Genomic DNA, 576,716 nt, shown 5'->3' with positions numbered 1-576,716 from the left:
CTTTCCAGTCCACTTCCCATAGGAAAACAAGAGAGATTTTAAAAGAAAAGCTGAATTAGATTAATCCCCAACTTAAAACCCTCAATGATTCCCAATTGAATTTAAATAAGATGCAAGGAAAGAACCTATAAGAGCCACCCATGTGACAAGCCCAGCCAGGCTCCAGTCTCAAATCTTCCTGACATCTTTTCCCTTGTTTACAATGCACCAGCTACACTGGTCTGTTTTCACTTCTAAAAATTCAATCAGATCTTTCCTTCTTTTGAGAGATTTTTTTTCATTTGCCCTCTGCCTGACCCACCCTTCCACTTAGTGCTGGTTTTTGTCATCTCATCCTGGAGTTTCAGCTAAAACATTGTCTCCATGTCACTTCCATAGACAAGCCTGCCCCAAACTATTTCCCCTCTCAATGTTTTCAGTCAACATCTTATTTATTTCCTTCATCAATCTTATCTAAATCTGCTATTATTTAAGTTATTTAATCAGGTTTGGTTTTGACTCCCTCCCCACTGTCTTTGTGTGATCCTGTCCTATTCACACATCCTCACTGCATAGCAGGTTTTCTAGCACTTACTCTATATTCAATAAATATCTGCTTAACAAATTAATAAATCTGGCCTGAAATTGGGGCTGCTGTCCTCTGTGTAGTACCTGTGCAGCAATGTGCATCATTTGCACAAAATCCTTAATACACAAAGAGAGATGGTGACTGAAGATGAGACAATAGATGTAGAAGAAGGTTAATGCTAAGGTAGCTAAAGAGAATTGCTCTACCTGCACAGGTAGGGGGCAGTCTTGCTCCATGCATAGGATCATGGAGCCCACCTGAGTCCTGACCTATACATACCATGACATGCTTGGTTTTAAGCTTCCGGAAATGCCCCATAAACTAAAAATTCTGAAAGAAGAAATCACTTCAAAGCTATCTCCACAGTCTCCCTTTATCTTTTCCAGGGTAGAGAAAATATAGGAGTAGGACAAGTGAGCCTCCTTTTCTAGGCAGAGCTTTGTCAAGGCGTATTGTGTAGCACAGAAGGATAATTGGAATAGATTTTATATGAAACAAATAATGGCATGAATCCTCTCTCTGCGAAATGTGAAGGTTCTCTAGAAACAAGAGTGCAACGGCTTCCTCCACATTTCTTAAAACAAACAACAACAAAATTTAACAATGATTGCCCTGGGAAAATGTTCCTCCTTTACCTCCAACTCCAAATATTTGAATGAGGAAATATTATTTTTTCCTTTTTATCATCAGAGTCAATTTTAGTCATCTAGCTGGCCCTTTAAAATTGAAATGTGAGCATTTTCTTTTATTAGCCTTCATCAACAAATGACTGCCATTTCATTTCGGTCATAAATCGTTCAATCATTTCCTGATAAATGTTTGCACAGGTGTTTTTGAATTCTGATTGATATTGATTGATTGAAATCACCAACTCATTTTGATTGATTGGTATGAGTAGATACTTTTTTGTGCAAGTTGCTTCCAGTTTAAAGACACACAATTTCATTTCTCTTGTCCTGATATGATACCAACAATGGCCTTTCATTCAAGTTGTTGAAAGCAAAAACTCCCAGTCATTCCAGTGACCTTAGTGAAATCTCCTCATCTCTCTGTGAATATGTTTTATTAGTAGTCAACTTCTGTCACATCTCAACAGAAAACAAGACTGGTTTTGTTTTGTTTTGGTATAATTATGATTTGTACTACTAGAACCTACTTAATCGATAGTCTCTTGAAGCTTAGTAGTAGTCTATGAGCTTGTTGCTGCCATAGATCTAGTTTGACTTAGCCACTCCATCTCCAGAGCTTTGTAGTTGGCAGAGCAATGTGATAGTTTACTCATTAAATATTTGAGGAATGAGCCAGGCACATTGGCGCACACCTGTAATCCCAGCAGATTGGGAGGCTGAGGCAGGAAGGTCATAAATACAGAGCCTGCTTCAGCAACAGCAAGGCACCAAGCAACTCAGTGAGACCCTGTCTCATAAAATACAAAATAGGGCTGGGGATGTGGCTCAGTGGTTGAGTGCCTCTTAGTTCAATCCCCAGTGCCAAAAAAAATGAGGAATGAACAAATAAATCACATAAATGTGATCACAATAATTATAAGATCATTCCTACAATGATATGGAATTGAAATTATTAAACATCTTTATTAAAAATTCAGGGGTGTAAAATTCAACATTTTTATAAGTGAAAAATAATACCCCCAAATTTAACAGATTTAACTAAGTTTATACTTTCACTGACTAGAATTAAAATCTCAGTTTCAAGGTCCCTTCAGTTTTCCTCAATTATTTGAGGTCTTGAGCACCAACACTATATTTTCAGTGTATTCATTATTAATGCAAAAACAGTTCTAATGCAAAGATAGAAATGTAAAGGCTAAGAGGCCCATAAAATAGAACAAAAATAAAGAAGCCAGTGACTATTCTAAACATTATGTTTCCGATATAAAGCATTCCAAACCACTAGTTATCATTAATTTTTAAAATTTTCAGACATTATCCAATAGCTAGGAAACAGAATAATTAATATTAATTAGTCTCAATATAACCACTGAGATAATTGAATCTCTCAATGAAAATTTCTGAGACAAAGCATTTAATCATTTAATTCTTTACATGTCCCCTGATCCCAGACATAATCAAAAGTACAGTAATACATGTCTATTGGGGATCTTATACATAAATAACACAAACCGATTAACAGAAGCAATAAAACTATCACTCATTTAATTTGAACTCCCATGACTTTTCTGTTGTTAAATTTCAGGCTACCAATATCACATGAAAAAGAAGTCCATTTTTGTTTGCTGCTACTACTGTTATCATCATTGTTTTGATAAATCTGATAGAAGTCTGTGGCAGACATTGCTTTAATTCACTGACAATAAGCTACCCTTTCCTTCAAGGTACCTGCAAGGATTCCCTAAAAGGTGACCGGTGACCATGTAAATGGAAGTGATTGATACCTGGAATTTCCACACAGAAGGACTCCACTTCCAACTTACTTTTTATTTTTTCCAGGAATTATGAGTACCTTGATTAAAAAAAAATGCTTGACTAGTGATTCCTTCTTACAGAATGTCACTTTTAACCTATTAAGCACATTCAGAAGCTCTTCACAAGGGGGAAACAAACTGTTTAACATGAAATTAATAATTTAATTTGACCCCAATCTTTTTCTTGCCTGACATTTGTTATTCCTTAAGGACCCTGTCTGACAATTATTGGTCTATTCCTTAGATATTGGTAATTGACTCAACAGAGATTAACTGGTGGGCAAATGGATTAAATGATAAGTGGTTGGAGAATAAGTTGCAGAATTGAGCACTAGCCATTGAATGTTTCCACAGGGAGATGGTATTCATTTCTTCCGGTCATATGTTTGACTTCAAGGGAATCCTTCCCAGTACCCTGATGTGGAGAAAAATTAGGTATCAGAACCTGTCACAAACTGTTGCCAAAGTTTATTTTTAAAAGGGAGAGGAGGTAAATTTGTTGATATGAATAGTCTAAACGATATTCTTTGAAAATGGAAAAGTCATTGAAAATGAAATTAAATACTAAGGTTCCGTCAGGAGATGGAAACCACATCAGTAATTTGAACAGGGAAAATTTAATGTAATGACTTAACTAACAAAAAGTTCTCAACTACTAAAGAGGTCAAGAGGAGTCTAGAGAATGCAGAAAGGAACAACTCAAAACACCCACTAGGTCTGGGACAGAGGGAGAGCACTTACAGAGCTACGTAACAACCTAGAGAAACATACTCCAACACACACAAGGGTTTTGAAGGGTGAGTAGCTGTGGCTGCTGGCAAGAGTGGAAGTTTGAGGCCAGGATTGTGGCTCAGCGATAGAGCACTTGCCTAGCATGTGTGAGGCCCTGGGTTCCATCCTCAGCACCACATATAAGTAAATAAAATAAAGGTATTGTATCTATCTACAACTAAAAAAAAAAGAGTGGAAGTTTGCTGGGGGCCCAGCAGGCTAGAGTTGCTGTGCAGAAAACTATCTGCTGGAAGTTAGAAAATTTCACTGCAGAATGAATGTCACTGGGTCTCCCAAACACCACTGTTACACAGTGTCCTACAATGGAAGAAACATGCAATGCACCAGAAGCAAAAAGAGAAGCCCCTTTCTGTTTAGGTCTCGAAGCATCCTACCAGCCTTCTTTATCAATAAAACCCAACATCACGCTGACCAGCAAAAGAGAAATTCTATGGAGTCCAGCTATAAAAGCACAAAGAAGAACGTATTTGGATGAGGAACCATAAATTGATAACCAACATACCGAGGGACTGCCAAGACAGAGAAAAAAAAAGCACTGTTGATATAAATTAAATCACAAAGGCAATACAGACACCAAATTCATTTTTCAACTCTGCCCTCCACAGGGAAATAGAAGCTGAATCAAGGTGCATGATAGCCTTCAAATAACATGAACCTATTGAGGGGAAAAAAAAAACCTGGGGAATTAGGGGAACTATATCACACCTTTCTTCATATTTTCAGAGAAATCCATAACTCCATAAAGATCATGAACAATTAGAGCTGGACATGGTAACACACCTATATCCCAGCTATGCATGAGGTTGAGGCAGGAGGTCAAGGCCAGCATGGCAACTTAGAGAGATCTGCCTCAAAAATAAAAAAGACTGCAGATGTAGCTCAATGACAGAGTGAGGCTGGGTTCAATCTCCAGAACCAAAGGGGGAAAAAAAAAGCCTATAAAGCCTATAATGGAGATTCATCAAACAGCAAGAGAAATAAGTAAAAAAGCATTTTTTTCTATATCAGTTATTCAAGAGTCTCTAGACTGGGCCTACAAAAATAATCCTTAACCAAATTTTAAAAATGAATTCTCCAATGAAATGTTGGAGAAAACAGAGATGTCTCAAACAAAATTTAGAAGGAATAAAATTAAAGAAGGTCAGATTCTGCAGACAAAACATTTAGGCTGAGTGCCGTCCGCACTGCTCTGGACTTCCAGCTGGTTTTGGATACCTGTCCCAGGGTTTTGCATAATTTTTTCCAATGGAATGATTCCACAAGTACGAAATTAGAAATATATTTATTATTTTCCTTGGAAGATTGTTTTTTTACATATAATAAAACTGAGCCACTTTTAAAACCAGCATGTACCACAAGCAAAAAGCTCAGACCACAAGACTATTTAGGAAGGACCTATTTTTTTTTAAATGAAATTTAAATTCCTCTCAAATGAGGAGAATACCTTTCTTTTGTGTGATGGTCTATAACTTCAGCCAAACCTCCGGCGAGGTCTGGAAAGTTCAGAAGATCCTGTCTACTCTGAAGCTGAATATATTTTTGTTTGTTACCCAGACAATGGAAGAACATGGGTTATTTAATACTTGGAGGGCCAACTCACATGAGATTCTGAAGGAGAATGGAGGAAATCTTAGGAAACCATCCACTTTACACTCACAAAAGGAGCATATACATCATATCTTTTACTTTTCAAATAAAATGCAGACATTTTTATAGATAGTTATTTGTTAGTCCTAACCACATGTAGGATCCTGTTTACTGAAGAGACTTTCCTCTTGACCTGTAAAGTAGGGCATTTTCATTCAGTTGCATGGAACTCTGCGATTTTATTTTAAATTTTATTTTATAGGAGGATCCCACTTTCCTGTATAACTTATTCCTGAGAAGGGCTTAAAATTCAAGCATCTAAAACTTGCTCAGTAGACATTTATAGTATAACACTGGTTCTATTCCTGTAGAGTAAAAATGTTATGAACCCCGAAGTTATGATTCCTGGGTAGTTACTACTTCCCTCTAACAGAGACAGTCCGGTGGATTTTCTAACCCTACTGCATGCTGCTCACTGAGGTTGTGAGTGTGGGTGTATAATGGGTGAGAATGATGGAGGGCATCATTTTTTTTTTCTATATCAGATTTTGTCATCCTGGACTCTGGAGTTTTTGAGGCAGGCATGTCCCTTTTCATAGAACACCACCTCATCTCTCCTCAAAGATGATGTCAGATACTGGGGTATGCTTTATTCTTGCAAACTCAATCTGGTGGGTTCCTGGAGAGACAAGGAAGAAATAAAGCTTTTATTTTACTGACATTGAAGAGTGAACCAGGTAGAGCATTGGCCTGTTGAAATTCCATATAGATCTCCCTGCCTAGCTTGAAAGCTTAATCCAACATGACCTGATGCTTCAAACCTGCCCCTATACCCTCATAATCACAGGAAATAAGGGAAGCCAAGAGAGTGGTAGACTCAGAGGAAGTGGCAAAGTAGCTAAGTGACACTAATTAGTAGCCTGTCTTTAGTTTCTCCAGTGAAACAGAGCCAGTAGACAAATAGATAGGTAGGTAGAGAAATAAAGAGAGGATTGATTGTGGGAATTGGTTCATGTGATTATGGAATCCAAAAAGTCCCATGATACACCATTGCAAACCAGGAAGCAGGTGGTACAATTCAGTTGAAATCCAAAGGCCTGAAAACCAGGGGGATTCCATGATGTAAGCCCTAGTGCGAGGCCAAAGCATAAGAACCTGGAGCTCCAGTGTCTCAAGAGAAGATGGATGTGTCAGCCCAAGCAAAAGAGAATGAATTCACCCTTCTTCTTGGTGGCTAATTTTAGACTGCTCTATAAACATCAATGACCTGGAGGACTCACTTCAGTTTTGGAGCAACCTTTACATTTTTTTCCTACTCCGTGGTAGTCTAATCCAGCTATCCATTTGGGGGTTTAACTTTCTAAACTATTAAATGGGAATAAGAGTTTTATTAAGAGAATCAAATATGCAAAAATGATGTCCGTACATGAACATAACTATTGAAGATTGTAGGAGAGCAGGCTTGAAAGAAACATGATAACTGTCTCCAACTATGTGAAGGGCTTTTGTATGAATTCATTTGTTTATTCATTTATTTTTCATGAATCTTCTCCTAAAGTGATTCTTTATTGCTATGTGAGCCAGACACTGTGCCAAGGTCACTATCATACTTACCTGGAACCCTTCAACACTTCCACACTGAATCTCTATCTTCTACTTTTGGTCCTCCATGATGCATTTTCTACCCAGGAGCTAACATGTTTTCTTGAGATATATATGAGATCATGTAAATCCCTGCTTAAAACTCTTCAATAACTTTTCATCATAATGAGGAACAAAACAAAAAACCCCTAGTGTGACCTACCTACAAGTCTTATAAAATCAAGACCCTAAATTTCCTTTCAATATCATCACTCTCTCCTTGACAACTTTGTTTCAGCTGGGCTTACCTTTCTACTGTGCCTTAAACATGTGAAGATTATACTAATCAATATTCTTTTGAACTTTCCAGAGGGAAAAATAGGGTGAATGGATAGAGAGAAGGGTGAAGATTTATTATGGAATTGGTTCACATGATTATGGAGGTTAAGAATTCTTATGATAGACCATCAGCAGGCTGGAGGCCCAGGGAAAATGGTAGGTAGCATGGTTCCATCCATCCAAGCTCCATAACCAGAAAAGCTGTAATCTAACCTGTGGAAGTAATTTCACTACCTTTCATCCCTCTAATATACATTCTCTCCACTCTGTTCTTATTCTCATTGTTGTTCAGCTATTCACAATCTCTCACCTTGCTATTCCAATAGTCTCAGTCTCCCTACCTCTCACCTGCCCAATTATTCAATTAAATTTGTATTGTCCCTTTTTTTCCAAACAAATGTCTCTCTTATACAATGATCTATAGTGAGTTTCTGTAAACCTCTTAATAAAATTTAAGCTCTTGGTTCTGAAATTCAAGACCTTCCTAAAGCATACTTCAAAACTATGATTAAAATTTACCTTTAATTACTGATTCATAGAAAATTATATGTCATTTAGATGAATGTCCTTCAGGAACACTTCATCATGTCATTTATTTTCCTTGGAACTCTTTCTGCCAAGTTGTTGAAGATCTATCCTGCCCTGTCCAGCTCCTAAAATTTTATGCGTGCCTGTATTTATTAAATAATGGAATGCATGAATGAAATATCTCTTATTCTATTAGACTCACATTCATTCTCATAGCTAAATATTTCTCTTTAAACTATGAGCTTTATATTTTGTTATCACATTTTACATATTCTCTTAAAGATTACAAGTAAAAGAAGAGTTGTCTCAATCCACACTTTAGAACATAATCTGTCATGTTGAGGAAGTGTGTTTCACTCATCCTTTTTCCACAGAACTTCTAACTTTGCATGTAGCACACCCTCAGAGCAATTTTTGGAAGCATATGTAGATGTTTCATTAAAATATATTAAGGACAAAGGGATGAGGCTATGTAGAAGATTGGTAAGATTTTGGTAAAATGTAATTTGTCTCTTTTGGTACAAGTTCAGGTCACAATCTGAAATTGTTGGAAAAAACAATTTACCTGTTTAAAATAATGTTGACAACAGTATTTGAATTCAGTTGTATATACCATGTGACTCATCTGATTTTTTATGCAAATCTAGCATAATAACAGCTCAGACAGTTAAATAGGAAAGATACAACAAAAATGAGCTATGTACTGTGTGCACTATGTAGACATTACAGCCTTTGTTTCATTTCTATTTTTGCAATATACTAATGATCATTCCATGCTGATGAGTAAAGATATAAATTCACAAGGTAAAAGTATCCTTTAACTGATTGTGTGAAAGATAACAAGTACACTAATTCCTTGTTTTAAACTTTTGTACTTATCTTCATTGCATACGTAATTTCAATGGTGCCTTTTTATACTTTATACTTTCTTTAAAGATATGATTTACTTCTGCAAGAACTGAGCAATATTCCATTACTAATATGAATATTTACCAATACTTAATTATACAATAACATGGAAAATTATTGTCATGCACTTCATCAATTAAGTGAACTTTTATAAACATATAATTAATTTCTAGATCATATCAATGAATGCATGATTAAACATTTCAAAAGGTTCCAAGGAATGAAAAGAAGAAATCTTGATATTCTTGGAAAATATTCTTTAAAATATGAGGCTCTTAAAAACATATCATTATAATAAAATATACTTTTGGTAAAAAAATTGTCATTTCAGTTGGGCTTTGTAAAAACCATTTTGTATTTGAAATATATTGTTAAATGTTTATAGCACGTGCTTAATTATAACAACCTAGTAAACCAAGATTTCTGTAATTAAGAATTTAAGCTGAAGCAGGGTATTTCTGCATCTCTAGGATATATCTGATTGACAGGAGTGTCAGCACACATAAATGCACAGAAAATACCAGATGGGAGGAACATGAACTGGGAGAAGTACTCAAATTAAAATAGTTTTCCATAGGAGGGGAAACAATGACTAGTTTTACCAAGGTCAAAAGTATATAACTTTTCTCTGTGGTTTTCTGCTTTCTCCAACTGAAATCAGATAGGGGGAAAGTGCTAAGAAACTGAAAAACCAAACAAATGTCTTTTCTATGAAAGTATTACACGGTTGTTAGGAGAATTAAAATCTGGATTAAAATCTTCAGGAATTTTAACCTGTAGGGGAGATCTCAAAATTTGAAAAACATCTGATATTGGTACATAACCCACTTTGAGTAAGACAAATGAGCTAATTCTGCATGAACATAGAAAAAAAGAACTATATTAAGCAATCTTTAACAATAACTCAGCTTAATAAAGAACTAAAATGATCTAGGTGTTTGCTTTAAACTTAATTAACACTTGCTCTAATATTGTATAATTTATTTTAAATATGTACACTTGCCTGATTCACTAAAAAAATATTTTCAGGATAATTAGAAATAAAACAAATGTGTTGATTGCTTTATTAATCATACCTCTGGGAAATCACAGCATTTCAAGGAGAAGCTCCCTGGGAGGCAGTGTCTCCCAATAGTGTCTCCCAATAGCAAGAAAATAACCTCTAGCTCAAACCTTTCAGTAATTAGCACTTATCACAGAAATAGCTAGTCTGAGTTAACCTTTCTCGGACAAATAAGGAAAAAATTAGTGATTCCTAAATGTTCATATAGCAGGGAGGATACTGTGCCCTCATCAGTTACAAATCTGAGGAGATGATTATATACAACATATGGTAACATATATATTATATATATATGCAGATAATGTGTGTATATATATATGTGTGTGTGTATGTGTGTGTGTATATATATTTATATATATTTGTGTGTGTGTATGTGTACACACACATCAATGCCTGAGCCCTATCCCCATCTTGATTTAATTGATTTGGGGTGGATCCTAGGCATTAACATATTTTCAGCTCTATTTCTTGAAATGATTCTAATGTGAAGACACAGTTACAAACTGCAACATGCATGGAAGCTTCCTTATTTCAAAAACAACTGGAGACAAAGACATCGTTGCCTTAAGCTTGAAATTAACACTAAGAGCTCCTAAAATCTGATGGAAAGAATAGAAGGAAAATGATAATTTCATAGCAATAAACTGCCCTCTCAATGTAAATGGTGGGTGAGTACTCAAATTCATCTTTGGAGCAGATCTTCCTTGACTCTGGGAAAAATACCTTAAAAGGCTTCATAGAGAGGTGAAGAAAAGACTCCCTGGTCAAGTAGAAATGTGTAGAGACCATGACTTCAGCAATTTAAAAACTGCTTTGTGGAGAGAGTACTGCATCTAGAGTAAATTAGGGTGCTTGATAGAAAGAAAAATAAGTTAAGGCTGGGGAGAGAGGCATGGAGACATGACAGGCATGTTCTTTATACCATCTGGCTGCTTGAACTGGATATGAACCTCAGTGATTAGAGTGATGATACCCTAAAAAGCCCAACTGTTTGTGAAAGAAACTGAAACTCTGTGACCCATGGAAAATGTGGTTGATAAGCAGAAAGAGCTGACTTTTCATCTCTCAGTGCAATCCAGCTTGGCCACCTGATGGTTGGTAAACATGGGAACATCCAGGCATAGCTGCATCTGCAGCCCTGCAAGAATTCTGATCATGGGCACTGTCAGCTGAGCTAATCATGAGCCTTTGCTATGGATTTTTGAGGACAACAGACAGGGGCTATTAGAAGCCATCAGGAAAACAATGATATCCCACAAAAATATGATAGCTGTAGCTGACATACTGGTTTGGTGAGAGATAACCCTTGGAGACAAATAATTGGGGTGTACTTGGAACATTTATGTTGTCTTATAGAAGTAGGGATTAACAGTCCTTGTGGCCTCTTTTTCTTAGTCACAGATAGAGAAGACAAGAACATAAGGTTATACAGAGAATAATGCAAGGCAAAAGGAAACATGTTGGGGACTACAAGGTTGCTACCATGACTAACATAATAGAAGGACAGAATATGGTTTTACAGTGATCTAAGAGACCACAGGGTTGAACTACACAAGTATTTGACTACACAAGTATTTCTATCTTCTCTTAATACTTTATATCTTTTTCTTTCAAAGCTGCAAACACAATTGGAAAATTGGCTATTTGGGTGGAAGGTAAGAGTACTACTAATTGGCCCAAAGTATACACTAGTTTCACCCAGTTATCAGAAATGCCAAATAAGTAATCATGAGCTTTTGGTATGAAATAAATGAATAAATAAATGCTCACTCCTTGCCCCCCTCCCTCAAAGACCTAAAAATGTACCTATAAAGAACTTGTAAAATGATCTATATAACATCTTAAACTTGATGTGAATTATAAGCATTCATCCAGGTCCTCTGTGACTTATACAGTGGAAGTTTGTAAGTATGAATATTTATGGCCCAGGAAGATTAATAGAATCCACAGACAATAAGGTCAACCAACCGATGTCAAAGCTGAACCTTGATATAACTAATTAGAACAAATAATTTTTTTAAAAAAAGCTGAACATTGAAACCAGATTATATGCCTAACTCCCATTTAACTTCACTCAACATAGTCTTTAATAATAATCAGGTGAACTGTTTTCTTTCATTGCTGTGAGATACTGCCTAGGACTTTATCTACTTCCCCTTTGGATTTTTTGATGTCTATCAGCAGTGAGATCTGCCTCCATCTTAGTGACCAGGCCACTGCACCCCAACCAACCACATCACTCCAGGATGCAAAAGCTGCAATTTAATTTTATAAGCAAATTTATGCCCTTGAAAATTTAACAACAATATATAAGACAGCACCACAAAAGAAGCCCCAAGGAAGTTTTTAATGAAGTGCCAATTAGAAGAGCAGGCAACACTTGTGCACACCATGGTCTGGGAAGGTGCCACTGAGGAGGCAGGATACGAGTGAGGTCTTTAAAAGTAGGTAGGATTTAAAGGAAAAAAAAACAGATCTGGGGCATAGATGGAAGGGAGAGGACAAGGAAAGAGAACAGTAGTACCAGGACACACAAAGCAAAGCTCATGTGGAAGAAAGGTGTAATACAAGCTCTGAGGGAGAGGCTGTAGAGGTCTTGCTTCCTGCTCATGTTTCTGGATGCATCAGAAGAAGGACTGTGGCATTATAAAATTGGGTTTTGGGAAGATTTACCTCATGGTACCAAAATCTCCAGGTCTCTCGGTTAGATCCAAATGCCTTCTATTTCCCCACCCAATAGACTCAGAACTAGTCCACCATCCTCAGCTCCCCCCACCTCCATTCATAGCCCAACAGAAAGGTATCACCACAAATCTGAAATGCACCAGGCTATCAGCCCTATAGTCATCTGTACCTCTTCTTCCTCTAGCCCCAGATTCTACTTCTCTTTTTCCTGATTTCATCAGTATCTACAGAAGTTTCATGAGAAAAAGAATTCCTTAGGCACTCACCCTCTTTAAGAGATGCTCCCTCATTTTCCTTGTCCCCTATGAGACAACTCCTTATGACCTTCTCCAATGGTGGCTGTATCTTCTGCATCACTCCCACCTCCCCACCTACTGGGTTTCAAGATTGGGGGAGGTAGCTAATATCACCTACAAAAGTCTTCTGAGATCATTACATGTTCATAATTGACCCTATAGTTAAAAAACATAGATGAGACATCCATGCATGCCTTCACATACATGTACCTCCCTTCTAAGGCTTGTGACATTAGCCAATTAGCCAGACTCCCAATACACTTATCACTGTCATCAACAAAACTTCCATGCTGTACCCTCATTTCTGAAAATATTAGTCCAGTCTTCTATTTCATCCTAATTCCTGCCATTATCCTGACTAAATTCAGAATCTACTCTTCTCCTGCTAAAAATGATTCAGTGTTTCCCACTGCTCTTGGTTTTGAATGTGGTCTACATAACCCAGAAAGATAGGTATACCTTTCAAACCTAGCAGTAGTTACTCTGAGCCCAATCTATATACTAGTCCAGACTGGTCTTCTTTGAGTTCCTGGAATATCCCAGGTTTATTCCCTCTTCAGAGCCTTGGAGGTATTAGGCTTTCTTTCTAGAACACTGAGACCCCTGCTCTATCCCTGAACAGTTCCTTCCCGGCTTCCTTCCACAACACTAATTCTTACCAGTTCTGATTCAGCTCTCAATCCAAATGACCTGTTCACAGGGAAATGTTTCCACAATAAACTCACACCAACCCACTCAGACTAGAGTTGCCCAGGGATTCTTGAGTGGGGACTGTTTTACACCCCAAGGAATATCAGACAATATCAGAAGATGCTTTTGTTTGTCACAACTGAAGAGTGTTGCAGCATGTATGCATGAGCATAGGTCAGGGATGCCACTAAACATCTTATAATGCACCGGACAGTCCTTCACAACACAATTATCAGGCACAAAATGTCAATAGTGACATCAGCATTTAGTGCGCTGCACTGGATCAAGAGCAGTGCCCAGTATATTTCTATTGCAGTATTCCTTACATTTATAGCATGTCTGTCTTTCTTGTCTATCTTGATGGTCATTAAATCACAAGCACACAACAACTGGAACACAATGGTGACCAACACCCATTTAGGGTAGGATGGAGGGAAGAATCAATAAGCAAAGAGATTGGGAGGAGCTTTCAATAATTCAATAATGAGGTAAGTTTAGACTGTAACTGGATATGGTGAGAGGAAGAGGAAGAAAAGGGATATTGAAAGAAAGAATGAAAAGAGTATATGAATAATTAAATATGAGTGATAAAAAGGAAGTGTCAGAAAACTTCAAGACAAGTATTCTTAAATGGAACAAATAGAAGACATTTTATTTTTAATTACAGTATTTACAGCCTTGTATGTAAAAAGAAAAAGTTGAGATTGCTTAAAATCGATGACATATGAAACAACATTAAATTAAGAACAAAAGATTAAGTGCCTAATAATGGGAGCAACTGAAAGACAGATCATTCTTATCAGCAATGTAAGAGAAAGTTAAGTGCTGCAATTTAATATGAAATATAAACCTGAGCTTTCTGAGAACAAAGACACAAAGAAAACCTTAAACATGATTGGCCTCCAACTTTGATAAGCTTTCTACCATTCTCCATGCTGTTTTCTTTGGAGTTGTTATTAATATTCTTAATTTTTCTATTTTTCTTAATTTTTAAGATTCTTTTTAACTAAGAAAAACAAATGTTTTAGTCAGCATTGCATCACTATGTCCAATATACCTGAAAGAACAACTTAGAGGAGGAAAAGTTTATTTTGGCTGAGAGTTTCAGAGGTTCAGTCCATGGTCAGCCAGCTCTATAGCTGTAGGCCCATGGTGAGGTAGACCATCACTTTGGTATCACCTACAAAGGTCTTCTGAGGTCATTACACTTTCAAAATTGACCCTATAGTTAAAAAACATAGATAAGACACTCATACATGACTTTACACACACACACAAGAGTGTGGTGGAGGAAAGCTTCTCAGTGCATGACAGCCAAAAAACAGAGAAAGCTTGAGTGCAAGGAGCAAGATAATGTAATCAATAATGTAACCCCCAAGAGTACACCCTCAGTAACCTACTTCCTCTAGCCACACCCTACCTGCCTACAGTTACTACTCATTAATCCATTTAAATTTTTAATACATCAAATGGATTAATTCACTGATTAAGCTACAGCTCTCATAATCTAATCATGTCATCTCTAAATATTCCTTCATTGTTTCACATGTGAACTTTCTTGGGCACACCTCATATCCAAATCATAACAACAAATTTTCCTTGAACTGAAACCTAATAAGAACATATTTAAGTGAGTCTTAAGAAACATTGAGTTACAGTGAGAAATATATTCAGTAATAAATTTATAGAGGTGTTGCTTAACCCTTTATATATAGGCTCATGATTAGTTAGGAAATTATAATTCTATACAAATATCTGTACAGCAGTCATTCTCAGCTATTTGAAGGGCTGATGGTATGGGGGAGTAACAGAGAATTTATTTTCAAACAATTTGCATGCCCTCCTGCACCAGGGATTCTCAAGTGGGGGGCCCTCTTGATTTACTAGACTCTCATAGAGCCTGAGACAGTTGTTTTTCATTGGTTAAGATCATTGTCACTAGATTTCAATGGAAAATTAAGGAGAAAGGTTAGTGCTATTATTGGGGGGGGGTGTAGCAGCACATAGAGGGGATAGTAGTACAGAGAATCCTCTTTCCACCAGCTCCCACAGTTCTAAGCAGACATTTTCTTAATAAACTTCAGTGATATTTTTCTGATTTGTCTTTTTTCTCTGGCATGGCATTAACTGTAGTATAATGGGTAATACTATGAAAAATATCTGTCTCTTTTCCCTATTTCCCTAAAAGTTGGTTTGGCAATCCTGATCTGAAGAAGGAATCAAAACAATTAGGTAGAATTATTATTAAAATGAAGTTTTAGGGCTGGGGATGTGAATCAGTGGTAGTGTTTGCCCAGCATGCTTAAAACCCTGGGTTTGATCCTCAGCACCATACACACACAAAAAAATGAAGTTGTAGATCAAGCTATGATGTAACAGAAAACAAGTACTGTAGATAATTTTAAACCCATAACAACGTGTGGCACACTCATATCAATATTTCCAAAGGGCCATCAACAATGTCATGGCCTGATTTTAATCATTATTCAGGCTATCTGAATTTTTCAGTGATCCCTTAACAACAGTCTAAAATCATTTCTCATTGTATGTTAAATATGGGTTTGGGGCAATGATTTTTCCTTTAAAAAGTGTCTAAAGCAAAAGTGTTCCATTTCTATAATCTGAGTATTGGCTGGCACATTGCTGACATTTAGAAAGAATGCAACTGTTAAATATCATGTGCAATTTCTCAAGTCACCGAATTGAGAGATGGTTTACATCATGTCCTAAGGAGGACATTTTTGGAAAAACAAAACATTCTTTCTTCATAACTTGAGCAGCTAATAAAATCCTAGGCCAGTAAAGACGGCTGTCTTTCATTGGTTAAAATCATTATCAGTAGATGTTTTTTGTTGAGAGAAAAAGAAGGGTTGAGAGCAGACAAGTTGGGAACATGGGAGGGGTGGTGGTACAGAAAACTCTGTTTCCATCAGCCTGTGAAGTTCTAAGCAGATATTTTCTTATTAAATTCAGATGTTATTTTTCTAATTTGCCTCTGGATTTTTAATGACATTTACTCCAAACACGACATTTAATAGTTCTGTGAAAATAATAAAGTTGAACAGAAAGGAAGTGTTTAGTAAGAAAAAGTTGGATTTAAACTCATTTTCCCAGTCCCCTCCTTCCTTTTCCCCTTTTGTGTTTTGCCATTGACAATAATTCCAGGGTCTTAGCAGTGAAAGCCTTAAGGATGAGTCAAAATATAAATGATCCATATTTATTGGACTGACTGCTGGAGAAAAGACAACATCCCATTTGAAGTTCAATATTAATTGAGATTAGATCTAAACCTCCCAGATAAAACTGATTCATGTAGGCTATTCTGCCTTCCAAAATCAACTTGGCAAATTTATGATACTATTGTTTGAAAATAGAGACATAATTTATGGAAACATTTGTATTTTAATGCTGGGTTGGATTTACATAGTGATGTGTGCTAATTGCTCTCTGGTAGGAAACAAAAACATGCAAGCTCAAGATTTAGGTATTGTGGTTTATGGCCTGCCTTTCTGGTACCCAAAGCTCTTGTGTTTTCCTGACAGACCTAAGCATCCTCTATGGCTCTAGTGTGCTCTACCTCATGACAGATATCCTCAATATTAAAGATAAGATTTCATCTCATCCTTTAAATTCCAACTCTTTTCAGTTCCGCAGGTAGGATCTTCCTCCCAGCCACCCCTTTTTATCTAGAGTTGCATGTTCCAAATAACATCACGCTTCCTTCTTACACTCCAGAAAATCTCCTGAGCTTGAATGCACTGACCAGCACAGCTCTGTCATATGCTTACTTCCCTACTCTATCCTTGGACTGATGTCCAGATGCTTCTTTATTACTATGAGGTTATCTGAGTGGTCATAGTCATCCTTGTACCTGCAGCTTCACAGAGTACTTGTCACATCATAAAGTCTCATTATGTATCGAAGAAAGGAAAATGGGGAAAAAGGAAAGAAGGCACAAAGGAAGGGGGAGAGGAAGGAAAGGAGGGAGGATGGAAGAAAAAGAACTAAGGAAGGAAGAAAAGATTCTAAGAGAAATTTAATACTACATAAGTATTTACTAAAATAAAAGATTTTGTAGTAAACCTTCAAAAGTCAAACCTTTTGTACTTCTAAAAGACACTTGGGAAAACAAAACATAAACTCTTAAAAGTAAGATTGGATTCTCTCTTACATTGGTGGAACAAATATTTGGAGTCAGGAAACCTTCCAAATGTTACATGTTTAGGATCCTACAGTAAATAAGTCTAAGCAAATGGGACCCTGCCTATGTTCCTTGTTCATACCCGTTTGCAATGGGGTTTTTAGAGAGTTGTAGGAGAGGATATTAACAGTGTTGATCATCACACACAGAATAAACTAGCAAAGTCTTAAATAGAGACAACAAGGAGATGAGCAAAATAATATTGCAAAGTCAAACTTCAAATCAATGGAACTACTCTTGAGAAGTGCTAAGAATAAGAATTGGAAGTGCTCTGACATTAGCTGGCTCAATTATCCTCAATTTCATTTTTATCCGTCACTTGGTCTCAGAGAAAAAAGCTTCTCTCCTCAATCTTAAAGATAAGATTTCATCCCTTCCTTTAAATTCCAACTCTTTTCAGTTCCACAAATGTCTTTTCCGTGCAATTAAAACTGCAGGAAAAATTCTTTCACTTGTCAGGATCCCTCTCCAAGTCAGACTCTTTTTTTCTGACTTCAAACATTCACAGGTCTCTCCCAACAGATGTATAAGTGGCTCAATGTAGACATCCTCTGTTGATCCACCTAGATCTCACCTGGTTTTCACAAACCACTTTGTGTTACTATTTATGCTACCAAATTATCACCTATCTATAAAGCTGTCATTAATATTGCTCCTAACTAATATCACTCCCAACAAATCCAAATGCCTCATTTGAGTAACATTTTGCATATTTGACCTTTCTCTTCAACCGTAAAGCATCGTCTTGGTTTCCTTTGCATTCTATTTTGTTTCTCTTTCCTCACTGACCAATAAATCTTTATTTTAGTCCTTTTTACCTCTACTGTCTTAACTACAAGGCCTCTGGGGGTTTCCTCAGTATGATTTCAATATCCTTTCCACATCTAACCTTAACCTCTCACCCAGGCTACAATTACCACCCATTTTCAGTTTTAGACTCACTTGTTTCAGCCTCCTGGAGAGCTGGAGATGAAGGACCCAGGGGAAGGCTAAGGCCAGGGTTAGGAAGTGATCCATCATAAATAAAAAATTTTCTGTATTTCTCTGTACTTTCTAATTTAAATGGAATTGACATTCATAATAATGTCCCTTGTTCTATATTAAATGCTACCTGAGATATAATGTTATAAAAATTTCAATGGAAACAACTCAAATTATTACTTTTCACACCCTATGCACATTAGAATCTTAGATGCCCATCCAAAATTTCTCATTTTGAGTCATTTTGGATTCCCCCTTAAAGTGAAAAAAAAAGCTCTGTTGATTTTTCCTTCTAATAGGCATAATATTTCCTTCACCCTTTCCACTTTTACTCCACACACCTTAGTTGGGGGCTTTCAGCTTTCATTACCTATTGCTTGTCCTGTGTCAATGGCTTCTCCTCTTGTGTCCCAGGTATACTGACCACTTTGTCTTACAAAGAGGCTTACGATGTTTTACTCTATCTTAATAACAAAATGATCTATCCCCCGTTCTAAGCTGAAATTACTTTAAATTAATATCATTTACAATTTTGAAGAACAAAATTTTTAGATAAAAGAGGCTATCTTTTAAAAGAATTTAGAGAAAAAGAGGAACTTTCAAAAGAAGCTTATAGATAAAGTGAAGAAATGTAAGCTAGGTGTTGGCAGAGTTAAGGGGATTTGTGCCTGACCGCAAAGATAATGTGCTTCAGGATTATTTGGCCTTATCCTGTCCTACATGTCTCAGTGATTTGCATGAAGACAAAAGCATGCTTATAAAATCTTTAGAGACCAATATTTTGGAGATCTACATCAATAGAGTAGAAATTCAAAACATTCTCTCTGGGCTTAAAAATAAGACATGAAGTTTTATGTGAATGAAGTAAACAGTACTTAGGATAAAAATAAAATCAACTGTACATGTTCAAGAAAGAAGCAATGTGGCCTAACAGCAATACCTATGAAAAGGTGAAAGATACTAGTTGACAGTGAGCTTAATACAGCTAATAACATGACCTTAATAATGGAATCTAAGGCTATTCTAATACAATATAATTTTTAATGCATAGGAAACACAAAACTAATTTGATGGTCCCTAAATTAGGAGATGATGGCTAGCCTATTTTATTATGAAAGGAAGATTTCAATGTAAATGAAGCTAAGGGATATTTTTCCAAATGTTTAAAAGCCCAGCCTTTGGAAATCCAAATCCATAATGAAGTAGTGTAGCATGGTAGACCAACTCTGAAGCTGCACAAGAGTAATCATGTGGCATTGGATTCTACATCATTCCATTAAGAGTAGACTTCCTGATTTCCCCCAAATGTCGGGGGAGGGGGGAAGAAGAATCTCTCATTAAAATGAGGTCTGAGTTGTATAGAATTATACTTTCTGAATACCATTTTTATCAGTGATGATGTGATAAGTTGGAGCAAATTACATGAACAAGTATTTATTGAGTGTCTAAAGTCCTCTACATTCAAATAAAAGATTCGAAATTTCTAAAGTACTGTGAAAAAATGACGTGATGTGCTATATCAGGGAAACCCTTCCAAGCTGGTTAATCTCCAGCCAAGTGTATTCCAAAGTATGTGCCAAAAAGTGGCACTAACAATGAAAAGGATCTCAGTTTGACAGACGTTTTTTGAGTGCTATTAACCAGAGATCCCTTAGAGGATAACTTATCAGTAATACCACATATAGGTCTTGGCCTCCAATCATTAGAGATGATAAGTGAGATTTTTAAACTCATGTGGCAACTGTGGTCATTTGCTAATGGCTGCTAAAAGTCCTGCAAATGAGGAGGATTCTAAAGCCAAGTCTAAGCTTATCCAGAAAAAGTAGCATGATAAATTAGTTGTATCTGGTACAGATGGTAAAGTGACAGCATATTTGGTGTAGTAGTTTTAAACCTGTAACATGCTGGTGAGTAATGAAATCAACAAACTCCAATAATCAGAAACAGCTCCCCTAAGTTTTGCCAACCAGGCTATTCCTAATTGAAAATTGAAAAATAAAAACTATAAGGAAAGATTTGACCTGTATCTGTCCACAATCTTCCTCTTGAAGTATCCCCTCCCTTCCCACCTCTACTACCCATATCTACTGGCTTATATCTCTAATTCCAGTAACCTACCTAGAAATCTTTTGGACTGGGCTTCATGCTTCTAGGATTTTGCAACAACCTCCATTCATATGGCCTATTATGTATGCTCTATCACTTAACAGTAGTCCCCACTTATCTATGAGGGATGTTTTGAGACCTTCAGTGATGTCTGAAACTGCAGGTAGTACCAAACCCTATACATACTATGTTTATCCTCATATATAGATACCCATGATAGTTTATTTTATAAAATTTCATATGATAGTTAAAATTAGACAACATAAGAGATTAACAACAATAACCATAGAATAAAATAATTGTAAGAGTATTCTATAATAATAAAAGTGATGTGATTGTGGTCTATTTCTTAAAATCTTGTACTCTTACCCTTTCATTTTTTTAAAAAAAAAAAGCATTTTCCAACTTTGTTGAGAGCCACAGGCGAAGGGGCCCCAGCAAACTTCCAGCTGCCAGCAAACTTCCAGCTGCCAGCTGATGATTGGCTCACAGCGGCCCCAGCAACTTCTAGCTGCCAACTGATTGGCTCCTCTGCGGTGATGCTCATTGGGCTGTTTCCCTGCCCTTTCAGACCAGGGAGCTGCTCATTGGGGGACTTTTTTTGGCTCCACCCACACTACCCAGCCAATGGGCCTCAAGAGCAGGAGGATTGTGGGAGGTGGAGAGGCTTGTGGGAAGCCGGTGGTGGCAGTTGGGCTTTGAGGGTTTTTCCTGAGGAGCTGTTTTGTTTGGCGTGTGTGGTTCTAAAAATAAAGTTTCTTTCTTTTGACAAGTGGCTCCTGAATTGTGCCCAGCCAGACTGTGGCACAACTTGTCTTTGTCATAAACAAATTATAAGTATTACTATGCTTGTATGTAGATTAAACACAATGAGGACTATTTGAATGCAAGCCCTGCCATACCACAACAGTCAATCACTATCAAGTGACTAATGGGCAGGTAGAATACATACCATGGATAAGTTAGACGAAGTAATGAATCACATCCTAGACTGGATAGAGCTAGATGATGCAAGAAGAATGTGTAATTTAAAACTTGTGAATTATTTTCTTCTGAAATTTTTCCTTTTAGTATTTTTGAACCATGAGTGACCATGGATAACTGAAACTGCACAAAGCAAAATTGGGGATAAGGTAAGCTACTTTAATTTGATTACCATAACCTTGCTTTAAACGTACTTACATTTTAGTGACATCCCAGAATGCTTTTTCTCATAAATGATGCTTCTGTATTTTCAGAGACTATGTTTTCTCCCACCTTTTCCTCCCAATCTTAGTACAAAGGAGTCAATCTACTGGTGGAACTTTAGAAGTATTCCCTGACAAGTAAAGTCCTAGAATATTTTTCTTTTCCTTTCTACATCTTTTCAACTATATTTCTCCTACCCCTATGAACTTCCCAAATAAAATGTCCATACATTAACTGGAATACAATGTGTACCATAGCATTTCTTCACCTGCTGGATCTAAATACATGCTATTCTTATAATTAATATGGGCAAATTATAAAGAATATGTCAATGAAGGAGATCAAGCAAGGAGAATTCCATCTAAGAAGATACTATCTGTTACTTTACCTTAAAGACCCAGTTATTACTATAATGTAGGTGTGGGAAGCATAATTACTCAAAAATGCTTCTGACACCTATGCTTGCTTTGTGAATGCATGCATAAAACATAAGAAGAGATGAGATCTTCTGTTTTCTTTACTTCAAAAAAAAAATGACACCAACATACCTGTTACTTTATCCTTATTAGAGACACATCTTCTTACATGCCTACTCAGATACCTTTCTGATAAGGCATCTCAGTAGGCATGTAAGAAGGACAGACACTTGAGAAACCAAGGGACCAAACATGGTTAGGTCCCTTCACTGCTACTCTGATAGCTAATTTAGTGACAAAGTTTGTTATGTTTGACAGCTTCACTGTTTTCCAAAATCATGTTTAAGGGTATTCTTTCATAAATACATTCAAATAATTTCAGTATAAATATTTATGAATATGTTTGGATATATATATCATACATGGATATATTCTTTAAAATTCATTTAATGTGTTCAGAAAGAATATTTCTTAAAATAACTCTTTGTGAATTCAGTAAATATGGTTAAATTTGGTAAGTCAGTCATTTTATATTTGTTCCTTTGGCAAGTGGATTTTGCTGAAATTGACTTTCATCAAACTGACTTGGAGTGGATCAAATGGCTTCCACATAACATCGACCCATTCTCTGCTATATCAAATGTGATAGAATAGTATAAAACCAAGATTCCTCTAACATAGGACAGTGGTCTCAACCAAGGAAGATCATGTCACGTACTGGACATTTGGCAATGTCTGGAGACATTTTGGAATGTCATAACTGGGGGATGAAAAATTCTGTTGACATCTACGGGATAAAATGCAGGAAGGCTGCTAAACATCCTTCAATGCACATGGATCACACGTGCGTGCACACACACACCATGAAAAAACTATTCAATATAAAACATTAGCAGTGCCTAGGTTGAGAAATCACAGCTACGAAAGACATCTTCCTCTAAATATCTTCTATTCTATATCAATTTAGTGTGGGAGAAATGAAACAAAATAATTTTCTTTCACTTAATTATTTTTTAAACCTACTAAGTTCTCAACTTAGGCAATGAGCAGGGAATATGTGCTGAGCAACTGTGTTATGTTCTTGAGATTGACCATCGCAAACAGCTTTCAAATTCCTGGCCCCAAGGGAAGAATGCCTAGAGTCAAAGCCAAGGCTGTAAAAGTCAGGATTCTCGGAGCATACTCCAACTTCCTTCTGACTATATGTGGCTTTTTAGACACAAATGTGGGTTTTTACAATCTTTAAGGGGGAATATCTTTTTTTCATATGCCCCATCAATATGACATATATACATTGTATATTTATATGTCATATATATATATATATATATATATATATATATATATATATATATATATATGTCTGTGCATACACACAGACACACACACACACACACACATGACCTGGGAATGAAGTGAAAGTGGTTCATTTTCTCTTCTCTTTCCTCCCTTCCCTTTCTCTGCAAGATACATAATTCCTTTCATAAGAACTTATAGATTGTTCTAGCAAAAACACTGAACCAAAGACACATGGGGGGAAACCCCTAAAAGAACATGTTATTGTGAACACAATATTGCACTGTTTGAACAAGCCCTGTAATCCAAAAAAGAAGGAGTTACTACTTAGAAAACAAGAATATCCCTGTTTTCAAAGAAAAGGGTGTTCCCTAATCCATGTCCCCAGTGGAGAGCCTTTGACAGAGTCTTCAGGAGGATCCATCTGCTGGAGGTAGAAGAGCCATATAGCCCATGTCCTCTAGATATCAACTTGTTAATCCCTTCCCTTCCCTTACAGGACCACACCACTTGAAAGTGGCCAAAGAAACTTTGTTTGTGCCCTGAGAAACAATTCTCTTTACTGCCTGGGAGTCAAAGCAAACATCCTGGATTGGAAACAGAAATATGATTTTATGGTACTGGTGGAAGGAACAAACAGCTTGACTGAGTAGAAGAAAGTCCAATGCCTTCCTTTATAGATTCCAGCTACTCAGGACACCGGCTAGGATTTCCTAAGATTAAAAAAAGAAATGACCAGACAAGTGTGAGATAAATCAGTTGAGCAAGAGAGGAGACAGTGACGTTATCCTGACTTGTCTCCAGCCTGTCTGAATGGAGGAACAGAGAATGAGGCAAACATCAAGAGTTGGAAGAAACTTCAAAAGTTGTCTAAATCCAAGCTCTTCATCTTGGAATTGAGGAAACAGATATCCAGAGGTTAAACACTCATGTGTTCTCACACACTATTAAAAGTCATAGCCAAGCCTCCCTAATCCCAAAATGGTGACCTTTTGACCACACCACCATCTGGGGGCAAAACACTCAATGTGCTCTTGACCAAGTCACCTCCACTCTCTCTGCCATGGTTGTTTGGTAGGGTGGACAGAATTTCATACCTAACACATTGGCGTGCAAAGATGAAATAGAAAGTAAGAGATATTAGCAATATTTATGTGTTTTACTGACCAATACTGTAAGCTGTTAACCTTACGGAAAACTTTGAGAGTTTAACATACAAATATATCTGACTTTTTATAAGCTTTTTATAAGCCAGTCTTCAAATTAGCATACTAGTAGCCATCAGACATGATGTTGGTGTTTTAGAATAATTAAAAGGTTTTTTAAAAAAAAAATGTGACATGAATTTTACAAGAAAATGTGTCTGTATGGAATCTATTGTTCAGTTGGTCAGTTGGTTGCAGCATCCAGAATCTTGTGAGAATATAATTATGACTGGGCTAAGCAGAGACAATCAAATCAATCCAAAACCTTTCATACATACTCATATAATCTTTCCTTAATAAGGCTCATGAGATTATCCCCAGACTAACACCACATGTTCTCTGGGACATGATAGTCAGCTGCTCTCTTTTTCCAATTTCATTTAGCTCTATGAACAATAAAATAAAATTTAAATGTTGACCTCAAATTTTCAGCTGTCCTATTAATACTTTCTAGTACCATTTCCATCCCATTTAAGGTAGCCAAAGAGTAGATTATAATTAAATAATGTCCACCAAGTTTGTTCAAAGTCAAAATGTCTTTGAAAATCTCACTGAAAAGAGTGACCAAAGACACATATATATGCTTAAATATTTTTTAAAAAATATCAACTCGATTAGTTCCTTTTTATTCTGAAAAAGTAGCCAATTTACCTGCAGGTCTTAATTAATATAATTTTTTGATATTTTATTTCATGTTTTATTGTTTTTTTAGTTATACATAACAGTATAGTCCATTTTGACAAAATTATATAAGCATGGACTAATCATATTCTAATTAGGGCCCCAGTCTTGTGGATGTACACCATGGAGGAATTCACTATGGTGTATCCGTGCATGTACATTGAAAAGTTATGTCCAATTCATTCCACTGTCTTTCTTATTCTTGCTCATCTCCTTCCCTTCCCTTCATTCCCCTTTGTCTAATCCTCTGAACTTCTATCCAACCCCGCCACCACCGCCCCACTGTGGTTTATCTTCCTCTTTTTAACTCATCTGATTATTTCTAATGCTTTGTAAGATACATGAACAAAAACTAGCATCTTTTTTTGTGAGTCCCAGAGGGCACAGAAAAATCTATCATTTCCAAGGAAGCCAGATTACTGAGTAAAGCTGTAGCAAAGGCACTGAGGACATTGATTTTGAGTTGCAAAGATCAAGTGTTATGTAGTTTTAGGCAATGGACAGTGTTTTCCAAGGAGCAAAGAGAGTGCCAATTTTTTTTTTCTCCAACATTGCCCTTCTCCATTTCTCATGTCCTCTCTACAATAATAAATTGTAAACTCCAGTGGCTAAACAATAAATCCTTTTACTGGCCATAAGACATTATTAAGCTCTTCCGTGCATGCTTTCCTAGATTTAGAAGGGCATTTAGAATTAGAATTGTCAGACCTCATTTCTGTTAGAATGGCTATTTTTTTAAAAAGACAAAAATTAACAATGTTTACAGAGAGCTGAAGAAAAGAAAAACTTATACACTGTTGGTGTCAATGTCATCAACAGTACAGTACAGTTATTATGAAGAATAGTATGAAGGTCCCTCAAAAAAAAGTGGAATTATCATATGATTCAACAATCTCACTTCTAGTTATGTATCCAAAAGAATTGAAATCAGTATGTTGACAAGATATCTATACTTCTATGTTCAGTGTAGCATGATTCACAATAATCAAAATATAGCATAATTAACCTAAGTGTCCAATGGTAGATGAATGGATAAATAAAATATGGTACATATACACAATGGAATACTATTTATCCTTAAAAAAGAAGAAAATTTTGTCATATATGACAACATGGATGAGCCTGGAAGATATTATGCTAAAGCAGGCACAGAAAAACAAATATCACACAATCTCATTTATATGTTAAATCTAAAATGTTGAACTTAAAGAAGTAGAAATTAAAATGGGTTACCAGAAACTGGAAGTAAGGTGATGAGGATTTATATATATAAATCCTTGGAAATTTCCTTGGAAATGATAGATTTTTCTGTGCCCTCTGGGACTCACAAAAAATTATATATTTATATACATATATATGTATATAAATTCTATTACATACATATAACATATAACACATTTTATCTCATAAATATATACAATTAATACTTGTCAAAAAAATTATTTTTTTAAAATATTTTCATGACTGCATTATAGTTATACATAAACAATAGTGAGGTTTATTTTGACATAATCATACACACATGAAATATAATTTTCTCCATTTCAATTTCCCTTATTTCCCTCCCCTCCTCCCTCCTCTTGTTCCCTTCCTCTACTCTACTGGTCTTCCCTCTATTCTTTTAATTAGTGCTTTACAGATATAAATAAGGTGAAATTAACTGTGGTATATTTATATATGTACACAGCATAATTTGTTCAATTTCATTCTCATTTCCTCCCTTTACCCATTTTTCCTCTCCTTTTCTTTCCTTTCCTTTCCTCTTCTCTCCTTTCTCTCTCTCTCTTCCCCTTCCACAGATTTCCCCTCTATTTTCATGGAAGTCCCACCCCCATTTCTCTCACCCTAATTTTGGTCTAGCTTCCACATATGAGAGAAAACATTTGACCTTGACTTTCTGAGTCTTTCTTATTTCACTTAGCACTATATTCTCCAGTTCCATCCATTTACCAGAAAATGCCATAATTTTATTCTTCTTTATTGCTAAGTAAAACTCCAGTGAGTGTGTGTGTGTGTGTGTGTGTGCGTGTATGTGTGTGTGTCACATTTGCTTCATCTATTCATCTACTGATGGGCACCTGGGCTGGCTCCATAACTTGCCTATTATTAATTGCTGTGTTATAAACCATGTGTCTGTATCACTATTGTATGCCAATTTTAGTTCTTTTGGATATACCAAGGAGTGCAGGAGTGCTATAACTGGGTCCATTACTAGTCTTTTTAGGAATCTCCATACTACTTTCCAAAGTGAGTGTGCTAATTTTCAGTCCCCACAATGTATGAATATACCTTTTCCCCCACATTTTCACCAGCCTTTATTACTTTATTATTATTTATATTCTGACCGGGGATTGAACTCAGGGGCACTCAACCACTGAGCCACATCCCCAGCCCTATTTTGTATTTTATTTAGAGACAGGGTTGCACTGATTTGCTTAGCCTCTCTTTTGCTGAAGCTGGCTTTGAACTTGTGATCCTCCTGCCTCAGCCTCCCAAGCCACTGGGTATTATAGGCATGCACTATCAGGCTCGGCTTGATCATTGTCATTCTGACTGAACTGAGAAAAAATTTTAATGTAGTTTTATTTTGCATTTTCCTTATTGCTAAAGATTTAAACATTTTTTCTAATAAAATAATATGGGAACTCCCATTCGTGATCTTCCAATGTAATATCAGGAAGTTTGGCCCTGGGGCAGCCCTTAAGCAATTCCTGATCACTGCACAGATATAAAAGCCCAAGTTCCCTTTCTTTACAGTGGGATATCTATAAAAGATAACTTTCCCCAGAGATCCCTTATGGAATCAGTCTGTAGGGATATTGCCTGAGATTGTACCTGTAAATTGTTAAGTTTCTTCCCCTTCCTCATCCTGATTCTTCCATTTCCTACTCAGGGTACTTGGCCGACTTCCTAAATAAGCTACTTATATAACACTATTCAACTTAGGGTCTGCTTATAGGGAACCAACCTAAAGACAGGGTCTCAACATTTAAAAGCTGATAGATTCCACATAATCCAAAATTCTCACTTTTCTTGAAGTAGGGAAATATATGGCAGCATGGAGCCCCTATTCTCATGTGCTAACAATCAGCATGAATGCTCCAATTTGTCACTGCTTTCACTCAGCCTGTCTCACTCATTTAAGTCACCCACCTGCTCTTTTTGACATTTGTTTGTCCCTCATGCACTAGACGGTAAACTCCATATAAGAAGCAGAATAACGACTCCTGAAGCTGTCCATGCCCTGTTCTCATTACATTACAAGGTAAAAGGGACTTGGAAAACATGATTAAGGGTGCAGACCTTGAGATCCAAGGATTAGCCTGCGCCAATCTAATCCCATGAGTTCTTCAAAGTGATGAACCTTTTCAACTGTGGTCACTGAAAAACACAATGAAGGACAAAAGGTCAGAGAGGTGCACCATTGCTGGCTTCCAGGATGGAGGAAGGAACCACAAACCAAGCTCCTGAATGCCGGAAAGGGCAGGAATCAGAATATTTCCCTACAGGCTCCAGAAAGGAATACAGCCTTTCCAGTCCCTTGATTATATCCCAGTGAGGTTTATGTAGGACTTCTGACCTGCATAACTATAAAATTATAAATAATTATAAATAATAAATTTGTACCATTTGAAGTCACTAAATTTGCTGTAATTTGTTATTGAAACAGTAGAAAACTATATATATATATATATATGTGTGTGTGTGTGTGTGTGTGTGTGTGTGTGTGTGTTTGTGTGTGTGTGTGTGTATATGTATATATGCATGTATATACTCAGTATGTATATACTCAGCCAGTATCTATCTTTTAAACTGAGAAGTTATAATCTTTTCTATTGAATTTCTATTATCAATACACTATATTCACTCTTTATTAGCCCTTTGTACTCTAAACTCCTTTCTAGCTCTTTGTCCATTTTTAAACTCTTTATTAATTATAATTATCAGAATGGGCTGCATTATTCTGGTTTTTTTCCTTAAGGCTAAAAAGTAGAAATGTTTTCCTCATAGGATGAGTAATAGGATTGTATTTTAGGATAGATCTTTAAGGCACAAGGGTTTAGAAGAATATGAACGTTTGTACAATAACTTCACATGGCTAATGCAAAGATATAGGCATGTATCTGACATAAAGACTGCCAACATTTTTTAAGTTCACCAACTGATCCTTATTTTTCTGTAGAAAGAGAATAATAGGAGAAGTGAATATCTGGTAAAAAATTAGTAGGAAAAAAAAAGGTGATTCGTAAGCATAGAGACTTGTCTCCTCATATTATGCCTCATGTTTAATTGTAATCTTCCTGAGGTTAGAATTTTATATTCTAAACCTTTTGGCACAGTCTAATATGTAGCATATACATTTCTGAACTTAATTTTCTGCACCTTAACTGTAATATCAAAAATAATAGACTGGGGATAGCTTTCATTTATGACTATGTCTGACGAAAAATACTGATCTGAACAAAAGATTTTAAAACACTAATTTGAAATAAAACTAGATCCCATGCTGGACAACAATGTGGTAGGAGACAGAAATACAGGAACATTCTGGGGAATTACTTGAGGAAAAAAAAAAAAAAACAACGCAAATGACATGACTTCAGGCATCTATATGACAATGCTTAGGAAATAAGAATGGACTCAAAATATTTTAAAAGATGAGACCAAATGCAATCATGTAGCAATTAGTCAATGCTGGTAAGATAAAGTCTATGTGTTGATGTTTTCTGATAGAATAGAATAAAATGTGAAATATATTTGAGAGAGATATAGAGTGGATAGTAATAACAATACTTAGTATAAAAACTGTTAATGAAGGCATTAAGAACTTTTACCAATATCTTATATAAAACTTCCTATGATGATGGTATGAAGTAGAATTATTCTTAGCTTCTTTTTTAAAAAAAAAAAAAAACTGATTCAAAATTATCCCAAAGAACAAAGTAACTTCCAGGTTGACTCAGCTACTATATAATTAGTTCACTGCAGACTTCACTTAAATTGTAGATTCTCAAATATCTAATTTTAGAGAACACCACAAGTTGCCTAACTAACTGACCATAAGGACAAAATATTGGTCATGAATCTGTTAAATGAGCAATAGAAGTGTTGATCTGGATTAAAGTCAATAAAACAATCTCTGGTTGTGTAATGACCTCTCTTTTTTCCCCATTGTTTTATCCTTTGCCATAAAATTAATGATCCTGAAATCACATAATTAGTGTGTGATAGCAGCAAACTAAGATGAAAATTGGCATGCAGCAGGCAACCAGGCTGGGGCTGAAACTTTGAGAAATACAGCCACCTGTTGGATTTTGTTGGGTATCACACTCTCTTCACCATTCGTTTTTGAATATTCTTTGGGAAAAAGCTGGACCTTTTTTTTTTCCTTGAGCAAAATTTAAAAATTAAATGTAAGCATAATTGTAATTTTTAGGAGAAATAAAATGTTAAAAAGTAGCCGGGCACAGGCCCACAACTTTAATGACTTGGGAGGCTGAAATAGGAGGATCACAAGTTTGAGGACAGCTTCAGAAAATCAGTTAAGATTCTCAATGATTTAGCCAAACCCTTTCTCAAAATAAAGAATACAAAGGACTGGCAATGTAGCTCAGTGATAAAACGTCCATGGGTTCAATCCCAAGGGTTAAAAAAAAATGATAGGTAGTTGAGTCTTTGTCTTTTAGAAGAATGGATTTATATATTAACAATGTGCTTTTCTAGTTTAAGATTATTAGGATATTCCATTAAAAAATTAATAAATAACATTTTTACAAAATTTTTTCCCTCACAAAACAAGAAAAAGTTGAAATTTATTGTTTGTTCACCTCACTCTAGTGCTTGCCTCTGGAGCAGGGATTGGGAAACTTTTTTGGTAAAATTTCTCAGTAAATACTCTAGGCTTTGAAAGCTATAGGTGTCCTTTTTTTCTTTCAGAGGAGGGCAGGGGAGTCAAATGTCTTTATTTTGCTTAATAAAGATGTATATATTTAACATGTACAATGCTATGTAATGCTATGCTCTCATCTGCATATGCAATGGTCACTAGTTACCAAGGTCAAGCTAATATCCTCTTCATACAGTAAACTCTTTTTTGTTTTTGTTATGTTTTGGTTTTGTTGTTGTTGTTGTTGTTGTATTAGCATACAAAGTAGGGCTTACTTAAAAAGGGGTAATGTAGACTTCTCCCAGGAGGTAGAAGGGGGCCATAGCTGGTATCCCAAGAAGTGAGGGTGTTTTGCCTTTTATATGCCTATGTTTCCTTTGTTCTCCTGCTTGCTTGCTCCCTTGCCTTCCTGCCCAGGAGATGCTCAGGTGGGATGGCCAAAAGGTGAGAAGCAGATGGACTGGAGGGGCCAAGATGGAGTGATCTGGGCAAGAAGGGGGCGTAATTAACAACCCCCCAATAAGGAAACAAATGGTCGTGACTATGTGACAATAAAAGTTTATTAACAAAAACAGTTGGAAGGGAACCAAAGGTATAACTCAGTGTGATTTGTCTAGCATTCATGAGGCTCTGGGTTTTTATACCAAAGGTATAACTCAGTGTGATTTGTCTAGCATTCATGAGGCCCTGCAAAACAACAAAAGCAAAAACAAATACAAATAAACAAAAAGCAGTTGGTAGATTAGATTTGGCCCATAACCTGTAGTTTTCCTAAGGCCTTTTCACAGGCTATTCCCTCTGTTCCCAATACTCTTCTCCCCCCCCCCCACCCGCAATGGCTACGTACCTCATTCACTCACTTCAAGACCTTGCTTTTGTTTTAAATATCACCTTTTTGATGAGGCTGACCCTAACTACACTATTTTAAATTGCACTCTATTTCTCCCACCTCATTTTTTCCATAGCACTTGGCACATGCTGATAATTCATTATGGCCATTGTATGTAGCCTATCTCCCTCTACCAGAATGTAATCTCCACAATAACAGAGATTTTTGTTAGATTAATTCACAAAATATCATCAGCCCTTAGAACAGTGTCTGGCACATGGTAAATACTCAACAGGTATTTGTTGAATGACAGAATGATTAGTTCAAATTTGCTCAAAAATTAAAAAATAAAAAGGCTAATTTTGTTTAAAACAGTGACACCCGAAGAGAGTAAGTTAAACCAATAAATAAATCAGCCTTTCCCATAGTTTCAAAATTTTTCAAATTTTTCTTTCCTTTTCTCACACATGAAAGTAGTAGAAATAGTTCTTTTTTTAAAAAAATCAGTGAGAATATCACTATGGTTTCCAAAGCCATATATAATTTAACTTAAGGCTTACCTTAATACTACATATCATCCTTACCTTACAGATGAGGAAATTGATTCTCAAAAATGACAATAACTTGGGGCTGGGGATGTGGCTCAAGTGGTAGCGCGCTTGCCTGGCATGCGTGCGGCCTGGGTTCGATCCTCAGCACCACATACAAAGATGTTGTGTCCGCCAAATACTAAAAAAAAAAAAAAAAAAAAAAAAAAAAAAAAAAAAAAAAAAAAAATTAAAACTCTCTCTCTCTCTCCCTCTCTCTCACTGTCTCTCACTCTCTCTAAAAAAAAAAAAAAAATGACAATAACTTGCTTCCAGTCACAAGGTAGTATAGGGCTGGTCTAGATTCGAGGTATGTTGACTGCAAAGCCAGTATTTTTTTTTTCCTTCACAACACAGCTATCAGTCAACCTTGCCTCATTCCCAGCCTCTGAAGAACTCTTTTCTCCATAGCTGAATTAGCTTCAGCAACTTTTCAATCCCTAGGACAGATTTGACTTCAGGTGGAAAGGTCTAACAAACTTTGACCCAAGTTTGTGGATCAGCATCATTTTGCTTTAAAGATACTAGGTTATTTTCCTCAGTTTGGATAAATTGGCTTCTATTTTGGTTCAACAACCTCATCTCCTGATCAACTCTTGTATGCTTGATTCTGAACACCTGGTAGACTCTTATACACACCAATCTGGTTGGTTCTGAATGCTAGGTAAACTCTTGGGTACTCAGTTCCTCATCTCTGGCTGGGAATACTACCAGCTCTTAACAGTGCCTCTCCCAGGGTCTGCACTCCTCCCTCCTAGAGAGCCATTGCTCTCTGATAACAGATTTTAGAATTGGTGTTTCCCCCTCGAGATTTCTAAATGTCACTCATTACCAGAGTCTCTAACCCTGCTCTCTGTTCATAAAAGTGAGACAATCTCAGCTTTTTTGGAGAAATTCTCTACCAACTTTGAATAAATACAAACTCATTTCTTGTGTTTCTTTATATATCTTCTTATATGTATGTGTGTGTACATATATACACATATATGTTTGGAGATATATTTAGATGGTCATGGCCATGCTATCTGGATATCATATTCTCCTTTAATGAAAGTTCAGGTGTCCCCAAAATATCTGCACCGAAGCAGGACTTGGAATATGAGGCCTAAAAGCCATGCTCTGCTTTCTTTTGGGATATTTAGCTAAAACGTGGCTAGTAAAGAACTTTCCTGTGAGGTAAGAGTCTCACATGGAGGAAAAAATGTTGAAGTGGTTCTTATTATACTATGTCCTGAATTATGACTAAAGAGAAGGTTGGGCATAGATTTAAAGCAATGATGATATAATGACATCGTAATAGTGAGCTATTTATTACATGATGGGAGAAATTATAAAATTTGTTGACAAATTGGAGAAAGCAAGAAAAAGAAGCATTAAAATAGAATAGGTCCATCCACAAAATCTCCAGCCTATATGGAAATAGAAATCATGTTGCCAATGCTGAGAAAAAAGAAGTGGTTGGAAAGTGGAGATATGGGGATGAAGATAGATTTGCTTGACATGTAGATCACCATAGAAGCAACTGAAGGTAAAATATTAGAGTTGTAAAATTCTAAACGTGACTTCTTCATTTATTTAGTGCCACACAAAGCAACATGAGGGGGATAGATCCTATATAGTCATCCCCCACTTAACAAGTGAACTGAGGCCCAGAAAGGAGAATAATACAGCTAAGTGTCCACAGAGCTGGAGCATGAACCCCGTTCTTAGGACACCTTGTTCTGTCTGCTTTTTACTTGTTTCGTCTTCCAGCCCGACTTTAACAATTGATAACTCTATCTCAACTTAATTCAGCCAAAGTCATTCAAGTCAATAAAATTCAGAGAGAATTGAGCTAAGTGACTTGTTGGGAACAGAAGTAATAGTTTATAATAAAAGTTACAGCTATAAATTTTGAACTTAAAAACCCTGATATTTTATTTGATGAAAGGGAATAAAACAGACCTGGAAAAAATATGAAGTAAAATTATTCCAGAACTAACTTGGTCAATGTGTCTTTCTCTAAGCATCCCCAAATTCCTATTAACTTTATTAAAACTCCATGACCAAGAAGCCAATCTCGGTACTTTCCCATCACAAATAACCAAAACATTCATTTTTTTGCATGATTATTTTATTTCAAATGTCAGTTTCATGAATGATTGTCTTAAAAATCATCTAGATGGTTAATTTTTAAGCCAATATTTGCTGGCATTTTTGTTTAATTTCCAAAGCGATGAAAGTATTTTGCCCTCTGGAGTGTTTCTAATAAAGATAATGATATTTTAGAAATAAATCAATACTTGGTTTTCACCTGGGAAGCACAGCATGTCTTGGTTTTAAATTTTTTATTTCACTGACCTCTGCTTATTTTGGCCAGTGGGAAATGCCATTCTCACTTTACCAAAAAAGAAACCAAACTCCAGGACTTGTCTAATGAAACAATGAATTAATGACGGTTCTTGGAAGCAAATCAGAATGTCTGATTTCCAAGTTTAAATAGATTTTTGATGCCAGAGTATAATCCCTATCCAGCATTGAAAAGTAGCCTTTCTACCCCATGGGCCCAAGGCACTGGAGAAGTTGGCATTCTTAGGACATTTTAGAAAAAAAAAAAGACTTTCTTTTTCATTATAAAATTCCAAGCCTTTACAACTCCAAATAAAAATTATTTTAAGGCACTTAGTGAGAAACCCCATGGACATGGGAAATTTAAAAAAAAATTCTAAATAGTGGGTGGCAAATATGCTTACTGATGATAATTTTCTTTTTCACTAAAGAGGTTAGGAGTAGGAGAACATTATCCCAGAAAGATGGTGAATTTTGATTTGAACAAGGCCTCTCCTGACCAACTCTTCTTCATTCCATTTGACCTCTACATCAGTCAACGTTCCATCGCTGTCACCAAAATACTTGACAAGAACAACCTAGAGGAGTAAAATTTATTGGGGGCTCACAGTTTCATAGGTTCAACCCATGGTCAGCTGATTCCATGGCTCAGAGTTTGAGGTGATGCTGAACATCATGGTGGAAAAGTGTAGTGGAGGAAAGCTGTTCATTTTGTGGCAGTCAGAAAATACAGAGGAAAGGTTTTTAAAACTTGTAGTTTGACCAGAAAATCGCTGTAAAATTGGGGCTAAAGAAGATGTGTTTGCTAAAGAGATGACTACCATTTAAAGAGAACCTAAATATTCAGCACAGAGACAATGAGAATTTTAAAAAATCACATCCATCACAGGTTTAAGGATATAAAAGTGAAATCTCTTTATAAAGATCGTGGAGTCACCTTGCTTGCACATGGGGGTCTAGAAGTTTGTTTCACCAGGTCCATGTACCCAGGCACTCAGAAGCCACTGCAGCTGTGGTCGCAGGACTTCTGGTTACTGCTCAGACTGGTGGTAGACCTTGATATCATCCACATAGTACTGGTTCTGCAGGAATGAAGGATGCTGGAGTTAGGGGGTCACAAAGGCTTCCACTGAGATTTCAAGGAAGGCGGAGGAGCCCAGGAAAAGTGTAGCTGGGTTGCAATCCCTGTGGACTTCTCCTGAGAAGATACTGTGTGAAGCTCAGACAGTGAAGCCAAAGCTGCAATGGAGACCCCAGGAATTAAGAAATGCCAGGAATGTGGAATTTCTGACAAGGAAAGCTGCAGGAAGTGAGCAGAGCCAGGCTAATAGAGAGGCCATGTGGATTACAACTGACAAGGCCAAAGGGGTAGAGCATGTCAAGCCTTTTCAGTCTCATATCGCACCAGCATGTGTCTCAGATGCCAGATAAGGAGTTACAGAATCTAATGTTTGCTCTGCTGGGTTTTGGTTTTGTTTTGCTCCTATTCCTTCTTTCTATGTCTCATTCCTCTCCTTTGGAATGGATATTTTTATTCTGTGCCATTGTACATTGGCTATATGTAACTGGTTTTTTAAAATTGGTGCATTATAATTGTACATAATAGTGGACGTAACTTGCTTTTGATTTTTACAGGGGTTCACAGCTGAGTTTTCTTAGTCTCAGAAGACTTTGGACTTGGATTTTGGAGCAGTGATAGAACGATTATAACTATGGGAATTCTTGGAGATGGAATAAATGCATTTTGCATTGTGAGATGGACATGAGTTTGGGGGGACAGATCTGGAATGTTGTGGTTTGGATCTAAAAATCTTCCTCCAAAGCTTATATTTTAGAAGCATGGTCCCCAATAGAGCAAGGTTCAGAGGTAGAAATTTTAAGCAACTATAATAACTATAACATCATCAGTGAATTAATCCATGTGATGAGTTGAGCACTTACCTTGCACGTATGAGGCTCTGGGTTAATCCTTAGCATCATATATAAATAGATAGATAGATAGATAGATAGATAGATAGATAGATAGATAGATAGATAAAGGTATTGTGTCCATCTACAACTAAAAAAAAATGTGAATGGATGACTGAGTGGTAACTGTAGGCAGGTAGGACATAGCTGGAGGCACTAGGTCACTGGAGGCATGACCTTTAGTGTTATATCTTATCCCCTGCTCCTTGAGTCAGTGCCCCCTGCCCCATCTCTCTGTTTCCTGTCTGCTATGAGCTGAAAAAATTTCATCCACCATACCCTTTCTCCATGATGTTCTGCCTCACCTCAGCCCCAGAGTCATGGGATCAGCTGATCAAGGACTGGAATTCTGAAGCCATGAGCCCAAATAACTCTAAGTTGTTCTTGTCAGATATTTTAGTCACAGTGACAAAAAAAAATCTTCAAGAGTCTTTATGCCTCTAACCTCCTTCCTTTACTTGCCTGAAAATATCAGAACAGTCATTAGATAGGCTGAGCAAGATAGGTGTACATGCCAGCGGGGGAAATGCACAGATATGGTAGTCTGAGTGGACACACAGATGATCCATGTAGGGTATCAGACCATCAGAAGCTAGCAGATCTCAAGAAAGATCAGGAGAGTATCAGTGACTACATTTGGAAATCGGACCTCTAAAGAAGTGATTAAAATGAGATCATTCTGGTGGGTCCTGATCCAAAACCAGTGGAGTGCTTACTATAAGAATAAATTTAAATATGGAGAGAGACTCCAGGAATATGCTTGGAAAGACATTCAAAGCACAAGATGAAAGACCATGTGAGGACAAAGCCAGAAGATGGCCATCTACAAACAAACAAGAGAGGACTCAGAAAAAAACCAAACACCTTGATCTTGGATTTCTAACCTCCAAAACTGTGAGAAAAGAAATTTCTGTTGTTTAAACCCTCCAGTCTGTTGCATTTTGTTATGGTAGCCCTATCAAACTAATACAATTACTATGTTGGCAAGGTTAGGAACTCTGCAACATATCCAAAAATATTTGCACATAACAAAAGATATGTTAATGATTAATAAACATATTAAATTCTCAACATCATTAGTTATCAACAAGATGAAAACTAAACCTATAATGAGATATCACTCCATACCTATTAGGATGACTGAAATTAACAGTGTCAGCAAATATATAGCACCCGAAATGCATCATTGCTGGTGAGAATATGAAATGTTACAATCATTTGGCAAAAGAGTTTGCCACTTTCTCATAATGTTAACCAAGCTAACCATGTGACCAGCACTTCCACTTTTAGAATTTACCTAAAAGAAATGTAAATGTATGTATACAAAAGCATTTGTATTTGCATTCCTGGCAACTTGACATATAACAGTAGAACCTTGACACAAATCTTCATCAACAGAAGGCAACATAAACATACCATGGTTTATTCAAACAAAGAAATGCTACTCAACAATAAGAAGGAACAAACTAGTTATATATGCAATAACATTAATGAATCTCATCAATATTATGCCAAGTTAAGAAAGCCAAACACAAGATTATATACCACATGATTATATTTAAATAAAACTTTAGAACAGATAAGACTACTTACAGTGATAGAAATAAATCATCTGTCTGGGGTTGAGGGCAATGACTAGAATGGGGCTTGGGGAGCTTCGTGGGAGCGTAGCTACAAGGTTGTTTACACTTGTCAAAACTCATTTAACTGTAATTTATTTTCGTTACCTTATTTAATTTAATTGGTAATAATCTTTGCTGTGATTAAAATTTAAAATGGCTGCATTTTATAGTGTGTAATTGATACTTCAATAAAGCTGATTTTAATGATTTAGAGAAACAGTTTTATGAAGGTAAATACAGTCAATCTTTCATATTCTTGAGTTCCACATACTTGGATTCAACTGACCACAGATCAAAAATATTGGAAGAAAATTTCATCTGAATTAAATGAGTACAGATTTTTTTTCTTGTCATTATTTCCTAAGTAATACACTATAACAACTATTTACATTATATTAAATATGTAAACTAGAGATGATTTAAAGACCATGGGAAGATATGTACAGGTTATATGCAAATATTATGCCATTTCATACAAGGCACCTTGGATTTTGGTACCTGTGGGAGTCCTAGAATCAATTTCTCACAGATGACAAGGGACTATATGTTTACATGGGATCACTGAAGGGGCCTGTAAACCCCAGATCAGTGAGCACACCTACTACCAAGATCATGTTGTTTAAAGATAATTCTCCATTATAAAGAAGTAGGGGTGCTCCACACAATGGCTAATTTCAGAGATTGGAAAGAACAAACAACTAGAGTATCTTGTTGTGGTAGAAGTTCATCAAATAATTACAGAAAAATAGGCCACGTTAAAAGGACAAAGACACCAGCTGAAGGAACTTTCAATGGCCAACTGTGGGAGAGTTTGAGTATCAAAATGCATAATCATAGCAAAGATTATTACCAGTTAAATTAAATAAGATAAAGTAAATAATGAGTACATTGAAATGGACGAAGAAAGAGATTTTATATAAAGTATCTTCCCATAAAGTATTTTCAATTACAAAGTGAAAAGGTACGATGCTACAGTGAAGAATCATGGTAGATTCAGCTGTAAGCAAGTGATCCAAGTAACCATCATTACTAATTATGTTTTATTTATAAATCAAAACTGTGTCTCATCTAATAAGGTGTTCCATTCACCCCTTCCAGTACTAAGGACCTCTCAGATTCATCTTGTCACTCAATTATTTCCTGATCATTTTTACATTTTTTAGATACACTGCACATTTTTTTTCTAATTAAATCACTTTCCATTTCCTCAGCATTTGGATAAAAGCAGATAGCAACATAAATATCATGGGAAGATTTTATCTGGAGATTCAACCTCACATCTTTTTAAAATATCAGGCCTCTGTTAACGAGAAAGCTTCCATCAGACAGTGGATTATAAACATCTGGCACCCCATGGCCAGTGACTCAGTTACTGGCTGACATTTCAGCCTCGGAACTCATCCAGGAGTAGCCTCTAAATTATAATTTCTGCTAAACCTCTGAAGCAAGGAGACATACGTCTACACCTGGAGACTCAAAGTACAGCCTGGGGGCTTCTGTCATGCTTGGTAACAGCACAAAAGCTTTGTAGGAAACTTAGCCACCTGGAGGTCAGAGCAAAATGACAGTGACAGCTGCAATCACTCAAGTACAGAGAGGAGAAATGTTTCTTTTCTTGCTGGACTGCATGGCTGGCTGGGCACTGGCCACTTGTGACGAGAGGAGAATTCAATTCATAACCTCACTGTGTTCCTTGGGCAACACATGCATACTTGCTGACTTCTGTAAGGGTTTCTAGTAGCTCTGCCTCTTAGCCCTTTGTCCTTATTTGAACATAGAGCACTAATTCCTGCTTTAACACCCTTCGTCAAAGAAAATCAAATCTCGGGTCTCTGGGGTATTCCACAGGCCTGGGAACAATGATCCCAGTCTGGAAAAGAATCATTCTTACCTGATGATGAAAAGACTGTAACAGACAAAAATATGTTATTTAACTTTTAAGCTCTAAAATAAGTCAAAATGTTTAAACATCCCATCTTTACTAATCGATTTTAGAAATGGAGTGATGAAAGCAAATACCTAACACTAAGATGAATCTTATGCAACAGAGCCCAGTTAATGCATTACATTAAAAGCAGGATTCATATTTTGTTATAAATCAAAGAATGTTTGCATCATTGTTCTACTGTACGTTAAATGACATATATACTATTATTCATAACAGGGTATGTTTATACTAATTTAATTTCTTTAAAGGCTTGTTTCAGAACTAGAAAGTCCATAAAACAGATACTTTCAGAATTATTGTCAAGAATAGTCTGACTTTATAATCACCCTGTCTTTCACTCAACCCACGTGGTGAGATGGCCAGAATGTGTTTTCCATTAGCCCACACTTCTCTACTGCTCAGTGTGCTTATTTATAACTGAATACATCATAATTTGGAGCTCTACTGTACAAAAGGCCTTAAAAACTTTTGAAACAAGAAAATTGGTAAAGTCAGGGGAAAGGAAATGTGACTGGCCAAAAATATATTGAGTGCTAAACCTAACTAAGAAATTAAGAAAATGAAAACTAAAAAAAAATGGTATGATTAGAATTGACAAAAGGAGCATTCAATAATAATATTCAGTGGTTAAGATGTGAAAAATAGGCTGTGGTAGTGAAAATGATAAAATCTCAGGGAGCAATTTGACATTATGTTTTAAAATATAACACTCATATCTCCTTTTCTTAGTCTTCCATTTGCAGATATTTATTCTATAAACTCTCATATCCAAATACTGACATATGTACATATATATGTATACACGCACATGCTAATTGTCATTGGAATTTTTTAAAAATTGAATTTTTTTAAAAAACCTAAATGCTCATTAACAAGAAGCATGTTAAACATAATATATAACATGTATCATGTCTATTATATCATACAAAGAGGTATAGTATATTGGCACATTCATCCATTAGAATGCTATAATGTGAAAAAAAAGAGCTGTCTCAAATGTATCAAGATGAAGAACATATTTGGGTAAAAACTGGTTATGTGTGTCTATATATAGCTATGTATGTTTGCACAAGCAGAGAATGTTTTTTAAAGCACCATAAAAGTCTCTTTACAGTAGTAATTTCTGGCAAAAGAGAAGAAGGTTTCAAAATTAAAGAACAACTTGCTTTTGTCATTGTATACTTTTTTGAACTATTTGGATTTTTATCACATATATATTACTTCCTTAATGAAAAAACTGGTATAGTTGTTGAAAATTTTGAAAGAAATTAAATGAATAACATCTAGCAGTTTTGTAATGGTTACATGTGATTAAAGAATCCATCGCTCAAAGGAAACAATAGGTCAAATCTAAATTCAAATCATCAAAGGTTTTTATATGAAACTTGGTCCAAAATGTTCCAGGGCAAATCTACTAATTTATGTGAAAGATTATCTCTTACAGGTCATCATTTTTTCATTTTCTAAGCTGTGCTCTCCAGGGGCAATTTTTTTCTGAAAAGCAGCTCAATACACATATATGTAAATGACTTTTAAACTTTTAACAGCTTATTGAGTCCCAATTGTTCTTTTTTTCATGTATTTTTTTTCTAAAAAAGAAAAGAAAATTAACATTAAACAAAGAAAGGATATTATAACAACATTGTTCATATTATCATTAAGGAAAATCATTTCTTTTGAATGATGTAGATATTTGTATATGCTTCTGTTAGCAGATACCTGGGTGTTTCCAGTTTGGGCAAACCTGATTAAAGTTCTACTAATATTATTGTATAAATCTAACAGTGAACATAAGCACTGTTTTCAACACATTCCAAATTTAATGAACTCAATACTATCTGATTTTCTTCTCTCATTCACTTTATTTCCTCATTCCTTTTCCTGTTCACCAAGCTGACAACTTTGTTCTTTAAAAGACTCAATCCATAGACTCTTCATTGACTCTTCTGTCCTTCACTATCTATGTTCAATGACTCTTTAAATCATCTTAAAGATGATTATTTTCTTCTTGTAACAGTTCCTATTACTATATGACTGCCCCGGAAACTGCTGAGTTAAATAACAACCATTTTATTTTGCTCAGTGGTATGGGTTAGGAACCTTTATAAAGGGCTCAGCTAGGGAGGTCTCATTTAGGGTCCCTCAAATAGTTGCTATCAAACATCAGCTGGTGTCTCAGGTATCTAGAATTAATTAGCCTGGATGTCCCAGACAGTTCCTTCACATAGTGGGAGTTCTCTGTGTGTGTCCTCTCCATCATGGTGAACTTAAGGTACTCAGATTTCCCACAAAGTAGCTCATCTCCTCCAGAGCAAGCATCCCCAAAGTAGCAGTCAGAAACAGGACAGTCTCTCCAGACCTCTCCTATGTCTTTAGCCAGTTGTTAAACACTGACCCAAACACTACTGACTTAGCCTTTCCTGCTTTGCTTTCTATGTCTGTCTCTATGTTGAAAACTGCTTTGAAAAACTATGAAGTGTTTCACAAAAAAATTAGAAAATAAAAACAATAAGAAAAATTTGACTTCACCTCTATGACAGAAGAGCTTACTAAGATATGTTAGTCTTTGAATCTTATTGTATTATACCTTTCGGTTTTCATCTGGGTAGCCAGTCATCTTGCTCTTGGATTCAGGGTCACTATGAAACTGAAGCAAAAATTCCTAACAATTTGCCCCTTGTTTTTCATTTTCATAAAAAGAAATACTTTATGACAAAATTATGCTATAAGACATCAAGAAAAAAGCCAAATGCCTTTTGAGAGGCGAATAATGGACTGGAGAGAGACATAAAAATGATGGGCCCCTACATATTCTCTTCTTGCTTTCCAAAGCTAATTACTACCAAGCCACCATCGTATACATCTGGAGTTGTTAAACTACAGCACTCGTGTTGGCACATGTTTTGATAAGTAATGTTTCTTTGGAACATAGCAACGTCCATTCATTAAGCTATTGTCTGTGGCTACTTTGGGGCCAAAATAATAGAGTACTTACTACCTAAAAAGTCTTAACCCTTGTCTATGTGAATGGCAAAACTAGAATTAGCTACTACAAAACTGGCATAATTACTCAGCAGCCCTGAAACTACAACTCCCTGGCAAGGGTTACCAACCCAGCTGAGGAGAGGAAGCTGCTTCATATGATATGTGAGCTTCAGTGGGGACTGCATTAGTTGGATGTAAGAGGATGCATTTTAAAAGAGACCAAAATCATGACCCATATAAAAATTAAATGAATAAGTCAATAATTTTATTAAAGATTATCAGATATGATAATCTATTCAAATGGGAGATTGGACTTCTAGGCACTTATATTCTTTATTTTAAAGAAAACCAGAGAAAGATAGTAGCTGAAGTGGTAAAAACAGATTTTAATCAAGAATTATTGCAATAGGAGAAAAAGAAAACTCAGTGCAGAACTGGGATCCATTCTGAATACAACATGGACAAGTAGAAATATATTGCCAAGGGGTGGGGAGCGGGGATCAGTGGGTAGAAAATTACAAATAGGATACATCGGGGTAAAAAGCGATCTTGACTAAACAGATCTCACAGAATTCCTGCTGAAAGCTAGCCCAGAGTGTAGACAGGAATGAGGAATGTGATCAGTCATTCAGAGAGGGATTCTGACTAAAGTAACTTTGCAAGATTATTGCAGACCTGATAAGGATAGAGGCTGAAGGCTGAGGCATAGAGGGCTTAGAAGAGCCTGACCAGCATTTGATGAGGGAAAGTCTGACAAAGAAGTCCTCTTCTTGTGCATGAGAAGAAGAAGGATTTTTCTTGAACAATAAAACATCCATTTTACATCGGGTCACCTTTTGTTTATCAAGGACCTTCTGAACCATCTGTTAAAACTTGGTAGTGGAGGATAGTTCCTGGATGGTATTTGAAATCAGGCATTTAATAAGGAAATTTTCTATAAAAACAAGAAAGACAAATATCAACATTTGGAGCAGATTTTAAACCTGGTTTTTGAGTCCAGAGGGTACGAGGTAGAGAATAATTCAAGTTGTTGAACTCAAAGCACCTTCATACAATGAATGAGGATGAGAATAGTGATTGGACAGATTTCCCAGTTGCAGTCTGAAGTCTTTAATGTTAGCACCTACATCAATGTCACAGTGCCATGAAAATATTTGGATATTTGGTAAGTTTTGGAATCCTGGAGGGTTCAGGCAGGAAGAAAAGATGTTTTATTTTTATTTACAATAACATAATTTACCAAATGGGAAATTCTAAGAGAAAAACATAAGATAGAACATTAAAGAAGCACCAATGTTTTAGTCAAATACCATCCTTCCAAATACTAACTTTCATCAGTTCATTCAATCCCATGTAATTAATACTTGTTCTTCTCAATCCTGAGCTAACAGATTTATGAAACTCTCCAGAAGCATTCTGGAAATCCTTCCTCAGTAGAGTGGTATGGTCTCAAACTTATTTAAGCAATTCCATCAGGAAACATTCTGGCCTATAGCTCATAGAAAACACATTCAAGAAAGGAATGGGAGTAAAGTGAGAACTAACTATAAATGATGAAAGACTTAAAAGGGCTATGGTTAAGTATGATGAGAATTCATTTGATAAGAAAACTAGATTATTCTCATGGTATATATTTTTAAATAATAACCAAATGCTTGACTAACACTGTACCAGGACATATTGTAACAGAGCTCCCTTTAAAATTAAAAGGACTTAAAAGAAGCATCCAACCTGAACAACCTGAACTTTGAAAGTTTTCTTATTGCCAGCTCCACCTCATTTTGGGAATGGAACCAGCACCAGACCCCTAGTACCAGGGAAAACTGGATTCACAAACCAAACTTACAACATACTATGCGTATTTCTTGGATTTTGTTCTCCTCTTATAAAATTCTGATGCTATTGTGAGTTCAAGAAGACAAGGACTAGCTGTCTTCCCAGTTTGAGCCAAACTATGAATAAATCATGTATTTATTTCACCATTGCCTTTCTCTTGCAGAATTCTTTTTTTGCAACTAAGCAATGCAGACCCAATCAGGAGGGACATTGAAGATCCAGATCTAGAGGGGTTAGAAGAGCTCAACTTGAGTTGGGCCAAGAAGAGAGTCTGTCAATCTGATAAAGTTTGTATTGCCATGAACAGGAATCATTTCCTCAGCTATATTCAGGAAAGATTTGCATTTCTATCAGTGTTCTATAAGTTAACTTTTATTTCTACTGAGTTGTAAAATAGTCCGAAGTCAAAACTACAACCAAGAGAGGACCATGGATGAGCTAACCAGAATGCTTACTAAATTTTAAAGTCTTGCACACTTCCCCCTAAAACCAAAGGCCACAGAAAAATCCCACAAAAGATTTGCTTTTTATAAGCATTTGGGATTTTCAGTGACCCCAAGGAAGCCAGATAATAATTGAGACTAAATGTTCTGCCAAGCAGGTGGTTGGATCTCAGATTCAGAGTATCTTTGGTTTAAAGAAAAGACTTCAAACTATACTACAGAGCAATAGTAACAAAAACAGCATGGTACTGGTACCAAAACAGGCGGGTGGACCAATGGTACAGAATAGAGGACACAGAAACCAATCCACAAAACTACAACTATCTTATATTTGATAAAGGGGCTAAAAGCATGCAATGGAGGAAGGATAGCATCTTCAACAAATGGTGCTGGGAAAACTGGAAATCCATTTGCATCAAAATGAAACTGAATCCCTTTCTCTCACCATGCACAAAAGTTAACTCAAAATGGATCAAGGAGCTTGATATCAAATCAGAGATATGCCGTCTGATAGAAGAAAAAGTTGGCTATGATCTACATACTGTGGGGTCGGGCTCCAAATTCCTCAATAGGACACCCATAGCGCAAGAGTTAATAACTAGAATTAACAAATGGGACTTACTCAAACTAAAAAGTTTTTTCTCAGCAAAAGAAACAATAAGAGAGATAAATAGGGAGCCTACATCCTGGGAACAAATCTTTACTCCTCACACTTCAGATAGAGCCCTAATATCCAGAATATACAAAGAACTCAAAAAATTAGACAATAAGATAACAAATAACCCAATCAACAAATGGGCCAAGGACCTGAAGAGACACTTCTCAGAGGAGGACATACAATCAATCAACAAGTACATGAAAAAATGCTCACCATCGCTAGCAGTCAGAGAAATGCAAATCAAAACCACCCTAAGATACCATCTCACTCCAGTAAGATTGGCAGCCATTACGAAGTCAAACAACAACAAGTGCTGGCGAGGATATGGGGAAAAGGGTACACTTGTTCATTGTTGGTGGGACTGCAAATTGGTGCAGCCAATTTGGAAAGCAGTATGGAGATTTCTTGGAAAGCTGGGAATGGAACCACCATTTGACCCAGCTATTCCCCTTCTCGGTCTATTCCCTAAAGACCTAATAAGAGCATGCTACAGGGACACTGCTACATCGATGTTCGTAGCAGCACAATTCACGATAGCAAGATTGTGGAACCAACCTAGATGCCCTTCAATAGATGAATGGATAAAAAAAATGTGGCATTTATACACAATGGAGTATTACTCTGCATTAAAAAATGACAAAATCATAGAATTTGGAGGGAAATGGATGGCATTAGAGCAGATTATGCTAAGTGAAGCTAGCCAATCCTTAAAAAACAAATGCCAAATGTCTTCTTTGATATAAGGGGAGTAACTAAGGACAGAGTAGGGACGAAGAGCATGAGAAGAAGATTAACATTAAACAGGGATGAGAGGTGGGAGGGAAAGGGAGAGAGAAGGGAAATTGCATGGAAATGAAAGGTTATCCTCAGGGTTATACAAAATTACATACAAGAGGAAGTGAGGGGTAAGGGAAGAATAATACAAGCGGAAGAAATGATTTACAGTAGAGGGGGTAGAGAGAGAAGAGGAGAGGGGAGGGGAGGGGAGGGGGGATAGTAGAGGATAGGAAAGGCAGCAGAATACAACAGACACTAGAATGGTAATGTGTAAATCAATGGAAGTGTAAATGATGTGATTCAGCAATCTGTATACGGGGTAAAAATGGGAGTTCATAACCCACTTGAATCAAACTGTGAAATATGATATATCAAGAACTATGTAATGTTTTGAACGACCAACAAAAAAAAATAATGATAAGTTATTGATTTAAGAGGATGAAAGTTACCTCTGTAATCCAGATTTTTCTTAATATAGATTGAATTCTAGCATTCTATCAAAAAAAAAGGAAACAGCAGCTTTACATGTATGAAGACATGAATTGGTGTGAGCATATTTTATATACAGAGATATGAAAAATTGTGTTCTATATGTGTAATAAGAATTGTGATGCATTCTGCTGTCGTGTATTTAAAAATAAAAGCAATTTAAAAAAAAAGAAAATAAAGTCGTTGATATTTCTTGTACCTTGGGGTTAATGTAATAACATTCATATCTGTTATAATTCAACTTCCTTAAAGATAGAGACTTTTCTGATCTACTTCTATTTTCTTAGAACTGACACTAGGTAAATAAATGAATAGAAAATCTTTGCTAAATGAACAGAATATCAATGAGCAAAATAAATATAAACAAAAGGATAACAGAAACTTGGTTATTTCTCAGAGTTAAATACAACTTCTTTGGAGGAAATAACACCTCACTATGAACTGTCTCACATGAGTATTGTGCAAATTCTTACCTAAAGTCATTGGATCCTGTGTGAGATCTAATTTGGAAACCCAGGGATTGCAGAACTGTGGGTCTGTCTGTTTTCTAAGAAAACTAAAGAGCCTCAAGCAGAGAATTATTTTCTCTTGTCAAAAAATATTTATGCTTTAACTGAAAAAATAGACCTCAGAAAATACTTTCAGAATTTTCTCGTTCTATTCTTTTAATGTCTTTGAGCTATTTTGTAATTCCATAAGTTAGAGACAAATGGCAACAATACAAATAATTCTGGTCTTTTGGTTTGCAAATTAGGTTCTGTCCAATGGAGTTCAATTGCCCCCCTCTTGTGGAAAATCCAATTTTGCCTCCACTGCACATTCAGTTCAACATTCCTGATTTATAAATATGTCTGTTCTTCAGATTCTCTTTTGAATCAGTTATAATATCTGCCTGGTTCCCTCATTGGTAAATGAGTAGATTAAAGCCTTTAACACCGGTTTATTTGTATCTCTATGAAAGTCATGATTTCATCCTTTTTTTAAAATATATTTTTAAACTAACACTCTCCAAAGTAGTATTTAGGAGAAAGTAAATATTCCATTCAAAACATAAGAGAAAAAAATAGAAAATGAGAAAGAAGACACCCAGGCTATCAAAATAAATTGAGTTTGGAATAATGACCATTGTTCTCAGAGGATAGATTTCATTAAAATTCATGCACATAATATATGATATAAACTTTCTGATGTTACAATAGTATTCAAGTAATACTCTGAAAACTACTTGTAAATATTTTAATTATTGGCCCTATTGCCTTCATCTAAATGTAGAGAGGAGTGTAATCTAAAGTCAATTTCCTTTTTATCCTCCTTACATTTATTTTCTCCTCCCTCAGTTAGTTAAATATCAATGCAAAATTCACATAAGTGTTAAGATGTATACATATTGTAGAACTTAGTTATCCTCCTTGAATCTGGTAAGACATCAGCCTTTGGGTAATTCCCAAGTGAGGCCTTGTGACAGCCTACTTCCTCCAGAATGGAGTTAATCTTCTCCAGAAGAGAGAAATCTATGGCAGAGTTTCAAGTTTAGGTCACAGGATCTTATTATATTAATCAAATTTAATGCAAGTTACATATCATTCCTATACTCAGGAATACAATTATATGATTAATTCTCTGGAGAAACAGAGAAGAATCTCCAGGGATAAACAGAGCTTCCCTCTAAATTCTAATTAGTTGATCTTGGGAGAGGACACAGGGACAAGCTGAAAGAGCTAAACTCATTCAGTAAAATGAATGCAGTGTCTTTCCAGATCCCAGAGAATTGTTTGGGGAAGGAAATTTTAAGACTGAACATGTGAGAAAAAAATTTTTTTAAAAAGGAGAGAACACATAAATACCTTGGAGTTTTTGTCAGGTTCTAAAAGCAACACAGTACGTGCAAGTAAACACCAAATGTTTCCCTAGAATCCAAAAACAATCCTGATTGATTCTTTCTTTTTAGTGCTGCATTAAATAGAGGGGGAAAAAAAGTTACAGGCTTTCACCAGCAGAGGGAAATACTGTCCTAAGGAAAAATATGTAATCTCCTGCCCATATCTCATCATAATTCTTCTGTATAAGCAAAAGATGAATGGTTCTCCTTGGTTTTCTCATTTACACTGTGCTCAACAGCAGGGAATTTGCTATTCTATACCTATGTCATATTTGTTTTGAGGGAGCAGAAAGAGGATCGTGGGAAGCTATGAGCTCAGGGAAGAGTCAACTGAGAACTGTCGGGGTTTAGGAGACAGAAGGCTGAATTATAGAACAGTTCCAAGTACAAAGGAAATAAAAGCTTTCCTTACCTACTCATGACTCACTCTTTCCTCAAACCCCCAAACCTAAAGCTTATTCTGGAATCTCAGTGGTTGCTTATTGGCTTTTCCCTATGGGAGACTATTAGCCATTCTCAATCAATAGAAACCTCTAATGCACAGGCATTCATAATTGGTCCTTCAGGAGCTATGGATTTTAAAGTGTCTAGCTGGTTTCTACTGAATATTGTCATAACCCTGTGGCTTAAAGCATTCCCAGCACTGCCAAGATTAAGACACCGATTGTATGAATGGAAGCTGAATTCTGCAATGGAATTAACACAGCAAGAACCATGTGCTGAGTAAATGGAGGATCTGTTTTGTTGTAAGACACCACGCCTGAAGAATTTCCCTATAAAACCAGCTTTAGAACCCCTCCTGTAGTCACAGCAAGCAGAGGCTACTTTGTCATAGGAAAAAGGATAAAAAAGTCTTTAACAATAGTATAGCACTCTCAGGTTAGAGAGAGTGAAATGTTGCCTTAAACAGCTGTCTTTATTGTTGATGGAAGGAGAAAAAATTATTTCCCTCAAATATTTTCCATCCATAATCCCTGGGTTTAACTCCTTGGTTGAATCTCAAACAGAGAATTGATGGAGGAGGAAGGTCAACTGCACAACTTTTCTTTCTGTTTCATAGAAGCATAATATAAAAGTTCAAGTCCAATCAGAAGTCAGAAATCACTCACTAGTTTAAATAGGGTTAGTTTAATATGAAGAATTTCTAAAATATGATCAGTGAGTAGTTGTAAGAAATTTCACTAACTACAATATGCCACTCCAGGACTCAGAGAAAGCATATCTAGGAAGGAGATCCTATTCCCTGAAGCTGAATTCAGACATCATTGGAAAAGGCGAGGTCTTAGCCCAGTATTTGGTTGAGAGGGTAGCTAGTTTGCCTGGGCCAGATCTGCCCTGTGGTCTCTGGGCAAGCTGGAAGCAACTCTTTGAGGATCAGGCCTCACACAGCCAGTGGCTAGCATGCCAGCAGGTAAAAATCACCCCCAGGCATGGCAGAGTGCAGATTAATCTCAGCCAATGGTCAGGGATGTGGGCATGCTAAGCAAGTGAAGACCTTGAGTAGGTAGTGTCATGTCAAGAAAGATGCAAGAAACTGATCACCATGTCCAGGTGGAACTATAAGGTCATGGAGGGTCCACATATTCTGAGCTCTTACCTGAGGCAGAACAAGCATAGTTCAGTCTTTACACCACGGACTGACCCTGCAATCTCTAGAAACAGCAGGAGATCTTCTTCCTCCTGCTGTGTCCTTCTAGCACCCTCTACTGAACATCATTTGCACTGCAAAACTAAGATGCTAATAGGAATTCAATCTTTATCCCAGAGTGGGTATTGTAGAGTAAACTAGGGCTGGGGTTGTGGCTCAGTGTTAGTGTGCTTGCCTAGCAAGTGTGAGGTGCTGCATTCAATCCCTCGCATCACATAAAAATAAATAAAATAAAGATACAAAATATAGAAGAGCTATGTAGGAAATAGAACAGTAAATTAAGGATATGATTACAAAGTATGCCAAAAGGAAGAATAATTAAAAAAAAGACTAAACTAGCTAAGAAGGAATAATATGTAATAAATACAGAATATGCATGCAAAGATTGTTTGAAAAAATGTACTCCTAAAATCCCAAGATCAAGAACCACTCCAGTACTGTTAAATAGATCCCTAAACTGGCTTTATTTAAACTGATCCTTAAAGTTAAGATTCTAGAATCTAAAATACCAAGTGAAGTCTCATCACAGAAATCTAAATGGGTGAGTCTATTGGGATTCTGGGAAAGTTAAGTCCATGGTGATAGGGTTAGAAAATACCTAGAAATTAACAAGGCTTCAAAAACACTTTCAGCATTTGTTTCTTGTTTGTTGTAAGAAATGAAGTCTTTCTAAACATGAGGGAAGAAATGGCCTAGGCTAAAGGAAGCAATTAAATAACCTATCAAGTCCGATCAGGTGAGAGCAGAATAGCCAGTGGTTGAAAGCAAGATTTTGAAACCAGACTACCTGGATTGAAGTCAGGGCTCTGCTACTTACTAGAAAGGCAACCTAGGGCAAGGTGCTTAATCTCTATTGACTCAGGTTACTCAGTTTTAAGACAGAGATGATACATAAAGCACTCCTCTTACAGATCCTGTGAGTTTGAATGAGTGGATACTTGTGAAGCACCAGAACAGTGCCTGACACAGTGTCTGTGCTATGTAAGCAGGGTTATTTTTATTATTAAACTTGTTGAGAGAGGATTTGGAGAGCAAAGGTAAAACCATCATAAGAGATTGGACAAAGGAAGATCTTAACTGAAGGACATGGAAAAACAACCCTCAAGGAGAAAAAAAAAAAAAAAAAAAAACTCCCAGGGAGAGAAAGAAAACAATGGGCTCTGGACTTTCACCATTTCCCAGTAACCATGGGCTCTGAACCAGAGCCTGGATCTATTACTGTTCCCCTGACTGCCCAACCCACACATTCTGCTATGATTCAGTCTCACTAAACCCTATAAAACTCAGACCCCATTTTCTCTCTTGAAAATGTGCTCCTCCGGTGCTTAATATAGCATCGCTGATCCCTTGTCTGTCTCCATTTCCTTTTCTTTCTCTTTCATTTTTCTTTCAATGACAAAAACTGAAACAAATGTTTAGAAGTTCCACGATGTTGGTCTGGGGCTGTGGCTTAGTAATAAAGACTTGCCTAGCAGGCACAAGGCCCTGGGTTCAACTCCTTGGGTACTGGAAAAAAAAAAAGAAAGAAAGAAAGAAAGAAAGAGAGAAAAGAAAGACAGTCAACATCTCTAGACATTGTGAGACAGGGGCAAAGGACAGGTCATCAGGGTAGATAAAAGATGATCAGGTCGGGAAGACAGAGGTTAATTCAAAGAAAAGGAAATGAAATGCTAACACCTCCAGAGCACTTCCCCACTCTCAACCTGTTAACCAAGGTTATCAACACCTCAGAATCACACCTCCTGACTCATGGAGTTGCTAATGGGCAGCTCTTTTCAGACCTTTTGGGCAGGTATGGAGGATGGGGAGAGGTACCTCCCTGGGCAGTTCTTTTCCTGCCTTTTGGTCACAAGATAGGAAGAGGAGGGGGGTGGGAAGAAAGGAAACCTGAGATATATAAAGGGGCAAGACACACCCCCTCCCAGGGATACCAGCTCTGGGTCCTGGGCTCCTCTCCAGAGGAGTCTACTATCTAGGTTCTGTCTCTTAAATGCTCGTCTCGGCGTTTCTCAGGTGTTAATCTTCAACACCAGGGAAACAAGGACCTGATCCTTATTTCCAAGACCAGTATCAATTGTGAACCATAAAAATTGAGTACCGAATCTTGAAGGAAATCATGACACCCCACATTTACAGCAGATAATGCAGGGTGCTAGGTACAGTGGTACCTGCCTCTAATCCCAGAGGCTCAGTAGGCTGAGGCAGGAGGATCCAGGGTTCAAAGCCAGCCTCAGCAATTTAGCAAGGCCCTAAGCAACTTAGCAAGACTTGTCTCTAAATAAAAATATATATTTAAAAAAAGGAAGGGAGGTACTGGGGATGATGATCAGTGGTTAAGCATCCCTGGGTTCAATCCTGGTACCAATAAATAAATAAATAAATGGCACCAGCAGTTATGAGGATTCCATTATTCTCAGAGGAATATAAGATTAGAGGTGAGCAGGAGGTACTTACTTAGGGTAGGACACAAGGAATAAGATGCAGCTAAGCCTAGGTAGAAACAAAGGTTCTAAAGGCTCTTTTCATTGGAGAAGAGCAGTATGTATCTATTTGGTTGTTTTGCTTAACTCTCTTGGCACCTAGTGACTTTTAAAAATCTCTAACTTTACTGAATGAATAAAATTACCAGAATGGGTGAATGTGTGCAAACTGAGACCTTGAAGGGGAAGAAATCACAGAAACTATTAATCTGCACCTTCCAAGATTAGGAGTAAAGCATGAAGTTAAATGGGCACCTACTAAAGAGTCTTTAGTGGCCTTGAAGTATGGCATTTTATGATAAAATGTTATTATTTCATGGGTATTTTTTAAAAGACCTTCTGCTATTGTTGATATTAATATCCTTATATAAGGCTTATTGTTGGGATTTATGTTATTGGTATAAAATTTGTAATTCATTCAAACTTCTTTCTCACAGGAAGAGTAGCCATGTTTGGTTCTTGTCAAATACCCCTTCTCAGTCTCAATGACCATACTGTTTATGTTCATTCCTGCTTATTAAAAGCACGACATGTTGAAATGCTTTGCATCTATAATTTGGATATTTTAAGGCACACAAACTCATTTCTGAATATTTCCAGTCACTCTAACAATCTAATTGTTTCAACTGGAAATTTCTTGGTGTGTCTCAACCATAGGAAGATACTTTCCTTTTTAGAACTTCCATTGAACTATAGCACATTGCACATGCTGCTTGCAAAAAATAATTGGAGTTAACTCTTTCATGCTTTCCTTCCTTGGCAGCCTCATTTTCTAGGAAGCAAATGAGTGGAATATAGGTCCTGCCCTTAATTTCCACATGCTTGAAATGATTGCATGGTTTCAAGATCTACTAGGACAATTTCATCAAGTGTCTTATTGTTTATTCTGTAAGGGCATTTAACCATAGCACTTTTTTCCTGGTGCATGTATGTGCATCTGTTTTTGCTCATTTCTGTTTTTCAGTTTTTCCATCAGAATCCTAACCTCTTAAACTTTTAAAAATTCTGCCCACTTATTTTCTATCCTAGTAAGATTATATAATTAATAATAAGACATATTACACATATCAAAATAATCTGATTTCTTTCTGCACTGTGAAGAAAATCAACTTGGTCTTGTAAGACTGCTTGCTCCAGGGATCATTTCTCTGGTCATTCAGGATTATATGTGTCTGTATAGCTTCTGATAATGCCTCATAGATGCTCATGGGAATCCCAAATCCAAACCCCTACTATTCGTGGATGCAATTGCCCATTGTTCAAAAGACTTAATTGCAGTAAGTGGTACTTATTATTATTATTATTATTATTATTCTAGACTCAAACTTTAGCCAAGGGCAGAGATAGAGTAAATGCTCAGACAGGAGCACAATTACACATCCTGAGCACATTCATTTGATCACATTTATAAAGAAAATGTGCTAGATGAGTGTTGTTAGCACCATCTTATCATCTTATCCCATGATGAAAAGACATTACAGGAAAGAAGGACTCTAAATAGAAGATTAAGCCAAATTGTAGGATGGGCTCTTCTATTTTTGTTATTATTAGATGCTTCTTGCTCATTCATCTACCAATAAATCAAGGCTTTGATTTTCCTCTCATTCATCATCTCCCTCATCCTAGGCTCCTAGAGAACAACACTATATCTCTGACACCAATTTTCTTGCCTAAACTCTCACAACTACTATATGTCAATACAGGACTGGAGTCCATTCTTCTTGGCTTCAATATTTTCTGGCTGTTCTTTAAATCATTCACATAAATTCCCAGTGACTTGTTTTGGAAAGACAATGAAAATTCCACTATGAACCCTTATCTTGAATTCCAAAGTACAAAAAGCTTTTGAGAATTGTGAATTTTGTACAAGTTCGTGTAAATTCATTTGGTAGTAAACCTGAACTAACAGGAGAAAACCTAGAGTCTTTTACATATCTTAACGGCATGAATATTCATACATTTCACAAGAGAAATATTAATGTGTTTGATTTTTCTTCTCAGACTTTGATGTGGGTAAAGATTGAGATTCTGTGTAAGCAGGAAAGTCACACAGAACTCCACACTTGCAAAGGCTCTGTACTTTTCTAAAACTCTGCTATTGCTATCTTGAGGTCCTCAATTTTTGACTGAGAGGACTTGTGTTTTTCATTTTGCATGAGATCCTGCGTATTATGCAGCTAGTCATGAGTATGAGCACTGTAGTGCCTTTCTAAAATCAGAAAACTTATAAGTTCTGAAGCACATGTGACCCTTGGGCTTTGGCTAAGGGATCTATCTGTGCTATGGTACTACCAGTATCATTATAGCTGGTATTACTTTCATCATGCATCGAATGTCTCCAATAGGCAACTGACCTTCTAAGGACTTTATGTATGTTACATATAACCCTGTGCTGTAAATATTATGCTTTTCATTTCAAAAAAGGGAGTAAAGTGAGATTTAGCAAGTTACTGTAAAATTTTAAGGTCACTCAACTAGTAAATGGCAGAGTTGGAATTTAGACTATTTTGGAATAGTCTAAATAATAATTCCAGAGCATCTGGGGGTCAGGTGCTCTGGAATTATTATGATGAGCCATATGAGGTTACCCATTATTCAAACATTTTGACTGAGGAAAATTGGTGATTTCATAGGGCTCAACTTAGTAGGCAGGAATAAATACTTGTAAAATGTAATATTCCTCTATTTCATTTATATATTTTTTACTTTTTACTTTGAAATGATCAAACTAATTCTTCTGTTAAAATAAATAAAATGTTACAGTAAAGTCAAAAGAAAGATTTATGTAGTGCAATTTAAAACAAGTTGTATGTCTCATCCTGTCTCAGCAGAGATGACATCACTGCCCCTAATGGGGAGGACTAGTCACATGGGAGACCCTGTTTTTATTGTGATCAGCTGCAGGAGATCAGCAGAAATGACCTCATTTGCAGCTGAGGAGGTTTGACCTTTGCCCCTTTAGGCATGTGAAGCAGGAAAAAAAAAAATCCTTCACAGGCTGAGGAATGTCAAACAGACAAGCATCCTCCAGCCTGGCAGAGTTTATCAAGCATGTGTTAAGTGCAAATGCTCAGACTTGGACATGACATAAAAGCAATTAAGGGGAAGAACAGTTAGCCTGGGAGTTGGGTGGGTCCTTTGGCATTGCTCGGTAACATAGCAAAATATGTTTTTCATTTTCCAATAATAAAAGATAAGAAATGAGCCTTTTAGACAAATGATGTTTTTACTAATTTTCCATAAAGAGATATGACAACTTAAATGCTTATTATAATCAGTTTCCCTTGAGAATATCTTACCTGATCAAATCAATAGGTCTACCAATGGATGGATTAATTGCTTACTTTAAAAAAAAAAAAAGAAAGAAAAGAAAAAAGAGGCTGCTAAAATGTTTAACTGATGCCAGAATGTGAACAGTCCACAATAAAGGCCCACATTATACAGTCTCACATGTCTGGGAATGTGTCCTTTCCCTGTCCTGCCTCTCCTGAACAGCTCCCAGACTGAAAAGCTTCCAGTGTGGAAGATTTCCTTCTGTTCAAAAACTCTGTAGAAACCAGAAATTGCTTCATATTTTAGGGTTTTGGATGCATACGGGTACCATGACTAGAAGCTCTTAAAGTCTGTTTAAAGGTGAACTAGCAAAGAAGAAAAAAAAAAAAAAAGATTGTTCCCATCTCCTGACTGGTAATTGTTAATCAATATCTTTCAAATCAAATAGCCAGTGGGAAGCAGATTCTTTGTGTTTCACTGATGACTAATTGGAGAAATGGAAACTTTCCAAAAGAGTGCTATAATGCTGAAATCTGAACCATGAGAGATATTTCATCCAGGTAAGAAGGCAGTTCATTATTCTAAGTTTGAACTGGGCAGTTACCCAATTTAAAAAGCCAAGTTCTTTATGTTTCCTGAGTAATTTTTATCTTTCCTACTGCTTCCCGCTCTCCAAGTGGAATAGAATCTCATTCCCTCAAGCTGAGAATCTGAGAACAATTATTTTAAAAGATGTGAGAAAACAGCTGATGATTTAGACAGTATTTTCATTGTTTCCTCCTTTTTTAATTTTTTTTTTTTTTGGTGCTAGTGGTGGTCATTTTAATGTTTGTCTTGTATATTTCTACTTCATGAAGATATTTGTCAACTTCTAAAAATAAATAAGATTCACTGTGTTCCAGCAACATTTTTTTTGTAAGTAAAGATTAAGATTTTAGAGGAGTTTTCCTGATTACCTTTCATTATACCAGGAAAAATGGTCACTACAAATTACCATCTGGGTCCAAATGTCACTCTTATAATTTTTTTTCAGCTGCAGTTGGACACAATACCTTTATTTTATATACTTATTTTTATGTGGTGCTGAGGATCAAACTCAGCACCTTGCACATGCTAGGAGGGCACTCTACCACTGAGCCAAAACCCCAAATGTCACTTTTGATTTATATTTTTTTTAAATTCATTTTCACTCATGGAGTAAGCATGAAGAAATAGTGAAAAATTTTATTAAAGAAAAAGAAGTTCAAAAGTTATTATATGTTAATGTCACCACTAAGTGAATGGGTAAATAAATTGTAGGTTATTCGTACAACAGAACACTACTGAGCTACCAATAAAAATACAAGATAAATATGTCTCAAATAATTCTTCTAAGTGTAAAAAAAGAAACAGACTCAAAAAGAAGATTCTTTCTGTGATGGTTTGGATATGAGGTGCCCCCCGAAAGCTCCTGTGCTAATGCAGGAATGTTCAGAGGTAAAATGATTGAATGGTGAGTTGGAACAATCAGTTCATCCTAGTTTGAATGGACTGATTGGATAGTAACTGTAGGCAGATGGGTGTGGCCAGAGGAGGTGGGTCACTGGGGGCTGACCTAGAAGTGTTCATCCTTCCTGTGCCCTCTTCCTTTCTCTGCTCCCTGGATGCCATAAATGGAGCAGTGCTCCTCCACCACCATGATGTTCTGCCTTATGTTGAAGAACAATTGACTTGGCTGACCATGGACTAAGCTTCTGGAACCATGAGCCAAAATGAACTGTTCTTCCCCTAAGTTGTTCTTGTTGGGTGTTTTTATCACAGCAACAAAACACTAACTAGCACACTTCTAATTATATAAAATTTGTAGAAAATTCAAATTAATGTACAGTGACAGAAAGTAGATCAATTGTTGTTTGAATCTGAGGGAATGGGACAGGGAGGGACAAGGGGGAGGGGCTATGAAGGGACAAATGAAGCATTTGCAGGTGATGAACATGTCTATTATTTTCATTGTGGTAAAGGTTTTGTAAGTATCAAAACTTATTAAATTGTGTACTTTGTGTGTGCGGTTTATGTCAATTATATTGCAGTCAGTTTATATTTTTTAATGAAATCAAGCATGAAAAAAAAACCATTATAATTTACCTAAGTCACAGAGCTGATCATAGAGAAACCACGATTTATAACTTCTGACAATAAAGCCCACAGTAGAAAATAGGTAATTAATTCTTCTGAAAGGTAATCTTGCCAGTCAGAGTATTGAGTGAGGAGGTTGCCTGAAGATTAGGAGAAGGCAGAGAATATTCCAAAGAGGAGTCTTCCAGATGAGTATTGCTAGTTTGAATGATTTAATGTAAGGGCCAATCTTACATTTTGACCAGTTTTCTCCAAGAGACCTCTAAAAATCATAATGGTGGCCTTGATGAATCTGAGAACCAAAGATAGATATATAAGAATGATATCATCAGGCTTTCTTCAACCAGACTACTTTAAGAAAATAAGTCTCACCAGGTGTTGTGGCTCACGCTGATAATCCCAGCTTCTTGGGAGACTGAGGCATGAGTATCTCAAATTTAAGTGCAACCTAGGCAATTTAGTGAGACTGTCTCAAAATAAAAAGGACTAGGGATGTAGCTCAGTGGTAAAGTGCCTCTGGATTCAATCCTCAGCACGAATGAATGAATGAATGAATGAATGAATGAATGAATGAATCTTGGAAAATCCTCATATTCTCTTTTATACACAGGGGATCCACTGGGGGGAAAGTACACCTTGACAGTGATTCTTTAGAGCAGGAGTTTACATTTTTCTTTCTTTTTTTTTAACTTATTGATTCTTTTTAGTTATACATGACAGTAGAATCATTTTGATGAGATTATACAAGCATGGGATATGTCTTATTCTAGTTTATTAGAGTCCCATTGTTATGGTTATACATGGTGGTGGGAGTCACTGTGTTGTTTCATATATGTACAAGGGAAAATTATGTCAGATTCATTCCACTGTCTTTCCTTTTCTTATCTCCCCTTTCATTCCCATTGTCTAATCTACTGAACTTCTAGTCTTACCCTCACCCCACACTTTTCTATGTTAGCATTATTGACAAATGTATGCTTTATTGTAGGAGGCAAATTGTGCACTACAGGATGCTTAGCAGATTTCCTTATCTCTAACAACTAAATGCTCATAGCATACTCCTGCAAGTTGTGACAACTAAAACTGTCTCCAGTGAAATGTTCTTTGAGGTACAAAATCACCCCTGGTTGAGAACCACTGCATCAGATTCACCATCACTTTGGATAAAAATTCAGAAATTGTAATAATGAAGAAATTTTTTTAAAAAAATGCTTGTTTCATATCAGAAAGGTTGAAATGATTTATATAAAAAGTTTTTGCATTCATCACATCAATCCACTCAAAGATAAGAATCATATGATCATCTCAATAGATGCAGAAAAAGCATTTGACAAAATACAGAACCCCTTCACATTCAAAACACTAGAAAAATTAGGGCTAACAAGAACATATCTCAACATCGTAAAGGCTATCTATGCTAAGCCCCAGGCCAACATCATTCTAAGTGGAGAAAAATTGAAGGCATTCCCTCTAAAAACTGGAACAAGACAGGGATGCCCTCTTTCACTACTTCTATTTAACATAGTTCTTGAAACATTGGCCAGAGTAATTAGACAGACTAAAGAAATTAAAGGGATACACATAGGGAAAGAAGAACTTAAATTAGAACTATTTGCTGACAATATGATTCTATACCTAGAAGACCCGAAAAGTTCCACTAGAAAACTTCTAGAATTAGTAAATGAATTCAGCAAAGTAGCAGGATATAAAATCAACACCCATAAATTGAATGCATTCCCATGTATCAGTGACAAATCCTCTAAAAGGAAAATGAGAAAAACTATCCCATTTATAATAGCCTCAAAAAAAAAAAAATACTTGGGAATCAACTTAACAAAAGAAGTGAAAGATCTATACAATGAAAACTATAGAACCCTAAAGAAAGAAATCAAAGAAGACCTTAGAAGATGGAAAAATCTACCTCACTCTTGGATAGTCAGAAATAATATTATCAAAATGATCATACTACCAAAAGCACTATACAGATATAATGCAATTCTGATCAAAACCCCAATGGCAATTCTCATAGAAATAGAAAAAGCAATCATGAAATTCATCTGGAAAAATAAGAGACCTAGAATAGCTAAAGCAATCCCTAGCAGGAAGAGCAAAGCAGGTGACATCACTATACCAGACCTTAAACTATATTACAGAGCAATAGTAACAACAACAGCATGGTATTGGCACCAAAACAGATGGGTAGACCAGTGGTACAGAATAGAGAACATAGAGACTAACCCACAAAATTACAATTATCTTATTTTAGACAAAGGCGCCAAAAACATACATTTGAGAAAAGATAGCCTCTTCAACAAATGGTGCTGGGAAAACTGGAAATCCATATGCAACAAAATGAAATTAAACCCCTATTTTTCACCACGAACAAAACTCAACTCAAAGTGTATCAAGAACCTAGGAATTAACTCAGAGACCCTGTGTCTAATTGAAGAAAAAAGTAGGCCCTAATCTTCTTCGTGTCAGATCAGGCCCCAACTTCCTTAATAAGATTCCTATAGCACAAGAATTAAAATCAAGAATCAATAAATGGCATGGATGCAAATTAAAAAGTTTCTTCTAAGCAAAAGAAACAATCTGTGAGGTGAATAGAGAGCCTACATCTTGGGAACAAATCTTTATCCCTCACACAACAGATAGAGCACTAATTTCTAGGATATATAAAGAACCCAAAAAGCTAAACACACACACACACACACACACACACACACACACACACACACACACAATTACCCAATAAATGGGCCAAGGACCTGAACAGACACTTCTTAGAAGAGAATATACAATCAATCAACAAATATACGAAAAAATGTTCATCATCTCTAGCAACTAGAGAAATGCAAATCAAAACTACCCTAAGATTTCATCTCACTCCTGTTAAAATGGCAGCTCTTATGAATATAAACAACAATAGTGTTGGCAAGGATGTGGGGGAAAAGGTCCACTCATACATTGCTGGTAGGACTACAAATTGGTGCAGCCAATATGGAAAGCAGTATGGAGATTCTTTGGAAAACTGGGAATGAAACTACTGTTTGACACACCTCTCTCTCTCTCTCTCTCTCTCTCTCTCTCCTTGATCTATACCCAAAGGACTTAAAAACAGCACACTACAGGGACACAGCCACATCAATGTTTATAGCAGCACAAGTCACAATAGCTAAATTGTGGAACCAACCTAGAAGCCTTCACTAGGATAAAAAAATGTGGCATATATACACAATGGAATATTACTCAGCAATAAAAGAGAATAAAATCATGGGATTTGCAGGTAAATTGATGGAGTTGGAGAATATAATGCTAAGTTAGTCAATCTCAAAACAACAAATGCCAAATGTGTTCTCTACTATAAGGAGACTGATTTAGAGTCAGATGTTGGGGGGGGGGAGCATGGGAGCAATAGATGAACTCTAGATATGGCAGAGGAGTGGGAAGGGAAGGGAAGGGGCAGGGGGTTAGAAATGATGGTGTAATGTGATGGACATTATTATCCAAAGTACATGTATGAAGACATGAATTGGTATGAATATATTTTGTATAAAACCAGAGATATGAAAAATTTGTGCTCTATATGTCTAATATAAAAAAAAGTTTTTGCAAATCAGTAAAAATGCACAGCTAGAGAGAGAAACATAAAACCAAAAATAATTTTTAAAATACAAAATTATCTTGCTGCTGGTAAACAGTTGAAATTTGGATTACTGAGATATTTTGTCCTCTTCATTGCCTAGTGTTTTGGGAAAATATTCCCAAATTTTATTGCCTACAGTATGCAGCATAATGGTCAATAGTGCTAGCTGATCATTTCTCAGCCAATAAACATCTGGTAGCATTGAGTCTTTCTTTAACCATTGAACAATAACCATTGTCTTGGACTGGGAATCTAACTCAGTAACAGAGCACTTGCCTAGTACACTCAAGATCCAGGGATCAATCCACAGGACTAAGTAATACTAATACCACTACAACTAATAATAACCATTGTCTTTAAACAATGCTTATACCCCATTATGAAACAGTCACTTGGAATAAATTCATTAAAAGTTAGTTCAGGAAAAGTGTACAAGACTTGAAATTATCTTGTTTCCATTAATTAAATGAAATTCAAGTTTCTATTAATTAAATAAGATTCCATATGAATTTGACCTAGACTGCAAAACACCCAGAGCTAAAGAAAAGATCAATCATATAACCTTGTGAATTGAACCTTGTGCGGGCTATAACAGCACTTTCTTTTTGTGTTTATGACTTTTTCTGTTAAATGTAAAGCTTCCTTGTAGAGATGCATACAATGTTGTTTATGCTGCAAGCCATATTAAAACATTTAGAGAGACTATGGAGGCGTTAAGAATCAATGAAGAAATGAAGAAATTCATATTTCTCTTTTTGTTAGAATGACAGTAGACAGAAGTTCTAATCCTAAGGGAAAAAAAAGCACTGTAAATGTTTGGAGAAGGCCACTAAATGTGGATTCTTCAGAGCAACATTTGTATGTAGGACCATTGATAAAAGATATATTGTATATGTGATAATTTTAGACTCTTCTAATGTAGAAAAAGAACTTATTTGCATGTTAATGTATTCCAAACCCATAAGTAATTCCTCCCCTTCTTCTCCTGCTAACTACTAGTCACAAAGCTTAGATTCAATGTCAAATAAATCTTTGAAAGCTGGTACTCAAAGTCACTGCTTGGCAAGAGAAAAGCTTTGTGTCCCTAGTTGGGCCCATGGACAAAGCCAAGGATTCAGGCAGGGACTGAGGCTTCCATTCCAGCTATGCACTCCTTCCCCTCTGTGGCCTCAAACAAAGGGTTAGACTTCTACATTCCTATATCTTCATCTATAAAAGATGACAAGGAAGGTTTGGGGTTGGTGATCTCAGTGTTCATACTCAATCTATACATCAAAATTGTTATAATTTAAACAATAACACAACACAGACTTACAAACCTGGAATAAGTATCATGATATCATGTGTTTATATATAAAAATGTGTTTATATTCCATATAATACAGATACAAAGGTGATATAGTCTTTAACAGGCAAAACAAATCCAAGTATGTGCCTGGCATTTTTTATTCCCTGCATTCAATTCCTTCCCAATTCAATGCTTCCCCAAAATTCATTCATATATGTCTTACTATGTAGAATGTGTGAGGTTCTTCTTTAGGAATGAATAATTTTAAGCAAAATTTAATTCTACTTTTAATATTGCCCTTCAAAAACTTACTTGGATTATGCCGTCAGTTGACTAATAGAATTGTTTCTAATCCTAATTCTGTGAATTACCAAATATGTGACCTTGGAAAATATGGCTGACCAGTAGAAAAATCTATCAAAATGTTGGCAGCCATTGTCATTTTTAGTGTGACTGAACTTTTTTAAAAAAAAATTGTTATAATGTTTGCTAACATCCATATATATTATTTTCTAATCACAAAACTGTTTCTAAAATCAGTAAACTGTTTCTAAAACAAAATATACGAGTCCCATTACAAAAGAAATACTTTAGTCTCCATCTTAACATTCTGCAAACAGTAGTGACAATTTATGGCTGAGATTGCTCAAATAATCTTTCATTAAAACATTTCAAAATTGAAGGATTAGTTATATTCTCTCCCTTCCAAAAATCAATTTGCGGGTACTACTTATTTCCTCTGCTCCTTATTGCAGTCCAGTGATCTGGAGACCTGGTTCGTTGGTAGGCAGTTGAAGGAACAGTTGTCCTCAGCCACAGACCAGGAGGTCTTCACTGCAGTGTAAGGGGTGACAGGAGGCAATGATGCAGCTGGGAAATACCTTATTGATGAAGCTACCAAATAATTTTCTAAATGACCAGAAACCATGTCTAGCAAATAAATCAGCAAGTCTCTGTGGTTTTATTGCCCAACCCTCTTCCTGCAAGAAACCACCTCCTCCCGCAGAGGACTCATAAGCAGTCATTGTCAATTTAGTAGTGGCCAGAACTGCACACATGCTCCAGAGAGCTTCCCAGTGTCTTTCTGAAATAGATACACAAAACTCTTTCCTAGTGCAACTAGGACACCATTTTTTTTGCTTATTCTATATTTATCGAGCTCCATATATGTGCCAAACCCAAGAAACAAAAATATCTCCTTATTTAAAACATGTAAGTTTAAGACAAGCAAATTTGACCCTTACTGGGCAAGTAGTATTTTGAAGTTATAATTTGAAATATGCCTGAAGGTATTATGGAGTTTGCATGTTACAGTAAGGCAGAACTAGGCTTGAATTCTCAGAGGACAAAAAAATATTAATGATTATAGCTGGTAAATATACTAAATTTCCCTGAACTTTGATTTCTTCAATGAAAATAGTAACATTGATAACATTCAGGATTTCTGTTATGTGATTGTGATTCTCAATAAATATTTGCCTTTGTTGTTTGCTTATTAACAAACAACATAATAATAGTAGCAGTAGCATCTGAAGTAAAAAACCAGATGCATACAAAAATATAGAATAATCAGTATATGTGATTGGAACAGTATATCCCTGAGGAACTTTTATGGAGGATAGCTCCTTAGTTCCTCAGTTACCTAACTGAAATGATTCTAGACTTCTAGATTTTATCTTTAGCTATTTCTAACAGCAACACTAATTCAGCATAGAAGCCCCCCAAACAAGCTGTTGACTAGAAAATAAGGAATACTACTAAATCCTGCCTCTCATGAAACAAATTACAAGGAAACAGAGAGAAACACTCACCTGCTATTAAATTTTAAGCTAAGCCACGTGCTCCAGGTAAAAAGCCACCAGCTCCTCTCCTTAGAACATCCAGGAAACAGAAGTCACTTTGTAGGGCCAAAAACTTACACTGGAGAAAAGAGTCATTTCAGCAAGCGATGCTGGGAAAACTGGTTATCCATACATAAAAGAACAAAATGAGACCCTTATTTTTCACCCTGAAAAAAGTCAACTCAAAAAGAATCAAAGACCTAGGAAATAGACCAGAAACTCTCCAACTCTTAGAGGAATTAGTATTAGGATTTAGTAGTATTCCTTATTTTCCAGTCAGCAGCTTGTTTGGGGGACTTCTATGCTGAAATTAGTGTTGCTGTCAGAAATAAGGTCAACACTCCAGCCTGTAGGCACAGGCAACAATTTTCTCAATAGGACACCTACAACTCAGAAATAATGTCAAGAGCTAATAAATGGGAGAGTATCAAATGAAAAAGCTTCTGCACAGCAAAGGAAACAAGTATAAATGTGAAGAGAGAACTTAGAGAATGGGAGAAAATCTTGGCTAGTTACTCTTCTGACAGATGATTAATATCTAGACTATCTAAAGAACTCATAAAACAACACCAAAAAAATAACTCAGCTAATAATTAGGCAAATGAATTAAATAGACACTTCTCAAAAGAAGTGATACATTGATGTTCATGCTGATTTTAAGTCCTTAGGGTACAGACTGAGGAGTGGGATAAATGGGTCAAATTGTGGTTCCATTCCAAGTTTTTGAAGAATCTCCATACTGCTTTTCCCAATTTGCAGTCCCACCAGCAGTGTATGAGTGAAACTTTTTCTGCACAACCTCGCCAACATTTATTGTTACTTGCATTCATGATAATTGCTGGTCTGACTGGAATGAGACGAAATCTCAGTATAGTTTTAATTTTCATTTGTCTAATAGCTAGAGATGTGAAACATTTTTTCATGTATTTCTTGGCCACTCGCATTTCTTCTTCTGTGAAGTATCTGTTTAGTCCCATTGCCTATTTATTGATTGGGTTGTTTATTTTTGTGTGTGTGTTACATTTATCTTGGAACTTAATGCTCTATCTGAGGTTCAGTTGGCAATGATTTTCTCCCATTCTGTAGGCTCTCTCTTCACATTCTTTTTTTTTTTATTGTTGGTCGTTCAAAACATTACATAGTTCTTAATATATCATATTTCACAGTTTGATTCAAGTGGGTTATGAACTCCCATTTTTACCCCGTATACAGATTGCTGTATCACATCAGTTACACTTCCATTGATTTACATATTGCAATTCTAGTGTCTGATGTATTCTGCTGTCTATCCTATTCTCTACTATCCTCCCTCCCCTCCCCTCCCCTCCCCTCCCCATTTCTCTCTCTACCCCCTCTACTGTAAATCATTTCTTCCACTTGTATTATTCTTCTCTTACCCCTCATTTCCTCTTATATGTAATTTTGTAAAACCCTGAGGATAACCTTTCATTTCCATGAGATTTCCCTTCTCACTCCCTTTCCCTCCCACCTCTCATCCCTGTTTAATGTTAATCTTCTTCTCAAGCTCTTCGTCCCTACCCTGTCCTTGGTTACTCCCCTTATATCAAAGCAGTCATTTGGCATTTGTTTTTTAAGGATTGGCTAGCTTCACTTAGCATAATCTGCTCTAATGCCATCCATTTCCCTCCAAATTCTATGATTTTGTCATTTTTTAATGCAGAGTAATACTCCATTGTGTATAAATGCCACAATTTTTATCCATTCATCTATTGAAGGGCATCTAGGTTGGTTCCACAATCTTGCTATCGTGAATTGTGCTGCTATGAACATCGATGTAGCAGTGTCCCTGTAGCATGCTCTTATTAGGTCTTTAGGGAATAGACCGAGAAGGGGAATAGCTGGGTCAAATGGTGGTTCCATTCCCAGCTTTCCAAGAAATCTCCATACTTCTTTCCAAATTGGTTGCACCAATTTGCAGTCCCACCAACAATGAACAAGTGTACCCTTTTCCCCGCATCCTCTCCAGCACTTGTTGTTGTTGGACTTCATAATGGCTGCCAATCTTACTGGAGTGAGATGGTATCTTAGGGTGGTTTTGATTTGCATTTCTCTGACTGCTAGCGATGGTGAGCATTTTTTCATGTACTTGTTGATTGATTGTATGTCCTCCTCTGAGAAGTGTCTCTTCAGGTCCTTGGCCCATTTGTTGATTGGGTTATTTGTTATCTTATTGTCTAATTTTTTGAGTTCTTTGTATACTCTGGATATTAGAGCTCTATCTGAAGTGTGTGGAGTAAAGATTTGTTCCCAGGATGTAGGCTCCCTGTTTACCTCTCTTATTGTTTCTTTTGCTGAGAAAAAAACTTTTTAGTTTGAGTAAGTCCCATTTGTTGATTCTAGTTGTTAACTCTTGTGCTATGGGTGTCCTATTGAGGAATTTGGAGCCCGACCCCACAGTATGTAAATCATAGCCAACTTTTTCTTCTATCAGACGCCGTGTCTCTGATTTAATATCAAGCTCCTAGATCCATTTTGAGTTAACTTTTGTGCATGGCGAGAGAAAGGGATTCAGTTTCATTTTGATGCAAATGGATTTCCAGTTTTCCCAGCACCATTTGTTGAAGATGCTAACCTTCCTCCATTGCATGCTTTTAGCCCCTTTATCAAATATAAGATAGTTGTAGTTTTGTGGATTGGTTTCTGTGTTCTCTATTCTGTACCATTGGTCCACCCGCCTGTTTTGGTACCAGTACCATGCTGTTTTTGTTACTATTGCTCTGTAGTATAGTTTGAAGTCTGGTATCGCTATACCGCCTGATTCACACTTCCTGCTTAGCATTGTTTTTGCTATTCTGGGTCTTTTATTATTCCATATGAATTTCATGATTGTTTTATCTATTTCTACAAGAAATGCTGTTGGGATTTTGATTGGCATTGCATTGAACTTATAGAGAACTTTTGATAATATCGCCATTTTGATGATGTTAGTTCTGCCTATCCATGAACAGGGTATATTTTTCCATCTTCTAAGGTCTTCTTCTATATCTCTCTTTAGGGTTCTGTAGTTTTCATTGTATAAGTCTTTCACCTCTTTTGTTAGGTTGATTCCCAAGTATTTTATTTTTGGGGGGGATATTGTGAATGGAGTAGTTGTCCTCATTTCCGTTTCAGAGGATTTGTCGCTGATATACAGGAATGCATTTGATTTATGTGTGTTGATTTTATATCCTGCCACTTTGCTGAATTCATTTATTAGCTATAATAGTTTCTTTGTAGACCCTTTTGGGTCTGCTAGGTATAGAATCATGTCATCTGCAAATAGTGATAATTTAAGTTTGTCTTTTCCTATTTTTATGCCTTTAATTTCTTTCGTCTGTCTAATTGCTCTGGCCAGTGTTTCGAGGACTATGTTAAACAGAAGTGGTGAGAGAGGGCATCCCTGTCTTGTACCAGATCTTAGAGGGAATGCCTTCAATTTTTCTCCATTCAGAATGATGCTGGCCTGTGGCTTATCATAGATTGCTTTTACAATGTTGAGGTATGATCCTGTTATCCCTAATTTTTCTAGAGTTTTGAACATAAAGGGATGCTGTACTTTGTCGAATGCTTTTTCTGCATCTATTGAGATGATCATATGGTTCTTATTTTTAAGTCTATTGATGTGGTGAATAACATTTATTGATTTCCGTATATTGAACCAGCCTTGCATCCCAGGGATGAATCCTACTTGATCATGGTGTATAATTTTTTTGATATGATTTTGAATCCGATTCGCCAGAATTTTCTTGAGGATTTTTGCATCTAGGTTCATTAGAGATATTGGTCTGTAGTTTTCTTTCTTTAAAGTGTCTTTGTCTGGTTTAGGCATCAGGGTGATGTTGGCCTCATAGAATGTATTTGGAAGTTCTCCCTCTTTTTCTATTTCCTGAAATAGCTTGAAAAGTATTGGTGTTAGTTCCTCTTTAGAGGTTTTGTAAAACTCTGCTGTATACCCATCCGGTCCTGGGCTTTTCTTAGTTGGTAGTCTTTTGATGGTTTCTTCTATTTCCTCTATTGTTATTGGTCTGTTTAGGTTGTCTATATCCTCCTGACTCAATCTGGGCAGATCATATGACTTAAGAAATTTATCTATGCCTTCACTATCTTCTATTTTATTGGAGTATAAGGATTCAAAATAATTTCTGATTATCTTCTGTATTTCTGAAGTGTCTGTTGTGATATTGCCTTTTTCATCCCGAATGCTAGTAATTTGAGTTCTCTCTCTTCTTCTCTTCGTTAGCATGGCTAAGGGTCTGTCGATTTTATTTATTTTTTCAAAGAACCAACTTTTAGTTTTGTCAATTTTTTCAATTGTTTCTTTTGTTTCGATTTCATTCATTTCAGCTCTGATTTTAATTATTTCTTGCCTTCTACTTCTTTTGATGTTGTTTTGCTCTTCTTTTTCTAGGATTTTGAGATGAAGTATGAGATCATTTATTTGTTGGTTTTTTCTTTTTTTAAGGAATGAACTCCAAGCAATGAATTTTCCTCTTAGAACTGCTTTCAATGTGTCCCATAGATTCCGATATGTTGTGTCTGTGTTTTCATTTATCTCTAAGAATTTTTCAATTTCCTCCTTGATGTCTTCTAAAACCCATTGATCATTCAGTAACCTATTGTTCATTCTCCAAGTAATGCATGATTTTTCCTTCCTTCTTTTATCGTTGATTTTCAGTTTCATTCCATTATGATCAGATAGGATGCATGGTATTATCTCTACTCCTTTATATTGTCTAAGAGTTGCCCTGTGACATAATATATGATCTATTTTTGAGAAGGATCCATGTGCTGCTGAGAAAAAAGTGTAACTGCTTGATGTTGGGTGGTATATTCTACATATGTCAATTAAGTCTAGGTTGTTAATTGTGTTATTGAGTTCTATAGTTTCCTTATTTAACTTTTGTTTGGAAGATCTGTCCAGTGGTGAGAGAGGTGTGTTGAAGTCTCCCATGATTATTGTATGGTGGTCTATTAGACTCTTGAACTTGAGAAGAGTTTGCTTGACGAACATAGCTGCACCATTGTTTGGGGCATATATATTTATGATTGTTATGTCTTGTTGGTGTATGGTTCCCTTGAGCAGTATGCAGTGTCCCTCTTTATCCCTTTTGATTAACTTTGGCTTGAAATCTATTTTATTAGATATGAGTATGGACACTCCTGCTTTTTTCCGCAGTCCATATGAGTGGTATGATTTTTCCCAACCTTTCACCTTCAGTCTGTGTATATCTTTTCCTATCAAATGTGTCTCCTGTAGGCAGCATATTGTTGGGTCTTGTTTTGTGATCCATTCAACTAGCCTGTGTCTCTTAATTGGTGAGTTTAAGCCATTAACATTTAGGGTTATTATTGAGATATGGTTTGTTCTTCCAGCCATATTTGTTTATTAATGTTACTAAACCTGATTTGTTTTCCTCTTTGATTACTTTCCCCCCTTTACTGTCCTACCTCCCACTGTTGGTTTTCACTGTTATTTTCCATTTCCTCTTCCTGTAATGTTTTGCCAAGGATTTTTTGAAGAGATGGTTTTCTAGCTGCAAATTCTTTTAACTTTTGTTTATCGTGGAAGGTTTTAATTTCATCTTCCATCCTGAAGCTTAATTTCGCCGGATACACGATTCTTGGTTGAAACCCATTTTCTTTCAGTGTTTGAAATATGTTATTCCAGGATCTTTTAGCTTTCAGAGTCTGTGTTGAGAGATCAGCTGTTATCCTGATTGGTTTACCCCTAAATGTAATCTGCTTCCTTTCTCTTGTAGCTTTTAAAATTCTCTCCTTATTCTGTATGTTGGGCATCTTCATTATAATGTGTCTAGGTGTGGATTTCTTATGATTTTGCACATTTGGCATCCTGTAGGCTTCTAGGATTTGGGATTCTGTCTCATTCTTCAAGTCTGGGAAGTTTTCTCGTATTATTTCATTGAATAGATTGTTTATTCCTTTGGTTTGGAGCTCTGTGCCTTCCTGTATCCCAATGACTCTTAAGTTTGGTCTTTTAATGTTATCCCATATTTCTTGGATGTTCTGCTCATGGTTTCTTAGCAGTCTTGCTGAGCTGTCTATGTTCTTTTCAAGTTGAAATACTTTGTCTTCATTGTCTGATGTTCTATCTTCTAAGTGATCTACTCTGCTGGTAGTATTCTCAATTGAGTTTTTAAGTTGGTTTATTGCTTCCTGCATTTCTAGGATTTCTATTTGTTTGTTTTTTATTACCTCTATCTCCCTGTGTAATTGATCTTTTACTTCCTGGATTTGTTTATGTAGTTCCTTGTCAAAGTGATCTTTCATTGTCTGATTTTGCTGTCTCATGTCTTCCTTGAGACTCCAGATCATCTGAAGCATGTATATCCTGAATTCTTTTTCTGACATTCCATCTGTTGCAGCTATTACCTCTTCTAAAGTTGAGTTGACCTGCATTGCTTGTGGTCCTTTCTTTCCTTGTCTTTTCCCACTGCTCGCATTTCTTTCTGCTTGGTGAAACTGTTGTGTTTTTGAAATTTTCTCCCTATTTATTTATATTGCTCTTGTATAGTTGGAAAATCTCCCTTTCAGGGCGGGTAGTGGTTGTGCTCCTCCTCTAATTAGGGTGATCTGTCAACCACTCTGGTCTGTCGCAGGTCTGCCCACCCTGTGGGCACGGGTGGCAGCTCTGCTCTGCCCGCACTCCAATTGTGGTGACGTAACTACCACGCCCTCAGATCATTGGTCCTGATCCGGATGTGGGCGGGGGCTCTGCTCGGCCCCTACTCCAATTGGTGTGACGTGTCTACCACGCTGGCAGGCCTCTAGGCCTGTTCCTCCGGTGGGTCGCAGGTCTGCCTACCTTGCGGGCTCAGGCGGCAGTTCTGCTCAGCCCCCACTCCCAATGGGGGTACCTGACTGCCTCTCCAATGGGTCGCTGGGTGCTGGGCCTTTTCCGGACACGGGCGTCGGCTCTGCTCCACCCCCGCTCCAACCAGTGTGACGTGACTGCCTCGGTGCTACGTGTCCACCACGCTGGCAGGCTACCGGGCCTGTCCTGCCAGTGGAACGCAGGTCTGCCTACCTTGCAGGCTCAGACGGCGTCTCTGCACAGCCCCTACTCCAAATGGGGTGACTTGGCTACCACGCCATCGGGTCGCTGGTCCTGTTCTAGGTGTGGGCGGCTACTCTCTTTGGCCCCAGCTTCAGTTGGGGTGTCGTGATACCATGCCGGCGGGTCACTTGGCCTGCCCTGGGCACAGGCGGCAGCTCCACTCTGCCCCCCTGGCCCCCACAGCACCCAGCAGGACCCGGACCGAGAAGCAGTCACCGCAGGTTCCCCATCCCTGGGCCAAAGCAGCTTCGGGAGCCAGAACCCGGCCTCTCCAAGCTCGGTGCCACGCTCCACTGGGAGCAGGCTCAAAGACGCAGTCCCCGCGGGCTCTCCAGCCCCGGGCCAAAACTGTTCCGGGAGTCAGAACCCAGCCGCCCCGACCTCAGCGCACGCTCCACTTGGAGCTGGCCTCAACACGCAGTCTCCGCAGGTTCCCCAGCCCTGGGCCAAAGCAGCCCTGGGAACCAGATTCCGGCCGCTCAGAGCCTGGCACATGCCTTGCCAGGAGTGAGCCCCTAGGAGTATTCTCCACTGGTTCTCCAGCCCCGAGCCTGAGCGATCTGTCTGCGAGACGCAGGCAAATACCAGCCTGAAATCACCTGTTCCGTAGCTGAATGAGCTGAGATCAGTAGAAAACAGGGATGATTACATCAGCTCTCCAAGATGGCGGCTGCTGTCCTCCTCCGTGGTCCGACCGGTGCTGAGAACCGAACTGGACCGCTTCTCTCCTCTGTCTCAAAGCCGGAACTCAGCACTAAGCACGGCCATTGCACCACTGGCAGGAGCCCCCAGAATCCGCATCGCTGCACCCCCGCTCCGGCACCTCGCCGCTTCCCAGCGCGCGCCGCAGACTCCAGCTGCGGGGCGCGACCCTCCATGCGGAGAAATCGCCCGCGTCCGAGCCCCCGCAGCCGAACCTCGGCGATGGAAAACCGTCCACTAGATTCTGGAGCACCTCAATTTCACTGGAAATTCCCAACAAGATAGCCTTCAGCTGTTTCACCTCGTCTTTCTCCTGCACAGTGACGCGGCGCACTGGGGTGATGCACTCCCTTCGCCGCCATCTTCCACCTTCCAATCCTCCGTGCCAATCTCCGCGTCTCGCCACTTCCCATTGCTGCAGCTCCTCCAGGAACTGTTCCCTCTTCACATTCTTGATTGTTTCCTTTGTAATGAAAAAGATTTTTAGTTTGATAACATCCATTTCTTGATTCTTGATTTTACTTCTTTTGCTTTAGGAATCTTGTTGAGAGGAAGTCAGTTCCTAAGCCAACATGATGGAGAGTTGGGCCTATTTTTTCTTCCAGTAGGTGAAGGGTCTCTGGCCTAATGCCTAGATCCTTGATCCACGTTGAGTTGAGTTTTGTGTAGGGTGAGAGATAGAGGTCTGATTTCATTTTGCTACATATAGATTGTGGGAAGCCATTCTCACATGTGATTGGGCACCTCCCTGATTGGGTGTGAGGCATTCTGGCTAAACTGTATTGAACTAATCCCCACCCTCTCTAGGTGCGAGAGCCCTTCTGTGTGGGGGTGTGACTGACCTTTGACCCTGAGACCAATCACTGACCCTGACCTTGGAAGGCTGTCCCCCTCGACCTTCATTGGATGGAATTTTCCCCTGAATTTCTTGTTCCCCAATAAAAGGCCTTCCTCTGGCGTGCTCTCTCTCTCTCTTTCTCCTGCTAGTCCTGAGTAAGCCTTGCTGCCCCACCGGGTGGTTTGAGGCAGGAGCCAGAGGGAGGGCCGTCTCAGACCTGGTCAAAGAAAAAGGTAATTGAGTCTTGTGTGTTTATTTTGATCTCACTAGTTAACTTCTATGCTACGAACCTCTTGTATGAAGCCAGTGTGCTGGTCAAGCAGCTGAATAGATTTCCAGTTTTCCCAGCACCAGTTGTTGAAGAGGTTATCTTTTCTCCAATGTATGTTTATGGTGCCTTTGTCTAGCATGAGATAGCTGTGTGTGTGTGTGTGTGTGTGTGTGTGTGTGAACAGTAATAAATACTGGAGAGGATATGGAGAAAAAGAAACATTTACAATGTTGTTAGGATTGTAAATTAGTGCAACCACTATAGAAATCAGTAGGGAGACTCCTCAAAAGACTGGGCATAGAACCACCATATGACCCAGCTATACTACTCCTCAATATTTATCCTAAAATCTTCATACTATAGTAGTTCATGTATACCTATGTTTATAGCAGCACAATTCACAATAGCCAAACTATGGAACCAGCCTAGGTGTCCATCAACAGATGAATGGATAAAGAACATGGTATGTATACACAATGGAGTTTTATTCAGTCATTAATAAAAATAAAATTTATGTCATTTGTAGGAAAATGGATGAAACTTGAGACCATTATGTTAAGCAAAAGAAGTCAAACTCAGAAAGTCAAGGGTCATATGTTTTATTTCAGAAGTGGAGCTGGAGAGAAAAAAGGAAAAGAAAGGTAAACAGAGAGGAGAGATGGGGGGTAGGATTTCATGAAAATCAAAGAAAATCTAGTAGAATAGAGAAAAAGGGACTAGGAGGTAGGAGGAGGGTAGAGAGTGGGGAAATGCTGGGGAGTGATATTGGCCAAATTATATTGTTATATTGTGTGCATGTATGAATATGTAATAACAAATCCTACCATTATTTATAATTATAATGCATCAATTAAAATGTAGGGGGAAAAAAGAGAGTTACTTTGCATCCTCATTCACAGTCTCTTAGATAGCAGGAGATAGCAAAAGTATTCCTGAATGAAAACAGAAGGAAAAGCTCTGAACAAGATACTCCCTCAAAAATGTTATTTTATCATGCTGGAGGTGAAGACATAGAGGGATCTTGGGGTAAGGCTGGGATTAAATGGTTGAATGATGTTTGGAGAGACTGTGGATTCCAGACTTAGGCATTTGTATGAATATCATCATTGTTTCTTTTAAAACTAAAAACCTCTGCATAACCCAAGCATTTCGGGGAACGAGGCTACACCAGCAGATAAGCATCTACAGACAGAAAGGGAAAGGCAGGGTCTGAAACCCAATTTCCTGACTCCTAAGCTAATTTTGACTGACATCTTCTCGTGCTACCTAATATTCTCCTTACCAAAGGCCTAAGCTCAATATTTGGCAGACTAGAAAAAAAATTGTCTGTATCTCTTACATTGTTTTGTTAACCCATCCTATATCCAGTGAAATGACAAATTTGTTTTGGTTGCATCTTGAGAATTAGTATAAATAAAAGGTGTCAACAAAGTACCATAAGGAAATATACACAGAAATCATATCCTGTACTAACTATTAAAGAATCCCTAAGGAGACAAGTAAATCAAGATTTCCCATACCAGAGAAATGACCCAATAGAGGGAAAATATGGTTTACCAGTTACCCTATTTGTTTTTCCTAGAATAGCTTCCCCTCAACCTCAAAAGGATTGTTTTGCTTTCTATAAACTCTCCCCCATGAAAACCTTTGAGAGTTAGATTAATTCAAATGTGTGAAGTCCACTGATTTCTGAGGGTAATGGAGAATTCCACCTCTGTTCACAGTTCTTTCTCTGCTCTTTTAAAGAGACAATGGGATCTAGAGCAAGGATATGTCAGCCAAGGCTGTGAAAATTCCTCCAAATGCTCCTGAAAACACTGAGTAGTGGCAAGCCCTGGCTCTTCCTTACTGCTACAAATACTTCCCTTATTCATAGTTATAACTACTTGATCCCCATCTATAAACGCTACCCCTTTTCCCCATTTCTAAGTTCAGTCCTGTCATATGATAGAAAAGTGGTCAATAATGCTGGTACTCTTTTCTAGCATTTGTTACGCTGTTGCTTGCTCCTTGTTACCTTTTAAATTGTGTCCCTGCCTCTTAGTCTCTTATTGTGACATTGGCAGTCTCAAAGGACAGCAACGAGGTCACATTTTCCTTTGTGACACCAGAACTTGGTACACTGGTGGCACACACAATAGTCAATAAATGTTTGCAGACTGAAGCCTCCTTGTGGTGAAACTCAGTTCTGTGCTCTGATCCCTTTGTTGAATCTCTTGCCTTGTTTGCCTTCTTAATAGTCTATCCCTTCTAGAACTTGGGTACTTTCCTGCTCCTGGAAATTCAGTTTCCAGACATTGATTCCCTGTCCCAGGCATTCTAATTGCAAATTTTTGACCATGATGCAATTACTTTCACTTACTGGGTTTCTACATGTCATCTCTCCCTGGTTCTACCTTTGCTTTTTTGGCATACTGACTTGCCATAGCACTGTGTTACCCTGGGTAGGAGCTCTGCACTGTTTGCCTGGACTATCACTTGGTTAGTATAATGTGTATTACTAGATGTCTTCTGTTTGTTAATTACTCAGTGGTTAATAGATCATTTTTTTTAAGTGATTCACGTCTTAGTACAGATTCATTTCATTTACCTATAAAATCTGTGACTATCCAAATCATATCAGAGTTCCTGGAAATAATCTGGAAGATGAAAAAGAAAAAAAAATAGGTAGAATAAATTTTATTGAGCCAAACAGTAATTAAGTTACCTCAAAATACCTTATTTTCCTTAATAAAGTAGGTAAATTTATTTGGGGTTTTTGTTTGACTAAGTTAAACTTAACTGGACTTAATAAACTGAACTTAATAGATCATTTCCCTTGGACTTTAAATGAAAGTTATTACTAAAACTACTCAGTTGTTAACATCCTGTGACCCAATTAGATTTGTGGAGTTGAAGAAAAGGAGAAAATTAACCTAATTAAAATTTTGTTTGGGGTTTTTGTTTGACTAAGTTAAACAAGTGCTCCTGCCCTCTATGTTTCTTTCCTATTTTAACAGATCAGTCAACAATATCATTTCACGTTAAAAGTTCTCATCTTCAGCTCCTGCTTCATTTTATTTCTCAGAGAGCCAAACAACCTAAATGGGTTGAAGCAAGTCACAATCTAGAAAGTTCCTTTATTTTAATTCACCAGTGGTTCAATTCATCCAGGAACCTAGAGACGCACATGTTCGGGGCATGACCAATAGAACCTCACCCCAAGACATCGCAACAACAACAGCAACAGAACAGAACAGAAACAGCTATGCCAGCTCATGGGTCCACAAACAAAAATCAAACCTAGGAAAATCAGAGGAGTTTAACTACACAAAATAATTGAAAACATTGTCATCAATCTTCCAAAATTCTTTCAGAGTCACTAGCCAACAAGTTGTTTTAAGAGCATTTTCACTTGCTAGGAGAAAGATAATGTAGTTTCAAAAACAAGTTGGTGAGTATCAAGGTGAGGCAGGGTTGCAATCCATTTTATCTACCTCAAAGCTTTTAAGCCTTAAACCAGTTGTTTGGAAAATCTGCTTAATCTTCCTCAAAGGTCCACATCAGCAGAGGGATCACCAGGTCATGTTTGTCCTTTTAACACCACATCCTGCCTACAGCAATGGCCAAAGAATTCCTCAGAGGAAATGATGTTCATTTCATAACATTCCTTGTTAACAGTGAGATGAAACATTCAAGTGCAAATATTTTCTTCTGACATTCTTTACCACAGGAGAAAATGTCACCACATGATATTAAATAAGGATATTAGGTCAATTTTCTCTTTTCTCCAACTCCGCAAATCTAATTGGGTCACAGGATGTTAACAACTGAGTGGTTTTAGTAATAACTTTCATTTAAAGTCCAAGGGAAGTGATCTATTAACTTCAGATGTTTTATGGTAGAATCTAATAATCACATTTAAATTAAACTCTATAGCTGATTTGCACAGAAAATTATAAGAGTAGGAATACAGATGTTATGGAATCAATGTGTCCTATCATAGTTCATAATGTTAAAGGCCTAGTCTTCAATGTGATGGCCTTTGGAGATAGACTTTGGGAGGTAATTAGGTTTAGATGAGGTTATGAGAGTGAGACACCCAAGATAAAGTTAGTGTTCTAATAAGAATGGAAAGAGATCAGAACTCACTCTATCACCACCTCTGAGGACACAGGGAGAAGGCAGACTCTTCAAGCCAGGTAGTGGGTCCTCCCCAGAAACAACCACAATGGCGCCTGATCTCAGACTTCCACCCTCTAGAACAGTGAGAGAAAAATGTCTGTTCTTAAGTTACCCAGTCAATGGTATTTTGTTTTGCCTGCCCAAGCTAAGACAATGGGTATAATTCAATAGTTATTTGATTGCTTATACTTGCTATATGCTTCCTTCTGGAACAAATAATACCTTTCTCTCAGATATGGATAAAGAAAAGGGCTATTTTCCCTTTTTTAATGTGAGGGCAAAGAGTTTACCACTGAACTGGGTTTGGGGAAATATTCCAAAGCAGTTAGTTATGTCTGCTAAAATTCAAAAACCAGGCAAAAAACTACCACAATCTATAATTCTTGTCCCTAAGATTATTATATTATATATTTTAAATATCTTCATATTGATCATTCAGAGTAGTAAGATGTCATAATTTACCTAGTGGTTGACCTTTGGCCTTGAAAACTGAGCTAATATGTACATTGTAGCAGCTCCCTAAGTAGCTGATAGTCTTTCTCCAAAGAAAATGCTTTAAAATGCTCAACAAACAAATGACACCAATATCTCTCAATCTCTATAGGAGGTTGGTTCTCTAAAGACCGAAGCAAAATATAGGTTCAGGGACTTCACTTTTTGCGCATTCCACCCATTTTCTCATGGTTATGAAAGAAATTCCTGTTCAAACTAGGAGAACTTATTAGGATAAGATTAGAGATGATGAAAAGACTGGACCTTATTAAAAAGAATGGACTTTTGAGAAGATAATAAAAAATGCTGGTTTAATGAGAGTGGAATTGTCAAATGTATTGAGAGGAGGAATATAATGGTTAAGAGAAAAAAACATCATGATGAGAATGGGAAAGCAAGAAGGGTGAAGTTTATAAAAAATATTAATTAATGTACTCTGCTAAATGCCATACATGTATTGCCACTTGAAATCCTCAAAATAACCTGAAGAGGCAAATTCCTAGATGTGGCCCTTCCAAAATTCAGTTGTTGCCAATGTGATAGCATTAGGAGGTGGACTTTAAGAGTTGATTAGGTCATCGAGTTTCCTTCCTTGTGATGGGACTGGACACCCTTGTAGAAGGGTTTCAAGGAGTTCATCCTTCTCTTGCCCTTCTGCCTTCCATCATGTGAGAACACACTAAGAAGGCCCTCATTAGATGCTGTGTTTTAACCTTGGATTTTTCAGCCTCCAGAACTAAGAAATATATTTCCATTCTTGTAAGTTACTCAGTCCGTGCTATTCTGTTTCAGAAGCGCAAATGGAATGAAACAATAAACGAGGAACTAGAGACAAAGGTAATTTATTTACCCTTAAATTATCTGGTAGTTAGTGTAGCTGGGATTTGGATTCATGCTGCCTGAATGTAGAGCTACACCTTGATTCATGATACCATATTGTCTCTCAGAGTTACTTGTTTTCAAACTAATAAGCTGTATGACCATACTCACCTTACTAATTTCTTGTCATTAAATGCATGGACATACATTTTTTGTTTTTGTTTCTGTTTCTGAGTTTGAACAGGCTAGGACAGTGTTCTAAAAAGGCAGTGAAGAGTAGTGGTTAAAAAAAAAATCAGACATTAGGCTGACAGAGTCCAATTCCTAAGTGTCCTCCTTACCCTCCACCTATTAGGGGCAAGTTACATAGCCTTTCTGTGCCTCATCTTCCTCCATGGCAAAAAGAAGAAGTCAGTAATACCTATATCATGAGATTGTTATGAGGATTGAGTTACTATTGGTAACATGGTTAAAAAAGTGGCTGGTACATAATAAGTACAAAAATTTTAGTTAATAAATTTTAAAAATCTTCATACGCTGATGAAGGCTAAAACAATTGTTTAAAATTCACAATGAATTGACTGTGGCTTTACAATCACTTTTGACTTTCATAGAGCACATATTTACCCTCTACTAATTTTAAATCAGAAATGTGATGTTAAAAAGCCAAGCTAATCATTTAAAAATATTATAATTCTTTGAAAGAACTCAAAAAATGGCCTCTGTGTTCAGTCTTCCCCCCCCCCAAATGGCACTTTCTTCTCTGTTGCCACTATTATCAGGTTGATTCTTTCTCAGTAGGCAGTTCCTAGCACCTCCAGGCCTCCGTCATTATCCTACAGCTAAAAATCCCAGGAAAAAAGTTTCTTATTATCAATATGTCCAAATACCTCCCTAAATTGATTCTCATGGACCTGAATTGGGTCCACATGATGAATCCTGAACCAATCACTACCATCAGGGGATAGAATGTACTGACTAGCCAGACTCAGGGACCCCAGCTGAGGAGAGGGAGAGCTGGCCTCACTGATACCCACATAAATTGACAGTGAAAGATGGTAGCTTAAGGACTATAAAAGTACTGTTCTGAGAAGAAGGAATAACTGTTGCTAGAGAGACCAAGACAGAATGTCTCTATGTTAATGAGAAATAATATTTTTGTGCCACACACACACACACACACAAAAAAAAACTGCATTGGGAAACAGAAAATGTTTGTTTCCATATTTTAAAAAACAATGACAAATTTGTATTATGAGGCTAAGAAACTAATGATTTTGTTCTTACAGAATTTTCCCTCTGTTAAACAATAAAATTTTTCTTTCCTATGAAGGAAAGATTGCTGTTATGGTTTGGATATGAAATATCCCCTCCCCCAAAGCTCCTATGTTAATGCAGGAATGTTCAGAGGTGAAAAATTGATATGGTTGGACTATGATAGCTGTAACCTAATCAGTCCATCACAGTTTGAGTGGACTTCAGGGTCACTGTTGGCAGTGATCTGGCTGGAGGAGGTGAGTCACCGAGGGCATGCCCTGGAAGGGTCCATCTTCCTCCCTCTTCTTCCCCCTGCTTCCTGACCACCATGCATCAGCACTCCTCCATCATGCCTTCCATCCTGATGTTCTGCTTCACCTTGAGCCCAGAGCAATGGACTTGGCCCATCATGCACTGAACTCCTGGAACTGTGAGCCAAAATAAACTCTCCCTCCTCTAACTTGTTCTTGTCTAGTGTTTTGGTCACAGATACACAAAGCTGACACAATTCCTTTCATAAACACAATATTTTTAACATATATTGTTTTTTACCTCTTGGTTTCCTTAACCATTTGCAAATCTTATTTGGAAACTCCATCAATCTTGTTCCTTTCTGTTCTCTTATGAAGACAAAAGAAAGAATGAACAAATACCCAAGAAAAAGAGAATTACTGTCCAACTTGAAAATTAATAAAATGAAGTTTGAATTTATTTTTTGTATTTGATGATTCCTAGAGAAAACCCTCTGGTATTGTATTCCTTTCCAATCTTTCCCTCCCCAGAGTAAGATCATAGCTCCTTCTGACCTTTTATATTTTCTTTACATTAATGCACTTCTTTCTACTTAACTAAACACATTAAACTCATCTAGAGGAACTAAAGTTAGGATGATTAAAAAAAAGAATTTTAATGTCAAAATTCACATTGAGGAAATGTTGCTCTTTGGTTATCTCCAAGAAAAAATCACAACGAAAAGTGACCGAAAGTCAGTTTTAGTTTCATTTTACAAAATCTTTGTGCAGTTAAACAAAAACCCAAGATAGAAGTAAAATTTGGAAACTCCCTGTATTCTATTACTGTAGTTAGTGTTGTCATACTGTCTCATCTAGAAATATTTCTGTGAGCCTGTAAAATGCCAATTATCACATTTTAAAATGCTTATTTTCTTTTTTAAAAAATATTTTTTAGTTATAAATGGACACAATACCTTTATTTTATTTTTATGTGGTGCTGAGGATTGAACCTGGTACCTCACATATGGTTGTCAAGCGCTCTACCTCTGAGATACAACCCCAGCCCAAAATGTTTATTTTCTTTTACATGTATTTTTACTGCATCTTTTTCCTAGTTTTCTGGAATTATTTTTCAAAGAGTTACTTTAGATAAAATTTGGCATTGGACTTCCTTTAAGAACTGTATACAATTGTAAACTGTAGTGAAATCTTTCACAGGACAAAACTGATATGACATTGTAGTCATGTGTGAGAGACTATGAAATATATTTAAAAAATGATAATCTGGTCACATTTCCTGAGCTACTTACTCAAGCATGCATTCTTCATGTGCACAATCTGAGGGTAGTTCTTCCTCTGACATGCCTCACATCTTACTCCCAAGTGAGGGGCCAGAATTGTCAAGCTCAGAGGTGACACTACCCTAGATCTGGCATGTGTGTGTTACTAACCCTACCATATATTATTCCATAGTTAGGGCATAACAAACTGACACTTCCATGAATAAAGAAAAAATTCATATTCAAATTTCTTAAATCTCATGTAATTCTGTGAGTAATTTAGCCAAGACCAATCTCCACATTCAAATCTTGCCAAAAAACAAAACTAAATAAATAAATAAAAACTTTGTCTCATGATTCTCAGGGAATGTCTCATCTGGCAAATCACCCTAATTTCTGGGGATATAAAATGATCAGAGCAGGAATGATGCTTGGTATGATTCATTTGCATGTAATTTAGAGAAGACATATTGTTAGGAAGATCATTAATTGTGTATTAAAAATCCTGCCCTGCTTCTTTATATTTTTTATCCTGAAATTGAAGTCCTCATGTCATTAGTAAAATATTTAGCAGAGACATAAGAAAAATGGTAACTTTGAAAAGTCTACTGCCTATTCTCAAAGGAAGCATTCTTATAGAAAGCAGAGAGTTAAACCATAGAAAGATCACTCTAATATATTCAATTTTTTTTTTAAATTAAGTATCAGTGAAGGCTGCTTTTCTAGCACTACACATGTGACCCCCTCCCAGGGTTTCCTGTGAGAATAAGCAATGTTTTTGAATGTGCCAATAGATATTAGTGCCAAGCTTGAACTATTTATGTGGATAAACAAAAGCAGGGGTGATGGGAGAAGATGGAGGCTTTGGGACAGGAAGAGGAAAGAACAGGGATGAGAAAGAAAGGAAGGAGGGGGGAGGAAAATGGAGGAAAGAAGGTAAAATACTTAGGTAGGGCCTTCACAAAAGTATCCTTGACAGGTTAGACAAGCAAATGTTCAGAGAGAGAATAAGTGCCTGACCAACATAAAGGGAATACCTGAACATCGTAGATCTCAGCATAGATGTGAGGAGGCTTTGTCTGTTTAAACTCCATATGGAGATGTTTTTCTCAAGTCCAAATCTATGTATTATAAATTCTTCCTATTTCCAAGTTACAATTCAGAACAAAACAACAAAAATGGTCTTACCTTCCTCGCCTTTCTCCTGCGTAGCTCAGTCCTTAGACCATTGTGAGCTGCTACTCATTGCAGGGTGGGGCAGCAGAGGCCACAGTGGCCTGGCTAAGATAAAAGAGTCCACATGAGATGAAGGCAGCATTTGCACAGGGGCTGGTGGTAGCCAGGCACAGGCCAGCATAGTCCACAATGGCCATCTGCAGGATGGAGAGCTGGAGGAACCAGTTGCTGCACAGTCCAACACGCTGAAGCCTCAGAATAAGAGGGATGATGGGTGCTACCCTAGTCTGAGACTGAAGTCTAAGAGGTATTCTCCCTGGAGAATCACTGGCAGTGTCCACTTTGGAACAGTGAAAAAGCGAGTGTCTGATACCCTCAGAGGGTCACAGCAGCAATCAAGAGCCCATTCAAGAAAAACTGAGCTTGCATCTGCTGCTGCTTCCTTGTACTTCCAACTTTTATTCCATCTAAACTACCGTCCTACTGGATAGTGCTGCCCACGCCTAGGGAGGGTCTCCAGTTTGCTTGTTATCCCACATGCCAATCATTCCTAGACACATCCTCATGACACACCCAGAAACCTCTTAATCATCAGCATCTCTTAATCCAATCAAGTTGACAATTCAAATTAACCATTACACCAGGAGACTGGTGTAATATGTGAGAAAAATGATATTAAGCTTTCTCACTGTCATGGGATGGGCAAAAACTAGAGTGAATCTTGTGGCATTAGATTGGATTTGAAGAGGTATGCACCCATAGTTTTAATAGATAAATGTAAGAATAGAGATAGAGTAATACTACAGTTATCATGGTGGTCAGCCTCTAAAATGGTCCCCAATTTTTCTTGCCTCCTGCCACTCACACCTCTGTGGAGTCTTCTCCCATATGAATAGTGTTGATTGTAACCAGTAGGATGTTACGGAAATGATGAAATGAGATTTTTGAGCCCAAGAAAGAAAAGATTATCTGGCTTCCTCTTTGCTGTCACTCACTCCGGGACAAGTCAGTCACCACATTATAAGGATACTCAAGCCCATGCAGAAGTCATTAACATGAGGAAATTAAGCCTCCTGCCAACAAACAGTTCTAATTTGCTAGACATCTGAGTCACCATGAAAATGAATCCTCCAGCCAGCCCCAGTCAAGACTTGGGAAAAACCACAGTCCTTCTGACTTCTTGATGGCCACCTTGTGAAGGTCACCAAGCAAAAGCCCCTCAACTAATCCACTTGTGAATTCTGGACAAAACTGAGAAGTAAATAATACCCATGTAAGCCACTAAGTTTCAGAATAGTTTGTTATATAGCAATAAGTAACTAATGTGTGCACCAACAGGTAACTAACTAATATGCTTCTGAATATATGTATGTGTAGAAAACATACATATAGATTCTCTAGCTCTAGTCATTGTCGGTCTTGGTGCAAAAAAAAAAAAAAAAATCAAAACCATTGAGCATATCAGTGCCCAGATCATGGCTTCTAAATACGATTTTTACGAAAAGGAATCAGGGCTTCTCAGAGGGCTTACTTGAGGTATAAAGCAGGGAAAATTAAAGATGAACTTGAATATTTTATTCAAGATATCAAAGAAATGGTCAAATAATTATAGAAGCCAGCTTTAAAAGGCTCTCAAAGGCAAATATGGAACAATGTCAGCATAAGACATAATTAAAACCCACAGAAGAAAACAAAAATTAATTAGTTCATATTGATGGGAATAATAAATAGGTGAAAAAAATGAATTGAGGGGAATAATTCCCTACTACACAATGCTAACTAATAAAATGCAGAAGACATGATAAAATTAAAAGTAACCATTTGAGGCTGGGACTGTAGCTCAGTGGTAGAGTGCTTGCCTTGCACTTGTGAGGCACTGGGTTTGATCCTCGGCACCATATAAAAATAAACCAATAAAATAAAGGCATGCTGTCCAACTACAAATTTTTTTTTATAAAGTAACCATTTGGCAACCACCATGAAAATAATTAATTTAGCCAAGAAACATAATGGTTGCTCATCTTAGTAAGCACAATTTTGATAAGGAATGAAGTAGTCACATAGTCTCACCTATCTACAAAATGGTTAATTGCAATGAAGAAGAAACTATACAGTGGAGAAATTCAGCACATACCACCAAAGCAAAATATTAAGTCAATATCACCAGTAATGGGGTAAATTTTTGCTCCACCTAATTGGAGCAAAAAGAAGAACACAAATCAGTATGCTAATATTCTAGTCATGGAAGAAGCACAACTTGAATCTAATCATAAGGAAACATTTGATAAACTTGATTTAGGGACATTTTATAAGTTAATTGACAAAATTGTAAAAATCACAAAATGTTTTTAAAAGAATGAGGACCATTCCTGATTTAAGGAGACAACAGAGATATGACAACTAATTGCAACATGTGATCTTGAATTAAGTTCTTTTATAAGGGCTATTAGTGGGACAATTGACAAAAACCTTTATGATGTCTGCAATTTAGGTAATAGTAATTTATCACTGTTAATTTCCTAATTTTGAAGGTGTTATGTGGTTATGCAGAAAACTGTTCATATCTGTAGAAAATATCCATTCAAGTATTTGGAGTTGTGAGGATTTTTTTTTTATTTTATTATTTATTTGTTTGTTTATTTATTTAGTACTAGGGATTGAGCCCTGGGACACTCTACCACTGAGCTACATCCCCAATCCACTTATTTTTTACTCTGAGATAGGTTCTTGCTAACTTGCAGAGGCTGGTGTTGAACTTGCAATCCTTCTACCTCAGCCTCCTGGGTCACTGGGATTACAGGTGTGAGCTACCATGCCCAACTTTTGGAGTTACCAAGGTTCTTACCTGCAACTTTTCAAATGTTTCTTGATCAAAAAACTCTTCAACCTATATTTGTTACTTTTTTTGTAAGTGACTAATTATTTAAAAAGATAAGAAAACTACTAATCTGAAAACTGCAGCACTCATTTAGCAGAGAACTTAAAGGCAATTCAGAGATACATAATATCAAATAGAAAAAATACAGAGTGGACATGCATAACAGTCATCATGTGCAGCAAATAAAGTGCCAGCAACAGCAACAAAAAAAGAAAAAGTACATGGAGAGTAAATTCAAACAGAGATATATATTCAATCACTTACTTTCCCAAGAGGAAACAGATGGCATAGTTCAAAATGGAACTATGAGGGTTTATTTACAAAAAAGACTATCTACAAATATGTAGATTGTAGAAGACACACATCCAAGAGTTAGCAATAGCCTTTAGGATGGAAGGACACAGTACAGGAACCCACAGAAAGAGTCATGCCTGCTGCCTCCAAAAATCAACACAGGAAGGACTCAGCCAGCAAGGCTTCAGGACTTCACCTCTCCTCATCTACTGTAATGGCTCCCCACTGGGAAACTGGCCAAATAACAGGAAATGAAAGGGTGTGGGTGCCCATGATGTGGTCCACATGAGTCAGCCTGTCTGGCAGAAAGCAAAGTACAGAAGAGTTGAGAGTAGATATTAGGGACTAATATAAGAGACCTGGGCTTCCCACTTTACATGATATGAAATCAAGAACAGCAATGTTTATTAACTCCCTAAAAATAGCCATCAATAAGGACTCTATGCCTTTGAGAAAATTTCAGAGACTAAAATTGAGAAGAATTTGCAAGAAAAACAATCACTGTAAGACAGTCACAGACATGAAGGTCATTGGATCCCCACTTTGTACACAAAGTTTGCTAACATTATGGATGGGAATTTTTACTAAGAAGATATTTTGATTGTTAGCTATTAGTCACTTTTTGTAAGTTAACTTAACATTTTTCTACAGTGTAGCCTTACACCAACACAGAGAATGGTGGGGAGAATTAGTGCAAAAAAGATAAGTATGTAATACACTATGTATTTTCAGTGAGTTAAAAGAGCAATCATATGAAGGTAAGGCTGGTTGATGAAAGAATGAAGCATACATTTCCAAGAATCCACATTTGGCTCAGCCAAGAGCCTGACATTTAAAAATTAAAATTAAAAAAAATAATCGGATGATTCAAAATCATACAATGAAAAAAAAAAGAACCCAGAAAGCAACAGGAAGGAACTATTAGCCATAGTTCCTTTAAGCACTCATGACTGTGCCCCTTTCCCTGGGGAGAAGAATTGAAAGTATATATAAAAAATATCATTAAAAAGTTTTGCTTAAGTTATCTGTTGGTGAACTATATATAATTTTTGTAACTTTGTGCAAACTCAATCCTTTCCCTTTAATCTTTTTGTTTTTGCATAAAGTTCAAAAGCTAAAAGCTGACTAGATATATAAATCTACAACAAGTAAATTCCATACTAGGTATTTAACCTCAAATTTTTGTTCTCAAAAATATTACCTCAACAAAGGTTTCTTCCTGGATATTGAGAACACAGTTTGAAATCGAATAAAATTTTCTAGATGGTTTGCTTAAACTTTTTATTAGACATGCATGTTTTATGTAAATTTGGCATAATAAAAATGTTGTTAATTTACATATGTATATATGTATATGTATATATGGATATATGTGTGTATGTGTGTGTGTGTGTGTGTGTGTGTATATATATATATATATATGTATATATATATATATATATATATATATATATATATATATATATATATATATAAATAAAGGATATTCACTGAAACACAAGAGACTGGTTTTAAGCAAATGTTCATTCTTTATAACATTTTCTGGTACAGTGTTCTAAAAATACATGAAATATATTTCAAGCACACTTATGTCGTTTTCTCATTTTGTGTTAAATTTGTTACATACATTAAGGTGAAAAGAAAAGTTCTACTTTATAACATGATTATCTCATATTTTTAGTTCCACTTGACTCTGTAGAAGATAGTTTTTTCCTTGTTATTGGTGCATTATAATTATACCTAACAATGGGTTTCTTTGTTACATATTGGTATTTGCACACAATATAACAGTATAATTTGGTCAATTTCATTCCCCAGTACCTTCTCTGGTTTCCTTGAACTTAAAATCATTTAATACAAATCAGTATATAAAGTATATAAGTTATATAAAAAAATTCTTCTATTATAATATAACTTTGCTTTCATAGTGATCTCAAAAGAGCTTTCACAACCATCATATTGAATTTCATTATACTTTCATTTTCATAAAATGCTGTACAAGATCCAGCATATGTTTGACCCCATTTTACTGATGAAGAGACCAACTATAATTCCCACAGCTAGTAAGTAGCAGAGACAAGATTCAAACCTAAATTCCTAAACCCAAATCTAGGGACTTTGTTGTTATATAATTCTATCTATAATTAAATCCAGATGTACAAAGAAGCTGCTTCAAATATTTTCTATGAATACTTGAATATTCATTGCCCTGTTATATGAAAAAAAGAGTTTCCTTCAACAAAATGGAGGAAGGACAAGGAGTAGGAAAAGGAGGAGAAAGTGAGGAAGTGAAGCAACACTTGGGTTTCCATTTGAGAGAAACGTTTGCTTTGAAAGCAAGGCTAAGAAGAGTTGCTGGTGGTCTTTCCCAATACACTATACTATAGTTCCTGGTATGAATGTCTACTGGCTTGAATTATATTTAAGGAATTATTATAAAATTTGTTCTATTGCTTGGGAATGTCATTTCTAATAAGACATACAGAAGTACACAAAGAAAAACAGTAGTAAAACATGCAGAAGAATCACTTGGAATTCCTTTGTTGAATCCCTGGCATTAAAGAAACAAGGATGAGAAAAATGCAATATTGGTTAGAACAGAATGAAATATATTTCAGTGATAAGCAACCAGCCACATCCCAGTGACTTAAAACTGGGATTTCATTTGCATTCTTGCTACACGTCTATTGTGATTTGACGGGGTCTCTGCTTCCAGTCATCCTCACTTGGTATCCAGGCTAATGAATAACAACTTGTCTGGAACAGCAGGGCATGGAGGCAAATGGAAAGAGAGTAGACAACAAACTGGATACTGGGCTTAAAGAGACCAAGCACATGACCACTCTAACTCTGGGAAACAGAAAGAAGTACAACATGCTGGGGAAGAGAACTGGGAATCTTTGTTGTTCAAAAGGAATGACTAACAGATTTTCCTGCAGCATATTCCTTCCTGATACCTCACCTTCTCTCATCTGCATATTTCTACTTTATTGTCTTGGGGCAGTTGTCTCCTGTCCCCTTCTGTTTCCCAGCATCCTTTGCAATCAGTGTTTCAGTTTAGATCTGGATTATCTTCCAGAAGCCTGATGTTAAAGGCTTGATCCTCAGTTTGACATCTTAGGAAATTGGTGGAAAGAGGTGAATCCTTGTGGAAGGTTTTAGGTCACAGGATGGGGCAGGGTACATGCCCTCAAAGGGAATTGTGAGATCATGATTTCCTTTTTTTTTTTTTTTTTTTTTTTGTACCAGGGATTGAACTCCGGGGCACACTACCTCTAAGCCACATCCCCAGCCTTATTTTATATTTTTATTTAGAGACAGGGTCTCTGTGAGTTGCCTAGGGCCCTGCTAAATTGCTGGCTTTTAACTTGCAATCTTCCTGCCTCAGCCTCTCAAGCCACTGGGATTACAGGCCTGAGGAATGAAGAATTTGTGTGCCCCTCCTATGTTTTTCTTCCTGTACCAAGGAGAGCTCAAAGGTCAGCTGCTCCATGTGTGCCCCTATAAGATGGGCAAAGACTCCATTAGCCTGGGTTATGAGTGACTGTGGAGCCGCCACACTTGCCCCATGTCCTGTTCACTGAACCTTTCTGAACATGTAACATGAACACTATTAAACATTTTTTTTCAATTTTTTAATATTTATTTTTTAGTTTTCAGTGGACACAACATCTTTATTCTTTTTTTATGTGTTGCTGAGGATTGAACCCAGTGCCCCACGCATGCCAGATGAGCGCGCTACCGCTTGAGCCACATCCCTAGCCCAAAACATTTTTTTTAATATAAGCACTGAGATTTCAGAATGCCTATTATGGCAGCTAGCATTAATTATCCTAATTAAGAAACTAGTATCTGAGTGAAGGGTATTGGTATAAGGTAACTAAAATATGTGAGCTTGCCTGTTGGGTAACAAGCAGCAGTGGTACGTTTTGCAATGACAAAATAATTAGCAAAACTTTCACAGTCTTGCTAATTACAATTCACATGGATATTCATTTAGGAGTTTAGAGTAAAAGAGAGGAAAACAGAAATTTAGTACTACGTATGTATTGATGGCTTTTTGCTACATTTAGCAAGGTGTTATGAATAGGAAATGAACTCAGAAAGAATGGACTATCTTGTCGGAACTGCCCTCCGATGGAGGTAGTGAAGAGCACTAGACCAGCTAGTGTCTCCAGGGCTGAGCAAGATGATGAGTGTCGCCACCCAGCCTGGCCAAGAATCACACCGAGTTGGGAGTTGAGTCAACCGTAGAGGTGCAGCAATCTCAACTTTATTGTGTCAGGAACAAGGTTATATAGTGATAGGAGGGGGTAAGAAGAGACAGTAGCGAGAACCAATAAGGGGCAGTTACGTCACTATCACTAAGAGGCCTAAGCAGATTTCAGATTAAATCATTAGGCGGGACTAAAGTCAAAAAAGCCCACTGCGCGGGCTAAAAGCCCGCCAATGCCAATCTAGCCAGGTCACATATACAGAAATGCTCTGGAAGAACCCAATAATGGCCGCGGTCCCAAAGGAGGTAAAAAGTCCCAACACTATCTAATAGCAGACTGGCAGGGAAGCCACAGGGAAGACACAAATCCAGGACCTTATAGGCTGGAAAGTCAACTGTCTACACCTCAATAGTAGAAACAGTATTAAAAAGACTTTGAATGACAAAAACCCAATAAAACGCTTTGTTTAGCAAGGCCAGATTAAGGCTATAATCTTCCTGTTTAAGCTCCATAGCCTAACCCAACCTAGAGAATGTAAAGCAAGGGGATGAAGATGCATGGGAGTGAAGTCAAAGTGAGAACCTTATTTCAAAAGGAGCTTTAAGCATGATCACTGAAGCATAAAATTTACTAGAGGTAAACAGATCAGAAGCCTACTCTCAGTGGACTGAACTGACAAAGAAACTGGAACTTTGACCCAAAATAGCATTGAACAGAAGACAAGTCTTGAACCTCCAACTTCCTTCCTGAGAATGGGCTGAGAAAGCTATTAGGCCCCAAAGAGCATATGCTTCCAATGCCCATTTTATATCCACTGGAGAATAGAGGACTGGAGACATAGAGGGTCCTCTAGAGAACAGCATCATGGTCCAGAGAAGCACTCTAACACCAGTCTACTCATGAGGTCTCCTCAAATTTCAGAACTCCCAATGTTTCTAGCTTTCTCCATTTTCTACAAATCAGAGTTGTGTGCTTCTATTATCTTGTCCTTTTTTCCATTGTTCTTTATTGAGAAATGGAGAGATGGGGAGAAAATCTTACTCTGTAGTTCTTAAGTGTCCAAACAAGAAGAGCTGGACCCAGTAGACCCATGATGTTGTGATGGTGTAATATACAGGAAGAACCAACTTTTTATTCATATTTTGGATGTTTTTAACTCTATTTGAATTTAGAACTTTGATGTTTAATTTTTAATATGTTACTTTATATTGACCATATTTTAGAAATGGTGGGAATCCAAAGTAAATTATTCCTAACTTTTAGTCACTGGTAAGTAGTAAAGGAAATTTTTTGTGTGGCGATGAGTGCATATTTCACCTTCCATCTGACTGCACTGTATTCTTATACCTTTAGGTAAGGGGTAAACCTATTAAATTCCTTTGATTACATATGACCATAACCCAACAAAACTTAAGTTAAGCAAAAATAAAATGAATTGACTCATCTGATTAGGAAGCACACTATGATAGGTCATAAACTTTCAAGGGAAGCTACAGAGCCCAGTGATTCAGTGGCTGGTCAGGACCTTAATGTCACCACAATGTTTGTCTCCCTCCAGCTCTTATTTTGCTGGTATCTACTTCTCTGTGCATGTTTGCAGCTTTCTCATCTACTCTATATGCTGGCTTTCTCCATGCCCTGGAGAGCATAGCCACTGATGGTCCAAACCCACATCCACACAGTGTGCATGTTAAGTGGGAAAAACGGGTTTCTCTCCATCTGTAACTATAAAGTGTTGGGGAAGAATTCTGATTGGCCTGGTGTTGTTGGTAGGTGCACCCTGAAGATAGTAACTGTCCCAATGCATGTTATATGATTAGCTTCACCTGAATCAAATTTCAAACATGTACCTGGGAAGGTAGAGAATAGAGGTATAATGATCAATATGCGTACCAGGGAAGAATCCCTCAAAGGGGAGGAAATGTAGCTCTAAAAAGGAAGATGGAAAAGATGAGTGGACAGAAATAAGAGCTGCAAGATTCCTCTATGATAACCTAGATACCAATGGCAATGCTTCCTATGGAATATGCCAAGAAAGTGCATCTTTCAGGAAAAGATACTTCCATCCAGGCCAATCCCAACCTTTGTCATTTCCAGTGGTTAGCCAGGCGCCTTATCATGGTGTCTACATTTTGATCCATTCCCACTCTTCAGCAGAATGCATGGATCCCCTGGGACAGTGGTGTGTGATGATAGTAATATTCTACTGCCTCCTTCTCATCAGTCTTCCAAGCTTGGGAGTGACCCCAGATTGAGTTCACATGCTCCTCTCAGTAACAAACCCACAATATTTACATAAGCCTCATATACATTATGATCAAATGCTTTGAAATTACCAAATACTTTCTAATATTTCCACCAGACTAATGTTTCTACAGTGCCACTTAGAGTCACCTCTTAATTAAAAAAAAGAAAGACAATTCTATCGTCTCTAAATACTCCCCAGTAAGCCACCAACTCCAGGCCTTTAAAGCACTCTGTTATCTAACCCCCAAATGCCTCTGCAGCCTGAACTTTTACTACTCTCTCATTCATATCTGCCTTTTCACCCAAAATAGATTGTTCTCCTTTCCCAGTATACATGTCATTTTTTTAAGCTTTCCTCATTCATTTACTAAACAAACATATATTGGTTGCTTTTTTTAATGCACAAGATGCTGTGATAAGTACTGGGGACATAAAGATGAATGAGACATGACTTCATCTTCAAAGAGCTCGCTCTAACTGTAGAAGAAACATATATTACAAATAATTATAGAAATTCTCTGTAAAGCATTTTGCAAGTGAGGTATGAAGAAATTGCTAAACAAACTGACAATATGGACAATTAGGGAAAGTTTCCCCTGGAAAGTGATATTTAATCTGGAACATGAGATGTAAGTTTCAGTTTGTCAGGTGACAAAGTAGGAAAGGGAATCCCAGGTATAAAGAAGAACAAGAACATAAGTCCACTAAAAATCTCTCATGACCAAATAGTGCAATGCAAGCTTTTATAAATATATTGGCTATCGCATAGAACATAAAAAACAATTATGGCTTAAAGATTCCTCTCCTCTTCACCCGAAGAATGCAACTGCCTCAGGTTGAGTTTGTTTATTAAGAGTCTCTTTTCCAAAATTGGTTGGACTTGTTTTTATAATTACACGATTGCATTAAATGTTAGATAAACAAGGGCTTCTTAACCTCAGTATTATTGGCATTGGAGCCAGATAATAATTTTTTTTTGTAGGAAGCTATCATGTGCTTTATAAGATATTTATCAGCATCCCTGATTTCTACAAGATGCCAGGAGCATCCTCCCCTGAGTTGTAAAGACCTAAAATGTTTCCAAGCATTGCATTGCTATATGTTCCCTAGAGGGGAGGAGGGTGCAAAAGTGCCTCGGGTATAATTGGGCCAAATTATGAAGAACCTTGTGTATGGAGTTGCTTTTGTGTGTTGGGGGGTGTGTACTGGGGATTGAACCCAGAGGCGCTTAACCACTGAGCCACTTCTCCAGCCCTTTTTATTTTTATTTTATTTTGAGACAAGTTCTCACTAAGTTACCTAGGGCCTTGCTAAGTTACTGAGGCTGGCTTTGAACTCTCAATCCTCCTGCCTCAGCCTCCCAAAACACTGGGATTACAGGCATGGGCCACCATACCCAACTGGTATTTTCTAGGCACACAATGAGAAACCATTAAAACTTTTGTAGTTGAGTAACATATATGGCAATATGTTTTTAAGGATAAGTTAGAAGAGGCAAGACAGGGAGGGAGACCTTTTAAGGAGGCAGTTGTCATAGAGTAAGTGAAAAGTAACCAGGATCTCAATGATTACAATGGCAGGTGATGGTCAGAGACAAGTTGAAGAGAGATTTTGGTGGCCAACAGATGTCATTCACTCCATCTGGGAGTCCCTTTCACTTTCTCCTTCTCTCTGTACTCACCTACTAATTGAACCCAACCTCAAGGTGCAACTCAAATCTCGTGTCCCTGGATCAAAGCACGGTAAATGATGTGTCTCCTCTGAAACTTGTAGATCATTATTTGAGCTTCTCTCAGGGAGCTTTCCAATGTTATTAATTTAATGCTTACATTACTAGATTTTAAGTCTAAATTGTAAAATTCTTAAATATAGAACTACATTTTATTCTTACTTTCTTCTCTATATACAGTACTATGCTTTCCAAACGGCAGCTGATGAATATTATTTTTGAGGGAATTATGGGACTTGAGCCTAATTTGCATCAATAGTTTTATACTAAGTATCCCTTGAATTCTTCTAGAAGAAAGCATTCAAGGCTGAGGAGAGTCTGGGCTTGATTTAACCAGTACTGCATTCTTTATAGGTCTGCTTCCCACAGTTCCTATCTACTCATATCACTAGAGGAAGTTCATATTCATTAATCTTACAGCTTTTCTTATAAACCACTCCCTGGAGACACTCAGCAAAACAACATCCATATGCCCCCTCGAGGGGAGGAGGGAAGTAACTAGAGGCTAGATGGCATCAAACTACTGAACAATGACATGGAACTATGTCAAGCAAGATATGAATGTTAAGAAAAAACAACCATCTGGATTTTTCTCAACATAAATGACTTCCTGCCCATATAAAACATCAAAACTATTGGTCACGACAGTCTCTCAACTATATTCTTATTCAGTTGCTCACAACTCTCCTACTAGATTCCACCAGCAAGCAAGTGGCAGAGAATAGTAATTGTGAATAAAGCTGTAATCACATGTTAAGAAATATTAGAGATAACTCTAGTGATAAAAATTGGCACAAATATATAAGATTAAAATTCAGTCACATCATATATCTGATGTGATATATGATGTATATGATGTAACCGAATTTTAATCTTATATATTTGTGCCAATTTTTATCTTCTGGCATCAACTAAAGTGGTTAAATTTTCAAGCTGACATTTATTTGAATGTGTATTTTGAGTTTCAGATTCTATTGACAGTGCAAGAAGTGTGAAAAGAACAAAAGTCAAGTTTTTTTCTAACAAGAATCTTACAGAAGAGACAAAGGGAATAGATATACCTGCCATCAGTGGCAGCCTGGGGAGCAGGGTGGGATGACTGTGTGGCTATGTCTGCTTCAAGCTTATTTTTCACTCTTTTGACTTATAACCATCTTGAAGCATCACATATGTTATCCCATTTCGTATCAGATAACCAAGATGTCATATCTATGTGATTTTGCTGAAATTAACCCCAACCCACTCAAAGCTGCATTGGTAGGTATTGGAGGGAACATCCATGGGCTAAGGTGATAGCAATGAATACACACACACACACACACACACACACACATCTCTGAAATTTTTTAAATTACAGAAATATTAGACATATCAGTGTTTTTAGAGTCTCTTGGCCACTTCCATCAACCTGTTTAAGTCTTCAACCTCTAGCCTGCCCTGCAGCCTCCTGCTTAAGGTGCTCTTCCTCTTTTTGTTTCTCAAAGTTGAAAGGAAGGAAGAAAGGAAATAAAAGAAAAAAGAGAAAGAAAGAAAGAGAGAGAGATAGAGAGAGAAAAGGAAAGAGAGGGAAGGAAGGAGGGAGGAAAGGAAAGAGAGGGAAGGAAGGAGGGAGGAAAGGAAGGAAGAGAAAGAGCATGACATTTGTGCTTTCTTTTTATTCTGCCTTCTCTTCCATACTCTGCTCAGATGCATCTTTTTACACATTCAGGAGGGTATTTTGCTAAACACGTACAGTCCTTGAGTATGTGAAGTTCTGTTACTAGCTTCTAAGATATTTATTGTTTGTTTGTTTTACAGAAAATCTAGTTGTAAATTAGCAAGTGGTATGAAATACCAAGCTACTGATAATCAAAGGAGAACTGAGGATACAGAAAGATAGGTGGGGCATGATCCCAGTCTGGAAGGCAAATATCATCCAAAACAAAGCCAAAGAAGGCTGAGAGATGGATTTACGTGATTAGGAACATAAAGAAACTAAAGGCACTAAAAGAGCAGAGTTTCATCATGCACAAAAGACGATAAGTGAATGAGGTAATAATGGGTGTTTTAATCAGCTTGATTTAGACATAACACATGTGTGTATCACACATATATCCAGACACCATGCCATATACCATAAATATATATTATTTCTTAAAGTGAAAATTCTAAGTTTTAAGAAGACTATATGGTTTTTAAATGAGATAAATAAAATCAAGAACCAAAGACTTTGCCTATAAATTTGACATAATAGTATTCAATTTTTATCAATTAATATTTTTACTTGGAAATGTTAATATTAACCATAAAAATAACCAATAACATTCACTATGTGATAGGCATTGGGCCAGTTTTTAGAATTGTAGAGATAAAGGAAATTCCACATTTCTTTGATGCTGAGATGTATGTTTTCCCTAAATTTTGAAATTTTTGAAATTGGAATTAATCTTTTAGCTGTATCTCTTTTTACTGAATAGATGATTTCTTGTGTTCAAAAATCTTATTTGCAGTTTTAAGAATGTATCACTGAGCCCAGTGGCGGTGTTGGCTGACTGTAATCCTAGTGGTTTGGGAGGCTGAGGCAGGATACTTGTGAGTTCAATTCTTAGAAAGGCCCTAAGCAACTCAGTGAGACCTTGTCTCTAAATAAAATACAAAAAGGGCTGGTGCTATGGCTCAGTGACTCAGTGGTTAAGCACCATAGAGTTCAATCCCCAATACAAAAAAAGATGGCATCCAGAAGGATGTTTGGTGCTTAACTTCTGCCCACAGAATTTTTGCATTACTGACAGACCTGTACTTGATTTTACAGGTAAGGATTATATGTTCAGGCTTTGCAACAGGTGCTTGCCGATTAAACAGACCTAGGCAAGCTCTTGGTCTCATGATCCTTGAAATGACTACTTTAATTTTATTCATTGTTTCTACAATTAAAGCCTTTGTGGCTATGTTTTAAAACCTACAACATGTGAATTTTCTTAATACTTTGGCTTAAATTATTTCCAGGATCCTCCATAGTCAGATGAATATTGATGGAAGGATTGAAAATAAGTTGAACACTCTGGAAGCCACTGTAATAAATAATGAAAATGAGTTCTGCTCTATGGTTTAGTGAAAGGCTTGAATGCCATGCTAATTATAAATATGTCTGTGTTACTATGGCCAAATACAATACTTCCCACTAGGATTGGGAAAACATTAAAAATCTTCTGATGAGTGTTTGGCAGAGTAATAATCATAACCTGGATCTTTCATAGTTAATTGAATGGCTTTAGTCCTAAAAATATGTTAAAACATTCCACATGGTATGTTATTGAAATGATATGTTTTCTACTAATTCTTTTCGTGTCACAATAATAGTTAGTGACATCCTCAGATCAAGAATCCAGTGACTGAAAGTTGTAACCCTCGATTCCATTTATAAATTAAGAAAGTGGGGAGATGTCGGGGGGGGGGGGCTGCCATGAACAGGAGCTGAGCACATAGGAACTGAGCACGTACCCTTAGCCTTAAACAATGAAGGTGTGGAACTGGCTTCTGCTCACAGCATGAAAGCAGGAGGACCTCACCTTCCTTGGGTAAGGAATTACAGCTTGTGTAAGGGAGTGGGCATCACCCAATGGGACTGGGCTACACCTCCCTGAAACCCAATCCCTGGCCTCAATTGGGTGGAACTTTCTTGAGTGTCTTCCCCACAATAAATAGGGTCTCAGGTGTTCTTCCCCCTCCTCCCTCTTTTGCCTCCCTTGTGAGAGCTCAGGCAAAGGAGCCATCACTGAACCCCGAGAAAAAGGTACTTTTTGTATCTGTGTGTTTACTTAGTGCCAACCTAATTCACCTAGAGTGACCCTGACTGATTTAGTCACTGAAGGCAGGTAGGGTCTGGCTGGAAGGAGGTGGATCCCTGGAGGTGTGCCTTTGAGGTTTATATTTTGTCATGGTGAGACTCTCTCTCTCTCTCTCTCTCTCTCTCTCTCTCTCTCTCTCTCTCTCTCTCTCTCTCTATAATAAGATGGACATGCACAAGTTCAAGAATTTACTCTTTGGCCAAGTATAGCATTATTGATGTCAACAAATTCAGTTCACCTTCTTAGAGACAGGAATACAAATTTTTTCAAGCTTCATATATTTTCCTCATAGAGGAATGGATTATATTGGAAGCTACTAGTAACTCTCCTCTTACCAATCTTGATAAAGGGCAGAGAGAGACAAGAAGCCCAATATCCCCCATGCCTCTCTTTCACCAGCAGACACCCTCCTTTGCAGATCCCTTGGTTCACCACTAATTTTTAGCCTGGATCATTGGTTTCTCATTTCTACAAATCCAAATCATCCATAGATATTTCCTGTGAGCTTTCATCTTGATTAATCACCATATGTGACTCAGGCCCCAGGAGCCCAACACAGCCAGTGTGTGTAGCTAAATCATTTAATAAATGAGAATTTCTAATGAGAAAACCCTGTTGTGGTAAACCCTGTGTTGTAATCCACAGCTCTCCCTCTGAGCAGGCAAACCTCAAGTGTTTTTGTTCATTCCTTATAACATTGGCCCTGAAGATTTGTGAGACTAATGGAATGGGCTCAAGTTTTACAGAAATGATTCACATACACCTGTCATCTTGGGCATGCATGTTACCTATTTGACTTTCTTTGAGTCCTTTCCTTAAATTATTGATTTCATCAAGACAGACGCATCCAGATTAGAATTTTTTTTCTTTTTAGGAAATGTCTTATTTCACCTCTGCACTTTAATGCCAAGTTGGTCAATTGTATCAGTGCAGTTGAAAAAGGCAAGCTGCTTTACACACTGAGCTGATAATTCATCAGTTTGCCTCCATATTTTTATGTAAAAAGAATTCTATAAATTTACAATATATGAGTTTTTATATTGAAAAATGATGCACATTTGCTGTTACCCAACAGTATTTACAGAAGGACACAAAAAAATGACTTAATGGCGTTGAGGGTTGGATAGCTCCAAAGAAACCAGAAGAATCACATTTTGTACAGAAATGACAAAATGACATTTACCCCAGTATGTTCCAAAGCTGTTTAGTATGCGGATAGAGCACACTGGCATGTAACATTTTTTTCACAGTTCATTATATGACTTAAACCGTAATAAAAACAAGATGGGGTATACAGCTATTTTGTGAGCAGAAAATTTATTCTCCAGAGAAAAAAGACTGGTTAGGATATTGTTTTAATTTTTTTATATAGAAAAAAATATGACTTTATTTCAGATTCTATTTCTGTGAATGAGTCTCTAATATTATTTTAAGAATATTCTTGCACCAGGTGTGGTGGTGCACACCTGTATTTCCAGCAGTTCAGGGGGCAGAGATAGGAGTATCTAGAGTTCAAAGACAGCCTTAGCAATTTATCAAGGCCCTTAGCAACTCAGTGAGACTCTGTCTCTAAATAAAAATTTTTAAAAGGCTGGATTAGAAGACACAGAGACAAACCCACATAAATACAGTTATTTCATACTAGACAAAGACATTAAAAAACATACATTGGAGAAAAGATAGCCTCTTCAACAAATGGTGCTGGGAGAACTGGAAATCCATATGCAGCAAAATAAAACTAAATCTCTATCTTTCATCACATACAAAACTCAACTCAAAGTGAATTAAGGACCCAGGAATTAAACCAGAGACCCTGCACATAACAGAGTAAAAAGTAGGTACAAATCATCATCATGTTGGGCTAGGCCCTGGCTTTCTTAACAAGACTCCTAAAGTGAGAAAATCAAGAATTAATAAGTGGGATGGACTCAAACTAAAAAGCTTCTTCTCAGTAAAAGAAACAGCCAATGAAGTGAAGAGAGAACCTACATTTTGGGAGCAAATTTTGGCCACACACGTCAGAGAGAGCACTAATCTCCAGAATATATAAAGAACTCAAAAAACTTAACACCCCAAACACAAACAACCCAACAAATAAATGGGCTAAGGAACTGAACAGACAATTCTCAAAAGATAGACATTTGATCAACAAATATATGAAAATACATTCAATATCTCTAGTAATTAGAGAGATGCAAATCAAAACTACTCTAAGATTTCATCTCACTCCAGTCAGAATGGCAATTATCAAGAATGCAAACAAAATAAGTGTTGGTAAGGATGTGGGGGGAAAGACACACTCATACATTGCTGGTGGGACTGAAAATTGGTGTAGCCAATATGGAAAGCAGTATGGAGATTCCTTGGAAAACTGGGAGTGGAACCACCATACCTGTAGTAACCTAGGTATTCCTCTCTTTGGTTTATACCCAAAGGACTTAAACTCGTCATACTATAGTAATACAGCCACATAAATGTTTATAGCAGCTCAATTCACAATAGCTAAACTGTGGAACCAACCTAGATGCTCTTCAATAAATGAATGGGTAAAAAAAACCTGTGATATATATACAAATGGGCAATTACTCAGAATTAATAGAGAATAAGATTATGACATTTGCAGGTAAATGGGTGGAGTTGGAGAATATCATGCTAAGCAAAATAAACCAATTCCAAAAAACCAAAGGCTGAATCTTCTCTCTGATAAGTGGATGCTGATCCATAATTTAAAGGTGAGGGGGTATGGGGAAAATGGAGGAACTTTGATGGGGCAAAGGAGAGGGTGGGTGAGGAGGGGGCATGGGGGCAGCAGGAAAGATGGTGGAATGGGATGATCATCATTACCCTATGTACATGTATGACTGCACTTATGGTGTGACGCTATATTGTGTACAACCAGAGAAATGATAAGTTGTGCTGCAATTGTGTACAATGAATCAAAATGACTTCTGCTGTCATATATACCTAATTTTTTAATAAATAAATAAATAAATAAATAAAATAAGGGCCAAATGCCCCTGATTGAGTTCAATCACCAGTACCCACCCCCTAAAAAAGAATATTCTTTATTCTCAAAAAAAATTTTTTTAATTTATTTTAGTTGTAGTTGGACAGAATACCTTTATTTTACTTGTTTATTTTTATGTCGTGGTGAGGATCGAACCCAGCGCCCTGCATGTGCTAGGCGAGTGCTCTACCACTGAGCCCCAGCCCCAGCCTCTTTATTCTCAAATTAATAAGAAGAAAACAGTGAGACAAATGAGGTAACTTATTTGAGAAAAGCCTGTTATAAATTAATCCAATGTCTTTAGCTCATGATCCTACATCTCTCAAAGTGATAATGGAATAAGATTATACTTCTATTAATTTATACACATAAATGTATATCTTACAGACAAAAATAATATTTGATATGTTTCCTTGGTGCTGGTGTTAACACCACTTCCTCTCTAGAAATTAGATGAAAAGAGTAACTAGATGTAGCTCAAGAAAATATGGCCTGATGCCATAGGAATCTCTTTCTTTTCTTATATCATCTTTTCTAGTTATTCATTTTTTTATGGTAGACTGAAAATCTGATAACAGAATATCACTGTTCTTTTCTGCACATGGTCAATACTCAGTTTAAGTAAAGTTTCTTTTTTTCTATGAATCCTGAAAATGTCCCTCAAATGGTGCAGACATCCCTGTCTTCACATGTCTTCCCCTAGTTCTGTTGGCAATTCCGTATGGCAGCAACAGATGAGATTTTACTTTTTCAATATTTCAAACCTGCTTATCTATGGGCTACAAGCGTAGAACAATATTAACTGGGCCAAAAATTCTCACTGGAATGATCAAAGACATCTCTTAAAACAACTTTTTTTTCTGTACTTTCAGCAATAAATCTAGATTTTAAAAAAAATACTGTAATCTAGATCTAAATGTCCAAATTTATTTTGTTCCTTAATGAATGTAATCACAGCAATACATTTAAATAGAATACACAGTAGGTTATTCTGTCAAACTGTAATGTTGGTCTATGAGTCCAATCTATTATTGTAAAAAAGAAGAGAGAGGTTATTAACTATAAATAAATATGGACATATCATTTCAGGTATAAAAACATTTGTAAGACAATGGTGAATGTTATATTTGAAAATTCAGCTTAGACCTTAGGTAGGGAATTATAAAGCAGTTCCAAAGTTCCTTTCTGCTTTAAAATTATATGATTCTATTTTTTAGATTATACTCTGAAAATCCTGACTCAGCTTTGCAAGTTTTTTCAATTCATCCCCATGTTACAACATTCCTTCACATTCAAATCTGGTTTGTGGGCAATCAAAATACTTCAAGAGAGAAAAGAAAATTGCTGAGAATCTTCCTAGAACCAATATAGCTTTCCCAAAGTCCTTAAGACTCTAATTGGTCAATGCCCAACTGGTGTACTATCAACTGTAATAGTCTTCTTACTATTTTACAAGCCCAGAGCGATGGTTGTCTTTTTGTCCTCTGCCCAGGATGACCACCTGATAGACTATAGGGCCAGCACTCTAAAAGAGCTGAGGACAATCTAGGAATTTCTACAGGAAAGTTCTGACCCTACTTGCAGCCTTCTCACTTTGCTCCCATATCATCAAATCATCTCTGGTTCTTAGTTCCACAATTGTTCCTATAACCTGAAAATAGATTTGGCTTCTTGAATATTGGGTTGAAACTCTTATCTCTTCAGATATTACTTACTCTGTCTCTATTTTTTTCCTGACCATCCAAAAGAATCCTTCAGACAGGAATTAATTTGGCTGACCTCCCTTCTGGAGGCAGAACAACCCATCCTATTTCACTTCTCCTGTCCATTTCATATTCATACCAGGATTTATACACCAGCCTCTGAACCATTCTCCTAACATGAGGTTGTCCCTTTCAAATTCATTCTCCACAACCTTGCTATTCCCATCCTAAAACCCTTTACATATACCTAAAACCTCTCGGAATTCCTTACTGTTATAGGATATAGTCCAAACTCCTAAGACGAAGTGTACTTACGTTGACCTACATAACTATTCTCTGTAATTCCTCTGTTCCTGATACAACTGTCTCCTCATTGTCACTAGACATATCAAGCTGATTTCACATCCTTTGCCACCATATGCCTGCTTTGCTACCCTCTTAATTCATCTCGTCTTCAGGTAGCTTCTTGTGAATTGTCCACATTGTCTATCCATACTTGAATACACCAAGGACTTGGAGATTGCAAGGGGGAATGATGTCTCTACTATTCATTGTGGTAATACTTGATTAAAGAGAGAGAGAGAGAGAGAGAGAGAGAGAGAGAGAGAGAGAGAGAACCCAGTAATTCAAATGACTTTCAGGATTGTTGTTTTAGTCATTCTTTGAAGACAAAGAATGTGCTAAATTATCTTAGAAAGTACTCTCTACTTCTGTATTTCTCAGATATCCTGAGGTTTTACTTTAAGGAAAATGTAATTACAATTCTTGTTTTCAAACAACCTGATGGGACTAATGTCTAATGCAACTGGCATATTTCTCATTTTGCATGGGTTTTTAATTTTCATAAGTAAATGATTTGGGTTCATACTAATTGCAGTTTGAAAAAAAAATATTTTTAACCCGAACTTTGATGAAGAGGAAGAAGAGCAGAATGATTAAGGTCTGGAATTAATCCCAACTCTGCCAAGTATGAGCTATTTAATCTTAAGCAAATTGGTTAACATCGCTCTACATTACTGCATCATCTGTAAAATGGAAATGTTAGTAATAAGTATAATGTCTTACTGGGTGGCTTTAGTCACTTATTTTCTTTCAGCAATATATACAAAATATATGCAAAGACATGTTACATACTACTGTCATCAATTATTTACCTATAACGCAAAGAATCAAACATGGAGACAACATATAAGCTTTGATATAATTTTTTTTCTGGAGCAGACTTAGCTGTTATCAATAGTTTTCATTGTCTGATTGGATTCATGATTTGGAAGCAAATTAAAGATGATGAGCTCGATGCTTCTCTTAGTTACAGATAGGGAAGGAAGTAAATTCCCCTCACGCAAATGGTTGTAAAGCCAAGAGACAAGGGAACAAAGCCAAGTGACAAAATGAGAACAGAGAAGATGGTTTTCTGGCATTCTCTTAGAGGTCTCCATATCTCAGTGGTATGTCTGAACTTACATATAAATTGAGGAGAAAAAACACCAATATTTCTCACTCCAGTCATCTGATTTTATTGGGCTTTTTAAAATTAAACTGGTATGTTGGTAAACTGGCTTTAATAAGTTTGCTTTTCCCTAAGTTCATTCAGTCATATATTAGGAGGGCTACAAACATATTAAGATGAAAACAGGTTTTATAAAGCCAAATATTTTGTCAGTATTTTAACAACCTAATTTTTCATTATAACTCAACTCAAAAGATAAAAATCAACATTTTGAATGTTTTTAAAATCACATTAATTATTATTAATTACATTCAATTAAAATAATATTAATTTGCCATGAAGGTATATTATTGCCATTAGTACTAGTATTTATCCACATGTGTCTTAAGCCACAGAGGCAACAATATAGAGTAAAGGAAAATAAAAGGCCAAATAATAAACGTAGACATTGAGATATTAAGAATGTTAAATGTGAATAAAGTTATTAAAGAAAAAGCTTATTCCAAACACTTTACAACAGGGCCATCTGTCTCTCCTGTGGCTTCTGTTTAGCATCTTCATCCCTTTTTTATTTTCCTTGTTACACTTACTTAAACCTCCTCATGAATCAACAGGAATATATCACCAAAGATCAGTTTTACTTAGTTCAGATCAAATACTGCAAGGAACTACTGAATTGTTTGAAAGTACATACACACACTGTGGAGTGAATTATTTTTCTTTTAAAATATATTTGAATTTGAAAGTTTCAAATTGTATTTTTAATTCTTTTATTGGTGCATTATAATTATACATATTAGTGGTATTCATGATACCATATTTGTACATGAACATAATTTATTCCCCCTTTCCCTTCCTGATCCACTTGCTTTTCTCTAGCATTTTCCTTCTATCATTATTATTAGTATTATTTTAATTAGCACATTATAGTTCTATATAAAGTGGGATTCATTGTGGCATAATTGTATACATAGCATAATTTGGTGGATTTTGTTCCCCAGTACTTCCCCATGCCTTTCCCTCTCTGTCCTTCTTGATTTCCTTCCTCAATTGGTTTGAAAACCATGGTTAGATGCCAGGTTAGAGGCCAGGAAGTAGGTAACAAGGCCTTAATCTGTTTTCAAGCCCAAGGGCCTCTTCCATCCTTGCCAAGGGGAATGCTGACCACCTCTCCTTTCATAAAACACACAGGAGCTTTTTTTTTTTTTAATACTCATCAAATAGGCCTAAAATAATTGTAATACTTCACACACCCTTTTAAATGTTGAGATTATGTTAATGTCATTTAATATTAACTTTACAAAGCCCTGACATTAACTTTCTAAAGCTGGCTCAATCTTCAGTTTGATTGTATGACCTTGAGCAAGTTATTTACCTCTCTAAATCTCATTTTTTAAATCTGTGAACAGAATGGCTAACTCAAATAAATTTCCTACTAAGTTATGCCCTTCCCTTTCTCATAGAATATTTAATATTTTCAACTCATAATAAAATACAACCTGTCCTTAATTTGGGATTATGCCTCATCTACCCTCATTTCCATGACTGCAAAATTTGAGGTGAGAGAATGAAAAGTTTGCACTCAGATGTGCTTTATTTGAGAAAAATTCTACTTAAATAGAAATGAGAACCAATAATAGCAACTGAACAATTAAGAATAAAATACCAGAGTAGATAAATGACAACTTAAATATTGACAATATGCCATGTCATCTTTAAGGGAAAGGTGACTGTTATGAAATCATCCATGTACAAATTTCCCTGGCAGCCAAATATTTCTTTTCAACCACATACATTCTAATTCCTTGAATGTCAAGCACAAGAAAAGGAAAGAGATCACTGGAGTCAGGAATATCAGTTAAAGCAATTCTCATGTAGTTGAAATGTAGCTGAGAAGAATCTCTACAACAGGGATTGAATGTTCTCCAGGAACATTGTGACAGAAATTCGTCCCTATCATGAAACCTTCCAGGGGATTAGAAGAAGGCATGTGGCTCCACTGTGCCACTAAAAGAAGAAAGTTCCTGTATGTTCTACATTAGAGACTGGGTCTGATAGGATGCTTCTACCATGGAATAACCAAAACATCTTCCAGAAATCAGTATATTTGACGAAGGCCTAAAGAAAAGTAAGCAATGATCTTGAAGAAGTACCATACATTGTTTCTTATCCTTCCTGTCCCTTTCTGCAGCTTTGCCTAGTCCCTTAAATTAGCAGAGTTAACCCGAAATCGTGGTGCCATGCCTAAAACAAGGGGCATGCATATAACAGAATGGTTCATTTTGTCTTTGTCTCTGTAAAAAGAGAATGTGGCTGAACACATCTTTAAAGGCGGGGCCTGACAATCTGTGCTTTAATAAAACTCTCCTTGTGAGGTAATGTACACTAATGTTTGAAATCCTAACAACTGAGATTTCAATTTCACTACGCTCTCCCCACTCCAATCCACAAGAATCACAGGCTTAAATTCACTAAAGATATAAGGTCTAGCTTCTAATTTCAGTTGGTTCCGTTTTATAAAAAGAACCCAGCAAGCTATGACACCTTGACATTTTATCATTATTTAAATCCCCCGAAGCATTACTATTACATCTAACATTTTTTCCAAAAATCAATTGAATGAATATTTCCATAAATATCTGTTGATCTTAGCCACCTTATCTTTCAAATACTCTCTGAATTAAAAAGAAAGCTTATATTAGCAAATTTATTCTTTTGTATTTAGAAGAACCCTAACAATATGTCAACACAGATATGAAAGGAAGAAAAACCTCCCCATGTTCTCGCTTTTGCTTAACTAAAAGCAGAAATAACTCTCCAGAAAGTATAACTTAAAGATAGCTGACAAGAGAGCTATATATAACAAAAATCAGATAGTATTTTCACCTATCCTACAAAGACTAAAAAAGAATGATGTCTCTGTAAGGACATATTCAGCAGCAAATAGATTAAACAGGTTTGAAAAGCATCCCAGTGCCAGGTAACAACCTGATGGCAGGAAGCCCAGAGTGCACAGTGGAAGAACCCAGGTCCTCTCTATCTGCTCCAGCTCTGCAGATGGCTTTCAAACAGTAGGAATCTTGGGCCAGAATGACTGCTGGACCATCAATCACATCTATATTCTTAGTAGTAGGTACAAAGGCGACCCTTGCTTCAAGGAAACATTCTAGAAACTGTGCATACTACTTCTGCTATAGATCCCATTTACTAGACCTCAGTTACATTGTCACAAGAGATGCTGAAGAAGAAATCTTTATTCCAAGCAAATTGGGTCTAGTTAAAAGAAAGTAGGGAAGAAATGGTTTTTGTGCTGTACCACAAATGATAATGCCCAAATGCTAACAAAAGTGGAAAAAAGGAGTCTTTTAAAAACATTGTTGGTAAGAGTGTAAGTGGCTATAGTGTTTTTCACAGACAACTTGATAATAGCATCCAACACATTTAGACATGATCCCAACACTTTAAGGAAGTCATTCTTTAAAAATATTGTGTTAGTCAGGGTTCTCCAGAGAAACAATACTGATAGGAAAAAAATAATTATAAATAATCGCCTCACATGATTATGGAGACTAACTAAGATGTCCCAAGATCTGCAATCTAAAGACCTGAAAATGAAGAGGGACCTTGGTGTAAGTCTACTCCATGTCCAAATCTGAAGGCATGAGACTGATGTCCCAGGAAAAAACAGGGAGGCAGAGAGAAAAAATTATTTCTTGCTCAGCCTATTGTTCTATTTAGGCTTTTAATATACTGGATGAGGCCTGCCCACTTCAAGCAGGGAAATCTGCTTTACTCAGTCTACAGATTCAAATGTTAATCTCATCCAGAAACACCCCCACAGTCACAGTCAGAATAATGTTCAATATCTGAGCATCCCAAGGTCCAATTAAGCTGACACATAAAATTAACCATCATGCATATGCATTTGTATTAGTAATATATAAACTATAGTGATTTAAGTATATAGTAATTTAAATATATTCATTGTGCAATCAATTTCAATGACTTGTCATTTTGCAAAATTAAAACTCTATACCTTCCATTTCCATGCAATTTCCCTGTTTAATGTTAATCTTTTCCTCCTGCTCTTCCTCCCTGCTCTGTTCTTAGTTGCTCTCATTATATCAAAGAAGACATTTGGCATTTGTTTTTTAGGGATTGGCTAGCTTCACTTAGCATAATCTGCTCTAATGCCATCCATTTCCCTGCAAATTCCATGATTTTGTCATTTTTAGTGCTGCGTAGTACTCCATTGTGTATAAATGCCACATTTTTTATTGTTATACAAAATTACATATAAGAGGTTGTGAGGGGAATGGGAAAAAAACAAGGAGAGAAATGAATTACAGTAGATGGGGTAGAGAGAGAAGATGGGAGGGGAGGGGAGGGGGGATAGTAGAGGATAGGAAAGGTAGCAGAATACAACAGTCACTAATATGGCATTATGTAAAAATGTGGATGTGTAACCGATGTGATTCTGCAATCTTTGTAATGTTTTGAACGACCAATAAAAAAAACTCTATACCTATTAAATAACAACTCCCTATTCCCCATAACACCAATGTACTTCCTGTAACCACCATGCTACCTCCTGCCTCCATGAACTTGAAAACCCTAGGTACCTCTTATAAGTGGAATGTAAGTGGAATCATACAGTATCTGTCCTTTCATCTGTCTTACTTTACTTAGTATAATATCCATGTTCAGCATATGTCAGAATTCCCTTCCTTTTGGGGCTATATGATATTTCATTGTATATTTATAGAATATTTTATTTACCTATTCATCTATCAGAGGACACTTGGGTTGCTTTCATTCTTTGGATGTTGTGATTGATGCTGAGTATCATGTTAATTCTATAGGTTTCTTAGTACTACTGCAGGGAGTATATGTTATTATAAAATAACAAAAGCTAAAGTATATTAATTATTTGTACTAAATATATTTTATGTTTATTTTCTCAAAATATCAACCCAAGAATAATCAATTTGGTGGTCTGATCTGGCTTTCTTAGACACATCTGGCCAATCCTATCTGGACAGCAACCTATCAGGAATGTAAATAAGGATTTATACATCCAGAAAGAATTGGATAAAATAAAATTATAAGGTCCTATGAAATGCCTTCTCAGAGAAAGCTGCAACTGATCCTAGATGTCATCTGAGCATAGAAGTCATGTAATTTTAGAGCTGAAAGTGATTCTAAAAATAATCCAGAACAACAGCTCATTTTAAATGTGAAGATGTTGAATTTGAAGACAGTGAATGGATTTCCCAAAGCCAAGGGAATTTCCATTGGCTCTAGTACCTCTATAAATTAGATTTGAATTATTTATGGATAGACAAGCTGACTATAATAGAGCATCTCTAAATTGTAGGAACCAGCTTGAAGTTCATGCATATGTCTATCGAAACTTACACAAGACCTTTCACATAATTGTGGAAAAATTTTATACTTACGAAAACTTTTTAAGTTTTAAAATTATTTTAAATTTACACACAGTAGAGTTGGCTTCTTTATATACAATTCTGTAAGTTTAAAAATATAGAGAGATTTGTGAACACAATAAGGACCACAATCAGAATACAGAATAAAAATATTCCTGCTTCCTCTTTGTAGTCAAACTGGCTCCCACACCTAGGCTCTGGTGTGGCAATTAGGGATCTGTTTTATATCCCTATAATTTTTCTCTTATAGAATATCATATAAATAAACTCATGAAGTAAATAATATTTTCAACTTGTTTTTTTTCACTCAGAAGAGTTTCAAATTTATCTTTTTATTATAGAAATAGTTCATTCCTTTTTGTTTTGAGGAGTAGCCCATTGTATGGATGTGCTATTGCTAATCTATTTTGCCCATTAATGATCACCTGGAATGTTTACCAGTTTGGTACAGTTATAATAAAACTGCCATCAACATTGATGCACCAAACAAAACATTTTTGTGTGTGAACATATGCTTTAATTTTTATGTCTTTGTGTAAACTCAAGTTTTATACTCAGAAGGCTGAGGCAGAAGGGTCATGAGTTCAAGACTAGCCTGGGCAACCAACTCACAAAGAAAAAAAGAAGAAAAAAACATTATTTCTCAAATCCCTACAGGATTCCTAGAATTAATGATAAATGTGTATCTTGACACGTATTTAATTTTATAAGAAACTGCAACACTCTCTTCCAAAGTGGTTCTACTATTTGGCATTCCCATCAACATATACAGAAATTGCAGTTGTTTTGAATTTCTTTGCCAGCATACGAAATTGTCCTTTAAAAAAAAGTCTTTTTTAAACATGAGCAGTGTTACCCCATTCTGCATTTAGTTTGGATTAGCCTCATGGTTAACAACATTGAGCCTTTCTCAAGCATTTATTTACCATTCATATGACTTTGTTGAATTCTTAAGTCTTTTCTTCATTTGTTAATTTAGCTGATTGTTTTCTTATTGTTGAGTTTTGAGAATTCTTTTTATATTCTGGATGTTGAATATGTGATTTGCAAATATCTCCTTCCAGATCATATCTTGTCTTTTCATTCTCTTGAGTATCTTTCATAAAGAAAAAGTTTTTAATTTTATAAAATCCAATTTATCAATATTTTCTTCTATTGATGATGCTTGTAATGTCATATCTAATAATTCTTTGCCTAGCCCCAGGTCATTAAGATATTTTCCTATGCTTTCTTCTAAGAATCTTACAGGTTTTGTTTGTTTGTTTTATATTCAGACATATAACTCATTTTGAGTTAATTATTATATAAGGTATAATATTGAAGCCAAAGTCTTTTCTTTGCTGATGGCTGTCTACTTGCTCCAGTACAAATTGGTGAAAGGGTTATGCCTATTCAATTGAGTTCTCTTTGTGCCTGAAACTAGATCAGCTATATTTGTATAGGTAAATTTTGAACTTTATTCTGCTTCATTGATTTATCAATGTCACACTTTTTTGATTATTATAACTTTATAGTATGACTTAAAGTTGGGTAGTGTACATCTCCTACTTTATTGTTTAAAATTGAAATATTCTAGTTTCTTTGTCTTTCTATATAAATTTTAATATCCGTTTGTCTGGGTAGATAAAAATCCTGCTAGAATTTTTTTAAATTATGTTAAAGCTATGGGTCAATTTGAAGAGACTAAACACCTTAAATTTATGAGTCAGTCTTCCAATTTATGAACACAGTATAACTCTTTTTTATTTAATTTTTTAAAAAATGATTTCACCAGCATTTTTTAGTTTCTACCATACAGATCCTATATGATGTCTTTTTTTTTAAAGAGAGAGTGAGAGAGGAGAGAGAGAGAGAGAATTTTTTTAATATTTATTTTTTAGTTCTCGGCGGACACAACATCTTTGTTGGTATGTGGTGCTGAGGATCGAACCCGGGCCGCACGCATGCCAGGCGAGCGCGCTACCGCTTGAGCCACATCCCCAGCCCCCCTATATGATGTCTTGTTAGATTTATATTTAAATAGTTCCATTTTAATAGTTGTCATATATGTTGTTGCTTTTTACTGTTGGTTTTCAGTTGTTACTGTTAGTACATAGAAATATTATTGGCATTTATATGTTTTCTTTTCAACTTCTAACATTGCTAAGTTCAATTATTTATCCTAGGAACTATTTTTGTAGTTTTTATGGAATTTTCTATATAGATATTCAAATCATCTAAAAATAGGATTGTTTTTTCATTTCCAATTCATGTGTTTATTTTATTTGTCTTATTGAATGGCCAGAACTTTTAGAATGATGTTCAATAAAGAGTTGAAATTACACACCCTTACCATTTTTTAAAAGCATTTATTCTTTCACCATTAAGTACTAAGTTAACTATGGCATTTTTATTGATCCCTTTTATCAAGTTTAGGAAGTTCCCTTCTTTCTGAGTTTGCTGAGTTGTTATAAAAATGAATATTGAATTTTTCAAATGCTTTTGAAGAATCAATTGCTATCATGTGTTTTCCTTCTTTAACAAGTTAATATAGAGGATTACATTGATTGATGTTCAAAACTTTGAACCAACATTGCATTCCTATAATTGACCTTATTTTATGACTCTTTTTTACATATTGAAGGGTTTAATTCATTAATATTTATTGAGCATGCTTATGTATATGTATATGTGAGATTTTGTAGGGTATTTTCCCCCTAATCTCTTTCCCAGAATTTCAAGTTAAGTTAGAGGTGATCACATAAAATGAATTGGACAGTTTTCTTTTTTCTGAAAAATTTTGTAGAGAATTGACATTCATTCTTATTTAAATGTTTGAAAGAATTCATCAGTGCTACTATTTGGAGGAAAGGAAGGACATTATAAAGTCAATTTATTTGATAATTATAGGTCTACTTAAGTTATCTGCATCATTGAGTAGGTTATGGTAGTTTTTGCTTTTTAAAAAATTGGTTCAGCCTGGGGATGTGGCTCAAGCTGTATTGAGTACCTGGCATGCATGCGGCCCGGGTTCGATCCTCAGCACCACATACAAAGATGTTGTGTCTGCCAAAAACTAACTAACTAACTAAATAAATAAATAAATATTTTTTTAAAAATTGGTTCATTTCTACTAAGCTATGAAATTTACGTGTATAGAGTTGCTGGTAATCTGTCCTTATTATTCTTTTGATGTTTTCTAGGTCTGTAGTGACTTCCCTTGCCATTCCTAATACAGGTAATATTATTTTTATTTTTACATTGTTAGTTTAGCTAGAGGTTTACCCATTTTACTGATCTTTTCAAACAATTAGTTCTTTGTTTCACTGTTTTCTCTATTGCTGCTCTGTTTTCAAATTCATTGATATTTGTTCTTCATCTTTTTTGTACTGTGCTTTCTTTGGGGCTATCTTGTTTTTCTTTTCCCAGTTGTTTAAGAGAAGAATTTTGATTATTGATTTGAGATTTTCCTTCTTTGTTAATGTAGGCATTTAGTGCTATGAATTTCCCTCTCAGCATTGCATTTCATAAATTTTCATATATTGTGTTTTCACTCTAATAATCCAACATATTTTTTATTTTATTTAAGAAATAGCAGCATGGTCAACATTAGCTGCCAGGACTATTTGGTCCACACTTACGGTTTAGACAAGAAACAAAATTATATAAACACACTGGCAATTATATATTGGCAGTAAGTGTATGTTTGCCTTAAAAATAGACTTATTTTCTATATTAATTTCATATAAATTTTGGAAATCAAAATGGGGATTATGAAACTAAAATGACACTGGCCCATATAAAATTACACTGTTAGAATTTATTATATACAAAAAAAAATTATTTCATATGATTCCACTTAATAATTCTCACAAGATGATACATCTAGCTCTCCTTTAAATAATGCTTGCTCCTCAATATCCCATTCAGGATTTCAGTTAACAAAGAAAGAAAAGAAATAGGTAGTACAAATTAGAGTCAACAGCATGACTCAGGTTCAGATGAAGCTTCCAGGGTTCTGTGAGTCTGAAAAGAGAATGAATTCTTTACATCAAGTTGAAGGAGGAAGATGAATCCTTGGCTGGTTCAAGTTCTCTAGAGTGTCCAGGAGTTCAGGGTGTCAGAATCAGCCAAAAATCAATGCTAAAGATGACACCTTAGATAAGGCCCATTTGCATCACTTCCAGTAACAGGTGATAATCTAGTATGTCTTTGTATTAGTCAGTTTTTCATCACTGTAACCAAAATACCTGACAAGAACAACTTACAGGAGGAGAAGTTTATTTTGTCTCATGGTTTCAGAGGTCCAATTCATGGTTAGCCAAATCTATAGCTCTGGGCCCAAGGTGAGGCAGAAGAAAATCATGGCAGAAGGTGCGGCCAAGGAAAACAGCTCAGGATAAGACAGTTGATAAGTAGAGAAAGGCATGTCCCCAATGACCTGCTTCCTCCAGTCACATACATCCTGCCCAGTTAAGCTATATGAGTGGATTAATCCATAGATTAGGTTATAGCTCTCATAGTCTGATCATTTCACCTCTGAACATTCTTACGTTGCCTCACACATGAGCTTTTTGGGGACACCTCATACCTAAATTATAACAGCAGTAAAGAGAATAACTTAAGAGAATCAGCCAGTATCAACCTGTTTCAGTGGCTCACAGTGTGACATTGGGCAAGGGTTTTTTTAACCTTGTCTGTAAAGCGGGAATAATCATGCCTAAACAGTAGTGTTGTTCATAGATCTCTCTGGATAGCACATATTAAGTACTGGCACAAAACAGTGGCACAGCGTATGTCATTTTTTTTTTTTTCCTTAATCAAAGAAGTTTCTTCTTTGGAAGAACCTAGAGTTGGAGGAGTACTCTATCACTGCTTCTGGCGTGGACTGTGAAATCACGGTGCCATGTTTAGACCTTATTATCCTTGAGGCCATTAGCAAATTAGATAACCTCCTGATGACTCTGTTGTATTCCCAAGGAAAAAAAAATTAACAATACTAGCTACCGCCTAGATATATTAAAAGGAGTACATGAGTCAACATATGTAATGGGCTTACAGCACTGCAGGACCCACAGCACACACTATATGAGGGCTGTTTTATTAATAGTATTGGAAAACTGATTGAGATTAAATTTTCCATTTGAAGGAAAACAGGAGGAAGAGGAGGTGAGAAGAAGAAAAGGTGGAGGAGAAAGAGGAGGAAGGAGGGAGAACAGAAGAAAGAGAATGGAAGAAAAGAGAAAAAATATATTTAGGACATTCCCTTCTTTTTCTAAGAAGTTGAGAGGGATATTGCTATCACTGTCAGGATGGTTGCTACATGAAATGCCTCTAGCAACAAAAATCTTAGAGTACTTTTATTGTTCATTTTCAAAGAATAAAAGCAGTCAATGAGGAAAGTCCAGAGGGGGGAAAAAAGGCTTTCACCATCAATGAGTGAGAAGTAGGTAAAATAGCAAAAGGAGAGAGGAAGCTGTTACACAACAATATCACAGACATTGTGGATTCCATTTCAGGGAAGAAAAATTGTGAGTGACAGATAATTACTTCGTTTACTTCTTGGGTCTCTGGAGATAGTACTTGATGCAAAAGTATCTTTGAGGAGCTGCTTAGTGATTTTTTCCCCTTAATGGATTGATGTCTCCATAGTATATAATGTGAAAACTAGCTTTGCTTTGTCTCCTAAATATATAACCGTATGGATTTCTCTTTAATAATTGTTGGCAACTAGCTCTACATGACAGCATTGAACACAAATACCACTGATGATGATGAATGGATCGAGGAATGTGGGATGCATTGTACTGAAAGGGTCAGACATTATGTCTATGTGATTGCTTCATCTCCCTTTAGGATAAACAAAGTTCAAAGAAATGTGAGCATGGATGACTCACAAGACATGTTCTTTGGAGTTACCCAGAATTCACCTCACTAATTACGTTAACCTTGTCTTCCTTCCTCACTTATCACATGTGCACTTACTGTATAAGGCATCTTGACAGGGCATTTAGCCACTTAACTTTCAAACTTTTATTTATTGCAACATCTTTCCAAAGACCAAGTACTTAAAAGCACTAAAGTGGCAGGAAAATATCCAGCTGAAATAGAGTTTCCAACATTTTTTCAAAGTGTATGATAAACAGTTTAGAAGTTTCATTAAGTATTATTCTTTTCATATTGTATTGGTAATATTGCACATCAGTATGTGCTAATGTGAGTTTTAAGAAACCTGTACTAACTTGATGCATCCAGTTAACAACTGTGTGAGAAACTTGTTTTTATTTAATGTATTTTTAAAGCTAACAATTACCTTTGGAAAGCCAGGTTCTCAAAACAGTTTTGTTGGAATGGTATTCCAGTTCATGTATCACAAATTGTCATCAAAAGCCTTATTAAAACTTTTGTTATCTGGGAGCTCACTCAATGAGGTAGCCCTATTTTCTTTGAACATTTTGAGTACTTTGAATATTTAGATGGTTTTACCCTGTCTTCACCAGAGATATCATCCTTGCAACTTCACAGTCCTTACTTCCTGCTGGTGATGATTTTAGGAATATTTGAAAACTGGCATTATATGCTGTTTTCACCAAGATTCTGTGTGATTTAACATGAAGCTAACACTAGCCTTTTGGTTAATGTCCTAGACATCTTGAGCCCAAAATTATTGCTCGTGAATTCTGATACCAGGTTTAGGTAAAATGATCCAGCATTATTCTGTGGGTCAGAGTAGCTAGAGTGTGATGGAATATTTACCTTCACTTTCCTGAACCAAAATATACTTCTCTTTTAAAAGCATCCAGCTTCTCTACTCTTGAGATCCATATTATAACTAATAATCCTTGTCCTTTATTATAAAACTATTATTAAATCAGTCATTTCCCTCCTTGTTTCCAGCCCCTTATTTTGGCAAATTTAAAGAATCCATTCTACTGATTTAACTCATATACCATGCCGAGAGCTTCAAAACCCAAGGCTAAGAGAATGTATTTTAGAGCCAATCTTCTTGGATTAAAACCTTAAATTTATTGTTTCCTTACTGTGTGACCTTGGGCCAGTGACTTGATATCTCTATGCCAAGTCCATTATCTATCAAATAAGAATTTAATGAGCTAGTCTATGTAAAGCACATGAAGAGCGACTATAGTAAGCACTAGACAAGTGTTGAAGCTTCTATTATATGCCAATGTCAGCCATTTCTTCTAGCATCTCCTATCGCCTTCAGTCTAGGATACCATACTATGTATGCATTAACCCAAGTCATTGATAAAAATGCAAATAGGACAGCAGCAAGGACAGACCTGCAGAATTCTCCACTGATTTCCCTTTAAGTTTTGGTTCCATTTGCTTGGCTTTCTGTCAGAACTGTTGGAAGAAGCAGACTTGCAAAGTCAAGGAAGAGCTATGGAGATAACAGCATGCAAAATCTAGCCACCAGAGGACCAAAGATTACCCTCTTCATCCTCCTATATTTTGCATAACAAAAACTGGTAGAAAACAAAAAGTGCCTGTGAGCTCCAAGTGGAATGTGGGGGTTAGATGAGAGGGCTCTGGAGAGAATGGAAGATGATGTACCTTATTCAGAGTTCTGCAGTCTGGATAAGAGGTGCTTATCAGTAATCTAGGGCTGATAGTACACCATTAAAGTTTGCAGATTGCAAAGGCAAGAACAGAGCACCAGCTGAGTTAGTGTCTATGTACCATGTGATTGCCAAAACAGGGGAAGCACTATAATCACTCAGGATAAACACCAAAACAGATGGGTAACTTCTACAAGCCAAAGGTTATCAAGGGGCAGTGTCAATCAAGATCTAAAAGCAGACAGCTTCTTCCTCAGTGATGCCTTGAGGCAGTTACTTTATAACCCCCCTCCCAACTGCATTTCTCTAAACCTGTTTTTTTCAGAACTGTGATTTCATAAAATAGATACACTGAATAGTTGAAGACATATACATATACATCTTGCCTTTTCTGTCCTTAGTTCTTTTTATATGGTAATGCTTGTTTATCTCCTTACCACTATAAAAGGATACAAGGGCATTCCTATGAAAAGCACAAAGTATTTAACCACTGCAGATGAGGTAAAGAACACCAATATATCATGTTATCCAATTATACTGAAACAACTTTAAAACATTAAACAGTTTGTATGAGCGCTCTTTTTAGTGTAATATGAACTACTGGTTCTCAAACCTTGGTGGCCATTTGGAAGTGTTTGGCTGCTAAAGAAAGAAAGCACTATTCTGGTTGGTTTAAATAGTTAGCACATTATTAGCTCATAGGAGAGAAAGTCCAGACATAGACAGGCCAAGTTTAAGGGCATTGTTAACCAGAGGCTCAACAATGTCCTGAGGCCTTCAGTCCTTTCCCTCTCACCTTTTCCCTTCACAGGATCAGATTCCTCTTATGATTGTAGGATGCTTTCTTTCCAGGCTAGACTACATGCTTCCTCAAGCATGTGTATTTAGAGGAAGAACAGCTATTCTCCCTCAAAAATAAGAAAAAAAAAAACCTGGGTGGTGGTACCACGCGTTTATTTTTCTAGTCTTTGTAATTTTAAACCAATTATTACAAAAAGAACAAAATTTTATCCCTAGATAAGTATATACCCCCAAACACTGATGGAGCTGAGTTATATCAAAAGTATTTAACAATTGATGTGGCACAGGCCCCCTAGACCCTTTTTATTGAATCTGAAAAAAGCAAAGGAAACTGTTCCTAGAAAACCCAAATATACACCAAATCTTGCACACAATTTCAGGGAACTCAAAGAACCTTCTAATGCACTCTTATAGCTCCCACAGGAATCCATAAACCACAAGGCTATAGAATGACCCAAAGGGCACAATTGTTCTAATAGTGTTCCTTTCTCCTCCTCACTCTGGGTCCAGAAATATCCTTTGAATCTTCTAAGAAATAAGGGCATCTTGTATATTCTAGATTGCTCTTTGATTGTGACCTGAAGTCACCTGCTGTCCACTGGTACCTCCTCTGGGAGTCCCATCTTCATTCTTTCTCCTTTCCTCATTGTGTGCCCCTCGGCCAGCTCTCCACATACTCCACAGAACCTCAGGTGTAGAAACCCATCCAGTTTTAGGGCCACACTGACCCTTTCTTTCTTTTTGTCCCAGGCTCGCTCCTAGTTCTTTCACTTTGCATTAAAAATAGTCCACATTCTAAAGTGCAAATTTACTAAGCACTTGCTGTGGAGTGGCTCGAAAGTAGGCATTTTGCCTACTTTTGATTGTTAAATGTCAACAGCAACATCATTGGGAAAGTATTCTTTGCCTTGTTGTATATAAGGAAGTTGCTGTATGAGAAAGTGAGTTAGTAAGGGGCAGAATTTGGATTTAAACCCAGATCAGCCTTGCTCCAGATCATATTCTCTTTGTATAGTTCCATCATGTCCTTAGACTTCCTATGTTCCCTTATGCCATTCTTAATCTTAATTCTATGTTTGATCAAAAAATAAAACAAACTAATAACTAATTAAAGCAAATTAAAAATTAAAAAAAATAAATTAAAATAAAAAATAAAATCATCCAGCCCCATCATGAAAAAATAAAATAAAATAAAACAAAAAGCAAAAAGCAAAAAACAAAACAAAACAAAAGAAATCCTTTTCCATTGTGTCTTAGAATTTTTGGATTTCAGAACCCACAGTTTTAAAAAGCCATAAATATATCAGCTCTTAATCTGGAGTTCACCCTTCAATTCTCACTTGCTATATATGGGAGAGGGGATTTTCATGCTTGTTTTGTATTGAATGCTCCCCAAAAGGGAGACTCTTTTTTTTTTAATCAACAAAAGTATTTGGTGTATTTATTCAAGATAGTGTTCCTAAAATCTTATATTTTATTTTGCTATTTTTTGGGGGGAGAGTCTTTTTCATCTTCTTGTTTTTCTTATTTTTCTCTGAAACTCTTAAAATCTTAATCTGACCCAATAAAAGAAAATTCATGGCATATGATTTTTAATCAAAAGAGAGTGGTTTTCTACATTTTCTTTAGTTCTAACCTTCTTTGAAATATTTCTCTAGTTTTTCTAATCTTATTCATGTAACCAGTCCTCTTCCTCACATTCCAGTTAGGGGAGTGGAATCACAGACAGAAACAATCTTCCTACAATGCTGTGGTTGTGAAAAGAGACAGAGCTCTCCTTTCAAAGTAGCTTGCTTAGTGTAACTGTAATCCCTCTACAGTTCTGTGAGGCTGATAACAAACTCAAATACCTTCTTCTCCCTGAGTCAGAAAAATATCTTGCTATTTATGATAAGTGTATAAATAACATCGAGAAAATGGAATATGGTGCACATACATGTGGGGATGAGATAGCAAACCAAAACATCGTGTCTCTACAGTTTGGGGATTGGACCCTGTAGAAAAATAATAGAGAAAAGGGGCTTTATAGATAGATGGGGATGAAGGTAGGGTACTATCAAGAATATTTAATACCTGTTATGGCTCAGGCCATTGCAGGGCCCCAGAGGCCTCCAGTCATGTCAAAATTTGCCAATTTAGATGCTAGAGAGTAAGGAGGTCTATGGGAAGGACCACAATGGTGAAGGCACACTCAGGGGCAGCAAGTTAGCAGCTATTTACTTACAGAATGGAAATATTCTAAAACTATAGCATCTGCCCATACAGGTGTGAAGCTACTGCACACCAACTGGGAGAAGAGACAGGTAGGTAACTAAACACTGGAGTTTTTCAAGACAGACCGGGGATTCCAGTATTATTAGCAATAGCTCCTCCTTAGAGAATCATGTTTGTCCTTTGAGCCCTTGTTTTACAATGACCATATAATATGTATCATAAAGTGTCCCTGACTGGACAGCATATTATATCATCACCCCGATACAAGGACACAAAGATAAAATATTATTCTCTTTGAAGAAGAAAAGTCATAGATCAGGGAAGACATTGACATCCAAAAGGAGAAAAAAAAATGGTAACACAGAGGAAGTTTAGCCACTAATCCCCAGAGACCGTGGTTATATGCATGCAAATTTTTAGGATATTCTAGGGAGTCAAGGACATAGCCTCAAACAACCCAAGATAACAGAGATGCCAATGAATCCCATTGTGAAGGCTCCAGGAAAAGTTAAGAGCCAGAGGAAAGACAAAAATAAGTGCAGGGATATTTGGCAAGGAGACCCCATTAGCCACAATAAGCAAAACAAAAGACACCCAAAGAGTGGCTTGGGTGGCCTTGTATGGTCATGGAGTTGTGTGCTGCCCAGCAACAAGGGTGTCATTCCATAGACTATGAAGTGAGTACCAGTCTTTAGAGCTGGGGGGTGCACAGTCCACATGTCATGTAGCAGGCTCAAGAGTAGCATTGTTCCAGCTTGGGTGTGCCCATATATTGACCTAATTTTTTTTATGTATACAGTTTTCTTTAATTAAATTTACTTTCTGAAACCATTACAGTCTGTTCAGTCACTCAGATGGTATTTTCAGTGTGGTTATGAATAGGTATGTGCAAATAATTCCATGGTATTAATTGCTTCAAAAAATTCTAAAAGTTAATCTCTCTTTTCTGTTGTTAAGGAACAAAGCATGTCATAGACTGCATTTTTAAAATACAGGAGATAAAGTGGTGAACAAAGATTCCTTCGGGACTCTCCACACTGTGGAACGATTCACAAAGTACACATTCTTATCAGTTCACAGGCTCTTTGTTGCCTTTGTGTGTGAAATAATATTTTTTTTTACTAACAATGCAGTTAAAGACCTTCTTCATACATTATACAGTGGGCAAGGATAGACAAGAGGATTGTAATTAATATAATTCTGATATCATTAAAATAGGCATCTTTCACATCGTTATGAAAAATAAGGATGTACTAGTATATTCCATAGTCTCCCGGGGACTGTGGATATGAATAAGGAATTCACATGTACATTACTAACCCCAAATTGCAGTGTCTTCAGGATTCTACCTTTGTTATTAGAACCCAAAGGAGAAACAAAATGTTTTTCTGACAAGAGTCCGAGGTGGTTGAATTAAAATGCAAATGTTGGTGCCAAAATCATCTACAATGCTATTTTGACAGTTATTAGGAGTTGAAAAAATTAGTATGTTTCATATGGCAACTAGTAACTCTTAAGATCAAACTTTGCTTCTTCCCTCCTTCATGCTTTTATTCATGCAATTCTTTTCTGTCTTTTGATCTACTGAAATCCTAACTGAAAGCTCTCCTCTACCAAACTTTCCAGATTCCCCCAACAAAATGTGATGTTTCCATCCAGTAGATCTAGATCTGTTTGATGGTGTGCTCTGGACTCTCAACCCCATTTTGTTTTACACACACACACACACACACACACACACACACACACACATCAAGGAAGAGAGAATAGCAGTCCTACTATAATTCTTATACTCGGCATCCATGGAAAGGACTGTTGTACCAACTTATAGTAAAGTATTCTCATTAAAAAAATTCTCAGAATGTGTTCAGTGAGGACCTACTTTACATTAGGTACAGCTGGCCATGTTGGATTGCATTTGGTTACAAATAACAGAAATTTGATATGTAGAATTAACTAAGCAGGGTTTGGTTTTGCTTTTGCTTTTTCCTACTGTAATGTGAATGTATTGATAAGAAATTATTACATGCCAAGTCCAGGAAGCCATCAGGATCCAGAATCTTATTTTTCTATTCTGTCATTGTTATCACAGATCTTCTGTCTTTATGTTCCAAACTGCATCTTGTACCTCTAAGATATTACTACTATGTTCTAGACAGGAAGAAAAGGAAAGACCAAATACCCAATGTCACACAAGTCTGTCTCTTTTTTTAAAGCTCTTCTGGAACCTTACTTGATGGATTCTTATATTTCATTTGCCATATCTAGGGTTATGGTTTGGATTTGAAGTGTCCCCCAAATGCTTATGTGTGAAACAATATAAGAGAGTTTAAAGGAGAAATGATTGGGTTATGAGAGCTTTAACCCAACCAGTGAATTAATCAACCGATGAGACTAATTGAGTGGTAATTAAAGCCAGGTGGGGTGTGGCTGGAGGATGTGGGCATTAGGAGTGTGGCTTTGGGGTAAATACTTGTATTTGATAAGTGGAGATATCTCTCTCTCTCTCTCTCTCTCTCTCTCTCTCTCTCTCTCTCTCTTTCTGCTTTCTGATCATCATGTGAGCTGCTTCCCTCTGTCACACTCTTCTGCAAAGACATTTAGCCTTACCTTGAGCCCCAAGGAATGGAGCCTGCTGTCTATGGATTGAATCCTCTGAAACTATAAGCCCCCAAATAAACTTTTGCCTCTAAAATTGTTCTGCTCAGGACTTTAGCTGACTAAAACATGTAGGTAACTTGGCCATATGTAAGACTTTGCATACATTCATATATTTAATAGGGCATTTTGCTCTCCCAAATGAACATAGAACTCTGTTAGAAAAGAAAGAAGTAAAATTGAACATTAGATGGTCACTGGACTTGATTGGTATGTTTTGTCATTGACCAATAACAAAATTTGGGGAGAGAGGCTTACAATTAGGGAAGAGAAAATGTCTGCTCTGTTAAACATTAATGTGTGATCTTATCTAGTCATTAAACTGCTACTGAAAAGAGCAAGTGATGACTCTGACGATATGGTTTATACAGATGTATGTGTATATATATATATATATATATATATATATATATATATATATATATATATATATATATATAGAGAGAGAGAGAGAGAGAGAGAGAGAGAGAGAGATTCTTAACTTTCACTGCATGGAGTTACTCGGAGTTTAATGGTACCTAAAATAATACCTATAACTAACATTGATTGATGAGTGACTGTCTATAAGGCACCACACTAAACCTTTTACATGTGTCTCTAATTTAATCCTCAACAATTCTCTAAAGAGATCCTATTACTAATCTGATTTGATAGATTAAGAAACCAGACCCTGGATGTGAACCTAGGAAATCCAATTCAGGATCTGCACACTTAACCAGAGAGGATGGCAGGATATTTTAAGATCAGGAAAGGAGAAATAATTGAACATGACTATGTAAGTTGTTTCAACCTACAGTGGCAGCCAAAACATCTCCTGGAAGCACAGCCCAAATTTAGAACTAAGGAAAAGAAAGAAATACAAGGGTCTTAGGACAGAAGCTAGTCGCAAAATCTGGAAATAGAAGGGTGGTGCCTGAAACCTAAACAAGAATAGAATGTTTCTCAGTCCAAAAGGATCATGATTAGTTTGTCCATACATTAGTCATTCACCAGAACTTTAATGTAAACTACTATGGTTTTGTCTACTGGCAAAAGACAATAAAATTAATGTAAAATAGGGCCTAATCTCTATCAGAAAACAATGCAATAATTTAAGATTTAAGCATTTATTTAGGATGACATATAGTTAAGATAAGCCTAGATCATAAGATCCCTATGATCTTAAAAAAATTGTCTATGGATTACTTCAAAATTAAAAAGAAATATGTTTCTGGAAGAGACTCTCTAAAACCTTAAACCTATGTTAAGAGAATCAGCAGTGTAGAGCTCAGTGATTTGTAATAATGCTGTGGTAGATTCCACATAGTCAGATGTACCAAACCATTCTGAAAGCATATGGGGTAAGGCAGAGATACACCATAACTTTTGACAAAGTAATTGTCCTTTTGGGTGTAATGGCAGTGTAAGGTGGTTGGTGGTTCAGAAGAAATGTCACTGGGACCCAGTGACATTTTGCAGTGAAATTCTAGAATGTTTCATCAGAAAATTTCATGCTTTTATGTTGCCAAACTAGCTCAGTAGAAATTAGCTCACTGCTTCTCAGACTAGCTTGGCATCAAGTCAACGTGTGGTCTTCTTGCCCATAAAGAAAGTATCTGTTAAAACAAATCCAATCGATGTGTACAACTATAATACTCCAATTAAAAAAAAAAGTGGAAAGAAAAGAAAGCAGCTGTTAAAATGCAAAGAGGGTCTTGTGACATTAGGGATATAGAATGGGAGTATCCACTGACCAAGCCTATCATTCTAAAACCCGCAGTAGGCCCAAGACAGAATTCAAGCATTACAGCATAACATAGCACAATGTTCCAGAATCATGGTGAAATTTCAGAATGATGTGCGTGTATTTTTAGATATCCACTGTTGACTAGTCTTTGTAATTGTGAGAGCAGGGCAGAGAAAAGATACAGAGTCCTTCCTTGAATTCAACCTATAGACATTAACTTGTTCATCCCCAGCTTTATTTTCACTTGTATGAAATTCCTTCTGCCTGATAATCCTGTATGAAACTGTAATCTTTATCCTTATTGGTAGAAACCTTTTAAATTCTTCTAATTTTGTTACTTAATTTAACATCATTTCAGGAAAGAAATCTCCAATGTGATCAAGCCTCTGTATTTAACTCGAAATTAAGTTCTCTGATCCTTCAAGCTTTTTCAATACTAGGGAAAGATGAGGAATGCAAATTAATTTTAAACTATAAATTCAATGCCATACAACCCCAGACCTGAGCTTGTACACCTTTTCAAAATATTAGGACCTGGATTTTTAAATGAAATTTTAGAAAATGTAAAATACTGTTTAGGGTCTGAATCTGGAATGTTTCCCAAATGCTCATGGCTGAAAGCTTGGTCTCCAATGTTGCAATGTACAGAGGTGAAGCTTTAGAGAAGTGATTGGATCATGTGAGTTCTGATAGATATCATCAGTGAATTAATCCACTGACAGCTGAATGGACTACTGAGAGGTGATGGAAACAATAGGGAGGTGGAACATGGTTAGAGGAAGAGAGTCACAGGTTGTGGTTCTTGGGGACTATATCATGTCCCTGGTTTCTCTCATATTCTTATACATTCTCATACCCCCCACCCCTCTCTCTCTCCTTTTCTTCCCTTCCTGGCTGTCATGAGCTGAGAGCCTTTCCTTCACCAGGCCTTCCTCCATGATTATCAGTCACATCTCTCATCTTAGGCCCAAAGAAGTGGGGTCAGCTGACCATGGACTGATATCTATGAAACCATGAGCAGAAAAAAATCCTTCCTTCTCTAAGTTGTTTTTCTCAGGTATTTGTCACAGCAATGAAAAGCTGTGACAAACTAACATTATTTTCAAGACAGCCATTTGTACTAGATAACAGTTTTGTAACTGAAAAAATAAAGCACTCTATTTGGGTACTTCACTTGTTGCCAGCAGGGAGCCGGCTTTAGAATGAATCTTGGTCACTGAGTGATGCAAGCAAAATTCCCCAAGTAAGAGGGAAGCAGTATGGAAAACAAAAACGTTGACCAAAAACCCTAAAGTCTCAAGTACTCACACTAGAAAGGTCTCGAGTATCAACCCAGCTGAGTCTTAGCCTAATCATCAAACAAGTGTGTTCATATGGGGAAAGTAACTCAACCTGATCACAGACAGCCTTCTGAGGAATCCTGGTGACAGAAGATTGTATGCAAGTAATTGCTACGATGAGAAAGCTGCACCCACTGTGGAGGGCAATCTGCTTGCTCAAGACAGAGGGGACTATTAAGCAAGTAGCATGTTTGACCTGTTGCCAGGGTTTAGACACTATTTGCAGTCTGGCTTGATGCCCACTGCTCTTTGTGGCTGTGCATCAACATTGTGACAGAAAGGGCACTGGGTCAACCACATTCCACTAATGGATCAAAATGTTTCATTTGGACTCTTGAAGCATATGAGAGATATACAGCCTAGGATGGACACAAACTTAGTTGGCAGAAAACAACATGTAGGATTTTAAAATGTAGATTTGAAAAAGCCAAAGGCTTTCCTGGACTATACAGCTTGGTTGTCATAATTAAACCTCCAGTTGTATTGTTCTCAACATTTTCCCCACTACTAATCAAGAAGGCCACAGTTTTCCTTAAAAGGACTCTGAGGACTTGGAAAGCTGTGATTCCCTTGCTACATACTATCTCAGTAGAGTAGCTCATATTATGTCATAGTTCATAAATTTAGTGTCCTAATTTTTGTGTAGTTTTATTTTTGTTCAATCAATTTGGAAACTGATGTAGAAAAAGAATTAATATTGTGCAGAATGTGAAATTCTGAGCTTCTTGGCTTTATCTTTCAAAGACATTTTACATTCCCAGGATATCTTTCATGCCAATTCATAATGTTTCCTTTTAATATATTTTACTTATCTTTTATCAATATCAATAAGTCTATAAAGCAGATTTTTTTATTGTTGGTCGTTCAAAACATTACATAGTTCTTAATATATCATATTTCACAGTTTGATTCAAGTGGGTTATGAACTCCCATTTTTACCCCGTATACAGATTGCTGTTATCACATCAGTTACACTTCCATTGATTTACATATTGCCATTCTAGTGTCTGATGTATTCTGCTGTCTATCCTATTCTCTACTATCCCCCCTCCCCTCCCCTCCCCTTCCCTCCCCATTTCTCTCTCTACCCCCTCTACTGTAAATCATTTCTTCCACTTGTATTATTCTTCTCTTACCCCTCATTTCCTCTTATATGTAATTTTGTAAAACCCTGAGGATCACCTTCCATTTCCATGCGATTTCCCTTCTCACTCCCTTTCCCTCCCACCTCTCATCCCTGTTTAATGTTAATCTTCTTCTCAAGCTCTTCATCCCTACCCTGTCCTTGGTTACTCCCCTTATATCAAAGCAGTCATTTGGCATTTGTTTTTTAAGGATTGGCTAGCTTCACTTAGCATAATCTGCTCTAATGCCATCCATTTCCCTCCAAATTCTATGATTTGTCATTTTTAATGCAGAGTAATACTCCATTGTGTATAAATGCCACATTTTTTTATCCATTCATCTATTGAAGGGCATCTAGGTTGGTTCCACAATCTTGCTATCGTGAATTGTGCTGCTATGAACATCGATGTAGCAGTGTCCCTGTAGCATGTATAAAGCAGATTTTAAAGGAAGATATTTAGAGGGTAGTCACTGCAATGAATGTTAGCTACCTGCCATATTGTTAGGGTTCAGAAAATAAAAATAGGGATTATTTCATATAATAGAACAAAAAATGAGAACTTCAATTATGTAAATTATTCTAGGACAAGGAAAAAATCTTATTTAGTAAAGAATTTAAATTATCTACACACAGGGCTGGGGATGTGGCTCAAGTGGTAGCGCGCTCGCCTGGCATGCATGCAGCCCAGGTTCGATCCTCAGCACCACATACCAACAAAGATGTTGTGTCCGCCGAGAATTAAAAAATAAATATTAAAAAAAATTCTCTCTCTCTCTCCTCTCTCAAAAAAAAAATAAATAATCTACACACAGAATACATAGATATTTTCAAAGAAAAGATCTTATTACAGATGGGATTTGTGGATAATATTTTAATATATCCTTAAATACGGCTTATTTGTTTCCTTTTTTTTCTGTAAGGGCACAGATGGTATTCAAAATTTCCTTCTGAGCTATGTACAACTATTGTTTCCCTAAATGGGTGGCTGCCATAAACATCATGAAAGATTGTATGAGTTTGTTCACTTGGAGAGAATTTCAATTTAATTATATAGTATTATAGTTTTTATTAAAATAAAATGAGAGGACTGATTTAGCCTGGCTTTGTTCTGAGGATACCATTTTATAGGTGATTTAATTAATTGCATGCATATGTAACAGCATCTAGAGAGACTATATTTATGAGTGCATATATTCCTTCTGAGTAATGAAATACTCTCTTAATATTACTTACTTACCAATATGATAGTAGTAGCAAATGGCAAAAAGACTGAAGTGAATCCTGAATTACCTATGTCCAGTAATTTATTTTTGGAAAAATAGTGCTTACTGTTTCTAATCAAACAGCTAAGAAAATAGATTTTGTCATTAAATGGGACTGTTAACATCTGGATGCCTTCCACATGAGTTCTAAATATACAGAAAATCCATGCAATTTTTTTGTTAACTACATGTCTTTTGTGACTCAATAATTTATGGCTTTTACAAAGGCCATGCATGCTCTTATCCTTCATTTTTAGTCAATAGTACAAGCCATGTGCATCAAATATACTGATTATATTCACACACACACACACAAAAAGAATACAGACCTCCAAATAGAAACCAAGCACAGATTTAGAGGGAGCACCAGAGAATAACACCAGATATACAGTAAGAAATGGTTTTATTTGTTCAAAATTATGTAAGTGCTACTCATGTCCAGTCCTTTAAGATTAAAAAAGAATAGCTAGCTCAAGGAAATTCTATTCTTTTTTGTTTCTCTTGGGAGTTATCTCACTCTGCAATTAATCCTTCAGAAAAATCTCTCACATCTCTGCTTTTGTGCAGTATGTTAACTACCAACAAAATGATAGTGTATGTCAGTCAAATGTAAGACTTAATATTGGTATTAAAACCTAATGGTTACTGCAGAAGCTCATGAAAGTTCAGGTTAATCTGAATAATGTATTATTTCCTATCATTTCACAAACCATGGTTAATACAATGCCAAAAATAAAAAGACTGGCTTAAATGGAAATGTATAATATCTCTGCATCTCATTTATATCTTACTGTGTTAGGCAAGCTTACATTACTTGGACCGTGAACGTAATACAAAGGAAATGAAACAGTTCTTTTCTTCAAAATCCTTGGCTTTCCTTTTAAACACTAAATTTTTAAAATCTTGCTATTTTTAAATTTTAGTTTCTATTTTATTTACTTTCTAATGTTACAGATTTAAATAGAAATTTAATTAAAGGATTCAAAAGGAACAGTTGAAAGAAATGATCTTTACACTTTAAAAATTCTCAATTCCTATTTCTAGAGTTTGCTTCTTAGGAAAAAGAAAAAAAATAAATTAATTTCTTTATCCTTGTAAAGCAGATACAGTTACCTGGGTGGTTTCAAATCCTCTAGCTAGCTTTGGCCACCTTTTTATATATCCTGACCTAAGGTTTTTTGTTTTGTTTTGTTTTGTTTTGTTTTGTTTTGTTTTGTTTTGTTTTTTTGTCAAGGATGTGAGGTGTGGCATGGAAGTTTAAGTTCCTTAGAACCTCTGGTTCTAGTAGTCTCCTGCTTTCTCTGAGTCCTTGCTCTCTACTATCATTTCACCTCCCAAGGATGCTTCCCTTTTCTCTGCAGAATAAATAAGCTAAACAGAAACCTGATTGCATCCCACACCCCTACCACTGTCCAAAGTTTCACTCAATCAAGGGTGTAGTAAACTTAATGGAGTGTTTGGAAGGTAGGCCTGGGAAAGGTTACAATATAGCATATATAACAAATGAGATTATTTATTAGATATTTCTATGATGCATCCTTGCATTCATACAATGTGGAAATTCTATTTCTTGTGTCTTGGCAGCTCCATCTTCTTACTAATTTGCCACTAGCTCTATCTCCTCTCAACTCCCTCATCCTCTTCTTGATAAGGTTACCCTCTCAGTCTGTGGTCCTGTTTGCATCTTTCACCAAATGCCTTTCATAAAGGCATTACTAGAGTGGGGTTAGGAGACTTGAAGGTTATTTTTCACATGAAACACCACTTTAAGATGAATTTGTGTTCAGCAGATAGTTATTTCCCAGAAAACAATTCTTTTTAAATTTTTTTATTATTAGTTATACATGACAATAGAATGTATTTTGACATACCATACCAATATAGAGTAAAACTCCTCATTCTTCTGGTTGTGCATGATGTAGAATTACGTTGGTTGTGTAATTATATATGCACATAGGAAAGTGATTTCCGAATCATTCTACTATCTCTCGTATTTCCATTTCCCCTCCCTTCCCTTCATTACCCTTTGTCTAATCCAAAGTACTTCTATTCTTCACTACCCTACCTCCCTTATTGTGAGTTAGCATCCACATGTCAGAGAGAATATTCAGCCTTTGATTTTTTGGTATTGACTTATTTCACTTAGCATGATAGTGTCCAGTTCCATGTATTTACTGGCAAATGCCATAATTTCATTCTTTTTTACTGCTAAGTAGTAACATCTCATTATGTATATATACACCTTTTCTTTATCCATTCATCTCTTGAAGGGCACCTAGACTGGTTCCCTAATTTAGCTGTTGTGGATTGAGCTGCTTTAAACATTGATGTGGCTGTATCACTGTAGTATGCTGATTTTAAGTCCTTTGAGTATAATGGAGGAATAGCATAACTGGGTCAAATGGTGGTTTCATTCCAAGTTTTCTGGGGAATCTCCCTAGTTCTTTCCATAGTGATTGCACCAGTTTGCAGTCCCACCAGCAATGCATGAGTGAAACTTCCCACATCCTTGCCAACATTTATTGTTAATTATATTCTTGATAATTGCCATTCTGACTGATGTGAGATGAGAACTCAGTGTAGTTTTAATTCACATTTCTCTGTTAGAGATGTTGAACATTTTTTCATTTATTTGTTGACTGATTGTATTTTTTTTTCTGTGAAATGCCTGTTCAGTTACCTTACCCATTTATTAATTGGGTTTTTGTTTTGGGTGTTAACTTTTTTGAGTTCTTTATATATCCTAGAGATTAATGCTATATCTGAGGTGCATGTGGGTAAAGATTTTGTCCCATTCTATAGACTCTTTGTTCACATTCTTAATTGTTTCCTTTGCTGTGAGGAAGCTCTTTAGTCTGATACCATCCCATTTGTTGATTCTCACTCCTTCTTGCACTTTAGGAGTGTTGTTAAGGAAGTTGGTTCCTAAGCCAACGTGATGGAGAGTTGGGCCTACTTTTTCTTCTATTAGGAAAGGGTCTCTGGCCTAATGCCGAGGTCCTTGATCCACTTTGAGTTTTGTTCAGGGTGAAAGATAGGGGTTTAATCTCATTTTGCTACGTATGGATTTCCAGTTTTCCCAGCACCATTTATTGAAGAGGATACCTTTCCTCCAATGTATGTTTTTGGTGCCTTTGTCTAATATAACTATATTTATGTGGGTTTGTCTCTGGGTCTTATATTGTTCCATTGGTCTACATGTCTGTTTTGATGCCAATACCATGCTATTTTTGTTACTATAGCAAATAGGATATTTTAAGGTCTGGTATTGTGATGCCCCCCTGCTTCACCTTTTCTGCTAAGGTTTGCTTTGGCTATTCTGAATCTTTTATTTTTCCATATGAATTTCATGATTGCTTTTTATATTTCTATGAAGAATGTCATTGGGATTTTAATAAGAGTCACATTAAATCTATATAGTACTTTCGGTAGTATGGCCATTTTGACAATGTTAATTCCCAGAGACCAATTCTAGTGTCATTAGTTTTTGTTTCTTGTTCCCATATTTGGTGGGAATTTAGAAATTAAGGACTTAGAATTTGTAGATGAAATGAAAGGCAGCAGCAGATATTGAAAAATTGGAAGAATTAAACTTTAAACTTATAATAGAATCCAGTCATTTTCTGTTAATGGACAAAGAAATTGAGACTTATAGATTTGGGGAGCCTTGCAGAAGATTCTAACAGCATTTTCTAACAGGAGTCCTGATGAGCCTGGCTGTTTCCATGATCTCACTAAACAACTCAATTTCTCAGATGCCAAACAACATTTCAACTCTGTACATTTAATTCCCACCATGTTGTCAGCAAAGATCCCACAGGAAAGAATACAGGCATAAAACAGGGGAGGCATGCAGCTACTGCACACCTAAATCATATTATCTCAGATGCTCTGGTCTGTTTATTACTCATATTTTAGTGCTGTGTTGACCATTTGTGTATAATTAATTATTTAATTTCTAGGCATGATGTTGATTTTATAGGAGGGAGATTTCACATGTTTTTATAAAATTCTTTGAAGCCTCCATCTTGTTCTGACCCACAAGAGAATGAATTGTATATACTTTTTTTCTTTGCTTCAATTCTGCATGTTACTTTTTAAAAACTTTTATTTTTTTATTCTAATTTGTTACATATGACAGCAGAATGCATTACAATTCATATTACACATATAGAGCACAATTTTTAATATCTCTGGTTGTATACAAAGTATATTCATTCCATTTTTGTCTTCATTCATGTACTTAGAGTAACTAAATTCTTATGTTCCTAGAAAAAGGGGTGTGAGAGAGACCAGAATGGGAGATGGACAGAGAGAGAAAGAGAGAAGATGATTGTAGTAGATGAAGATACAAATAGAAAATGATCAAAGTAGTCACTGATGTGTTAATATTCCAAAACAAAAATCTAACCTGTGCTGGGGATATAGCTCAGTTGGTAGAGCATTTGCCTGGTGTGCATGAGGGTTCAGTCCCTGGCACCACCACCACCACCACCACCACCACACACACACACACACACACACACACACACACCCTTTAACAATACTTAACATATTATCACTAGAAATTAAATACTTTAAATAATAAATTTTCTAGGGTTTTTAGCATTCCTGCATTAAATTTGCTGTTACAAATGTCTTTTAAAATAGTTTCTAAATGTTCAGAAAATATGAGTAATAAACCTGAGAGTTAGGTTTGACTAAAATGATTTGCTGAAAGGAGTTCATAAGACAAAGAAAAATGTATCCAAATCACCTCTGATAACAAGGGAAGAAAGTCTCTTCAGCAGAATTCAGACTTTTAGCAACAAACTGGACTATAAACATTTGTCCCGTCAACAGGACAAAGAAAATGCTCCTGTGAGAATAGTAACCAGATCTTAGGGCTCCGGTCTTTGAAATTTGAAATGTTTCCCCAGAACTTGTATAGTCTTCTTTCTCATCCCTTTCGAAGATCACAAAAGTAAATTCTCCTATGTTTCCTCTTTCTGTTATCCTGCCAAAAATACACACTTACTGATAAAGCCCACCAGTGATTCATTACATACCATCATCCTCAGGTTTCCAGTATAAATGCCATTTTAAATGAGCCTCTTCTGTTTTATTAATGCTTAACAGACATTTAATAGCAACTATGGTGCCAAATGATTCTTACCATATCATACCATTAAAACCCAGATGTCTCTGCACTGACAGAAGCAGAGGCACCAGCCCCAGGGGTTTTTCCTCCATTCTCATTTCCTTAGCACTTGACTGAGCTGGAATTCATTTGAAAGCAGAAATTGTGGGATATAATTCTCCTCTTTTCATATCTCTCCTTTTCTCTATAGATCAATTCCATGTCTTCTATTTCTCTGCTCTTATTTAATCAATTCTTTATTGAAATAAAAGGAAGAGAAAGAGAGGAAAAGAAATTGAGAAAAGACAAAAAGAGAGAAAGGTCTGGTGAGTTAAAATTTAAGGTCTTTTTATTTTTAAATATGAAGCTGGAGTAAGCAACCACAAACACATTAAAAAGCTACATATTTTAATTGCTAGTATTTCATATTTAACCATTGCAAGTGGTCCTTTCCTGAAGCCCCAGGCTTCCCTAGAGACCACATCCAAAGAATTTTACTAACTAGCTAATAAATGGAGTCAACACGGTTGCTATAAATCCAAAGTGAGCAGTTCTTCACTGTGAGTGCATGTCATGGACTCACAGTGAAGAATTGCTCACTTTGGACTTGCTGTTGGTCTTGTCCCAGGGGAATCTCTGAAGCCCCAATCTTTTTTGAGAATTAGGAAGGAGTTGGGACTTGGGCTTGTTCTGTGGAGGCACTTTAGCTTCTGTGGACCTCTGGATGTATGATGGTGGCTCCTTTGAACTTATCCACCTTGAGTCCTGATTAAAATCACCAGTTCTCTCTCAGCTCTAGGCATCTGGATCTTGTGCATAAAATGGTCCTGAACAAGTATTGTTCCCACTGTTTCAACAAATGTCAACTCCCAAATAAACTAAGTCCCAGAGGTGACAAAGTTGTCTAGAGCAGCATGTAGAGAGCAAATGAGGCAATACAAACTAGAATTCCACTCTGTCAGTTATTTTTCTAGAAATAAATGCCTATTATGCTCCTTTGGTATGAAATTCCATGAGATAATTTTGACCATCTCAGAGCAGCCTTCTGTCATTATTTTTGTTACTTGGTAGAGGGACAATGATCAGGAGAAGTAGAGGGAGAATACGGGTGGCAATAGCATTAATCCTCTCCCACATCTGTGCTGTAACATACTTCCCTGTGTACATATAGCAATAGGGTGCTCCACAGGCCTTTAAATTAGTTGATATTCTCCAGCCAAAGTTCCAGACCCTGAAATCCAAAGCAAAATTCAGGAAACTGAAGCATAAAACTATGCAGAAATAAACAAATGACATCTATCCTCAACCCTTTTAGATTTTAGTGTTTTATTTCCTCCTACTTCCCTCTTTCTTCCTTGACCAGACCTCCTTCAGAACATCTTCACCACTCTATTCTCCACTTCAAAAACCCTTTAAAATATGAATAATAAATGTGCATGAGAAAATATTTGTGCTCTTTTATCTTGCTTTAGGGGTATTATCAAGGGGTAGGGAATCTTTTCAGGCTGTATTAACAAGGGGTCAGGGGGGTTATGGCCCAAGTTTTGTTTTTTTCATACCTGTGCCAGTTTACAAGTGAATTCCCTGATGCAGTTAGTTCTATGTAGTCACCCTATGTCTGCCTGTGATGCATAATACCTTGTGTTGTCTCCCTCCACATCTTGTGAACTCAAAGCACTATAAGAAGACTGGTCCAACAAATCAGTTGGGTTGTTTCAGCGCCTATTACTAGAAGCCTTAGTTCATGATGGACTGCTTGCCACATTAGCACATCATGTTGGATATGTTCAATACTGAATTCATCATATCTTCTACTTCCTAATCCAATCAACCCAGTTCCCCTTCTTGTATTCCTTCCAGTGTGAAAGCCATCACCTTCCAAATCTGAGGATTCCTTCTGATTTCTCACATCTGATCAGTTCCTAAGTTCACAAATATTCCTCTAATCAGTCCCTCTTTTCCAAGCTCATGACTAATGCAGTTCAGATTCCCCATCACTTTCTTTGACTCCAGACTGATTCTCCTTGGCTTCTAGTCATGGTCTTACTCCAATTCATTCCTTATCTTCCTGCATGATTGAGTTTTCCACAATTAAAGTTGATAATGTCACTTTCTTAGAAAACTTTTTTTATTTTAAATTCTTTTTTTTATTAAATAATTTGTTTATTGTACTGCATTTATTAAGAAAACAGACAATGCACTCAGTAGAAAGAATAAAAATGTATCAGGGCTTTATTTCTAACAGCGAATAGAAATCCTTTCCTGGGATCACAGTAATTTGACAGTATTATGATTAAGCTCAATAAAAGTTTGTGAAGTACTTAGAAGACCAAGTTCTACAGCTGCCACTTTCCAGATCTTCTAATTTATCTGGCTCTTTAAATAGTAGGGGGGGGGAAGCCCTTATTTGCTGGGAAACATTTACAAAGTTACATGTTCTTTCTCCTATTAAAATTTCCCATCAATTGTTAAAAGGGGGCCTTCTGTTCGCTTACGTGTTTTTTGGTTATTTCACCAGAATTCCTGAATTCCACAATTGATTTTACAACATAGAAGAGATTTCAGGTAAGTCTGCTATTGCTTTAGATGTAAATATAGTTGAAAACTGAAAGTGGATTAGAACTGCTGAAGGATTTCCCTGCCGTTGTTTGATACAAGTTCTTTATTCTTGATATGTGCATAGACATGACTTAAAATTCTTTCTACAGGAACATGTCTGATTTCAGGAGTAACCAATCAAGGATCCGATGATAGTTCCTCAGAGTAATATGGTTATGGGTTAAATGGATTGCATAATGACATTTTTTCCTTTGTCATTGTTGGTGAGTAAATGACTGAAACAATCTTCCATATAAAAAGGCGGATGTCCGACATTTTCATAGGTTGCTTGCTAGTAGAACCTTGAGTTGCACCTCGTTGACTTTCTGCAAATTAGAGTTCTAAAGCCACTTCTGGAGAATACTGTAATCCCCAAGGCCTACTTGGTCCATGCTGAATAAGTGGCTTGACCCCAATCCTCCCTCTTTTGCTGCTCATATTACCCAAGGAATATGTGATGTTTAGGGCAAGTCTAGGAGAGGTCAATCCTAAAATAAAATTGACAAAGCCTTTTCAAATTGAGGGGAGAAAAAAAAAAGCCTCAAGTACATTTCAATCATCTCAAAATCGCAGTTAAAAACTTACATTATACAAGGAAATAGCAGCAGAGAATGGTTAATCTTAAAAAACCAACAGGGGGAAAAAAAAGAAGCCATTGAAAAAGTGCCATCCCACCCTTCCCCTTGGTTCCTTCCCCCAGGGTTTCATTAGAGACCCCAAGCATCTGAGAAATGAGAACAGTAAAGACACAGGGAAACTGCTCAAAGTCAGAACTTTGGGCAAGGTAAAGAAAAAGCTATAAATAAAAGCACAGAACTATTTGGTAAAGAATCAAAACTCTAAGGCATTTTCTCTTTAAATGGGAAAGCTCTGAAACTCAGATCTTGTTTCTAGAGTCACCCTGATCCTTTAGTTATAGGGCAATAAACTCAAGTACAATGAGTCAGGTGCCAGATAGGAATTAAAAAAAAAAAACAACCAAAAAAACCAAACACACCAACCAAACCCAAAAATGTTAACTGCCAATCAAAGTAAATTCTGCTCTTAGGGTAACAGAAGACACATAGGAAAGGGCTACTTGCAGAACATCTGAGGTTTTCAAGAAATTGTTAACACAATGGTTCCATTTCTGTTTACATTTAAAAATCAGAAGATTTGAGGATCTTGGAGTTATTAAAGGATGAAAGGAATATGACAGTGCTTTGAATCGTGATAATATGGTACCCAAATTTGGTGTTTATACAGCTCATTTAAAAAGGTAGTAGATTAAAAGTCGCAGGAAAAATAACAGAAAACAACAGAAACAATCCAGGTAGATGATGCAGCCTGGATACAGCAAGTTTAATGTCTCTGCTGTACACAGAATGAACACCCTTTCCCTCCTCATCCTTATGCTGGCAATAGGATATTCACTAGAAAATTTGAGTAGAGTCCATGAATAAAAAGATGGGCTCATATATCTTAAAGGCTCTTTTTAAAAAGGGTTATTAAAACTTGAAGGATGCTCTAATGGAAAGGCAAAGGTATAGGCCAAGAGGCTGTTCACATTTTTAGTCCATTAGTCTTTGGCAGAGCCCTACCAAGGCCAAATCACCTAGGATGCGGAATGGCTGTGGGGACCTCCACAGGTTCAAGTGAGCAAACCCAAATGAACATGTTAGATTAAAGAATAAAAAAAAGATAAAGAAAAATCTAGAAACCCTTGAAGAAAGAGCTTTGCCCTGAAAAGAGAAGAGGGAAATGCTTGGAAGGGAGTGGGTGGGGGGTGGTCAGTGTGGTGATCTCTGCTGCAGTGCTGGGCAGGGACTTAGGAGTTGAGCCAAGGATGCCGGAGACACTCGGCAGCAGTGGCTCTCTTCTCAGGGATGAGCTCCAACATGGGCAGTAAGAAATCTGTGAAGCCAGCTGCCTCTTCCTGAGACCACTCATACTTCTCCACTAGAACTTCAAAAAGGCCCCAGGGTTTCAGCTTCATGATGTGTTTCAGGTCACCTTTTTTGGTGAAAAATTCCTTGGAATATTTTCCTGCCACAATGAGCTTGCGAGGCACCTTCCCCAGAAGTTCTATGATCAATGCAATGTGATCTTCATCTCGAGTATACTCTTCCCCTGAATGAGGTTCAAACAAATAGTCACCTGTGGCCAGTTCAAAGGCCATGCATGCTGTGCTCCAAATATCAGCAGGAGTATTATAGCCAGATCCTATCAGAACTTCCAGGGAGCGATATTGCCTTGTTTGAATGTCTTCAGTAAAATGTTTGTGCACCCAACAGGCGTTTCCAAGATCAGCAATCTTCACTTTGAGTTTTTCTGCATTTTTTGGCTCAAGGGGATTAACGAGGAAATTTCCAGCAGTGGATTTTCCTTTATTGTCCAGTGATCCATTATGTTCCTGCTCTTGCTCATCTTCACAAGGTATCTCTGCCCGAATGCTTTCTTGAAGTTGGCTGATGTCCTGTTCACCAAATGACTGGTCTACATTAGAGGAAGACTGGCACACCATGCCATCTGACACCTCAGAAGTTACAGGTGTACAAGAGTCTGTTTCTTCATTTGTGCTGCTGTCTCCATTTTGGGAGCTTAGGAAACTAGGTTCCTGCTTCAAATTTTGGACACCACAGTCATTAGCATTATGCAGATCCTCTTTAAGCCTCAATGTTTCTTTATTACTGTTCTCAGTATAATTTATGATTTCAATTATTCCATTGCAATTAATTTCTGCTGCACCACCCTCTACACCAGGTTCCATAAGTGTCTGATCCTGGTCAATGGAACTAGACTCTTCAAGTTTTTCTTGGGTCATTTTATTAGATGGGTTCTCTTTCAAGGGTCTTTCAACAGGACTCTCTGAATCTTCTTGCTTGTTAGGTCTTTTTTGCCCAGGGCCCGACTCTTTCTCCATTTCCTCAATTTCCTGCATTCGCTTCTCTAGTAATTCTGCCTGGCGCTTCTGCTTCTTCTTCAATTTCTTCTTCTTATTCTTTGACATTTTGTCAGCTGGTTTAGGTTGGGGAGCAGTACTGACTGCAGATCCTGAAGGTGGAGGAGCTCCAGATCGCTGCCATTCTGTTGCTTCTGCGGCCAGCCTCCGAATGTACTGCTCATTCACTGACAACAAGATGTTTTCCGGTTTAATGTCAGTGTGGATGATTCGGCACTTTGTATGTAAATAATCCAGACCCTGTAACACTTGCTGAATGATTTTTTTGACACAAGGCAGTGGAAGCCCCTGATAATTGGACTTGATGATCCACTTGAGCAGATGATGTCCCCAAACTTCAAACACCATGCAGATATGTGTTCCATTAACTCCTGATATTTTAAAGTCATCCAGTAGTTGAACGACCATTTCTCTATTTGGATCATTAGGATCTGAATTTCGAACTGATTTCAGCAACCGGATTTCATCTAGAGCTGTTTCAGTATAATGTTCAGCACTTTTAACTACTTTCATTGCCACAAACTTCTTCCTTTGAATATCCCATGATAACCACACTGTTGAGAAATGTCCCCAGCCCAACTTTCGGATTACATGATATAACAGATCTCCGATTTTCACAAGATGATAACCTCCTTTACAATAATCATTAGGGTCTTCCTGCTCATCATCATCAGATCCTAGAATCTCCTCTTCCTGCTCTGGTATATCACTCTCAGAATGGGGAGCAGAGCCTCGGTGTTGAGTTTCAGATCTTTCCGCTCCATGGCCAGACCCGTAACCGCCAGGCGCCTGCGCACTGGAGTGGCGGCGAATCGGGCTCCCCTTAAATTCTTATTTCAAAATAAAATCCTGACTCAGTCCTGGTCTTGCCCCTAGAAACTTTTCCATGTTAGTCTTCTGTTCCTTCCATCAAGTCCACAGTTGTCAACTCCACTCAGTTCCATCAACACCAGTCAGCACTGTGCCTGTGATCCAGCCTGTTTTGTCTCTGGATTGAGGTCACCTTCCTCACTTTGCTTTCTTAGTCAATATTCAGCCGGGGTTTCATACTGGCTGGGAGGGGTTCATTGAACTCCTTCCACTGCTGTGTTGTGGCAACTGTCCATACCTTCAGCTTAGCACTCATAACAATGGATTTGCTTACATGTTTGCCTACTCCACCAGCACAAACTCTCCACTGATTAAACTTTTTTTTTTTTTTTTTTGACTAATGCCTATGTTAAGCCAAGAGCATAGCTGTATTTCTTAGGTATCCAATAAATACTTATTGAATACATTTGGTAGAAGAGCTTATTGTTTGGGAACTATGTAAAGGAATTGAAAAAGATGACTTCCAAGTCCTTTCTAACGCTCAGGTTTTATGTTGAAGATATCAGTGTCATCTATGTTATTGAACATCATATCTCTTTATGACTCCCAGACCTGTAATTTCAAAGCACTCATCCACCTGACTTTTAGGTCAAAATGGTCACCTGTTATATAGCTTTATTTATTAGCTGAGTTGGCAACTCAACTTCAACACAGATGCTCCACAACTTACCATGGGTTACATTCTAGAAATTCATGGTAAATTGAAAATATTATATGCACTAATACACTTAAGGCACCAAACTTTGTAGCAGAGAAACACAGTACACTGTAGAATACCAATTGCTTACCCTTGTGAATGTTTAGCTAACTGGGTGCTGTGGCTTGTTATAACTAGAAAGCATCAGAAAACAGTATCATAAGGTGCATTATTTGCCCAGTAAAAAAATTAAAATTCAAAATTTCAAGTACAGTTTCTATTGAATATGTATCACTTTGACAGTATTTAAAGTGAACAAATCGAGTTGGACTATTGTAAGTTAAACCACCTTAAGTTGGGACCAATTACATGCCCCAAATTAACTTCCTTTCCCACACAACCTAGTCTATCATTCTAACTTTCTGTATTTATTAATGACACCATTCTCCTCTTTAAAACATTAGCGTGGCACCTCTCTTCTTTCTAAAATCACTGCCTAATCATATGGATTCCTCTTTCTCAAAAACTTGGTTCTTTTTCTCATTCTCTGCTCCCAGTTTCCAACAGATATCTGTGACTTTAATTATCATTTATTTCATCCTGACTTGAATGATTTATTGTTATTTATCTTCTATCTGGATCCTGTAAGATTTCTGTATTATGGCTGCAACTCCTGGGACTTTCAGCACAATGACTGCAGATAGATAGCAGGTGCTCAACAACTCCTTGTAGCGTGGTTAGAAGAATGTCCAGATGTTAGGTATCAGTGGACTTGATAGCAAGGATCTTGTTTTGCACTTTTTATTTTTCCACTCCTTTTCCTCATATAGTGAAGGGCATAGCAACCGGGAAAATACGTATTTTAAAATTAAATACTGCATCTGTTATTGTTACTCGGAGTTTCTGTAACAACTAACTGGCTGCAGTTTTAAAAATAACAAGCTCAGATATTAAAAACAACAAGAAAACAACTACACCCCCCAGAACCACAACTGCTTTAGATTCAGCTCCCAGCTAAAACCTTCCAGGATCTAGGTTTCCCACCCCTTCCAGTGGCCTGATGTGCTGCGAGGGCGGAGCAATGAGAAAACCCAGCCTGAGGAGCTGAAAGCGAGAGCAGTGGGATGAGGAAAGTCCCGGAAGTCATTCAACAGAGCAAGCGGTCGCCTCAGCGGGATCGCTCTGGGCAGCAGTCCCAACAATAACAGGCTCTCGGGGGCGGGGTCCGGGGGCGGGAGTTTGGGGGCGGGACCCGGATTGGTGGAGGCGGGTGGGACGCTTCCGAAGGCCGAAGGTGATTGGAGGGGGAAGATAAGGGGCGGTGGCGCTCGAGGAGTGGGTCCAGGAGCTAACGGGTTGACAGAGGAGAGAGCGTTCTGATTGGGTGGTACAGAAAGAGACGGACTGGAATTGACTGTGGATTGGTTGTGGCGGGTCAAGAAGGCGTGGACCGCTCGAGCGAGAGGGAGCTCGAGGGAGCGGGCGGCTGGCCTGCCTGCCAGCTAGCCAGAGCCGCGGGCGAGCGCGGCGAGCCGGTCCGGGTGTGGAGCGCGGTGTAAAAGGCGCGTTCCTCAGCTTCGCCGCTGCCGCTCTTAGGCGGCCCGAACACCCCGCTTCCTTCCCTCCCCTCCCCTGCGCTCCAGCCTGGAATCTCGAGGCGGGGAGCGGAGGGAAGGGACGAAGGAGAAGGTGAAAGCGGGGTGAGTGGCGGAGGGGTCCCAGCGCGGGGCGAGGCGTGCTCTGCCTTTCGCTCTCCCGCCGCAGCTGCAGCTTCTTTACCCGGTGCTGCGGCCCCGGGGCGCGCGTGGCTGCTGGGCGTCCGCAGTATGCAGGCGGACTGCTGGCAGCCGCGATGGCGAGCCGGGCGGTGGTGAGAGCCGGGCGCAGCCCGCGGTGTCCCCGAGTCCGGGCCGCAGCCGCCGCCCCCGCCTGGGCCCCGCTCCCCCTCTCCTGCTCCCTCCCTCCCGGTTCCAACTCCTCCTCCTCCATGCCTCTTTTCCTTCTCCTCTTACTTATCCTGCTCTTGCTGCTGGAGGACGCTGGAGCCCAGCAAGGTGAGTGGTCCCCAAGGAGTGCGCGGCTCCCGGAGCTCCTAGGGTGACTGGGTCGCGGGGGGAGCCTACTCCTGAGCGCCGATTCTTCTGGCTATTAAACGGGTCTACAGACGCGCAGGGGAGGCGCGGTGCGACTAGAACGTGGCCGGACCTAGCTGGGCACTAGGAAGGTTGAATTGGAAAGGTGGGCTCTGTCAGCCTGTCCTCCAAGTTGGTGCGGCTTTACTTTTGGCCAAGCCATTCATTTCTCTGAAAAGAGCGATGTGAGACCCTGCGATGGAAGCCTCTTTGATATTGGATCCTTCTGGGGAGATTTTTTTGGGAGGAGAAAGGGAACTTTCTGACTTGTGATCCCAGAAGTTAAGCCCTGCAGATGGACGGACAGAGTAGGATCCTAAGCAAGGAAATTAAACAGCATCTAAACCTTAAAGACAACTAGTGGAATTATTAGCTCCTTGTGAAAGTGCCCGGGTTCTGAAGGGAATTAAGCAGGTTGTGGTTTCTTAGTCTTGGATTTAGAACATGTTCTTTATAATCCTTGCCTGTATATTGACGCCTTGATGAAACACTGGCCCCAACTGTCATGTTGCGCAAACGGGATCGTTCCACATTAAAAGGGTAAGCCTTTCCAGAAAGGCTTAAAAAAACAAAACTTTTTTTCCATCTACGATCCTTGAGAAACCTATGCCAGAAAACGAGTAAAAGTGTATATTAAATAATCATTATAATGGAAAGAGTATGCAGGTTTTTCTTTTTTAATTTTTTAGTACTGTTTTAGGCAGGGTATCATCCATTTTTGGACAGTTTGGCATCAGTTATTGAAGACTTTTTATTGCATTTCCCTTTTTATTGCAATGAGGAGAATAAGCATTGGACTGTTACTAATTGCCTACAGGATTTTATTTAATTGATCTTCAGGTTTAAGTCCAGCTTAATTGCTGTCGTGGCTTTGAGTGAAGTATGGGATCAGGACCATGAGACTGTTATTGAGAAGATGCTGAAATTTTCACAGGCATGTGGAAACAATGTCTAAGAAAAAATATGTTTGGTAAACTGAACTCTAGATACAGGCCCATTTCTACATAGTGTAACTTAACATTGAGATACTTAGCATGAAGGTTTCATGAAATCCTTTCAGCTTTAAGACTATGCATCATTTCCTTCCTGGTGGAATGGTAGGGGAATGGCTTATATGTGGCTAACACTAATAAGAGCTTACTTTGGGACTGGCACAGGACTAAGTCGTTTATGTAAATTAACTCTTAATACTCACCTCAGGTGAGATAGGCATTGTTATCCCATTTCCAATGTAAGAAAACCGAGGAGGAATACAGGTGCCTTCATACAGAAAAGCATATGACAAGTAGAATACTTTCACTGTTTTACTTTTTCTAGATCTGAAAGTGTTTGTATCATGTTTTTAAAAATATCTTGCAGTATTGGAGTCAGTTACATATCTCCTCCCCAAGAGACAACTATCTTGCTTTTAGAATTTCTCATGCCTGTACTAACTGAATATACAACATTACCTTATGTTTTAAAGCATCTATTTTTTGCATCATTTAAAAATTTTTTTTTAGTTGTAGATGGACACAATACCGTTATTTTATTTATTTTTATGTAGTGCTGAGGATTGAACCCAGTGCCTCACACATGCTAAGCAAGCACTCTACCACTGAGCTACAATCCCAGCAAATATCTTTTATAGTGTCAGCTTAAACATCATATAGATTAAAACAAATAGAAATGGTACTAGTAATTAAAAGACTTGATTTCTAGTTCTGCTAAATTGAGTATATTTTGTTAAGTCATTCCCTTTGCACCTCAGTTTTCAACATTGTGTATGTGAGAATTCACTCATAGCTCAATGAAAATGAAATGATAGTATTCAAAAGTTTTGTAAAGGGAAAAGCAAGTATAGTCAAAAATGATTAGAATTATTAATCTTGAGTTACTAAGTTGGTGAATTAAAAGCTAGCCATTTGAAAACTATGGGATTTGAATCTCCTAAAATTTTTAAAAATATGTTTTGTACACAAAAGGACCCTAGTGTGATTTCTGATGTAATTCCTTTTATGCCAATCTTAAACAGCCTAGCAGATTGCTTCAGGGTCCGCTAGTATTTCTTCACATAATCTGAAAAGAAGTCTCATTTAAAAATCAGAAGCAGCACTTTAAAAACTCCCATAGAATTTTAATAATGAGCATGTCCATATGTAATATTAAGTTACAAGGTGTAGTTTTTAACTCTAAGAAATCTTAGAAGACAGGGAGGAAATAGTGTTAACAGTTGTCTTTTGGTGGTAGAATTGTGTGTAATTCCTTTTTTATGCTTTTCCAAATTCTGTGGTGTTTGTATACAGTCAGAATAAAAAAGAAATTGAAAGAGGCTTGGGGTCATAGCTCAGTGGTAGAGCACTTGCCTCGCTTGCATGAGGCACTGGGTTAAATCCTCAGCACCACATAAAAATAAATAAAGATATTGTATCCATCTACGACACACACAAACACATCCTCTCTTCCAACTCTTAAAAACAAAAACACACACACAAAAAAAGAAATTGAGAAAGTGTTTTTTGATGAATAGATTTTTTTCTTTAGCCAACCTACTTAGAAAAGCATTTAATGTGTCTGTAAAGGTAGGACTATGATTCAGGGTTTCTTTTCTTTTTTGTTATTTTAAAGTCTTTCCAACATTTTTTTGAAAGAGTGGAATATATTACCTTCATTCCAATTAATGCCATTCATGGCCATAGCAGAATATATTATCTTCATTTCAATTAATGCCATATGTAGATAGCTATTCCTCAGCAGATTTTTTTTTTTTTTTTGCTGACAGTGATCTTTCTCTTAATTTGGCTCAGAATAGAATTTATCATTTGTTTGAAAACTGCTGGCCTCTCACAACAGAAATGTATTTTAACCATTTTATTTCACTAGAACTTATAAATATACTCTGTTTGCATCTATTTACTATCTTGCTCTTTTAGATGCAGTTTATTATATATAGTTTTGAGTTCTAAATTTGATATTAAGTTCATCTTCAAAAATTTTTAAAAAAACTTTCTGTAAAATATATATATATTTAAAAAACTTAAATTGGTTAAATTTATGCTGAATACATGTTTACTGCTGTAATAAATTTAGTTAGTAGGCAGTTGATGGTCTACTATGATTGAATTTATGTCTTCAGTTTACATTATGATTGTAGGAATTTGAGTTATCTCAGGAGTTTGACTTCCTCATTTGTATCATGGAAGGCCTGCCTACCTTCTGTGAGAACATGACTTGATTGTAGTAATATATCGGGGAATTAGTTTTTTAAACCCATTAAAACTGACTTGTTGAGCTGGGGTTGTGGCTCAGCAGCAGAGCGCTTGCCTCACACGCATGAGACACTGGTTTCGATCCTTAGCACCACAAAAAATAAATAAATAAAATAAAAATAAAGATCTAAAAAAAATTGAATTGTTTTGCCTATTAATGTGACATGTTGGTGAGAGTATTGATTTTTTTCTTTGCTACCCTAATGAGCCTATGAAACAAATTGGGTACGTTCTAAAAAGGAATTGCTTGGTTCTACAATGATACTGGAATTAAATGTTCAGAGTTTATAATCAGTCTAGTGATGTATTTACTGCCTTGTGACACAGGTAAATGTATTTTTGAACAATAGTGGTGAATTGGAAGAAGTGAAGAACTTCTCTCTGCAAAGAAACATGTATTCTAATTTTAACATTAGGCTAATTAAACTTTTTCATTCTTTTCTTGGTCTGATTAAACATAAGGGCTCTTTTATGTACTGTGTTCAGAGGCAAAAATCAAAACTTCCTTTTCTGTTATATTTCTCATTAATTTTGTACAATGGTAATCAGAATCAGCACATGTTCCATGTGTGCTAATGACAGGATTTTAGTTCTTCATTCTTAGGGCTTATAAAGGAAAAGTTGACTATAAAGTTACAGGTTAATGAGTTTTAGATTTTCCAGTGTTATATGCAAAAAGAAAACATATCACTCTGGAGATGGTTAAAATTCCATTCAGTATCAGAACTTCATTGTTAAAGAAAAACGAGGGAAAAAAAAAAAGAAAGCTTTAAAATGGTGAAATTGGTGTAAGTGAAAGTACTTGTACTAGAATTAACATGACAGATGAATGAATTAATTTCTGAAAGGAAAAGGTCAGATCATGTAAGATTGTGGTTACATAGGGTAGATTTTAAATTTAGGACTACACTTAGCAAAATGATCCTGAGATGTGAAAGCTGAGGTGATCATGATCTCCTTGAACATTGAACACATGCAAATGGACAATTTCCACCTTCACTTCTTAATTTGTTAGAAGGATGTGGTGTGATAACATAGACTGGAAGTATTAGGAAAATCTTTAGAAAGATAGTGATATTTCCTAAATGTGATTGTTAAAATATGAATTGAGACAAGTAGATGATTTTTTTTTTCTTGTGTGGCTCCTGGATCTGGGTTACTTTATAACAACCTATGGTCATAGCATTTTTTCATCTATTTTAAAAACAATAATAGTTATGCAATACTAAAACTAGAATTGTGGATGATAATTATCCACAATTCTGCTTTCTAATTTATCAACCAATTTTTCACGTTCCTGTGTATTACCTGATCACATACCTTAATAGGGTGTTATGTTCTGTAGATATTATGTTGAAATTATTTTGTAGCCTAACATAAATAAGCATACTTGCAAAACACAACAAGATAGCAATTTTAAATGTAAAATTTCATCACAAGGTGGCATTCATTATTTATAAGGTAATTACTGAATCATTCAGAAATGTGACTGCATTATTTTATTTCATTTGAGTAAATTTGTTGTTCTTGATAGAATCTTTGAGAAAGTATTTCAGTTCAGAATATTAGTTTAGTAGCATATAATGTTAATTTTCCAGATTATTATTTGGGTTAAACTGGTATATAATCCTTGAAGACCAAAAATACAGATATTCAAATAAACTCTTATTTAATGAATGCCAGTGCAGTATCCATTGAAGCAGATGAGATAATGGGTGATTTTTAAAGGCTACTGAAACTTCACCTAAAATACTTGAAAGGTATTTAGTTGGAAGAGTATCAGTTAGTTACTTGAATTATAGGGAGGACCCCAATGTACAGGTTCTCTCAACTACTCTCTAAGGAGAGTGTCCCAGAATTCCCAGCAAAGCATTTGTTGAGTAGAGTATATGCAGCTTTGCAGTTACAATGAATTTGCTTGGAATTAAAGAGAAGCTGTTAGCTCTTTATTATTCTCTCATCAAGAGCTATCATGAGCTCTCAGGAGAGTGCACATGTGTCAGTATAACCCTGGGATATGCATAGGAGACTAAAACATTGACATTGTCTTAAGAGAATCTGCAGTTCAGTTAAGGAGGCAATGTTCAAGTTGGAATATAAATATGTACTTGTTAGGCTAGCCACAGTCCATGTGATGATGGAGTATTGCCTTTCATAGTGATATCCATAGTGTAACCAGCAGTTCCTTTATCACTAATGAGATAGATTCCAAACTAATTTGCATATTGTATATAATTTTTTCACAGTCTGGTCCTTCCCTCCCATTTTGTCCTAATTTCATGCCGGCATCCCTTATATTTCATAGTTAAGATAGAAGATTGAGCTGCTTTTTATTCCTTGAGCATATTAAACTTCATGCCATTTTGCCTTTTCTTTGTACTGATTTCTTTTCATATGCAATTTTCCCTGCTTAGAATGTCCTTACATACTTTCCTTGTCTTAGTAAAACTCTAACCATCCTTCAGAATCCTTCTTAGGCATCATCACCACACATTCATCTCCAGATAGTACTTTCCACACTCTATTTTAAGTTATTTGTTCTTGTCAGTGGAGAGAGTTTTAAGTCATTTTCTTATTTCTAATATTTATCATGCTGTCTGTAGGGAAGACTGGGACACAATTTTTATTCACATGTTGATTCACTCATAAAAATATGTGTAGTAATTATTCCATTTCTGGACTGGATCTTTTGCCCTGAGTGCATTATGTGGTGTTAGTCCTTGGGTACCTGCATGTGCTTTGTGCTGTTGGCCTTTGTCTAATCCCCTAGTGAGCCAACAGTGCAGGAGACTGGGCTTCTCAGTCCCTGAGAAATAGAGCCCTCTCTTGAACTTTACTGCCTGCTTGCTCATGGCCAAGTAATCTGCTTTGTCTTTTCTGGCCCTTCTCTCCCCAGGAGCTAACCCCTTTGCTGTACTCCCATGTCTAAAGAGGAGTTTTCCTTCAAGCTGGAACTCTGAATACAGGCATGGCTAATTTAGAAAACTTGGCTCCTCTTAAACAGGTGATTATAAAAACAGCTACAAAACCTAATCAATGCCAGGAAGTTGAATGAACTCCTTTGCACACTATCCCAAATTCAGACTTAAAGAGCCATCTCCAACATGAGGAAAGTGCCCCTAGTTTTGATTCTAGTAGCAGCCCTCCTTTTTCCTTGCCAGGTTAGTAGGGAAAACTGGGACAGAGTTTTCATTTGCATGCTGATTCACTCATAAAATTTTACTTTCTAAACAGATTTGATACCAATTTTCAATATTTTCTAAAAAGAGAGGTGAGTTAAACATTTTAAAACATTTAGAGTGGTGACTAGATCTTAAAATATGACATGGCTAGCATTACTGTCCAGGTGTGTCTGAATCCAAAGCCTCCGTGCTTTTAGAGAGTATTCAGGTATTTTCAATAATCTGATATCAGGGTAGTATATAGAGGAGACAGGCTGGAAAAGTCAATGGGGACCATATTATGGAGGACTTTCTATTGAGGGGCTGAGTAAGGAGTTTATACCTGAGAGATTAGGCACATATGCTATTCTCACACAGTCCATTGTCCATCTCTAGGTGTATTCTCTTTTAAGCTCAGGTAATCAGGTGCATTTTGTCATCAGTGTTCTTGACCTGGGTCCTTGGCAAATCCCAAACTTGGGCCTGCCTATGCTAAAAGCTCCACTGTCTGCTTTCTCTGGCTACTGGAGACAGTCATGTGGCCATCAGATCTGGCATAAATGAGTGCTTCCTATCAAATCTCAAATGGAGAATTCAGCTTAGCAGCATTTTGTAGAGCTGAGCTCTTGCCATGCTCCTTATTCCTGTAAAATATGACTCTGCCTGACACCTCCCCTTTTCTCCTTCCTGAAACCTTGTCCTCCTCCACGTTGTCCAGCATGATGTTTCATGTGGGAGTGGAAGTTTCACTTTTATCTGTCCCTCTCTTTTTTTTTTCTTTTTTCTTTTTACTTTCCAGGTGGCTTGTACCTCCTTTTTTAATGACTCACTTTGTAAAAGGTAGACTACCTCTGTGCTGAACATTTTCTTAGTGTTGGCGTATAGTAGACTTTTGCTACATGATGAATTTCTTGTTTTAGTCCCTCGTAGTCTTGGTTCTGCTGTATTGAAACTGTCATCTAAACTGTTGGATTTTTTGTTTGGTTCGGTTTTTGTTTGGTCTGAAAAGCCTGAGAGCTTTGTCCATATTCATTATTTTTTACCTCAGAGGTCTTTGAAGGTATGGAGATTTTGAACTCAGATGTACCTGGATTTAAATACTGACTCTGTCAAGTTTTGAAGTCCACATACTATTCTAAATGTTTTAAAATACATAACTCTTTAGAATGTACTGAGGGTTGGGATAAAATTATTCATATAGTCAGTACATTTTTTTTGTTCAAAAGAGTGAATCAACATATGAAATGATAATTTTTTCCCCCTACTTTACAGTTCAATCTCCTGTTTTCATGTGTTTGCTTTCTAATGAGAATTTTTCATCTTCTGCTTCTTATTCCATGCCAGTTATTGATTAGAGAAGTTCCATCCTGGCTTAATGAGGGGAGTCAGACCCTACTGTAGAGGACAGTGACAGCAAGGCATGATTATCCATATTATTTTTCTCTTAATTGGCCTCTTTAATTGGCCCAAACTTTAATACTACTTTTGTTCCTTCTGTTTTGATCTTTGCTCTGACTTTCCTGCTTTTTAATTTTTTATATATTTCACCTTCTTTCTCCACTCTCTCTACTTATTTTTGTTTGTGGTTTATCTCTTCACTCCTGACTTGCCCTTGTTTCTCAGGGTTGGGCTCTGCATCCGACAAGCTCACTCTCTGAATGCACAACATACATTCTGTTGCATGGGTAAAGGAAGACTTTTCTGGTTAGGACTCTTAATGTTATAGGCGACAGGAATCCAAGTCTGCTGAAGGTAGAAGGGGATAATGTTGGGAGGATACTGAGGTAACTTATAGAGTAGAACTGGACTACCCTAAGCCAAGGGGAAAACAGGAATGCAGCTGGACTTCAGGAACGAAAGACTCAGTGTAGTTCTTTCTTTGCTTCATTTTTGCTTTTTCTGCATAGGAAAAGTCATGGCTACTGGCAGTCCCTGAGGCTTGCAGCTCTAACCAGAGAAAATTTGGGATTTTCCTTATTGTACAGGTCTCAAATTGGAGGCAAGTGTGAATTGGCTTCACATTGGCTAAGGGTAAATCAGTATCCACCCATGCACCAGTTAACTAACCAGGGCTATGAGGTCATAATGAAAGGCAGGTACTAGACAGAGGCATCCTTTTTAAGGAGAAAGTCTTGCATTTAATAAAGAGTCTACTGTATTTTGAATAACTAGACCCTTGGGAACATGGGTGGTATTAACTCCATGTTCAAGTGAGATTACATGGGATTATAGAGGTTAAGTGCCTGATATTTCAAAAGTTGCCTATCTGACTCCAAAGCATTTCTAAGATATATGTGTATCTCACTGGCTTACCATTAGACTTGTTTGGGTTTGTTTCTGAATTAAACAGCATGTGTTAAGAGCCTCATATGTTTGTTTTGTGTGTATGGCTTATAGGTGAATAGAGTGCATTGCCTTCCTAACGGAGTTTTATATTTGGTGTGGTAAGCTGACATAGTATGTATAATCAAGCATATTAAACACAGTAAAGAGAGTATGATAATAGAAATAAGAAAGACTAGGGGCTTCAGAAAGGTTCCACAGAGAAGATAACATTGAGTAGGGTTTGCCTTGGATAGAGGAGGAAAGGCATGATCCTCAGCCGAGGGGAACAGCATGTATATTGACAGGTGAGAGTGTGAAGAGGAGAAATCGCCCACAGTTCCACAGCTGGAACAGAGAGGTCATGTGGCTACTCAGGAGATGACACCAAAACTGGAAACAGGGGCTGGAGTATAATATAGACTGTGTGTCCTTGCAGAAGTGTTTGAATTTCATTGTATAGTGAAAAACAGTTGAAGAATTTTCAGAAAAGGAACCTATGTGGCCCTAATATTACTAATGTTAAAGTTAACACTAGCAGGAGTGCAGGTAATAGGTTAGAGGAAGAAAACAGCAGAGTGAATATATCTGTTGCAGAACAGGGCCTGCGCTGGTCAGAGGAACAAAAGTTAGAGATACTTAGGAGATAGAAATTATCAAATTTAATGACCGATTGAGTGTGAGAGCAGGAACTCATTAAAAAAAATACTTTTCTGTAATCTTCTCTCCACTTATGTTAGTTCATGAGGATTTCTTGCCTCTTTACCACTATTTCTCTCTCTCATACACATACACAATAAAATACCCATAACTTCTCTGTATAACTCATTATCCCTGGAATTACTTGCCACGTCTGCTCTCCTATATTGTAAACTCTCAAGACAGGGTTCTTGCCTGTCATTTTCACTGCGTTGCCTAGTTCAGAGTCTAATATGGGGAAAATGTTCATTGGATGCTTGGAACATGTTTTGTTTGAAAAGCTGTGAAATTTGAGTAATATTCTAAGTAGATAACATGTTCGAGGATTGAGAGATTGGGGACTTTGGAGCTTTGTGTACTTGGTGGCAACTGAAGTTGGGGTTGCAGATGAGATTGCCCACACAGAATACAGAGTGGAGGAAAACTCTGAACAGCAGCAGTACCAACAGTCAGTAGAAAGGTTATAGGAAGGTATGCAAGAGGTGGTAGTTAGAGAGCTACAAGACGTATTAAGAGTTTTAAGAACAAGGAAGAAAAAATAAGAAAGGAAAGAAGAACAGTGAGGAGAAGGAAGTAGCAGCCGTGTCAGATGTTGTAGAAATGTCACTGAAGATAAAGGTGGAAAGGTATCCATTGATTTTGGCAGCTTAAAAACAGCTTTAGTGACTATTTTCAATGGATAGATAGATCTCTGTGTTGGTTCCCTAGGGCAACTGTAACTAATTGCCATTAGAATGGCTTAAAACAGATATCATCTCATAGTTAGGGACGCCAGAATTCTGACATCAGGGTATCAGTAGGGCTATGCTATCTCTAAAGTGTCTAAAAGATACTACCTTGCTCCTTCCTTGCTTCTGGTGGATGCAGTCCTTAGCATCCTTTGGCCTATTGATGATGCTTCATTCCTTTGTGTCTCTGTGGTTACATATATTTCCCAGTGTCTGTGCTCACATTTTCTTACTCTTATCAGGAAACCAGGCCTACCCTAATTCAGCTTGACATTGTTTTAACTTGTTTACATCTGTGAAGACCCCTTTCCAAATATAAGGTCATCTCAGAGGTAGCAGAAATCAGGACTTATCTAAATATCTTTCTAGGAGTCACAAAAATTCAATTTGTCACAGTCTTCAAGTTGAATTGCAATGTGTTGAATTAGATTGGGAGGCATAGAAGTGAGACATTAAGTATAAACAAGTGCAGAAATTTCTTTATAAAATAAAAGTGAGCAATATGATAAATTTCAGAAGACACAGATTGGAACAAAGTTTCTTGGTGTTTTTAATTGTTGCAGTTATTGTTAGTGTTTTAAAATTTGTTAAAGTACAGATCTTAGGTCCCACTGAAGATCTACCTGACGGAGTAAAATTTGCAAAAAAGGCAAAATCATAACTGTCATGCAAATATAGAATGAAAGGTCAAATATTTTATTCAGCTCATTTATTAATGAGAGAACTAGTAAAATATTTAAACTGAACCATAAGTATTTGAAAAAGTAGGTGTTTATAGGTAGTGTTAAGATATGATTGCTAGGTTATTTGGCCAGAACTGCTTAAAAGCCAACAAGACCCTAAATTATAATCTTGAGTTATTTTTTCAAGTACACAGAAATTATGTCTCTACCTGATGGCAGTCTACACATTAGAATGTAAATAATACTTGGACCTTTAATTAAGGATAAATAGCAAGTTGAGCAGTTATTTTGCCATATAGTTCTTGGGTCGCTTTTGCACTGAATGCCATTTAAAGGATGTGCTTCTCACCTTTGTTGACAGTTTTCAAGTTTCAGACAGTTTTTCTGACATACATATTAGAATCTGTGCAAGTGGAGATGAGGGCCTGAAAAATCTTTAATTGGCTCTTCAGTGATTCTAATATAAATTTAATTTTGAGAACTATTAAAGAAGACAAAACTAAGTGACTTGGAGTGCCCCTCTAAGACTGGAACCCATTATTTTCTAATGGCACCCTTCCCTGGGTTTGTGCTTATTAGTATTATTATTTTAAATATTTTTAGTTGTAGATGGACACAGTGCCTTTATTTATTTATTTTATGTGGTGCAGAGAATCAAACCCAGTGCCTCCCAGTGCTAGGCAAGTACTCTACCACTGAGCCACAATCCCAGCCCTTATTATTATTTTTTCAGTAGTGCTCAGCTCTTGGTAAAGAGAGACATTTGATCTAGGTGGAGAGTTTGCCAGGAAGATGCTCCAGAAGTACACAGTGACTAGGAAGAAAAAATGTTAGAAGAGGCTAGTTAATATATTGGAAACAAGGTACAGCCTGGGTAGGGAGAGAAATGAGGCGGGGATGAGCTTAATGGAGAAACAGAGAAGTAAGTCTTAAGAAAATATACAGTGGTTATAAGAAACTGAGTGGTCAGGTGACTGAGCAGAAGAGAGGGATGTTAAAGTTTTTAAGATTGCAAAGATGGAAGTAGTTTCTAATAATGGCAAAAAGTCCATGTTGTGCGGGTTGCAGTGGCGCACACCTGTAAATCCAGTGGCTCTGGAGACTGAGGCAGGAGGATCCAGAGCTCAAAGCCAGCCTCAGCAAAAGCGAGGCACTAAACAACTCGGTGAAACCCTGTCTCTAGATAAAACACAAAATAGGACTGGGATGTGATTGAATTCAATCCCGGTACAAAACCAACCAAACAAAAAGTCCAGATTGTGATCCCAAGAGTGAGTTACTGAACTGGAATAGAGGTGATTAGTGAGGATTACTTTCTCATGAATTTATATTATTCATAAAATACTAGATAGAAGCTTTAAAATTGTTATTGAGCCATTGTTCTGTTAACTTTCTCAGTTGTAGCCAGATGGACTGGATTTACTCGTGTTTGACAAAAGCCGATCTGCTCTACTTTTAATGGTATTTATTTATTGTACTATGATGATGATACTACTAACCACAGACATTTATTGAGCACATTAATATTCTTCCATACAACATCTTGTTTCATTCCTTCCCCACAAGGTTTGAATTGTTAATATCCCCATTTTATAGATGGCAATATTGAGATTTAACAGCAATAGATGATCTTCTTAAGTTCATAGTGAATGATAGGGCATTTAAATTTATTGAATGGCTTTAGTTTGTTTGACAATTATGTTCTAGGTATACAGCATGTACTTGGAGGTTGACAATTTATATAGTTCACATTCCTTCATGTAATTCAGTTTTAGAAATTACCACATATGCAGATGAGTTTGGGTTTTATTTTTTTATTTTTTTTGGGGGGGGGTATCAGGGATTGAACTCAGGGGCAGTTGGACACTGAGCCACATCCCCAGGCCTATTTTTTTTTTTTTTTTTTTAGAGACAGAGTCTCACTGAGTTGCTTAGTGCCTCAATGTTGCTGAGGCTGGCTTTGAACTCTCCATCCTCTTTTCTCAGCCTCCTGAGCCACTGGGATTAGAGATGTTCGCCACAGTGCCAGCAAGTTATTATTTTTTTTAAATATATTTTTTTTAGTTATTCATGGGCACAATATTTTTACTTTATTTATTTTTATGTGGTGCTGAGGATCGAACCTAGGGCCTCACATGTGCAAGGCAAGCGCTCTGCCACTGAGCCATAATCCCAGCCCCAAGTTTGGGTTTTATAAAGAATGAAGATGTGGGCCATTCCTTTTCCTAAAAATTTCCACCCTGACCCTCTTTTGACTCTAAAATCCATATCTTTCTTATATATAGTATTTACAAAAGAGAAAGGGTAGCTATATTAATTTCAGACAGTTGACTTCAGAGTAAGGAAAATAACCAGGGACAAAAAGATTACATGAAGTTAAAGCACTACTATGACATATTTGTTGGAGATTTGTAGTGATGCAATTTAAGAAACCTCACAGATAAAGATTTAGACTTTTCTAAAAATTTACAGTGCTAAATAATACATTAAAAACTTGTGCAGCCAAATGAAATTAGGTTGTTCTATGAGTAATCCCCTAGATAAATCTGCAACCCCAGCTCAGTGTTTTGGGGGTTCCTTTTGATTGAACCCAGGGTCACTTAACCACTGAGCCATATACCCAGCTCTTTTTATTTTTTAAATGTTTGAGACATGGTCTTGCTGAGTTTCTAAGGGCTTCCCAAATTGCTGAGACTGGCCTTGAATTTTGATCCTCTTGCCTCAGTCTTCTGAGCTGCTGGGATTATAGGCATGTGCCACCACTCCCAGAAAATTGGGTGTGAGAGTTAAGAGTTGCTCTTTGGATTCTTTTTCACTCCCTAAATGCTTCCCCAAAAAAATTTTTATAAGATCTCACAGACGTATTATAAGATATGATAGAAATGACACTTATTTAGGGGAAGTATAGCCAGACTCACCAGTTAGTAGTGAATAAAACAACATCCTTGAAAGCTCTGAAAAAATATAAACTTTTCAAAGTTTATAGTATAAAAAACTTACATTGTTCTTCATATTTGGCATATTTTTTGTGCAAAATTCTTGTGTTCAAATTTGTTTTTTAAGGAATTACATAATATGAATTAGTAATAATATAACTAAAAAAATGAGAGTGGATGGAGGATCATTTATAATCAGCATCAGGAGCACATACTAATCTAAAAAACACTTTATTCCGAGTTTAACTAGAATAGCCTAAAATAAACTTGCATTCCTAGTTGGATTATTACATTTTCATTTAAATATGTTTAATGTTCTTTCTGTTTTCTTTAGGGATAAGTAGTGAAAAAAAAATCATTCAGTTCCTGGAACATTATCCAAATTTGTATCTGATTTAACACATCCGACCTTGCACTCTTCAGAGGAAGTGAACACATGTTCTATGAGTAATCCCCTAGATAAATCTGCAGCCCAGCAAAGGAGCAATAAGATCAAATTCCAGTGTTGGTTTTTTTTTTTTTTTTTTGCACTGAAATGACATTAAATTCAAAAATTACATTAACAGGCTTCCGCCCTTTATGGTCGATTGCAGTCTGGTAGAGACTATCCAGGGGAGGAGATGTGGGAAGTTGACAGTGGTGGTGATGATGATAGTTGGTGATGTTGGAATAGTTGGTGAGAGTATATGGAATGGACCCATGATAGCCACTTTAAAAGTTTTTTCCCATTGTAGTCTGCTTTTTTTGTCAGTTCTGCCCCATGAACATGAATAATAGTAGGTGGTTGTAGCCTTCCCTATATGTGATGCCAATCAAAAATTTAGGAAAAATTACTCCTGATCCTTTTGGTACCTTTCCTCTTTAATGTTAATAGGTATAGGGTTGGAGGCGCAGCTCAGTGGTAGAGCACTTGTTTAGCATGGTTGAGGTCCTGGGTTTGAACCCCAGCACTGCCAAAAAAAAAAAAAAAAAAAAAGCAAATGAAAAACCCTAGGGGAGAAACTCAGTTGAGATCTGAAGACTAATTAAAAATACTTTTTCCCCCCTATAGCTTAAAGAAAACTGAAGCATTCCACTTATTTTTAAAATGGGGAAGTGAGAACATAAAATTCTTTAGCTGAACTCCTGACCTTTGGGGAGAGGATTGTTCCTTGGGTTGTGCCCTTAATGAACTAGATTACCCTTTGGGCCAAATCTTCAGTATGTGGTTTTCTAGCCTTGACTCTAATTTAGCCCTTCTCAGCCTAAGCACCATTCATTCACATTTAGGGCTAATCATTCTTTGTTCTAGGAACTGTCCTGTTCATTGTAAAATATTTTAGCAGCATTCCTAGCCTCCACTATATGGCAGTAACAGCCCTCCTACTCCATTTGTTACAACTAAAAACATCTCCAGATACTGTGAAGGGGGAGGGAACAGCTCTATGGGATCCCCTGCCTCTGCTTTGAGAATCATTGCTTTTGGTGGGCATTTGTTGATAAAGAATATTTTCCAAGTTTTAGTTTTATTTTTAAGCGTTTTGTCCTGTTGCAAGTATTTTGGTATAACAGACTTTAGTTTTAAGAACTGTAAAAATAATCTAGGAACACATTGCTACTTTGGAAGTGAAAGTGAGGACAGGGTCTTTCCTTGATTTGAGAATTAAACATTATGACCTTTGAGTGCTTGAGGACAGTGTTTTCAGACGGCAGGTGGGGACCCATTCGTGTGTTATGAAATCATTTTGTGGGTCGGGACTAGGTATGTTAAAGTGCATAGGGCCATAGCATAAAATGTTATTTCTTACTTTGGAATAACAAAAACATATGAAGCTAATGGTTTAGTGCATACGCCCAACCTTCTCTTTCAAATGGGAATATTCTAAACATATGAGCCTATAGTAGTATGTGACAATTAAGCCATTTATCTAGTCAGATTAAACTTATCAAACATTCCTTGAAATATGAAACATTCAGATCTATTCATTCATCTATTCATTGAACCATTCATCTATTCATTGTAGTGGATTAGAGACTCTTTGGTTTCTGGTGCATATTGTTATTCTTACAAGATGAGGAAGCACTGAACTCCATCACATATTTTAGAACATTCTTGGCACATTACTTGTGGACTGTTCATGCCCTCTCTTCCCCTAAACAAGATTCTGCAAAAAGACAGCTCCATTTTAATTGTCCTATTCATCAGCGTGCATACAAAAGTTCTGTTTTCATCAGCTGGTATTTATTTTAACATTTGTAGAAATTGGTTTTATGATAGAAATGGCAAGAAATGTTGTGTTTTGAAAATCAAATATAAACAGGAACATAAAGCCATCTAAAAATTACTTCTAACATTCTGCTTGTACTTTTTTTTTTAACAAAAGCTTATTTTTGAATAAACATAGATTGAAATTAGGGAATACATTAAATAGATGATTTGTCATTATAATGTGATAGTTCCAGCTGTTCAGAGGTGATTCTTGACTTTGTGAGATTTATCAACACATTCAATTGCTGAAAAAGCTGCCTTAGCTTCTGTTTATGAGAAAAAACACCTATTTTGAGTGATTTTATTTATTGTGTGGTTTTTTTTTTTGAAGATTGGAACACTTTCAGGAAGCATATTTTCATTTGCTGAGTAGTTAAAAAAAACCATTTTAAACTAGTTTCATCTTCTTGAAAATTCTGTGTTAGGATCATTGTTTTTTCTCTTTAAGGAAAAATGTTAATGATTGTTCAAAAGATTTTTTGTATTTCAATTTATTTTCACAGTGGAGGCTTTTATCTCTTTTTAATATAGTTGATATTCAGCAGAGATATTGTTTTCATGATAGTTTTAGGAGAAATTTGTGGGGTTTTATTTTTTTCATTGTCTAAACATCCTAACTTTTATGTTTGTGAAAGATCAGTGGGTGCACAATAAACCACATTTATTTCATTCTGCCCTTGTATATATTTATATTATTGAGTTACTGTGCCTAGTTCTTATGTGTGAAATGAAAGCAAGTGTAGAAGGTAGCTGAGGTTTTATGTAAGAGATACTTGAAAACAGATATCTAGTATTAGTCTTTAAAAGTACACTAAGGAGCAATAAAAATATGAATTCGGAAATATAATTTCTTTATAAGCAGAGGATATGAGTTTTTAAGTATTGTCATAAGAATTTAGGTGCAGAAGCTGGATGTGGTAGTATACACCTGTAATCCCAGCATCACTGGTGGCTGAGGTATGAGCATCGCAAGTTTGGGACCAGCCTTAGCAATTTAGCAACACCCTGTCTCAAAATAAGTAAGGAGGACTTTGGATGTAACTCAGTGTTATAATAAACTTAATCATAAAGTGCTCCTGGGTTTGATCCCTAATACCAAAGTGGGGAGGGGTGCAGAATTTAGGTTTGTATTTGTCAGCACTATACTGTTCTTAAAAACAGTAAATCAAGATAATAGAAAATTTTGGTACAACCATTTTAGTCCATAGTTAAGACCCCAGCAGTGTTATTTTATTATTCTTTTTTTTTTTTAAACGGGGTTTGAACTCAGGGCTTTGCTAATGCAAGGCAGACACTTTGCCACTGAGCTATATCCCAGTCCCAGTGTTACTTTTAATCTACTTTTTGTGTAATTCCAAAAGGTGATTTTAAATAACTCTAAAATTTTAAAGAAGAAAATGCTATTATTTTAAAAGGATACATTCTTATCCTACTATAAATTCATTTGAATGTGATTGTTAATGTTAAACAGTGCAGTTGGAGTTGTGGCTGAAACTTCTAAGTGAACATTCAATTAATGCCTCCTTCTGGATTCTGAGTAAAAAAAAATAATAAACTTTATCATAAAGTGGAGAATGCAAATATTTCATCCTTAAAAATAGTATGCTATGTTGCCTAAGTTTTTTACATCCAGTTTCTAAAGAAATTTCTGGAGCAAATAATACTTCTACCAAAGTATAAAAATCACTTTTCCTAGTCCCCCCCCCCCAAAAAAAAGATCATTTTACTTTAACTTCCTTCTCTTCATTTGATAAATAAAAAAGACTTTGGAGGAGGGGCTACCAAACAGTCAAATTTCAATATAATATAAATTAAACTTCATTAAATATTGCTTTAATGCCTTCAGAAAGGGATGGCTTGCAGTCTGTAATATAATCAATAATCTACATAATCTTTATATATTAATTTTTTTAGAAATGATTTTGGCAACTTGAGATGTTTATGATTGAAGCTGATTAAATATTTTGATTTTTACATTTACTTTGAACAAGTTCTATGAATTAATATTCTTTTGAAGTTTGAATTTATTATCATGTTTGTATATTTAACTATTGCTATGTTGTGTTTACTTTTTATTTTGCTCAGATTAAAGAATTCTTCGAATTTATAAATTGTATTGATAATCATTAATTATTTTGACCAAATTTGACCTCTCTTGGCTCCTATGAGTGGATATGCTAGGTAGTATGTCATCTGTTGTATCTTCTGTATTGGTAGTATAATATATCTAACGTCATACATAGTTTTAAATCTTCACAAATCCTGACTGACATGAAAGATGTGAGAACAATTTCTTTCTTTTTTTTTTTTTAAAGGTGATGGATGTGGACACACCGTATTAGGCCCTGAGAGTGGAACCCTAACATCCATAAACTACCCACAGACCTATCCCAATAGCACTGTTTGTGAATGGGAGATTCGTGTAAAGATAGGAGAAAGAATTCGCATCAAATTTGGTGATTTTGATATTGAAGATTCTGATTTTTGTCACTTTAATTACTTGAGGATTTATAACGGAATTGGTGTCAGCAGAACGGAAATAGGTAGGACGTTCTTAAAAATGTATTTTATACTATCTTATTTCTTCAAGTTTTAAAATTAAAGTAGTTTTTATATTCAACATTGAATAATTATGCTGCATAATATGATATGTGAAAAATTATTAAAAATGTGTAGAAATCTAAACTTTGAATCTTATTTTGGTAAGGGAAGATTCTTGTTTATTTACTTTCCTAATAAGCCTATGTTGGTACCTTTGCATAAGATGCTATTGTACTACTTCTAAGAAGGAAGAAGTTAATTGTCTCATTTTTTATGTTTTCTTTGATCATTTCATTTACAGTTGAAACATATAAGCATAATTCATGCTGAGGTGAATAAGAGCACGGATGGGTTTTAGATGAAGCTTCTTGAAGCTTGACACTGCTGTTAGCTTGCTGTGTGACCTCGGGCAGATTTTCTGATCTATTTTCTCACTTGCAAAATAGGAAACAAAATAGTATGTGTAAATGTGTTTAGAATAATACTTGACAGATGTTTAGTAAATAGCTGCTGTCATTGTTCCTTAAAAGCAGTGGTTCTCTAACTCGATGTTATTATAAAAACTTTCCAGGAAAATCTACTTTGCAGACAGGATTTAGAACCTTCACCATTTTCTGAAGCAATAAGGGGAAAATTTTGTAAGGCTATCTTGGTGAACTAACATTATGAAATTAGAACTTTTGAATTCTCTGAGTTTATCTGGGAACATTTACTAGTTCCAGTATGTAAAGTATCTTTCAGAACTATAGTAGGAAACCAGAATCTTGTTAAGTACCATACTGTGGTTGTCATCTGACTTCTCCATCACTGCCCAAATCTTTCACCTCTCCTCTGCTTTTTGGCCTCTTATCCCCTAGAGGAAAAACTCTTGCCCCCATTTGCTTGTTGATGATTGGTAAACTCTGTTGCCTTTCAGTCAACTCTTAATTAATCTGGTAGCTTGGTCACTACCTACATAATTCTAGCTGTATGTGGTGCTGGGTGAATTCTCAGGAGCTCAAATTGCCTGAGAATGTAGAAATACTGTGACTTTAACATTAGAAGACAACTGGATAGTATGTACTTGCCAAGGATGCAGTCCGGACAGAGCACCACCTGGGCGGTCTCAACAGGTTATAAAGAAAGATGAGGCCTGACCTGGGCAAACCTCTAGCACTTTACAGGAAATAAAGGAGATGGAGAAATACATTATGCTGACTATAAGGACTAAATTTAAAATTGGAGAAATTTTGTAAAAGAAATGACCTAGTTTCTTCAATATATAATTGGCATTTAAAAAATGGAAAGCAGAGGAAAGAGAGGGAACTTTGTAAATTGATATGTACCTTCCAAAAGTATGTGTGAGCCTTGTTTGAATCTTGATTCAATCTAACTCACAGAAGACATTTTTAAGATTATCAGAGGGACTGTGGCTGTGGCTCAGCGGTAGAGCACTTGCCTAGCATACATGAGGGCCCTGGGTTTATCCCCATCACTATTAAAAAAAGAAAAGAAAAGGAAGATTACAAGAAATTTTAAGAGGAATTGGACATTTGGTGATAGTAAAAAATGATTATATTAGATGTGATTATGTTATCATTGATTTTTAAAATCTGAGTTTTTGGAAGCATTCTGAAGTTCAATTGAAATGTGTAGGATTTATTTTTAAATATTTCAGGAGAAAAGGTACAAGGATAAGCAAACAATACATTGCTGAAACTCTGTAATGGATACATGGGATTTGTTATGCTCTTGTAGTTTTGAAAATTCCCACGATACAATGGTTATTAAAAAAAAAAAAGGAAACTAAAAGTGATATACATTTGGACAGTAAATAGTAGCAGAGTGACATGGGAAAATTTGGGGTGCCAATTTTAAATTGCACACTGTATGCATTCTGCTCACAGCTTCAGGAGGTCCTTCTTCTGGTAACTGAACCTGACCAGACTTCACAGGTATCTTCCGTATCTTGTGGAGGTTAAATGAAATGATACATTGCAGTTTCTGGCCTGTAACAGGTGTTTAATAAATCTCAGCTGTTTCTTATTTCCATTGTGTGTGCTTCTTTTTCTGTCTTCTCATGAGTATGTACAAACCTGCCTAAAGATCACGTGGGTTAAATTATGATGGTTCCTGTTGGATTTTAGACTGTGACACCCCTCAGCTGCCCCCATCACCACCTACCATATACTCTCTGGCCTTCCATTTTAATACAATCTATGGTTAGTGGTAGGAAGTTAACAGATAAAGATCATTCTAGAATAGTTGTTTAACATTCTAGTTAGGGTACATCTGGAGAGAATTTTGGAATAGAAACAAATGTATTGTGAACTTTGAGGGTCTAGTGATAATGTTAGTGAATCTTTTCCCCTTCATACTCTTCTTACTGTCCCTTCAAAACAGTGGCAGGACAAAATGAGCTCTGTTTCCCTATGTTTCCATTTAGATTTTACATGTATGGGTGTTAGTTTTATGGATTTTTCCTCCTGAGAGATGGTATTATGGAATAATCATAAAAAGAAATGAATAGGAGAATTTCTCAAGCAATGACTTTTTAAAATCACAAACTTATTAGAATGTATTTCAGGTGGCGGGGCACAGTGGCTCACGCCTGTATCCCAACAGCTTAGGAGCTGAGGCAGGAGGATCAAAAGTTCAAAGCCAGCCAGCCTCAGCAACTTAGGCCTAAGAAACTCAGTGAGACTCTGTCACTAAAAAAAAAAAAAAAAAAAAGGCTGGAGATATGGCTCAGTGGTTAAGTGTCCCTGGCTGGGTTCAATCTCTGGTACAAAACAAAACAAAACACCAAAACCAAAGCCAAAAACTATATACACAGAGCACACACACATACACATTTCAAATAATTAGACATTTTTTGGTTTACTTGGCGGTTGGGCAGTTATTTTGTGTACTCTGAGAGAGGGATAATGTGTTGTTTTATTTAATAACATGACTTTATTTTGACTTTATAAACTAGTTTCATAGAAACACATAGACAGACAAGGTGTGTTTAATGATACTTTTAGGATTGGCTCTCTATATCTGAATTCTGTCCTTTTAGCTATATCATATTAGAATGAGAATTTCATTAAGCCTTGCATTTTTATCTTTCCTTTTTGATTGTTCTTTAATTCCTATGTCTAAGTTGCTCTGTAAAGGTGGAAATTAAAGTTTAAAAATTATGAATCTTAATTTTTTCTGTGTATATGCAAATATATATTAACTATTTGCAACTTGCTTTCCCCTCAGTATTTAGATGTCTTTTCAAATCGGTTCACAGACAGCTATTGCCATCATTCCTCCCATATATAGTATTGATAATTAGTCCAAATTTGTACCTTTTCCCACATAATGTATGGGAATAATGTATGAGATTTGAGCTGGGGTCTATTTGTCAGTAAAATTCATAATCTCTACCATAGATAACCTTACCAATGTTATAATCTTTACAATCTAGTTTCCTCACCCCAAACTGTTGAACTAGCAACATTGTTTAGTGAACATTAACTTTTTCTTTTAGATGTTTATTTTGACATAGTTTCTGACTTAATAGAAAAGTTGCAAGAATGAGATAAAGATTTTCCACATACCTTTCACCTAGATTTTCCTAATATTTCTCCTGTTTTCTTCTCCCTGCCCCATAAATAGATATCTTTTTTTTCCTAGACAGTTTGAGAATAAGTTTCAGACGTGATGTCCCCTTATCTCTGGATGCTAAAGTGTTTATATCCTTAAAAGTATGGCATTCTCTTTATATGACCACAGAACAGTTATTAAAATAAAGGAAATTAGCATTGATGTAGTAGTAAGCTGTAACCTTACTTAGATTTCTTCAGTTGTTCAAATATTGTGCTAGATTGCAGAAGAAAATCCCAGATATTTTATTCAGTTTATCCCATCCTTTTAGTCTTCATTATTCTGGAGATGGTTAAAGGGGAAGACAATAGTTCCTGAGTTTCCCATTGTGTTTCATGATGTTGACATTTTTTGAGCAATGGGGGGGGTAATTGTTTCATAAAGTGTTCCTTAATTTGGTCTGTCGGATGCTGCCTCATGTTAGATGCAGGTTATGGACTTTGGCAGGAGCAAAAGATGTTATGTTCTTGGTGCATCATATCATGGTGCATGATGTTGATTTGTCCCATTACAGGTACTACTAACTTTGATTTCTTGGCTAAGGTGATGTCTTCTAGGTTTTTACATTATACCTATGTTTTTCTTCATAATGAATACATATCTTATGAAACTCTGAAATGATGTGAATTCCTGATAGTCATAAATTTGCACCCACTAGCTGAAGAAGAGTGCTTTCCCTTTTGCCCATTTGTTTATATCATGTGGAGTCAGTGGACTCTTGCAAATGCATGGCTACTAACCCTTTACTGTTATTATTTATTTTAATGCTCAAATTGTCCCAAATTTCCAGTGGCAGCCTCTGCAAGCTAACTATGATGTACTGATCATGCTTTAAGTACTTCCTTACATTTTGGCCCAGGACATTCTAGATTTATCTTGTATTTTCCTTTCCCGGTCTTGCAGTTATCCATTTCCTTAAGGAACCCTATTCTTTTCTGTGTAGAATAATATTAAAAATCCATGTTTGGTTACTAGGTTTAGATCAATGGAGATGTCATGTCCTATTAACAGATGGATTTAGTAAATATATGTAAATACATCTATACATGTACATACATTATTATCTATATTTGTCTACTTATGTTATTAAAACAATAGTCTGTAACTTTAACCCTAACCCTTACTTTAATCCTTATCCAACATTATAGGATTCATTCTATTCTTTTCCTGTTTATATTTGTAACTCATTTCTCTGACAGTGAGATATCTAACTTCTATTATCTACAGTATATTTATTTACTTGTTCAGTGCTGTAACCAGAAAGTTAAGTATTGCTAACCCTTGGCTCCACATGAAAGGAACTTGCTACTTAGAATTCACATTTCTGTAGTCTACACCTTGGGCCATTATTGTCTCAATACTGTTTTCAAAGATTATGTGGACTGATTCTATCCCACTATTTCTACACCTTCAGTATGGTTTTGTTATTCATTTGAAGTATGGTTTGGTTCATTTGCTTCTATTTATATTCCATTATAGGTTTCTCCTTCCATTCTTGTCTTTTTCTTTGTTGAGAATATGAAACAGTAACATGGTTTTCAAAGTTAAATCTGACTAAAAGTTATACTTACATAAATGTCACTCCATTTCTTCTATTCTTTCTACCTTACCTTTACCTACTTCTGTAGCTGACAAGTAGCATGTCTTTGTTTCATCTCTTCGCTGTTTTTTTTTTTTTTTTGGTACAAGTGACACATTGTTCATTTCTCCTTTTTTCTACAAAGCTAATATGCTGTCAGTACTCTTTTGTTCTCTGCCCACCCACCTCCTTACATACTTAATATATCCTGGAAACCACTCCTTATTGCTTTGTAGAGAGCAGCCTCATAATTTTGTGGTGATGTAGAGCTCTGTAGTGTGGACATACCACAGTTACTCTTTTATAAATATATTGGTTGCTTCCAATGTTTTACAGTTACAGAGTTTGATTTTTGGAGGTGATTTCGGAGTAGAATTCTGACACACAATTGCTGATCTAAAAGTAAAATGTATGTGAAGTTTTGTTAGATATTCCCCTCTATACAGTTGTGCCATTTTGCATTTCCATCAGCAATGCATAAAAATGTCATTTTCCCATCAGCCTTCCCAACACTGTATTGTCATGCTTTTTTAATTTTGCCAATTGATAGGTGAGAAATAGTATGCCAGTGTAGTTGTAATTTTCATTACCTTGAGGAAAATTGAACTTTTTTTCATATGTTGAAGGTGTCTGTGTGTGTGCATATTCTTGTTTTTTGCCTATTTTCAGTAGTTTCTTTTTAATCTTTGCATATCACAGGTTTTAGGAAATTATTATCTTTAATGATTATTAGTCTATATGTGTTATGTGATGCAAATAATTTCTACTAGTTTTTCTATTATCTTTTGACTGTTTCTGGGGCTTTTGTGTTTGTAGGGGGTATTTATCATGTAAACTTTAAAAAAATGTAATAATATTCATCAATTTTGTTCTATTGCATCTGGATTCTAACTCATAATTAGAAAGCCTCTCCCTACATCCCAGTTAAAGATGAATTTGCCCATTTTTTTTTTAACACAACCATATTGTCTTACTTTCTTATGTTTAAATCCTTGATACATTTGAGTTTTTTTTCCTTTGATATGAAATATAGATTTAATTGTATGTTTTCCATATAACTTATCACTTGTCCCACCACCGTGCTTTTAAATTTTTATCTTTGACCTAGCAGTTACAAATACTGCCTTTATCATACACTAAATTTCTATCTGGGTTTATTTCTGGACTTTCTTTTATTTCACTGGTTAATCTATTCACACTGCATACCAGAATCTCACAGGTTTTTAAAATGGTAACTGTTAATGTTTATTAACTGTACAGATGAATGGATTTCACTGTGATGTTTTATACATGCATATACCATGCTTTATGAGCACCTTCTCTAATACTTCCCCTTCTACTTCTGGATAATCTTTTTTTTTTTTTTTAAGTCTATATAATCAGAGAAGACATTCGACAACTAGTCTTTTTGTGTTTGGTTTGTTTTGCTTAACAGTGTTCTCCAGTTCCATTCATTTTCCTGCAAATGATAGGATTTCATTCTTCTTTATGGCCAAATAATGTTCCATTGTGTTTATATGTGCTATATTTTCTTTATTCAGTTATGTGCTCACTGACACTTAGACCATCTTGTAGAAAGTGCTGCAGTAAACATGGGCATACAGGTATCTCTCTTGTATGCTGACTTCATTTCCTTTGGGTATATACCCACAGGTTGGATAGCTGGATCATGTGATTTAAAAAAAAAATGAGGAACCTTAGTATTATTTTCTATAGTGTACTAATTTATATCCCCACCAGACTGTGTATAAGTTCCTTTTTCTCCACAGTTTCACCAGCATTTCTCATTTCTCTCTCTTTCTTGATGTACATATGTGTACACACACACACACACAAACACTTATGATAGTTATTCTGATTGGAGTGAGTTGGCATCTCAATGTTGTTTTGATGTTCATTTTCCTGATAGGTTGAAATATTGAGCATTTTTCATATATTTATTGGCCAATTGTACGTTCTTTTAAGTTTTAATTTCATTTTTGAAACACTGGGGTTTGAACGCAGGGCACTCTTATCACTGAACTATATCCCCAAATCTTTTTTTGAGACAGAGTCTTGCTTAGTTGCTGAAACTAGACTTGAACTTGAAATCCTCCTGTGTCAGTCTCATAAATTACTGGGATTACAGGTGTGTGCCGCTGCACCTGGATCACTTATACTTATTTTGAGAAGTATCTGTTCAGGTCATGTATCTGCTTTGTTAATTGGATTAGTTTTGTTGTTGCTATTGTTGCGGCTGCTGTTAACTTTTGGAGTTCTTTATATATTCTGGGTATTCTCTGTCAGGTGAATAGCAGGCAAAGATTTTCTCTCATATTGTAGATATTCTTTTCGCTATATTGATAGCTTTCTTTACTTGCACATGCTTTCAGTTTGATATAATCCCGTTTGTGTTAAGTCTTACTTTTGTTTCCTGAGCTGTTAGAGTCCCATTCAGGAAATTTTTTCTCCTGTGCTTTCTTTTAGTAGGTCATTTACTAAGGTCTTGGTCCATTTTGAGTTGATTTTTATACGTTGTGAGAGATAGAGGGTCTAGTTTCAATCTTCTATATATGAATAGCTATTTTTGCCCAGCACCATTCCTTAAAAGGCTGTCTTTCCTTCAATATATGTTTTTGGAACCTTCATCAAGAATCAGATGCCTGTAGATGCATGGATTTATTTTGGAGTCAACTATTCCATTGTTTTTATGCTATTTTGTTAGACTGGCCTTGTGGTGTGTTTTGAAATCAGGTATTGTGATGGCCCTAACATTGCTCTTCTCCTTCAGGATTGCTTTGCTTCTTCCAGGCCTTTTCTTCCATACAAATTTTAAGACTGTTTTTTTCTAGTTCTGTGAGGAATGTCATTGATATTTTGATAAGGATTGCACTCAATCTGTAGATTGCTTTTCATGATATGTCCATTTTGTGGATATTGATTCTTCATGAATATGGTAGTCTTTCCATCTTCTGAGGTCTTCTTCAATTTAGTCTATGTTTTATAATTTTCACTATAGAAATCTTTCACCTCCTGAGTAAAATTTACTCCTAAGTGTTTTTATTTTGTGAGACTATTGTGAATAGAGTAGTTTTCTTGATTTCTTTCTCAACAGATCAGTATTGAAGATAAGAAAGCTATTGAATTTTGTGTGTTGGTCTTGTATCATGCTTCTTTGCCGAATTTGTTTATCTAGAAGTCTTCTGGTGGAGTTTTCTGGGTCCTCTATTTATAGAATCATGTAATCAGCATAAAGAGATAGTTTGACTTTTTCTTTTCCTATTTATATCCCTTAGTTTCCTCCTCTTGCCTGATTATTCTGGCTAAAGTTTCAGAAACTGTATTGTATGGGAGTGGTGAGAATGGACATCCTTGTCCTGTTCCTGATTTTGGAGGAAATACTTTTTCTCTGTTAATTATGATGTTAGTTTTGGGTTTGTTTAATGTAGTTTGCTAATATTTTCTAAAGGATTTTTTTTTAATCTAAGTTCATGAGGAATACTGGTCTGTAGTTTTCTTTCCTTGCTGTGTCTTTATCTGGTTTTGGTATAAGAGTGATAATGGCTTCATAGAATGAGTTTTGAAATGTTACCTTCCTTTCTGTTTAAGGAAGATTGGCTTTAGTTCTTTAAATATCAGAATTCAACTGAGAATATCTGGTGCCGAGCTTTTATTTTCTGGAAAGCTTTTAATTGTTGTTTTAACTTCATTGCTTGACTTTGGTCTGTTAAGGTTTTCTGTATCCTCTTGGTTCAATCTGGGTAGGTTATGTATACCTAGAAATTTGTCAATATCATCTAGATATTCCAACTTATTGAAATATAAGTTTTCAAAATAGTCCCTAAAGATCCTCTGGATATCAGAAGTTTCTGTGATGATATCTCCTTTTTCATCTCTAATTTCATTAATTTCATCTCTAATTTCATTTTTATATCTTCTTATTGGATTATTCCCTTTACCAGTAAGTAATGATCATCCATGTCTCTTCTGATTCTTTTTTTGGGTTCTTTGTTTTTTGAAATCTGCTTTGCCATATATGAGAATAGCTACTGCTTTTTGTTTTGAGACTCCATTTGCATGGGATACCTAATTTAATTAATTCTGTATTTCAAAAAGACTGTTGTCAATATTCAGTATCAATACAGTTACACTATTAGTTTCTCTTTCTCCCAGCTGGCCCTAAAGAGACCATGATGAAGGAGAATACATTTTAAGCCAATAAGAAGCAAAGTTTTAAAATAATATACAACTTTAAAAGTTTTGTACATAAGCCATTCAAGATTCTCTAGCACTGACTGGTACAAAGCACAAAGAGATGTCACTTTTAGATACAGCAGCTTCAGATCCAGAAAAAGATGATGAGTTGAGTTTCATATGGCTAAATCAGTGGCAAAAACATAATTTTCTTTCTTTTTCAAGGAGGCAGGAGAGCAATCACATGGTCACCTCAAGATTAAGAGGCCTATGATCTATTCTATGGACACTTGAGAAGGGGGTAGAGATGGGATAAAAATTTGGTCTCAAGGCTAAGGATGTGCTCAATGGTAGAGCACTTACCTAAACATGCATGAGGCCCTGGGTTCGATACCCAACACCACAAAAACAAAAAGTCTCAGAGGTCTCATTATTTTAATTTGATAATTTCTAATGAAAAATATAAAAGAAGAATAAAGTTGTCTAAAGATACCTTAAAGCTAAACAAACAACAACAACAAAAGAAAAGAAAATACGTGATTCCCCTTGGAATCAGGATTTTTGTTTGCCTGGTAGTTTGCACAGAACAATGAGGTTTTCTCTGAGCTCTGTTTGACTCCCAGTAAGGCAGGCACATTCCTTTTTTTATCCTCTCTGGAGAGGAAAACATGGATTATGCTGGAAAGTTACCTTCCAAAAATGAGAAGAGAATTAGATTGCTGCTTCAGAGCTATGGAAATAATTTAGAGTGTTTTACAAATGGTTACTGTAACCAAAATAATAATAATAATAATAATAATAATAATAGCAGCAAAATGTGTACATCACAACATGCTTTTAAAGACACTTCGCATTGTGCTCACATTCCCTTAAATGTTATACCCAAAGGTTCTTGGCCTCTAACCCTCTTTGGTAAGAGGCTGAGACCCTTTGGTGAAAAAGACAAAGGGGTGGGGGTAGAGGGGATGTTTAAAGGAGAAAGCAGCCTTACAGTTAAAGATCAGCCCTCAGTTTCAAGGTCAGCTTTGGGCTGGCTGGCCGGGTCAGAGGGAGGAGCAGCAGCTCTATATCCCATTCAGGTCAAGCAGAGTATGAATTGTAGGATTGGATTTTTTATTTGACATTTTTCCATTTTTTTTTTAATGTAAAGCACTTAATACTATAACCTTTCTTCTGTGTTTATGTGGTTTCTATAATTTTTTCTTTTAGTTGATTTCTAATTTCATACCGTTATGATCTGATAAGATGCATGGGATAATATCCTTTTTTTTTTTTTTTTTTTTTGCATTTGCTATTACTTGTTTTGTGACCCAAAATGGCCTATTTTGGAAAAGCTCTCATGAGTTGCTGAGAAGAAATTGAATTCATCTGTTGTTGGATGAAATGTTCTATAGATGGCTGTTAGTTCATTTGAAGTATAGTATCATTTAGGTCAAATGAGTCTTTCTTGATTTTATGTGTGAATGACCTGTTTATTGGTGAGAGGCAGTTGAAATCACTCAGTATTATTGTATTAAAGTCTGTCTAGGACTTTATTGTCAAGAAGTGTTTGTTTTATGTAATTAGGTGTGCTGATATTTGGGGCATAGATGTTTACCATTTTTATATCTTCTTATTGGATTATTCCCTTTACTAGTAAGTAATGATCATCCTTGTCTCTTCTGATTCTTTTTTGGGTTGTTTGTTTTTTGAAATCTGCTTTGCCATATATGAGAATAGCTACTGCTTTTTGTTTTGAGACTCCATTTGCATGGGATACCTTTTTCCATCTTTTATTTTCAACTTTATGAATCTCTTGCAAACAATGTATATTGGGTCTTGTTTTTATAATCTTTCTGCCAGTCTGTGTCTTTTAATTGGAGAATTGAGACCATTTACATTCAGAGGTATTATGGAGAGATGCTTTTATTTCCAGCCATTTTAGCTTATTTCATAGAGTTAATTCATAAATTTTTATTAATTGCTCTTCTGGGAAGCTTTATCCATTTGAGAGCTCTGGAGTTTGCTTTTGAGCTCTTCTTTGTGTGGTATTTCTCTTCCATAGTTTTGGCTTAATATTCATGAATACCTTTAGTTTATCCTTATCATTGAAAGATTTTATTTTACTTTTGATTCTCAAAGTTTTGCTGGGTATAGCAATCTTAGCCAGCATTTTTTCCCCCTTAGCACTTGCATTTTTTCATTCCTAGCCCTCTTGACTTTTAGAGTTTGAGTTGAGAAGTCAGAAATGAGCCTTATTAGTTTACCTTGAAATGAGACCTTCTTCTCTTGTGGCTTTTATTATTCTATTTTTATTCTCTGTACTAGGCATTTCAATTATGATGTGTCCTGGAGAGATTGTTTTTTATGTGTGGACATCCACCTTGTTCCTAAGATTTGGAAAATTTTCTATTTCACTGAAAAGATTTTTAATGCATTGCCTATATTTCTATGCCCTCTTCTATCCCAGTGATTCTTAATTTTGTTCTCTTCATGTTGTCCCTGAGTGTTCTTATATTCTGATCTTAGTCTTTTGTTTACTGTTTACTGAGTGTTCAAACACCTGTCTTTGAGGCCTGACATTCTATTTTCTACAGAATCTAATCTGTTGGTGATACTTTCAAGTGAATTGTTTATTTGATTTATTGTGTAATTTATTTCCAGGAATTCTGATTGGTTTTTCTTTTTTTTTTTAATTGGTTGTTCAAAACATTACAAAGCTCATGACATATCATCTTCCATACATTTGATTCAAGTGGGTTATGAACTCCCCTTTTTTACCCCAAATACAAGTTGCAGAATCACATCGGTTACACATCCACATTTTTACATAATACCATATTAATGACTGTTGTATTCTGCTACCTTTCCTATCCCCTACTATCCCCCCTCCCCTTCCCTCTCATTTTCCCTCTCTATCCCATCTGCTGTTGTTTAATTCTCTCCCTTGTTTTTTTTTCCCCCTTTCCCCTCACAAACTCTTATGTGTAATTTTGTGTAATAATGAGGGTCTCCTTCCATTTCCATACATTTTCCCTTCTCTCTCCCTTTCTCCCACCCCACTCGTCTCTGTTTAATGTTATCTGATTGGTTTTTCTTCAGTATCTCTCTCTTTCAAAATGATCTTTCATCTCCCATATTTGTTCTCTTAATTCATCCACCTTAATTCATCTTTTAGCTCATTAATAACTTTAATAATCAGTTTTAATTTTTTTTCTCAGAAATTTCATCCCCTTCCATGTCTGTGAGTTCCTTTGTTGGGTGATTGTAAGTTTTAGGGGGAGACTGTTTTGCCCATTTCCTCACGTTTTCAGAGGTCTTAGACTTGGACATCTGTTGAGATGTATTCATTTTCCTCTATTGTGAGAATGTCTTTTGGTGTGTATTTATCTTTTGTAATAAGTCGTATGTTGTTGCTATCTCTTAGCTTTAACATGCAGGCTCAATGTAATCCAACTGTGAGTTTTCACTGCCAGTGCCCTTCTGTGGAAGAACTGCTTAATTCAGCACTGGAGAGCTATTGTAACACTGTAGGTTCCCTGAGCCATTATTTTGGAATCTTTCTCTGATTTTACTGTAGAAGTCATTAGCTGTAGTGGGACCAGATGTCCTTTTTCAGTTGTTTCTATTTGGGGCCTACTGATTGGTTTGGAGTTTTTGTCTTCCTTAGTCTGCATGTTAAAAAGTATTGCAGCTTAAGCTGGGTTGTGTGGAGCAAGGTGCACTGTACTGGACTAACTTGTAGGTCTACTTTAGTTACAAAATTTGTATCTTGTGAACTTGCAGTGTTCTGGTCACTGCCCAGCCCCTCGCAGAAAAAGGGGAAACGAGCAACAGCAACAACAGTGTTAATTTACAGCATTAAAATAAATGAACATACTTTATATACAGAGACATGAAAAATTGTGCTTATATGTGTAATAAGGATTGTAATGCATTCCACTGTTGTCATGTATTTAAAAAATAAATAAATAAAATAATGGTGAAAATACGTCCCCCAAAAATGTCCAGTTCCTACTATGATATGTATGGCACTAATTACCACAAAATGAAGAACAGTGGTTTCAGTATTAACATCAACTACAATAAATAACTGTAAACTAGATCTAGCATTAAAGTATACTTCAGATGCAAACTACAGCCTCCACAGTAATAACCACAACAACATGAATGGTGAAGGCCAGGAATTATATAAGCTAAATAGTTTTATAAAAGAGTAAAACTACAGTTCATTAAGAGGAAAAAAAATGGGTTAGGAAGGCAAAAGAAAGTTTAAAATATTTATAAGGTGAAGAGGTAAAGCAGAAGAGGTAGCAAATGGAACAACTGAAATAAGTAACAAAAAGGAAGAACAAGCAAATTTGGCTATTGGAGGTAGAAGAAAGAATATTAAGAGAAACAAAAACAATAGCAAAACAGTCAAACCAAAAGAAATAACAAAATCCCTGATTCTTTAAAGTCAAAAAAGTAGAATGACAAATGGGTGGGAAAAAAAAAAGTGAAGGAGGGGTGGGGAATTAGTGTGTGTCCAGGAACCAATTGGCACAAGAATGCAGAGGCACACACACATGCACTTGATGGAAAGGAGAAAAATCTGAATGAAAATAAAGGGCTTCAACTGAGGTGGTCAGAGTGTTGACAAGGATGGAACTGCACTGCCTTTTTCATTCTTTTTCAGCATTTCATTCCCTCCAATATCTTTGGAATCAGTTGCTAGAGGGTTATAAACTTTAAGAGGTGTAATGTTTCCTTTTTTCATATTTCTTGTATTTCTCTGTTGAAATTTGAACGTTCATGGAATGGTTATTCCTTCCACTTTTATTTGAGAGCCTTCCTACTAAGCAGCCTTACCTGATGAATTGGCTGGGGATTTCTGTTTGTTGTATAGTGTTGAATTTAATTACAATTGAACTTCAGTTTTCCTATAGCTTCTTTGGATGTGAGTAGTGGCTTTTGGCACAGTGTGTACATGGCACAGCCTGAGAAACTTGCTTTTTCTGTTTTTTTTTTTTTTTTTTTTTTTTGGGGGGGGGGTGTGGTTTAGACAGTGGAATAGATGGGGTATAACCCTTGTGTTCTCTCTGCTGTTACTATAGGGGTGAATGTCCAGGATTGAGATTTTGGGCCCACCTTTGCCATGTCTACTTGGGCCTGGGTTCACAACTGAGGGATTTTATTTCCCCCGTCCTTTAAAGTATCCACCATGGTTTGAAAGAGATTAGGTCATGGCTGAAGTAAGATGGAATTTCTCTGAGCTTGGGTAGGAGTATAGCTTAGTGGAAAAGCACCCACCCAATGTGGTCAATGTACCACACTGATAAACTCCCAGTGCTTGATAAACCCCCAGTACTACATAGAAAAAAAAAACAAACAATAACATACAAGAAAAAAGAAAACAAATTAGACAAATAAAAATAACAACGCAAAAGCAATAGAAAAGGGGCAACAATAATAAAAATCATCTACAAAGTTTTTAAAAAATAAAGAAAATTAATTTTTTAAAAGAAGAGGAAAGCAGAAGAATAGTAAATAGATTCTTCACAAAAACAGCAATGACAAAAATATTTGTATTCATAAAAATTAAGAATTTCTCATTGCTGGGCACTGTGGCACACATCTGTAATCCCATTGGCTCTGGAGGCTGAGGTAGGAGGATCGCAAGTTCAAAGCCAACCTCAGCAAAAGTGAGGCACTAAGCAACTCAGTGAGACCCTGTCTCTAAATAAAATTCAAAATGGGGCTGGGGATGTGGCTCAGTGGTTGAGTTCCCCTGAATTTAATTTCGAATACCCCGCCCCCCAACACACAAATATTTCTCCTCCACTGAGGTCCTCAGTTGTTTGGATAAGAGTAGATATTCACACATTGTACAGATGTCTTTTTAGGCTCAGTTCTAGGGAAGAGAACAGAGGCTAAGGTTTTTCATCCCTCTTTTCTTTTTTAGTTTGTGGCCAGAGCCAGTTGGAATATCTCTCAGCTGCCCTGCACACCACAAAAGCGAGTGGAACTCAGAGCTTCACAGGCTAAGTTTTACTCTGAAGTTATTTTGGCTGCACACTGAGAACTGGCCATATGAGTCACCAAGCTAGTACAAAGTGTAGAACTTGTTTGGAGCGGTTCCCTCCAGTGCCCTTCACACTTTAAGGGCAGAGCTGATAGGGGACACTAAATATAACAATGACTCTGAGGCCTTTTGTGCCATGTACCCTGAAGTTGGAGAGCAGCCCTGTAGTCACAAGTATTTGTGCTGGGGGCAGCAGGCCTCATACCTCTAGTGTCCGGAGACGGCTTCTGCACAAAAATCATGTGCCAGTGCTTGTTCCCCTGGACTCCTGCATCTGGCTTCCTAGACCATAGGTTTTAAAGGGTAAGCATCCTCTATTTCCTTATGTGTCACACTTCAGTTTCCCACTGCAGAGGATTCTCAGCAGGTTTGTGTCAAACTGACTCTCAGGGCAGCTGCCTACTGCATAAGTACAGTAATATTGCCAAAAGGACCTGGAGAAGAAAACACAGGTGCCTTTGATTCCCAAAACAGTAAGCTCCCATAAGGCTTTCTCAAGATGTCTCTTTGTTACAGTATCCTGAGATGGGTGAAGTATTTCTGTAGAACCAGTTTGCTGTGTAGATCCCAGGTCTACTGTCAGTGTAGAGTTTAGCTTTGCAAGTGCTGATTTGTGTGCTAATGATGGACCCCTGGACTCTCCCTTTTCATCTCTACCCCTCACTCTCTGCCATATGATCAGTGCTGGGATGCTCCTTTTTTCACCTTCTATTCCAGTATTCAGAGTCTCAGAGTTTCTCCAAGTGTCTGTACTCTGTTGAACTTCAACCTTCTCCTGCAGTTACTGACTTTGATATCAATGCAGGTGCTTTCCAGTTATTTTGACTCCGTCTTGTGGAGGTCTTCTCCTCAGAACCTCAGTTTTAATTACAGAGGCTTTATAGTATGTTTTAATGCCTGACAAGTCTAGTCTTTTTCAGGCTATTCTTGCCTGTTTATTTACCCATAACAAGGTTAGTATCAACTTATATAAAAAAGTTTGTAGGTATTTTTATTAGGATTGTGTTGTTTATAAATTAGCTTTATGATGTCAAGTCATCCTGTTCAAGAACAACAACTGTTTTTTGATGTCTTTCAGGAGTGTTAAGCTTTCTCATATAGGATTTTTTCTTAAATTTATTCCTAGATATCTTTACTTTGTAAGTGAAGGTGTTTTTGTGTTTGTTTTGACATTATATCTTTTAACTGGTTCCTAATTGTGTGATGATTAGGTTTCTGTATGGTGATTTTATATTCTGCTACTTATTATTTTTATTGTTTCAGTTTTATGATTCACTTTCTAGGTGTATCACAGCTGTAAATAAAGATAGTTTTAATCCCTATTTTCCAATTCTTATGCCTGTGATTGAGTTATCTAATTACATTGGCTGATACCTCAAATTAAGTACAATATTAAATACTAGTGGAAATAGTGAACATCCTTTTCTTTTTCTGATCTTAGTGGATATGTTAAGGAAGTGACTTAGCTCGGGTTGCTGTAACAAAGTACCATAGATTGGGTGCCTTAAAAAAAATACCAGTTTATTTTCTCAAAAGTTCTTGAAGCTAGAAGTACTAAATCAGGGTGCTGTCCAACCTGGTTCCTGATGGGGATCCTTTTCCTGTTTTTTCAACATAAATCTACTAGTATGGTATATTATATTAATGGGTTCCCTCATAGTGAACTCTTGCCAGCTGACCCCCCTCTGACGAGATGAGCTGGGTTCAAAAGAGCTGGCTGCAACATTAAGATAAGAAAACGGCAAAGAAATCACGCCACACATGGACAGGAGTTTCTCAGATCAAGGGTAGGATGGCTCTGTGACCTAAAGGGTCAGCTGGGAAAGAGTGTGTGCACCTGGAATCTCTTTATTTTTATAGGGAGTACCCACAAAGAAGATTTGATAGAATGCTCTTTACCAAATAAGGCAGGGGATAAGAAATTTCAGAGGTGGAGTCTTGCTTTTTGATGTCTTGTGGTCAGCAGATTGATTGACATCTTGGCAAGTTACACCCATCTTAGATGCTGTGTGGGATCACAGGCAGTGCGAAAGGAGAGGCACACAGCCCAATCAGCATGCAGTACCAGACCTGTCCCCTCATATAGTTCAAATGAACATAGCTCACACGCACAGCCCATGGATGGCTCACAACAGTGAACCAAGTATGCATTTGTGAAATAAATACCACTTGGTTATGGTAAGTCATTCTTTTAATTAGGGATTGAATATGTTTCAGAATGCTTTATTTAGTATTTTTGCATAAATATTGATAAATCATATTAGCTTATAATTTATTTTGTATTATCTGTATCAGGTTTAGTTATTGATGTTACACATACATAGAGAAACAGCTATGAAGTTTTTTCTCCTTTTGCATTCTGTAAGAAATTTTATAGAGCATTTGAATAATCTAGAGTCTTAAATGTTTCACAGGAACCATCTGAGCCTGGTGCTTTTTGGTAGGGTAGTTATTAAATAACTTTCCTAATTTCTTCTAAGGAAATTGGTCTCTTTAAGCCTTCTATTCCTAATGGATTCAGTTTTAGTAAACTGTATTAAATTACCAATTTCACCTGGGTTTTCAAATTTATTTGCAATAACATCTGAAAAATGGAATCTAATAATTTTTTTAATGTTTATTTTTGTATTTTATTCAATGGTTGTTTTCCTCTTATCATTATCCTTTCCCTCTTTTTTAATATTAACTAATTGTTTGCCTGTTTTGTTAACTTTTTTCAAAATATGACTTGATTTATTAGACCCTTCTTTCAGTTTTATTGATGAAAGCATCTGGGCCTATGAATTTTACTTTGATTACATCATTAAGCTTTACCTTCCATGGATATTGTGTATCAATTGAATCAATACTTTTTAGGAATTTTGTAATTTGAGTTTAGGTTTCTCTTTTACCCAGTTTTTAATACATTTATTTCCAGATAGAAGGACCTTCCTTTGTTATTGTTAATAATTCCCATTTTATTATATTGTTGTCAAAGAACACTGTTTGAAATATTTCTACTTTATGGAACTTACTGATACTTTATGACCTAATCTATACTGCTTGTGTGTGAATGTTCCATGTGTGCTTGATAAGTTTATTCTCTAATGTCAAGATCTAAAGTTTGATTTGTTCTATCTCAATTCTTTTATTATATATGTCTTCTGTATCGCTATTTACTTGGTCTTCTATTAGTATTTTTTCTATTGGTGAATTTCATGGGCTTTATGCTTTTCTAAAGGTTTTTGCTGTGTTACATAAATATTCATGATTTTAATATTTTCATTTTAAATTGTGACTTCTAACATTAAAACATTGTCCTTTATAATGTTAATTTGAATTCTTCATTGTTTGATATCAACATTATATGCACACCTTTCTTATTTGTTATTTTCTTTTCTTGGTATACCTGTCTTAGCCCATTCCTTTATTGTTAGTATTTCTAAATCATTTAATTTTGAATGTATTTCTTATATAGAGCATATTTTGGGGTCTTTCTGAATCAAAATGAAAAAAAAATTAATAGCTAAGTTAAATCCTTTGGCATTTATTTATAAAACTGATGTTTTGTTTCAATTCTTTTATACTATTTTAAGTCACATGAATTATATAAAGAGCTATTTTTTCAGAGTGTGTGTGTGTATTTAATGCTTATAGTCTCTGTTTTCATAATCTTTTGCTCTGACTTGTCCATTTTTAATGTATCCTTTATCTTTCTGCCTACTGTTTGTTATATTCAGTGAACTATTCTACTTTGCTCTCCCTTCTCTTCCCTATTTATTCTAGTCAGTCTATAATTGCATAACATATAGCCTATATCATATAACATATCATTCTTCTTCAATTCCCTTGCTAACTTCTCTGTTCTGCAATTATAATAAATGTTCACTATCAGTATTTTTGTTCAAGTTTCCCAGTATATATTGATTGGCTGAAGTTCAGTTTTGAATAGTTATATACCTTAAGAAAGGTATGGGTGCAGTTTTTCTTGCATATACAAAACTGCTTAATTAAAAAAAATTGTGACCTTGAGATTTGAAGGGGCAGTTTGATTACATATAAATTTTTGATTTACATGTTTCTAAGCAGCCCTCCAGCCTCAGCCTACTGAGCTGCTGGGATTACAGGTGTGTGCCACCAAGCCCAGCCCAATAGTCTAATATTTTTTAAAAAAATTAGGTCTATGATAGCCTATTATTTTCAGCTGGTGTGTCTTTGTTGAAACTGCTAAAACCAAAGCTAACTCCAGCCAAAAATAAGAGTGTATTATCAATAACAATGTAAGAGAAAGCATTACGGGAAGACCTTTTGGTCATTCAAAAAGAGAACACTGAATCACACTAAGGGGTTTAGTTTTACAACTCCATATCACTCTGGCCCACCAAGCACAAGGTGCTTCTTTTTTTTTTTTTTTTTTTTAAGAAACTGTTGGTGGCTGTAATTTAATCATGGCATGTACTCTAAACATTTATTAACAACTATAATGGCTTCTGTCAAGATCTAAAGTTTGATGTGTTCTATCTCAATTGTAGATAGACATGTCAACTGTGCATTTGTTCTACCCCACTACACTAAGCCTTTTGAGGGCAACACTTAGTTTCATCATTGGATCCCCAGCACCTACCTTATAATATACACTCAATAAATTCTTTGAGAATTTCAAGTTTTGTTTTTGAGACTGGAATGTTCCTATACTAAGTACTAAGAAATTGTTTCTAAATCACTTTGTTTGCAAATTATGATGGATGCTCTTTAAGCAAGTTCCATTTCCCCCTATTGAAGGTGGACAAAACTTATGTGCTTTTGTTCTAGCAAGTAACTCTGTGTCCTCCACCTCATCTTGCTAAGCTGCAATCTCCTAAGAGGAGCATTGCTCCATAGTACACCTCTTAGTAATTTGAATGAGTTTCCATTTAGTTGAGAATATAAGTAAGATTTCTTAATTTTCATAATAATATTAACTCTCATTCTGGTCTATCTGAATCTGATGCATCTTCCCTCTCTTTAACACACAGTATTTCCTTTTTAGCATCTTTTCAGAGTTTACTTTGCTACTGTTTCTTATCTACTGAAAGTGGGGTGGATAATGGACATTGGAAGAGGTATGATAACCTTATATAGTCTCTGAACTCTACAAAGTAGATAGAAACTCACTGGTAACATGGGCTAGGCAGGTAGAATAAATGAGTGGAATGGAATAGGCATGAGAAAAATAACAGCATGATGATGAGTGAAAACTGCGCTTCAGAACTGGAGACATTGTGGAATAGGTCAATGTAAAACTGGAGTGTGACTTTCTCTTTCAGCTGCTTCTTAGATACAATCATTTGGAAAACTGGCCTTGGTATTCTGTACTAATGGAATACCTGAGATAATTAGCTTTACAAACAGGAAAGATTTATTTTGGCTTGCAGTTTTGAAAGTTCTAGACCGTGATCAGTTGGTCCCATTGCTTTGGACCATGGCAAGGAAGCACATCATGGTGGGAGGGCATGGTGGAACAAAACCACTTGTCTAATTGTCAGGCAGCAATAGAGAGTGAGGAGGGGGCCAGGCTCCCACAATCTTCTTTAGTAAATGCCCCCTAAAAACCTCCTATCAAGTTCTACCTATTAAAAATTCTCCTGCCTCCCTATAACACCACCCTGATTATCAAATCTTTAACACTGGGTCTTTGGGAAACATTCAACATCCAAATTATAGCAGTTTTCTTTTATTTTCCCCCATTTTTAAAAGAGAAGCTGAAAATTTAAAATTTATGTGAGGTTTCCAGATTTTTAAAATTTTGGCAATTAATTTAAACATTTTTGAAAGAACTTATGGCCCCAAACTGTACAGACTATGAGGCCAAGTAAAATACATCTGTGGGCTGGTTCAGATCCAAAGCCATACATTCCATGTTCTGCTATATATTTCCATCAGACTTGCTCATCCAAAAGTGATGCAAAAAGGTATTCTAACTATAGAGTAAAGTAAGTTTCCAGTTGTATTAATTTTCTGTTTGTGTCATAACAAATTACAACAAATTTTGCACCTTAAAACAGCACAGTTTATTATCTCAGTTTCTGTAAATGAAAAGTTTGGGCACTTCATGACTGAATTCTCTGCTCAGGGTTTCACTGATGTCATCTAGGGATACAATTTTTGTCTGGGGTTCACAGTTCTCTTCCAAGTTCACTGGTTGTTAGCAGAATTCACTTTGTTGAGTTGTAAAACTGAGGTCCCATTTCCCTGGTAACTATTGGCCATGGACTGTTGTCATTTCCCAGAGGCTGCCTGCAGTGGCCCTGATGGCAGTTCACAGCACAGATGTGTGCTCTCTTCTAAGCCAGCTGGCATGTGTGTCTCTAGTTTCCACTTCTGCAACTCATTGGAGAAAACACTATGCTTTGAAAGGGCCTGATTAGGTCAGGAGTGCACCTAAATAGCTTCCTTTTGCTATATAGTTAACATAGAAATCTTAATTTTTTTTTTTTTTTTTACAAAACAGGAAAATACCATAGAGACATAAAAGGATCACATGCCAGAGGAAATTTTTAAAGTAAACACACACTGGAAAAGTTCTCCTTTACTAATTAATCAAGAAAATAACAAATTACCACTTTCTTTTATCTCATCCTGCTAGAGTAGAAGGAATAAATTGGGATAGTCGTTCTAAAAATCAGTTTCATAGTCTTTAAAAAAAATTTTTTTTTTTTGTAAAGGGGATTGAACCCATTGGTGCTTAACCACTAAACTATGTCTCCAGTCCATTTTGTATTTTATTTTGAGAGAGGGTATTGCTAAGTTGTTTAGGACCTCGCTAAGTTGCTGAGTCTGGCTTTGAACTTGAGATCCTCTTGCATTGGTCTCCTGAGCCACTGGGATTTCAGGTGTGTACCACCTTGCCTGGCTCCAGCCATTTTTACATTTTATTTTGAGACAGATTCTAACTTAGTTGCCAAGGTTGGCCTTAAACTTGAGGTCCTCCTGCCTCAGCCTCCCAAGCCTCTGAGCTTACAGGCATGTGCCACACATCCAGCTCAGTTTAGTAGTAGCATATGTTACAGTTGGAGAGACAGTATGCATGAGTGGATTAATACATAGATAGACAAACAAGTGTATATACACTTGTATAAGCTTGTATTTATTTAACAATTATTATAACCCTATGACATAAATACTATTGCTATTTTCATTTATCAGATGGAAAGAGCTGAGGCACTACAAAGTGTTATTGGTGGTTATCTCTGTAATAAGATTACATGAGGATAATAACTATTTCCTCTTTATTCTAATTTTTTTTCATTTTGTAAATTTGTAACAGTTTTAAACAGGGAAAAATGGTAATAAATCTGTCTTGAAGTAAAGACTCACCATATATTTATAGTTGTTGTATAAATTAGCATAATTGTTTTGAAAGCAAGAGAACTGTGTAACTTCTTTTGAATGGCCAAACTGCAGAAATGGAATTAATGAACCATTTAGAATGCCCAGATAAGGAATAATGTATTTTCTTCCTTTCCCAGAATATTTTGCCACATGTTTAATAACATTACTTTTAAGTAAAACCTATGATTAAAGGAGGTGAGAAACAGTCATCTAGGCTGGGAATAAGAGGTGAGGGCTGGAATTTCCATGGTATACATTAGATTCATTAAAATACGTAGAAGATTAGCAATTGTATTTTTCCCTTATTTTAAAAAATTTATATTGTATACCTGTGTCTCACAGAACAAGTAAAACAACATTTTTTATTTCCACCACAGAAAGTACTATAATGCTTTTATCAAGTATCTATATGATTCTTTCCCCATTGAAAAAAATTTTTAAACCTTAACTTTTTAAGTTGTTTTTACTTCAAAATTATATTTTTGTCCAGTTATTTCTTAATTTTCCTAAAGCACTTTTAAATTTAGTCTAATAATTTATGATTCCCTAGTATTAGTATACACAACATAATTTTTATAAAGACACCTTTGTATCACATGATAGCTATTTTTTAAATGTGATCCTGTTTGGGGGGTACCAGGTATTAAACTCAGGGGCACTCAACCAGTGAGCCACATCCCCAGCCCTATTTTGTACTTTATTTAGAGACAGGGTCTCACTGAGTTGCTTAGTGCCTCACTTTTGCTGAGATTGGCTTTGAACTTGCAATCCACCTGCCTCAGCCTCCCTAGCTGCTGGGAGAGTATGCTCTTTTTAGATACCTGGAAGTATTTGTACTAAGTACCATATCCAGCCTTCTAATAAAATCACACCTACTTAGGTCCTTAAAAGGAAAAGAACAGCTAGTGCTTCTGAACCAGGGGAATCTGTTGTTCACTTTTAGAGGAGTTAATTGGAATATGTAAATATTTTCTTAATGTAATTGCTCTTGCCTTTACCTATTCCCAGTTTGTCTTAAGAGTTGATGTTATGGGCACTGATTCCGCACACATTTGACTTTGGTACTAGCAAATTATTGTATATAGCTTGAGATATTTGCAGCACTTAAGAAAATATTTGGAACAGAATGAAATATGTATTACTTTGTTTTAACATTAGGTCAGGATTTTAAAATTTTTAGTATCCAAACTATTACTGTATTTAATAATATTTGTCCTACTTACTGGACTACTTCTGAGTTAATATTAAAAACTAATTTGAAAGAGTTAACCATTTTTTTCTTCTTGTAAGTGTTCCAAGACCTCCATCTGAAACCATGGGTAGTACTGAACCCTATGTACACTATGATGTTTTTACCTATACATACAGATGTATGATAAAGTTAACTTATAAGTTAGGCATAGAGATTAACAGCTACTAATAAAATAGAATAATTACAACAGTGTACATTAATAAAAGTTACATGAAGATTGTGTCTCTTTTAAGAGTCAAAACAGATTAATATTTTTAGATTGCAGTCAGCTGTAGGTAGCTGAAACCATGGATAGCAAAACTACAGATAATGGAGACTACTGTATCAGATGATAATTATTTGTAGGGTTCTTTTATAATGTATTGAAGCAAAAAATGGCTTAAGAATCATACACTGGAAAGAATAGAGTCAACCTCTGCAAATAGTTTTCAAAATGAAGATGGTATAAATTCAACAATAGTGCAGTTAAAGACAGAGGTAGTATTGTAAGATTGCCGCTTCCAGTATGGCTATTAATTCAGAAAACCAATGAGAAGTGATGGGGAATTGAGAAAAGACAAAAAGACACATACAGAGAGAAAGCTGGAACCAGGTGGCACACTATCCTTTGATGGAGGAATAATGACCCAGAGCTAGCTCAGCACATTCATTGTATAGATTTTATCATCAAAAGATTATTTGTGGGTCTGGGGTTGTAGCTCATGGTGGCAGTGGGCTTACCTAGCATATGTGAGGCACTTGCTTCGATTCTTAGCACCACATAAAAATAAAAAATAAAATAAAGGCATTCCATCCATCTATAACTACAAAAAAAAAAGAGTTATTTGTAGGAAAGTTGCAGGAAAGCAGACAGACTTGAAGGTTGCAGTGAAACTTGCGAGACATTGAGGTTATCTTGTTATGCCCAGAATTCTCTTTTCCTGGGAATTGGTGTCTGAGCTCAAGGTTCAGACTGATATAGCTCTGTACCTTGGCATGGAGCCTTCTCAGGCTGGGCATCACCATAGCAACTGGGCCATCTTGATCTGCACCTTTACACAGGCAGTTTCCAGTGCAAAGGCAGCCATGGGGCAGTCAGAGGTCATGATTCAAATCATCACTCTCTACATAAGATGTTTAGGTGATTTATATCGAAAAACAAGCTGAAATATTTACTAATTAAGGGATGAGACCTGATGAGACAGTGAGGGAAAAAGCAAAAGGATTGTTGCTGTTTTGAAAAGGAGAGTGATTGGACCATTGTGGACCTTTATGTACTCCCTGAGTACTTACAGGGGTCACTCACAGGAAGAGAGAAATGCTGTTATTGAACACGTCACAACTCTTTGGGAAGCATCATTTATTTTATTACTGTGAGTGGTGTGTGGAAGGGAAAAAAAGTTCTAGGTAAGGCAGAGAATTTAGTTTGTGCTGTTATATAACAAAAATACTGTAGACTGGTGACTTAAACTGCAAACATTAATTTCTCATAGTTCTGAAAGCTGGTAGCCTGAGATCAGTTGAATTGTGAGAGCACCATCCTCACAAACTAATTCTCCTCAAAGGTCCCATCTCCAAATATTATAATATTGGGGCTAGAATTTTTGACATATGAATTTGGGAGGACACATTCATTCATTCACATGAGCAGGTATGAATGTTATGATGAAGCCCACTATTATGTTAAGCATGTGCCCCAATAAAAAAGTTAATTCTTTTAAAAAGTTCCTTATGTGACCAACTTTGTTCCCCTTTTTTCCCAAGTCTGACAGCCATTGATGTTTTCCACTTTTATTTTGTTTGCCTTTTCTAGAAATATCATACAACTTCTTCTTAGCCTAGTGTTTTTGAGGTTCATGGGTGTTGTCCTTTGTATTGTTGAGGAGTAGTAGTCCAGTGTATGAGCATACACCACATTTTGTTTGTCCATTAGCTAGTTGATGACCAAATTGTTTGAGTTTGAAACAGATGGAAATAGTGCTACTATGCATAGTCTTTTTGTGAACATGTTTTTCTCCCTCATGAGTAGAGAGCTAGAAGTGAATTGCTGAGCTGCGTAACTTTTTTTAGAAACAGCCAAACTATTTCAAAAATGACTGTACCATTTTATATTCCTGCCATTATTGTATAAAGGTTCTGATTTCTTCACATCTTCACCAATGCTTGATGTCAATCTTTCTGACTATAACCATTCTTTTGGGTATATTGTTTAGTTTTAATGTCATTTCACTAATAATGAATGATATCCCTGAAAGTCCACATTACTTTTAATCAAGAGATTTTACTGTAGCTTGAAACAGTTCTTGGGATTCTTATTCAGAATTTGTTAGATGAGTTACCAGCCATATAAAGGAAATACATTTTTATCATTTATTGATATCTTGCTTTAATTCTTGTTTCTTTGAATACTTAAATATATAATGAGGATATGTTACTTTTTATATATCTGTTAGACATTTAAAGATGGAAGTTAGGTTGTTATTTGTATTGAATCTGAAGTTCAAAAGGCTGAGGGTGAAGTTTGTGAGTTGTCAAATCATAGTTAAAGCCACAAGAGTGGACATGATCACCTAATAGGTTGAGTAGAAGCCTGACAATTTGTAGAAGAAAAACTTGAGTGAATCCAATAAAACATTTGAGGGGCTACCCTGAGCCACAAATCTAGGAGGTTCTTGGTGAAGCACGTTAAGAATACTGTTGATTAACAATTTATTCGTGGCTACCTGCCTGCATAGGTTAACTTTTACGTTCCTTTTTATTGATTTAAAGAGAACAAGTGTGTTTTATAGAAAATTAAGTCTTCACGAGGTCAGTAATGCCTTGTACTGTTTTTTCTTTTGAATCATTTGAGTAACTATTATTTATTTTTTCCAGAGTAATATGATTTTTAATCATTAAACATCCTATTCAGGTTTTACTAATTAATGCCCAGTTTAGTATATTATTCTGATTCTCTTATATATATCGCAAATATTATTGATTTTATAAATGTCACACCAAATATGTGCTTTTCTTTTATTTCTAGGCAAATATTGTGGTCTGGGGTTGCAGATGAACCATTCAATTGAATCAAAAAGCAATGAAATTACAGTACTGTTCATGAGTGGAATTCATATTTCTGGACGAGGATTTTTGGCTTCATATTCAGTTATCGATAAACAAGGTAATTTTCATCTTATACAATGGTTCCTACATTTTGCATTTTCTGACAACAAAAAAGAAGTGTTTCTCTGAGTTCCTGTTATCTGAAATTGGAATAGAACAGAAAGACTGAATAGTTAATAATATTTATACAAATTTGACAAAGTTAGATCAGTTTCAGAATTCCAGAAAAATAAGTGTCTTAACTTTTTCACCAAGTCCACATACTTCCTTTTCCTTAATAGATGAAATACTAATTTTTCACTTTTATAAGATTGGAACACAAACTTCAATAACTGTTTTTATACCTGTGAATTATTGAGATGTACCATTTTCAATTTAAGTCTCTCTTACCCACGGTTGATGACTTCATATTTCTGTGTTAAAGACCCTGTTACTGTTTTTTGCAAAGAATAGGCAGGTCCTCCTACCACTAGGAGTACTCTGGGAAGTGCTGAGTTATTTTCTGAGTTGTTAATTTTAGGATGCGAAGGGGAAAGAATTAAAATCAAAGCTATCAAATAGAATAGAATAAAAAATTTGCCTGAATCTCTAAGGTAAAATGGAAGTCATGCACAAAATTCCTGATGTGTTTTGGCTATTATGGCTTGCATTTATTCCCCTTTGCTATTAGGGGTACCATCATGAGAAAGTTTAAGAAGTATTTCTAGTACAAGGACATATCAAAACAATCATTTAAATCAGAAAATAGATGATTATTTTTACATTTGACACTGAATTAACCTAATTTGATCACCTAAAATAAAAATCAGCTTCATATTATATATAAACATGAGACAATTATTAAGGGCCTTCTAGGTGTGAGTATATTGAATACTGGGAATGACTGAGTATAGAGAACCTGTTTCTCTTTTGCAGTGGTAGGTATTTGCACTGTATGTCTCATTAAGAGTTTCATTTAGAACATGATAGAGGCTACTCTATTTGAAGAAGAAACTGCTTTCTCTTAATTCATAACCAGTGGGACAGGTGTGAAGGCTTATTTCTCAGAGAAAATAAGAAAACTTGTTAGAATGGAACATGGAAGGAAAATAAGTGGAAACATTATGCTAGATGAATGATTAATGTTTTGACAAAGACAGTGATGTTATGGAAGGATACCAAGTAGCCCTGAAATCAAAACCTGTCTCAGCCACTTGCTAGCCTGCTGATTTGGCAAGTTATTTCACCACCGGGTCTCATATATCGGTGAATGTGTCAGTTGTGAGGACTAAGTCTAATCAGACATACATAGTGTCTGCAGGCACACAGCATGGTAGGCACACACGGTGGTAGTTTCCCTCATGCACCACTATAAGCATACACAATGCATTCTTCCCCACCCCATTGTCTACAGGGAAATTTAGAGAACAGAGTGACATGATAATAGTCATAGTTCTTTCAGTTTTACTCCTTGAAAGTCTTAGGTTGATAGGTGAGAAGATTAAAAAATATGAATGATTTGTTTCATATTCTTAAGTTTCTTGGTCTTAGTAGATATTTTAGATTCATATTTTAAATGATATTTTGATTCATATTTTCCCCATTCTCTTCTTGTTATTTCTCAAGATGAATATTTCTAGAAAATAAATAACATCTCTTTCTTTTCCTTTTTTCCTTTTTTTTTTTTTTTAAGGTGTTACATTAGACATTTATATATGGAGTTTTTGGCCCACAGAGACCTGAATGGCCTGCATTAAAAAACTGACAGTACTCTCAGATAACAGGATCAGTATGTTGAAGACTTAGAGATCCTCTCTTCCAAACATAAATAGCTATGCTGCTATATTTCAGGTTTTTAATCAGGAACTTCTTGATAGTAATACTTTCCGAAGTGATAATCATCTTGGGAAATCCTCATTTCACAACTGTCTCTTGAAGTCTTAATGTTTTGCTTATCCTATCCCATTCATCAAACATTTGTTTCATTTGAACATAAATAAATTGGCTAAACTATCTTTCTAGAGAACACCGGTTGAATTCTTATTACTTCTTGGGTGGCCTTTCAGTCACAATTTCTTGTAATGACTCATGTATTTTGAAGGCTGATTGGCTTTGTTTGAGCTCCTCGATTTTTTTTTTTTCCGTTCAGGAAACATAGCTACCACAATGAATTCCATGAATATTTTCAAGTAACATGTCCCTCACTTAGCAATCTGCTTGAAGATTTAGAGTATTTGAGACTAAAAGAGTGTGAACAATCTTGCTTCAAAAGCTACTTATTTGTTGTACACTCCAGCAAAGACTCATTAATGCTACATGGTATGTGCTGTTGATAGAGTCACAGTTTTATCCAAGTAGACTAATGTTTGGTACTTTGCACAAGACTCCTTTGCAAGATTGTATTCTCTTATTTCCTGTTTATGCTTGGTACTGTGGAAACAGCAGTATTTAAGATATACACCATCATGCCTTCGTAGGGCTTACAACTGATTGCTAGTTGTGGTTATGATAAGTATAAATGATAGGAGGCCAGAGGGGTTTAGGGGATGGAAAATTGATAAAGAGCTGAGCTTTTCTGAGGAAGCTACTTTAGCTCAGAACTGAAGGATTAATTGGAAATTCCAGGCAGACAAGGAAGAACATTCTAGGGAAAAGAACAGTAGATGCAAAGACCTGATGGTAGGAAGCAGCTTTGGAGGAATTTCGGGGAAAAGCCCTTGTGGCAGGAGTGGAGTGAGTGGAAGAGTAGATCTTGCTTATAGTGTCATATAGAAAATAGAAGGATTAGAGCTTTTTCCCAAGAGTGCATAGAAATTGATAAAGCAGAGTAGTGATATGACTTGGTTTACATTTTTGTTTTTATAATTTTCCTTTCTCTGTGAAGAGTAGATCAAAGAGAAGAATACTGTAGGATGATCAATTAAATGGCTATTAGAAGAGACCAGATAAGAGATGATCGAAGTAAGAGATTGTCTTATGAACAAAATACAGAATTATATCAGTTTTTAAAGATATTGCAACTGAGCATATCTTCTACAGGGAAGAATAGTCTCCTTTGAATTAGGATTCATCTTCTTTGAGGTTTTTTTTTGAGCAATTTGAGTTGTAATAAAAGACTTTGGACAGAAGGACACCTTCTTGAATGAAACTCAGAACTACTGTGGTGCCTTGTCATGTCTTGGGCACTGTCCCTAGTGTCCTCTTCTAATTCTATTTTGTATGCTTTTTTTTTATACTTTTTAAATACTGTGTCTAGTTTTATAAAACTTTCTTTTTTTCTGTGTTATTTTTAATTATCTTTGAGCAGGAGTTATAGCCTTTTTCTTTACCAGTTTTGCTGAGAAGTAGAATCGACCAGAATAGAATAGACCAGAATTCACTAGTTCATCTACCAGTAAAAGAAAAAATTTCTATTTCCCATTGGGTAGCAAGGAAAGAGTCATAAAATTATGAGTCAACACTTCCAATAAATATGAGGATTAGTATTTCTAACCCCAAATGGGTATAATCCCATGAAATTTTAACTAGACTTTCTGAAAAATTAAACATTTGTGTGGACCTTTGAGGGACCCTGGACATTCATATTAACAACCACTGTTAAGATGTTCTATGTAGAGAAACTCCCAAGTTATTACTGGTCTTAACTGTAAGAGGCAAAGTCAACCACTCAGAGGTCCAAACTTGGTAGCTCAGACCTTTGTATCTAGTTTGATAATACTTTTTCATTCTTAAAAACAAAACAAAAACAAAAACCCTTAAAAACAGCATTTACCATTAGACTCAAAGTTATAGATGTGGGATCTGAATTTCTGTTTTTTAATCTCCTCAATGATGGCCAGTTTCTAGGAGCTCAACATTTCTAGGAGGATTCTGGGAAATGTTTTTTTAAAGTTATTTTATAGAACAGTGAATTTAGGAGACATGTCTGCATTTGCATTGAAAGGCTCAAGTCTTCAAGGCAGCATTTTATTTGAATGTGGCCATATTAGGTTGTTATATGTGTTTGTATGCACAATTGTAAAGTGGTTATTCTGGAATTCTTTGTAGAATATGGAACCATCACTTTAAGAGTAATGTTCAACCTCATTACTTTAGAATTCACTTATCTAAAAATTTGTAATGGTCATTCTAAAGCGTACCTTTTTTTTTTTTTTTCCTGGAGGAAAATAGCAAATAGTTTAAATTTTTCTGTGAAACAAAATGACCCAGTGTAGATACTAACATTCTTCCTGATTGGAACTCATAAGCACTTGTCCATTCATTGCCTCTGCCTCAGAGAGTCTGATAACAGTGTGCCTAAGACTTGTCAACAGTCGAGCCTGAAAAATACTCCCATTTGATAGGGTTATTGTCGCCATATGATAGATTATTTTTAGAATTAATGGCAGTGATATAAAAATCTTGATTGCTGCATTCTGTAACTTTTTTTTGCAAACGTTTTCCATTTCTTCCATCTTACATCAGATTACATAAACTTATAAATGAAACAGGCAGAATAAAGAACTCCTTTCTAATAGAGTTCAAATTTCTGTAACTGATTGTCCCCCCAATACCCCTCAACCCACATGGAATGTTTTTGGTTTTGAAAACAGAGTGTGAATTTTTTAGATTGCTGCCTTAACTATGCAATACTTTTATACAGTCTGTTTTCTTTAGAGTGTTACTCTTAGCCAGATTTCTATTTGTGATTTTTATTGTGGGTTTCAAACATTTTAAAACTCTGAAACTCATTTTAGTAAGATCTTATTAATGAAGTTTTAGTTTGCATTCATATCTTTTTAATATTTATTTTTTAATTGTAGTTGGACACAATACCTTTGTTTTATTTATTCTTAAATGGTGCTGAGGATTGAACCCAGGGCCTCTCACACACTAGGTGAGCACTCTACGGCTGAGCCACAAGCCCAACTCTGCGTTCATATCTTTATATCATTTATTTACAGGAAAATGAAGACTAAATATGCATAATGTTTGTGTATATAATATAAAATGCCCAAAATAACCATTTTAGTGTTAATTTATAAAATGAAGGTGTTTATGAGCAAAGTGTTAGCAATTTAGCAAAGATAAAGTTTAAAACAGAATTTATCTGTTCAGGTGGTTTTAATCAAAAGAGTCACTTCAACACATGGAATGAAGTTTATATCAAGGTGGCATGTAAATATCCTGAAGCACACCCTAATGATTGCAGTCTTTCTGTGTCTTTTTTTTTTGAGTATGTTAGGAATTATGTAAAGGAACCACACATGTGCTGTGTTTGTGCTATCTTGTGGCTGTGTCCTTCACTATTGGTTAATACTGATGTATTTGTTAAAAGTGTCCTAGATACTGTGTAGGTCACCAAAGAATTGTGCTAGCTTATAATATGTCTTTTATTATATTTTTAACACAGGAAGTTTCAATCAACCAAGAGTTCTTTGGCTCAGTTAGTATAGAAATCAGGAAAGGGTCAGGTGCAGCTCCTTTGCTGTGACCACCTCTCCGCTCTTAGTGTTGCCAGTTCTTAGTGTTGCCAGTTCTTAGTGTTTCCAGCTTAACTTTGGGCTTCTCTAATAAATTCAAAATAACAATCTTGAGGCAAGCAGCAATTTCATTACAATGAGGCTTTATTGGGCTGTGTTTAAGCCTAAAAGAGGCAGTGCATGAGACGGGGTTCTGGGACTGGCTTTCCTAGGATGTGAGGAATGAAACTTTATAGGCATCTTAAAGAGGTGGGCTCACACAGGCCACTCAGCTGTTATACAAGTGAGTAGAATTTCTGCGGCATCTTGGCAGCTTCTCTCAGCACCAGGATTTGCATTTGTTATGTCCTCCTACACTCCACTGTCATGAGATGGTGGAGGTGCTCACCACAACTGCCCCAGGAGGCTGTAGGATAATACCCTGGCAAGCCTGGAGGGTCATCACATGCCAGGTCTGGCAGTGGTGGCAGCAGCAAAAGCAGCAGCATTGATGCTACAGGTTGTCCCTATGTCAGTAATAAGAGAAGCAGCCTTGGATGCAGAAGTGGTAGCAAGGATGGTTGCTGTTGCAGTGGCAGAAGTGGCAGGAAATGCTGGCATCTGCTGACACGTCTCAACCATCCCAGCTACAGCTGTAGGAAGTGCCTGGCATTACAGGTGTGACAACCCCTATTCCAACCCCAAACTCACCTCCACCCCGTCATGCAGGCTCAGAGCTGCTGCCTAGTTAAACCCTGGGACAGTGAAGGCCATCCACAAAAATAGCCGTTGTTCAAAATACCATAGACAGGGCATTGGGCCCCTTGTGTTCTATCTCAATAGGAATTTAAGCATAAAAAAGAGTTTGTTTTGACCCAATTAACCATATGTGGCTTATAGCCTATCAGTGTGATTTATTGCTTATACAACTGAGCCATACATACATCATTCAGAAGAAAGCATTAATTTTTTCATCTGTGATATAATCCATAGATGGATTATAATTTTTCTGAAAGGAATTTAAAATTTCATCTCCACTCTAATTATGTAAATGGAGAAGAGGAAGAATACCTAGTATAGGATCAGGCACTTTCTAAATGCTAGTTGATTCTGAATAGGTTATGTTCTGTGTATGTAAACCTTTCATAACAAAATTGCACCTGGTACAAATCATTGTCAGATTTCTATCATGGAAAGGAGGAATTAGCCTTAAGGTCACACAGTAATATTAATAGTGTCAGGAGAATTTAGCAGCCATACCAGCCTTATCCCACATCCTCCAGCACTTGAACAAAGGAGACATCACACAGCAAGCTAACTGACAGGGTGTGGATTATGAAAGCAAGAGTACATATTCCTTCAGGCTCTTGAAAATTTTGTAATTAGTTACTCAAAGAACTTAGAGCAAATATAGGAATAGAATTTGTACATATATATTATCTTTGTTTTCTCACTTCTGTTAAACACAGTAACTTAGGAGTCATACTTTATGCTTTTTGAGTTAGAATAAATACACTCAGGCTTCCCTTCCTTTATAAGTCAATGTTATCAATTGTGCAAAAATAATATGCCACAGCTAATGTAGATGGTGTTGCATTGTTGTAAAAATGGGTTCTAATACTAATGAGAGTCTTTTCAATTTGTTCAAGAATATAAAACAGTATTGATTGGGGAAAAACATAAATATTTTTCTCAGTTCAGCAATCTCAAAAATACCAAATGCTGTTAATCAAAAATATTTCTTGAGAGTAACCAAAGTGCTGTTATTTTTTGGATTGATTTAACAAATAAAATAAGTATCATTTTTACAACATTATGTGTGGATCAATTTAAGATTTCATGTTTAAGTAAATACTTCATGAAGCAATTATAAAGTTCTCTAGCCTTTGCATTTATCATGAGAATTCTTTTCAATTATACTTAAATTTTATAAAAGCCTATATGAATTATGACAGATAGTAATATGGCTAAATTTGGAGTTTTCTTAGAAAACTGGTATTAGCATCTTCATTAAAAAAATCATGAAACTTTTTATCCCTTTGTTGATTATTGGTTTGCTACTGTCCTTACATTCTCTCGTGCTCTTTCTCATAGTCACACTACCCTGCCTTCACAGTCACATCTGAGACTTGCTTCCTCTTGGATGGTTAAGGAAAGCAGATGAAGGGGAAGGTCAGAAGTTCTTTTTATAGGCTTTCCAGCTACTCTCCCTTTGGGTTAGATTACAGTCAAGACTGGAATGGACTCTACAGATGCTAATTCTCCTTTAGGTTGAACAAGGGAGAGAGTGAGTGCCTGTTTGCTTCAGACGTTCTGCTTAATATTGCTGCATCTCTTTGTCCAGAGGACCCTAGTGAAATGTATCATATTAGTATTTTATATAATTACAGATGTGCCTCAGTCTTTTGTATTTATTAAGTATTGGACTAAAATGACCTCCCCCCAAAAAAAATTCTACATAGAGGCTTATAGTTAAAACTGTAGTAAATTACATGCTGCCCTACATCTTGAACCCAGATATATCACTGATTTTCTGGTATTATAGGACACAGTAAAGTAGATTTGGCATAATTGGGTGCTTTATACGTGTTTAGTACTTAATGTGTAAAGTCATCTTATAAGTTGCTCAGTTCAGAAACCTTACCATTTTTCTTTGACTTTTCTCTTTGTCTCAAATTCATAGCCATCTGCCTCTCTAGATGAATGTGTCTGTGTATCAGAATCTAAGTTCACCTGGACAGCTCCACTACTGTCTTTCTAGTTCAAGGTACCATCAACTCTTGCCTCAATTATGTCAGTAAAATCCTTAGTGACCTTTGTTTTTGCTCTTTCCCCTTCAGTCTACTCTCAATTCACTGTTTAGAGTGATCTCATTAAAATGAAAAGTCCCATCTCCTTCTGCAAAATGTCTTTACCACCAAGACCTTATAGGATTTGGCTTCCTGTTACTTGTCTGACTTTGTCTCTTCCTTGTCTTCTCCATCTTCACTCTGGTCTTTCTGGGCATGCTTCCACCTGGGCCTTTGTGATATCCACTACTTATTTTCACTTCCATATATCTCATACCTCACTTCCTCACCTATTTTCTTGTTTTATTCAGACCTCATCTTTTCAAATGAGGCCTAGCCTGAACACTAGTCTTAAAATTGTAAGTTCTTAACATCTCCTAATTTCCCCACTCTCCTTATTTTCCTTAAATACTTATCTTCTTCTACCACACTATATTTTTCTTTCTAATATTGCGTATTTTCTCCACCATATTCTCTCTGGAGGTATACTTCCTATGCTCAGGGATTTTTGTCTTTCTCTCTAATGCCCAGGAAAACACCTGGTCATAATACATGGCTTAATAAATACTAAATATTAACTGAATCATAATATGTGCTTATTAAATATTTACTGAGATTAAGTATTTACTGAAATATTTATTAAATATTTACTGAATGAATAAAGGAACAAATGAATGATTGAAAGAAGTGCTAATGCTGGACCTTTTACTGGGCTTTATTTTACTCATCTATGCAGAAGTGCTATATGTTAAAGGAATTGAGATCACTTCTGTGAAATCTTTTTTTTTTTAATTTTTAAACATTATATAATAATTTTATTGATATGATTCACATAAAGTATGCCATACAATTCTCATAAAGTATGACATTCACCACTTTTCAGTATATTTAATTTTACAGTCTTTACCAAAGTCCATTTTAGAACATTTTCAAAAGAATCACTATAATTAATAGCAGTCACTTTCCATTTCTTACTCCGAGCCTCACCAATCCTAGATAATGACCAAACTACCTTTTTTCTCTGTAGATATGTTTGTTCTGGATTTTTAATATTGAATCAGAGTGTGTGATCTTTTGTGACTGGCTTCTTTGACTTTACAAGTTTTCAGAGTTCATTCATATTGTAGCATGTATCAATATTTCATTCCTTTTTTTATGGCCAAATAACATTCCATCGCATGGATATATGTTGTTATGATGTCACTTCTCAATATTCTTCAAGTATTCTGGATTATAGACTCTTATCAGATATGATTTGCAAATATTTTCACTGTTTCTTTAAGCTGTCTTTATCTTGATAGTGTCCTTTGAAGCACAAAAGTTTTTATTTTGATGAACTTAAGTTTATCTATTTTTATTTTGGTGCCTTTTCTTTTCATTATATCTAAGGAACCATTTCTTAATCTAAGGTCAAGATGTACTGCTGTGTTTTCTTTTTCATCACAAATTTTAGTAATTTGAGTTTTCTTTCTTTCTCTTTGGTAGCTTGGCTAAGGGTTTATCAATTTATTTTTTCAAAAAACCAACTATTTTGTCAATTTTTTTGGATTTTTTGTTGTTGTTGTTTTAGTTTCATTGATTTCAGATCTGATTTTAATTATTTTCCTGTCTTTCCTGCTTTTGGTGTTGATTTGTTCTTCTTTTTCTAGGGCTTTGAGGTATAATATTAGGTTATTTATTTGTTGATTTTCTGTTCTTTTAATGAATGAGCTCAGTGCATTGAACTTTCCTCCTAGCGCTACCTTATATTGTCCGAGAGGTTTTGATATGTTGCATCAGTTTTCTCATTTACCTCTAAGTATTTTTTTAATTACATCCCTGATTTCTACTCCTGTATTTTCTTATAAAAGTCTTTAGTTTTAGTTCTTAAATTTAGATCCTCTTTGAATAATTCTTACATAGGGCATGAGGTACACATCCAATTTCATTCTTGATATCAAATTGTTCCAGCATCCTTGGTTTAAAAGACTCTCTCTAATCCCCCCAACCCCCTTTGTCTGAGCACCTGTTTTTAGTATTTGTTTGTTTTTTAATCACTTTAACCAAAATACCCGAAAAGAGTAACTGAAGAAAAGCTTATTTGGTGCTGATGGTTTTAGAGGTCTCAACCCATAGATATCCAACTCCTTTGTTCTGGGCCCAAGATGAGGCAGCACATTGCAAGGGAGGGGCCCAGCAGAGGAAAGCTGCTCAGTTTATGGTGGTATCAGGAAGCAGGGAAGGATGATAACAGAGAAGATGCAGCCTTGTGGAACATCTCCAGTGACTCACCTTCTCCAGCCATGCCCCACCTGCCTGTAGTTAGCATCTAGCCAATCCCTTCAAAGTAGGATGGACTGATTAGGTTAGAACTTTCTCAATCCAGTCATTTCGGCTCTGAATATCCTTGCATTAACAGCAACTTTGGGGTGACACCTCATATCTAAACTGTAGCAGTACCCATTGTCAAAATTTAATTTTAAATTTGAGGATTTTGTTCCAGACTCTGTAGAGAGTTTAGTTCTCTTCATTTAAACATTTCAATCAGAAGTGTTGGAGACAGATTGTTTCTTTCCCGGGCTGTGTTTTCATTAATGGGGACCCTTGTAGTAGCAACAATTTTCTGAAAGTCTGTTTACTTGGGGAAAGCTTTCAAGAAAGACACATAATCTAATTCCCTGCTTAATGTTTTACTTGCTTTTGTGAAGTTGTAAATGTCAGAGTCTGTACTTGTGGCTTGCTTTCCCTTTCTTCAGTCTTCTTGTCCCTCCTTGAACTATTTTTTAATTCTTATTTTCCTCCAAAGGAGCTTTTTTGAGCCTTAATGGAATTTTAGAGCCAGGGCAATTACTTGCACATTTGCATGGCATAATGTGGAGGGTAAGCACTGCACAAATTTACAACCAAAGCCCTGTTCTGATCAAATATATCCATTGTCAACCAGCTTTCTGGCATGTGCTGTGAAGGTAACCAGGCCAGCTGGCAGTCATCTTGTGGCTTGAATACCATGTTGGACCACACAGGTACTTTTTCATCACAGGCTATTAATCTTAGAAGCTGAATTTTTAATCTTAGAAGTTGGAAATTTTTTTGGTGGAGCAGGAAAGTGGAAAATTGATTTTCATTGATGCTGTTCAAAGACTGACAAGCGTAACTATAGAGTGTACATAATTCAGTTTGTCTGCTTTTCGAAGTCAGTCAACTAAGTAGTAGTGAACCCCTGTGGAAGCTTGTTACCCCTAAAACACAGATGTAAGTTAATCATTCCAATGCCTATGATGTGTGCATATGATCCATACAATTGCTCTCAAAATGCCACTTTCCAATTAGCATAATGTATTTTTTATGCTCTTTTTTAAGACGTATTTCATTTGGGTAATAAATATAAAATTTCTTTAGAATTGTAAAATAGAGTGATCAGTTATCCTGGGTTTGCTTTGGAGGACATAATGTATCAGCTTTATGTACCTGCTGTGTGCTAGGAACTATGCTGCTCCATCAATGTAGTAACCTTCTTGACAGTTCTTAACCAAACATTTATATGTAAAATATCTTACTTTTGTGATTGTCTTTGGGTCTTTTTCCTGATTTGCTTCCCTTCAGGTTAGTAAATGATTGAACTTAGCCAAACACTAATTATCAGAAACTTCATTCTTCCATCGATTCAGTAATCTTCAAGGAAAGTCTCCAGCATGTCCTCCATGCTGTAATTGCTGCTGGCAGTGCAAAGATGAAGACAGTCCCAGTTTTGTCCAGCGACTAGACATTACAAAGTCATATTGTTTATAATTAGTAATTCCATCAACAAAAGCAATCTCACATAGCATATGGTATACTGAGAACATGTAATAGTCAACTGCTAATTAAAACAAACAAAACTTAGTACCTACTATATGCTAATGGAGTTTGGCTTAGAAAGGTCAAGGCAGTTTCTATGAGGAATTAACAGATAAGATCTTACAGGGGAGTCAGCTAGGTTAAGGGATAATGGAAAAATCTTCCAGCCTGAAAGTGCATCATGTGCCAGAGTCTCCAAAGAGTGTTAGTGGTGAGAAGCCAAGGTGGGTACAAGACAAGAGTTGAGAGAGGAGGAGCCAAATCCTTTAAGACTCTGAACCACATTGAGGGCTTTGTTCTCAATCCCAAGAGCAGAAGGAAGCCACTAAGTGTTATTAATTGAAAACTTCCTTTTATATAGCCTAGGAACTAGGTCTTAATTAGAGGTAGTTTAAGCTGTTATTTGGATATATTGATTTCTAGATAGAAAAAAAATGTTAAAATTTGAGTTTTTATTTCTTTAGAGCAGTGATTCTTCAATTTAAGTGTGCCTAAGAATTACCTGGAATGTTTTTCAAAACAAATTCTTGAGCGCCCTCTCCAGAGATTCTGTAAGTCTGGATGGGATTGAATATCTTCTAAGTTCTCAGAAGATGCTGATGCTGCAGTTTCTGTCTGTGGACCAGATTTCAAATGCAATTAGCTAGAGCCACAGAATTACCTCACTTCTTATTTGTCATTATTTTCCTTGTGTGTAAACATCAAAGGATCATTTTTAGTCATAACAACAACCAAGAAATTGTTTTCTTTGTTGGAGCTATATTTTATAGAAGCCATTCTAAGAGTGTACAAATTTTACTCACGTATGTATGTTCTGCATGTATGATATGACTTCAGGAGGTGATGTAATAGAAAACAGTATTAAGGAGTTATAGCTCCCAGAATCAAGACATATCGTATGAGAGAAATAACTCTGATTAACAAAAATTTATAGTTTTTTTTTTTTTTTAACCAGGGATTAAACCCAGGGGTGCTTAACCACTTGCGCCACATCCCCAGCCCTTTTTTAATATTTTATTTAGAGACAGGGTCTCACTGAGTTGCCAAGTACTCATTAATCTGCTGAGGCTGGCTTTGAATTTGTGATCTTCCTACCTGAGCCTCCTAAGCCACTGGGATTATAGGCGTACACCACCACACCTGGTGAAAATTTGTAATTTTTAGTACTGTTGAGATTTTGAAATTTACATCAATATAATTTGAGATTCTGTAATACTTGATGTTTAAACAAGAGTAATAAATCTGAATATCATTGAATTTTTTTTCCCTAGATCTAATTACTTGTTTGGACACTGCATCCAATTTTTTGGAACCTGAATTCAGGTATGACCATATTAATGACTTTGTGTTTGTGCATGCACACTTTATTCTTTTACTCTGAAGATTAATGTATAATGTGCGACACAATCATTGTTTCAAGAGTGGAAAATTAGAGATTATTTAAAGCCATTTAATTGCCCTGTTTAAATTTTGCTTTAATTGTAGCATAAGCCTTCAAAATGAAAGTAAAATTTTTAAATGCTTTAAAAATAGAACTAGTTGCTTTCTAAAACCTGGCAAAAGTATTTATAAGAGTAATAATACTATTTCATTTTATTTTATTTATTTCTTTTAGGAAAAGGAATGGGGATGGTTTACGCTATTACAGAATTTTTTAGTGTTCTTTCCCAAGTAGCATTTCACTACTATTTCTCTGTTTTATTTTATTTTATTTATTTATTTTTGCTTAGACTAAGATTATCTTTTAATAGATTTCCTATTTCTCATCTTTGCTGGTTTTCTAATTTCAAACAACTTCCAAGTGGCATTCTAAAATGTGTATGTGATCTTTTACCTGCTTAAAAATCTCGAGAAACTTATAGGAAGTTGTTCGTATTCCTTAGTCTAGTCTTCAGAGTCATGCACAAATAGTCGTGGGCCAATTTTCCAATCTTATCTATGTATACTATTTATCTATACTGGTTCTGAGTTCTCAGACACTTTGCATAGAATGACTTTATTCCCTATGCTAGACACAATCATTCTCATCTTTCAACACCCATGTCACCGACCTCCTCCCAACCTGCTGTTGTGGAAAGAGTGCTGGCTTTAGCATTTGAGGGATCCTGGTCAACACTAGTAACCCAGACATCAGTTGGTAGAGAGTCTGCTTGTCTCCCTCCACTTCTAGCTCCTTCACCACCACCCCAGCTTCCTCTCATGATTTCTTGCAGTCTCTTTTCTTCTTAGGAGCTAGAATAATCTTTATTTAAAAAATATGAATCAGATTATGTATGTAAGCTGTCAAATCCTTTACTGGCTTCCTATTATTACTTAGAAACATATTCCCTAGCTCACAGGGCCTCTGCATGATGTGATCTCTGCCCATCTCTCTGACCTTCCTTTTGCTCACTCATTGTACCTGCATCAGCCATCTGCTCTTGCAGACACACACCAGGCCGTCCTGCCTCAGGGCATGCTTTTCCTAGTGATCATTATACAGTGCCCACCTCTTACTTCTTCCATCTGCCAGATCACTGCTAAGCTTTCACTTCCTTAGAGCCCTAGTCCCTGAACTGTGCAGAGAGCCCTGTGTAACAGTACAGTCTCTGGAGCACATCTGCCTTTCAGCAGGTCTGTTGACACAGAGTTCTTTATTTTCCTTCTCTGCAAGGAGGATAATAGTATTTACCACATAGAATTCTTGTGTGGATTACTCAAAACACTTAGAATGCTCCATGACATAGCAAGGTTACCAAATGTTTGTATTACTTGTATTACATTAAAATTCTCCCAGTTATTTCAAAGTGCCTTTTCATTATAGAAGAATCAAAATCTAAGTAGTTGTACAAGTATTGTTTTAATGTCTTTTTCTGTCACTAGAATATTAACTTTATGATTGCAGGGGCCATATTTACTTGGGTGACCTTTGTAAACCCAGTTTCTAGCACAGCCCATATTCAACAGACAATATAATAAACATTCACATAAACATGAAATATGATGAATCTCTCTTTGGTCTGCCGTTCATTATGAAGTGTCAAGGCAATATGTAGAATGTAAGAACATTTTTGTAGATAATATGAGGACATGTTGAGAGAGTGGGTGGAAGAAAGTCTGAAGGGCATTTGGTAGTGGTGGTTCTGTCAGTATAGAAGGCGATGCTAGTTACATTGGACTGAAACATGTATGTGTGGTATTTTTGATGTAAACCTTAGCAAGTACAGTGTTATATAATCTTTTACTTGTTTTTATTTGCCAGTAAGTACTGTCCAGCTGGTTGTCTGCTTCCTTTTGTTGAGATATCTGGAACAATTCCTCATGGATATAGAGACGTAAGTTGGATATAGATTTAAATTTGTGATAAACTTTATTTTTTAACCCTAGAATAGATAGATATGTATCTATTATATATCTTCATCCTTTCAATTTAGGAATATTTCTTTTTAGTAATATGTAATGTTTTATTCTTTTTCTTCTGCTAAAAAATGTGTTGTCCTATAGCATCAATCATCTGTTTTTATGAGAAAACTCCCCTGATCAACTGATTGAGGAAGTACAAGTATCTTGCTTATATAAAATTACCCCCAAAAAATGAAAACTAAAAACTAACCTTTTCTTTTTCCTTCTTCAAGTCCTCGCCATTGTGCATGGCTGGTGTGCATGCAGGAGTGGTGTCAAATGTGTTAGGTGGCCAAATCAGTGTTATAATTAGTAAAGGCATCCCATACTATGAAAGTTCTTTGGCTAACAACGTCACATCTGTGGTGTAAGTATATATGCTAATTATAATAAGCATGTTGGGTGGGGGTATAGGAACTAGCTAGATTGCAACAAAATCACTCTTTCTTCATGGTGTTCCTGAAATAACTTTTATGCAGTAAGCATTCAACCATTTTGTTCTCCATGTCTTAGTATTTTCAGGAGTATAAACAATATCACACTATTTTGATTTGTTCTACTTCAGTAAGCTAGTTGTTTGGAAGGGGAATTTATTTCTTCTTTTGTAAATGTTGAAATATTCTGGAGTAAAAGTTTATAGAGGTTTGTTGCCAAATTCTTACTGTAAGAATCAGAAGGCAGAACTATACAAACCAAGATGGGTCAATGATAATTGAAATACTTTGAATATAAAATAAATCTTGGTATAAAGCAGAGATATTAGGAATGTCCCTCTCACCCCAAGAGAATATTCAAGAATGTAATTTCATGGTCCCTACAGTATTCTGCTGTTTTACAAAACAGATTAGACATCAAATACAGGAGAAGTTGAAACATTAAGTAGAAATACATATTAGTAGGCTTTTTTAAATAAACATTGCCTTTTAGATATTCTTGGTCCTACAGACAGTATTAAGCGTAACTGAAGTCAGCTTCTCATCCTAGACCAGATTCAGATGATAGGAGTATGACCCATGCCCAGAACAGGACAGAGGAGTTAGCAAACTTTTTCCTTAAAGAGCCATCTAGTATGTATTTTAGACTTTATGGGCCTCGTGTCTCTGTCACTTATTTTTGTTCATTTGTTTTATTCACAACTTTAGCCCACTGGCCATACACAGTGGGCCATGCATGGGCTTTCATTTGTCCAGCCATGGTGTGCAGTAAGCTACCTTCCTTTTCTTTAGTGTCTTGTGCATGGTGTTGGATCCCTTCTTTTATTCCTTTCCTCTGTTCTACCACTAGAAAGAAGTGTTTGTGTATGTGACTTCTGTCTTTCATACTTTAAAAACATAGATAGATTCTGTGCTTTTGTGACAGTTTGAACGTGGTGTTAAGGGCAGGAGTCTGCACTGACAATCTTATTCTTCCAGGTGCCCTGGAGTCTTACTACCTGCCACATGGCAAATTCCACATATATCTCATCTCCCGTCATCCTCAGCTCACCCATTCTGCTCATTCCCGTGAAATCCAGACACAATACTACATTCTAACACTGAAACCCGCTCTCAGACATGTTGGTTGTCTACACGTGGTTCACATGTACTTTCATCAGAAGCACAGAAAAGTTTGGGGTCTATTTATTTCATTTAAAAGAAAAAAAAGTACATACCAAAGGTTACATTGACATATTTGCATAACTGTATGTGAAACTAGGAGTTAGATACTTATACAGAAAGTTGTTCATGCTGATTTCAAAAGTTGTTCTGCATAGAAATGAGACTAAGAACAATATCAGGTATCTAATTTTTAACTGTGGAAACTTTAGTTCTTTAAACAGTTGAGGGAAAAACCAAACCAAGAAAAAAAGTTTCACTGAGATAAATATGAGGAAGTCATGTGTTATGTGTCATTAAAAAAAATCTTTCTCTCTTTCAGGGGACACTTATCTACAAGTCTTTTTACATTTAAGACAAGTGGTAAGCCTTTCATGGACTTTATATTATAATAATGTGTATGATAACTAATATTTGGAGCTGGACATAGTGATCCATGTCTGGAATCCCAGCTGCTCCAGAGACTGAGGCAGGAGGATCACAGGTTTGAAACCAGCTAGGGCAACTTATGAAATCTTGTTTGAAGAATGTCTGGAGATATAGCTCAGTGGTAGAGTGACTCCTGGTTTAATCCCCAATACTAGGGTGGGGAGAATTAAGTAAATAAATAAACTGGGGTTGGAGTTTCAGCTCAGTGGTAGAGCACTTGCCTCGCACATGTGAAGTACTGGGTTTGATCCTCAGCACCACATAAAAATAAATAAAATAAATATAAAGATATTGTGTTCATCTTAAAAATCTTTAAATAAATAAATAAAACAAACTAATATTTTTCAAGCACCATGCCAACTGCTGGTTTTTGCATTTTCTCATTTACTTGTCATAGAAACATGATGAACAAGGTAGATGCCTGGTAGCCAGACACAGTGGTGCACAATTGTAATCCCAGCGGCTCAGGAGGCTGAGGCAGAAGGATCATGAGTTCAAAGCCAGCCTCAGCAAAAGCAAGGTGCTAAGCGACTCAGTGAGACCCTATCTTTAAATAAAATACAAAATAGGGCTGGGGATGTGGCTCAGTGGTTAAGCATCCCTGAGTTCATCCCTGGTACCCCCACCCCCCAAAAAAGGTACCTAATAATACCATGAACAAAATAAACCACAGGCTCTGTATTAATCAGGAAATTATGTTGGAAGCAAAGAAGATTGCTTAGAGAAGATGATTTTTAAACTTCTCTGAAGAAGGAATTCATTTGACCAAAGAAATATTTACTGAGTACCACTTTTCATTTGCCAGGCACTGTTCTGCTGGTAGTGAAAACTCTCCTGCCCTCCTGTAGCTTACATTCTTGTAATGAGAGATTGACAAATAGTAAATATATTATTGTTTACAATGTACTATTTATAATCTGATAAAAATGTAGAAAAATAAGGCAAGGAAGGAGGATAGGAAATGCAGGAGGACTTGGTTTGAAGTTTTTAGTAGATCAGGGCGGGCTTCATGGAGAATGTGACATACAAACAAAAACCTGAAGGAGGTAAAGGATTGAATTGCCCACTTATCTGGTTGATGTCCTGGGGCAAGGTAATGTTATCTCCATTCACTAACAGTTACTGCTTGTAAATGAATGCAGTCAGTCTTTTGTATCCATGGTTCCACATCTGCTAGTTGAGAACATTGGGGAAAAAAAATTGCATAAGTTCCAAACATGTACTGATTTTTTTTTTCTTGTCATTATTCCCTAAACAATACAGTGTAACAACTATTTACATAGTACTTGTATTAGGCATTATAAGTAATTATTTGTAGGCTTCCTGATTATACACAAAGATATAGTTCCAAGAAGCACTTGCCTAGCAGTCTGCAATAAACAAGTTTGTAAAGATCTTGAATTTATTATGTGTCTGCCTACAGAATTCTGTACAGAAACCAAATGTACTTCCTGCTTTCTTTCAGGTTGTTATGGAACATTAGGGATGGAATCGGGTGTGATTGCTGATCCTCAAATAACAGCATCATCTGTACTGGAGTGGACTGACCACACAGGGCAAGAGAATAGTTGGAAACCTGAGAAGGCCAGGCTGAAAAAGCCTGGCCCTCCTTGGGCTGCTTTTGTCACTGATGAGTATCAGTGGTTACAAATAGATCTGAATAAGGAAAAGAAGATAACAGGTTAAGAGACATAATTTTGTATAGCAATTGATAATACTCATTTTATTTGGAAATCTGATGACATCTGAGATTTTCATAGAAAATTTAAGTATGTGATTTTAGTTTTTTTTTTTTTTTTAAACTGGCATTAATATGACTGGAAGTAGTTTTATAAAAGATGGTAAAGGACAGACTCAAAGTCAAGGGTTGAATATTTTCTCTGATACACAGAAACTAGAGCAAAGTAAGGGGAAAAGGGGGTGGTCAGATCTCAGTGGAGTAGAGGAAGGAGATTGGAAGAGAGGAGGGATGGAAAAAGGGAAGAAATGTGAAATTCATTTGTCAAAATTACTGTGTATACACACATAAATATACCATAGTGAATTCCACCTTTATGTTTATCTAAATTTCAAAATAAAAAAAAAAACAATAAATAGAAGGAAGGCCAGAGGGAGCACTGGGGACTGAAATGGAGCAAATTAAATTCCATGCATGTTTGATTATGTCAAAATGAACCCCACTATCATATATAACCATAATGCATTAATGAAAGCATTTTTAAAAAGGTGACAAAGGAGAGGGGTTGGTATTTGATTCTTAATAGTTTTCTTAATAATAAAATCATTTTAAATTAATTTTAATATAATTAAAATTATTTTAAATTAGAGTTTCAATAAAGTGATTTTGAGGCACCTAAACAATCATCTCTTAGAGTCAGTAAGAGAAATTTATGTTCAAGGAGAGTCCATTTTAAGTCCTATAAATAACAATATTTCACAAGTGCTAAGCATATATTTATTTAATTTGGGGGAATATAGCAAATGATCAGAATAACTGATTGGGATTGGTTTAGGTAATTTTGTTAAAAGATTTATTTTGCTTTAGTATCAAGAATAATACAAGTCATGATCTTTAATTTGTTTATTCCCAGGAGGGCAGTCTTACTCAGAAGTTGAAATATATTTTATAATGATAGGAATACAGACTGCCAAAATAGAATAATTCTTTCCTTATTTGTACCCATAATTATTTCTGTCTCTTCAAAAGAATAAAACCAAGGAGTTAGTAACTACTATGATGAAAATTACTACTTAATAAATGAGCCATGGACAAAATGGACAAAAATGTTTGTACAGTGCATCTTAGAAGTTTATGCTTTAATATTGAATCAACCTTGGGAGTCAGGCCCTTTGCACTAATGGAAGCAATTCATTCCTCAGGCATTATAACCACCGGATCCACGTTGGTGGAACACAATTACTATGTGTCTGCCTACAGAATTCTGTACAGTGATGATGGGCAGAAATGGACTGTGTACAGAGAGCCTGGTGTGGAACAGGATAAGGTAAAATTATAAGCAAGGTATTTTTTAAAAACATTTAAAAAAATGAAACTTTGCCAAAAGTCACAGAAGTTCTCAAATGAAAAAGTTAAATGTCATTTTGTATTATGTTGCCCTCTTCTGGTTATTTTAGGTAGTTTGATTATTGGCTTTACCCTTTTGACTATAGTTAGAAAATTCTCAGTGATTCTGGATCCTTTTTTGTGATTTGTTTAGTCAATACTAATTTTTATCACTGAATTTTTAAATGGATTGTTTGGCCACTTGAGAAACTCCAAAGTAACTCATAAATTCTTGTCTTTCAATACTTTTCTCATCAATCCATCAAATGACACCAATTTATTTCTGATTTCTACTTCATAGACAGGAGGGAAAAGACAAAAGCTGAAGGCTAAAAGTGCATTTAAGACTTGGAAGGTCATTTCAAGGTCATCTTGCCAACTTTTATTTTAGAACACTTCTCTCTTTCCTGCCCGAATAATTTCTTTAACATCTAATGATTATTAGGAAATTTTCGTTTTAGTTAGCAGAAGATTATGAAGATTGGGGCTGGGGTTGTGGCTGAGTGGTTGAGTGCTTATCTAGGAAATGTGAGGCACTGTGTTCAATTCTCAGCTCCATAAATAATATAAATGTCCATCAACAACTAAAAAAATAATAAAGATGATGAAGATGTTAGAATGAACCAGAGGAGATGTTAAGATGTAGAGAGAAGTCAAAAATGGATCTCATCAGGTGTTTACACCTTTCACACACGCTTCTTGCCTGTGACCACCAAAGGGATCTATCTTTAAATGGAGGAGTGAGTGCCTGTCTCCAAGGAAGATGATGCCTCCCATTTAGAATTGAAACTAGGAGCACATTTTTTTTTCCGTTAACTTGCAATGAAATTGGTTTCAATTAGGCTGGGGTTGTGGCTCAGCAGGAGAGCACTTGCCTAGCACATGTGAGGCACTGGGTTCGATCCTCAGCACCACTTAAAAATAAATAAGTTATTAAAAAAAAGAAATTGGTTTTAATTACATGATATTTTCTTTCATATATATAATTTTGTAAAATATCTTCAATTACTACTTTTCTCATCTCTCTTCAAAACTCCAAGGGCTCCCAGTTACCATTTACATATATTCAAACTCTTCTGCTGTTAGTCAAGGCCCTCTCTCCTCTCTTCCTGTTGATATCTCGTGAACTTTGTCTTTGATGAACTCCCTCCTTGTTGAGGTAAATAGCAACATTATCATACCTCTCTTCTGTTTAATGCCCCAAACTTGACTACTCTGCCATGAGAACATCCATATTTAACTGGAATAAGTTGAATTTTTAAATGTAAGAATTATCCATGTTTATATTATAAAAACTTGTAGGGGCTGGTATTGTGGCTCAGCGATAGAGTACTCACCTAGCACGTGTGAGGCCCTGGGTTCGATCTTCAGCACCACATAAAAATAAATAAAGATATTGTGTTCAATTAAAAAATAAATTTTGTTTTAAAAAAACCTAACAGCACTGAAATATATTTCTGGAAAAGACCTTTTCCCTTCATTTTTGAAAGATAATTTCACTAGCTATAGAATCCAAGGTTGTCTTTTTCCTTTCCAGTGCTTTAAATTTATTGGTCCACTGTTTTCTAACTTGCATTATTTTTAAGGAGAAATGTACTATCAGTTTTATCTTTGTTACTCAATATGTAATGTTTCTTTTTTCCTGTGGTTATAATTTAAGATTTCCTTATTATTTGTTTTAAGCAATTTGATTATGATGTGGTTTCATGGAATTTTCTTCATATTTCTTCTGCTTAGGATTCTTTGAGCTTCTTTGATTTGTACGCTATGATTTGCATCAAATTCAGAAAATTACATGCCATTTTTTTTTCTTCAAATATTTTCCATTCCTACTTCTAATTTTATGAGTACTATGGCCCTTATAAAGATATTTTGCAGTTCACTGGTACAGTGGGTTTTGTTTTATTTTTCAGTCTTTTTCTCTGCATGTTTTAGTTTGGAAAATTTCTATTATTTGATTATTCACCTAGGCTGCCTGTTGACCCATGGTTGAGAACCACTCTTTTTATGTTTTATCCAGGTTTTCAGATTTAAAGCTGAAGAATGAGTCTTATCCCTGTTACTCTATCATAGACAGAAATGGAAATTCTCACACTGAATCATATAAAACACCAGTCTTTTCTCTCACATTTTCCCATCTGCGCTCTCACCTACCTTCTCCTTGGGAATTGGTGTTTTCATTTTCACACCTCTTCTAAGCCTGCATATGTGCATGATCACATGCATATAGATGGGGAGAAAAATTGGTTTTATTTTCAGAAAATGGAATTAATACATATCTACAAATTTGCTATCAAGTTATTTTCTAATATTTTGCCATATTTTATATTTGATAATATCCAAGAAAATTTAAGTTCCTTGATGGGTAGGAACTTTGACTTCCCTTTCCATTTTATATTAGTCACATCTTACAAAATACACAGGAATTCTCAGTAATTGATAATAGTTTGAACATAAAAAAATCTTTACTCAATTTTTATAGAATTTTTTAAAGATCTTAATAATAGTTTTTATGTTCTAAAATGATGTTCTGCTATATAAAGTTTCTGTTCCTTAATAAAATAAGACTGCAAATAATTGCCTTAGATATTACTTAATATCTAGAGAAATCATGGACGCTTAGAAATTATTATAACTTAAAGCAAATGTTAAGAAAATGAAGGTTATTAACACATCTTAGAGGTTTATAGTCTAACTTCTTCATAATCAACCAAGAAGAAATAGCCTTAGTATTTAGAAATAACTTGAGAAGTTAAACATTTACTTGCTTTCACCATAGCTGCTATTGTCTACTTATTAATGGTCTTTAGAAACTACTTATTGATTTGGCCTAGGGAACTTTTTTAGGGTTTTGGAACCCTCTACTTAAATCAGAAGATCCAGATTCAAGTCACAGCCTTGTCATTGAGTAGCTATGCATTCTGTTTACATTTTGAATTACAGCTTCCTGTTCCCTGCCCATTTTGTCATGAGAGCAATTGAGTTAATTACATGAAACTGCTTTTGAAACAATTAAGGGCTATTCCAGTGTAAAAATGCTATTATTATTAGCATGACATAATTGAGGGAATAAGATTGTCACTTAAAATCATATTTTTATCTAAGGATTATTTATATAGTGTATTTGTAGCTATTTAGTTTGATCATTAAATTAGGAATGGAGCAGTGTTTCAAAGTTACTTTTCTGGTTCACAAATCAACCAGTATTGAACACTAGGAATATCGTATGGGAACTGCCTTGGTGAAGTTTATCCAGTAGGTGGAGGTGTGTATCTGTTATGTGCTTGCTTGTATATGTTCATTTTAGCTGTGTTTTGAGGATACAATTATAAAAAGGATAAAAACAAAGCATTCCCTCTGAGGCCTTGTATGATCAATTATTTTTTTTTACTTTAAAATTAAAATCGATACATTTAAATCACTGGTAATTCTGTAGGACTATAGTTGTTAATACAGTGAGCAGTCTCACTACAACTGAACCCTTTTCCCAAATTAAATAATTTTTGTGTGCAGTATTCTTTTATAATTTTTAATGGAAAATGTGCACCATGATTTTTTTTTAATTGATTAAATTTTTTTCTTAGAAATTAACTCATATATTGCAGGTGTTGTTTAAGGCCACAGCAAAAAGCATGTTTAGGTGGAGTGATTTAGGCTCTGTCCTCTGTTGATTTAAGTACCAACTTTTCTTTTTTTAAAAGATATTTCAAGGAAACAAAGATTATCACCAGGATGTGCGTAATAACTTTTTGCCACCAATTATTGCACGTTTTGTTAGAGTGAACCCTACTCAATGGCAGCAGAAAATTGCCATGAAAATGGAACTGCTTGGATGTCAGTTTATTCCTAAAGGTAAAAAGACAGTGTATTTCAAAAATGTTATTTTCACTAGTTTTTTAATATATTTTTAATTGATCCATTATAATTATACATATTTGTAGGGTACATGTACCCCATACATTTCAATACTTGTATACAACGTGAAATGATCAGAGGGTAACTCTTTACCTTTAAAAATCCTATCAGAATATATAATTAAATTTTAAAAAAATGATTTTAAAAGGTAAATAGTTACTGTATTAAAAAGTTACATATCAGAATGTTTTCCAAAATTATAATAAAAGAGGAGGTAACATCATTCTCATGGTGTATGATATTATTGAGATTGCTTGCCAAAGCTAGTCTTAATAATTTTTAATCAGGTCTCGTGCACTCTAACATAACATAAGCACCAAAGGTAACCTTAGAATATGTACATTTTAGTTTCAATTAATTAAAAATGGGAATAACCTCTTTCAGTATTTTAATATTTACTCTTGTATCCCCACAACTACCACAGTACTTGTCATAAAATTGGCTCTGCATAAATATTAAATAAATAATATGTCAAATTGTGGTGACACCTATATAGTTCTGGAGTTCAACATCATTCTGCTCCCCAACATTCTCCTTCCTAAGATTATTTTTAGATGATTTGACTATTTAAATCAGAAAAGCCATAGTATATGTATGCATTTAATGCAGAATGCAGTATTTAAACTTCTGATATATTCTCTCTGAGACTTAAAATCTGCTCTGTAAAATTAAGTACTTTAGGAAATCTCAGACATTTATGCTTTTTAAAAACACAATGTATAAACTTTTCTAAACCATTTTTCAAGGTCGTCCTCCAAAACTTACTCAGACTCCACCTCCTCGAAACAGCAATGACCTTAAAAATACTACAGCCCCTCCCAGAATAGCCAAAGGTATGCCTACTTTTAATGCAAGAATGTGCTATTTTCTGGATTTGTGCTATAATTTTCCATAAATATATTTTAAAATATTATAAAATAAATTTATCTTTAATATCTTAAATTATAAAATAAATTTAATATCTTAAATTTATCTTAAATGTTGGAATAGATAAAAATTAATTTAAAAACTTTTTTTCAGGTCGTGCCCCCAAATTTACTCAACCACTACAACCTCGAAGTAACAATGAATTTCCTGCACAGACAGAACAAACAACCACCACTCCTGATATCAAAAATACTACTGTAACTCCACATGTAACCAAAGGTATGCAAATGTAAAACGCTGCTTAGGAGTGTTTTGTTTTCAACAGATTTTACAGCTTTTAAACTTTTGGTTTCTTTCTCTCTAACAATACTTTTTAAGTGTTAAAAAAAAATTAATTTTCCTTAGGGGAAAGACTAACAGTATTCATCTAAGTGCTATTCTTTGGCACCATGTAAAATTGTTATTCATATAGTTAGAGCTTTCCCCTTTCCAGCTAATCACATTGGTCTCAGGCTTAGACATGCAGTATTTCTAGAAATTACTAAAATTAAAGCCAAATACCTCTTATTTTGAATTACTAAAAATAAGGACAACTTGTCAGTATCTTATGTTAATTTTTCTTTATTGTTTTATATTACTATAGTATCCCCCCAAATTACCACAGTGCCTGACACATTGTTGGTCTTCATAAATAGGAAGTCAGTTTTTTTGCCCCTGATTATGTATTAATTTGCTGGATAGAGAAGTCATTGGCTAAAAGGGAAAATTTTTAAAAAGCTTTGGTCTTATTTATAATTATGATGTTTTTCAGATTGCATATACAAATGAAGTAGAATTTGCTTTCAAATATTGTTACAAACGATAAGTAAAATTAAATCTCACATTAAAATATCAAAATAATGTAGTGTTACATTCAGATACACAAAACATTTAAAATGTACAAAATTATTCCTATTAATATTTGAAAAACAAAATTTCAGTTTTACTCAGGAAGAAAACATCAGTATCATAATGGAATTAGTATCAATGCTGACAGATGGAAAGCATACTCATTTTCAGAGCAGTCAGTTCATGCAGAGTAACTTGTGCAATAGAGAACTTTAGTTATTCTGATTTTCTAAAAATTTGCCTGGACTCAGAGACTTTCTCCCTCTGTCTTATATCATTTTCTTTCTTGTCTTCTGAAGCATTTTCACAATTTCATTTTCATGCTGCAGGAAAAGCTAGAGAAGCAAGAGTTCTCAGAAGCAAGAGATCAAGAAACTCTTGATCTTCTACCAGTTTGTAGAAGGCATGTACATCTGCCAGGATGGAAGAATATTCTTTTGAAAGTATTACTCACCTTAAAATCTAATTATAGAATCTCAAAACCTCAAGCCTAAAAGCATCTTTAAAGTCTTTTATTCCAAAGTAGGAGCTGTGGAAGCTTAAAAAGAATAACAAAGAATGAGCTAGTCTTTAATTGAAGACTCTTGACTTCTTTTCTTTGGGATGGTGGTCTGTGGAGTTTTTCTTTTAAACCCAAGCTGATGTTTTAAAGCCTCTGATTTACACTGCATCCATGTAAACCTGATTGTTCTCTCCAGTTTCACAAACTTTTAGGGAAGAAACACAATTGCTTTTCTGAATTGAGTGCTTTAGCCTGAGTCATGTGTTTTTGTTTTGTTTTGTTTTGTTTTGTTTTTAATGCACCTCTCCTCCTCCATGTTTATGACTAGGCCCAGAGTGATTGGAGAAAGTCATGTCAGGATCAAATGTGTGCTGGCAGTCTTTCTGATTTCCCTAGTGAACCTTTCTGTGTGTTCTCAACTGGAGCTATTTGAAATGCTCTCAATATTTTTGAAACACTTGACCAAGAGATCTTCACATATTCTCAGATAACTCTCCAGCTTTATACAGAAAGTAGAAGCCCATTAGAAGGAAACTCCCTTCTTGAGGAACCTACTGAACTGAGAGGAACCTACTGCTTTACCTGTGTTCTCTGGTAACTGCACTGATAAAGAGGGTTCCTTGTGCTGCCCAAGGCTCATCACATCACCTGTCCCTTGATGCCTGCCCATCCATTGACTTCATTTCTTTTTTGGTGGTGCTGGGGATTAAACCCACAGCCTTGTGCATGCGAGGCAAGCACTTTACCATCTGAGCTATACCCCCAGCCCTCCATCCATTGACTTCTGAGAGACTTAATATTGAATATCTTTTCCCTGTTCTCTCTTCCCTTTTGGATACAGTTTTAAGCAGTAAAGATGACGCTACATGTTAGATTCACCAAAGTGTCTGGCTCTTAGTCTCTAGTGCTGCTATTATCATCCTCATGGTTAGGAGGGGACTGTAGGATGAAGAAACTAATATTGTATGTGACCTTGGGCAGACCTCTTTCTGTATATGTGCACAAGATTCCTCATGTGTGGCATGAAATAAGGGTATTAAATGATCTCTAAGTCCTTGTCAGCTCCAGCATTGTGTCCATTTCTGACCTGTTGGTACACATATTCTGCCATTATGACACTATTTTCAATTTCTAGATGACATTCCTACTGTAAGGAGGATACCATGATTCACTTATTCTTTTCATGATTGGATATTCAAATTTTATCAGTTTTTCACTCTTATACAGAAGTAGGAATGAACATCTTTAAAGATATATCTTTGGATGTCTTCTTAATTTCTTCTCAAGAGTAAATTCTAGATGTAGACTTGCCAACTATAATAGGTTTTATGCATATTACTAAAAAAAATCAACCAGAAATATAGTATCAGTTTATATTCACATTTAAAAGTTTAAAAATATACCTGTTTTCTGGCATGCTCTTAACAATTAGTTTTTCTTTTAAATATTTGCCAATTTGATAAGCAAAAAATAGTGTCTTATTCTTGTTTTAACTTATTTTTGATTACTAGTGAGGTTAATGTTTAATGCTTATTTGTATTTTTTAATGTATTCTTAATTGATTTTCATTTTTTATTGTTTGCTTTTGACTTGTAAAGTCCTATATTCTTTAACCCTTTACCATATGCAGAAAATATATTTCCCCAGTTTTTCATTTGTCTTTCAATTTTTATTGGTGGTTTAAAACTTATGAAAAACGTACAAATGTGGAATGAATAGTGTAGTCAACACCCACAGATCTATGGTGGCTTCTTCAGTTGTTACCGCTTCCCAGTCTTGTTTCAGTAATGATGTATAAAGCACTTTTTAAGATAGGAAAGTGTGGAACATTGTATTGGTTAAACCTTTCTGTCTTTTATCTTGTGATTTCTGTCTTTAGTGTTAACCTGGTTTTTATGTTTTATAACTTCAGATGTAGCACTGGCTGCGGTTCTTGTCCCTGTGCTAGTCATGGTCCTCACTACACTTATCCTCATATTAGTGTGCGCTTGGCATTGGAGAAACAGGTTAGTACAGAGCTAATTCACCTGACTGGTCCAGGGGGTGAAGGTACATTCCTAAGTGTAATAGAAACTTTTAAGAAGATAAACCACGTACAGTGTGATTCATCTATTTGATGAGAGAGTAATCATTAGAATAAAAATTACATGTTTCTCCTTTTTTCCCCATTAAAAACTGGTAAGTTCTGCAGTTACTAAGATAGATGGGAAGAGACAGCAAGATTAATTAAACCAGGCAGAAACACTGATTCTAGAGAATGGGAAGACATAAAAGGAGAGATGTTTCACAGCAACCTCAAAGGGTACATGACTGGTTACCTACTAAGAAAGGAAGGATTTAGGGAATCTGAGGTTTCTGACTTTTTCAGTTAGACTAGTAGTAATGACATGAGTGGAGAATGAGGATAAGTTGTTCAGCCAGTCAACAAATATTTCCAGATTTGACTGCTACTCTATGCTAAGTATTGAACCCAGAGCTGGGGAGTCCAGTGATGAACCCCAAGCTTACAGTGCAGAAAGCTGTCAGCCACGGCCTACCAGAGAATCCATGCCATGGAAGGAAACTGGAGAAGCATATGGATCCCAGATGCCTGGTGTTGGGAAGGCTGAACAGAGCCCAATGTGAGGGCACTAGGGAAAGGGAGAAGGGGAACGAGTTTTGGCAAAGTCCAGAGAGGAGAGTGCATGATGAATTCAGTGAACTGAACAATAGTAATAGTAATGATGAGGCCAGCAGCATAAATAACTTGCCTAAGGTCACTGTCTAGTACTGGCAGAGTGGAGTATTGGACCGGGCATAGGATCATGTGTTCTTATTCACTGCTGCTACCAAAGTACAACAAACAAATAAAGGATAATGCACTGATGGAAGCACAGGGCCTGAGGGTGAGGATAGGGGAGCAGAATTGTTGAGAGAGGGTCAGGGTCACATCCTGAGATCAATTTAGAGTGGTGTCTAAAAGACCCTTGGATATTTAGACTCCCCAGAGGTGGTGGGATACATGCCTGGTGTTCAGGACAAAAGGGCTGAATTGGAGAATTGGAATTACTACTAAGAATGGAGTCAAAATTGCAGTGATTAGCTTCATGACAAGGAGTTAAGGAACAGATACCATTAAGGGACTGTGGAAAAGGGGAAAAAGTGAATAAATAAACACAGCTCTAACTTATTGAATCATTAACCCATGACAACCACTGTTCTAAACAATTATATGAAGCTTTGTGAACATGAAATTCAGTTTGTATAATCCTTTGTAGTACAACCCTTGGTAATACTCATACCATTAATTTTTGTTCTAACCATTTAAGATAACTTATATTTAGAAAAAAAATATTGATATTTAAAAAATTAATCTTACAATAGAGGATTATCAGGGAGAATTTTGTTTAATGAACAGTCTTACTGTGGTGCACCACCCATGAAGCTAATTTAGTGGTCTTTTATTCGGTACTGAGCCTTTGGGGTACTTAGATCTCCCCTTGGGAACCATCCTGGCATCCCATGTGTAGACTGTCCAAGGTGTGAGATCTCTGCCCTAGCTCTACCGTGTAGTGTGATTTAGTGTGATTTCTTCAGGGCTACTTTTTCTTAGCTTAATTTTGCAGCCCACCTGCCTCTTGCCTCCTCCAAATTCCATCACCTGCGTGCGATGTGGGCAAGATCTTACTATTTATTTTTCATTCAAGTTTTGATTAACAGTTTTAATGCATAACTTCACTTATAAGAATTTACATTATACTTTATTTTGAATTCCTGAAATATAAATATAGCCAGGCTTTAAAATGAGGAATCACTTAATATTAACAATAAACACATAGTAGGAAAATCAAATGGCTTTGAGTTCTTTATAAAAGCCACTTTTGTGATACTGAGAAAATTAAAGAGACTCCTTACCCTCGTTTATAGACTAATTTCTGTTTTCTCATTATCCTGCAGAGCAAGCTAGTTTAGTTAAATTAGAGTTACATACTCTAATCAGAAAATGTTCTTTCATTTATTTTTTTCTTTGTAAAAGCCTCTTTCTAAATGTAATTCTTAACAGAGATTTCTCTTGGAGGGTACAAATCAGAATCCTGTCAGGACGACTAGGAAGTGTCTTGTTAGTTGAGCCGGAGACTCTGTAATGCCTTCCCTCCTTCTGCCACTTGTCAGTGTCAGTGTTAGTGTTAGCATCAACTTACGCTGGGATGGTGGGGGAGCAAAATTTATTCATTTAAGGGTGTAATACACTTTAAACTTTTCTGGAGCCAAGGGCAGTGGAAGAAAATCAAGAAAAAGGAATAAAATCAAGAAAAAGGGAAAATGCTAAATAGAATACTAGAAGATTGTTTTTTAATTCTGTGATTTTGTGGATTGATTGATTTGTTAAATTTACATTTGAAACCCAAACAGACCTAATGTGACTTGATAAGAATAGCCCATCTATCAGGGCTGAGTCTTTGATTTGATTCAGTATTTTAATATTTTTCTTTCTTTATTACTTTTGAGTGGGTAATATGTGAGTAGCAATATAACTTTAACTTATTGAGAGTCCAGAATTTATAATCCACAGCTCTGGAAACTTTGAAAGTCAAATGCAATAAAGGGCCCTCTCAGAACAAGTAGAAATGTGTACTCTTGATTAATTATTCACTCTGGACTTTATGCTGTAGTTTCAGAGATTACATTCCAGAGAATTCATTCTATTTACTTTTGTTTTTTTCTTTTCCCCTGTATTTTTCCAGAAAGAAAAAAACGGAAGGCACCTATGACTTGCCTTACTGGGACCGGGCAGGTAACTCAGGTGGAATTTGCATCTCTCTTCTGTCAGAGGGAAATCCCTCCCCTGCAGGTGGCAGTAGTGGGAGAGCATGGTTCTCAGGCCCACAGAACCCCTCCTCCCCCACCCTGTTAGAAAAGTGGCATTCTTCTTGCGATTTTTTACTGTTCTGCACAATCTTTTAGTTAATAAATAATGAAATAGAAAGTGCAAATTTCTCATAACACGTGCTCTGTTCTTTCTCTTCTGAAATGCTCATCTGGTTTGTCCTATGTCCTCAGTTTCTCTTGAGACCAGCATTCTGTGTGTCCTATGTGAGCATGAGTAAGAAACACAGAACCATGATCCTTTTAACAGCATGTGCATGTCCCTCTGCCAAGTGAAGCCAACAGTTTAGGAGTTCATGAAGTCAGCCATCTCCATAGTGATGAGTTGTCATCTTTTGAATTACTATAAGTGATACCAGAGGCCCCCTGCTGGTCCTCCCCACTTCTACTCTCACTACTAGAACAAGACTGTTCACTGCTGGGACTAGAGTAGAATAGGGCAGTAGTGGGACAGATTATAGTGCTGCTGGCACCCCCAGATGGATCTTGCAAATTATTTTTTGAGAAGAACTTATTAAAAACCATCCCTATAACAGAAGTTCTGTCTGACTACATATGATAACAGTGATTCTTTCCTCATATTTATTCAATAGATTTCTACTGTGTTCTGCTTTGCACTGGATAATCTTAATCATTGCAGAAAATTAGCTTGAATTTGAAGTCTAGTTTATATTAATATATATTATACAAATAAATGGTCTCTTTGGCTTACTGTCACAATGAAGGTTGGTGGAAAGGAATGAAGCAGTTTCTCCCTGCCAAATCAGTGGAACATGAGGAGACCCCTGTGCGCTATAGCAGTAGTGAGGTGAATCATTTGAGTCCAAGAGAAGTCACTACAATGCTGCAAACTGACTCTGCAGGTAACTATATGGCAGCTGTTGGATACCAGGTAGAGGAAGAAATGGCTTAAGTTTTCTGAAAAGTGCTATAGGATTAATAGGATCTTTGATCTTTTTCATATGTTAAATATAAGCTGTATTCTAAGGGTAGACTTTTAAAAAAGATGATCTTGAGAGAACATCTTACATGTTTTATTCATAAATTGGAACATTCATTTCTAAAGACTTGGGGCATCTTGTTTGTTGACCTGGGGTTTGGTTTGGTTTTGTTTGGGGTAGGGCAAAGGTATTAAGACTAGCATTAGGAAAGACAGAGCTTTACAGTATCCTACTGTCCTAGTACACATGCACTTTAAACATTTTCTCATATTTTTGAAAAGGAAAAAATCAGGTATTTTCTAAGACCAATACCGTTCTAAAAATGAAATATTTATTTTGTAATGAAATACTACCTCAATTGAAAGAACGTATACAGTGTATGCGAAATTACATGAATGAGACTTTCTGGCAGATAACTTATTACTGTGAAATACTAGAAAACATTAAGTTTTTAATTTGGGTCTTGTAAGTGGGAAATCCATAACTCGTGTGTTAATAGCAATAACCATTCCATAGAGAAGTATTTTCTCTTAGTGTAACCTGCAGCTACCTCCTTAAATTATGTAATCTCTGTATTAGCAAGAGAACTCTTCTGTTGTGTTTTGTGGTGTCTGCAGAGTATGCACAGCCACTTGTGGGAGGAATTGTTGGTACACTTCATCAGAGATCTACTTTTAAACCAGAAGAAGGAAAAGAAGCAGGCTATGCAGATCTTGATCCTTACAACTCTCCAGTGCAAGAAGTGTATCATGCCTATGCTGAACCACTGCCAATTACTGGACCTGAGTACGCAACCCCCATCATCATGGACATGTCAGGGCACCCCACAGCTTCAGTTGGTCTGCCCTCCACATCTACTTTCAAAGCTACAGGGAACCAACCTCCCACTTTAGTGGGAACATATAATACACTTCTCTCCAGGACCGACAGCTGCTCCTCAGCCCGAGCCCAGTATGATACCCCAAAAGGTGGGAAGCCAGGACCAGCTGTCCCAGATGAATTGGTGTACCAGGTGCCCCAGAGCACGCAGGAAGTGTCGGGAGCAGACAGGGATGGGGAGTGTGATGTTTTTAAAGAAATCCTTTGAAGTTAATGCTGCTTTTTACAAAGCATCAATTTAAAGCACATGGCCTTTTTTTTTTAATTAGTTGTAGTAATATATAGAATGTATTACATATCTGTCACTGAAGTGGTTGGGAAAATGTGGTGACCGAGGTACAGGAAACTACTTATCTCGCTTAAAAGGTGTTGCTGTGGCACAATTACTGCTTGCCTGATAATTTTGAACATCTGTTTGTTACTACTGTAAAACACTATTTTTAATACAGAAAAAGCTCCCTATAATGCACTTCAGAGAAACTGAAAATCACTGAGAGTATTTATTACCAATGCTGCAGGTACATTAATGAACTCAAGAGATGGTTCTATAAGCCTGACTGGCAATAACGCATGGTACTGTTCTTGAAATATCTAATGGCTTGAATTCTCCCTTTGTGAAAGGTGGGTACTCTCATGCTTTCCTCCTCTTCTGTTCCTTTATTACTTTCTGTATTCTTTTTTGAAAATAATTAATGAGATAAGGTTTGATTTGACCACAACCATACACCCTGGTATCTCCTTAGGAAGATCCATGTTGGAAAAGTGACCGACTTTCCCCTCTTGATACTTTTAAGAGTTGAAGCAGTTCATGGACCTGGTCTCATCCCTGCTTATTCTTTCTGCCCCAGGGCCCATTGTGGCTAGCCCCATTCATGTGTTTATAAAATATTTTATTGCAGTAGGTGATGCTTGCATTATCAGTCTCATGAATTCAGATCCTCTGATGTCTTCAAGTGTACTTCTTAAGGTGGAAACAGAAGAGAAACAATTTAGAAAAGTCCTAAAGGAGACTCTCCCCTCTTCACTCAGAAGTAATATAAACTACCTTCAAAAACTACAACAAAAAGTAACCAGAACTTGTCCTCTTTGGAGATATATACATATAAAAAATATATGTGTGTGTATACACATACACATATATACACACATAGGTATACATACATATAAATTTTTTTAGTGTCATGGTATTTTATAATTTTAGTCAAATTAAATATTTTATATATTCACTTTTACCCAGTAAAACTAGTATAAGAAATAGAAACCCAACACGTGTTCTTTGATACTGTGTGATTGTGCCTTGTGTGTGTGGTAAGAGGTGTCAGTAGTCCTTTGTTGTCATAGCTAGGGAACAGACATCATCACATCCTGCCAATGAAATTGTTTTTGATACCTCCTGGCAACTTCCTTGTTGCCACTTGTTCATGACCTGCCCAGAACTAGTTTCAGATGGAGTAAATTAGATATCATCTGTAATATATTAGCCTATATCGAAAATCCCATTTTTAAATGTCTTTAGACTGGCAAGACAATGTAAGCTCACCATGATAAAAATATATGAATTTGACATTCCCTTTATCGTAAACTTTAGTGTGTAGACTAAATGTTAAAATGTATTTTTCCATCAGGTTCTAGATATTTCTGTTGGCTCATGCCAGCAGATTATGATGTTTGAATAAAGTTGAACAGTATTTATTTTGCTCACTTCCACAAGTGCATCAGTATTTTTAAAAAGATTGCTTCTAAATGAGAACTGTTTATTTCTGCAGCTTCCCTGCCTTCTTGTTCAATTTTGTTGGTTTTATTTTCATTTGCTTTTCGTTTTTCAAACTTAGAGGCACAATTTTCACTCATTGAAAACTCAATGCATATTTTTAAACAAAAAGCACAGATGTTGTACTTTTATTAAACCATAAGTGAATTTGTAAAGCACATGTATTAATGCAGTTATCCCCTTTCAGGTGGGAACAGAGTAAACCATTTTGTTGTTTATATTCATCCTTAGTACACAGGGAATATTCTTTTCCTCAAGTCATATGCCTGTTTGAAGCTTTAAGAGAGATGTTTCAATAACTATTGCATTTTCCCAAAGAAACTTGCTATTTTTGTATAATTGTGCAACCTGATCATTTTCCCTGGAGCTTTTTTTTTTTAATCTTTCTTTCAATGAGAGGCAAATGTTTTCTGAAATGATGCATATTTTAAGACTTGATTCATATTGCCACTGTGCTGTTGTCCTTGAACTACCAATGATTTTAATAAAATAGTTTTTACTATTTTTATATATTTTACTTTCCAGATGAATTGCTGAGCCTGATTCAAATGGTTTTTCTGGTTTTGTAGTTTGGTTTGTTTTCATATTAGAATTCTTTATTTCTGGTTTTTATTACATTTATATGTCTGATATATACAGCTTTGGAGACAATCAAGTAACAACTAAAAATGTGAAAGTAACTATTGTTGTCAAAATTCCCTTGAATTTTTTTATTCTTTGCTTGAAATATTTAAGACTTAGTCACTGTGGGTTATTGGATTAAATTTTTTCCTGATAATACAAATATAGAAATAGAATCAGACAGTGATGTGGCAAGTGTGGCCATTACTGACTTCATAAAATTACACTGACTTGGCTGTTACTTGATTCTAGGAACCAGCACAGTTGAAGACATTGTTAATTATGATTTATATTTTATTAAATGCTGTAAGTCTAAATCTTGTTGAATGTGCCAGGTCTAGTCCAGTTATTTAAGTTCACGTTTCATTATTTGCACTTTGTATTGAACAATGGGTTTACTCAATGGTGAAAATGGTTGAAGCAGAGAATTTATACACAGGTTAAAATCACAATGTTATATGTACACTTGCCTCTCCTCTTCCCTCTCCTAGAAGGGGAGAGCAGAATGTGAGGTCATCCATCTGAATGTGGCCACAAAGCTGTGGAGAGTGGTAAGTCCAGAGCATCTTTGCCTTGGTTCCATATTGTCACCTGGAGAGCTAAAGGGCTATAGAAACACCATGTCAGATGAGGCACCTAGAAAGAACTAGTAGATTATGTGGGACATTGAAAGCTTTTTCAACTCTTAAGAGAACTGATGAAACTCTGCCTTTAAAAGAAGAAAACAAAAATTTATTAGCTCTGCCTTTTGATTCTGAACTTAGTCCCTAAACTGAAAAATGCAAATAGGCATTGGATGTTATTAAAATACTTTTTAAGTCAACTGTGGCACCAGTTCTCATTTAATTCAACTTGTGACTAGTTTCTTTTACTTTTTTCTTTTATTTGGCACTGGGAATGGTAGAAATGAAACATGAATTGGAATATATATTGGAAGTAAAAATGGTTTGGGTGTCAGTTATATTCTCCCAGAATGTACTTTTCTTACCTCGGCATGTACTGTAGTCACTCAGTATTTGTATATGTTGCTAGAATAGATTGTACAAATAGTGAGATTTTAATGTGTTAATGTGTTTTTAATAAATTGTATATTTGTGTCTTGCTCAGATTATTTGGCTTAAAGAAACTTGAGATTTGTAGATTTTGTCACACTACATAAAATGCCAGATATCTCAATATTCACTTCAGTCATCAATTTTATGGCCGTTATTACCATGATCATACTAACTTTTGAAAATGCCACTATTTTTTTTCCCTTTGCCGAGCACCATCCTTTCTGAAGCTCTATTCGTTTTATATAAACTGTACTTTAGTAGCCAGGCTGCCTCCTATGGCTGTGTGTTGTAAGGGAAATATCCCACAGAATGCAGAGGATTCTGGTCTAGTACCACCATTTCCTCATCCAAGTTATCAGAAGAATCAAATAAAACTGAGGCACTAGGCAAATGTATGCTGGTATTAACAGAACATAGTCCTTATAATTAGTGTCTGAACTCAGTTAAATCAACTACTAGTTTTCTGTGTCTCCCATTGCTTTTAAGTATTTCATTTTGGCCCTTTGTATACTCAAGCAGGATGCTTGTCAGTAACATTGATGTTTCCCAATGATATCTATTTTTCAGCATAGTAATTCTTCTTTTATAAATAAACTCAGACGTCTTCTGACAGCTTTTAATTCCATTGTTATAATCTCTGCTTTTCTCTTCCTTTCTCCTTCACCTCTTATTCTCTTACCCCCAAAGAACCTTTGGTTCTATTCATAAAATTTGGAAAAGAAACCAGCTTACCACATTCGTAGGACTAACTTATTTGCATCCGGTTGGATGCTTTGGTGCATCCAAGATAGCCAGGTAAGCTTTTCACTTGAAGATTAAACGTGTGAAAAATTGGGATTTTTCATGAAAATACTTAAGTCTAAAAACAGCTTGACTTTTTTTTTTTTTTTCCTCTCATTTGGTACTGGGGATTTAACCCAGGTTTGCTTTACCACTGAGATGCATCCCCAGCCCTATTTATTTTTTGAGACCGGGCCTTGCCAAGTTACGGAGGCTGGTTTTGAACTTGTGGTTATCTTTATCAGCCTCCTAAATCACTGGGATTACAAGTGCATACCACCAGTGGCACTGTGGCGCAAACCTGTCATCTCAGCAGCTTGGGAGGCTGAGGCAAGAGGATCGTGAGGTGCAAAGCAACTCAGTGATATAAATAAAATATAAAAAAGGCTGGGGATAGGCTCAGTGGTTGAGTGCCCCTGAGTTCAATCCCTGGTACCAAAAAAAAAAAAAAAAAGTGTGCACACCACCACGCCTGGCAGCTTGATTGTTCTTTCGGCTTAATTTGCTTTGTTTTCCTTACCTTTCCCAATTTACTTCAAATAAAAACTGAAAATTTAATGGATAAATTATGCCAGGCAAAACATGTTTCAGAGTTTTTCCTTCCTTGAGCTTCCCTAGTTTGGCTTCTTTGTAGAAAGTTAGTTTTAATTGTTTAAAATAATACAAAGCAACCAGACTTTAGTAATTGAATTAGTTATTTACTTATCCAGAATTTCACATTTTGTCCATTTCCTTTAACTTAAAAAGAGAAAAAAAAAACACCATCTTTCTTCTACCAAATTATAACTTATCATAATCATTATTTAACTAATTGCAGGGGACAAGAGGGGAAGAGTTAAGCCAGTGTGAACTTAGGTTTCCACAGCCAGGTGGTTGCAGAGTGCTATTTCAGTTCCCCACCTGCCAGGTGTACAGTAGCCAATCAGATCTCTCAGAATTCCATGGTAGTCAAAACTGTTTGGTAAACTAAATCTCCTTGTTAAGAAGTCATGTCCTTTCAGAAGTCTGAGATGAACTCAACTATAAAAAAGATGTTTTAAAACATCTCAAAAACAGTAGCTTATTTAAAAAAAAAATGCAATTAAAACTTTATTTCCCTGATAACTAGCTAGACCTCTCTTGGTTTTCATAAATATATTCACAGAAATTAAGTTGATGGGTATGAGTCACCAAGCAGTCACAGACTTCATATACATAATTTGAAAAGTTTATCGAATATATTTAAAAATAAACTAAAAATTGCAGTATAAAAATAAAAATACTGTTAGCATCATCTTCTGAATCTGGAGGGTCAATCTTGAGTCAAGTTGATTACAAAGTTTTTTTCTATAATGTCTTTCAAAAAGAGCTGTTCTGCAGTCACATTGTGATATGCATTCTGAAGAAGAAAAACAATGTAAAATTACTACATGTCCCAATCTCAAAATATTAACACAGCAATTGAATATTCTGGATCTTAAAAATTCTATATACAAAGCTCGAGTGCTAAGTAACAAGTCACATGGACTTCTGTTACCTTCCTACATTTTTTTCCTTGTTCGTTCTTGTGTAAGAGCATTCCCTAAAGCCCACTCTCTCCACTTGAACTATCACTTGAGTAGAGGCCTCTTCAGACCCTGTGGTATCCTGTGATACAAATCTAGGAACCAAAATTTCAAGTCAGATGGCTTTTTTTTTTTTTTAAATAAAAGCACCAAATTAGAACTTATTTATTTTTCACAATATCTTTAATTTGTTTATTCATTTTTATGTGGTGCTGTGGATTGAACCCAGTGCCTCACATGTGAGAGGCAAGTGCTCTGTCACTGAGCCACAACCCCAGACCCTTGGAACTCATTTAAAAAAAAAAAAAAAAAAAAACTGTCCTGGACATAAGAACCTCCTATAAAGAATGGTTCAGTTTAAGATGTTTTTTTTTTAAATAATTCTGAATCTGGGGGTTGTAGCTCAGTGATAGAGCATTTGTCTAGTTATGTTCAAGGCTCTGGGTTCAAGTCCCAGCACCACAAAAATTTTAAATGATTCTATTCATATTCTAATTTTTCTCAGTTTTAACATTGTTATTTATATGACACTTGTACCACAAGTGCTACAGGAAAGATTAGAGATTGGAGAAATGAGCCTAAAGTCTGTTCTAGGCACCTAAATCTTTAATATTCAAATGTTTGGTTTATGGTCAGGAGCCAAGGGCTGAAGGGACAGAAGACAGGAATAAAATCCAGCCTGAATACTACTACTAGTATAGTTTATGTATTATTTGGGGATGACTTAAGGAGATGTATTTCATGAGATATATCCATATATAGCAGATCACTTCATATGTCAATGTACAGATAACATTTTAATCCTATCACTTGTGGTATCCCACTAATCTAAGAATTAAAAAAATTAAGAAAATCCTCATTCAATTGAAATCCTCAGGATTAAATTCACCACTATTGATCTCTGATCAAGAAAAACACGATCTAGTGAAAAGGCAACCTTTTTAACCATGAAATTTCTTTTGTGGGAGTATGTTGTTCTAGACTATCTTCTCTAACAATACCAAAAATACATGAAGGGCAGGGCTGCAGCTCAGTGGTACAGAGCTTGCATAGCAAGCATGAAGCCCTGGGTTCAATAACTAGCATCCCAGAAAAAAAGTGAAACAAATACATGAAAATAATTACTGTGAGCATAGCCCTGCTTTGGGGTAAATCTGTACATCTCAAAACACAGAGTTGTATTTATACTTAAATAGCACAAACATGGTATAATATCTAAGGTTTGGTACCTATATGGTTTTGATGCACTTGGTAATAACCATGAGATTCTACCAAGGTTCTGAGGTCCACGATTTAGGAATTATTGCTATAGTAAAATAACCTCTGGACTTGAGTCCTAATTTCGGCCTTCAATAGCTTTGTAGCCCCCTTCAAGCTCTCACTCTCTCAAAACTTATCAGTAAAGTGAAAGTGAGAAAAATAATGGGCTTTTCAACCATAACAAAGATTATACCAAAGAATGTTACTGGAAATGATGTGTATGTTACCTTAGTCATCAAAGACATGGTGGCATTTCCATAGTAGTGCAAAGGACTGTTGAGGTCAGAAAAGTTATATTTAAAACCAGCTAGGTGAACTTCGTGACATATGTGAAACGCCAACGTGATGGCAATAATTCCTGTCGTTGGGTGTTTGGGTTTCTAAGAGAGAAATGTAAATTGTTATAAAATGCAAATGAGCTCCTTATTTCCAAAACATTTTGGGTTGACCTAGTCATAAAACAAGGATTTCGGAATATTTAATCAAAAATATTAAGTTCAATCCTCATCATGTCCTATGGCTTAGCCCTCCAGCATCATACCCATCATCCTATATGATCACGTGACACTCTTTACTCTAGTGAAAATAAATTCTCCAGTCATCCTATGCCTACTCCTAAGCACCAGAATAAAACAAAAGAAAAATATACTTGTCTGATCAAATGTTAAACTTATGGTCAAAGTCAAGCAGACATTGAGTACATCTTGCAATCCTATTGCAATTGTCAAGCCCCATTCCTACTTTCCAAGATGACAGATAACTTTCTATTCAACAGCCCATCTTCCTACTTTAAATTGACAATCCTTATTGCTTTGTGAAAATGAAAGCAAACAGAGCTACATCATCTACCCAACTCCAAATCTACCATCTTATCTGCATCTTTACCCACACTTGCAGGCTCACGCCTCTTCACAATGGATGAGATGTCCCTATTGGTGCTATATCTGACCCCTTTACTAGGCAGTGTGTATATCCCATCTCTACCTAACTAAGCTTCTACCCTTAACCACTTTCTCCCCTCAACATCAATATTTTTTCCTCTATTCAATCAGTCCCTTCAGTATATAAACAAACTTCTTGATTCTATGTCATTTTCCAACTTTTACTCATTTCTTAAAAATTTTAGTACCAATGTTTTCTCTAATTTTGGGACTACATTATTGTCCTTCCTCACTTTTCTAGCTTTCCTGTGGTATTTTTAACTATGTGCTGTGGTTTGGATTTATTTCCCCCAAAGGTCCATATGTAAGGCTTTGTCACAATGGTGGCACTAGTGGGACTTTAAGAGGTGAGGCCTGGTGGGAGGCCCCCAGGTCATTACCCTCAAAAGGGATTGTGGGACTCTGGTGTCTTCCTCTTTATATTTCCTGGCTTGAGATGTGATCATAGGCTCCAATATGCACCGTGATGTGCCATCCTTGCCACAAGTTCAAAACATGGAGCCACTCAATCTTGGACTCTTTTCTTCCAAAAATATACCATATTTTTTTCATAAGAGGCCTATTTTGTATATCTCATTGTAGTAATATGAAGTTTCCTAATGAATGCTTCATACGATTCTTTTTAGCCTGAAAAGCCACATGCTTGTCCTAAAGCCAGTCACTCTCCTTGCTGCAGAAGACTGAAGATGAGGCTCTAAAGGATAAGTCTGAACACACAGACCCTAGGAAACCCCAGAAGGGGGCAGGAAGATAAACCCAAAAAACAAAAAAAAAAATCTTAGGGCTTTTTTCCTTTTATCCTGAAAAACAAAGATAATGTCTGCAGGTATCAATCTTACTATTTCAAATAGAGGCCTTAGAAACTACCTCATTGAGCCATGGTTCTCATACAATTTCTGAAAGGTCCCAGACTCTCTATTCTACTTCAGTTGGATATTCAGATTGAAATCATGCAAACATACATACCTGATTTTTGGGAAATGTTTTTGGGAAATGAAGTAGTTCAAAAGCTGCTGTTCTGATAATAAAAGGATCTAATATTCTGATTTGATAAGGTTGATAGATCAAATTTAAGGCTGGTTTCTTCCAAAAACCACTAGTGTTCTGAAATAAAGGGTATAGAAAATAAAATACAGTTGTCTTATTCTTTTGAAGGAAAAACACTAAAGGAATCTGAAGGCAGATCAATTTTGCCAACTTACTATTTTGCCATCTGACAACAGTTCGAACAGCCACTTTAAGTCAAGTGGTTTAAAAGCCGCCAGAATCACTGTACTATTGGGGTCATTGTGACTTTGATCTGAAAAAACAGATTCTGGATAAAAAAGTCGGAAGGTTGTCCTTCTCCCAACTTCCTCTTCATGTTCTAAAACAGGACCATTGTTCATTCTGTGGGTAGCAAGACACACAAGATATATAGACAGGTGGAGAATAAGCCATTTTCATTATAGTTCTCAGAGGCTTCAGAATTGGACAGATAGCCATTTATCTTATGCTCTGAAACCACACAGCCACTGATCAATCTTACATGTAATGGCTAAGGAGATAATTCCTCGCAAGAACTAGCTGTTTGGACACTTCTCAGAGGAGGATATACAATCAATCAACAAGTACATAAAAAAAGGCTCACCATCTCTAGCAGTCAGAGAAATGCAAATCAAAACCACCCTAAGATACCATCTCACTCCAGTAAGATTGGCAGCCACTATGAAGTCAAACAACAACAAGTGCTGGCGAGGATGTGGAGAAAAGGGTACTCTTGTACATTGCTGGTGGGACTGCAAATTGGTGCGGCCAATTTGGAAAGCAGTTTGGAGATTCCTGGGAAAGCTGGGAATGGAACCACCATTTGACCCTGCTATTGCCCTTCTCGGACTATTCCCTGAAGACCTTAAAAGAGCATGCTACAGGGATACTGCCACATCGATGTTCATAGCAGCACAATTCACAATAGCTAGACTGTGGAACCAACCCAGATGCCCTTCAATAGATGAATGGATTAAAAAAATGTGGCATCTATATACAATGGAGTACTATGCAGCAATAAAAAATGACAAAATCATAGAATTTGCAGGGAAATGGATGGCATTAGAGCAGATTATGCTTAGTGAAGCTAGCCAATCCCTAAAAAACAAATACCAAATGTCTTCTTTGATATAATGAGAGCAACTATGAACAGAGCAGAGAGGAAGAGCAGGAAGAAAAGATTAACATTAAACAGAGACATGAGATGGGAGGGAAAGGGAGAGAAAAGGGAAATTGCATGGAAATGAAGGGAGACCCTCATTGCTATACAAAATTACATATAAGAGGTTGTGAGGGGAATGGGAAAATAAACAAGGAGAGAAATGAATTACAGTAGATGGGGTAGAGAGAGAAGATGGGAGGGGAGGGGAGGGGGGATAGTAGGGGATAGGAAAGGTAGCAGAATACAACAATTACTAATAGGGCATTATGTAAAATTGTGGATGTGTAACCGACGTGATTCTGCAATCTGCATTTGGGGTAAAATTGGGAGTTCATAACCCACTTGAATCTAATGTATGAAATATGATATGTCAAGAGCTTTGTAATGTTGTGAACAACCAATAAAAAAAATAAAATTAAAAAGAACTAGCTGTTTGATCAAAGGCAAAAAATGTTCATTTGTATTTTGAAATTAATTGTGGAGCCAAGGATAATTCAATTTTACCTCCAGGAAAAATGAAGACTAAATAAAAGAGATGGGAGCACAGAATACTAGACTTAAAAGAGACCTTGGGAGACAACCACAGAAACACCGTTGGATTTACCCATGAGAGCCCTGAAGACCTAAATATGCCCATGGCCACAGTGTTGTGGCAAGTGGATGTGTGTCTAAGCAACTAACAGATAAGAAGAATCACATTTAAGCTGGCTTGAAGACCCATCAAAATCGTGCTTCTCTGAAGTGCAGAAGCACCATTGTACTGGAGCACCACCAATGAAGGTCTGTTGCTAGAATGAACTAAAGAACAGCAAAAGATCTACTGTTAGGTTTGTGTATGCTCAAAGCCAAGGTCAGACATGCACTATTTATGCACACACCAAGAAAGCATGGCATAAAAAAAGAATACTTTGTTTCCAAAACAGTGTCCCCTAGGAGGATAAATATTGCTTTGCCCTTTGCCTCTGACTTTGTGTAATATAAGACAGTCTTAATAATATTTGAAATGACTTTCAAAAATTTACACCATGTTGTTTTCCTACAAGGGCTTGCTGTGGTTCTAAATGGTCAGATTTAGACGTTTTACAAGTACAGAAATTTGTGAATGCTTCAAAATTATTTTGTAAATAAATTACCAAAGCTTTCTGAAAATGGAAAATAAATAAAATATGGTGACCTTGCTCTGTAGAAACCAGCTTGAAGCCAGTAAAACTCCAGAACACTGCCCGGTCACCCTGATGCGTTGCCCCAAAGCACTAGCTTTCTCACAGAAGACTATTCTTAGCTACTCCTAACACATTTAGACCAGATGATAACCTTACCTCAAACTTTCATTGAGAAAACAGAAACATTTTATTTTTCCGCCGCTACATCTAAGGGAATGTTGGTAGCTCTAGCCACAATCCTGGCTCCTCTTTCCGTTACAAAATATTAACCACGCTTGCACTCTGTACCCCATTCCCCTCTCTCTCTACCACACCAGTGTCTTTCTCCACTCATTTCTATTAGTTTAACAATATACTCCAGCAATATACTACCATCACAAAAAAAAAAAAACACAACAGGTCTTTCCTTGATTCTGTAACCATCTCCAACTGCCAGTTCATTTTTCAACTCCCCTTCAGAGCAAAATGTCTCAAATGAGTTGATGACACTGATTTCTCCATTTCCCCATCTGCTTCTCTCCAACCCATTCCAAGCAGGCTTTTTGCCATCTTACGCCTTTAAACTTACTTTTGTCAAAGTAATAAAGAGTTACAGATTGACCATCTAATGGTCTCCTCTCTGTCCTTGTTTTACATGAGCTCTCATCACTATTGGGATGCAGTTGATCTCTCTCTCTCTCTCTCTCTCATCAAAAACACTGTTCTCTTGGTTTCTGTGATCACCTTCCCTTTTTCTTTTTTCTTCACTGGTACACCCTCTCCATCTCCCTTCACTTTGATCAATTTCCCTCAATGTGTTAAGCTCCATGCCCGTCCTGGGCCCTCTTTTATCCCTCAGTCTCTCCCTGGGGACTCTCACCAAGTCCATAGTATTAACAGCTCATAAGCCTCTTCCATTGAAACTAACTTTCTGTGTGACTTATCCACTACGTCTCTCAAAAGCATCTCAAATCTAACATGTAAATACAGAAAATCTTACTCTTCTAAATCTACTTATTCCTGCTCCTATCAATAAATGATCATCACTATCCAGCCACCCTTTTAAGTTGAAAACAATAGGCAACACCCTTAGTGGTTTTATTCCCATTAGTCCTTACATCTAGTAAAGCAATAAACCTGCTAACCCCATGTCTGTAACATGTCTCTGGTCTGTCCACTTGCCTTCTTCTGTTCTGACCCAACCATCATCTCCTACTTGAATGTAGCAACTTAAAGAACTCAAATGCATTCCTCTCTTGCTTAACCTTCAAAAGCTTCCTGGTATACTTAAAATCCAAGCTTTTAATCCTAGAGTACAAAATCCCACACAGCCTGCTCCTTGCCACCTCTTTAGCCTCTGATCACACCCGAGCTTGCTGCCCTCAAACTTTGCTGCTTACTCAAACACAGGATCCTATCCTGAGGATCTAAAGTAAACAGTCTCTGTCTGGATTGCTCTTCCTTAACTTTCATATGGCTGGTCCTATATGGTCACCAAGATCCTCCTTAATATGGTCACCCATTCCCAAGTACCACTCAACCATTCTCTGTGATCTTTTTCTAATTGGATATATGACACTTAATACATTTTCTCATATAATTATTGTTTTCTTCCTTCCATCAGAATGTAAGCCCCACAGGGAATAAAAGCACTATTCTTATCCACTGCTATCTCTCCTGCAGCTAAAACTGTACCTGGAATATTAAAAGGACCTAATAAATATTTGCTAAGTCAGTGACTAGAAATGTAGGCCTTACTATAGCCAAAGTAACTGAGTGAGAAAGTTGTGTAATCAAGTACATAAACAAATTGAAGCAACTTTTAAAACACAGCTGCCTAAAGTAGGAAGCCATATTATCTTCAATTCTAGGTTGGCAATATATTTACCTTATTATTACATCATAGGAGTCGATTTTCTCTCCTAAGCTCTTATTCTTCAAAACTCCTCCATTGCCCACCACCACACACCTTTTACATGGCACCCTGTTGGGCAAACAGACAAGTCAGAGATTAAGCGATCTTTTATAGAATGGGGTGATTCCAAGAACCTTTTCCTACTGTTAGGAACCCTATGCCAAATTTCACAAGTAGAAAAGGAACCAATTGTTACTTATAGGTGTAGATACGTTTATACATATGTGTATATACAGATAGATATAGATACGTTTATATATGTATACACATACATATATATATGATTCAAGAAGTAATATTCTATAGGAACAGTGTATGATCATTGTCAACAAATACCTCTCAGCAGCCCAATTTCTCATCTGATTCTTATAACCACTCAGGGAGATACATAAGCCAAATATTCCCATTATATAAATGGAGAAATAGGTTCAAAAACATATAACAATTCCAAGTTGCACTTCCAAGAGGTGGTACTCGCATTTAGATACAAAATTAGAGGACAATAGACCCCTCCACTTGGAGTTCTGCATGTTGTTATTGATGCCAGTGTGTTTTACATTATGTACATGTTTTGCCAGTGTTACCCATTCCTCTGAGATTCTATCTCTGGTTTTGTGTTGCATCTCACGAGTGACAAAGCAGATGATGGATTCTGGTGGGGAAAGGGCAGCCTCTGTACTCTGCCCATTCTTACTTCAATTTCCCAAACATGGACTGGTCCTTGGAGCTTAACCCAAACAAACTACAAGTGCACTCTATGTTCCTGGCAAAGAGCTTTAAACTAGGCCACAAAGGGGGACTTCCTACTGCTGGCTAGCATCAGCCGAGAACCACAGATTGTATCCTGTTGGCTCTCAGAACACATGGCCTTGGCCCATCTGCCTCCTAGCCAACTAGGCCACCACCAACTAGGCCTTACCACTAGCCAACTAGACAAATGAACAAATAAAATCCTTCTCTAGGGAGCAAAACTACAGAAGGGAAGGCTTTTGAAGCTGTCTTCCCAGGGACCTAATGATATGGGAAGTCTAAATTTAGAAAATGTGTTTCTCTGAGAACCATGAAACCAGCAGATCAGTTGAACTCATGACCTTAAAGTGTTTAGGAAATTAATGAGCGGCAAAATTGAACAAATGCTGTAGATTATTTAAAAAGAGCCTGGCACTGGGCAAGTTAAGAAGAGAATGTACACATCCCTTACATTCACAAGCTACCTTTCTTACATAGAATTTGTATCCCTCATCTAATTTTTTTATAAATTTTAATGCTAATATTTTAAAAACACTTAGCACATTTTAATGGGAGTCCTCAGCTCTCAAATATTAATGAGTCATGTCTAAAGCAGTGTCTCGGACAAAGACAAGAAGCACCAGTTTTATAGCAGGGCTTTGGGGTGGGAGACCATCTGAAAGACAATGTCCAAAACCACACATCATGGACATGTCACCTGTCACAGAGTGTTCTAGAGGTGTGTTTGTTTACATCTCTTCTTAACTAAGGAACTAACCTATCTCTAGATGCTTTATCAGCAAGTGTGACTTTAGTTCCCAATCCCTGGAAGCCAAGTTTATCAAAGGCTCACTACTTAGGGCCATGACTGAAAGGGGAACATTGTTGAGTATTGAGAACTGTCCTCTCTCTATCATTGTCATTATCCTCACCAGGTCCATCCCGTGAATGCTTTATGACAGGGGAAATTCCCATGCTCACTGTTTGCTTGGCCTTTCCTAACATCGGGGTCAGTTTAGTGGAAATTAGAGGCTGAACCTCCTGAGGCTGGCTCTATCTCCCCACTGGGAAGGGGACAGCTGAAAACAAATAAGACGGAAACAACGGGTCTTCCCAGGGAGATAACTAACCTCACAGAGATAGCAGAAGAATATCTATAATTATGGTACCCATTCTAAACCTCTCCTTCCAATGAGGGTCAGAGGCCACTCCTTTGACAAAGGAAGGGTTGCCTTGTCCTGAGCCCAGGCACCCCAGGGGCTCCAGCATCCATCCTGGCTTACAGTCCCCAATCTGCCAAGAAGCTGGCTGCCACCATCTACACCAAATACACAGGGTCAAGGCCACCAGCATACTCCCAGGGGACTCCAACAAAGGACTTATGACCCACAAATCTTATCTCTAAAGTTGACCCCAGAAATAACTTGTCTCAATCTCAGACATGGCCAGTTCCATTTTGTCGCTTAGCAATGAACTGATGGGTTGAATCTTAATATTTACAGAAGTTTCCCCTCTATCAGACTAGATTGCAGATGGTCATTAAGTCCTAGGTAATGTTTGGCATCATAATCTCAGGCTTAACCAAGGGGCATCTGTCATATTACATACCATCTGTTGTACTACATATGCCACATCACTGGTCTCCCTCAAGCTCCAGGTCCTGGACCTCCTCCCATAGACCCTACTGATTTGCCTCTAGCCAAGAGTAAAAGGGGAGTCTAGGACTGAAAGCAGATCTCTTTCCCAGGATCTTCCAGGACTAGCTACCTAAAGCGCCTCATTCCTTGTGCTCAGCCTCTCAACCTCCTCCTGCTTATGGTCTCAGCAGATTCAAGGACTTATGAAAAATGAAATCACACAGACACTCTCTCACTTCAGGAAACTTCCAATCCAAAGACTCTTCACACTTTAATGTTGCCACATTTTTAGGAATTTCACTTTCTGCTTTCTTCTCTGTCAACTTCAAAGGGGACAGGTAGAAGAGAGGAAGGACCCTTACACTAAGAAAAACTGGTCAATGCCTTTGAAAGGAAACCTTTTCAGTGAATTCACATGCTACATAAGTGTGTGGAGGTCATTTTTCTCATTCTTGTCTAAAATAAAGCAGGTACCTGTTACTTCAACTTGAGAACCGATTGGGAAATGCACATGCCTCGAGCTGCTCACCCAGAAAACAAAATAATTCCAGAGTGCCTGTTACCTGTTAATGGAAAATCCAAAAAGCTGCTGAACAGCAGCGGTAAAATATTACACTTCCCTCAGGTGAAAGGCATGTTTCCCATACAGTCAGGCAAAGCCAGCAGAGGGAAGCTAGGCAGAGGACAATATAGAGGAAAGAAATTTGAGTTGCCCATGTCAAATCATTCATGATATGTCTTCTTTTCTGAATGCTTTCCCTTTGGCAGCATAATATGTATTAAAGCACATCACTCCAACTTCAGTGTTAACACTGGATGGCGGATGCTGTTAGTCATGTTTCAAATGAACTTCATCCTGCGTGCCAGATAGCAGAGCTGTGCATTCAGAAGCCTACCTTGGTGAGCTTATTTCCTCTGTAAATAGCTGGCCTAGAGATAGCCATGTGACTCATCCCTGGGCAATAAGAGACTAGGAAAGTCTGTTAAATGATTTCCAAAGAGATTTTGCCCCAGCATAAAAAAAAAAAAAAAAGTCTGAGCAGAACACTTTGTTTTCACCTGCCCCTTCCTTTCTGCCTAGACTTTTCACATGTGGTGACATACAGTTACAGTAGCTATAGCCACCTTGCAAGGAAAGAAGAGCCCCAGGAATGCTACCCTAGAGCCCTAACATCACAGAGCTGCTAATTCAATCTCACTACCACAGTCATTCTATGTTCAGGCAGCAGGCAGTCCAAATCTAGGAAGCATCATTCAGACAACTGTGTGTGTGTGAACTGGCTGCCCCCAGGTAGAAGCAGGGCACCCTGAAAACTGGGACCATAAATCTGCAAATCTGAAACCACATATTTATGCAATACATACAATAATAAATGTTCAAATGAGTTTTGGTTAGGAAACTATTATTTGCATCCTGAAGAACCTAAAATGCCGTACAGGGAACTAGAGCTGGAGGTCTAGCTCCTCATTCTGGCTCCCCCACTTAGTACTTCGGGGAACTTTACCTAGTGATCTGACCTCTGTGATCTCAATTTTCCTTTTAGTGAAGTTTCATGAATGTTGTTAATACTTTGGATGTCATCATTTTCCTCTGATGATGTGTACCACAGTTTCTATATCTTTATGTAACAACTGACCACAGCAATGTTAGAAAACAAATAATGGCTGAACTAGCACCTTCACCATGCATGACTCACTCTGGGGATGTCACAATTTCTTCTTACCCTCAAGTTCTGTCTCTGGCCAAAAGGCTGTGGAATAAAGAAGCCTTGCAAAACAGCAGGACATTAAAGATTCAGACATTGGGAGTCCTTAAAGCATTAGGACTCTCATTAACAAATACATTGCTGATGTCTAATTTTTTTAAAAAAGTCTTCTAAGAGCATGCTCCTGCCTTGAATGGTAACCAATCTTACCCTGTTTGGCTGAGGCTGACATAATAGATTCTGCTTGAGTGAGCAACCAGGTAGCTTTTACAAATCATCATCCATTTAGCAGGCAACAGACTTGACATAGGTGCTTGACACAGGTAAGATATTTATGGGTAATTATTGTATAACCATCTATGCTGCAGAACTAAAGAAGTCTTCTTAAAATCTGGTACACTTTCAGAATGCAATGCTGGTGGATGAGGGTGAGGATATAACTTGAACATTTTTGTGGGAGCTGAGATTTTTAAGCTAATGTTTCTGTTGCTTCTAACTGGGGGAGGATATACTCCCCCTGGGACCAGGGTGCAGGCTGGTGCCAGGGAGCAACATGGATAACAAGGAAGGCTCATGGCTTTGGAATATTGGCATACTTTAATTATTCCTCTTCTGTACTATAATTCCTTTAAAATAGTCTCCATCTATAGTGAATTTCATTAAACATAGTAGTCTCATGTTAGATGTACTTTGGGAAAGAGGAACCTGAATCTATGAAAAATCATCATCATCAGTAGCAGCAGGTGAGCTTAGTTATTACAGAGCAGAGTTATTAATTGACTTCAGAATCCTCAGAGTGGCACAGAAACAAACGGGAACCATGGAAATGATGGAACATACTGATAAAAATAGTTAATTGTCTGTCATTAATCAGGTTTCCCTGTTCCTTACAAATTTAAAGGTGGGTACACAGTTACCTGGAATACAAGCAATATTTTCCAGTCTACCTTCCAGCTAGGTGTTGGCTTGCGCCTGACTCCCACCCAATGGGATATCATTAGTGGTTTCTAGTAAATATTTAGCAACCAATTCTAGGGGCGGGGGGCAAAGGAGGAAGCTCTGGTTTGTAGCATTTGCCAAGCCTCATGGTGTAAATACTCCCACCATGGCTGATTTCAAGCTTTCACTTTGGTATCATGAATATGGAAATAGGAAGATGCAATTAAGTGTTAAAATGTGATTTCTGTGAGATGTCGTTAAAGAGGGAGGCAAGTTTAAAGGGTGGGGTCATGCCCCTCTTCCCTTCCTCCTCCCTGCTGGCAGAAATGCAGATGTGACTGGCAGAACTCCAGCTATTATATTAGACCCTAGGAGAAGCCACAGACCAGAGAAGAAGCCTTAGCCCTGATGATCACAGAACTGTTGAGTTAGCCCTGCAACATTTTGTAGACTTCATGTATGTGAAAACTATGAGAACTATATTTCAAGTTTTCTCATTCACAGAATCTATCCCAACTAAGAACACCAGGCATTCTGTTTGAGATTCTGAACAAAACTAGCACTTGTACCTGGTAGAATCTTAAAGGACTCAGACTTAAAATAACCACAGAAATGTCTGAATCATTCTAGAGTATGGAGGGAATATAAAATATAGGGAAATTACTTGAGCAGAAGAAATGGACACAGGCTGGTGGTGGAGAGTGGAGGCACTCCCAGTGACAAAGAGGAGAAAGGGAAGGGAATAGAAGACCAAGTCAGCAAGAAGGAAGGAAATAGTCTGGCCGAGGCACACACAAGTGGCTGAACGCCTGTGGGAGAAAACAGCTAAATAAAGCATAGTTTAGTTCTATGATAAAACAAGGCAAAAATAGAACTACCAGTCATACACCCTCAATAATCTAACAGGAGTTTACATTTACAGAACCAAAGACTATAAATACTTGCAGATAACTTGCTGAAAATATTTAAGGAATAGCCATTATCACTCTTAACTAATTCAGGCACTGGAGTTAGAGTCATCTAGGTTCACATCCTAGCTTTGACACTTACCAGCTATAACAAACTGCATGTTTGCCTTGCCTTGGTTTCTCTGTTTGTGAAACTAGAGAATTGAGCCAACGCACATATGCCAAAGGTCTGTACAAAACAAAGATCTATAAATGAGAGCTATATAAAATATTAGGTAGAAATATATGTAAATGGTTTCTGTTGATATGCAATCAAAATTGAAATGAAATGAATAGCATAGTTTTAAATAAGAAATTAGATTGATAGCCAAAATCATACTGAATGGGAAAAAACTGATATACCTAATAATATACCTAATATTACTCTCACCACTCTTATTCAATATAGTAAAGAAATCTATCCAGAGCACTCAGGCAAGAGAAAGAAAGAAAAGGCAAACACAGAGGAAAGGAGGAAGTCCAGCTATCTTTGTTTACAGATCATGATTCTGTACATAGAAAAATCAGGAGGACTCCATCAAATACTTTTAGAACTGATAAACCAATTCAACAAAGTAGCAAGATACAAAATCAACATACAAAAGTCAGTCGCTTTTTTATACATCAATAAAAGTCAGTAGCTTTTGTATACACCAATTCACTGAGAAATAAATCAGGAAAGTGAGTACATTCATAATAGCTACATAAAATAAGATATGTAGGAATAAATATAATTAAGGAAATAAAAGACTTCTACAATGAAAATTATAAAACACTGAAGAAAGAAATTGAATACATTAGAAGAGGGAAAACCTTTCATGATCACCAATTAGAAGAATCAATATTGTCGAAATGGACATTCTACCCAGTCTACAGATTCAATGTGATCCTCAATGACATTTTTCACAGAACTAGAACAAAGTCTAAAATTCATATGGAAACAAAAGACTCCATGTAGCAAAAACAATCCTGAGAAAAGAGAACAATGCTGAAGGCATCATGATAGCAGATTTCAAAACATACTACAGAGCCACTGTTACAAAACAGCATGGTATTGGCATAAAAGCAGACAACAGAAAGAGAAGAGGAACCCAGAATCTTCAGCCAAGTGATTCTCAATGAAGGGGCCACAGACACACAACGGGAAGAGAGCAGCACTTCAACAAGTGGTGCTGGGAGAACTGGATATTCACATGTAAAAGACTGAAACTAGAGCATAATCTCTTACCATGAACAAAAATTAATTCAGAATGCATCAAAGACCTTAATATATAAGCTAAAACTTTGAAACTACTAAAAGAAAACACAGGGAAAACACTTCAAGGTCTTGGTACAAGCAATGATTTCCTAGGTAGGACTCCAACCGTCCAAAAACAAAGGCAACAGTTAACAAATGGGATTACATCAAATTAAAAAGCTGCACAGCAAAGGAAACAATCAGCAGAGTGAAGAGACAGCCTGCAGAATGGGAGAAAAATCTTTGCCTGCTACTCATCAAAGCACTAATATCCAGGATATATAAGGGACTCAAAAAACTTAACAAAAACAAGTAATCCAACTAATAAATGTGCACATGATCTTAAAAGACACCTCACAAAAGAGTGAGTACAAACCACTATATGAAAAATCTTTAACCATCTAGGAAACGTAAGTCAAAACTACATTGAGATTCTATCTTGCCCCCAATCATAATGGCTATTACCAAAAAAAAAAAAAAAAAAAAAAAAAAAAGAAAAAGTAACAAATTTTGGTGAGGTTGTAGAATAAGAGGAAACCTTGCACACTCTTGGTGGGAATATAAATTAATGACCACTATGGAAAACAGTATGAAGGTTCCTTAAAAAAACTAAAAATAGAACTACCCATATGATCCAGCTATCCCATTCCTGGGTATGTGTGTGTATGTATGTGTGTGTATATATATATATATCTCCAAAGGAAATGATGTCAGCACAGAAAAGAGATACCTGCATTCTTGTGCTAATTGTAGCCGAGATATAGAATCAGCTATGAAAAGATGACTGGATTAAAAAAAGATATATATATATACACACACACAATGGAATATATAGATATATATACACAATTTTAGCCATAAAGAATAATGAAATCCTTTCATTGCAGGAGCATAGAACTGAAAGACTTCATGTTAAGTGGAATAAGCCAGACAAAGAAAAACAAGTATCTCATGTTTTCTCTCATATGTGGAAACTTACAGAGAAACAGAACAAACAAAAATGATGACTTGAACATAGAAAGGGACTATTAGGGATTGGGGGATGGGTCAGGAGCAGGGAGAAGGGTGGTAGGAATGAGGAGGTAAGGAGTATAGACAAGATCAAAGTTCAATATTTTGCACTATGGAAAAAACACAGCAAAACCCATTAATTTATACAATTAATTGGTTATTAATTATAATAAAAATAATTAAAAAAAACAAAAAAATCAATCAATTATATTACATAATATACACTTCAATAATCTGGGTCCCCAACATAAAAAAAAAAAGACAGACCTTAACAAAATCTAACACTGCTCCTGCAGCTCCATTGTGTAAACTCTATCTCATTTTCACTTCCTGGCCCACTACAGCTGTCTTCTGCACCCACCAAATAGCACATCCAGCAAATCCGTTCTCTTGGGCAAGAAGGGAAATTCTGTCATTGTCCCATGTTTAATAGACATCTGACATTTTTAAACCACCCACATTTTCATGTTAGCCCACCAGCCAAATTCTAAAATATGGCTTAAACCTTATGAAATGGGCCCACCTGCCAACAAGTCTATCTTTGGAAATTCAATTTGTACAGGGTTATCTTAGTAACAGAATTTTCTAAAAACTAAAACCTCTGTAGTCAAAAAACATATATCTAAGCAAGCTGTCTGCTTCCTTCAAATCTTCCAATATCCAATAGTCAATCTTTTTAACAAGAGAAACAAAAGAGGTTAGGATGACACGTGGGAGGGTATGGGAAACAACCCATGAACAGTATGCATTAATTCTTAAGTAGAAACACCTTAGAAAAGGTGACCATGGGTTAAAAATGTCCTGGCTTAGTATGAGCACTGCTCATCATTAAAACTTGCAAATTCAGTTATGTACTTCTAAATTGAGTTAGTAGTTCATTTATTTCAAGTGTAATAAGAACAAAAATACAAACTACTTGTCAGTTACTACCTGACAGAGGATTAATATCTAGGATATACAAAGAACTCAAAAAATTAAGCCAAAAAGAACAAGTGATCCAATTGATAAATGGACAAATGAGCTGAATAAATGCTTTTCAAATGAAGTACAAATGGCCAATAAATACTGAAACACTGTTCAGCATCATTAGCCATTAAGGAATTACAAATCAGAACTAGATATTCCTTTCCACCCAGTCACAATATTATCAGTTGGCTATTATCAAAAACAGGAAAAGGAAAAAAAAAGTAGCACATGTTGTTGAGGTAGTGGAGAAAAAGGACAGAAGAAGGCTTCAATTATACACAGGTGCTATGGAATTTTCCTGAGTAAATACATACATCACTGGGTACATCTTTTGAACCATCTTAGCTAAAAGTCAAAGAGAAGCAAGGAAATAAACTCACTTGTCAAACTCATCGAAGAGATCACAACTCTGCAGTTTTGAAAGAGCAAGTTTAAAATATGCCTCTAGAAAAGAAATGGAATGTTATGAGTAAGAAGATAATCATGACTTCTCAGGTAACTAATAAGCCACCTTGCTCACTACCCCCCAAACCTATTTCCAACTGGTAAGGCCACATCTGGGGGTTTAATGTGTGAAAAATTAATGATACAACTCAATCACCCTCACACTACTCCATAAGCACATTCAAAATGGTAATGCTCTAAATGTACCTCACCAAAACCCCAGAAAGAAATAAGATGCTTAACCTGAAAGCAATCATAAAAAGTAATTAAAAATTTAACAGTATCTGATGATTCTGAAACTGACATTAAAATTAAAACCAAGAGTAAGTTTAAACCAATTCTCAAATTCTCTGCAAAATATTTTAAAAATACAAATAAACAAAACAATCAAACAAAAATAAGCAGAATCAGTCAAAAAAAATAAAATCTGACTCACAAAAGCATAGGCCTGTCAACTCTTTGGTTTTATGTGTGTGTGTGTGTGTGTGTGTAAAAATTAGATGTTAATGGACCTTTATTTTATTCATTTATTTATATGTGCTGCTGAGAATCAACCCTCACACTTGCTAGGCAAGTGCTCTACTGAGCCACAACCCCAGCCCCACTTCTTGGGTATTTAAGGTCTCCCAAAAATCTAGAACTTAAAGCTTGTATGGCCAATCAGTTCTCAATGAGCAGAAGCAAAAGTGCTTTGTCATTAGGAGATGGAATAATTCCCTCTAAATTTAGCAAACGTGAAATACCCACTGGTTAAATTAAAAGGCTGATCAAGAAGCTAAAACTTCCTGATGAAATAAACAAAACAAATCAGGTAAAAGAGGTGAAATGGGGAGACAGGAAAGAAGTTAACATCCAGGGTTATCCTGTTAATTCTTTTTATGGGAAGGTGGGTACTGGGGATTGAATCCAGGGACTCACACATGTTGACAAGCACTCTACCACTTAGTTATATCCTCAGCCCCTCCTACTAATTCTAAATTGGAATAAAGTAAGGTATAGAACTCATAGGAGTCACCCTGTGGCAGAACAAAAGTAAAACACAGCATCTCAACAACAAAAATCTACCATCTTAATTACTTAACTCAAAAGCAAGGGATATTTCTGTTTTAAAATATAATTCCCTTCATCCCATCCCCCCAGTTGTATCCCTTAGGAATCATTAGGAGGCAGAAAGATTAAAATGCCTTGGAATTATACAAACATGTGGTTCTCATCAAAGAGGACTCAAACTTAACAGGAAAGGTTCAGAATACTGCTACTGACCTGATCTTTTTGTCCCATAGGGCAAATAAAACTGATCACTACCAGTGACTATAGCAGTATTCCTAAAATCAGACACACACAAAAAGGGGTGAATCTGAGGAAACCTGGAAGAAAGGGAAAAAAAAACTGATTATGAAAGAGCATTCTATATTGGCAGGCTTTTCAGACAACTACTGAAAATAACCATAGCATGTAACTGAAGTTGTATTTTTAAAATCTTTTATGTAAGACATTATTAGATATTACATAGAATGGAATATGCAGTGGAGCTACACACTGGAATGGAAACACTTTCCAAGTACTGAGAACAAAATTTTGTTACAGTGGAGGTGAAAACAAAATTTTAAAACAGCACCAAGCAATCAAAGAATAGCCAGAAAGGAACAAAGGGAAGTAATAAAGGTACTGATACTAAGTCATTCCTAAATGTTAAAAGGACCATTTGTATGTTGTTGTCTCAGCTGTAAAAACATATTAAAAAGTAGATGAGGCTAGAATGTAACTCTTCCCTAATATTATTAAATTAAGATTTACCCAAGAACAAGAATGTGGGCATTCATCTTCTTACTGCCTGCTTTGCATTGAAGGCAACCCCCAACTCTCTGGACAAGAGAGAAAGCTTGATCAGCATAGGAATAGCCTCTGTTTTTCTTATTTTTAGTGCCTGACACAGAGTTTAGCATATTTAACAAAGTGATTAAATAAATTTCATTTTTTTTCCCTGTGCTGGGGATTGGACCAAGGGCTTTGTGCAAGCTAGGCAAGCTCTACCACTGAAGTACTTCCCCAGCCCTCCAAATCAATCTTTTGAGATTCTTATGAATCAGAAAAAAAATGAGATTTTTGAAAGGATCTTAAAGTTCATATTAAAATGCTGTTTTCACCCAGCAGAAGGACTGGCTGGTACTTACACGCTGCAGGACAAATATAGCTAATCCTAACCACAGTCCCACACCTGCCACCATCTCTCCTGCCACATCATGAGTTTTGTGCAATTCTAAAAATTGCAGTTGGAGATCAGAGTGATACAGGGGCTTCACAGGGCTGCATGACAAAATGTAACACTCAATAAGAGTAACACAGCCTCAATTTTATCCTGGTTTTGTCACTCAAGAGCAAGTCAAAGGAGCTTAATGTTTTCAGAGCTGAATTACAAAATGACACTGCATTCAGGGGAAAGAAAGTAGGTGAAACCAGTCCTCTCTGCTCCAGGTATGATGTCCCAGATTCAGCTGTGATAGTGATAGCAGTCTCAAGAGCCAGTCAACCTGCAAATGTCATTTCTATATCAGTGTTGATCTTAAGCCTAGGATCTGCCTTGGGAAGAGGAAATGTCAGGTCACCTGATTTAACCTTGAGAGAAGGCTCCTGAGCTTCCCAGTCTTCCTTGGAAAATTGAACCCTAGTTAACTGCACCAATAAAAGACTGTTGCTTGGAATTAGCAATAGTAACACTGATGCTAACTAATGACTAATGTCTGTTTCCAGTTGGACCTTGTACTAGGTGACTTTTATTTATTTCTAAGTGAAATACTTGTTTGATATCATATTTCAGACATATCAGGGACTCAATAAGTATTAGCTTTATCTGTAATAATTATATTACATTGTATATATTGCAGTGCATCATATCACATATACTGTGTTACATGTCACATTGTATGATATCACATTGATTAGAAATTTTCCCTTTTACTGACTTTTAGTGAACTACATAGAATGCAAATAATTAATAATCTATGTACAGAGTAATGACTACTTATTGTAATTGTCACATTGTATATATTAGAGTGTATATACACTGTAACATATGATACATTGTATATATATTGTACATATAAATATATACTACAGTATATAATATTATATTACAACATATTGATTACATTATATTTTCATGACAGTTATTGGTGAAAAGCCTGGCAGGGCAGGTAAAGTGCATTAGTCAATGTAGGTGAAGAAACTAAAGGTATGAAAAGTGAAGTAACTCATCTGGGGTCACTAGCCTGCACATGATGAAGCTGAAATCCATGTGCAAACTGAATTCTAAAGAAAGGTGTCCACATTATAACACTCCAAGTTTCTATGTGCAACTTCCTGATTGATACTAATAATTCCTCTCTTTCTGAGAAAATGGCAAGCTCTAGGGGACTATGCTCAGAGAAATGCTCACCTGACAAGTACAAATCTACTTTTCCCTTAGATGACAGACTTACATACCTGCTGAACATATGTACTTTGTATACACACTTTATCTAACCTTTTGGGGTTTTCTCAAGATGTAAATATCCATTTTTAAAATTAAAGTTATAGAGTACCTTGATTCTAGAGTAGCATATTAACTTATTATCTGCCACCTATATGTGGCTTATGAAATCAATTTTTGGAGTAATGATCAGCATATTTCAAAAAATATGAACAGAACAGAACACAGTATATCTTGGATAGTAAGGGTAAAATATTGGTTTTTTTCTTATTATAAATACATATGTGTACTGTGTTCAAGTGAAATGTCTTTATTATGAGTCATAGTCAAAAAGCATAAACACACTCTTCTAGTTTTGTAGTGGCCCAACCTGGACATACATCCATGGAAAGACTACAAACAGCCATTGCATGTAATCATGTACAAAACATTTGTACGTATCTTCAGTTTTTCAGAGCTGACTGATTTCTAAGGGTCTGTGGCCCCAAAGGTTAAGAACCAGTAATGGGAAGACATAGTCACATAATATAGTAAAAGAAATTCTGAATTCTGGGATGCTTAATGAAAAAATGCTAAAGATTTTATATCCATTTTATACAATTAAACATGATTATTTATGTCTCTTATTTTTTTATTATCTAGAAGACTTTTGATCAGCAATCTATCAAAGTCAAGATACACAGAAGTACATGTGTGTATAAAAAAAAGCACTTTGAAAATCCTGACAACTACAAAAAAAGTCATTATTTACATTGCATATAGATTAATTATTATTTGCATTCTATGCCATTTACTAAAAGTGAGTAAAAGTCGGGGAAAATATTTTTTATTGTGAAAATAAGTACTCTTATTTAAAATTTCAGAAAAACATGCCTGTTAAAACATGGTTAATTTTGAAAACTGATAGTTTGTTAGTAATCAGAAAGTGCTAGGAAAGCAAGAACATCAGTTTTAACTTCTTCAGTTATACAACTGGTTAAGTGAAAAATGTAGTGAAAATGCTAAGGACTTTCCACAGCTCTGCACTTATGGCATGATTGGCCTGTCATGCTTTATTGATTTCCAACTTTAAAAGTATAGGTGCAAAGGGTAATACATTATGATGTTAAATCAAATACATAGCCAAGAAAAATTTCTCCCTATTAATGTGGTTTATGGAATCTTATTTCCTGATTCAAAATATTTAGTATTTTGTCTTTTTATTGCTTTAGAAACTTTGATTATCAATTGTCTAAACTCTCAAGGCTAAATTGTCCTTGACTTTTTCCCTATCCATCCAAAATTTTGCAAGGTAATATCTTTGGATCCCTCTCTGAAAAATTACAGAAATTAAGTTTAATTAATATGATTTTTTTAATGTGCAAAGCTCTAACTCTGGTTTTTAAAATTTAGGAAATAAAAGCATAGCATCATTTCAATGCCCAGATGTCAATATAAATGGCATCAGTATAAAGACTTAAGCAAATCTCAAACACAGGACATTAGTAAATAGGACATTATGCATTAATTTAATGTTAGCAAGAACAAAAAGCTTTATAATAGGTAAAAGAACCAATATACTGTATTAAATTGAATATTAACCTAAGCAACTGTAATTTTTACAAATTCTCCAATTTCATAACTTGTTTTTGAATAAACTTTAGCCTCACTTTTAAAATTAAATGCCTATTCAACAAAGCTTATTGAATAAACATATATATGCAAATGTACACATTAGAAAACCAGAGTAAACAGGAGACATCATTCAAAGACAATGAATAAGTCCTATTCTTTTTCATCATCTGTGTGGTCAAGTTGCAAAGGTCATACTGTCCTCTTTGCTTTTCCTAAGCCACTGCTTCCTACCTCTTCAGGAATCTGATTCTCCTTTTCAGAATTTTTAGGGGCAGCCTGAAGAATTTTCCATTTCCTTTTTGCCATTGGGGAGTTGGACATATACAAACTAGATTCCCTCCTGCATATTTATTTCCAGCTTTCCTTGATGAAAGCAATGTAGAATTAATGGCAGAGGTGGAGGAACCAAAGACCTTTCTTGGAGCTTGAGAAGCTACCACTTATCTGGGACACTGTCTGCTTTTGTTCAAACAGGAGGAGACGAGAAAAACGCAGGTATTTCACAGAACAAGGACCAAAATTTCTAATCGTAAAGTTTGACTTAGAGGCAAAGAAGAAACCACAAAATAATAAGAGTGAAAATAGCTTGGGAACAAGGTAGGGGAAATACAACCTAAAGAATACTTATCATTTTTATGACCAAACCTAAATAACACCTCTCTAATCTTAGTTGTGTGGAAAGAATACTGGTCTGATTGAGTTCTTTGGTGCCTTTTCTTAAAATATGTGCAGAGCTCTGACTAAAAGCACAGAAAAGAGACAGGATATTCAAGCTCTTCCTTAACTATGGTGTGCCCACCTTACACTCTTAAGATTTGTATGAAAAAAAAATTGTAAACCAGTGTTGAAAACAATTGCAAACATGAACATTTTGTATGCCACAGGTTTTTTTTTTAAACACTCTATTTTGTCTATTTATTTTTACCTCAAGAGAGATGCAAAAGCTGGCTTTGATAAACAAGGCTGGATCTTATTTCGGTGCTTCATTTCTATAGGTGGTACCCTAGAAGACAAAAATAGTGTCTGTCAGAAAGCAGGACCTGGAAGCATGCCCAAAAGGAAGCCAAATGCCCAGGAGCCTGCTCATTGCCACCACTGACAGGCTATTGGGCAGGGGGTCAAAATCCACCCTGCAGCCCTGAGGTCTGACCCTCTCCAAGTCCCATACACACTTGAGGATCTTCAAGTATAAGGCAAGGGAGTGTGGAAAAGGCCAAGGTGACTAGCAACCCAAGAAGTGGTTCAAAGAGCAGTGAGTCAAAGGACTCTCAGAGAAGGGATAGGGTTACCGTGGTAGAAGCTAAAACCATGCTCCATTTTTAGACTCTCTCAAGAGCCAGAGAAACCAAACTCACTCCAAGGACATGATTATCATCTATCGTGCCACATCTAGGGCCGCCTACCAACAGGGAACATCACAAAGACACCTGACCTGAGCAGTTTCAATAGGCTTTTTGCCTGGTGATCCTGGGGACTCCATAAATCACAGCATTTGGAATCTTATCTAATGCTTCTCTATTCTTGGCACAGGTTAGGCCCTTGTGTGACTCCTGAATGGAGTACTTGTCTCCGAAATTTAAAAGGGTATTGTGAAACATGACAGAGAACAACAATGAAAATGAACCAAAGGGGTGGAGGGTAGCAGGATCCAGACTAGCTGGGAAAGAATAAAATAGCTTAATATAAAAACCTAACTGACAATTATCAACAATGTGAAGAAATGCTATAAAAATAATCAATTTTCTTCTATAATCAACAGGATTCAAACTGAAAGAAACAGACTCACCCATTTATGGATAAACATAATTTTCTATATTTAAATACAAAATCTCCATTGTTAGAAGATTTTACATTTAAAATATTGAAATAGGTTTCTGAACTAAAAAGCTCATAAAGTCCTTATGCAGGGAAACATCTTTTGTTGAGTACCACAAATGGCAAGGACCCTTTGATTAACAAATAAGAAAGATACAAACATAAATATGGTAGAACAGCACATCAGGCCACAAACCCTGACTTACATTTAGAGGAAAATGGGATATATATTATTAGACTTCAAAGGTCATTAAAACCGAAAACAAACTACTTTAGGATATTGCAAAGTCAAACTTTGGGTGTCTGTTAAAGCAAAAACAATTACCATCTTAAATATTTTTTGAAGGAATCAAGTTCATGGTGCACACACACACTTTTGAGATAACTCCCCTGGGTACTTTCTATGATTGTAAGAATGTGTTTGCTTAGTTTGGATACACCTCAAGTTAGATGACAAAAGACTGTGTTGTATTTGACCCTTTTTATTATTTTGTCCTTTCCCCTGTGACAAATAATAGGATCGAGAGGAAAGTAACAATTTAATAGGTTTTTGTTTTCTCTGTTTTTTGTCTTTGACTACTAAGAGTGGGATAGAAAGGATATGACAGAGATGGAGGGAGAGACCACTGTTGGGTAATCATCATGGAATGGATAATAGACCTCAGAGCTCTCTAGCCCAGGGGCATTGTTATTGTTTTTGTTTTTTTCAGTAGCCATTTGCCTAACTTCCTTCCAAGAAAAGCACTGTAATTGTTTTCCAATTAGTTAGTTATAGAAATTAGTTATAGAACCATTAATATTTTTATCTAGTAAGCATAAGCTAGAAGCATAATCTAAGCTCTAAGACCTAGAATTGAAAAATTGACAAAAAAAAAAATACTCCTCTGTCTAAGACAGCAAGTTGCCATGGAGTGTATTTTGAGTTGATTTTGTGTTGCTCTCCATTTAGGATTTAAAGGTCATCAAAACTTTATTCCTAGCCACAGGACTGACAAAGGGGAGAAGGATAAAACTTACTTATGGAGATTTTCTAAAGTAAAGTTATCTGTGCCTCTTCAAAGTTTGGGGGTTGATATTATCAAGTCAAAGTTATTTTTAAAAATACATATATCATCATTCATCAAATACTTTTAAACAAATAAAACCAAATGTAGTGTTTACATTTTATGAACAATCTCTTATCTAAGCATTTTAGGCCCTAAAAGTCAAATGCCACTGAGACTAAGAATTACTCTATTAATTCAAGGAGATGAACTATTGTATAAATGCAAATATTATGTCCCAAAGATTGCTACCACTACTGCTTCACTGGAGAGTCAGTAAAATGTAGTGTTATTTATAAATTTTCAAATTGTTAGATACTAATCTATAGGATACTGGAATGGTTAGACCCCAAATTTTAATGGAAACTTAGAAAAGATACAAAATATTACAATGCTTTAGTCCCTCTACTATAATTTGAGGAGTAAGTTTGTATGAAAGTCTAGTTTGGGAATTATGTTTAAGTAGCAAAAATGAAACTTACCCATAAACATTTGTTCCCCACAATATACAATGCAGTACATAATAGAGAAAAACAGCACTGAGGAATATGGCCACGAGGTACCCTCTCATGGCTGGCCCACCTGAAATACAAGACAAAGTCCAAAGAAATGGGAAGAATGTTAGAAAGTTTTTTACAATATTTCAAATATAAAGTCACAGCAAATAAATATACATAAGGGGAACAGAAGAAAACAATGTAGATTTGTAAATCTGAAAATATTCAATGTGCAGAATGAGAATATTTTTTCTGCTTCTCCTCTTATCAGCTAATCAATACAATATGGTATGTGTTTAAACCAATAAACAGTTAATGGATTCAAAACTAGGGACTTACCTAAAACTTTCTTAAGTTAGAAAGAAAAGTTCCTTCAGAACAAAATTTTATACATGTCTATATCAAATTTTTTTCAGAAACATTGAATATCCATTTTCTCCTTCTCAATATAAAGTGAATATATGCCTTAAGATGTGAATAAGTATTACATGTTTTCAGAGCTTAAAATGGCTTTTAAATGTCATACCTTATAATTTTCATGGGTCTTTCTAATTTTGAAAAACCTGAGGGTAAACATCTACTGAAAAATGTTTCTGACATCCTCAATTTTTATGTACATTTAGACAACCAATTTTTCTACACAGGTATATTGACCTGATTTCTTGCTTATTTTTGGTAATGAATTGGTATAGTTCACTGCACATGTGCAGACAAAAATCTGAACACATTTATTTCTAGAATGTAAGTGGAAAAAACCCTCATAGAATAAATTTTTTATAAACCACTCTAACACATTTGTCTAATCCCCTACTCTTTGCTTCAAAAATGGAAATGAAAAACTCCCACTTTCATATGTAATTAAATGCAAAAGACAAATTTGATATATGGTTTCATAATAAATCTTCTATTTTAGTGCATGTGACTTTAAATAGCTATGCTATTTCTCTGCCTTCCTTACCTAGTTTATAGTTCATCTAAACAATTATATGTGTCTCTATTCTAACTCCTATCCATATCTGTTAATCTCAATTACAGCGATGCAGAATAGGAAGTGGGAGTTTGGTTGGATACATTTCCAAATAACATAATGTTGACACACTTTCAATGGTAAATAAGTTCAAGTGCAATTGTGTTTGTTTAAATACATAACAACGAATCCCACCATTATGTACAGTTGTAATGCACCCATAACAATATGGAAAAAAATAAGTTCAACTGAAAAATGTAAACCACTTCCTTGTCTTTTTAAGTGGAATACACTAAATATAATTTGAGCTTTTCTTGGTGACACAAGATAATCTTAACAAACATTATATTTGTGCTAGGCATTTTAGAGTTGTTACCCTCTGGAGCTAATCAGGGTGTGGGCTTAATTGCTAAGCAGTCCTAAGCTGCAATAATTATTTGGCTGAGATTTCTCTGACTCCTCTCTTGCTGTTAGCTACTGTTCTGTGCAGCCACCACTCCCGTATGCCACTATTATACATTAGTTAGAAATGAATGCTATGTCAGGAGAAAGCAAATAAACAAATAAATTAAAGGAACAAACTTCAGTTTGCACATACTTCTAATTTAGTAGACATGATTCTTGTGAAGAATTAATATTATCTGGAGATCAGAAGACACGATTCACAGTCCCACTGCACATGAAGCTTGGGTGGCCTTAGGTAAACCAGTTTGCTTCTTGCAACCCAAGCGTCCTCACATATTTGCAAGTGAGAGCACACCCTCTACCTCATTGGATTATTACACTGTCCTGGAAGACAATTTATCATTGGCCAAAATAGTCAACCAACAACTTGCTTAAATTGTTCAAATTAAGCATTTATATTTCTACTAGGAATAATATCATTTATGTAAATATCCAACAAGGATGCAACTTATCAGTATCTGCAAATTTTATTTCTATCTAAGATAAGAAAATGTATAAAGGCCAAGATTTTAAAAGTCAGCATTTAAAATTCATATATCTAACCCCCAAAACATACTCTTTGGGCAATCTATGTATTACAGAGCATGGAGTTATGGGTAAGGTTTTTGTTTTGTTGTTTTTCATTCAGTAAAAATGTGGTTTAACTGAAAACAAATAAGTGTGAGAGAGCATTCTTTTTCCTTCAAAAGTAAAATGAACCTACTCTTGAAGAACCATTACATGTAACACCTGAAAAAAAATTTTTTTAAAGTAGGAAGCTTGGCTACTCTCTAGTATTTCATGGCCAATTTAAAGCTTTGATATTCAAATTGCAAAGTAGACCAGGGTCAGTCAGGATATCCTTGTGATAAACATGTATGGTTCCTCTGCTTGTTCACAGGAAAAAGCTAACATAAATAAATGAGTTCTGTAATTAAAATTCTATAAATGGATGACCATCTTGCTTTGTGAAAAGCAATCAAAGGAAAACCAGTTGTAATTTAACATAGGGTGTTTGCTTTCACAAATACCTAAGGCCTTGGAATACAGCTTCAATTGCCTGTACAAACATGTTTCAAGATCTTGACATTGAACGCGACAGATGCCAGTTTAGGGGCTGCAGGTGGTTCTGAAACCAGGGGCCCTACAACATCTTTGACTAAGTTTATCACAATGCAATTATTCCTCTTCAGGGTGGATAAAGGGCAGAGAGGGAAGTAGAGCTCATTGGCAAAGGTCAAATATTTATTTCTTCTCAAACTCTGAACTTAGCTCAATTGTGGCAATGGTTTTTCCTCCGTTTTAATACAAAATGTATATTTTATTTGTATGGAGCTTTGAGGCTCATACAAAGCTTGAATGTCTATCATTTGGCTCACACCTGGCTCAAAATATGCTTGTCAAATGGGTGTGCAGATATGATTTTCTTGATGAATAAGGAAATGAAAGTTTCTAAAGTTGTCTCAGATCACACAGTTCAAGGGAGAAAGAAATAGATTTTCAGTCTGACCCTTTCAGAGTTCTATTCCTGGTGTCATCCTGTCATCTCAAGATAAAATGCATTAGAGAGAATTCTAATCTGAAACCTCCTATGGTGCCGTGCTGGTGTGTGCAGTTTTGGAAGGGTCAACTCACACAGCAGTGAAAGGAAGGCAGCTCTAGGGCAGCATTCAAGTGTTAGCACCAGTGGGGTGAAGGGTGTTAGCATGCAGATTCTGGAGTCCCTACAAGCTTCCTCCAATTTGATTCTTACGTACAGAAAAGTTTGAGAAACACTACTCTAGGACACAGTACAGAACCATGGAGGGAAAAAGAAATAACAGATTTCCTGAACTGCATAGACCATAACAGATGGTACAGTTAGTACTCCCACAAGACAGCAAGTGCCACAAAAGCAGGTCCTGTCTGTCTTCTCTAGCATTTTATTTCTAATACTTCTAACATAGCACTGTCACAAAGAAGAGGCTAAGCAGACAGTTATTGAATATGCAGATCCCTGATGCTTTGTGTTAATTCTTTTTTACCTTAAATGCCTAGTACAGGGCACATGCTCAGTGAATAACAGCTGATCTGAATTCCTGTGAAGTATGAGTGCTTACCATGTGCCAAGGAGGATAAATGCTTTGGGTGCATTATCTTATGTCATATTGTCAATGATTCTGTGAGGGAAGTAGTAAACTTGCAATTTTTATTTTAGAGATGATGAAACTGAAGGTCTGAGAGGTGCAATAACTTTCCCAAGTTCACAAGCAGCAGAATCGGGACTCAAACCTAAATCTACCACACCAGAGTCCCTGTACCACACAGCCTCTCACAGAGGTGAGCTTTCACAAATGAGCACAGGCACATTCTTTTGATATCAGACAAAACATGACATTTCTCTAATTTATCGATTCTACCAACTCCTTAAGCAGTATCTATTTAATATCAATTGGCAAAATTGAAAGTTTATAGTCTTTTTGATATAAACTCTGCTGAAATAAAACCATATTAATAATAACCCCATTCCTTCTAATTCTGCTCCTCCCAACCATGTTAGCATTGTTTATAAAAACAAAACAAATCCTACGGAATGACACTTCAAAACTCATCAGATTTTTATTTGCAGATTCTTCTAATGCTTTCTCAAACCAAAGGGAGCTTGTTTTCTCAACCAGCTAGAAAAAATATTGTGTTCAGCAAGAATTCTGGAAACTTTGTTCTACTTACCAAGTACAAAAGTATCTCAATAAATATTATATAACACCAAGGAAGAAACAGCCTTGGCCTTGCAGGTGCTTTCTAAAGTCCTTCTTCAGACACAGTCACCAAGTTCTGGGACTGATCCTGGTCTAAGAAAAGGGAGCCCCAGGAGCCCTTGATTAAAGATCAATAGTTTGGTCCAGTTCCTGTTGAGCCTGTGCCAATCTTGGGTATCACAACTGCTGAAAATGGGTTCTTGCTGCTGTATTCTTAAATGATATCATAGTTTTGTAAAGTCTTTATTCTTCTCTTAGGCCCCAGGAGCTCTTCAGCCAATCTTTCAGTGAATTTTGTATCTAGGATCCAAAATCATGTCCAAGCCAGTCTGTAGCAAGGCTTCCCTTTGCTTCCTGCTTCCTCAGTGACAGATGACTTTATCTTTCCATTACTGGGTCTCCTCTCACATCCAGTATGCTGTTTAATACCACCAGATAACTTTAATTTTTGTGCAAATTAGAAAATAACAGCTCCTCTTATTTCACATAGTCCTGTGAGCACCCAATATCTATTATATTAGCAACAGCTAGATTTCAGCCCCAACTTATCCCTTAGCCAGGTATCTGTCTTCATAGCTTACCTCCACACCTTTACCAAGTGGCCCTGTTAACATTTGTGCCCACTCAGTCCTCTGAGAAGCCTTCCTCCTTTCAGGTCTCTGCTGGCCCTCAGCTCACACTGATACACACTGAAGTCTACAACAGATTTTGCAGTTTGCCTGTCTTCCTCTTTGTATTTACAACTCAGTTTTGTGATTATTCTCTACCGTAATATGCCTAGGACATTTTAAACAAACCTGTGTAAACAAATCTAGGACAGACCCTCCAGCTCCAGCCATGCATTAATGTTTGTTACTGAGGATTGAACTCAGGAGCACTCAACCACTGAGCCATGTCCCCAGCCCTATTTTGTATTTTATTTAGAGACAGGGTCTCACTGAGTTAGTTGCTAAATGCCTCGCTGTTGCTAAGGTTGGCTTTGAACTTATAATTCTCCTGTTTCAGCCTCTCAAGCCACTGAGATTACAGGGGTGCGCCACTGCACCCAGCTAATATCTGTTTCTTTTGGTCCCAATCCAAAGGTCCTCTAAACCTAAGCCTCCTAGACCTGGCCATCTGCATATAACACAAGCCTTAATGGATAAGCACAGGACCTCACAGTGATAGATGTAAAGGGCTCAGTCCTATTTAACTCACAATCCTTTTTTAAAGTATGGTTGTCCTAAGCAACTCAGTGAAACCCTGCCTCTAAATAAAATAGAAAATACAGCTGGAGATGTGGCTCAGTGGTCGAGTGCCCCTGAGTTCAATCCCTAATACCCACCCACCCCCCCCAAAAAGTATGGTTGGATAGCCCAATGTATGGGGTACCCTTTTTTATATACCAAGGACCACCTCCACTTGCAGGAGGTGTAAATAACAGCATAGTTTACCAAGCACTTAATCAATTCCAGCAAGCCCTTTTGCACGTAATAATTAGGTCAAGGGTATTATCACCTCTTTGCTAGAGATGTTTAATACTCAAAGTAGTAGCCAAAATTCAAACTAAGACTGTCTGATTTCAAAGCCCATACTTTCAAGTTGCACACTATGGAAAACTATAATCATTGTATTTTTTTAAACTGTAACCTATTCATTTAATAATACCTTCAAAAGTAAAATAAGGTAGAGGATAGAGGTAGAGCTCAATGGTACAGCGTGTTCTTAGCATTCATGAGGCCCTAGGTTCAATCCCCAGCACCACAATAAATATAAACAAAGGGTTGATACTCATTAAATGTATGCATTTATTAAAATGAACTTTTTAAAATCAGACACAGGAGAATGTGCCTGCCATCCCAGCACTTGGGAGGCTAAGGCAGAAGGATCACTTGAGCACAGATGTAAAAGACAAATCTGGGCAACATAGGGAAACTCCATCTCAAAGCAAACAAAGTACACTTTATTTGAAAACACTATAATATAAAACTCTATTCAGTTTACAATTAAAGAGATAAATCTTAAAGAATTAGTAGTCTTGTTGATGTAGTTAATGGAATAGTATTTGAGAATAACTAAAGAAATAAAGAACAGTACCTACAGAGTTAACAACATGCAATATTACACCTGAAGAAGCTTAATTTAAATCTGCAAGTATTAGCTATTGTTATTTTGTGCAAATCAAGAAAAAAACCCTGACATTTATTGAATAAATTAGCAGAAATTATAAATTAATTTATGTCCCCTTCCAAAAAAGCAGCTTGAGTAGTTTTAACAAATTGAAGCAACTGCATAAATTCTGCTCGATTGGTAAATATATATCTCTTTTCTTCCTGCATGGAAGAAAACGGGGAACATGTACAATTGACTATCTTTCCCTCACCTCCCCGAGTTCCTTAACATATTGATAGGCGACCACACACATACACACACACCCCTTCTCTTGCAGTCTCTCAAGAAAGCCAGAGCTTTTGCCAGATTTTGTACTGAGCATATGGAGACAGATCTTTGCATCTCTAATTGAATCTAAGCCCTTACTGCCAAAGCAGATGACCAAATCTTCTACAGAAAATGCAGTGCACTCAGAGGAAAGAATATGAAAAGGAAAGAAATAACTTTTCAGCAGAATTTTGTTTTTTTAATAGCACAGCTAGGCACACTACAATCATTCAACTAATAGCAATGACACTGCATGCTAAAAATAAATGAACTGGAGTTCCTGTTTTCGAGATCTCTTGCTTTAGATTCAGCTCCATTGCAAATAGACAAAGAAGCTTTTAAAGGCACTTCTGTTTATTCATGGTTTCTCCCCAGGCCCCAGCTCTCTAAGAGGGGATACTTTTTAAAAATTTTCTTAATATTAATTAATATTCTACTGATAAGATATCAATCTCCAAAACAGTTTTAGGTATTGTGAACAGGTAATGACTATGGCTACTTTTGTAAAACAAATTAGCTTTATTGAGATAAAATTTTATACAATATAATTCACCACTTTTAAGTGCACAATTTGATGAGTTTGAGAGAATGTATACATGTATGTGACCATCACCAAAGCCATGATACTAAACATTCCCATAAACCCCCAACGTTTCTCATTCCACTCAATTCCTTTCCCCTACTTCCTGGCCCCTAGCAACTTGATCGGCTATCACTATAATTTCACTATTGAATTCTTCTAAAATTTCATATAAATGTAATCTCACAGTATGTATCTAATTCCTGGATTCTTTCAATTAGCATAATGCCTTTGAAAAAGCTGTCCATGTTGCAAAATTTACAAGAAGATCATTTACTTTTACTGCTAAGCATCATGTCATTGTATGGCACACGACAATTTATTATTTATTAGTTCACTACACAATAGACATTTAATTTCTTAGCAATTTTTGGTTATTGTAAATAAAACTGCATAGAATATTCAAGTACAATTCTTTGGGTGGAAATACATTTTCATAAGTCATACATCAAATGTATTTTAACTTTACTTGAAAACCTTACTTCACATCATATGCTCTTGCCCATTTTCTAACAAAACATTTACTTCAAACTCTCAGTTAAAAAAGTAAAACCCCCTACCTAAACAAATATTACTCAAATACTATACAAATTATTGAGGATACTGAATAATACAAATCATTGACCAAAGTAACATTTTTTAACCTATTCAAATCAATAAGAGATTGCCTATGTATCTACACACACACACACACACACACACACACACACATATTGTATATGTACTCTAATCTAGGATATGAAAAATAGGGCTCACAGTCTGGTAAGGGAGCTGAATTACACTGATTCAAAATTATTTTGATTATTTATAATGAGAAGAAAAGCAAAATAGTTTTGACCTCTGCTACTCAAAGTGTGGTTCCATGAACCAGCAGTATTGGCATCACCTGGGAAAGTTGCAGAAATGCAGAATCTCAGCTCCACCCTCTGATTCACAGGGCAGGATTTGAATTTTAACCAGATTCTTCCTCAGTGATCTCAGTGTTTGAAAAGCATTGGTCAAGGAGAGAGGAAATGAAACCCCCTGGAAGGATCAGGGCCTCACAGAAAATAATATTTGAGAGGAACTAGAAGCTCCTTCTAAGTCCCATGGTACATCCCTTAAACAAGTATTTAGGGCTTGACCTTTTAAAATTTCTAATCAACAGAATTCTCCCTGAAGGAACTACCCAGATTCTCTTTGAAGAGAAGTGGCTTTGAGAAAAATTTCTCACCATTCTAGGGAATGTTTGTGGTTTCTTTTTAAATTCCTTGCACACTTGTCCATCCTACCCTTCCATCTACTCCCGTATCACTTTGATACTACTGGTAGGACTCCTTTCTTCACATTATACCTATACCATACACTTCATTCTACTTCTGTTTATTCACCTAAAAGTGCCAAATGAATCACCGGCCAAACATTCAAAACAATATTTCCAATTATTGCTATTTACAACGTGGACCCAAGAATTACACACCTTAGAGTTATGAAGAACAGAAAGGTTGAGGACATCAAGCAACTGGCATTGTAAAAAAATTAAAAATTTGTCAAAGGTGATCTTGCCAATAAGTAATGGAGTTGACAGTATAGAAGAGCATTTTTATGGGGATTATCCTCTAGCACAATAATATTTACTTATTCCATAAGAAAAAAAAACAAGTCAATACAGGAGTAAATTAATGGCTATTGCCAAACACACTCATATTCATTTTGTTCCAATCCTCTCTGATCTCCATGGTGTTCAATTCCTGAACCACTTCCTCTTGTGTGCGAGGCACCAGCCTGAGTCTCAGTAACTTCTCTCCCTGTGCTTCTAGATCTCTTTAGCCTCTGCCCACCTCAGGACAGGTGCTCTCAGGCTGCCATCTCAATGCTGTTTTTAAAGCCACATTCTCACTTCTTCTTACCTCAGCTATTCCCAATGATCTCTAATCTTCCCCCCTTAAACCAGCCAATACATTATACTTGGGGGGAAATGCTCATATCTCCTCTTGTTACCAATCCCACAGGAAAACTTTCACTGGTTTCTCATTGTCTGACAAACAAACATAAAAATCACTAAGACTAGCATTTAAGACTACTATAATTTGGTTCTTCCATTTTACTTCTTCATCTTTATGCAATTTGTTCTTGTAGACAGCAGCATAGGTAGATGTTAAGATAGCTTGCTTAACCATCAGACCCCCTGAATTTGAACATCAATTTTTCCTTTCACTAGCTATATACTCCTGGAAATTTGCTTAACCTCTATATACTTCAGTTTCCTCTATAGGATGTACAATAACAACAGCAATGTACAATAATACAATAAGGCTATTGTAAATAATAAATATAAAGCATCTAAGTATCTGGCACATAGAAGGACTCATCTATTCTTGTCTTAATTCTTTTCCAACTAGTGAAGTACTAGCTACTGTATACCAAGCCTTCACTAAAAAAAAAAAAAAAAATGAGCTTCAAAACTTCCTGATGATTCTTAATGACTTGTAACATTGTGCTAATAATGATAGCTTCAAAAAAAATAAGTTTCCATTACTGTGGTAGCTATTATTTCTTCACATTAATTTTAACATTTCAAAGTATCTGTGACATGAAATCTTCCTAATCCACTTCTGAATATAAAATGCAAGACACTCAAAATAGTAGTAAGTCTTCAGCAAAACTTAGACCCTATTTCTGGCTATAGAAAACCCATCCTTTTATGCCTTTCATAATAAAACTGCTCTGAGACTTAAAAAGAAAACACATAACAAATCCGATTTAAACCCAGCATTTCAAACTAATATTGTAAAGCAAGAAAAAAAAATCAAGAACTCTACAAATAATTTGAGTTGGCAAATAGGTATCATTCATAATAAAAGTGAAGATTGACAGGAAAGCCAGATGCACACATCACCAAGATTACAAGCCAGATTCTATTCAATTAGAGGTTCCAGGAAGTAAGAAACTTGAGTATCTAGCCCCATTGCCACCCTATCTGGTGGCAGGCAAGAGCTGTGCAAGTCTAGTAAATGGCTCAGGACTATGCTGGGGAAGGAGTTTGAAACCACCACAAATAATCTCAGTGTGAACAAGCAAGAGTTAGAGACTCCTAAGGACAAAAGCCAAGACCATTGTGATTATCCAAATTTTCCAGAATCACAAAAGCATAATGTTCTCTGTCAATATGAGTCCTTTACAAAAAGATGGCCAAACAACTGGGCAATGTAACAAATTTGCTAGAATAATGGTTCTTGAACCTTAATGAATCAGAAAGACTACCAAGTTTCACTGGTTAAACATATAGCCAATTCCTAGTGGGCACTTTTGTTTTAAACTTTAGAAAAAAAGGTAATAAGCTGGTGTCCTAAATTTGTGCATGAGTCTTCAGGAATAGTAAGGAGAATAAACAAAGTTGTTTAAGGGAACTTTAATGAAATTAATTACTGCTAATTGCTGTATGTAAATACAAAGGGAATTAGAATTAGTTTTATTGAGAAAACAAGGCCCAGAAAGAGCAAGTCTGTCTGTCTGTCTGTCTGTCTGTCTCTCTCTCTCTCTCCCTTTCCCTCTCCCTATCCCTCTCTCCATTTTTAAATGTTTTCATTAATGCAATATCATCATACATAATAGTGGGGTTCATTTTGACATAATCATAAATGCATGGAATTTAATTTGCTTAATTTCAGTCTCTATTGCTTCATTTTTCCCTCCTCTTCTCCCTCTTCATATTCCTTTTCATCTAGTGGTCTTCTCTCCATTTATTAATTGTATTTTTATTGATGCTTCATAGATATATATAAAGGTGGGATTGTGGTATATTTACACAGGTACATAGCCTAGCTTTGTCAAATTTATTCTGTATTTCCTCTTTTTTCTCGTTTTTCCTCTCTTCCCCCTCAAGCTCCTTCCTCTATTCAACTAATGTAAATCCTCTCCCCTTTTTCTTTTCCTTTGCTCTGGCTTCCGAATTTGAGAAAAAACATTCTATCCTTGACTTTCTGAGTCTGGTTTATTTCAGTTAGCATGAAAATAGCAAATGCCATGATTTTGTTGTTCTTTATGGCTGAGTAAAACTCCATTGTGTATATATAATATATCGTCTCAATTTATTCATCAGTTGACGGGTACCTGGGCTGATTCCTTTTACTTGGCTATTGTGAATTTTGCTGCTATGAAGACTGATGTTTCTGCATCAGTGTAGTATGCTGATTTTAGTTATTTTAGGTAAATACTAAGGAGTAGGATAACTGGGATATATTGAGAGCAAATCTCTTGCCCGAGGTTTTACAGTTGTCAATAGAATTTCTACAACATTTGCATTGCACACGATGTCCTAATTTTAACTTCAGTTTGCTTATTCCTTGCTTCCATATTAGCTTAGAACAGCCACAGAGTAGGCATATTTGGATTGAAAATAAAAATTGTAGTTAAAATTTCTGTAGCTTGATTTTTTTTTTTTTTTGAAAAGGCCTTGATTGGTTATACTGACATTCTCATGGGCCTCCCGGGCACCTGCAAAACTGGTATAAGGGCAAATAACAAGCAGCTGTATAAACAGAGGGGTTTTTTTAACACCACCTGCTAAAAACAGAAACATTGTATAAGAACATTTCAAATGTTCAAACTTACATGGAAAGAATCTAAGATAATGATAGAGTTATCTTTGCTTACCGGCACTTTTAGGAATCTGTTTCTCAATGGCCCTCTGTTCCTAAAGATGAAGAGTGTGGTTAGGAGCAACCCAGATGTGAAGGTTCAGGAGGCTGTCTGCTAAATTGTTGAGGCCTTCTACCACAAATGATCCAAGACCCAGGGTTTGGCTGTTTCTTCCCTTGCAAGTGCTAAAATAAAACATAAAGACATCTTACTTTTAAGAATAGCGAAGATACTCAAGAAAACTCTGAAGCCATTAAAAAAAAATTGTAATGAAAACACTATTTTAATAAACTCACTTCTGAACACCTATACTCTGCTTTACAGGGTAACAAAATTACTAAATGCAAAATCAAAATGAAATAAACAAAAAAATTCAACAGCCAAATCAATAGCATAAATTGTATTACTGCCATTCTTGGCTGGTCTTCCAAAGGATCCTGCTCAATCTCCTCAAGAAAAATAACATATCCAACTCAATTAATCCAAAGCAACCTGATAATGAAATAGCCATCTGTTTTATTTTTCAGCTTCTCTCCACACGTATAAAGCTTTATTGCTAAATGCAGAGGTGAGCGAAGGAGCTTGCCCCTCAAAACCTTAAGATGAAAGAAAGAGAGCAGAAGGAGGTTGAGAATAACAGAAATATCTAGAAAAAAGCAGGAAGGAAGTGTGGGTGAATTAACAAGACCAACTAGTGTCAGAAAGTGTTGTAGACCACTTTCTGAAGGAAAAAAAAAGGTTGAAAAACATTCTTACATTGCTCCTACTATAGCTTTTCTTACACAGACTAACACTGACACAGAAATTAACCAACAAAAACTGCATGTTTTCTTCTGTTAGAAATTATTTGTATTTTTAAAACATTCTTAGGAAACAAATATCAAAAATGCAAAACTCTGGTGATTATTTTGTATCAGAAGCTACTAATAAATCTAATGTCCTCAACAGGAAATAATTTTGCTTATTATGAAAATCATATAGTAATATACAAAAACAGATTCCACCAAGTAAAAAGAAAACAAAATATTTAAAAGTTGAGCACACAGAGATAATATCTATCTGTTCGTTGTATGCATGCAACATTTGATTTACAGGTCCTGGAGACAAAGTCAGTCAGTTGATAGTCTGAGTTATGCAATACAGGGGATTTTTTTTTTTCTGAAAGTGCATACATCTTAATATTCATAGAGCAAAGGAAAATGATTCTTTTCATATATTTTTATATACATTATACTTTGAAGTACTAAATATTTGACCCATTTAGAAACTAGAAGAAAAGCAAGGTGGTACTCTTTAGTGGCTACTATTATAATAGAGGAGAACTCTTCACCATGAGACAGATTTATGAACCTAAAGAAATTATAGAACATGACAAATTTGTGCATCAGAATTATTCTCCCCAAATTTATACAAAGTACTACTCCTGAGCATTTATTATCTTCCATCCACTATCACTTATTAATAATAACTGGAGTAAAGGATCAATTACAAGTTGAAAGAATCTTTTAGGATTATTTAGTCTGAATAAGTTAGTAAAGAAAACTCAAGCAGTGTCTTACCAGAAAGAGCTGAGGATGGGGATTTAGTTTTACCCAGAAAAGACTTAAATCAAGGAAAGAAACAAAATAGCCCAGTTTCATGTTTGAAGGGCCTTCAAGAAGAAGGGGAATTAGCTTAGTTCTGAAGGCTTCCAGGGCATTAAACAAAAAGGTCAGGGAATGAAAAATTTAAGGAGGTAGGTCTGAGCTCTCTCTGTACTAGGAAGAACTTGATCATATTTAGGGTGCTTAAAGATAATAATAGGTTGCATGGTTGGATAGTGGGTCACCCAATACTAAAGATATTCTTTTCTAAGGTCCTCTTGGCAGGGGTTTGTAGAGGAATGCTTATTCAATCTTAATCTCCATTGAATCATGTGAGCACTTTGTTCAGCTGCCAATTCTCAATCAGGTTGGAATCACAGGTCTGATAATGTGCACTTACAGCTAGCTTCCTGGTGCTGCTACACAAAGTGTCTAAATATGTGGAGCCCAGTATTTTCCAGTACCCCCAACATTATACTCCAAGTAATAATTAATTTTGCATACTTCTAAAGAAAATGTATTTCACTTCCATTTTTTAAAAAATTGCTGCTTTGAATCTGAGCTTGGAAAGTAATTGAAAACAATGAATGAATGGAAAATGTCTTAATATTCTACAGTTGATAGAAACATTGAACCTTAAAAAAATGGCTATAAATTAATTTTTCCCAGTGATTTACATTACAAAATCATGTCTCTAAAGGGGATGAGTCTTTGTTAGTGTGGGGCTTTGCACTGTTTTCCTAGCCCTGGAATTTCACCTTCCTACCTCCCATCTGAATCATAAGAATTTCTTCAATGTTTTGAAAGTCCGGGTTCTTGCTTGGTCTCACTTTATTCTACTCCTCAATTTATCTAAAAACTTTGGGCTTTCAATTACAAATCCTGTGCTTTACTTTTCCTGGAGCAATATGCTGATATCTGAATACATAGCTCTTCCTCAAAATTTAAAGTATTCTTATATTTCTCTCCATACTAAACAGTCCTGCAATTAAAAGGGAACCAGGTAACAGGGAAGGGAGGAATCGCTCAGTGTTAGAGCACTTGCCTCAAATGCATGAAGCTCTGGGTTTGATCCCCGGTACCCCCACAAAATTTTAAAATCAAAGAGAACCGGTTTGGTTTCTTGCTTTTTCCTTGACTGTAAAAGTCCCCCTCCCAAAGGCTTTTATTGCTTGGCTTTGCACAAAAGTTACAAATAACATCCCATTTGACTTATAAAAGTACCCTTTTCAAACTACTTATGTTAGTTCATTTGAAATGAGCTTAGATTATTCTGACCCTTCTGAAGTATCTCCTATCAGTGAATTTTTCTTCTTTACCTCTTCTGCTATTTTTAAAAGAAAAAAATGAGTTAGGTTAAGAGTGGCTAATTAGATGAGTAAACCACAAAACCTTAAGATTCCTGCATTGTAAACTGTCCTGCTTTTCACAGCAAATAAAAACATGTGACAGTATTTATAACCACTATCCGTTGGATGATTTCCTAAGGCCAAGTTACAAATAAGGGGCAGGTCTTTATTTGGAGTTCCTTATAATTTATTATTACAAAAAGCAATACACATGATAATATGAAATCCTATAATCTTAAATTTACTTCCTAATATCAGAGGATTAATACCTAAGGCAATGTGCATTGCGTCAAATTCACTTCTTGGTAAACTATCTCTGCATGGTGTTTTTACCTTCTAGAGTAACTTGTTGATTTTGTCAATATGGAATTTCCCAGTGCTCTTGGAGGCCAGATACGGTTTAAAGCACCAGTGATATAGTCATGAAGAAGAAAAAAATTTGCAACCCAGCAAGAGAGGCAGACATTAGCAAGTCATCATAAGTAATTATCAAATTACAGCTGTGGTATATTTAGCAAGCTCTGAAAGATAGCAAAAGTGAACCAGTTGAAACACAGTGGTAAGGAAAAACATTCCAGACAATAGGAAACAGCACTGACAACTATTCTGAGGTGAGAATGAAAATGGTACCCTGGAAGAACTGAGCCTATGGTTAGCAAGGATGCTGGTGAAAATAATAACAGCTGATCTTTGCTGCATTCATACACTTGCATTTTACATGCATAACTTCATACAATCCCCACAAAAGCACTAAGATGGGGACTATTCTCGTCACAGAGGTAAGGAAACAGGCCTAAAGAATGACTCACCCAAGGTCTCAAGCTAAAAGGTACCCAGGACAGTTTGGGCCCAGGCAGTTAGATATTCCTACAGCTCCCCAGAAGCCAGCTCAGCTGGGAGCTTTCTTCATGTTCAGAGTTCATTCTGTTAATTTTCATTTTTCATAGAATGACACTGTGAAATACTAAGACATTAAACAATAGCCCACTCTCACTCCCAGAGTCTTAATAAATGTCTGATTATCAGTTAGAATCTACTTTGTTAGAAGGTATTACACAGATTGTTTAAATGTTAATGAAATAAATTCTCAGGAACCTATTAACCAAAATTACCATATCTTCTTGGAGTTTTTAAAATACAGATTTATGTTCCTTTCCCCCAGGAAAAACCACTATCATAAGTTTGATAGCTACTCAATCCACTTTTTATTTACACTCACACACACTTTCATAAAAGTTATATGGCAAATGATGTTTAACATTAGTAAACACATAATATTCTACTGACTTTAAAGTCTACCATGTAACACATCTAAGGTCTGGTTTATTCTTTTTCAATGTCATAGAGTATCCTATCAACCAAATATTTCATGAGCTATCTATTCCCTAGAGTAGACATTTAGGTTGTTTTCAGAGAATTTATTTAAATATTATTTTAAAGTCAAATATCTTTTTGCCAGTTCAGTAAAAACAGTTTGCTAAGCCAGGAAATCCTTCAAATTGCTAGAAATACTTTAAGATTAAAATTTTATTTTCAAACAGTTTCTTTCTAAAACATAATCTTTCGAGTCATATAAAAATACCTAGATATCTAAAATAGTTATATCTTTGAAAAGTAAAAGTAAACAGTATTTAAACTGAGAAAATAAATTTCTAATTTATGTGAATCTATAATAACCCTGTTGGTATGGTTTGGATCTGTGATGTCCCTGAAAGTCTCATGTTGAAAGCATGGACCCCAATGTAGCAAGGTTTGGAGGTGGGGCTTTTAGGCAGGGATTGGATCATGAGGGTCATGAGGGTTCATCAGCAACTGAGTGGACTACCCGGGAGGCAGGGCCTAGTTGGAGGAAGGTCACTGGGGGGGGGGGGGGCGGGTGTGCCCTGGAAGGGGTTGTGTGTGTGTGTGTGTGTGTGTGTGTGTGTGTGTGTATCCTGGCTGCCAGGAGCTGTGAAGCTTTCCTCTGCCACACCCTTCCACCATGATGTTTCTGCCTTGGAGCCAGGGGACCATGGACTGAATCTTCTGAAACCTTGAGCCAAAATAATGTTTTTCCTCCACTAAGGTATTCTTGTCAGGTATTTTGGTCACAGGATGAAAAGCTGACAAGCATTCCTGTTGAAACAAAATATAATGAAGAGAAAGTAAGTACAGAAAATAGTCTTACTTCAGCTACTGTCTCTTCATGATAAGCACTGGCTGCACAGAACAATCAGCCTGTTATAGACAAACACACCAAATGTTTCTCTGGAATACTTTGTCTTCTGTTTTGACCAGAAAATAATCCAAGGTACAACTTTACAGAAAAGTTACCAAAATTTTGAGAATCAAAGAATGAAAAGTGCCTACTATGCACAAGAGACAATGTTCTAAAAAGTAAACAATTAAACTAAACAATAAAATGCCTCTTGTGGGATATTGAAGTGGTTAGACCTATAAATGTTGTAACTATAAACAATGATCTGTTCACATTAATGGCAATTTTTAGCTCAAGGACATTGTATGAAGGTTTATTATCAAATGTAAACTAGAGGCAGGGCTACATGTATGTGAAGATTCATTTACAGGAGTCCTATACTTTTAATATTATCTTCTATAAAGAAGAATTTGAGAAAACCTCAAAAGGTAGATATTTTGAGATACGGGTAATCCTTTTACTAATGACTGTATTCTTCACACGCTGAAATAATCCAGTCATGAATATACAAAAATAAAAACAAAATTGAAGAGAAATAAAAGTCTCTTCTAGTCAATTTCCAATGAAGTATATACCATTCCTAAGAGGGTAAATAGAAAAATAAATCTGGGCTGCTAAGGAAAGAAGTTAACACCAGCATACCTTGGGGGTGTCACATGGAGTCCAACTATTTGGTACCTTTTTCACAAACAACTAGAAAACATTTAAGCACATTCCATGGGCAGGCCAACTAGAAGTTTCCTAGTTCAAACCCCAGCAATCCTTGTGTGCTAAGGAAAATTCTCCCAAGATTCAGGAGGCAATCCTGAATGGCTCCAAAATTCATCCCACACTTTATAGAAAATAGTCCAGGCAGAGAGAGCAGCTCCATCTTTGCCCACCTATCCACGAATCCATCTGGTATATTTACTATCCATCTATTCATGGACCATGGAATTATAGGATGCAAGGACTGAGTTCAGAGTATTAAAGCTAAGTCCATGTAGTACACATTTAAACATACAAACATAAGATAAACACCCTTAACCTCTTAACCATAGGTTGAAAGAGCACTGTTTTAATTTTGTCAATTATGCAAAATTAAAACTCCTTCTCCAAAGATCCACCAGCTGACAGGGTCCTAACAAGAGAATAAAGAATGGCATATAGTCCAGAAACCAAAACTGACATAACTTCAACTTCTGAAATTTTCCTAAGTTTGTGTTTTTTTTTTTTTTTAATGACTAGAAAACTTTCCTATAGTGATGAGTAATAATTGCTGGCTTCTTCACAAAAGGGAAGAGGAAGTTGGGGAGTGCACATCTACTCTGTAATCACTCCAGGCTGGGGAAGTCAGAGACTAAAGGACAGCCTGTGCCAAGAGCATTTAAAATAAATGTCTCCAGCAGAGTCCCCAGGTCCCCAAGGGAGGACAGGAACACCGAATGCAGGAATTGGCCAGAGCCCCATGGAATCACCCTGGGGATTTCATTACAGTACCTTTCTTGTGATTTCCCTAATGTCAGAAACTGAGCAACAAATTAAAAAAAAAAAAAAAGAAAGAAAAAAATAGAAAAGTTGTAATGCGGTTTGAAACCAACCTTTGCTAAAGAAAGTATATCCGGGGGCCTAATAAGCGCTGCCTAGTTCTTTATTACTAATGAAAATCTTATGGTTGGAGTGCTCTTTTATCTAAGGAATTTTTTATTATCTCAAATGATTTGCATAAGGGCAGAAAAATGAAGTCTTCTTTTAAAACCTGCCAACCTGTTCGAGGAATTTCATTTTAGAAATACAGTGAGCTGCTTTATTTGTTTATTTTGTTAATGATGATTCTGAAACAGAGAAACCAGGGGAAACTGCATGAGGGACATGGCCCCAGTGTGAGTCTGTGAGGATGGGGAAGGACACTTTGGGAAAGATCCAGATGAGGCGTAGAAGGGCTGATGTACAAAGCTCAGCCTGGAGCACCTCAGGAAACCAAAGAGGCTTTGTCTAAAAGTGCTAGTGAAAAGCTGAACGGAGAAATGAAGAAAAAGCCACACAGGGCTACTGAAACTCCTGTATTTCTATGAGACACATCACAGACAGCAACAATCAGGGGTAAGAGAAGCAGTCTGTGTATCCGTTCAGAGAAAAGCAGCTTAGACACAGTGTAACCACTTCTCAGTCTGGTGGTCCCAGGCCCCAGGTCCCAGGCCAGGTATGTTTCCGGGAATGCAAAGAACAGGATCAGAGCACCCAACCTGGAAGATGTTCTGTGTTCATGGGGCTACCCAGAACAAAACACCACAAACTAGGTGGCTTAAATCAACTGAAATACATTGTCTCTGAGTTCTGGAGTCTAGTAGTCTGAAATCGAGGGGTTGAAATCTGAACACTGTAGGGGAAAATCTGTCCTTGCCCCATACGAGCTTTGGGTAGTTTGCTGGCAATCTTGAGCATCCCCTGGTTTGTAGGTGTATCACTTCAGTCTTTCCATGGTGCTCTCCCTGTGTCTCTGTCTTCACATGGACCCCAGTCACATTAAATAAAGGGCCTAGCCAACTAAAGTATGACCTCATTTTAACTTAATTACATATGACATAACCCTATTTCCAAATAAGGTCACTTTCTTAATGCTGGGTGATCAGGCTTTAATCTCTCATTTTAGGGGTGACACAAATGAACCTTTAATATCCTCCTACGCATACCCAGTCCTCATGATCAGCGAAAAGGACCCTGATGTTCTGCAGGCATTCAGAATGTCTGGGAGCCCATAATAAAAGTTAAAGGAAAATGAACACCCAAAATCTAACCATATGATAGTGAAAGTCAGAATAGTAGTTACATCTGAGAAGAGCCTGAGCATATGGTGCCCTCCTAGAAGTTTGGAAACATTCTATTTCTTCACAGGGAGGCAGCTTATCTGGATATGTTTACTGTGAGGAAATTTATTGGCATACTCACAGGATTTGTGTACTCCTACATCTGATATAGTTCCATAAAACTCTATTAAATATTAGAGAAGATAAGGGATCCTGAAGCCTAGGTAGAACCTTAGAGAGAGGCCTTATCTGGGCGGAGTCACACAGCTGGGAGTAAGCAGCTCCACCCTGTTGATTCAGACGCTTGTTTGGGTCAAGTAAACTTACCAATCAAGAGACATGCACTCCTAGGAGGTTGGTGTGTAACTGGAAATGTCACAGTAATTCACTTAGAAGGACAAGGAGGTAAGGGCGAAGGAGACTATATATTTGAATCAGCAAATTGATGACTCCTAAAGGCAAATTCACAGGAGATAATTAAAAAATTGTTTGATAAGCACAGGCCCTGAATGAAGATACATTCTGTAGTGATATGCTGAGGCATTCGGCTTTGCTCTCGGTTCTCCTAGCCACTTCTCCCCAACATTCCATTTTCAGGTTAACTACAGTTCAAGTAAGTTCCAGTGTTTTCTCTCTTCTTCTCTTTTAACCACATCTAATTCCTCCTGGGTAACTTTAAGCTCTTATGGTTACGGTCTGTTGAGTCCTGTTGCTTAATATCTTTTTTTTATTTTTTTTTAATTTTTTTTTTATTGGTTGTTCACAACATTACAAAGCTCTTGACATATCATATTTCATACATTAGATTCAAGTGGGTTATGAACCCCCAATTTTACCCCAAATGCAGATTGCAGAATCACGTCGGTTACACATCCACAATTTTACATAATGTCCTATTAGTAATTGTTGCATTCTGCTACCTTTCCTATCCCCTACTATCCCTCCTCCCCTCCCCTCCCATCTTCTCTCTATACCCCATCTACTGTAATTCATTTATCTCCCTGTTTATTTTCCCATTCCCCTCACAACCTCTTATATGTAATTTTGTATAGCAATGAGGGTCTCCCTTCATTTCCATGCAATTTCCCTTATCTCTCCCTTTCCCTCCCATCTCATGTCTCTGTTTAATGTTAATCTTTTCTTCCTGCTCTTCCTCCCTGCTCTGTTCATAGTTGCTCTCATTATATCAAAGAAGACATTTGGTATTTGTTTTTTAGGGATTGGCTAGCTTCACTAAGCATAATCTTCTCTAGTGCCATCCATTTCCCTGCAAATTCTATGATTTTGTCATTTTTTATAGCTGCATAGTACTCCATTGTGTATAGATGCCACATTTTTTTATCCATTCATCTATTGAAGGGCATCTGGGTTGGTTCCACAGTCTAGCTATTGTGAATTGTGCTGCTATGAACATCGATGTGGCAGTATCCCTGTAGCATGCTCTTTTAAGGTCTTCAGGGAATAGTCTGAGAAGGGCAATAGCAGGGTCAAATGGTGGGTCCATTCCCAGCTTTCCCAGGAATCTCCAAACTGCTTTCCAAATTGGCCACACCAATTTGCAGTCCCACCAGCAATGTACAAGTGTACCCTTTTCTCCACATCCTCGCCAGCACTTGTTGTTGTTTGACTTCATAGTGGCTGCCAATCTTACTGGAGTGAGATGGTATCTTAGGGTGGTTTTGATTTGCATTTCTCTGACTGCTAGAGATGGAGAGCATTTTTTCATGTACTTGTTGATTGATTGTATATCCTCCTCTGAGAAGTGTCTGTTCAGGTCCTTGGCCCATTTGTTGATTGGGTTATTTGTTATCTTATTGTCTAATTTTTTGAGTTCTTTGTATACTCTGGATATTAGGGCTCTATCTGAAGTGTGAGGAGTAAAAATTTGTTCCCAGGATGTAGGCTCCCTATTTACCTCTCTTATTGTTTCTCTTGCTGAGAAAAAACTTTTTAGTTTAAGTAAGTCCCATTTGTTGATTCTTGTTATTAACTCTTGTGCTATGGGTGTCCTATTAAGGAATTTGGAGCCCAACCCCACAATATGTAGATCAGAGCCAACTTTTTCTTCTATCAGACGCAGAGTCTCTGAATTCATATCAAGCTCCTTGATCCATTTTGAGTTAACTTTTGTGCATGGTGAGAGAAAGGGATTCAGTTTCATTTTGTTGCATGTGGATTTCCAGTTTTCCCAACACCATTTGTTGAAGATGCCATCCTTCCTCCATTGCATGCTTTTAGCCCCTTTATCAAATATAAGATAGTTGTAACTTTGTGGATTAGTCTCTGTGTCCTCTATTCTATACCATTGGTCCACCCGCCTGTTTTGGTATCAGTACCATGCTGTTTTTGTCACTATTGCTCTGTAATATAGTTTGAAATCTGGTATCGCTATACCGCCTGATTCACACTTCCTGTTTAGAATTGCTTTTGCTATTCTGGGTCTTTTATTTTTCCATATGAATTTCATGATTGCTTTATCTATTTCTACAAGAAATGCCGTTGGGATTTTGATTGGCATTGCATTAAACCTATAGAGAACTTTTGGTAATATCGCCATTTTGATGATGTTAGTTCTGCCCATCCATGAACAGGGTATATTTTTCCATCTTCTAAGATCTTCTTCTACTTCTCTCTTTAGGGTTCTGTAGTTTTCATTGTATAAATCTTTCACCTCTTTTGTTAGGTTGATTCCCAAGTATTTTATTTTTTTTGAGGATATTGTGAATGGAGTGTTTTTCCTCATTTTCATTTCAGAAGTTTTGTCGCTGATATACAGAAATGCCTTTGATTTATGCGTGTTGATTTTATATCCTGCCACTTTGCTGAATTCATTTATTAGTTCTAGTAGTTTCTTTGTAGACCCTTTTGGGTCTTCTAGGTATAGAATCATGTCATCTGCAAATAGTGATAATTTAAGTTCTTCTTTTCCTATTTTTATGCCTTTAATTTCTTTCGTCTGTCTAATTGTTCTGGCCAGTGTTTTGAGAACTATATTGAATAGAAGTGGTGATAGAGAGCATCCCTGTCTTGTTCCAGATTTTAGAGGGAATGCCTTTAACTTTTGTCCATTCAGAATGATGCTAGCCTGAGGCTTAGCATAGATAGCTTTTACAATGTCGAGGTAAGTTCCTGTTATCCCTAGTTTTTCTAATGTTTTGAACATAAAGGGATGCTGTACTTTGTTGAATGCTTTCTCTGCGTCTATCGGGATGATCATATGGTTCTTATCTTTAAGTCTATTGATGTGGTGAATAACATTTATTGATTTCCGTATATTGAACCATCCTTGAATCCCAGGGATGAATCCTACTTGATCATGGTGCACAATTTTTTTGATGTGTTTTTGTATTCGATTCGCCAGAATTTTATTGAGGATTTTTACATCTAGGTTCATTAGAGATATTGGTCTGTAGTTTTCTTTCTTTGAGGTGTCTTTGTCTGGTTTCGGAATCAGGGTGATGTTGGCCTCATAGAATGAATTTGGAAGAGCTCCCTCTTTTTCTATTTCCTGAAATAACTTGAAAAGTATTGGTATTAATTCTTCTTTAAAGGTTTTGTAAAACTCTGCTGTATACCCATCCGGTCCTGGGCTTTTCTTGGTTGGTAGTCTTTTGATGGCTTCTTCAATTTCATCCATTGATATTGGTCTGTTCAAATTGTGTGTATCCTCCTGACTCAGTCTGGGCAAATCATATGACTTAAGAAATTTATCGATGTCTTCACTATCTTCTATTTTATTGGAATATAGGTTTTCAAAATAATTTCTAATTGTCTTCTGTATTTCTGTAGCATCTGTTGTGATATTGCCTTTTTCATCCCGTATGTTAGTAATTTGAGTTCTCTCTCTTCTTCTCTTCGTTAGCATGGCTAAAGGTCTGTCAATCTTATTTATTTTTTCGAAGAACCAACTTTTAGTTTTGTTAATTTTTTCAATAGTTTCTTTTGTTTCAATTTCATTGATTTCCGCTCTGATTTTAATTATTTCTTGCCTTCTGCTACATTTGCTGTTGTTTTGCTCTTCCTTTTCTAGGGCTTTGAGATGAAGTGTGAGCTCATTTATTTGTTGGTTTTTTTCTTTTTTTGAGGAATGACCACCAGGCGATGAATTTTCCTCTTAAAACTGCTTTCATTGTGTCCCATAGATTCCGATATGTTGTGTCTGTATTTTCATTTATCTCTAAGAATTTTTTGATTTCCTCCTTTATGTCTTCTGTAACCCATTGATCATTCAGTAACATATTGTTCATTTTCCATGTGATATAGGATTTTTCCTTCCTTCTTTTATCATTGATTTCCAGTTTCATTCCATTATGATCAGACAAAATGCAAGGTATTATCTCCACCCCTTTATATTTACTGAGGGTTGCCCTATGGCATAATATATGGTCTATTTTTGAGAAGGATCCATGTGCTGCTGAGAAAAAAGTATATCCATTTGATGATGGTTGATAAATTCTATATATGTCAGTTAAGTCTAGGTTATTGATTGTGATATTGAATTCTATAGTTTCTTTATTCAACTTTTGTTTGGAGGATCTGTCCAATGGTGAGAGAGGTGTGTTGAAGTCACCCATAATTATTGTGTTGTGGTCTATTTGATTCTTGAACTTGAGGAGAATTTGTTTTATGAATGTCGCAGCACCATTATTTGGTGCATAAATATTGATAATTGTTATGTCTTCTTGGTGAATGGTTCCTTTTAACAGTATATAATGTCCTTCTTTATCCCTTTTGATTAACTTAGTCTTGAAGTCGATTTTATTCGATATGAGGATGGCCACCCCTGCTTGCTTACGAGGACCATGTGCGTAGTATATTTTTTCCCATCCTTTCACCTTCAGCCTGTGTATGTCTTTTCCAATCAGATGTGTCTCCTGGAGGAAGCATATTGTTGGATTTGTTTTTTTAATCCATGATACCAGCCTATGTCGCTTTATTGGAGAGTTTAAGCCATTAACATTCAGAGTTACTATTGATATATGGTTTGTACTTCCATCCATGTTTGATTATTTATCCTTTTTTTAAAAAAATTAGTTTGTTTCTCCATGATTATCTTTCCCCTCGCCCTCTGTCTTTACCGAGGCACTTCCTACTGATGGTTTTGGTTATTGTTTTTCATTTCTTCCTCGTGTAGTGTTTTGCTCAAAATGCTTTGCAATGCTGATTTTCTGGCTACAAATTCTTTTAACTTTTGTTAATCATGAAAGATTTTTATTTCGTTGTCATACCTGAAGCTTAATTTTGCTGGATACAGAATTCTTGGTTGGCATCCATTGTCTTTCAGTGTTTGAAATACATTGTTCCATGACCTTCTTGCTTTCAGTGTCTATGATGAAAAATCCATTGTTAACCTTATTGGTTTACCCCTGAATGTAATCTGTCTCCTTTCTCTTGTAGCTTTTAATATTTTCTCTTTGTTCTGTATATTGGATATCTTCATAACAATGTGTCTTGGCGTTGGTCTACTGTGATTTTGTGTGCTCGGTGTCCTGTATGCATCTTCAATTTGTATATCTGTTTCCTTTTTTATTTCTGGAAAGTTTTCTGTAATTATTTCATTCAGCAGGTTACTCATTCCCTTGGTTTGAATCTCTGTACCTTCTTCTATCCCAATGACTCGTAAGTTTGGTTTTTTTATGTTATCCCATAACTCTTGGATGTTTTTCTTGTGATTTTTTTACCAGCCTTTCTGAGTTGGCTAGACTGTTTTCAAGATGATATATTTTGTCTTCATTATCTGACGTTCTGGCTTCTACTTGCTCCACTCTGTTAGTGATACTCTCAATTGAGTTTTTAATTTGGTTTATCGTTTCCTTCATTTCTAGAATTATTGTTTGATTATTTTTATAATCTCTATCTCTTGATGAAGATCCTTAACTTCTTCTTTTATCTGTTTATGTAATTCATTCTCAATGTGTTCTTTCGCTGCTTGAATTTGCTGTCTTGTATCCTCTTTAAGGTTCCATTCCATCTGTCTAAGGTGTTCCTTGAGTTCTTTATATGACCATTTTTCTGATGACTCTAGGTCCTCCTGAATATTTAGGCTGTCCTGCATTGTTTGTACTCCTTTTCTTCCTTGCTTTTTGAAGCTGCTCATGTTACTTCTTGTTCTGTTTGACTGATGAGTTACTGTTTACTCCTATAAATTTATTAGATGCTTGGGAGGAAAGGTATTAGAAGGGAAGGGAAGAAGTAACTAAAGTGAATGAGAGTAAGCAGGTAGAATTCAAGGAAGGGGGCATAAGATAATTGAAAAGAAATGAATAGACAAAAGAAGAAAAAAATAGGAAATAAAAAAAGAAAAAAAATTAAAAAAAATAATAAAAATAATTAAAATTAAAATTAGAAGAAAAAAATTGTAAAAAAAATTTAAAAGAAACAACAAGAAAGAAAAATGAAAATGAAATAAAAACCCAAATCAAAAAAAAAGAGAAAAGAAAAAAAGAAAAAAAAACTAATAAATGCAGTCTTAGAGTTTGATTAACTTCTCTTCCAGTAGGTGGCACTGTGCCCACCAGGCCAAGTTTCTCCTGTCAATACACGGGAACCAATCACTGTGCAGCAGCTCCTCCCAGACTGGGCGAGTCTCCAATCCTGAGTGCCTAGGGCCTCCTCTTGTGTCTAGTCACTTCCCCACTTTTCCTCTAGCCAGGCCCCTCTCACGGGTGCCGCTCACCACAATACTGGCTACACACCAGGTCTGCTGCTCCCGGGAGCCCTGTTTTCATGAAAGACTGGGCACACTCTTCCAGTTTGCCATTCCCTCAGACCCTAAGTTTGTAGAGCTTGGGGCTGAGAATCCTCAGCGAATTTTACTTGCCCTCCGGTAGCCACTCCATGGGTAGCTGGTGCAAGAGACCTCAACTGTCAGCACTGGTGGGAGCGGTAGTTCCCCGCCGCGGGTCCCGCGCCACTTCTGATTCCCTGGGTCTGGCTATCGTGCTCACGGGAGAGCTGGGAGGGGCCCTTAAGGTTTCCCCGATGTGTAAAGAGGGAAGGCTAGGGAATTACACACCTGTAGCCGCAGGTTTCAATGAAGTTATCTCCTCCGCCGCAGTCTGATGACGTCAGTTCTCTGCCATGGTGGTATCTCTTGCAAATGGCGACAGTTCGTTTCCCTTTGCCGGACGACCAATGCAACGGGTGGGTCCTTACTGTCTCTCCCAATCCCCGTTTCAAACCTGTAGCCACTACCTATGAAGGCTCTGTATGCATTTACCTCCGTAGAATGAGAAGGGCTGACCAGTTGTTTCAGCCGGATGGATTAGTGCTGAGTCACAGCTGTTTGTCTGCGGGAAGCAGGCGAACGGGAGCTTGAATTCAGCCGATCCGGGCTCAGAGTGTGTTCTGAGAGGCCCAGACTGTTCGCCCCAGATCCACGTCAGCTCAGCATTGCCTAGTGATCCTGAGCAAACAGATTTAGGTTGTTTACGACTCCCTATGCCTGCACAGCTGAAGAGGTCAGGGACTTGATCTCTCTGCGCCCGCCGCCATGTTGGAATCCTGTTGCTTAATTTCTAAGGAAGAGAAATCATCAACAAAAGACAAGAGTAAAAAGTTGCTGGGCAGCTGGGCATGATGGCACATGCCTGTAATCCTAGCTGCTTAAGAGGCTGAGGCAAGAGCATCTCAGGTTGAGCCCAGTCTCAGTAACTTAGCAAGATCCTGCCTCAAAATATAAATAAATAAATAAATAGATAAATAAATAAATAAATAAATAAATAAATTTTTAAAAAAGGACTGGTGATGTAGCTCAGTCCATGTATTCACATCCAATACTGAAAAAAACAAATGAATAAACAAAAACCCACCAACTACTGGGCAATACCAGACAGTAGAAATCATATCATATTTTGGGAGTAAAGGCAAAAGGTTTTCTAGAGTTAAAAATAATGCAGATGTTTAACATTAGATATTATATAAATTGAATAACTGATAAATCAAGGAATAGGTAAGACAAAGGAAGACAAATTAGCAGCAATGGCAATAGATACAAATCAAGCATTGATCAAAGTGTACACATAAGTTATGAAACTTGTAGTTGTACGAAACCAAGTTGTAAATAGAAGAGGTACTGAAAGGAGGTACTGAAAGTTTCAAAGTCATAAATTTGTAGTGATTCCCTGACTGTTCTCATCAGATGTCTCCATCCTGTGGAAGCCCATTTAAACTATCAAATTTCATTTAGACTCCCATGCCTCAGAAAATGCAAATAAGGCCCGAGTCTAAACTCCTTGAAACTCAATGAGAGCTCTAATTATTAACTAGATAGTTAATGTTTTTTTTTTATCATTTTCTTGTGAGAACAGCCATTAAAAGAGATGTATTGCATGCCATATGAAAAATACAAATCCACTTTTAGAATCAACATGCAGAATTTGACTATTTAAAACTGTCTACATAGACCCACTTCCCTAAGTACATAGTTTTGTAGGGAAATACAAATATACAGACCACAGACCTGAATTCTGATCAAACTGGCTCCTGTGACCTCTCCTGACTCATTTCCTAAAGCACTTGACTAAACATCATGCTTTAATAACACGAAACTTGGAGTAGTTCTCCATCCTCCTCAAAACTCAGCACCCTGGATCATGTTGCTCCTGCTGCCTGGAATGCGGTCCTACCCTGTTTTCTCCCACCAACCTCCAATTCTTCACGGAGCATTTTTCCTGTCTACTTCTACAATGCATTTGAGTAAGAACAGAGGAGAGTCTGAGAAGGAAGCATATATAAAGCTGACTCAAGAACAGGGATAACTGTAACCATCATATTTTTAAACCATACAAAAACCTCAGACTAAAAGACGTTTAATTTTTCAATAGGCATCTGGAGAGCAAAGTTTTTATTCATTTAGTTTATTCTGAAAAATCCATAGTTCCATTGAACCAACAGATTTCCCCCCAGATCCACTGAAAGCATGTACATGTACACACACTTTGCATCCCTACTGTGCGTCCACAGATCCCTATGGATAGCACATGATGGATGCCCCCAAATTTGTTGTTATTTACTGAAGAAAAATCCAAAGAAATAGAATAACACACGTAGTTGTAATACAATCCAAAGCAAAGTAAGGTGCTAGAAGAAAACGTGAGAAAAAAATTAGAGTTATATAAGATCAGCCAGAAAGGCTTTCTGGGGGAAGTTAATCTTTAACTATTTGAGGAAGAACGGAGTTGTGACAGATATAATATAGAGCTGCAATGATAATAATGGCAGATAACATTGATTATACATTTGATATCTGGCAGAAACTATGCTGAACAATTTGTTTCTTTCAATCATCACTTCTTTTTAATAATCATCATTGCTTTTTAAAAAAAAATTATACCTTTATTTTATTTATTTATTTTAATTTGGTGCTGAGGATCAAACCCAGCGCCTTGCACATGCTAAGAGAACACTCTACCACTAAGCCACAACCCCAGCCCCTCACCATTATTTTTTAATCATCAACCTAATCATCATAATAACTTTGGTCAGCATAATAAGGTGTGGACATTATTTCACATAAGATAAGGAAGGTAAGGTTTGAAGAATTAAGCAACTTACTCAGAGTCATGTGGTGGTCGGCTATGAATCTGGAAATGGAACAAAGTTTATAATCTGGCTTGGATGGGAGAGTGTGAGATGGAAGGAGTAAAGCCCTAATCCTCAGAGGAAAGCCCAAGCCAAACCCCTGGGAAGCCTGCCATGGCTTCAGGGTCAAATGGGAGAGTTAAAACAAAGTTCACTACAGGAGTGGGCAGAAAACTTTAAAGATCACTGGGAGAAATTCTCTTCCCTCTACCACAAACTTCTCTGGACTCCTACAGCTCTGCCACCCTGATGAGAACTTTTTGTCCCCCAGGGCATCTGTGTCTCACACTAAGTTAAGTGACACCTAATAGAAATCTTAAAATATCATAATAAGCAGTGGGAACTTAAGCAATGGAATCTCAGACTTATAAAGTGCTTAAAATTAAATGTAAAAAAATTGTGGACATAAAATGTTATACTATTAAAGAGGAAAATGATTTGTGATAAACATTCTTGGCACATTTATTTCCTCAGCAATGTAGCCACAATCTCGACTAACTCAACCCAAATAACCACTGAAATAACTGAGAAACATAACATAACTTAGAAATCATGAGACTATGCTGAAAATTTACTGAGCATGAAAAAATTCGAGACTATCCATTCACTGACATTTACAGAGCATATCTTCTTTTTAAAAACATTTTTAGTTATACATGGCCACAATATCTTTATTTTGTTTATTTATTTTGATGTGGTGCTGAGGATCGAACTCAGTGCCACATATGTGTGAGGCAAGTGCTCTTCCCCTGAGCCACAACCCCAGCCCTTATTTATTTTCTTTGTAAACTATATTTTTTTCAGAAAGAACAAAACTTTTTCCCTTATATATACAAAACCACAGGTTGAACTTATTTTCTCCAAATGGGTAACATTTTGAGATGAGAAACTGATAATCATAATAATTATACAGATGAATGATGATCGTTATAACAAAGTTAAAATAGAGCTAATAAATTAACATTGTAAATCAGTAAGTGGACATTGAGTTATCAGACAAATATTTGCTAAATATGGAATATGCTGAATACCATGTCAGGTAAAGAGGACATAGAGGTAAACATTAGAAAACACCACAGTTGTCCTCTCACACAGAAATATGTTCTAGAATCAATCAAAAGAAAATGGAAAGCCAAAAGTGAATTAAGTTACACTGATTTAAGAAACAAAAGAAAACGAAAAAGTAAGTTTTTATAATAGTGATGGCTAAACATCCTAGAATCAATGGGTAATTGATTAAATGTTAGAACTTCTGTTCATTTATGATAAATTGGTATTCCTGGCTTATCAGAAATAATTAATTTCAGGTAAGTTTGTGCCACTTGAAGAATGCCAAGATCATATATTAAATGAGTAGGAATGAAATTCTCAGGCATATATAATCCCATGACAAATACTGCAAGAGTTCTATACATTTCCACTGACAGTGTTCTACACAGAGCACGAGTCTTTACTGACAGGCTGCCCAGGAGCCTGGGGACGGGGGAAGAGTTAAGAACTCAGAAATTGTAAGGCAAGGCCTTTTGCATTATTTGGAATATTGCCTCTTGTACCAGTATTGTCTTGTCAATGGATACTGTGATTTGATTGGATGAGATAATTAATTTGGGGTATCTAGTTTCAGATGTTATCAGTCAATTCCAAAACCGTGGAGAGACTCAATATTTAGTCTGGAGAGTGATTGGGATACAGAGCTAGTATTGTAGCATTCTATGCATGAAGGTGAAATCAAGCGAGTATATGAGATATTTCAGAGGATATAAGGAATATTGTATAGGGTTCTCGGAGCCCTGCCCCTTAGTTGTCCAGGCCTAGGTAAGAGAGGAAATCAGTGATGACTAATGAACAAGGAGAAGAAAGGCCAACCAAGAGTGAAAGTGTGTGTGTGAAGCCCACTGCCCACTGAGTAAGTCCTTAATTAAATATGTCTACTAACATCCCATTCCAATTAGAATACAATTCAAACTCCTTTCCAAATATGAAAGCTCCACAAAGTCTGCCTCCCTCCTATCTCACTGACTACACCTCTTTTCACTCTGCCCTTTGCAGTCTTCTTTAAGTAATCCAACCACTTTCTTTTCACATTAGCCTTCCATTTCTCAAGTACTACAAATCCATTTGTGCCTCAGGACCTCTGTGGGTGCTATTCCCTCTGCTGGGAATGTTCTTTCTTTTTCCCTGTTTACTATACCCCATGTTGGTGTTATCTTTGCCACACTGATTCTATCTGAAATATGCTTTTCATTTATGGAAATGTACTTCATTCATTGACTCTGTGTCCCATAAAAACACAAAGCTCTATAACAGAACAGGCTTTGTTTTGTTCAACACTATACAATTCTCCCTCCATCCCCCAAGAACATCTGTTATATGGTGAATATTCAGTAACACTTGGGTGAACATAAACAAAGTTCCACCTGATGGACAAAAATGCAGAATGTGAACACTAAAAACTACTCTGTTCCCCTGTTGTCCTGCTTCTCCACACAGTGACCCATAGCCGTCCCAACTCCAGTCCAACTTCTACAACCTATGGAAGACCAGAGTAACTGTACACCTTTGGGGCCATTTTCAGCTTCTTTGCTTATCCTCTGGAGGCCTTATTCTCATCATCTAAAGATCTTTTCTTCCCCAATGAGATTAAAAAGTAAATCAATGCTTAAAAAAAAATCTTTAAAGTCCAACGTTAGGTGCTATTGAACAAAATGAGACCATTTTCAGACTTTATCATTGGCTAGAGGTATCAGAAGGGAAAAGAGAGAATGAAGAAGAAGAAGAGAATCTTTCCATTCAGCTATTCAGTATTTATGATAAGAAAATCTCTTAAGGTCTGGTTGCTCCTTCCCTGTCTTCCCCAATGATTCAGGAAGAGGAGAGTCCCTGGCATCAGAATATTTCATTGTGTTGGTAAAAGATAAGCTAGCCATTCCTGTTTGGATGGGCAAGATCTCTCCCAGTAAAGAAACATGAACTTAGAGAAGACAATCAGATCCCACTGGCTCCTTACTCACAGAATTCCCACGTTTCTTAGCCTGACTATACTACGATCAAGTTCCTGGCCAAGTCTGACAAACTACAGCTCATTCTGGGCTGAGTCTTCACCATCAGGAGAAAGAGCTCCTGCTACCCCAAAACATGAAGGGAAGTGTTTCTACAACCTGATATGAAATCATAAATACAGTTTACTGCTGAAACAGTATAGGGCCCAATACATACATTCTATTCCATACATCAAGCTCACCCCAAATTAGGCACATTTTAATCTAATACAAGGCTATTTATTATCCATCAGAGTTGAGACAGAGGTTCATTTCAACTTTGAGGATGGGAATATAGTCCTGAAAAGACTTCTCCCAGACAAGATGAAGCTGGTACTTGAAGGGTGAGAATGAAAATACATTCAGAAAGAAAAGGACTTTTAAATAAAACCCATTGGTTATACTACAATAGTCTGGATTAGCCAGACACAGCATACCAAATTAGCACATCAAAAATGTGCAGAATAAAAAATTATGTAATTGGTGAAAGTCTGAAGCTGTCAAAGGGAACAGGAGGCAAACTATGCAAAACAACCATCCAAGAAGCCCAACTTGGTGGGTAATTAGGAAGATATATCGAGATCAAGGTATTTATAAATTGAGTGTGTGTGTTCATGTGCATGTGTATGCTTATGCACAAAAGCAAAGGATAAAGACATAGACAAGGTATAGAATACTATATGAAGAATGTGTGCTGTAGAGGCTAACTGAGATGATATAAATCAGGGATATATACAGATCTTCATATGATCCATTGTAACTCAACCTGGAGCAGTGTGATAGACATAAAAATTCTTGTCTCGGGTTGTTGGTAAGATAAAATGAAACAGCATATGAGAACACACAGAAGATCATAGTGGGTGCTATATATATGCTCCATGATTCTCTCATCACCTCAATAAAATATAATTCTAGAATGCATGTTAAACAGATGTCTGGTTCTCAACCCTGGATGGAACCATAATTTCCACGGAAGCTATCTGGCAGGCTAGATGATTAACCCAGGATGCTTATCAGGGAAAAGCAGGAAGCATACCATTATTCATTTCTGTTCCATGATGTGAAACACAGAAATTATCTCCAATTTAAATTATTAAAGTTATTAAATTCAGTCCTCTGCCACTGAGCTCCAGAATCAGAAACTTGAAAACTATAATTTCACAAAAAAAGTATTTTAAGGGTATGTCTCTTAATGGTATTCTTCTGCCAATACTGTCTATTCTCTCTGAGTCTCAAAAGATTTTTTATTGATTTGGGATACAATAACAAATTGAATATCTTCACTAAATCTACTTAAGTGTTATTAAAATCGCAGCCCCATTTAATTGCACCACTAAATCAAGACATAGTACAATCTGGGACTGACATTCAGTGACCATGTAAAAGTAGTTTTTCAAGGAATACATTATCAGGCAATGAATAACCACATCTCCCTTCCCACATTATAGTAAGGACAGTTTAGGAAGTCAGATCAGGGCAATATAAACACTTTCTAGAAAAGTTCTCATAAAGTTGCCATTATCTAAAGTGCCTCAGAGGCAGTCAGTATTATTTTTAAAAAAAGGAGGGGGCATTTTTGGAGATCTCGATTTGAAAAGCAGTCCTTAGTGAGCATAAAATGAAGCAATACAAATCGATTTACAGATGCGGAATTGCATGCTTTCAGATGGAAAATAACCTGGCACCCTGATCAGATCTTCCCAAATATTTAATATCTCCATGTAAAAAAGACAATTTCATGATCTGCAACTAGGGAAAGAAGTCTGAAGACAGAAAAGGCAAATATTCTGGATAGCATAATAGAGGAGACCATCTGAGATCTGATGGAGTTAGGCCTTCTGAAGGTAAGTGTGGACACCAGGAACAGAGAAAGAAGGGCTTCCAGCTGCTCTGCAGAGATGGTTTCCTTAGCCATCTACCTAATCATAGTACTGAGGTGGTCCTCTTACTGCAAATATGACTTGTGGCTTTAGAATCCGTGTGGCTTCTGAATCGCTAGCAATCATTATGTCTTTCCCATCCCCACCCCCACACAATTTTCAAACATTACCTTTGAACAGCACCCCCACCCCAGCTTATTCTCTTCTCACTACCCGCAACCCTGCACCGCTGAAAATACTAAAAGAAGGCGCTTTGGGTTTGTTTTTGGTTACTGGAAATCGCTTTTTATAGATTCTCTTTTAGACCAAAATAACAGCATACAAGAAAGGGGCTGAGTCGCCAGGAGCTCCGGAGCCAACAACCGCAAAATGACAAGTTTCTTCTCCCTTATCTTGAAAATTAACGGCAGACCAAATACTGCAATTTTCTCACTGCCGCCCTTTTGCCCCAAACTACCTCTGTGCTTTTTTTTGTTAGGTTTAGGTCTCTTGTGGTGGGAAGAAGGGTTTCTCAGAAAACTTTCCAAGATAAAAGACGAGAACCTTCCAGACCCCTTGCCCCACCTCGCGTCCAGACCCTTTTACAAGAAAACAATAGTGAACGTGAAATCGAGCACCCCCTTTGGCTTCTCAGTGCACAATCTGGCCTGCGTTTGAATAGAGGGTCCCAGTGCGGATCCCTTTAGCTTCCCACCACCCCTTGGTCCGGCCGCAGGGGCTATTTGTCTGTCTGATCCTCCCTGGCAGCTCCTGGACCTCCGGGCAGTCTCCTAGCTGTCGCCCCCGCACACCACGGCTGGCTCAGGGGTCCTAGAGCCCCCCGACTCCATGACGCCCGCGCCTGCAACGCGCCCCGAAGCTGGCAGGATGTGTTGAGGAGCGGACAGCGCATCGTGTCCCTCACCCCCAATCCTCAATCTCTAGGGGCTCTAAAGCCCGGCCACTCAAACCCCAGGCCTCCACGACCCGGGTCCAGAAGGCAGACTTCCCGCAACACCAACCTCCCTCAGTGAAGCCAGCCAGAGAGTTACCCGCCAAGGCCCAAGCGCGACGACCGCAGAGGCGTGCGGGGATCCAGGGCCGGGCCCGCTGCTCTCCGCCCGCCTGCGCCGCTCGCTCCAGCCGACTGCTGCCTCTCCGGCGGCGCCTGCCGCATCGGGTCCCCAAGCCCTGGGCTGGCGGAAACCGGAGGAAGGTGGCGCGGGCACGATTCCTTCCCCCCAGCCCTGGCGGGGGAGCTGGAGAGGGCGCAGCGCCGCCCGGAGTCGGAGGCGCCCGCCAGCCCGCGCGCTGCCCGCCGCGCCCGGGTCTGGATCCCCAGCGACTGCGCCGAGCGCCTCGGGAGCCGCAGGAAACGCCTCCTGCTCCGCGGTTGTCGCCACCAAGTTCGAGAAGAAAGGTGCAGTACAGATAGAAGCTGCGGGGCTCCCCGTTCCCGGAGGCGGCGAGGCTGGAGAGCAGCGGAGCCCCTACCTTTCCGGCGGGGCGGATAACAGCCGCGCGCCCTCTTCGGGCGTCATGTACAGGAAAATCACCGCGAAGGGAGGGCGGGCGAAAGGCGGCGGGTGGCTTCAGGACAAGGTAGGAGGATCGGCTTCCACAGCCAAGAAGACACTCCCATCCCGCCCTGGTTTGTTTGGAAAGCTGTAGGAGCGAAAGTGAGGGGCGGGCGGTCGGGTACTCCCCTTCCCCGCCGGCCTGGCTCTCCGCAGAAATAAAACAGTGAGGCTTGTCACCCCGCACTGTTACTTGAGGCGAGATAGGTAGTTTGGTCCCTAGCAGAAGGGGAAGTGTGTTTAGAGAGCCCCGGAATTCCCAGGCCCTGCTCTTTGGAGCTGTTATTTCAGGCAAAAGAACGAAAATGGGATGTGCTTTTTTTTTTTTCTTTTCCCTTTTTCTTGTTAAAGTAGCCCTCCTAGGGGGAAGAGTCTATGTTAATAATGTCCTCACACTTGGACGGCTCTGAATGCTTTTTAAATTTCAGTGTTTGTCAAATAACTCATTGTCTAGCAAATGTTGAGTTCATAGCTCCAGCCTTTGGGCACTGGGCACATAATCACATGCAGTCAAGTGACCTCAAGAGAGTATTGCCACTGCACTTAGAAGATGGGGTGTAAGTCAAAGCTGACAATGTGCTACACACTGGAACAAAGTCCTTCACCTGTCATAGCCTTTCTGGTATTTTCCTTAATTATAAAAACATGGAAGTAGCTCTTGTTATTTCCCCAATTTTTCTAATTAAAACACTAAAAGGGCTCAAATAATTATTCTTTGCTCTTTCTACAAATTGCCTTTGACATACCACACAGATTTTGTAAGTTTAAACATGGCTCTTGGGACATCGTGGTAATTAAAGAGGTTTAGGGAATTTGTTCATCTGGCTGATTTTTTTTTTCCAGCTATACTTTGCTCTTTGTTTCTTTTGAGTTTCTTATTGTCCTTCTATTGTTCATGGTATTCAAAATTTAACCTGTATTCCACCTCATCCCTGCCTTCCTAGACTTTTTGAAGAAATGGGCTGAGGAGAGGGGCCTTCCACTGTTCTTAGATGTCCTCAGGTGGGCTGTAATGGCAACTGTTCTCCCAAACTGGTTCAAATGCTGCCTCACCTGGTGGCTTGCTGTGTGACCTTAGGTAAATGACTTCCCTTCAGTATCCTTCCTTTTTGTCAGTGGTGAAGTGAGACAATTTATCTATCTCAGGGTTTGTTCCTTAGGGCTGAAACACAATGATGGAAATGTTACTGGAGAAGACAACCTCTAACTCATTGACAGAAATGAAACTGAGCCAAGTGAATGTGAATGTGTACCTTGAAGAAGATTTCATTGGAAATTCAGTAGAAAGAAGAGCAGGCTGCTCCTGAACAAAGGAAGATGTAAGCTTTTTATTGATTTGCTTGGTGGTGGGCAAAAGTCTAGTAGTTTTCCACTGACCAGGGCACTGCTTCAGAAGATGTTTCTTCTTGGATGATACTTGGACCATGAGGAAGTCATAGTCAACTTTTCCCAGGAACTTCTGAGTTGCTCTTGCAATTGGAACCATCATCCTGTGCAAACATCCTGGCCTTATGGCTCTGTCTGGGCCTTAAGATAGGGCTGAAGGACTTTAGATGCTTGGGCTGCTTGCTGTAGCTACTGAAAAAGCAGCAAAGGTGAGGTAGAAGAAAAATATACTAGCTCCAACAGTTGATCCAGACATACAGAGCTGAGTGAATCTGACCCAAAAGTTAAGGCAGCAAAATGAAATGAAATGAAATGAAGAGAGAGATGCCAAACTTTTTCATCCTGTTCTAGTCACCCATCAGACATCTGAAAGCCCAAGTCCAGTGAGTGTTCCTGCCAGAAGTGGCCTTCAAGTCCCTGAAAAGGAATGTAGATAACCATTAGCATTATACCCACACATCAGAAATGTTACCTATGGCAGAGCTGGTGGGAAACTAATAATGTATTGTTCAGCTACGTGGCCTCCAAAAGTTGACTAAGATCAAGTAAAGCTAAAGGGTGTATTTAATTTTTTCCCCTCAGTAACAATTTCGTCTTGTGCAAGCATGTGTTTCTGTGGTTTTATCAGGGTCTCATGACAGGTCTGTTTAAAGAGCACCAAGATAGAGAAACAACATGCCATGCTACTAATGTTAATAATTTATTGTACCCAGGGATTTATTTCCTTGCCCCAGCCTTTTATTCCGTCATGGTGTTCCTTGCCTGCCTCAGAAAGAATACTGGACACGATGTTTTTTCACAAAAACCACCAGTTCAGGAAGTAAAATGTAGACTTTTAAAATAATACAAAGAATTATTAGTGAACTATGGGTTGTTGCTCACCATGAGTCAGCTGCCCTGCACATATCATGTCTGTTCCTCTGACCCACCCTGGAAGTCAGAGTAATTTCCTTGTAGAAATGAAGAATTGGAGCTGTGATTCAATGCAAGCGCTGGAGACCAAAATCAGTTTTTCTTCTGGAATATTACTATGTAACTTTCTGTGGCAGGGGCTTTGGATCTATGCAAAAATTTTTTAGAAAAATTTTAAATTGAAAATATTGTATAGGCACATGGTTACAACTATGAAGATATTTGGTATTCCTGTGGAATTTGACAAAGGATTAAGTGTGTGATGGGTTTATATGTTGTTAGCCCTCTCTTTAATAGTGTTTTTGGTAGTTGTTTTGGGGCAAATGTTTTCACCACATAAATATATTTTTACTTGGGCTTTTTGTACATTTATTCCAGTAAGGCAAGAAGGATAAGCCATGTAGGTGGGGAGAATACTTCAAAGCTTCTGAGGCCACAATATTTAAGCTGTGTATATATAGGCCTGGCCTTGTTTGCAAGGCTCATTTTTTGATTATGGATGATACAATCTTTTTGAAATAAAATACTATTTCTTGAGATGTGACCTTGCATACCTAGAAAAAGGTAGAAGCCAAATTCCCTTTACTACCTTGACAGGTCATTCAGCACTTACAGAATCACCATCTAGAGGAAGGCCCAGGAATGTAGTATTTCTTCCTCAGCTTCCTGGGGGGGGGGGGACTGCCTTCCAAACTCTCATGTTCTGTTTCAAGTACAGCCTTTCCATGAAGAATGGATGGTAAGAATGTCTACTTCTTGTAGGGGAGACCTACTTGTAAGGGTATACTCTCAACAGGAAATCCTATCAGATCATAGTTAGTGAAACACAGAACTGGAGATAGCCATAATGTGACAAGAATACTTTCTTACAATACCCTCTTAAAAGTTAATCATATTTTTTTAGGTTTTATTTTATTTAACATTTCTCAATGCTTGAATTAAGTTATAAACAATATCTAGATCAAGACTGAGCTTGACTAAGCTAATCCTTTTTACACACAATCCTTTCTCCAACTCAAAGTGTTGATCCCACCAGCTGAGTCTTCCAGTCTGTTTGGATTTTTCTCTCCTGTAAGTAAACGTTTAAAGAACAGGTGCCCAAGCAGTCTAATTTCTAACTTAGAGCTATGACTCTGCCTACACTGTGGAAAAACTATTATATTAACAAAAAGCACTTTCATCCTTTCAAACAGCATCATACTTCTCCACAATCAGAGAAGGAACTCAGCTATATTTTCGCATATGTAAATATTCATTGTGATGATTCTCCCAGCATTTCCATTGCACCATAAAGGAATTCAATTCTATGAATAAGTTTATTATTATTATTATTATTTTACTTCATAAATGTTGGAGTTGCTGTATTCTACCAGTCCCTGCAGGTTTTCAAAGGTCTTAGCTCAATCTCAGGGACCATATTTACTCTCCTTTCACAGGCTGGAGGATGGGAGCAAAGATAAGCACATCCCAAGCACATAAGCAAGTGGAACATCTGTATGGTGCAAGAACATTTGTGTGGTGGAAGCCATAATTAAGACAATTGACAGAAAACAATTCCAAGTTATTAAAAATAGATTAATATGCAAAATAGATAGAAATTACTATGGAGTTATAAAAAAGTAACCCATTTTAAAATAAGACACAGACTTTAAAAAGTGATTCACAGCATTAATACAAATAGTTCACAAGCATGTGCAAAAATCTCAATGTCCTTTTATAATAACACCATTTGAGTAAAAGTAAACAATAATTAGAGACAAGATTGTCAAAAACTGAAAACATTAATGAAGACCAATTTTGTTAAAAGGTGTCAGGGAACTATATATGGAAGCTTGAAGTGGTACTTCCTTTTGGAGGGCAATTTAGTGATTGTTATCAAATGTACAAGGTTGGGGTTTGAATATGAAAACCCTAATTAAAGTTCTTTAAGTTTCATCCTTACAGTTTGACCTCAATTCAACAAGCAACCTAGGAGAGAGGAAAAGGGTAAAAGGACCCAAGATCTCTTAGTTGTCTCTGAGCTCTAGTAGCTGAGCTGCTCCAATGCATACTTACAGATGGTAGGGGCTGTGTAGGATAGTCTCCAAAATGGCTGCATCATAGAGCAGCTTGCCCAAAGCTATTATTCAATTATGGGAAGGGTGAGAAGCCTGGACTGCTGTCCTAGCTGATTCGACGCCTATCAATCTTTTTTGGCGGGGGTGGGGGGAGTTGTGACAAAACTGATTTTGTCAAGGGGGCCTGTGTGCCATTAGCATCAGAACCTTGACAGTGACCATGTTTGGAGTTTTCTATTATATTCTACCTCAGAATTAAAGGAACTCATCCACTTCTATATTTTCAGGGAATTATCATGTTAAGATGAGGCTATTTTTGAAGGTGACTTATCAGGCTGAGAAACACTGATGGATTACAAAGTTGGTGCTGGTGATTTCCCTATGCATACCTGGACCTCTCCCATCTTTCTTCCTTTACACCTGAACAAACACAGGAGGGGTGGGGGAAGAAGAGCAAGGTGGGCGGGTGTTGGATACACTCAGATGTGTGCTCCCACTTTTTATGTTTCTGTCAAGTGCTAAGGGGTTTTATATAGATTATATTGTTTAGTACATGCAGAAACCCTGTGGGCTACCTACCAGTATCCCTATTTACCAGATAAGGAATTGAAGATTCAGAGAAGTTACATAATGAATCCAAAGGTGCAGATCTAATGTGTATCAAAGCTGGGATTTGCCCCAGATTAAGTGTTAAAACCCTTTTTGCATACCCTTTCTTTTAAAGAAATGATTCATATGAGAAAAATTAATGTCTATTATTCTGGAGTATGATGTTTCAGAACATTTGCAACTATAGTAAACCTAATGGGAATCCTGTAAAGCCCTAGTTAGCCTTTTGTGAATTGCTGTTAAGCTTCCGACTGAAATAGAATTGAAGTCACTTCCAGTTCCCATTGTTTCCTTTCAGGTTTCCAAAATCAAAGTGTTTCCCCCAGGGATATGTGTATTCTGAAACCCTCATTTTCCTTCTAGCTGATTCAGTGCTCTCCTTTATACCTGAACTTACCTTGGAGGTAGAGCCCATTTTAAAGGTAACCACCATGACAGAAGCAGTACTTTCAATGGCATCAGTCTCACCACAGAGCAAACAATTTCAGCAGCTTCATAGGAGCATACAAACCCAGAACTTCTAATCTTTATTTCTGTTCCTTTCTGGGAATTATTGATGATACTACAGGCTGTTATAGATTCACAAGAACCAATATGAGTAATAAGGAGCTATAGATGTGGAAAACCATTTGCACCTGAATGTGTCACCTCCAAATTCATTCATCTCTCAGTTTAGGCTTCTTTACCTGCTTCTCTCTAAAACAGCCTCCTCTCCCATCCCACCAACTTTATTCCTCCTAAACAAAGCCCAAGAGTAGACGCCACCTTTTCATTCCAGGTTTTTAAAAACAAAAACACAAAAGGTATCTTCTGAATATCTGGTAACTTTTTTTTTCTTTCCACTCTATACCAATAAAGTCAGTAAACAGAACTTCAAAATGTGTTTACCTTCTTGGAATGGAAAAGAGGCAAATATTTATAGCAGAAGCATGGGGGTTATATAAAGGGATTTCCTACAAATTCTTATTAATAGTCATCTATCAAAATGGGGCAGAGTAAGGCAGTTGCAAGTGAAGAAAAACCCTAGATAGACTTAAGAGGTTGAGTGGCACAGAAAGGAAATCACATTTGTTGAGTGCTGAAAAGGGACTTTGCAAACATTATCACATGTAATGATAACAAACATGGAAGATGGATGGATCATTTTAGTGAGATAATAAAAAGAGAGCAACAACAATCAGAAACAAAAACAGATTCAAACCTAAGTCTGGCTGAACCAAATCCATAGTGCACACATTCAGAGAAGGATCTAATGCTTTTGTTAGGAAATCCCTCAACTGGCTCTGACATAACAAGGACAAATTTTAACTGAAGAAAAAAAAAATGTAAGTTCATTTCCAAGTTTCTGAAATTCATAAAATAGTAAGCCATTCATGTCTTTAGTTTTTTTTCTTTATTTTTCAGCAAAATTTCCATTACATTAAAATCTTCTTCCTTCCTTCTTCTCCTTCTTTTTCTCCTCTTCCTCTTCCTCCTTCCTAGTAGAAAGTGTGCTCTTCTTGCTGTTCTTAAAACAAAACAACAACAACAACAACAAAACCCACACCTCCATCCAGAAATAGTCTGTAGGGAAAAAGCAAATCTAATGCGTCTAATGCAGTGTTTTGAGGACCTGCCTAGTTCTTCTCTTTTTAAATGTTTGTTTGTTTTCCAGACAGGATTCTAGGATTCAAGACTTGCCTTTGTAATTAAGCAGCCTTTCCCAAATTGTGTCCTGTAGAGAGGTGCTAATCTGAATCCCCAAAACAAAGAATTCCTAGGAAAATAAGATGGAGTTCTAAGCAGGTTTCCCCGAGGCCTTACACAATACACATTAACATGTTAATGAGGCAGTTAAAAACAGCAATAAAGAAGGTGTTTAACTTTGCTTACCGGTTCAACACATCTAAACAAACTTGTTATTGTAGGAGACAGTTCTTTTCTTCAGGATTTCCTTGAAATATTCCCTTGTCCCTATCTAATAATCCAGTTAAAACAAAAGAATGAAAAGGAGATTGCAGTAAATTTGGTTCTCTACATATTCAGTTAGAGAACCAAGGTCTGGAATCCTTTCAAGAAGTCAAGCATGGGGCTGGGGATGTGGCTCAAGCGGTAGCGTGCTCGCCTGCCATGCGTGTGGCCCGGGTTCGATCCTCAGCACCACATACCAACAAAGATGTTGTGTCCGCCGAGAACTAAAAAGATAAATATTAAAAATTCTCTCTCTCTCTCCTCTCTCACTCTCTCTTTAAAAAAAAAAAGTCAAGCATGACTATGAAAGATTTCAGATGGTATTACTTCATGAGAAATATAGTTAGAAAAATATTGTATGGCAAACTTGCAGTGACAGGTTTAATATAAAGTCACTTTATTGTTCTTAGAAACATACATGTATCAGCATTCCCTAGTATTTTGGTATGTAGTGCTTAATATGATTCATCACTATTTTAAACTGTGTTTTAGTACAGAAATAAAACAGATTCTGGTCCAAATTCAGGTTAGTGTCTGAAGCAATTTTTTATCTTTTGCCAGCTGACTCATCTTCATTCCTACACAAGCTTGTGCAATCTAAATTTTCTGCATTTAAAAAAATTTTTTCAGTCAAAATATTAGTGCAATAGATTCCTTTGGCATCAACCTATGTTACTTACTACTTGGGAATGGAATTTGATATGTGCCTCATGACTACATTTAATCATCCATTTCTAATGAAAACTTACTATATGTCCAGCATAATGGCATGCTAAGTTACCATTTATACAGAATTCTAGATGTTAGAATTCCTGTCTGGAGACAGGATAAATAGGCATTCAGACACAAATGTGTTGTAGGAATTCTGTATGAGTCATGCATTGTGCTTTGCTCATTGGTGATGAAATAGGTTTCCTTCCTTGATGCTTTTAGGTTAGCAGAAAGAAGTTGACTTAGTCCATTAGGCCTACTCTAACAAAACTCTAACCGTAAACTGCTAGTTGTAAACAACAAACATTCATTTCACACAGTTCTGAAGGCTGGACAGTCCAGGATCAAGGTATTGGCAGATTTGAACGTCTGGTAAGAGAATGCGTCCTCATCAAAGACACCCTCAGTGTCCTCACTTGTGGAAGAGTCAGGCTGCTTTCTGTGGCCCCTTTTATAAAAGCAAGAATCCTGCTCATGAACTATTCACCTCAAAGGCCTCACCTGCTAAAATTATCACCTTAGGGGTTAGGATTTCTACTTATGACTTCTTTGGGCAAGGGAAAGATGGTACTGGTGGTGAACTTAATGCCAAAAATAAACCTTCCCTGTTTTTTTTTTTTCCTTAAAGATTTTCCTTTGCCAGCATTGTCTTCTCTTTGCTTAAAATAAGACATTGATATATTCAGAATTTGTCAGAAGAAAATTTCTATCTAAGCATTCTGAGCTGGTTGTGATGTGAAGTAACTTGTCCAGAAAGGTCTTTAGGGTTCAAACACTGACCATGTCACCTAATATAGCTCCAAGCAATTTGGTGGTAGTTGTTATTTTGTGGAAAGTAATTAAATCATGACATGCATACTATGTACAATGCAGGTATCTAAACTGTTATGACAAACAAGTTTTAAAGCTGTAGTGAGTCAGGTTTCAGTCTTTACATGTAGCAGGCTTAAATAGATTTTTAAATGATCTGACACGCTATTGGGCCCCACCCTCATGGTTTCTAGTTCTGTAGGATTAGGATATAGCTGGATAACTTTTGTTTTTAATAATTTCCCAGAATTGCTGATTTAGCAGGTCCAGGAGCAGCACTTTAAAAAGCATAGCTTAGGGGCTGGGGATGTGGCTCAAGCGGTAGCGCGCTCGCCTGGCATGCCTGCGGCCTGGGTTCGATCCTCAGCACCACATACCAACAAAGATGTTGTGTCCGCCGAGAACTAAAAAATAAATAATAAAAAAATTCTCTCTCTCTCTCTCTCTCTCTCTCTCTCTCTCTCTCTCTCTCCTCTCTCACACTCTCTTTAAAAAAATTTTTTAAAAAAAGCATAGCTTAGGGGATTAAACCTACTAATTTCCCAACTTAAAATCATTGTCACAAGACTGTGAGACCTCTGTTGCTTAAAGCTAGGATATTTATAAAATGCAAAGTTATAAGCAGGTACCAGTGGCAATGATCTATTAATATGAAGCCCAAAACCTCTTTCTATAAACACTAGTTAGAATTGAAAATATTTCAAAGTTGTGTTTTTTTATGATTTGACTTGAAAAAATTGTTTTTCTCTCCCATAGATAGATGTCTTAGAAATTTAATTCAAAAAATTTTTGACTACATCTGTAACAACTAGTATATTAAACTTTGTGAAAAGACAATCACAATGATAGGGAGATAGTGTTGTGTTTGTTTTCATTTCTTGTGAATTTGCCTTGAGGTCTATCCCTTAATCTTGAGTGGAATTTCTTAAAGGCAGCATCACAGTGAGCCAAAAAAAAAGGGGGGGGCTAGGATAGTATGACAAGCTATGGGGCTGACAGCATGAAGGGACAGATACTAGCTAAGGTGCTTTAAAGAAGAAGAGCAAGCTGGGCATGGTGGTTTATGCATGTAATCCCAGGTACTCAGGAGGCTGAGGCAGGAGGATTTTTCAGGCTAGCCTCAGCAATTTAGTGAGAACTTAAGCAACTTAGCAAGACCCTGTCTTAAAATAAAAAGAGCTGGGGATGTAGCTCAGTAGTAGCATACCCCTAGGTTCAGTCCCCAGTACTAGGAAAGAGGAAGAAGAATGCAGAGGGGACAGAGGAAGGAGGGATTCCAACAAGACCAAATGTTTTTCTAAGAATCTACCTGCAGTCTGAAAACTCAGTGTATCACATGTCAAGAGGACTATTAGAAACACAATAACCAGGTCCAAAAAAGTATCTATATTATATTATTCTCCTCCAGCTGCTATAACAAAGTATCACACACTTAGTGGTTTGAAACAAAGCAGATTTATTTTCTTACAACTTTGGACATAAGAGTCTAAAATCAAGGTGTCAGCAGGGCTGTGTTCCTTTGGAGGATGAAGGGGGCAATTTGTTTCCTTGCCTTTCCAGCTTCTAGAGGTCACTGCACTCCTCAGCTCACAGCTCCTTCTTGCATCTTCAAGGCCAGCAGCACAGCCCCTCAAAATCATTTTCTCTAACTGCAACCCCTGCTTCCCTCATCACCTCATTGGCTGTCCCTCCTGTCCCCCTCTTCTAAGGACTTTGTGATTCCATTGGGCCTACCAGATAATCCAGGCTCATCTCCAAATCTTAAGATTCTTAATTATGTGATTAATTACATATGCAAATTCCCTTTGCAATAGCTTCTGGGGATTGGGATATAGACATCTGGGGGTGGGGGCATTATTTCCCACACATGCCATTTATTTTGTTCTAGTGAAAAAAAATTCTTGAAATTGCTAGTGAGTAGGAAAGGTGAAAGGTAGGGGAAATAAAGGCAGTCTGGATAATGGGTAGCAAAACACTGATAGAAAGGACAAGTTCTTGTATTCTTCAACACAGAGGGATGACTGTAATTCACAATAACCTACTATATATTTTATGAAGATCTGGAAGTGAGGAACTCAAAGGCTTCAAACATGAAGAAATGATAAGCAGAGGGAAATGCTGATTGCCCTGATTCAATCAGTCTACACTTGTACTCATGTGTTGAAATGTCACACTGTACTCCTATTAATATATACAATTAATGCATGTTAATAAAAATCTCATAAAAGGCAGAACACTGAGAAAGAATTTTTTTTACATCCATCAAAGCAAGAGAAAGCTCTGTAGGTACATAAACTCTGTGCTTGCTCTCATTGTTTTAATTACATGCTTTAAACTTTCCCCTAAATTCTGCAACCTGTACACTCAGAAAAATGAGAAATTATATCCCATGTGATTCAAATGTATGATATGTCAAGATCTTTGTACTGTCATGTGTAACTAATTAAAACAAATTAAAAAATTATGAAAAAGGATGTTTTTACATGCTGCAAAAGAAGAGTAAATATAATTTCATGGGCTTAGATAATGCTTCAGTTACTTTTAAAGAATACTTCATTAGGCTGGGCATGGTGGCATATGCCTCTAATACTAGTGGCTTGGGAAGCTGAGGCAGGAGGATTGCAAGTTCAAAGCCAGCCTCAACAAAATCAAGGCACTAAGCAACTCAGTAAGACCCTATCCCTAAATAAAAAATACAAAATAAGCCAGGGGATGTGGTTCAGTGGTCGAGTGTCCTTGAGTTCAATCCCCAGTTACCACCCCTCCCAACGGCCGAAAAAAGAATACTTCATTAATTTGTTTTTAGCAGCAAATTATTTATTATTTGGTTATGTCCATATAAATATGAATAAATAAACTTGAATTAATGCTTTACTTTTCAATACTGGGCATCACATTTCTAGGAGGAAATTGATAAATGGTGTTATAGAAAAGAGAAAGACGGTGAAACATTCATTCACTAAACAACAATTTATGAAGTGTTCACTATTTGCAAGACTCTGGGCCAAGAGAACTCTGGGGATACATGATGGGGGTTGGGGTTGTAGCACAGTGGTAGAGCACTTGCCTGTCACATGTGAGGCCCTGGGTTTGATCCTCAGGACCACATAAAAATAAATAAATAAAGATATTGTGTCCATCTACAACAAAAATTATTTTAGAAATCAAAACATGACGAAGCTGCAGAGTGTATCACTGAGCCTGGACCCTGGAACCCAAGGTTGATGTGTTTAACTCTAGCCCCAGTGTTTACATATACTATGTCCAGGTAAATTACTGTGCCTCCATCTTATTACTTATACAGTTAAGATAAAATTAATAACTTGCCATCTAGTTCTCGAGAAGCTTCAATGAGAATCTTGATATAGTCTTATATGCACACTGGCATATAGAGTTCAACAAATGTGAGCATTGAGGAACAAGAAACAGAATACCAAGAACTTAGTAATGATAAGCAATTTGGAAGGACTTTCTTGAGCTAAGACCTATACTTTCTAAATTTATCCTTGTATTACTGTATTTATAAAATGGAAGGATAGATTAACATGAGACAAACTCAAGTTCCTGCAGAAGAGTAAAATTGGACTTTTAAGTGAAAACAATGCCAGACCATTTCTTCCTTTGATTAGATAACAAGTCACTTTCGTCAGAAGACTTTTGATACAATGTTCTGAGTCACCCAGCTTTTCAGATCCTCAAGCTCAAAGTGTCGTTGGATGATTCATGGCATGGTCCTGATCTTACATTTTATAGTTTAGTCTTTATGCTTCATGGGTAAGAACAATAAGTGGATATCCTCCTCATGGTAAAGGTCTTGTCCAGGCTAAACTTCCGCAGAGCAGATTCTTTAGTGTTTGAATGGCTTTTTGCATGGAGAGCACATACTCCTTAGACTGCATTCAACGTTCAATTTATCAATTGAATATACCTCATAAAATTTTGAAATTTGTGAAAGTTTTTTTTTAATAATCAGTTTAATGCTCTTTCTCCTCTTGTTTTGATGCTTCTTCTTCTTTTTTTAAATCTTCAAAATGGACAGGAGTAAATAATACCTACGCAATTATTTTCAAAGTATCTTAGAAAACAAAATATTGATAAACAGATATAAGCAGAGTGCCAGATTAAAACTTTTAGAAAACCATGTCCCCAAATGTAATATAGCCTATGTCCAAAATGTAATTCTATGGAGAAATTATATAAGTCTAAAGTTTAAGTGGACGAGAGGCCAGCACAATTTTACTTTTAAAAAAGCCCTATTTTTTTCAGTTGGCTTATTCTGTAGTTTAAAAATAATTCTTTGTCAACTTATCCAAAAAATGTTTGATGTCTCTGTTTTCCTGGTGCCCTGAGAGAGTCTTTGACCTGCCTTTGGATAATCTGGTTCCAATTAAGTATCTATTGTGCTAAACACTGTGCTTTCTGCTGGCTGCTGAAATAAGGTGACAGGACAGAAAATGACCCATGAGCTTCTTCATTAGGTCATCAGCGAAGGTTTCTCTGGAGGTGGGGGACTTTTACTTGGGTCCTAAATGATAAGGATAGCCCAGCTATGTAAAGATCAGTGAAACAAGCAACTAAGGAAGAATAAGTAAAAAAGAATCAGGATCTTAAACATCAAGTAGATTCCTGTCTAGTCAGGGAGACAGACACAGAATTACTTAATTTCAGCATGTCATGGTTCCTGCTATGTTAGCCATGAGAGCAGGGTGCTTGAAAACCTGTTGGCAGGAGTGATTAATCAGAACTAAAGTTAGGGAAGAGCTATGCCAAGCTAAAGGTGTAAGAATTTAGGGAAGCCCTGAGACATCCCTTAAAAATAGATTACTGGGCTCTACTCTGTATTCGCTCAATCAGGATCTCTGAGTTGGTGGAATATAAAGCTGATAAGAAATTAAAAAAAATATTTCTTTTGTAGTCTATTGACTAGTATTATGATAAGAGGCAAAGGAATTATTAAACAGTGTAATTAATTGTGAAATGATTCTCATGACAAATTTGGGCCAGGAGATTTTCTACCGAACCTGTGTTGACCTGGTGATCACTGACTGCATAATTACCTTCTCCAGGTAGTTGTATAACACACACAAGTTTGGTAGGTTATTACCCTCAGAGACCATAGGAAAAAAAGTTATAATTAGCCACCTTTAACTGATCCCCTAAACTGTATGTCACAAATTACAATAGGCAATTTGTGTGTAAGTCATGGGGCACATAACGATATTTGGGTTAATGGCAGATTACATATGTATTAGTGATCCCATTAGATTGTAATGGAGCTGAAAAATTCCTATTGCCTATTCTCAGAGCCATTCTAACATTGTATCACAATGCATTACTCATGTGTTTGCAGTGATGCTGGTATAAAGAAACCTATTGTGCTGTTAGTTGTATAAAAATATAGCACATACAATTATGCACTATAAATAATCCTTGATAATGATAGAAATGATGTTACTGGCTTATATATTTACTATACAATACTTTCAATCACTATTTTATAGTGTACTCCTGCTTATAAAAAGATAAGTTACCTATAAAACAGCCTCAGGCAGGGCTGATCCTTTGGGAGCTGTTCCAGAAGAAGACATTGTTTTCCTAGGTGATGGATGGCAGCTTTATGCATGTTGTGGCCTCTGCAGACCTACCAGAGAGAAAAGATGTGGAGGTGGAAGACAGTGATATTGATGATTCAGATCCCCCATTGGCTTATGCTTATGTGTGTGTTTGTGTCTATTTTTTAAGGTTAAAAACTAAAATAAAAATAACTTTAAAATTTTTAAGTAGAAATATATTGAATAATAAAATATTTTGTATAACTTAATATAGTTAAGCTAAGTGTTATTACAAAGAGCTAAAAAATTAAAAATTTGTAAAACAGATATAGTTAGCTAAGGCTAATTTACAATTGAAGGAAGAAAAACCTTTAAAGGAAATTTAGTGGATCCTAGGGTATGGAATATGTGAAATCTATAGCAGTGTGCACTAATGTCTGATCTTCACATTTGCTCACTGTTATTCACCAACTCACCCACAGCACCTTCCAGTCTTGCTAGCTCCAAGAATTATGTATAGTGCATAATTCCTGGAAGGACCCTATACAGGTATCTTTTAGTCAGCTTTGTATACTGCTATGACCAAAAGACCTGACAAGAACAATTAGAGGAGGAAAAGTTTACTTTGGGACTCATGGTTTCAGAAGTCTCAGTCCATACACAGCAGACTCCATTCTTTGGAACTTGAGGTGAGGCTGAATATCATGGTGGAAGACTGTGGTAGAGAAAAGTAGCTCAAGACATCACACCAGGAAGCAGAAAAATATATACCCCAAGTGCAAGCCCCCAGTGACTCACCTCTTCCAGCTACACACTACCTGCCTTCAGTTACCACTCAATTCATCCTTATCAGAGAATTAATTCACTGATAGGGTTAAGGTACTTAAACCTAAATATTCTTGCATTGTTTCAAATAGAAGATTTTTTTGGGGACATCTCATATCTAAACTATTTCATATTGAATCCATAACAAGGTCTATCATTTTCTATTTTTTATACCATATTTTTTTTACCAAGCTTCTTTCTAAGTTTAGATATGTTTAGACACACAAATTCATACCAATGTGTTACAGCTGCCTATGGTATTTAATACAGTAACATGATATATGGATTTATAGTAGCAAAAATCTATACCATATAGCCTAGGTGCACTCTAGTTTGTGTAAGTGCACTCTGAGATGTTTGTATAGTGATGAAATCATCTAACAATGCATTTCGCAGAATGTATCCCTATCATTAGGGATTGAAGGCCCAACAGGTTCACATTCTGGGTAAATATTTACTTACTGTGTATCCTTGGAAAACTCCAGACTGAATTTCTCCAAGCCTCAGTGTTCCTTTTTACAAAATGGGGATGTTGATGTGTGTGTGTGGGGTGGGGGAGGGAGAGACTGTATTTTCAATTTCAATATATTATCTATTATTTTTCCAAAGCTCTTACAGAAAAACAGACACTGAAAGGTTAAATAATTTGTCCAATGTTGCACATGAAGCAGGCCAAAGATTAGACCCAAGTTGTTTTAGTCAGCTTTGCATTGCTGTGACCAAAATACCTAACAAGAATAACTGTGAGAAGTAAAAGCTTATTTTGGCCTCATGGTATCAGAGGTTCAGTCCATGGACATCCAGCTCCATCGTTCTGGGCCCAAGGTGAGACAAAACATCATGGCAGAAGGTTGTCATGGAGGAAAGCTGCTCAACTCATGTTGGCCAGGAGAGAGTGATATCCAGGTGCCAGGTGCCAAGGGCATGCCTCATGTGACCTACCTCCTCCAGCCATGCCCCACCTGCCTATTAGTCCTCTTTAGTTGATTCAAATTATTAATCCATCAAATGGATCCACTGATTATGTTACAATCTTAAAAATCTAATTGTTTCGCTTCTGAACATTTCTATATTAACAGGAGCTTTTGGAGGACTCCTTATCTCCAAATCAAAACATCAGGATTCACTCTTGAACTAAGAGGATTCAGTTGAGAGTGATATAATGTAATGAAAGTGTGATGGACCAGATTAAATTTCAATAATTATAAGTGAAATGTTGACTTTATCAAAGAAAGTGAACTTCAAAGATCTGAGACTAGCCCATATGTGAAACTCTTTTTAGGTTGTGTCTATTTTGATTCATCAACAAATGAACATTGGAGTTGGGTAGCATTTTTGAATTTTTAAATATTTTAAATTAAAAAAAAAAAACTAAGAATTAATGTGGCGGTTTTTATCTTCAAATTAAAACAGAAATTTTTATACTATGACTTTGGGCCAAAACAGTGAACAAAAACTAAATTTTGTCTCTTTGTCTGAAGAAACTTAAAACCCTTTTTCCTATTTATACTTCTTACTTCATTCCTAATATAGGTGAACAAAGAAATAACATTCTTTTTTTATATAAGAATTGTGTTACAGCTTTCTTGAAATGTAGAACATTAAACTCAAAAGTTCTTAGTTTGAGCTTCTAATCAGCTGTGTGATCTAGATGATACATTGAGTTCGTTTAAATCTCAGTTTCCTCATACAAAATGAAGTTAATGACATTGCTTGATGTAATCACACACTTCCTTACATTTACTGTGCCCATGGTAAGGGAAGCAGTATTGTATAGGTGTTGAACCCATACTGGGTTCATATTGTGTGTTTAATACTGTGTGTACTGCTGTGTATACTTGGAAAACTCAGATTTGATTTCTCCAAGCCTTAGTTTCTTCATTTACAAAAGGGAGATATAGGTTCCTCTCTCTTTCTGTGATACACATACACACACACACACACACACACACACACACACACAGAGAGATGTTAGAAAATATGAGATAAGGAAAAATATCTCATAATGTGAGTGGATGTAACATGTGGAGATTCTATTGCTTCTTTCTGATTCCATGCTGTGACTACATTATTTATTTATCTATCTACTTATGTATTTATTTGTATTGTTGAACTGTGGGTTGGTCTCTGGGATAATCAACCATTGATCTATATCCTCAGATCTTTTTTAAACAATCTTATTTTGAAACAGGGTCTCCCCAAGTTGCTGAGGCTGGCCTTGAACTTGTCATCCTCCTGCCTCATTTTATGTGACACCTGGGCAGTTGAACTGGCCCCTGTATCCCCTCATACTTTCAACATTCTGTTTATTTGCTAGCACTACTCCTTTACACACTTGAAGATCAGGTTTTTTCAGCATCACTCTATGTATGTTGTGATCTAAAGACAGTCAGGAAAGATGGATCTCCAGCCATCTTCCTATACATATTTCTGGTGTGTTAGTCCATTTTCAATGATGCATTCCTTTAAGTTATGATTTCTTCACCTTGGCATCACTTTGAGCAAGAAAACTGCTGTGGAGGGCTGTCTTGTGCATTGTTGAATACTTAGCAGCGTCTTTGCCCTTACACACTAGATCCCAGTGTGCCAACCAAACTATTTCCAGCCTCGCCAAATGTCCTCTGGAGGATGGAACTATCTTCAGTTAAGAACTTCAGCTTTAGGTCAACACTGAAAGGAAAGTGACCACGATACTTGGAGTGACCAAGAGATCTTTATTGCAGCTGTGTCTGATTGATAGAGAAGGAAAAGAAAAAGAGAGAAGGAGAGAAAGAGAGCAGGGAAAGAGAGAGCAAAGCGAGAGAGAGAGAGAGAGAGAGAGAGAGAGAGAGAGAGAGAGAGAGAAGCCAGGGTGGGAGAGGACAAAGCAAGGGGTGGGGGAGGGAGAGCAAAGCACAAGAGAAAGAGAAAGCAAGAGAAGAGAGAGTTTCAGCAGAAGAGAGTTTTTATAGCCCAAATCTAATGGGGTCTCTGGGTCTGCAAGCTGCCTTGTTGGCATACAATGATTGGATCATACAGTAGTTGCTAAGGTTGACATCTTCTGCCTTCAGGCAGATTGGGCAGGGGCTAGATGTGGGTTTCTGTTGCACCAGATGGGTGGGGGTCGAGTGTTCAGACTTGAGGCAAACAAGCGATAAGGAACCAGATAGATGGGGGTCCGGTGTTCAGCCCACCCTACAGCTAACATTTGTTTAGCCTGCTCAGCAACTAACAAACACCTTCTTTCTTACACACACACACACACACACATACACACACACACACACTTAATCCTTCTTCCCTCTCCTTTTCCTCATCCTCTTGTCCTCTTCCTCCTACTACTTGTTAATTAAACTTTTCCCCAGATTGTCCTTTTCTGAGTACTATACCTATCCTCTCTTGTAGGCAGGAGAAAAAAAGAAAATGCAGATTCTAGAATCAGAGCCTATGAAGGTAGTGTCAGGTTTTTAATATTTGCCCTAAGTGTTTGCATTTCAACTAAAGATAATATCTGTGGATTCCATTCCAAATTTCATCATAGTTTCTTCATCTTTCCCAACCTTCCTTTAGAAAAATGAAAGCATACTGGTCTTCCCAGGATATGACACATGAAGCACTTATTAGTCACTAAAACTTAGGTAGTCAACTAAGGTTGATAAAGGCTGAAGGAGTTCCCAGGCTGTAAAAATTTTCAGTGGTAAAATTGGGAAAATTTAGATGAGTTGGTCACCCTAAACTTATTGTGCAGCACAATGACCCATGTGGTCTAGTATGTGTATAAAGTATCTTTCACACAAGCACAGACCAAATATCTATCAGTAATAAAAATTCAATTTCAATCTAAATTTTTGTGCTTTTTAAATGTATTGTAAAGTTGATTCCCAGTACAATACTCTTACCCTTTTCTTCCTCTCCATAATTATCTTAGACTCACTGTACTCCAGCATAGGTCATTTGTCCTAAATCTTTGGAATTCTCTTATCTGTTTATTTTGAAGACTAACTGAACATCTCTCTTTTCTCTTCCACCTTTCTGGGCACATCTTCATTGCCACCTTTCAATTTGAACCAGGAACTGGCTTGGCAGCAACATACAAAACACACAGTGTGTCAATGGATTGTTGAATACTTAGCAGCATCTTTGCCCTTACACACTATTTTATTCCAGTGTGCTAAGAGAAAGGGAGTCATCAGACCCATACCCTCTTCTGTGGGGGAAAAGTTACAGGGTGTTTACAGGCAATAGCACCTATATATTAGCTTATGAGCTCGTTTCAGTAAGAATCATTGGAAGTGAAAGCAGAGGAACAAGAAAATAACAGTTGAGGCTTGGTGAGATATGAAGATGGAAAAAAGAAGGTATATCCATTTAGGGCACTGCTTATATGGCCACAGGGAGATGTAAGATGGCCAGAGATCAGTATTAGTTCCTGAGTACTGGACAGGGGCAGAGGTTAAAGGCAAGGGCATTAAAAAGGAATACAATTTGCTGTTCCATTGCATTGGAATAAGCCAATGTCATTTTCTCCTTAACATCCTTACCCTGAGCTCCCTCCCTGCCCTTTTCAAACTTATCTACCCTTAATTTTCTTTTCCTTAAATATTTTTGAAGTCACTACACATAACATAATTTGTTTGTTTGTTTGTTTGTTTGTTTATTTATTTGCAAAAAGATTCTGAAGCACTGGCCACAAGCATTTTTTTTTTTTTTTTGGTATGGGGATTTGAACCCAGAGGTGTGTAACCACTAAGCCCCATACCCAGACTATTTTTATTTTTAGACAGGATCTTGCCAAATTGCTTATGGTCTTGCTAAATTGCTGCGGCTGGCCTCAAACTTGTGATCTTCCTGCCTCAGCCTCGTGGTGGCTGGAATTTCAGGCATGTGCCATCATGCCCTGCATAAACAATGCGAGGCTTTGAAAGGGAAATATTAAATTATGAAGTCATTGGTCTGATACTAAATGTCCACAGACTTAAAAGATGAAGAAAACATTTCTCCTGTGTGGAAGCAGTAGCACTGTTAGTACATAGAAGACTCAGAAAGAGTCTTCTTTTCCTCTGTGAACTTTAATGGTCTGTTGCACGTCCTGAGGGTAAATGTTCCCCAAATAACCCTCCGCATTAGTAGTTTGAATGCTCTGAAATGGAATAATTTCCCTTGCCTATAAAGATAATTTCTTCTCTTTAGGGCACACGATGAAAGCATCTGACACAAAAGGAAGGAATGGATTGCTGACAAGGGCATCTATTTCTATTAATGGGATTCTGAATTCTGCAAAATGTTCGTGTTTCAGGCACAGTGACTCAGCTCTTCTTTCTTCCAGTGAACACCATTGTGAATGAACTTTGTCCTGCCCTCCCAGGAGCCAGGTGATATTTCTCATCTCATTACATTCAATTCAACCAATAAAATTTATTTTATTTGTTGATATCCTGAATAGGCTAGATAATGCTTGTGTGTGTTTCATCTTAACACATATTATAGAAATTTTTTGTAATCTCCATAATCATAATTTCCCTTAACAATTCTATATTGAAAGCATTCTAGAAATATATTATCCCATTGAGCTTTGCAGTGCTTTTCTGTTTCTATTGGAACAAATTATCACCAACGTACTGACCAAAACCATGTGCATTTATAGTTCTAGAGGTCAGAATTCTAGGCAAGTCAGTGTCAGCAGACTACATTGCTTCTGGAGGCTCTATCACAGAATGTTTCCTTGCCTCTTCCAGCTTCTGGAGGCCACATACATGCTTTGGTTCATAGTCCTTTCCTCCCTCTTCAAAGTCTGCACATAGCATTTTCAAATTTCCCTTTGATTCTGACCTTCTGCCTTCCTCTTCCACATTTAAAGGGCCCTTGTGATTGTGTTGGGTTTGTTGGACAATCCAGGACAATCTTCTTACCTTAAAATAAGCTGATAAGCAGTCTTAATTGCATCTTCAACCTCAGTACCCCCTCATCATATAACAACATATTCAGAGGTTCTAGGAATTAAACATGGATATTTTTGAGAGTCATTATTCACCTGTGTTCCAGCTTTATGCGGTGGGTGGTCCTACTGGATTTCCAGCTTTGGTGCTCTGTCATCAGAAACTTGAAGTCACTTGGAGTCTGTAGATACTCTAAGGCAAATGCTGGCTTTGTTTCTTTCTTGCCTCTTAGTTTTCCCACCTTTTTAAAAAATATATAGCTTTTATGTATACCTTAATTTTCTTGCCATGTGAGAAAAATATTAAATATGCATAGTATTTTTAAGATAAAGCTTAAATTGCTGTCATTAACTGTAATATTTAAGATAGCAAGTGTCCCACTATGCCAGAGATCATATAGTTGTTCTTAGAAAATAAAAGTTTGTTCTGGTTCAATAATAATTTACCTTTTTTCCTGCAGGTGTACTATTACACATACAAACTCATGTCCAAATAACTTATCCTTTCCCCTCATTCACTCTACTTCATACCTGCAGAACCAGAATATATAAATCCACTAACCCAGGCATGTGAGGTCTGCAGCACATAACAAACTAATGAGCAGTGGTGCCACTGGCAACCTCTCAGCATTGTGCCTTTCTGTTGTCCCTTGGGTTCCTTTCCATACTAGGTATGACAAGTGACTGCTTCATAATCACAAGGGCAAGGATAATAATGGATATTTACTTTTATATTTTATTTTAATTAAAGCCATATATAAAGAGAATGTATGTGTTCTAATATATTCTAATTGCATCCCCTTGGATCTGGAGAGTGTGCATCAGTGCGTTAGATACCTTCTCATCACTTAGGCTACCCATACATTCTGGGAGAAACCACAACAATTTTATTAAATCATTTTTGTGCATAATTTTGTGTGTATGTATGTGGGATCTCTGGTCCTCCTCTCTTTGGAAAGCAAAGGAGTTTTATATGTCTTATTCAGTCCATCTTACTTCCTGGCTTAAGTAGAAAGCAGGCCAACTTCTAAATTCCTCTAGATAGATAGAGATATAGATCATACATATACAGAAATATATCACTTTACTTTAAAAATTTTGATGAAGCTGATTTTTGTTTTGTTTAACCTGAAGATTTAGGAGAAAGAGGTGAATTACCAGAAAAGCTAAGAGAATTTATTCATGAAACTAGTTATGTCCAGTGGTCAGTACAAAATAGGAACCAATGCTTCTTTATCTTCTGTTCTTGAGTAGTGATTTCAAATGTTTCTCTTCATAACCCAAAGTACTACAAGAATATTTTCCATCTTCTATGAAAAAGTTTATATATAATGATTAAACATAAAATGTAGCTAGATACAGTACAAATAATTTTAAGTGCTAATGCAGCTGCACAATAGAGCCCAATAAATGGTCAGGAATTATTCTGGATACTTTTTTGAGGGAGTTTTTGAATGAGATTATTTCAATTGAGAGAATCTGAGTAGTCCCCTGCAATGTGAATGGACCTCATCCTATCAATTTAAAGACTATAAATATAACAAAAGACTTACCTCTCCCAAGCAAAAGAGAATCTGAGGCTGTCAGCCTTTGGACTTTAATTATGATATCAGCTCTTACTAGGTCTCTAGGCTGCTAACCCACCTTTCTCATTTTGGACTTGCTAGGCTCCATAACACATGAGCCAAATCCTTAAAATAAATCTATGTGTGTCTGTACGTGTATGTGTGTGTACACATGTGCACATACACATTCTATTGGTTCTGTTTATCTGAAGAACACTAATACTATATGCACATACAATATATATGTGTGTGTGTGCATGTATATCTATATACATATATATACATTTGTCTATAAACATTCACAAAAATTTATAGGAAACGGAAGTAGACATTTTGCTTTAAAGAGAGATTATCAGCACTGTGTTGACATTTAAAGAAATTTCATTCTTTATACTAATTCAGCAATGCTTATGAAACTCTGGTTGGGGAACATTCATTTAAGTTTTGAGTCTGGTCTGTTTGAATTCTGGTTCCACCATTTACTAGCTCTGTAACATTGGTTAAGTGATGCCACATCTCTCATACAACTTTTCTCATTTACAAAATGAGGACATTTATACTGACCCCATAGGACTGTTGTGAAAATGAATGAGTCAATCGTGCAATGTTAGTGAGCATAGCACAGGTAACTTTTTTTATTCTACTTCAGTTATTATCCAGATAGTGATTTTTGTCTTTCTTCCATGTTGATTACTTTATCTGATTCTTGAGAAGAAAAGCATCATAATTCCATAAGGCGTGGTTACAAACAATGTCCAAAGACATGTGGAAGCATAATTTCTAGAGATAATAATCATCATCCTGAATTGGTATTGGATGGCCAAAAAGAAACGATTCATGAGTTATATGAAAATACCTTAAAAATGCAAATGTTTTTCATCAACTGCTCTAAGGGAAAGAGACTAAGAAGTTTAATATGTTCTTATTTTTTTCCCTACGGAATTTCAATCCCATGAAAGTGAAGGAGTTTCAAAAAAAGATTTGCATTTAAACAATATTCTTGGTGTTCTGCTTTCCTGGTGATCAGCTTCTTTGCTGAGTGGGAGTAGGAGAGAACTTGAGAATTCGTACTTATTTTGTATTTTGTATTTTTTAAAATATTATCTTATATTTGCATAAGCATGGGAAAATTTGTATAAAATGCAATGACACAAAGTGAGAGCAAATTGTCATGGAGTTATGAGCAGATTGGAATGACAGGTTAATTCTAACATAAATTCTCAAAAGCTGTTAGTTTCTGAAAGTTTGGGCTAGTCTTCAGGCATTATAGTATTTTTTCTGGAACACTCCCAAAATGTCACCAAGTATATGTTTCAGTTTATTTTTATATGGCAAAGTACAAATTAGTATTTTTATATATTCAATCTCAACCTAGACTTTCTTCTTGCTCCACAGAATTCCTAGAACATTCTAGAAAAGGGAACACTATCTGATAGAAAATTTCTGTCATCCATTTTTATTTCATTTTTTTCTTAACAATTGTAATTAAATATCTGAATCACATATTACACAATTGTTTCCTTAATAAATTCTTTTGTGTTGTTCTCTTGTTGTTCCATGTGACAAAACAGTATACTCCTGATTTAGATTGTAAGTTTTTTTGAGAGTAGTGATAATGTTTAATACTTAAAGGCATTTGTTTATTTGTTTGAAAAATTTTAAAACATCTACATTTCTTTGGGTCTATGGATTAATGTGGTAATTGATTAAAGATAAGATAGGAAACTAATGTTTCTACTTGGTCACTTTATGCCTTACACTTGATAGTCATCCTTTCTCACCTAAGGATCCTCTGATGTCAGCACCATCACATTTATTTCAGTGAAGAAGAGTGAGTATTTAAAGGAATTAACCAACTTGTGCAATGTCGCTCTGCTAGGACACAAGGAAGCTAGAATGAAACCCAGATCTGTAGCTTTCCAAAGTCTTTCTCTTCTCTTGTCATAAATTTATAGATTTTTATAAATGTTAGATATCTATATGCTATACTTTTGAGTTTATTAAACAAATCTTTGTGTCTCGTATGTTTATTTGCTCATCATCTTTCACCTGTCTCAAACCCCAAATTTGTAACCCTGGATTACTGAGGTGTGAAGTAAGAATATTTGTCAACTAGAATAGAAAAAAAAAAAAAAGAACATTTCTTTCTTGATAGTCACAAAAGCCAACCTAAAACAAACTTCAAAATCCCCCCTCTCCCTCCCAGAGGTTTATGGTGGGGTGGAGGAAAGCACCACGGTAGTCCTCATCCTACACACTGCCTTAGCCTGGCCAGACAGACCGAGGAGCGCTTTCTTCCAGCCCTGAGCATCAGAGCAGAGGACATTGGATGGGGGCTGGAACTCTGTGAATGTTTCCTGCTCTCTAAGGGACACTGGTTTCTCATCTGCCAGCTCTTTCCAATGTGTCCACCCTCATGAGGAAAGCTGACAACATCATTTCCTGTTTGGCTCTGCTGTGCTTCATCTAGAGGGAACTTATTTATGTTGTCACCTTTCTCCCTTAAGCACCCGTGCCACAGGCAGGGATGACACTGGGGAAAAGGAAGCAAGAGGAGAGGACAGGACATGGAAAGGAGGTAGGACACTGTGTCTTGAAAAAGCTTTTTTTAGCACATCCTGGAAAGGAGTAGGAAAATACCTTAGAATAGGACCCAATGTACCTGAAACTGCTCCAGATTTTTGTGATCAAGGGACTAGTTCCTGGGCTGGGAGGGGAGAAGGATGTGTCCTCAGAGAAGGTGAAATGCAGTGACATAATCACTTTGGCTTAGTCTCCGCCAGTTCGGTTGGCTGGCCAGAAAACTTTGCTCTGTGTTGTTTTCTGGTCTGTTCTTGAATTTATGGTTATAGGAATCCCCTCTGACCTTTTATTTATCCTTTTTAATTTATGTATTCCACTTAGCTGCTGAAACCTATAGATACTATTCAGTTTTCTTAATACCTTTGGAACCAAGAAAACAAAAACAAAAACAAAACTGTGATTAACCTATTTGATGAAATGAGCCAAACCGATACAAGAATATGTATATACTATATACATGCACACACACATAACACATTTATTTCACAGAATTTTCTGTTGCTAAATGGAGTTTATTTTGCTATGTGAGAATCAAATTAGGAGTTTTCTATAGTTGGGTACTGTGAGGAACTGAACTTTATCTAACCTTCTTGAGGAATGTTGAAGAAGTTGATGGATTATGTGTCTTACACACACTATTGGGGCAACTGTAGGAAGTGCTGGGGAGCAATTAGCCAGAATAGAGTAAGCCTGATTAAGAATGACAGAAAACAGAATGTCAGAGTGAGCTCAACATAATAACTAATGCACATTGAATAACTGCTGTTTACTAAAATTATAATCATGAACTGTAGCTTTAACTTCATATGAATAGATCTGAATATACATTATATCTTTGTAGCCACTTGCTAGATACTCTAAGAATTCAAGTATTTTGTTTAGTTGGTTTTGCTGAGTAATAAACTTAGTTAATTCTATGTTTATGAATTTCCCTTTTCCTTTGGGTTTTAAACCTTTCCCCCCACCCACCAAGGGATGTGGAATAAAAAACATTTTGAATTCGGGTTTGGAAATTGGATGCACCTTGAGCTCAAATTCCCTGTTATGCAACTTACCAGCAGGAATATCAGGTAAATCTTAATCTTTCTGAATTCCAGTTTTGTCATATGTAAAATAAGAATGGTAATAGCTACCTTGCAAGATTGTTTTAAGGATTAGAGATATTTATCCAAAGCCTCCGGTATATAATGCTAAATGCTCAGGTAGTCCATAAATGAAAGGAATACTGCTTATTACAAGTTGAATAAATTATACTTTGGGGGGGGGCAAGGAATACATGCCACCATTTAAATTAAAAATTGCAAAGATTTATTATGAAAGAAATGTTTATGGTAGAATATTAAGTGTAAGTGCAGGTTACAAAATCTGATGTATTTTAGAGCTCATATATAATCCTATTTAGATGTGATATATGAAACAGGAAGAACCATCCTGCAAACATTTTTAGGGTCTCAAATCAATGTACCAAGAAGGGTGGATGGAGAGTCCCGTCTCCTGATGAGCTCTAATAAAGTTGTAAACATTTTTCCTCAGATTTCTTGGCTGTAAAGTAGTAAATCTCTATTTTTACAACCAGTTTTATCAGTGTGTTCTGAAAAAATTAGCTGTTTTAAATTTGAATTAAAACATTTTTTTCTTTAAGTTTTCTACCTTTTGAGACTTCCAAAATTTAAATTAGGAAAAATAATCTTAATAATAACTTATTAATATTTTTTAAATATTTTTTTAGTTGTCAGTGTTTAGTGTCTTTTTATTTTATTTATAAATAAATATATGCAGTGCTGAGAATCAAACCCAGGGCCTCATGCATACCAGGCAAGCGCTCTACCACTGAGTCACAACTCCAGTCTAAGTTATTAGTCTTAACATAGTCAATAGTTGGTGTGATTTGACGGTAATTAAAGGATAGTTTCCAAAAACTATTGAGTAATTATTTCCTATCTTCCTTTCACATCCTGATTTCTCACCAATCACTCACCTAAAACTCCCTGTGCAAGGCAGACACTTGCAACATACTTTAAGTGTGTGTCAGCCACAGTGATCGCTGCCTTGCAAATTAGTAAAATGCGTGCAACTGCCTTTTGATCATCTCAATTTCCGTTGAACTGTTTGTTGACTACGGCGTGTTTACACAAAAATATCACAAAAATAATAAAAATAAATAGTATTCATTTACTTGGAATTTAGGGGTGGCTATTTCATTTCTTTTGCATAGTGTGATCACATATCATTACTATTCCTCCTGTGATTTAGGGTCCTATTTTGGTTTAAATATGTAGTGTTCCCCCAAAACTCATGTGTGAGAAAATGCAAGAGGGTTTACAAGTGAAATGATTGGGTTAGGAGACCCTTAACCTAATCAGGGCATTGATCCACTGGTAGGGATTGACTGGGTGATAACAGTAGGCAGGTAGGGTATGGCTAGAGGAGGTGTATCATTGGAGGCATGCCTGTGGGGTACATATTTTGTCCATGGTGAAGAGCTCTGGAGCTAGCATTACCTGCCCTCCACCCTTCCTGAGGCCATGCCCCCAGCTTCTTTCCTCCACCACATACTTCTGCCATGATGTTCTGCCTTGTTTCAAGCCCTGAGGAATAGAAATCTATGGACTGAGACCTCTGACACTGTGAGCCCCCAAATAAACTTGTCCTCCTCTAATTGTTCTTGTAAGGTTTTTTGGTCACAGTGAAGAAAAAGCTGACTAAAACACTGTACCCCAGGTACAGGGCCTGGGGTGGTTGCTGTGACTAAACTGACCATGTGGTTAAGAAGATTTTGGAGCTTTTTGGAATTTGTGGGAGGAATTTCGGAACGTTTAGAGATGCAATCTGGAAAAGTTTTAGATTGTTGTAAGTGGACCTTCATGCTGGGGTTCAGAATACTAGAATGCTGGGAGGGGTATAGACAGAAAAGCAGTGTTCATGAGGTTTCAGAGGAAAAGGAGGTCATTCCTGTTATGTTCTGGATAAGAAATTGTCTAAAGTTTGACCATGTTCTGAGACTCAATGAGGTTCAATTTAAAGGTGATGGACTTTTTAATGTAGAAGAAATTTCTAGGCATCAGAGCATTTAAGCAATGGCCTGGATATTGTTGAGGCTTTTAGAGAAGTTTATTGTGATAATCAGAAATAGATTGCAAAACAGAAAGATTTGAAAAACTTGCATTAGCCATAAAACTGCTAGTAAAACTGGGGCTGAGGAAGGTATGGTTGTTAAAGACATTACACCACTAAAGAAACTCTAAATACTTTACCAAGAAATAATAGTAAAGTTGCCTTGAAGGCATCAGGCTCAATGGTTTCTCCCTTGAGAAGAGAGCAGTGGGTCACCCTGTTTGCACAGGGCAGCCGAGTAAGTTTTTCACGATGCTCAGACATCCTGGTACTCAGAGGCTGCCACAGCTGTGGTCCCTGAAGGCTTGGCTGCTGCTTGAGATGGTAGAAGACCCTGGCAGCAACCACATGGTACCAGTTCTATAGGAATGCAGGATGCAGGAGTTAGGGGGTCATAGAGACATCCACCAAGATTTCAATGAAGGCCAGGGAGGCCAGGCAATGTGCAGCAGGGTCAGAGTCCCTGCATACTGCCCCTGAAAGGGCAATTCAGGGAGAAATGAGGAGGAAGCTGAAGCTGCAGTGGAGACACCCAAGATTAAGAAATGCCAGTACCATGAAACGCCAACCAAGGAAAGTTGCAGGAATTGAGCAAAGACAACAGAGAGGTCATGTGAGCTGCAACCAGCAATGCCATAGGGTGGAACTGCACAAGCCATTTGGAGGGAACATTAGGATGCCATGTGCTTGAGATGCTGGACATAGATATACAGAACTTGTTTGCCCAATTGGACTTTGATCTTGCTTTGGTTCCAGTCCTTCTTTCTATGCCCCTAATTATCCATTTTGGAATGGAAATATTTACCATATTCTTTTTTAAAATTGTTTTGGTTACATGAATAGAACCCAGGGGTACTTAACCACTATGTCACATCCATAACCCTTTTTATTTTTTATTTTGAGATAGGGTCTTGCTAAATTAGCTAGGGACTTGCTAAATTGCTGAAATTGTGATCCTCCTGCCTCAGCCTCCCCAGATGCTGGGATTACAGGAGTGGGCTATTGCACCTGGCTGTTCCTATATATATTGGATATATGTAATTTGGTTTTTACAAGGACTTATGCTGAGTGTTTGCCTTGGGTCTCAGTAAAGACATTAAACTTGATTTGCATTAGTCTAATTACTAGAGATGTTGAATTTTTTTTCATTTATTTGTTGATAGAATGTATATCTTCTTCTGAGAATTGTCTGTTCTGATCCTTAGCCCATTTATTGATTGGGTTTTTGTTTTTATGGTGTTAAGTTTTTTGAGTTCTTTATGTATTCTGGAGATTAGTGCTCTATCTGATGTGTGTGAGGCAAAAATTTGTTCCCAAAATGTAGGCTCTCTTTTTACATCATTGATTGTTTCTTTTGCCAAGAAGAAGCTTTTAAGTTTCAGTCCATCTCATTTATTAACTCTTGATTTTATTTCTTGTGCTTTAGGAGTCTTGTTAAGGAAGTCAGGGCCTAATCTGAGGTGATGAAGATGTCATCTCATGCTAGTCAGAATGACAGTTATTAAGAATACAAACAACAATAAGTGTTGGTGAGGATTTTGGGGAAAGGCACACTCATACATTGCTGGTGGGACTACAAATTGGTGCAACCAATCTGGAAAGCAGTATGGAGATTCCTTAGAAAACTTGAAATGGAATCATTGTTTGACCCAAGTATTCCACTTCTTGGTCTATATCAAAAGACCTTAAAATCAGCATATTACAGTAACACAGTTATAACAATGTTTATTGCAGCTCAATTCACAATATCTAAACTGTGGAAGCAACCTATATGCCCTTCAATAGATGAATGGATAAAGAAACTGTGATATCTATCTATCTATCTATCTATCTATCTATCTATATACAATCAAATATTGCTTAGCATTAAAAGAGAATACAATCATGGCATTTTCAGGTAAATAGATGGAGTTGGAGAATATCGTGCTAAGCAAAGTAAGCCAATTCCAAAAAAACAAAGGCTGAATGTTCTCTCTGATAAGTGGATGGTAATCCATACTGGGGAAGGGGCATGGGAAAAAATGGAGGAACTTTGATTGGGCAAAGTGGAGGATGGGATGGGGAAGGGGCATAAGGGCAGGAAAGATGGTGGATTATTACCCTAGGAACTTGTATGACTTCACATATGGTCCGACTATACATTGTGTACAACCAGAGAAATGAAAAATTGTGCTGTAATTGTGTACAATGAATGAAAATACATTCTGCTGTCATACATACCTAATTAATATAAATAAATAAATACATTAATTAATGAATGAAAACAAAAAAGGAAACAAACAAAAGAAGACATTAGATTTGAACTTTTGGAACTGTTGAGACTATGGGGTCTCTTGAAGTGGACCAAATGTATTTTGCATTGTCAGATGGGACTGATCTTTTGGGGGCCCAGGGTAGAATGCTGTGGTTTAGATATGTGGTGTCCCCCAATAGTTCATATGTGAGACAATGCAAGAGGTAAAATGATTGGATTATGAGAGTCTTAACCTAATTGGTACTTAACATAATCATTGATCCACAAATTAACTGGGTTGTAACTCTAGGCAGGTAGTGTGTGGCTGGAGGAGCTGGGTCACTGGGGCATACCATTGGGGTATATAGTTTGTCCATGGTGAAGAGAGCTCTCCCTCTTTCTCTCTCCTTTCTAGTAACATGTCCCCAGCTGCTTTTCTCCATCCCACATTTCTGCCATGATGTTCTGCCTCATTTCAGGCTCTGGAGAATAGAGTCAGTCATCTATGGATGGAGACCTCTGTAACTGAGAGTCCCCAAATAAACATTTCCTCCTCTAATTGTTCTTATCAGGTCTTTTTGGTCACAGCAGTGAAAAACCTGACTAAAACAGGTCCCAAATAGAATATAACTATGATCAATATGTAAATATTTTTTTCCTAGAAAAGATAAACTTTAAATATTACTAATTTTAAAGTTCCTTATGACCTACTGCTTATCATATAAGAACTTTCTATATGAATTTTAGTATGCTATACATTCATGAGATTTTTGCAACTATGTTGTGAAAATCATTATTTTACAGATCAAAAAATCTAAGATCCAGAGTAGTTATGGACTGGGGACTAAGATGAACAGGTAGCAAGGCAGGAACTCTAATCTAGATCATCACCTTGACTACCAACCCAGAACTCTTTAAACCAAATAGTGAGGCAAGTATAAAACTCCATAGAAACCACTTTCCCGCTCAGCATTTTTTGGGGCAAATTTATTTACTTATTTAATGAAGGGTGACACAGATGTCAGGTATTTATGATGACATTTATGACCACCATTTTACTTTCTATTTTTGAATTTGGCTTTTGAAAATTCTACATATAAGTGAGATAATGTGGTATTTGTTTTTCTGTGTCTATATTGTTTTCTTAGCATAATGACTTCTAGGTTCATCCATGTTACAAATAATGCTCATCTTTTACCTCTCCAGAAATTTTAAAAATTCACTTCTGCCCATAGTTTAATTAACCTCAGCTCACCAGAGCTGCTGATTTCTAATCTCTCATATTACTCTGCCTAATAGCATAGATTTCCTTGCACATTGTCATGATGATTCTTCAATAGAAAAAAGGAGGTGGGCACCTTCATTATATCATTTTATACCTTTGTAGATCCACATGATCTTTAAGACCCATGGCTTTAAGTTTGTAGTGCATGAAAAAAATGAATTTTATTTCCTGTGTGGTGAATTAATAGTTAACAGTTATTGAGAATAGACTAGCCCAGGATTTGTTCTATGTATTTCATGTTTATTAACTCACTTACATACTTAGACAAGCCCAAAACATATATGAATTCCTGATAAAATAATCTTTTCTAAAAAAAATATTTTTTAGTTGTCACCGAATCTTTTATTTATTTATTTATTTATTTATTTATTTATTTATTTATTTATTTATTTATATGTGGCGCTTGAGGATCAAACCCAGGTCTCACACATGCCAGGCAAGTTCTCTCCACTGAAACACATGTCCAGCCCCTGATAAAACAATCTTTAGGTTTTATTTATTTTTTAAAAGCTCCATATGCCTGTTAAATAAAATGAGAAAATAATATCAATTACCTAGAAAAATTATCTGGCATCTGATCTAACTAGTTAACATTTTGACATATTCTTATATGTGTGTGTATGTTTTATAGACATACACACTTACAGTTAAGACAATACTTTATACTTTTTTCACTACATTCACAATTTTATGATTAAATACTTCTTGACATAAAGATATGAGCTGTAGATTAGTTTGGAGGAAGGAGCCATAGCCACAAATATTCTTTTTACTGAAGAAGGATCCTTTTCCCTTTAGAAGGGTTACAACTTCTCACTAGTCCCGATCCTCAGAATATGTGGGAAAGATGCTCAGTGGCACTGACAAATAACAACTTGGGAGGAAATGGATAAATGTAATTAGTCTAACACTTTTTTTGGTCCACTTTCTGTTATTTTGAAGAAACAAATAAAAAAAATCTGTATTTCCATGAACTATATCATTAAGCATACGCCTCTCAACATTTTCTGAAGGGTATTTCTTATATGAAAAGGGGCATCCCTAGTGCCATGGGAAAAATAACAAGTAGAAAGAAGACCTATGCTTGGGACTCCAAAAAGAGCTCTTTTGTTGATAGTTCCTATTTCATATCACATGAAAATATAGAACAGATAAAATGGTAAACTACTATAAAAAGCTTTCATTAAGAACTAATATCTTTCTTCAACCCTAGCATAGAAAAAGACTGCAGGGCTCAAAACTAATGTTTTGGAACAACAGATGGGAGAGATTCTGATTGTTTTGGAGTATGTCATAAGAAGCTGAGAGATATCCTGCAGATTTTATCAGAGTTAAGTTTATATATCTGGAAAAGGAAGAAGATATAATGATCATTTGAGTTGAGTTTTCATAGCAATCTGGATTAAACACATGGTAAGAATATAAGAAACCAGCTGGGAACCCTCTGTCTTGGGGCTAATGCAATTGGTAAATTTTATGCACTTTTTTATGGTACTGCCAATTGTGAGTGATTTAGTTATAATGGAAATTTTTATAAAAGTGAATAATACCATCAATTATTAATAAGGAAATCAAAGGCAGACAGACATCGAAAAACATCTACTGAACTTATCAGAGGAGTTCATATAAAGGCAAGATGATTTAATGTTACAGATGAGAACCTGACATCTTGGTGACCCCTTAGTTTTAATGTGAGGCTAATGTCAACCAATTTTTAGTTATTTGGGGATATCAGTTATACATGGAATTAACACTTCATATTAATGTAATAAAATATTTAAAATAAAGTTCTTTTCTGTTTCTGGACATTTGTAGTAGTTTTTAGTGCTAATTCTAGAAGGATTATAGATGCCCTCAAAGCATTTGATAAAATTCATCATATCTTCAGGATAAAAATTCTTAACAAATTAGGTATGTAAGAAGCATACTTCAACATAATAAAGATCATATATGAGAAACCCACAACTGGTATAATAGTGAATGCAGAGAAAATTCAAAGTTTTCCTCTAATATTTGGAACAAGACCAGGATTCCCACTTTACTCATTTAATCTTGTACTGAAAGTCTTAGCCAGAGCAATTAGACAAAAGAAAGAAAGAAATCATAACCAAACTAGAAAGGAAAAAGTCAAATTGTTTCTGCAGAAAACATCTTATGTGTAGAGAAACCTTCAAGGAAGACATACAGATGACCAACAAGTATATGAAAAACTGTTCAACATCACTAAATCACACTGCATATCTTCTCACCTCAGTTAAAAAGCCTGTCATAAAAGCAACAATAATAAATGTTGGTGAGAATGTGGAGAAAGAAGAAACTTTGTATACTGTTTGTGGGAATGTAAATTAGTATATGGAAAACATGAAGTTTCCTCAAGAAACTAAAAATGAGCTATCATTATGACCCAGTTATATTGGGTGTATAACCAAAGGAAATGAAATCAGTATGTCTAAGAGATATCTGGAGATATCTTCCCTTTCATGTTTATTGCAGAATTATTTACAATAGCCAAGATGTGGAGTCAATTTAGGTGTCCATCAATAGAATGGTGTATTTGCAAAGTGGAATATTTTTAGCCAGATAAAAGAACAAAATCCTGTTATTTGTGGCACGAGGATATTATGTTCAGAGAAATAATCCAGACACAGAAAGACACAAAGCATATGCTCTTAAAAATGTTGATCTTAGGGAGGTAGAAAATAGAATAGAGGTCACTAGAAGGAAGTATTGGTGGTGGTTGGGGGGGGGGGGGCGTGGAAACAGAGAAGGGTTAGTTACTGAGTACTAAAACACAGCAGGATTAAATTCTGATGTTCAATACTATAATAGGGGACTACAGTTAACATTAATTTTTTGTGCATTTTGAAATAGTTATGAGAGAATTTTTAAATGCTCTCAACATGAAGAAATAACAAATGTTTGAAGAGATGGAAATGCTAATTACTCGGATTTGATCATTGCACATTGTATTCATGTGCTGAAACATCTCACTGTACCCTATAAATGTGTACAATGATTATATGCCAATTAAAAGGCATTGAAAATTCTTCAAATGGAAATTCTAGAATTTAAAATGATATAATTAAAATTAAAAGCTGAATAGATGCTGATTAGATGCAGCTGATTAAGACATTAATAAATGATTAGAATCAGAAAAAATATCTACTACAAAGAGAAAAAAGGGAATGGAAAATATATTTTAAAATCTTTTAAAAATATAATATATGTGAAATAGTGAAAATATTTAACATATATAGAGCAGAAGTTTTCAAAGCAGGAAAAATGGACAAAGCAGACAAAATTAGAAGATAAAATGACAGAATTTTACATAGTATCTACTCACAAATAAAGCCTTAAACTCTATGCAAATTAAATACAAAGGAAACAATATATAGGTGTATTGTTTTTAACCACAATTGCTAAAAATCAAAGACAAAGTGAAAATACTAATACAAGCTAAAGGAAGAAATGCATGATCTTCAAAATAGCAGTAACAAGACTGAAACTTTAATTCTCAAAGAAAATGAACCCCAACCATCAAAATGACACCTAATGTCAGAGCTAGAACATAGGAGGGTACTCGGATTCTGTACCACTAGAACTAATCTCTAAAGTCCAAGTAAAATAAAGACCCCCTTTAACATCACATTAAAAAATCAGTTCCAGGACCAAATATGAAAGTTAAAAAATAAAGCTTCTGAAAGAAAACATAGACTATATTTATGGTCTTGGGTAAGGAATGATTTAAGCATGGTGAAAGCATTAAGTGTAAAAGACAAGATTGGCAAATTGGGATATATTAGACTTAGACACTTTCTTTCATTCAGAAAAACACCTTTTTTTGTAAAAAAATCAATTTTATAATATATATGTGTATAATACAGTGTGTATAATATGCACAGAGTAAGGAAGGAATATGAAATGGACAGCCATGAACCCACCAGCTGAGAGTAGAACATTATCAGTACTTTTGCTGATCCTAGATTGCTCTTGCTCTTCATGTTCCCTCTCAGTCCAAAAAGAAAAACAAAACAAAAAACACCATCCTGAGATTTATTTATATTATATATAAATAAATCATATATATATGACAATAACTTTAAATTTTGTCTCTTTCTGCTTCTCATAGTTCTTTTTTGACTTTGTTAAGTCTGTTGTTTAAAGCATTTAACAATACAGATGAATGCAACAGGTGTGATTTGTGCATTTTTACTGCATCAACATATGACAAATTAGCATTCTTGTGTTGATGGTATTCAAGCTTCTGTTAGGTTTTTGTGGTTCTGAATAACACCACACTATTTTGTGTACAAAATATACAATAATTTATACATATACAATACACATATGCAATAATTTCTCTAGTGTACATTCCTGATAGAGATAAGATATACACATATTCTATTAAAAAGTCTTTAATGTAGTCCATAGGCAAGCCACAGAGTAGGAAAGTTTATATATAAAGAATTTCTTGTAAAAAAAATAAGCCAAGGGCGGGGATTTTGGCTCAATGGCAGAGCACTTGCCCCACATGCAGGAGGCACTGAGTTTGATCCTCAGCACCACGTAAAAATAAATAAATAAAATAAAGGTGCTGTGTCCATCAAAACTAAAAAAAATAAAAAAATAAACAAAGAAAATCCAATGCAAAAAATGCTCAAAAGACATTTGAACAAGCTCTTCATCAAATAATCTACAAATGTGTGCAAAGGCATTGAACGTCACTAATTATTAGGGAAATGTAAATCAAGCCATAGTGAGAAAAATTCTTTTCTAACAAATGGTGAATATTTAAAAAGTTAAAACTGTCAGCAGAAAATATGCAGATGTGGAACTCCAGCTCTGCTTTGAGAGAGAAAAAAAAAAATTGGCACTTTGGAAAACTCTTTGAGGCAAAAACTGCATATTTACATAGAACAATTTGACTCTTATCTATACTTCCAAGAGGAATGCTTACATATGCATATGAATTGTCATAGTACTTGTCATAATAGCCTCAATTTGGAAACAACACAGTGTTTATCAGCATAAGAAAGGATTAATATAATATGACACATTCAGACAGTGGAAAATCTCTTGGGCAATGAACTTGAACAAACTCAGTTTAATGCAAAGTCAGAATGAATTTCACAGCACAATGGTAAATTCTACTAAAAAATCTTTAATGTAGTCAATAGGCAAGAACAGAGTAGGAAAGTTTATATATAAAGAATTTCTTTACCTATGAAAGAAGCCAAGTACAAAATGATACATACTCTATGATTCAATATGTACTATATTTAAAAATCAGGCAGAACTGAATGATGATTAGAAGGCAGGAGAATGTTTACAGTAGGAGAGGGAAGAGAGAAGGAAATTATTAGGAGGGGACATGAAAGGAAAGTAACCACGACATGCAACCAAAAGATCTTTATTGCAAACGGTGTCTGATTAACAGGGAAGGAAGAGAAAAGAGAGAGAGAGAGAGAGAGAGAGAGAGAGAGAGAGAGCAAAGTAAGAGAGAGGGAGAAAGAGAGAAAGAGAAGGAGAGTGGGAGAGAGTGGGGGAGGCAGCAGGAGAGAGTTTTTATAGCCAAAATCTAATGGGGTCTTTGGGTCTGCAAGCTGCCTTGTTAGCATACAATGATTCGATCATACAGTAGTTGCTAAGGGTGTCATCTTCTGCAGACTGGGCAGGGGCCAGATGAGGGTTTCTTTTGCATCAGACAGGTGGGGGTCCAGTGTTCATCCTTGAGTGGGGTTGAATGTTCAGACTTGAGGCAAACAAGCCATAAGGAACCAGACGGGTGAGGGTCAATTGTTCAGCCCACCCTGCAGCTAACATTTATTCAGCCTGCTCTGCAACTAACATTTCTCCCATTTTGTTTTTCTAAGTGGCATGGGGATAGAATAATTCCATCTGGCTACTTCCTGCTGAGAGGGGGCAGGCGGCCTGGGTACTACCTGGGAGAGCTAGGGAATGTTCCAGGGACAGGCTAGGGAATACCAGGGCGGCTAGAGATAACATCCAGTGGCTATAGACAGTTATCTCAGAAGGGGCAAAGTCCATAAAGATTCCTTGAAGCCATAAGTTGTCAACAGCATCAAACCATTTCTGAGCAGAGGAGATCCTTGGTGTCAGCCATAGGTCCTATCGTAGGGACTCTAGGACATATCAGAGGCGGCTTGGTTGAATTCAGCAATGTTAAGGGTGACTGCCCAATTGCAGCCAGTAAAAGGGCAATCACCTTGACCCATAAGCTGAGAGTGGGTGGTGCCATCCTGGTGCCATGTCGCTTGGATGTAGAGGCACCATCTGTGGGTTGGGGTAGAAGCTTGAGAGAGATTAATGATTAGTGTAAAAGAAGAAGAGGGTTGACAAGAAATCTTGAGTTTGGTGGACCCCAGCGTGGTGGAAGTCCAGGACTGGACATTTGGAACAGGTGCTTTTTTAAGGCGGGAGACATGGTACCAGGGCCACCATTGGGGTAGTAAGTATGACTGTATGGGGGTCCCATCCAGAGAGGTTCCAATGATTGAGGATGCAGTTCCTGAAGTAAAACTGCATCACCCAGTTGAAGAAGGTCCAATTCAGTTTGTGGTTGTGCTGGGATTGAGTCAATGGATGACACAGGAAGGCACTGCTCTGCATGTTCCCTTAGGAGTTTGTGTAGAAGTGTGAGATAGGGCAGGTAGACACAAGGGGACAGGGAGTGATTAGAAAGCTCTGGTTGATTAAGAAAGGACACCTATGGAGTTGCTCAAAGGGGCCTGAGTGAGCTCTAGGGGCTGCCCAAATTCGGGTGAGGGTCAATGGCAGGAGATTAGGCCAGGAGATCCTGAGTTTAATAGCAGGTTTAGTGAGATGATCCTTGAGAATGCTGCTAGGCCTCTCAAACTTACCAGAGGATTGTGGTCAGTAGGGGATGTGGAGCCTTCAAGTGATGTTGAGGCCTTTGGAGACTGGTTGAACAACCTGAGAAGTGAAGGCTTGACCATTGTCTGACGGGATGGAGGTGGGAAATCCAAACCTGGAAATGGTCTGCTCAATGAGGATGGAGGCCATGGTGTTAGCAGTTTTCCTGGAGGTAGGGAAGGCTTCTATCCAACCTGGAAAAGTATCAACCAAAGTAAGTAGATAGCAAAGATTTTTGTTCCTAGGCATGTTGGTGAAGTCTATCTGCCAGTCTTTGCCTGGCTGGTGGCTCCTCATCTGATGCATGGGGAGTTTAGGTTTGATGCTTCCTTGTGGAGATGCTATACAGCACACAGAACAAGCGGAGTGGACCTGTTAGAGAGTAGTTCTCATTCCTAGGAAGTAAAAGAGGGGTTGTAAAAACTGGAAGAGGGGTCTGGGAGGGTTTTAAATGGGGGCAGAGTCTCTGGAGCTGGAGGAGTTGGTCATGAGTCATAGGTCTTCATCTTGGACATCAGGGGCTGGTAGTCTTGAAGAAATAGTTAATTGACCAACTGGTGAATTGGTTGGTGAATTTGTGTATCTGATCTTGCAGAGACTTCTGAAGGCAATTTAATAGACATGGTCCTATTAGGAGAAACATAAAGAGGACTAATAGGGGTCCTGCAAGGCCATACTTGACTGAACATTCCCCATGGAGACTGTTGGCCTAGTTACTGTTTCCTATTTTCTAGTTGTTCTTGTTCTTCATTACCCCCAGTAATCACTGTGTTTTGGTTTAACTGTTTTTGCTAGGTGTTTAAGATCAGACTGGTCAAAATTGACATTGTTTCTAAATATTGTTAAGAGTCAGCTGAGTTCCCATAGGGGTTACTCATGGGGGAACATGAGAGCAGCTTCTTAGTTCTGCTAGTGCCATTTGTGCTAGGATGGGTCCAGGTCTTGCTTGAACATGTGGCTTCCCTTGGAGACATTAGGGATGTCTCCTTTCTCCAATGACCCTCCTATTCGTAGTAAGTGCACTGATTGGCTTTTCATTCACCAGTGGTCTCATTAATCTCCCTGATCAAGAGGTTATGTGGCCCAGAGTTGCAAAGCTCTTTATAGAGAAGTTCCGTGTTCCCTGGATTCAGACTGACTCAGAGGGTAAGAGCCAAATATTGGTTTACTTGGCCATTTTAATTGAACTTTAATTTTAAGCCTTGATCTAAACATCCAGCAAGCCAGTCTCACCAGTCTTAAATTAAGAGTACTAGGCTTTAACTGAAGTCTGGCCTACTTTGGAGTCATTCTGACATGTAGTAAAATGGAAGGCAGAGCCTTATGGGGTAAGATGGGGTTCTTTATAAATCTTAGGTAAAGGAGGGGGAAGATGGTGGTGAAGGGAGTGCATCACTCCCGTGTACCGCGTCACTGTTCAGAAGAATGATGAGTTAGAACAGCTAAAAACTATCTTGTTAGGAATTTCTAGCAAAACTGGGGTGCTCCAAAACCTAGTGGAAGGATTTTCATCACACGAGGATCAGCTACAGGGGCTCAAACGCAAGCGATTTGTCCGCACAGAGGGTCATGCCGCTTATTCAGCAAATCGCCCCACGGCTAGAATCTGCGGCACGCGCTGGGAAGCAAGAGATAGCAACGCAAAGATACAGCGCTGTGGATTCTGTGGGCTCCTGCCAGCTGTGCAATCACGGTACACAGTGCTGAATTCTGGGTTTGAGATGGGGGAAGGAAGCGGTCCAGTTCGGTTCTCCACCGGTCAGACCACAGAGGAAGCCAGAGGCCACCATCTTAGAGAGTTGACGTCATCATCCCTGTTTTCGACTGATCGCAGCTCATTCTACCATAGAACAGGTAATTTCAGGCTGCCATTCACCTGCATCTCGCAGACAAATTACTCAGGCGCAGTGCTAAAGAACCCGCGGAAACTGCTTCTTGGGGCCTGCTCCTATAAGAGCATGCACGGAGCCAAGAGCGGCCAGGTTCTGGCTCCCGGAGCTGCTCTGACCCAGGGCTGAGGAGCCCGCGGAGACTGCTTCTCGGTCCGGATCCTGCTGAGTGCTGTGGGGGCCAGAGGGGCAGAGCAGAGCTGCAGCCCGCGTCCGGAACAGCCCCAGTGACCCGCCGGCGTGGTATCACTTCACCCCAACTGCGGTGGGGGCTGAGCAGAGCTGCCGCCCGAGCCCGCAAGGTAGGCAGACCACCGGCTGATCGGCGGAACGGGCCCAGCAGCCTGCCAGCGTGGTAGACACGTCACACCAATGGGAGTAGGGGCAGAGCAGGGCCGCCGCCCGCCCCCGGAGTGGGTCTAGTGACCCGCCGGCATGGTATCGCTTCACCCCAACTGCAGTGGGGGCCGAGCAGAGCTGCCACCCGAGCCTGCAAGGTAGGCAGACCTGCGACCGACCAGAGGGAAAGGCCCAGCGGCCTGCCGGCGTGGTAGACACGTCACACCAATTGGAGTAGGGGCAGAGCAGAGCCGCTGCCCGCGCCCGGAACAGGCCTAGCGACCCGCCGGCGTGGTATCACTTCATCCCAACTGCAATAGGGGCCGAGCAGAGCCGCCGCCCGAGCCCACAAGATAGGCAGACCTGCGACCGACCGGCGGGACAGGCCCAGCGGCCTACCGGCGTGGTAGACACGTCACACCAATTGGAGTAGGGGCAGAGCAGGGCCGCCGCCCGCATCCGGAATAGACCCAACGACCCGCGGGCCTGGTAGTCACATCACCCCAATTGGAGAAGGGGCAGAGCAGAGCTGCCACCGGCGCCCGCAAGGTAGGCAGACCTGCGACCGACCGGCACAACAGGCCCAGTGGTCCGCAGGCGTGGTAGACATGTCACACCAATTGGAGGAGGGGCAGAGGAGAGCCGCCGCCCGTGCCCAGGACAGGCCCAGAGGCCCGCCGGCGTGGTAGTCACGTCACCCCAATTGGAGTAGGGGCAGAGCAGAGCCGCTGCCCGCACCCTGAACAGGCCCAGTGGCCCGACAGGCGTGGTAGTTACATCACACCAATTGGAGTAGGGGTAGAGCAGAGCCGCCGTCCACGCCCGGAACAGGCCCAGCGACCCACCGGAGTGGTAGACACGTCACACCAATTGGAGTAGGGGCAGAGCAGAAACGCCTCCCGTGCCCAGAACAGGCCCAGCGACCCCCCGGCATGGTAGACACGTCACCCCAATTGGTGTAAGTGCAGAGCAGAGCCGCCGCCCGCGCCTGCAAGGTAGGCAGACCTGCGACCGACCAGCAGAACAGCCCCAGGGGTCCGCGGGCATGGTAGACACGTCACACCAACTGGAGGAGGACCACAGCCACTGCCCGCCCTGCAAGGGAGACTTTTCAACTATACAAGAGTAATATAAATATATAGGAGGAAAATTTAAAAAACACAACAGTTTCACCAAGCAGAAAGAAACGCGAGCAGTATGAAACGACAAGGAAAGAAAGGACCACAAGCAGTGCAGGGCAACTCAACTTTAGAAGAGGTAATAGCTGCAGCAGATGGAATGTCAGATAAAGAATTCAGGATATACATGCTTCAGATGATCTGGAGTCTCAAGGAAGACATTAGACAGCAAAATCAGTCAATGAAAGGTCACTTCGACAATGAATTACATAAACAAATCCAAGAAGCAAAAGATCAACTGTACAGGGAGATAGAGGTAATAAAAAAACAAACAAATAGAAATCCTAGAAATGCAGGAAGCAATAAACCAACTTAAAAACTCAATTGAGAATACTACCAGCAGAGTAGAACACTTAGAAGATAGAACATCAGACAATGAAGACAAAGTATTTCAACTTGAAAAGAACATAGACAGCTCAGCAAGACTGCTAAGGAACCATGAGCAGAACACTCAAGAAATATGGGACAACATAAAGAGACCAAACTTAAGAGTCATTGGGATACAGGAAGGTATAGAGGTCCAAACGAAAGGAATGAGCAATCTATTCAATGAAATAATACGAGAAAACTTCCCAGACTTGAAGAATGAGACAGAATCCCAAATCCTAGAAGCCTACAGGACGCCAAATGTGCAAAATCATAAGAGATGCACACCTAGACACATTATAATAAAGATGCCCAACATACAGAATAAGGAGAGAATTTTAAAAGCTACAAGAGAAAGGAAGCAGATTACATTTAGGGGTAAACCAATCAGGATAACAGCTGATCTTTCAAAACAGAGTCTGAAAGCTAGAAGATCCTGGAATAACATATTTCAAACTCTGAAAGAAAATGGGTTCCAACCAAGAATCATGTATCCAGCGAAATTAAGCTTCAGGATGGAAGATGAAATTAAAACCTTCCACGATAAACAAAAGTTAAAAGAATTTGCAGCTAGAAAACCATCTCTTCAAAACATCCTTGGCAAAACATTTCAGGAAGAGGAAATGGAAGCAGGGGAAAGAAGAGGGAGGAAGATGGACCCTTCCAGGGCATGCCCTCGGTGACTCACCTCCTCCAGCCAGATCACTGCCAACAGTGACCTTGAAGTCCACTCAAACTGTGATGGACTGATTAGGTTACAGCTATCATAGTCCAACCATATCAATCATTTCACCTCTGAACATTCCTGCATTAACATAGGAGCTTTGGGGGAGGGGATATTTCATATCCAAACCATAACAGCAATCTTTCCTTCATAGGAAAAAAAAATTTATTGTTTAACAGAGGGAAAATTCTGTAAGAACAAAATCATTAGTTTCTTAGCCTCATAATACAAATTTGTCATTGTTTTTTAAAATATGGAAACAAACATTTTCTGTTTCCCAATGCAGTTTGTGTGTGTGTGTGTGTGTGTGTGGCACAAAAATATTATTTCTCATTAACATAGAGACATTCTGTCTTGGTCTTTCTAGCAACAGTTATTCCTTCTTCTCAGAACAGTACTTTTATAGTCCTTAAGCTACCATCTTTCACTGTCAATTTATGTGGGTATCAGTGAGGCCAGCTCTCCCTCTCCTCAGCTGGGGTCCCTGAGTCTGGCTAGTCAGTACATTCTATCCCCTGATGGTAGTGATGGTTCAGGATTCATCATGTGGACCCAATTCAGGTCCATGAGAATCAATTTGGGGAGGTATTTGGACATATTGGTAATAAGAAACTTTTTTCCTGGGATTTTTAACTGTAGGATAATGAGGGAGGCCTGGAGGTGCTAGGAACTGCCTACTGAGAAAGAGTCAACCTGATAATAGTGGCAACAGAGAAGAAAGTGCCATTGAGGGGGGGGAGACTGAACACAGAGGCCATTTTTTGAGTTCTTTCACAGAATTATAATATTTTTAAATGATTAGCTTGGCTTTTTAACATCACATTTCTGATTTAAAATTAGTAGAGGGTAAATATGTGCTCTATGAAAGTCAACAGTGATTGTAAAGCCACAGTCAATTCATTGTGAATTTTAAACAATTGTTTTAGCCTTCATCAGTGTATGAAGATTTTTAAAATTTATTAACTAAAATTTTTGTACTTATTATGTACCAGCCACTTTTTTAACCATGTTACCAATAGCAACTCAATCCTCATAACAATCTCATGATATAGGTATTACTGACTTCTTCTTTTTGCCATGGAGGAAGATGAGGCACAGAAAGGCTATGTAACTTGCCCCTAATAGGTGGAGGGTAAGGAGGACACTTAGGAATTGGACTCTGTCAGCCTAATGTCTGATTATTTTTAACCACTACTCTTCACTGCCTTTTTGGAATACTGTACTAGCCTGTTCAAACTCAGAAACAGAAACAAAAACAAAAAATGTATGTCCATGCATTTAATGACAAGAAATTAGTAAGGTGAGTATGGTCATACAGCTTATTAGTTTGAAAACAAGTAACTCTGAGAGACAATATGGTATCATGAATCAAGGTGTAGCTCTACATTCAGGCAGCATGAATCCAAATCCCAGCTACACTAACTACCAGATAATTTAAGGGTAAATAAATTACCTTTGTCTCTAGTTCCTCGTTTATTGTTTCATTCCATTTGCGCTTCTGAAACAGAATAGCACGGACTGAGTAACTTACAAGAATGGAAATATATTTCTTAGTTCTGGAGGCTGAAAAATCCAAGGTTAAAACACAGCATCTAATGAGGGCCTTCTTAGTGTGTTCTCACATGATGGAAGGCAGAAGGGCAAGAGAAGGATGAACTCCTTGAAACCCTTCTACAAGGGTGTCCAGTCCCATCACAAGAAAGGAAACTCGATGACCTAATCAACTCTTAAAGTCCACCTCCTAATGCTATCACATTGGCAACAACTGAATTTTGGAAGGGCCACATCTAGGAATTTGCCTCTTCAGGTTATTTTGAGGATTTCAAGTGGCAATACATGTATGGCATTTAGCAGAGTACATTAATTAATATTTTTTATAAACTTCACCCTTCTTGCTTTCCCATTCTCATCATGATGTTTTTTTCTCTTAACCATTATATTCCTCCTCTCAATACATTTGACAATTCCACTCTCATTAAACCAGCATTTTTTATTATCTTCTCAAAAGTCCATTCTTTTTAATAAGGTCCAGTCTTTTCATCATCTCTAATCTTATCCTAATTAGTTCTCCTAGTTTGAACAGGAATTTCTTTCATAACCATGAGAAAATGGGTGGAATGCGCAAAAAGTGAAGTCCCTGAACCTATATTTTGCTTCAGTCTTTAGAGAACCAACCTCCTATAGAGATTGAGAGATATTGGTGTCATTTGTTTGTTGAGCATTTTAAAGCATTTTCTTTGGAGAAAGACTATCAGCTACTTAGGGAGCTGCTACAATGTACATATTAGCTCAGTTTTGAAGGCCAAAGGTCAACCACTAGGTAAATTATGACATCTTACTACTCTGAATGATCAATATGAAGATATTTAAAATATATAATATAATAATCTTAGGGACAAGAATTATAGATTGTGGTAGTTTTTTGCCCGGTTTTTGAATTTTAGCAGACATAACTAACTGCTTTGGAATATTTCCCCAAACCCAGTTCAGTGGTAAACTCTTTGCCCACACATTAAAAAAGGGAAAATGGCCCTTTTCTTTACCCATATCTGAGAGAAAGGTATTATTTGTTCCGGAAGGAAGCATATAGCAAGTATAAGCAATCAAATAACTATTGAATTATACCCATTGTCTTAGCTTGGGCAGGCAAAACAAAATAACATTTTTGGGTAACTTAACAACAGACATTTATCTCTCACTGTTCTAGAGGGTGGAAGTCTGAGATCAGGCGCCATTGTGGTTGGTTCTGGGGAGGACCCACTACCTGGCTTGAAGAGTCTGCCTTCTCCCTGTGTCCTCAGAGTTGGTGATAGAGTGAGTTCTGATCTCTTTCCATTCTTATTACAACACTAACTTTATCTTGGGTGTCTCACTCTCATAACCTCATCTAAACCTAATTACCTCCCAAAGTCTATCTCCAAAGGCCATCACATCGAAGATTAGGCCTTTAACATTATGAACTATGATAGGACACATTGATTCCATAACATCTGTATTCCTACTCTTATAATTTTCTGTGCCAATCAGCTACAGAGTTTAATTTAAATGTGATTATTAGATTCTAGCATAAAACATCTGAAGTTAATAGATCACTTCCCTTGGACTTTAAATGAAAGTTATTACTAAAACCACTCAGTTGTTAACATCCTGTGACCCAATTAGATTTGCGGAGTTGGAGAAAAGAGAAAATTGACCTAATATCCTTATTTAATATCATGTGGTGACATTTTCTCATGTGGTAAAGAATGTCAGAAGAAAATATTTGCACTTGAATGTTTCATCTCACTGTTAACAAGGAATGTTATGAAATGAACATCATTTCCTCTGAGGAATTCTTTGGCCATTGCTGTAGGCAGGATGTGGTGTTAAAAGGACAAACATGACCTGGTGATCCCTCTGCTGATGTGGACCTTTGAGGAAGATTAAGCAGATTTTCCAAACAACTGGTTTAAGGCTTAAAAGCTTTGAGGTAGATAAAATGGATTGCAACGCTGCCTCACCTTGATACTCACCAACTTGTTTTTGAAACTACAATATCTTTCTCCTAGCAAGTGAAAATGCTCTTAAAACAACTTGTTGGCTAGTGACTCTGAAAGAATTTTGGAAAATTGATGACAATGTTTTCAATTATTTTGTGTAGTTAAACTCCTCTGATTTTCCTAGGTTTGATTTTTGTTTGTGGACCCATGAGCTGGCATAGCTGTTTCTGTTCTGTTCTGTTGCTGTTGTTGTTGCGATGTCTTGGGGTGAGGTTCTATTGGTCATGCCCCGAACATGTGCGTCTCTAGGTTCCTGGATGAATTGAACCACTGGTGAATTAAAATAAAGGAACTTTCTAGATTGTGACTTGCTTCAACCCATTTAGGTTGTTTGGCTCTCTGAGAAATAAAATGAAGCAGGAGCTGAAGATGAGAACTTTTAACGTGAAATGATATTGTTGACTGATCTGTTAAAATAGGAAAGAAACATAGAGGGCAGGAGCACTTGTTTAACTTAGTCAAACAAAAACCCCAAACAAAATTTTAATTAGGTTAATTTTCTCCTTTTCTTCAACTCCACAAATCTGATTGGGTCACAGGATGTTAACAACTGAGTAGTTTTAGTAATAGCTTTCATTTAAAGTCCAAGGGAAATGATCTATTAAGTTCAGTTTATTAAGTCCAGTTAAGTTTAACTTAGTCAAACAAAAACCCCAAATAAATTTACCTACTTTATTAAGGAAAATAAGGTATTTTGAAGTAACTTAATTACTGTTTGGCTCAATAAAATTTATTCTACCTATTTTTTTTTCTTTTTCATCTTCCAGATTATTTCCAGGAACTCTGATATGATTTGGATAGTCACAGATTTTATAGGTAAATGAAATGAATCTGTACTAAGACATGAATCACTTTAAAAAAAATGATCCATTAACCACTGAGTAATTAACAAACAGAAGACATCTAGTAATACACATTATACTAACCAAGTGATAGTCCAGGCAAACAGTGCAGAGCTCCTACCCAGGGTAACACAGTGCTATGGCAAGTCAGTATGCCAAAAAAGCAAAGGTAGAACCAGGGAGAGATGACATGTAGAAACCCAGTAAGTGAAAGTAATTGCATCATGGTCAAAAATTTGCAATTAGAATGCCTGGGACAGGGAATCAATGTCTGGAAACTGAATTTCCAGGAGCAGGAAAGTACCCAAGTTCTAGAAGGGATAGACTATTAAGAAGGCAAACAAGGCAAGAGATTCAACAAAGGGATCAGAGCACAGAACTGAGTTTCACCACAAGGAGGCTTCAGTCTGCAAACATTTATTGACTATTGTGTGTGCCACCAATGTACCAAGTTCTGGTGTCACAAAGGAAAATGTGACCTCATTGCTGTCCTTTGAGACTGCCAATGTCACAATAAGAGACTAAGAGGCAGGGACACAATTTAAAAGGTAACAAGGAGCAAGCAACAGCGTAACAAATGCTAGAAAAGAGTACCAGCATTATTGACCACTTTTCTATCATATGACAGGACTGAACTTAGAAATGGGGAAAAGGGGTAGCGTTTATAGATGGGGATCAAGTAGTTATAACTATGAATAAGGGAAGTATTTGTAGCAGTAAGAAAGAGCCAGGGCTTGCCACTACTCAGTGTTTTCAGGAGCATTTGGAGGAATTTTCACAGCCTTGGCTTGACATATCCTTGCTCTAGATCCCATTGTCTCTTTAAAAGAGCAGAGAAAGAACTGTGAACAGAGGTGGAATTCTCCATTACCCTCAGAAATCAGTGGACTTCACACATTTGAATTAATCTAACTCTCAAAGGTTTTCATGGGGGAGAGTTTATAGAAAGCAAAACAATCTTGTTGAGGTTGAGGGGAAGCTATTCTAGGAAAAACAAATAGGGTAACTGGTAAACCATATTTTCCCTCTATTGAGTCATTTCTCTGGTATGGGAAATCTTGATTTACTTGTTTCCTTAGGGATTCTTTAATAGTTAGTACAAGATATGATTTCTGTGTATATTTCCTTATGGTACTTTGTTGACACCTTTTGTTTATACTAATTCTCAAGATGCAACCAAAACAAATTTGTCATTTCACTGGATATAGGATGGGATAACAAAACAATGTAAGAGATACAGACAATTTTTTTTCCTAGTCTGCCAAATATTGATCTTAGGCCTTTGGTAAGGAGAATATTAGGTAGCACGAGAGGATGTCAGTCAAAATTAGCTTAGGAGTCAGGAAATTGGGTTTCAGACCCTGCCTTTCCCTTTATGTCTGTAGATGCTTATCTGCTGGTGTAGCCTTGTTCCCCGAAATGCTTGGGTTATGCAGAGGTTTTTAGTTTTAAAAGAAACAATGATGATATTCATACAAATGCCTAAGTCTGGAATCCACAGTCTCTCCAAACATCATTCAACCATTTACTCCCAGCCTTACCCCAAGATCCCTCTATGTTTTCACCTCCAGCATGATAAAATAACATTTTTGAGGGAGTATCTTGTTCAGAGCTTTTCCTTCTGTTTTCATTCAGGAATACTTTTGCTATCTCCTGCTATCTAAGAGACTGTGAATGAGGATGCAAAGTAACTCTCTTTTTTTTCCCTACATTTTAATTAATGCATTATAATTATAAATAATGGCAGGATTTGTTATTACATATTCATACATGCACACAATATAACAATATAATTTGGCCAATATCACTCCCCAGCATTTCCCCACTCTCTACCCTCCTCCTACCTCCTAGTCCCTTTTTCTCTATTCTACTAGACTTCCTTTGATTTTCATGAAATCCTACCCCCCATCTCTCCTCTCTGTTTACCTTTCTTTTCCTTTTTTCTCTCTAGCTCCACTTCTGAAATAAAACATATGACCCTTGACTTTCTGAGTTTGACTTCTTTTGCTTAACATAATGGTCTCAAGTTTCATCCATTTTCCTACAAATGACATAAATTTTATTTTTATTAATGACTGAATAAAACTCCATTGTGTATACATACCATGTTCTTTATCCATTCATCTGTTGATGGACACCTAGGCTGGTTCCATAATTTGGCTATTGTGGATTGTGCTGCTATAAACATAGGTATACATGAACTACTATAGTATGAAGATTTTAGGATAAATATTGAGGAGTAGTATAGCTGGGTCATATGGTGGTTCTATGCCCAGTCTTTTGAGGAGTCTCCCTACTGATTTCCATAGTGGTTACACTAATTTACAATCCTAACAACATTGTAAATGTTTCTTTTTCTCCATATCCTCTCCAGTATTTATTACTGTTCACACACACACACACACACACACACAGACACACACACAGCTATCTCATGCTAGACAAGGGCACCATAAACATACATTGGAGAAAAGATAACCTCTTCAACAACTGGTGCTGGGAAAACTGGAAATCTATTCAGCTGCTCGACCAGCACACTGGCTTCATACAAGAGGTTCGTAGCATAGAATTTAACTAGTGAGATCAAAATAAACACACAAGACTCAATTACCTTTTTCTTTGACCAGGTCTGAGACGGCCCTCCCTCTGGCTCCTGCCTCGAACCACCCGGTGGGGCAGCAAGGCTTACTCAGGACTAGGAGGAGAGAGAGAGAGAAAGAGAGAGAGAGAGAGAGAGAGAGAGCAGGCCAGAGGAAGGCCTTTTATTGGGGAACCAGAAATTCAGGGGAAAATTCCATCCAATGAAGGTCGAGGGGGACAGCCTTCCAAGGTCAGGGTCAGTGATTGGTCTCAGGGTCAATGGTCAGTCACACCCCCACACAGAAGGGCTCTCACACCTAGAGAGGGTGGGGATTAGTTCAATAGAGTTTAGCCAGAACGCCTCACACCCAATCAGGGAGGTGCCCAATCACATGTGAGAATGGCTTCCCACAATCTATATGTAGCAAAATGAAATCAGACCTCTATCTCTCACCCTACACAAAACTCAACTCAAAGTGGATCAAGGATCTAGGCATTAGGCCAGAGACCCTTCACCTACTGGAAGAAAAAATAGGCCCAACTCTCCATCATGTTGGCTTAGGAACTGACTTCCTCTCAACAAGATTCCTAAAGCAAAAGAAGTAAAATCAAGAATCAAGAAATGGATGTTATCAAACTAAAAATCTTTTTCATTACAAAGGAAACAATCAAGAATGTGAAGAGGGAACAGTTCCTGGAGGAGCCGCGGGACACCAAAACCAGCCAATGGGAAGCGGCGAGACGCGGAGATTGGCACGGAGGATTGGAAGGTGGAAGATGGAGGCGAAGGGAGTGCATCACCCCAGTGCGCCGCGTCACTGTGCAGGAGAAAGACGAGGTGAAACAGCTGAAGGCTATCTTGTTGGGAATTTCCAGTGAAATTGAGGTGCTCCAGAATCTAGCGGATGGATTTCCATCGCGCGAGGTTCGGCTGCGGGGGCTCGGACGCGGGCGATTTCTCCGCACGGAGGGTCACGCCCCGTAGCTGGAGTCTGCGGCGCGCGCTGGGAAGCGGCGAGGTGCCGGAGCGGGGGTGCAGCGATGCGGATTCTGGGGGCTCCTGCCAGTGGTGCAATGGCCGTGCTTAGTGCTGAGTTCCGGCTTTGAGACAGAGGAGAGAAGCGGTCCAGTTCGGTTCTCAACACCGGTCAGACCACGGAGGAGGACAGCAGCCGCCATCTTGGAGAGCTGATGTAATCATTCCTGTTTTCTACTGATCTCAGCTTATTCAGCTACGGAACAGGTGATTTCAGGCTGGTATTTGCCTGCGTCTCGCAGACAGATCGCTCAGGCTCGGGGCTGGAGAACCAGTGGAGAATACTCCTAGGGGCTCGCTCCTGGCAAGGCATGCGCCGGGCTCTGAGCGGCCGGAATCTGGTTCCCGGGGCTGCTTTGGCCCAGGGCTGGGGAACCTGCGGAGACTGCGTGTTGAGGCCAGCTCCAAGTGGAGCGTGCGCTGAGCTCGGGGCGGCTGGGTTCTGATTCCCGGAACAGTTTTGGCCCCGGGCTGGGGAGCCCGCGGGGACTGCGTCTTTGAGCCTGTTCCCAGCGGAGCGTGTACCGAGCTCGGAGAGGCCGGGTTCTGGCTCCCGAAGCTGCTTTGGCCCAGGGTTGGGGAACCTGAGGTGACTGCTTCTCGGTCCAGGTCCTGCTGGGTGCTCTGGGGGCCAGGGGGGCAGAGTGGACCTGCCGCCTGCGCCCAGAGCAGGCCAAGTGACCCGCCAGCGTGGTATCACGACACCCCAACTGCAGCTGGGGCCAAAGAGAGTAGCACCCACACCTAGAACAGGACCAGCGACCCGATGGCGTGGTAGCCAAGTCACCCCATTTGGAGTAGGGGCTGTGCAGAGCCGCCGTCTGAGCCTGCAAGGTAGGCAGACCTGCGTCCCACTGGCAGGACAGGCCCGGTAGCCTGCCAGCGTGGTGGACACGTAGCACCAAGGCAGTCACGTCACACTGGTTGGAGCGGGGGTGGAGCAGAGCCGCCGCCCGTGTCCGGAAAAGGCCCAGCGCCCAGCGACCCGTTGGAGAGGCAGTCAGGTACCCCCATTGGGAGTGGGGGCTGAGCAGAACTGCCGCCCGAGCCCGCAAGGTAGGCAGACCTGCGACCCACCGGAGGAACAGGCCTAGAGGCCTGCCAGCGTGGTAGACACGTCACCACAATTGGAGTGCGGGCAGAGCAGAGCCGCCACCTGCGCCCGCAGGGTGGGCAGACCTGCGACCGACCAGAGTGGTAGAGAGATCACCCTAATTAGAGGAAGAGCACAGCAACTACCCGCCCTGCAAGGGAGATTTTCCAACTATACAAGAGCAATATAAATAAATAGGGGGAAAATTTCAAAAACACAACAGTTTCACCAAGCAGAAAGAAACGCAAACAGTATGAAAAGACAAGGAAAGAAAGGACCACAAGCAGTGCAGGGCAACTCAACTTTAGAAGAGGTAATAGCTGCAACAGATGGAATATCAGAAAAAGAGTTCAAGATATACGTGCTTCAGATGATCTGGAGTCTCAAGGAAGACATGAGACAGCAAAATCAGACAATGAAAGATCACTTTGACAAGGAACTACATAAACAAATCCAGGAAGTAAAAGATCAATTACACAGGGAGATAGAGGTAATAAAAAACAAACAAATAGAAATCCTAGAAATGCAGGAAGTAATAAACCAACTTAAAAACTCAATTGAGAATACTACCAGCAGAGTAGATCACTTAGAAGATAGAACATCAGAAAATGAAGACAAAGTATTTCAACTTGAAAAGAACATAGACAGCTCAGCAAGACTGCTAAGAAACCATGAGCAGAACATCCAAGAAATATGGGATAACATTAAAAAACCAAACTTAAGAGTCATTGGGATACAGGAAGGCACAGAGCTCCAAACCAAAGGAATGAGCAATCTATTCAATGAAATAATACGAGAAAACTTCCCAGACTTGAAGAATGAGACAGAATCCTAAATCCTAGAAGCCTACAGGACGCCGAATGTGCAAAATCATAAGAGATGCACACCTAGACACATTATAATGAAGATGCCCAACATACAGAATAAGGAGAGAATTTTAAAAGCTACAAGAGAAAGGAAGCAGATTACATTTAGGGGTAAACCAATCAGGATGACAGCTGATCTCTCAACACAGAATCTGAAAGCTAGAAGATCCTGGAATAACATATTTCAAACACTGAAGGAAAATGGGTTTCAACCAAGAATCGTGTATCCGGCAAAATTAAGGTTCAGGATGGAAGATGAAATTAAAACCTTCCACGATAAACAAAAGTTAAAAGAATTTGCAGCTAGAAAACCATCTCTTCTAAAAATCCTTGGCAAAACATTACAGGAAGAGGAAATGGAAAATAACAATGAAAACCAACAGTGGGAGGTAGGACAGTAAAGGGGGGAAAGTAATCAAAGATGAAAACAAATCAGGTTTAGTAACATTAATAAACAAATATGGCTGGAAGAACAAACCATATCTCAATAATAACCCTAAATGTTAATGGCTTAAACTCACCAATTAAGAGACACAGGCTAGTTGAATGGATCACAAAACAAGACCCAACAATATGCTGCCTACAGGAGACGCATTTGATAGGAAAAGATATACATAGACTGAAGGTGAAAGGTTGGGAAAAATCATACCACTCATATGGACTGCGGAAACAAGCAGGGGTGTCCATACTCATATCTAATAAAATAGATTTCAAGCCAAAGTTAATCAAAAGGGATAAAGAGGGACACTGCATACTGCTCAAGGGAACCACACACCAACAAGACATAACAATCATAAATATATATGCCCCAAACAATGGTGCAGCTATGTTTGTCAAGCAAACTCTTCTCAAGTTCAAGAGTCTAATAGACCACCATACAATAATCATGGGAGACTTCAACACACCTCTCTCACCACTGGACAGATCTTCCAAACAAAAGTTAAATAAGGAAACTATAGAACTCAATAACACAATTAATAACCTAGACTTAATTGACATATATAGGATATACCACCCAATATCAAGCAGTTACACTTTTTTCTCAGGAGCACATGGATCCTTCTCAAAAATAGATCATATATTATGTCACAGGGCAACTCTTAGACAATATAAAGGAGTAGAGATAATACCATGCATCCTATCTGATCATAATGGAATGAAACTGAAAATCAACGATAAAAGAAGGAAGGAAAAATCATGCATCACTTGGAGAATGAACAATAGGTTACTGAATGATCAATGGGTTATAGAAGACATCAAGGAGGAAATTAAAAAATTCTTAGAGATAAATGAAAACACAGACACAACATATTGGAATCTATGGGACACATTGAAAGCAGTTCTAAGAGGAAAATTCATTGCTTGGAGTTCATTCCTTAAAAAAAGAAAAAAACCAACAAATAAATGATCTCATACTTCATCTCAAAATCCTAGAAAAAGAAGAGCAAAACAACATCAAAAGAAGTAGAAGGCAAGAAATAATTAAAATCAGAGCTGAAATTAATGAAATCAAAATAAAAGAAACAATTGAAAAAATTGACAAAACTAAAAGTTGTTTCTTTGAAAAAATAAATAAAATCGACAGACCCTTAGCCATGCTAACAAAGAGAAGAAGAGAGAGAACTCAAATTACTAGCATACGGGATGAAAAAGACAACATCACAACAGACACTTCAGTAATACAGAAGATAATCAGAAATTATTTTGAATCCTTATACTCCAATAAAATAGAAGATAGTGAAGGCATCAATAAATTTCTTAAGTCATATGATCTGCCCAGATTGAGTCAGGAGGATATAGACAACCTAAACAGACCAATATCAATTAAAGAAAGAGAAGAAACCATCAAAAGACTACCAACTAAGAAAAGCCCAGGACCAGATGGGTATACAGCAGAGTTTTACAAAACCTTTAAAGAGGAACTAATACCAATACTTTTCAAGCTATTTCAGGAAATAGATAAAGAGGGAGAACTTCCAAATTCATTCTATGAGGCCAACATCTCCCGGATTTCTAAACCAGACAAAGACACTTCAAAGAAAGAAAACTACAGACCAATACCTCTAATGAACCTAGATGCAAAAATCCAATAAAATTCTGGCGAATCGGATTCAAAAACATATCAAAAAAATTGTGCATCATGATCAAGTAGGATTCATCCCTGGGATGCAAGGCTGGTTCAATATACGGAAATCAATAAATGTTATTCACCACATCAATAGACTTAAAATTAAGAACCGTATGATCATCTCGATAGATGCAGAAAAAGCATTTGACAAAGTACAGCATCCCTTTATGTTCAAAACTCTAGAAAAACTAGGGATAACAGGAACTTACCTCAACATTGTAAAAGCAATCTATGCTAAGCCTCAGGCTAGTATCATTCTGAATGGAGAAAAATTGAAGGCATTCCCTCTAAAGTATGGAACAAGACAGGGATGCCCTCTCTCACCACTTCTGTTCAACATAGTTCTCGAAACACTGGCCAGAGCAATTAGACAGACGAAAGAAATTAAAGGCATAAAAATAGGAAAAGAAGAACTTAAATTATCACTATTTGCAGATGAAATAATTCTATACCTAGGAGACCCAAAAGGGTCTACAAAGAAACTATTAGAGCTAATAAATGAATTTAGCAAAGTGGCAGGATATAAAATCAACACGCATAAATCAAAGGCATTCCTGTATATCAGCGACAAATCCTCTGAAATGGAAATGAGGAAAAACACTCCATTCACAATATCCTCAAAAAAAAAAAAAACTTGGGAATCAACCTAACAAAAGAGGTGAAAGACTTATACAATGAAAACTACAGAACCCTAAAGAGAGAAATAGAAGAAGATCTTAGAAGATGGAAAAATATACCCTGTTCATGGATAGGCAGAACTAACATCATAAAAATGGCGATATTACCAAAAGTTCTCTATAGGTTTAATGCAATGCCAATCAAAATCCCAATGGCATTTCTTGTAGAAATAGATAAAGCAATCATGAAATTCATATGGAAAAACAAAAGACCCAGAATAGCAAAAACAATGCTAAGCAGGAAGTGTGAATCAGGCGGTATAGCAATACCAGACTTCAAACTATACTACAGAGCAATAGTAGCAAAAACAGCATGGTACTGGTATCAAAACAGGCGGGTGGACCAATGGCACAGAATAGAGGACACAGAAACCAATCCACAAAACTACAACTATCTTATATTTGATAAAGGGGCTAAAAGCATGCAATGGAGGAAGGATAGCATCTTCAACAAATGGTGTTGGGAAAACTGGAAATCCATATGCAACAAAATGAAACTGAATCCCTTTCTCTCGCCATGCACAAAAGTTAACTCAAAATGGATCAAGGAGCTTGATATCAAATCAGAGACACAGCGTCTGATAGAAGAAAAAGTTGGCTACGATCTACATACTGTGGGGTCGGGCCCCAAATTCCTCAATAGGACACCCATAGCACAAGAGTTAATAATCAGAATCAACAAATGGGACTTACTCAAACTAAAAAGTTTTTTCTCAGCAAAAGAAACAATAAGAGAGGTAAATAGGGAGCCTACGTCCTGGGAACAAATCTTTACTCCTCACACTTCAGATAGAGCCATAATATCCAGAATATACAAAGAACTCAAAAAATTAGACAATAAGAAAACAAATAACCCAATCAACAGATGGGCCAAGGACCTGAACAGACACTTCTCAGAGGAGGACACACTATCAATCAACAGCACATGAAAAAATGCTCAGCATCACTAGCAGTCAGAGAAATGCAAATCAAAACCACCCTAAGATACCATCTCACTCCAGTAAAATTGGCAGCCATTAGGAAGTCAAACAACAACAAGTGCTGGTGAGGATGTGGGGAAAAGGGTACACTTGCTCATTGTTGGTGGGACTGCAAATTGGTGCAGCCAATTTGGAAAGCAGTATGGAGATTTCTTGGAAAGCTGGGAATGGAACCACCATTTGACCCAGCTATTTCCCTTCTCGGTCTATTCCCTAAAGACCTAAAAAGAGCATGCTACAGGGACACTGCTACATCAATGTTCATAGCAGCACAATTCACAATAGCAAGACTGTGGAACCAACCTAGATGCCCTTCAATAGATGAATGGATAAAAAAAATGTGGCATCTATACACAATGGAGTATTACTCTGCATTAAAAAATGACAAAATCATAGAATTTGGAGGGAAATGGATGGCATTAGAGCAGATTATGCTAAGTGAAGCCAGCCAATCCCTAAAAAACAAATGCCAAATGTCTTCTTTGATATAAGGAGAGTAACTAAGAACAGAGTAGGGACAAAGAGCATGAGAAGAAGATTAACATTAAACAGGGATAAGAGGTGGGAGGGAAAGTGAGAGGGAAGGGAAATTGCATGGAAATGGAAGGAAACCCTCATGGTTATACAAAATTACATACAAGAGGAAGTGAGGGGAAAGGGAAAAATAATACAAGGGGGAGAAATGAATTACAGTAGAGGGGGTAGAGAGAGAAGAGGGGAAGGGAGGGGAGGGGAGGGGGGATAGTAGAGGATAGGAAAGGCAGCAGAATACAACAGACACTAGTATGGCAATATGTAAATCAATGGAAGTGTAACTGATGTGATTCTGCAATCTGTATACGGGGTAAAAATGGGAGTGCATAACCAACTTGAATCAAAATGTGAAATATGATATGTCAAGAACTATGTAATGTTTTGAACAACCAACAATAAAAAAATAAATAAATAAATCTTAGGTAAAGTATTCTAGTTCTGAGGCTGATATTTGTTTCTTAAATATCATTTTATAAAGTTACATGTATTGTTGTTTGAGGTCACATAAATATTAGCTAACACAACATGTTATTACATTTAAATTGTACCCCAGTGTTTAGAACTTTATATTAATTATTGATAACAGGTCCAGTTATAGAACATTTAATGATATAAATAAATCTCCAATATGTTATTCCTATAAGACTAAAATTATTGTGCAACCTTTTTGGAGAACATCAGCTTGATATAACTATCTTTTAAAGCTTCTATCTTAAAGACTTATATACCTGGAAAATATGAACACATTTAAAGAAGATGAGTAATAGTACCATAATTACATTGATGTTTTTATATTAATTAAGTTTAGCTCTTAAAGAGTACTATTACTCTTCTTTCTTATACAAAGAAGAGTAATAATACCACAATTACATTGATGTTTTTATATTAATTAAGTTTAGCTCTTAAAGAAATAACATATTACAATATTGTAAAATAACAGTTGTTGTTTAACCACAGCTGTATAATCCTTAATTCCTTCAAGATTACTTGCTCAAAAAACCTGCATATATAGCCAATTTACACAGACCTTCTTTATCACTTATTAAACCCACTTATTTACTTAAGCACATAGATTCTCTTATCCAGAAACACTTTTCTCCTTCTATTAAATATGGTTCCCATGCCTAGAGCCTTCTAATTTCTGTTTCTCATCTGTTAACTCCTTCTTTGTTAACATTTTGAAACAATCCTTGTAAATTTCTGATTTTAGATAAATTATTCCATTTTAATAAGAAATATTTTGTTATTTACAGTATACAATTAATCACATCTGTTTACCATTTCATGAAAACATAAACAATGTTTAAGTATATAGAATTATACTATTGTAGGGACAGACAATTCAAAGCACTTAAAATAGAAGGAAACAGTTTTATTTGCCTGCAGACAGGTTCAGAGGGCACAGCTTCTGTTGTAATCAATTAATCCCCTGAACTCCAAGTTCAGGTAGTTTCAGAATTTTATATCCAGCATGTAAGGAGAGGGGCTTGGAAGTTTACAGTCTGCAGAAGTTCACATAAAAGCAGGTTTTGTTTTGTTTTGTTTTGTTTTCATGGTTTTGGGCAAGTTAACCCTTCAAGGACAACACCCGAAGAGGGGAGAGTTTCTTCTTCCCTTTCTTTTCTCCCCCTGCCAGCTGTTACCATGGAGCCCAACTTGTAAATTCTCTTATCTTAGAAATATAGACATATCTGTGAAGCCTCAGCTCAAGGACAGAGGCCTTGTTTACATATTTTTGTGAAAAACTAGTAAGGGGGTGTCTTGCATTTGGAGTGCTGATTTTTTCCCAGCCATTGGCCATATAAAATAGGGCAATATGAAAAGAGGAAGTTTATCTACATTGAACTTTTTGTAGAGACTCTTTTGCTGACAGTCCTAAAATCAGCCATGGTGAAGATTTCTGGAGAAGGTCAGTTAAGAGTTTTCTGTAGGCCTGGGCAGGGAGTGGAAAGACGGGAAGATGGGGCTGAGAGCAGCTGGAGTGGAACTGAGAATGAGGAAGGAGATCTAAAAGAATAATGGGAAAGGGGTTTGGGATTTTCCCTAGCAAGAAAAACTTGAGCAGTAGAACAGGTAGCGCAGAGGGGAGGATGGGAGCAAATATCCCCAAAAGCCTGTAAGAGACTTTGAATTCTTACTAACCTGTTTTCAGTGATGACAAAGCAACTTTAAAAGTCATTTTCATCAGATCTTGAATCTAAGGGCCCTCCTCAGCCTGTTTGAGCTTTGGGTTAGCTGGTAAGAGGGCCTGGTGGGACCAGGTGTGGGCAGTGTCAGGAGAAGAGAGGAGTGAGTGGGTGGAGGGATACCTTCAGTACCTGCTACCTCACCCAAGGGGGCAACAGTCTGAGGAAGGGCGGTGGTGTAGGTTTTTGGACCTAGAAGTTGGAGGGGAGAAAGGAAGTTGTTGAATCAGGAGTGACGTGGAGGGGCTGGGGCAGAAGGTTGAGGTGAGGACCTATTCAAAATGGGTGATAGGGTGGAGGTTCATCAGCAGGGTCAAAAGTAGTGGATAAGTTCGAAGGAGAAGAATGTCGTGGATCCCTGGTTGGGAAGGTTGGCTTACAAGGCAGAAGAATTTGTAGAGGTATGCAAGAGGTGCAGAGAGCAGGACTGGATCAGAGCAAGAAGAAAGCTTGAATATAGCGGATTTTTATCCATTTTTTGAATGCTCACAGTAGTTGTAAAGATCACTTAGAATTGAGGGATATAAAGACCCCAAAGGGGGCTATTTGCTTTGACTGTTTAGGGGATAAGTGGGCCAATCCTGGGTGCTATATTTGATCAATTTTTTGGGTTTGATGTTCGGTGTCAAGGATAGGGTCTTGAGGTTGTCTAAAAGACATTGTAAGGGAAAGTCCACTGGCAGAGGGGATGCATTACCCATGTCACCCATGTCACCCATGTCGCAAATGTAGTATAAGGAGAGGGTGAAGGAGCTGATTTATTGGCAAAAGGGGCATCCCCACTAGACCCAAAGTCAGACAGTGCCCAGTGGCAGATTCAAGCTGTAGAGATTGATTGTCACCAATTTCTGACAGTGGAGGCTCTCATCCTGGACAGAGTTGGAACCATGGGAGACCTTACTTAGCCAAGGCTTTTTGGGACCCCTCCTGGAGGGGCCAGTGACTCCCAGGGCTGGAGAAAGGAGAGTGGAAGGGAAGGGTAAGCGTACCTCCAGCGTCTCAGTCCTAAACGTGAGAAGACTTTATGAGGGCCACCACAACCATGAAGGTCTGGGTGGGGTGTGATTCTCCCTCTGGGGGCACCACAGAGGCTGCTGGACCATCAACAGTTAGTTCTTCATTATGTTTTCCCGGAGGTCACACAGTCCCTTGAAATATAAAGTCTATGCCAGGGGAAGGGGAAGAGAAATAATTTTGGACGCGGGAGGAGGGAGTCCCTGATGACCACCGTGTCCTTGAAGGCTGTGGTGGAGTGTTTTCCTCCCTGCAGACGGGCGAAGAGGTTTGCTGGATGATCAGCCTTCAAATCCTCCCGAGACCACCTTTGGGTTTAGGACTCCAGGAAGGGGAAACTCACCAATCGAAGGCTGGTGGTGGATGTAGTTCTGGTGGTTGAGAAAATGGGTTCAGGTCCTCCGGTGAGTGGTACTTCCGAAGGAAGAGGGACCTAAAAGTAGCTTTTCACCCTCTTCCCAGGTTTTGGCACCGAATGAAAGGAAAGTGACCATGACACTGGGAGTGACCAAGAGATCTTAATGTGGTGGTGTCTGATTGACAGGGAAGGAAAAGAAAAAGAGAGAGAGTGGGGGGGTAGAGAAGAAAAAGAGAAAGAGGAGAGCAAAGAGAGAGAGAGAGAGAGCGCAAAGTGAGAGAGAGGGAGAAAGAGAAAGAGAGGAGAGTGAGAGAGAGTTGGGGGGAGGTGGCAGGATAAAGTTTTTTATATTTTTAATATTTATATTTTAGGTGTAGTAGTTGGACACAATGCCCTTATTTTACTTATTTATATGTGGTACTGAGGATCCAACCCAGGGCCTTGCACGTGCTAGGTGAGCACTCTACCACAGAGCTACACCCTCAGCCTGGAGAGAGTTTTTATAGCCAAAATCTAATGGGGTCTCTGGGTCTGCAAGCTGCCTTTTTGGCGTACAATGATTAGGTCATACAGTAGTTGCTAAGGGTGTCATCTTCTGCCCTCAGGCAACCAGGCAGAGGCCAGTGGGGGTTTCTGTTGCACCAGACAGGTGGGGGTCGAGTGTTCTGCCTTGAGTGGGGTTGAGTGTTCAGACTTGAGGCAAACAAGTGATAAGGAACCAGATTGGTGAGGGCCGAGTGTTCAGCGCCCACCCTGCAGGTAACATTTGTTCAGCCTGCTCTGCAACTAACAGGACACAGGAGGAGCTTTCCTGCCATGCCTATGTTCTATTTCTTGATTCCACGGTGGTTTAAATAATATGAACATTTTTGTGATAATTCATCCAATTCTATGCTAATGGTGTACTTTTCTGGGTGTTATATAGCAACAAGATTTATTTAAAAGTAGGGAGATCAAAAGAAGTTAACTGTGGTTATAATAGAAGATAAAATGAGCATTTCCTGAAGGTCACAGGTCTTTGAGTTTGTATTTACTTTCTTGTTCACATCACCCTAGGAAAAAATATGTTTAATGTCATTATTTTCCAGATGAAAATACCAAGCCTGAGAAAGAGTAAACAACTTGTCCAAGGTGTCAAGGCCTATTTTTCTGTCTCCCAAGCTTTTGTTTTCTGCATCATACTTAAGTTACCTCTTGTAGTTTGGTTAGAATTATAATTTGCTGAATTAGACAGCATTTAATTTAATCTAGATGAATGAGTCCAATCATGTAAATTCCAAAGAAAAAATCCATTTTATATAATCTGTATTTGCTTTCCAGACAACACTTTGTTGAGAAAGCTTCTCAAGGTGAGATAGGGTAATACTATTTCTCAATAACAGACCTGGTGATCTTTGCTCCCAGTTGCATGCAGCTGAGATGGGAGAGTAGTCAACATGATTTACTGCATGCTCTCGAAATGAAAGAAATGTAAACATCATAGTTTTCCAATTCATATCAATCTGTTGTCCCTACAAACATTCATGAAACATAAAGGAAAATTCAATTTTTACTTAGTAGAAAATCTAATTTTATCTCAGGATTCTGAAGGAATCTTGAAAGTCATTGGCAATTTGAATATGGACTTCTGATCATTCCTACATCATGGTCACTGTCAAAACGTTCATTTCCCAAGGTAACCCATGTTATTCCTTATGTGAGAACTTGGCAGCATCGCCATGTATGGGCTCTTTTCCACCACTCCACTCCCTCACATTCAGGCACTTCCTCTCTCAACCCTCAGAACTCTGATCATGTTAGATAATGGAGGTCCTAGATTTTGTTTTATGTTTATAAAAACAAAACTTTAACTTCTTTTCTGGCAAAAGTGAAGCTCAGGCTCTCAATAAACAAATCTTCAACAACCCTCATTAGAATAGAAAGAAACATTTTTTCCCCATTAACACAATACCTTTATTTTATTTATTTATATGTGGTGCTAAGGATCAAACCCAATGCCTCACACGCGCTAGGCAAGTGCTCTACCACTGAGCTACAACCTCAGCCCCTTTATAATAAATTCTTTAGTCTATATCACTCAGTGGTTCTGCTTTCCTGGTAAAAACCTAATTCAGGGGGCTGGAGTTGCAGCTCAGTGGTAGAGCACTTGCCCAGCACATGTGATGCACTGGGTTTGATTTTCAGCCCTGCACACAAACAAATAAAAGCCCATCAACAACTAAAAAAAAAAAAATAAAAATAAAAAACCCCAAAAAAATCTAATACAGAAAACAAAAAAAAAATTGACAGGAAAAAAATAGAAGCAATCAGAAGAGAATGTCCATATTCTCCCACCACATCTGCCTGTTTCCTTCTCCCTCTCCTCCTCCATTAGCTTCTGAACCCCCTGCTAGATTTTTTCCATCAGCATACAAACATGGTGAGGTACCTCTATCTTAAGAACACACTCTAGACTTCTTTCTCTAACTAAATAGCTAGGCAGCAAAAGTTCCAGAAAGAGTCGTATAAACCCTTCACGTCCTTTTTCCTATCCTGTGTTTTCTTTCTCCTTCTCCTTCTCCTTCTCCTTCTCCTTCTCCTTCTCCTTCTCCTTCTTCCTTTTTCTTTTTAAGAAAGGAACATTTTTAAGCCTAAACACAAATACACAGAACCACAGCAGTGTCCTTGGAGGAAGCTGAGTGATTCATAGCCAAACATAACCAAAATACACTGGGAAAGTCTCAAAAATGTTTGGAACACAATTGAAACAGGGGGATAGGGAAGTTCCTAGCAAATAGCTTGGTAAGGTTAATTTTTTTTTTTTTTTTTTTTGTGGTGCTGGGGATTGAACCCAGGGCCTTTACATTCAAGGTGAGCACTCTACCAATGAGCTATATCCCCAGCCCTTGGAAGTTTAACTTTATAACCACAGGTCAGTCTGGCTGTTATATTCCCTCAAGAAACAAGACCATCCTTTGGGAAAAGTTAAGTAATTGGGAAAAAGCATCCCGTATGCTTGGGATGAGGTGGCACTGTGTGAGAGAAGTCATCAATGCTAGAGGTGGACTATCAGGGGAGATACCCTTCACGAATAACTTCATGGACATGCACACATATCCAAGGAAGAGGTGAGAGGGCAGCCCCTGAGTTCTGGAATGTTGTAAAGCCTAGTAGTGGCGAGCCTGGGTGTCCCAGGAAACAGGAGGGATGCTGAAGTAATTCTTTAACTGTAACTCATACACTTAATTGGTTTTCTCAGGTTGACATGGTCTGAGAAAAAAAGGCTTATGTGTATTTGGATCTATGATAATATAACATAATTAATAATTATGGTAGTTACTCTAGTGAATGAGCTTCATTAACATTCCAGCTACTGTGCTAAGTACTTTACATTCATCACATCAATTATCACCCTAAAAGTAAGTGACATTAGTCCCATTTGACAAATGAAGTAACTAAGAAGTTAGCCTCAGAATAATTAATAGCAGAGCTGGGATTCAAATCCAAGTCTGCATACAAAGCCATTGTCTTCCTCATCATTCTACATTTATAAAGCCAATTTAGCTGGGCATGGTGGTGTATGCCTATAATCTCAGTGGATCAGGAGGCTGAAAGTTCAGAACTAGCTTCAGGAATTTAATGAGGCTGTAAGCAACTTAGGAAGACACTGTCTCTAAAACAGAAATAAAAAACAAAAGAAGGGCTAGGGCCAGGCATGGTGGCACACGCCTGTAATCCTAGAGGCTCTGGAAGTTGAGGTAGGAGGATACCAAGTTCACAGCCAACCTCAGCAAAAGCGAGGTACTAAGCAACTCAGCGAGACCCTATCTCTAAATAAAATACAAAATAGGGTTGGGGATGTTGCTCAGTGATTGAATGCCCCTGAGTTCAATTCTTAGTACCAAAAATAAATAAATAAATAAATTAATTAATAAATAAATAAATACATGCCAATTTACATAATGTTATTCCCTTCTTCCGACTAAAGTAGAATGCAATGGAGACTGTAGGCTCTGAAACTGACATTAGACATGGTAAATTTAAACTTGCTAGGATCAGTAGGTAGAAAATACACATTTCCCAAATATGTAGACTGGAAAACAAAAAGGAGAATCACAAATTTGAGGCCATTCTGGACAATTTAGCAAGACCCTATCTCAAAATAAAATAGAAAGATCTAGTGATGTAACTCAATAGGAGAGTACTTACATAGCATGCATGAAGCCATTGGTTTAGTCTTTTTATATGTTACTAGAAGTAGTGCATAAATTTTAATGTCACTGGTAACTCCGAGTTGGCATACATCTTTATTTTTCCAGTCTCTGCCTTGATTTGACATAAATATTTGAGTGTCAAATATCCATGATATACACATGATTTTGGAAAAGTTCAATTAGTATTATTTATTTCCCTAGAGGAGAGCTTCTAGAATTAAATATTTTGAAGATAACCCATTTCTAGGTGATTTACCATGTTCCAATGCTCTGTGTATCTGCTTTTATGCTGGGCCCATGTTATTTTGATGTCTATAGCTTTTTAATAGACGTCCTATTCTTATGGCATATTTTTCATAGTACACATTAGGGTGCTTAGTATGTACTGATGATATAAAATTAAACACTCAGTTTGGGGAAATTCCTATGACACTAGAGCAGTAAGAAATTTGAAATGCATATAAGACTTTTATCTCTAGCAGGAATAAGCATCAACCACCTAATGGGAAAATACAGAAGCATTTATTACAGCAATATACCAGTCATTAAAAAATTACTAGCTTCTCTTGTATTCACTACAGTGTTCAGGTCACACTTAGAATGCAATTCCAATGACTATATACAATGAAGCTGAAATTTCAGAGGTCAGGTGATTTGCCTATGGTCATCCAGTGAATTAGGGGCAAGCCCCCTATCTCCAGCCTCAAATCTCAGGTTCATATCATAATACAAGTTTTTGCCAAACCATTGTCCTAAGACACTGCTCTAAGAGTACATGTTATGTGCTCTATTATGCTTTCAGAATCACATCAGAATGTTAAATATACCAAGACATAAATAAACCTTCTCAATTTAGTTCACTTTGAAGCAGAGACCTTGAAATATAAAAATTCATTTAAAAAAATAAATAATTGAAGAATTTTGTTTTATTTTTTCCTTGTGAGATAAATGGCAATAAAAATTTGTATTACAGGCTTAAAAATGCTTTCAGAATGTCATGTCAAAATCAAACAGGCAAAAACAAACAGTTCAAACCACTACACTAATTACTCCATAGAGGAAAATAAAATTCTTCTGTTGGTCTACTATTTGGATGACATTGGACTACATGATAGCCCTTCATATTAGGTTAAAACACAATTGTCTCAAACAGATAAAAAGCAAATTTACTGGCTTTTTGTTTTAGATCTGTAAAAGTGCCTTGGGTTTTCTCAGGAGGTGCTTCTTGGTCATGGGATGACCAGCTGACCACCCTCCCTTCTACTTTATATGTGAGAACTCTGGCCCTGCAAAGTAATAGGACTTGCTAAAAGTCATTGCAGAGATGAATTCCCATCAGGACTTTGGTTTCCTGCAGTCCTTTTCTACTTTTATTCTCCTGACCCAAGAGAGGGTATCATTAACAAGTTCAAGTTCTCTGAGGAAGGAAGGAAGGAAATGAGCATCTTTTAAGAAAATATGCTGCTGAGAGGTCTAGGGAATCAACCAGCCCTAAACTGCAAATCTCTATTTCTTCTTTCTCTCCTTTTCAGCCAGAACTGCAGGCCACTGGAAAGATGGGGGGTAGGCAAATAGGGCAGTTGATAGCAAAGAGTGGAGGCAAATTCTTTCTTTTGGCACCAGGAATAATTACAACGAACAAGGCTGTAGTCTATCATGAAATAGTTTATTTCTGCTGGGTTTCCAATTAAGTTAACTACTACAGAAATGTGTTAATATTTTGTCTTTTTTCTTAAAACCATTTTGTATATTTTAAAATAAGTAAGAGAATTAGGCTGGATGTGGTGATGCATACCTGTAATCCCAGAAGCTCAGGAGCCTGAGGCAGGAGGATTGCAAGTTCAAAACCAACCTCAGCAACTTAGTGAGGTTCTAAGGAACCTAAAGAAATCCTGTCTCTAAATACAATATTAAAAAGGGCTGGGGATTGACTCAGTGGTTAAGTGTCCCCGGGTTCAATCCCTGATACAGAAGAAACAGAGAGAGAGAGAAAATTAGAAGTTGAAAAATTAACATTTAACATTTGAAGATTATCAGGATTAGATCTTCTGATAGTTTTCAAAACCAAATTGATGTTTATATAAAATGATGAGGTGTATTTACTACCAAGTAACTGATTATATCTTAGAACTTTAGAACAAAATCATGTAGCTACCAGGTGCACACCTGTAATACCAGAGACTCTGGAGGTTGAGACAGAAGGATTGAAAGTTGGAGGCCAGCCTCAGCAACTTAGAAAAGCCTTAAGCAACTTAGTGATATCCTGTCTCAAAATTACAAAACAAAACAAAACAAAAACAAAACAAAACAAAAACCCAAAACAAAACAGAATTGGGGATGTAACTCAGTGGCAAAGCATCTCTGGGTCCAATCCCCAATACCCAAAAAGAAAAAAATGAAAAAGAATAAAACCATGCACCATTAATAAATGCTTGATAAATTTCAACAAAATTTCACTTCTAACACCATAAAAAATTATTGGAAATGTTTATTTGAATGTAATTTTCCTTGCTTTGGTATTATTATTTGAAGAATTTAAACATTATGTTTTTTTTATTCAAAAGACAAGTAAAAATTCAGGTATGGATTAATTCATTCTGATTGGGAGCTAATGGATTGTGCTGATTTGTGTGAGTGGAATTACATAAAGTATTTATATGGAATATTAAGAAAAGCATGCTCTTCCCCATATCTGGGACAGAAGGCATCATAATTTATTTCTGTTTTCAGTTCTTCACATGTAGCCAATATTTTTTCGCCTCTAAGTACTTTGATTCTGTTGAAGGCTATCTTTATCCTGTTACCCTTCTGTGATGACTACCTTTGTGGTTTGTTGGCGCTGATCCTTCCTAGGAACCGTAAGTACCATAAGATATTATGGAGTGGTCACAGAGTGTGGCTTTAGCTCATCCACGCTTCCTGAGAACAGAAATGTAATGAAGGACCAGCATCAACTCCAGAGGGCTGGTAAAAGTTCCTTCCAAGTAAATCAGGAGCTCTAAATCTTGCATAAGGTTTTACACTGGTTACTTCACTAGGAAGGAAATAAAAGTGTATTTGCTGCATTCTTAGTGCGTAGCTAACTAGGCTATAGATCTTCAAGTTATTTTAAAAACAAAGCAAAAGCAAACATTAAAAAAAATTTAGTCTATCCAAGTCCGTCAACTAGAGGAGCTCTCTTATTAGGTCCGAGTGGAGAAGAGAAAGAGGTGATTATCTAAGAGATCTGATGGGCACAGGATCAAGACCTCTCCCGCTTCCTGAAGGCCAGGGACTTCCCTGTGCAAACAGTCAGCAGTGCTTCCTGCCTGCCACAGTGGCTGTTTTAGGTACTTACCTTTCCCTCCCTCTTAGAGAGTTCTCCTACTGCTCAATTCCCAAGAAGATACTTGCACCAGGAACCTTAAATCTTAGCTTCAGTTTCCTGAATCTCTTCCTTCAGTTCTTTCTAGGAGGTTTTATTTCAACTAAGAGACAATACAGACTGTCAGTGTCAGGCAGCTGCAGCTGGGTGTCAGAACATTTGCTATCAAGGTCACCACTCTCAGAAAACTGTACCAGTTGCTAAGGGACAGATGACAGATGACCCAGAAGAAAAATAATGCCAATTCATAACAAATGTTAAATATTAGTTGCATAGCTGGGCATGTTGGTGCATGCCTATAATCTCAGCATTTAAAGAAACTGAGGCAGGAGGGTCACAACTTCGAGGCCAGCCTCAGCAACATAGTGAGGCTCTCAACAACTTAGTGAGACTGTCTCAAAAAAAAAAAAAAACCCAACATAAAAAGGTTTGGGGATGTAGCTTAGAGACAAAGTGCCCCAGGGTTCAATCCCTAATGTAAAAAAAAAAAAAAGTGTTAGTTGCATAATGCTTACAACAGTTCCTGTTGTATAGGAAATGTTTGACAAAAGCAAAAAAACAAGTAGATTAGAGGAGACAAGTAGGGCCACAAGAGTCTTAGGTGTTAAAGTTGAAAAAGAGGCCTCATAGATTGACTATGGTCCCCAAAGTTCAAAATTCTGAGGTATACCTGGAACTTTACAGTATGAAATTATTTGGAATAAGGGGCTTTGCAGGTACAATTACAACAAAGATTGAGATGAGACCATACTGAATTAAGTTCAATGAAGTGTCCTTATAAGAGACGGAAGAGGGAACATAGAAGGCAATGTGAAACTGGGTTCAGCTTTAGCACGTGAAGGAATGACAAAGAACACCAGCCACCACCAGAAGCTAAGACAGGTGTGATACAGTTTCTCCCTAGAGCGACCAGGAAGAACCAACCTGTGGATACCTTGAATATGGATCTTTGGCCTCTAAAACAGTAGGAAAACAAATTTCTGTTGTCCTGAACTACCCAATTTGTTCTTGTTTGTTGTGGTAGCCCTAGGAAACAAATACAGGTCTTTATCTTGAGTAAACAAATTCTCTGTTTGTCAGAATACAGAAGAACACCAACAAGTTTTGTATTGGAAGAGTAGAGTGAAGGGTGTCTAGTTACCAGTATTCCCTGTGACCTTAATCCAAACAGATCTTCATATGCGAAGGATATCAATAAATTGAACAGAGCACACCTGTCAGTCTTACAATAGATGTGGATTTTCTGGCAACACATATGCTTATCTAAAAAATATCCTGTGAACCTGTGCAACCACATTTATGATGAGTGACCTTGCCCTCTGATAAACACAGATGTCTGCTCCAGTGGTGGACTCCTGACTTTGTAGGCAAATTCAAGTTGTTCTCATAGTACTTTAGAATTAGGATTCAAAGAATATGGTCAGGTTTTGCTGGTTGTTAGAATGAAGGACATATCAAGTCCAGAGGACACAGTTGACCAGGAATTATTGAAGCAGAGCACCTGCAAAAGAGAGAATTGGCAAGGAGGAAAACAGTCTGAAACACAGACATGGACAGAACAAAGGACTATATGTAGCTGGGGAGAACAAAGGACCAAGAAATTATCTGCCTTGGTTCCCAATTCAAATTGTCAAAGATTCTTATAATAAATTCATTACCACACTTCACTCATTGTAGTCGGGCTAATAGTAGTTCCTCTTTCAGTGTTATTCTAGGTCTTAAAAGTAAAAAATTCTTAGTATGACTTAAGGAAATCAAGCACATTAACACGAAGCACTCGGAAGGGTGTACACTCAGGTGTATCAGCCATCAGCATTATTACCCCATACTTGAAAATGGCTTTTAAAATGAATCCCACTTCTATTATCATTTTATGCTTATAAGGAAATAGCACACTCAAGTGCCCTTCCACATACACTTATGATTTCAGCTTTATAGTAAGTTATCTTACCTCAACAGAGAGTAACAATCAGTTACAGCACAAAGTTCACTTTATCTTTCCTGACACTATTTTAAGTCAACAAACATTCTAAAAAACACCAAGTAAGCCATGATGAACTAGTTAGATTGTGGGTATATTTATTCTGGATGTGTTGACTCCCACTCATTGACCTCTAGGTCAAGTTGCAGAACCTACTCTAGTTTAAGCAGAACTATTGTGTAAGGGAAAGAAAAAGAAAGAAAGAAAATAGCATTACCTTAAAGCTTGTTTTTCTGGGAACTGAACAATAGTTTGAGCTTGTTGGCTTAGAAGGAAGGCAGATTTCCTATCAGGAGACAGTGGTACCTCTGTTTAGGAAAAGATGAGAATGGGTATGGGCCCTCTGAGGCTGGTTCAAACAAAGAAGAGTTTAGTAGTTCACATATTAAACAAATAATAGATTTTTCCCTCTCCTAACTCAATGATTGAAATCCAAATGCTGAGATGTTGGGGGAATTTTGGGACAGAGACTGCATGGACCAGTAATACTTAGCGAACCCTGAAGAGAGAGATGGCAAAATGACCAAGAGACTTTGGGATAGTAAGATAACCAATATCTATTTAAAATTGTTGGCTTGTTTGTTTGTTTTGTGCTTTGCTGTAATTCCCATCAATTAATCCCAAATTAAATGAAAATTGTGAGCCACAAGATGGAGCTGGTTAAAGCCAAAAGATAACGGCAGCTGCAGGAGTTCCACAGGAAGCCAACTTGATGTTAACACATTGGAGCATTTTGAAGCTAACAGGTGGAGACATGAGGAACATCCGGGCTGCCGCTGTTTTTCAGGCCTTTGGGAAGTGGTCTGTCCTTTAGAAAAATTAAACAGAAGAGCACATTCTGAAGTAGTTCAGGAGTCCATTGACCCGTGGCCATCTGCACTATGTTTCACTTAAGGAAAACAACAACCCCAGGCATCTTGGGCCCAGTATTAACTGTAGCACCACAGAGGTGCCTGGTGACCCGTTTTCTAAATCCTGACATCTCTGTAATAATGATGGGGAAAATGTGATAACTATTACTGTGAGCTCTGGGAAAGAGGCAAGGAGACCCAGGCAAACAATGTAGAGTACAAGTATCAGTGTCTGAAGGTTGGAGTAAATTGGCCTACCTCTGCCCTGAACCGGATGTTAGGAAAATAAACTTGCCCTTGAAAAGCAACTCTCTTTCTCTCTGTATATATTATATTATATATATAATTTGACAAACCTCCAAAGACCCATCACCCACTTTTAAGAAACCCTTTAACCTTTACTTCTTCCTCCATCATTTCATGCATGATTTATAGTCTAAAGCTCTAAAGGCTAAAAATTCTTACTTTATACATAATCATGATATAATTATAACATTTGGAAAAATAATTGATCATAATTTCTTAATATCATCAAACATTCTGCCAATGATTAATTTTTCCAGATTATCTCATATTATCTTCTTTAAATAATGATTTTAATCACTATCAAAGCAAAGGCCTATTCCCTCTCTCACTTCTTATTCTATAATTTATTTGTTGAAGAATCTGAGACATTTGTCCTGTAAAGTTTCCCATACTTTGAATTTAGTTGATGGTGCTCCTGTTGTGTTCTTGTTCTTTCCTGCACTACCAAGAAATGGCAGTTAAATCCAGAGGCCTGAACTGATGTAGTTTCAGTCTCCCCCCGCCCCGCCACAAATATTCCATAAACAGTGCTGTGTCCTGTCACCAAGAAGCACAAAATGCCCAATTAGCTTTCTTTTGTGTTAATAGCAGCCATTGGTAATAATTGTGTAAGTTATTTTTTTAAAGAATTGGCAAAATGGGAAGATTTCACACTATATTATTTCCTCATTGTTTATTATCTAGGATATTTCTATACAGAAAAACTTCTATTAACTACTTTCTTGCTTTAAGTTAGCTTTATATAGAAATGGCAGGTTAAATTCTTGGTATTTTTTCAGAGGAAGTTAGCTCTTTCAGAGGTGACCATTAAGATATGTGTGTGTGTGTGTGTGTGTGTGTGTGTGTGTGTGTGTTTAATATCATTATTATCTTATAAGTTGAAGCACATTTGAGATGAACCATTGCAGTTATTTTTCTTTTTCAGGTAACCTGTCCTTGACCAAAGGAAGCCTCTAAAGGTTCTGCAGTGTTTATTTGTTTGTTTTTAGTAGTTTTCTTGCTTTCCTGCAAGAGAACAGGATGAGGATGAGGATGTAGCATAGTATAGTCACCCAGTTCTATATTTATGAACTTTGGAAAAACCTGTTTTTAGATATAGAAGCTATTGTGATATTTTTTATTTTCTCAGTCTAGAGGAATGTGAGCAAGTGAAACCAAATCAAGTAAATACAAGGTTAGATCCTCTCTTATTTATTTATTTTTAAATATTTATTTATTTTTAGTTGTAGTTAGAAACAGTACCTTTCTTTTATTTATTTATTTTTATGTGGTGCTGAGGATTGAACCCAGGACCTTGCATGTGCTAGGTAAATGCTCTACTGCTGAGCCACAGCCCAAGCCCCTAGATCCTCTCTTTATTTAAAATTTTGATATTTTGGGGCTGGGATTATGTCCATTTGTGTCCAACTACAACTTAAAAAAATAATGTTAATAAATAAATAAAATAAAATTTTGATATATTGGTCAGGAGTAGTAGTGCGTACCTGTAATCCCAGTGACTTGGGAAGCTGAGGCAGAAGGATAGCAATTTAGAGGGTGGCCTCAACAACTTCATGAGACCCTACTCCCCCATAGCCCCCAAAAAGAGAGAAAAAACATAATTAGGTGAATCCTTTTAGCACAGATCAATGTTGAGAAGGGTTAACATAGGTTGTGTGACAGGATGATGGTCAACCTGGTATCAATAATCGCCACCAAACAAGTTTTTGAAAAACTTCCTTTGATCCAGATAGTGAAAGTTCCAGGAGGGAACAAGCCCAGTGATAAACTTTGCTCAAGGGACAGTAACATGTTTGGGCTGCATTCCTGGAGAACATGATACGGTCATTCTCTGGATTTCAGTGGTAACCATGGTGCAAGCTGCCAGCAAGCCTTTTCCAGATCCTACCTGTGCTCTTTAGCTTTGATACAAATGCCTCCACTATACTTTTTATTGATATAGACACTATTCCAACTGTACAAGTAAGTTCCTGCAAGAAGGAATGGGAACAATTCTTCTTTTACCTTCAGGGTATCAGGGACTCCCAACTTCATGAAGTTTCATATAAATTATGACAGGAACAAAAGATAATTTTGTACATACTCTGCCCTGAGTAATATGGGACTCTAGTTTATGTATTTTTATATTAATGAAAATTGATACCAAATCATTATACATCTAAATATCACTGGATATCTTTAAAGGAATAATTCAATTTTTTAAAAATAAAGTCAGTTTTTAGGTTTGAAAATTGTCCTTTATAACTAAAGTTATGATGAAAAATTTAAATAGATTTTATGATGTGTGATGGAGACACATATTTTTATAAAATAATTTTAATGAACTTGTGAGCCAGATGTTTAAATACCATCAATCTACATTACATTTAACAACATCCTAATTGCCAAAATTCAAGATGCAGGTGATGGGAGAAAGTCATAAGAGACAAAGGGAGAGAAAAATCAATATCAACTGTGATTTATTAAAATAATAAAAGACAGCTAAGAAAACATGACAATGGAAATTCAAATTTCTAAAACAATTTTAAAATTTGAAACACTTTAAGAAGAATGAAAAGAGGGTGAGTTTTTAAAGTGTTTTAATTAGTGCATTAGAGTTACACATAGGAGTGGGGTTTACTTTGACATATTCATAAATGCATGAAACATACTTTGCTCCATTTCATTCCCTAGTGCTTTAAGAGGATGAGTTCTTATTCAATTTTCTCTGCTCTAAAAAGTCGCCATTGAATCCTTGACATTGATTATTATGTCCCTTGTTTAGTAGTTGATGAGTCAATTGTATCTGAATATAACTCATAATATTAAGCAATTGTATTTTAACTTCTAAACAGAGTAGTAGACCCTAAGAGATGTTTTATTTTATTTAGTGAATATTTTAATTACAAAAAAAAGTATAATTAAAGCTTAAAAATAACACAGATATCATTTGCTCGAAGGAATTCATTATGGTCATATAAGAGCAGGATCCAGAAAACTTCACTCATAGTTTCAGAAGTTAAGGTTGATGGATCCAGAAATGTGGCAAGGGCAAGATGAAATTAAGCAGGCGGTCTTGTTTGTAGCTGTTGCCACGGAATAAGTATGTGTTTGTGGCCTTGTCTGCTACCAACAGTGAGTCATGTTTATACATGAAAAAATATTCTTTATACAAATTTTATCAGTGAAATTCTAAGAAACAAAAAGTTTAGAAATCCACATCCTTGAAGTGGCAATTTCCATGCATGATTTTTTTCTGGTGCTATTCATCTTGCTAGGAGGTTCAAATGTTATGTTGCTTTAATACAAACTGAATGTCCGCTGGTATTTACAGGAGTTTGAGTTATTTGCAATGGAATTCAGTTCTTTGTAAATACTTCTGAATTATTGTTTTTTATTTTTTAAACATTTTTAGCTATTCATAATAATAAGCAAAGTGTGTGAAAGGTCTTGAAAGAATTTTACACAGAACTTACTCTTTTGAAATGTCCAAGAATTCTTCGATTCAGGCATTTATTTTTTCCTGGATCCAGAAGATAAACATCTTCTTTTGGGGAATTTGGAAGTATTATTCTCAGTTTTTACTGAAGTTAATTTGCTTTTCAAACAGGAAAAAAGGGAGACTCATGTAAAGAGACTGGCTGAATTCTGGAATTGAATTCAATATTCACTGTAAATGAATAAAGTAGAATTCTAGTTTTTAGATCACTTCAAGAGTCTGACTAGCCTGACAAAGCAGCCTACTGGACTCTGATCACTTCTTGGTGAATTGATAAAACCGAGTGGCCCTGGGGTGCATAGTACATAAATGCATTGAAGTATTGCCTCCTATAAGGCACTACCTGAAGCAGCCAATGAGATTCTGGCACATTTGATTTTTTAAACAAAGGAATGCAAATGATTAAAAAAAGTTGAATAAAAACTAAAAACTGTAAAACCGAAAGTCTTTTAAACAAAGGAGAAAAAAATTACCTTTTACTCATTCTTTATATCTGATAAATCACAAGATCCTACTGATTAGACCAAGAATATATCTTTTGGGCTTAGGATGTGGCTCAGTGGTTAAGTGTCCTTGGGTTCAATCCCTGGTACCAAAACAACAACAACAGTATTTTTTAAATTTGTCTTTTCCAATGGAGAAAATGATGTTGAATACATTTCTGAATATGTCAAAATGAGCCCCACTATTATGTATAAGTACACTAAAAATATTTTTAAAAAATAGTTTAAAAAAATCTGCCTTTTCCTTTCCACTCCCTTGACAGTACTGATTGCACATTTTCACAATTTCTTCATTGAATCATTCCATTTGAACTCTAATATTTATGCTGGATCTCCAACTCCAGTCCATCAGTTGCTGAGCTACTACACACATGTCAACCTTCTAAACTACAAACCTGCTCATATCAATCCATGTTTAACTTAACCCTTGTTGCACCTCTTGAAGAGCAAGACTCAAGCATGTTAATGCACCATAAAAGGCTCTTCAGGATCTAGCTCTACACCACAGACTAAGGCTAAATGTTCCATTCCTCCTTCCCATACTATTGACCTCTGAGTCATCCATAGACGTCTATAAATTCGGTTCTGAAGTGTTTTTTGTTTGCATTGCACCCTTCAGGATCCCAGCACAATTGGATACTCTGCCTGTGTTCCTCTGTTGCATACAGGCTTTTATTGTTGCATTTAGCAAACTGAATCTACTTCTTTGCATATATGTATGTTTGCTACTAGATTGCACATATCTTGAAGTCAAAGCCTATTCAATTTTGTATTCCCAACATCTAGGTTTAGTCCAAGACGAATAGAAGATACTAAATGAGTGTGTGTTTAACTGAGCTGATTTACAATGACAGAAGAGTTATAAAATCTAACTTATTTTGTTGTGATGTTTAAAAAACTATCTCTCCACAGTGTTTTTAAGAAAGGTATTTTCGACTAGAAACATTACATTGCTAGGAATTAACTGGAGACTCAAGGGAATTGTTTGCAAAGGCAAAACTGCTCTTGTATTTTGTAGGATTAAAATAAACACAATGATAATGGTAATAATAATAATTGTCGGAGGCTGCCTTGAACAGGAGCTAAGCACACATCTTTAAGTCTGGAGTAAGGAGGTACTGAATGGGCATGCACCCGCTGCTATGCATGTGGACTTAACCTCTGCTTGGCTAGAGAGGTGCAGCTCTGGGATTGGGCATCAGCAGATGGGCTGAGTTACACCACCTGTTTGTTGTAATACTACACCTTACCTCTTTTGGATGGAATGCTCTATTTCAAATGGCTTCCCTCAATAACTAGGCTTTAGGACGTGCCCTCTCCCTCTCTCACTTGCCTCCTGTGTTTTTCTCTTGACCCCCTTGTGGGAGCTTACATCTGAGATGGAGAAGCCATCCTGAGCTGCCCAAGAAAAAGGTATTTTCTGTGTCTGTGTGATTCGTTTGTGCCAGCCCAAATTCACTCGAGTGACCCTGGTTCAGTAGCCCATGCTGGATGGGGGCTACAAATAATGTCTATTATCTCTAGTAAAACTTCATGCTGTGACTTAAAAGTATTTGATAACAGCAGGATCCTGAAGCATCTTCAGTGTCTAATGTTGCCCTCCTAATAAATCTCAGTGTGATGATTTTCCTCTTAATGAGGCTCAGCTCTGTCCCACAGCATATTTGCTTATAGAATTTTGTTTGTGCAGTGCAGAGGATCCAACCCAAGGACTCAAGCATATTTAATATAATTTTCCATGGAAACACCATTTGACCTAGTTATGCCACTTCTCAGTATATACCCAGAGGACTTAAAATCAGCATACTATAGTAACATGGCCACATCAATGTTTATAACAGCTCAATTCAAACAGCTAAGCTATAGAACCAACTTAGGTGCCCTTCAAGAGATGAATGAATAAAGAAAATGTGATACATATACACAGGGAATATTATTCAGCCATAAAGAAGAATGAAATTATGGTATTTGCCAGTAAATGAATGGAACTGGAGACTATCATGCTAAGTGAAATAAACCAATCCCAGAAAACCAAAGGCCAAACGTTCTCTCTGATATGTGGTTGCTAATACATAATAAGGGAGGAAGGAGGTAAGAATAGAAGTTCTTGGATTAGACAAAGGGGGATGAAGGGACGACAGGGGAGATGGGAATAGGAAAGACAGTAGAATGAATTGGACCTAACTTTCTTATGTTTATATATGAATACATGACCAGTGTAATTCCACATCACATACAACCACAAGAACAGGAAATTATACTCCGTGCATATATAATATACCAAAATACATTCTACCGGGCTGGGATGTAGCTCAGTGGCAAAGCGTCTGCCTCGCACTCACAAAGCCTAGGTTCAACCCCCAGTTCAAAAAAAAACCATGTTACTTCCCTGCAGACTAACACTCACTAGAAAAATATTGCTCCAAAGCAGGGAGGATAATTGTAACACAATATTTCAACATAAAGGAGAAAATACATTAATGACATAATTGCTGCTAGGAAAGAAGACAACAAATAATAAATACAAGATATCAGGGCAGAGGTGAACTAAAAAAAAAGTCGGGGGAAGAAGCAGAAGGGAAAATAAACACACAGAAAGCACAGCAAGTCACAGAGAGCAAGCACATGGGAAAAGTGAAGGGAAGTGAATAAGAGGAAAAACATTTTAAAGAGGAAGTAGGTGGAGGCTGGAGTTGTGGCTCAGAGGTAGAGAGCTTGGCTAGCATGTGTGAGGCACTGGGTTTGATCCTCAGCACCACATTAAAAAAAAATAAATGGAAATAAAATAAAGATATTTTAAAAAGGAAGTAGGTGGGTGCAAGGAGAGATGCTAGAAATATGTGCCCATAAAGAAGGGTCCTCATGGGGTCGTGGTGAGAAGGCAGCCACCTGTGAGCCCAGGAGAGAGGCCTCAAAGGAACCAAACCTGCTGTTAACACCTGGTTCTTGAACTTCCAGCTTCCAGAACAGTGAGAAATCAATTCCTGTTGTTTAAACCACCCAATCTGCAGTGTATTGTTTTGGAAAACTCGGAAGGCTAATGCAGAACCTTATTCTTAGTGTTTAACTGTATGCTGTATATGCTTAAAATTCATGCTATGCATGCACAATAAAAACAATGTAACACAGCAACAAAATGTGTCTTTGTCCCACTGATATGTATAAATGTGTTTATTTGCCAGTTATAAGTTCACAGATTTCATCAAAAGTAAAACTTTATTCTGAATAAAAGAAAAGAAAAATAAATGAAATATAGATATTGCCTTGTCAGGCTTTACTTTTCTTTTTCTTTAAAGAAAACACTAGAATAGACCAAGTATGGTTCATATTATGATAGGAACCACTACAATAAATTCATAAAATAAATATAGTCATCATGGGTACCTGTTTATTTGACAGTGAATATTTACACATCTGTCACTTCGACAATAGAGTACGTTTGTTTTTTTTTTTAACCACATTCATGCTACTCTTGTGACTTCCTGTCCCAGTACTGTTGACACCTGTTGTTTTTGATGCATCTGTTATTCCAGTTTGCAAAGGATATTTTTCTGTCTTTTAATTTCCTAAAATATACTTTTGTGGGTATTTCTTTCTTTATTTATTTAGTTAGAATAATTTTGGGGAGAAAAAGTAGGAATATTCAGTACTAAGCAGCTGACAGACACAAAACTATTACAAACTTTATTTTTAATTTTATTACATTAACAAGACACAAGTAAACAAACAGTCATGGCAGGAACCCCTGCCTTATATCAGACTTCAATGAGAAGAGTTATAAGGTTTCACCACATGTGGTAAAGGTTCTTGATAAATATCATTTATCAAGTTTGAGTTCCTGTTTCTAATTTCTCAAGAACTTTTAAAATCACGAATGGGTGTTGATTATCAAATAACTACCTATAAATCATCTCTCCAAAAATTTCAGAATGTTGTATATCACACTATGGCTTCCATTCTTAGATATAGCTTATTTAGCAAAATGAACTGGTTTTAATATACTGCTACATTTCTTTTTGTGTTAAATTTTATGTTTAATTTTTGTATTGTGAAATTGCTTTATAATTTTTTTACACCTTTTTTGGTGTTTTTTCCATAATATAATCTTTTTTAATACTTATTTTTTAGGTTTAAGTGGACACAGTATCTTTATTTTACATTTATGTGGTGCTGAGGATCGAACCCAGTGCCTCATGCATGCTAGGCTAGCACTCTACCACTGAGCCACAACCCCAGCCCCTGATAACATAATCTTATAAAATATGATTGATATATTTTCCTATTGTTTCACAGTCTTAAGTTAACATGTATAAGATAGAGTTTATCTGTTACATGAAAATTTCCTAAAACTGTTTAATACTTATGCTTGATTGCCCCTTCCTTCCTGCCTGCCTTCCTTCTCTCTCTTTTTCTTTTCCTCCTTGTCCCCCAACTTTCTTTCTTCTTGAAGAAATAAACAGAAGAAAAACATTTTTCAGTCAACAATTTAAACATTCTAATGTTGATCAGCACAGTAGATCCAGATTTCCCATTTTCCTTGAATCAGTTTTAGTATTTTGTATATTGTTTAGTGCTATTATCATTTTATAAGTTGTTTAGTTCACTATTTTAAATATTTTAATGGCAATAAAATTGTTCATAATTACATCTTAAGTTAAAAAAAAAACATTTCTTTTGTATGTGTAGTTTTGCTCCTTTTTTCCCTTTATAATATTGTTTATATCTGACTTCACCTTGTGTTTCTTTTTTTTTTTTTTAAAGAGAGAGGAGAGAGAGAGGAGAGAGAGGAGAGGAGAGAGAGAGAAAGAGAGAGAGAGAGAGAGAGAGAGAGAGAGGGAATTTTTTAATATTTATTTTTTATAGTTTTTGGCGGACACAACATCTTTGTTTGTATGTGGTGCTGAGGATCGAACCCGGGCCACATGCATGCCAGGCAAGCGCGCTACTGCTTGAGCCACATCCCCAGCCCCACCTTGTGTTTCTTAGTAAGTCAAAATTTTATTTGCTAACTTTTTTTAAGAAGCAGTTTTAAGCTGTGTAGGTGTTTTCTACTCTTCCATGAATTTTACTTCATTAGTATCTGCACTCAGAGTCATTCAAAGACTGTCAGGAAAACACAAAACTGAATGAGTCAGGTCTTTTATTTATTGCAGAAAGGAAGAGGGCTCATCATGGGAACTGCAAGCCCTCAATAGAGAGGATATTAGAAAAACTTGTTAAAACGTTTGGTCTTTTATTATATGAATTTAGGGAGAGTTTAAGAAAATGGGACTTTTCTCAAGATTGGACATTGTTAGCAAGTATAGGCATAATGTAACTGAGTAATTTTTTTTGAAACTTACATCTTTACCTAAAATTCTTAATTTTTAATTTACATGTAATATTTGTACTTATTTCATAGGATATACTATAATTTGATTCAGGTATAAGATGTTTAATGATCAAATCAGGGTAATTAGCATTTCTGTCTCTTCAGATATTATCAGTTTGATGTGTTAGGAGCCTTCAAACTCTTCTCCTCTAGTAATTTTGAACTGTATAATTAATTTTTGTAGACTATAGTTCCTCTACCATGCTATAAAACATTAGCACTACTTCCTTCTCTTGAAATGCATTTTGACACACATCATACCTCCCCTCTCTTTCCCCTTCTTAACATCTAACAATCTCTTTTCTGGGCTCTATTTCTATGTGGGCAGTTTTTCACCTTCCACATATGCTATTTGTCTTTCTGTGACTGGTTTATTTCACATGACATAATGGTCTTCCAGTTCCATTCATGTTGCCACAAATGTAAGATTTCTTTATTTTTTTGTGGCTGAATAATATTGTATTGTGTATATATACCTCTTTTTACAAGTCCATTCATCCATTGATGACAATTCAATTTATTCCACATCTTGGCTATTATAAATAGTACTATAATAAATATGGGCAAATACATCTATCTTTGTGATAAACTGATATCATTTCTTTTGTTATATAGCCTGTATTGGGATCAAAGGATCATATGGTCATTCTATCATTCTATTTTCAGGGTTTTTTTTAAAACCTTATAGTTTTCCATAATTGCTGTGCTAATTTTATTTCCTTTCAACACTGTATAAAAGTTCCCTCTTCTTTGCATCCTTGCCAGTATTTATCTTTTGTCTATTTGTGTCTAATAGCCACACTAACAGAGGTGAGTTGATGTCTCCTTTGGGTTTTCATTTGCATTTCCCTGATAATTAATCTGTTAAGTTTTTTTAATCATATTTTATCCAAATAGAGAGCTCACTACAAGTAAGGACAAATTTTAATTGGCAAAGAATTGAAGTGTGATAGTAGAAGCAAATGTGACTCCATTTTGTTTTATGACTTCATCCTGTAAAACAACCATGCTAAGTAGAAGGGTCATGACTGGAATAAGATGTTCTATTCCTTTTGCTATAGAAACCTTTAAGAACACAGAACTACCTAATGGGGCATTATTTCTGTAACTAGGGTAATGGGGCTCTGTTTCTGTAACTGGGGTGACTGGGCTAACTGTGATAGGTTAGGCTTCCCACCGCTTGACTGCACTGTCCTGCTTCTGTAACCTGGCTTGCTTGCATTGGCTAGACCCCCTGTAAGGGACCGGCAAAATGTCGGAGGAAGAGACCACCAAGAGACTGTCTCATGCAACAGCAAAGGGTTTATTTGGGGACCAGCATGCTGGGACTCAGAGCTCACTTGAATAGAGCAAAGAGAGAGAGAGCCCTGAGAACAGCTTAAGCAGAGCTTATATACTTTCCTTGGAGAGGGCAGGGAGGGAAGTTCATTGACGGGTCAGGGCAAGTGGGCAGTTTGCCTGAGGGAGTGCATTCTGCAGTTTGGCATTTGGGGACAGCACATTCTGGGAACAAGATTAGCAAACAGTTCTCAGGATTTCAACATACAGAAAAATGGAGTGACAAGTACCTATTTTATTAACCTTCCCCCCTGAACATCCCTTTGACGGTTTTCAGGCTTATAAGGAGTGCCCTTGCAATTGTTCGGGGCTAATCAGGGGAACAGCTTTATGTTCTGGTCAGCTGCCACTAGTGTGCTTCAATAAAGGCTTGATTCGATTATATGTGAGTGGTCTGGAAGTCAGTTTATGAAACCCCCTTTAGCTTTAACTATAACAGAAGGTTACTCACTTTGGCCAGGAGAGAAGATATTTGGCATTTTGTGGATTGCACAGTAACTTCATTTTGGTCTGTGTGTAAGTAAAATTATGAAGTTGTCTTGGCTTTTCTCACTTTATTATGGTCTCAGGACAACGTTGTCTGATGTTAGTATTTTGTGAGATTTTTCTGTCCAACAGGAAATCATGTCCTACCTGTGAGTACCAGGCCAGTCTATACATACAGTTTTAGCTGTAAGTGCAGATCTCTTCCTGGATGCCCAGGTAAATCTTGCAACTGTTGTGTTTAAAATTATAGCCAAATTAAAACTTACCCAAAAGTGACTGAAAATACCAACTGTTAGCAAGAAACTGAGAAGCTTTTAAATTGCTGATGGAAGTATAAATTAGTACAACGATCTTAGGAAAGTGTTTTACAGTACTTAAGCTAAGCATATCTAAACTCCATCTCCCAGAAATTTCACTTGAGAATATAGCCAATGGAAATGAGGACATATGTCCACTAAAGGAAAAAGAAAGACAGAAAGAGAACAAGAATGTCCATAGCAGCTTTATCTGCAAAAGTTCAAAATTAGAAATAACCCAAATGTTGGTCAAAAGCATACTGAGTAAATATATTACGATGCTTTCATACAATGAGATATGTTAATCAAGAATGGGGAATAAAACCCTACAGGTCTGCACAAAAGCAAACATGATGTTGAATAAGGCAGATCCAAGAGACTATGCTTTGTGTAAGTGCATTTACACAAATTTCAAAAAAGAGACAAAAATGTCTACATGGTAGAAATCAGAATGATGGTTATGCTTTTGGAGGGTATTAATTGGAAGAGCACAGGGATACTGAAAAAAAATTGTGTTTGTTAATTTCACTATTGTTTACATGTAATTATGTATATAATATATATGTATATGTGTGTGTGTGTCTGTCTGTCTGTATATATATATATATATATATATATATATATATATATATACTTGTGAAGATGAACATTAAATATTTGTACACTTCCCTGAAAGGAATTTATCCCTCAAAAAATAAAACACACACACACACACACACACACACACACACACACACTTATACAATAACAAAAATAAAACAAAGATAAATGTAAAAAATTAAGAGTGAAAAGAAGTCTGAACAAATTGGCTAATTATTCAAAAACATTGTGGTTCTGTTTATTCCTGGCAAAGTTAGAATACATTTCCCAGTTTCTTTTGAAGTGTAAAACAATGTATTTAAGTAGAGTGATTGGTATCACTTCTAGGCTATGCTCACAAAAACCTCCTGCACAAATAGGGTTCTTCCATGCTTATTACAAAACCCTGTGGCTATTATGGGTCCCACCTACCACAGAGAATTTACAAATCACATACTAAACATAAAATATGGCATAGATTTTGGGGAATAGCCGAATAACTCTGTGGAAGATACCTAGAAAGTTGCTCAATGCATCATATTTAAACAAGAAATAAACTCCTAAAATATTTGTGCTATTATATATTTTGAGAGGTTCTTGTATTTTAGTCAGCTTTTGCATTGACCAAAATATCTGATAAAAACAACTTAGAGGAGGGAAAGTTTATTTGAGACTCAAAGTTTCAGAGGTTCACATACAATAAACTCCATTGCTGTGGGCCCAAGGTGAGGCTGCACATCACTAAGGGAAAGGACTTGTAGAGGAAAGAAAATCAGCTCATGGAGAGGTCAGGAAGCATACAGAGAGGGGCAGGGGAAGGGGTCATGCCCCACCCACCTACTGGTACCACCCATTCTATTTAAATTACAATGGTTTGATTAGGTCACAGCTCACATGATTCAATCACTTTACCTGTGAATATTCCTGCAGAAACCCAGGAGCTTTGGGGGGATACCTCATATCAAAACTATAATGCCTACACCAGTGAATATTGGAGAGATGGCATAAGAAGTAGTGCTGAGAAATTTGGTTAGTAATTAAAGGAAAAAAAGTCATCTAGACACATTTATTATATCATCTGCAATATAAACTCCAAATAGGTTAAGAAAAATACGTATAAAAATAAGGTCATAAGAAGAGGAAAAATACAGGTGAATATCTAATTTTTCAAGACTGATTTTTCTATAATATAAAAAATCACAAGGAAAAAGATTGATAAATCTAAATACTAAAATTTATTCATGTCAAAATCCTGTAAACAAAGTTAAAATATAAATAACCAGAAGAGATATAGGAACAAAGTATAGATTTGGTGATCTATATGTAGAAAAATTAAACTAGACCCTTATGTCTCACCCTGCTCAAAAATCAACTCAAAATGGACCAAAGACCTAGGAATTAGATAGAAACTTGCCGCAGTCTTGGCTGGGCACAGAATCACGAGCCACCACACAGCTTTGTAGATTCAAACAGCAATTCTTTATTCCCGAACTCACACCGGCCTCCACACACGTTCTGGGGCAATCCCAGTTCTCCTGCCACCCAATTCACCTCCTCCACGAGGCTTATTTCCCAAAATGCTCTCTGAATCTCACGAGAGTTCAACAGGAGCTTAGGCAGCAGGAACGCCCTAATTCCAGCAGCAATAATCCTCAACATCGAACTTCCCTAAAATCCAAGGTCTTAAACTGGGAACGCCTTAAACTTGTCTTAAACCGGGAACGCCCTAAACCCAAGGATTGGGATACTTCCTCAAACTGCAGGATACACCCTAATCCTGGATCCACCCTCGTCCTTGGGCAGGGTCACCTAACATGCAATGTCAACAGCGAAATTAACATGGGGTACGCTGGCAAGGAAATTTCCTACTTGGTAATGGCCCTCAGCATCTCCCCCCTTATGATTAATTAAACAACAAGCAATGTGGCTTAAGGACCGTGCCTGGTAGGTTGTCCAATTCAACATATGGTTCTTACCCGTCATGGGAAAACTGACCTTTAGGCGTCAGCCTCCTGTCTTAGGTTGAATCCACTGCAATCAGATCAACCCGTCACTGACTACCGGTCCAGCATTCAGCCATGCTTGTGGATAGGCCTATGCACCAGTGGGGGGGGGTGAGGTTCTTGCCTCACCTCTGTTGGCCCCCAAATTTAGCCTTGGTGCCAGTGGGGGGGTGAGGTACTTTGCCTCACCTCTGTTGGCCCCCAAATTTTAGACCATCACTAGTAGAAGGGAGGAAGATACAGAAATGCCACGACACCAAGGCAATTGACGGCTCTTTTGGAAAAATTGCGTCACTGGTGACACCATCAGCAAAGATATGTCAGCATTACCACAATTAACATGGGGTGCGCTGGCAAGGAAATTGCATCACTGGTGACACCATCAGCAAAGATATGCCAGCAGTACCACAATTCGCTGCATCAGATGATATTTCACAATGCATGCAACTGATATATAGTCCAGGCAAGTTCCGCAAGCAGTTCAAATCGGAGGAGTCTATCAATATGTCCATTTCTTCCCAAAGTAAATCAAGTCCTTGATTGAGCATTACTTGTTGAGTTATATTCACTGATGCATCAGTTTATGCAGTTTACTGTGATGGCTATCATAGAAGCTGTAGTTTGGTTTTATCTTAGTCTTCACCGGCACTGGGATAGAGATGGGAATTCTGGCAATGATGCTAAAGAGACATTATCCTGAACAGAATTATTAAATATAATGAAAAGGAAAGGTGAAAGTAAACTAACAGATCTGTTAACTTCCTTAAAAAACAATCCTTAACAGCTGTTTACCTAATTTAAATTAGTAAACAAAAGATCTGTTAACCACCATTAAAAACAATCATTAACAGCTGTTTACCTAATTAAAATTAAGCATTTAAATCACGTGAATAAAAAAAAAAATTCGGATCCATTATTTCATGAGCGCTCCTCAAATATGAAATATGGACATACACACATACAGACATACAACACAAAACAGAAATGTGCACACATAACATACAACACATAAGACAATAAAGGCCTTGTAGTTTTACCTAGGTGAAATCTCCATTGCAATGTTTAAAAACTCCACAGTCAAAAAAATAAAACACAGTCAAAAAATAAAACTGATCAGAAAAACATTAACCTAGGTTTGTATGAGCTCAAAAATAAAATAGAACTTTACGATGTGGGAAAAATGCAATAATAAAATAGATATTGAAAAAAGCACCATGGTTAATCACTGTCGCAGATGTAAGAATAGCCAAGCTGGAGCTCTGGATATCAGCTGTTATGGATTTGAGTCAAATCATCTTCTTTTTCTGTAGAAATTGCTTTAGTTAATCTCTCTGGAATCCAAATCGGCTGCTGTTCTCCCTGCGGAAAAACACAGACGGAACCCCGATTCCAGACAATAACTGGATCAGGACCTTTCCATTGTCCTGTTAGAACATCTTTCCAAAGTACCTTAGGCTTATGTACATTTTTCGGATACATATGTCTTTCCGCAGCACTAAGTCCTGATGAATCCAAATTTAAAAAGTTTAGAGTAAAAAGGGTTATTTTAAGTTTATCTTTGGGGGATATATACCCCTTACCAATTCCCTCTTTTTGCTTTAATAGGTACGTTTTAATAGTTTGATGAGCTCTTTCAACTATACCTTGTCCCTGTGGATTGTATGGGATTCCTGTTATATGAGTAATACCGAATGATGAGCAAAATTGTTTAAAAGAGGCAGATGTATAACCAGGACCGTTATCAGTTTTTAACTGTTTAGGAACACCCACAGTGGCAAAATTTTGTAAGCAATGAGCTATAACATCTTTAGTTTTTTCTCCGGCATGAAGGGAGCCCATCAAAAATCCAGAAGAAGTATCAACTGTAACATGTAAATATTTTAATTTTCCAAATTCTGGCAAGTGTGTGACGTCCATCTGCCAAATATGGTTAGGTATCAGTCCTCTAGGATTGACTCCAAGATTAACTTGTGGTAGAAAGGTCACACAATTTTGACATTGTTTTATTATATGCCTGGCTTTTTCCTTAGTTATTTTAAAACGCTTTTGTAAAGTATTAGCATTAACATGAAACCTTTTATGAAAATTTGTAGCTTCTTCTAATGTAGAGAAAATATGTACGTCATGTGTAGTTTTATCTGCTAAATCATTGCCCAAACTAAGGGCTCCAGGCAATCCTGTATGTGCCCTAATATGTCCTATAAAGAATGGATCTTTTCTGTCCCATATTAGACTTTGTATAGTGGAAAACAAAGAAAAAACAGTAGAAGAAGGGGAAATCCTACCAGCATCTTCAAGGGAATTAATAGCATTAACTATATATTAACTATCAGAAAATAAATTAAATACAGAATCTTTGAACATCACAAAAACTTGTAAAACTGCATTAAGCTCTACCTTTTGAGCTGATTGTTTGGGTACTAAAAATGTAAAAGTTTGATCAGGGGTAACTACGGCTGCTGTACCATTATTAGACCCATCAGTGAATATATTTGGAGCATTCATGATAGGTGTTTTCCTTGACATTTTAGGAAAAACTACAGGATGCTTAGACCAAAAAGACAACAAAGGATTCGATGGCAAATGATTATCAAATGAAACATTAGATTTACACATGATTATTGCCCAAGTATTTAACTCATTAGCTAACTCATCAATTTGATCCATAGTATATGGAGTAATAATTTTATTGGGAGAAATTCCAAACACTCCCTTTGCTGCTCTTATTCCTTTGAGTATTAATTGTCCTACAGCCTCAGGATACCTAGTAAGAATAGTGTTAGGAGAATAAGATAAATGTATCCACAATAATGGACCTTCTTGCCAAAATACTCCTGTAGGAATATTTTTTGTTGGTAGTACAATAAATAATAAAGGCAAACTTATATCAATTCTATCTAAATGCATATTTTCCATATAAGTTTCAATAATTTTTAATGCCTTTCTAGCTTTAGGAGTTAACATTCGGGGTGAATTAGGATCTGATGGACCCTTTAGAATATCAAATAAAGGTCCCAACTCTCCTGTTGGTATGCCTAGATAAGGCCTTATCCAATTTATGTCTCCCAATAACTTTTGAAAATCGTTGAGTGATTTGAGTTGATCTACTCGTATTTGAATTTTCGGTGGACGGACCATGGTTGAGGATAATAGAACTCCTAAATAATTAATTGGAAAATTTAATTGTACTTTATCTATTCCTATTTCTAGATTATAATTTTTTAATAAGTTCGTAAGTGTGGCATAACATTCCAGCAATATGTTTTTATCTTTATGTGCTAATAATACATCATCCATATAGTGAAATATTTTTAGTTCAGGATTTTGATTTCTAAGTGGCTGGATTGCTTTATTTACATAGATTTGACACATAGTTGGACTGTTAGCCATACCTTGAGGGAGTACTTTCCACTCATATCTCTCATCAGGACCTTCATGATTTAATGCAGGGATAGTAAATGCAAAACGTGGACTATCCTCGGGATGAATTGGAATCGAAAAAAAACAATCTTTAATATCTATAGATAAAACATGCCACGTTTTTGGTAAGGCAGACAATTGAGGAATCCCTGATTGAGCAGGTCCCATAATAACCATCTCATTATTAATGGCTCTTAAATCTTGCAATAATCTCCATTTACCCGATTTCTTTTTGATGACAAAAATGGGAGTATTATGGGGAGATACGGAAGGTTGTAAATGTCCTTCCACTAATTGTTGTTTGACCAGATCATGGGCTACTTGTATCTTTTCTTTAGTCAAGGGCCACTGAGGAACCCACACTGGTCTTTCTGATTTCCAAGTAATTTTGATTGTCTCAGTGGCCCTTTCTGAAAATCCGACCCATGTCTGTCTGTTCCTTGATCTAATTGGACTGGTGCTGCTAAACCTTGTTCTTGTTTTCCTAATCTTTTTTCTTTCTTAACACCTTGTCTAGCCCTAGTAGTGGGCGCATTAGAATTGATGTTATTTGTTAACATCAAACCTAGTTGATCCAGGACATCTTGTCCCCATAAATTAATAGGAAGGTGATCCAAAACATATGGCTGTATAGTTCCTTCACATCCTTCAGGATCCTTCCAATCTAATACCATAGAACTTCTATGGGGATTAGTAGCCACTCCTAGGCCTCGAAGCGTTTGAGTGGCTTGTTGTAATGGCCAATGTTTTGGCCATTCTCGACGAGATATAATGCTAAGGTCAGCACCTGTGTCCAGTAGCCCATTAAACTCGTGCCCTTGAATATTTAGTTTTAGCATCGGGCGAGAATCTAAATTTAAAGACAACATAGCCCAATCTACCCCTGTGGAGCCTAATCCCTTAGAACCTCTTTCTACATTATGACTAGAGAACTTATTATGTAGGCTGGGTATTATTAACAACTGTGCTATTCTATCTCCAGGTGAAATTACTGATATACCTCCTGGAGAACTAGCTATAATTTTTATTTCACCTACATAATCGGGATCAATTACCCCAGGACTTATCATAAGTCCTTTTAATGTAGATGAACTACGTCCCAATAATAAGCCTACTGTTCCTTGGGGAAGAGGTCCTTTTACTCCTGTGGGAATGATTTGAACTCCCATCTCTGGAGTTAATACTGCTCTGGCAGAGGCGCAGATGTCCAACCCTGCGCTCCCTCGGGTTTGTCTGATGAGGGATTTAATGGACAATGTGTCCTGGGCACCACCCTGATGGTGTTGCTGGGTTCCTCCACTGCCCCGTATATTTGTGGTTTTGGGCCCCGGAGCATTGGGCCCCTCACTCCGTTTTTTGGCAATGAAGCCTGATGCCTTTCTCCACGATATCGTGGGTAAATACCTGATCCTTGTCCGTTTTTTGATAACGGAGTACCTTCTATGGTGGTTTGAGAACGGCATTCATTAGCCCAATGTCTCCCTCTACGGCATCGTGGGCAAATACCCGGTATTCTATTCCTTTGATTTCTAGTTTTGTTAAAACCTCCTCTTATAGGGCAACTCCTTTTAAAATGTCCTGTTTGTTCGCAATTATAGCATGTTTCTGGCCTGGCATCTAAAGCCTGTTGTACTGCAGCTGCCAAGACTTGCCCTTGTTCATTAATATCTCTACATAGTTTAATATATGTATTTAAGTCTTCGTGTCTCCAAGGTCTAATAACCTCTCTGCAGCAACGATTCGCTTGGTCATAAGCAAGTTGTTTTATTAATGGCATTGCTTGATCTGTATCCCCAAAAATTTTGGCGGCTGTTTGAATAAGCCTATCTACAAAGTCAGCGTAAGGTTCATTAGGTCTCTGTATTACCTTAGATAGCTGACCTTGTGAATCTCCATGTCCTTGTAAAGTCTTCCATGCCCTAACTGCGTCTACAGCAATTTGTGCATATACAGCAGGATCATATTCAATTTGTTGCCGTTGACCCTCATAAGGTCCTTTTCCTAAAAGCATTTCTAGATTTCTTTGAGGGTAACCGGCTGCTGCATTTCGCCTAGCTGTCTCCGTGCAAAATTCCTCATTGGCAACTTTCCATAACAAATATTGTCCTCCATTTAGCACAGATTTACACATGCTAGCCCAATCTGCTGGCGTCATGTCCAAGTTAATAATGGATTCGACCATGCTTACCGTGAAGGGAGCTTGGGGACCGTAGGTTGTTACAGCCTCCTTTAACTGCTTCACTGTTTTAAAATCTAAAGCACGGTGAATTCGTTGCCCTCCTACCTGTTCAAGTACAGGGCATGCTAATCTTTGAGGTCCTGTCTCAGGATCCCACTTATCAACTACGGGGTTTGAGGGCCACTCAGCTGTTTCCATCGGTGGGGCTGTTGGTTGAATTACGCCCTCTGGTAATAAAAAGGAGTTAGTAACAGCCTCTTGTTGTGGCCTTTTTCCTAATAACCCCTTTTCCTTTAAATTTTCTTCCTCTGTCTGACTAGCTTGAGAGACCTTCTCTTTTGCTTGATCTAAAATGTCTTTCTCCATGGTCTGAATCTCTAACACTTTGCTTAACACCTTTTCGGTTTCTTTTTTACTAATTTCTAATCTTCTATAAGAATAACGCAACCCAATAAGATAACACAAAACAAAACCGCAACTGAATGAAACAAAAACTGAATAAAAATTCGCTGTATCAATTTTCTCTTTCTCTGGGCTGACAAACTTCAAACCTTCAGCCATCCATTTTTCCCAGTTTGCCTGAGAAATTTCTAGGGACAGGCAGCTTGAAACAAAAACGAAATAAATCAAAACAAGAACACATTGTTTTTTAAAATAGTCACCCATTCTCTCGCCTTCCCTCAGGGGCGAGGAATTTCACTTACCTCCAAGTTTCAGACGTTCCCCGTATGGGCCACCAAATGCCGCAGTCTTGGCTGGGCACAGAATCACGAGCCACCACACAGCTTTGTAGATTCAAACAGCAATTCTTTATTCCCGAACTCACACCGGCCTCCACACACGTTCTGGGGCAATCCCAGTTCTCCTGCCACCCAATTCACCTCCTCCACGAGGCTTATTTCCCAAAATGCTCTCTGAATCTCACGAGAGTTCAACAGGAGCTTAGGCAGCAGGAACGCCCTAATTCCAGCAGCAATAATCCTCAACATCGAACTTCCCTAAAATCCAAGGTCTTAAACTGGGAACGCCTTAAACTTGTCTTAAACCGGGAACGCCCTAAACCCAAGGATTGGGATACTTCCTCAAACTGCAGGATACACCCTAATCCTGGATCCACCCTCGTCCTTGGGCAGGGTCACCTAACATGCAATGTCAACAGCGAAATTAACATGGGGTACGCTGGCAAGGAAATTTCCTACTTGGTAATGGCCCTCAGCAGAAACTCTTCAACTTCTAGAAGAAAATGTAGGGTTGAAACTCCAGCATATAGGCATAGGCAATGACTTTCTCAATAGGACCCCTAAAGCTCAATAATAATGCCAATAGTTAATAAATGGAATGGCATCAAATTAAAAAGCTTCTGCACAGCAAAGGAAACAATTAAGAATGTAAAGAGACAACTTACAGAATGGGAGGAAATATTTGCTAGCTACTTTTCTGACAGAGGATTAATATCTAGAATATATAAAGGACCCAAAAGATAAATAATCCAATTAATAAATGGGCAAAATGGCTTCAACAAACACTTCTCTAAGAAGTACAAATGACCAACAAATATATGAAAAAGTGTTCATCATCATTAGCAATTAGGGAAATGCGAATCAAAACTACATTGAGATTTCATTTCACACCAGTCAGAATGGCAGTTATTAAGAGTACAAATAATAATAAGTGCTGGGGAGGATGTGGAGAAAAAGACACACTTTTATACTGTTAGTGGGATTGCAAGTTAATATAGCCACTATGGAAATCAGTATAGCATTTCCTCAAAAGACTAGGCATGGAACAACCATATGACTCAGCTATACAACTATTTAGTATTTTTCCTAAAAAATTAAAGTCATCATACTATAGTGACATATGCATAGCCATGTTTACAAGCAGCACAATTCAAAATAGCCAAACTATGGAAACAACCTAGGTGTTCATCAGTAGATGAATGGATAAAGAACATGTGGTATATATATACACAATGGAGCCATAAAGAAAAATGAAATAGTATCATTTGGAAGAAAAAGGATGGAACTTGAGAATATTATGTTAAATGAAATAAGCCAAATTCAGAGGTCAAGGGTCATGTATTTTATATGTGGAAGCTAGGAAAGATAAAGGAAAAGTAAAGCAGGACTGGAGAATCTTAGTATATTGTGTGCATGTACAAATAGGTAACAACAAATCCCACCATTATGTAAAACTAAAAACCTGTAAACAAAACTAAAATGTAAATGACTAAGATATAAGAAACAAAGTGTGAATTTTTGTTAACAGCTTATTATGACAATATTGAACATAATTTTTTGTGTGTAAACAGTTGTATATCACTAACTCAATTTTTATTAGGAATACTTCACAATATTTGTTTCATCTTTGTTTTATTATATATAGAGTCAAATCTTTATAATTTATTAATCTATTGACTATTTATTTCCAATTGAAGATATTAATTGTATTCATAAATACTTCAGTTTAATATTGCATATAGATTTTTTATTAACATACATGTACATACAATAAAATGAACAAAGAAAAGTATATCCTCATAAACCTTTCCCTTGGGCCAGGTAAGCCCAGATGCCTCATTCACAGTTACTGGTCTGTGGTCAGGCACTGAATGATTTTTCCTGGTTGTGGGTAGAGTCACTGTAGATGGACCAGCCCCAGGTTCCTATGTCAGTCCTGTAATTACCAATGTCCCACCAAGCTGGTCTCACAGCTTCAGAGACCTGAATATTCTTTGGAGGTATGCCCTGGGCCCACTCCTGGGCTGGAAATGAATCAGACTGAAACTTGAGTCCGTTGCACTGGTGCCCACAAGTATTGCCTGATATTGGAACCAGTCAAGAGGCTTTGTCAGTGAGATCTGGGGCCTTAAGTTTCTACTGGGTTCTTGGTCTTACTGTGGGGGACCTGATGCTTCAAGATAAAGCTCTGTACTAGTTTTAATGCTCTTTAATGCCCTGATCCCCAGTGGGTAAAGTGTTGCTCTCTGCTCTGCCATCTCCAGGTCTTGGTTTAATATAGTTCTTCTGCTGCTCAGACTATGTATAGGTACTGACCTGGAAGCAGGTCACTAGAGCTTTGTCTGCCACTTGGTTCTACCATGGAAGGCCTGGCAATAGAGTTCAAGTCTAAGGCTTATACTTATTTTTTCCTTCCCACACACAGGAGGCAGACCTTTCTATAATGGGTTGCTTGGAGTTAGGAGAGGGATGATGTATACAACATTTTCCTTCCTGCCTTCTATAATACTTCTTTGTATTTTGTTATACTAATGTAGACATTTTGGTTTGTCACTTGATTTCCTAAGCTTTTGTGAAGGTAGTTTGATAAGTGAACAACTATTCAATTTGATGTGCTAATTTGGTATTACCACTAGAGGAGCTAACTCAGCCACCATCCTTTTCCTAAAGGTATTACTAGCTACTTTGAACCAGATATACTTTTAGAAATGTTTCCATTAAAAGAAATGTTTATTGATGCTATATAAAAAGGCTAATGTGTGAATATTTATCCTATATTCAACAACATTACTGAACTTTCTTGTAATTTATAAAAGTTTCTTAGTTTTAGTTGTCATTTTAAATATGTCCATCTTTTATAAATATACCCTTTCTTTTAGCTTGTTATTTCATTGTCTAGATAGTGATTTTGCCTTTCAAAAGACTTTTGGCAACATCTGGAAACATTTTTTTTCGTCACAAGGGGACTGTATCATCATTAGGTAAAGGCTGCCAAACACTTCACAATGCACAGACCACAATGCACAGGACCACCACCACCACCATGACAATAAATCATCTAAGTCAAGAGGGCAACAGTGTTTATATTGAAAACCCTGATTCAGAACTTTCAGAAAAATCCTTAGTATTGAGGATAAACCAATCTTTCCTTACTCCAGAATTTAATGAGAATGTCTGTATAGCTGGGAGAAGTGATGTCTGCCTGTAATTGCAGCAACTTGGGAGTCTGAGGCAGGAGGATGGTAAGTCTTATATGTTCCTATTAAATAATGAGTTTCTCCTGTAGATTGTAAAGTTTCTTAATCATGTTTGATTAAATTATTTTTCCCTTTTCCTGTTAGTTTGTACCCTCCACATTGAAAATGCTTTTCCATGCATACTACAGGGACACAGCCACATCAATATTTATAGCAGCACAATTCACAATAGCTAAACTGTGGAACCAACCTAGATGCCCTTTAATAGATGAATGAATAAAAATGTGGCATATATACACAATGGAATATTACTCAGCAATAAAAGAGAACAAAATCCTGGCATTTGCAGGTAAATGGATGGAGTTAGAGAAAATATGCTAAGTTAGCCAATCCCCAAAAAACAAATGCCAAATGTTTTCTCTGATATAAGGAGGCTGATTCATAGTGGGGTAGGGAGGGGGAGCATGGGAGGAACAGAGGAACTCTAGATAAGGAAGAGGGGTTGGAGAGGAAGGGAGGGGGCATGGGGTAACTAATGATGGTGGAATGTAATGATCATTACTATCCCAAGTACATGTATGAAGACATGTATTGGTGTGAATATACTATGAATAAAACCAGAGATATGAAAAATTGTGCTTATATATGTAATAAGAAGTATAATGCATTCCGCTGTCATATATAAATTAAAAAAATTTAAAAAGCATTTAAAAAAGAATGTTTTTCCAATTTTTTTCCATAGGTAGTTTTAATGAGAAAGCTATTTACCTACCAGTTTTTACTCTAAGTGATTCCTTTTATGGGGAACTTTTACATTTTCAGTGCTCCAAAGTTTAACCATGGGCCCACTTTAAAAAAAAATATATTTTAAATACTACTTCTTTATTCCCTTGACTAACAATTTCTGTCACTACTTCGACTGCTCACTTGACTAGCTTTATTTGACTATTCAGCCCAGTTGTGAACTTGAATTCCGTCCCTCCCCCCATGTCTATTAGAATCCTTATGACAACTTGTTCTCAAAATTCTGTCCATAGGAATTAAATGTTTTATGATTATTTCTCAATTTTAGTGATCTGTTGTAAGTCAGGAAAAAAAATAGGCTGTTATGATCCCTAGCTGAGGCTTTTGGCAGGCTATGTTTCTAGTGTATAGCCCTGCTGATAAACACTGATTCAGCCTATGCACTCATAAACATTTGCTTTTGTGCTTTTGTGCGCATGCACCCACTGATAGAACCAGTTGGCAATGTGTCTTCTTTACCTGGCTTGCATATAAAAAAGCCCTATGGAAAAGCCTAGGGGGACGGGGTGTGAATAATAGAACTGGCTGGGGATTGAAATTGGAGTTGGGAGCTGGCTAGCGTCTGTTGCTGCCTCTGAATAAACATGTCTACTATCTCAACCGTGTATTTCATCTTCTTGATGAAATCACTTGATGGATCACAAATCTATTTAATGGGCCTGAGCCTCTGCCCGACACCTGTTTTCTTACTGGAAGTGTTTGTTTCAAGTTGAAGAGGCATCACTATTACATAAACTAACAGTGTATAATATGGGCAGGGGCTGTTCTAGATATTATATTTACTTAATCTTCTTTATGAAGTACCATTAATATCATTTATGGATTGTTACACTGATGCAATAAAGAGGTAAAAACCTCACTCATGGCCATAAGAACAGTATGTTTTGGAGGCAGGACACAATGTTCTAGAGCATCCATTCCTTCCCAGGTGGTACTAGTCACATGAGGCCCTGAGAGGTCTAACCCAAGCTTGCCTACTCATCTTTTGCTCCTGAAAGTAATTACCCAAGTAGCTCCTAGTTAGCTCACAGTAGAGGGTGGGAAACATACCCTCAGCTGCAGTATGTTAATAGCCTGTGTACAATGATGTTGCCTACATCTACCTTGGGCTATGAAAATGGAGCTGGGTTGCAGCTGCCCATCCATTGTACCTCCTTTCCAGTGAGGTTCATCCTTTCTATACCAAGAACTCTTGATTTCAAACTTTACCTTGCATTTAATTTGAAGAAACCCGCTATTTTGAGCTTAAAATACGTTCCAAGGAGGAAGGACATTATTGGGATTTAATTTTTTTTCCTTTTACTTTCATTTGTTTGAATTAGCTATACATGAGAGTAGAATGTATTTATGAACTTTGATATATCAGATGAAATATAATTTCTCATTTTTCTGAGTGTACATGTTGTAGAATCATTGGTCATGTGGTCACATATGTACATAAAGTAATGACTGTTTCATTCTGCTATCTTTCCTATTCTCACATCCTCTCCCCTTCCTTCCCTTCCCTCTATCTAATCTAAGGTAATGCTATTCTTCTGTACACCCCCCTCTCCCACGGTGGCCTTATTGTGATTTAGCATCCGCATATTAAAGAAAACATTCAGCCTTTGGTTTTTCGGGATTGGTAAATTCAGCCAGTACAAAATAAGTCAAGATCTGGCTTTCATCTGAGTGTTTGGAAGCCATTGAGGAGAATAGGAGGGTTTTTGTTTGTTTTTAAAGTCTAATGCACTCAAATGTTCCTGAAGAAATTCTCACCAAGACAAATTGGTGGAACTAATTTTCTGTAGTAAGCTCTTTTACACCTTATAATGCAAGACAGGTTTATTTTCATACACAGCATTGAGAATTAGAAAATGGAAAGGAACGCCATCTTCAGGCAAGTGGAAGTGATCAAGACTATAAAATAGATGTTTGAGACTCTACAATGGGAAGACTTGCTGTGCTGCTCTCGGAAGTCTTTTAACCTTTTGAAGTCATTTCAGACATTTCCTGCCTCCTCATTTCTTCTGATTGATGCTCATAAGAAATTTGGCGTTCCAGGTAATCTGTATTCCTTTTCTGTTTAATTAGGAAATCCTTCAGGAACTGTAAGAGCTACAGAAATAAAACAGGAAGAGCCCACATTGAGGACCATGTCTGCAAGGAGAACTACCACAAATGGTAGGTCAAAACCCAGCAGTCCAGAAAGCATGTCAGAAATACAAAATCTTATGGTCTACCCCAGACCTCCTAAACCAACATCTTCATTTCAAAAAGGAACTATCTGGTTCATATGCATGTTGAAATTCCCAGAGCAGAGATCAAAGGATCTATTAAAAAACGTACAGGTGCATATAAGCATTAGCTTTCAGTGAGTGTTAGGGTATACCAAAGTACAGCTTATATGAAGAACAAACTGACTGCAATGGTTTCCAAACCCGTTTCTTTGAATCATTTGCAGACTGAGTAGCTGCCCAGAACCCACTTTCAAAGACTTAGAAATGGTCTAGCAGAAGGCCCAGGCATTCAGAGTCCTTCAGAACTCCTTGGGGGAGCCCAGTGTCTCACTAGGGCTGGGAATATTTTCATCACTTTGACCTTCTGAGATGGTAGGGAGTTGGTGAAGAGAAGTTGCCATTAAGGTAAAGTGTTCACCAATAACCAGAATTTCACAGAAGTCTGTAGCACAACAGACAGCCATTGACATCTGCTGTCACAATCATGAACAATCAGTCTTAACCTGTGGGCCCAGCCAGCAGCATCATTACTAGGAACTTGTTAAAAATGCAAATCATAGACCCATACAAAGGTGAAGTAAATCAAAATCTCTGAGGGTATACCCAGCACTTAGTTGTAGTAATCTCTAAGAGATTCTGGTGCTCAATAAGCTTCGGTATTTCTGCTCAAGGAGACTTATAATCCAGCAACAGAATCTCAATTCTGTTGAATCACCCAGAGGAAACATTCCTGCTGAGACTTTCCTCTCTGGTAAGGAAAGGATCCATAACCCCCCATACCCAATGTACCCCTTGAAATCATTCCCATACTTTCTTAGAAGCACATCTACACTGGGTGACCCACTGTCCTGGGCCCACTTCCCAGAAGCAAATAAAAATACAAAATGGGTAGAAAATAAAAGGTGTTTGTTAGTAGAGTTAACCACTTACACCAGCGTCATTAGCATTAGTGGCTAAGGTGTTCAGGTCTTCCAAGTTCTTGGTTATTACGTTTTCCATCTGCAGAGCAGATGTTAGGGCTTCTATGGCATTTCCCCAGTTACCAATTTCAGGCTTCTGTTGGAGAAAAACAATGTTATATTCTACTTCCTGCAAAGGTGATGAGATTTTCACAGTCCAATGATTTCCAAACTTTGTAGCACAAGGAAATCAGCCGAGAATCTTAAATACAGATAATACAGATACGTGGCTCAATTGCTGACACACAGACTTAACAGATACTGATGCCAGTGCTGAAAGCAGTGTTTTCAAAAGATTTCCAGGTGATTCCTTTTCCTTCCTACAAAGCAAGGATACCAAGGGCAAACAGCAGTATGCCATTAATCCCTTAACTTTGGAATTCTGTGGTGAGTTCAATTCTGTTATTAGCAGGCATTTGCTTTTCTTTTAAAAGTCCAGTTTAAAGAAAACAAACCCTTGGATAAGAATGGAATACCCAATAGAGGATTATTTGGAGTGTCTGCTCCAACAAAACAAAAAAGTCTCAGAGACAGCCATACTTGAATGACATTACTGACATAATATATTGCTAACATGTTCTAGGAAGAAGTCACAAGACTAGTGTTCCTCCAACTATAGCAAGCATTAGGATCACCTGGGGAGCTGTTAAGATAGCTTCTTGGGGAATCTATTCCTTAGCCCTGAGGTGGAGCTCATGAATTTTCACTTCTAAGAATTTCCAGGTATTACTGGTTCTGCAGATCCAGGGAGCACACTTTGTGTAAATCATTGAGAAAAGCCAAATAAGCATTTAGTGGCTAAAATTTACTGAAAAAGATGTAGGCACATGCTTGCCCTCAGGTCAGTTGCTAAGGAGCTCATGGAAGAACATGAGCAATCTAATAAGTAGCAATTAGTTTTTTTTCTAGATTTGGCAGAGGTCCAATTTAGATTATAGAAAATTATATTCACCTCAATTTTTGGAAGGCAGATAGTACCCTGACGTTTTCTTAGATACCTTATGAACCGCTTTGCTTGGAACCTCTTCACCTCAGCCTGATCCTCAAAGAATATGACAAAACAAGGCATTTCCGTCTCTTCTTTGTAACAGGAGGCCTGGGATAGAGGTGACAATGGGCAGAGACGGGGTGTGAGAAGCTGATCTTTAAAATAGGAATCACACAAACTCACTTTGTTGTTTCAATAGTTGTCTAGAAAGAGACTTCTGTTAGTCCTTCTTGAGAGCTATTTTTGTCCTTTGACTTACAGAAAGCCTGGGTTCAGGGAGACAGCCAGAGCCATCTCAGAGAATCCATGCAGATTCCAATATACTTGTGTCTGGTCTTTGGATGTTATGGCTTTTTTAAGGTCAGGTTATATATGCTAGTATGTTTATCCATTAATTGTGTACACCCATGACAAGAAGTCCTACATAAAGTGAAATTCTAAAGCCAATCTATTTCGTTACATTTTACATTATAAAATTGCACATAGGTATAAAGTTGTTCACCCTGCTCATAGGATGAGCTACAGTTTTCCTAATCATAGTCCATGATTTGCAATCACAATGTCTACATCATTGGGCCACAGAGCATCAGTATCCTAGCCACTGAGTTGCTGTTTTATCTTGTATAAACTTGGCCATAAGCACTACTAAAGAGAGCAAATAAAGGATCACCAGATCAGAATTAAAACATTCACAGTTTATCAAGAGCCCATACTAACCATGAATAAATATGCATCACCCATATGGAGCTGGCGAGCTGCTAGTTGGTTGATAGGAGCTATGCATTCTTCAGAGATCGGTCCCTCGTTCTCCTCCTCTTCTTCCTGCTCAGCCATAAATTGCGTTACCAGCTAAGGGAGAGGACTTCTTAAATACTGACAGGGATGTAGCCGGCCCCCTTCTAACAACAAGATGAAATTCCATTCAGCTGAGATTAACAGCTACTAATCTACCAAAATGGGGACATTGTTTTTGGATGAAAGAACCAAACTGACTAGGGAAAAGTTACAAATACAGTTGATGGGGGAGGGGAGTAACTTAAACCTTTGTAACCCAGTCAGTATTCAGAGGTCTTTCTCATCTTCTCCGTAAGACTTGAGAAACATGCTAAACTGAGTAGTGAAATCTTAATAGAATGATTTCAGTAGATTTAATTTTTTTTCCTTTCTCAAAAACTATCATGGCATAGCATGGCAAATCCAGTGGTAAAACTAAGAAGACTGGCTTAATTATAAGGTACCACCCTTTTCCTTCATAAGTGCTCTATACACATTGCTCTAAAGATAAGATGCCATTCTGAAGAATCAAAATCATTAACTGAGGGGATGACAGCAAATTTCATCGAGAAACTGGCATTTTAATTTGGCCTTGCAAGGCTGACAAGAATATAGAGAAATGGAAAGGGAAGAAAGGTGTTCCACCTGAAGAACAGGCACAGGCAAGCTATAGAAACGAGATGAGTTAATGGTTTGTCTAAATTATGGTAAGACTGCCGCACTTGGAACCGTTTGGCTTCTTCTTTAACTATCTCCCAAATGTGTCCCAAAACATGTCTTCTTCATTTGCTTGCCTTGAGAGCAGGGATTGTTCCACCAACCCCCAACCCCACCATCCTTCGGGGGGTGGGGGGGCAAGCAGGGGCACAGATTCCCATAGCTAGTAATGGGGTGCTTTGTAGGTAAAAAGTGCTGAATCCGTGCTGATTAAATAAAAGCATATTTTACCTATGAGTAAAGCACAAGATTTTCCCCAAGTCTGGTGGATTTCTAGTGTGAACTAAACCATGTCTGCTTGAACTGATAAAGGAATGGCCATCTCCAAAAAGGTGAGGTGGTGAGGAGGGCACCTCCTGAGGGAGAGTGCATCCTAAGGGAGGTGCCAAGAATTTCAAGTTTGACTCAGCCACAAAGATGAGGCCATCCTAGGGAAGGGATGATCCTGTGATCATAAAAATAGCCTGTGTGTCACTTTTATTTCCTGACCCAAAGCTGCCCTTATCCCCAAGTGTATTTATGTCATAGTCTCAGGAAGAGAGGGGGGCTTCAAGGAATTTCTTCTGAAACCATAGTTTGCATATAAATCACCTGGGGCTTTTGTTAAACTGCAGAATCTGGTGGGTCCTGGCCTGCTGCCTTTCTAAAATGCTTCCAAATGCTGCTCATTAGTGGACACACCTGGAATAGAAAGGTTTAAGTACATTCCTAAAAAGCAAATTCAGTAAAAATCCTGTAGGACCCAAGTGGCACTGCTGGGGAGCCTTTAGTAAGGGAGGTAACAATGGGCATCTCCTGTCCTTCAGCATCTCCTGCCCTGCCTTGTGCTCCTTCAGGATCTCTGGCAGCCTCCTGGTGAGGCCAGAGCTGGGGCAGTCTGTAGTGTCTAACTCTGGAGATTAGAGCAGAGCAGGTGAAGAGGAAAGCAGATAGTAACTGGTCAGATGGCTAACTGGATTTGCTTCTAAAACATTACCCAATATTCCCTTCCTCCAAATTTGGGGTACATTTCAGGAGATTAAACTTCTACACAAGCAATAGGGGTAAGTGCCAATAAAATCTGGATAATTAGTTAATATGACCAATTTATAAGATAGTGAGTCTAGAAGATGTAGATTTTACTTACTGGGAGATATTAGGAGAGTTTGATTATTTCTGAATGATCCATAAGATCCATAGGATCCATGGAAATGTAATCACCCCATTATTCTACCATTCCATCTGGACCAAAACGCAGGGCTGAATAAATGCAGACAAAATATTTCTGTTCTTGTGATTAGATATTAGGAAACATTTCTCTCTACCTATTTAAAAACTACCTCACCAATATGTATAAAATAAGTGGAAAGGAACATATCACCATCAACAGCAGTTGTGGTAGGATGATAGACATACTCGTGGTTTTTCCCTTTTTAAAATTTTCCATATATTTTGAACTTTATGATAATCACATACATTTTATCACTTTCAAAAAGGAACCTAGCAGGTCCCTATCTAGAAAAGTAGCTCAATGCCAATCCATAATAGAAGCTCTACATACAAATTTGTTTTGTATTACTTTTTGTAATTATAAATGTAAGGCATACGCATTATAAAACATAGTATTACAGAAATACACGATTAGAAAGTGAAAGCTGATGGCAAACACTTTGGTTCTAATATATATATATTTAAAAATGTACTAGGATCCAGAATATGATTACATTGTGGAAATCTGATGACTTGGCCTTTGAAATATAGAATATGATCAGACTGGTTTTTTTTAAAAATTCTTACAATCTCTCCTCTGGAATGTGCTGGAAATACAAACTTTTCAAAAAGTTATGTGACTCCTCATAATTTTTTTTTGTTTATTGTTCTTAATCCAAACTTTCTGTCTTTACAGCGTTACTTTACCCTCTCACCTCTCTAACGAGGAAGAAACAAATGGCTCTCTTCTGCACCTTATTTTACCTAGAAATTCTTATCTTTCAAAATAAAATCTCCTTAGTACAGCATTACTTTTTCATTATTATTTTCTTTGTGCACACATTTTCCTTACTCCTTTATAATCTTGATGAGGAAAATGATCAAATCTTAGTCATCTTTGTGTCTCCCAGAGCATTTTATATGCTGTCCTGCTCATAGAAGTCATTCAGTAAGTTATATTGACCTATAAAATTTGAAAGTAAACAGAATCCTAACAGTTCAAAGCTTTTGATCATAGAAGTGGAAGCAATGGGAAGAGCAAGATACCCTGTGATTCTTAGGAAAGCAGATTTCAAAAATTCCTAAAAATTATGGGAGAAAGCAAACATTTTCATGTTAAATGTCTTCCAAATGGGAACCACATTTAACACAGTACTGGGCATTGAGTGAATTTTTAATAAATGTTCATGAATGAAAGAGCTAATCAGTGAAGACAGTTATTAAGAGAACTGAATGGAATGGTAAGCCTTAAAAGTAGAAATGTCAGCAGTGATTCTGATGACAGAAACAGTATCTGAAGAAATCCATGTGTCATGACATACTTATCCCTCCACTAGCAGCTACCACTCTCCCCAGACTGACCTCTGCTTCCAGACTAGCAGGGCCGTCACGCCATCAGAACATATTTTCTGACTTTTATAGTCTTTGTTATAGTAATTCTTTCCACACCCTTTAACTGCCTGCTTTTCCATAGGTCCTCTCCACTAGTTCATTGCCCCTTGAAGACGTTGGTTGCTGTGTCATGACTTAGTATCACCAGTGTGTTGCAGGTGGCAAAGAGCAGGATAACATAGGTTGGCAATGAATGTACATTCACTATGAGTGAATTAGTAAATGATTGTACATTTAAAGAACAAACGAGTAAAGTTGATAAATTAATGCGTGCGGGGAGCCACCCCTGAGCTATTTGAGCATCTTCACTGGGCCTTGGAGATTTTGATTTGGCATCACAGGCTATTTTGTGGCTCCTCCCACCTAATGGAATGTGCAATGCATGAGGAAGACTGATCTTTTAGCTCCAGAGTTGGGTGTGATTCACTGGGAACTGGATAGCCCACCTCCTACCTTGGCTAAGAACATTCTGTGAAAGCCTTTGAAGTTCCTCCATATTAAAAAAAAAAAAAAAAAAAAAAAAAAAAAAAACTATGGGCTCTTGCTCTCTTTCCATTGTGGGAGCTTGACCCTTAAGGTCAAAGATCCATCCTCTGGCCCCACTCTTTAAAACAATTTTCTGTGTCATGTGATTTTTTTGCCATATTTCTTAGCCAGCCCACTCTATGAAAGGGAAACCCAAATGTCATAGCCCACACGGGATGTGGCAGAGAAGTATAAGAATCCAGAAATGGGGACATGAAAATACAAATGAATATTAGAAAGTAAAGACTTTCATGTGTATTAGGGCTTAAATATAGACTTTTTTTTTAGTTATGTTTAAACATTTTTATGAATGGTAAAAAAAGTATTATTTTTAAATTTTGAATTGACACAGAAACTTGTATCTATTTATGAGTTCTGCAGAGGGACTTGCCCTTCCAGCATAGACTGGGGAGTTTGAGGGTGTGGGGAAACTGCTCCAGAGATGGTTTCAGAGAACGGTGTCTACTTTATTGCACAGCAGAAATAGCTTTTATAGTGAGTACGTGCCAATTTACACATAACAGTCATGATATATGATATAGGCCAGAGATGATACACAACATATCATCTTACAGGAGTCCGGACACCAAGAGTTCAAGAATTGCCACATAGCTCGACCTTGCAGGGGATAACTTCTTGTCAAAAGAGCAAGGAAATTGCACTTGCCAATGTTCTGACAGCATTTTGTCCCAAAACATGGCGTTCTATGTTAGGACTTCCCTGCTGCACAATGAGCAAGATAAGCATTCCTCCATGTAGGTCCAGAGTCAGGCCCTGCAACAGGGTTATAGTCCAATAATACAACATATGTGTATAATGTGCAATGATCAAATCATTATAGTCAGCATTTTTATCACCTTAAACATTAATCATTTCTTTACCCTGGGAAGCTTTGAACTCCTATCTTCTAATTCTTTACAAAATATATGATTAATTGTTATAAACTACACTCACTTCTCTATATTGTAGAACACTAGAACTTATCCTTTCTATCTAACTGTATTTTGGTACTAGTTATCTGACCTTTTCTATCTCCTTCCTTCCTACACTCCCCGGTCTCTAGTGATTAGTATTGTGTACTCCTACAAAATCAACTATTTTATTTCCACATATGAATTAAAGCATGTGGATTTGTCCTTCTGTACTACCTCATTTATTTAACATCATGTCATCTAGTTATATTATAGCAAATTACAGAATTTTTTATTGGTGATTTATATTTCATAATGTACCACATTTTCTATATCCATTCATCTATTGATGAATACCTTGATAAACTCCATATTTTGGTTATATTGAATAGTGCTAGAATAATTATAGGAATAGAAATATGTCTCTAATATCCTATTTTTAATAGGAACAGAAGTATGACTCTGATAGACTGCTTTTACTTCCTTTGGCTTCACACAATACTGGGATAGCTAGATAAAATGGTAGTTCTCATTTTACTTCTTGGAGGGTCATCCATAATGTTTTGCGAAATGTTTTCAATTAATTCATATTTTCACCAACAGTGTATAGGAGTTTCTCTTTTTCCATTTCTCATCAACATGTTCATTTTTTTGATATTTGTCTCTCTGTTTTATGTCTTTTTGATTATCGCCATTCTAACTGGAGTGGGGTACTGTCTCATTTTGGCTTTGATTTTCATTTCTCTGAAGGTTAGTGATGTTGAAATTGCTTTTTTATACTTGTTGGTCATTTGTATATCTTCTTTATAAAAATATCTAATAAGAACCCTATGCTCATTTTTAAATCTGATTTTTGTTTTTGCTGTTTAGATTTTTGAGTTTCTTTTTATAATCTGGGTGTTATCCCTTGTCAAATGAATAGTTTGTAAATTTTTCTTCTTATCTGCCATTGTCTCTTCGATTTGGTGACCATTTCTTTGCCTTGCAGAGCTTTTTACTTTAATATAATCTCATTGTTGGTTTTGGTTTTGTTGCTTGTGACTTTGAAGTCTTTTTTTTTTTGTTTTGCAATAAGAAAAATCACTAATATTTTTATTCTTCCTGTCAAGCTACCATAAATATTTCTGTTGTTGCACTTTCTTAAAGTATAAACCCACAGTAGATATTTTTAACTTCAGCACACCAGTTATTCTTCCTTTTTACCAATGTCTGCAAACTTCTATAGCAGGCATTTATTAGAGTTTGATTTCCTCAGCTCTTTGCAGAAAAACATGTGTGATTATCTAACTGCCCTGGAGTCATGGGTAGAATGTTCTCTCTCTTTCTAGTCAGTTTCAGTGGTCTCAGTTCATGGACAGCCAGCTCCTTTCCTCTGGGCCCAAAGCAGGCAGAACATTGTGGTGGAAGGGCAGGGGTAGAGATAAGCTGCTTAGGTCATGACAGCCTGGAAGCAGAGAGCAGTGACTTTGAAGGCTTATCCAAAATACCTGTGTCTTGTATCAAATCCTTTAAGTGCTGAGAGCCATCCATGGACTATATGTGGACCAAATCGCCATGGAAGCCTGTTGAATAGAAAAATCTGTTATTTGGGAACTTCCAGCAGCAATCCTGCTGGTAAGATCACCCAGATACATGAGAATACTATTCAGCTCTGCCAGGTCCCACACAGCACGGGAGATGGGGTGACCTGCTGCAGCCACACAGCCTCTCAGTGATGGGTGTAGCCTGCAAAGATGCCAGTCAACCTGTTGACTGCAAGACACCATGAAGCAAGACTCCACCCTGAAACCTTATCCCTGCTTTTGATGTACTCCCTTAAATAAAACCACCAGAGCCATTTTCTAGTTGTTCTCTTCCAGCTCCTACCAGGACTGGAAGATCCCATGAGGCATTCTGCTTTTAAAACCCATTCTTTAACTCTATTTTTTATTTCTTCACTAGTTATTTCAGACTCGATTTTCTCAGGTGGTTTATCCCCTCCTATACAGGAAGAATTACCCCGGAGAAACGCTGGCTGCCTCATGATATTGAAGCATTTCTTTGTCTTCATGTTTAAGTGAAGTAGATTTTATGTGTTCAGAAATTTACACATTTTTTTAAAATTTAAATTTAAATTTTATTTTATTTTTTGCATATAAATGTTAATGATAGTCCCTGATGATACTTTTGGATTTCTGTAGTCAGGTATAATGTCTCCTTTCTCATGCCTGATTTTATTTATTCTGCTCATCTATTTAATTTATTGGTGAGTGTGACTAAAGGTTTGTTCTTTTTGCTTCTCTTTTCAAACAACCCTGTCTTTGTTTCATTGATCTTTTGCATTTTTTGTTGTTGTTGTTCTCTATTTGTTCATTCATTCCTACTCTAAGTTTTGTTATTTGTCTCCTACACACTTTGAGTTTAATTTTCTCTTTCTTTTCTGGTTCCTTGAGTTGTATCTTTAAGTTAGTAAATTATTTATTTATCTTTCTATTTGTTCAAGTAGGTGCTTACTGCTATGAACTTTCCCTATAAGACTTTTTAAAAATTGTATCCAAAAACTTTTGTTATGTTGTATTTCCATTTTCATTTGTTTCAAGAAAGATTTTAACATTCATTTTAATGTGATCATTGATCCATTGAAAATTCAAAAGCTTGTTTAATTTTTATGCATCTCTAAAGTTTCTCTTGTTGATTTCTAATTTCACTCCATGGTGTTTGGAGAAAATCCATGATATGATTTCTTTTTCTCTAATTTGTTGAGACTTCTTATCATATGATCTATCATGGAGATAGATCCAAGTGTTGATGAAAAGAATGTGTGATTTTTAGCTGTTTAATGAAATGTGTAAATATTTTCTAGTTTTATCTGGTGTATCATTTAAGAATCAAAGAAGGTCATTTATTGGATTGAAAACAAGTCAGCAAAATTCCTGGTAACAGATTAAAAGGCATTGTACTCAACCATATCCTCTTTTCCAAGACAATGATTTGGATAAATAGAGTTTTACATTTTAATTAAATTTGCTAATTTCATAAATCTGGAGGGACTAATTAGCATGATGAATGACAGAACCAGTTATCAACAGAACACAGCTGGCTAAATCAACTGAAGTTAATATGATTAAGTGCAATTACAAGTGAATATAGAATCCTATATTTCAATTTAGTAAATCACTAGCCCATAACCAGGAAGGTGGAGATCTTATTAAGCAGTAGTTCATGTGAAAAATATGTAGATTTTAAATTATTTGAACATCCAACCCAGCAAGTTGACAGAAAAGCAAATGCAATTATTTTTTCCCCTCTAACAAAAAGAGGTGTTTTTAAATCGAATGATTCATATAATTTCTTAGGCAACTATGTGCAGACGAGAGAGGGGTACTTTATTTTTTTGATGTAAAACTTGATGATCTTTTCCTTCTAGACCTTGGGCCACTCTTCATGGCTCTCTGTGCTTCCTTTATCTCTCACTTGTGGACTTCAGCCTGGTCAGTCAGGAGCTTCTTGTGGCCCGTGTCAGCCTTTAGCCTGCTGATGTGATCAATGAGAAATGCCTGTTTTTGAAAAATTCCCCTTTTACCTTTAAGTGTAGGCTGTGAAACACATGTTGGTTAGTTTTAGATTAGTAGCATCTAAACAGCCAGAACAGAATTCTCATCTGTAAACAGGTTGCCTCCTTGGGCATTTATGCATCTGTAGTACCCTTTCACACACCTGTGCCCCACACCCTGGAATAGACGGTCATAGGCTTGCTGATTTCACTCCATTTTTGATCAGTTTCTTGACAGCTGATGGGTGATGGCATCAGCAATTTCTTTGGTCTCTTCACATCTAAGCAGAGTTCCCTTTTGTCATGGCAGAGGACGCTGGAGGTGAGCTCTTCTGAAGCTTCATGTCTGAATTCAGCTTTCAATCAACTATTTAGAACTATATCCTAGGACATACCAGTCCTGTTGTAGCCATGCAATGACTCAGATTGTCAGGTTCAGCCACCCAACATACACTTGGCTAGGGCTTCCCTGAAGTAGGTGATATATACTAAATGGTAATAGAGATGAACAAGCACTTGAGGACCTTTTTGTCTAATATTTTGTTGTGTTTATGTATCATTTCTGGCGTCACATTTTCAAGATATTGATAATCTATATCATAATTGGGTGGAAAGTTTTATTTATTTCAATATTTGTGTTCTAGAGTTCAGAAATGCTTAAAATTGAAGAAATCAATACATAAAAATCCTTCCCAATAACCTTGTAAGGCAGATGTTATTATTCTTTTTTAAATGAAAGTGAAAAAATCATGAGAGGTCAAATCACTTTCCCACGATCACCCAACTAATTAGAGGTACTATCAGTATTTGAACTCATCTGAATTTGACTCAAAAAGCCCAGGTTCTTTGTAATGTGTCATTTGCCCTATTCCAGGAAATATTTTCTTTCCTTGATTTATTTAATGGAAGAACATGAAAAGACCTATAAAGATACAAACATTAAAACCACAATTAGATCTGGTGATAGATAGCTTAGGCAGAATGTTCACCTACCATGCATGAGGTCCTAGTTTTGATTCCCAGAACTGCAAAACTAACAACAACAACAACAAAAAACTTGTAGATCCTTCTATACTAAATACATATATATAATAAAATATAAAATTTGATAACTTGCAAATAGTTCTATATACAGTATTAGAAATTTGAATTTTTTTCATTTCAGTATTTCAGATATAACTATTTTTTCTAAATTGTTAACTACTTGTTGGAACTTTATTACATATAATTCTAATAAGAGTATATAAAATTAGAGCTTTCAAAATGAATACCGTTTTGTGACTGAATTAAAGATCACTGAATATATCATTATTGCATTCTTTGGAAAATATAAACCATCCACTTTAAATAGACTTAGTAAAGTGGCAGGCATATAATTTTATATTACACTAGATAGATAGATATATAATCATAAATATGTTTCATAGCAAATAAGATAAACCAGTTATAGGAGTGTATTCATATTTAGACTGCAGTGTTTTCCTGGAGATATAGTCAAAAGTCTCAAATACTTGTATGTAAAGCAACCATTATAGTGACTTATATATAGTGACAAATGATAACTGTTAATTTAGTGGTCCACTTAAATGCAGTTTGCAATAAAAAATATTTTTTTAAAATTTCCTTGCCCACCACGAAGCAATTCAGCCATCTCCCAAGAAAAGGAACACTGTGAGCTCTCACAAGTGCATTTAGTGTCTACACACACACACACACACACACACACACACACAAACAAATATGCTCACATGTGCGCACATGCATCATCATCACCATAACTACCAGCAACAAACAATATCAGCAACAAAGAACTTCTATAATTATTCATAGTCTGGACAGTCCATGTCTTGGTCAGTATCTCTGAATTTTTGGAACATTGGCACTGCTGGAGAAAACATGCCTAGTATTTAGTGTGGAAAGCCCCACCTGTCTGCCTCTTGGAGGAATATATGTTTGGTTCTGATTTCAACTTAATTTGATCCAGTGGCTGGAAACAGAGCTACTGAACTAACAACCAACACCAGCATTTCCTTCTGTTGGGAGAAGGTCAGAAAGGAATTAAGTCTGGGTGTTGGGAGGAGGGTGATACACGTGAGTTTCATTGACAAGGTGTCACACAGAAATATGATCTTAAATAAACCAAGTGGGGAAAAGGAGTATTTTTGTTCTTGTTTTCTCCCATTCCCCTTTCCTCTAGGAAATCTAGATTAGTGGATGAAATTTTATGATTAGTTTTTATTTTCTTATACATTTTATTATCTTCACTTTTGTAGTTTGGACCTGAATAGTGGATTTTAAATGACTGAGTGATGTGAGCCATATGTAGTGCCATGGTGAAGAACACAGGCTTCAGCAGTGGCAGTCTGTGTTTTAATCCTGTCTTTGCCAATTTGTACAATTCAAGGCACTTTTCTAGACCCTGGGAACATTAGCAGTAAAGAAAACAGATGGAAATCCCTGTGTTCATCAACCATATCTAATTAGGATATTAATTATTTTTTAACTCATCTTCCTCTTCCATAGGATCACAAGTATTCTTATTTTGGGGGCCCACTTTAAGTGTTAACTGAGTTGATACACAGGCAAATGCTTAGAAACAAACTTTCACATACAAAGCAGTTAATAAAGATTGGCTATTAAATATAGGACCCCCTTTTCCTATTTTGGTTGCTGTTAACTTGTTTTACTGTGAAGGGTAACATGTTCTGGAATCCCAGAGGCTCCTATAGCTACTACCTTTTCTCGAGTTTTGCTTTTAGGGCAACCTGGACTTGTACATAGTTCTTCATTATATGATATAAGCTCTTTATACCTATTGTCCCTCTGTGGCTTGCATTCCACTTTTTAATAGGATTCTTTGATGAAAAGAAGTTCCAAGTTTTAATCTAGAGCTACTAGATTTAAAAAAATCTGAAATATTTTATAACATTTCTCAATGTTTAATTATTCTGTGTTCTGGGTATGAAGAATTTTACTTTGCAAATATTGTGAAGACATTCTTTTATATTTCTTTTAAAATTTTACTTTATTCTAGCAGTGTGGGAGCCTGAGGCAGAAGGATCTCTAGTTCAAGGACAGCCTCAGTAATTTAGCAACACTCTAAGCAACTTAGTGAGATCCTGTCTCAAAATAAAAAATAAAAAGGGCCGGGGACGCAGCTCAGTGGTTAAGCACCCCTGGGTTCAATCCCTGATACCAAAACAAAACAAAACAAAACCTCTATTTTTATTCCCACATTTAGAGTCACGATCTATCTAGAATTGATTTTTGTGTACAGTGAGAGGTAGAAACTGTTCTTTATTTTTTGCCTAAGAATCTATAATTGTTGATGGTGGGCAGAATGATTGCCCCTCAAAGATGTGTATATCCTACCATGAGCATGCTACCTTCCATGGCATGGAGATGAGACCTCAAGATGAGGATGTTAGATTATCTGAGTGGATCTAATTTAATCAAATCTGTCCTCAAATTTGAGGACCATTCCATGCTGCCTTAAGAGAGAGACATGACTAGACAGTAATAGAGAGATGCAATAAGTTCTGGCTTTGCAGATGCAGAGTGGGGTCATGAGCAAACGTGGAACACTGGTGGAAATGGGCATGGCCTCAAGAAGTTGGAAATGGCAACCAAATGCATTCTGTCCAAAAATCTCCAGAAAGGAATACAGCTCTCCTAATGCTTTAATTTCAGCCCCATGAGACCTGTATTGTCCTTCTGACCTAACTTTAAGGCAACGAATTTGTGTTATTTTAAGCCATTGATTTTGTGGTTATTTGTTAACAACAGTTACACAGGCAAATGCTTAGAAACAAACTTTCACATCAAAGCAGTTAATAAAGATTGGCTATTAAATATAGGACCCCCTTTTCAGAAAACTGATAGGTTGACCATCATTGCTTACTGAAAAGATCATGTTTTACTCATTGCTCTGCAGCTCCACTCATGTCATAATTGTGTGACACCTCTGCAGCGTCTATCTCTGCATTTTCTTGTCTGTTTCAGTAATCTGTATGTCTATGTTTTGTGGTATTTTTACATTGTGTAGCTTTGTAATAAGTCTTAATGCTCAGTAGAGCAAATTCTCCTGTTTTCTTTAAACAGTGATCTGTATCCTTGCCCAAATATAAAGTATGTAAGCTTCTTGTCTATTTCATTAACAACAACAAAAATAAATTTGTAAGGTTTTAATTGGGATTGCATTGGCTCCATAGATCAAATCTGGAAGTTGATATCTTTACAATACTTATTTTTTGAAAATTCATTCATGTTGTATTCTTTTATTATTTTTATTATTTTTATTCTTTTATTATTTTATTATTCAATTTCATATACATGTTCAAATTAATTGACATAAAAGTATGTAAGATTTCATATTAGCTCTTTATAGACCCCACAGCATTAAGATATTTGCCATAGTCACTTCTTCATACTTTTGTACCCTTGCAACCCAACTTTTGACCTCCTTATAGAAAATGCTGTTAAAAATCAGCTTAATTTCCTCTTCATCTCTGGAGTAGGTTTATTGGAAATGGAATAAGTATGAAACTAGGAAACAATGAAAAACTAAGTTCTGTACACGAGACATCAGTTTGCACTCACTAAGATGCCCATAATAAAAAAGATAGTAATGAGTGTTGTCAAGTTGTGGAAACATTGGCATGCTCAGACTCTTCTGATATAAATGTAGAGTGGTGTAGCTCTTTGGAAAATGTGCTAGTAGTTCCTCAAAGATTAAATATAGAGTTACCATATAATTAGCAATTCTATCTTAATATATGCACCCAAGAGAAATGAAAATTAAACATGAACATTCATAATAGCATTAGTCATAATAATGAAAAATGTGAACTATGCAATATCTAACAAGTAAGGAATGAATTAAAAATGTGGTATATCCATACAATGGAATATTATTCAGAAATAAAAAAAGAATGTAATACAAATACATGGTATAACTGAGTGAACCTTCAGAATATTTTGCTAATTGAAAGAAGCCCATTAGAAAAGATCACTTATGTAATTCCACTTATATTAAATGTGTAGCATGATCAAATCTACAGAAAATAGAATGGTGGTTGCTGATATGTGAGGGGATTGAAAGATGTGAAGAGCAATTGTAATTGAGGATAATAAAAATGTTCTAAATTAATAGTAATGATAGTTGCACAATTGTGAAAATAATAAGAATCATGTAACTTTTTATATTTTAAATGAATGGTATAGCATGTGAATTATATCTCAATTAAACTTATATATACATAAAAAAGATTTTCAAACTGTATTATTGACTCTAAGTAAAAAAGGAGTTCAAAAAGTATGAGATCTATAGTTTAAAAGAAAAAAAATCTAATATTGATGTTGTTTTCTATAATCTCTCTTCTGTTGGTGACATTTATCTATTTTTCATACTTGCATATATACTTTCTATGATTTTGGATATAAGTACAAAATTCAGATGATTTCAGATTTTAATATTCAGTTACATGTTGCTAAGGACTTAAAATTTTTTGAAAATGCCCTTGAGCAAACTCCCAAGAGAAAATTAAACCTCATGGAAAAGTACTTGCTTTAAATATTCCAATGAAATTTTTTCCAAATAGCTCCTTGGTACTTCTTTGACCAGAAATCAGCTGATAAACATTAACAGAGTTACTGTTTCCATGATAGACTTTTTAAAAGTGTAATGGGACTAGACACTGATTAAAGTATCTGAATGTGGACTCTCCCCCTCTGGATATGGCTAGCATTCTCTCTTGAGTGTGTATGTTCCTTGCTTTATTCCAAAGTCATCTCTTGTGAGATTGCCCCCATTCTCCCTTAAAATGTATTTACTTTTTTCTTAACTAAACCTCTATTTATCTTTGACTGGCAAGTGCTGAAATTGTTTTCTGTGTATCACGTATGCTCAGAATCCTGCTGGAGCTGGGCAAGGTGGTGTATACCTGTAAATCCCAGTGGCTTGGGAGGCTGAGGCAGAAGGAATGCAAGTTCACCGCCAGCCTCAGCAACTTAGTGAGACCCTAAGCAACTTAGCGAGATCTTGTTTCAAAATAAAACATTAACAAGGGCTGGGGAGGTGGCTCAGTGGTTAAGTGCCCGTGGGTTCAATCCCTGGTACCAAAAGAACCCTGTTCGTCCTGGGTCAAATCCCCACTTCTTTCTGGTAATTTCTCAGAACCTTCTTTGGAGACATGTCTTCTCCTGTGACTATCCTGGTAGCCATGGGGAACTTCAGAATCATCAACTTTGTGTCTTCCAGAGTAAAACAACTCCCTGATAAAATGATGGCAACACAAGAATTCCAACCCATCTCCACAACTATCAGTGTCTATCTCTTAGATCAGTCAGGATAAGACTTTTGACCCCTGACTGGGCAGAGTAATCATTCCTTGCCAGACTGAAGCAGCCATAGAAAATGGATCTTCACTACTCACCAAACCTTAAGATTAAAGTAGCATCTGGGCTACCTTAATTACAGGTGTGTGTGGTGACACACACCTGTAATCCCAGTGGTTTGGGAAGCTGAGTCAGGAGGATCACAAGTTCCTTTGTATTATCTCATTATTTTCAAGATGATTATGGGAACAATAATAATTGAAGAGGCTTGAATAAGGGTGTTTTTAGGAATTTTGATATTAGTATTATCATAAATATGATGATCATGTTCTCCGAACCCCAAATTTGAGCATATATTTAGTAACTAAAAATATGTCTATTAGGTTTTTTTTTTCTGGAAAGTCTAGGGAATTGTGGTTAAAATAAACATTAATATCATTAAACTCCAAATTGGGATCATCACACACACCAGGGGCATTGGGACTTCCCCACTGTACCCCTGGTTGATATCAAGGCAAGTGTGGCACCTTTCAATGCTGAGGATTATTGAAGTTTCACTTATTGACATGAAACTTCTTTGTCATCTCTTTAGATGTACTTTGTGGTGACCTCTCCATCAGTTGGCACTATGTGGAAATGATTAGAACAATTGGCCAAGGGAACAATATGTTAATTTGAAATGTGACAAGAAGTTGTAAAATTGTCCAAACCTACTCTTAGCCAAGAGTATGCTCATTTTCTAAGGTTTAAAGGTAAACAAAGATTATATCCAGATGACAAAAACTGAATCTCTAGTGAACTTGAAGGTTTGTATAGTTCTCATCTCTTCTTCCAATGGTCTTCATCTTCAGTGAACATTGACCTAACAGAAAGAAAAAAATAATGAATAAATAACTATCATGCAAGGTATAACAAAAAATAAGAATTGGAGTGCTCACAAAAAGAATCAACTCCCTTCTATCTGAGATGATTAGGAAAGTCAGTTTGCTATTTTTTTCTGTTTCTACCACCTGTCTTGGGCCCTTTGTTCCTTCTTTTGAATGAACCATTTTCTAAATATTTCATTTTAATTTCTCTTATGTTTCATTTTAATTTCTCTTTTTAGCTGTACTTCATTGTATTTTTTATCTACTTACTTACTTTTACTTACTAGTTCCTGTCACTTTTGTTGTTCTTCTAATTGTTTGGGCTGATCTCTAGGTTTCTTTCTCATTTACTCGTCTTAGAGATTTGATGGCTTGGAGAGGTTCTTGTTAATGTGACACGGAGAGCATTTTAGTCAGCTTTTTCAGTGCTATGACCAAAAGACCTGACAAGAGCAGTTCTGACGTGAGGAGGAAACGTTTATTTGGTGCTCACAGTTTGAGAGGTCTCAGTCCATCAAGGGCCAACTCCATTGCTCTGTGCTCAAGATGAGGCAGAACATCAAAGTAGGGTATAATGAAAGAAAGCAGATCAGGACATGACAATCAGAAAGCAGAGAGAGACTAAGCTTGGCTCACCAGGGACAAAATATATACCCCCAAAGCATGCCCCCAGTGACCTATCTCCTCTAGCCACAGCTTACCAGATTATAGTTTCCATCCAATTAATCCATTAAAGAGGATTAATACATTAGGTTAAGGGATGATATGCTCTCAGAAATTGGCTTATTTGTGGCTTATTGAGTTTAATCCCAATCATTTCACCTCTAATTTTTTTTTATATTGTCTCTTACATGAGCTTGTGGGAGACATTTCATGTCTAATTCATGAGATGTTCTTTTCTTGCCATTTTTCTTTGGAGTTCTAAATGCCTATGTACCTGCATAATCACAGTTTCACAACTTAGGAAATGTTCTCTGTTACATCACTGAATAGGTTTTCTTTAGCTCAAGTTCCTCATCTATTACAATTATATATGTTTGGTCTTTTAACAGTGCCACATATGTCATATGCTTTTTAAATTATTTTTTATTATTATCTGAATGTGATAATTTATCAGTCTTGTCTTCACACCCTGATTTTCTTTCTTCTGCCTGATCCAGTCTACTAGTGAGGGTTTCCATGAAATGTTTTTATTTGACTTATTGAGCTTTTTACTTCCAAGATCTCCGTTTGGTTCTTTTTCAGAATATCTACTTCTTTCTTAAATTGCTCATTTATCCTTTAACTCATTCAGCTGATTATTTGTTATAATCTCTTTGAATTAACTGACCACTTTTAAAATTATTGTCAATTATTTGGCTTTTATTCTACTTCTATATCTTTGGAATCAGGTTCTAGAGGTTGTTAATTTCTGTTGCCTTGTTTTTCATGCTTCTTATTTGTCTATATTGAGATTTACACATCTATTGGGTTGGGAATTTCTTCTACTTTTATGTGAGGATCTTCTTAGGCAGCAGCCTTCTCACAATTATATGCCCTCGTAAATTGGCTTACTATGTAGAATTGGCTTATTGTGTGGCTTATTGAGTTTAATTCCAGATGGATTCCTTAGTATGGTTTCTCTGGGGCTTATCTGGCTGTAATTAGTGGGTTTTGACAGAGTGGTGTGTCAGAGATTAAGTGACCCACTTTCTCTGCAAGTCTCTCAAGAGTGGAACCCTCTGGAATTTCAGGCAGATCTGTTGTAGACAGTAAAGAATATGAGGTGCACTCTCTTCGGTCACTCTTCTGGTCCTGTCAGCAACATTAAGTGTGTAAAAATATGAGAATAATCTATGCTGAGGTTTCCTATAGATGTGGTGTCCACGATTGTGTTTTTTCTCTTTGTTGTTCTTAGGGAGATGAATGATCAGAAGTGGTACTTCATGTACCCCTAGTCAAGTCTACTTGAGGCCAGTTCATTGGCTAGGGCATTTTATCGCCCCTATTCTTTAAGGTTTAATTGGGACTAGGTTATGGCCTAATCGAGGTGTAATTTTTCTTTGGTGGGTCTGTGTGTAGCTCAGCAGCAAAGTACCTACCAATGTGCTTATAGTACTGTGCTCAGTAACCAGCACAAATAAGAAAATAAACATCAGTAACAACCACAACATAAAAAACTTTATGAAAATATTGTAATAATCAGATATAAACAACAACCATAACACCAGTATCAATGGAAAAGCAAGGAATTAAAATATATACTAAACTAAAAAATTAATAAGTAAAAATTAAAAAAATCAAAATAAAGAAAGGAAAAATGAGAAAGAAGATCCAATTAAAGAATTTTAAAAAGGGAAAAGAAAAGAAAAAATGGAAGAAAATTGAAAATTAAATGTTAAAAGAAAAAAAACACACAAGAAGAGAGGAAAGAAAAAGTATACACACACAAACATACACACATGGTCACACCAAACAGGCACAACCCCAAATGTCTTAATTTTTTAAAAAAAGTTTTCTCTCTGCCAAAACAGATAAATTGTGTGGGCAAGAGGGGATGTTTGCAAACTATTCTCAACAGATCTTTCTTTGATCGCTTAGGCTATGTGCCCCATGGAGAGAGACGGGGTTTTCCACCCTTTTCTTCTTTCCTTTGTGTTGCTGCCCAGTTGACCAGTGGGAGTAGTCTGTGACTGGGGCCAGTTGTGATACCTATCAGCTGCCCTGCTTGCCAGTATATGTGCTGTGTAGTTTCCCCCAGCAGAAATTTACTCCAGTGTTCCTTGCTCTGTGCATTCTTAGGACAGAGCTGACACAGGTCACTGCAGTGTATCAGGTTCTGTGTGCCTCTTGTGATGCCTGCTGGAGGGGCAGGGAAGTGCTATGGGATCACAAATATCTGCACTGAAGTGCCCACAGTGTGGGTCCCAAGTGCACTTTATCCTCCATGACTCTGGTGTTCCAAGACTTAGCTCCCATTCACAGTTGCCCTCAACTTGTTCCCCTCTTGCAACTGGTTTACCAGTTTGCTGGTTAAGAGAAAGTGACTTTCATTCCCTCAGGTAAAACAGTCTGTTTTCCCACTTTATAGAGTTGTCAGTGGTTTTTAGACCTCTCCCCCAGAGCCAAAGTAGCTCTCAAGTTGGAGGCCCACTGGTTCAGTGTATCCTTATTTGTTGTAGATTCTCAGAGACAGATAAATGCAGGGAACTTTGACTCTCAGAGCAGAAGGCTCAGACAAGACTTTCTCAGGATGGCTCCCCATTACTGCACTGTGGCACATGCTGTGATTTGACCTGGGGAGGAACTTCCCTGTTGCTGGTATGCCCTGCAGACCTAAGTCCCCTCTCTGCTCAGACTGTACTTTTGCATCTTGAGTCCTGTTCTGTGTTCTTGGGCCTCTCTTCCTTTCACCCATACCCACACTCTCTGCCACACCACCACATGATCAGCCCTAGGGCACCATCTGTTTCACTATCCTATGTCTCTGTGTATTGATTTCCCCTTATGATTTTCTGTTCACATTTGAAATCCAGCATTTTTCCACAAACACCTCTATGAATAGCTGATCTCCAGTTGTTTTGATTCCATCTTGTGGAGAAGCGGGTGAGTGCAGGATGCCTGTCCTCTGCTATCTTGCCTCTCCCACTTTAATTCTGAATATAATAAATTAACGTCCAATTGATGACAGTTGACCATAGTTATTCCAGAATGAAGAAAAGGGGGAAATGAATAAATAAAGTAACATCAGGGTCTAGAAATTATAGCATATTTTGAGAGAGAGAGAGAGAGAGAGAGAGAGAAAAACTCTGAGCTCTTTAAAATTCTTATTAATTTGAACTTGTTTTATGCCAGAGAAGAAACTGACTTTGAAAGAATTGTTATGTTCCAGGCATTGTGCTGAAGAGTTACCATGTTTTATTTATTCCTAAGAAAATACTGAGAGGTGTTTCTCTTTATTTCTATCTTACAGGTGAGGAACAGAGAGGTTCAGTGAGAGAAATTAAGAACAGAAATTGCTACAGTGATAAATAGAGTTGTTCCATGGACATCTGTCTCCTGGAGCAGATAAATTTTGAATTTAATTTTAAGCAGAAGGAAAGTGAGAAAGGTTGGAATTGGGCACTGTTCCTCTTATGAATCATTAAGAAATTGCCATGTTGTTGTCTAATTATATATCTGCAAAATGATATCATTGATGTAAAATAGTATCTCTGCTTTAATAAGAAAATATTTTATTCTGAGCCAAATGAGTGATCATGGTCTGGGAACACAGATTCCAGTTACCCTGAATGACATGTTGGACCATGGAAGAGGTTCCATGGATTTTTTTTTTTAATACTGGGGATTGAACCCAGGAGTAAATACTTCGCTTCTGATCTATATCACCAGCCCTTTTTTAATTGTGTATTTTGAGATAGGGTCTCACTAAGTTGCTGAGGCTGGCCAAGACACTGGGATTATAGACATGCATCAGCACCCAATTCACATAAACATTTATAGTCACAGAACAAAATAAAGTCATGAATCAATGTGTTTACAAACTACATAGGTAAAATCATCAGGTAGGTAAACTAGAGCAAAGAGAGGAAATCCCTTCTAATAGGATTCAGATGTTTATTGAATTCTTAGTCTTTGAGTTGGTGGAGGCTAGAGGTGTGTCAAGTTTAGCATACATTCCAAATTTTTCATCTAGAGATCATGAGGATGTTAGGTTAGATACAGAGATTGATAGTAATTGGCTATGAAAAGGATCTAAAGATAGCTCAAGATAACTTTGGCTCCTAATCTACAACATTCCCTCTTTCCACAATCCTAATGTTGTATTCAGTGAAGGCTAAACAGTCTGTGGGGGTCATTAATATACAGAGTGTTCAGAGGAAAAAGTGACTTTGTGTTTAACTTGTGTAGATCTTTATTAGATGTTGGATAATAATTCCAAGGATTAAGATGACTAATGGCTGGTAGGGCTGATGGTTTCTACTTCAAAGTAGGTTTGTAATTAAAATCTATCTTTGACAGATAAGCAACCTTGCTACATTGGACAGATTACAGGTCAGAGACTTCAAAGTTGCATAGTCTGTATTTCTTCATATTGACAGCCCTTTCCAGATCTAAGTCAAACCTTTCACCCCTCACATTTGAACTTGCCTTGGCTTTTTGGCTTGAGATAGTCTAAAATAATATTCTATCAGTCTTCAATTTTAAGAACAGAGGGAAGAACTATTTTATCTATTTAAATTTTGTATGAGTATACAAGTGGGAACTGCTTCTGGTGAAAGAGCCCCTAGGAACTGTTGAGAGCCACAGCCGAAGGGGCCCCAGCAAACTTTCAGACTACCAGCTGATGATTGGCTCACAGCCGCCCCAGCAACATCTAGCTGATTGGCTCCTCTGCGGTGATGCTCATTGGGCTGTTTCCCTGCCCTTTCAGACCACGGAGCTGCTCATTGGGGGACTTTTTTGGCTCCGCCCACGTGACCCAGCCAATCAGCCTCAAGAGCAGGAGGATTGTGGGAGGTGGAGAGGCTTGTGGTTTTAGGGGAGAGGCTTGTGGGAAGCCAGTGGTGGCAGTTGGGCTCTGAGGGTTTTTCCTGAGGAGCCGTTTTGTTTGGCGTGTGTGGTTCTAAAAATAAAGTTCGTTTCTTTTGACAAGTGGCTCCTGAATTGTGCCCAGCCAGACTGCGGCAAGGAACAAATTCCTTTCTTGTGGAATCAGTTATTTCTCAGATCTTACAAACAAGACTCAGTTAGTTGCTTTCCCTGGTACTGCTGATCTGGCGGTAGCAGAACAGTGTAGTTGACTTCTAGGAAGAGCCAAGGAGAGGTAAACCTAGCTTTCCTCTCCACTTCTGGCCCTTTCCCACCCCTTTGGCTGCCCCACCCATTCTGGCCCTGGTCATAAGCAGAACTAGAGTTTACTTCAATCTCTCTTAAGTCAGACACTTCAAAGCTGCCACAGTTCCTAGAAATCTATCCCAATATCCACAGGTCCCTCAGGCAAAAAAAACAGAATGCATCTCAGTCTTTGTTGCTGTGAAGAGCAGTCCTGTGTTCCCTTGGTGACTGCATAGTTCACAGAAGTTCTCTCACAGGAACTCCTGCCTCAAAGTCTTCTAGTAGGATGCCTGCTGGGTACCACTCAGTAATAAATGGAGTAGGCATGAAGCAGGATGTTTTATGACAAGCTGTATTCTTTTCGACTCCCCCCCACAAAAGGATTAATTAATCTAACAGTTGTTATTGTTAGAGTCACTGATGTGAATAATATTTTTTCTGGATTCTTTTTTTTTTTTTTTTTGGTTGGAAAAGAAGCTATATTACATCTACCCAAGCTTCCCTAGCCATTGTCTTCAGCCTTACCTCTTACATTGCATTCCCCACTTTGCTTGCAGAGTGATCTTGAATATAAATCTGATGATTCCATCTGCTGCCTCAATTCCTTTTGATAGAGAGCCACAGGCTTCCAAATCAAGTACATGCCCTTTGGCAGAGCACAGAAAGACCAGCTCCATCTTGTTCCACTCTCCATTCTGCACTTTCGGTTTCTGCCATTCCATAATCATTCTAGCTGAGGGTCAGAATGAGAGATCTAGCCAGACAGTATTAGAACAATCTTCTATTTTATTCTTCAAATAGTTCTGTTTCTCAAGAATATTTATTAGGTTCCCTGCAACTAAATCAGTGAACATCTTTATTAAAAATAATATTTAAAATAATATTACCAGATACTACATTGTATTTTCAGCTAACTTATTCACCCCAACTACCCTAAAACACATAATTATTTTCAACTTTTTTCCAAGATTGAGGAAAGTTAAATTATTGCCAAATTCCAAACCCTGGCACCATCCTCTTAACAAAGTTCTTACCTATCCTCTCATTAAAATGCAGATTTATGCACTGGAGATAGACTTTTAAAAATAAAATCCCAAGGTGTGTGTGCCACACAGTGGTTTGAGAATTTGTAGGCGAGTGCCCTCTAGTGTAACACACGAGTGTTACACAATTGTCATGGTTAAGGGATTAGAACTTTTTTCATTTGTTCCTTACAAAAGACCTAATTTCATGACACACATTTCAATAGTTATAGCAGGCAGGATGTTGGTTTTACGTCAATGACTGAAATGGTGAATACTACCTTAAATTTATTTTGGCACAAAAAAATTACATATATATTGCCAGATAATTGTCTGTCGTTCGTTAGACCTCAGCTGGTCTTGGAGATTTCATTTAATGTCAGAAGCCAGCCTCCCAGCACAACTCATGCCACATCTGATTATTAGGAAGTTCATAGCCTCACTGCACAATAACTGCACATTACAAGAGGTGGATTTATTTATCACAATTATGGTGGCTTCATTTTTCTACTGCCTTCAGTAAATCCTACTCGGTTTATTCCTGCAGCAGGGAATTCTTTTAGACTTGGGGCCCTCATTTTTTTTCCTCTTATTCTCTTAAAAATAAAATTCGAAGTGAGAGAATCCATTAATTATTAGTGTAATATGTATAACTCCCCTGTGTTACTACGCTAGGCTATTGTTTATCACCAAACTTGAAGCCAGCCTTCATGCTAAGTGTCAATAACAAAAAGTCTCCAAAGTACAGTGGATAAAACAAGGTGGAAGTTTATTCATTTTGATAAAGGTGTCCAGAGACAGTCCACCAGGGTACATCATGCGGCTGTGCCATCTGCACTCAACACAGATTCCATTTTCTGGGTTCAGAGCAGCTGATCTTCTTCCTACTCTGACCATCTGGATCCCAGACAGTTGGGAGCACATCATTTAAGGCCACACATGGAAGTGGCACATGATAGTTATGTTCACATCCCTATAGCCAGAATTTGGTTGGAAGCTTCAAGAGAAGAAGTGAGGAACATACATGCCCCATTACAACCTGGGGTGTTGTTGTGAAAGGAAGAAGGGAAAGATGGATTTAGTTGGAAAACTAGCTGTCTCTGCCACAAACTACTTCCTATATTTGGACATTTTTTCTAACTGCCAATTATTCACAGAAAAGAAGGAAAGAAAAGATGTGGCAGGTATTTCAAGAATTACAATGAATGAAATGATAGAATTTTCATAGAAATCCTGTCAATTCTGTTGAGAACCTTGTTTTCTTTGCTTTGTAGTCTTTTGGGTTAGGGACATATTAAATTATGAATGTAGCCAGTGAGTTAAAAAGTAAATGCAGGCAGCCTTTGTATCGTGTGGTTTCAAAATGTACAAATTTCAGTTTAGTTACCATGGTTTAGTTAAAAAATCACCAGTTCCTGAACAAGAGTTCAAATTTCAGTTACCCCATTGTGTAGCTATGGTTAATTGTGTAAAGTACAAAGTGTGCTGGCTTTTCAGGAGACAAATCACTGCATAAATAACAGTTGTACATAATATACATTGGCTAATCATGGTTTTTTTTTCCCACAGTCCCAATGATGGTCCCTGCTCATCTGTCATCCACTTTGTGCAGAGAGCAGCACGTGTAGCTATGTTGGTTTATTGTCTCCCTGTGATAAACCCACGTGATGTTTTATGAAAATGAGAAAAATGGAAGAGGGAATCAGTCAACAAAGATGAAAGTGAAGCAAAGAAACAGAGTGATTACAATGGAAGTAAAATTCTAGTCAAAGATAAATGGGATTATAGAAGGAGCCAACCAGGAGAATGTTGACATTGTCACCTCTGGAGACATTTAGTTCAGCCATTGGAACTGTACCAGTGTTTTCCAGAGAGTAACATGTGTGTGCCTGTGTGTGAATAGTATACATATATGTATGCATGTACACACACAGAGCACATGAGAGAAAGGTTTATTTTAAGGATTTTGGAAGCTGAAGTGTTCGAAGTCTGTAGGGTAGGGGAAAAGGCTGGATACCCAAAGAGGAGCCACTGTTGGGGTTTAAGTAATTTCATCCAAAAACCATCCTCACAGCCAGGCACCATGGCTAATGCCTGTCATCCCAGTGATTCAGGAGGCTGAAAAAAGAAGATCATCAGTTTGAGGCCAGCCTCAGCAATTTAGTGAGGACCTAACCTAGAGTATTTCAAAATAAAAATAATAAAAAGGGCTGGGGATATAGCTCAGTGATAAAGCTCTCCTGGGTTTAATCCCTAGTACCCAAAAAATGAACTAATTAAAAAAAACAATCACCCTCACAGAAATATATGGGCTGATGCTTGACCAAATATCTAGTCAATGTGAACAGACCAGGTAATGCATAAAATGAACCTTCATAGAAACTCACAGAAGGCAAATCAATTGATCAGTGAGAAGAATCTGGTTGTGCTAGATGAAGATGTCCCACAGAGTGATGCTGATTAAAAAAGAAATGCAAAGAATAAGAAAAAAAGATTAAAAATTACATTAAAGGAACTATTTTAATATTTTGCTACATTAACAGCATAAAATGTTAGAAGCCGATCCAGACTTGGAAAGGAAAACCACACCTCATGAAAGCTCAGGGTCTTTGTTAAGTGCCTCTCTAAGTTGCTGAGGCTGGCTTTGAACTCGCAATCCTCCTGCCTCAGCCTCCTGAGACACTGGGATTACAGTAGTGTGGGCCACTGTACCCTGCGCTTGGATTATTAAGAATGCTGTCAGACTTTTGCTAGCATGGTCATTTTATAGTCTGACAGCACCAAACACAGTGAGGACTGCCTATGTAATAATTTATTTGAAGAGATGAGCTGGTGACTCAAATGGAGTCTGAGGGTAGGGGAAAGGCTGGTGACTCCTCTGTGTATTCTGAAGTTCCGGGTAAGATATATGTATTTGGTAAATATTATTAACATGGGATTAGTGCACTACAACTCTGAGTTGGATGAAGAGTTGTGTATAAATGTTAAGAGCATTACAGACAAGGTCTGGACTCAGAATACACCTAAATCTATCCAAATTTTGGTGTCTTAATCTGTCCATGATGGTAACCATACTGATTAAGTAAGCTTTTTCATCACTGTGACAAAAGACCTGACAAGAACAACTGAAAGGAGGAAAAAAATTTATTATGGCTTATAGTTTCATAGGTTCAGTCCATGGTTGGCCAAATCCATAGCTCTCAGCCCAAGGTGAGGCAGAACATCACGGCAGGATGGCATGGCAGGAGAAAGCAGTTCAGAACATGGCAACCAGGAAGCAGAGAGAGCTGCACTTATCAGGGACAAAATATTAACCCAAAAGGCACACCCCCCATGGAAGTACTTCCTCCAGCCACACCCTACCTTCCTACAGTTACCACCCAGTTAATCCATATCAGTGGATTAATAGGCCATACCTCATCACCTAATCATTTCATCTCTGAACCTTCTTGTATTGTTCCACACTTGAGCTCTTAGGGTCACCTCATATCTAAACCATAATACTGGTCTTGTCTACTTTATGAGATTACTGTAAACATATCTTATATAAGGTGCTAAATAAATGTGTAGAGAGAAAAATGAATGGTTCAGTTTGACCACAGTTAGTTACTCTAAAAAGTCCTCTTAACCCTTCAATTATGGCTAGGGATAGGATATCAAAGCTGTCCAAGTGCTAGTGAGGAGAAGGTTGAGGGTGGGAGTAAATATTTGGAGCAAGAGAGCAAGGTCCCTTAAAGGTACATATATTCATGAATCCCCTTGACCTTAACTTTATGCTCCCTGAATGCAGTGTACTGGGGAAATCTGATAACAGAAAGAATTGAAAAACAAATCTTAGGTCTGGCCACGAGGTCTCCTAGCACTGTCTAGACTTGGGTTTTCAGTTCCTCTGTTACATCACTCCCTTCAGCAAAACCCAACAAAACCATGCTCAAGTCTTCCATTCAAGGTAAGAGAGCAACCTTGTAACGTCCCTCCTGAGCTTCTCGTGTTCCTGTGTTCTTTCAGTCTGGCTTCTACCCTACCAGGTTTTCTGAAGTTCTTGTCTTAAAGCCATCGAGGGACTTCATACTTTCCAGGATTATCCTCTACTTGGCACTTGGATCCTCTGTTGATCAGAGAATAATGCTCACTATGCTCCTTGATGCTATATTCCCTCAGCATCTGTGACATTGCACCACAGACCCTAAAACTCCTTGTTTCCTTTGTCCCTAAGTGTGACTATTACCATATGTTCTAACTTGGAGTCTTTCATCCTTTTGTTCTAAAAATTATTCTGGGAGAGTATTATGGTTTGGATGTGAGGTATCACCCAAAAGCTCCTATGTGAGACAATGCAAGAAGGTTTAGAGGACAAATGATTGGATTATGAGAGCCTTAACCCAATTCATGAATTAATCCCCTCATGGGGATTAAATGAGTGGTGACTGTAGGCAGGTAGAGTGTGGTTAGAAGAGACGGGGGCGTTCCTTTAGGGAATATATTTTGTATCTAGTGAGTGGAGTTTCTCTGCTTTCTAATCATCATATGAACTGCTTCCCTCTGCCACTCTTTCACCATTATGTCCTGCCTCTCCTTGGGTTCTGAGGAATCAAGCCAACTATCTATGGACCGAGACTTCTGAAACCATGAACGCCTAAATAAACTTTTTCTCCCCTAAAATTTTTCTTTGTCAGGTCTTTACGTCACAGTAGCGAAAAAGCTAACAGTGAGCTTATCACTTTAGCATTGTAGGTATTACACAGAAACCTGTCCTTCCCACCCACATCCCTCTCTGGGCCCACGATTCCATTTACATAATCAACTAGCATCTCAAGTTCAACATGTCTGCAGTAAGAGAGCATATCAAAGGTGCCTTTCCTCCTTCTACATCCATTCAGCATCGTCACTTCTATAGAAGCAGGGTCCTAGCTAAACAGACATGGTGGGAGAGGTCACTGTAGACAGTTAAAGAACAAAGAGAACCAAGACTTGAATTTAGAGTTAAAAAGGATGTTGGTATGGTTCTAAAATAAAAGGTGTAATGAGCACTTGGTGTCTTCAATACGCAGCTTTGCCTTCTGGGTGACATTGGTGGCCAGTGCCGTGAGAGATTGTGAAGGCAGTGCCCAAGAACAAGGTTGAATGTTTCTTATTGTGTATGATGAGGGTTACTCAACAGATGCCCACCAGCTATTGTTTCTTGATTGCTTAAGAGAAGGAACACATGCAAGTGCCCCAATATCTTCAAGTGATCTGCCCTATCAGTTGGCACATGGCATAAGAAGATTGGTGAGAACACTTTATACTAAAGGGTGGGGTGGCCAGGAAGCCCTGTACCTGGGCAAGTGGAACATCTGATGTGTTTAACCTGTCCAACAATAGCTGAGTACATCAAACTGATTACCTTCTGCCCAACCCCCATTAACTTCTGCTCTGTACTTGTTAGTTCTTTCTGAATTCCCTATTTGTGTTAACTCTGGATACATAGGCTCAATTCCAGCAATCATGTTCAAAAATTTCTCCCTATAGTGGGCATCTCTGCTATCATCACCTCATCACAATTCCCTTTCTCTAGAAATCCCCCATTCTTCCCACCCTCCCCTCATTAAGTCCCCAACCCTAAGCTCTAAGTAATATGGGAGATCTCTGGGTTTTTACATTATCCATTGCCTCACCCTCTGGACATAATATATTGGTCCCAGGGTGGGCATCTGAACCAAAATAGCTAACAGTTTGTATTAGAAAGATCCTAGCAGCAAAACTGGACCTTGTTATTTTTTCTCATGTATCAAACAATCCAAAAGTAAGTTGCACAGGGATGTTGTATCTTTAAGGATACCATCAGTGCCCAGGATGCTTCTAGCTGATCTGCAAGATATTTCATGGCACCTTAATAATTCTGGTAACAAAATGATTGCTGGAACACCAGACATCACATCCATATTACTACAGAGAAGGGTTAGAAGCTAAAGAAAAAAGATAATATACAATAGTTGCAGACCCTAGAAGTTTGTACCTTTTATAAAACTCTTGGAATATTTGAAAGGTATCTGTATCTCAGCAAGAATCTAATTAGAAAATTACTTCACTTAAAGAAAAGCAAGTCAACCACATTAAATTGCATTGGGTATTTAGTCTCTAAATATAGCTTTAAGATAGCTCCTTTAATGACCTATGTAAGCACTTGCCTCTGACCCTCTACAAGTTTAAAAATACAAATTTTAGGACAAAAGATAAAGTTAAAATCTCAAGCATTCCCTTTTTTTTCCTAATCTTACTACCCCCGGTGATCTCAACAGAATTTCTAAGTTGGGCAGAAGCATGCCAAGGCAAACACATGTTTAGCAATACTTTGTTACTAATTAGCTTGAGTTTCTGTGTCTATCTGAAAACAACAGAACTGAGACATTTTGGTAGTAGATTTCTTAAGACTATTTTTCAAACTTTGTAAGTTGGTGAAAATAATATAATTTAGTAAAGACAGTGAGAATTATGGGTATGTGTGTGGGTATGTTTGTGTTATTAGGAAGCAGTAAAGCTATCCAAGGGATGAAGTGGAGGCCTCTAATTCTCTCTAAAGGGAAGACTAATATTCTACCAGCTGACCTAAAATCTGTTATGTCCTAGAGGGCTTTGGGGGACAGAGGAAGGATAGATTCATAAGCTTTCTGAAGAGCATGTGAAGTTTGAAAATTGACACTAATATTCCTAAACCTAGTAAGTTTCTTTATAAGATTAGTCAGAATGTTTTGGCTGTTGGGTCAAACAGAAAACAATTTATCAAGGAGTGTGCTTCCATCATGTATCTAGTCTCTCGGGAAAAACTTGAATGAGGAGGACCCCTAACTTATGCCTTACGTCTTACAAATTACCGTGAACTTTTTATTTGTTCCTAGTGGCTTTGTGATTTATGAAATTGCTTAGACAAGGGATGTCTTTTATTCTCTGCTAACCAATACTGACTCCAGTACAAGTGACCTATTTGGGGACAGTGAGAAGCACTGGGGAGATGAATTCAGCTGACACTAATTAGTGCCTTTCTCAGGCATTGCATAATAGATGGAAGGCAGAGACCATGGTGGAAACCAGAAGAGGAAAGAAGAGAGGCATGCTTTGAACTTCATCAAAGCATCTAGCCTGGAGGAATAAAACTTGTAAGACCCACCACCAGTGGCTTAAATTATCTGCTACTACTAATTAAAATTATCCTGGATACTTAAGGGACAAACTACCCCCTTAAAATGACTAAGAACCACTATATGTCCCAGTTATCCCACTCCGTGGTATTTATCCAAAAGAACTAACATCATCATACTATAATGATAGATGCATACCCATGTTTATAGCAGCACAATTCACAATAGCCACGTTATGACACCAGATGCCTGTCAACAGAAGCATGAATAAAAACAATGTGGTGTATGTACCCAGTGGGGTTTTCAGCCATAAAGAATGAAATTATGGCATTTGCTGGTAAATGGATGGAACTGCAGAACATCATGCTAAGTGAAATAAACTGGAATCAAAACTCAAGGGTCAAGTGTCTTCTCTCATAAGTGGAATCTAGAGCCAAGCAAGGGGGGGAAAATCAGGGGTGGAAGGGCAGACCCCATGAAAAGAGTGCAGATCAGTGGAGTAGAGAAAGGAGATTGTGGGGGGGGGGTGGATAGAGGAGAGAGAAATACAGAATAAAATTGATAGAATTATGCTATATACCTACATGAATACCACAGGGAATTCCATCATTACATATAAAATGCCAATTAAAAATAAATAGGAGGAAGACCAATAGAGTAGAGGAAGGAGAAAATGGGGAAGGAGGAAGAGAGGGAAAGAGGAAACTGTGGGGACAGAAATAGAGCCAATCATATTCCATGCAGGTATAATTGTGTCAGAATGAATCCCACTGTTACGTATAGTTAATCCAATAATAAAAACATGAAAAATAATCATAAAGAATATTTAGAAAACGATTTTTACTTGTTTTTTAATATACTAGGGGTTGAACCCCAGGGTATTCTACCACTGAGCTACAGCCCCTGTTTAGTCTTTGAGACAGCCTCTCACTAAGTTGCTGAGGCTGGCCTCAAACTTGTGATCCTCCTGCCTCAGCTTGCTGAGTAGTTGGGATTACAGGCATGCACCACTGCAAACTGACCTGGAAGTATTTATGTATATCTTTCTTCAAGTTGAAGAGGCATCACTATTACATAAACTAACACTGTGTAATCTGGGCAGGGGCTGTTCTAGATATTATATCTATTTACTTAATCTTCTTTATGAATTACCATTAATCTCATTCATGGATTGTTACACTGATGCAATAAAGAGGTAAAAACCTCACTCATGGCCATGAGAACAGTAGGTTTTGGAGGCAGGACACAATGTTCTAGAGCATCCATTCCTTCCCAGGTGGTACTAGTCACATGAGGCCCTGAGAGGTCTGACCCAAGCTTGCCTACTCATCTTTTGCTCCTGAAAGTAATTACCCAAGTAGCTCCTAGTTAGCTCACAGTAGAGGGTGGGAAACATACCCTCAGCTGCAGTATGTTAATAGCCTGTGTACAATGCTGTTGCCTACATCTACCTTGGGCTATGAAAAATGGAGCTGGGTTGAAGGTGCCCATCCATTGTACCTTCTTTCCAGTGAGGTTAATCTTTTCTATACCAAGAACTCTTGATTTTAAACTTTACCTTGCATTTAGTTTGAAGAAATCCGCTACTTGGTGAGCTTAAACTATGTTCCAAGGAGGAAGAACAGTACTGAGATTTTGCACTGGTTGAATTTACCAAATCTTGACATTGTCATCTGGGTGTTTGGGGGCCATTGAGGGGAATAGAAGGGTTTTTTCCTTTTTTTTTTTAAGTCTAATTTGCCCAATATTTGTCAGAAAGTTCTTATCAACCCAAATTGGAACTAATCCTCTAAATGGTTTACACACTATTACAATGCAAAATAGGTTTATTTTTACGCACATCAATGAGAATTAGGAAAGTGGAAAGCCATCTTCAGGGCAAATGGAAATTCCAATGGGAAGACTTGCTGTGATGCCCTAAGAAGTTAAGTCTTTCTACCTGATGCTGATGTCTCAGCAGACACTTCAAAATCTCTTTCTAACTCCTTCTTCTCTTCTAGCAACTTCTGATAAGATATTTGGCTTTCCAGGTATTCCACGTTCCTTTTCTGCTTTTCTAGGAATTCTATTATGAAGGGTCTGAGCTACAGAAACAAAACAGGAAAGGACCACATTAAGGACCATGTCTGCAATGAGAAAAACTACCTAAATTATAGGTCATAAGCCAGGGGGTCCTGGAAGCATGTCAGAAATACAGAATCTTAAGGTCTACTCCAGACCACCTAAATCAACATTTCTAAAAGGAACTATTTGGTTCATATGCATGTTGAAATTCCCAGAGCACAGATCAAAGGACCTATTCAAAACCTCTAGGTTCATATAAACATTAGCTTTCAGTGAGTGTTAGGGTATACCAAAAGTACAGCTTACTTGAAGAACAAACTGACTGCAATGATTTTCAATCCCATTTCTTTGAATCATCTGCAGACTGGGTAGCTTCCCTGAGCTCACTTTTAAAGACCCTTAAACTGAAATGGTCTAGCAGAAGTCCCAGGCATTCAGAGTCCTTCAGAACTCCTTGGGGGAGCCCAGTGTCTCACTAGGGCTGGGAATATTTTCTTCACTTTGACCTTCTGAGAAGGTAGGGTGTTGGTGAAGAGGAAGTTCACCAGTAACCAGAACTTCACAGAGGTCTGTAGCACAACAGACAGCCATTGACATCTGTTGTCACAATCATGGACAATCAGTCTCAACCTGTGGGCCCAGCCAGCAGCATCATTACTAGGAACTTGTTAAAAAATGCAAACCATAGACCCATACAAAGGCAAATTAAATCAAAAGCTCTGTGGATGTACCTAGCACTTGGTTGTACTAAGCTCTCCAAGTGATTCTGGTGCTCAGTAAGCTTCAGTATTTCTGCTCAAGGAGACTTACAGACCAGCAACAGAATCACAATTCTGTTGAATCAACCAGAGGAAATATTCCTGCTGAGACTTTCCTCTCCTTTAGAGTTACATTCTTTCTTCCTTTCCAGGATCCATAACCCCCATCCCCAAAGCACCCTTCAAAATCATTCCTATACTTCCTCAGAGAGAAGCACATCTACACTGTGTGATCCACTGTCCTGGGCCCATTTCCCAGAAGCACATAAAAGTCCAGAATGGAAACAATGAAACCAAACAAGAGCGATGGTGCTTATCAGCTCAATTAACTACTTACCTCAGTTTCACGGGTCTGAGAAACTATTTTTTTCAGGTCTTCCAGGATCTCTTGTAACATTTTCTCCTTCTGCACAGCAGATGTCAGTGCTTGTATGGCACCTCCCCAGTTATCTATATCTGACCTCTATCAAAAAGGAAGAGGGATATCAATGTCCTACCTCAGGCACAGTGATATTCTATCTACTTCTTGCTTAGAACCATGATGAGGTTGATGATGAAGTTGCACAGCCCAATGGTTCCCAAACTTTATAGCACAAAGGAATCAACCAAGAATCTTAAATACTGATGCCTGGCTGAATTGCAGACACCGACTTAACAGATATGGGGTGCAGTACCGGTATGAGGATTTTCACGAGATTCTTCGGGTGATTTTTCATGTGGCACAAAAGCAAGGGTATCAAGGGTAGGTACATCACACAGAGATATGCCATTAGTTCATTAATTTTGGAATTCTCTGGCAGTGGTTTGATTTATTACTATCAGACATTTACTTTTCTTTATAAAGCTGGAGTTAAAACAATAACAACAAAAAGGCTTAGAATAAAAAGAAAAGAACACTCAACAGAAGTTCAGTCTCTGCTCCAGGAACAGGGGGTTAGGAAGGGCAGTGTTTTACAATGTGGGAGAAACAGTCATATCTAATACTTGAACCTGTACCTGAATGACATTCCTGACATGATATGGGATGCAAATAGCTCCGGGAAGAAGTCACAAAAGTAATGCTTGTCCAACTCCAGAGAGCATTAGAATCATCTGGAGAGGTGTTAAGACTTAGCTCTTTGGACCCCACCCACAGAGAATCTATTCCCTGGCCCTGGAGGGGGCCTCTTGAAATTTCTACTTCCCAGGATTTTCAGGTAGTGCTGGTGCTGCAGATCCAGGGAGCACACTTTGTATAATTCATTGAGAAAAGCCAAAGAAAAATTTAGTAGCTAAAATTTATCCCCAAAGGTGTTAGCACTGCAAGTCCTCAAGCTCAGTTACTAAGGAGCCCTGAAAGAACATGAGTAACCTTGCAAGTTAGGCAGCAACTAGTTTTCTGGACTTGGCAAAGGCCTACATACATCATAAAATAGCAAAATTATCTTCACCTCTATAACTGGAAGGCAGATAGCGCTGTTACGTTTTCTTAAAAATCTTAGGAAACGCTTTGCTTGCTGCCTCTTTAACTCAGCCTCTTCCTCGAAGAACATGACAAAAGGAGGCATTCCCTTCTGGTCAACATAGTAGCAGGCCTAGGAGAGAGGAGAGAATGGGCAGAGACCCTGGGTGAGAGATGCTCATTTCTAAGTTGGGACTCATTCAAGTGAGTCACTGCCCCACTGAACCCAGGCTATCTTGAAGTGCAGCTGTCCAGTATCTAATATGCTAGGGCCTAATGTTTGACATGGCCTTTGTAAAGGTCAGATTTCTTAACCTACATACTTGCACTTTTTTCTGTTATCTTCATAGATCCTTGACTGAAGTCCGATATAAGTAAATGAAACTTTAAAGCCCATCTACTGCATTAATCCTAACAGATTCACATTAATTATGAAATAGCTTATAGGTGTAGAATTGTTTATTCTGTCTATATACTGTTGGGAACCCAATGAAAGAGCTGTGATGCTCTTTATCCATCGTTTGCAATCACAGTTCCAAATCATTGGCCCACACAACAGCAACGTCCTAGCCACCAAGTTCCTGTTTCTCCTAGTATCAGACCACAAATAAGGCCATGACCACTACGAAGGAGATAGTAAACACATTGTCTCTCAGATCAGAACTAAAAACTCCCTTACAGTTGCCCAAGATCCAATACTAACCATGGATAAATAGATATCACTGATGTGCAGCAGGTAAGAAGCCACGTGGTTAATTTGATGTCTACATTCCTCAGGAACAGGGGCCAGTCTCATGCGTTCCATCTCAGCCTTAGGGAAATTCAGCCGGAAGATGTGCTACCCACTGTGGTAGAGTACTTCTTAAATACTGACAGGGAGGTAGCCAGCTCCCATCTTACATCAAGATGAAACTTCATCCAGCTGGGATTAACAGCTACTAATCCATCAATGAGGACATTGTTTCTGGATGAAAGAACCAATCTGCTCAGAGAAAAGGATGCTTAAGGGGGAGGGTGGTACTTAAATCTTCCTAACTATCCCAGTCAATGTTCTTTACCATCTCCCCTTTGATTATGATTTGAAAAGGATGGTATATTTCCTGAAGTAAAGTACTAACAGAATGGATACATTAGCTTTAATTTTTTTTTTCTCATTCCTCAAAAACTATCATGGCACAACAGTGTCTATCCCATGGTGTATCTAAGAAGAGTGCTTAAATAAAAATCTCTATTTAGAAGGGAACTTATAGCCCCTCTTCTCCCCCATAAGAACTCACTATACCTAATTGCTCTGAAGGTAGGTTGCAATGGCATTCTGGAGAATCAAAATCATATTAGCTGAGGGGATGAGGGCAAATTTCATTGAGAAACGGGCATTTTAATTTGGCCTTGCAAGACTGACAGGAATATAAGGAAATGGAAAGGGAAGAAAGGTGTTCCACCTGGAGAAAAAAAAAAGCACTACAGGCTATAGATACGACATGAGTTAGTGGTTTTTCTAAATTATGGTAAGATGGTCCCAACTGGAACCTTTTAGCTTCTTCCTCCAACTATCTCCCCAAAGTGTCCCCAAACATGCCTTTTTCATTTGCCTACCTTGAGAGCAAGGATTGTTTACCTTTTTTTTTTTTGAATTCTCATAGCCTATAATGTGGTGCTTGTAGGTAATACATGCTGAATTAATGTTGATTAAAGCATATTTTACCTATGAATAAAGCACAAGATTTCCCCCAAGTCTGGTGGATTTCTAGTGTGAACTAAACCATGTCTGCTTGAACTGATAAAGGAATGGCCATCTCCAAAAGTCTCCCCAGCTGAGGTGGTGAGGAGGGCACCTCCTGAGGGAGAGTGCATCCTAAGGGAGGTGCCAAGAATTTCAAGTTTGACTCAGCCACAAAGATGAGGCCATCCTAGGGAAGGGATGATCCCGTGATCATAAAAATAGCCTGTGTGTCACTTTTATTTCCTGACCCAAAGCTGCCCTTATCCCCAAGTGTATTTATGTCATAGTCTCAGGAAGAGAGGGGGGCTTCAAGGAAGTTCTTCTGAAACCATAGTTTGCATATAAATCACCTGAGGCTTTTGTTAAACTGCAGAATCTGGTGGGTCCTGGCCTGCTGCCTTTCTAAAATGCTTCCAAATGCTGCCTATTAGTGGACACACCTGGAGTAGGAAGGTTTAAGTACATTCCTAAAAAGTGAATTCAGTAAAAATCCTGTAGGACCCAAGTGGCACTGCTGGGGAGCCTTTAGTAAAGGAGGTAACAATGGGCATCTCCTGTCCTTCAGCATCTCCTGCCCTGCCTTGTGCTCCCAAGCTTCAGGATCCCTGGCAGCCTCCTGGTGAGGCCAGAGCTGGGGCAGTCTGTAGTGTCTAACTCTGGAGGTTAGAGCAGAGCAGGTGAACAGGAAAGCAGTTGGTAACTGGTCAGATGGCTAACTGGATTTGCTCCAGTACCTCTAAAACATTACCCAGTGTTCCCTTCCTCCAAATTTTAGGAGATTGAAATTCTACATAAGCAATAGTGGTAAATGCCAATAAAATCTGGATAATTAGTTAATATGACCAATCTACAAGATAGTGAGTCTAGAAGAACAGATTTTACTTACTGGGAGATATTAGAATTCTGAATGACCCATAAGATCCTTCCATGTAATCGCCCCATTATTCTACCATTCCATCTGGACCAAAAGGCAAAGCTGAATACATGCAAAGAAAATGTTCTTGTTCTTGTGGTTAGATATTAGGAAATATTTCTCTGTAGCCATTTAAAAACAACCTTACCAATGTATAAAAAGAATGGAAAGGAACACATCACCCTCAATTTGCAGTTGTGCTACTGTGGTAGATTTACAAGTGTTTTTTTTTCCCTTTTTCTATTTTTCAAAATTTATAATCACATACATTTTATTACTTTGAAAAAGAAACCTAATAGATCCTTCTCTAAAGAATTAGTACAATGCCATCCCCTTATAGATTCTCCACATACAAATTTATAATATATTCTGTTTTCTGATTACAAGTGTAAATGCATAATCTTTATAAAATATACCAGCATTTCAAAAAGATATAAAGGAAAAGCCTATGAAAACATTATGCAAGTATATTTTCTAAAATATCATTTGATCCACAATATCATTATTTTGGTAATGCAATGAGCTGATCTTGGTAAAATGGGATATGATAAGACTGGTTATCTATCATCCATGTACTTTCTCCCCTGAAATTACTTGGAAATACAAAGACATTTTAAAAATTATCAAAGTCTTATTATTATTATTATTATTATTATTATTATTATTTGTTTTTGCTTTATCAAAACTGCATTTACAGTGTTACTTCACCTTTTAATGTCTAACAATTAAGGAAGAAACCAGAGGCTTTCCTCTGATCTTATTTTTTTTTTAACCAAGAAATTCTTATCTCTAAAAATAAAATATCTTGAATGTAGCAATCCTTGTTATTTTTATTGTGGCTTTTTTCCCCCACACATTTTCCTTATTTCTTTATAAACTTCCTGAGAAAAGAGTTGGTCAAATCTTAGTCATTTTTATATTCCCCAGGGCATCTTACATGCTGCCCAGCCCATAGAAGTAATTCAGTAAATAATGTTCACTTGAGCAATTTGAAGGAAAAAAAGGACTCTAAAAGTGTAAGCTTGTTTATCACAAAAGAAGAAGAAGCAAAAGGAAGAGGCAGACACCTTTTGACTTTGAGAAAGCAGACTTCAAAATTCCTGAAAATTGTGGGAGAAAGTATGAAAATCACATAAATGGCTTTAAAACAGAAGGCACATTTAACATGGTACCAGGCCCTGAATGAGTCTTTAATAAATGTTCATGAATGAAGGAGTGAATGAATAAAGACATTTATAAAGAGAGCTCAAAGTAACGGTTCCACCCACGTCTCCTGCAGGTGATAGAATTGGCTGGCTGCGGAATAAAAGCTAATAAAGAGAAAACAGTGAAAAAAAAAAAACCCACAGTGCACAGGAAATAATTATGAAAAGCAAGGGTAGGAGGCTCTTTGATCTTTGGGATTGAGCTTCCACAGTGGAAAGAGAGAGAGCTGAAGCCTGCGCTTGCTTTATTTATATGGGGGAACATCAAAGGTTTTCTGTGGAATGTTCTTTGCCAAATAAGGTATCCTATCAGATGGGCTGTCCAGTTCCCAGCGGGTTATGCCCAACTCTGGAGCTCTGAGAGCTATCCTGCTACTAGAGTCATGTGGTGGTGGGGGGGGAAGGGGCAGTGCAGAGATCTCATACCTTGGGCAGTTTGATGCACACTGGAAAGCTAGGATTGTTCCCAAGGAAGAACCTTGGCTTGTGCCTAGTAAAGGCCCCTCAAGTAGTTTCACAGGTGGCTTCCCACAGAATGGTGAGTCTTAAAAGCTAGAAATGTCAGCAGTGATTCTGATGACACAGGCAGATAGTATCCGCAGAAATCCACAGGCTTATACTCTCAGCCCTCCACTAGCAACCCCTACTATCCCCAGATGGACCTCTGCTTTCAGATGTAGAAGGGCCATCACATCCTCAGAACATATTATTCTTTTTTTTTATGATTCAAGAATTTATTAAGTCACAGATGCAAAACACAATGCTAATTGCATTAGCAAAAGATCAGTGTGAAAACACTCTATAATTCTGCAGCTATCAGTTTAAAAGATTTTGTTCTAGTGGTTGAGAGGTCCAACAATGTGATCTTGCCAGTGAGTTAAGTCATACAGAACATTGTTAGCACTAACACCATTTACAGAACCTCACAGACCCAAAGGAACATCATCAGGCAAAGCCACGACAGGAAGTGTGTGTGTGTCGTGAGCATGAGCTAAACAGGGTCAGTATCAGTCACCTGTCAGTGCTGGTAACCTGGCAAGACAGTGATGTTAAGAAGATGCATAGTTGAAGAGTATCCAAAATATTTTACAACTGTAAAGCTGCAGCACATGATTTTTACACCTACTACTAGAAAATTAAGGAAAGCACTTGTTAACTTTGAATAAAGTAATATAAAACTGATATGTACATTCTCTAAACTACAAAAAAAATTCTAATGCATTATCAGGAAGATTTATAGAAGTAGGAGGTATATTGCTTATTAAGAAGGGATCTTGGACATATATTCTGACTTATATGGTCTTGGTTATAATTTTCTCAACACTTTATTTTTTAAACTACTTAATTAGGTAACTAATTTGTGTTACTGGAGATTGAACCACTGAGCTACATTTTATTTTGAGAGAGGTTTCATTAAGCTGCCCAAGCTGGCCTTGATCCTCCTGCCTCAACCTCCCAAGAAGCTGGGGTTACAGGTGTGCACCACCATGCCCTGCTTTTCCACACCTTTTAACCACCTGCTGACCTGAAAGTCTTCACTAGTTCATTGCTCCTTGAAGACAGTTACTGTGTCATGACTTAGTATCACCAGCATGTGGCAGATGGCATAGAACAGGACAACACAGGCAATGAATGTGCATTCATGGTGAGTGAATTAGTAAATGGCTAAACATTTAAAGAACAAAAGAAAATCTAGAACATAAACTGATGCAGGCATAAAAATATGAAATAATACCTAAAAATATAAACTTTCATGTGTGTTGGAGTTTATGAATATAGACATTTTCAGTTTTGTTTAAACATTTTTAACTATTCATAAGTATTTTTTATTTTTAACTGACACAACAATTTTATCTATGCATTTGTTGTGATGTGATATTTGGATCCATGTATGTAATGTGTAGTGGTCAAATCATTGTTATTAGCATTTCTTTTTTAAAATTGACTTTATTTTTATAAATACACGACAGTGGAATGTATTACAATTCTTATTACACATATAGAGCTAAGTTTTTCATATCTTTGTATAAAGTATGTTCACGCCAATTCATGTCTTTATACATGTACTTGTTTCTTTTTGCATTACAATTCTTATTACACGTATACAGCACAATTTTTCATATGTTTGGTTATATATAAAGAAGGTTGACACCCAATTCGTGTCTTTATACATGTACTTTGGATAATGATGTCTATCACATTCCACCATCCTTGGTAATCCCTGCCCCCTCCCTCTCCCTCCCTCCCTTCTTCCCTATCTAGAATTCACCTACTTGTCCCATGCTCCCCCTCCCTACCCCACTATGAGTCAGCCTCCTTATATCAGAGAAAACATTCAGCATTTGTTTTTTGGGATTGGCTAACTTCACTTAGCATTATCTTCTCCAATGCCATCCATTTACCTGCAAATGCCATGATTTTATTCCTCTTTTATTGCTGAGCTTCCAACTCCTTAAACTTACATCATTTCTTTGTTCTGGGAAGCTTTGAACTCCTGTGTTGTAGTTCTTTAAGTGATATATAATAAATTGTTATAAACTATATTCACCCTACCATACTGTAGAACTCCAGAACTTATTCCTTCTCTTTGGTTGTAATTTTGTACCAGTCATCTGACCTCTTTCTTTTTTTTTTCCCCCTTCCTATATTCCTTGATTTCTAGTGGTTAGTATTTTATGTTCTACTTCTATGAAATCAACTTTTTTAGTTTCCACATATGAACAGAGCATGTAGTATTTATCTTTTTGTACTGTCTTATTTACTTAATGTCCTCCAATTTTATCCACGTTGCTTTAAATGACAGAATTTAATTCTTTTTTTCTGACAGAATAATATTGAACTGTATATATCTGCCACATTTTCTATATCCATTCACTTATCAATGAACACCTTGGTTGACTCTATATATTGGTTGTATTAAATGGTGCTGCAATAACCATAGAAGTGGAAATATCTCTTTGATATACTGATTTAGTTTCTTTTGGGTATCTATCAGTAGTGAGATAGTAGGATAATATGGTAGTCCTATTTTTTAGTTTCTTGGGGGATCTCCATATTGTTTTCCAAAATCACTCTATTAATTTACATTCCAACCAACAGGGTTGTCTTCTGTGCCAACATTTTTTTTTTCTTTTTTCTTTTTGTCTTTTTATTTTGTGCCATTTGATCATAGCCTTTCTAACTTGGGTTAGACACTATCTCCTTGTGGCTTTTCTTTGTAGTCTCTCATGATGAGGGATGTGGAGTCTTTTTTCCCATATACTCGTTGGCTATTTGTGTACATTAATTATAGAACTGTCTATGCAGATCATTTGGCTTTAATCAGATTATTTTTTTGGCTATCGAGTTTTTTGAATTCCTTTTGTATTCTGAATTTTAATCCCCTGTCAGATGAATAATTTGCATTCTCCCATTCTGTGGTAGTCTCTTTACTCTGTTGACTTTTTCCTTTGCCATGAGGAAGCTTTGTACTTTGATATAATCTCATTTGTCTCTTTCGGTTTCGTTGCCTGTGATTTTGAGGTCTTATCGATATATTGTTCTATATCAAAGCCTTAAAGTCTTTTCCCTGCCTTTTTCTCTGGTGGTTTCATTATTTTGGGTCTCATATTTGTGACTCTAGATTTCTCTTGAGTGGATTTCCATATATGATGGGAGATAAGGGTTTAGTTTCATTCTTCTTCATATGTGAGTCTAGTTTTCTCAGTACCATTTACTGAAAAGAATAACAGTCTTTTTTCCAATATATACTTTATTCACCTTTGTTAAAGATCCATTGACTGTTGCGAAGACTTGGATATGATTTTGGCTTTCAAAGCTATGTATTGGAAACTCAGTTGCCATTGTGACTACTGGGAAACGGTGGAACTTTTCAGAGATTGGATCCAGTGAAAGTTGATTTGGGGTTATTGGTGGGAACAGTACCCTCAGAACTAATTAAGGGGGTTCTTATGGGACCCTGGATTAGTTCTCATGAATAAAAGTTGTTATAAGAGAGACAGCCTAATCTCAGAATTACTCTTTAGTTTCCTATCTAACATTGTGAACTTTCTCTCTGGCATGTGCTCTGACATGAGGCTATTTTTTCCCTGATGTTAAGAGTCCTTGGAGGATTTCAATAGAATTAGCATAATGCTATTTGGACTTGTAGCCTCTAAAACTGTGAGCTAAATGAACCTCTTTTTTAAAAATAATTAACCCAGCCTCAGGTATTTTGTTAAGGTAGTAGAAGATGAACTAATACAACTATAAATGTCTAGATACACTTCTCATTTCTCTGTTCTGAGATATTGATCTCTGGATTGGTTTTCATGCAAATGGCATGTTGTTTTGGTTTCTGTAGATTCCTATGATTCTTACTCAGTTTTGTAAATTTTAAATTGTTCACTTTTTTTTTTTTTTTTTTTTTTTTGGCTACTTGAGATCTTTGGTGGGTCCATGTGAATTTTAGGTTTATATTTGTCTATTTCTGTGAAGTAGCTGATACTGATTTTGGTGTTTATGTTACAATCTTAAGCAAAATTATCCCTGCTATAAATTACTTTTAACCAATACTTCTAATTTTATTACATGCTATCCTATTTGATTTGGTAGTATTTTGTTGTCAATTTTTGCATCTATGTTCATCAAGGATTTTGGACTGTAGTTTTCTCTTTCTGTTTTATCCTTGGTTGGTTTTGGTGTCAGGGAAATGCTGACCTGATACAATGAGTTTAAAAGAGGTCACTCCTTTTCAGTTTTTTGGAATAGTTTCAGAAAAATTTGTGTTAGTTCTTGACATTCTGATAACATTAAGCAGTGAAGCCATCCGGACCTGAAATTTATTTTTATTGAGAGAGAGCTAGTGATTCAATCTTCTTATTCATTAATGGTCTGCTCAGATTTTTTAGTTATTATAGTTCAATTTGGGTACTTTACATGTGTCCAGAAATGTTCTAGATTTTCCAATTTGTTGGCATATAGTTGTTAGTAATAGTCTCTGATGGTCTTTTTTATTTCTGTGATATCAATTATAATGTCTCCTTTTTCATGTCTGATTTTATTTATGTGGCCCATCTCTATTCGTGCAGCTAAAGTTTTGTTGATTTTGTTTCTTTTCTTTTTAAACAACTGTTTCATTTGTTTGTATATATTTTTGTCTCTATTTATTTATTCTGCTCTGATTTTTGTTAGTTGTTTTCTTCTACTAATTTCCTGATTGGTTTGCTCTTGTTTTTTTTTTTTTCTGATTTGAGTAGTATTTTTAGGCTGTTTATTTGATACCTTTTAAAAAAATCTGTTTTAATTAATTATACATTGTGGGAAGCTGTCTGCCCATCAGCTAAGCATCCCCTCTCAGCCTTGAATAAAGGGGGTATCTGTCTGGCATTGCACACCACACGCTATGCAAAGCAAGCGGCCTTCACCTTCGCTGGGCTAAGAAGTTTGCTTCAGCTCTGGACTTGGGCATTACCCAATGGGATTGGACAACCTGCCTTTGAAACCTTATCCCCTGCCTTATTTGGTGAAGAATATTCTATGGAATATTCTATGGAAATTTCTTTGTGTGCCCCTCCCCCCATAAAAATAAAGAGATTTCAGGTGCATGCTCTCTTTTCCAATGCCTTCCAGCATGGAAGCTGACTCTTAAGGTCGCAGAGCCATCCTACCCTCGATATGAAAATTACTTCTGTGTCCTGTGCTTTCTCACTGTTTTCTTAGCTTAATGTTGCAGCCAGTTCTTTTGAACCCAGCTCGTCTTGACAGTGTGGGTCGCTGGCGAGAACACATGACAGTAGAACGCACTTTGATACATCATATATAATGAAGTATAATTTATCATTCTTCTGGTTATACATGATGTAGAATCCCCCCAGGTCATATAGTTACATATGTACATAGGATAATGATGTCTGATTTATTCTACTATCTTTCCTATCCCCAAACCCCTTCCCCTCCCTTCACTCCCCTCTACCTAATCTAAAGTAACTCTATTCTTTCCTAGTACCTGCCCCCTCACTGTTGTGAATTAGCATCTGCATATCAGAGAAAACATTCTCATTTGCTTTTTTGGTACTGGCTTATTTCGCTTAGCGTGATAGTCTCCAGCTCCATCCATTTATTGGCAAGTGCCATAATTTCATTCTTCTTTAAGGCTGAGTAATATTCCATTGTATACATATGCCACATTTTTTAAAATCTATTCATCTGTTGAAGGGCACCTAGGTTAGTTCCACAGTTCAGCTATTGTGAATTGAGCTGCTATAAACATTGATGTGGCTGCATCATTGTAATATGCTAATTTTAAGTCCTTTGGGTATAAACCAAGAAGTGGGATAGCTGGGTCAAATGGTTGTTCCATTCCAAGTTCTCTGAGGAATCTCCATACTACTTTCCATAATATTTGCACCCATTTTCAGTCCCCCCAGCAATGTATGAATGTAACTTTTTACCCACATCCTCGACAACATTTATTGTTGTTTGTATTCTTAATAATTGCCATTCTGGCTGGCATGAGATGATATCTTAGAGTAGCTTTGATTTGCATTTCTCTAATTTCGAAAGATGTTGAACATTTTTATCAAATACTTCTTGATCATTTGTATTTCCTCTTCTGTGAAATGTCTGTTCAGTTCCTTTGTCCATTTATTGATTGAGTTATTTGGGTTTTTTTTTTTTTTTTGGTGCTAAGTTTTTTAAGTTCTTTATATATCCTTAAGATGAATGCTGTATATGAAATGCAAATGGTAAAGATTTTCTCCCATTCTGTAGGCTCTCTCTTGATTGTTTCCTTTGCTGAGGAGCTTTTTAGTTTGAATCCATCCAATTTATTGATTCTTGATTTTACTTGTTGCGCTTTAGGAGTATTGTTAAGGAAACCAGGTCCTCAGCCAACATGGTGAAGATTTGGGCCTACTTTTCTTTTCTTCTATTAGGCACGGGGTCTCTGGTCTAGTACCTAAGACTTCGATCCACTTTGAGTTGAGTTTCAAACTCAACTCAAAATGCAGGGTGAGAAATAGGGGTTTAATTTCATTTTGTTACACATGGATTCCCAAATTCCCAGAAGTATTTATTGAATAGGCTATCTTTTCTCCAGGGAATGTTTTTGGCACCTTTGTCTAGTATGAGATAACTTTATTCGTGTGGTTTTGTCTCTATGTCTTCTCTTTTGGTACCTTTTTTTTCTTTTTTAAAGTAGAAACTTATTGCTATAGACTTTCTTCTTAGTACAGCTTTTTCTATGTCTCACAGATTTTTGTATGTTGTGTTTACATTTTCACTTGTTTCAAAAAAATTTTTAATTTCTCTTCTGATTTTCTCATAGATGCCTTAATCATTCAAGAGCATGTTGTTTAAATTTCTTCAATTCTTACCATTTCTAATCACAATTGTTATCTCTTACTGTTGAATTGACTCATTTATCATTTTATAATGGACTTCTTCAACTCTTTTTATAGTTTTTGACTTAATGGCTATTTTATATGATATAAATATAGCTATTTACACTTGTCTTTGGTTTACTTTTGTGATGGAATTTCTTTTCCATCCCTTCACTTTCAGTTTCTATATATAGGTCTTTACTAGTGAAGTGACTTTCTATAGGCATATAGAGTTGGGTCTTTTTTTAATCCATTCATCCAGTCTACATCTTTTAACTGGGGGATTCACATTCAAGGTTATTATTGGTCTATAAGGACTCAGTCCTGTCACTTTGTTAATTTATCTCTGTTGTTTTGTCTATTGTCTCTTTATTCCTCTAATTATTGATTTTTGTGGTTTGGTGATTTTCCATATTGATATGATTTGCTTCTTCATTTCCCTTTCCTTTATCTATATGCTCTGCTACTGAGTTTTATAATTTGACTTGTTTTCATGGTGGTAGTTACCACTATTTTGCTCCTTGGTGTAGATAGGTGTCCCTGAAGTAATTCTTGGAATCCTATTTGGTGGTAATGAATTGTCTCAGAATTTTGAATGTTGGAATGTCCTTTCTGGTCTGAAGGATAGCTTTGCTGGGCATTATATTTTTGGTTGGCACTCTTTTTTCCTTTCAGGACTTAGATAAATCATTCTATTCTTTCCTGGCCTATAAGGTTTCTACTGAGAAATATGTTGTTCATCTAATGAGGATTCCCTTTTAAGTGACTTGACACTTTCATTTGTTTTGTTTTGTTTCTAGAATTCTCTCTTTGACCTAGACTTTGGGTAGTTCACTACAATATGTCTCAGAGAAGATATTTTTTTGTTAACACTATTTGGGTACTTGAACTTCCTAAAACTGGATGTATATATCTTTCTCCAGATTTTGAAAGTTCTTAGAGATCATTTAATAAGTTTTTGTGCCATTACTCTTCTTATCTCTTTCTGGAAATCCCATACTATCAATATTCATTTGATTAATCTTTTTTCATAAATTCTGTCAGATTTCTTCTTCATTTTTAAAAATTATTTTTTCTTTGTTTTTTTTTCTTCTTTTTTTGTTTGTTTTTATCTGACTTACATAGACCTGTCTTAAGTATCAAAAGTTATTTTTTTCTGCTTGATCTAGTCTGTTATTGAAGTTTTTCATTTCCTATAACTTCATTTTATTTCACTTTGAGTCCTTTAGCTCTAAGATTTCTGTTTGATTCTGTTTTAACATACCCATCTCTTCTGAATTTCTTATGTAGATCATGAATTGTTTTTTCTAATTTCCATGGAATTTTCTCTCTGTATTCTCTTTTAACTTATTGAGTTTTCTTAAAATCATAATATTTTGAATCCATTGATTTCCTTTTGGGGGCCTGTTGGTAGAGAGCCCCTACCTAATACATCCAAAATGTATTAGGATATATTTGTATTTTGGATGTATTAGGATATCCGTGTCAAAACAGGAGAAAATTAACTTTATGTTTCAGAGACTCCGGTCCACGGTTACTTAGCTTCATTGCTTCTTCTGGTCCCGTGGTGAGGTAGGGTAGCCTGGCAGAGACTGCTTCCATTATATTCTGGCAAAGAACTTGCCTACATTTTCTTCATGACCTGAGACTTTGTATGAGGCTGAGTTTAAAGATGGTAGATTAATTAATCTGGCAAAAGTGGTTGGTATGGGGGAAAAGCTGCTTACCCATGGCAACCAGGAAGCAGAGAGAGAAAGAGGAGGAGAGAGACTGAGGGCAGATATACATTCAAGGGCACACCATAGCAACCTACTTCCTTCAACAAGATGATACCTCCTAGAGTTCCTGCTACCTTCCAATACCGCTACCAGTTGGGCATCATACCTTTAAAACATGAGCCTTTGGGAGACATTCTAGATCCAAACTATAAAATTATTTTATTTTTCTATTCTTTTTTGGACCTTATATTGATATTTGCAAATCTGTTGAATCTGTTGTCTTTACCAATTATACAGTAGCTTTTGTAAAAGAAAAAATAATTTCTCTTCACAATGAGTCCAAGAGTGTCCATTGGGTGGACTACATTGGCTTTGGTACCAGGTGGATTGAGTAAGGTAATGTCAATGTAGTCAATGACAGAGGGTATCTCAGGGGCCTAGGATTGCGGAATTCATGTAATTGCTCTGCTAGATGCTATGCAGATCTCATAGGTGCATAAGTTTGCCAGCAATACTAGATGGCAATACATGGTGCTCCTAGTGCTGTGTGTGCATGGCGGTGGTGTTTATCATTTTCTGTGGGTTAGATGGTATCAGTTCTCCACTGGTGGTCCTCGCTGGGCACAATGCACCATGTACAAGGCTGGGGTAGGGCATCCATCAGTGTTCAGGGCCATGTGCAGGCTGGGTCCCCTGGAAGGTCTGAGAGAAATTTGTGTGGTAATCCTGGCAACTAAGGAGGGGCAATTGTTATTATTTAAGTACCACATAGGAGCTGGGCTGTGGTGAGCCGTTTCTTCAGACCGGTCACCATTACAAGATGGCGCCGGCCTCGTTGTGGTCTGTGACAAACAACTCCTTCTTTGGGAGAGTTGGCACTTGGTTCTTTGACACCCTATGAGAAAGCTCCACGTGGCAGCTTCACATTGGGTGTTCGGATACTTTATTAAGGCTGGGAGGGGCTTCCGGGGGAGGAAGAACTCTGCAGAGCCTGAATAAACAGCTGTAAGAAGATTCCCGGTGTTGCGTCTTCCTTGCGGGCAAGGGGGTCGCGACAAGTGGTGCCGAGACCCGGGAAAATCAAAACTTGCAAGTCGTCAGAGGTGGTGCACTGAACAGTCCCGGTAAGTGGGACCCCACAGTCCCCGTGGGTGGGACCCGACAGTCCCCGTGGGTGGGACACGACAGTCCCGGTGGGCGGGACCTGATAGTCCCGGTTAGTGGGACCCGCGACCAAAGCGGAATCAGCTCCTCTACTAAGAAAGAGAGAGCCTCATATTTTATTGCAGCTGCACTGTGTACTTTCACTTTTGTTTTCTGTGTTTCTTTTGTTGCTGTGTCCTGTTTTATTTGGCTACTGTCTGAAAAGATCAGCACTCCAGGCGCTAGACACTCCCTTACTAGTTTTTCACACAAATATGTAACAAGGCCTCTGGCCTTGAGCTGGGCTTCACAGTGCTGAGTACATTTCTAAGATAAGGGAGTTACTAACTGGGCTCCATGGTAACAGCTGGCAGGAGGAGGAACTGGAAAGGGAGATAGAGGAACTGGAGGGTCGAATGAAGAAGTCAAGATTTAAAGCATCTACGGCCCCGATCCCTGTTGCGCTCCCTCCTTATAACCCCGATTGGAACGAGGACAACCCCAGAAGGCAGGGGGGGTGTTCAGTGGCAGCCTAAGATATCCCAAACTTTTCCAGTAATTGAAAACCTGGATGCCGATGGACAGCCGGCCAGAGTGTATGTTTCTTTAGCCTTTAAGGACATTAAACAACTAAAGGAGGCAATTACTAATTACAGACCCCATGCCCCCTTTACATTGACTCTCTTCGAGTTTTTCTCTGCCAATCAGCTGACACCTAGTGACTGGCAACAACTTTGCAGGGCTGTATTGTCCGGAGGGATTTTTGTTGTTGTTGTTGTTGTTGTTGTTGTGGACAAGTGAAAATCAAGAGAGGTGTCGTGAGCTAGCCTGAGTCAATCAGGACGCCGGCTTCCCACAGTGTAACCTTGAAATTTTAACAGGCTCAGGACAATATGCTATCATAAATCAGCAAATTAATTATGGTCCTGGGGTCTATGCTCAGATAGCTACAGCAGCGAGCGTAATTCCAAGTTTGATGCTCAGGGACGCCCACTGCAGCCGGGAAACGGGAACAGGGGCCCACCCCGGGCCCCGGAAGCCAGAGTGTACGGGGCGGTCCAGAGACAGAACAAGCTGCTACCGCAGTAAGATCTTGGCCAGGCGGGGAAAAATGCAGACAAAATCAAACAAAATGCAATCGGCTAGGAAACCTTGGGGAACTTTTGCCTCCAAAATGAGCAGCGGACTCCATGTTGCTTGCATCACCATGGTAACCATGGGGTGCCTAGCCAGAAGAGCGGCTTCCTGGTCCCACCTCCCACACTTTTGGGGGCTACCGATTGGTTCTTCCACAGTCACTCAGACAGGACTTCTAGTCCCGCCTTCCAGCCACTGACCTGTTTTGCTGTGTTTCAGATTTCTACCGGAGCTACTCAGAGCCTATATTTTTGAAACATGCCTGCCTATCAATGCTAACACAAAATATCTTTTTCAGACAAAATTTAATTCTACAGGTTTCTATGTTACAGTCCTAAATTTAAGCTAATTCTAAGTTAAATAACCTGACTTTTTCTTTATAGTTGTGTTACTAAATAATGTTCTATTGATGAGAGATATCAAATATGCTTCTTTATATTTTACCTTTAATTTTGGAGGTTATGAGGATACATTTGCTTGCCACAGGAACAAGCCGGCAAAGTTCCTGTGATGACCAAAAAATCCTTATTTTCATTGCTAACTATAAAAATAAAAATGTATACTCAAGGATCTTATTTCAGTTACATCAAGTGACGTCACATAAAAGAGTGCACTCCTAGTTAAAAATAAATTAAAATGGATCCAAATATTTTAAGACCACGTGGTTACATAAAGTTAATACAATTATAAGTTAAGTTCTTATTCTTAATATATATTTTTTAGATATTTAAATAACCTATATTTGTTAATCTATAAATTAATTAGCACATGCCTAATTGATTAGTTTATATATATTTGCCTAATTGTTTTTCTTCAACAGGAAACCCATAATTTATGTTTTATATTTACATTTATCAGATACTCTGCCTTTTCAGTTACAGATATTTGAGATAAATGTGTTTACTGTAAATTTGCTTTTAAGTGAAAATGCAATCACGTAGTTTCTCCTTCTCAAAGTTACTGTTTAAACTCATAAGATGATAAATTATTATAATTATTTCTACAAAATATCTAAGGGTTTTAACTATATTTTCATTGATATTTCTTATCAAAGTATAATAATTTGTTTATAGATCCTAAGGTTTTCAGAAATTGTTCCAAAGTGTATTTTTTTTAAAGAACAAGATGTTCCAACAAAGACAAAGCACACATGGATCCTAAGAAGAAGAAAGAAATCATCTTTGGGTAAAATAAGGTCTTTCTATTCATTTCCCTAAGTAAAAAGATTTTTATATTGTTATCTAAACAAAAAAGAGAGAAAAAATTTCATATACTAAACTGACTATAATTAACTTAAAGATATTTCAGTTTATTTTCCTAATTTAACCATACTAATGTGAGCTAAAATTTTGTCCATATTTTGACATGACAAACACCTATTGGAATGTGAGTTTATTTCTTTACAGAAAGATCCTTGTTGCCTAACAATTCTTACTGTTTAAGATAGGGATTAATTTTGGTAAATAAATTCACATTGTTGATTAAACATTAAGTATATTAAACTACTAACTTAAACCCCTGTATGACCTTTTGAGAGGAGGCCCCTCACCCACCTCCCTGCGAAAACCTACTCCAAAAGCCTTGAAGGCACTCAGGTTAATAGAAACAGCCTTACAAGAGATGCAGGTTACCCAGATAGATTATTCTATACCCCTATCATTTATAATCCTGCCATCAAAATTAACTCCTACTGGAGTGTTTTGGCAGACTAGTCCCATCTATTGGGTCCATTTACCTGCTTCTAACTCTCGGGTGATAACTCCCTTTTATGAACTGGTGATAAATCTGCTCTGGAAAGCCAAATATTTGGGTGATGCACTATTTAAAAAGACTCTTGACATTCTCATTCAACCTTATACCCAAGATATGATTTTAAAATTGCAACAGAAACATGATCTTTGGTGTCTTTTTCTTTGTACTTTCAAAGGTAAAATTGATAATCACTTTCCCCGACATAAACTTCTAGAAGGCCTTAAGAGATGTCCTATCATTTTTCCTAAAATTATTAAAAGAGAGCCTATTTCGGGAGCTCAAACTGTTTATACAGACGGAGCAAAAAGGGGGGTTTGCTGTTGTTTTTGATGGATCTCACGTAATTCGACACCCTGTTCCTAAACTGTCTGCCCAAAGATCAGAAGTTCAGGCTCTAATTATGGCCCTTAAACCATACAATTCCATCCCACTTAATGTGTATACTGATAATCTCTATGTTGCCAATTTAGCCTTAGTTATTGAAACAGCCCCTTATATTGGCAGGCAATCTACTATTATGGAACAATTACAAACAGTTCAGCTCCTTGTTTGGGCTAGACGAGATCCTTTATTCATTGGACATATCCAAGGACACTCAGAGCTCCCTGGGCCTCTGGCGGAGGATAATGCTAAAGCAGATGCTGCCACTCATAATATGGGCCTAGTATACACTATAACCAAGTATGATGAGGCCTCACAACTCCATGCTAAATTCCATCTAAATTCACAATCTTTACGCTTCCGCACAGGATGCTCGCGTGATCAAGCTTTACAAATTGTCTCCCTGTGCCCAGTATGTGCTCCATTTCTTCATTTCCCCAGTTTGGGTGTTAATCCTAGAGGCTTACACCCCAATGATATCTGACAAACTGATGTTACCCACTTCCCTAGTTTTGGTAAGCTGTCTTTTGTACATGTTTCTATTGATACATACTTTGGCTATATCTTTGTTACATTACACACTGGAGAAAAGGCCAAAGATGTTATTGGACATCTCTTAAAAGCTTTCTCTTGCATGGGCAGTCCGCGTTGTCTCAAAACAGACAATGGACCCACATATATAAGCCAAACAATTCAACGGTTCTGCACCCAATGGGAGATTGAACACAAAACAGGTATTCCTTATAACCCCCAGGGACAAGCTATTGTGGAACGAGCCCATCAACATTTAAAAATTTATCTACAAAAAATAAAGGAGGGGAAAATATATAGATGCTGCCAGGGACCTAAGGCCTATTATTGTGCCTCCTGGGGATGTGAAACCTCTAGTAATGGGTATTGACTTAAGAATTCACCCAGGAATAACTATGCCCACTTCTGGCAAACAATAGAGGGAGAATCAAATATTACTATTCAGTTTATACTTCCAATGGAAAACAACAAACAGATTGGACTCAAGGATATCTCTGGGGGCTGCGTATTTACACCCCCGGACAGTACAATCCTGGCCTGCTTTTTCGGCTCAAATTGACCACAGAACAGCCTACTGGAAGTCTAATAGGACCTAATCAGGTGCTCGGAGACCAAAAGGCCCCATCTGGACCCAAGCAGCCCATAGCCCCAACAGTAAAACCTTCCCCCAGCGGTCAAACAAAAACTATGGGCTATCAAACCTTTGATTATGCCCCTGAGCCCATATACCCTGGAACTGGAGATCGCCTTCTTAATTTGGTCCAAGGAGCCTTCTTCGCTCTCAATGCCACTAATCCTAACAGGACCCAAGATTGCTGGCTATGCTTGACCTCCAGGCCGCCCTATTATGAGGGGGTAACGATACTGTCTAATTTATCCTCTAATACCACTGCAGATCCTAAATGTTATTCTCTGCCCAGCTATAAGTTGACTATCACGGAGGTCATGGGGCAAGGGGTTTGCTTGGGAAAGGTGCCGCTTTCACGCCAACATTTCTGCAACATCACCCGACCAATAAATCAATCTCAATCTGATTATTTGTGGGGTCCCAAAGGGTCCTATTTTGCTTGCAATACTGGGTTAACTCCCTGTGTTTCCATGGCAGTCTTAAATACAACTACTGATTTCTGTGTGTTGGTACAACTATGGCCGAGGATATCTTATCATGGGTCAGACTACACCCTGGGACACCTTGAGGGACATACTCGGCTCCCCAGAGAACCCATAACTATGACTATTGCCCTCCTACTGGGCATAGGCAGAATAGCAACCGGAATAGGAACAGGGACAGCCACCTATGTCCAGGGAGGTCAATTACTAAATCTACAAATGGCTATGAATGAGGATTTAACAGCCATGGCCAAATCAATTACCGCCTTGGAAAAGTCCCTCACCTCCCTCTCAAAAGTTGTGTTACAAAATAGGAGGGGACTAGATTTATTGTTCGTAAGGGAAGGAGAACTATGTATAGCTTTATAGGAACAGTGTTATGCTTATGCAGATCACACTGGGGTAATCCTAAAACTATAGAAAAGGTCACGGAAAGATTGGCTAAAAGACAAAAGGAGTTTGAAGCACAACAAGGATGGTTTGAACAATGGTTTAAAAATACCCCATGGCTGACTCCTTTGATGTCCACTGTAATGGGACCGCTTTTCGGTCTCCTTCTTGTAGCTGCTGTAGGCCCCTGCCTTGTCAAGAGAATGACACAATTTATTAAAGACCAAATTAACATTCTGACTTCTAAGCCAATACAGGTCCATTATCAACGCCTACAAACCAAAGATGATCTTACTGAAGTTTGTCTCCGACCAATTCGAAGATGATTTTTCTACAATGATTCCTGCTTCATGCCTTTCTCCTTTTGCCCCCTTTTCTTCCTTATTTTTATTATTCCTCTCCTCTGACTTTATGCCCTGTTGAACCGGAACCAATTAAAGACCTAATAATGACTGGCTGAATAGATACCACTAAACGCCTTGACAACAACGAGCTGATCTTGTAGTACCCAGAGACGGGCAACTTTCACGCTTGCACTGCAACCTAAGACAGGGGAATGGGGCCTCCCCAGAGACGGGTAAGCACTGTAAGGGCAGTGAACGACCTAAGACAGGGGCTACTTGATTCCCTTTGACGTGCCACAAACAAAAGAGGGGGAACTGCTGGCACGGACTCCCCCCGGCCCCCAGGGCTTGGATCCAGCCCTGGTTTCTTGTTGTGCACGTCAAAGAGGCCAGCTCACAAGGCCTTGAGGCAGCTCACCAGGCCTTGAAGGACTTGTGGTGTCTGTTTTCATATTATTCAGCCTATAACGGTCATGTGGGAACGTCTTGACCTGCTTGGGTCCGATAAGGTTCCTGGTTGAAGGCTTGGTATGAGTTAACAAGAACTTTCTGTCTCCCCCCGCCCTTGCTCCCGCCTACTGGTAACTTTCCATTCTATCTGCAAGAAATATATAAGTATGTGCTGAGCCATACTATGCAGCCACTTCTGCACAGTGGGATAGGACCTCTACTCTCGCCTGTGTTGTTTTTAGAAAACAAAAGGGGGAACTGTGGTGAGCCGTTTCTTCAGACCGGTCACCATTACAAGATGGCGCCGGCCTCGTTGTGGTCTGTGACAAACAACTCCTTCTTTGGGAGAGTTGGCACTTGGTTCTTTGACACCCTATGAGAAAGCTCCACGTGGCAGCTTCACATTGGGTGTTCGGATACTTTATTAAGGCTGGGAGGGGCTTCCGGGGGAGGAAGAACTCTGCAGAGCCTGAATAAACAGCTGTAAGAAGATTCCCGGTGTTGCGTCTTCCTTGCGGGCAAGGGGGTCGCGACACTGGGCCACAATGGTGGCTTAGGTAGGGTTGTCTCTCAGAATGTGAAGGTTGTGGATGCTTTTGTAGAGCTTTGGTGGGATAAATCACTCAGAGTGGGCTTCCTGACTCATTCCCAGGGTCAAAGGTGGGTGAGTACATCCAAGGAGCTGCTTTGTAGGTAAGTGGGTCGACAGGACCCAATGGTGGTGTTGTGCAGGCAGCGTGGGTGGGGAATGCACAAGGTGGGCTGAACTCTTCAGGGATATGTGATCCTGTGAAATTCCGAGCAGCTACTCAACCTAGGCTCAGGGTCTGTGAGAGTTGCGATCCTCTCCAGCAACAAATGATTCAGGTTTATTTGTCATTAGAGTGTATTGCTGAGGGCTTCCTGCTTCTCATTCAAAGCTCCAAGATTTCCTCTTGCTTCAGGCTTGATCTGAATTGGGAAGACGTGACAGTAGATGACCTGTGGATCTATCCCACCTTTATAAGGTCATCCTGAGTCTCTGCTCCACTCATCTCTGGAGCACCCCTTCTTCGTTTTGGCATTCTCCCTCAAACACTCTAGTGGAATTGCAGTTACTTTTTAAATTTGTTTCTGTTCATGTTTTGTGGAAGGAAGATGCAGGTACATATACTCAGCCATCTTGGTCTTATTTCGGAGTATGTATTTTAAAATCTTATTTGAACAAAACGAATTTTGAGGTTTAGAAGGGGAATGAGTCTTGCCTACAACTCGTGCAGATGAGATGAACTGGGTTTAAAAGAGCTGGCTGCAACATTAGGCTAAGAAAGCAGTGAAAAACCACGCAATACACAGAGTAGCTTTCAAATCAAGGGAGGGGTGCTAGGCGACCTTAAGGGTCAGCTTCCACAGTGGAAAAAGCTGGAAAAGAGAGCACAAGTCCACCGTTTCCATTATTTTATAGTGGAGCCATCAGAGGGGAATCAGGCTTTAAGGGTGCAGTCTTACTTCCTGATGTCTTATGGTCAGCAGATTGATGGACATCTTGGTGAGTCACATCCACCTCAAGTTCTGTGTGGGATCCTAGGCAGAGTTAGAGGAGGAGGCGCACCTGCATCATGTGATCAATCCCTGACAGGGAGTTGGCAGATCCAGGCTGAGACCCTCAAGAGGCTACTGTGTGTAACACAATGCACACACAGCCCATGGATGGTTTGTGCCAGACGAGTTTTTGACCAATGAAAAAGTAGAGAGAGAAAGAGAAATAAACTTATAGGACAAATAGTGCAATGTTAACCAAGAACAGAAAGCAAAACAACTGAAGTTATAAAGAGAAGTGTATACAAACAAAACAAAGCTCAAATATTAATAGAGAAACATAAATAGAGAGGTAGGGAGGGAGAATTTAGTATGGAGGTGTATGTAGAGTAGTACTGAATAAAAGAGTACCTCCATGATTTGAATCAGGATACACCTTCCAGTCTATGTAAGCATCATTCTTTAGTTAAAATACTGACTTCTAGAAGTGATATAGGAAACTCTGTTAATAATGCTTAAAGAATATCAAAAAGAAATGACAAAATGAAATTCAAGAATTTTATTGTATTTTGGTGGCAAAGTAATATAGTTAGGGAATTTGCATTTTGAGAATCAAAGAAGGCCATTTATTGAATTATATCTTCTTTTTATTTATTTTTTTTTTTTTTTGTTATTTTGGGTACTAGGGATTTAACCCAGAGGCAATTTACCACTGAGCTACAATCCTCAGCTTTTTATTTTTTATTTTGAGACAGGATCTCACTAAATTGCCTAGGGCCTTGCTAAATTTCTGAGGCTGGTCTTATGCTTATGAACCTCCTCTCTCAGCTTCCACAGTCACTGGGATTACAAATGTGCAACAGGAGGCTTGGCTTTTTTTTTTTAATTGAATTGGAAACAACTCAACAAATTCCTTGTAATCTAAGGCATTGTACTCAACCATATCCTCTTTTCCAAGACAACCACTTGGATGAATAGAGTTTTACATTTTAATCAAATTTGCAAATGTCTAAATCTGGCAGGAATAATTAGCATGCTGAATGACAGAACTGAGTGTCAATTTAGCTTCTGAAATTACCTGAAGCTAATAGGATTAAATATAATTAAAAATAAATGTATAATCCCATATTTCAATTTAGTAAATCACTGGCCCATAACCAGGAAAGTGGAAATATTATTAAGCAGTAGTTCATGTGAAAAAGATGTAGGTTTTAAGTAATTGAATGTTCAACCAGAAAGTTGACAGAAAAGTTAATGCAATTATTTTTTCCCCTCTGACAGAAAAGGTGTTTTTTAATTCAACAACTGATTCATATAATTGCTTAGGTAACTGTGGACAGACAAGAGAAGATGGACTTTATTTCTTGGTCTAAAACTTGATGAACTTTTCCTTTTAGACCTTTTGGTTCAGTTGCCCACCCTGGAACCAATATATAATGTTCAGAGGAAGGAATATGGATAATGTAAGAACATGGAGCTCTCCCACATTACTTACAGTTGGGGACTTGAAGAGGAGGAGGACAGGGAGAATGGGGGATTTTTAGGGAAATTTCTAGAGAAAGAGAATTGTGATGAACTGATGATAGTATAGATGCCCACTATAGGGAGAAATTTTTAAACATGATTCCTGGAATTGAGCCTATGTATCCAGCGTTAACACAAATAGGGGATTTAGAAAGAAGAACTAGCAAGTACATAGCAATAACAACCTAGAAGAGGAGGTGTTTATTTTGGCTCACAGTTTCAGAGGTTCAGTACATAGTCAGCAGATTCCATTGCTCAGGGCCTGAATCAAAATAGCACACAGTCTATATTAGAAGGACTATAGCAGCATACCTGTACCCTATTTTTTCTCTTGTAATAAACAATCCAAAAGTAATCTTCTCAAGGATATCATCAGTGCCCAGTGTCAAGAGCTATCTGTGGGCTATGTGTGGACTACACTGCCATTGTAGACTTTGAGTAGGAACATCTGATATTTGGGAACTTCTTGTGACAACCATACAGGGTAAAATCACCCAAATACATGTGAATTGCTGTTCAGCTCTGTCTGGTCCCCCATAGTACAGGAGATGGGGTGACTTTCTGCAGCCACATAGCCTCTCAGAGATGGGTGTGACTTGCCAAGATGCCTATCAACCTGCTGACTGCAAGACACCATGAAGCAAAACTCCACCCCTGATATTCTATCCCTGCCTTGATACAGCCCCTTAAATAAGCCACAGTAGCCATTTCCTAATTGTTTAGCTCCAGCTTCTGTGTGGGCTGGACGTATCAGGTGTTCTGCTTCAAAACTATAATTCTGTCTCTGCTTCTTGTGTCTTCACTAATTATTTCTGACTTTTCTTCTCCGGTGGCTTATACCCTTCTGGGCAGGGTATAACCACATTAAATTATATTGAATATTTAGTTTATTTATAGCTTTAAGAGCTCTTTTGGTGACCTATGTAAGCAGTTGCCTCTGACACTCTAAAATTTTAAAAATATAAGTTCTAGGACAAAAATTAAAATTAAAATCTCAAACATTCCCCTTCTTTCTTAATCTTACTAACCCCATGACTCCCAACAGAATTTCTAAGTTGGGCAGAAGCATGCCAAGGCAAACACATGTTTAGCAATACTTTGTTACTAATTAGCTTGAGTTTCTGTGACTATCTGAAAACAACAGTACTGAGTCATTTTGGTAGTAAATTTCTTGAGACTGTCTTTCAAAATTTGGGAATTGGTGAAAATAATACAATTTAGTAAAGATAATGGGAATTATGGGTATGTGTGTGGGTATGGGCATGTTTGTGTTAGAAAGCAGTAAAGCTACCTGAGGGATGAAATGGAGGCCTCCAGTTCTCTCTATAAGGAAGACTAATATTCTGCCATCTGACTTAAAATCAGTTATGTCCTATAGTACTTTGGGGGACAGAGGAAGGAGCATTCTGAGAATTGTGTGTTTAAAAATTGACGTGCATTTTCTTATTCCTCCTAAGTTTGTATAAGATTAGTCAGAATGTTTTGGCTATTGGGTCATGAAGAAAACAAATTATAAAGGAGTGTTTCCATCAGTGTATCCATTCACTGGGGGAAAAAACCTGACAGATGAACACTCCTACCTTATACCATATGTCTTACAAATTACTATGAACTTTTTTTTCGTCCCCAGTAGCTCTGTGATGCATGAAATTGCTCAGAGAGGGGACGCCTTTTATTCCACATTGACAAATAATACTTAGCAATATACAGCTTGTTCAGAACCAGCATTTGAGAGTTAGCAAATGTTTGAAATGGTCTGTTCCTGCTTATCTTTTGCTAACTTAATGGGTAGTTGCAGAATCGGAATAATAACAAAGTGGCTTCTGACAGTCAAAGGGCTGAGAGGTTTTTTTTCACCAATGAGGTGTATTTATCTTCTGTAGGCCCTGCCAAACTCATCACAGGAGTCCAGAAAAGGCAAATGCCTCTCCTGAAGTGATAGTTCTTATGCTTCCTTTCCTTCTAACATAGCTTCCTGAAAGATTACCATGTGGCTAAAAACTGCTTGTTTTCATCCTTAGGTGAAGTTTATGCACTTCTCAATCCAGGCCATTTCCTTCCATGGACTCTTAGCTGTTTAGTCTTGGAGACGCATGCTAATCCAGGCAGCATTATATTCAGGGCAAAAGTTGCCTGAGGTTGCTGTGGCTAAGACACACTGGTGTGCACAAGGAGCCCAGTGCAAGCCGCTGAACTTCCATCAGGGAAAATTTAGTGAGAATAACCACCATTGGCTTAAACTAATATCTGCTACTACAAATTAAAATAATTATGGATACTTAAGGGACCAATTAGTTCTTAAAACAAGTGTTGAAAATGTTGACAATTTTTCTTATACCTTTGTGTCTAGACTTCAGAGTAGTGGGTTATAGTTATGGGACAAAACTCCTGCATTTCAATATGTAAGCTTCATTTCTTACTAGTGTGTGAGGCAAGGAGAAGGGAGACAGGGGGGTATGGATTAAAGTGTGGATGTTTGCTCTGCCTAGTTTATAGGAGTTGTTGGAAGTATTGAATGTTAAAAATATTGGCAGCACCCTATAATGGTTGGATAATTATTTTAAAATTATTTATTTATTTATTATGGTTACTGGGAATTTAACCCAAGGGTGCTCTATCACTGAGCTACACCCCTCCACCCCCCACCCCCGCTTCTTTCTCAATTCTGAGATGGTATCATTAAGTTGTCCCAGCTGACTGAAAGCTCTGATCCTTCTGCTTCAGCCTCCTGAGTCACTAGAGTGACAGTCCTGGTGTGACTTTCTTTTTCTTTGGCACTGGGGATCCAACTCAGAGGCGCTTTACCACTAAGTTACATCTCCAGTGCCTCCCCTGCACTTTTAAAATTTTAATTCTTTTTTGGGGACAAGATTTCACTAAATTGATGCAGCTGGCCTTGAACTTGCAGTCTTGCTGTCTTGGCCTTCGGACCCACTGTATTACAGGCCAGGCCTCGTATTTCTTAATCAGGCAAACTTCCCACGTCAGGCGTTGCATGCTGGTTAAGTTAAACATCCACGTTGTTTTTTCCTATTTCTAAAATTATTAAGTGGACATTGGAGAAGCAAGGCCAAGCAAGATTTTATGTACAGATCTGTGATATGGACTTGAGTACAGAAAAATCTTTCCCTGGGATTCTCTTAAGGGCTTCCAACTACTTTTTTGACTTCCCACTCCTTAAGCAAGGAGATCCCTAGGCCCCAGGGCTTTCAACTATTTTTTTAACTTCCCACTCCTTAGGCAAGGAGTTCCTCAGGCCGGCTCTCACCGCCCCCACACGTTCTAGGTGCGCTGGAGGACTGGGACCCGGGCACTTTTGCAAACATTCCATAGATCTGGAGGTAGGATCTATATTCTTCAAAACTTTTTTTTTTTTTTTTTGGAATATGTAAGGCAGGACGGTCAGGGTGGAGGTGAGGGTGTGTTTCTGCCATATTTCCTTCCCTGTTGGTTCTCAGTCTCCTATCTCTATTTTGCCTTCTAGCTGTGGCTGACAGCACACCCAGGGTTGTACGTGACAAGAAAGCCTCTCTTATCTGTTTGTTTGCTTCCACAGCTCTCTTGCACCTCCCCATGCTGAAATCTTTTCTGGTCCAACCAGCCTTTCAAGGCGCGGAGGATCTTTATCTCCGGGTCCCCAGGGAGCACTGGCGCTCACTGCAGGTGGCGATATGAGCCGAACTACAGCTCCCAGCATTCCCTGCTCCGAGTCCACCACCCGGGGCCCAAACCGGCAGTAGAGCTTCTCGGCTAGAGGTTCTGACCATTAGTGCTGGTCGCCGGTTGAGGAACCCGTCCAGCTAAGGGGCCAGTCTCCAGGACGTGGGCACTGCCTAGTGCGACAGCGCGGAGCATGGCCTGGTACCTGGGTAGGCTGAGCGCAGGCCCCTGCTGGCTCGCGGCGCGAGGCGGCTGCGGAGAGCTGCGTGCTTGGTCCCAGCGCTGCGCAACCGGACGCATCTGCCAGCCCCCTGGCACGGCTGGCACGGGGCACAGCCGTGGACTTGCTTATGGCCCCTCGGCTAGAGGTGGCCCTTGGCCTGGGACCGGTCTGGCCGCAGCGCTAGCAGGGTTGGCGGGGCTGGCCACCGCCGCCTTCGGGCATGTGCACCGGGCCGAGATGGTGCCCAAGAGCTCCGGGGTGCGGAGTCCCTCGCCGGAGAGGCCACAGGAGGATGACCTGGCCCGACGCTGCAGCTGCTTTATGGCCTCGCCTGTGACTGACTTGGACGAGTTGCGGAAGAGGCCAGGCGACATGAAGACCAAAATGGAGCTGCTGATCCTGGAGACGCAGGCCCAGGTGTGCCAGGCACTGGCACAGGTAGATGGGGTCGCTAGCTTCTCTGTGGACCGATGGGAGAGGAAGGAAGGTGAGGTGTTCGGACCCTAGAGGGAGGCGGGGCTTGGAAAAAAGGCGGGACTCCAGGTTGCTGAAAGACCCTGCCTCAGGATTGGGATGGTGGTATAGGGGATGCCCCAGAGGGGCCACTTGAGAGAGCCATCAACCCTCTGCTTGCAGGTGTGGACCCGGATCTGTTGTCAGTTTAGTACTGGGTATTTCAAAATGTTCTCAATTCCATAATGACATTTTTCAAGGAAATCTTAAGGGATATTTACATACAACAAGTTTGGATGTCCAAAGTTACTGAAGATCGGTTTTCCCTGAATTTCATCGGTTTCTCCAGGTGCTTTTGTCCTTCATCATTTAGAGATAGAGGAACTTGACTCCGTCATGCAAAATGCTTGTCAAACTCCTTCATCTGAGGGTCTCATTTGTCGAGAATGTGGACACAATATCTTTATTTTACATTTATGTAGTGCTGAGGATTGAACTCAGTGCCTCGGGCATGCTAGGTGAGCCCTCTACCACTGAGCCACAACCGCAGGCTTCTTTTTTCTTTTCCACAAGGAATATTTGGTTTGTCAGTGGCTCTGCCAAATGCACCTATCAGATTTCCTGCTAGAAAAATATTTCTATTTAATGCCAACATGCTTAAGTATCAAACCCAGTTCTTATGGAGTCATATAATGGCGACCATTGCTGTTGCCTATACAGTGAAACCCCACATCTTGCTCATAAATGGGGGAATACAACAGCAACTATTTACCACTAGATTTTGAGCTGTGATACTGCTACAGCCACATTAAGTGAGGTTCTGTCAGGTTACTTAGTGTTTTCCATCTTGTAATGTTTTCAAGTGAAGGCCACTGAACCAGGTCACAGCCTCAGGTATTAGACTAGTTATGTGACCTTTGGTTAGTTATTTAACTCTTTTGTACCTGTTTCCTTAGGTATGTATATTATGTATGTTTCCCTAATCTATGTATGCATATTATGAAATTTTAGTGAAGTGATGTCAAGTGTTGAAATATGTCAAATGTTTAGAATGTTGCCTGAAACAGGAACAAGACTTGGACAAATGGTTTTGGTCTATGGCCAGCTGTGTGATCTTGCTTTTGTTTATTTTTTCATAATGGGGATTGAACCCAGATGGTCTTTACCACTGAGCCACATCCCCAGTTCTTTTGATTTTTTAATTTTGAGACAGGGTCTCACTAAGTTGCTTAGGGCCTACTAATTTGCTGAAACTGGCCTTGAGCTTGTGATCCTTGTGTGTCAGCCTCCCAAGTTGCTGGGATTACAGGCCTATGCCACCATGCCTAGTGTCACCTTCAACACACTTTTTTGCCTCTCTAGATTTTAGTTTTCTCATTTAAAATGTACAGGGGTTGTATAGGTCATCTTTTGACCCAGCCCTAAAGTTCTTAAAATTAAAACAAGCCAAACATGAACCTTCATGAAACAGTGCCCTTATGGTGACCTCAGTGTCTTGAGTAAACAAAAACAAAATACAAAACTAATAGTTAGGATCTTATGCCTGAATATTAATGTGTGTCTTGCTCAATTTGAGGTTCTGAATTCCTTAAGTCTACTGTTATCTACTGTTTTTTAATCATCTGTAAACACAAAAGACTCATGGTAAACTGAGAAAAAAAAAAAACATTGAAACAATATAAAGCTTTTAGATTCAGTAATAATAGAACATCATTCAAGTACCCATTATTATTTTTTAACTTTAGCTTTCCCTCATATATCATAAGAGTCCCATTTTGAAGGGCAGTATTTGAAGGGAGAATATTCTAGTGATTTATTTTAGGTGATGTCATAAGAATGTAGAGGAAATATTTACTTTAAAGATATGAGGAGATTCAGTATTTGACCATTATCAACAGCTCATGCCATAAAGCTAAATTAGCTATTTAATTTTATTATAGATAAAAATTATAGATATACCATTATAGAATATTTAGAAAGTAGAGGAGGAAAATAACTACTCATCTCACCACCTACATGCAAGGTCTCAGATTTGCAGACTTCTATACTCTCCCTATTTTCCATTTCTCTAAACAGGCGGTGGCGGCATCAGCTGTGTACTTCAAGATGGGCGGGTTTTTGAGAAGGCTGGGGTGAGCATTTCTGTCGTTCATGGGAATCTTTCCGAGGAAGCAGCAAAGCAAATGAGAAGCAGAGGAAAAGTTTTGAAGACTAAAGATGGTAAATCAGATCATCTTAACAGTGTTTCATAGTTTTGCAACACCCCCCCCACCACCACATAAGTTTTATTTATAAAATAAATAGTGTTTTTGGAAAAAGCTCTGTGGGGGCATATGCTTGATAAGCATGTTCATAGTTACTTTGTGAAAATTATATTTTAGAAAAAAAATTGAAAAGCAGCATTTGAAAATTGATTTAGAAATCACATTAGAGTTCATTTGTATCAGGCCAGATGATTGAGTGCAGCTCAATACATATTTTACTTTCCAGGTAAATTGCCATTTTCTGCTATGGGCGTGAGCTCTGTTATTCACCCTAAGAATCCTCATGCTCCCACTATCCATTTCAACTACAGATACTTTGAAGTAGAAGAAGCTGATGGTAAGTGAATCAGGAACTGTGAAAAATATTATTGCACAAAATATATATTTTAAAACCAGATAATAAAGCATCACATCTAAAGCAAGGAAGAATAACTACAACCTTAACTAGGTTTCCAGGAAGTGTATGAAAGCGTATTCCTCAGCAGATACAGTGGATTATGCACTAGATATGGAAAGTGAAAATGGTATTGATTGATTCTGACCTCCCCATATTTCCTCCAGCACAGGAAAAAAATGATTTAACAAACTCAAACTTTGAAGTGCACACAGGATTCTTTACAAATATAAGTTCATTATATCTGAAGGAAAACTTCATATATGAAGTTAAGTTGAAATTGAGAATTTGCTTTTGGAGAAAATATTTCTCCATGCATAGCTTTGCTCGTCACCATGACATTATCAGTTGGTTTAAAATAGGATACATTTGATCAGGCCTCAGGTGCATGTAATTCCAGCCTATGACTATCAGCAGAGCCATCTGTTAAAACTTGTTGGAGCATCTATGCAATGCCATGCCCACTCCTGCTCATGTGTCTACAGGTGATGGCATTTAAAGTTACTGCCTTAATTTTTCATTTTGAAGCTTTTCAATTTGGTTCAGTCTTTTAATGTTTAAAACTTATTTACTGACTGGGAGTATAGCTCAGTGGTATAGAGTGTGCTTAGAATACACCAAGACCCTATTCAGTCTCCAGCACCAAAGAAACAAAAAAACAATTGGTAACTTGTATTGATAATCAATAGATCAAAGTAAGTTCATCAAACAATTATACTCAAACGGTAAGTTGCCACCTTAGCAAGTATTTTGTCCATTTCTGGGTGAAGGGAAGGGGTGACAGTGGTTTTTAATAGGGGGAGCTTCAGAATTTCCTCGGGAGCTTTTACAAAAGCACCTTGCTTTTGCTGAGGCTGGTTTTGAACTCACAATTCTCCTGCCTCAGGCTCCCGAGCCCCTAGGATTACCAATGTGCACCACAGCGCCCGGCTGTAAAATGGTTTTTGATTTTCACTATATTATGCTTAATAAATTAAGCTGATGAATTGAGTTTGCTAATGCAGTCAGTAGTGTGTGGAATCTCAGAGTCCACATTGAACCCAGTGTGTTGATCTGGTAGGTACCAAGCAGTGGTGGTTTGGTGGTGGATGTGACCTCACTCCAACATACTTGAACCAAGAGGATGCTGTTCATTTTCACAGAACTCTAAAGGAGGCTTGTGACCAGCATGGTCCAGATCTCTACCCCAAATTTAAAAAATGGTAGGTACAGATATTGCACTTTTATGACCCTAAAAGTATGTCTCATTCCTTTGATGAGTCCTGAAGGCAGCTGTTATATCACTAAACACCTTCTTCAGTTATGAAGATTTAACTATTTTCATATTTTGCTTACCAAAATAAGTGGAATCCCAATTTTAAGTGTTTTAAATAAAGTATTTACTTAGCAATTTATATTTGAATGTCTATAATACATATTGTGTAGCAGCATCTCTTTTTGATCTCAAATGATTTAGAAAGATAGAATATAACCCTTACAGATGTGAAGAGACTCAGAATATTTGTTACATAATCAAATAGAATCTTAGCATAAATTGTTTAGAATAAGAATAAAGAACCCAATTCTGTTTAGAGCTAATTGCCATTCTTAAAAAGAAAACCAAGAGGGGATTTTGTCTTTTTGTTTTGTTTTTATACCTAGTAATTGTGGAAAATTATCACTTATTCAGGAGTCTGACATTTAGCTTTAAAATATTTTTTAACAAAAGATAAAGCTTTGGAATATTCTCTTCTTGATTTAACATTGCCAGTGAAAACTATAAGCTATGGATGCATGTAAATGAAAAGATACAGGTTTTCATTTTGTTTTTACTCTTTCCCACAACTCGGCATCCTTCCAGGAGTATTGGTGGGGTACTGTCATGATTTTTTATTTCTTCTACTGAGATGACTTTTAATTAGTATTAGTAAGATATCCAGGGGCTGGGGATCTAGCTCAGTTGCTAGAGAGTTTCCCTTCCATGCACAAGGCCCTGGGTTTAATCCCCAGCACCACCAAAAAAAAAAAAAAAAAAAAAAAATCTAGGATCCAGGCTAGTTAACAAGAAATTTTTAGTGTAAGTGTTTAGTAAACCTCTTTGTTTTATAATCTTATAAAGAGAAATTTTGAGGTGATTTGGGTTAAAAGCTGACTTCACACCCTTGCTCAGGATATACTTTTGAAAAGAACTATGTTATTCATATAAAGGAAAGCACACCGCTGAGGTACTGAGTTGGTTATACCAGTGCATCAGTTCCAGTTTTTGCTTTTTAGTTTTTGTTTTCTTTTGAGTTTGATCTTTTGAGGCTATAAAAAGTGATCTTTTAAACAGCTTTTGTTTGTTGAAACAGCTTATTCTGTTGAGGGACCATTATTATACACAGATCATCAGAACTATTGTAAGTTGTAAACTATTCTGCAAACTATTAGTATTTAGGAGATGACTTAGGAAGCTTGTTTGGGCAGATATAGAAGGCCAATCCCTCTCAGTTATGCATGCTATAAAGTCATCAGATCTTATGGCTGAAAGAGATCATTGAGATTTTTTACAGTTCCTTCCTTTGACTCTAGAGTTCAGGGTTACACGCTGGTTGGCATCATTGTTGGAAGACATCCATCCTCCTGCTTCCTGTAAAAGCATCACTTGTTTCAAGGACAGGATTCATGTTGAACTCTGCTGCTCTCTTTACTAAAGTCCTTGAAGTTCCGTATTCTTCAGACATGACTCAGTTGCCTGATTACAGATAAGAGTATCTTTCTAAAGTCCTAGTTTCATTTTCATGGTTAGAAAATAAGGACACTGTGCTGGCCTTAATTGAAGATAGGGCTCTGAAATAAGAGGCTCACATGGATTTTCATGTCTGTCTTTTTTCTCCTTTGATCCCTGATTTGATCCTGCTGTGTTTTTCAGGTGTGATGATTATTTTTTTATAGCACACCGTGGAGAGCGCAGGGGCATTGGTGGTATCTTTTTTGATGATCTTGACTCTCCATCCAAGGAGGAGGTGTTTCGTTTTGTGCAGAGCTGTGCCCAGGCTGTGGTTCCTTCTTATATCCCCCTTGTGAAAAAGCACTGTGATGACTCATTCACCCCCCAGGAGAAGCTGTGGCAGCAACTTAGAAGAGGACGGTAAGTAACAGCAGAATAAATTGTCTCTGTACAGCTGGAAGAAATGGTGAAGCCTTAATTACAATGGATAGGGTGTCGGGTTGTCTTTGGCAGATGTTAATATGCAGTCTGATTTTATTTTATAACCAGATAAATGTTACAAATGAAACTGAAAATACTGTAAAATAGTATTCTAAAAATAAATAAAGTTTATTTGATTCATCTATCCATTAGAGACGTACAGTAGGTATGCAGTATTTGCTGAAGAAAATTTAGCTAATTTCTGTTAGACTTCTGGCAATGTCCTCCAGTCTTATTTCAAGATGTGGGCATTTCTTTGCTGATTTTTAAATTTGCAATCATACTTTTCATTCATCTTAAAAGTTATTTTAATATAAATAATTGCAGAAATTACTTACACTTAATGAGAACTTAGTAATTAGTAATTTTGGAGCCTTGCACACTGATGTGGGCAACACCTATCTTAGGTATTTTTCATCCAGTTTTCTCAACAGATCTGTGTGATAGGTGTAATATTTTACAGATGATAAAATATAGAAAGTAAAGTTTCTTGTCTTTACCCAAGATGACACAGCTGGTACATATAAGATTCCAGAGATGGCACTGAATCATCTTGACTCTAAAACTTGTCTTTCTAGTACAAGAAAGAGAGGAAGTTGAAGCAGGTTTATATAATGGTAAGCCATGATAGTCACTTTATTCATCCTGCTGAGTGCATTGAGCTTGAAAAGCTTGATTGGGTGGCCAAATGGGTCAGTTCCAAATATCCATCCTGCCAGCCCACATCAGTTTCTCATTATCCTCTTAAATGTATCTATACCACTAGTTCATGACATAGATTTTCTAATTTATGTTAATTGTCTCAGGCACACGAAGCTTTGATAACTAAGGAGGTAAAGCTTTATCAACTTGGAAAAATGAAAGTTTATTAAATTTTTCCTTTTAGAAATTTCTTAAACCATGTATCTGTTTGGGGACATCACAGACACCCCATCCCCACCCTGCCAAATTTCTCAAATATACCTTTGACACTCTTTCCTTCTTTCACTTGACATTTATTGTGGGCTTCCTATGGTTAGGCACTATAATGACCACAGAGGGACATAACATGGACCTGCTGAATAGAAGGTCATTTAATGGGGAAGACATATCTAAAAGGATAATTTAAAACTTTGTGGAAATTAAAGTATCTTAGTTTTGTACAAGATTTCATTTGCAGAGCTGGCAAATTTTGTGAGGAGTAATCAGATGAAGCTTTTAAAACTGCTTAGAGGAATAGTTTTAAAATAGGAATAGGTTTTTTTCTTTTTATTTTTCTTTTTTACATTGAATGATGGCAGGTCATTCTGAAAATTCCATTGTATGTGTATCATTGCATGTCTGGTGTTTTTTGTGTTAGAAGTGTGGATATTAGGATAGCACTAATAGATTCTTTTCTGCAGTGTGTCGTGTGAGTGTTCTTCAAGATAGTCTCCTTCTACCACCCTTATCTCTGGGCCCTAAGATGGCAAGAGAATAGCTCTTTCCTCATAGGAGAGGCTTATAGATGCTTGTGCTGTCTTCAGTCTCTCATATTTCATAATGCACTGTCTCCTTTACAGATTACTCCTCCTCCGCACCATTTGTTCAGATATGAGTTTCCTTTTCAGTGGTCATTCTGGTTTCTTTTTGACTTGAGTCTCTCCCTTGGCCCCCTCTTCTAGTCTCTTGTCCTTAGTTGCTGCTATTATTTCCTCTGACTTTGAACTTTTGTCTCATAGTCACTTTTTTCCCACTAAAGACTTTCACCTTATTTTTGTTTTGGTAAAGGGAAGCAGGGTAAAACATAGGCATTAGTTAAATCAAAAAAGGTTGATTAAATCTCATAATTTATAGGCACCTCAGAGAGGATAAATACATGGAAAGGATCAAGGTCAGATCTAAGTGAAACCTTTTGGAAGTCAGGGAGGCTGATGTGAAGAAGGGGTGGTATTCACTCAAAGAAAGGAATACGTGTATCACATAGAGAATACATTTGGGGTACCCCTTATAAGGACCTTTGACATAGTTCTTCAAGTACATCAATATACGCTAGGGAATCAGCGTTCCATTAGGGATCATGTTTTTAGAATGAACATTGAGTAAAAAGGTAGCTTAGAGATTAAATTCTTTTCCATGATCTATTTTTTTTTAAAGAGAGAGAGAGAGACAATTTTTTTAAATATTTATTTTTTAGTTTTTGGTGGACACATCATTTTTATTTTATTTTTATGTGGTGTTGAGGATCAAACTCAGCACCCCGCGCATGCCAGGCAAGCAAGTTACCACTTGAGCCATATCCCCAGCCCTCTTTTCCATGATCTTAAGAAAAAAGAAGATTTACTTAAATTATCTTTTGAAATAGAAATAAGGGGGTATACAATAGTCATTAGTATAAGTGGAGAGAACTAGAAAAGGATGCATGGATAAAATAATTTAAATTTTTATAGTTTTTTTTTACAAGTTTTCACACAAAATGATATTTTAAAAATGAATTACTGTGGGTTCTAAAGAATATTTTGCTATGAATGGGCTTAAAGATAATAACCAGTAGGATAAATGAGAATATCTAAGGAAATTTAAGACCAGCAGAGTAGTTTCTGAAGTAGTTGAAAAATGATCTGAAAGAGGGACTATTTATTTAAATTTTCACATTTATGGATCATTCTGACTTCCTTGGGTTGTAAAAATTATCCTTTTGAAATTGGGGAGAAGAAACTTTTTGACATCCCATGATGTTAAAGGTGGATAAATATTTTTAAGTTAGTTGGAATCCATATCTGTGTCTATGACAGTTAATGGAATCCTTGGACAAGTTAATATACTGAACCAAGTTTTAGTTGATGCCCATGATATTTTTCTTGAAAAACAACAACAACAAAAAAAAAAACACAGCACTAAGACTCAAAACACTATATTATGGTTGTTGTTAATCTGCCGGAAGAATGAATTATACCAGTACTTAAAAATGTTATTACCCACTTTAAGAAAATATATAACAATTCAGTGGTTATACTTTTAGAATAATTTTATGTGTCTAGTTTTTAAGAAAGAGGAATATCTCTGGTTGTATACATAGTATATTCACACCAATTCGTGTCTTCATACATGTACTTTGGATAATAATGATTATCACATTCAATCATAATTAATTACCCCAATACAAAAAATTGTGCTCTATATATGTCATATAAGAATTGTTATGCGTTCGCTGTTATAAATTAAAAATATATCTTAAAAATAAAATAAAAAAGAAAGAGGAACATCTAGAATATTATAATCATTAATAATATTACCTGTAGCTGTACTTGGTCTTCAGTTACATAAGTTCTACACTGTCTTAGTAGTGCTTATGAGTTCTAGGAAGTGAAATGAAATCATCAGCCCATGGGGAGGACCAGAAGGAGCTGTGTTATCCTAAGAAGGGATGCCATTTTTTTCCTTAATTGTTGTGCCTTAAAGTTCCCAGCTTTGTATTCATTCTGTTTATTTATGGGAAACATAACCTTCTTTTTTTTGTAACTGCTCTGTGTTGGGGCAGAATGTGTATCCGATTGTTCATGGGGTAGAATGCCCTTTTATTTATGCTGGCCAGATGGGGAAAGTTCTTTGGGCTGTAGGCTGGTATTCTCTGTGCCAGTTCCAGCTGACAGAGAGAGAACCCCCCCCCCCGCCCTGACACACACACATACACACACACACACACACACACACACACACACTTGAAGTATTTGTTACAGGCTTAATAGAAAGATATCATTCAGCAGGCTCTTAATGTTGTTTGATGTGTTCATCTCAGGTATGTAGAATTTAATCTGCTGTATGATCGGGGCACAAAGTTTGGCCTCTTCACTCCAGGATCCAGGATTGAAAGCATCTTGATGTCTTTACCTCTAACTGCCCGGTAAGCAGATAACTCACATGTCTTCCCCAACCGACTAACCCTCCTAAAATATGAAAGTCAATGCTGACAGTATCTTACCTAAGACTTCACTGGTTTTGACTTTGCTGATTTTATAAGAAAATCATGGTTAGATAGTTAAGGTAAATCATATTGGATTTTATAGAATGAATGACAGAGCTTTGTGGACAAAGGTGAAAGAGAAGTAAGAGGTATTTGAGGGGATAAGTTTGACTATCCCTTCCTGTTTGATTTCCCACCCCCTCTGGGAAGAGTTTTGGGTAAGAATTGAGCTAACATCTGCCCACGGATCATCTGAGGTGCTACAGTTTATGAAACCTTGGTTTACATGAAAGTGCATGTAGGCTCTGGGATATTAATATTAGCCCAAATATGCTCAAGAATGAAAAAAAAACCTATTTCTTTAGCTGTAGATATTTTTAAAAAGTTAGTGGGTGGCAAGGCATTATTAAGCACAGTAAAGAAGAGAAGCAACACTTTTTTTGTTAGTTTTTATTCTTTATTATTTTTTCTTTCTTTTTTTTTACTTATTTTAAGAGTTGTATGTTACTTATTATTACTTTCAAAATTTTTTTGCTTCTGCTTTGATCATGTTTAGATGGGAGTACATGCATTCACCTTCGGAGAATTCCAAAGAAGCTGAAATTCTGGAAGTTCTGCGCCATCCGCGGGACTGGGTACATTGATACAAGCGGAAATGTGCTGGGGTTCGGAGGACACAGCTGTGTGCCCCCTCCACCAGCTGGCACTGTTAACCACTGTGTGGTCCTGAGCTCCCTGTGCCTTTGGCCCCAGTCTTCTCCAGTCTGGGCCTGATCTTGTCAGGTGGTGAAATATTTTGGATGCTGTCAGGTCATGGCAGATGGTTGGTCAATTGATGCACATAATACTCATTTATACTTTTAGAATAATTTTATGTGTCTAGTTTAAAAAATTTAAATGGAGTTTCTAAGTATTAAGATAAGGGAATACAAATATAATAACATACCAGGAAACTCCTCATTTTATTTTTGTTACATATATTTCATTAAAGTTTTAGGTTCTACCACAGAAGTCAGTCATGGGATGTGTTTTACCTTTATTAATTCAGTGAAGTTGAGACTTCTTGGTAACTTTGGAATGAAACTTTGAAGGTTAAAGTTTTACTTTGTCATGCTTCTTTTTCTAGAGACCACAATATTGCACAATATTCATTTTTATAATGACAGGTATTTAAAAGCACTTGAAATTTTCTCAGTGTCTGCATGTATTACAATTCAGTGGTTATCAATAGTTTTTAACTTGTAGTGATATTACTATTATTTAAGTAAGGGGCATCTAAGTCATAACTTTGACTTTTGTGGAATCATAATTTGTTAATGTTAGGCTTCTCTGCATTTTTTAATGCAAACACAATATCCCTGGATTCTGATACTTAAAAATTTTCTATTCCAGACATTTCTATGTGTTACAGATCAATCCTAGCATGTGAATTTAGAAAATGTTTTTCATTTGGAAAATGAAATGAAGAATATTTTCCTTCTGTAAAGCAAATATAACTGATGTTGACATGTAGGTATTTTGTACATGTATTTCTTTATAAAATGGTCTGATTGAAATTGTCTTGTTTTTCAAATTGGAGATTCTACAACTCTTATTTTTGCTCTTAAGAAAAAAATATCACAAACTATAGTAATAATGAATGTATTATTTGATTAATAATATATTGAAGTTTGTAAGGAACAGTGTCTCATACATACTATTAAGCATTATCCTGGAATGTTGAATGTATGTGATTGTGTGTGGCTCTTTTAGGACTAGAAAATGTACAGACTCTTCAATTGTCTTACAGTGGACTCACTAATAAATTTTATTGTGACATAAGATTAATTTTGAAATATTTGTGTTCTTTATTTTGTTGGAATAGTTGATATAGGAAAACAAATATTTCTTGGTTTTAAAACCATAGTCCTCATTCCTTGGTGTTTATCCAAGAGAAATATAAATTTTGTATTCAATTTTCATAACAGTCTTTTTCATCATAGCCAAAATTAGAGACAACTCAAATGGTCATCAGCAGGTGAATGGATAATTTGTGACCTGTACAAACATTAAACACTGCTCAGTGATGACAGGAGTAGCTATCATTAAATGCAGCAATCTGTATGAACATCAAAAGCAGTGTGCCACAAGAAAGAAGCCAGGCACAAGGGCACTTACTGTATGATAACGTCACATGAATACTTAGGAAAGTGATAATGTTAATGACAGAAAGCAGATCCATATTGACAAAGGCTGGAGAAAGGGAATCGACTGTGAAGGGAGTGCAAGAGTATGTTGAGGTGACAGAAACGTTCCCTGTTTTAGTGGTGATGGTGATTTCTAGGCTGTATGCATTTATCAAAATTCATTGAACTTATACTTAACATCATGGAACTTTATTGTATATGGGAATAATATTTCAAGAAAGTAATCAGGGGAAAACAACATCATATAAGCATATAGGCACAAATGTTCAAATAAACCTCAGTTTGCCTTTTAAAAAATGAAAGTCAGTCATTTATTTTATTTTATTGCATATCATTTTATTTGGGGGAGGGCGGGTACCAGGGATTGAATCCAGAGACGATTAAACACTGAGCCACAACCCCAGCCCTTTTTGTTTTATTTTGAGACAGGGTCTTTCAAATTGCATAGGGCCTCACTAAGTTGCTGAGTCTGGCTTTGAATTTGCAAACCTCCTACCTTAACATCCCAAACCTCTAGGATTACAGGCATGTGCCACTGTGACCAGCTTAAAAAATGAAATATATCATTTAGATATATCTGCTAGTCTATTTGTGTTTAGTTAAGGCTACTAGCTGGACACTGGACAAATAAGAAATTTCAAAAATTTTCTGTCTATTTTCATGTTCTTCAATAAATATTTCTATTGTGGATGAAGCCATGTGGGAAAAAAATGATTATAAAACCATTGTAAAATGTCATTCTACTATTCTTCAAAGTGAGTTTCTCTTCCAAATTTTCATTGATGTCTATGGCAAGTCTACTAGAAGACCAGGCACCTCTAAATGGCCTGAACACCTGACTCTCAGATAACACCTTCCTATAAGTGGTCATAAGGGTTGGCTGGGGAGAGATGTAAATGCCCTGGAGCAAGTATCTAACCACTACTATCTATCCACCTCTATGCTTTTCTTACCTATTGTATTAGTCTTATTTCTGTTCCTATAGAAAATATCCGAGGCTGAATATTTTATAAAGAAAAGATATTTGTTTAGCTCACAGTTTAGGAGGCTAAAAATCCAAGATTGACCAGCCCGTCAGTTGGGTAAAGGACTTCTTGGCTGTGGCACAATAAAGCAAAGAAGTAGGAAAGGAAATGGTCACCTATAGAAGAGGCCAAGTGGGTGTGGTAGCCTTGCTTTATAACAACTCACTCTTGTGAGAACTGACTTCTACAAGACCAGCATTAATGCCTACAAAGTGTGGGATACCACCTGTAAAGCTACTTTACCAAAGCCATGAGGGACTTAGGTCTCCCCTTGGGAATGATCCTGGCTTTCCCATGTGTATCAGACTGCCCAAAGCGTGAGATCTCTGACCCCGCTCTTCTAGTGTGACAGCTCTCAGCTTCCGAGTTGGGTGTAACCCACTGGTAACTGGATAACCTACCTTATCTGGCAAAGAACATTCCATGGAAAACCTTTGATATCCCCCCAGTTCCAGTGTGGAAGCTCAATCCCTTAGATCAAAGAGCCATCCTGTCCTCGCTTTTCAAAATTACTTCCTGTGTACTGTTTCCCCCCACCACCATTTTCTTCTTTTAACTGTTATTTCACAGCCAGGCCATTTCATGCAGAGGGACCCAAATTCTATCGCCCCAGTGGGATGCGGGTGAGAACGAAGGGCTACACCCCCACTGTCCTGATTACCTTGGACCACACCCTATATCTTAAAGGTTACACTACCTTAGCATCACCACATTGAGGACCAAATCTCTAAAACATTAACCTTTGGGATCCAGCCAATATCAACCACCTATTCGACTGAATGTTGGAGGTAAATTTTGTTTGCTAAAGAAAACCAGATCTGAATGCTAAATAATGTGTTTCTTCTTTGAGACTTCATCCTTCCATGTGTGTTCTTAGAATTCATCAAGGCAGGAATCATCTCCAGGTTTTTAACTCATGTCTGTGTCTAGGAAGAATGACTCACAGAATAGGCCCACCTTGGACTTGTAGGTCACAGTGCCTAGAATGCTCAGGATATATATTCCCTGGAGCAAGGTGAAAGCGGCATAGTTGATTTTATTTTTTTAATCTAGCCTCAGGTTATATCCTGTTACTTCCTCCACATTCCAGTTAGTGAGTGAGTTATTAAGGTCAGTTCCAGGTTCAAGCAGAGGGAATTAGATCTCAACTCCCCATGGGAGGGAGTCAAGGAATTTGTGGTCCTCTTCAACACCTGTACCTAGATGTCAGACTTGAAACCACAAAATAGATTTGACACCTCTCCCTCACTGCTCTAATCATTTCCTGTGGAGTCCACCTTTGAAATGTCTCTTGATTTCCTTTGCCCATTGCCACCGCTATGATCTCATATTCTACCTCACCTGAGCTTTTGCAGTACCCTACCTGCCTCTAGTCACCCTGACCTCCATTCCTTCCCTTCAGAATTATGTCTCCAAATCTCCTTATCACTATCCTTTTGAAATATTCCAAAGCACTCCTACAGGAATGGTTGCAAACTCAGTCTGATATCTAGAACAATACATTTAGCCCTTGCCTTTTTTTCAGCCTTTTCTTTAACATTTCTTCCAAGTATTTTGGCCTTGAACTATTTTTCTGAACATCCTCTGAATTTATGACCCTCTGGCCTTTCCTCAGTGAACTGCTATCTCTGCTTGAAATCTCATGTCCCTATCTATCCTTCCATGGCCAGTTCAAATCTCCTCCTAGAAACTTTCCTTGAAAACAGTCTCTTCTCCCTCTTCAGCACATTTTACCTTCAGGATTGCTCTCACCACAGGCTGAATTCATGGGCATTCCACGTATACTCTACAAAAGACTTAACGTTGGGGTTTTCCTTATGAATGATCTGTTACCCTTTGTTTTCCAATACTGTTTTTGCAATATATTATAGTCTCCAGCTTAGTACCATTCAGCTGTTTGTCTTATTCCTAATCTGTGAAGGAAGATGTTCCCAGTACACAACTCTTAAAAGCTGGGTTTAGGCCGGATGCTGTGGCCCATGACCGTAATCCCAGCAGCTGGGAAGGCTGAGGCAGGAGGATGGAGAGTTCAAAGCCAACCTCAGCAATTTAGTAAGGATCTAAGCAACTCAGTGAGACCCTGTCTCTAAATAAAATACAAAAAGATCTAGCAATGTGGCTCAGTGTTTAAGTGCCCCCAGGATCTTCCATCATGCGGCCAGCGCAATGGTTTCATTAATGAGGTTCTTGGCATAAAAGTTAGCTAGAAGAGATCAAAATAAAACACACAGACTCAGTTACCTTATTTCTATTGCCAGGTCCGAGACGGCTCCCCTCTCTGGTTCCCTCCTCTAACCGCCCAGCAGGGCAGCAAGGATTACTCGGGGCTAGCAGGAGAGAGAGAGTTTGAACGCGCCTGGGAGTAGCTTTTTATTGGGGAACAAGAGATTCAGGGGAGAATTCCATCCAATGAAGGTTGAGGGGGGACCGCACTCCAAGGTCAGGGTCAGTGATTGGGCCCCCGGGATCAGTGGTCAGGCACACCCGCACATGGACGTGTTCTCTCATCAGGAAAGGGTCGGGAAAGTTCCGACACAGCCAGACGCCTCAGACCCTTAACGGGAGCCACCCAATCACGTGTCAGGATGGCTTCCTACAAGGATCAAACCCTGTCTCTAAATAAAATACAAAAAGATCTAGCAATGTGGCTCAGTGTTTAAGTGCCCCCAGTTATCAAACAGGATAAACTTTTTTTTAAAGTTAAAATTTTAAAAAGCCCATTTAGACATTGTTTTCAAGGATGTATTTTCTTACCACAAGTGTTAATTACATGTTTGAAATCCCACATTTAAATATTTTAGTTCTTCCCAAAGATATACATGTTAAATTCTAAATTCATAATAAACTTTAATTAGCACATTAAATTAGTGTAGCTTAGATATTTCCAAATGACTTGATTAATCCCATTGGTTTCAGGTAACCAAGTCACGGGTTGTATAGCATAACCTCACAGACCTGTTTCTACGGGTGATTTTTAAACCAAGAATGCACTAGCATGTTCCAGCAGAACAAGATAATTAAATTGCATTCCATCTTCTCATCAATGTACCTGGTTCTGTTCTAGATGTTAAAGTCATTCAACAAATATTTTCAAGTATCTTTCATCTACTAATCTCATTTCACATTTCTAAATGTGTTTGAACAAAATATTTGGCATAATCTAAGCCATCAGGGTTTCAACAAATTGACACAAAGCAACTCAGGGCCTTTATAGTTATTTAGAGTTGCAGTACCATCCCAATGGATGCCTTTGCTTATAACACGTTTGGGGAGGTATCAAACTGAAGTTCACAAAGTCATGCAGGTTGAGTAACTCTTTTATTTAATAGCAAGTGAATAATAAGTTCATAATCTAAAGATTTCATGGTGATTGACCTCTGCTCAGTTCTGATTGGTATTGCTTTCATTTTCCAATTCGATGAGGCAGACAGGCATTTTTAACTCTGTTCCATGCCTTCAGCTTCACATTCTCCTAACCTTGAGTATAGTATGCTAATTCAGTCCAATGTATCAGTTTCTTATAGTTCACAAGATAGTTTGACTATTAAAAATAACCATTTATGTAGATATTTTCAAAGAATATTTAAATTAATGTCTACTATGCAAACAAACTTTCTTTTACTGGAAGTATTTATTCTTTGAAGTGTACTTGTTCTCGTATGTTCTCCAACACAAAGGTGGTACTTAAAAGTAATGCACTTCTGGGAATCAAAGAGCAAGGACTTACATCTTTACACCCTGCCTTGCTGCCCACCCCCCACCCCCCACTTCAGTAAGGCGAGGGAGATAGGGACAGCACAAGACAGCCTGCTCAGCTGACGCCCTGGTGTGTGGAGCAGAGACAAGCCATCCCTGTTATGCTCTATCAGAATTTCTGCATCACAGAGTCTTTGAGCATGATAAAATGGTTGTTGTTTTATGTCACTAAATGGTGGTTTTTAAAACAGCAATAGGTAACTGGAACAAGTCGGATGCTGTCAACAAAAATGAAAGGAAATTGAAATGCCTGCAAAGCAGCTCTACCAGTCTTCAGAGATGCGAGTCTCTGAAGAGTCTCACAGCTTAGGAAAGAAGTTCAGTTTAGAAAGAAATTTATTTATCATTTGTGTAAATGTTATAATTTAAAAAGTTGAAGGTGAGCAACCTGAGGAAGGCCTACAGTGTAATAAGAAAGGAAGACACAGGCTGAACGGAGGCAGAGAAATGAGGACAGGGCGAGGAGTCCGGGAAGGAGTCTGAAAGCTGGTCAAACAAATGGAACAGAGAAGAAGGAAATAGAAAGGGATGAGTTGGGTGTGATTGCAAAACAGGTTAAATCATTACAATGGATATTTGCAAATGTAAGAGATATTAACATTGTATTGAACTGTCATATTAATGTTATATATTTTATAAAATACACCCAAATAAGAATAAAATAAAAAAATTATAAAACATACCTAAAAAATAGTGTATTTTCTATGCCAATATGTTTGATAACTTCAGAAACAAATTTCTAAAGTTCCAAATTTAAAAAAAAATGACCTTAGACTCTTTTAAAAAATATTATTATTTTTAGTTGTGGACAGACATAATACCTTTATTTTATTTATTTGTTTTTATGTGGTGCTGAGGATCGAACCTGCCTCAGACATGCTAGCAAATGCTCTACCAACTGAGCCACAACTCCAGCCCCTAGACTCTTAATTATCAAGGTCTTCTCAGGTAAAAATAAAATTAAGTATTAAAATTATTTCCATTAACGTATAGATAGTGTCTCCTTTTTTTAAACTGTGCTTAAAATACAACATTCCTGAAAGAACCAGTAGGTGGAGCAGGTTTGCTCAAAAAAATATAATCTTTGATTTTTGTGTGTGTTTGGTGGGGTGGAGGGGAGGAGAAAGCGAAATGAGGAAGAAGAGGAAAGAGGAAGAGAAGGACAGGGAGAAGGAGGAGGAGGAAAAAGAGGAGCAGAAATAGGCAGAAAAGCAGGAAGCAGGAAAGAAGAGAAGATGTGAGAACTATCAGAAATCTGTGCTTCCTTGAACAATGCTACTGTTGGACAACTTACCTAAAGGAGTTATTACATATTCAATCAAGCATGATTAATTTGACTATGTTGCTTATATCTTTCCAATGGATCCACTGTTTCATTTCTCCCTGAAAATCCTAAAGCTGCCAATGTCTACAAAATAATGATAATATTGAGCATCCAAGGCAGAGTTATTGTCTGAGTTCCTAGGGAGTCTCTGAACTGAGACTTTCCTGAAATCATTAGAAATTGCATACATTTTGAGAGAATGAATAATGGTAATTTGACTCTCACAGATATGTGATCCTGAAAAAAAAATCAAGAATTAGTCATCCCAAATGGAGTATCCAGTGTAGGGTGTCTGAACCCCAGAAGCTATATGTGATACTTCAGTGAGGAAAGGTCAAGAAATATTTTGATCATTTCAAAAGTTCTACTTTTTGCATGTAATTTAATTTTATACACAATAAATTAGTACAATACTACATGCATTGAGTACACTAATAAGTGAGCATGTTTGGGTGGCATGGAGTTGTCAGTGCATGATCAAAAATTTCAAAAACTGTAGGTCCAAATAGTTTATAGATTTTCACAATTTTAGAGGCCAGAAATGAAAATGGAGAAGCACAAAATCAGAATATCTTAATAAACCAAGAAAGAAAGCCAAATCACAATAAAACTTGGCTTTTCCCCTCTGGCTGGAGTCCAGGAAAGGAAATGCAAATATGTGATTTTCTGATTGATTTAGAAGCAACAGATAGGTAATATCTTAAAAAAATGAAGAACTAAGATGTTTCATAAGGAAATAAAGTTATAAATCAAACCAAAAGTGAGCTACTTTAAATCATAAATTTGGAAAATACGTTAAACATGATAAAACTACAGCAAACATTATACTATCATCTCATCAATAAAAATATCATCTCCTGTTAAAGTAAAATATTTTAAATGGAAATCTAAAGCAAAACTCAAATAAATAAAGAGATACACTTAAGAAAATATTTCAGAAAGTAAAGAATGTTAGCTGTCCCAGGCCAGTACAAATTTTAAAAATGGAGAAGTTATGATTTAGCAGCTCTCATGGAATTCACTTCTAAAAGCATAAAAGTAGAAAAGTAAGGGTATTTAAAGTGTGATTATAAAAAGTTATGAACATCAATGGACCAAATGACATAATAATATTAACAAGGAAAAAATTTAAAAACTGACCAAGAAGACACACTTCATACTGAAGCACACTTGTGAAAGATGAATTATTTTACCTCTAAGTCCCTAACAGAGAAGGTGGGTAAAAGGTGTGAAGATGTAGAGGATTTAAATTATATGATTAACAAGATATTTCTAACTTACATACATTTTGAACTTTGCACCTTGAAAATAGAGATAACCTTTACAATTATTTATGGAACATTCTTAAAATCTACTGCATTATAAATTATGAAACAATATCTACAATAAAAAATTTTAGTATACTAACAACATTTATTATTTTATGTCATAATATCATAAAACAAAAAATCAATAAGCAACTGAAAAGCTTAAAGTGCCTGCATCAGGTAAATTAAAACAATTATTTTTATTAGTCCAGATTTGGTTCTAACAGGAAATAGAAGTCCAAATTTTTCAATATCTATTAAATATTGATGATATAAACAATACTTACTAGAACCTATTGGACAAAACTAATGCAGCTTTTTCTTAAAGATTTAAATATTTATACTGCTAAATAAGAAAGAATGAAAATAAACTAATTTTCAACCAAAAACTTGTAAAAAATAATTCAACAAAGTAAGTAAATAAAAGGAAAAAGAAAAAATTAGTGATCAGGATCAAGCCACGCATACTCAGTATCATTGCTATTACTTAACACTGTATTGAGATGCCAAGACAAGACATTTACACAAGAGAAAGAATTAGAAGTATAAAGACCAGAAAAGAAGAAGTAAATTGTTTTAATGGTGCAAACTTGAAAACAATACAAATTAGCTACATAAGAGAATAAACAAAATTCTGGTGTATTAACAAAATGGAATTGTATAGACTATATGATAAGGTATAGAAGAGTGAAAATTAATATGGCTGAGTCTCACAAACAAAATATTGAGGGAAAATAAAGCAACCCATAGAATATTGCATACACTTTGATTCTATTTTTATATAGTTCAAAATATGCAAAACTAGACCATAGGTTGTTCAGTGATACACACAGTAGTAAAATTCTAATGAAAAGTCAATGACAAACACCAAATTCAGGTGAATGAGCAGCAGGATAGATGCTGGATTCACCAAAGACTTCAAAGTTCTTAGCAGTATTCTATTTCTTGAGCTGGATTCAGGTAAACAAGTGGCCATTCCAATGTGTCAATAACTATTTCTGCTTATATATGATAAACATCCTGCTTATATCTTATAAATATTAATATATATCAAATACTTTAAAATCTTTTAAGCTAGAATAGAAAAACCTCTTTTCATTCTGATACTAATAATATCCACTTGGGTGGCTTTTCTTGTTGGCATCCTGACATGTTTTTTTTTTTTTTTTTTTTTTTGAAAACTGGGTATTTTTTTCTGATATTTAAATTACCATGTATAACTTTGTGAAAATTTTGGAAAATGAAAATGTCAAGAAAAAAATACAATTGCATTTTATTCCTTTACTGAGAAATAAACATGACCAGTCAACATTTTGGTGCATTTCTTTCTAGCTCTATTACACATATTTTAATATAGTTAAATCATACATCATTTTGTACCTTGATTCATTCCCCTTAACTTTATATCATAAACACTTCCCTCAGTAATCTAAAAACTTCAGAGAACAGACTGGGGCTCAAAAGACTGGTTTTCCTGAAAGTAAGTATTGACTGAGTCCTCTAACTCAGGGCCCACCTTCTTCCTCCAAGAAAACTTGACCTCCAGCTGGGCAGGAGAGTCAAGGGCTCTTTTCTGCAGAAAATGAATAGCTCCAGAGAGAAAGTAATTTACCTCTGGAGGCTTTGGTGTTTTTACCACAAAATGACTAGCTTTTCTTTTGCTTACCTAACTTTTTCTAAGAGCTTCCAATCAACTTCTTAGGGCTTTTTGTACAAATGGGTGGCAAAGAACCATCAGATATTTGTGGAAAATCTTCAGATATGAGGGAAAGAAAAACAAGTAAAGGGACACAGACAGATAGACCTCTAATGAATAACCTCAGTCAGATATGAAATTAAACGTTTATAAAATGTGGAGGTAAATTGAAGAGAGGCTAGCAAGATTTAAAAGTGGTTGCTTTTGGAGCAGGATTAGGGAGGGGTGAAATGGGAAAGGAATTAATGTTTTTCATTATAAGCCTTTACTACTATTTGATTTTTCTAAATAATTGCATTTATTAGGTTAATAAAGGAATTTAAAACTAGATGAAATGGAATTTTTTAAGTCTTCAAGACATCATCTTAATCATGTTTTAATCAAGTATGTTTCAATCAGTTTTTTTTTTTAAATCAGGATGAACAAAGTTTTTATCATGAGTTGCCATTATTTTATCAGTGTTTTTAAAGACCTCTTCCTGTTTTTGAACTCACTGTTAAAATTAATTACCCATTATTTTCCAACTAGCTTGAACTTTAAGAAATCAGATTTGCTCAGAGAAAAGAATTATTTGACAGGTTCTAATAGTTCTTAAAGATTTATAGAAATTTATGTGTTATACCAAGTATTTTTCTACATATACGAGTAAGTAAAATGCAAATTATTGAATCACAGATTTTGCCTACTTGGAAGTATATGGGGGAGGGATTTCAGAGGAGGGTGCTAAATGATGTCAGAGATATATGACCTCTTGGAAGGTTTTGCCTGAGAGTTTTAGGTTGCATTTAAATCAATGACCCATGAACACTTTGACCACTGTGTCTAGGGTTATGTTTTGTAAACACAGAGTCCTTTGACTCAAATCTGACAACATCTCATAAGTCCTAAAGGAACATGAGTCCATTCGTGTTCATACAGAAAGAAAGTTTGAAAGCATTTTCAAGTTTTAATGGCTCTACTTTATATTTTCTTCAAATCATATTTTAGTGACAATTTGAAGGAGATGCCATCAATAGTTAAAAAATAATAAAACCTCAACATAGTTTTCTTATCAATCAACAGAACAGGGAAATGAAAGAAGAAAAGTAATCTAATTAAAGTAAAAAACCCACAGCCCCTCCCTACCTGCCTTGGTCCCCCTCAAATTAGAGGAAGTTCAACAGAAGGAATGAGCTTAACCTGGGGTTTAGAGAAAGTGTCTGGATGTCTTTTGGGGCTACCACTCACAAATTATGTGCTGTTGCTTCATAGTCCAATTTATGTGACATACAAACACAGGTGAGCAAAAAGGATTGAAGGACACTCTGTTCTAGAAATACGGGTCACAAGATGAATGCCTCCTCTTGAAATCTTTAGGCTTTCCTCCAAACGTTGTCACAAGGTTTGGTTTTGGCTCTGGCCAGGATCTTATGTGGGCAGGTAGGCGGAGTCCTCTTGGTCTTACTTGGCTTTTGCGGTGTGACTTTCTGAGGTCACTGCTATATGTTCCTCAATTTTTAGTGCTTTGCTATAATTTTAGATAGTCAGAAATGCCATAAACTTCTCTTGTGGACAAGCACAAAACTTCACCTAAGTTTTTATTAGTTCAGGAAAATATTTTAGAGTTAGGAGTGTAGTAATGCACAAAGTCAACATAGCACCAAGCCTTCATTACTCTGCCTTCATTCTGAACACTTTAATTTTATGCCTACAGAAAATATTTTATGAATGCTCATAATGCTCATGAAATTTTGGTGTGCATACTTACACAAAACTCATTTTCCTTTTTTTTTAATGAAGAATGTTTGGTTCTTGGTTACAAATCTGTGGTTTAATTTTTTTAATCCCTTAAATTAATCTTAATACTTCCTTATTTCTAAATATTTTTCCTCTAAAACACACTTGGACTTCTACATCTTTTCATCATTTTCTTCTTAGATTTGCATAATTCATATGTCCTTCTATTTAGTCAGAAAGTCTAAATCTAGGTTTTTGTAATGTTTTCATTAGACAAGCATATATTTACTTAAATTCCTAAATTGCCCCGAAAAAGGAATTAAGGTGACATAGAATAGTGCATGAAATATAGTAGAATGGATTCAATTAAAAATAAGAAAAACTAGCAAAGGAAAGCTAATAGTGGAAAATTCAGATGAGGCCCAGAGTGAGATCAGTACCCAAATGCTCAGGGTTGTTTTTGCAGTTTGGCTTGGTGCTATGCCCCTGTTCATTTGTTCATGAGGTTCAAGTCCCTCCTCTTTGTAGTCAATTCTCCAGTGAAACTGAGTGTACAGGATGTGTATGCACAGGCATAGAAAGGCCTGCATTTTAAGGAACTGGCTCATGTGAATATGGAGGCTGATGAGTCCAAAATCTGCAGTTCTAGTGCGCTGGCAGAAGTTCCTCTTGCCTGGGGGAGGTCAGACTTCTGTTACGTTTAGAACTTCCACTGTGTAGATGAGGCCTGCCCCCATGATGGAAGCCAAACAGCCTTCTTTAGGATTTAAATATAAACCTCTTCCAAAAATACTCTCACAGAAACATCCAGAATAACGAATGTTTGGTCACATATCTGGGCACCATGCCCAGCCAGGCTGACACGTAACATTCATCGTCACAACACTAGAGACAGTCGTTTGCCTTCACCCTCCATCTGCCTTTCTTTTCCTCCCTCCATGCCCCTTTCCATTTTCCCTAACCCACAAAGCTTCAATTAAACTTCACTTTACTCCTTTTTTTCTCACACATTATATGGGAGATACTCAGGATTCTAGAGGGACTGTCAGACCATGAGCTCCTATTTCCTAGACTGTGTGATTTCTTCTCTCTTTTGGTGGCCAGTGAATGCTTATAAATAAGCTTCTGGGCTCTCTTGTTTTTCCAGCTGAGCTCTTCTCCAGTGGCCCTGTCTCCCCTTCCTCCATACCCCCAGCTCTTTATAAAAGTTCCTTACATTATTTACAGGCCCATCATGAACCATTTCTGCTGAAAGGTTTTACAGTATGAATTACCTTTCCTACCCTAGACCACATTTTCTGGGAGCTAATGAAGCCTGTACAGGGTTCTCTTTTTACAGGATCTCGGGATCATGGCTTTAGCAATTCCCTTTAGCAATTCCCTTTTATAATAAGGGAGAGATAAGAACAAACCCTGGAAAGAGTTACTTGGGGTGCAGTGGACCAGTCTGTCTTTGCTACGTTTGGAGGAGCTTGATTTACCACTGCATTTCATACTGCCCTGAAGACTAGGAAGCCAAGACCACAGTCAGGATTGTGGGAATCACTTGTCCTCCCTGGCAGGCTTCTGAAACTTGTGAGGAAAAATATAACTTTTTTTTTCTCCCAGAAGGAAAACAAAAACAAAAATGATATAAAAATGAAGCAAGTCATAAAATAACAATTAAAAAAGCCCTTCAATGGCAGAAATTCAAATATCCATATTGTGCCCCGTTCCTACTTAACTAGAGCCTTTAAATGCAAAATGGTCATTTCTGAAAGCTTTTATAGTATTATATGATCTAAGTCCAGGTCTCAGGCCAGTCACAGCTGTATGATCTCGAGGACATCTACTCATAATTCATCTGTAAAACAGAGTGACTAATGTGTACCTCAAAAACTGCTGAGAGTATGGAGAAGGATTCTGTAACTTATTAAGTGCCGTGTGGACATTAGGTACTGAGGGAAATCAGTTGAAGCTGTACTCAAGGCATTAAAACAGGTGATGAGATATGTATACATAGAAAACTGGACATATGATTTGTAACTACCTTAAAGGTAGAAAGAATGTGGAGACTGGTGAAAGGAAAGTTAATGAAGTTCATACCTTGATCTCTCCCCTCCCGGTGGGAAACACATGGGCATGTATGTTTACATCGCTCAGACAGATGCATCAGAATGTTGCTTTTCATGTTCTCTGATCACCATAAAAATACTGTTAAGTAATTGAGTCATCTGATGAAGGAATTTGGCTGGAAAATAACAATTCAGTGATAGGTAGTTAGACATATATCAAAATATGAATATATCCATTTTTATATGTATATGTTTTATTTGGGAAGAAAATAACAGTTACCCTTTGTGTGTTTTAACTACTTCAGTTAGTATGAACATCCCACCCATTGTTCAACTTTTTCATTCTTGTTGTTCTTTTCCTTTGCGGTGGGTACCCATTATAGACCACCTTAGCTTAGCCAAAAACATCATACTCGTGACAGCATGTGAACCTAAGCCACATCAAAAGCGGACAAAATAACCTATTTCCTGGCCCTGCTCAGTATTCTCACCCTGAAAGTCTACCCTAGGGGCCCCAAACACTCCCACCCATAACGACCTCGACCTCACTCCACCTTGAACCCAGGCATTTTTCATATCTGTACCTCTCATCTGACTCTCCCATGACACTTAGCAACATTATTTATCTCTTTCTAAATTTAAATTTGCATTTAAATACTCTGTTTCCCCTCACATCAGTAAATACTAATAGTAACACTAAGTGAGGGGCGACCTTGTGCCAGGTGTGTTCTAAAATTATAAGTTAACATATTCAATATATGAAGTAATCTTGAGGGAATTGTGCCCATTGCATGCATGGAGAAACCTGGGATGTGAAGGAATGAGGTGTTCTCAATGATACAGAGCCAAGTGTTGGCCAGAATAACTCTGGCTCCAAGGTTTCAACTCTGAGGCATGGAATTACCAAGGCTCAATCATAATCAGGCCCTTACCCCAAGCTCAGCTACCATAGCCTCAACCATGTTGTGCACTCAATGAAGGACCTGGAAATATCTATTGCTGTTGCTCTGTGAAAATAAATCCTATAGTTATGGAAACAAAGTAAAAAAGATTAGAGAACTTATATTTTATGACTATTATTTTTTTAATGTTCTCATCCTTTTGCTTATTAAATTATAAAGGTTTAGTTTAAATCTGATTTTTTTACTGAGTTCAGAATTAAGAGATACTAATAATATGGAGGTTTTTGTGGCACTGATTTTTTTTCAGTGTCAACCTCTGATTTGATGATACAACTGGAGAAATAAGGATAGACACTCAGCATTATGCAATAAACCACTTCCTGAATCTGTTTATTCATCTACTTGCAGCGTTTGAGCTACACTCTTCTCCACTTGTAGGATCATGTACTTACAACCGTGTCACTACATGGAGCATTTATATTGCAGATCACTGAAGAGTATGGACTTGGCAACCAGACTTTAAGGTTTTTTGTAGAAGTAGAATTGAACAGAATGTCCACTTTAATTTAACAATGTCCCAAAGCCCAAAGTGGCATGAAGGATTTCTGTATTAATATATAGAAAGAACTTGGAACAGTGCCAGGCACAGGATAAGGGTTTACCATTCATATTACAATTGCACAATTTCAGGAAATATACTCAGTTCAGTTCAGCCTACTGCAATGCAAAGCTTCAATTTGGTTCATCCTGAAAGGTAACAAAGTAAAGTCTCTGTTTTCACAGGGTCAGCAAATTTTAGCTTTGGAAGGGAATTGTTTTAGTCCATTTTCTATTGCTGTAACAGAATTCATGTAACTAGATAATTTACAGAGAAAAGAAATACCTTTCTTGTAGTCCTAGAAGCTGAGTAAGTCCAAGGCCAAAGAGCTACATCTAGTGAGGGGTTTCTTACTGGTGGGGTTGTCTGACAGAGTTCTGAAGCAGCACAGAGCATCACATGACAAGACAGAACAAGTATGCCAGAGGGAACTTACATTTATAACAAAGCCATTCCTTTAATAACATTTTAGTCTATGAATTCATTAATCCATCAATCTGTTCACAGGGCCAGAATCCTCATGACCAGATCACCTATCAAACATCATCAACTTGTGACTTTGGGGATCGAGTTTCTAACACATGAAATTTGCAAAACACATTTAAATCATAGCAAGTATATTTGAAAGTAACATTTCTTTCAAATATTGCTAATATAAAAGTATGAAGTAAAAAATAAAGTCATATCACTAACCACTCTCACTTCTGGTTCTGCTATCCACTGACAGATCTTAAATTCTTGCAGAAATTTCTCACTCTTATACATGTAACTACATGTAAATGTCCATTTTTACAAAAAAAAAATACTGAGGAAAACCTATTATAAATATGTAAATACATGCTTTACATATTTTATAAGGGCATAATCCATATATTTTTTTTCCTTTTTAATAACCCCATAACAGTACATGAAGTATAAAAATTTATTTAATCAGTAACTTATTAAAGAATATTGCAATGCTTTCTCCTTTCCCCATCCTTCCTTTTCTTTTTTCATCCTTTCTTTCTTCCATACTGTGGTGGCAGTGAAAAGAAGAAGGCCTCCAATGAGCCTTATCTCCTGGAATCCAGGCCCCTGTGTATTCCCTTTCCTTCTTGAATTGTAACAAGAAGAAATTGTGGAAATGGCAATATATGGCTTCTAGGACTAGGCCATCAAAAATATGGTGGTTTCTTCCTTGCTTTGTCTTAATGGAAATCATTTAGCATATCACGGGGATTCTCTCATAGTCATACCGAGAGGTCTGTGGGGTGAGGAGCTGAGGTCTCCTGCAACTTGGCAGCACCATTAGTGAGTGGCAATGGAGGGGGATCTTCTAGTTCCAGTCGGACCCCCAGATGACTGCATCCTCTTCCTGGACATAGACTACAACTATGTAGTTCAACTATGAGATATGGGAACTCTATGGGATAATAAGGCTTATTATGGCTTTATGCTTTTAAGTTTTGGGTAAATTTTTAATGTGGCAATACCTTACTATAGACAAACAATGCCACAGTGATCATCTACATCTACTTGTTTTTGTCAGAGTATGAGTTTATAAGACAAATTTTTAGAAGTAGAATTGAACAGAATGTCCAATTTAATTTAACAATGTCCCACAGTAAATGAGTGGGCTTCCCCACACAAACCCTCAAAATTGCAGCTTGCTTTAAAATTTTGTCATTTTATAAGTTTAAAAAGATTTTTAAAAACAATTTGAATTTATTTGTTTTGCATGAAGTTGAGCATTTTCCCCCACATATTTTTGGCCACTAATTTCTGTTAACTGCCAATTGATGTAATTTAATCATCATTATAATTGTATTGCTCATTTTTTTCTTGTTAGTTAAAGCTGTTAGTGTAAGAAAATTAGTCCTTTTAATATGTGTATGTTTTTTCACAACTGTGAGATTTTTATTGTAAGATCATTTATGAATTTTTTTTCAGGTAGAGGATTTTGGCTTTCCATAGTAATAGATATTTTTCTTTTAAAAATATTTTCTTTTCTTTTTTTTTAAGAGAGAGTGAGAGAGGAGAGAGAGTGAGAGAGAGAGAATTTTTAATATTTATTTTTTTAGTTCTCGGCGGACACAACATCTTTGTTGGTATGTGGTGCTGAGGATCGAACCCGGGCCGCACGCATGCCAGGCAAGCGCGCTACCACTTGAGCCACATCCCCAGCCCTTTTAAAAATATTTTCAACTTATTAAAAGATTTATACCACATCTAAAACTATTAAGGGAAAATTTTCCATATTATCTTCTGAATTGTATCTTACCTGTTTTTTTTTTTTTTCCTGCTAACAATGATGACTGGAATGTCTAATTTCAATCTAGCAGTGAGGCTTCACTGAACACAGAATTAGGAAGAAAGGTGTATAATTGGCTTTTGCTGGCTTGTAACTGCCAACTCTAGTGCACCACTGCTCAAGACATATATTTTAACATAAGGGATAAGGGAGCTCCATGTGTTTCTTCTTCTCTTTCTCCTCTTTCTACTCCTTTCTTCTTCTTCCTTCCTCCTTTTTCTCCTCCTCCTTTTCTTTTTCTTTTTTTTCCTAACCAGCTGTATCAGATGCTGAAGTGCATGTGAGACTCTCATTAAAATAGGTGAACCTTTATTTTAACATAAATTTATTTCCATTATATTCTTACTTAATATGTATATAAATGCAAGCTCTTCCTTCAACATAGATTTTTGCTGTTAAAAAAAAAAAAAAACAACCTTGAAATCTCTGAGAGGAGACAAGTCTTCAGCAAGATGTGGGAATGGGTGGGGTGGAGAAAGGTGTGTCCCTTAACTCATAACGTTACTAGAGTTTCTCTTTAGGTCTTCAGGTTCCCCACCTACATCTTCCCATAGACTTTAGGTACTAAATGCTCTCATGGTCTGCATGTGTGTGTTGTTCTATTTTTTCATTTTCATCTCCCATTAATAACTCTTCTCACAGTAAAAACATCAGTTGTTTTAGAGTGAGGGCAATGAATAGGTAGAGTGCAAAGGATTTTTAGGACAGTAAAACTGCTCTGTATGCTACTATATTGGTGGATACATATCATTATACATTTGTCCAAACTCATAGAATATACAGCACAGAATTAACCCTAAGATGAACCATGGAATCTGGGTGATATTGAAGTGTCAACATAGGCACATCAATTGCAACCCCACTCTGGTGGGGATAATGATGCAAAGGTCATGCATGTGCAGGAGAAAGGGGGTTATAGGAAATCTCCATAGATTTTGCTCAGTTTTGTTGTGAACCTAAAACTGCTCTAAAAATTAAAGTCTATTGTAATAAACAACAAAGAAACTCTCATCTCAGATCCTTTTTTTTTTTTTTTTTACAGAAGTGCAAATGACTGATTAAAGAGTCAAACAGCTACCTCTCCTAAGGGCCTTTGTCTTTTAACAGGGAAGAAATCTGTAAAGTTGATGGGCTAAAGTTCCAGTTCTGGTTGCATGTAGGTGTGAGAATTTATGGTACTTGCAGCTTTCCCATAAATCATAAGGAAAGAAGGGGAGCAGACATGAGAGTAGGGGGAAAACAGAAAGAGCCAAGGGTATGGGTTCTAGTTGTGGCTCCATCACTTCCTGGCTGAGTGATCTTGAAAACTCCTTGAGACTTGTCTTTCTCACCTGAGTAATAAGCTGAAGATACAACATCCTTTGGGTGCTTTAATGGGCTTCATTAACTGGAGGAATGCACACATTTTGGTTATTAGTCACAAGATAGATGTACTTTAGAAGCCTCCAGACTCCAGACTGGAAAGGGGTCAGTTTGCCTGGATTCCATCAATTTTGCTCTGCTTTCCCATTGTCTTGATGTCTCAAAAACTGGAATAACATCTCATTTTTAAAACTGGGATAACAATATTTCCATCTGGTTGTTTTAAGGATGAAATAGATATACTTATTTGGAAATGTATCTATCTCTCTATACCCACCTCAGTGAATGCTCAAGTAAAGCTATTGCTCTTTCCTTCTAAAATCCACAGGGTACAGCATTAATGTCTGTCTCTGAAGTTTAGTTCAAAAATGATTACCCACTGCCTCAGGAAAGAAGTGATAAATGCTTTATTTCTCTTAGGGCATTTATCACTTGCTACCTCCCTGGGCTCATTATTTCCACCACTCATTCTTCAATTCTCAAAAAAAAAAAAAAAAAGGGTGAAAAATTACTCTCTATCCCTGAAGGCCCAACAGTTGAGTCTGTGAAATAAACCAACCATGGACAGAATAACAGAGAAAAAAAACCACTTTAATTATGTGCATATTGATGAAAGCCTCACAAAACTTGAGACTGAAAGAAATGCTGCTGGTTGAAGTTTTAACAGTGTCCTGAACTAAAGAAAGGAGTAAGAAATTGGGGCTTCTGCAGGGAGGTGGGGACAAGTTATGCAAGGGAGGAAATGTATGGTGAATAAAGATTTTCTTTTCATACGGAGAAAAAGTCTCTCAGGTAATAAAAACCATCTCAGAACCCTCAGAATGGGTGACAGTTTGACAGTGTCTGAGTACAGTGTGCCTTCAGTCTCAACTCTTGTGACGCAGTCAGTGCCTCCCATTGATGAAATTCCTGGAGAAGGGAGTCATGACAATTGAGTTCCTTTTTAGATGATTTATGTTTAGACAGATGAGGGAACTTCAGGAGAAGCCCCTTCCTATACCTTGAGGGAGACGAAGGGGTAAGAGACAAGACAGCAGAAGCAGGTCAGAGAACTTGGTTCTGAGGTTTCTTCTAGGTCTTCCAATCCTTCTCCAGATCTGAGTACAAGGCACACCAGAGTGCCACACTTTTGAATATGGTTTCCCTTGGGTGGGCAGGTGACATTTGCCTTCGCCACTCTAATAAAATTGCATCTGTTTGAGAAGAAGTAAATTATAAAATGTTCTTTGGACAGTTCAAAGTGGAGTGATACATTTAGAAAAGGAGAGAATTTTTAAAAATACAGGACAGGGAGCAATTCTGTTGTAACTTGCAATGTGCAGTTAAAAGCAAGGTGGGAACTAGAAAAACCCTGACCATTCATTATCGTTGTTATAGTTATGAGAAAAGGTGTTTTTTTTTTCTTTTCTTCTTGTGTGTGTTTTCATTTGCCACCTACCCTTTTGGGTGGAAATAACTTATTTTCTATGAAGCTTCTGGGTTTCTCAGGGGAGCACAGAGGTTTTGAACCTTGCGTGTGATTGCTTTCCTCAGTTCAGTACTGAGATCAGTCAGCAAATCACACTTTGCTCTCCAGTTATGGCTGCCACCTCTTGCTTTCATGAAATGATAAAACAAATGACTCATCCCTCAGGACCCTTCAAGAATGGCACGCAATGCTCAAGCTAACCTCAACCCTCTCTGTGAAGAGGTTCCAAAAACAACAACAAAAAACCCTTCTGAAACCCTTCTTCCAGAAATATAGGAGTGCATCTGGCTTCCTTCTCTTTTCTCTCTTGGTCTCTTATTTGGCTTTCTAGATTTCATTTAACCTTTTGAAACACCAAAGTGTATCGTTTTTGGTATGAATAAAAAACTGATACAGCCGGGTGTGGTGGTGCAGGCCTGTAATCCTAGCGGCTTGGAGGCTGAGGCAGGAGAATCGAGAGTTCAAAGCCAGCCTCTGCAACTTATTGATGCCCTAAGCAACTCGGTGAGTCCCTGTCTCTAAATAAAATAAAAAAAAGTGTTGGGGATGTGGTTCAATGGTTAAGTGCCCCTGAGTTTAATCCCTGGTACCAAAAAAAAAAAAAAGAAAAAGAAAAAACAGACTGATACAGTAACTGTGATTTTTTCCCTTTAATTTCCCTATACTTATATGTGAGGACAGGTATTTTGAATAGTAGAAGAGGGCAGGTGTGTTCACTGTCTTGATTATCTGTCACCTTTTAGTCAACAAGTTCAATTTTAGAAAGATCTTTTTGCTTAGGCTGCACTGTGATTTCCTCTTCTTCCTGAGATAAGCTTTGCTTCAATAACTGTTTTCATAACCTCTGCAATGTTTTTTCCTCTGTTGTTTTTCTACATTTTAAACAACAGTTTTTTTTTAATACTTGGATGTGTATACAATAAAATAATTCTTAATTTGTAGGAGTAAAGCAAAATATGGAATCAATAAATGCCGTCCTAACCTAAGCTACTTTTTAAACCAGCTTTGTGAATAAGCACTTACTTACAAAGGAGATAAGAGAGAAGAATTTTGGTTCTTTTGAACTTTTGTTATTGTTCATGTATGTATACCCTCTAGAAAGAAAGAAAACCAATAGCATTTTGGAGTAGTTTGACTGCTAACCATGTTCTTTGAGCACTTCTTCTAATTCTTTAGAATTTAGTGTCTAAATTTGGATAAAGTGAAGGACTGAAGATAGGAACTCTGGACATGACAAGGGTGGATCAAGGTAGTGGCACAGGAAACTTTGATATCAGAGAAACTGGTTTAGTTCAGTACACAGATAAGAAAAAGTCAACTCTGGCTGAAGCATTTGTTTTATTTATTTTTGTTACCAGGGATTGAACCCCCTGGGGCACTTTACCAAAGAGCCACGTCATCAGTCCTTTTATTTTTCATTTGGGGACAGGTTCTCACTAAGTTACTTAGGGCCTTGCTAAATTGCTGAGGCTGATCTAAAATTTGCAATCCTCCTTTCTCAGCCTCCTGAGCCGCTGGGATTACAGGTGTTGTGCACCGGGCCCGGAGTGTGATGCCTTTTTGCCACAGTCTTGGCTGGGCACAGAATCACGAGCCACCACACAGCTTTGTAGATTCAAACAGCAATTCTTTATTCCTGAACTCACACCTGCCTCCACACACGCTCTGGGGCAATCCCAGTTCTCCTCCGCCCAATTCACCTACCCCACGAGGCTTTTTTCCAATCTCCTTTGAATCTCACGAGAACTCAACGGGAACAAGCAGCAGGAACACCCTAATCCCAGCAGCAATAATCTTCAACCTCCAACTTCCCTAAAACCCCTATTGTCTTAAACCGGGAACGCCCTAAACCCAAGGGCCGGGATACTTCCTCAAACCTGATCAGCTCTAAACCCAGATCCTGAGCAAGGTCACCTTACATGCAATGTCAACAGCGAAATCCATTTAACATGGGGTACGCTAGCAAGGAAATTTCGATGCGTCATTTCTACTTGGCAATGGCCCTCAGCACCTTTTTAGAAGCAGAATGGGGCCTTCCCTTCTCTTTCTCCTCTGATTCTGTTTCCCTTGGCTGTGGGTCTGGCTGCAGGTCTGGCTGCCCTCCAGTGAAGCATTTGTCTTTTAGAGAAATAGAATTTTAATCAAGTGAACAGATAGGAATCTGTTCCTATTTTTTTATTTTTTGTCTATGCCAATTTATTTATTTTTTGTCTATACCAATTCCTTAAAATCACTCAAATCAAAGAGTTTAGATTAGGTACCATGATGTTTATACATTAGAGTAAGTCAATATACTCAGCAAAAAAATTGCAAGATTAAAGAAATGTCAAACTGGACCCAAACTATGTTCTATCAATCCTAATCCTACCTGTTTCAGATTGACCCAGGGTTGATATGACTGATTGCCCACCAGATAATTGCTAAAGTTTAGGAAGCACTTGTATGATGCATAGAACTGTGCCTGGTAGTGTTTGGCTTGGGAGTATTAGTATGACTGAGTTACCCTCCCATCATGTCATTATCTAAATGTCTTTGAAGCTCATCTCATGTTACATATTGTATATGGCAAGTTTTGTTTTGTTTTGCTTTGACTATCTTAAATTAATTAAAAATGCCTCTCTTAAGCATAGACAATTTTTTTTCTAATGTTGGTCTTACAGGCTTAATTTGCTTAGTCTTAAAGCATAAGACAAGGAAGTGGAATATACCTGCCATTTGATATATTCCCTATCCCAGCTGAATACCAGTCTCACTAGGAAGTAAAGAACTCTGGCTTAGGCTGTAAACAATAAACCTATGAGAAGACAAATTGCTTTGCAAAGCATTTATAGTAAAAAGCATGGCTTAACTAAAGGATAAATGCTAATTAGTTAAGACTAATTAACACAGGGATGTTACAAGATTAATAGGAGCAGATAAGAAAGAGAAACATGGTTTATTAGTAATGTTTGTAGAAAGCTAATTACAGGAGAATGGGGTATTACTATGTGGCTAGGATTTACTGTAATAGAGCCTAACAAAATGTTTATAGTGTATATTAATAACATGTTTGAAAACCTGAAGGGACTAAATGAGGGAGGAAACAGAAGCCAATTTCCTTCTGCCAACAGAGAATCTGGTGATAGACTCACAATCATATTCTACAATTTTCAGGAATTAGAAAAATTTAGTCACATTTGTTGAGTATAGGAATGACAAGTGGAAGTACTTTGTCATGTATTTGCTAATCCAGGTTAGACTTTGTCAAACATTTGGCTTATTTTGGGGGGATGAATGTAACTAAGAGAATAGATCCAATTGAAAGTTTTTAATGAATACTAGGTAGAGTAGGACTCCATTAAGGTTTTCAGATTGCAGTATCTATGGTGAGAGTGTGGCAGTTTGGACCCAATGGCCTTCTGAAACAATGCTGGGCATGTAAGAGAGGGCTTTAGAGCTATATTTCTTTCAGATTTAAATCTAGGAGTTTGGTCATGGGTTAAGTATATTCACACTAAGTATATCCAAAGGAAAAAAAAATCAGTCTCTCATGTATTTAATTACAAGAAAAAGAACTAGCAAATTCTTAGCACTTTCCCCCCTATATCTTCATCTCTGGTAGAAGAATATATTTAAGGAATCATTTTAGACTAGTGTTACACTCACACCTATCCCACATCAAAAAGTCTACATTATTTGAAATGTGCATTGGCAGAAGAATTTTCTACCTCTGGTTTTTCTTTTCACCAGACTGGAGACATGAAGAGAAATGCTTCAGGAAGTACTTAACTAGCAAGGGCTGAGAGGTTTGCAAAATGCCTTGTAATGCCCTAAGAGGTTGTTTCAAGCTGTCAGCCCTCTCTAGAGATGTACAGGGAACTGTAAACACTCTTCTTTCAGGGACTGGAAATTGTTCTCTCTCACTCTGTCTCCCATTCTTTTTTTGGGGGGGCGGGGGTGGTGATGCCAGGGATTGAACTCAGGGGCATTTGACCACTGAGTCACAACCCAAGCCCTATTTTGTATTTTATTTAGAGACAAGGTCTCACTGAGTTGCTTAGCTTCTCACTTTTGCTGAGGCTGGCTCTGAACTAGTGATCCTCCTGCCTCAGCCTCCGGATCTGCTGGGGTTACAGGCATGAGCCACCATTCACAGTTCTCATTCTCTTTTGACATAGCTAAAACCTCCATTGTTACCAATCCCAGGTCATTGCACTTTCTCTTATAATTACCTGTTAGAAAGTCCCCATTGAATTATCAAAACTTTGGCAAGCCAGTTGTTTCCTCCTGGAATCTTGATACATCTCCTAATATCATCAAAGACTATAAGAGACATTTTCAGTGTGAAGTAAGAATTTTAGAAAGAGAGAAAAAGGGATTGATTGAGATTCCATTAATGGATCACCCAACTTGTAACAGGTCTTTGATCTCAAATTTAGTAGAAAGTGGAAAGTAGAAAGTGGATTAGCTATACGGAGATAACACCAAGTCTGATTGCCCTGTGTTATGCTTTGCCTGGGAATGGCTTGGCTTGCTGTAGTTGGAGGTCTTTCTTCTCTATTTCCAAGGGGGATCATTTAATACTGTAACACTTTCCTTAGGAATCTACCAAAAATTTTTTTATTTTCCTTTGTTAATGTCACTATCATTTCTACAGGGGTTCTTTTAATTCTTAAATTAATCTAATGTTTAAGATCATTGCAGCATGCATACCCTACTCCTTTGTAAACTTAGAATCAAAGTCACAGGATTTTCAAGGTGGGTCATTTGAAACTATGTAATCCAAAATTCTCCCATCGCACACAAGAAAATGGGTCTCCTACAGGTTCCTCACCAAAACTCATAGCTAGTGGTTATTGTGTATGCCAAATCTCATAAAACCCACAGCCCTGATTTCCTTGGTCCAATATTGCTGTCCCAAGACCTTGGACTTGACACTATTTGGAAGCCCAAAGACCAAACTCTTCTGTGAGAGACATTTAGTAGAATGAAATAGAAGAATACAAAAAAGGGAAGATGTTTTTATCATCTACAGGAATTTTTTTAGGACTGTAGTTTCCCCAGGAATCATACAACAATCTAGTCCCCTAAAATTCCTTCCAGTTTTTTTAAAATGGAGAAGATATTTTAAGTCAATAGTCAAGGGGAGAGGTCATGCATGAGACAGTCAGCCTAGGAAAGCAGTTCAGTGCCTCCTTAAGCTTTGCTTTAGTCAAGCTATATTAAAAGTTGTGAGAAGTTTCCCAGAAAAGAAACATATATAACAGAATGTTAAAACTGAAATTTCAACTAGGCATCAAGATAAAATAAATGCAAAGCTCCCAAATAGGTTGCTAAATTATAATATGTAGATGGAAACAGCATAATTTCTGAGAACACATTTCATATTTCTTGTATTCCTTCAGAAAATAAAGAGAAGGGTTTTGTGAGACTTCCTCAGGAGTGACTAGTAGCTATGCTACAGGGCCCTAACCTTTTCCACTTGGAAGAGTTAGTACCCCCTACACCAAGCCCATCAAATAGGGGCTTCAGTGGCACTACCTGGAGATTTTAGTGTGTGGTTCCAGTATGTCCTTGACATACTGGGAAATATTTCCAACTGGGAAATATTGATGGAAAAATTGGCTCTTTAGCATACTGGTCATCAAGACAGCAGATCACTGCTACATGGGAGCAAAGATGGCTTATTGTTTCCCATGGACAATGGGTGGATTGTAGGAGGTGGTAACTGGTTGTAGAGCCTTCCTACAGGTTGACCAGAGCCTAAAGAAGGGTGGACCTCCTGGTGATGCTAAGGTATCACTCAGTCTTGAGAGTTGATGCTTCTACTGTGATGCAATGAATTTTCAAAGAATCCTTACAAGAGTCCCACATGAGTCACCTTTACCATCTGCCGTGCCCAAAGAACATGAAGTCACTCAACAAAGTAAGGACTATAAATCCACTTACCTTTTCTTCCTGCCCTCACCTGGGTTGTCAGATGAAATATAAAATTCTCAGTTGCATTTGAACTTTAGATAAATAATGTATGTTTTTTTTTTTCTGATAAGTATGTCTAAAGCAATCTTTAGGACATACTCATGCTAAAAAAAAGTAACATTCTATTCATCTGAAATTCAAATTTATCTAAGCATCCTATATTTCTGTTTACCAAATCTGGCAGCCTTATCCACACTCCACCTTTCCCTAAGCAGCTGGTGAGTAGGTGAATGATGAGGGGAAGGAAAGAACAGAAGTTGATCTTTATTTTCTGAATTGACATTGTGGTTTATGACTTCAAAACTCTTTCCAAAGACTAAGCTAATGGACCTTCCAAGTTCTTTGGACAAGGGCAGAGAAAGATTGACCCACTGAATACATTTTAAAATAAATTTTAAAAGAAGTAAATAAGAATAAAGCATGAAAATAGTGGGTTGAATCAGATCATTTTAACAATTCCTCCACAAATCCTCTTGTTAAGTGATCCAGGTCTATCTATTTAACTTTGTTTATTGAGTGGTTCTTTTCTGGGACCATAACTATTAATTTCTCTTTGAATTTGTGCTCTTCACCATATATTTTGATAAATTTTACTTTGGTCTCTAACTTTGTGGCATAACAGAGATTCTACCGAACAATCTTCATAAAAACTTTCCTGAGGAATAGTGTATGAGTTAGCTCCCTGAGGTTTAAGTAAAAGAAAATTCAATTAAGTGGGCCTAAATAACAAAATAAAAAATTTAAGTTAAGGTTCTCAGAAGGCATAGGTATAAGAAAGACTCCAGGATTGATTGATTTACAGGCTCAGCTGTGCCAACAGACATCCAGGTTTCTATGTTTTCTGTTGATTTGTTTTCTTGGCTGTTGTCTTTACAGTCAATAATGTAAACTGTAAGACTGTATCTCCTGTTGTTAAAGAGGAGGCTACAAGTTTCACTGGGTCATGTGGGAGAGAGAGCAACTCTGACTTTGTATTCCTGACATCCTGATTGGTCTAGCACATGCTCACCCTGGGCATGCGGGTTTTGAAATTCTTTAAGTCTTTGTCTTGGGGCAGAGAGTGGGTTCAACTTTTATCAAAATAAATGAGCTAGGTGAGAGAAAGGAGACGGATTTCCTGGTGGAGGGTTGGACAATCCTTTAATATTGTTAGAAAAAAGAATGTGTGAGAAAGGGAGCCAGATCAACCAAGTATCCACTAAAGCTAGAAATCTAAATTTCTGTCATTGACTGCATGCAGGGATGACCCCAGAAAATTATATAATTTGTGTGCACTTGTAGGCACCAACCAATCCTGAAGGACATAGCTCTCAGTGCAGGACCCTGAATCCGAAAGGGCTCTTGTTTATAATGTGGTGATTATTTAGCTGCTTACTGTTGAAGGTCCAAGGGCTCCTAGGAAAGTAGAGGACCATGACTGGATGGGGCATTCCGAGGACTTAGGGCAGTAGCTATTTACCAGTGTGAACGTCACATATCAACATTCCAACAACGTTTGTCATCATATGTATGCTAGTTCATTTTTTTTAAACACAAGATTTGACTTATAAATAAATTATTCATTTTTTATCCATTTAAAAAATAGTGGGTTGGATCAGATCATTTTAATGATTCCTCTGAGAACAATGTTTGTGTTGTATTCTGTAACAATTACATAAATGAATCTTTAATTCTGTTTAGCATGTACACTGTGACATGCCTGCCTTAGAATAAACAGTTGCTACACATTTTTTTTTTTTTTGAGAGAGAGAGAGAGGAGAAAGAGAGAGAAGAGAAGAGAAAGAGAGAGAGAGAGAGAATTTTTTTAAATATTTATTTTTCAGTTTTTGGTGGACACAACATCTTTTATTTTATTTTTATGTGGTGCTGAGGATCCAACCCAGTGCCCTGCGCATGCCAGGCGTTACCACTTGAGCCACATCCCCAGCCCTACACATTTTAAAATGCAGAGAACCAAATTTCCATTTGAAAGTTGGCACATTAAATTTAATTGAATTCATGTCTGAATTTAATTGGATCTCAACATTGGAAATTTTCAAATATGTTGTTTCTACCAGTAGGAGGGGTTTCTTGTTGTTTCTTGTTTTCTGTGTTTTGCATATACAGCCATTTAATTGTTAAAAACCACTAATGCTGTTTTGACCCTAAAGGAAAGCAGAGAGGCATGACAGAAATAGATAAAAGAAAATTAGAGTTATATGGAGGTTATTCATTTACTTGAAGACAGGTAGTGGCTGTAGTGATCCATTCATAGTTGCTACTCTTGGCAGGATCATCCTTAGTGGAGGGAATGGGGCAGGGTGTGCAGCAGGTACATTTACTCAATTCCCCATTAGGTTGGATGTCCTCAGACGCAGGCGTTTTTCTTTGGGGTTCCACCTGCCTGCTCTAATACTCCCTAAGAAGCCTCTTGGTTTTGCTAGTCTTCTTAGATGCAAAAATCAGGACCAGAGTTATAAATTAGGCAGAGTGATTGCCTAGCATGTATGGGGCCTTAAATTTGATTCTCAGCAATGTTCAAAAACAAAACAAAACAAAACAAGAAAAAAACCTTAAAAATATTTAGATAACTTTAGATGTGAAAAACACAGGGTAAGATTTTCCTCCCTAAAATAAACAGGAAATTAGCAGCAATGATGATGCTATTTCCTACTTCCCACCTTTTCTTTGTCCTCCCCTGCCCACCAGGCTCAAATCTGCTAACTATTCCAGAGGGCAGTGTTGTGAGCAGCACGATTATAGGTTCAAGAGAAGAAAATTGTTGATTCTACCAAAAAAGTTGCATAATATATTTGTGATATTTGGAATTTTGGGTCTGATAGAGCATTTTAAACATTTGCAGATCTTTATTTGTGGATTTTTCTGTACTTTGTCATCAAAAATGTTGAAGCCAAGAAAAGCTGTTGACCTTCGAAGAAAGAAATTCTTGCCTATAGCTAGCATTTTCTCCTATGTTCTGAGCAAAACTGTGTCTCAGTAGAGTCTTTCCCTCCCTCTTTTTATGTATAATTATATATAATTTCTGACTTAGTTGTATGTAATACACATCTGTATTAATAATAGCTGAAAAGCTTACAGAAACTTATAAGAAAGACAGAGTCACAGGGATATCCTCTGATCATCTTTTTAAAACATTTTCCGCTTTAGCACTAGAGATAGAGCTAAATTTAAAAATATAGTTATATTGCTTTCAACCAAAATAGTTCTCAAATATAATTCATAAAATTTTCTCTGCTCTTTTCAGGAAATGCCAGTAAGGCAATATACTGGTTGTAATGTTTTCATAGCCATTATGGAGCTCATCTTCCAATAGATTATTTGACTCCATAATATTCCTCTCACTTCCTCTCAAAAGTTCACAGTCATGTAAGTTACATATTACCTAGTATGGAGTTTGTAGAAAGATGTCTGATATTCTAGTAATAGCCAGAGGCACCCTTGACTTCTGCATGGTGATTATATCTATTTTTTGGATATAAATTCAGAAAAATATTTCATTTAATTAAAAAAAATCAATGTAACATAGAGAAGGATCTGAATGGGAATCAAGTGAAAGTTACTGCATCATTTATTTTTTTTTAAATCACAACATGGCTAAAATGATCTAAAAAGTTAAAGGACAGTGGTAAGATTGGTTCTAAAAGATGTGGGATTGGAATAGACTCTCCATCCCTCATAGTTACAACATTACCAGAAGCCAAAGAAATTCAACACAATGAAATAAAAATATAAATTTTTAATATTTACTGGTTGAGAATTCTTCACTTTAATTTTAGCCAATGGTGTGATGTTTCTAGTATGTTCAGTTTAGCTCAACAATCAAGAGTGCCTGATATGGAACAAACAAGAATATGGATATTCAAATGTGAAGACAGGGCTCCCCTCCCTTCCCACTGCTCCAGAGTTAGGGCAGTGTTCTCCTAACTGGTAGATAGACATGGCACCAGGTGACTTGATACTTAGGATGCAATGCGCTAAGGGACAGCATGGGGAAATGAAGATCTATTTGAATGCTAGAATGGTCATCACCATTTTAAAACTTTAAATGCATAGCAGTTCTAAAACTGTTGCTTGCTTTTAAGCAATTTAGATACTTGTAAGGGTGAAAGAAGTCCTTCCTAGAGAGAATCCAAAGATCATTACGGCAGGTCTCAAGCTTATGCTGAGGTTATACTCACAGACGAAAAGCATAGTACAAGGAAGAACAGCAGGACCTGTTCAGAATTTGTTTTGCAACAAATTTACTTTGGCTACTACTTTTATCTTATGTACTGCATTTTAAAAAAATGAACTAAATTTTGGCTTCTTTTTCTTATTATAAAAATAATGTATGTTATTTTTGGAATATACAAGAAATAATGAAAGAAAAAATGAAAATCACCTCTATCTTCAAATAGTGATGAAGAATGTTTTTGGTGAATAGGGTTCCAGTTATTTTTACATTCTTATATAAATGAAATAGTCATAAATGTGATCATCTTGTAGATACTCTTTTTTTTGTGGGGGGGTTTACCAGGGATGAACTCAGGGGCACTCAATTACTAAGCCACATCCCAGCCCTATTTTGTATTTTATTTAGAGACGGGTCTCACTGAGTTGCTTAACGCCTCACTGTTTCTGAGACTGGCTTTGAACTTCGATCTTCCTGCCTCATCTCTGGGGTCACTGGAATTACAGGCGTGTGCCACTGCACCTCTTTTAGACTACTTTTAAAACTTAATCTTATTTAAATTTTTAGGAAGATTTTTTCCATTTCAGTTTATAGTGTTTTTAATGGCTGCATAGTTATTCAGTTGTAAGAATATATGCAGATCTTATTCAGTCAATTCTGGATGTTCAGGTTGTTGAAAAGTTCACTTTTCTACTTTTACAAACCACGCTGCAATAAAAATGTGTATACAAATATCTTTGCACATTGTCATACTTATTGTCTAGTATAAAATTCTAGAAGTGGAATTTCTTTTGATAGAGATTTAAAAAAAATTTCCTTAGAAAGATTAATTAAATGACATTCAATAATTCCTTCTCATACTCTACGGTGACAATCTTGGTTGGACTTAGTATTTAATGTCCAATTTCTCTTTCCAACTTTATAGGTAGAAATTGCATTTTGTTATTTTAATTTGGCCATCTATGATTATTTATCATATGAATATTTTCTTAAGTTTATTTACCATATTTTTGATGTTTTAGTTATAGAAATGAAATCAGTATGATTTGAAATCCTAAGGACTGCATAAATTGTGGAGTTCTGCATTGACTTTTTTTCAATTCCTTACTAATTTTTCTGATTTTATACTGTTTTCATTAATGCACAAGAGTCAGGTCTGCATTTCATGAGTGCCTTTTCCATTAGAAATAAAGTAGCAGTTTCCATCAACCTTGAAGTCCTTTGAATTTGTATTTTTATTTAAAAAATGAAACCACAGGCTAAGTTTCATTTCTCATTTACTACTTCTCTACCTGAGTTGTCAGTTTTGGTTTTGCTCTAAACTGAGGGTAAAGGAGAGGGCATCTCATTAAATCACTGTATCTGGGCAAGGTTCTTGTAAAGTTATCTACTTTACTTTGCATATTTTTTTTAAGTTTGTCATTTCAAAATAAATATAAACCAAATGCTGTTTAAGATGTGTACTTGTGTTTAAATAATCTATTGAGTCTAAAAATTTTAAGAACAGTGATAGTATTTTCAGTTGGGGATGTCAATGTGAACACTTCTTTAAGGAAATGCAACATTTAGGAAATAACCCTACTGAAATGGCAGTTACATGAAATGACTTCTATATGGACAAAGTATGGGCTTTCCCCTAAGCATTGAAAAAGACTAAAGAAAGTTACTTGACTTTAATTTTCTTTTTACATATTAGGCTCTTTTTGAGAAGTCAGTACTTCATTCTTTAATTAAACAGACAAGTAAGTATGTGAATTGTAAACTCCAGGAAGAAACAACTTCTACCTCTTTAAATATTAAAATCCAATAAAATGTTGGATGAATAATAGATTACAGGTAGTTAAAACTGATTGTGCTGCAGGGCATTTCTTTAAACTTTGAGTAGGAAATTTTAATCGATTTATTCTTTTTGTAAATATTGATATATTTATACATGTTATTATGTTTTGTGTTTTCTATTTGCTATTTTTTCTTTGTTTTGTATTCTCCTTGAATTATATATTCTGTCAGCTGGATATAAAATAGCCATATTTAACTGAACTACTTACTTTAGTCTGAATATTAGTAACAAAATCCAATGTAAGCTTATTGGTTATGCTTGTACATGGTATGCGTGTGTATTTGTGTGTATATGTGTATAAGAGAAAGGAAGCCATTTTGAATGAGGTGACTGAAATTTAAATTTACCAGTTACAATAAGGAGATTTAACAAACTTACAGCTGTTATAATGTATTGCGCACAAGAGATACTTTGCATTCAGTTTCACGTGTGAGACTTTTTAACGGTTTTCAAGGAACTCTACAGGTCTACAGCATAAAAAGCATAAACTCAAACCACTGACCCAATCCTTGCAATGAGGAATGAGTCACTTGGCTAGTGAGTCAGATCGAATGCTTAGGATTGACACTTTAATTCAACTTTTATTTTCTATACTTCAGGCAGTAGCTCTGGAATTTTACATTCTGCTAAATCTGTCTGGAGTAGATCATATGCTATCATGGAATTGACAAATTTAGGGATTTATGAAGGTTTTGCAATTGACAATTATTAAATACAAAGGGTCTTTATAAGTGAAAGAGCAGAGTTGTTTGCTGAGGTCTTTGTCACCTTCTATCTTCTGTCTGATGTATTATTAAGAGCAAATAGCAGAGCGCATTTATTGATACAGATCACAAATATGCCAGCAAGAAGAACTTTTTTTTAACCTTACTGTGAGTTGATAGTAAGATGGAAATGAAATCTTAATAATCAGAATTGATAGGAACTCAGATAAAAATGTTAAATTTCTTATCGATGTTGATAAACATGAAGTGTTCACTGATGAAGCCACATTCTTGTTAACCTGGGTGCAATTGGAAATTAGTTGATTATTGAGTCTTTTTAATTAGCAAATAAGAAAATCACTAAATAATGTCAGACTGGTGACATCCTCTACTAGGTATGCAAAGAATCATAAACATGATATGAACTTGTACCACAAATGCTTTAAGTGGGCCATTTGTGTAACTTAGCCACAATTCCATCACATAATGCCAAATCTACAAGTTTCATGTATTTAAAATACCTTTGGATCTTAGAGATTTGGTATTCAGATACATGAACTAAGAATTTTTTAGTTTAATAATGTCTTCAGAACTAACAGAATACTTTATCTCTCAGTGTTAGGTTAATAAATGTACATTTTATATGAGTTTATATTTTACTCAGTCCTAAGAATCTTTATTAGTAGTCTTATACATTGGATGAACAAAGTAGAAGTTGTTTTTTGCTTTTTGATGTTGTAGTTTTATCTTAGGTTGCAATTCTCATTTATCAAGTTCATTTAGGAAATGTAGCTCTGTTAAGAAAATGACAAAGACAACAAGAGGGATGAGGGCAACTCATCTTAAGGTATGTTTACATCTGTGATATAAAACCTGGTCACTGATAATGTTGCTTATCCCTGCACACTTAAATATAAATCCTAGTCATTACTGCTTACTCCTGGAATTGATAAAAACAAAGACTGTTAACTTAAAGAAAAGAACCACAGTTTTTATTTGCAGGGGGAAATCCAATGCACATCAGCCTTTGTGGAAGGCAAAAGGGAATTTGCAATAGCCAGCAACTTTGCTAATATTTCACAAATATATTGCTATTTTTTTCCTGAAGGCACCTCACTTTCTAATGAGACAGGGGCCATCATGTTGCTAACAGCCTACACTGATGGCCTGGATTTAGAAGTAAATTTGCAATTATTTTAGTTTCACTTGGCTTTTTTGAATGAGCTCTGTAGGAAAACGGAGGCTTATTCTTCTCTGGGGCACACACACCCAACGAGTCATTTTTCACTTCTGAGATTGCTAAGGAGAATAGAGAGTGATTTGAGGAGTTAAGATGAATCATAGAAAAAGATTTCTTCTAATCACTTTACCATCATGCTGTGCATTTCTGCATCTATTTAAAAATTCACTTATGACCCCTTATTATAGATTACTCTCAGTCACGCACATAGCTTCCCTCTAAAACCATTATTATAACTTCTGTTCAACACACAAGTGGTTTTGACTTGTTAGTATGGACAGATCACAGGACTCTCAAGGAATATCAGGTTAGTTTTAATCTTTCACTATGGTCAAAATGGGATAAATGTGTGCTTGTGACTGTGTGTGCCTTGATTACATTTATTTGAAAATTATCAAACAAAACTTTGCCCAGGGCTTAGAAGAGTGTTCTGGGAAAAATAAATTCAGGGAAAATTATTTAGGAAATGCTTCAGAGATGACTATTCTTCTATATTTGTCATTAAGTCCTGGAGTAGCTTTGGAAAGCATTAGCAAATAACAATAGGTAATGTTAATCTGTAGTGCTTTTCTTTTTTAAAAAAATATTTACTTTTTTAGTTTTTTTAGGTGGACACAATATCTTTATTTTATTTTAATGTGGTGCTGAGGATTGAACCCAGGGCCTCACACATGCCAGGTGAGTGCGCTACCACTTGAGCCACATCCCCAACCCTGTAGTGCTTTTCTTATTAGACATTCTCTCTGAATCAATAAATTTCATTTTGTTGTTTTTCTAAGTTTGGAGGTAATCTGCAAGGCATGAATATGTTAGAATATTAGATTAATATTTTGAAAATTCTTGGCACTGAGTGTTGATTTGTTCTATGTTGACATTAAATTGCCACAAACTAGCCCTTGGAGCAGTTTGAGATAAAATTCTTGAAATTATAAATATATGTCCATGCTTCTACATGTATCTGCATCTACATATATATGTGAATTAAATTCATATTAAACATGGAGAAATATTATGGTATTAAAACATACAAAATGGCACACAACTAAAAATTTATAATAAACTTTTTTTTTTTTGAGAGAGAGAGAATTTTTAATATATTTTTTAGTTGTCGTCGGACACAACATCTATGTTTGTATGTGGTACTGAAGATCAAACCCGGGCTGCACGCATGCCAGGTGAGCGCGCTACTGCTTGAGCCACATCCCCAGCCCCAATAATAAACTTTTAATGCTACAAGAATATAATTGCATGTGATAGCAATATGAATACTGTATCCATATGATACACAATAACATACCAACTCAGCCAAGATTTTAAATTTTTTCTATCAGAGTTATACTATCTATAAGATTTTACCTATTTTTCCTTCCACAATTGATACATTATAAATATAAAATATACTAACCATTTTTAAAGCACATAATTACCATATTTATTTAATATATTTTTTATTTGGTTGCACTTTGATTATTACTGGCAAAAACAAAAGGCATCAAAGTAAGACATGTTCTCAATATTTGTTAAATGAGAGTGATTAAACATCATTTGATATTCTAGACTGGTAATTTTTAAGTAACACTCAATAATTGATTAACAGAAATTCAGTTGCTTTATATGATAAATATTTACTCAATATTTAAAAAGATTTTATTTATATTTATTAATCTTATAATGTCTTTGAGAATTCTATAGACATAAATATTCCCTGCTAGGTATGAAAGATTAAAATGACTTTCTCAATGTCCCAACATTAAGAATGAAGTTAAAACTATTAAACTAGATTTTCTAATTTTCCAACAAATATCTGATTGAATCATCTATTTTTTAAAGTAATATTTCTAAAAGGCAATAACTTTCTTGGTTAATGATAGTACTTTTATTGATTGTTTTAAAGAAATGTATGTCTACTACCTTCTATATTTTATTTGTGTTTAACCTTTGGAGATCTATTCACTTATTTTAAATTCAATTTTGAAGTTTTCCAAGAAGCTTTGCTTGTTTGATTTACCCTATCTTTTTTCCAATAATCATAACTTATTAAAAGGCTGTTAGAATATTGGTATTAATGCTAATTGAGTATTAAACATAAATACTTATAAAATAATATTTGTATAGGGCATTTATATCTCTTTTTAAAGAGAGGTTTAAGAGAAATTTAAAAAATTAACCAATAACTGTTTCAACTTCTAAACAGGTTATGATATAAGACAATGTCCAATATTTGAGATTTCACTTATTGTAAGAGATACATGGGATAGAGAATTAAATTGCCTGGTCTCTGAAAATATTCTTAAGTTTTTCCTTATTTCTAATCTAATACTTAGAAATAAAATGGTAATTCATTTGGGTCATCAGTGGGGTAAAAACAATCCACTCTTTCCTTTACTCCAAAGATGTTTACAATAGTATACTTGCTGCTGAAAAGCCTTTTCTGGTTGCTGCTAATTACATGTTGTCCATCTTAAAGTCTTTAAAAGGAATATGGGTATCTAATGACTTGTTAAATATTTTATTAGGTAAAGAACTCAAGAAGGTGTCTAGATTTGGAAAAATGCATATAAAAACACTGATTACATTTGTAGACATTTTTCAATTTGAATCATCCTGTCTTCCAGTGTTATTAGATTTCATCTTCAGATTATATCAATCAAATGATGCTATAGGGAATGTACAGCATTAATATTTTAATTGAAAACAAAATAATAATCTGTATGGGGGTGGGTCTAAGTATTTGTCCAGCTCTAATTATATTAGTAGTAACATTTGTCATTTGATGACTAGACAACAGGTAATTAAAACATAAAATTAAAGCAAAGTCAAATCCTAACTTAAAAGGCAATGAAAATAAAGAGCATGGCATAACCCCATTAAAAAGTTTCTAGAGCATTATAACAACATGCATTTCTAACAATAGAATATGCTTATTTTTACTATGTTCTAGATGACCAAGTGATAATATCCTAAATCATAAACACATTTCAAAATGATTTTTCCTCATGAGCTTTTTCTTGACAGTCCAAAGCTATTGTAAATGGGCATAGGCTAAAAGTCTATACTGAAAGATGATGAAGAATTACTATAACAGATTTTAAAGACTGAGGCCAGAATATCTTAGTAACTTGGGAACAATCAATTATAGAGAACAGGTCTACTCTATATTTTGTTATCTACACTGCCACCACATTTCTTACCAGATGAGTGTGGCCAGAATCTTTTAAAGGTAATATAAAGGGAGGTCTGGTTGAAATATCATAGTTCTTGAGAAAAAAAAGTACATTAATAATCATGAAGACAGCAACTGGTCCAAGCAGGAGCCTTTATCTAAGAGTTCAAAGGACAGATGAGAATTGTCTTGTTGACTTGATTGCAAAGTTCAAATAAGGTCACTCAGCTGAAAATACAGTACGTGGCTTATTATATTCACAATGTATTTTGGTGTTCATTCTAAAAATGAAATCTTCCTTGGATTTAATCAAGCAATATAAATCTTATCTTTAATGCTTTTCTTCTTTGTTGCTGATAAAAATTATTCCTGACGAGCACCAACAAGTCTTGAAATGTCACAACTCATTTTAGAGTGACACAGACCTCTTCCTCCTTCTAACAAAATCCTCTGTGTGAAGTAAGTTGGAAAGAGCCTTAGTGAGGTGACTATCTGATGTCTCAGTGCTGCTCCCAAAGTCATAGTTCTTCAGGCAAGGGCACAGGCAGCGAACAACAGCCCTGCGGATGTAGCTGTCAAACACGTAGTAAATGACAGGGTTGACACAACTGTTGGCAAACGCCAACGGCCCACTCACCTCCATGCCCCGCTGGAGAAGAGCTGAAGAAAAATGGAGTTTTGGCTGCAATCCAGAAATAATGGCCAGGAGCTTGAAAGTATTAAAGGGTAGCCAGGAGAAGACAAAGGCTGTCACCACAATAAAGATGACCTTTATGGATTTTCTCAGCTTTTTGTTATGCTTTCCTGATTGCTGGTAATGGACACACAGCTTTCTTGTGATGCAACAGTAGCAGCTCACAATGCTCAGCAAGGGGACAAAAAAAGTGAATATCAAGGCTACCAGGGCCCATGTCAATTTTGCTGAAGTAGCCCTCTTCTCAGCACAGTATGGCTTACCATCAATCAATGTGAGCTCCCTGGACAAAACAGTCGGTAACCCCAGAAGGCAGGAGACAAGCCAGACACAGGTACAGACTCCATATGCACAGTCTCTTCTTCTGAATTTCCTGGATATGGCTGGACACATGATGGCCAGGTACCGGTCAACACTCATACAAGTGAGCAAGAAGACACTGCAGTGCATGTTGACTGAGATCATGTAGGAGCTGCCTTTGCACAGGAAGGAGCCTGTCCTCCACAGTCCTAGTGATGCTTCCTTATCCACCCAGAGAGGCAATGTGACAAGGAAAATGAAGTCAGAGACACCCAGGTTGATGATAAAGATGTCAATTAATCGTCGGCTGCCACGTTTGAAATACAATGCACCAATCAGGATGAGGTTCCCCAACACTCCAGTCAGGAACACAGCTGTGTAAAAGATGGGAAGGAAGACAGATGTGTAAGGAATGTGGGAGTGGGTCTCCTTGCCGTCAGAGTTTGGACTGGTAGCATAGTAATAATCCAAATAAACCGAGGTTGCTTCTGGGTCCATCACTGAAGATCAGATACCAAATCTGGTAAGTTCCCTTACCTAGAAGGTTTTGGTATGAATTTTAGAAATCTCAAAGGAGCTTCTTTTATATAGTGCTGTTTTTTTTTTCTTCCCTTTAAAGATTTTGGACAAGCATGAAAACAGATTTAAAAAAAAGTGCAGTTTCTACCAATCTTCAGAAAGGGCCCACAAGGAACACCACTCTGATTGGTTTTGGTTGGTTGTGGTTGTGGTTTTCTTTATTTGCACTTGCCCATGAGACTGAGTTGCTTTTTAACTTCTTTATTCAACATATTTGTTTTTTTTTTTGTTTAAATTCAGAAATTAAGAATTGAACTTTTAAATTCTCACCTCTTTTAAAAATCTTTGCTTTTCTGACACTGAATTCTTTTCATCTAGCCTTCTGTTTCACCTTTAAGATACTCTTTTGCTTTTAGATCTGGAAGGTGTTCATAATATACACTTTTGTGTTTGCACTGTTGGTGATATATGAAGAATATTAGTCTTTTATTTCATAAAGAGTGCATTGCAAGCTTGCCAAGTCATACCAGTCTGCACCTATGGCAAACATTATGATTGAAATTAGGGCATTAGAGCTTTCCTATTTTATTCGGCTTTCATTTCATACATAATCAACCAAGTCTGGTTCAATGATTAAAAAAAAAGAAATCTCCAAAAGCCTGCAATCTTTTATTTTTACTATTATTTCAAAATTTTCATCATAGCTAGCATAGTAACTCCTGCACAGTTGGTGCCTTGGGAATGTTAATTTATTAGATTTGCTTCAGAAAATTCTCATTTTTGTGATCTAGTATAATTATAAATTAATTTGTTTGGCAGGCATTGTTATTTGTGAACCCCACATACACATTTAAAAATCAAAAACTGCTATTTTCACCCTCTTCTCTGATATTGTACCTCAACCAACGAAGTTCCCTTTTGTTAAGAGTTAACGTCCTTGAATCGATTTTTCTCCTACTAACCTTCAATAATTACCCTTCATCACATTCCAGATTGCCTCTGACCTTTCCTTCATTATATCACACTTTTGTAGTGGTGAAATATTTTTTTGGCTGTTCCTTAAATACCTCCACACATCAGCAAACCTCAGTTGTGGAACCACTGATCAGGCGGCAGACACAAGGTATCATAAATGAGCTGCCAACAGAGGCACTCTAAAAAGGGAAGATTTTTGGTATAATTAAAACATTTGAGAAACAGGATGAAACAGAAAGGACTCCATTCACAGAGTTTTCACATGTTTTCTTTTATATACGAAGGCCATAGTAAAATTTAACAAAATTTGAAATTGTCTCTATTAATTTCATTTCTGTGCTGGCCAAATGGCTCAAGGTTCTCTGGTACCCCCTTTTCCTTCTCTGCATTTCATTTAATGTTCAAAATTCCAGTTTCAGGTGGGTATAACCATTACATAGAAGAACGTATGCATGTAGATAAAAATATAATTGTTAAACACTTAAAGTCTTTTCTGTAAAATTTTGATTTTTTTTCAGTAATTGGAATATTGAAAAGAATAATCCTGCCTGTTGTACTCTTCTCTCCCTCCTGATGTGATACAATGTCATCTCAGTCACAAGCAAGAGAGGTGAGATTAGAAGAAGGATAAGGGCTCCCCTGACCTGGGACAGCCCCATGAAGTCTCTCTGGAGTTGCTTTATGAACCTGGCCTGTCTTCTTTGGGCTATTCACTAATTCCAGTGTTGTTGTGGAGAGCAGGGGGTGAGGAGGGTAAGCATATCCTTTGCTAAATATAGACTGCAGATTAGAGAAACTAATTAATAGCCTTGACATTTCTGGGACAGAAATCTTTTCCACTGGGTAAGCCTTAATTATTTAATAGAATAATTCATCTGTCAAATAGTTTGAAGTAGGACAATATTTACTTGAAAAACATTAATAAAGTAACAAAATATTTAAACACTGTACTTACATGTAAATGTGCGTGTGTTCAAGTGCCAATCATATACATTCTTTATTTGTAATTGTACTTTAATTGTAATATTAGAATTTTGCAATCAGAAGTTCTTTTGCTATTTGAAAAAAATAAGCTTGATTTGGGTCTAAGATTTTTTTTAATCCTTATGTCTCAAAAATTCCACATAAAAGTATAAAATAGAGAAGAGTTTATACTCATACTCTGGAGGAAAACATTAGATTGTGCATTCATTCTGTAGGTCTTAAAATTTCTTTTGCATTTCTAAAGTTGGGTGGCTGGTGATGTAAACTATCTCAAATAAATCTGACTTACTCAGCAGTTTATTGAAGCAGTTGTAGATAAAGTGGTGTGCTTTATCACATGCAGTTACTTTGAAGTAAGATATTTGGTGGTAAAAGCTGCAATATGACTATATATATCATGAATAGTATAGACCAAAATTAAAAAACAAATTAACCATTTTTAGCCAAAAAAGGGACACAGAGCATGGTTCTGAGCTTTTCATAACTCTAAGTACAATATCAGTAAAAGAGAGAAGCCACAGTTTATGGTGGCTATATAAAGAAGGGGAGGTCATAGTTCAAAGCCGATTGCAAAGGCCATTTTTAAGACTGTATGCCTTTTGATTCACACACAGATATCCATAGCATATGAAAAGGCAATATGAACAAGCTGTTAAAAAATAACAAATATTAGTTAACTGAATAACAGCCCATATGCCACTTCTTAAGAATTGTTTTCCCAAAAAAATCCACTTAATTTTCCTCCCCAACCCCAGACAGAGATAATTGCATCTACCTTTGAACTTTTAAAATGCTGCTTATAAAGTACTTATTATCTCTATCAGGTGGTTTGTTGTCTTGGCACCTGACCCCCTGAGCAGATCATGAGTAACTTAAAAGCAGGGCACATCTGTTCTCTCCCTGCTAAACTCTAGCAGAAGGCAACTAAAGTCTTTATGGACTCTCAGAGTCATTGTTTTGAACTGGTGGACGCCAGACCATATTACCCATTTTAGAGACCCTGGGACACCTACTAAAGTATACATTCACAAATCTTGTCCTTGATCTACAGAATCAGAATTACTGGGGACAGAGTCTAGGACTTTATATTTAACATGCATCCAAGGTGAATCTTACACACACTAAAGTTTAGAATCACTGTTCTTAATCACCTAAATTAACCAATATAATGTGTTACGCTTTGGTATTAGTCTATTTTAAAGAAGGTTTAAAAATTACTTCAAAATTTGAAACTCATGAAAGTTTTTTACCCTTTATCTCACAATAATTTAGTAATCAATCTGGATTTCTGCACCCTGCCTATTGTATTTCCAATTCTTGATATATGTTCACAACTGGATCAGATGTTGTAGAAGAAGAGAAGTTTTCTTCATTGAGATATATGCCCAAGTGAATCCATTATCATCTATTACATGGCTGTAGCCTGGCTTTACAGAGGACAAAATATTGTACGAATAGAGCTACTCTGGTCAGGCTGTGATCCCTGGCATTGTGATTATATTACTTCAGTTTCTTCCTTATCAGACAACTCTGACCCCATAATAAGGTGGAGAGTATATCACCAGATTATATGCACACAGGAAAGCAGAAAGAAATCTCTGGATTTCTTTTTCATACACACCTTTTGTTCATATACATACTGTGATATGTCTCATAATAAGTGGCAAAGAGTATGAAGCAAACTAATTATTTCTCATTAACCTTAGTAGGAAGACAATGCAATTACACATGTATTTGTTAGAAAGAGAAACTCTTGTCCTATTGAGAATCATAATGTGTGAATCATTTAAGCATTCCAGTTTGAGAAAATTATTTATACTGTAGGAGTTTAGTTGTTATTTTCACAGTTATTTGAACAATTTAGTACTATATGGTGTAATAACATATGCCAAATTAAATGGCATGTATTTGCTGTTATCAGTGCACCCTCTCTACTTAATTTACTGGATGATTTCCCATGTTAACTCATGTTTACATAGATAGCAATTATTTTTTTCTAGTAACATATACTTAAGGATTCTTCATAAGAGTATATTCAATATGGATTTATATTATGCATAATACAAATTTTTTATTTATGTTGGTATCCCTGGCAACACAGCACAGTGTCTGGCATGCAGACCTGGGCTGAATCATGTTTGAGTTCTGAGTCAAAAACCAATGAATAGGAGCTTTTGCAAACTTGTTGAGTAGCTTCTGTTTTCTGTTCAATCCTGGGGTCTTCATCACATCATAAACAAGTGTGGAGAGATGCTTCAAAGTTAGCACAACATATTTTTGGTTATTTTATACCAATATTTCCACTTAGTGCATCTCGTTAGTATATCTACCATGGCCTCATAATAAATTTGATGGTGATGAGAAGATGAAGATCTTGTTTTAGTTTATAAATAAAGTAGTCAATCACATTAGTTCCTTATCTGCATTAAAGATTACCTTTTGCAAAAATTTTATTTAGGGACTCAGCATTAATATTTATAAACTAATAAATGACAAAATAAATCAAGAAAATATTTCCTTTCATAATTTCGGCCATCCCCATGATTGCTGTTCATGTTTGAAGGAGCAAGGGCTGTGATGTTCTTTATAATTAGAATGCATATAGCCTTCCTCTTTTTCCTCTGTCCATCTGCATTTCTCACTGTCTGTGCTGCCTGTATATTGCCTGAGCTGGAAGTGTTGTATATACAAATTCCCCAATGAAACACTATGGCTATGAATCTATGACAACTATATTTTGTAGCCATATTCCTCTTCTTCCAGTGCAATTAAAAATCATATGTGATTTTAGAGCTTCAAGTGATATTAGTGATCATCAGTAAAACCTTTTTCCTAATGAGGTCACTGGAGCCCAGATAGACATCATTAACCAAAGACCCAGGGTGATGATTTTAAAATAAAGGACAATTTGAATGTGAACTTCTCATGTACAAATGGTCATTCATTACTATTCAGAAGCAGGAACATCCAAACAACTATCGTTTGTTACACTTTGAGGCACCTAACAGGGTAGATTTTAGATAGATTTTATCCTAGATTGATTTTTGCCATTGTTCTGTAGTGAATTACATATAAGGGAATTCTAAGACTGATATAGGTTTTTGAGGATGGTTTAAGCCAGAACCCAGAGCTTGCACATATTTCTGTTTTCCTATGTTCTGAACTCCAAAATTCACAAGGAAAACATATAGTACAAAATATAGGAAAAAAACATAATTTTGATATATCTTTTAAAAATAATTTTTAGTTTCTAACAACAAACAATTAAAAATTGAATCAAATTTAAGGATGCTAGGGAATTTGGTATTGAAGGGAATTCTTGTGTGAAGAATTGTTTCATAAGCACATAATAAAAACTAGTTATAAGTATGGCAGTATGTATAAACGTGGCTTTATAACCAATGTGATCCTGCAATCTGTACACGGGGGAATAATAAGAATTCATACCCCATTTGAATCAAATGCATGATATATGATATGTCAAGATCAATGTAATGTTTTGAGCAACTAATAAATTTCTTACGTTTAAAAAAATAAATAAAAACTAGTTATAAATCCAAATATCCAGGTTTTCAGTTATTTGGTTTACTTAAATTGCAACTATATTATCTTCCTGCTAAATCTGGAAATATCTTTAACAAATTAAACCAGCAGCTTTTTTTAAAAATAATTTTTAGCTAAAAATCCATGATTTCCTTTTTTTTTAAAGAGAGAGAGAGAGAGAGAATTTTAATATTTATTTATTTTTTTTAGTTTTCGGCGGACACAACATCTTTGTTTGTATATGATGCTGAGGATCGAACCCTGGCCGCACGCATACTGGGCGAGCGCGCTACCGCTTAAGCCACATCCCCAGCCCCAAACCAGCAGCTTAATTCAACTTTGCTTTTAAAACTAAATTTCATAATCTGTATATGATTGTATTAAATCATCTTTAATATTCGTAAAAAATATAGGACCAGCTACAGTTTCATGAATAGCAGTATAGGAAAGAGAAACAGGAATTTAATTCCATTAATTTATTAATATTTATTTTATCCACCTACATATATTAACATAAATAAAAAATAGAAAAAAAAAAAACAAAGATGCAGGGAAAAACTAGAAATACAATTGTGTGGTTGTGAGGATGTAATGTAGGTTTTCTGTGCTGAAATGGTCAGGATGGATGAAACCTCAAACATACCGACACTTCCATGCCCACACTAATTTGGTGACTGAAGTGTGTCCTGAGTGTTTTCTAGGCATTCTGCAGTCGTGAAGGGTGAAAGTATAATTCACTTCTGCATTTTCGTGCAGAAACATTTACTTCCTGAGCCATGATGTAGGCTATGAGCCCAAGTCTTGAATTTTCCTGATTATGGACAAGCAAGAATGGCACAAGGGCTGTCCTGACAAATCTTTCCCAGTTAATTGGCAATTAGTCCACGGGCTAACCAGCAGAAATGAGCAAAAACACCTACCTCTATAAGTGGTTTATTTCCAGTTTTTAGGGGGAATCAGGAGTTTTGAAAATATCCTTATATAGTCTTTACTTAAATGTTGTATGTATTCAACAAATATTTGCAAGTAATAATAATTCAGTAATTCTTTACTGAGCCTCAGTTCCTGTGCTAGGCATTTTATATGTAATTTCTCATTTAATCCTCACAATGATCACAAGGAATAACTGTTGTCAAAAAATCCCTATTTTGGAAAAAAGACAACCAAGACTTAGAGATAGCTAAGTAAATTGTCCCAAGTCACAAAACTAATTTACTTAGTCAAATGCTCAAGTTTACCAGTTCAGTTATTCTCTCTGGGCCTCAGTTCCCCTATCTATAAACTGAGGTGTTTTTTTTTTTTTTTTTTTTTGTTGTTGTTGTTGTTCCTTTCTTTTCTTTTAAAATTCCCTTTACCTGGGTTTATTTTCCATGTGGACTGCAGTGGAGAGGTAGGTCCGAAAGTAGGGGATTTCTAATCAGGGACAAAATGAAGGCATTTTGTGGTGCATAAATGCAATCACAAGTCTTATTACACATCAACCATTTGTCTATGCACCTCTACCATTTTTCTAGCTGATGCCTGTAACAAAATTATTTCCTGATTAGATGCTATACATGACATTTCAGTATATATTATAATATTTGAATATTATAATATATTTGGCTATTTATTTTATTTAGCTAATGAGTATGTATTATCAGTTTACCAACTCTGGTGAAAGAAACATATCTACAATAGAAAAACAGATATACCTTCAATTTTTCAGGGTGGTAGAAATTTGACCTCAAGTTGGCTCTTCCATCTTTCCTCTGTGAAGTGGCTAAGTTCCAAGTCATTGGTGGTAAAGAGGTGCTTCAGAAGATACTCTGCTCCTTGAGTCTGATGCCCCTACAGTGTTGTGAAACTGGTCATTTGTTGGTCTCGGGCCTCACTTATGGATCCATAAAAGTTATTACCAAGATTAGCCTGATGATGGAGTCCCTTGATTTTTGGACCATAACTGAGAACTGAAGAAAATTTTGATGCACACCTGTAATCCCAGTGGCTCCGGAGGCTGAGGCAGGAGGATCTCAAGTTCAAACCAAGCCTCAGTTATTTGGTTTACTTATACTGCAACTATATTATCTTTCTGCTAAATCTAGAAATATCTTAACAAATTAAACCAGCAGCTTAGTTCAACTTTGTTTTTAAACTAAATTTCATAATCTGTATATGATTGTATTAAATCATCTTTAACATTTGTAAAAATATAGGTCCAGCTAATGTTTCCTGAATAGCAGAATAGGAAAGAGAAACAGGAATTTAATTCCATTAATTTATTAATATTTATTTTATCCACCTACATATATTAGCATAAATAAAAAATAGAAAAAAACTAAAGATGCAGGAAAGAGAAACAGGATCTCAAGTTCAAACCAAGCCTCAGTTATTTGGTTTACTTAAATTGCAACTATATTATCTTCCTGCTGCTAAGCAACTCAGAGAGACCCTGTCTTTAATTAAAAAAAAAAAAAAAAATACAAAATAGGGCTGGGGATGTGGTTCAGTGGTTGAGTGCCCCTGAGTTCAATTCGCAGTAACATCACCATTCTAAAATAAATAAATAAATAAATAAAAAATAAAACATAGAACAAATATGTAACTGGTTCATGTTGATAAACTTCTGTGCAATACTCAGTTTAAAATCATTCTGTTGCTTCGATGCCACACAATCTCCAAGGCTGTCCATGACCTCACTACTGAAGATGATGTTCCCTAAGCTTCAGTCTTATTCATACTATTTAGATTTTTAAATCATTTTTGACACATTATATCTTCAATATTTAATATCTTAAGAAATCAACTGAAATTTATATTTAAAAAACCTTACCACAATAAAAAAATAAATATAACTTCTCATAAAAAGAAAGCACCCAAAAACATTATATATATATATATATATATATATATATATATATATATATATATTTTTTTTTTTTTTTTTTTTTTTTTTTTGTAATCTAAATAACATCTTGATATTCTAAACGCATAATATCGTCCAGGACATATTCTTTTTTGTCTAAACGTAAACAATCAAGCCAGAAAGATCTGCTCCCATGTGGTTGTGGGGCAGTGGGAAAAAGGGGTTAACATTTCAGAAGTAGAATCCCTCTGCTGTTCTTTTATACAGTACTTACTTTTGGAGGAGGATGGTAAAATAGTGAAAACACAGGACTCAAAGCAGACCTTAATTACATAGGTCACAATCATTGCGTAGCTGCGACCCGAGAGAGGCCGCCTTCCCTCCTAGACATTCACCCATTCTCTCAATAGACACAGTTGAGACCTCCGCTGGGCACACCGCCTCGCCTGCCGAGCGGAACTACATCCCCCACAATGGGCCGCGCGGCGCCCGGCGTGCCCTCCGCCGCCTTAGGCAGCTTTGCCTCCGTCCTTCCTACAAATCCCACAAGTCCTCTGGGCTCGGGGCTGCGGCCCGGCCCGGGGTGGAGGCGAAGGCGGAGGCGCGGGAGTTATGGTGGGGGCGGGCTCTGTAGGGAAGTGCGTCAGAGGAGGCGCGGGGAGAGTAGGGTGCTGTGGTCTCCGTTGAAGGGTGAAGCTGGCGGAGCAAGAGGATGGGCGGTGAGTGAGCGGGGCCGGCGTCGCCCGCGGGGGTCGCGTCGCGGTTCGGCGTTCCCGGCGGTTTGAAGAGGGGCTCCTTTCCGGTGCGGCGCTGGGGATGGGCGGGTTCTGTTAGGCGCACCGTGGCGGGGGATTTCCCAGGGTTGTGCAGTGTATTGGGGGGGGAGCTGGTCCGGTACCTGGGGCCCCAGGCTGGGGGCGCGCTGAGCTGCCCCGCCCCGCCCCACGCTTGCCTGGGCCTCCTTTGGCTATGGGGTGCGGCCCGCGGGGCGACCGCGTCGAGCGGACAAAGAATCACAGCTCCTTGTACCGGGACCCTTTAAGGTCATTTGAGAGCACCAGGATGAAAGGGGATTTAAAAAAAATCAAAATACACATCCAAGTTTTGAGATATTGTTATATACCGCAATTGCGCTGATCTTACTGAGTCACCTCCCAGCTTCCAAACTCAGCAACGCCAGTTTGCGAGCCTGTTTTTGTCCACCTTTGTAAGGTGTTTGGCGCGGTCTTGGTATATACTTCACAGTATTTGACTCAGCATGATCAGTCCGCCTTGAGTCATTTTCCGCGGCCATTTACTACTGCCATAGAGCCCTGTCCACGCCTAGGGAGTGTTCGTATTTTGCCCAGTTCAGAGTTTTCTTTCTTGCTGGGAAGGGATCTTTTGGTTTTTATGGATCCACGTTGTACTTCAGGATTTAGGGAAATACCAAGGTTGCAGTTGAGATTCAGAATAAGGACTGGGGAGACTAGATAGGAGCGGAGTATTTGGCTTAACTTTATAATGTTGGGGAGATTGCTATTTAGCATTATTATATGTTATTGTTCTCTTTGCTATTGCATACATCTAGAACAACCTTTCCCTCTGGGTTAACATCTTCAACTCTGATTTCCAAGTGGTTCCTGATTGGGAGGCTTCGCCTTTCAGAGGAAACTGGGAGGGGCCAGTTTTCAGTGCTTCCTTTCCTTCTGTCTTTTCCCACACTCAAACCCAGGACACTTAAAGCTAGTGTAAAAATCAGCCTGATATTTAAAATGTGTGCACGGTACACTGCTGACCATGGGCATGTCTATTGTTTGTATCTGTAATGTGTATGTCCATTTCAGTGTTGTCTGTTTTAGTATGCAGGTGATAGACTAGAGAACAAGACTTCTGTCTCCGTAGCATCCTGGGTATGTGAGCATTAAATAAGTATTTTTATGAGAATGAGTTTTGTTTTAAAGTTATGAATGTTTACTTTTTAAAATTTTTCAATTCCTTATGATTATACATTACTTTTAAGAAACAAGGGATGGGGAATAGGGTAAAGGGTGATTTCAAGACAATTTCTTTCAAAATAATCTTTCTTATTTGTTCTTGAAGTCTAATTTTTCTTCTTTCTTCAACTTTTAAACAGAGCAGTCTGAATGCCAGAATGGATAACCGTTTTGCTACAGCGTTTGTAATTGCTTGTGTGCTTAGCCTCATTTCCACCATCTACATGGCAGCCTCAATTGGCACAGACTTTTGGTATGAATATCGAAGTCCAGTTCAAGAAAATTCAAGTGATTTGAATAAAAGCCTCTGGGAAGACTTCATTAATGATGAGGCAGATGAAAAGACTTATAATGACGCGCTTTTCCGGTATAGTGGCACAGTAGGATTATGGAGACGGTGTATCACTGTACCCAAAAACACACATTGGTATGCTCCACCAGAAAGGACAGGTATTCTTCTATTTCAGTTTCTCTCTCCTTTTCCTACACAGTCACAGACAATCTCCCAATGATTTCCCAATTGTGTATTGGAAAGAAATAAATCTTATGTGTTGCTTCTCTTCCCACCACCTTCTTTTCCCAATTTCTATTCATTTTCATATTACTCATTAATAATTGGTTAGATGAGTAACTTTGTATTTTTGGAAAGCCACTTTAAATTGTTTTATTTGCTAACTCATTAAAATATTTTTAATCTCACATGTTATGAGAAAATAGTTGGAAAAGTAGAGTGGAAGGCTTTAAATATTTGGTAATTAGTAAGAGGACTAGTATCCAAAATCAGTTCAATGTTTATTGATTGTCCTTTTGGCTTAGCTATGTTAAAGTGAATATCCTTCCTGTGTCCTATACTTAGAGGACAAAATTTGACCAGCTCTACCTTTAAATCTGTATATATTTGAGACTATTTTAAAACAATATTGTTATATAAGTTGTAGGTTAAAAAGTTTGAATTATAGAGGCTGGGGTTGTGTCTTAGTGGTAGAGCTTATATGAGACACTGGGTTTGATTCTCAGCATATAAATAAGTGAATATAAATACATGAATAAAACAAAGGTCCATCAATATCTAAAAAATATTAAAAAGAAAGTTTGTATTAAAGAAAAAAAATCTTAAGTTGATTTTCAGTTTTATTTAACAAGCATTCTTAACATTTAAAAGATTTTAATTTCTAGTGAAATTAGAAGACTTAGAGCTCTTCTTAAGGAACAACTCCCCCCCCCCCCCCATTTATGGTACTTCTGTTTAGTGAGGAAGCAGTGTATTTAAATCGTAGCAGAACAAACTTGAGTTATATATCAGAAGAATGATAGTATGTCATGAAAAAAGGGAAATAGTATGTAAAAAATTGGTTAAAATTCACTGTACTCATGAGGACACAGGAGTACTTAATATTGGAATTCTACCAGTTCTTTTGTTATTCAACAAATATTGATTGAATGCCTCTGTGTTCCAGGGCCTCAGTTTGGAGGACCAAGTATTCCCAAAAAGGGATGACGAGCAATAATCAGAATCACAATGTACAGCACTATAAACAGAATAAATAATTACATAGTATGTTGAAAGATGACATGGCTGTGGAAAAAAAGAGCAAAATAAAGGGGATTTTTGTAAATATGAGGGGAGGAGAATATTGGAGAATATTAGTGAACGTAGATTCTGATTTTCAAAAGGATGGTGGCACAAGCTTCATTGAGAAAAGAAGATGTTGGTAAAGACTAGAAGAAAGAATTAGCCACAAAGGGTAATCAGAATTTGTTTAGGGAATCATTTAGGTTGAAAGGAACAACCACTGTAGAGGGCCTGTTGCAGGAGCATACTTGAGATGTTCAAAGACCAGCAAGGAGTCCACTGGCTGGATGAGTTATGGGCAGAGTTGGTTATGCTGTCAGAGACAGATTGTTGGGAATGGTGTAAATTGTTTAGGACTCCAGGAATATTGAGGACTTTAGTTTTTTAGTACAATAGGGTGCCTTTTGAGGGGGCTTTGAGCAGTGGAGAGACATGATCTGGTCACCCTGGCTGATATGGTAAGAACAGATAGGCAGCAGGGAGGGTGAAAGCTAGGGGATTGGTTAGGAGGTTGTTGCATTTATTCAGGTGTGCAATGATTGTGAATCAGACCAGTGAGGTGACATTAGATCCTGAATTTGATTTGAAGGAAGATCCTCTAGGATTTTCTGTTGGAGTATATATGAGCAAGAATGATTAAAAGTTTCCTGTCTGAGGAACTGGAAGGATAGATAGAATTGTCACCCCCTGAAATGTTAACCATTTTGGGGAGAAGATCAAACTTATTTATTTTGGTCTTTGTCCTCTCTCCCTTCTTCCTCATCTTTGCCTACTATTCTGCTATTCATTTCACTCCCTTTCTCTGAATCTCAATCTCTCTCATATGTGTGTGTGTGTGTGTGTGTGTGTGTGTATATATGTATATATATTTATGATGGAAGAATGAGGAAGATTATATGTATGTGTGTGTGTGTGTGTATATATATACACACACACATACATATTTATGATGGAAGAATGAGGAAGATTATGTATATATACATATATATAATATATATAAATGTATACATATATATATTTAATATTTAATCTTCCTCATGCTTCTATCTTCAGCCTATCACTGAGAACCAGGGGCATCCATTGGCCATCAAAGGTACTGGTGTGTTACTCATGGCTCAAAAAATAGCTTACTCCTTGGGAACATCTTTTCTACATCACTTTATACTTCAGAGGATATTTAATGAAAGAGATTATTGTGAAATGTTTATAATGAAAACAACAAGGAATCATTGTTCTTGTTCCAGAGTCATTTGATGTGGTGACAAAATGCATGAGTTTCACATTAAATGAGCAGTTCATGGAGAAATTTGTTGATCCTGGAAACCACAATAGTGGAATTGATCTACTTCGGACCTGTGAGTACTTTGATCTCAGCAGGACAGTTGGGGAGGCAAAGAAATAATTTTATTTGTGTTTGGTTGAAATGTATTTCTGGAATATGATGTGTCAGTAGATAGTATGAACTTGGAATAAATTCTCTAACTCTATTCCAATGATGTTCTCTTTTGTTGATAATATATTTTAGAAGGTAGAAATATACTTAACAAATTTCAAATGATTAGAAGTTCAGGGAGGTAGCTAATATATTGGATGATGAAATCTGAATATTCCCAGGATGTTATAGGCCCATTTTATTAAGAGGAAATTTACCAGGGGTTAAATAATAAATTGAATTAAACACTTATACTACCTATGTTTAATAGTCATGTGAAAAAAAAGTTAACTGCAAGCTCTAAATTGATCACTGAGTATCAGGTCTGTCAAAAGTGTTTATTCAATCTTAAGGTGGTGGGGTGGTGGTAACAAAAGTATAGATGTTAAAAAAAAAAAAAAAGTGTTCATTGTGAACTTTCTATTCCTTGATGGCAAGGCTGCCCATGAAGTACTGTCTTTAGATTTGAATTTCAGCTTTTAGAATATTAGAGACTTACTAGTGCTTTCCCCTAAGAATGACCATTTTTATGAGAGGAAACTGAATAAACTCCAGGTATTCAATTTTGTAATGAGAATGCCTAGGCAGTAGTTTATTATCAGAGTTTGAGGAGAGGTTAGTTAGAAAAAACTCCTGTGTGAAGTTTGAAAAAATTAAAACTAGTACCAGAAAGTAGAACTTGACTAATATTGATATTAATACATTTACTAATAATTAAAATTATCTGAAAATGGAATGAGATGCTTTGTGAGACCTATCACTTTTTTTTAATGTTGATAAGAAAATTTATTGTGATTAAAACTGCATTTGAGTGCCTGGTGTATTCCAGATCTACTCTATGTATTTTCTTTTCATGTGTTATGTATTTTCTTCCAATAGCTTTGAAGACAGGTCATTTATAATTTCCATTCCTTTACTTGTTAATCCTGCGTTAAATCTTATAAGGAGGCTGGGCCTGGTGGTATATGCCTGTAATTCCAGCTATTGGCTGAGACAGGAGGATTGCAAATTTGAAGCCAGCCTGAATAACTTAGTGAGACCTGTCTCAAAATAAAAAATAGAAACAAGGGCTGAGAATGTAGCTCAATGTTAGAACACCCCTGAATTTAATCTCTGATATAGGGGGAAAAATCTTGTAAGGACTTTAATATCAGCTCTGTAGTTTTAGACTATTTTTTTTTCCTGCATATCCTGACTTTCCTGCTTCCTGTCTCACTTTTGAGAGTTATTTATTCTGAAGTTATTTCTTCAATTATAAAATAGAAATAGTAATAGTATCTTATCTAAAGAGTTTTGGGGAGGATTAATTCACAAATCATGTGTAGAACAAACATCACATGGCATATAAACAGTTTGTTTTAGCAAAGAGGTCTCAGCATTAAAATACTTCTTCCTCACTTTTGGAGAAAGGATCTAATTAGAATGTAACAGAAATTACCATTATGGGAAAATGGTCTGAAATCGTGGTAACATTTCTATTCTTTCTCTCCTTTTTAAAACCAGATCTTTGGCGGTGTCAGTTCCTTTTACCTTTTGTTAGTTTAGGTTTGATGTGCTTTGGGGCTTTGATTGGACTTTGTGCTTGTATATGCCGAAGCTTGTATCCCACAATTGCCACAGGCATTCTCCATCTCCTTGCAGGTGGGTCTTATTATTATATTTAACCTTTAGCTTCTTCTGTCTCCTTAAAGACCAAAAAGTTATAATTCATAAATATTCACATATTACTGCACTGTCATGTTGCCTAAAAACTCTTTGCTGTGCTCTTACCCAGCTATGTTTTGTTTTCTAAATTTCTCCCCCCAAGGTTTGTGTACACTGGGCACAGTAAGTTGTTTCGTTGCTGGAATTAAACTACTCCACCAGAAACTAGAGCCGCCTGAGAATGTGTCTGGTGAATTTGGATGGTCATTCTGCCTGGCTTGCGTTTCTGCTCCTTTACAGTTCATGGCTTCTGCTCTGTTCATCTGGGCTGCTCACACCAACCGGAAAGAGTACACCTTAATGAAGGCATATCGTGTGGCATGAACAGGCCTGCTTTTCATTTGCCGTTTTAATATTTTTGATATCTATGTTTTCCCTTGCATCCCTCCCAAATATTTTATTTTTTATTTTTTTGTGGATATACCATTTTATCCTGAAAATCCATTTTATTTAAATACACACACATGACTAAATATACAATAAATGCCACTAAAATTTATGTGGTTTACTCAGTGATTCCATTTCTCAAACTAATTTAGGTTCAAAATCTAGTCAGAAAGAAAGAGGCTTGACACAAATTTGTGACAGAAAATCTGCAATAGGAAATTGACCCAGAACAAGTTCTGCTTATGTCTATTAAGACTTTTCACCAAACGTACAGTAACTATCTGTTGAACCAGAAATAAATTTCTTTGGTAAACCTCTTATTGTCAGAACTTTGCTGTTGTAGATAGCCAGTCAGCCAGGCATATTATTGCTGTTTTAAAAAATTTAAGAGTTTCATAAAATTGGAAAATTATCTAAGATCCTTTTCTGTAAACTTTGGCACATAGCTTCATCTGAGGTGAAATATGGCAGCTGTCTATATTTACACCATGTCTGTCTACAAGAAAAGAAGTGAAAAATACGGTGTTTACTTGAAATTAAACTTTATAATTGCAAAAGTTCCAATTCAGTGAGATAAACGGGTTAATTTTACTGTATTGTATTACTGTTTTTTAAAACTCCTTTATAGGATTTTCAGTATCACCAAACCATTTTTAATTTTTTTCTTTCTTTCTTTCACACCAGGATTATTAAAAGAGTGCTTTCTTTTTAACATTGTTAGGATCACAGAGTAAGAAATTTCCCAACTGCTTTCTGTTTATTCCAGCTAAGTACCATAAAGAAGGTTCTACTATAAAGAGCCTACAGAGCTGGGAATACTACCACAAGATCTAAAGCTATGGCTGTCAGTTTAAACTCCAACTATGGTCTCTTATTTCTTGTGGTGAAATGACGTGCCTTTCCTTGCCTAATCCCTGGTGTATATCATCATTATTTAATGTCTTCTAATTCAGTCATTTTTTTTATAAATATGTCTATAAACATTGAACTTTAAAAAAAATCTTATTTATTTATTCCATTACTGTAGCATTTGACAGATTAAAAAAAAAATGTACCTTAGTAATTTCTTACCATATCCTAAGTCTGTCTTTTTTAAAAAATAAAAATGAGAAGAGACTCAAAAGAATTGTGTATCGAGTGAATTGATTTAAATCTCAGTACATTGGAATGGTTCTCTGTGAAAAATGCATTATTACTCTTTAGACTTGTCTTTATGTATTATGTTTGGTTTTATGTTTCAGAAAATGTGGCAGCCTCCTCCATTAGAAATTAAGTCAATCTTTGTTCAGAATCATTGTTTTCAAACTAGTTTTGTAAACTCTACACATCATTTAATGTGACTAGTTTCCTATAAAGTTATTTATTAGTGGATGTTTGTATTCTATATTAAATAACTTCTGACAATAAGGTCAGCATTGCTCAGTAGCAAATTGCTGTGAAATGGCTGGTTACTCAGGTTTCTGCCTATTCTTTTTTTTTTTTTTAATTTTTTTTTATTGGTTGTTCACAACATTACAAAGCTCTTGACATATCATATTTCATACATTAGATTGAAGTGGGTTATGAACCCCCAATTTTACCCCAAATGCAGATTGCAGAATCACGTAGGTTACATATCCACAATTTTACATAATGCCCTATTAGTAATTGTTGTATTCTGCTACCTTTCCTATCCCCTACTATCCCCCCTCCCCTCCCCTCCCATCTTCTCTACCCCATCTACTGTAATTCATTTCTCTCCTTGTTTATTTTACTGCCTATTCTTAATAGTTGACGTTTCATTGCTCTCCAGCATCTGTGGAGTAGATAGGAGAAAAGCTAAGTGAACAAACCAAACCCTTGGGAATGGGATTTAAAAATTATTGGCAGCATGACATTTTTGTTTTAGGAAGTTATTTTAAACAGTATTTCTGTCTCTTTACCCCCAGAGTTATCTGTGCCTATCCACCTAAATCAGTCTTTAATGTGCACTGTGGAAATGAAGTGAGAATTGGACTGTTAGTTACAGCCTCAGGGGTAATAGTTTTGAATTTGGAAAGATAGCACCATAATCTCTGTTGCTGAATACGTGTTGTAATTAGGATTTTTAGCACATTGCAGAGTAGCTGAGGCTGTGCTGTCTTGCAAAAACTTTCATTTCTTTGTAATACATAGGACCATATTATTTCATTTAATGTGAAAAAAGTTTTTCTAATAATGTTGAACCATATGAAATTCCTGATATCCAACCATTTATACCTTTTTTTTTGGGACTGGAGAATTATCTTAGGAGTGTTTTTCCACTGAGTTTCACCCTCAGTCCCTTTTAATTAATTTATTTTTTATTAATTTATTTTCTTTTTGAGATAGGTTCTCATCAGGTTGCTTAGGGCCTTGCTAAGTTGCTGAGGCTGGCTTTGAACTTGTGATCTTCCTGCCTCAGGCTCCCAAGTCATTGGGATTACAGGCATGTGCCACCATGTCCTGCTGATATCCAACCATTTTGATCAATCTAATAGATATAATCAATGGCAAAGTAAATTCTGTTAATGTTCTCCATTTAGTCTTTGGAAAAAACCAAACACTTTTTAAGACACAAGTTTTGTGGCAACTTAAGAAATGTTTTAAAGCATTAATTTTTTGGTTCCTAGTTGATTAAATGATATGGATAAATGTCTTCTAAATGCTTTTTTAGTAAAATGTACTTCAAAATTTGTTAGCCGTAAAACACCCAAAATTGATATAATAAAAAAGACTAATTCTAGAAGAGTTCATTTGTTCAGTTAATACTTAAGTCACTAACTATATCATAATAAACTAGAGTCTTAAAAATCTAATAGTATTGTGTTAAAACTTGTTCTAAGTGTTAGGGGCTGTTGTGTATACATGTTGAAGGAGGGAGGATAGAATTAAGAAATGACTTACAGGTGTATTCTTTTAATCATTTGCTCACATGATTGAGAAGAATGAGTTTAAAAATCAATTTAGAGTTTGACTTTTTTCGTTCCAGAAACATCACCAAATTGCAGCCCATCACTGTTAAAACTTGCAAAGCTAGTTATGTTCACTTGACTATAAGATACTCAATAAGAGGACTTTTCAACATTTAATCCTCAGGTAAGCTTTTACCTAAACTGAAAACTTGTTGAATTAACCAAATTTGGCCAACTACATTTCTGAAGTTTCCCAGTAAATGGGTAAAAGCTCTGAAGGTGCCAGTTATTTCACAGATGAGATGCAGGTCTTACCTGGCACAGACGGGTGGAATATTTTGTCCTTTCAGGACTCTTCTCATAAGGGAATGATAACTCCTTGAAAAGAAAGAAGTAAACCAAGGGAACACATCTATGTGTAGGAGTTCTTTTCTCTATTGTTCATTATGTGTTTTGACATCATTTCAATCAGATACATTTTCCCATAGGGTCAGATTATAGATAAATGCAGTGTCCTGCAAATTCATAATGTAGAAATCATAAAATGCAAGAAAAACAACAAAAATGATTACCCCTATTGTTTAGAAGAAGTGTAAATCTTTGATAATGCCAGATATTCTGTTAGCAAAATCGATACATTATTTTACATATAAGTATTAACACATCATCAGGAAATTTGTATATGTAAGATCCAATTTATATTACTTTCTGTTTTTGCAGAGGCTTAAAAATGTGAAATAAGAAAGAGTCTGTTTTTGTGTTTTGTTTGCAGTGCTAGGGTTCAAACCCAGGGCCCTGTGCAGGCTAGGCAGGCACTCTGCCACCCAGCTATATCCCCAGCCCTTCTGTCTTTGTCTTTTAAAATAGCTGAATAACTGAGTAATGCATCATGTTTTATCTACTACTGACTCAGTGCTGGTGTTTCAGGGTGTGAACTTTACCTCACCTGTCCTGCAACTTTTTATCCCTCCCAGTCTACCAGTATTCTGTTCTAATTTGTCTTAGCTTGTCATCATATGTTTATACACATCTGTGATTCTCTTACCCCCATAATCATGGTGTCTTCCTACAAAACTCTTAGCCTTATATTCATATACTGTGTTGTTCAGTTTTCTTACTCCTGTCTCAAAATACCAAAAGTGCCTGTTCAAAACTAAAAGCTGTTCTGTAAAATTATGCTTCTTATTAATAACTGCTTGAGAAGTATAATAATCTCTGTTTATTATTCCCTACCTCATATTTTTCAAATCTTTATAAAAGTTCTTGGAAACTTAATTCTTCCTCAACTTCCAAGGGAAGAATTTATACCCTACTTAAGGAAATCTTAGAATGAATTTTTCCAGTATCTCCAACCCTTGCTTGCGCCTTATAAAATAGGGAATATATTGTTACCTGATTGGACAGATTGCTGGGATCAGGGCATCCACTGGAGCAGCAGAGTGTATAGTGGTTAAATATTAATATACCTGTCTTACACAGTTGTGGTGATGAAGGTTGCTTAGCATAAAGTAGTCAATCAAAAACACTAGTTATGACTGATTACATTATAAGGTGATAGGGTTACCAAGGCTATTAAATGGTCCTCTTCAGCCTAGACTGCATATTAGAATTTCCTGGACAACTTTAAAAATTAGTCATGTGTCATAGAATTTGATTTATTTGGCTTGGGTTAGGTTTTTTGCAAGTTTTTCAGCCTTTTCAAATGATTCCAGGGGGCAACTGTGTTTGAAAGGTACATTTCAAAGCACTAGGATTTTCTCTCTCTGGGCAGATTGTTAGAAAGACAGTGGAGTAAATAGACCTGGCATCGTGCCTGCCTAGGGAGCAAATGTATCTGGCATAGTGCCTGCCTTCTAGCAGCTACTTCTGTCTTGTGCTTTCTAGCACTTTTTACTGATATTGACTGGCCCTTTGAGACAGATCCTGATTCATTATACCACTGCTGCCTGGAAATGTCTATTATGGTTTGGATGTGAGTTGTCCTCTAGAGCTCAAGTGTGAGACAATGCAGGAAGATTCGGAGAAGAAGTGATTGGATTATCACAGCCTTAACCCAATCAGTGAGTTAATCACCTGATGATATTAAGTGGTAACTAAGGGCAGGTGGGGTGTGGCTGAAGGAGGAGGGGCATTGAGGGCATGGCTTTGGGGTATGTACTTGTATCTGGCAAGTGGCTTTCTGATCATCATGTGAGCTGCTTGCATCTGCCATACTCTTCTTGCCATGATGTTTAGCCTCACTTGAGCCCTGAGGCATGGAGTCTGGTGTCTGGATTGAGACCTCTGAAACTCTGAGCCCCCAAATAAACTGTTCCTCCTCTACAGTTCTGGTCTGGTCCTTTAGTCACAGCAGAAAAAAGCTTAATAAAACATCTATGAAGTTGGCCTAATGCAGACCTGTTATGGTTTGACTCAGGAATGAATTCCCAAATGCTTACATCTTGAAAGCATGTTCTTAAAGCAACAAGGTTCAGAGGTGAGGCGTGTAGGTAATGATTGAATCATGAAGGCTCTAACATCATTAGTGAATTAATCCATCTGTAGTTGAATGGACTACTTACTGGGAGGTGGAACCCAGTTGGAGGAAGTAAGTCATTGGGGTGTGCCATGGAGGGTTTATCTTGTCTCCAGCTCCTTCTGCTCAGGTCCCTGTTATGAGCTGAGCAGCTTTCCTTTGTCCACTCTTCTGCCATGATTGATATTTCTGCCTTGGAGTCAATTGACCATGGACTGGATCTTCTATAAAACCATTGGCCAAAATAAATATTTTCCCCTAGGTTGTTCTTTTCAGGTATTTTGATTACAGCAATGAAAAGTTGATTAACACAAGACCCAATGCACTCTAGTGACTGGTTCTAAAGTTTGCATTTGATTGAAGGTAATAATGTTCATTTTGGGTTTGCATGTAACAAACCAAGGTAAGCATAACCATGGAAAAGAGGGGTACACTTTCAGGGCTTGTAGTTTGGGGTGCTTCATTAGGCCTCCATAAAGAAAGTGGATATTTTGATTGCTGTCTGCTTGTCATTTCATTCTCTTGGTTCTAACCAGGAAGAAAAGAGGAATGAGTGCTTGACATTAACCTCTGCATAAGTCAGAAATTCTTGAATATGGACATGGAATGGCAGTATCTATCAAATGGAGGTCTTCTGTTTCAATAAGGTATCATGAAGATTAAATAAAGCATATAGGCAAAGTTTTAGAACAGATCCTGAAGCACAAGAGCTCAATAAATGATAGCTATTATTATCTGGAGGTCAACACAGTACATAGGAGGAGGGTGGCTTTTGCCTAACCTGTGGGTCAGGTCTGAGCTATTGGAGCTTATCTTGTGGCTCTGCTCTTCAGTGGTGTTGGGGAGAGTCTTTGGCTTCCAGTTAAGGTTTACTAAAAACAGCCTCTTTACTCATGCTAGCCATTCATGCATCTCGAGGTGAAGGAATGTTTGCTTTTAAAGCTTACATTATTATTTTTCCCTGTTTCTCCAAAATGAGTGCACTAGTGTAAGACTTCAGGTCTTTCAATGATTGTGCTAACCACTTCAATCTGTCATATTCTGATTTGTGTTGCTATAACAGAGTTAGAATTGGTGATTTATAAAGAATGGAAGTTTATTAAGTTTTGGAAGTTGTAAAGTTCAAGACCAAGGAGTCAGCAGATTCACTCTCTGGTGAGGGTTTGATTTCTTTTTCCAAGATGGCACCTTCAATGCTGCATCCACCAAAGGGGAAGTGTGCTGTTCCTTTTATGGCATAAAAACAGAAGAGCTGGAGAGATCAAAGGAAAGCAAAGAGTGCGAGACCAGCCATTTTTATAAGGGCATAAATCCCATCCATGAGGATGGAGCCCTTTTGGCCTAGCCATCTCTTAAAGTCTCCACCTTTTAACATTTTCACAGTAGCAATTAAATTTCAGCATGAGTACATTCAAACTGTAAACTGAACTATTATGTTTTTAGAGTTCTGTTCTTTGGAGAGAAGTAATAGGTGAATAATTAGAGCATTTGGATATATAATTCATATGTATATGAAAATATAAGATATATAGGCTCTAGATTACAGTTTTCAATCTATTTTAATGTACTTGTGTCCATTTCATCAAGATATTTACAGAATTGGAAACTTGGTACTTAATGTACTATGAGACCCATGAGAGCAGAAATCTTAATCTGATTTATAATGCACAATGATTAACACATGCCTGGTACTTAAAAAAAATGCTCAATAAATACTTATTGAATAATGTATGAAAATATTTAGATTATGTAATTGACCTTTTTTCCCCCTCTATGAACTAATTCTTTAAGTCTGATAAACTATAATACTAATTTTTCAGATGTAAGTACATATATGTGTATATTATTGTATACATAGATATGTATGTACATTTATTTACCTATAGATTGCTATGTGAATATATATATATATATAAATACATAATTATTAATTTTGAGCTTCATTGCTTCCTCCCATCAGTCCTCAAACAAGTGAAAATTATTTTCTCAGGAAAGTAAAACATTATTTCAAAAATCAATGTTTATTAAGTAGCGGCTACATATTTAAACATGAAGTTAGTTACACAGAAGAAGTTGAGGGAAGAAGGAAGTATTATAGAGAATGAAGTTCCATTTAGTTTACTCTTGTGTATTTAATATACTACAAATATCCTATATCATTTTCTTCCTTTTTAAAGAGCCTGCATTACATACATTCCTAAATGGTAGGAGTTGTGCCTATGCAATTCTTTTTACTGTGTAGCCCCATATAATTTCTCATATTAAGAGTGACTGTAATCACTACATATTTTCTTGGCAATCACAGAGGAATCTAACATGCTTTGTAGGGAGGGATAAAGACAAGACAATTGAGAGCAGAACACAAAAGGATAAGACTCAGCTTGCGGAGGAAATCATACCAAAGATGTACTGTCTCTGGTAGAATCTCATAGCTGACCTCTCTGCAAGAATTCTTGTCATGGTAAATTTCACGATGAATTTGTTTTTTGAGACGATGTAAAATTAAGAAAGTGCTCATGTCATGGGGTTTTTAAGAGTTACACTCCTAGTTCAGTCAACATAAACTTAGAAGAAAATGTGTTTCAGGACCCTCCTCCCACCTACTTCTAGGAATGTCTCTTCCTGTGGACTCCTCAGGATGTCTGGTCTTCTAGGAATCTCAAATTTGGGATATTATCTGAAACTTAAGGGTTTCCTTAATATGTGCCTCATTCCTTTGGGTTGTTTCTGTTGAAGTCCTAGCAATATAGATGAGCTCATTTGGGCTACTGAAATAGCAAGTGACACCATCCAGGTAAGTTATGTACGTAATAGTTGGAACTTCAAGACCTTAATCCAGTTTTTTGCTTCTCTTTCTGCCTGCCTGCCTTTCTTCCCTCCCTTCCTCCCTCCCATTTCCTTTCTTTATCTCTCTTTCTTTCTTTAAGTAATTTTTGAGCACCTCAGCTGTTGCCATGCATTATAATAGACCCTAAGAATATAGATTGCACATCTGCCCTAATATAAGTAATATGGAACATAGACTGCTACTAGAAATAAAACAAAAATGCTCATAAATATTTTTTCAAACATGAAGGTATATAATACATTTTCTTTCTGAGTTTATGAACAACACCCCTAATCATTCAGTTTTTCTCTTGCTTGTTGGGCAAGATAAAGATAAAAATCTCTTGACCATATTGGTCTCAATTTAATATCCTTATCATACATAGCTTGTACTTGCTACATTGGCTAGAATAGTTTGGCCCTCAAATTTGGGCTACTGAAATTGGGCTACCATATTGCTTCAGATACACATAGAGCTAGTACTCATATGAATCTTTTGAAATGAATAAATCAATTTTCTCTGTTCTGTTGTCTCTAATTATGGTAACCTAAAGTACCTAATTTAGTCTGTATTCAGATTTATTGGAAATGTTCAGAAGGTGTCTCCCCCCACCCACTTTTTGAAGGACAGAGCAGTAATCTTGGGCACCTGTTTGTTTAGAATGTCCCATAATGCCCATCTGCATGTCCCAGCCAAAGGCTGTTTTTACTTTTTCTCATGTTCACTCTTTGGTTTAGTGAAGCATTAGTTCCACACTGATACATATCTTTATATGTACATTTAAAAATTGTTTTCCCAATAGAAATTTTTGGATTTTTATCTCTTTTATTTCATTTGTGTTCTTTTATCCTTCTAAAGGGAGTGTCAAACAAAACATACTAGTATATAATATCAGCATATGATTCATTTCTCCAAAATTATCATACTAATTTGATGATATGTACTTTAGCATTTGCTTTCTTATCTTTATGAAAGGAAGCTGCCTTTCTTGTTAACTCAAACAGGACTAACGAGATTCTGTTCTCTGAAGTTGATTTTGATTCACTGGGAAAAGCAAAACACGAAGAGTTGAACATGACTTAAGTATTAAATTCATAGGTAATAAAAGGGGAATATATGTTTGCTTGAAATGTATTAAATTGTTTTCTACCATATTGCTATCAAGTTTATACGTAAACTCTGAAGTATTTTCTTTAAAAAAAAGTGTAGCTCAATAATTATCTCTTGACTCTCTGAGATTTTTAAAATATTAATTAATGTATTTATCTTATTTATGCTATTTTTGTTTTTCATAACCCTTTATATGTAGATATATAGTTTCCATATATATGGCTGTCAATGAATTAATGAAATAGCCCTTCTGAGACTTTTTTGGTCATTTCTCTCCTTTTTAATATTTTCACTGTAAAACATTAAACTAAGATAATGAAAAATTCTTCAAATTAGTATACTCTATAATTTATAATAGCAGCATGGTAAATGTATTTACTTGAAAGTAGGTATTGAAATAATAAAGCATGATGACAGGAAATATTTTGTAATGCAAAATTCTACATTCTAGTGTTTTGAGGGAAGTAGAAAAGGGACTTAGTGAATGGGAGGGGTGGAGAACAGATATGGAGAGTAGATATGGAGAGTGAAGGAAGAGAGAAGGTAAGGGGGGTAGAAGAAAGGAAGGTAGACATGGTTAATACAGGTATATTCATGTATGGAAATGTCAAAGTGACACCCATTAACATGTACAATTACAATTGTACATTAAAATGTACAATTTAATTTAAAAAAAAAAAAACAACAATAACATTTTCAGAGGGGCCAGGCAGGTGGTATAGGAAGAACTAATTGTTGTCAGGCAGTTCTCTCCACTTTTCAGGAAAAGTTAAAATTTGCTTTTATAAAAAATTATCCTAGGCTGAGGCAGGATCATGAGTACAAAGCCAGCCTCAGCAACTTAGTGAGGCCCTAAGCAACTCAGTGAGACCCTGTCTCTAAAAAAAATATAAAATAGGGCTAGGGATGTGCCTCAGTGGCTAAGCACCTCTGGGTTCTATCTCTCCCCAACAAGAAGAAACAAAAAATTATCCTGATTTTGAAATGAAATGAAACAAACAAACAAACAAAAAATCATGTTGTTCTGCACTACATGGGACTACCGGGGCTGAAGTCAACAATTTTGTGCAACTCTTGAATGACTCTTGTGATTTATTATGTGATAATTGAGAATGCCAGTTTTGTATTTAGACAGAATGAGGTCAGATTACACATACTATTGAAGGACATGAGTGAGTGACTCAGTCACCAAGGACTTCATTTTCTCACCTGTTACTTGGGATAATAATTCTACTTATAGTATTCAAGTGAGTGTTAGATGAGGTAAGATTTACATATAGCTTAGTATAAGATGGACACATATATCCAAGTAAATTTGGTGATATTGATGGTGAAGATGAAGATGTGGAGTCTTTATTGACTTAAATAATCCATAAGAGTTGACTCCTGGTTTATGGGGGTGGAGTGGGAGGTTGAGAACATCTGAGGAACTTGTATATTAAAAAGCCAAACTCATTTGGATTTCACTGCTTTATTTTTTGTTTCACAACAGCCACCTTCCATTTATTCAGGGGAAGATAGAATTTTTACAAAGAATAGGTGAGTTTAGTTGGACCAACATTTTTTATCCAAATTCAGCCCTGTTATATCCTCACTCCTGTCCTGTGATCATTCTCAGCTCCTTTGTAAACTTTTAGTAAGTTGTGGAAGATTGTATTTTTTGTGTGATAGGTAGATTCATTTTATTTTAAATAAATTTAAGGTTTACAGCATAATGTTATGGGATACAGATAGTAAAATCATTACTATAATGAAGCAGATTATCATACGGAAGATTGTATTAACTAAAGATGTAACCAATATAGTAAGTCTCATCCATGTGCTTTTCTTATATTGTGATGTTGATACTTTCTCCATCAGTGGATCTATTTCTCCTTTCCTTGAATATGGATAAAACATGACAGTCTCAATAATGAAAGTGAGGCGAAAATGATTTTATGTGATTTCTAAAACTGGGTCTTCAAAATGCCATGTATTAGTTATACAAAATGGGAATATATAAAATATACTTAAATTGTACCAAGAGAAAAGGCTAAACATAAAGATTAACTGTGTTATTACACACTTGAATCATTTCTGAAGTTGGTATTTTTATAGTATCTTGAGAGCAATAGTCTAAACCTCTTGAGTATGTTGAATTTTACTTATTAAATTATATTTACTTGGACAAGAAAAATGCTGTGTATTTCCGTCTTGTTTAGTTGGTACATTTATTCTCAGAATCCAGTAGCCATCATGCAAGGAAATGCAGGTTTTTTCATTTCTAGAACTGTTATAACAATGCAGCCACTAAGTACATAGGTTGAAACAATTAGAAAAATCTGTTATTTCAAGTTCTAGAGGCTGGAAGTCTGAAATCAAGGTGCTGGTAGGGCCATATTCCTTTTGAAGCTTGTAGAGGCAAGTTCTTTGCTTCTTCTTAATCTCCAATGGTATGCTGGAAATTTTTTGCCTATAGATGCATTAATTCAATTCTTCTTCCTATGTCTTCCTGTATTGTCTTTTCTCATCTCTGTGTGCACCGATTCCACTTTTACAAAAAGAATACCAGTCGTATTATATTAGGGACCATCCTAATGATTTGACTTTAACTTAATTACCCCTGTAAAGACCCTCTCTTCAAATAAGGTACCATTTTTGAGGTACCAGGGATTAGAACAGTAACATGTTTTTTTGGGGGACACAAAATACAATCCACAACACTAGGTTACAAGGAGAGGACACGTGTTGATGGAGATTTTATCTGACAACAACCACTGCCATTCGTGGAAGTGAAGAAGCCTTTGAAATGACTCTAGTCCCAGTCATCATCCGACTGTAACTATGTAAGACATGTTGAGTGAAACATGCCTAGATGATCATAGTCAAGGCCAGAAACATGAAAGATAATAACATAGCTATTGTTGTTTTAAATAACCCAAATTTAGGGTTATTTTAGCAATAATTACTGGAACATGTCATGGTGGGACAGTAAAGAAGTTTCTCCACAAAAAGTTCCAACATACTCTACTTTGATCCTGTGGCTGGATCAGTATGAGTCTGTTCTGGCATTTGTCAGGGTGAACACATGTTTTGTGTGTGATAGAGGTCCATATTGCACTGGATTTCTTCCCATGCCAATTTTTTCTTTCGCTTTTCTTTCACATGATTTAAGTCTCCAGGGCATTTCCTTACATTTGTACATTAAACTCCAACTCAGAGCCTGTCTTCCTGCCCTTCACACAGGCCTGATATAGTCCATTTAGACAGGTCAAAATATAATCTGAGGGGGCTGGGGATGTGGCTCAAGCGGTAGCGCGCTCGCCTGGCATGCGTGCGCCCGGGTTCGATCCTCAGCACCACATACCAACAAAGATGTTGTGTCCGCCAAATACTAAAAGAAATAAACATTAAAAAAAATTCTCTCTCTCTCTCCCTCTCTCTCACTCTTTCTAAAAAAAAATATAATCTGAGGATTATCATATTAAACTGAAGAATTAAAACTTTAATGTTATGACTTTAGAGGATGGCCAACAACCACTATATTATGCTTCTCTAATACTTCATCAACATCACTTATGATATGACATTCAAAATCATGTCATGAGATAGCTTCATTGGTAAAGCAGAACGGTCCCACAAACAGTGTCAACTGCAGAGCACTTTTGTAGAAGTGGAAATGAGTGGGAAATGAGCATAAATTGAAGACCAATATCATAAGAAAGATCTGGAAAGGAATTAAATGGTGAGTCTAAAGGTGAAAAGTACAATAAATATTCTCAGGGTCACCCATCTCTGTATAGCAAGATAACTTGACAATTCAGCCAGATAACAAAAAGTAGCAAGGATTCAAGTAAAACTCTCATGATTAAAATGTGAAAAAGAAAAGTGTAGGAAGCATAAAAATAACTACAAGTGCTAATCTTTGTATATATGGTGAAACCATATGGAACTGATCAGCCCTAGAGTGATTTTTCTCACCACATTGCCCTCAACATGCCAGTCTTTGAAGTGACACTGCTGCTAGGGATGTGTGAGAGTTGACACAATACATGAATATTCCTGAATAAACTGATCATGTATATAGAATTACTTTCCTTATAAACATCCCTCCCTGCTTCACCCATTGTGCTGAGGTGTTACTCACTGATTTTCTGCTTTAGTAAACATTACTGAAGTTTAGTGTGAAATGATTAGGAAGATTGAAGAGATAGCATAAAATTAATTAAAATGGTGTTGGAGAACTGCTTGAACAAAATGTATAGCTCAAATGACAAAGAGAGTCAAAATTATTAAAATTTTAATAAACTTTAATATAATTTTAATAAATTTTAATATAACTAGGATTTGGTTAAATATGAGATAATGTATTTCCAAATTTGGTTTAAAAGAAAAAAAAGTTCTAAACAAAATTTCTTTTTTTTCTCTACTTACTATAAAATACTGGTCAAGATTTTCAAAGTATTTATTTGATAAGATTTCTTTCTTTCTATACACAGAATTCCTCAGATAATGTCTGTAATTATTTTCTCCAGTAACCTTTACTACCATTTCAGACAGAAGCAGATTTAGGAAACATTTCTAATGATGTGAGAGCTAGGAATCATCATAGAAATAAGAATTGCTTTCAGATAAATGAAAGAAGAGTTCTATTGAAAGAGGGAAAGAGTTGGTATTCACTGAGATGTGACTCTGTGACTTAAACTCCCAGAGGTTTTCCAGGGAATGGAGCTAGAGTGAAAATACCCAGAGAATTGGGAGGAACCTTTGTACAGATAGTTCCTTCCATGGAGAAACACAAAAATATTCAAACTGTTGCATTGTAGTGTCATTGTGTGACATTAGAAGTGCAAAATCAATGTTCTTCATCTTTTCCTGGACTCAGAGGAGAGAGGGTCAGGGGAATTTACTTAGAAATTAGGGGACAACAAACTAAAGAGACCGAACCAGCAAAATTCAAAATTTATGCCTTGTGGACTTGGACAAGCAGATTGTTAGCTGAAAATTAGAGAAGCCTGAGGACTAGACATGGATGTGGATACTCAAAATGACAGTGGCATGAAGAGAGGACCACAGAGGGCCAGCTAGGATCCATCATTTAAGAGGACTACATCTTGGACACATGTACCAAATGCCAAATGTAAGGCAAGGACTTACACTTAAATGCAACCATAAAAGGAAAGAGATGAAGTTGAGAAAAATTCTAAACTGATGGGTTTAATTTGAACTAACCAAAGAAATCTTGAAATGACTGTATATAACTGTCTAAGTTAGGTTTTCTTGGAATTTACAAAGAGAAACTAAGTGGATATATTTTTTTAATTAGTGAATTTTGGGATTGGAAATATATCTTCTTTCCCATTGCTTCTTTTAAACAGACTCAACATGTTGATTTTCTCTATGAAATCAGCCTCTGGTAGGTGGCTAGCCTAGAGCACTGCATCGACCTGACAGTTGACTTTTGGGAATTTAAATGTGACCTCAGAGCATCAATAGAGAAAGTGGGAAGGGGAGTTTTTGTTTTACTCCATGTGGATCCTCCTTGATCCAGAAGTTATCAATGAAAATCTTCTCAGTGTTCTATTATTTAAGGAGATGAGAAAACTGATGTTTTCATTACTGATGTATATACTTCCTTAAAAAATAAGGAGATCACTGCTTTTACAGATCACTGCTTCTATATAGCTGGGTCTAAATATGTACATGGTGAGAGAATAATTAGAAAGTAATTCTTTTATGATGTCACATTAAGATCATTCAGTCCTATTCACATGCTATACTTTCAGGGTTTGCAATGATGAAAAGAAAAAAATAAGAATTACTTAAAATAAGTCATTTCCACAATTCAACAAGAATATTCTTCCTCATATCTCTATATAATATACCTTTTCCTCACTTCCTCTCAGAAAGGGGCAAGAGAAGTTTTGACCTGACATACCGACAAGGAAGCTCCTCAAATTTTACATGAGGTTTCACTGTTTGTCTAGAACTTTATGTATCTGCTGTGTGTATGTTTTATATATATATATATATATATATATATACACACATATACATATACACACACCCACACAAGTATAAAGGTATGTATGTGTACACATACACATGAGTAGATAAAACTCTCTAAAATAATATCTTCTCTTGAAGATTGACATTCTGTATTTAATTATTTAATTCTATGAGTTCAATTTTGAATTACAGTTCACTTTTATTTGACACATTTATTTCTGCACTACATATAAAACTAAATAAATTGTGTTGCCCTAAAATGCCATTGTAAGTACTAGTTTGGTTTTGTCTTTTGGGTACAGTTCATCACTAAAGCTGCACAGTCCATGAGCTTGGAAGCATCATAAGTTGATTCTTAAATAGGTTCAAAGGCAGCTTTTGATTTTTGTTTTCGTCTCTTAAGATTCAGCACAGTTATTCCTTTCTGTGATTTTTCACCCTTTACATTTTGCTTCACAATTCGATTGCATTATAATTTAATTATTTACCTGCCATTTGTGCTTATTTTCTACCATTCTGCTTGAAAGTTATTGCTTCATTTATAACATTAAGCTTCAGTAAATGCCATTTGTTTCAAACTTTCTCAAGATTACTTTTTCTTCAGAATTTTTCTCATGACACTTATTACTTCTGTATTTCTCAGGCTATAAATGAAAGGATTTAATACAGGAACTATTATTGTAAACAAGACACCAGCAGGAATATCTTTATCTCCTTCTTCAAGTAAATTTGGTCTAATATACATGAAGAAAATAGATCCATAGAATAATGAAACTGACAAAAAATGTGAGGCACATGTGGAAAAGGCTTTAACCCTTCCTTCTTTAGATTTCATTTTGAAAATTGTAAAAACAATGTAGACATAAGAAATTAAGACACTACCTATAGTGAAGACTTCAATAGAACCTGCAAAGACAAAGAGCACAAGTTCATTGACATATGGGTCAACACAGGAGAGTCTGTACAAAGGAAGAATATCACAGTAAAAGTGGTTGATTTGATGAGACCCACAGAAAGCTAACCTAAAGAGTAGACCTACATGAATCATGGAGTGCAGGTTTCCAGCTATGAAGGCTCCTGTGGTCATCTGAACACAGAGTTTCTTTGACATCATGGTGTGATACTGCAGAGGACTGCATATGGCCACATAGCGGTCATAGGCCATTGCTGCCAGAAGAAAGCAGTCTGCAGTTTCCACAGTGCAAAGAATATAAAATTGTATAATACATTCATGAAGGGAGATCCTTCTGTCCTCAGAAAAGAAGTTCTCTAACATCTTAGGAGTGATAGCACAGGCACAACAGGAATCCACAAGAGCCAGGTTGCCCAGAAAGATGTACATTGGTGTGTGAAGTTGACGCTGTTTAAAAATCAAGGCCACCAAACCTAGATTCCCCACCATGGTGATCAGATAGATGGTCAAGAACACTACAAATAGAAGGGCCTTCAGGTCTGGGTGATCTGTAAATCCTGTGAGGACAAACTCATTTTTCATGGTGTGATTTTCTTTAATCATTCCTGACTTCTGAGAAAAAAAAAGTGGGAAATAAAGAGTTAGTTCATGATGAGCCTAGAACACAATTCAGCCTTCTTTGGCTCAAAGGAAGAGAAGCATCTTTCACAATAGTACCACGTTTTCACCTGGACTTTGGTGAGTGTCTAGTTCTGAGGAAGAATCCATGTTTCCAGTCTAAAACTCCTTTGTTCACTTACTGAACATTTTCCCAGCCTATTTTCAAGGAAATTTATGATTGAATGCATAAAGATGCCTTTGAATTTTTGAGAAACATAGGACAAAATGCTTCTTTATAATGGTTGGGTAAAGGTAATTCATAATTTAAGTGTCAGCAATTTGTATTAGCATTCCTAAGTTCAATGACTATATATGTGGTGATTAACAATGTTGTTTAAAAGACTATTGTTGTCCACCAATTTTTATAGCACCATTGTTCACAATAGCCAAAAAGTGGAAATGACCCAAATATTCATGGATTGATGAATGTATAAAGCATGCTATACACATATGATGAAGTAGTCAGTCTGCAATACAAATGAAAATTTGACACTTGTCACAACCTACATGAAACTTGAAGACATTATGCTAAGTGAAATAAAACTGAAACAAAAGGAGTATAACACACACACACACACACATATAGTATTAAGACACTACCTAACATGAAAATTTCAGTGGAAACTGTAAGGACAAAGAGTATAAGTTTATTGACATATGGGTCATCATATATATATATATATATATATATATATATATATATATATATATATATATATATAATTGATTTACTTAAAAGTTTTGGTTTTCTAATTATAAGGATAATAGTAAAATAACAGTAGAGAATTGAAAGAAGAGTAAAACATAAAAAAGAAAAAATGATGTACAATTTCATTAAACAAGCAAAACAGTATTAACATTTTGATGTGTTCCCATATAATTTTTCTTTTACTATCATACATAAATATTTATTTGAAACTTAGGATTATTCTGTATATAAATTTTTCTTTTTGTCTATTTTATCATTTCATTAAATATTCTAAGTAAACACACACACATATATTTATATTATATATAATTTAAATGAGTTGCCCAGAGTATGTGACTTTCTAGAAACAGAATGAAGAATGGTAGTTGCCAAGGAGAGGGAGGAGTAGAATTATTGTTCCGTGGTTCCATAGTTTCAGCTTGAGAAGATAGAAAAGGTCTGGAGATGAATGAGGATGGTGATTTGGTGGTTGCATAATAATATGAATGCACTAAAAATTTCCTATAAATTTTAAACAATTTTATTTGTATCTTCTGATAATTTACTATCTTCATTACCAGTAGAGTCCATGCTTTATAATGCTATTGGAGGTGGGGTAGGTGGGAAGAGCAATGTGAATTGAGAAAGGGAGATTAAATAAAGGAGAGGAAAGACAAAAAATGCTTTTTGTTATTATAAAATAACTTCCAGGTTATTTATAATACCATTTGTGCATGCAAAGTAAAATTATTCATTTTTCCATGTGCATAAAAATTTAATTTTTTGAAAAATATTGAAAAAATCTTAAGGGTTAGAAAGAAAAAAATTTTCAATTTTGCAACCACATGTCAAAAATCATGTATAAAATCAAACGTCAAACAAATTGAGAGATTATTTGTAATGCATAAGATAGTGTTTCTATAGTTTTATTCTATGAAGAGTCTATGCAAATAATAAGGATAATCACTAGAAGGTAGGTAAAGGATAAGATCTCAAAAGAAAATTTCTTTTATCCATTTAAGAATGTTTAGCTTCAGTGAAATATCATTTGAAACAGCCATGAAGCTTGCTTACCAAGAGTTTAAAGAAATATTTTTTAAAGTAATGATAATTTATAGAGCTGTGTAGAATACAGTGAAATGGAATCATGTTTGCATTCCTGGTAAGGACTGCTATTTCATAAATTAAATAAAATAGTGCAATTATGGTCAAATAATTTGGTATTATATGAAGGAAACTCCTAAAAGTTCACAACTATTGACCAATGAGAAAAAGTCTTTTAGAATGAAATATATAGTTATGGTTATTACAATGTCACTTTGTAAAAAATTGAAAACACTTAAATAGTAACCACTTAGGATGATTAAGTAATTGTTAACCATCCATCTGAAGGTGTATTTTATAATCCTTAAATATTGTGTTTACTTAGAATATTTAATGAAATGATAAAATAGTCAAAAGAGAAAAATTTATATACAGAATAATCCTAAATTTCAAATAAACATTTATGTATGATGGTAAAAGAAAGATAGTATGGGAACACATCAAAATGTTAATACTAGTTTTGTTTGTTTAATGAAATTGTACATAATTTTTTTATGTTTTATTCTTCTTTCAATTCTCTACTGTTATTTTACTATTATGCTTATAATTAGAAAACCAAAACTTTTAAGTAAATCAAATTGCATAATCTAAGGACTGCTATAGTTGTAAGTTGATAAGTCCATAAAAATCAGAGGAGAGCCAACAAATACTTTCTGCTTCTTCAATTTTATAATGGTTAACATCGAAGTGCCTGATCTATTTCTATGAGTGTGGCATGAATTCTTAGAGATATAATAATCATTTATTGACAACATTTCAGGTACCTCAATAATTCAGAAATATACTTACATCTTGCAGTAATGCATTCCTAATTTCATTTGCCCATGTGAAAAGCAATATCCTATGCACCAACTTTTACTCTTTTGAACCCCAACGGTTCCCATGATCTCCAAGATTCTATGATGCTCACATTTATTAAAACTTCAGGCTGTTTATTAAATAAACTTTCATTATTGACCCCATTGCACGTGTCCCATAGACAAAGAATTCTAACATTTTGGAGAATGCTTTATTGCATTTTTTAGTAACTGAGAATTATTTATTCATTGGCCTAATATTTATTGAATAACTGTTTAGTGCTTCCTAATTTCTTTAGATGGTCAATTGACCCTCCTAAACGTTTCTAGATTGACAGTTTTCTAGTAGTCATTGACCATAATCACACTTCAAATTTAAGGAACATAGGAAAAGATATTTGGCAAGATATAGAATGTTTTCTTCTTCTTCATTAAAAAAAAATATTGAATTTAAACTCTCAGATTATTTGGGGTTGATACATTTAAGGACAATATTTTCAAAGTGAATATTTGAAGTCTATATAATTTGAGTTGTTTTTCATTAAATGCCTTACTTACATTTTCCAATTTGAAGTCACATGAAATAATTGATCAAATAGAAATAAGTTTTGCATTGACATTTTATTTTCCTAAGAATCAAAATGGAAAATAGAAACCTCCCTAAAATTATTTTGGATATTTAAAGGACTGGGTTGAAAGTATATTTCTCAATAATCTAATTTGTTTAATGCATAGGAAATGACCAACACAAACGTTTAAAGTCTATTTCAATGTAGAGGCTAACAATCCATTTCATTTAGTATACAAACCACATAACTTAAAGAAATTTTTAAAACTTGACGTATCCCATTGTTACTATAAAGTATGCTTTTATTTATTTTTTGGTATATTTAGGCTTTTCTTGAATTCAGAAATGATACAAATGAATAGTAGTCCTTTTCCTGGTGTTTACATAATACTTCAGATTAAAGGGAAGACATCAAGGATCTTAAAAAATAGAAAAATTAGAATTGTAAGGAAGAACTCCTAAAGAATGTAGAAAAATGTGTGGTTTCAGTAGTTAGTGTTTCTAGCAAAAAGAGTTTGAATTATTTCTCACCTGTATTTCCATGGCAAGTATTTTATAAAGACCAAATGATCACCTGATCAATGTTAGTTTTTAAAGTAGCTCCAGCAATAAACTTTTATTTTGATTTTTTAGAAGAATATTTCTACAAACAAGTCAATTATATTTATGCCTTTGGTAAAGAATGGTTTAAATGTTAAAAATAATTCTAAGGGGATTTACTTGGCATTGACATCAGAGCACAACCTTGGAGACCCAATGTTCTGATCATCACAGACATACTAAATTAGAAAAATTAAGTGTATCCTTTGAGACTTAGTAAGGCAAACACCCATTTCCTAAAATTTTTAAGGGTTGTGCACTGGTTTTCACTCATTTGATTTTGGATCATAATTTATCCTTACTCCCAATCTGAATACAAAATCCTAAGTGAAAAAAAAATTTTTTTTCACTCAGAAGTGGTTAGCAAAGGCTTCATGGAGGAAGTGAGAACTAGGGTATGATTGGTTGGTTACCTCCCAGGGGATAAAGTGTGGTATGATCAGAGGTTGGAAAGAGCCACTTTTTGGGGGGAGGGGGTTTATATAAGTGTTTTCTTTCAGCAGCTCTTTCCTAATTTTATTTGTTTTTAATTGTCAAAAATTGCATACATTGTGTATAATGTGAAGTTTTGACAATCTGTCAGTTGTGGAATGGATGAATCTTGTTAATTATTACATGAATTGTCTCTTTTCTTGTGATGAGAACATCAAAAATCTACTCCCTTAGCAGTTTCCAAGAATACAATACATTATTATAAAATATATTCCCAATACTGCACAAGAAAATCAACTGAAATTATTCTTTTGATCTACCTGAGAATTTGTATCATTTGACTAATATCTCCACTGCTTCCTTTCCTTTCCAATTTCTCATCACCACAAGTCTCCCCCCTACCCTCTAATCCTGTCATCCCCCAACCCCATACTGGGGATTGAATTCAGGGGCACTGTTCCATAGAGTCACATCCCTAGCCCTTCTTTATTTTGAGACAGGGTCTTGCTGAATTTACAGACTGACCTCAAACTTGTGATCCTCTTGCCCCAGTCTCTAGAGCCTGCAGGATTATAGGTATGCACCATTGCAGCTGTCTAACCTGTAGTCTGCTCTGTGAGTTCCACACTGAACAGGTTCTACATATGAGATCATGTGGTATTTGTCTTTCTGCTCCTGACTCACACCCACAACATAATGTTTGTTATTTTATTTTTTCCAGTTGCTAATGCATTGAAACACTATTGGCTTTGTAAGTTGATTTTATAATCCTGCAACTTTACAGAATGAGTTTGATAGTTCTAGTAGTTTTATTGGTGGAGTCTTTAGGGTTTTCTATGTATAAGATTATGTTGTCCACAAACAGAGATAACTGCCCTTCTTTCCTTCTCTGAATGCCTTATTTGCTGTTCCTGATTGATGGCTCTGGCTAGAACTCCAGGTCATTATTACATAGAAGTGGTATAGGTGGACATTCTTGTATTGTTTTTTATCTTTGAAGAAAAGCTGTCAGCTTTTCACCGATGAATATGATGTTACCTGAGGGCTTGTTATATATGGCCTTTATTAGGTTGAGGCTCAATATTTCTATACCTAAATTGTTGAGAGTTTTATTATGAAATATGTTGTCTTTTGTCAATGCTTTCCCTTTATCTATAGATATGATCATATAATTTTTATTTGTCATTCTTGTAAGTGATATACTATATTTTTTGATTTATATGTTAATATTCCTTGCATCCCAGGGCTAAATCTCATTTGATCATGGTGCATAATGTTTTCAAAGTGCTGAGTTCAGTTTGATAGTATTTTGTTGAGAATTTTTGTATCTGTGTTCAAGAAGGGTAGTGGCTTTATGATTTTATTTCCTCGTACTGACCTAGTATGGTTCTATAATTATGATAGTGTTGGCCCTGTAGAATTCATTTGGAAGTATGCCTTTCTGTTTAATCTTCTAAAAGAGTTGTAGAAGGATTGACATTAACTCTTTTAAGTGGCTTGGAATAATTTATCATCAAAGTCATCAATTCTTGTTTTTTTTCTCCACAATTGTGTTTAGATTATTTATTCAATTTATTTATTCATTATTGAGCTCTTCAGATTTCTTTTAATTTCTTCATGATTTAGTCTTGTTATGTGTTTATAGAAATTTCTCCATTCTTTTAGGTTATCAAATTTGTTCACATTTAATTGTCCATAGTATTCTCTTTAGACTTCTGTGGTATCAGTGATAATATTTCCTCTTTCAATTTTAGTTTTGTTTTTAAAAAATTTTCTCCCTTTTCCAGATAAAACTGTTGATTTTGCTTATCTTGCCAAATTTTTGGTTTCATTAATGTTTTCTATTTATGTCTGGTCTTATTTTTTCTTCCTTTGATCATAATGGGTTGAGTTTGTTCTTCTCATTCCTTGAAGTATAAAGTTAGGTTGCTTTTTTTGAGATCATCTTGCTTATCGTTAAACTTCTCCCCTTTGAAATGCTTTTGCAGCATCTTACAAGCTTTGGAATGCTGTATTTCCATTTTTTAAATGTTTCAAGATATTTTAAAATTCTACTTTTGATTTATTCTTTGGTCCATATGATTTTAGGACTGTGTTGTCTGATTTTCATATGTGTGTTTTCCTATTTTCTTCTTGTTATTGTTTTCTAGGTTCATACCATTGTGATTGGAAAGACACTTGCTGTTATTTCACACTTCTTGAATTTGTTAGGACTGTTTTATGGCTTAACATATGGTCTATCTTTGAGAATATTTAACATGCGATTGAGAGGAATTTTTGTGTATAATGCTATTATTGGAATATTCTGTGTATGTCTGTTAGATACATGTGGTCTATAATGTTGTTCTAGTTCACCATTTCCTTATTGAATTTTTTTCCAGATGATCTGTCCATTGTTAAAATGGGATATTGAAGTCCCCTTCTATTATTGTATTGCATTCTGTTATTTCAGTTCCATTAATATTTAGGTACTCTGATGTATACACATATATTTGCAATCATATCTTTTTTTGTTGAAATGACCATTTTATCATTGTGTAATGATTTTCTTTGTCTCTTGTGTCATGTTTTGACATATACTCTATTTTGTTTGCTTAAAGTATATCCAAAATGCTATTTTATTATAATTGACCCATCTGCCTCATTTTCAACCTGTGAGTGTGCTAAAGTCAGTTTTGTGTAGGGATCATATACTTGGATCTAGTTTTTCTAATCCATTCAGCTACTCTATGTCTTTTGATTGGAGCATTTAAATTGTCCGTGTTGAAAGTAATTATTATAGGAAAAGACTTACTAATTTCATTTTGTTAGTTATTTTCTGTACTTTATAGTACTTTTGTTATTTTTTCACTTGATATCTTCCTTTGTGACTTGATTTTTTTTGTAGCAGCATACTTTAATTCCTATCACTTTATTTTTTTCTCTGTGCTTACTATGAGACTTATGTGAAATATCCTCCATTTATAATGAATTATTTTTAGCTAATAACAACTTAACTTTAACCACATATAAGCCCCATCAATTTTATTTTCTCTTTCCCCCACCATTTATGTTGTCAAAGTTACATAGTTATTTTTTCATATTTTTATATTCAAATCCAAAATTATAGCTGTAGTTATTTTCTAGTACTTTAATATTTTAATTTTATATTAGAGTTAAATTTATGCACTACTTTTAGAGTATAAGAGTATTCTGGATTTAACTATATTCTTTTGCTTTTAGAATTTTCATTGAACATAATAATCATAACATATTTATGGCATATAGTGAGATAGTTCAATGTATGTATATAATGTATAATGTTCGAATCAGGGTAGTTGCATTTCTATATCCTTAAATATTTATTATCTCTTTTTGTTTAAGAAAACTTAAAACTATAATGTTAGCTTCCAAATGAGTTTTATACTTTCATATATTTTTCACGTTTTTAGGTAGCATCCTTTCATTTCAACTTGAAGAACTCTCTTTAACATTTCTCATAAGGCAGGTGTAGAGATGATAAACCCTCTGAGTTTTCTTTTTCTTACTTTCCTTTATAAAGTCCTTATATCTTCTTAATTTCTGAAGAATAGTCTTTCTGGGTATAATATTTATGGTTGGCTGATTTTTAATGTCAGCACTTTGAATGTATCTCTCTCATAGCCTGCTATAATACTGAGAATGATACTAAGAAATCATGAATAGTCTTGTATGTAGCAAATTGCCTTCCTATTTCTGTACCTAAGTTCTAAGCTTGCATTTGACTTTAGAGAATTTAATTATAATGTGTCCTAAAGAAGATTTCTTTATATTTAAAGTATTTGTGGTTCATTCAGCTTCATGGATCTAGATGTTCATTTCACTCTCCAAGTTGGGAACTTTTCTATCATTGTTCCTTTAAATAAGTTTTGTGTCCCTTTTTTATGTATTCTCATTCTGGGTCTTCCACAATGGGTACATTGGTTTGCTTGATAATGTCCCTTAATTCCTGTAGGCTTTATTCACTCTTTTATTATTTTTGCTTTTTGCTCCTTTTTCTGGATTTGGATCTAGGAATGTCCCCTAAAGAGCTCATGTGTTAGTCAATGTAGTGATATTCAGAAATAAAAATATTGAATTATGAGAGCTATCACCTCATCAGTAGATTAATTTATTTGATGGATTAATAATTTGATTGGAACTTTAGACAAATGGGTCATGTCATTGCTAGAGGAAGTAGGTCACTCGGTTGTAGTCTTCAACTATATCTGTTCCTAGTCCTCCTCTCTCTCTGCTCCCCTCCCCCAATGGCTGCCATGAGCTTAGTAACTTTTCTCCACCATATCTTTTTGCTTTGATATTCTGCCTTTCTTTGGGTCCAGAGAAATGAAGTTTGATGGCCATATATCAAAGCTCTGAAACCATGAGCCCCAAATAAACTTTCCTCCTCTGAATTGTTCTTGTCAGGTATTTTTCACAGTAATGAAAACCTAATAACACATTGGGTAATCTTAAATGAACTGTCTTTGAGCTCACTGATTTCTTCTTTTGCTTGATTGGGTATGCAGTCGAAGCTCTTTATGGAACTCTGTAGTGCAGCCATCTAAAGTTTGAGGATTTCTGCTTGGTTCTTTTATTGTTTCTGTTTCTTTGTTATACTTCTCATTTTTGCATTTATTGCTTTCCTGATTGCATTTATTCATTTATCTGTGTTCTTTTGAATCTTTTTGAGTTTCTTTAAGATGATTATTTTGACATTTTTGTTTGGTAATTTATAAATCTCCATTTCTTTATGATTAGTCATCGATGCTTTATTTTATTTGTTTGTTGATGTCATGTTTCCCTGTTTATTCATTCCCCTGTTTATTCATGCATTGGTGTTTGCACATTTGGAGAAGTGGTCATCTATTCCTGTCTTTATATTATGACTTCAACAGGGAATACCTTTTAGAAGTCAACAAGTCCAGATTGTGGTTGGAACATCTGGTGAAGTCCATGGATAGACTTGATGTTTGTATCTTTTGTAGTTTGATCTAGAGATAGTGTCCATTGAATTAGGTGTGAATCCTGGGTCTATGAAGACTAGCCTGGATTCTGAGGTTGCAGGTCTCTATGAATGGCAGTTCTGGGTCCTGGGCTGCAGTTCCTAGCCTTGTCTCTTGGGCTGTAATTGGGTTGGGCATGGAAAATGCACCTGCTGAAGATGGCCTAGAATCTGGAATTGTTGTGCTAGATTGTCACTGGATAGTTTCAAACCTAGAAATTTAGGGGTTTTGAGGTGAGCCTAAAGCCTGAGGTTGTGGAATTGGCCTAGAGGCTGAGTCCACGTGTACTGACCTGGAGTCTGAGGTTGTGGGACCCATACAAGCACGAAGGCTGACTGGAGGACTAGGGATACAGGAGCAGACCTGGTACTGGGAAAGTCCTGAAGATTTGGGCTATGGGGTTCAATCTGGACTGGAATCTTCAGGGATTGGCCTGGTAAGATTTTGCGCTATGTTCAGGTTTTGTGATCTTTCAAATGGTTTCCTTAGCTGTTTAAAAGATATTTTTCCTGCACGGATAGTTGCTCCAATAGATGTTTCTGCCAGGAAAAAATGGCTAAAAATTCCTGTTCCATCATTTTGTTCTACCTCTCAGCTTTATCTTCTAACTCTTAAATCATTTTTTAAAAAAATTCTGCTATTGTAATTTAAGAATTTATTACATTTTTGTATCCTAAATGTTACTTTCATTTAATCTCTTCTTATATTTTTGATGTCAGAATTTTCTATTTGATATGAATTATAGTTCTTTGAAGTTTTATTTTCTTACCTGATTTGTCTCTTTTCTTCAAGGTTCTTTGCTTCCGTTTCATTTCGATGAGACATCTGGAGCCTAACTCCAAGACTTTTGTGGGATTGGCTTGGCTATAAGAAATCTCTATGGCACTGAATTCTCCCCCTTCCAAATGCTTCTTTCTTTCTTTTTAAGTTTTATTTTTTTTAATTCTAACTTGTTATATTTGACAGCAGAATGTATTAGAGTTCAAATTACACATATAGAGCACATTTTTTCATATCTCTAGTTGTATACAAAGTATACTCACACCATTCATGTCTTCATATATGTACTTAGAGTAATGATGTTTATCTCATTCCACCATCTTTTTCTTAGACCCCTTGCCCCCTCTCTCTCCTCCCTCCCCTTTGCTCTGTCTAGAGTTCATCTAATCTTCCCATGCTTCCCCTCCCAACCCCACTATAAGTAAGCCTCCTTATATCAGAGAAAACATTTGGCATTTGTTTTTTTGGGATTGGCTAACTTAGCACTCTGTTCTCCAACTCCATCCATTTTCCTGCAAATGTCATGATTTTATTCTCTTTTATTACTGAGTAATATTACATTGTGTATATATGCCACATTTTCTTTATTCATTCATCTACTGATGGGCATCTAGGTTGCTTCCACAGTTTAGCTATTGTGAATTGTGCTGCTATAAACATTGATGTGGCTATGTGCCTGTAGTATGCTGTTTTTAAGTCCTTTGGGTATAGACCGAGGAGAGGGATAGCTGGGTCAAATGGTGGTTCCATTCTAAGTTTTCCAAGGAATCTCCATACTGCTTTCCATATTGACTGCACCATTTTTCAGTCCATTAGCAATGTATGAGTGTGCTTCCCCCCCACACACATCCTTGCCAACATTTATTATTGTTTGTATTCTTAATAGCTGCCATTCTGACTGGAGTGAGATGAAATCTTAGAGTAGTTTTGAATTGCATTTCTCTAATAGCTAGAGATGTTGAGCATTGAAATGCTTCTTTCTTTTCCCTTCTATAAGAGTTGTTACCAGGGGTAACAATGTGCACACTACATTGCATCTCATAGGCTATTTGTTTATAAATCCAGCCTGTGAAAATTAGTTTTGAGAGAGAAAGATTTGGCTTAAGAGGGAGAACATGTTATATCTTTCATGTCTGGTCTGGACCCTTGTCATGAGCCATCCATGGGCTGTGTGTGTGAGCTATGTGCATTGGAGCTATAACAGGTCTGGTATTGTGTGTTGACTGGGCTGTGCAATGTAAGTGAGCCTTTCCTCTGTTCTGCCTGTGATCCCACACAGCACCTGAGATGGGTGTGATTTGTCAAGATGTCAATCAAACAAGACATCATAACGCAAGACTCCAACTTTGAAACATTATCCCCTGCCTTATTTGGTGAAGAACATTCCATTGGATCTCCTTTGTGGGTCCCCCTCCCCTATAAAAATAAAGAGATTTCTGGTACATGCTCTCTTTACAGTGCTGTCCAGGGTGGATGCTGACACTAAGATTGCAGAGCCATCCTACCCTCGACATGAAATCTACTTCTGTGTTATGTGATTTCTTGCCATTTTCTTCGCTTAATGTTGCAGCCACCTCTTTTGGACCCAGCTCATCTTGTCAGTGTGGGGCAGTTGTTGAGAGACCCTTATAGTGAATTTGAGCCCTTTAATTCAGTGATATAAGTGGCATAAATTAACATTTTCATGATGTACCTACTGAGACAGTGAGCACGAACCAATTGCTTATGTATGGAATGACTCAAACAGATTGTAGGTATAAAAAAAGATGTTTCCTGATCATACCTAGTATTGGACTTAATATATTTGTTAAACAATATAGTATCTAATAAACCATTTTTTAATATTTGAAAAATATTTTATGTGAGTTAACATAAAATATCTTCTTGATTACAAATATTATTCTTTTTAAGTTGATATTAGGTCTTTATTTAATTTTTATTTCACCTGAGACCTCAGTGGTTCAATTGTAAATCTCAAAAACAGGTTGGCTGAATGAAAGAATGAGACTTACACATATGGACAAAAACAAAAATGAAGGAAAACATATTCTGATTTGATTAAGGATGTTTAAAACATAAAACAGAGGAACAGTCAGGAAAACAAGAGAGTATTCATGTATTACAGTCAATCTTGGGGTAAAATAGGAACTGCCATTTATCTATTACTTTCCAGAAAATGTAAGAGGGGAGCACATGGAAGAATTTGCATTATCAACCTGAACTTTTCCTATTCAGCTTCATAAGGAAATGGTAAAACGCAGCATAAACCAGAGATTGGCCCTAAGGGACTTTGAAGGACTAAAAAAGACTAATATGTAAGAAACTAGTATGAAAGAAACTGCATGGTACTGGCTTAGGCACAGTAAAGAAGGAAAGATCTTTGTGTGAGTTGTAGGTTGTGTGTTTGCTTTTTAATAGTTTGATTAGTTAAGTAATAAATATTTTGCTTAAGAATATTTACAAATAGGTTGCTTTTGTTATAAGAGAGTTATAAATGAAATCATTCCAAATATTTTTTAAAGTACATGTAAAATTCTCTTTGGAAAGTGTTTGAAAGTTGTTTATCCATCAGTCCAAGGTTTACCGGTAAAGTTATGAAGTAAAGTTTTGATGATACTAATAAAAGGTAAATTTTTGAAGAAAGATACAACATCTTCTAAATGTGACTCATGAAGTATAGAAGATCAAATGAAGTTATGAATATAACTATTAAATATATACACATAACATTTTTAAGTGTGATCCTTTTAAAATATATTTTAATATTTATTCTAATTTAATATATTTTAAAATTTATTCTAATTAGTTACACATTACAGTAGAATGCATTTTGATACAGCATACATAAATTGAGTATAAATTCTCATTCATGTGGCTGTACATTATGTGGAGTTACACAGGTTGTAATAATGTTCCATTCATTCTACTGCCTTCCTACCCACATACCCCCTTCTCTCCCCTCTCTCTAGTCCAAAATACCTCTACTCCCCCTGCCACCTTATTATGAATTAGCATCCTCATATCAGAGAAAACATCTCGTCTTTGTATTAGGGGGATTTTCTTATTTTGCTTAGCATAATAGTCTCCAGGTGCATCCATTTATTGGCAAATGCCATAATTTCATTTTTCTTTAAGGCTAAGTAATATTCCATTGTGTATATGTACCAATTTCTTTATCCATTCATCTGTTGAAGGGTATCTAGGCTGATTCCATAGTTTAGCTATTATGAATTGAGCTGCTATACATATTGATGTGGCTGCATCACTGTAGTATGCTGATTTTTAGTTCTTTGGGTATAAACTGAGGAGTGGGCTAGCTGGGTCAAATGGTTATTCCATTTCAAGGTTTCTGAGGAATCTCCATACTGTTTTCCATACTGGTTGAACCAATTTGCAGTCCCACCAGCAAGTATGAGTGTACCTTCTCCCCCACATCCTTGCCAACCTTTATTGTTACTTATATTCTTGATGATTGCCATTCTGACTGAAGTGAGATGGAATCTCAGTGAAGTTTTGATTTGAATTTCTCTAATTGCTAAAGATGTTGAACATATTTTCATATATTTGTTGATTGATTATATTTCTTCTTCTGTGATTTGTTTGTTCAGTTCCTTTACCAATTTATTAACTGGGTTATTTGGGTTTTTTGGGGTATTAAAATTTTTTGAGTTCTTTATATATCCTGGATATTAATGCTGCATCTGAGTGCACATAAAATATTTTAAAATAAAGATTGTTTATTTATTGTGTAAATTTGTTGTTTGTATCATAGCATACCTCTTTTCCTCTCTTTTTTTGCCACTGCATGTGATACAGATAGTTTTGTACATATTTTATGAAGGACTGAATTAATCGAATCCAATATCAAGCCTATCCTTTAAAAAATAAATAGAAAATAACATGTACATTTAGTTAAAAGTTTGTTTAAATAAATAAATTGATAACTCAAAGTTATAGAAATAATTCAGGACTATATTAGTTTAAAAATTTTGAAAGACACGTGGAATGGCAAATAAGAGGGTAGAATGAAGTTTTTATTTGTTCTGATACAAGAATAAGTTCATATCAAAGCACATTTTTCCCTACTCTGAAACACAGTCCCATCTAGATAGGTTAAAAATGTAGTCTGAGAGTTACATTAAACTGAAGAATTAAAGTTTCAACAGTTTGTGGCTCTAGAATTATGACTTTAGAGAAGAATGGAAGACTGTCATTATATTCTGCCTCCCTAATGCTTCATCAATATTACTTATGATATTTAAACTTATGTCATAAGATTAGGCTCACTGACTTGTCCCCAAGCAATGCCAATTTCATAGCACTTTTTCTACACTGAATTGGAGACTAATTCCATCCTAAGAAGAAAGATCTGGAAGAGAGTTAAATGGCGAGTCTATAGATGAGTATGCAGAATAAATATTCTCAGGGTCACCAAACTGCATACCAAGATAACTTGGCAATTCATCCAGATAATAGGAAATAGCTAGGATTCAAGTAAAACTCCAATAATTAAAATGTAAGAAGATAGATAGTGTTAGCAACATTAGAAATAACTACCAAGTAGTTCAAGTACTAATCTTTGCATATACAATGAAACAATATGATATTCACTGATCAGCCAAAGGGTGATTTTCACAACATAGCCCTCAAAATACCATTCTCTGAAGTGACAGTGCTGCTATGGATGTGTGAGAATTGTCATAATACATGAATATCCCTGAATAAACTGACCATGTATAGAATTACTTTGCTTTTAACTATCCCTCCCTGCTTCACCTTGGTATCTATCTTTACCCATTGTGAAATGTGATATCCACTGATTTTCAGCATTAATAGAAAACATTACAGAAATGTAGTAGTAGGTGATTTTTACAAAGATTGAACAGATATTTTGATGTTAATGAAAGTAGCATTGGAGAACTGCTTGAATAAAATGTACAATCCCATTAATAAATGGTCTGGTAGAGTTAAAACAACAAAGTGAATAAAAACCAAAGAAATAAATGTAAGACGTTCAATAGAGAATAATTCATACCGAAAGGAATAAATGGAACCTTTGATAAAATTTGAGGAGTCTTTGAATATTTTTACAAACTTGACCCAATATTATTATTACTATTACTATCATTTCTTGAAATTAAAATTTTTATCAAGTTAGTATACTTTAATCTAGAAAATAATACTCAGGAAAATCCTTGACACTTCATTCATTATTTTAATTTTTAATATATTATTTTAATCCATTCATTATTTTAATCCATATTTGTTATTAAAACCATCGATTAAATACAAGATAAATATTTATTTCCATGTATTTTATTTTTATTTTCAAGAAACTAAAGTCCTAAATAAATCTCTGCTTTTCTCTACTTACTATAAATTATTGGTCAATATTTTAAAAGGATTGATTTTGTGATTTTTTTTCCTACTTATACCAATAACTCTCAGATAAATCCAGTCTATGATTCTATTCTGAGTAAGTACCTTTCCTACCATTTCAGACAGCAGCAAGAGCAGTGTGGATTTACTGCTAAATTAAGACGTGGAGGCCAGAGCAGGGTGACAATGACAATCTAGGTATCATTCTGGGATTAAAGATTCAGTGAGTTAGAAACAATGGAACATCAGAGGGAAGAGGTGTTATTTGCTGGGATTGGACTCTGAGACTTAAATTCTCAGGGGGTATCCTCTGAATGGAGATGGGTGACAGTGAAACATTCAGAGAAATTTGGGGGATTATGAACAAGAGGGACCTCCTGTTAAGGACATGAAAACAAAACTCTGCATTTACTGGTATTGTGTGTCATAAGAAGAACAAAAATGATGCCCTTTGATTTCCTCTGGACCCAGAAGAGGGAGGTCAAGATATCTATTATGGTAGATAAATAACTTATATCCAATTTATGAATTGTACCTGTGTGATCTCAGGTGGAAGGTTTTGATGCATCTAAATCATTAAGTTACAGTAGAGGTCATTTGTTTAAACTTTCTTGAGATTGTTATCTTTATCAGAATTTTTTGCAAGGCACTTTTTACTTCCTTATTTCTCAGGCTATAAATGAAAGGATTTAGTAAGGGAACTACTATTGTAAACAAAAGAGCAGCAGGTATATCTTTATCTCCTTCTTCAAGTAAATTTGGTCTAATATACATGAAGAAAAGAGATCCATAGAATAATGAAACAGATAAAAAGTGAGAGGCACAGGTGGAAAAAGCTTTGACCCTTCCTTCTTTAGATTTCATTTTGAAAATTGTAAAAACAATGTAGACATAAGAAATTAAGACACTACCTATAGTGAAGACTTGAATAGAGCCTGAAAAGACAAAGAGCACAAGTTCATTGACATATGGGTCAACACAGGAGAGTCTGTACAAAGGAAGAATATCACAGTAAAAGTGGTTGATTTGATGAGACCCACAGAAAGCTAACCTAAAGAGTAGACCTACATGAATCATGGAGTGCAGGTTTCCAGCTATGAAGGCTCCTGTGGTCATCTGAACACAGAGTTTCTTTGACATCATGGTGTGATACTGCAGAGGACTGCATATGGCCACATAGCGGTCATAGGCCATTGCTGCCAGAAGAAAGCAGTCTGCAGTTTCCACAGTGCAAAGAATATAAAATTGTATAATACATTCATGAAGGGAGATCCTTCTGTCCTCAGAAAAGAAGTTCTCTAACATCTTAGGAGTGATAGCACAGGCACAACAGGAATCCACAAGAGCCAGGTTGCCCAGAAAGATGTACATTGGTGTGTGAAGTTGACGCTGTTTAAAAATCAAGGCCACCAAACCTAGATTCCCCACCATGGTGATCAGATAGATGGTCAAGAACACTACAAATAGAAGGGCCTTCAGGTCTGGGTGATCTGTAAATCCTGTGAGGACAAACTCATTTTTCATGGTGTGATTTTCTTTAATCATTCCTGACTTCTGAGAAAAAAAGTGGGAAATAAGGTGTTAGTTTATGATGAGCCTCAAAAACTATTGAGCCTTCTTTGGCTCAAAGGAAGAGAAGCATCTTTCATAATAGTACCACATTTCACCTGGACTTTGGTGAGTGCCTAGTTCTGAGGAAGAATCCATGTTTCCAGTCTAAAACTCCTTTGTTCACTTACTGAACATTTTCCCAGCCTATTTTCAAGGAAATTTATGATTAAATGCATAAAGATGGCTTTGAATTCTTGAGAAACATAAACAGTGAAAAATGCTTCTTTATAATGGTTGGGTAAAGCTGATTCATGTGTTATATGTCAGAAGTTATATTATGTTTCTAAACAAGTTTAATGATAATATATATATGGTGATTAAGAATATTGTTTAAGCTCAGTGGCACATACCTGTAATCTGTAATCTTGGGAGGCTGAGACAGGAGGATCTCGAATTCAAAGCCAGCCTCAGCAATGGTGAGGTGCTAAGCAACTCAGTGAGACCCTATCTCTAAATAAATACAAAATAGCACTGGGGATGTTGCTCAGTGGTCAAATGGGCCTGAGTTCAATCCCTGGCGCTCCCCCTGCAACAATGTTGTTTAAAAGATTATTGTTGTCCATCAGTGTTCATAGCATCATTGTTCATGGTAGCTTAAAAGGTAGAAATGACCTAAATGTCCAAAGACAAATGAATGCATAAAATGTGGTATACATATAAAATCAAATATTCTTTAAAAAATATAACTTTAATGCATTACTACATTGATGAAGCTTCATGCTAAGTGAAATAAGGCAGATACAAAGAAAACATATTTTATGATTTCATTTATACAAGGCATAAGAGTAAATTCATAGAAATAGAATATAAAGTGTTGATTTTCAGAGGAGGTGTGATGGGAAACTCTGTTTTAATGGTTACTGAGTTTCAATTTGGAAAGATGGGAAAGTTCTGGATATGAGTAATAGTGATATTTGTACTTAAGACAATTACAAATGTAATTAATACCACTGAACTGTGCAGTCAAATATGGATAAAATGGCAAATTTTATGCTATATGTATTTTATCATTTTAATTTGCTTGTTCTAAGTAATGTATTATCTCTAATAGTATTGGAATATATGGTAAAATTAAATGCTTTAGGGAAAAGGAGGGCTATTTAAAAAGTGTTTAATACCAGGGTATGAGTAGGGAAAGTACAATAAATTAAAACAGGGAAGACAGAGATATAAAGGAAGAGGGAAAAGAAAGGGGGCTCTAAAAACCTTGTAAATTATTTATTAATACCACATATTAATGCAATGCTAAATTATTTATCTGTTCACGTACATAAAAAGCTTAAATGCTATTAAAAGAAATGTGAGATATTCTAAGAGTTTAAAATTGCTAAGTTCATATATATTCAAAAATCTGAAAAAATAAAATGTCAAATACAAATTTGGAGATTATTTGTAGTAACTAGACTATTTCTCTAGTTTTTTCTATACAAAGTTATAAAAACAAATAGGAATAATTAGTAGAAAATAGATTAATGGCAGAAACAAAACTCTCAAAGAAAAAGCAATTTTTTAATATACCAAAAATGTCTGCCTTCATTACTAATCAGAGAACTATCATTAACTATCATTTCAAACAACTATGTGAGCTTATTTATTTTGCTTAATAATATAGCAAGATTAAAAAATGATAATATTCAGTGTTCTCTGTAATGTAATGAAATTGAATTCTAATTGCTTTAATGGTTATCACAGATATTGGAGGAAAAATTATTTGATAATGGATTAATGAAACTCTTAAATGTTTATCCTCTAAAAATGTTAAATCTACCAGAAAGAAATAATCAGAAACTTAAGGTTCACATATAATTATGTCTACTGCAATCATATACAATATTGACTAAAGCAAAATACCTAAAGATCAGTATGAGTAAGCAAATGCCGATCATCCGTATGATGGCATATTGTACAATCCTTAAAAATGATATAATAAATACAAAATACTATGTGAAAAACAAATCAAAGAGTTTTATATACAGAATAATTCTAATTTTCAAATAAGTAAGTACATATAAATATAAAAGAAAGGTAGCATGAAAACACATGAAAATGTTAATGCTAATTTTCTCTGTGATGAAAATAATAGATATTTTCCCATTTTTGTATTTTCTTATTTCAGATTCCCTACAACTTCTATTACTGTTATAATCAGGAAACAAATTTTTATTCAAAAAATAAAATAGCATGCTCTTAGTCTCCTTGTTTTATAACTTGACAAGACCACAGTAATCATTGGGGACCTGGCTAATGTTTGCTGTGCTTTACAGTTATATAGAGCACAACATCACTGCTGTGAGAAAGGCCTTGACAGTTAGGAATAATAGTAATTTACTGACAGTGCTGCATTCATCTCAAATCATTCAGTAATATACTCACATATTATAGTAAGCATTCTTAAGGTCACTTTTTTTCTATGGAAAGCAATATCTCTTCTTTGTCCACTTTTACCCTTCTCAGTAGTCAATGTATTTACATTTATTAAAATTTCAGAAAGTTTTGAAAACTTCCTTTTTCTATTCCTTAGATGTATCTTTATAGAATTCTTATCTATTGGGGAACATTTTATTTTGATTTAAATTACTTCAATTTAGGTACTTTGAGGATTATTATTCACTGACCTGACATCTATGGTATACCTGCTCTATTCTATCTGCATTTTTTTAACCTCTCTGTTGCCTCTTTTAGATATTTCCAGGTGGATATTTATCTGGATGATGATTGATTCCAGCTATGCTCCAAATTTCAGGAACAGAGAAAATTTTTTTTGTAGAGACATAGGACGATCTCTTTTTTGGTTTCCTGATAATATTGCTGACTTGTAAATCTCAGATTACTTGGGGATGAGAACTTTAAGAACATCACTGGGAAAAAAGATAACATTCATAATCTGTACAATATAAATATTTTAAATTAAATGTTACCCTTGCCAGCTTTAAGTCACTTAACATAATGATTCCCTTCAGTTTTCCCAGTTGATTATAATTGATTAAACAGAAATAAATTTTACATTGATACTTTTTTGCTCTAGGAATCCAAAGGGAAACTAGAATCCTCTGTAATATTACATTGAGAGTTTAAAAGACTGTATTGAAATGAAAGTCCTTGCTCATGTAATTTGTTTAGCATATGAGGAATGCCCTACACAACACCTTTAAATTCTACTTCATTGTAGAGGCTATTAATCCATTTTATCATGTTGTAAGGTATATGGTAGACTATATTATTCAAAAAAGTTTCAAAAACTTTACTATTGCATTCTGTTATTATTGCCAAAATATATTCTAATTTATGTTTTTTTTGGTAAATTTAGGCTTATCTTGAATTTAGAAGTGAGGCAAATGAGTGGCAATTATTTATTCAGTGATTTAGAATACAGGGAAGAATCTTAAAAAATAAAAAAAATTATAATTTCAAGGAAAATTCTTGTAAATAACTTAGAGAAATAAATATTTCAGAGGTTAATATTTTAGCAAAAATATATATTAAATTCTTTCTTACCTGAATTTCCCTGATGAGAGTTTTAGAGGCAAGTTGGTCTCCTAATGTTAATTTTTAAAGCAGGTCCAGCAATAAAAATGTATCTTCTTAAACATTTAAGAGAATATTTCTGCAAAGAAGCCAATGATAATATTTATGTCATTGGGAGAACATGGTTAAAATACTCAAAATAATTCTAAAGGGATTTATTTGATATTGACATCAGAACACAACTTGGGAGACCCAATCTTCTGAACATCCAAGGCATACTAAATTAGAATAATTAAATGTATCCCTTGAGATCTAGTGGGTAAGGCACATGCCCATTTCTAAACAAATGTTTTGATTTTAATTTGAGTTTATCCTATTTATCCTAGTCACCAATCTGAATATAAAATACCAAACATGAAGAAAAATTTCCTAATGGATTGGTCAGCAAAGGCTTCATGGAGAAAGTGGTAATGGAATTAGGATTGGTTGTTTCAGAGGGGAGAGGGCCTGGTATGAGTTGGAAACTATAACCTTTCTCATCTGTCTTTTTAAAATTAGTTCTTTTTAGTTGTATATGATAGTAGAGTCCATTTTGATTAAATTACATATGCATGGGATAAATCTCATCTTTTTTTTTAAATAACAAAACACAATTTCTGAAATCTTTGAAATTATGTCTTTTTTTTTTTTTTTTTTTTTTGGTCCTGGGGATTGAACCCAAGGTTGTTCAACCACTGAGTCACATCCCAGCCCTTTTTATTTATTTATTTTTTTGAGATAAGATCTTGTTAAGTTGCTTAGGGCTTCTCTAAGTTGATGAGGCTGGCTTTGAATTTGTCATCATTTTGCCTTAGGCTTCCGAGCTCCTGGAATTGCAAGCATGTGCCACCATGCTCAGTTGAAATTATAATATGTTTTTATCTTAAGCCTTGGTTACTAAAAAAAATCTTTAAATCTGTTGCAAATCCAGAAACAGTCTATTGAAAGTTCAGTATTTTCCCAATATTTGTAGTGTCATGACTCTTATTTGGTTAATTACTGTGATAGGCAGCTTTCTGTCATTGTAACAGACACCTGAGAAAATCAACATATGAAGAGAAAAGATTTATTTTGTCTCATGATTTTGGTGGCTTCAGTCTATGGCTGTTTTGCTCTGTTGCTCTTGGTCTCTAGTGAGGCAGCACATTGTGGCAGAAGCATGAGACAGAGTAAAACTGCTATCTCATAGCTGCTATGCAAAAGAGAGGAGAGGATATGGTGGGATCACACCTTCCCTTTCACAGGCTGCCCCCAGTGAACCTGCAGATATCTCACTAGTACCCACAACTTAAAGGATCCATCACCTCCCAGTGGTGCCAAAGAACAAGACTTTATTGTCCATTTAAGATTCAAATGATAGCAATTACTTATCTTGACTTTCTTAAGTCTCCATCCTTTGGGTTGGCTTCATCTTCTTGTATTGTCCCCATGGACTATCCCTGACCAATGTGGGCTCTGTGGAAAGATTTGTGGGAATCCATGCAAACGATCATTTTTCATAATTTTCTTACACATTTATAAAACTTTTTGTACTTACTGAATTTTTTTTAAATCCTCATATTAAGAACCATAAATCAGCTGTCATTTAGTAATGCACTTGTACCAAAAACACTGTATAGTGTCTATAATATGCCATCACAATTATACATTCTATTTTTATCCTACTGTATTATAGCCTAATATAGAAGATGAGGGAGTCAGATATAAATAAATACATGAATAAGAAAAATAAAAGAAAAAAGAAAAATCAATAAGCCCTATGCTGAAGTCAAAATAGGGTAATGTGATAAAGATTGATGGAGAGTTATTTTAAATCAGATAAATATGAAAACTCAGGTCTCTTAAGTTCTTGTGGTTCATCATGTGTTCAAAGACCTGCCATCCCATGAGTGTAAACTTTAATATTTGTCATTGTAGGCCATTGAGGTTTGGGGATTTTTACACAAGATTTCTGCTGCAGAAGTTAATAAAGCAATCATGGAGAATGTTAAAAAGTCTGTAGGAAAATATGAGTAACAAGAAGCCAGTTATGGTGAATTGGGGAAGAATGTATTAGGTACAATGAGAGGTAGTGAAAATTTCTTAAGGCAAGTATAAGCTATGTATGTTTGTGAAACCCATAAATACCAGGAAAGTGGTGAGAGATGAATGGAAGGATTCATCTCATAGGATTTTAACAAAAAGTATGGAGACTGCATTTTATTTTCAGATCAATAAGAAACCTTGGGAGGATACATTCATTTCCTGTTGCTGCTAAAGTAAGTTATCACAAACTCAGGAGCTTAAAATAACACAGATTTATTATTATCTCACAGTTCTGGAAGTTATGTCTGAAATGGTGTCAATGGGCTAAAATCAAGGTGTGGACAAGGCATCATTTCTTGTGAAGACTCTTCTTGTTCTACAGATTGGTCTCATTCCTTGGTTCATGGACCCTTTCATCTTCACAGCTGGCCAGCTTCATCTTTCTCACATTGTATTCCTCTATTCCAACTCAACTGCTTCTGTCCTTAATATGTAGTGTCATAATTAGGCCCACCTGGCTACCTTCCCCATCAGGAAGCTGATAAGCCACTTTAATTCCATCTGCAACCTTCATTTTGTCATGCCACATATCATAACGTATTCATAGCTTCCACAGATTTGAATGAGGTTGTTTTTGGGTGGCCTTTATTCTGATTACCAAATGAGGTTTTTAAAGTAGAAAAATGACATTATCATATTTAAATTTTAAAAAGAAACATGCCCAGGAATGGAAATGGAGAGACCAGTTACTAGAATATTTTAGTAGTTCAGAAATAGGGTGATAGTAGTATATATGGAGAAGCATAGGTAAATTCCGGTTATGATTGGGAGGATGATTCCACAGGCTTTATTCATGATTTAGATTTGAGAGTGAGATTTAAGTGTGTAAAAGGAAGTCAACAATGAGATGTATAGTTTTTTCCTTTCCTTTTTTTACCCCCTAGGTTGTGTCTATTGAACTGAAGGAGACAGGAGGAGGAATATTCTGAGAAATGAGAAGGTAGAAATATGAATTTGATTTTTTCATGCTGTGTTTGAAATGCCTATCAGTTATCTAAGTGAAGACTGAAGAGGCAGTTGAATATAAAAGACTGAAGATTAGGAGTCATCAGCACAGATACTTAAAGTTTTGGAACTGAATGAGCTATTCAAGGGAGAAAAATAAGGTAGAAAATAGAATGGTAACCTGGAGAGAGGTCTCTGTGCCTCTCAGGTTTAGAATAAACCAGATGGTCTGGCATTCAGGAGGGGTGGTAAGAGGACAATTCAGTGGTATAAAAGTTACAGATGAGTTATGATGAGGAGGCCAGAATGCTAAATTATGGATCTTGAATTTTATGAAGTTGGCCCTGAATAAAATTTGTCAAAATATTAAACCCATCAAGTCTGAGTTTTAGATAAACAACTTTGTGTGTGTCAAATAGACCTCAGACTGAATGTGATGCATGTTGTTGCTTTTTTTCCTAATCATATTTGATTCATTGATCAAGACTTGATAGTGATTATCACAACAGCAAACAAGATGCTAATAGCAATAATAATTCAAGGTAGTGTAAGGTATGTTTGCTGTGACTTCTCAGTGAACTGGCAAAGCAGTCATGTAAACAAGTAATTAGAATGTAAAATGATAAAGTCTATGTTATAATCATACATTCTAAACTATGGGAGGAACTGGTGGATTATAGCTTACTTTGCTTGGGGGTGTTAAAAACACTTTAAAAACATTGCCTTTTACATTACAAAATAATACTAGCCTTAGAGAGCAAATCTCCATGTGTAAGGAGCCATGGGACTTCATAGCTCTATTTTTTTCCCTTGAAATTCACTTTCCCTCTGGGGATGTAGTCACTACTGCTGTCCAAACCATGGGAACCATAAGAGGGACTTGCTGTATGATTCACATTCTCTATGGTCCAAACAATTCCCTGCAGCACAGAGAAGAGTAAGAGGGATCACTCGTACATGTGTCTACTAGACTAGGGAATAACTACTGGAAAAAAGTAGTGACATACAAATAGAAGAGTAGTTCTCAATCCTTCCTCACTGAAAAAGCATATGGCAAGCGACATAGACTGTATGACCTACTCTCATAGGCCTCCCAAGTTATGAGTGTTTGCCCACTGACTATCGATTATTCTTCTTTATTTTCTCCCTTTCAAGGTAGCGTATCATCATACAGAACAGTGAGGATGATATTATTGAGATAATCTGGAATTCATTCTAGTTACTTTTTAAAGTAAGTCATGTTTAAACTGGTGTTTATTATTAATAATTCAATTGTGATGCATGTCGTAACTGATTTTGGCAAATCAAGATATGGAAATAGCTTATGAAGGTTTCTGATCTTGATAATTTGTTTTATATGAGTGAGTTGCTCATCTTGTGCTAATGGGTCCCTATTGGGAGTCCTCCCTATCTCTAAACCTACCTCTGAGAGGCAGATGCTGACTTTCCCCAGTCATGTGGAAGTTCAGCCATGGCTGAGCTCCAGAGACCCATTTCTAAGAACACAAAGAACAGAAGAGGAAGCCAGAGATCTGCTCCTATTTTCTTTTATGAGGGCTTAGCTCTTCTCTCATATGATCAACACTAAGAATGACTAACGCTTCAGATGAAATTCCAACCTGAACCACAAAATTATAAGCATATACTCAATAGCGCAATCATATTCTAAAATTAAGCTCAGAATTTATATAAGAAACATACACACAGAGGATTTTTTAATTTTTGTTTTTTGGTGTTTTATTTTTGGCACTGGGGATTGAACTCAGGGGCATTCTACCACTGAGCCACATCCCCAGCCCAATTTTGTATTTTATTTAGAGACAGGGTCTTACCAAGTTGCTTTTGCTGAGGCTGGCTTTAACTTGCGATCCTCTTGCCTCAGCCTTCCAAGATGCTGGTATTACAGGTATGCGCCGGGCAAGGATGTTTTATTATACATTACCCACGAGAAGATATTTGTATGATATGTAGGCATTTTGTGAAAAAAAGATTGGAAAAGGAATGGCAAACAAAATGCCAATAGCATGAAAGCTCTTGAGGTGTTGGAGGAATAGTATATACTCCCTAGGATGTCTGGAGCATTGGGTAGACTAGAGAGCTCAGTACTCATTATGTTTTGGGTAAATTACTCGGTGCTGATTTAGCTTTTCCGTCCTCTGCATGAAATTAATATTGAATGGATGCTATTCATAGTCAAAGAATTTCTCAAGAGAAGTTCTAAAGTTATTTTGCATATGCCAGAGAGTGTATTTTCATTTATTTTGACAGAGGAAGAGTCAGAATATTTCCTTAGGCAGACATAGAAAGTAAGATAAAAAAGTAGCACATTAAGCTGTGCTCAATAGATAAATCTATAACTGGAGGTATAAAACTCATTTATTTTCACTTACGTTTCCTTTCTTTTTCTTTTTAAAAAATTTTTTTTAGTAGTACATGGACAGCATGCCTTTATTTCATTTATTTGTATGTGATACTAGGGATTGAACCCAGTGCCTCACACATGCTAGGCAAGCCCTCTGCCACTGAGCTACAGCCCCAGCCCTCCTTTCTTTTTCTTTTATGTATTCATACATTTATTTTATATCATATTTTCCCGTTATGCTAGCTACAATACTAGGCACCATGGTTAAGAAATAAACAAAAACAGATATGATATCTGCTATCTCCTTTATAGAATTGGAGAGTGTTATGGTTTAGATATGGTTGGATCAGGCTTCTCTTGAGTTTCATGCAGTATGTAGTGGTTCACCTTGGTCCCCATTGTGGCAATGTGGACAATAAAGAACCTTTAAGAGATGGGGCCTATTGGGAGGCCCTTAAACAACCGGGGGGAATCTTCTCTCAGAAAGGATTTTTAAATTTTCTTAGTATTTCAGAACTCTTCTCTCAAGGTGGCCATTATAAGATTGAGACTAACCTTGAATCCTCTGGATTCCTGTCTGACTATCTTGTTCTTGCACATTCTCTTGCCATCTGCTATAAGGCCCCAGCCAAAAAGTATACTGATGGAGTTGCCAAATCTTGGACTTTGAAACTCCAGAACCAAAACCTAAATAAACCTCTTTATTTTACAAAGTAGTCTATTTCCAGTATTTTTTATTATAATGAAAAGCTGACTAATATATCAGGAAAGGCATGAGATATAGATATTCTCCAAATAATCACTCTAATGAATGTGAGAGTATAAGTTCTTTAAAATAAAGCAAGGTCATTGGAGATATGAGGCTATAGAGGGGGTAAAACTTAGTCTGGAAATGCAGTATGAAGTGGTTAAGTCTGTGAGATTTGGAACTATGATGCTTGATTTTTATTCTAATAAATAAATACATTTATTTTTAGGGTACTAGAGATCAGACCTTGGGCCTTGTGCATGTTAGGCAGGTCCCCTTCCACTGAGCTACATTCCTAGCCCAGGGTGCTTAATTTTAAATTTTGTCTGTCTTACTTTCTAGTTGATCTTGTGAAAATATTTAACTTCTATGTTCTTCAATTTCCTCATCAGAAAATATATATTATATATTACAATAGATTATATTCTGAAAATGAAGACTAAAAAAATTAGTTTTGAAGATTTGGTTCCTCTTTGTATGTGTAGCAATGGGAGACAGCCTAATACACAGTGAGTGTCCAATAATGCTATGTGCTCTCAACACTAGCACCACCATCATTATTGTCACTTGTGGTAGGTCAAATTTAGAGAGCTGACCCACTTCCTTAAATAAGTGATGACTGAGTTGAACTTTAGAGGCTGAAGAGGAGTGATCAGAAGGGTAGAGTAGGTAAGTTTTGAGGAGAACAAATAAAGATCCTATTTCTGAAGGCAACATGGCAAACTTAAGGTCCTGAAAAAGGATCAGCAAGGCAAAAAGAACCAGGGGAATATGGTTCAAGGGATGGGGAGATATAAGTAGGAGACAGCATAGGAGGCGATAGATTATATTAACAATTTGGGCTTTTATTCTAATAGCAATAAAAATCTATGGACAGTTTTTGTAAAGAAGCCTGACATGATCAGATTTTCATTTTGTAACTTAATTCTGACAGAAGTATGAAGTAGGCAAAATTGGATGTGGACAGATCAACATTTTATAGGCAAGAGATTATGGCAGCATGTATAAAGTGGTAGAAATAAGAGTGAAATGGACAAATTTGAGAAATATTAAAGAAGTAGTATGAGTAAAATTGTGTGCTATAATTGGATATAGGGTTCAGAGAAGGAGGATCTAAACTTTTGGTGTATGCAGCAGAGTGTTGATGGCACTCATTGAAAATGGTAACATGGAAACAGGATCATCTTGAAGAAAGAGGAGAGTAAGAAAGAAGTCTGATTTTTACTCATACTGAGTATGAGGTACCTCTGATACTATTGAAAGAAGATGTCACAACATCCAGGTTGTAGAACCAGATTAGGTATCCCTCAAAAGAGGAATGGTAAAGAAAATGTGGAATATTTACACAATAAAATTTTACTCAATCATAATGACTAAAATTATGTCATCTGCAGGTAAATGGATGGAACTGGAGAACATCATGCTAAGTAAAATAAACCAGACCCAGAAAGTCAAGGGTTGAATGTTTACTCTCATATGTGAAAGGTTGAAAGAAATAAGTAGTTTTAAAAATGGAGGATCTCATAAAAGGGAAAACAGTGGCCTGGAGGAAGGGGATTGAGGGGGAGGGAGGAGGATGGCAAAAGGGAGAAACTGTGGAATGAAATTGGCCAAACTATTCTATTTGCTTGTATGAATATATCACAAGGAATTTTACTTTTATGTACAACTATAATGTACCAATTAAAAAAAGATAATAAGAAGACTAATAGTCCAGAGGAAGGGGACTGGGGGAGGAAGGAGGAGAGGGAAAAAGCTAATGCTGGGGATTGAAATGCAACAAATTATGTTATATGCTTTTATGAATATGTCCAAATGAATACCACTATTATGTATAACTATAATGCACTAATAAAATATAAAAAAATTAAAGTTAAAAAATAGGGGAAACCAGTTGTGGGGGCACATGGGGACATTTTGTACTATCTCTAACAACTTTGTAAATCAAACACTGTTCTAAAATATTTATGTTTAAAAACAAAAAATAAAATATAATTTAAAAGTACATGGATTCTACTATAGTAATAAATGCATGAAATGCAAATCATTCATACTGATAAACAACAGAGATTGAATGTGTTTGGGACCAGGTGGGTCCCAGGGCTGAGTGTATGCTTATGTGATGAGGCATAAAGATGTGTCAAACTGGCTACAAATGGAGTCTAAAACCTAGGGAGAGCAAATAGATAAGAAGGTCTAGAGTGATATTGTCAATAGAAATTAATGGAAGCCAAAAATATAATTTAGAATTTTCTAGTAACCACATTAAAAAGTAGTGCAAGAAACATATCAAAATCATTTTAATATTAAATATGTGATTTAACTTAATATCCAAAATATTATTGTTTAAACATGTAATATATAAAATTATTGATAAGCTATTTATCTGTGCTTTTCACTTCAAGTATTTTAAGTATGATGTGCTTAAAGAATTTAGAGCACATAGTAATTCAGACTATATGCATTTTGATTATATAAAAGCCATATAAAAGCTACCTACTGGTCAGCATTTGTCTGATAAGGAGGCTAAAGGGGATAGTATAGAAAGAAAGAAGAGGGAAAAAAATGGGAGAAGAGGAGAGATAAGATATTGCCCAAAAGGACAGTATTTTTTAAAAAAGTGAAAAGATTCAACTGACTTTAGACTTGCCATTGTAAAAGGCATTTTTTTCCCCAAAGATGTATAGTTCTGCCCTATTTTGATAAAAGTGCATAGGCCTTACTTCCAACTCTTTTAGTTTGTGTCTCATTTCTCTTGAGTTTTAGTATAAAAAAAATTTAAAAAGCAGTCTATGCCTGCTGCTTTCTTTAACTCTCTTTAATTGCCTGCAACCTTGCTTAATTCCAATCATATCATAAAAACTTCATTATCCAGGTGACCTACTCATCATGTTCAATTATCTTTCCAAAACCTTTGTTGTCCTTGAGCTCTCTAGAATACTGGACAGTTTAAACATTCATTTTAAAAACTGCTTCTCTTCATTTCAACATGAGCACTTGTTGAAGTTTCCTCTCTGACTGGACCTCATGTCTTAGAAAACAACAATTTGCAACGGCATATAGCTGGCTCTTAAAGGGAAAGGGAAATTACCTCCTATGTAGAGGAACTTTCCCTTCTGACTACCCTAGGCTGTCACAGGATATAGGAGATAGGTCAGGAAGTATGCTGTAGCCTTCAAGATGAGGCTACAGCATACTTTGGAGTTAACCAGATAATGGGAAGGAGAGAGAGACACACTATTCTAGTTTCTATACTCTGTTTACTGCTATAGTTTAGATCTGGAATATCATGTGTTGAAGAATTGGTTCCCAATCAACAATTTGCAGAGGAGGGGCTTTTAGTAAGTGATTGGATCATGAGGGCACTAACCCCATAGGAGAATTAATCCATTGATGATACATAATTTGATGACATTATTGCAAACTGGTTGAAACTTTAAGAGAAAGTAGGCCACTGGGGATGTGTCCTTGAAGAATAGATCATGTTCCCACCCCCTGTTCTTCTCTCTTTCTCTCTCTGCTTCCTGGCTGCCATGAGGACAGAAGCTTTCCTTCCACCATGGCATTTTATCTTACCTCAGACCCCAAACAATGGAGCCCCTGATCATAGACTGAACCTCTGAAATCATGAACCAAAATAAATCTTTCACCCTTTAAATTTTTTTTCAGGTAATTTGTGACAGTGATGAAAACTGACTAACATATTCACTAAAATATTCTCTCATGCCTTTATTCAAAATAGAGTGTCAATGGGCCACTAGGCACTGTGCACTGTGCTAGTCTCTTGGGATAGGCAGTGAGCAAATCTAGCATAGTCTCTGCTCCCATGGTGCTTATTGTTTGTAGTGGGTAAAAACACATTTAAAAAATCATGATAACTATATTGTGAAGAAAAGTCTAGAAACATATAATAGGTGGACTTGCCTTAGTTTGGGCATGGGGACAGGGAAACCTTCCCAGGGGAATTAACTTAAAAGCTAAGGCTTTGAGTGCAAATGAATTACAATAAGTATTTTGGACTTTCTTATTCCTTGGTTGGTCAATTTAGAGTTTTTTTTACACTGTGTTTCAGAAGGTATCTGCTTTTTACAGATGCAACCTGTCAACCTGTTCATTAGGACAATATTTATGTGTTTTCCTCCTTCCTTTGTCTCACTCTGCATCCCTCATGATTCTTGGGGTTACCTCCCAGAGATTCCCCCTCTTGGATCTCCCATCTCAGTGTTTGCTTTTGGATAAGCTCAAATTAAGTGGGGGAACAGCCAACATATTCCCTAGTATTGTTGCTCACTTATTCTAACCTTACTTGCCATACTGGCATGCTATCTCCTTAAGGTGAAGCTTTGGGGTTTTGTTCCTATTTAGCAATACTTAGAAAAGGCTTAAGTACTCTATAAAAGCAGCCGTTTGTATTGTTGCTGAGTATTTTTTTAAGTTACTTTATTTACTTCACAATGTTTTATAAAAGAAAAGGTAAGGAATATTTATTTATTTATTGACCAAATTATTATGACTTGGTGGTTCTCAGAGGAAATTGCCAAAGGCGCTTGAAGGTCTTTCTCTGGAAGAGCCATACCATTCCAAAGGTGAAGAATGCCAAGGTCCTTTGAGAAACAAATGTTTGATATAGAATGTCAAAGGGCAGGGCGCCAGGGTGATTTTCCTAAGGTTGGATTGTTGTTTTTTCTTTAATTAAAAGTTGGCTATCAATTTACTGGATTTTCTCTGATTCTTGTTCCCTCATATTATGAAAGTATAGTCCGGGAAGAACAGACTCCATCACTTCCTGCTAATGATGTCGCTGGCCCAAAGGGATGCCTCAGTACAAATGCTCTTCTCATTCTGTCACTTGGAAGGTTTCTTTACCAGAGATCTCTATTCCCTAATAATGCCCATTGTGCATTGTTTGCAAAGAAAGAAAACCTACTTGCAGTTTTAGAACTTATTCAATTCCCAGTCTCCAAGGGCCAAACTTTTAATAAAGCCTCCAGTGAATATTCTGGTCTCCTAAACATTTCACAGGGTATTGTTAATTTACATAAATTACCCCAGATAGTCAGTTAAAGTTAAAAGTAACAAAGTCATGCACAGATTTAATGATCCTCAGTGACTGTGATTTCTTTTTTCTAAGACTAGCAAACAAAGGAATCTTTAGTATTTTCTGGTCTAAAGTTAAATTAAGAAAAGAAAAAAAAAACCTTTAAATTGTATTGTTTGCTATTTTGTATAGCAAAATATTGCTTTGTATCAGAATCTCATATATATATGTGTGTAGATATGTGTGTATATATATTAATATCTGTAAAGTATACAAAATAAATGAAGACAGCAGTCATACCTGAAGACAGAAAAAGAATTGGAATTTGGCACTTCTTTTGCAGGGAGTGGGGAAACATAATTTTTTCATGTTTTGTTTGCTTTTAGTTTGCTTCCAGTTAGTAGGAATGGAGTCTCTTTAACTCTTCTTTCTAGTTATCAGGGATCATTCAGCTCTCAGACCATTATCACTGAATGATAATGGTCTTAATTTTTAAGAATTTATCAAGCTTCAGCTTATCACTGAAGCTTGATAAATTCTTAAAAATTAAGATGTTATACACATGACTTAGGTATAAAAATCTCATATGTGTCAATGAAGTTTTACCTACTTATTCACTTGTGTAATGTAACACACTTGAGATCAACCTTAGCTGTTTTCTATAGCACTTTCCTTCCTTTTGCATCTCCTCTGTTACCTCACTTTCTCTTCTTCTCATCTCATATCTATTACTGCTCATTTCCTCATCTTCTCCACATCATTCCCCACTTAGAGCAGCATTCTCTATTCTTTTCTCCCCTTTGTCCTCCCACTGAGCCTCTTTTTCTCTTGGGTAGGTGTTTCTGAAGTTCTTGGGTCATTAAACTTAATATTCAACCTTATCAGTCACCACACAAAGCTCCTGCAGAAGCTCTGATGCACCTGGGATCACAGCACTCCAAGAGAGGGTGAAGTGGGATGGCTAAGACTGGCCCTGATGTTTAGGAGAAAGAGCCCAGCCCCTCTTTTAACAAATGAGCACCACAGTATCCACTATGTACATAACCATAGTAATGTTACCACTGTATTTTATATGACAATTGTCATCAAGGTAAATACTCTGATAGAGATGTAGAGAACTACTATGCACATTATACTGTTTTTCATTTCAAGTTTCATAGTTTTTAAAAGACAAAATCAAGAAATACCAACATAATCACATCATCCAAATATAGAGTTATTTATATGAAAGGAACAGATAAATGAATTAAAAGTGGTCAGGTAAACTGGTTTTCTTCATTATAAATGTTAAGGTTTTAAGGGATTGAAGTTGTTGTAAACAAGCATATTAAATGTTAATATATACCTAAAACAGAGAATTAAGAGTATGGAATAATTTACTTCAACTCAAGAATGAACATTTATAATAAGCAGATATAACTTTTTACTCAATGGTGAATAGCTGAAAACTTTCTAAGGTCAAAACGAGGCAAGGATATCCACTCCCACCACTTTTATTCAACAGTGCTGGAAGTCCTAGCCAGAGAATTAGGAAAGAGAAAGAAATAAAGATATCCAAATTGGAAAAGAGGAAGTTAAACTGAAACTGTTTGCAGATGGCGTAATTTGGTACCTAGAAAACCACAAAATCTTCATCAAAACGCTTCTAGAACAAGTAAATGAATACAGGAAAGTTGCAGGGTACAAGATCAACATACAAAAATCAATAGCACTGCCAAATGCTCATAGTAAATTATCTCAAATATAAATCAAGAAAGCAATCCTATTGATAATAGCTATGAAATAAATACCTCAATATAAATTAACCCCCAAATGTCAAGGATATACACAATGAAAATTATAAAACCTTGATGAAAGAAATTGAAGCAGACACACAAAAATATTGTTCATGGATCAGAAGAATCAATATTGTCAAACATTTCCATATTAGACAAAGCAATCTACAGATTCAATGCAATCTTCATCAAAATATCAATGAGTTTCTTCACAGAATTCCAAAGTAATCCTAAAATTTATATAAAACAATACCCTGAATTGCCAAACCATTTTGAGGTAAACAAAAAGTTTTGATTTGCTAGCAAAGGTCTGTGAGGATATAGGCCTTTTAAAAGAATACAAATATTACCAGTAGGTAAAATTAGTTAGTATCTAATGGGTGTACTTGAGAGAGCCTTTGCTCTAGTTCCCAGGTTTGGAGTTTGCTTATTCTTGTGGGCATTTACATTCTTTGGGGCCATGAAGGACAGGATAGGTTAACCCGGAATAAAAAAAAAAAATGTTAGTTTTGTTTCCCCTGATGTTATGCAACATGAGAGGGGAAGAAGGAGAAAAGAAAGAAAAAGAAAGAAAAAAGAGAAGAAAAAAAAAAACATGTTAGTTTTTAAATAAATCACCTGAGGCTGAGCAGCAAGGATTATACTCAAAGCACAAAGTAGACTCAGGTTATAACTATAGATAACAAAATGAATCATACAACTCAAAGATCCAGAAGAAATGATTTTGAAAGCTTCTATTATAAATAAATAATTAAGATCTGAGGAGCTACGTATGTTTAATCTGATTTATACATTATCCAATATACATATGATTCCAAACCTCACCTGTCACCCCATTAACAAGTACGATTTCTATGATCTTTTGAAAACAAATTTAAGTTAAATTTTAAAAACTGAAAAATAGAGCAACGTGCATTGCCATACATAACAGTTACTAAGTGGCAGGATGTGGATTCTAACACAAAGGAACATTTTAGAGGGAAACTAAAATGCCAGGAAAATTCAAAATGAAGAATTAAACTATTCGAAAACTATTTGCATTTTGCTTCTAAGATGACAGAAATAGGAGCTATGGAGAGTTTAAATGGCCATAAAATTTTAACTCAAGTTTTCAGATAGTATCAGAACCTTGGTGAAATGAGCACCCAGCCTCCTAGTTAATAGTTTTCATTCTGCATTACTCTCCTTGTCTGTATGTCATTAATATTTTTCTTGTACTGTGTGATCCTGATCAGTCTTTTAACATGCTGTATTATGTCTCATTACAAAAAGCTTTTTATATACCATGTTGAAGTGACATTTACTCCAGGCATTTAAGGCTGATTTAATATTTAATTGCAGTAGATGATATCAAAAGATTAAAGAAGAATTATATAATCATATCAATAATGCAGAAAAAAATACTTGATGAAATTCAATACAAATTTATGGTAAAAATTTAGCAAACTGGAAATAGAAGGGAAACTGTTTCTAGTCAATATGGAATAGCTATAAAAATTCTATAGCAAAGGTCCACTTCTAGAACTGCAGCATGAGAATTTCCATGGACCATTTACCTGGTAGAATAAGCATGCATGGCAAAAATTTTATGTTAAGAAAATCCATTTTAATATCTTTTGGTATTGAGATAAAGGCAAATAATGAAACATTCATTCAAGAAAATATACCAAAACCTGGTAAGGAGAATGAGAATCTCTTGCCTAGCCTTTGAATCACAACCTTCTCAGACATTGTGCCTTCCATGTTACTTATTATCCATTCCAGGCAGATGTGGCCACAAATACAGAATTCTGTCCCCACCCCACCTCCTCTTTGAGGTTGTGTTACTTACCAGGAGTGTCCATCCTATAACATTTTTGATGTTTCTAGCTATGTGTTACAGATGCTAAATTTCAGATGAATATGGCCAAAAGTTTGGGGAATACCTTCTCTCACCCAGTTCCTATATATAGGTTTAACTTTGGGCATGGCACAGTAAGAAGACTGGTGCCCTGGTCATTCTTGCCTTCTGTTGATTTATAAGGCAGCTGTTCCACATAGAAAGGACAGCTGAGAAGAGCAGAGCCTACAGTCTCCTCCCAGTGCTAACTCCTAAAGCAGAAGTGTTGCTTGGTGAGAATCACAGTTCCCACCTCCTATTCTTACAATCTAGTCTCAAGGATGTTTCCTGGCAGGGAAAGAAAGGTGTTAAGAACAGTGAGCACCAAAGGACTCCATAAAAAACAGTAACCTTATTTGTCACTGAGTATAGAGAAACTCAGAAATCTAATAGTTATCTCACAACAAGTGAAGATTTTGATGAAAGGTAACTGAGTAGAGATTGGTGGCTGGTTGGCTCAAGAGAACCCAGGAGAGAGAATAGTAGGAGGAGCCTGTCCGGGGTCTAAAGGAACATCAAACATTGTCCTAAACACTATGCCTTCATATCTGAACTTAATTGAATATGACTATGGGACAAGTTATTCCCAGGATGTTGTATAAAACAATGGAGGATCAGCCCCCATTTGTGGAACCTCATAGGGATATATGATTAAAGAAAGAGATAATAGGACCTCTGCTAAAACCAGGTGACTATGTGCATGCTGCACACAAAACTGCACCCTCTAAAGAGCAGTATCTGAATTTTCACAGTGCAGGGGACACACACTTCACAGACAGAGTCCAGCGAGACAATAACAATAAACAATTAGATGATATCAAGCCCCAAGGATGAGCAAGTGAGGATGCAGAGTGGACATTATGTATCATCTTTAAATGGCAAGTTTTAAACAATGACAAAAAAAATCATGAGAGAGGCAAAAAGTACGACCAATTCATCAGAAAAAGAAGCTGGTAATCCACAAGGCTTGTAAAAGCAATCAAATATTACATTTAATGGAAAAAGAATCTAAATAGCCACTATAAATTTTCACAGAACTAACGAAACTAGTATTATATAAATAAGAGAAGGTCTAAAATCAATATTGCATCAAATAGAGGCCATCAATAAATAGAAAATATACAAAAATGGAAACTTGAAGAGAAAAAATATACTAAGGGTGAAAAAATTCACTATAAGATCTCAACATATTTGGGCTGGGGCTGTAGCTCAGTGGTAGATCATCCACCTCACACGTATGAGGCACTGGGTTCGATCTTCAGCACCACATAAAAATAAATAAAGATATAAAAAAAGAGCTCAACATATTTGAACAGACTGAATGAAGAATCAGTGAGCTTGAAAACATATCAATAGAGAATATACAATCCACACAACATAAAGAATGTTATGTTAGAATGTTGGTCTTAAAAAAAATCAAATTAAAGACTTTCTCAAATGTGTCTATGTTTTTTTTTTGTTGTTGTTGTTAATAACTAACTTTCATCAGTAAGGTAATTTATAAGGAAAAAAGGCTTATTTTGGCTCAAAGTTCTGGTCCGAGGTTAAAGAACTGAATGTGGTGATGACTTTTGCTGGCAGAGTCCTGAGGCAGCGTAAGACTCCACATAATAAATGGGAATGTGTGTTAGTGTGTCTGTGTGTGTGTGTGTGTGTCTACATACCCTCAAGTCTCTCATCTCTTCTTATAAAGTCATTAATGTTTGATTGTGGGGTCTCCACCATGATACCCTTTTCTAATCCCAGTTACTTCCCACAGACCACACTTCTATATGCTATTATCAGAATAAGTTTCTGTCTCTCTTAATAATCACAGGATGGGGAATTTAATTCCAACACATATTTCAGAGAAGACAAACCACTTCAAACCATTGCACCAGATAAGCAAGATCTTAGAGAATTTGTGGCTAGCACACCTAGTTTAAAAGAAATACTGATAGTAAGTAACCCAAGAAGTATTTCATTTACACATTTACACGTGAATACACACATACACAAACACTAGTGAAGGTAATTATGTAATTATTAAACATTATTGAAAAGCATATGTCTCCTTTCATTCTATAACTTATTGAAACTGTCATTTATAAATTAATAGGTATATAATGTAATTTTGTACCTATAACACTTAGAAACATATTTTATGCAAACATTTGCCAGTAATAGGAGAAAGGAGGTGGGCAGAAGAAAGAACATACTGGACTAAGGAAATAACAATACAGTGTAAAGTAAAAATTACAACAATGTATATTTTAATAAGCAAATATTTATATGTATAAAAATATAACACCACAAAAGGGGAAATAGCAGTAGCATTTCTACATATTACTATAATAAACCTAGTATAAATGTAAACTGATTGTTTGTTATTAAGATATCTTTGTAAGTTTGTAATTTGAGTTCAAAATTTACAGAAATTAAATAGATATAAAAATCATTAATGAAGCATTAGAAAAATATTTGCTAATGCAAATTAAAGCAGTAAAGGGAAAATAGAGGAAAAATACATGAGACATGCAGAACAATAAAACTAAAATGTAAGATATAATTTTAACTGTATTAATAACATTAAATGTGAACATATTGAATAATCCTATCAAAAGGTAAAGGTTGAAAGATTGGCCAAAAAATTTGTAATCCATCTATATCTCTGGCTGTAAGAGACATGTTTTAGAACAAATGATAGAAATAAATTGAAAGCCAAAGGATTGAAAACAGTATAATACGCTGACAACAATCACAATTAAGGTGTAGTAGTTACACTAGCAACAGACCAATTCAACTTTGAAACAAAAGACATGTCACTAGAAATGGAAAGGAACATTCTAAAATAATAGAAGTTCAGTACATCAGGATGATATGACCATTGTGATGACTACACATCCTATAACAGAGCAACAAAATATATGACAAGCTGAAAGCAAAGAAGGGAGAAGGAAACTATTTGATAATCATAGCTGGAAACTTCAACATCTTGCTTTTGATAATGGATTATACAACTAGGCAGAAGACCAAAAAGGAAATAAAAAATTTAAACTACACTAAGAAAAAAAACCAAATTAGGCAAAATAGATAAGTATAGGACACTCTAGCCAATAACAGAATATATGTTTTCTCAAATTCACATAAAATATTCTCCAGGATGCTAACCAAGAATCTTGTATCCAGCAAAATTAAGCTTTAGACAGTTTTGTTAGTAAAAGCAAAACTCAATGCACTTAAAAGGATAGAAATAATACCAACAATGCTTTTCTGACTATAATGAAATAAAATTAGAGATCGTCAGTGGAAAATATATTATGATACTAAATAATATGTGAAAATACAACGGTACACCCTTAATCATGGTTCAAAGAACTAATCATAGAGGAAAGTTGACAACATACCTAGATGAATGCAAATTAACAAAACAAAAAGTTGACTCCTTTAAAAAAATCAGGAAATTGATAAACATTTAGCTAGACTACTCTAAAAGGATACAAATTATTTTAAAAAGGAACATTACTATTTATGTTTCCGAAAAAAATATGATATAATAATATACACAAGGGTATGCTGACTAATCAGGTAAGCTCTGAAATCGATAAATTCAGAGAAAAACAGTAATTACAAAAACTGATTCAAGATGAAATAGAAAATGTGCACCTGGGGCTGGGGATGTGGCTCAAGTGGTAACGCGCTTGCCTGGCATGCATGCGGCCCGGGTTCGATCCTCAGCACCACATACAAAGATGTTGTGTCCGCTGAAAACTAAAAAATAAATATTAAAAATTTTCTCTCTCTCTCTCTATCTCTCACCTCTCTCTTAAAAAAAAGGCTACCCTTGTGTCTGAAAAAAAAAGACCTCTCTATTTGTAAAAAAAAAAAAAAAAAAAAAAAAAAGAAAAAGAAAATGTGCATCTATCCATAAAAGTTAAGAGATGGAATTTCTAATTTGACAAATGACCCAACAAAAATGTTCAGATCAATAGGACTTCTCCAGTGGATTCTACCAAAGATTTTTAGAGTAAGCATTAATTCTTTGTAAACTATTTTTAAAAATGTAGAGAAAGTGCTCTCTATCTGATGTACATGTGATAAAAATTTGCTCCCATTCTGTAGGCTCTCTCTTCACTTCACTATTTCTTTTGTTGAGAAGAAATTTTCAGTTTGAATACATCCCATTTATTGATTTTTTAAATTTATTTCTTGTGCTTTAGGAGTCTTGTTAAAGAAGTCGGGGCCTAATCAGACATGATGAATATTTGGGCCTACATTTTTTTCTATTAGGCACAGGGTCTTTTGGTCTAATTCTTAAGTCCTTGATCCACTGTCAGTTGTGCTTGGTGAGAGATAGAGGTTTAATTTTATTTTGCTGCATACAGTTTCCAGTTTTCCCAGCACCATTTGTTGAAGAGGCTTTCCTCCCATATATGTTTTTGGTGTGTTTATCTAGTATGAGATAACTGAATTTGTGTGGGTTTGTCTCTATGTCTTCTATCCTGTACCATTGGTCTATAAGTCTATATCGGTGCCAATATTATGCCATTTTTGTTACTATTGCTCTGTATACAGTTTATGATCTGGTACTGTGATGCCACCTGCTTCACTCTTCTTGCTAAGAATTGCTTTAGCTATTCTGGGTCTCTTGTTTTACAGATGAATTTTATGATTTACTTTTCTATTTTTATGAGAAATGCCATTGGGATTTTGATTGGAACTGTATTAAGTCTGTATAACGTTTTGGGTAGTATGGAAATAACATGTGGCATTTAATAAGACTTTTTAAAATTACCCTGATATCACAAGGGAAAAAAAAGGAACTTCAGAACTGTATACGGCATGAATATAAATTCAAAATTCTGAAAAGCTCCCATTCAACCAAATACTGCAATTATAAAAAAAGACTCTACACAACCACTGAGATTTAATCCAGAAAGGCAAAGAAATATTGCAAAGCTGCAGTTGAAGCATGTTATGGTTTGGATGTGAGGTATTCCTGAAAAGCTGATGTGTGAGACAGTGCAAGAAAGTTCAGAGGAGAAATGATTGTTTTATAAGAGTCTTAACCCAATCAGTGAATTAATCTCCTGAGTGGTAACTGAAATGGTAGGGCTTGGCTGGAGGATATGGGAATTGGGACATGGCTTTGGGGTATATATTTGTATCTGGCAAGTGGAGACTTCTCTCTCTGTTTCCTTATCACCATATGAGCTGCTTCCCTCTGCCACACTATTCCACCATGATATTCTCTCTCACCTTGACCCTGGAAGAATGAAGCTGGCCTTCTTTGGACCTGTGAAACCGTGAGCCCTCAAATAAATTGTGCCTCCTCTACAATTGTTTTGATGGGGTCTTTAAGTCACAGCAGTGAAAAAGCTGACTAAAATAGACCACAAAAAATAACACACATCTATCAATTGTCTACAAAACAAAAACCAAATAACTGTCTCAAAAGATACAGAAAAAGCATTTCACAAAATTCAACAACTCTTCATAAAAAAATCACTAAACTAATTAGGAATAGAGGGCAACGTTCTTAATATGATAAAGCATATGTTCCAGAATGAAAAGTATGTATGCTTTATCATATAGGGTAAATCCCACAGTTAATATTATATCAATGTCAAAGACTGAAAGCTTTTCTGCTAAGGTCAGGAACAAGACAAGCATGTATGCTCTTGCAAGGCCCCATCAACAACAGAAGAACTTTATTCGCAATGCCTACTAGGTCTCAAAATTTTGTGGTATCATCAAAACCAAGGAATACCTAAGAATATGCATAGCCCAAGAGGACTTTGAAGAAATAAAATGACTAAATACAAAGTGGTTTCATAAATGGGATGATGGAAGAGAAGAAGACTACCTGTAAACTATGGAAATCAGAGTAAAGTATGGACTTTGGAACACAGCAGTGCATCAACATTGGGCCATTAATTATTCTAAAAGTTTCATAATAATGTAAGATATTGGTGACATGGAAAAATGAGTGTGTGACTTATCAGAACACTCTTTACTAACTTCATACATTTTTATAAAGCTAAAATGTTTCTAAAATGTGCTTAAAATATTTAAAGATAATAGCTTTGAGGTAAATCTCTTCTCATAAAGAAGGTATATAAATGGGGAAAAACTCCAGTTTTCCAACTACAAATATAATATTTAATCCAAGCAAGGAGTGTTAATCAATTGTATTATAATTGATGAAACATTTTGAGCAAGAAGGAATCCACACAGTATTAACATGTCACCCTACAGAATAATAAAACACTCATGTGTATTTTTAGCTAAGCAAAAATGAATTAAGCAATTTATATTGGTCTATCTCAAAATGTGTGTATAATACACGTAATACATATATGCATGCATGTATTGTATACCTATTTTCATAAATGTGTACATATAAATATATATGGCATATACTTATACATATTTATACTCATAATATTGTTTATAATAGAAATAAGTTGTGTTTATAATGGAAATATCTGTGTAACACTACCAATCCAGTTAGGAAAATGTAGCATACCTATCATCCCTGAAAATATTTAACTTGAATCTAATCAAGAGGAAACATTAGAAAATACAGAGTTTATTTTTTTTTCAGAGTTTAGATACTTTACAAGGCATCTATTGTACAAGGAAAGTCACATATACATATATAGTACATTTATACATATGATTTACATATGGATTTGAATTATTTGTATAAATATATACTTTAGTTTAAAATTTTTACATATTAAATAAACTCAGTTTAAAGATCTTAACCCATTCCCCCTCACAATTTCTGAATCAGGCAGCCCTCAATACCAGAATTTTAATTCAAAGAACTTTTGGGCTGCAACAGAATGCCGCAGTAACATGTAGATACTCCTTAATTAGGTACATATCATGT

General features: G+C 36.7%; 9 protein-coding genes across 20 annotated transcripts; 4 read left to right on the top strand and 5 right to left on the bottom strand.

The window, feature by feature from the left end:
• Nucleotides 1–138,513: 138,513 nt before the first annotated feature.
• On the bottom strand, nucleotides 138,514–141,145 carry LOC308654001 (SRSF protein kinase 1-like). Its single transcript, XM_081302799.1, has one exon. The coding sequence runs from the start codon at nucleotides 141,043–141,045 to the stop codon at nucleotides 139,399–139,401; it is 1,647 nt and encodes a 548-aa protein (XP_081158925.1). The 5' UTR covers nucleotides 141,046–141,145; the 3' UTR covers nucleotides 138,514–139,398.
• A 2,322-nt stretch (nucleotides 141,146–143,467) lies between these two features.
• DCBLD2 (discoidin, CUB and LCCL domain containing 2) lies at nucleotides 143,468–227,298 on the top strand. Of its 4 annotated transcripts, none has more exons than XM_081302611.1 (16): nucleotides 143,468–143,739; nucleotides 144,076–144,093; nucleotides 189,754–189,891; nucleotides 203,130–203,181; nucleotides 205,100–205,172; nucleotides 205,473–205,606; nucleotides 207,157–207,197; nucleotides 208,729–208,944; nucleotides 210,144–210,268; nucleotides 214,029–214,179; nucleotides 214,989–215,075; nucleotides 215,263–215,388; nucleotides 218,412–218,505; nucleotides 221,224–221,273; nucleotides 222,091–222,228; nucleotides 222,924–227,298. In XM_081302611.1, the coding sequence occupies exons 3-16, from the start codon at nucleotides 189,780–189,782 to the stop codon at nucleotides 223,391–223,393; spliced, it is 1,869 nt and encodes a 622-aa protein (XP_081158737.1). In that variant the 5' UTR covers nucleotides 143,468–143,739; nucleotides 144,076–144,093; nucleotides 189,754–189,779; the 3' UTR covers nucleotides 223,394–227,298. The 4 variants fall into 4 exon arrangements, with proteins under 4 accessions (XP_081158737.1, XP_081158735.1, XP_081158736.1 ...); XM_081302609.1 differs by adding an exon at nucleotides 162,512–162,739 and having other exon boundaries at nucleotides 143,470–144,093; nucleotides 222,924–227,292; XM_081302610.1 differs by having other exon boundaries at nucleotides 143,470–144,093; nucleotides 222,924–227,292.
• Nucleotides 227,299–228,572: 1,274 nt separating this feature from the next.
• ST3GAL6 (ST3 beta-galactoside alpha-2,3-sialyltransferase 6) lies at nucleotides 228,573–290,288 on the bottom strand. 6 transcript variants are annotated; one of them, XM_081302616.1, is made up of 11 exons: nucleotides 290,112–290,288; nucleotides 266,239–266,408; nucleotides 254,442–254,541; nucleotides 252,027–252,104; nucleotides 247,282–247,385; nucleotides 245,955–246,018; nucleotides 236,376–236,471; nucleotides 232,360–232,546; nucleotides 232,124–232,261; nucleotides 230,444–230,596; nucleotides 228,573–228,790 (listed from the first exon to the last, which is right to left on the bottom strand). In XM_081302616.1, exons 3-11 carry the CDS (start codon nucleotides 254,528–254,530, stop codon nucleotides 228,704–228,706), a joined length of 996 nt encoding a protein of 331 aa, XP_081158742.1. In that variant the 5' UTR covers nucleotides 254,531–254,541; nucleotides 266,239–266,408; nucleotides 290,112–290,288; the 3' UTR covers nucleotides 228,573–228,703. The 6 variants fall into 6 exon arrangements, with proteins under 6 accessions (XP_081158742.1, XP_081158741.1, XP_081158740.1 ...); XM_081302615.1 differs by lacking the exon at nucleotides 290,112–290,288 and adding an exon at nucleotides 289,640–290,082; XM_081302614.1 differs by lacking the exon at nucleotides 290,112–290,288 and adding an exon at nucleotides 289,670–290,082.
• On the top strand, nucleotides 289,467–385,208 carry LOC308653352 (uncharacterized protein; the record flags this gene model as incomplete). The annotated part of the gene is made up of 3 exons (XM_081301950.1): nucleotides 289,467–289,500; nucleotides 289,594–290,219; nucleotides 385,170–385,208. The coding sequence occupies 3 exons, from the start codon at nucleotides 289,467–289,469 to the stop codon at nucleotides 385,191–385,193; spliced, it is 684 nt and encodes a 227-aa protein (XP_081158076.1). The 3' UTR covers nucleotides 385,194–385,208.
• Nucleotides 385,209–388,085: 2,877 nt separating this feature from the next.
• On the top strand, nucleotides 388,086–463,751 carry CPOX (coproporphyrinogen oxidase). The gene is made up of 8 exons (XM_081302613.1): nucleotides 388,086–388,175; nucleotides 451,396–452,209; nucleotides 454,252–454,395; nucleotides 454,666–454,776; nucleotides 455,894–456,035; nucleotides 457,724–457,942; nucleotides 461,760–461,864; nucleotides 462,481–463,751. The coding sequence occupies exons 2-8, from the start codon at nucleotides 451,693–451,695 to the stop codon at nucleotides 462,566–462,568; spliced, it is 1,326 nt and encodes a 441-aa protein (XP_081158739.1). The 5' UTR covers nucleotides 388,086–388,175; nucleotides 451,396–451,692; the 3' UTR covers nucleotides 462,569–463,751.
• A 34,874-nt stretch (nucleotides 463,752–498,625) lies between these two features.
• On the bottom strand, nucleotides 498,626–510,982 carry GPR15 (G protein-coupled receptor 15; the record flags this gene model as incomplete). Of its 3 annotated transcripts, none has more annotated exons than XM_081302701.1 (2): nucleotides 498,626–502,052; nucleotides 510,819–510,982. In XM_081302701.1, the coding sequence occupies 2 exons, from the start codon at nucleotides 510,889–510,891 to the stop codon at nucleotides 501,094–501,096; spliced, it is 1,032 nt and encodes a 343-aa protein (XP_081158827.1). In that variant the 3' UTR covers nucleotides 498,626–501,093. The 3 variants fall into 3 exon arrangements, 2 of the variants coding, with proteins under 2 accessions (XP_081158827.1, XP_081158826.1); XR_014023138.1 differs by lacking the exon at nucleotides 498,626–502,052 and adding an exon at nucleotides 509,938–510,231 and having other exon boundaries at nucleotides 510,819–510,939; XM_081302700.1 differs by lacking the exon at nucleotides 510,819–510,982 and having other exon boundaries at nucleotides 498,626–502,176.
• Nucleotides 510,983–511,130: 148 nt separating this feature from the next.
• CLDND1 (claudin domain containing 1) lies at nucleotides 511,131–518,712 on the top strand. 2 transcript variants are annotated; one of them, XM_081302636.1, is made up of 5 exons: nucleotides 511,131–511,263; nucleotides 512,661–512,970; nucleotides 515,338–515,448; nucleotides 517,029–517,166; nucleotides 517,333–518,704. In XM_081302636.1, the coding sequence occupies exons 2-5, from the start codon at nucleotides 512,679–512,681 to the stop codon at nucleotides 517,551–517,553; spliced, it is 762 nt and encodes a 253-aa protein (XP_081158762.1). In that variant the 5' UTR covers nucleotides 511,131–511,263; nucleotides 512,661–512,678; the 3' UTR covers nucleotides 517,554–518,704. The 2 variants fall into 2 exon arrangements, with proteins under 2 accessions (XP_081158762.1, XP_081158763.1); XM_081302637.1 differs by lacking the exon at nucleotides 512,661–512,970 and having other exon boundaries at nucleotides 511,242–511,263; nucleotides 517,333–518,712.
• Nucleotides 518,713–533,557: 14,845 nt separating this feature from the next.
• Nucleotides 533,558–535,101, bottom strand: LOC308653872 (olfactory receptor 5K1-like; the record flags this gene model as incomplete). Its single annotated transcript, XM_081302628.1, has 1 exon — nucleotides 533,558–535,101. Exon 1 carries the CDS (start codon nucleotides 534,482–534,484, stop codon nucleotides 533,558–533,560), a length of 927 nt encoding a protein of 308 aa, XP_081158754.1. The 5' UTR covers nucleotides 534,485–535,101.
• Nucleotides 535,102–550,485: 15,384 nt separating this feature from the next.
• On the bottom strand, nucleotides 550,486–551,725 carry LOC308653649 (olfactory receptor 5K1-like; the record flags this gene model as incomplete). Its single annotated transcript, XM_081302274.1, is given in 2 exon segments — nucleotides 550,486–550,512; nucleotides 550,514–551,725. Coding segments are annotated over 2 exon segments (951 nt in total). The 5' UTR covers nucleotides 551,438–551,725.
• Nucleotides 551,726–576,716: the final 24,991 nt, after the last annotated feature.

This window comes from Spermophilus citellus (genome assembly GCF_964194105.1).
Source record: "Spermophilus citellus genome assembly, chromosome: 7".
Lineage (NCBI taxonomy): Eukaryota > Metazoa > Chordata > Mammalia > Rodentia > Sciuridae > Spermophilus > Spermophilus citellus.
Note: the sequence above shows the minus strand (reverse complement) of the source record. Positions and strands in the feature narration are given on the sequence as shown.

Bases quoted from the DNA above. Each gene is read 5' to 3' on its own strand.
- LOC308654001 (XM_081302799.1), bottom strand. From the start codon at position 141,045: ATGAAAGTAGTTAAAAGTGCTGAACATTATACTGAAACAGCTCTAGAT.
- DCBLD2 (XM_081302609.1), top strand. From the start codon at position 143,892: ATGGCGAGCCGGGCGGTGGTGAGAGCCGGGCGCAGCCCGCGGTGTCCC. The intron at 144,094-162,511 runs GTGAGTGGTCCC...TTTTTTTTAAAG, and splicing joins GGACGCTGGAGCCCAGCAAG to GTGATGGATGTGGACACACC. The intron at 214,180-214,988 runs GTAAAAAGACAG...CCATTTTTCAAG, and splicing joins ATGTCAGTTTATTCCTAAAG to GTCGTCCTCCAAAACTTACT.
- ST3GAL6 (XM_081302616.1), bottom strand. From the start codon at position 254,530: ATGAGAGGGTACCTCGTGGCCATATTCCTCAGTGCTGTTTTTCTCTAT. The intron at 236,472-245,954 runs GTGAGTTTATTT...TTTGCCCAACAG, and splicing joins CTCTTCGATGAGTTTGACAA to GGTGCCATGTAAAAGGTGTG. The intron at 232,262-232,359 runs GTAAGTTGGCAA...CCTTTATTTCAG, and splicing joins TGTTGTCAGATGGCAAAATA to AACACTAGTGGTTTTTGGAA.
- CPOX (XM_081302613.1), top strand. From the start codon at position 451,693: ATGGCCTGGTACCTGGGTAGGCTGAGCGCAGGCCCCTGCTGGCTCGCG. The intron at 452,210-454,251 runs GTGAGGTGTTCG...TTCTCTAAACAG, and splicing joins CCGATGGGAGAGGAAGGAAG to GCGGTGGCGGCATCAGCTGT. The intron at 461,865-462,480 runs GTAAGCAGATAA...GATCATGTTTAG, and splicing joins TCTTTACCTCTAACTGCCCG to ATGGGAGTACATGCATTCAC.
- CLDND1 (XM_081302636.1), top strand. From the start codon at position 512,679: ATGGATAACCGTTTTGCTACAGCGTTTGTAATTGCTTGTGTGCTTAGC. The intron at 512,971-515,337 runs GTATTCTTCTAT...TTCTTGTTCCAG, and splicing joins TGCTCCACCAGAAAGGACAG to AGTCATTTGATGTGGTGACA. The intron at 517,167-517,332 runs GTGGGTCTTATT...TCTCCCCCCAAG, and splicing joins CATTCTCCATCTCCTTGCAG to GTTTGTGTACACTGGGCACA.